This window comes from Drosophila navojoa, chromosome X (genome assembly GCF_054131105.1).
Source record: "Drosophila navojoa isolate 15081-1374.11 chromosome X, UAZ_NAV_1.0, whole genome shotgun sequence".
NCBI lineage: Eukaryota > Metazoa > Arthropoda > Insecta > Diptera > Drosophilidae > Drosophila > Drosophila navojoa.
The window spans coordinates 356,524-835,977 of NC_142895.1; the positions used below are offsets into that span (position 1 = coordinate 356,524).

The window sequence follows — 479,454 nt, forward strand, 5'->3', positions numbered from 1 at the left end:
GCGCGAGCGCGAGCGCGAGAGCTAGCGCGAGCGCTAGCGCGAGCGCGAGCGCGAGCGCGAGCGAGCGCTAGCGCGAGCGCGAGCGCGAGCGCGAGCGCGAGCGCGAGCGCGAGCGCGAGCGCGAGCGCGAGCGCGAGCGCGAGCGCGAGCGCTAGCGCGATCGCTATCGCGATCGCTAGCGCGAGCGCTCTAGCGCTATCTCTAGCGCGAGCGAGAGCGAGCGCTCTAGCGCGAGCGCGAGCGCGAGCGCGAGCTCGAGCGCGAGCGCGAGCGCGAGCGCTAGCGCGAGCGCGAGCGCGAGCGCGAGCGCGAGCGCGAGCGCGAGCGCTAGCGCGAGCGCGAGCTCGATCGCGAGCGCTAGCGCGAGCTCTAGCGCGAGCGCTATCGCGAGCGCGAGCGCGAGCGCGAGCGCGAGCGCGAGCGCGAGCGCGAGCGCGAGCGCGAGCGCGAGCGCGAGCGCGAGCGCGAGAGCGAGAGCGCGAGCGCGAGCGCGAGCGCTAGCGCGAGCGCGAGCGCGAGCGCGAGCGCGAGCTCTAGCGCGCGAGCGCGAGCGCGAGCGCGAGCGCGAGCGCGAGCGCGAGCGCGAGCGCGAGCGCTCTAGCTCTCGCGATCTCTAGCGCGATCTCGAGCGAGCGCGAGCGCGAGCTCTATCGAGCTCTCTATCTCTATCTCTATCTCTATATCTATCTCTATCTCTATCTCTATCTCTATCTCTATCTCTATCTCTATCTCTATCTCTATCTCTATCTCTATCTCTATCTCTATCTCTATCTCTATCTCCATCTTATTGTCGAATTATTGTCCATAGAATTAGAGTAGACTAGACTAGACTAAGTCCTACTTTAGATCCCAGATCCTACACCGTAAAATTTAGACCCCTGGATCCTCATTTGTGTGTACAGCATCTGGTATATAAAGGGAAATTCGGAACTTAAGACCCTGACGATCTATGATGATGTGTGTGAACAGCAAAACAAAATCACAAAAAGTACAGTTGCGCCCAAGCAGTAGCAATGGGCAATAAAGTACAGTTGAGCGGTAAGTACTTGGAGTTAGGAACGGGAGCTGGAATAAGTGTAACTGTAACTGTGGCAGTCATTGAGGCCATCTAACTTCTAAATTGATGGTTTTTTCGCATAGTTGTAAACTGTAAAATGTGAATAATGGCTGGGCTATAACGAGGCGAGGGTTGCTCCATGAATTGCTTTATAGCGTAGCTGGGGTAGCTCGGCAGTGGTCGGGGGATGCTTTGCTGAATGTTGCAGTTTTACTGTCCTCTTGTTGGTGGCGATGCTACAACTGCCGCTGGAGCTGCTGCGCGTGTATTTTGATTTGATTTTTACGCTCCGCCATAAATTGTTTAGATGAGTTTTTTAATCGAAATTGTTCGGAATGACTTAGGTGCGCATAAAATGTCTCTCTCGAGAAAGCGACGCAGACATTTTCAAATACATTTTTTGTTTTATTTCGTTGTTGTTGTTGCCTCTTTTGGTTATGCGATTTACTTACGGGCCAGTTCGGCTCGTCGTGAGCCGCCATCGCCATCGCCGTCTTCGTTTTTCGTTTCGTTTTCTTTTTTATATGGCTTATAAAAAGTATATTTTTAATAGGGCGTAAAAGCACTTGGTAGTTTCGACCACGACCACGTCAAAGGGGCCGCAAAACCCAAAACGCTAAACCCAAAAACCCCAACGCGAAAGCGCATACCCAATGCCCAACGCCCAGAGTCGAATATCGAATGCGATAATTTCACTTTCAAAACGAATCTCGAAGGTCGAGCTCGAATTACGAGTGCTCAGTCCAGAATCGTAGGTAGAGTGGCCACTGATCAATGCCTAATTTCAAATTTCGACTGCCTAGTACCGAATTTCGAGTAGTGTCAAGTTTTTAATATCGAATATGAGACTTGGAATTCGGAATTAGCAGCATAATACAATCGCGAATTTGCAATTGAGGAGAGCCGAATGATCGAATGCCAAGGTGGTAAGAAAGTTATATTCGATTCGAATTCTTAACATTCTTTACGGCGGAGAACGTCAAATATTTTGAATATCGATTATGCAGTTCAGGAATGCCCAATACAGGATAACGGATTTGGAATTCCTTACGTTCGCCGCTCAATGAATAAAACCCAATGCCGAATGGGACTTACTTGATGCCCAATGCCCAACATTAAATGTCGAGTGGTTGAATGTTCGATGTGGGATGCTCGATGGCAGCCTCTAGACCAGGTGAGCACTGTCGTTGGGTAAGGGAAGGTGGAGGGGTTTCTGGCCAGCGCATAGCCGTGTGGAGAAGCGCCGAGCTCGCTGGGCGAACGCTCTTCATTTTTACAGGCGACAGGCAGCACGGCTCATAAACGTTGCCAAACTTTGAACTTGATGGTTTTGCTCGATTCCTTTTACGGCGCTGGCGTGTGCGCCATGTTCTCATGTGGTCGAAATGGAGCAGGAGGAGCTGGAGCACCACCAACTCCACCACCTCCACTACCTCCACCACCACCACCATTGGCAGCCACATAAAAAGATACATTTGCAGCCACCCAAACGACGCATAAAACGCGTTACTTTCATCCATGAGCGACGTTGATGGGCTCATAAATGCCGCGAATGTGCATGAAATGCGTATTTTTCTACTTTTTGATGATTTTGAAATTTTGTATGCGTTGAGTGCCGTTAACTGTATGTATGTGTATGTGTGCGTGTATGTGTGTGAGTGATTGTGCGTGTGTGTGTTTATCTGGGCACCCGTTAACTGTAACCTAACCTCAAACTTGCCTCTGCCTTCTTCTTCTTTGCCTGGTGGCCACCCAGTTGTCCCGAATTGTTTTTAACCCACTGAAGAGAGGCCTCTACCAACAACAGCAGCAGCAGCAGCAGCAGCAGCAGTTGCTGTTGTCATAAAAGTAATATGAAATGTCTCATTTTTAGAGCTTCGAAATAAAAAAGTTATCGACGCATTTCGACAGCCTTAGTTTTGCCTTTCGTCATGCCCACAAAAAAAATTCTCTCTTCGTCCGCAATTTCTTCTTTTCGAGAAATTTTCATAGTCTCAGCAGCCAAGACCTTCGGCTCACTTGGCTTCGAGAGTATCGATAACTTGACAATGCAGCCTAGTACAGCTAGATGGGAGCATGCACATGGAGAAGGTATCGAACCAAAATCTATTGAATCTGAATTGAAAATGGGGTAGAGTCGGTATTTATATTTTGATCCTTAAATATACTATAAAGAGGAACACCATTCCATCGGAATCTGAAGAAAAAATCTTAAAAAAATAAAATAAAAAGCAATTTGTGAAATGTTGAAGTCAAAACAGAACATTTGGATATCGATAAAGTGCCAATGATGCTGATCTAATTACAATTTTATCGGTATCTGAAGTTTTAGCTGAGCTAGGAACAGGAACTTCAACAATTAGGATCTGAATTTAAAGCGATATAAGTGCAATGTTAGTATCGATACTCTTCCATCTGGTTGACTATTTAGCGCTTCTTACTTAGGAATCTCTTCAAGCATAATTACATATAAAGTTCAAAAAGTATCGAAACAAACTTCGTTGAGCCCAAAATTGAGTACATCTAAGTTTTTTAAATTCAAATTTCATAAAGTATCGATATAAAGCCAAAACATCATAGGAACTTAGAACTATTTAATTTGCGTAGGCATATCATTTGAAATAGGAATTTCTCCAGTCCAGGCAGCTAGGCATAAATGATACCAGAAGTATCGATGCTATGATATGCTGAGTCGGGGCGGCTTAAACAGACTTAATTTTGGATTAAATTCGTGTTTGTGTTTTGGCGTATTTGGTTTGGGCTTAATCGAATATTTCTGTTGCCCATAAATGGAAATCACTTTGGGTGCTGGGCGTTGGGAGTTTTCAGCTTCAGCCTCCGACACAAAAATAATGCATTTTAAATTAGTGTATTCACACACGCACACACACCGACACACCCATGCACAGAGGATGTGCGTGCCTTTTTTTAGTTTTATTAGGTTGATTTTTATTTTTTATTCCAATTTGTTTCCTTTTTTTGTTCGGCTCCGCATTTTAGGGCGGAGTTTTTCAATTTTATTTTGCACCATGCGTCCGAACGAGAGCAACTGAAACTCACATTGCGCTGCTCCCTCACACGCACGCACACACACATACAGACACACATGTGCACAACACAATGGCAACAAGAAAAGTAACAAATTTTTTTCTCTTTTTTAGTTTTATTTTTTTTTTTTTTTTTGGCCGCAAAATTGCCAAACTGCAACTCATACGCATATATGTGTGTGTGTGTATGTAAAGTGCAGCTGCAGCAGCAACTGCCGCAACTGCAACTGCAACTGCAACGCTCTTCATTCGAGTCTGCTGCATTTCTCCTCCTTTTTTTCCTTATGCAAAATTAATTTTTTTGCCTCTTTTTTATATTTTTTGCAATTTTTTTTTGTTTTGTTCCCTTTTTTTTTACCGCTCTCAACTTAATTTTATTTATTTATGAACGTTTTTATTTTATTTTTATTTTGGTCTATTTGGCGCACTGCCCCTCTGTGTGTGTGTGTATGTGTGTGTTGGGTGTATGCACTCGCATATGCTCGACTCTGCATGCACATGGATCGCTCGCTGCATTGGCTGTCTCACCCTACGTCGCTGCTGTGTCTCTCTCGCTCACTCTCTGCCTGCCGCTCTCACTCACTCTTATTCGCACGAAGCTGGCTGCCGAAGCGCGAAATGCATCATCGACAAATGCATTGGCCACACGCGGACGAGAGCGCAACGCGGTTCAATTCAGCATTTGGCCACTGTCCACGCCTCAACCACATCGCCGATTGCCTACAGCTGAGCATGTTGCATGTCGTCCATGAGCAATGTAAATCGTCAAATATCGAGAGTGGAAGAAGGAGAACGGAATCTCTGTATCTATAGATAATAGAAGATGGCAGATCAAAGAACAAAGATCTTGAGAAGATCGCTCAACTCTACGTTTCGAATATTAAGAGTTCTGCTGTTTCAACTGTCATCGCACGCTAGTGCATAAAGGGCGCAGCAAACTCTGCTGCTTCATATTGTTGGTTCAATTGATTTTCCGTCATTACTTAAAAGTTTTTAAAAATCCAAATGCAACCAATATTCCATTATTTATTGTCATTCCATAGAATACTTTGACGAGCGCATTAGATTGAGCAGCGCAAAGTTGAGCAGAGCCAAAAATTGTTGCCTACTTTTAAGCGCACGTTCGACTCGCGGCAGGTGAATATTTTCTATTGCCTACTTTTATGGGCAAGCGCTGTCGGCTGGCAAATCTCGTGTAGCTGCTATATGAAATTTTAATATTAGTTTGGCTATGTAAGTTGGGTGTTCGGGAGCTCTGAAAGACTGAAAGGGAATGATCATGTCGTTGCTGGAATTCGATGTTTACACCTTTGCAAAATCAAGCAATGTGAGTGTTGTTTCTTTGCATAAACTGCATTTGCTACTGCATTTGAGTGCTATGAAGGTATTATGTCTTCTAAACATATGAATTCCTTGCGATCCGCTTAAGCATGAGCCTGCATTACGTATACGCTCCGTGTAGCTGGGCCCAATGCGCTGCGCACCTGGTAAATGCATTTGCTGGCAAAACAACTAAAAAACTCAACTGCAACTGCAGCTGCAGCAACAGCGGCAACAACGCCAACAACAACAGCTATTGCTATGTGCACTTTTCGTTCGCTATTGCTGTCTCGCTCTGTTGCAGGCCAACGAATTTAGGAGGCGCCTTTTTATTATATTCAATTTTTTACACTTTTTGCTTTTTTCCTCTTTTTTGGACAATTTTTATATATTTTGTTCTAGGCGGAGTTTTTTTCCAATTTTTTTCGCAGCTTTTTTCTGTTTTTATTCAGGGCCATGTGTAACTGCCCACTGCAATTGCAATTGCTGCTGCTGTCGCTGCTTCTGTTGCTGCCTCTGCCGCTGCCACTGCCGCTGCCACTGCCACTGCCACTGCCGCCACCTCTGCTGCAGCTCGCTGGCAGCGCAGTCGTCGGTAGCAAGTGGACAGCAATCAAGCTCTGCTGTTATTTCACTCGCACCCAGGCCAATGCCACAGCCAGGCCAATATTTTGTTGTTTATTTTTTTGTTTTTAATTTTTTTGCCTCATTTTTTTTGGGCGACTTTTTGTTTGATTTTTTCATTTTTCGGCTCTTTTTTTTTTTTTTTTGCTGAGTTTTGTTTTTATTTTGTTTTGCTTTTCCTGTTGCACGCAATTTTTGCCGCTGCATTTTTATTGGCTACAGTTGCACGTGTGTGTGTGTGTGCGGCGGCTTTGATGCATGTGCAGCACACACACACACACACACACACACACACAGGCAGTGTTGTGCGTATGCTGCTTATATATGTATTTTAGCTATGGAATATTTGCCTTTTTACATTTTTTCTTTCTTTTTTTGGTTGTTTTGGATTTTTTTATTTTTTATTTTATTTTATTTTATTTTATTTTTTTTTTTGTTGCTGCTCTGCCGCTGCGCTTAATGCAAATAAAATGTTTGCGTAGGCTTGTATTATGCTGATGCATCAGCTTGCAGCTAGCGGGCGAGTGAGTGTGTGGCAGGCGGCTGGGTGGGCAGGCGGATGGGTGGGCGTGGGCAGCCTGCATCCTTTGGGCAATACTTTTTGCACGCATGAAAAAAAATTGCACCAAATGTATATATTATACGTATGTATGGGCCCCCTGCCATTGCCACGCCCATCGCTTGCGAGTGTCCTTTTATTGTGTGTGCGAATGTGGGTCGCAGCTGCCTCTGCCACCGGCTTTGCCTCTCTGCCTCTCTACACCCCACCCCCCACACTCCACGCAGACTCTTTTGTTGTCAAGCGCTTGGCATAATCGCCAGCTTCACACGCGGCCAGTCTGTGCTGAGCCCACACCCTACCCCTCCCTCTCGCACAGCCCCTCCCCCACCTCTTCGTTTTTTTCGGGCATATTTTTGCAGTTGCCTATTGATTTGCCTGTCTGTCTGACCCTTTCCAGTCGCTCATATTGTACATGTAGATGTATAGACCACATAAATTGTGCTTTATTACAAAAATTACACACACACGCACGCACGCTCATATACATATCACGGGAGTGTGGGGGCGTGTCGGTCGCTCTTAAGTTTAAGCATTTATCTATCCGCAGCGAGTTTGGGCAAAAGCCTAACTGATTATTTGCTATGCAACGACGAATCAATCGATGTAACCGACGATTCTCCATGGCTCCCCAGCTGAGCGTTGCACCCTCTCCCCCAGCCCCAGCCCCACCCCCCACCCCACACAGTCAATCAATTCAGATAATGTTGGCGTTTCGCTTTACGCTTGATTTTCTACTCGATGTTTGTAGTACTTTCTTTTTTTTTGCGTTTGAAGCACTCGACCAACGCTTTTGTGTGCAAATTATTGCAATGCTTTGACTGCGAAGTGCCACCAGCAGCAACAACAACCAAACAAGCAACCCACAACAACACCAACAACAACCGAACAAACATAAACTGAACTCGCCTTTTCCATTTTCCGTTCTCAAATGCCGCAACTATGCAAAAACCAACAACAACAACAACAACAGCCGCAACAAGAGCAACACAAATGCAATAATAAAGCAAAGAGTCCATAGAAGGCGTTGGGCGTGGGGCTGGGGCTAGAGCTGATGCTGGGGCTGGGACTGGGCCCGTTAGGGTGCCCAGCAATTATGACTTCTAAGCCAAGCCGAAACACCTGAACAGAACTTTTATCGACAATGCAAAAAAAGGAAAAACGAAAAGCTTTTGTTATGCTTGGTCACGTCAGTGAAGCGAGTATATTGGCTTTTATGAATGTGCAATTGTCAGAAGATATGAATCTGAGCCTCAGAGAGTTCTAACGGGTTTACCCATGACACATTTAGTTATATGTGCAGAGGTATATTTTTAAAATTATTATTAAAGTACAATGAGGCTAATCAATCTCAAAGGGATTAAAGTCGCCCTTCTGACCATTGCAATGCATTGGCTGGTCCGATTATCTCTGATTAAGTCTCGACAAAGCCTCAACAATAGTCGATCTACACATTTTCATTAGGCGATCATCGATTGCTTCCTAAAATACATCATTTACTGCAGTTATATGAACATATAGAGCAAGCTGAAGGTATTTTGTAGTTACTAATGTTGTAGGTAAAGGGAATCCTCTGAAAATATTAAAGGGAGAAAAGAACATGACTGCACGGGTATCGGCTAGTTGAGCATACCTGAGCCACGTTGAGCACAAGTATGGCTGGAGAACAAAGGCAATTGTTTTAATCAATAGGAAATGATGGAAGAGATGGAGCACTAGAGGTTTGGCACAACACACACACACACACACAACACATTGCAGTCCATGAGATTTGCTGCGTAGGCGTTGTCCTTGGACAAGGCAAGTGCAAAACGCAATCAGCGGAACGAGCGGAGAACATATATAGTGAATGTATATGTATATGTGTGTGTGTATCAAAACATATATTGCATTAACATTTATGGCGATAAACACGATTCACAATGAGAGGGACAGCAACAGCAACAACAAGAGCAACAACAGCGCTTATATTATAAGATGTATTAAAAATCTCTGCACGCATTTTGAGCGCGCATTAAAATCAAAGTCAAATGACATCAATATAAATACTCGTAAATTTGCAATTTCAAGTCAAAGCCTCTCAGGCTCAGTCTCAAGATCCCGATGAGCAATACTCGACGCTGTCGCGCTGTTGGGGTGCGTATGTGTGTGTCTGTCCCTTTTGTATACCCTACATTATTGAATTATTTGAATTGACTAAGACTAGAGAGCACACTGTCTATATATAGCTGATCAGGCTGATAATCTGGCGATGTGACGATCTGCCCAGCCCGAGACACAGAAGGTTCTTTGTTTCTTCATCCCCTGCAGCTCAGACTCTTCTCATTGTCAAATTAATTCCACATATTGAACCGTTTTGGCAGGGTAACTGCCCGTCGTGCACTGCGTGGACTAGAGCACACTTGTTCTCCGTACGAGGGGGAGGGTGCTGCTGTCATAAAACAAGCAGAAGCCAACCCCCAGCACGCAGCGCAAAAAACCTCGTTGCGCATATGTTTAGAGAAATTAGTTTTTCATAACGCACAAGTTGTTATTGCCATACACCCACGCACACTCACCCACGCATACACGCACACACGCATACACGCACGTTTAGCTTGGAGCTGTGCCTTTTAACGGCATTTTTTATTGCAAATTCTATTCAAATATCCATACATTTTTATGGGCAACAACAAGCGAGGCTCAAGTAGCGACATCTACGACGTTTTAAAGCGCATATGAGCGAAATTCCTTCGCACCCCACCAAGAAACCATCCCCCGCCCACCCCCCTAAGCACCCGAGCCACCCAAGCCAAACCTTATGCGCTCGCTCTTTTCTTCTTCCTCTTCTCTCTTTTTTTTTTTTTTTTTTTTTTTTTTTGAACAAACACAATTTTTAATATTCGTGCAATTTTTATGAGTGTTTAAAGGAATTTTATTGCCAAAGATTTTTGGGCCTGGGCCTAGGCCTCGGCTGCTTCTTCTTATTATTCTTATTCCCGTTAGTTGCCGCATACCCGCTAAGTGGGTAAGTGGCTGGGAGCTGGGCGCTGGTTGGGGTTTAGGACTATGCCTCTTCCCCCACGCGTTCCACTTGGCGTATGCGCGATAAGCGCGTCCCCAAATGTGACCAAAAATTTCCTCTAGTTCATATCAAATAAAAAAAACGAGCATGAATTATATAGCAAATAAGATGATTCTGAGCGGGTGTGCAAGAATACCAGATGCGGTGTTGGTGGAGGAGGAGGAGGAGGAGGAAAAGTTTAAAGGCGGCCTACAGGAATACCTCGGAGGAGGCATACTAGAAAGGCATACTAGAGAGGTATTCTTGAGAGGTATACTATACAAAATGATGCCTGAAAATATAAGATTTTAAATCAAACTTGTGAAATTTCACAAAATAAACTGTTTACAGTTAAGCTATGATCGCTCTGGCTGATTTAGATCTAGAGATCAACGTATTTTTGGAGAGAGGTAAGTGTTCTCAGACATCTGATCAGGCAGGATGTGGCTTTTGGTTTAATGACCTAGTTGCCTGAAACAACATTCTGAGCCAGATATAGCTCAAAATGAACTGTGCCATAGTAATGGAAGAGCGTCAGAGTTGAGTAATAGTTCTCAATGCTGCCTAACGATTTATTGAACTAGTTCATAAAACATAGACAGGAAGCATGTCTTTCAGTTCTGCAAATCAGCTTACTAGTTTTCTTCGATTCACTTCACTTTACCCTTTCCAAGCAGATTGATGAACTACTTTACCAAAATGAACTAGCAATGGTTCAAAGTGCACTAGTTTGAGGCGAATATAAATATATGTACATATGTATGAAGTAATGAACAATGGTTAAGGCTGACGGATTTTATCAGCTGTCTGCGCATTACGACATATGTGATATATATCTATATATATCTATACATGTGTATATAAGAATGGACATTCTGGTTAGTCTAAAGTATGGCTCCCCGTAGGCCGTCTGTGCTAAAGGACTGCCAGCACTGACTTTATCCATTTATGGATAATCGTAAAAGGATGCAGCCAAACAAAAATGGAAGAAATGGGCTGGCTGCTCGCTTTGTGGGTCGCTCGGTCGGTCGGCTGGAGCAATATATTTATTATTATTATTTTCATGCAATTTCATTTGGGGAAGCAGAACAGAAATAATAAAGACCAAAGTCGCTGCTGATGCAATTGGCGATAGAGATAAGGCAAAGGGGTCGGGGTAGGGTAGGTGGGCCAAGCCGGGATGTGGTCGAGTGGCCACAGTGAGCACTGCAAATAAGAGACGTTCTCTATTGTGAGAGCCGTGTGTAATGACTTTTTTATGACCCCATAGGCAAACAAATATTTTATGACATGTTATTAAAATTCAGGTGAATGTGTGTGTGTGTGTGAGTTTATATATGTATCTGTATATCTGTGTGTATGTGTGTGGGCACATCCTTTCTTATTAGAAAGAAATTGATCCATGTGACAGCTGCCTCACAGCGAATGGCGAGCTCATCGATGAATGTGGCTGTTGTTGTTGTTGTTATTGTTGCCGTTGTCTCGTCCATAACGCGTTGCATTTTTATGCTTTTTGCCAAAAATTATGTTCTATAACAATTTTTATTATTATGAATAACGGTTATAAAATGGTCGGGCAAAACAAAAGCCCCGCCCGCCAGCTACTCACATCAGACGGACGACAACAGCAGCAACAGTCGCAAGTAAAATAACCCAGAGAAACTCTCATCCCCCCCCCCCCCCCCCTTCTCTACCTCTCTCGCTCTTTGTCTCGCGCGCGCTCACTTGCTCCATCATTTGCCCTATATGCTTCACAAGAAGTAAAGCCACGTAGGCGTGGCTCTCAAGTATAGGCCACATAAAAAAAATCAACAAATAAGTGACGGTAAGACGGGAGTGCACGACTACCATATACCCAGTGTAGCATATTCTTCTGATTTACTATATATGTCTATATATACATATATATGTGTTATCAGATTATCAGATTTGTAGCTGTATTTGTAGCTTCTTTTTTCAGTCAACTTTAGGGTTATAATCGTCGAGTTCTCGTAATTCGTGCATTCACAGACGCACTGGCATATGGGAATATATTGACGATATCGCAGATCACATATCTATATAGTGAGGCTTCTTCTCACTGTTAGCCAATATGCTCTTTTCGGAAAATTTGCTGGGTATAGAGAAGAAGCGAAACACACGAAATGCAAATTGTAAATTACAAATTTTGCAATAAAAATTTTTAATAGAATGAAACATTTTGCCTTTACGAGTTTTGTTTTTTCGGGGTAAAAATTTATCAGCTTTTATGATAAGGCTGAGTAGGCGGCGACGCGAAGCGAGACAGTGCGAAGGGGGCGGGGACGTGGCATGGCCTACGACTCGTTTGCCATTTTGTATGCCGTCATCATTTTGTCGTATTCGTTCTTGATGTTGTTGTTGTTATTGTTGTTGTTGTCGGTGTTGCTGTTGTTGTTATTCTGGGCTGTTTGCTTTGTCGTAACAGTTTTGCATTTAACATTAACGTAATTCTTTTTTGCATTATCATAAATACATTTTACGCATATTACGAAAACAGAAGCAGCGGATGCCACAGGGAACCTGATTCACAAGCTTTACGACCCATACAACCATGTAACCTCTCTCCTTCCCTCTGGTCTGCGTCTATATGTGTGAGTGTTCGGGCTTGTGTGTGTGTCTGTGCTCCATTCGTTCTAGCACAAGTGCTTCAGGTTTTTAGTACTAATATCACATCCATCATGCATCATGCATCAGCCATCAGCCATCAGCCATCAACCATCAGGCAAAGAGGCCGAGAGTAATCAAACATAAAATACAGAAGGCGACCGTTCCTCTGCCAGTCGGAATAGGACATGCAAGGACGATGTGACCAGTGCTTACCAAGCAAAAAGACCAAACACATGACACAGCGCACATGTGATGCTAGCTTACAGACAGCATCCTTAGTTAACTTAAGGCCATATTTATTGATATCCATATAATACATGCCCTTGCAATGCATTGTTACTAGAGTCTAGCGGTGTGAAGCAGGAGACGTAGAGTACAACATGAACCACAAATATTCTCGATCGGGATGATGACTGCTGACACTTCCATCCTTGGAAGTGCCTCTATTCTTTTGCAGAATTAGAGTCAACAGCAAGTTTTACAGTTTTACAGATGATCTCCTCACCTCCGCAATAAATCCAATATAGGCTAGCTTAAAATTTAAATTAATTCAGTCTGCAAGGTCTTATACCTGGTATCATATCCCAAGTATTATTGAGAGTTTTTAAAGATGTTGCTACAAACTGTGGGTAGCAGCTATAAAGGAGGGGAGCTATAGCTAAGGAATAGTATTTGTAAATATGGGTTTTCTGAATATAAATAACTGTATTACGGACATTATTATATCCAATTAGGTTTCGGTCTTCATGTCTTTTGGCATTGGGCAGGACAACAAACTGCGCCAACTATAGCACCGCCTTATCATTTTATTTTTACCTCAATAGTAGTTCTATAGGCTGAAAGACTTCGAATATCTGCAAATCGAGCACACCCAACTGAATCATGCTAGTCTGTAACTATGAAGCGATAAGTTCTGATCAAACATATATGATCCAGATGTAAATCCATTGCTATATGAGCATATGCACATCAGTTATACAAATTGCATATTACTAGTTATAAATATATAAATACATATAATGACTTCAAGAACTTTGCCAATTATTAGCTAAATATCAGCTATGAATCAGCAATTTGTAGCCAGTCTAATTGGCCAGGCTAGGCTCAACCTGTTGTCTAAGCTGTGCAGCCAAAAACCAATCACATTTATGTCGCTCTCTATTCCTATTCGCTGACAGCATGTGTGTGTGTGTGTGTGTGTGCATACACGCATACGTGAAATGCAAAATTGTCGAACTAGTTTACAGCTGCCCACACGAGAGCTACACAGGCACACACACACACAGAAATATATATATGTATACATTCTGCAGTCTCCTCTCCCTCTCTCTCCCTCGCTCACTCGGCGCTCGTTCACCAATCGGCGTTGCGAATGTGGACTTAGAAGCATTTGTCTGTCTATTCCATTCGCTGACTGCATGTGTGTAACTGTGTGTGTGTGTGTCTCTGTGTGTTTGTGTGTGGTTGAGAAATGCAAGTCTGCCGTCTGTCGAACTAGCTTACAGCTGCCCACGCTATCCCTCTCACCCACTCACTTTTGCGCTCGCTCTGTGTGTGTGTGTGTGTGAGTCTCTGAGTCGGTCGTGCACCAATCGGCACTGGCAATGCGAACTTAGAAAGCCCTACAAATTCGTTGCATTTCAAACACATTTCGTTGGCAGAAACTCGTCAAAGCGCACTCGGCCCACGTCGGCTAAGTTTTGCGGCTCTAATCAGAGCGGGCGGAGCGGAGCGAGGCGGGGCGGTGCGACGAGGGGCGCTTGTGTGAGCGGGCGGTGGTGTGTCCAAAGGTTGAAAGTTTCGTTGAGCTTCGGTTAGCAAATCGTTTATGCCGACTCGCTCGCACTCACTCTCGCATGCGCCTTCATCAATTCTATTCGCTCTATTCACACACGGACACGGACATAGTTGTTGCCTACACATACACACACATATATACATGCGTGTGTGTGTGTGGTCGTATTTTCGGATCGGCACTGGGCTCTTTTCATATATGTCTGTATGTCTGGGTAGGGAGCCAAACAAATCGGCTCGCAGTCGCTTCGGCTGCAGCTGTTCGCGTGCTCGCTCACTCGCCTGCCATTCGCTTCGGCTGTGCTTGTGTGTATGTGCGAGTGCGTGTGCGTGTACGTGTGTGTGTATTTGTGCAGGCATAGGTCCTCCTCTACTTGTAGCTTTGGGTGCGCTACGAGGCGCGGGCGAGTGAGGCAGCCGTTGTCCTAGATTTGTTTAAATTATTTGCGATAGTGTGATTGGCTTCTGGCCAGGCACGATGCGTCCCCCCACCGCCCCACCCCGCCCAGCTCTGCGTGTGTGTGCGCGCGTGTGTATGTGTGCGATTTAGCTTGCTTTGAGCCAACAGCCAATGGGAGCATTGCACATGTTTAGTCGCACTAGAGTTTCTGTTCTGACCTAAATGCGTGTCGTCGGAGTCGTCGGTGCCGAATAGTGCAAAGCCCACGAGTCAACGGGTTTTTCTTCTTATTATATGTGGTTACACATGCGTGTGTGTGTGTGAGTGTGTGCTGGTGTGATTGTCGGTGTGTGTATGTGGGTGTATTTAGTTTTCGTGATAGGCCAACCGTACGAGGGCTGAAAATATTTGCATACGCTCGCTACAAGTGAAAGGGAAGGGCGCTTAGAAATTCTCTCGACTCGCATTGGGCGAGCGAAAAACATGCAAAAGCTAGGTAGACAGACCCGATGCAATACGAAGCATTATCCACTCTAAAAATGAACAAGTTCTTGATCTATGAAAGAAAAACTGCAAATATATTGACATATTCCATATGACATTCGATATTCATTTCAATTTTCTTGTTGAGCTAAAATGCAAATAATCAGAATATTATCTACACATAAACTGTATAGAGTAACGCTCATTGAAGTATGACTTGAATATCAATTTATGTTATATAATATACAATTTATATAGAATACAGATCCAATGAGGCTCGTTTTCAGTTTTAATAAATGGTTCATTAAAAATTCATATCACGCTGCTGAGCTGGTTCAATCGGTTCATAAGCGACTTATTAGTGCATGATCGATTCGTACCAGGTACTAATATGAATATGGTACCACGACTAATATGAAACTGACAATAGAACACTCAACAATGTATAAAGATATTCTCACTGAATTAAAGACCAAAAGATCGATATTATTAATTAATATTCATGAACACTTGCACAGATTCACATTGATTCCAATTGGATTTTGAAACTTTGTAGCCTTCTACGCTATGTATACTCAATGTATTTCAATGCTTTCACTATTAGAAAGTAAATGATGTAAAGCAACTGATCTATTTATTAGTTAAACTAGTTCAGTAACTGCAACAAGTTTATCAAATTAAGTTGGTACATTGAAATGGAATTTGTCAATTTGAAGAACTCTTTATGTTCTAAGAACAAGTCAAAGGCAATCGCATGCATCCTTTATCTGAGGACTATCGATAATTGGAAAAAATATAAAAAATCGATCCATTACCAGGCTTCGCATGATAGAAGTATTTCCGAAACTGCAATTCCACCATGCGATAATTGGATAATGGAGCGTATGCTTAATATCACATTAGTTCATTAATATTTGAATATATAAATCAGAAATACATGTTTCGCATGAGCCAAGGGACTCAAAACTCTCTATTCCAAAAGTTGTCTTCAGCACCGTTAATTACGATGATATCTAATAATATAATGATGATGATGACATGGATAATCAAGATTTAGAGGTAAAGTACGACTGTACCAGCGATGCTTAGTAGATTAGCATTGGGCTAAGCTAAGATTATTTAAAAATATTTATAGCTTGACTCTAATGAACTTTAGACATATTTGCTTGAGAGCAAGAACTACGCCCACACTAACGTTAAGATTTGTACAAAAATATATTCATGGAAACCTCCAGTCGTTGACTGAAGCTGTTTCAGGGGATTTTGCTTAAGGACAAAGGGGCCAAGCGCCAATGTTGGTAAACAGCTTCGTTAGATAAGCTGGAAAAACATTTAAATGCGCGCGTGACATAGTCAAGTAGCTGCCATATTCCATACACACACACACACACAAACACAAACACACTCACACGCACATACGGGCACACTTGAGAAGATGAGTAATGAAGTTTAAGACATTTTTGTGTTTCGAAAAATGCGGCTACCACAGCAAAAGGGCTTTCAAATTAATTTCAAAATAATCATGAGTAAAAAAGCAGCCAAGACACATGGGAAACGGGGTATTTCGCTTAAAATTTTTAGCCTAGGGGACAAAGGGCGAACGGGGGCGTAGAAGCATTTGCGCTTTTAATTTTTCACAAGAAAAAAACACAAAAAAAATAAACTTTTTTTTTTTTCTAGCCAAAAGAAGCAAAATACGACGCGTTCCCAAAGGAACAGCCAAATGAATGTGTGTGTGTGTGTATGAGAGAAAGTATGTATGTGTATGCCTTGAGAAGGTTCAGGGTTAAATTAGCTGGCTGCCAGAGTGGGAGAGTTGGAAATGGCAGCATATTTACGATGCGATTAATGTATCCAAGGAGATTCACTGCTGCGGCTCTGTTTATGCCCTATACACGACGAGAAAGCCAAAAAGGAGTCATGCTAGCTTGCCTACAAGAGTTGATTCGAACTGAAGTCCATCCAACCATTTGTTTGATTGTCTCTCCTCGTCACATATTAGACTCTTAGTCGTGTGTAAGGGTATCTCGCAGTCATGCACTCCCGACTAGGAAATTCTTGCTTACTTTGTATGGAATGCTGGTGGCTGCTGGCTGCGATCTTTCTCGAGATTCGACACTGAAGCCGTCTTCGCTCGTGCTACTCGAATGCCAGCATCATCATGTTGGTCTTCGTCTGCATCTTCATGTTCATCGTCATCTTCGTCATCTTCACCTTCTCCCTCCCCGACGTCTTCGCAACTCGACGAACATGTAATGAAATATGCTTAAGAAGTGCGCCCAGCCGCTGCTTTAACCCATCTTTCCATGACTTCCCCATCTAGCAGCAACGCCTCAAGTTCTTTTCATGCCCTATCTCTATAACTTTTTTGCGTAACCACACTATAGATACCCTACACCCTGCAACGCGACGCTGTGTCCCAGTCTGGTCGGAGTCTCGGTCTGAGTCGGTGTCTGAGAACAGGACTACCGTTCCTTTCGCTAAGGAGTAGAGCAAAACAAGCATGTGAAAAGTTTGTTAAAAATTCTTTTTGTGTGCACGCTTACCCACAGCGCACACACACACTCACACACATACACATGCGTAGGTATTGCTACTAATTTTGCATAATGTGCAGAGCAACATTTGCGGTTTTAATTCTTTGGCGCTGCCCTTGGCCCCAAACTCCGGAACACCCAACCGACCGTAGCCCCTACCCAAACCGCCTCCTCCGTTTTTGTATGTGTGTGTGGTAGGAGTAGGAGTAGAGGTAGAAGGGAGAGGTGTGAGTCGGCTGGCAAGCAAGTTCTGTGTCCTTTGACGGAGGCAGCCAAGCACTTCGAGCAGTTCGAGCAGAAAAAGAATAAGAAAACTTTTGCCAGCCCAACTCTTTGTGAATATATGTATAGCTGTGTGTGTGTGTGTTCATTAAAGTATATGTATACATTTATATATATTTATATACATATGCATAGCCCATCCAAGAAACTGTCAATCGACAAAAGTCAGTCGACTTCGTTTTTGGCAGCTCAACTAACAATTTATTAAGTATACGCAGCGGTGTCCTCCAGCGAGGGAAGACAATAAAAGTAAGTCAATTTAGTGTCATGGTGCACAATCCTAGTTCAATTTGTTGAACTAGTTCCGACTAATGAATAACTTGAACTCGCTTAGTGGCGTGTGGAACTAGCTCAAGTTGAGTGATCTACATCTAACAAATGAACAGGCTGGGTTTTTATGAATTCGATCGTCATCGAATCATGACATAATCGAAAGCTCAGTGATCGACAGCTGAATAGAATTTGTCTATGAAAATCGAATCCGAGTTTTATGTTCATGGGCTTTACTCTGTGCAATCAAATGAGGCGTTCCATTGAACATTGAAACACCAAGGGATTTATATACTCACACACACTCACACACTTGACGACAGAGACAACAATATATAAAATGGAGCTGTGACATTTGAAAAAACAATTTCGCGGGTTTTCCCTCACAATTCGATAGGCTGGGCAGGAGCGCACGAACTGGTTCTTTTCGACTGAGCTGTGGCGGAGCTGGCTGCTTCCTTGTTGTCAAGACAGCTAAGCGTGCGTGCGTGTGCGTGTGTGTGTGTGTGTGTGTATATGTGTTGCCGCGAGGCAAATTAAAAATTTTGTTCCTCGACTTTTCCCAACATATTCTCTCTTTTTGCTTATGTTGGCGCGTTCTTTGCAACTTTTTGCACGCGTTTGTACCAAAACCCCGAAAAAAAAAAAAAAAACAAAACAAAAACGAAAATAAGAATACCCAAAAGCTGCTTCTACCTCTACCCCAGCACTTGCCCACTTGCCCACACACGCACACACACACTCTGCCTGGTTGTGTGCTTCCTGCTTATTATGCCCGTTCATGAGGCGGAAGAGACGAGGGTATTGGCTTTATTATGCATCTTCTTTCGCTTGCGCTTGTGCCAAGTGCATAGAAACTAGAGATATCAAAGGGAGCGAGAGAGAGGGATTACCTCAAGTGATTGTGCAGTTGGGGCTGAGCTCTATAGCTAAAGACCTATTCAATATACATGTATGTATATATATTCCTAGTTATTCATTTACATGCACCTTCACTTTCAGAGCAGAGATTATATTGGGCTCTTTGCAATCGTCCGTCTTGTTCTCTATCTATCCATCCCTACGCCTATCGTTTGTCTGCTGACATTTTAGAGGGCGTGGCCTCGACTGAAAGAGCGAGAGCGAGACTCTGGCCGACGAATTCAGCTCTATGGCTTGATCTTAGAGCCGAAATGGTAGGCGCCGTTGAGCCTCGCATGAGCGAGCATCGGGCAGGCAGATATTAGCGGCTGTAAGGCTTTTGCTTCTTTTTTCTTGGGAGGGGGTAAGGCTTTCGTTGTTGTTGTTGATTTGTTGGTTGGCGCAATGGAAAACTTTCTAATAATGTTGTACACAATTTAAATAGAATTTGCTGTGTTGCCACACCCCTTCCCCGCTGCCCATCACCCATTCGTACGCCAGAGCCTCCACGCACGCACACAGCGATACAACGGCGCCAAATACTTGCGCAAGAGGCACAATCAACTTGCTTCTACTTATGTTGAAGTGAATGTGTGTGTGTGTGTGTGTGTGTATGTGTGAAAGTGTATGAGTGTGAGTGTAGGCGTGTGGATATGAACACGCGGTTTCTCATTATGCTAACGAAGTAAAAACTTTACAAGCACATATGAGTGCAGAAAACCCACGCACACGCATACATACGTACATACGCGCACACACACACTAGCACACTGCCTGAAAGTAAAGAAGAAAGAAAGCTCAACAACTACGCAGCAAATGCGCAAAAGAAAAGGCGGCTAAAGAAAATAAAGAACTGCAAGAGAAAAAAGTGAAATAAAATATGTATAATAATATGCGGAATAAGGCTGCAGCAATTGCCCACACTCACACACACACACACGCAAAGAGAGAGATGGCGGCAGCCACCCGGCCACGCCCCATGACTTGCTGCCCACTTTCTTTCAATTTGGGAAATGCGTGCGGCAGCAGCAGTGAGGCCGCTGCCAACTTGCTAACAAGCTTAGTTCCTCTTGCGCAACATGCTCATTTTTTTCTCATTGCTCTCTCACACACACACACACACATACATATACGTAGAAGTAGGTGCAGACAAATTTTTAATTAATTTAGTTACTCAAAATTCGTTGATAAGAGAGTAAAAGCAAAAAGGTTTATTTCTATGGCGCCATTGGGCAAAGTTCTTATATGTATGTATATACATATAGACATATCTATGTATATCTATATCCGTGTATATGTATGTATGCTATCATTTATGTATGCATATATATGATAGTAAACACATATATACACATAGATATATACGCATAGCCACGCAATCCAATCCATCAATCCCAGTGAAAAATCAGAAGACTCCTTTCCGAATACTTCCCATTACTTTAAGATATCGAAATCCTATAGAACGACTTAACACGCAATTTCTAATTTTTTATATTATAATATAAGTATTCTGCCTCTTTCGTGGAAAATGATTTGTATTGCGAAATTAAGAACTATTTTCATGAAACCAGTTCTATTTTTCGCTCAACTCTTGCAAGATCAACTTTTCCTATATAAATTGATGGATCACTCAAAATTATTGACTGATTGGTTAAAGGTAAATAAAATCTATAGACACATATGGTCATTTGAGTAAATTATATATCAAGCTCAACAAACACTCATTTCATGTGCATACTGTCTGATTGATCCAGATTGACTACATACAAATCACATTGTTTATCCTTAACAACTTATTGATGTGAAACGAATTATGATATATGTATGTACAAACTGGTCTGATTGATTAAGTTGTATAATATAAACTGATTGCTAGCAAGTTTTGATTGATTGATAGCCTAATTGCAAGAATATACTAATCTCGTTAAAGAAGATCTATTTTATAATTTGACTGAGCTACAAAGCCCTTGTGTTGAAAGTAGAGCCACCATTTACGAATGACGCTCTTTTGATTGACATGCAAGGCGGGTGATGGCAACTGCTTAAACAATTATGAAAATTGCACTTGTGGGAAACCTATTCAGGGGAAAAAAGTGTCGAGCACAAAGTATTTCAGGAACAATTACGAGTGAAACAAAGGCAAATTGTCATACAATATCTACATTAAGCGCAAATTGCTCAAAACAAAAGTCAAGACGAAGCCCCCCGGCTTCAGCCACCGTAAATACAGCAGAGCATTGTGTGCAAATAGAATATATCGCGGCAATTTTCAATTTAGTCGCCGTAGACGCACAATTGTTCTATTTGCGAGATCCATTAAGACGGCTGCGTGCATTACGGCCAGCACTGTCCCTCAACAAAGGCATAAACATATTACGTTACGTATACGCATCGTGGCACAAATAAGCTCGCTGAAATCCCGATTCCAAAAGTTCCAGCTTAGCTTGAGGCAATCAACAATATCTCTTTGCTTATCGATTGTCAACGTATCGATGTATCAAATAGCATGTAGCAAGACGGCTTTCGATAACTTTTTAGATTCGGTAATAAGATTTTAGATTTCTTCTCAGCCTAGTCTGGGCATAAAAAGACTCGTGCATAAATTCATCTCTTAATCTTGTGTATTAATTGCTGAGTTTGTAAGATAAGGTAAGGCAAGATATCACTGTGTTTGTGAGACCCAGGCTTTGCCTCTTACATATAGGGTCATAGCTCATCTGCTTATTTATAGAGTTCTCTTTCAATCACAGTACCAGCTAGCCGTTGAGTGCGTAAGATGATGATTCCCGTTGCGAATAGAGGTTGCTGCTGATCATTCACCATTATGAATGATTTTTAGACTAAAAATTTCTTCGAGCAGAACATTCTGGCTATCTGAGTGCTATAAATATACCCGAGTCAACTCACCAGTCGAATTCGATCAATATCTCTTAAAGAGGTTATTCAACTGCAGCAGACAGACAGAGCAGGCAGACAGAACAAATCGCATGTTGGCTTTTGTCAAGATTGTGTCACATGTCACTTGTACTTTAACGAAAGCCAATATGCCCCGCCCACAGCTGTTCGCTGCATACAGGCAGTGAGAGTCCGTAAGAGTGTTTAAGTTTCGGTGCCATCTGCCATGTACTTATTTCTGTTACTTTTTTCTGTGCAACTTTATCGATTCAATGAAATGTGTCACTGCTGTTGGCACTGCCGTTGCTCTGACATTTCTTGGAGGCAAAAGAAAAACAACAGAAACAGAAAGAAAAGCCGAAGCCATGAAGCCACAGATGAACACGCCAACTTTTCTTTAAGTGGCCAAATAAAAGCAGGAACAACGATTTCAGCTGTCCCACAATTCAACGGATGCGAGGTGTGAGTGAGGTGAGGAGAGGTGAGGTGCGTCCCGTGGACTCGATGCCTGTTGCTCGCGGCTCGCGGACTCCAGCTCTGATTCGGACTTTCCATCTTTATCAGTCAGCCAGAAGTGTTTGGGAATCGAATTCAACTTTGCATCGATAATTATGACTTGTTGTCTCACTCTCTCTCTCTCTATATATCTCTTTCCAACACACACACACACTCACATGCGCTCCATTTCTGTTGCTCTTTTCAGTCAAGCTTCAGAATAAGGCAAGCAAGAGTACTTCATATAATTAATCATGTTCAGCAAGTATGAGTAACTCCACACTCTATGCCTAGAGAATCAGAAACATATTAAGTATACGCCCAGTGAGCCACTTTATTTATATGCATTAATTACTGTTTTTAGCAGTGAAGTAGAGTTGTATTTGACAACAATTGCTCAACCAGTGCAAGGGCGGCAATGGTAGAGCCAAAGCACATCGTCTCGGTGATATTTATCTCTTTGCTTTCGTGAGCGACATGCCATTTGGTTGTGGTACATATTTAATCGGAGCGCGACGAATTTCCTACCTAAGCGCTTACACCTAGAGCTTAATTACGATTGATTCTTTATACTCGATTACGGTTGAATTTGAGTTGAAGCATGGTTAAATTTATTTAACTAGATAACTGCTCGAATTTGGTGAAATAGCCGAATCGCTCCATGTGCTAGTTAAATATCGTCAGGTTTAATTTAAGAGACTAGTTCGGCTCAATGAGCTAGTGTGTGAACAACTGCGTATTGAACTACTGCAAGCAGAGAAACTAGTTCTACACTAAGAGCTATTTCAAGTTGATGAAAAGTCAGTAAGTCTAATATTAGTAGTTCAATATTTCATCAAGTCAGGTCAATTAAAGTACCCTGTTAATTGGGCTAGTTCCCAATTATGATTCCAATGTCCTATTCCATTTAACGTACATATTCTGTATGCCAAGCAAAGCATATATGAATACATAATGGAGAATCAAAAACGAATCGAGAATCTATTTGCAAGTGGAATTAGCTACACGAACAATCGAAAGATTGCTTACAAGAATATTTCAAGCTCTCGCTTGATTTTTGCAGAATAGCAAAAGAAGATGAAGAAAATTAACAGATTTATATGTATTGTCCAAATGTTATATATATACATATACTTATTTTTAATATTTGGACTGCAACACTTTTAGAATCAGAAATGACCCCAAAGAGCGGCCAACACTCGAGGGGACATAACGAGCGACTCTGCAGAAGCCGTAGAAACCTGGCAATTAGCATTAACAACGGCAACTTGACTGCAGTTGGTAAACAGAGAACGAGAGGGGCAGCGAGAGAATGAGGTGAGAGATACAGAGAGAGGGTGAGTGAGGGAGAGGAGTTGGGGCGAATGACTTGTATATTGGTGCAGCTGGCATGGTCAGATGAGCCAGCCTAAAGAGCAGACAAATGCGGCGCAATTTGCGGCACTGTGACAACACAACAAGCAAATGCTGCAGCTAGGCTACAGCTCCTGCTCCAGCTCCAGTTGCAGTTCTGGGCGTAAGTCAAACAACGCAATGAAATGAATTATGAAACAAGTAGGTGTGCTCTAGGCGGGGCTGGCTGACTAATAGATACCCAGACTATGTCTCGAAAGTCTGCCCAAGAAATTTATCCTCGTGCGTGAACGGAATTGGTTCAGTGTCTAAAATATGCCTAAGGTCTGGATTCATTTTGAGAAATTGATCACCATCGAGTATTTAAGTTATATTTCGAAATATATTTCGAAAAGTATCCTTCTAAAAGGATATCAGGCAAACGAGTTGCATTGAGTTAGTGGACGTTTCTAGTGTCTTAGATATATAGTTATATATAGTATCTACAGAGAGACAGACATACCGTAGAATGGAGCAGATCGAGGCAGTCCACGTCAGCTATCTTGAATGAATCTTCAAATGTGTTCAACTTTTGACATACAGCTGCGATAAAACCCAATACGCCCAATCTTTTCACTTACCCAGGGTATAATAACATGCCAACAAAAACCAAACAAAACGTCTACGAGGCCAACGGGCAGCTTCACAGCGCCCAGAAAGTGCGGGTGCAGCTGGAAAATAGGCAAAGGGTGAGTGGGCTCTGGCTATGACTACTATATAGATATTTATACACATATATATACGTATATATACATATATATGTATGTCTATATGGCTGACTCTACCTAGCGCCACATGAAATTTTTATTTTATTTAAATGTAATTATCTGCTTGAATACAAAAAAAGAGGAAGAAGAGAGAGATGGGAATGCTCATCATGATGAGACAAGCAGAAAACAAAAAAACATCAAAAATCAACCAAAAAATATATATATATAAAAAAAGAGAATCCATGTGCATAAAGTAAAACCCGACATAAAAACAAAAAAAAATCCATTAAAATTTTGCAGGCAAAAAAACCGAGAAGACTAAAGGAAACAAGTTGCACGTTGCAGTCGGACGTAGCTAACTGCACAATGCATGCTCAAACCGTTCTTTTTGGTAACAGTTGAGCAGATAATATTGCATTTTCCCAGGTTTCCTATGGGTAATACTACGCCATTAGCTTACATATGTATGGCTGTTGAGCCTTCAGCAATGTTTGAAATTCTATTGCCCTTATGACAGTGAAAGCCCTGATCTTACGGCCATTGTATACTTCTCCAAGTTTCGCAGCTCTATAGTTTTAATAGTCGGACGGACAGATGTGCATTACAGCGAAGCCAATATACTCTCCTGAGCACTCATTGAACGGGCACACCAAATAAAGGAGTAACGCTGGCTGACTGGCTAGCTGGCAGGCAGGCAGGCAGGCAGGCAGAAAGGTAACGCAGCAACACGTTCACATACACGGCCTATGCCAGCAATAACAACAAAAATAACAACAACAACAACGTCAACATCAACTGCAGTCGCTGCTGCCAGGACATGGGCCAGCAGAGCCGGGCGTGGCCTTTTTTTGCTCATTTGCAACGCACTTTCGGACACTATTCCAGGCGGCTATAGCTGCGCATTCGCCGTCATCATTCTACGTCTGCTCCCCCTCTTCCTTATCCTACTACTACTCCTACTCCAGCTGTTCCTTCCCCTGCCTCCCCATTCGCCGCTGTCGCTGCCCAGTCTCGTTCTCGTTCGTTCTGGCTGCAGTTTTCGGCTTTCGATTTCGGGCCTATGCCGCCTATCGGCTTGATTATGCACATGCCACCAATGATGTGTATGTGTGTGCGTGTGCGTGTGTGTCGCAAGCACCCAACCACCCACACGCATATGTACGTATATATATACATATAGCACATTTGCCGTATGTACTCGCTGCTGTATATATGTGCCTTCTTCGTCATCTCTTTTTCTTTTTTTCTTTTTTTTTTTGCACTGAACCAACAAAAAGTTGTCAAAATAATATAACGCAGAGCCCGCATTACTCCCAACATTTTCAACCAGCCTTTTCACCCAACCTTTCCATAGGCCTATTAAAAGTATAAGCGCCCTCTGGCGGCATACTCAAGAGAGAGGGAGAGAAAGAGACAACAACAGAAAATGAAACGCTTAAAATTTTTACAGCGTTTTCTCGGCGTTTCCCACTGCCATTGCGCTCCAGTTCTGTGCTAAATTTAATTGTTGCATAATATCCACAAAATCACCTTAGATCTGAATAGCTGGAAGAGACTGTACAGACTGTATATATACATATAGTATGTCTTCATAGTAAAACTGAAAATGATATTGGCTTTGAACTAGTTTAATTAAGCTAATCTGAAGAGCAAATACACCAGTTGAACATTTCTAATTCGTTTGAGTTCACTTAGATTCCAGAACTAGTTACATTTGGTACGCACAATTCCATGAGGTAACCCAATATGAAGAGCTAATAAGAGCTAGTTCCATATGCCAGCGAAACAATATATCACAAGCAAATGAATGTTATAGCTCAATTATTTCATACCATATTAGTTTTAAAGATCTAATTCATTTTAGTTTACTATTTTCATTTTTAACTCATTCAATTCGATGATTCGAAAAACTCGTTCAATCATTGAGAACGAGTGAATTCTATAGTTTACTTTATGCACTAGTTCATTTAGCTCGGTAGCTCATCTGAGACTCTGAAGCATTACCATAACTTTGAAGCCCACCGATTTGCCTACAAAGATGATCTACATAAGTTGATTTTATGAGTTGAGCTATGCGAGCTAAGGCCTATCACCTGTCGGAGACCATATCCCCTAATTGTTGGTTTCGAGAGTCTTTTTGGGTTTGAATATGATATGATATATGATATAAATCTATACTTTGTGGCATTAGCTCTCAAGCATTTTGCCTCCTGAGACTGATATACCACCATGATTATTAGCTCTTCCCTTGCACTAGATATGCATATGATGATTAGATTAAAAGTTGGGCTAGGCTCAAGTCGAAGAGCTGACTCCTGCAAAAGGCCGGCAGACTTTCCACGAGGCAAAGCATGGGGAGTGCACAGAAGAACTTTACTCTGCTCTGTGTGGGGGGGCTGGGCTGGGTACCTTCCAGGGCTGTGTGCCGGTTGCCTTTGCAGTGGACCAACAGAGGAGAGGAGCAGCACCAACAGCAGAAGAAGCAGGAGGAGGAGGGAGAGCAGCACCAACTGCAACTGCCACAAGGCCACAATGAAATGAGGCTGGCGAAAAATAAAAAAAAAATAAAAAGTGCGAAACATTTTGTCAGCTTCAACTCGCTGCGAGCGATTTGAGGACTTCACACGTTTCGCTTTGTTTCTGTTTCCGTTTCAGTTGCTGCTTTTTTCCATGCTGCCGCCCCATGTGCCACAAGCGAGCATATTCGTTTCACACAACGTCTCTGTGTCTTGCCTCGGCACCTCACTCTAATTGCGCTCGACTACGCCTCTTGAGGCGTGGCCCATTTGAGAATTGCATGAGTTCTCTTCCTCCTTTCGGTTTCTGTGCACGTGCATTGGGCAGTCGCGCATGCCCGCTCGGCAAGGCTCCAGCTTGGGCTCGACGCTTTATCTGCCGCACTGGGGGGTGGCCAAAGTTGTTTTGTGTGACACAAGTTTGGGGCTTGTAATTAAAATCATGTTAGAATGCTTTGTGAGCGCCGTTGCAATTGCAATTGCACTTCCGCAAGGCTTTTCGAGTGAGAGCTCTCTGTGTGTATGTGTGTGTGTGTCTATGTGTGTGCGTGTGTGTGTCTGCATTTGCGGTTTGCTTATGTTAACTTTTCTGCCTTTTTCATCTCTTTTTTTCCTGTTGACAGACGACAAGCTCAAAGACAAATGCAGTTGAGTTTCAAATTCGGCTACACACACACACACACACCCATCACACGGACACATACACACACACACACACACAGACCTATCAGCGCCTTTGATTTTTAGTTACTTCTTTTATCTTCATTTTAGCTCTCAGTTATGCTCAAATTGCTTTCATGGCCCCCTTTGGCAAATATAATTAAAAAATCATAATAAATGAAATGCACCAAATTATTAAATTGCATGTTGCTGCACGAACTAGTTCCGGTTCCCTTCAGTAGCCCGACAAATCTAATGGCAACAAAAGAGTTAGCAACACTTCCAATGGAAGGCATTTCACTGCCCAATACTCTCGCAGAACAAATTAACATGACTTGAAAAGGAGAAGGAAAGGAGCATCATAGACAAGGAATAAAGTAAATTCTCATGTGCAACTCAAGATGTGCAACTTCAAGCATGGCCATCGACAAGACGATCGAGTACAAGATCGAGGACATGAGTAAAGCATTTAGAGTCTATACATAGCACATGAACATGAGCTGTTAAAAAAGAGGTCGCATTTCAGAGCGAGGATCAGCTTATGTGATACAGTCAGCTTGTGATACATTCGTCTTATCATTCAATCCAATCCCAATTATCTGATCAGATCTGTTGACTGATCTCTGGCAAAGCAAGAAATGTTCAAGTTAACGAGATGAAGCAACTCGGAAGGATGTATATGTATATATGTATGTGAATGTGTAGGAGTATGTATATGCATACATATTATAAAGGAAAGTGAACTGCCCAAGACGACTTGTGAATGCCATAGACGGAATATATGGGTAGAGGCTGGTCCCACTCTGCTTCACATCTATGTAGGATTATGTCCACATGTACATAAGTATGTATCTTTGTGTACATGTAACACATGCGTGCATTGTACTTGTACATATCTAATACAATATATGTATGTATATACATTTAGCTAATGCTGCGGCAGGTGAGCGGAAGTGGTCACAGTTTCCATTTAGGAATCGTGAAAGCCCGCTGATCCGCGGGCACACGGACACGGTTAAGGACGCGAGCATGTACATGGAAATGGCTGTGGATGTGGCATAAAAACATTTACATTAAAATTCCAAACAATCGCAGTTATTTACCTTATCTAAAACATGCCCGCGCACCGATTGCCTAACGAGAGGGCGGGGCACTGACCACTGCAGTGGCCACTGAGCAGCGGGCAGTGGGCGGCGGGCGGCGGGCAGTGGGTGTTGACGCGGAGGCGGGTTTGCTACACCTTTCGTGGCGATTTAAAAGTCGGCATTACAATGTATGTATAAAAATGCTACCCTAGCTAGGCTTTTGGGGTAGATACCCCTTTTTAAATTGGTTTCAGTTCGCTTTATGTTTGTTGTTTTTTTTTTTGTTGCCATTTTCCATTTTTTACTTTTTCACTTTTTACTCGTTTTTTGGCGTTTTTTATTTAATGCGCGCATTTCACACATTTCACATGTCGAGCGGCTCGACTGGAGGTTTGGTAAAACTTTTTATCGATCGCTGCATAATGTAGAAGCGGAAGAGGAGGACTCGCCAAATATGCCTAGAGCGATGCCCATGTCAATGTGTGTGTGCGTGTGTGTGTATGGTTGGGTGTATGGGTGTGTGGGTGTGTAGGTGTGTGGGTGTTGGCCAGGCTAAAACTGAGTCCAAAAGCAACCGAAAAAAAAGGGAGCAAGGCCCAAAACCCAAGTGATTAATTCAACAAATTCATATGTGCGTGGCGGACGCGAATGCGCCCCAAATGCGAGTCACAGCCACAGCCGCAACGGCAGCCACAGCCGCAGCCAGAGCCCACGCTCCACATAATGAGCAGTCCCCCTTGCTCCTGCCCTACCCCAAAGAGGCAGGAGCAGCGGCGGTTCGAACCCATCAACGCAAACTGAGACAAACTGCGACGCGCAGCTAACCCGAAAATGTTGTCATCTCAGCTGAGGCGGGGGAGGGCATGGGGCGGGCCGCGCAGGAAGGAAGGGCGGGGAGCTACTGGGGTCTCTGCAAGGATCTGCGCTGGCGTCCGCTACATTTAGTGGCTGGCTGTGCGATTGGGTGGTTGGGTGGTTCAGATGTTCAGTTAGGTCTGGCAATAATAGTTCAATTTGCAATTTGAATTAGTTCAATGTGTTAATTAGGAAAGGTTGAAAGTATGAACTAGTTCAAGGAGCTAGCTGCGTAACAGACTATGTTGGACTTTGTGAACTAGCTTAATGAGAACTGTAGGTACAGTTGACGAGCTAGTTCACTATGATCAGGTAGTTCCAACAGTCCACATTATCTTACTGCTTGCACTTGCTCTTAGTGAGCAGCAAATGCAATGAGCTAATCAAATATCAGATTGATCAACTCGTTCAGGCCGTGCAATTAAACAGTTCATTTGAACACTGAGTCGATCACGAATGATCCTATATAGCGCCTTTATTCTGATCAACGCTGAACTAACTCCGGTTCATTTGCTCCATCGTCGGAGGCCGGCAATGAGTCAGCTCTAATGTGTGCTGGTCAGTGAAAAATGAGACGGCGAGTCGCAGTCGCCGCGGCTACTTTCTAATTAAGCATGTTTAGTTAGCGGGGCCGCGGGGTGTGGCGCCAGGCAGGGGCTTGTCAGAAACAGACCCACAGCGATGCTGGATGTGCGCGTGGGTCTCTGTGTATGTGTATATGTGTGTGTGTGGAAACGAGAACGGAAGTGCACACGCATGTCTAAAATATCTAAATCTGCGAGCGTGCTTATCTCTATGTGAGTGTATGCATGTGTGTGTGCGTATCTCTATAAGTGTGTGCTGGTGTGTGTGAACCCTTTTTGTTTTGACATTTTCAGAAAATGATGTTGGCGCAAAAAAAAAAAAAGTTTCTAATGAAAACTCCCAAAAAAAATTAAAATAAAAGACAACAAAACAAAAACGAGAACCCACTAAACAATGAGACCAAAAACAAAAAAGAGGAGTTGAGGTTACTACATATGTGAACATAAATACATATGCACATGTACATGTGTATGTACATTGCAAATGGATCCAAAAAACAGGGTTGACCCCAGCGAGAGATGCCGAATCCTTTACTTGAACTGCTCAAAGCTCATTACGCAGCAAGATTTGGTGTAAACTGTACATAGATACACATACAGACACGCACACACACACACACACATGTTAGTATTTAGATGTGTTGGTGCTTTACAATATGAATATGCAAATAAAACGTTGCATACTTCGAGGCGCAAAAATAACAAAACTCGTGCTCTCCACTTTGCTTTCTCACTGTTTGTTTGCCTAAGCAGCAGGAGTAGGAGAAGGAGCAGAAGCATCTGTACATGGGGAGCACATCATTAGAGGCATCATTTATCCCCCTCTTAACGCCCTCGGCCTACAGCTGCCCACTCCTTGCATCTAAAGTAGAGAAACCCCTAACGACATTGCAATCACTTGCATTTTGCATCCCTTAATAGCGCAGCTGCCCTTGTCAAAGAAATAAGCGCATATATATATATATACGTGTGTGTGTGTGTGTGTGTGTGTGTTTGCAGTGCCAACTTACATGCATGATTCCCGCTCTCTGTCTGTCTTTCTCTCTTCCTATCTTAACCCTTTACTCTAGCTTGCGTACCTTCCCTCTCTCTCACTCCATGCGTCTTCTTTCCTCTTGCCAACTTACGTGCTAACCCCTTGCCTTCCATCTTTCCCACTCTCCACCCCGCACACTCTATGCTCCTCTCTATTTAACGTAGTTCAAGTGCAGCACCGTCTCCTCCCTCAATCTCAGTTTTTCGAAAAAAACGGGAATTTGACACATGCACAAGTACAAAATAAAAAACAAAATGAAAAGGAATCAAAAAAAAAGAAAAACAGGTCAGAACAAAAGCGTCTCTGCAACTTCATCTCCTTGCTCAGCTCTTGCTGCTGCCGTCCCCTGCTCCATCTTCAGTTCGCCTTCATCACTTCATTTCACTTTTACAACATGCACGCACATCCTCGATTCCAGTTTCTTCTTCTACGTTTTTTTTTTTTTTCTATTCAGCAGCCGCCCCATTCTTCGTCTAGCTCCCTCTGGTTGCACGCGCTCCCCCACCTGCTCGGGCTTGTTTGTTGTTTCTGCGTCTCGGCTGCTTATTTCAATAGCCGTGCCACCTCAAACTTTCCATTTCGTTGCATTGACAAATATTTCTTTGTGCGCGCTTCCCCACGTCCCATTTCCCACTTCGCATTTTTCTTTTCCCCATTTCTATTTCGCCGACTCTTATGACTTATGGCTCAGCTTGTCAGCCAGCCGCCTCCTTCACGTGTGTGTGGGCCTTGGCATTCATTAGCCACATCTCCAGCTGTCTCCATGCCCCTCACACAAATTTCCTAAGCTCATGCGCTCCTCTTCCTCTTCATTTCTAATTGATATTTTTAGCTTTTCACTCGCAGATAGAGCTTTACATTCTATTTAGAGAAAGCCCAGGTAATACCCAGAACATTCTTCGTCACTTTCCATTTGAAGATATCATTTACTTAATTTTAAAAAATTAGCTCATGCCTTCCTCTCCTCAATTTGAAGAGCTCGCGGAATTGGCTCATATTTGTAATAGCTTAGATGTCTGAACTAGTTCACTGATGCTTTCTTTTCCTATTTTAAGAGGAGAGGAAAAGAACCAGTTTACTAAACTGTATGTGTTCTTTGTATTCATTTCTCTTGATAAATTTCCTCTTCTTGTTCTATTTGAAGAACCATTTACATTTAATGATTGAAGAACTAGCTCACTGAAATAAATACATGTATATTTACTAAATAATTAAACAAATAGATAAAGAGAGAGAGTTGCAAAGTTGCAATTCGAATGCAGCTAAAGGCCTGGAGTGGACAGAGATATTGAGGAGGTAAGGGAATGAGCGTCTAACAGAGGTACAAGAGAATGGACAGATGGATGGATGGATGAATGGGTGGGTGGGTAGAGTAAGAAGGGCAGCCAGCTTGGTATATATTAGTTATGTGTCTAATCTCGGTGGGGCGACTGCACGGCTGAGCGAGAGTCGAGTCTGGTGTTTAGTTGCATGCCACGTACATACGCACGCGGAAAAATGGGGTTAAATTGCATAGAAATCTCTCTGGCACAAAACGTGGCAAACAGCCCCGAAGGCAGATGGCACAGAGCACAGACCAACACACACCAGCACACCTACACACACACGCACACGAGCACACACACAAAGACAACAGACGCTTTGCTTTGTTTCGACGCACTTAACACGGCGTTGGCGACATGCACTTGAGCTTGCACAAAAGCCCACTCATACACAGAACGAGTTGGGGCATGGGTGTGAGGTGTGGGTAGTGGGGGAATCACAAGTTAGATGCACTAGACAGACACGAGACAAAACGCAGCCAGACGCTTGTCTAGCCCCTCAGCCGAGACGCAACCCCTTTTTTCAAGTCGACCACCCACTGGTGCAGCATGCTTCATGCCACATGCTTCATGCCACATGGCACAGGCCACATGCGCCGCATGCATTAGAATGTCGACGACGACGATGCGGCTGTCGCCTCTTGTCATGTTGACATAGAATCATTGCCGCTTGCCCCCAGATTTAGTTGCAAGCAACCCCCAGCTGGGTGGCAGGTGCAAAAAAGTGACGACGAGAGACTCGCTTGCATATCCCCCACCCCCATTCCCCACTCCCCATCCGTCGCCCCCTTCCCCCATGCATCTCCCCAACTGACTCGCCTGGCCTCGCCAAAATGAAAGTGAAACATGGGGGTGGCTGGCACATGAATCCAAGCAGAGACCCTGCTTGAGTGCACTTTTTCCACTATTCAAAAGTTTAAGTGGTTGGTGGTGCGTCGGTGGTGCAACCGTTGCTCGAGTTGCTTGCATCCGTTTAACAGGGGTTGCAAGTCCCGCTGCAGACAGTGCCAATGCCAATGTCGACTGCAGCGTGGAAGGTGCAAAGATGACTCCAAGCCACGGCGAAGGCTGAAGCTGCATGTGCAGAGGCTGCGGCTGCAGCTCCAGCTGAAGTGGCAGCGCGCTGCTGCTGGGGCAAGCACTTGAGCAATGCCACCCCGAGACGGCTTCTTGGCCGGGCGCGAAAAGTGAAAGCAGCTCCAGAAAAGGGAAATGCGAACGGGAATTGCGGGACGAAGACGGCTCTAGGTTCAACTGCGTCGCTGGCAGATCGGAAAACGCAACCAAACAGCGAAGGGAAAGTTCGGGAACCAGATTAGTGAGTACTGGACCATGAGAAGAAACAGCAGAGGGGCAAGCAAGAAGGTATTTTAAAGGAAGTATACTAAAGCGAGAACTCTTTTAACCTTGATGTGATTTAAAGAAAATTAATGAGAAACCAAGGAATCTCTACGGAAAGATAGAGGATAATGGAGAGCATTTGAATTAAAAGGAATCGAGATTCCAAGCCAAGAACGTATCCCGGTCAATAACTGGTATGAATCTAGGTTCGATGAAAGCCAATGGAGCAAGACAATTTAGCAACTTTACCAAGACACGAAGGGGAACCCTGCCCGTGTTTAGCTATGATGAAGCTACATAACTAGAAACAAGAAATCAGAGTGAAGATCTAGTCTAACCGATTTGACACCTCGAGAAAGAGAAATGCCAGTGCGAGTACAGATTCAAAAAATATACGGAAGGAGTGTTTGTAGATTGAATGGTTAGGCTGGTTTATTTCTTGATTGGGGTTGGGGGCTTAGGCTTGGGGTAGTCAACGCAGCATCGTTACCATAAAAACCAATGAAATTTCGCTTAGGCGCGCTGCGTGCTGCGCTTTACGAGCCGTCCCCCAGGGTCCAGAACAACTCGGCGACTTCGGCATCAGCTTCACCTGAACTGCACAATGAAAGCGAAACGCACTAATGTCCTTAACGGCCAAACGCGAATTGCCGTATGCCGAAGCATCGGACGTCTCTGCAAATAAAAAGGAAGTTACCAATGCCCTAGCTGCACACGGGGCAGACCTTTGGATGCCCTCTGCTCTGCACCGCATTTATGAATGCTCTAATCTAATTATCTAGGTATAGTCTTTGTTATGCTGACTTCTCTCTGTACCAGTTTAAGTTCAACTAAGTACACAATCTAGATCTTGGTTTCAATTTGATATTCGCTATCAAAGCAGTTAAGTTCTCGTTTATTCTATCGCAAGTAAAAATCACCAACATTATCTCCATATTCATCACGGCTTCACCAAATGCCATGAGGTAGGAGAGAGTATAGAAAGCTTAGCAGGTATCGATCAATATGGATTCTTGTGCTATCTGTAGGAATTGGACTTGGAGAGATATACTCGATTAGTATATGGATCATGGGTGCAGATATACATGGAGAGACTACACTTCTGCTGAATTCAATTTTGCCCTAAGCAGCTCAACTTGACTGGACTTGGCTATGTTCTCGTTCCAGTTCCCAGTAGCAGCAGGGTATGTGGAAATATAAAAACTTTGCTGTCGTTTGGCCGCGCGCACACACACACACACACGCACACGTAGAGAAAACAGTTCGCGGGCCTCATGTGCGCGGCGACAGAAGTTTTTATTCCTTTGTTTAGAATAAATATAAATGGGCACGTGTTTTGGGCGATGGCCTCGGCTCGGTCTCTCGGTTTTTAGTGGTTGCGCAGCAGAGCAATTGGGCTGGTGGCATGTGGCCAGTAGCGTGGGGCATGTCGCAAGTAGCATGTAGAATGTAGAATGTAGCATGTAGCATGTAGCATATAGCATGCAGCATGATGCTGGGGTTGTTGGCGCAGTTAAATTTTAATGTGGCCATATCGATATATGCGTGCATGAATTTGCCGCCAGCCAAATATCGCGTATGAAATAACATTTCAAACAGCGTGCTACGTGCTAAACACGTCGCTGCCTCCGCCTCTGCCTCTGCCTCTGCCACTGTCGATGCCTATGTCTATGCCTATGCCTACGCCCCAGCCTCAGTTGACAACGTGGGAGGCGCGCGATAGAGCGTGAGTGAATGCTGAAGAGTTAGAAAGCTAGCTTCGTTCCGAAACAGTTCAATTGAACGAGTCAGTTAGATTAGCAACTGAGCTAGTTCAATGCGATCAACGCACTACTCCGTCTCTCTCTCTCTCTCTCTATCTCTCTATTTAGGGTAATGCAAACTTTATCTCCTTTTCAATTATCAATTTGAGCTTGTTTATAGACTGCATCTAGCTTAGAAATTTGAACTAGCTCAACTAATTGAACTATTAGCGTAGCTGCAAATCTTAAAGTCCGCTCAATTCCATCTGGAGTCACACACGCACACACACACACACACACACGCCGCTACTGTTTGTGCATTTGCCAATGAATATCTTATGAGCTTTGAAGCTCACGCAACTCTGAACATCTCTTTTTACTTTGCATAAGTTTGCCATGGCTCAAATTCTAATCAATATGCCACGCCTACCGCTCCTGTCCTCCCCACACAAGCTCTGCTGCTGGTAAATAAGAAAATACAGAAGGAAATTGAACTTTGGCAGCCTTAACTTAACATTTAATACGATTCTAATGGAATTCGTTAGCTCTCATTGAATTTATTTACGGATATATGTACATGCATACAATGGATTTTTCCCCAAAGATAATGCTATATATTTTTTAGAAGAATTTGTTGTTACTTATTTTGTATTTTGTATTAAGATCGACCCATCTGACCAGCTTGACTAATGATGTACTTTGTAAGTGGATTCAATCTCTCTGGATTAAGCATAAGCATTACTATAATAAAGTATAAATAATAATATAAGCCTGTGAATAGGGCTTTGTTATCGACTCAATACAGCTCAATATACACACACACATCATATTACTATATCAACTTGCATCAGAATTCATGAATCGCTTAAACTTTCAGCGGGCAATTGGATGTATTATTGACTAGAAGCTCTACTGGGTTGAAGCTAGAGAACAAGTTTCGAAAAGCTTAAAGCGCAAAGCTACAGCCTACGCCAAGGTCCCGCCTTAAGCTTTTATTAAGCTTAGCGCAAACTTTAGCAAGGACTAGGCCCTCTGTGATATAACTCGACTAGGATTTACCGCAACTCACAACAAAGTTCTGCTATAAGCTTCAGAGCTGTACGAGTGGCTAAAGGAACTTTAGCTTCAGTTTTTACTCTCAGCGAACCTAAACATACTAAATGTTTTTCTAAATACACTTTTTAGAGTAATACTTAAATGATAAAATGACTTAAAATAGTTAAAAACAAACACAATTTTTTAAGTTTTGTAGAAAAATTTAATTTATTGAAATATTTGTTGTTTCTTTTTTTTTTATTTGCTGCCAATGGCTACATATAGACGTCTCTTGATGATTATATAAGTTGTTATTGTTATAGTTGTTGTTGCAAGTACAGTGAAGCTTGCCAATGCCTGGCCATACACATATATTTACATATGTAAATATGTATGTGCAAGTATATGTGTGTGTGTGTGTCTGAATGAGTAGTCAATCTATGCATATGAAAATGAGAGAACAGTCCAGCATATGCATTTTGTCTGTGTGTGTGTGGGTGTGTGTGTGTGTATGTACGTGTCATCGTGTGTATGTCTGTGTGCTTGTGTAATACATTCATATATAGCTAAGAACATGTCGCTCATATTGCATTGTTTGTTGAATTAACTTCATTTCAAACTCTATATATTTTTGATTTTCCAAACATTTATATATATACATATGCATATACATATGTATATGTGTCACCAAGCTTTTCTCGAGTCCGGTTATAACTATCATATACATATATATTAATAATAATTCAAAATGTTTACAAAAAATTGGATTTTCGACATTTCGAAATTATGTTTTACCCATTTCTTCTTTATTAAAAATTATTAATTATTCAAATATATATACATACATATATATATATATATCATGTTATTATTATTTATTTTAGTTTGTTTTTCATTTGTTTTTTTTTTTTCTTATTTTTTTTTAGTGCAAATTCACATAAATTCAGTCGTGATTAAAATGGTTTTTCCTTTTCCTATTTTTCATGTTTTTTTGCTAGTTAAATAAAGCTCTAGGTTGTTAATGGGGACTGCATTTCGATCTAGCATATATGTATATATATATATGTAAATGCAGCTCGAACTGAGTTTCAAAGAAAGTTAAACATATTGAACGCTTAACTATATATACATACAAATATATATATATATAGTCAAATGTATACTTTGAAAGCAATTTAGAACATTGCAGTCGGGCGTAAACAACTGCTCAATACTCGTTCAAATTACAAAACAAAAAAAATAAAATAAAATAAAAGTATGAACAGAATATCAATTTGCTGTGCCTTCAAGGCATATATACAAATATATATTTATGTATATATCAACTACTTTCTCTATTGAAAACTTGTGCTAAGCTTCTTTAACAAATTCACCCATTTCAGGGGCCTCACAGATTATAGATAAGGTTTACACGAGTACATATATAGATATCAATTTCTAACTCCAATAGATTGTTTATACTGAACAGAATGCGGTGAAATCGAAAAATATCGGACTCGAATTAGAGAATAATTTGGCTGGATGCCCATTGAAATTTCAAAAAGAGAAGAGCTGTGTGAACTAGTATGAACTGGAACTTGTCCCAAGTGTTCAAAAATTGGAAAAAGAATCTGGCTGTTTTGAGGCCTAAGTCTATAATATATATATATAGATATACTCGTTTCCACAGCTTAATGTGTATGATTTGCACGTGACAAGTCAGCGAAAAACCTTTCTATGGAGATCTTTAAGCTTTTCTGTTGCGACTTCTGTTGTGCTTCCACAGATCTAAGGCTGGTGTTACTAGTCCCACAATATATTTCATAGGTCTTCTGTAGCATGAACGGGCGATATGCAGTCGACTGCAATGTTCTTACATAGTTTTGATTGTAAACTAATTTTGAGTTTGAAGATACAAAATTTCCTAATGATGATGATGATGCACTGGTATATATATATACATATATACATACAGGTATATATATACATATATATGGTGTGTATAGTCCTCTATTGCATATATATACATACATAACATTGCATTTTGAGAATTTGGTGTTCATGTTCAAGTGTTTCCATCCATCAGCTGTGTGGCTCACTAGTTTCTAGTTTCTTTGGATCCTGCATCCGATCCACATATATATGTATATATATATATATACATGTATATTATCTAGATATTGTTATTCACTTATGCATTAAATTTAAGCAAATGTTGGCGGTGTTTTTTCTGTTATTTGTGCTTAGCTTCATCAACTTTGTTTTAGTTTTCGATTCCAGGTTTTAAGCGTATTTTAGGCACTCTTCAAATGCGGAAGGCAAAAGGGAAGCCAAAATTAAAGTCATCGATGAGTGTGTTAGTGTCGGTATGTGTTAGTGTGTGAATTTCCATTGCAGAGAGCTTGATGATGTGTGTGCACCAGCTCGAGCTTGAACTGTGACCGGGATGTTCCATCAATTTTCTTCTAAAATTTCTTTCGATTACTTCAGTCACAAAGAAAATTCACAATAAAAAGTTCAATCAGAATTGCGCATAAATGAATTAAATAAATCAATCATTAAAACAAATACAAATTTTGTTGTTTGAAAGAATTTCGTAAAAATGAAAATGACTTACATAAGAGTCAAGTAACGGGTGATTCATGATGTAACGCTGAAGCGGATTTATCTTGACTCTGTCTGTTTATCCAATAGCTCTCAAGGAGAATTTGCATTTGTGTGCGGACAGTTTAATTGATTGATGTGAATGGCTGATTGAAAAACTGAAGGTTTTGTTGAGTAATAATTGAATGATTGTTAGCTTCTTATCTCTGCAATTGATGGCGCCAAAGAGAATTTTCGCTTAGTTTCGGCTGATAAATTAAAAGATTGAGAAGTGATTGAACTGTATTTAGATGTGCATATCCAACTGCTCTCAAATAAGACTTGGAATTGAATGATATATTGTAGTTAATGATCGACTGATTGACTGCATGACTTTGACTTTATTTCTCCCATTGCCGCCAGAAAGGATCTCGCTAAATTATTTTGCTGTAGGCTCTTTCATAAATTGTGTTGCATTTGTTTTATTCGTAGTACATTTTGGTTGTTATTGCTGCTGCTACTGCTGTTATTGTTGTTGCTCATGATGTTTGTGGCTTGTCTTTGTTGTATTAATTAGGCTTGGTGTGTTTGCTGATGGGAGTTACATTTTGTTATATTTTGGATGGTATGCGCACTCTATGCTATGCTCTATAAGCACTTTAAATTCCAAGACTGCAATTAAACAGAGAGAGAAGGCAAACAAAAAGCGTGTGGAAGAAAGAGAGAAAGAGAGAAAAAGAGGTTAACATCAATTATTTGGTGGCCAAACAATAAATTGGATGTAATAAAGAAATCATTTTATAGATATAGTTAAACATGTCACCTAAATATCTATCTATTCTGAATAACCTCTGTGTGTATGTGTGCGTGAATGAGTGTGTGTGTTCTGTTTCTGTGTTGAGTTGCAAGTAAAAGTTATATTTACTGAATGACAAATGTTGGTTCGAATTGATGAATCAGTTCTCTGGAGCTAGTACCACTCGATTAACAACCTACATTTGAGGAACAAATTCTATTCAGTATTCTGAAGTTGTTCAACTGCTCGATACGCTCAACCAGTTTCATGTCGTCAATTCGTAAATTCGCTCATATTTACACTTTTCAACTGTTATACCAGTTCAGTTGTCAGAACTGTCACTGTCTCCCATTTCAATTAAATCGAAATGAAGCATATCAGACAAGCGAATAACAGAGCTTATGTATAGATCATCATCAGTCGTTCATGGACGACTGAGTTTTTGGTTCACAGATTACTGAACAGTGGCTGTTCTTGATTACCCGTTCAATCGAACACATTGTGAATTTGAATACTTCAATATAATGTAATGCATAGACAAGGCAAAGCTGACTCTACTGACATACACATACGTATACACATACACGACACTTACATACATCAACCCAGAGCAAGTAGAGTAAGTTTTTATGTGAGAATTACAACATTACAAGAATCGGTGGGGCTGCTGTTGATGCATACCAATCTAATCACCTAATCAGCTATTTAGCTAATCAGTTGTTCAATTGCTTTTGATTCATATCAAGCTTTTCGCCGTGCAAATATCTACGGGTAATCCCGAATAGATAGTAAGCATTATCAGCTAATCAGCTGGTAAATGGTTAATTAAGCAGTGTCATAGCTAATGGCCTGATTGATCTACTCAGTTATAGCTGTACTCATAAATATGCAACTATAGTTTATCTGCCTATCTCTCGGTTTCTCTCGCTAATTGTTTTGCATTTGCTTACATTCGCGAACCCTTCTGCTGCAGAACCTTGGCGCGATCATTCAGCTCCAATTCCCGTCCTGCTGTCGAGCCGCATTCTTTGGAGACGACGCAAAGGAACTCATTATTTTCGAATGGCCCATAGTTGGAGCATTGTATGCCAACGCTTATCAGCTGCTCAAACCGCCAGCCATCCGAAAGCGTGGAGATCATCTGCAATAACGAAGGAACAGAAAGACTTTATACACCCGTCCAACGGCCGAAAGACAAAGATATTACCTGTGTTAATTCTTGTTCGCGGCATTGCAGCACGCGATAGACGCGCTTCTTATCCGCATGTGGTCGCTGCAATTGAAGCAACGAAAAATTATTAATGCGAATTTGACTTGAAGTGAGAGGAGGATAGACAGACAGGCACTCACCTGATCTCTATGGCTGATGCACTCCTTCAGCAGTGCAATCAGCTGCGTCACGTTGTAGAACTCAGCCTCTTCCAGCACACCCTCCTCCGAGACGCCGTCCAAAACGAGTTTGCCATGGCGTAAATAATTGAGCACAGGCGCAAAATACTTTGGATCTCTGTCTATCAAATATGCGCCGGTTTCATCCTGCAAAGAAAAATTAGAAACCAATCAGTCAAATATCTTCTAAATTTACTTAAACACATATATGTAAAAGCCTATAAAGTGGAAATCCAAATAGCCAATCAGACAGAACCAATGCAGCAGGTGTAACGACCATGTATATCCAGTATGTGCACACATATCAATCTTTAATACTAAAGGGGTATCCGCTAATCAAGCAGACTTTGGCCATAGTATTTGTTTTATAGTTGATCTGCCATGAAATATTCAGACAACTCATATAGCAATACGTTCACATGCAGTAATGGCCTTTCGCTATGCATTGTAGTCATTTATTATGGTAAATGATTTACACAAGAGCTGCCAGACAGACACACAGAGAGACAGACAGACTGACAGACAGACAGACAATGAGACAGTCAGTTGGACTGCCTGTATGCGAGCTATGTGATTTTTGATTTCGTGTACCCATTACATGTGTGTATGCATATGGGGTATATTCTACTCTTACTTATGTATATTCATAAGGATTACATGGGATCGACAGTAAGCAAATACATACATATATGCATACACAAATAGTTAGCGATAAACAATCAAGTTGCTTCCCATTATAGATAAGTATATTTATATTGGCAAGCGTCGAATTTTATTGATTGAGCTCAACATTGAATACAGGGTACCTGCTAGCCGCTCAGCTAGGCATGTTTACCTGTTTCTACATCAATTTAAGCAGCCACAATCAAACGAGTCAGAGAGCCCAAAACACAGTCATCAAACCGTTCATCTAGGTGCCAGCCCGACTGCCCGATTTGTCCGATTCACCCGATATAGACATACATACATATATACGACATATACATCTATATATATTTATGTAAGTCATGTGTATAGATGTGGGTGCCTTAATTGGCGGGCACTGAGCTTCGGGCTGCCTTGGCATGAGCTTTGGGGTGGGGGCGGAAGCGAAGGCGGCGGATGGGGGCAAGAATTTAATCAATAACAAAAGCGAGCGAATAAAAACAATCAAACAAAAATAAACAAACGAGCAAACTTTTTTATTGAAAACTATAAGCAAAAGCAGCGACAGAGACAGAGACTGCGACGTGGGCAGAGGCAGAAGCAGCATCCCAACAAGGATAAAACATAGGCCAACGTTGAGGCTGATTTAGAAGTACAAAGAAAGCCAAAGGCAGAGACAAAAGCAAAGACAAATGCAAAGGCAAACGTAAAAACAGGAGCCGAAGATGACATAAAAATAAATTCAAAGGTAGAGACGGATTTTGAGATTTAAAGAGAGCCATGAGCAGAGGCACGAACAGCACTGTAAGCAGCGACGCCGTCAGCGACGCAAGCAGCGGCAGTGAAAACATTTGGGCATTAATAATAAGTAAACGGTTTGAATCGCTTTTGTTTATAAAATTGGGAAAATCGTAAATATCATTCATGCATACATACATACTATGTTAGAGTTATTTATATACATATGTATGCATATACATTGTACATACATACTATATATGTATATTTATGTTATGTAGCTAAAAACGTGTCTACATACATGTGGGAGATATTTGTAGAGCAAATCGCTAAATACGCACTCGCACGCCCCCTACCAAGCCAAGGACTCGGACAACAACAGCAACAAATAGAAATAAAGCAGAAAGGAAAACAAAAAACTGGTTTCGAATACAACACCAACATGCACACACACACATGCATGCATATGTAGCTAAGGCGTTCGCATGAGTGTTTGTGTGCGTGTGTGTGACAGAAAGCTCAGCCAATGCAAGTGCAGCCTTGTAAAAGACGAATGCAAACACGAATCCGAAATCTAGAACTAGAGATAGCACATCGGCTTCGGGTAGGACATGGTGAGGTAAACAAATTTATCATTTGTTTCGACCGTATAATTACATACATACATACATACATATGTCTACATATCTATTTAAAAACAAGACACGTGCATACTTAAATCAATATGCTTAGGCACAAACGTATATAACAATCATTTTCGTATAATTATTATATTTGCGATTCGAATCGACAAAGAAAATAATAAATTTGGTTTTTGTTTGCGTGGCAAATAGAAAATTCGTATCTTATCTTTACTGATTTAGCACTAATACTCAAATGTAAATTTCTATTTGATTACGCATTTTTGCAACTATTGAACTATTCGTGTCACGACACGATGCCAGCTCAACTGTGCAATCCACTAAAAACGGACGACGACGATTGCGGTTCGGCATGGCCCTGGCTGCTGCTTTAGCTGCCGCCACTGCTGCTGTTGCTATTGTTCTTGTTGTTGTTGTTCTTGTTGGAACTGTAATTGTTTGCAGAATAAACTGCATGTTGAGCCTGCTGTTAGTGTGCGTGGGTGTGTGGTTGACTGTGTGTGCTTGTATATATGTGTGCACATACATATGTGAGTACACATACATACGTGTGTTTGGCTTACAATTTTTGGACAATTATAATATAGCTAGCAGCTATGAGCGCAATGGCCGCTATAAATGCAATTCACACACACACGCATATATCGGTATATGGTTATATGTGTGCGTGTAAATACACCGAAAGTTCGATAACACAGCCTTGACCACTTTCTCAAAATTCTTTGCGAACAAAAATATTATAAAAGTAAATAATAATTAAATGTGACCAACAATAAAATATGAGTTATGATAAATATGCATTTGATACACATATTTTTATATGTATATGAATGTACATACATATACATATGTATGTATGTATTGTCTTATTTTGCCTACCAAAATGTGCATACAGTACACAGCTTGAACTTCATTCATGATTTGCTGTATGCCCGTGTAGTTGTGTGTGTCAGTGTGTGCAACTATGTGTGCGAACTCACCCGATCTGATATTAAATCGCAGTCCTCTTGTATAAGACGCGACAGAAAGGAATTGGGGTCACGGGAGAGCGTTGTTTTGGTGGTTAGAAAATAGGTGCCACCCACATTTAGTTTGACCCATTGGTCTGTGCCTTGTTTCTTTAGCACATTCGGGCTCTTCCGTGAGTTAATAAACACTGTGCTCATGTTGTTGACGTTGTTGTTGGCGTAACTGTTGATGTTGGTGCGTCCGCAGCTGTTTTTGCTGTTGTTGGTATTGCCCTGCTTTAGCGAAGATGAGTATGAAATGCGCTCCCGTTATTTATCGCTGTTATGTTGACTCGGGTGTCACAGTTATTGCTATTGCATTGCAGCCCAGCAATATCCAGTTAGCACACAAACAACAGATACGTACATATGCATCCACACACATACATCTATGCATATATCCACATACACACGTGGTTGCGCTCCTTCCGTTAACCGTCAGTTCAGACCAGAGCAATTATTATTGTCGTTGTCGTCGTCGTCGTCGACGTTGTCGTCGCCGCCTCCGTTGTCCAAATTGTCACCTTATTTGAAGTTTCTGTCTTTCCCCTGCGTTACGCAGCGTTGCCTTGAAATTATCTTTTTGTTTCTCTATCTCTCTCCCTTTTTAGCACAAGCTCTTTCTTACTGTGTGTGCTTGCTTGCTTGCTTGCGCGCGTATGTGTGAGTGTAAATGTGTGTGTGTGGCCTGTCCAGTTTCAACTCATGCTTTTAGCCAGCGTCTTTGTTTGACTGTTGAAATTTATCTCCTTATTTTCGCTACACTATTCTACTGATTTCTTCTACGCGCCGCGTTTTCGTCTATATAGCCACGTTTTAATTTGTGTAACTCATTTATGTCACCGTTCCATTTGCGTTTGATTTGGCAAATTACTTTTCAATGAGCATTAAAAAACAAAACACTGCGAACTACCGATTGATTGTGGTGGCTTTGACGATAACCTATCGATATATACATTTCGTATATACACTGTGCAACTGTGCGATAAGTGTTCAGCAACGCATTTCATGCAGCTCAAATGTGTATCGGAGATTCAAAAGCTGAATGCTGTGAAACTAGTAGGGGAAATAAGTGAGTAGAAATGCACATATTTTCCTATAATAAACAATTATTTCTACAAAAATTAAATAAATTGCTATGTAATAAAAGACATGATAGCATACATATATTTTGAAACTTTTGTTGATTTATTTATATATCGATAACAATACGAACAGCCAGAGTGATAGAAAGCTGTGTGCTACAACACAAACCACTATTTTGAAGGCTTTTTTAAATAAGGCGCCATTTAACCATACAAGTTTACGCTTTTAAAAATATTTCTTAAGAGACTTACGCAGACGCGTTTAGTTTAGCAACAGCTGCTGAGCGCTGCAGACGTGCAAAATGAAAGTGGAACTCGCGGTAATATATATATTTCTATTGGCATTCGCCGTTTCCACGCCCATGCTATACAAACGCAATCCAGATGAGAAATACGAACCGGGTAAAAATGGCTAAAATTATTAAAGAAATTTTAACATACATTTGGTAATTACAACACAGATCTGGTTGCCATTTCCTCAACTGTCATACCGTTGACCGTGCTGGAAGTCAGCTATGGCCTGGGCGGCAAGCCGAGTGACGAATACAAGGCCGCCTACCTACGCAAGCTGCGTAAGCAGGTGCAACAAAAGGCAGCGGCTCAGGCAAGCGGCAATTCGACAGCAGTTCGCGCTCTGGGCGAAGTCTCCGAGCTGCCGCCTGCGCCCAGCGATGCAGATGCTCTGATTACACGTGAGTTGAAGGCAGATTTATTTGAAACAGCCTAAGGCTGCCTCTAAAGCATCCACTGGCTAATCCCAATTCCCACTTGCAGTCAAATCCAAGCAACAGGAGAAGGCCAAAGTCAAGGCTGTCTAGAAAGCAAAGCACATCAGAGTAGCCAGCCAGACAGTCAACCTGCCAGACAGCCAAGCAGCCAGCCAACCAGCCAGCTCGACCAGTCATTGTTTTTGCGTTGGCGTTTGCTATGATATCATTGCCATAGTACATATTTTTCTTTTCATTTTTTTTTTTTACATAGTTAATAAATTTTGCGATTCGAAGTGGCTTTTGCCTAATTTGGACGCGATGATGCCGAACAAAATGTTGTTTACAGTCACCATTGTGGGCATCTCCAACAGCTCCATTCCCCAGTCAGCGCGTTTCAATATCAATAATCTTGCCAAACCGGAAGGAAATCGAAGTGAGCCAAAAAAAATATTATGTAATGTGTAATGCAATTTGAAGAGAGCTTCAAGTCTGCAGCTGAGAGTAGCTGACTACATGATACGCTATAAAAGAGGGAGATACAGATACAGATACCCGATTTCTCCATCCCCCGCAGAGTATGTTGGGCAATAATATTATGAGAGCAGGAACTCGTGTGATTCAATGTTAACTCGTTTTCGAAATTAGATTTCGATTCTGATATCCTGTGCCTTGGCAGACAGATAAGGAAGTGAGGGCTAGGGGTGGCCGGGGAGCTGGGTCACTGACAGAATTATGATTAAATCAGACGAGAAATGACGAGCAGGGATAAAAGGACAATAAACGAACAAGTAAATAACAAGCACAAAGACGAAGCTGAAAAAATATAAATGACAGAGCCAAAGTGAGAAAGATGTTCCGAACAAAAGCGAACAAGCATTTCATATAGTCCCACCCTCTCGCCTTCTCCCACGCTCGGCGCTTCGGACAAATGGCATTTCATAAAAAATGAGGAGCGAAAGGTTTTTCGTTATGGTTAACAGCAAGATAAATTAACAGCTAGTTATCATTAGCACACGCTATTGCCTCCCGCTCCCCCTCTCTGTCGGTCTTGCAATAAGTTTGATAAATTGCACAACTGGGCTGCCCATTGAATCGAATGAACTGAAAAGCTTCCTAAGCTGCTTATTTTAATTGTTGATCTGCTGAAGTGCGGCCAACTTAACAAGTGCCATAAATACCGGGTGTATATGTATGTGTGTTCCAGTTCATTCACGTTGCATTGCCAGCGAATCAAGACAAAATTTATCTGAACTTACGCCCAGCGTTACACAACACTGGCTTGCTATTCCAACTTTCCCGAGTGCAAGCGCAGTCTACTTAAAATAAGTGCAATAGAGTTTCCACTCAAGTGTTGCCAGATGTCAAATTGAACTGCTGCCCTCGAGCATAGCCGACTGTCCAATACTCGCCCATATTCAAGTGCATAGACCATTCGATGGTCTATCTATTGTATATTTTATCTCATATTTGGCATCGTCCATTTTTGATCTTTAAATCATCCATCATCATCCGTCTAGCCCTCCCAGCTTCCATCCTGCATCTTCTGTCGTTCCCTTAATCAACCAATATGCCCCTTTTGCGCTCCATGAACCAGCATGAAAAGTAGATGTAGCTAAATAAACACAAATTCAAATTGCAAATTGAAGATGCAAAGACGAGTAGCTCGACAAATCGAACAGCACAAATTGTGCTATGTATATGTATAAGTGTGTATAGGTGTGTGTGTGTGTGTGTGTTCAGTTTAACTTCGCATCAAGCTAAACACTCAAAGTGAAAGTAGAGGCTGGCGCATATCGGCAAAGCCAAAAAGCCGACAACTGCGTGCTGAGCAAACATTAGTCAAGCAGAAGGACTTCGACATGGACTCGCACAGGGACATTCAAACACACACACACACACGAATACGTAGTACCTGTCTGGTCGACGCTTTTAGCTGTCAGTTTGCCATTTGCCTTGCTGCTTGTTTATTTGCTCGAATACCCTACAACAGGGTACTATTGACTAGTCAGGCACTATGCTGAGATGTTTTCTCTAACTCCCACTTTCCTCTTTCTCGTCCCTCCTCCCTTTCCACTACCTTATGTCAACCCTTTTCTCTCATCTCTTCGCTCTCTTTTCCTTTCTGCCTTTACTTTCTTCCGCTTGACCCTCTTCTCACAGAGCCCTCCTCTCATATCTCTATGCCGTCTTGTTTCTTCTTTCCTCTTGTATCTAATTTCCCGCCTCTTTCTTCTCTCTGCATCTCCCATCCCTTTCTCTGCTCTTCCCCTCCATTCTAGAATCCAGCCCTTCTCCTGCTTTCCATATGAAGGGTATTCGCACGTTCGCATTTTCCGTCCATTTTATATCTCAGTTTTTCATTGTTGTCGTGTGCTGTGTTGTTTGAGTTGTTAGCGAGCTTAGCATTCCACACAACCACATTCTCGCCTTCTCCCCACACACACGCCCATTCTCACTATCTTCCTACTCTTTGTCCATGCCGTTTCTTATTGAAATCGGTGTCCTGTCAATGTAGTTGTCACACGCAAGCTGCTTGCCTGCCTGCCTCCCTGATGCTTTGTTGTCGATTCCCGCAAGTGCCAGCCTGTGAAGTCAAGCAAACTCACGCAAACACGCACACACACACACACAGAGAGAGATGACATATGCTTTGCGCGCCTAAGGGTATGCAGCATTTCATGTTCTGCGGGAAAAGTCGAAACAATTGATGAAAAACTGAAACTAGAACTGCGAAAAGTGTTTGAATTTAATGAACTAGTTCACTAACTCAATTAAGTCAGACACTCTTGAAGCAACAGCTGAATAACTCAGAGACACGCATGCCATGGGAAATCCTAAGTGAACCAAGGAAATCACTGAACTGAACCAGCTCAGCTGTTCGTTTCACTGGCTAGTTCAATTGAATAATCTCTGAACTATGTCGAGTGTGACATGGAACTAGTTCTTTTTCATTGAGCATATACATACATCTAACTGAACTGAACGAAGTTAATGAACCAAATGGTTATAAAGTTCACTCTCGAGTTGGTGAAGATCTAGCTCATTTTTGCATTTCACTGCCTATTTCAATTGAATAAGTCAATAATAAGAATCACTGTGCGAACCGTGATTCAATATATCTGACAACATTCACATCCATCACCTCCTGCCCCTATATCACTTCCATTTCGAATGTGACATGGAACTAGTTCTTTGCGATAGCACATAGCACGATTTGCTAGAGATTGACACGTGTTTAATATACGTGAATACGTGAACTTATCAAAATGAATCTTTCTCCTGCACTTAATTGACTGAGCCAATGCTCAGCGATTTGCTTTTAAGTTTGCTTTTGCCTCTACTTGAGTACATCCATTTATACCCTGCAAAGAGGTCCGTTCCGGGCTGGGGCATATTGGGCGAAACACACTGAGAACTGTGATCTGGCAATACAAGATGTTTTCCACTTTACTAGGGTATGAATTGTTGGTTAATATAACCAGTATATTGCATAGAGCAGTCGTAATGCCTAGAACTATTGTAATTTACATGGGGACTATAAGAGCTTTACACATTCATCAGTAATCAGGATGTAGTCTAAGTAGTACTTACTAAAGCCTAGTCTATTTATACAGGGTATCTCTCTAGCCAGCCGCTGTTTGCTTGTTTACCGCTTTCGCTGTCGACGCCTGCAGCAAGTGAAATGTGTTTGATCTGCGCATTATGCGTTTCCACGCTCAACACTTAACTTGAGCCCATGTCTCTCCCTCTCACACTCCCTCTCTATCTGTGTGTGTGCGTGTGTGTATGTGTGAGTGGGTGTATGACTTGGTATCAGCGCTTCTTCATTTACTTTAGCCGGCGGCATTAAAAGCCAAACGAATTCATGTATTTCTGCCATTCGATTCCGAGCCTTCCTCTGTCTCCCTCTCGCTCGCTCTCTCTGCCACTCCCACACCCCCACACTGCCACGCTTCGACTGCCTATTCTCTGTTATGATTTATGGTAACCCAATCGCATAGCAGCTTTGTTTGGCTTTGTTTTCCATGTGCGAAGGCATTTCCTGCGCCCTTTTCCCATTGTCCTATGGCAGCCGATGCGGCGTATACGTAATGATCCAGCCGGAACGCGCTAGCAGCTGCCGTAGCCGTAATGATGGCTAGTGTAAATCGCGGTTCATTAATTATCAACAATTAAATCATTATCTCATTGGCAGCCGGCGCTTAGCTCGACTCGAGTCCACCGATTCGCACCGGTTGAATAAACGTTATTTAATTGCTTTGCAGTCGACATTTGGCTTTTTGGCCAGGTTAATTATGCAAATTTCATGGCAACGCAAAAAACACTCACAAAATAGAAGACACAGAAGATGACGACGAGGAAACAGAGAACGGGAAGAAGCAAAAAAGAAAACTATGCTCAGATTGCGTATCCTGCGGGCGCTGCCTTATTGACGCACGTCCTGCTCATTGAGCACAATTCGATGATGTGGAAAATTGCTTTAATCGACCACACACACACACACATACATACACATACATACATACATAGATACATATATAGACACTTGGGTATTCCGCCCTGCTCTTGAAATTTGAAATTTATGAAATTTATAACCAACATATATACAAGTATTCTGGCAACGCCCAAGAACAAATTTTGTATTTAATAACTATGATAATAATGTCACTGAGTGATGGCAAATTAAATTGACGACTGACGTGTCGCGACTATATTGTAAATATGCAAGTGAGCTCTAACGAAAGAGATAATTGCTGTTGAGTTGTGATAGCGATGTGATGTCTAATGAAATCGACAGTATTACGTTTAATACAATTAATGCTAATGCTAATAATAATATTGTTGACGATGTCAATACCAATGATAATGTTGGTGCAATCAATAAGGATAATGATAATGAGAATTATTGATAACGATATTGAGGCGACTTTCACTTATTTTTAATGATGATGATAACGATAAGGCCAAACTATGGTGTTACGATATGTAGGTGCGCTTTGAGGAAATGACCACATTTGATTGTCAGCAGCTTGAATGTCCTTTCATTGCCTACCCAAGCAATCAAAGCAAGCACACGCACATAAACGCACACAGACTGCCTAATACATTATTAGATGGCACGAGGGAGCTTTCAATAGTTGAGCCTCGAACCGAAACTAATATTTGGAGAGGAGTAGGCCTAATCTCGCTTAATCTCACTCTCTAGCTGGGGCAAGGAGACAGCATCTATCATGGGCACGTCAACAGTGAGGCCTAATCGCTTGTCCCTGCCGCTGCTCGATCAAATTTCGTGTAAAAGACCCCACTCGGGGGCCACGTTTATACAGGCAATTTATTAATTTACCAACTTGGCTGAGACTGAGCGAAAGCCGCAAAACCGTTTACACGCCGAGAACGCATGGAAACCACCTCACACGCACCCACACACACACAGACAGAGCCACACAGACACACACATGCAGAGAGATATAGAGCCTGGCAACGAATCGACGACAGCGGCTGGAATAGCGACCGAAAAACCGAAGTCAAAGCCAAAAGCCTCAACAACCTCGACAATGACGACGACGTTGCACATGAGCGAAGAAGAAAACAAAGGCAAAGGCAAAGGCAAGGCAAATGCGAAGGAGAAGACGACGGCAGGGCTATGCTAGTGTGCGTGTGCATGGACTCTGTCTCTGCGCGCTGCTTGATTCCGCAAAGGATTCAATTAAAAAAGTTTCAAAGGCAAAATGCGCATAATCAAAACAAATCAACACGTGGTTTTCGCAGCCTTGCCAGCCAGCAAACACGAATTGACGAATCGACGCTAAAACGATGCTGAAGCCGAGTATCAAGCGCCGAAGCCGAAGTTCCAAACAGCCGAGCTCTGACCTCAGCGTATGCCAACGGTTTACGCTGCTGACGCAGTCGTTGTTGTTTATTCAGACTTGCGCAGTTGGCACGTTCTCTTTGGTTCTCTGCCTCTCTCTGTCACTCTTACGCTTGTCAATTGGCAATGGTTAGCCGCAATGGCAGCGTTGCCAGACTACTACCAAACTAAACATACATAACATGTGCAATATTTAGAAATTCCAAGTGTAAACTAGCTGGCAGCGCTTGTAATTTGAGCAGCGCGACGGGTGGGGACCGTAAAAGCCTGTAAAAGAGAGTGAGAGAGAGAGTGAGGGCGAGAGTTAGTAAAATGGGTTTGGCACGTGGAGAGAGACTTCGACACACATATACGCAATATAGAGGGCGTTTTTTTGCTACTTTTTTTTTTGTTGTTTATGGTGCGGCTGTGTAAACGTAAGCCTGCGCGCTCCTTTGACATTGACGAACGAGAGAGTAGGGCAGCCGAGTGTAGGGCATGCGGCAGAGGACTACAGCGAGAGCGTAATAGTGTGTATGTGTGTGTAACGTTTTTGTAAATTTCGTAATCAGCATCCATTTTGCTCAGAGCCTGTCGCTGAGGCTGCGATTGCTGCTGCTGCTGATGCTGATGCTGATGCTGCTGCTGGTAGTTAAGGCTATGCTTGTGTCCCGGGTTGGCAGTGCCACTTCGTTGCTCGTCGCATTCAGTCCGCATTGGCAGCGTCGCATTTCGTCAGCGGTGGGGCTCACAAACGCGCGACGAGGTTAACGACAGCCCAGACATAGACCCAGACCCCAGACCCCATCTCTAAACGAAACCCTAACATTTCAAACCAAACGTTAACTGTTAAACGACTAGGCACGTAGCGTAGCTGGCGGTCGGACTGATCTAACCGAGGAGCAGTCAATAGTAAACACTAACAGTGAATGTAAGCAAACAAGCGAAAAACAAAAAACAAAAAAATAAAACAAAACTAAAATTAAACCTAAAACCAAAAACATATACATACATATGTATATCCATCTCTCGTGCATGGCCCAGCAAACAAATGACAATAAAGAAGTGAGCGAAAACAATGTTAAAAAAAAAGAACAGTTAGCGCAAATCCAGGCCACAAAATTCAGCTCACTAAAATAAATACATATTAAAGTGTATGTGTGTGAGCGTGTGTGTGTGTGAATGTGTTCGTCTATGTATATGGGTGTATGTGTGTGTACGCGCCGCCGTCGGCGTCGACGTTGTGCGTGTCTTTGAATTTTTGGGTGTGGACTTGTTTCTTGTTTCATTTTCTGCTGTCGCTGTCGCTGCTGCTGCCGATGCTGCTACTGCTGCTGCTGCTGCTGCTGCTGTATTTCTCTTTGCTCGCTACCTAACCGACCTCTGCTGTCGCCTGTCCCCCTCTCTCCTTGGATGTGCTTTCGCACACAGCCTAAAACTAATAACGGCAACAACCACAACAACAACAACAACAATAACAGCAATGAGTGCACAGTGATCAAAAGTGCATGACAACTGCAGATGCAGTGCAGAATTGTATCTTTTTTTTCTGTTTTTGTTTCTGTTGAACGAAATGATAACCGTTTAGCTCAGCAGTGAAAGCCCGGAGCCACGCCTCCTTTGCCTTGGCTTTGCCCTTGCTTGACCAAGTGACGCCTGTAAGTAGGCAATCAAATCATCAAAAGTAAATACGAATAATTGAAACAGTGCTAGAAATGTTTTTCTTGATTACTTTTTTTTCAAGTGTAGCTCAAAGTGTGCTTAAAAAGAAAACAAAAATAAATAACGGTAGATCAAAGTTCAATGCTAAGTAGATGCCGAACCGAGGCACGAGCCCCTCTTTTTGAAAGGCAGCCACAGCCACAGCTACAGTCGCAGCAGCAGCAACAGCAACCACGCCTCCATTATTATTACTGCTGACACACACATTCGCACACATACACACACACACACACATTTGCACAGAGCAAATCAAATAGAAAAAAACACAATATTCTGTGTGTGATGGTTTATCAAATAAATTAATTGTGTGTGTGTGTGTGTTTGTGTGTGTGTGTAAAGTGAACAACTACACAGCTGCTCCTTTAGCATTCCATTTACTGTTGTTGTTGTTGCTGGTGCTGCTGCGCATCATCAACGTCAAAAAGATAACACGCCCCAATTTTTCTTGGCTGCCAGAGTTTTTGTTTCTGTTTCTGTTTTTGTTTTTGTTTTCGTTTTGTTTGGCTGCTCTCCATTTTCTTTATTCTTTTTTTTTTTGTGTCTTCCTTTGCGCTGCTGGCTTTTGACACGTCTAGCAGGGCGACGACAACAACAACAACAACAACAGCAGCGGCAGCAGCAGCACAGCGCAAAACAAAAAAGGCAACAAAGAAACTAATAAGCAGTAACAACAAAAACGGAGTAACGGAACACAATAACGGTAACATCAACAATAAGCGAAATATTCGTAACAAGACGCATGTTGACAGCGGTCGACGCACTGTCGATTTACGACTAGCAGAAGAAGGTGAAGGACAGTGTGAGTGGGCGACAGAGAGGGTGAGAGCTCGAGCGAACGAAAGAGTGTGAGTGTGAGTGTGAGTGGGAAGAGCGAGGTAAATTGAAAGCAAAAGTTGGCCCACATCACAAGACCAGCAGAGCGCATGAAATAGGCAAACACATTACAACAACAGCCGCAAGAGCAGCAAACAAAATTGCACCGACCTTTGCCCACTGTCACTGTGGGCAGTGAGGGCAGTGAGGCCAGTGTGGGCGTCTGGGCATGTGGGCGTGGCAGTGTCTGCATCAACTAAATAGAAAACAAGTAAAGGAAAAAAAAATTGGAAAAACTGTCGCGCAGCCAAAAGGCGCGCTGAGTCCTTATGTTTTTTTCCCCATATCACGTGTGTATTGCTGTGTATGTGTGTGTGTTTGTGTGCATTTGTGTGTGTGTTGAATGAGGGTCCATAGTAAAAGTCATAAAACTGCCAACGAAACAGCGCCAAGGGACAGTTGATGATGATAATGCCATTGCAACAGCAACAAATAGATAGATAGACAGACTAGCGGACGAGTATGCTCAACTATGGCAAGACCTCGTTTAGTAACATCAGTCCCATCATGAAGTGGATATTCCAGTACTTTTATAGGAAAACTTTGACCCACTTTTGAATTATGAAAATCTGTAACAATTACTACAGTTACACTGATGCAATGCTAATGACTATGACACGAATAATGATAATGATAATAACGATGGCCATGACTAATGATGACAATAATAATAATGGTGATAATGACTGTTTAAGCCTGATAACGATGACTTATGAAGATGACTGATGATGTTAAATAATGATCATGACTCATAATGACGATAATAATAATAATGACAACGATGAACAATAATGTTTATACAAATAGTGATGATGATGTTGATGATGACAATCGTCTAATGGCAATGATGAGAACGACGATGATGATAATGACTATGATTAATGGTTTTAATAATACTACAAATAACTGTAATGCTAATAATTATACTACGAATATACATGACGATGATCCTGATGCTGCAGCTCTTGACGTCTCTGTGTCACAATTCAAACAGCCCAACAGAGCTGGGGGAGTCTTTACTGTATCTAAATTCATTCCACGTCCGATTGAGCAGGACACTCAAACTATGTGAGGGCAAACGACAAATGGGCGTGAGTTAGGAGGAGCTGGCTGGTAGCGGGCAGGTGCGCCGTACATCTATGTGGCATATAGTTGTATAGCGCTCAACGTTGCGTATGCACAACATGCCACATGCCGCATGCCGCATGCCGCATGCCACATGCCGCTGAAGCAGCCAGTGGAATGCCCAAAGACTGGCAGCCCAGCAGCCCAGCAGCCAATGTCGGCCTTTTTATTTGCCTTTCATAAGACACAATTTATTGCTGCCTTGTTACGAGCGCACACATATAGATGAGTATATCTATATACGGCTCAAGCACACATACATACATAGTGTGTGAGTGTGGGGGCTGAAGCATAGGCTCAGACGCTCCCATAGACATAGACGACGGCAACAAAATAGGATATATTGTAGGAAAAGAAAAGACGACGCATTTTATGGCTAAGTCTATGTGTGTGTGTGTGAGTGTGTGAGAGTGTGTCTATTGGTTAGCTATGACCTTCTATGTCTTTGACTGTAATGCAGCTGTTGTTGCGGCCTAAGCCGAACAACCAAGCAGTCAGTCCGCAAAAGTAATCACTGCTTTGTCCTGTAGCAGCATTGGGTCAACAGCAAAGCGTTCAGATACAGACCCAAACACACACACACACACACACACACACGCACACATACACTCATACACATATGCATAAGTTTGGCTGCTTATTGACAGCGACTAAGTGGGAAAAAACACAGTTTAAGGCAGTGCCAGTCACCCAACATGACGCCCAACAAATTGGTGGAGTGAGTGTGGTGGACCTGGGCTGGGCGCCTGGGGTGCTGGCATGAAAATGGCTCCAGTGTCAGTCGGCCAGCTTCGCAGTTCCAGTGGCAACGCAGCTACGCCCTCAGCTCCAGACTGCAAGCCGAGCAAACACGAGCGCCAGCGAAGGCGGCGCGAGCGAGGCCGACTGAAGTGCTGACGTAGAAAAAACTTTCGTAGAGCAGCCAGGCCCAAGCCCCAGCCCCAGCCCCAGCCCCAGCCCTAGCCCCAGCCTCAGCCAGAGTCCCAGCCCTAACGTTGGCCCAGCCCAACGCAGGCTCCCAAACACAACGCCCAAACTGAAGCAGCAGCGGCGACGCCCAAGCCAAAAGATAAATAACTTTAACTACTTGGCAATATTTCGAGTATCAGCAGAAATTTGGAGAATCATAGGAATAATAATACTGATGTGAGCAATATCAATGATAATAATAATTGTGCGTAATGACAATGACAGTGACAATGACAATGACAATGACGATGATACTGACAAAAAGTATTGATGATGATGATAATGATGATGACTAATGAGATTGAGAATGATCATGATGATGATAACCAATGATTAATGATGACGACTGATGAGAACGCTAATGATGATGACTAATGTACATAAATAATTATAATGAGAGTAATACTGATAATAATACGACGATACAAATAATCAAACACTAATGTTAATGATGATGATAATGACTAGTATATATTAGCTTATCTTGATACTGTCTAATGATAATTCTTAGTGAGAATGACACTCATAATAATAATAATAACAACAATATAAATACAACGATAAGAGTATTAATAACAATAGAATGATGAGCGCCCACAGCGACAATACAAATCGCAGACAAGTTGACAGACAGCAACTGCCACGCCCCTCAGCTAGCATTGTGCTAGGCCATGCTTCAATTTCTTTCCGTTGCTGTTGTTGCTGGCTTCATGGGCAAAGGGACAGTCGGGGCAGAGCAATGAGGTCAGCTGGACTAATGCAAAGTTTTTCAAAGTCAAAGCAACTAATTATAGCAACAATCGCCCTGTGTGTATGTGTGTGTGTGTGTGTCTTTGTGTGTGTATGTGTATGCAATGCTATATATGTATATGCTTGTATTAATACTCAATGTGAGAGAGCTTTAAATTGAATTATACACTGAGCTCATTTTGTCTGAGCTAATCTACCGACAACACCAACAGCAACAACAACAGTAACAACAACAGCAATAGCAACAACGATTGCCACCTGTGCGCCCGTAAATACATACACTGCACATCCTGTGTACAGTGAGGCGGCAGCCATTGCTGCCAGCAACACCAACACCAACACCGACACCGACAGCAACAGCAACAGCAACAGCAACATCAACAGCGGCGGCAGCAACAGCTGCAGCCCTCAATTGTTCATGTTGCTGTTGCCATTCAAACAACAAGCAACAAATTAGGTAACGGAAACGGAAAGCGTCAAGTCGTTACACAGCTGTTGTTGGCGCTGTGGGCGATGCTGTTGCTGCTGTAGCTGTTGTTGTTGCTACTGTTATTGCTGTTGCCCAACAGCAAGTTTATGCAAACATGTATGCGTGTGTATGCATGTGTGTGTGTGTGTGTGTGTGTGTGTATGCGGGTGTTGAGGAAATGACTTTCACTTGCTGCGTGCTTGAAATTAGCAATGCATAATAGAGAACATAATTTAAGCCCAGCTACAACAGCTGCAACAGCAACAATAGCGCGTTTTTCACATAGCTGAAGATGATGTGCAACTGCTTATGAACCCAATCCATCCAACAAGAAATAAACAAAGCTATTTAAATCTATGCCGCGAGCCAGCTGCAGAGCGAGTGTGAGAAAATGAACAGCAACATACAAGCAAATTAAGCAGCAGCAACACGAAAAAAAATACAGTAAGGAAACCCGACAACAGCAACAGCAACAGCAGCAGCAGCAGGAAGAGCCGACGGGACTAATTGAGGCAAGGAAAAACGGGCAATATCAGCGAGCATATTGTGCAGGTAATGGTCGAATTAAGGCAACATGCTGTGCGGCAGCAACACGACAGCAACAGCCACAGCCAGAGCCAGAGCCACAGCAACAGCAACAGCTGCAACAATAATACAAAGCTCAACTGTAGAAACAGGCAGCTGATGCGCGGCAGCAACAGAACAAAAGTTAAGCTGAAATGTAGACCAAGCACAACAGCAACATCAGCAGCAACAGCCACAGTAACAGCGACTGCGACAGAGGTAACAACAGCAACAGCGACATCAGCAACAGCAACAGCACCAGCAACAGAGAGCAAAAAGAGTTTCATTGCAACGGCAGCAACAACAACAACTGCAATTGCTGCCAATGCTCATATCAATGCAGCAATGGATATAACCTACAACAACTGTAACAACAACAACTGCAACACTGCCAACAGGAATAGCAAACACAATAGCAATACTAGTAGCTGCCCAGCAGCAACACGCACCAGCAACACCTGCTGTTGGTCGACAAAGATGTGGCTGGCATTGCCGCTGCTAATGTGCATGCTCTGTGCTTGCCCCCACACCGATGCTCTGCGGCTGACCAACGGCGGCAACAGCCTGAGCAAGGGCGTCGGCGCCAACAAGGAGCAGCTGAACATCGGCCTGATTGCGCCGCACACGAATTTCGGCAAGCGCGAATATTTGCGCAGCATCAACAATGCGGTCACCGGGCTGACGAAGACTCGCGGCGCCAAGCTCACCTTCCTCAAGGACTACTCCTTCGAGCAGAAGAACATACATTTCGACATGATGTCCTTGACGCCAAGCCCAACTGGTAAGTGAGCTGACAACTTATTTTTAGATACACGGAACGGAACTAGTTCCGTGAACTATGACAACTCAAATTCAATTAAAATAATAATACACTTTGCCCGAGAACTAGTTCATTTGTTCCATCCCATCTTATTAGCTCATTTAGTAAACAATGAACTAATTCAGTTGCGAACCAGTTCAATAAACTTTCTAGTTTTAATGAGATTACTGAACTGACTGAACTGAACCAGCTCGATGAACCAGCACTGCCTTTACTGGTCAATGAAGGAAAGTTCAGTTATTCAATCGAACGAAACTCTCTATTGAGTAACTCGATTGTTCCATGAACTATTTGACTGACCATTGAACTCGTCTATAAAGTTTATCTAGATCCACACATCCCATTAAATTTCATATGCTTAGAGAAATCTAAATCTAAATCTAAGTCTGGACGTGGCATATGCATAAAACGCTTTAGTGCTTTGTTGGGGTAAAAAAAAAGAGAAGAAACTAAACTGCGCCTTGAATAAGGGGACAAGGCTTTAGATTTTATAATGCGGCCACACGTCACATTTTTAATTAAGATTCATCTTGAACTACTTGGGCGCTCAGGCGCTCGAGCGCTCTTCTATACCCATTAAAGTTTTGAAAGAGCAGAGGGTATGACCTGGCTAGACTTAAGTCGAGTCGATGATGATGGCTCTTATTTATGTGCCTATGACTGCCTCTTTTTCTTCATACGCCAAAGGAACTAGTTCATTTAATAGACAACTTTTCTGTATACCTAAACGAGGTAACTGCTCGTTGAGCACACTCTCGTCAAAAATGTTGCATTTAGTTGAATAAGGCTACACTTGTACCTGGTCTGCCTTTCTCCATACCCCACCTCAGTCTCTATCTGTCTCGACCCTTCATATTCCCTCTTTCTCTTTCTCGCTAAATAAACATCTAAGAAGTATGAAGCCTGTCCACAGCAAAGCAGAGTAAAGTTATAAAGTGGATGTCATGTCTGTCAGAGAAAACTTTACCAAGACATAGATATAAGACAAGATAGGATACATAGAAATGGCTAGCTATATGCAGGAAGAAGAGGAAGCTCCAATACAAGAACTAAGAATTAATTATAATTAATTATAATTTAACTATGACTCCCATTTCGCTGAGTGTACCAAATGAAAGCGGAGTGTTGATAGCGGGGCTCTGCCTGGTCAGGCCAGGGCAGCAGTCGACGCGACTGGCTGGGGCAATCAGAAAAGGCAGTGCCACGCCCGCGCACTCAAAAATGAAATCAAATTCAATTTCCCATACAAATTATTGCAGCATTTTCTTTTCAAATGGAAATTCGTAGAAAGGAAGAAGCAGCAGGAGAAGCTGTTGGCAACTGAGATTTGATTTGGGTTCAAATTGGGGTTGTGGAGCCAGCAAACAAGATATAAGCAATCAATGCAGAAACGTAAAGTGCCAGCACCTAAACAACAATACGAGGGCTGCGGCTGCGGAAGTGGCTGGAACCGAAACCGAAACTGGAACTGGAATCTGTAAAGTGAAAATTGGAAATTGGAACTAAAATTCAAATCAGGCCGTTTCGCTTCTATGTGCTTCTATTGTTAGAAATGCGTGTGCATGAGGAGGAGGAGGAGGGGGGAGCGAGCCGGGGACTTGTAGAATAGAAAACCATTATAAATTCCCAACTGGCATACGAGCACACAGGGAGGGACAAGGAGAGCCGACAGCGACAGAGTGAGAGACAGAGTGAGAGACAGAGAGAGAGAGAGAGAGACTTGTATTGTCGACATGTTTGGCAATCAGTCGTTCAGTCGACATTTGTTATGTGTTGTAATTTGCGTACCCACATGACAGACCAGAGACCAGAGACCAGAGACTCTGAGCCGCCACAGCCCACAGACGGCAGTCAGCCACCCACTGGGCCACGCCCACGCTGAAGCCTATCAAGCTGGCTGCCAGCCCGCAATAAACATTAAACATGATGTTAAATTTCCTCTTGGTTTCTGTTTGCACTCGCTTGCCGAGTTTTTATTTTATTCGTTATCAATTTATGCAGAGACACAGCTTAGATGGAGAGCAAATATACAGACACGCACATACATATATATGCATATTGAATATATATAGATATATGTATATAGATATATGCATGGCCCGCAGCTGCGGCATAGCCAATCAGTTTTGTCGCTTGTCAAAGGGCCAGAACAAGACTCAATTTTCGAAGCTTCAATGTACAGGGAAATACACACATACAAATGTACATGCCATACACACGCACACACACACACATACACAGTTTCATGCATGCTTAGCCCTTGACCCACTGCAATGAAATCAAAGTAAAAGTTAGCTTGCAAATGTCCAACAGATATAATAAAACCACGAAACTCTTAGTGGAGCGTATTCCAAAGAGAAAAGAAAGAAAGTCAATATATATATATATGTATATAAATGTACAGGCTAAGAGCTGCGGACTACAATGAATAGACAGCTCGTTCATCGAATAAAACAAACTTAATCAAGGGAAACCGCTTCAAGTTAATCAAGTGGAGCTACTTCATTAAAATGAACTAGTTCATCAAAGTGAAGTCGCTCAGGAAATGAAACTAGTTAAACAGTGTCTCGAGTCATCACTGAAGAAGTGAAGTTTATTGGCAAACTTCAGTTTATCGAATTAAATGAGCTTCCGAAATTGAACTAGTTCGTATATATACACATATTCCTATTCACATACGTATATTAAATTTATAGTCTTTTGCTTTTGCACACAGATGTATATACATATGTGTATCACCTATATAGTTTCTATCTCTGCTCATTTGGACTATTAGACTTGGGACTTTTATTAGGCTCCACAAGTGACTTTAACTGCGATTTTCGCACATTCATGCAGTCAAATGCGGGGCAGCAATCGGTTAATGTATACAGTATTCCATATTATATTAGAATATCACACTTGCTAGGCCATTATCTTGGCCATTTATGTTAATTGGCACAGCCAATGAAAGGTCTGTCTCTTACCTCGAAGGCTCGAGACATGGTAATAGCAAAGGACGGTGCGCGACTAGGGGATACCCCTTGGCTAGGTCTCACTCCATTCGCAGGATAATAGCTCGAGATTCCCTCACACAGACAGACGAGCAATAGCGTAAATGGGATAAGTCTGCTCAGCTAATCATTCCAGTCAAAGCCATGAATATATACCCGCTCTCAGCACAGTCATCGATGGCTGTACAGGGTATACAAACCGATTATTGTCTGCTAAGCAAGAAATGGACAATAAGCACAGTCAGTGCCAGGGCCGGGGCCAGGGAAGGGCCAATGGACACGCAGCCTGTGCGCTTCGTTCTTCGTCCTTTTGCTCAGCTGAGCTCAGCTCGGCTCAGACTCTGATTGCCTGATTACCGAGGTAGGTTCATTTGCGGTGAGTGCCAGCAGCTGGGCAGCTGGGCAGCTGGGGAGCTGGGCATCTGGGAGCTGGAGAGTGGGGCAGCTGGGCACAATGCGTTCCATATCATCTTTTGTCGCTCACTTAACGCTCTTCCATTAGCGGTTAAAAATAATTGTTTCCATTGCACAACGGTGCGTATGATTAACTCCAATCGATGCGCAGCCCGAAAAACTCGCCAATCATACGAACGTGACAATTTGCACTCTGTTGCGGTCAAGGCCCTCAAACCCCCAATTACAGGCTCCACTGCATGCCGCACACATAATTTGTGTGCTCGCAGACATGTGTGAGTGTGCGTGTGTGTGTAAGTGTGTGCTGGACTCGCGCATTGTTTGCTGTCATGAAAATGATTGAATGAGTGAGCCGCAGAGTCAGCGAATGGAACTAACTCTGCCTCTGGCCGTACATGGGCTATTACAATTGTTCATATGAATTAGTTGCTTAGCAGTATTGTTCAAATGGAGACAGTTTATCAATTGGAACTAGTTCATCAGGTTCACAATATGAAATATAAATGGCTTACCACCACAATGAATTATTTGATTCACCAAATTGGATTAGTTCGTCAAATTGACTAGTTCATCGAATTGAACTTGTTCATCAAACTGAATAAAGGCTTCAATTCAAATTGAACATCATTGATTGAAAAACAAACAGCTCAACAAACTAAAATTGTTTATCCATTTGAAGGTAGTTCCTCAAATTAAACTAGTTCACCAAATGGAGAACTCACTCATATGGAGTGAGTTGCTTTAGCTTGATTTGTGGACTAAGAACTAGTCGAATTCACAGCTCACAGATCTTTTGTATATAGAAACAATCGTTAGTAATCAAGACTTTCACATAGAAATTGTATTCGATGATACAAGGTCAATAAGTTCACACCTTGCCACATGTATTCTTCTTCTTTTTTTTTCTTCTCCTTCTTCGTCTTATATTCACAGCTTTCATATATCACCGGTTTATTGAGTGAACGCTTCGCTATGCTGGCAGGACATTCGAAAAGTCATTTATCTTGCGGCAAACGAATAACCAAGGCAACTGTTAAATATTTGTAGGCTTTCCGGTTGCTGCTATTCTATATTTAACTAGGCACAGAGAAAGAGGTAGAGAGGGAGGGAGGGCGGTAGAGTTACAGGCAGAGTTACAGGTGGGGGTAGAGGTAGAGGTAAGGCTGTGCATAATTACTCATCAGTTCAGTTATCATTTGCTGTGGTTGACAAGCTGAAAGGGTAAACAGAGCCCAGCCTTCGCTCTGCCTATCTCTGTATTCATCTCCATCTCTAACGACAGACACGTTTGTAAACCTTGTTTACACATTGTCTACACAGGGCATTACAAATACCCCAGTTCCAGTTCCAGTTTCCGCTTCAAGCACCAGCTTCACCTCCAGCTGTCCAGCACTCATTGACCGCATGGTCAGTAGGCGGCAGAGTAAAGGGCGACAGCGGAGCACCGGAGCACCCGAGCAGCAGAGCCAGCCAGGACATCATCAATGTGCACATTAAAATGCTGTTGAAGCATGTTCCTGTCGTTAAGCGGCAAGCGCTTTCAACACCTGTGTAAGTGGCGTTGGCAATGGCGATGCTGATGCTGATGCTTATGGCACTGATGGCATCGGCACAGACACCTTTACCGGCACCGGCATCGATGCTTAGGCCCTTGTCGATATCCACTGATTGGCCAGCCACCTGACGGCGACTCGAACGTGTTTAAAAAGAACGTTAAGTGAGCAATGGGAAAAATAAGAGGCAACTCCATCATGGCCGACATTATGACACCCTATATGTAGCTCTTCAGTGTTTGAGGTGATACCCTATAGGCCCCATGTACTCTTCATTCCCCAGAGACTCTGAATAGTCAGTAGAACTTGTGTAGCCTATATACCCTCTATGTATATTCTAGATACCCGTATACCCTATGTATCCTCTATACCCTACAGACGGACTGAGTGACAGACCGAGCATCCTGATAGAGTCTCAAGTAGCAAAAGCCTCAAGCACTCACAATCGCAGAGAGGCATCACATGGATAAATAGATAAATGGGCGTGTGTGGCTAGCAATACTCAATGAGGGAATTATAACGTATAAATACAATAAGTACACGCAGCTACACATATATATATATATACACATTATGTATCTGACTGTTAGCGAAGAAAGTATATGCCCCTTTCTCATAAATTTTTATGATTCGCAATGCGAGGCCGAGTTCCATTTGCGCGCAACTAGTCGAGAGACTTGTTTATTGAAACTGGCTAACTGTGTGTGGCATCCCAATAGCAAAGTGATTTTCGCACACACACACACATAAGCACACATACACTCGCCTAACTGAGCAGAGCACAGAGAAAGCCACAAAGTATGTGGCCCATATAGCGCGCACACACACACACACACACACACAGAACAGCACAGTACAGCATAGTACAGTCCTTGCCCTTGTTCCCATCCCTCGGAACCATCTGCAGTTGCAGACCGACGACAGACAATGGCATCCATTCAAGTTGTGTGGCATAGCGGGCGGCCTCCATGCCAGCTAAAGTAGCAACAAGGCCGAAACAAATGGCCAGACCAAGGAGCAGCAGGGCGGGCAGGGGCGGGGAGCGTTCGAGAAGGAGCTGGACTCACATTTGAGAATGAAAGAGAAAGAGAGAGAGAGAGAGAGAGAGAGAGTGGGTTGCAAAGACCAAGTGGCAACAGGACTTTAGGGAGGGAGCTTGGGTTGAGCGAGCAAAGACCAAGGGCCAAGCAGACTCCAAGGAGAATCGGGGAGCAAAGAGAGAGGGAAGGGAGCCAGAGTAAGCAGCACAAAGGGAGGGAGAGGGACAGCGCGATAGAGAGAGAAAGAGTGACGCTGTAGAGTAAGCAGCTAGGGCAACAGGACTCTAGGGAACGAAAGCGAGTAGAGAGGGAGTGGGAAGCGGCTAGCGGGAGCCAGAGGCAGTCAAATGAAAAAGCATGGCCCTATCATGGCCTCTGGACCGACTAGAGTCAAACCGAGCAAGTAAACGCATAAAAATTGAGAACAAGAAAACCAGAGAGTGCTCTGGAAAGCGAGAGGGGTAAGGAAGGAGAAGGGGGACAGAAATCAAGATGTAGATAGGAGCAGAGATAAAGTATGTAGGTTCCGTTGGTTCCATTGGTGCATGCCAAGCATAAATACTTGTCGACAGCGGAGCGAAGCTGGCGTTTGCCTTCCAACTAATTGGGCAGCGGTCGGTTCCAGGTCAAGTGGGCCTCGCTCCCTCCCCTTCACTTCCCTACCCTACCCTACCCTACCATATTCTTCGAGGCCCAACCAGGCGTATCTAAGACTTTTGAACTTGGACATAACGCTTTTATTTACACATTATGTTAGAAGAAGAGCGGAGACGACCTCCGTTTCAAGTGCTCGGTTTTATGTTACAGACTATGGACTGGGCTTTTTTTCTGGCTTTGGTTTTGGTTTCGGTTTCGTTTTCGTAATCGGTTTGGGTTTCGGCTTCAGTTTTGGCCTTAGGATGTTGTTGACAATTGAAACTGCCGTTAGCAGCTGGAGCCGTGAATCGGCTGCGAACATTGCATTGTTTTATTAGAGAAGTAGGCCCAGGCCCAGGTCCAAAGTCCTGTTTCACGCCTCTCTCGCTATCACGCCGTTTCCCTCCCACTCGCTTTCACTCTCTTGCCTACGAAGTGCAGCCGCATCCTTGCGGTCAACTGTCCAAACAGGATGTTTTCGCTTAGCCCCGTAAGCCGTGGCAACCGCTGCTAATGGCTGAGGCCCAAGAACCGAGACCAAAGCCGAAACCGAGGCCGAGACCGAGCCCTAGTCGGTTAAAGCCCAGTAAGTAGCTGCGGCTAGCCTGGATCACACGCGATTTACATTATTTCTAAGTGCTTTGACATCAACCATTTGCCATTCTCGCCACAGCTGCACAGCCGTTAAATCATTCTCCAGCTGCTCCAAGAGACTCTGAGGATGAGCGCTATTTACATGCGGCTGTAGGGCGTAATTGAGTGAAGGCGTGTCTATCTGAACCTATTCGCTGGATTGACTAACTCAGTGATTGCTTGATGGAATAATTCTCCATGGGCTGATTACCAGGATGACCGACTCTTGAATTGAGTTGACTCGCAATTCTCGTCATTTGATAAGGATTGATCAATTGACGTATAGGCTAACTAATATCCTTACCGACTGTCCCAGTTATTGACTGATTCCCTATGTAAGTAACTTTTAGAGTGATTGATTGACTTTACACCCAATTCTTTGATTGAATTTAAGATTTATTGATTATCTGAAAGATTGTCTGACTGATTGACTAATTAGCTAGACTGACTAACTGACTTGTTGACACACAGATCTTTGCTGGACTTGGCTGACTGATTGAGTGATTGACTGACTGACTGAGTGGAGAACTTACTCTCGATTCTAGGAATACATTGTGGAGCGAGTAAAGACAGAAGTTTTCAATATCTTCAGCTTGGCCAACTGCATTTTCGCTCTGGCCCAAAGTCGAACAGAACTAAGAAGCAGAAATGAAGGAAAGTCCGAAAATCTTTTTAGAAATTCTTTTCCTTTTTGTCTTGGCTCGAATTTGGAGCAACAAACTCAACTTGCAGCTTAGGTAAACACATTAAAAGTGCATTTGTATAGGTGTCGCTGTGTGTGTGTAATGTATGGGACTTGTATGTCAGCTAAACATTTCTCACGTGTAAAGCTCCTCTGACAACAGCCAAGGCGAAAATCAACAGAAGGCAAAATAAAACGAGCCAAAAATCCCAAAATCAAAATCATCCTAACAACACTTTGATATTCGATAAGATGCTGCCAGCAGACACCCACGAGCAGCAGCAGGGCGTGTGCCAAAGGGTGCCAACAGGGCGGGTGTGTGTGTGTGTGTGTGTGTGTGGGCCACGGAATGGGATATGGCAAAAGTGGGGCGTCGTCAGCAGCATTCGCAGCAAAGCAACATCACGTCAACGTCCTCTCGTGAGCTCGTTGTCATTGTCGTTGCCAGCTCGTGTCTATGTGTATATGTGTGCGTGTGTGTGTGTGTATTACAGCTGACCATGTGACGTCAACAAAACAGCTATAAAATCTATATATGCGCCAAGTTTATACGAACCAAAACCTCAACCATAGTTTGGCTCTAATTTTCCTTCTACATTTTTTTTCGCTCTTCTTTGCATACCACGCCCATGTGTATGCGTGTGCGTGCGTGCTTATGTCTATGTGCGTGTGTGTGTATTTGTTTTACAGCTACGTGTGTGCGCTTAGATTACATTCATGAGCTTGCCAGAAGCCAAAAGCGCGAAAAGTCGTATATGTATGCTTATGCGTGTGTGTGTGTGTGCAATTATGTGTGTGTGTGTGTGTAATGGAGTGGAATTATCATAGTATTGATTAATTGTGCGTGCGTGCATGTGTAAGAACTGCTATGCAAAATCATTGCATTCTTATGATTGTACCCATAGGAAGAGAGCGAGAGAGTGAGACAGTGAGAGAGATAGAGATAGATTTACTGTAGCCGCATGTGAGAGAAGTGCGTGGTATATTCCAATTCCAATTTTTAGCATTTCAAGTGCAATCAGAGACACTCACCCCACACACACACTCACACACACACACACACACACACACACACACTGAACACTCTTCAATCTGCACTCTTCACTCGTGCACACTTGACTAATTGTGTTTCATGGCGCTTGACACTAGCTCGTTCAGTCCGCGTCCTTCGCGCATTGTCCTTCGACATTGTTCACGTTCGCTTAGCATTAATGGGTGTTTAACGAATGGGAGTAGTTGGTAGAGTGGGCTGCGCCCGACTGCGACACACCCTGGCCGAGCCGGCAGCTATGCATATGCCTCGGGGGAAGCTAAAGCATCCGAGGTCGCATATTAATTTCGATTTCATGGAAACGAAGGAGTTAATGCATGCCACAAAGGCACCTGCAAATAGCTGAAAGTTCTAGCTCTCACAGATTCCGAGAACAATCGATTCACGGAAACAGACGGACGGACGGACAAACAGACAGCACGACTATAGCTAAACCGAGAGACAGGACGCTGTTACCCACTACAATAAATACTATATATGTCGCCCTGTAGAGCTCGGCCACACCTACCGCCCGCTGAAGCTTATATACCCGGCCTGTGCCACTTCAGTGGCTACAGGGTATTAAACATTTTATTGTGAACCTTTTTTGATGTCGCTACAGGCTTTTCAAGCATATTTTAACAGCAGCGCTGTGTAAGTGTGTGTGTGTGTGTGTGTGTGTGTGTGTGTGTGTGTGTGTGTGTGTGTGTGTGTGTGTGTGTGTGTGTGTGTGTGTGTGTGTGTGTGTGTGTGTGTGTGTGTGTGTGTGTGTGTGTGTGTGTGTGTGTGTGTGCGCTTGTCTATGAACCAACATGAATACCAAATTGTATTGAGCTAGGTGCCTCTGGCTGTGGCTGTGGCTGTTGCTGTGGCTGTGCTCCTCTCTCTATCCCCGTCCCCTGCCTCTGTTCCTGCCTCTATCGCTGCCTCTGTCTCTGTCTTTGACACTCACTTGGAGCTGCTGTCAGCTCACTGTGTTTCCGTTTCCGCGTCAGCCTGCCAAATATGTTGCTTAATGCAAAAACTTTGCCAAGCACACACACGTGCACACACACACACACACACACACACATGTGTGTATGTGCCCAAACTCTTGATAACTTGCGATAAAAATGAAGGCAATTGAATGATGCTCAAATGAAATTAATGGATGCTGTAATAAGTTGACAGACTTCTCAGCCACACACACCCACACACACGCCCTTACCTCAAGTATGTGTGTGTTATGTATGCTTCAATGGGTTGTCAACGCCTCTACTCAGACTGCGAGCAGGGAAAAAAACCCACATGTAAGCTTAATGGTTTCTGATTTGAGCCGTAATTCAATTTGAAATTTCAAATCTTAAGCTAATTAAAGCACACACCAGTGAGGGCAGACAGGAAATGCCAATGCTCGGTTCTCTGTGTCTCTGTGTGTGGTCCCTCTCTCGGCGCTTCTCACAAAAACTCTGCTCAGCTTAATTATGTCTAATGAAAGCCATAATTCGATTGGAGTTAAAAATTGTAAACTTGATTAACAGGTGAAACAAGATTGTCTCACTTTCGCTCTCTCTCTCTCTCTCTCTCTCTCTCTCTCTCTCTCTCGTTCTCTCCTGTTCCTGTATTACTTCTGTCTATAATTCTAAAAGGCAATATGAGTTGCACTTCATATTGCATCGTCGCTCTCAATCTGTCTTTCTATCTCACTTCTACTGTCTCTCTCTCTCTCACTCTCTCGCCGTGTATTAATAACTTTATTAATGTATCTCTATCCCTTTCTCTGTCTCTCTGTATTTCACTACCTCTTCTTGGTCTGCACTTTATCATTAGCTTGTTGGTCAAGCGTGCTAAAATGCTGATTCGATTTCCGATGAATTGAACACTTGTCTTCCAATTCGTGGAACCATGAAACAGTCAGTCGGGCACATTCCTAAATTTCGGCTGAATTCCTTTATGAAAGGGAAAACCATTGCTCAAATTGCGAACCAATTTAGAAATTGTTTTCAGGTTTAAAATGTAAACCAGAAAAAGTTTTCTTAGCTTTTGCTCTCCGCCGTGTGCCTCGCTGCCTTCGGTGGCTTTCGGTGGCTTTCGGTGGCTGACAAGCGCGAGTAACTGGATGAGTGCCACTGCTTGACGGCAGCACTGGATGCCTGCCAGCTGCTGAGGCCGCGATGGGGCTGGTAGCTGCAGGGGGAGGTGGAGGTGGAGGCGGAGGTGGAAGCGAAGGTGGCGCTTGCCTGGCTGGCTGTTAGCCAAAAATTGTAGCAGCACGGTGTCAAAATTCAATTTACGCATTATTATGCGTACATAAATGAGTCGACACCCTCCCGGCCCGCCCCTCCCTCGCCTTCGGTACTACGCGACTCTACGCCATGCCGTCTTTTGAGTAGAGAAAAGCAGTTCTCGGCTGTTTTGACTACCAGCTCGGCGTGCGTTCTATGCGATTCTCACTACCTACTTATTGTCGCTGTGACAGTTCAAAAAGGGAAACGGGAAACAGGGAACGGGAAACGGGGAACGGCGAACGTGGCAAGCAGCTCGAGTGGCTGCGGCAGCATGTCGCTGATTGTGGCTACAGTGGAACCACTGAATGAATTATTGGCGTTGCCAGCGCTGTCAAAAGGAGACGTTGCGTAAAACCCTCACTTGCTCTAAGTGTGTGTGTATGCGTGTGTGTGTGTGTGCGTGATAAAAGAGGCGAACTTTTGAATTTCAATTTCAGTTTGAAATTCAGTTTCAATTTTAACACTTTTACTTAAAATATGTTCGCGTTTTTACTCTGATAGGCTGATATGCTGCAGCCCCGATTCCTTTCTGGCCGTACCCTCGTTCAATAAATTGTCTACCTAGGCCCATATAGAACCTATATAGAATGTTCAGCTGCACTCGCACCTTCTACGACGCTTCAAAGCAAAACGAATCAATATTTAAAGTCAAGCAACTGCTGAGGTTCATTAGAGATTGAATCCATAGCTGGCCTTCTGTCTCTTTTATGAAACTCAACTATTTTATGGAGCACGAGAAAATACTATGGAATGTTCCGGCGTATTTTAATTAAATCACAGACTGTACTTTGAGCCCTGTTGCCTAACTTTATTCAAATTGACAACAAACAGCAAACATTTGGCTAAGCATAATCGGCCAAGTTGTAGACTTAATTGCTTTGCTGTTTCTCAAAGTTCATTTTTCATGCCATATTATGAAAAAGTTGTAAAAAAAATAAAATATTTTTTTCTGCTGCCTCTATAACTAGGCTATAGTTTTTTTTTTTTTTTTTTACCTCAACAGAAGCATAAAATGGAAACGGAAAACGGGAAATGGGAAACATAAAGCACAAACAGAGCCAGCGATGTGACGCTGCAGAGAGTGGGTGACTAGCAAACACCCTGTACGCGTGTAGGAAAGAGAACGAACTCTGAGATAGGGTATCCCATCAATAGACTTGAATCAAATCACTAACAAAGTTGAGTCGTGCTTGCTCTAAAAAAGTCTGCATTTATAATGAATCAAGACTGTAGCTCTTATAATGCATAGGGAGAGGGACCCAGATAGTGAGATAGAGAAAGGCTGACCCTTGCGGATTCTCAATGGCAGAATGGTTCGCTCCCTACTCCGTATAGATATACATATATATATAAGATATATACCACTCTGTAAACGACTTATGTATATATTAAAAATCACTTTACGCAAGCGAAGATCTTGTACCATAAGCAGAATGCATAAATTATCATTCCTCTATTTCATCACAGCTCTGAGCTCCTACAAGGCCAAATAGACACCCGCGGAGGCATAGGGAAGGAGCTTGAACAAACTTGTTCACAATTTGATTACACCCCTTTGACCCCATTGGCAGGGTATATATATATATGTACATGTATATCTATATGCACATGCACATACATTTACGTATATATAAAGGAAAAGGAAATAGGAAAAAGGAAACCGAGAGACAGGAGCGCCAACAACCATTTCAAAAGCAATTAAAAATGTTTAATACATACAATTAAAGTTTTTAATGGACAGCCAGGCGCGAGTGACTTGTGTGCACGGCAAGAGGCTGGGCGGGTGATGGTGGTGGGGCGTGGGGCGTGGCTAGGCGTGGCGTGGGGTAGAGCTGGGCGTATAATGTAAAAAATCAAACAATTTTTCGACTGCTAATTAAATCAAAATTCATTTAAGGCCAAACTGAATTTCGCCGACTGTAAATTTGATTGACCAGCAAGAGGGGGGCCAGCATGGGCCGGGGGCGTGCCAAGAATTTGACTAGAAATTTAGCGTATCGTGCCCGCCCTAGCCTTAAGCCTTTAAGCCTTTAAGTCCTTGTGGTGGCTGCCAGGCATAATTTTATTAAACGATTTTCTATTGTCGACTTAATCAGTGAGTTGTCCAGCCTCTCTCTCTCTCTCTCTCTCTCTCTTTCTCTCTTTCTGTTGCTCTTTCTCTCTTTCACGCTGTCGCTATCGCTTTCATCCTGGCTTAGGTCCCATTCATCCATCAAACTGAATGGTTCTCTGTGTGCGTGTGTATGTGAGCCTATCTATCTAGCCATCCATACAGCCAGACAGCTAGACATCTATCGATCTATCTGCGGGCTGGTAATTGAATGCATGTGGGGGAAAAACTGTTGATAAAATTAGCAGCACCTCCTTTTCGGCGCTCAAATGCAAATAGCAGAAATAAAGTGATGAAAAAGTTAATTAAACTTTTTGATGAGATTTCCAGATTTTGGCATTGCGAGGTACCTCTCGACCCTGACACACCGATCCCTGCCCACCGCAAACACCTCCGCCTCATCGGACCTCCCTCTGCACCTCCTCCTCCTGCACAGAAATCCCACAAATGTCAGCACTGATCCCATCACACACCTCTCCAGGGTCCCTTCAATAGACCCCTAAACAGACCTAAATAGAATCTAGCATAATGCAGCGCCTGCTCCTCTGCCTGCTCCTCGTGGCATTAAGCAGCGCTTCCCCTCCCATCTCTGGCTGTGCTCCTTCACAGATGCCAGCACAGACCCCTCCAGACTAACCTCTCTCTCCGCCATCTCCCTCTCCCTCTCTCTCTCTCTCTCTCTCTCTCTCTCTCTCACTCTCCCTCGATTCACGCTCAGCAAAACTTTCGACACACACTCATGCTTCTCCCACTCATTCTCCGTCTTACTCTCCCCCTCTTGTGCTGGCTCTGTCATTTTTGGCCAAGTTATGTTTGTTCAAGTGTCGGCTCACTCAACTTTCAAGTTTCAACTTTGACATGTCATTCACATTCGCCTGTCGCCTGTCGCCTGGGGCTTTTTTCGTGTCTTCCATGCGCAAAACTTTCTAAATTATCGCTGGTCATTGTTTTACAAACTAAGCAACGCATCCTGCGAATTCCCTGGCATCCTGCGCCAATGCCCGCCCCTCAACCACTCAGCCCTCGCCCCACAGCCTCTGCTGGCTCGCACCTCCGCCGCTCAATATTGCAAAATGAGCTGCTCGAAGCCTTTCAAATCAATTTCATTGAAGCCGTATCTGTTGCTGTTTACTGTTGCCATTGATGTTGCTGTTGCTGCTGCTGTTGCTGTTGCTGTTGATTGGATAAACATCCCTTTCCCTTGGACGTTGGGGAATAAATATGAATTAATTACAATGGCTCTGCCCTGCATAATGAAAAATATCGCTTCATTCCAACTCATTGGCCAGCTAGCTGTTCGCACCAGAATTGAAAACCAATCCAATCCAGAGCCAATCCCAATTTGATGCCCTCGACCCACTGTTTTTGTATCGAGCTTGAATTAATAATGTTCATCATTTTGAACGCTGCTCCTCTCAGGCGAGAGGCGCTCAGTGGTTAGGCGAGCCACTGGCTTTAGCTTTAATTCGAAGTTTTCATTTGCAGCATCAAAAGTTAACAAACTTTGCGATTGCTAATGAGATAGCTAAAGACCCTTGGATACTTTGCGAAAAGCCCTTAAACAGGGGATATAAGCCGCCTACTCGAGTGTACGAGAGATACAGAATAGTGCCCAGTCGGCTGGCCGGTCGGCCAGAGCCTGCCCAGGTGCATAAGCCCGGGCCATCAATCATCCACTCAATTTGTTGTAGGTGCAAAATGATTTCATTTAAAATCACTTTCCGAATCGTTTGACAGCTCTTCGGCGACGCTTACCTCTAAATGTGTCAATTAGCGCGCTAGGCCGGCCGGCTCTACGGCTGAGGCCGCGGCAAAGGCAGGCGCGACCGGCGCTCACATGTCCCATAATTAGGCCGGATAAAAATGCAAAGAACATCTCTAGCAGGTGCGCATTATGAGCAGCAGCCACCAGACCAGCCCCGCATCGCGTTCGGGGCCGCGGGGCTCACCACCAATTGAGCGACGTTGAACACCTCGGCCGCAGACCGCCACAGCTCCCCACCTCGAGCGACACTTGATAACCTAATAAAGCTAGGCACGTAAGCGGCGCTCAGGCGCTGGATAATCTGTAATTAATTGGCGTACATATCTGCAAACAGGACACGCACAGAATGAGAGCAGTTCGCCCTGCGAGGGCGTTCCACACATTGTCGACGGACACGCAGTCCATGGTATGAGGCTAAATGAGATAGACACCCCCCCCCCCCCCTCTCCCTCTCTTTCTCTCCCTCAACCTGGCTGTCACTCTAATTAACGTATGCTTAAACATGCCAATGTCCCGGCTGTCGATATCATATCCAGGGCTACTGGCGTAGAGTCCTTTGATTATCTTTCGCACGACGCGAATCGAAGGACCACAGCTGAAACTGAGTTACACGGGGCAGATCTCTCAGCTAATGCATTAGGCTAGGTAGGCTGGCTAGTTGTCAGTGGGATTACTAAGGCTCCTCTAACTAGGCCGAGGCTCAACGCTCTGATTACCCTAGACTCATGCTTTGCCTCTTGCTCTTTGCAGCCATTTTGAGCACACTGTGCAAGGAGTTTCTGCGCGTCAATGTCTCGGCCATTCTGTACATGATGAACAACGAGCAGTTCGGCCACAGCACCGCCTCGGCGCAGTATTTTCTGCAGCTGGCCGGCTACCTGGGCATACCCGTGATCTCGTGGAATGCGGACAACTCGGGACTGGAGCGGCGAGCCTCGCAGTCGACGCTGCAGCTGCAGCTGGCGCCGAGCATCGAGCATCAGAGCGCGGCCATGTTGAGCATACTGGAGCGGTACAAGTGGCATCAGTTCTCAGTGGTCACCTCGCAGATCGCCGGCCACGACGACTTTGTGCAGGCGGTGCGCGAGCGCGTGGCCGAGATGCAGGAGCACTTCAAGTTCACGATTCTCAATTCGATTGTGGTGACGCGAACAAGCGATCTAATGGAGCTGGTGAACAGCGAGGCGCGCGTCATGCTGCTCTACGCAACCCAGACGGAGGCAATCACCATACTGCGAGCCGCCGAGGAGATGAAGCTGACCGGCGAGAACTACGTGTGGGTAGTTAGCCAGTCGGTGATTGAGAAGAAGGACGCGCACTCCCAATTTCCCGTCGGCATGCTGGGCGTCCACTTCGACACGAGCAGCGCCGCGCTAATGAACGAGATATCCAATGCCATCAAGATTTATAGCTATGGCGTCGAGGCGTACCTAACAGATCCAGCGAACCGCGACCGCCGCCTGACCACACAGTCGCTCTCCTGCGAGGACGAGGGTCGCGGCCGCTGGGACAACGGCGAAATGTGAGTATCTGTCCCCCAAGCCCCAGCCCTCAGCTAAACCCCCTCGTGCTCAATGTTCTTGCTCAGCTTTTTCAAGTACTTGCGCAACGTGTCCATCGAGGGCGATCTGAACAAGCCAAACATTGAGTTCACTGCCGACGGCGATCTCAAATCTGCCGAGCTCAAGATCATGAACCTGCGGCCCAGCGCCAACAATAAGAATCTCGTCTGGGAGGAGGTAAGTGAGACGCATCCCGCATGAGCCCTCACCTCCAGCTTAGTGAACTTCACACTTGAATGACTTGACTTTCCGAATTGTTTCTCTCTTTCTCTCTAACGCACTCACTGTACAATTCACATCCATCCACAATCCTATTATCCAACTCACTCGGAACGCTTTTTGTGCAATTGCAAATCGATTTCGTTTTGGTTTTTTTTTTTTTTTTTTTGGGTGGGGGCTGGGTGAATGATCCACGCACGCACAGATCGGTGTGTGGAAGTCGTGGGAGACGCAGAAGCTCGATATTCGGGACATCGCTTGGCCAGGTAACTCGCACGCTCCGCCGCAAGGTGTGCCCGAGAAATTCCATTTAAAGATCACATTCCTCGAGGAGGCACCCTATATCAATCTGTCACCCGCCGATCCAGTCAGCGGCAAATGCTTGATGGACCGCGGTGTGCTGTGCCGTGTGGCGGCCGACCATGAAATGGCCGCCGACATCGATGTGGGTCAAGCACACCGCAACGAGTCCTTCTATCAATGCTGCAGCGGCTTTTGCATTGATCTACTCGAAAAGTTTGCCGAAGAATTGGGCTTCACCTACGAGCTGGTACGGGTTGAAGATGGTAAATGGGGTACACTTGAGAATGGTAAATGGAATGGTTTGATTGCCGACTTGGTTAACCGCAAGACGGACATGGTACTCACATCTCTCATGATCAACACCGAGCGCGAAGCAGTTGTCGATTTCAGTGAGCCGTTCATGGAAACTGGCATTGCCATTGTTGTGGCCAAACGAACGGGCATCATATCGCCTACGGCCTTTCTGGAGCCCTTCGACACGGCCTCCTGGATGCTGGTAAGTCTACCAAGAGAACACAGTCTGACTCTATGCTCCGGTAAGTCCTTACTCAAGACTACTTTATGCGCTCTCTTTCTCTCTCGCTGTCGCTATCTCCTGCTACGCCTTGGCTTCGGACGTACCTGCTACCCCCCCATCCCATTCCTCCACTCCTCTACTGAATCCAACAGGTGGGTATCGTCGCCATTCAAGCAGCCACATTTATGATTTTCCTGTTCGAGTGGCTGTCGCCCAGCGGCTACGACATGAAGCTCTACCTACAAAACACGAACGTCACGCCCTATCGGTTCTCGCTGTTCCGCACGTACTGGCTAGTCTGGGCGGTGCTCTTCCAGGCCGCCGTCCACGTGGACTCGCCGCGCGGCTTCACCTCGCGCTTCATGACCAATGTCTGGGCTCTGTTCGCTGTTGTCTTCCTTGCCATCTACACTGCCAACCTGGCGGCCTTCATGATAACCAGGTTGGTTACTCCTCTAGGGTAGCCTGCTCTAGTCCAGCCCGCACTCAATTTGCTTCTCTCGCTTCCGTTTGCAGAGAGGAGTTCCATGAGTTCAGTGGACTCAACGACAGCCGCTTGGTGCATCCGTACTCGCACAAGCCTTCGTTCAAGTTCGGCACCATACCCTACAGCCACACGGACTCTACCATACACAAGTACTTTAAGGACATGCACTACTACATGAAGCAGTGAGTACCGTCTCTTGGGGTTCTTTGATGCACCTTCTCATGATCCCCACTGCGACTCGTTTGACAGGTACAATAAGACGAGTGTGGCCGATGGCGTCGCCGCCGTACTCAATGGCAACCTGGACTCGTTCATCTACGATGGCACCGTGCTGGATTACTTGGTTGCCCAGGATGAGGACTGTCGCCTAATGACTGTGGGTAGCTGGTACGCAATGACAGGTGAGTGTGATTCCCTTTCCCTTTCCCTTTCCCTATCCCTGTCACTTTGTTTGTATTACTGGATTGCTTATTCATCCTTGTTTGTGTTTGATCCTATCCAATATATCTTCTTAATCGCGCTGCCTTCCGTTTATGTTTTCCTTCCATGCCCTATTCGCTCCTTACATTGTCTTGCCTTGCTCACGCTCTCCTTCTCTCTGTTTATCCCTCTGCAGGCTATGGCTTAGCTTTTAGCCGCAATTCCAAGTACGTACAGATGTTCAATAAACGGCTGCTGGAATTCCGGGCCAATGGAGACTTGGAGCGTTTGCGTCGCTACTGGATGACAGGCACCTGTCGGCCGGGCAAGCAGGAGCACAAGTCCTCCGATCCGCTGGCACTCGAGCAGTTCTTGTCCGCCTTCTTGCTGCTAATGGCTGGCATTCTACTGGCCGCGCTGCTGCTGCTGCTCGAGCACGTCTATTTCAAGTACATACGCAAACGTTTGGCCAAAAAGGATGGCGGTCATTGCTGTGCCCTCATCTCGCTATCCATGGGCAAGTCACTCACCTTCCGCGGAGCCGTTTACGAGGCAACAGAGATCCTAAAAAAGCATCGCTGCAACGATCCCATTTGCGACACGCACCTGTGGAAGGTCAAGCACGAGCTGGACATGTCCCGCCTTCGCGTGCGCCAGCTGGAAAAGGTCATGGACAAGCACGGCATCAAAGCGCCGCAGTTAAGGTGAGCCCCAAACCCTCTGGTGAATGCCCTGACCTAGCTGACACTGAAAACCATTTTAGGCTAGCCTCGTCGTCGGATCTGCTCAACCATCACCATCTGAAGGAACGTCCGCCCCTGCTGGGAAACCTCAGCTTGGCTGCCAGCGCACAAGATCTATACAGGTGGTAAGTTTTTTATTACAGTGAAGCTCCCGCATGCTGCTAACCCTGTGTCCCTCAGTGTTGTGTGTATGCTAGCGAGGGAGAGAGAGGAGGCGAGAGAGAGGGGGAGTGCTTAGTCCGTTGAGTCAGCAATTCAATTAAGCAATTGATTAGAATAACAGAGTTCGGTGCTGTTGCTGTTGTCTCCGGCATCTTCCGCTCCCACTTCCAGTAAAAATGTATGGAAATTACTTTATTAAATTAACTTATCTACTGCTTCCGGGGGCAGTCAGACGGTCAGCCAGCCCTGGTCCCAGCTGAAGTAGATCCGGCACACACATTTGCATATCATTTACAGCTCCCTCTACACCACACCCCCACCCCCACCCCCACCCCTTTCGCATGTAGCCAGGTCAGCGACTAAAACCGACGAGATTAGCAAATCAAATCGAAAAAGTTCCTTTTCATGTTGTTGCGAAATCGATGCTGGCTTCGCTCGCTTCCATGGGAAAAGCCACGCTGCCAGCTGTATCAGAGCCACAAAAATTCATCAACCATGCAAATCCGTTTAGTTGCGACAAAAGTTTTATTGTGACGCGGGCATTCGCCAGAAATGTGTAAGCACGGCTTACAGCTGGCTTTAAACAACATTTGGCATGTACTTCGGATTAGCAAATGTTAGAATTGGCCGGCAACAGGAAGTTGCACTTAATCGATGGCAGTCAACTTCAGCCAAATTGGCTAGGAGTCCAGTTGGGGTCATGATAGAGCCATCTGCAGAACATTATTAGCCATCTAACGAAGCCTAGAAGACCTTGGGCAGCTGAGTGAGGGCAATCGGTGTTCCGACCAAAGCGAGCAGCGTAGCTGCTTATAAAGAACTCTGCTAGGTAGATAGATCTCTGATGTTATGCCGGCTAATCGGCCAATTTGTCGAAACTTCCTCCCGCATTAGGGCGAACGCTTTGGGTTTGTTCCTCTGGCTTGTGGCTTAAACAATGAACAGCATTTAGCCAACAAATTGCTGATGCTCTCAACTGGATAAAATCTTGAAATGGAAAGTTGGCCAACTAATTTGCATATGAACATGTGCTTAGATGATCTCCGTGGCCTGCGGAGGAGGTCGGGTCATTTCGCCAAAATATGCTGATGCATAATGTTTACGTTTTCTGCTCACGCATCAGATTAGCCTCGCAGCGCCAAGCCCTTCGCATACCCAGCAAAAGCAAATGCTGCGAGTGTATATTGGCTCTGAGCGAAGCAGGAGGGAATCCTTGAATAAGATAAGAGCCCCCTTAGTTGTATGTCTCTGAGAAGAGCTTTGAATAAATATGTTTGATAGCTCTTGATATTTCCCCAATGCCGATAATTATCGATATATCAAAGAGGCATTTCAAGATAGAAACAAGTGCGTAATACGAATTGCTCTGATAATTGGATACTTCAGCCCCATACAGATGACAATCGCCCTTGCGCTTACATCTATCTCATTTTCAGGTCTTGTAGGTTAGGGTATCTGGCAGTCGGGCAGCTCTTCGAGCTGGCCCGACATGTTTTTTATTTGTTTGATGATGGACGTGGAAGTGGGGCTAAAACTTTTCTGCAAATTGTGCAAATTAAGCGCTTGAATAAAAACCGCCAAAAACTTTGCGGCAAACAACAACAAAACGCAACAAAAAGGGAAATATGAATGCATTTGCATACACGCAAACATACATATGTATGTACAGCATACATTAACATACATGCATATGGATATGAATATGTATTTATTGATATTCATGCCACGTGCTCGAAACTTTTCACAGGCCAAAGGGTCAGGTAAATGCTAAAAATATCTTTTCTTTGCTGCTGCTATTCTGGGCCCGCCCAGAGACCTGTTGTTTCCCAGGGAATTGAATCCGAATACAGTTGCAATCAATAGAAAGTGTTAGCTCCAACTCAGAAATACCCTATCCACTGCCAAGAGAAGTTCAATCATTCAATCAAACCCAGCCACACGCACACATTGAAGTAAATGGAGGACCTGGACATTTGATGAACGCAAGACTTCAACTCGAATCATTGGAAGGTTTCCCGATAGGATATCAGATTCAATCATATCCCATATCTCACTTTTGTCGCATTGACATAAGCCATAGCTATTGTGTTGACATGCTTGCAGGGCATCTGCTAGTCGGTCAAGCCACTCGCTGACCACTTTTTGGCATTAGTTTATTTACTTGCGAGCCCTGTAGGGGCACTGCACACACTCTCATTGCGCTCATTGATTGATGATGTTCAATCGAACTCAAAGCAAGTTCTCTCTCTCTCTCTCGCATTCTCTTCCTCTCTGTGTCTCTCTCTCCTTCTCTCTGTTTCCTTGCAATAGAATAGTTCTCGCATGACCATGGGATGGACCACTGCAGTGACGAATGCTCATCGATTTATGCACTTGTGTGTCCCTAATGAAGCACATTTTCAATTTATTGCACTACACTACTATATATTTATATACTATGTATAGCTGTTGCTATATTTATCCCATATATGTGTTGGTTGTAGCACTCGCATGATTGATATACATATACATATATATGCAAGCATAGCTTCAACTCTATATAATATGCTAACTTTTTGGAGTGTAATTTTCTTGTTTTTTACTGCTGCGGCAACTGCTATCCATCAACATCAATCAATCATCAACACCAAACCGACGTGATTGAAAGGTCTTACAAGACGGAAATCGCTGAAATGGAGACGGTGCTGTGAAGTGTTTACCAGGCATCATTTCCACTGTTTTCTCTAGCCACTTCGATCCAAATACTACAGTAAATAAGTTCAGCGAAACCCACATCCATCCTAGCCTAAACCAAACAGAGCTGCCAACTGATGAAGCACCAGTCATCGTCAAAACCCAAACGAAACTAATTTACATATGATGTAATCAATCCACATCAAGCATAGCCAGAAAAGAGCGGAAGAAACTCAAGCAATAATTTAATTGAATGCCAAATTCTAGGCATTGCCACTAGGACAGTTGGTTCGTCAATCATCGTCAATCACAGTCAAGTAAAACTCTTGTAATTACAACAAAATAAAACATTTTTTTTTATATCTAACTTAAAAACTAAACCAAAGGGCAAACTTATGATATAAGCAGTTCGGATCGACCCGCATCAATCACCATCAATCAAAGCCAAAAATAAGATAAAGAAGAACAAGCAAAAGTGGCAGCGAAACCAAAGTCAAATTTATACAAGAACAACAACTAAAAATTAACAACACTAAAAATTAAAAAAAAAAAAAACATATGCATATATATACATATAAAGTCTCAACAACACCCTTCATATATATATGTATATATATACACCAAAATATATAGATGTATATTTAATCAAAATGTTTCAAATAAATGTAAACTGAAAGCTTTTTAAAAGTTAAAAAAAATAAAAACAAACTTAAAAATAATTAAAGCCCAAAGCGCCTCACACAAACAAAAACGAAAAACTAATAATACAACACAACAGGAACACAAAAAGTTAAAAAGAAGTTGAAAAAAAAAAAATTAAGAAATAAGTTTTAAATGTTAAAAGAATGAAAAAACAAACAAACCAAATGTGTTTTTTTTTTTGCTCGATTGAACTGTGAATGTTAACAACAAATTTTTTTTTTTAAGTATTTATGAAATTATATACGCCAAACTATATAAATATATATGGACAGATATATATATAAAAAGTCGAGCTGCGAAAACTTTCAGTGCCAAATTGAAGTTGTAGCTGAAATTGAGAATGAACTCAAACTTAATTCGAAGCAGAATATTTAAAATGAAAATTCCATTGAAATTGAAGCTGAAACTCAAATTGGATGAAAGTTGAAGCACAGTTGAATTTTAATGAAGGTTGAAAGTGAAGCTGCAATTGAAATTGAATTGAAACAAAAATTGAATTTGAGTTTCAACCTAAGCTTCAAATTGTAATTGAAATTTGAATTTAAAATGAATTGAAATTGAAACGGAATGAATTGAAGACGTACGCATTGCTAAACATATACACTCTAAACTTATTTATATATAAATATATGTATTTACTTAATTATTATGATTACGATATGAATGTTATTGCATATACACGTACATATACATACATTTATTGATATACATGCATACATAAATGTGTATATATGCAAATATATATATACATTTTTCCTTTTTTTTGTGGATAGCAAAACCAGAACTTTAATGGGAATCTTAACTTTAAAGGACATTTCCAAAGAGCTTTTTCTTTAATTTCTTTTTATAGTTTTGATTTTGGGTCCCATTTGCTAATGAATCAACTACTTTAGTAATGCTCTTGGAATAGTGCAGAACTTTTCTCTATGATTTTCTAACCTTTCTCATCTGCCAACACTACTCAACAGTCAACAGTACCATATACTTTGCAACACTGGTCAACACTGCTTGGACTTGCACATGCATTTTTAACACTACTAAGTACTAAATCTTAAGTTAACCGTGCTTATTGACAGACTGCGTATTCGAGGAGCGAGTATATCAAACTTGACTTTGATTTTCATTTCTGCTTGATCTGGATTATCAATATATATACATATGTGTATATCATATAGATATATATATATACATACATATATTTACAAAAAAAAAAAAACAAACAAAACAAAACAAAATAAAATCAAATAAAATAAAATCCATTGTTAAACATTAAATACTTAGAAAACTAAATAAATGAAAACTAAATTTAAATAAATGAAAACAATTTTAAACAAAATCAAAGCAAAAATTAAACAAAACAAAACTAATTACAAAAATAATTCAATGTTTGTGTTGCAAATCGTTTTGATGTCTCTTCTAAATGTTTTTGAAGCTTAAAAAAAAAAATATTAAAAAAAAAAACGCTTAAACTAAATATAATAAAGAAACATAAATTTTAAAAAATAAATGGATGCTTCTTAAAAACGAAAAAAAGAAGCAAAGAAAATGAAGGAATAATTGAGAGAAAATGCAACAATGTTAACAGTAAAAAAAACAACAAATAAAAACAAAAAACATTTTTAGTTTTATTTGCAAAGAGTGATTTTTTGTAGTAAAAATAAAAAATAAAATATTTTATACACAATTAAAATGCAGAGAAAAAAGCTTAAAAAAAAAAACAAAAAGAAAAAAACAAGAAAAAACAACAAACCAAAACAAAATAGTGAAATGTTAATTATTACGTATATATTTTTTAAGACAAATTGTTCACAAAAAAGACAAAAGTAAAAACTAAAAACCCAATTTAGTACTTAAAAAACAAAAACAAAAACTTTACGAACAAATTAAAACAAGTAAAACAAGTTAACATTACATTGTATAAGTAGTTAGTAACTTAACACTAAAGCAGAAAAATAAAAAGAAGAAGAAAACGTAAGATAAGCGAAATGCAAATGTTTTATGTATTATGTATACAAAATGTTGTTTTTTTATCATTATTATTAAATGTTATTCAGTAACGTGAAAGAGGAACCACCCACAAATACACTTGAACACAGTCACTCACAAGCATACACACATATACATATATTCCTTTTAAACTAAACAAAAATAAAAACAAACAAAAAAATGCCATGAAAAAGTAAAAACTCAATAATAAGATTTATAAAAATAATAATGACAAATGAAAGGAAGAATGGATAAAATCTGCAACGAAAATGTATGTTCACAAAAAAAAAAAAAAAAAATGGTTTTTTTCACAAAAATTACACAAAAAAGAAATTGTATTGGCAAAGCAAAACAGAAATGAAAAGAAATCCCATATTATTGAATATGCATTTGATGTGGTAGTCAAAAAAGGCGAAAAACACGTACATTTACGTATATAAAAACAAAAAAAATCTTGCAATAAATGTGTATACAGAAAACCAAATTTTGCTTTTATTTCAATTAAAATAGTGGGAAACTTAACGCGTTTCAGTTATAATGTTCATAGCAAATAGCTTGCTGTCACTCACATTGCTATTAATTCAAGTCATCAGCAGGCCTCAAAAATTATGGAAGTGCCTGACATATTAATATTCTAAACCCATGTCGACCATTAAAGATATTCGGAGGTTAACCAAACTAACATAGTCAGATTATAAATAATTATAAATAATAATGCTATCGATGTTTCTAACTAACCTGCTTTCGATGTTTAAGAAGTACTGTAGCAGCTAGCTTTGTAGCACTCGCTGGCTATCGGCAGCCAATAACCAACACTTATTAAAGTAAGAAAAGATGGAAAGTGTTATCGATGTCTGGCAAAATGCGCTATTCAATATTTTTATCAGTTATCAACACTTATTCAGACCTAGTCGCATTCGCGATGTCCACCACTCGTCCATTTTGTCAACGCTCCCAGCGGCATCCACAACGTGAGTTAAATGGTTTTTACTTTTTAGTTTAAAAAACTCAATTTTCATGCTGAGAAATAATTATAGATAATGCAAACTGGTAACTGTAGAAACTGTACAGTTGAATATCAAATTTATATCTGTTTGATATTGTTTGTATTTGTTTTTGTGTTCTTTTGAATCATGTAGCACGTGTGCATTGTTGAAGTTAGGTTATGTTGCAAAGTGAAGCTAAAATCTGAACTTAATATCAATTGAATTAATTTGTTTTTCTTGTACTACTATTACAGGTTTCGTAACTCTTTCACGTTAAAATGTCGGGAGGCTTAGATATACTGTCCCTCAAAGAGGATGACATTACCAAAATGTTGGTTGCCACTACTCACCTGGGCTCCGAGAACGTCAACTTCCAGATGGAGCAGTACGTTTTCAAGCGTCGTGCTGATGGTGTGAATATCATCAATTTGGGCAAAACCTGGGAGAAACTGGTTTTGGCTGCACGCGCCATTGTTGCCATTGAGAATGCATCCGATGTGAGTAACAAATGAATTATATATATTTGCTTATCGTGAGTACGCTTGTTGCGTTTGGTGCACATGATGAGATTTATCTAATCTTTCGGGTATGAAATTCAATGATTTCAACTTTTCAACTGACACGCCCAAACGCAGCATACACACATTTGGCTGCTCACGCTGTAAATGCCCCGTCCCTGCCATTTGAGTAAGCGCCGTTATAATCTCGCATTTTGATTGCAGGTCTTCGTCATCTCATCGCGTCCCATTGGCCAGCGCGCTGTGCTGAAGTTCGCCAAGTACACGGACACCACGCCCATTGCTGGCCGCTTCACACCCGGTGCCTTCACCAATCAGATCCAGCCCGCTTTCCGCGAGCCACGTCTGTTGGTTGTCACCGATCCCAACACCGATCATCAGCCCATTATGGAGGCGTCGTACGTGAACATTCCCGTTATTGCGTTCACCAATACGGACTCGCCATTGCGCTACATTGATATTGCTATCCCATGCAACAACAAATCGCCCCATTCGATTGGTCTTATGTGGTGGTTGTTGGCGCGTGAGGTGCTCCGTCTGCGCGGTACCATTTCTCGCACCACCGAGTGGCCCGTGGTTGTGGATCTCTTCTTCTATCGCGATCCCGAGGAGGCTGAGAAGGAGGAGGCTGCAGCCGCTAAGGAACTGCTGCCACCACCCAAAATCGAGGAGGCCGTCGATCATCCCGTCGAAGAGACCACCAACTGGGCCGATGAGGTTGCTGCCGAAACTGTCGGCGGAGTCGAGGACTGGAACGAAGATACCGTCAAGACATCCTGGGGCAGCGATGGTCAGTTCTAAAATGTTCATCCGGCCGGAAGCGGCATAAGCGAACTGTCAAGCATAAATAAATGCCAACATTTAAAAAAAAAAAGAAAAAGAGCACATGTGTTTCTATTTACAAACAAAAGATGGCGTCAGTTGGCTGTGAGCGAGATGGTGCGATATTGGCCTAAGGTGGCATGTATTAGAGCAGTGCGGCAACATGCACAAAAACGTTCCAAAACACACGTCGGATACATGTACATTTCCATCAGTCAAGGGTTATATATGTAGTTGAGCTTATACATGCATCATATTTATAGCAATCTAAAAGTAGTTGCTAAATAGGAGTGAGTGGATGCTTTAGAGTTCAGCATATGTGTGGAAGGTATTTATAAAAACGTTCCACGTTTACTATATTCATCCATCATTATAGTGTGTATAACTTGAATCAGCAAGCGCTTGCTTCTGCATTTCATATATCGAAACCTTTAGGGCGTATGCCCAGAGAAATAAGCGAATATTTAAACTCTTAAATATTTTAAATACTCGAGAACAATGTAGATATATGTATTAAAAAAACACGTAGTGTTACAGTATTAATAAATTTATTTTATTTTTTGTTTTGCTTTATACAAATAGAAAACAGTTAATCATTGCTTAGTTATATAGATATACAAGAGCTTTACAATCCAACAGATTGAAACAAAAAAAAAAAGAAAAAGATAAATACACACATATATATATATATATATATTATATATAATTATGTTAACTAGAACTGCGAATACCGTAAACCCAAACTGAATAAATGAATGAATGATCAATAATATATAATATATATATATATATACATATATCTTCCGAGTCTCGCTCGTAATTATATATTAAAAACAATTATAAAAATTTTATGAGATTTGTTCTAGGTTCAAAATCTGTTCTATATATAAGCAATGATTCATTAGAATATCGGAACTCAAGAGAAAGAAAAAAAAAAAAACAAAATATATCATTTAGAAAAAATATATATGTGTGTATGTGTGTGTGAGTGTGTGATTACTATTAATATTATTGTTTTTTTTATATCATTATTATTATTTATTGTAATTTAGTTATTTAAATGGATTTGGACGAGCTTTAAATTCCGTCATTTTGCGCAGTTCCTTAACTTCCTCCATTTCTCTTTGCTTGCGTTGTTCGTCTTGCTTGAAGAATAGAAGAGAGAAATCATAATATTAGAAACTAAAACAAGGATTCAATTGGATTACTTAAATCAGGTTACTTAGGTAGAGATATGTTCTTACTCTATCTCTCTCTCTCTCGCTCTCTGTCTATCATATTATTTTGAATTTAACTGGAGTGTATAAAAGCTCCTTTTATTTCCTTCGCTCCCCAATCACGCTCGCATCTACTCAATATCAGACTCCACCCCGTTCTACATACATATATGTATACATACATACATATGTACATGTTACTCACTTTATGCACTTTGCTCTTTCGCTTTGCTCACTCAATTAAGGCGAATAGTTAGGCGGATCATTCATGTGGTGAATACCTGAAGTGATCCATTGGTAGCAGAAGACAGACAACACAGAAATGAAACGAACCGTACAAAGCACAGTGAAAGCTCTGAGAAGGCAACAGCCAAACGGCAATCTAGTGTAGACGAGTCTTATTAGGTACGCAGATCAATTGATATACAAAAGAATAGGAATTAGTAGTAAAACATATCCAAATATTGCCTTCAGCTGTTTCTGTGTACGCAAAAAAACTTTGAGCTCTAGCTCCAGCTCTGGCGCACTTTGGCATTGCTGGCGCAGCGGACAAAACATGTGATCAGCTGATGCCAAGTCTGGCTAACCCATGGAATATAGTTTTATATATGTATGTATATATTCATTTATGAGTAACAATTATCATTGCATTTGTATTGTGTGTCAATGCAAATAAGTTGAATGAAATACAAAGAAATATCAATGCAAAAGAGTGAGAGAGAAGGAGAGACAGTGGATGTGATGGGCGAGTCGGTGCCCGTGTATGTGTGTGCGTGCAATACAATAATATATACATTGTGTATGAATGAATCTGTAGATTGCCAACAAGTAGACTAAAATGCAATATGCAAAACAAGCTTGGATGGTGACCAATACAGTGCGAGCGAGACAGCGCACGCAACAGGCGAACGAGTGTCTGTGCCTGTGGCCTTGCATGCTCTACGCATGAAGTCCAATCGAAAGGAACAGTTAGTAAGCTGACAAACAGAGAGCGCGCAAGAGAGCATGTGACAACAATTCGTATGTGTGCGTATGCATGTGCGAATTCGCTTCGTACATATACATATGCACATGCATGTAACAGGAAGAAAGCAGCACAGTTTCGCTAGTGCTGTGAGGCGACTTCGATATGGGGGAAGCTTTCGTGGGTGAGTTGTTGTACATATTTTATTAAGCTGTTATATGTGTAGTGTTATATGCGTGTAAACTGTTACGTGAATCATATCTAGATTAAGCTAGATTTAGCTCCTTTGGCAGTTTAAAAATGTTATACCTATGCTTTTAAATGCCCTAAATAAACTGTTTTTGGATGCATCATATACTTATTTAGCCCAATCTCTTGGACAGACACAGGAAACGTATATACTCAATGCTCGTTCATTGAACAGTGTACAGCAATTATCTAGCAGCAGCAACAGCGGCAGCAGCAGCCACTGAAGCTGATAAGATTAGCATAAAACTTGAAATGGAATTCGAGGCAAAGCAAAGCAAGGCAAAGACGTATGCGAATCGGCATATCAAATTTTTTTATACGCAACGGACGTGGACGGAGAGAGCTCTATACGTATGTGTGCATATCCCCCTGTGGATGTATGTATGTATGACTCCCCCTCTATCTATACGCATACATATATACATATATATGATTCTTGAGTAGTACCAGTAATCCAGTTCGCATTCAATTTGCCAGCATCGTATTCTGTTTTGTTTCTCTTCCAAAACTGTTATACACAGCATTTGTGGCTTCAGACTCAGCAATTGACTGAAGCGGGGGCGGCGGCGGCGGCGGAGGGTGTGGCTGTGGCAGGTGTTGCTGTTGTCGTTGCTGCAATCGCTGATGAATTAGCCGTCTGCTCATCCGCCATAGACATGCTGTTGTCGCCATAGAAGCGCGGTTCGTCATGCGCCTCAGTCGAGCCCGGCAGATCCTCGTCGGTATCATCGTCATTCGAACTGTCTGCTGCTCCACTTATGTTCAGCTTCGAGGCCCGCTGCTCCACGGTGCCGTCCGAATCAGGTGCGTGGCGCAAGCGATCGTAGCAAGCATCGCAGACCCTCAGCGCTTTGCCAGTTTGTTGAGGCAAGAGGAACTTCTTGGTGGAGCAAGCGGCGCAAACGACAGCACCGCAGTTTCGGCAATGGTGACGCCGCTGAACAAATGTGAACTGCGTCTTCTTGCAGTGCATGCAAACGCTGGCCTCAGCGTCGGGCACCCAAACGGCAGCGTGGTTTCCCGGCGGTTTCTTGCCGCTCTTGCGCAACAGATCCTCCACACATTTGTTTATATGGGCCATCCACTCCTGCTTCTCTGTGCTGGTGGCGGCATACACGACGAAAGACTTCGTCGTCGTGCGTATATACCAGCCATTGCGGTACTGCTGGTTGTCGGGTATCGAGTCCAGGGAAACTTCCTCGAGCGGCATTATGTGTTGTTTGTTGTACTTTTTCTTTCCAATCACAATGTTGCCATAGACCAGTATGTCGTTGAAGAGAAAGAATTGCCGCGACTTTGGACGTTTGCGACACATTTTGGTCAGAACACCTTCGCCGACTAGAACGCGTCCGGGTATCGCCAGCGGCACTCCGGAGCTGCCAAAGCAGTTCTCGACGGAGGCAATGCGACGGGTGTTCAATTCCGAGTTAACGAGACGATCAACCATTTTGCTTCTATTTTCTCTTCAAATTTTTATCTGCTTGCTGCAGCGAAAGTGGCGCCACCTATCCGTTTGGCCAAAAGCTTTGTTTACAGTTTACAGTTTTTTCCTCTTTTCTCTACAGACTGTTGCTTCACTGGCCGTGGCGTACTTCAACTGTGACGACGACGACGGCGGCGACACTAAGTTGTTTTTGTTGTTGATGTTGCTCCAAGTATGTGTATGTGACGGTGTGCGTGTGTGTGTCAACATATATAGATATATATGTACATATTTATACTTATATATATATATATATATGTGTGTGTGTGTGTGTGTTTATGTGTGTGAATTTGGGCGCAGCAGCTGCTTTGTGTCCTTTTTACAATAATTTCAAGTTTTGTGCTTAGTTTCGTTTCTACCAAAATTTCCTTTTTTTTAGTCACGCGTTGCGCTCTTTATGCAATATATATATATGAATATATATGTGCACAATATAACTGTTTTCTACGCCGTCCGTTTACCGAAACGTCATGACTCACACCACACACAAACAACAAGTATGCATACATACATATGTGCACAACATGCAGCAGTACACGACTATATTAATATATAATTTTTTTTGCTTTTTTGTTTTTGTGTGTTTTTTTTTTCTTTCTGTATGGTTTCACTTAGAGAGTTAACTTTAAACTCATGTAGCGTGTTGACTTTTCTTCTGAATTTTTACTCAACAAACTAGCGATCAAATTAAAACTGAGTTGCTCAAAACTTCAATTTCGCTTCATCTGCTGAATGGCAGCTGGTAACGCAAGAATGAGTCGCTGCATAGCTATGTTAACGCAGTGTAGAGCACTGATGCATAATTATCGCAGTGTGGCATTGACTACAGTGTTGCATTGCAACACTGTGTAGTGACAGTGTGTGACCAGTCTACAATATCATTTAATTTTATACAAAAAGCTCAATATTTACCTGTTTCTTTTTCTCATCCAGATTACACTGGACAACATTATTGTACTCGCGCCGTTCGCGTACGCGCTGATCGGCGCGCAACTGAAATGGCTTCACTTCGGCGAGGCCAGCTCTTCGTAAGTTTCTGGCATTGTCATGTTCCTGTTGCAACAATTTCGAATTCTTGGAGAGAGAATTAAATATATGCTGTATAATAACAATATCAATATATGTGCATTTGACCCTTACCTCTTCCCTGCGTTTCCGCCGCTGCAAATGCTCGTAGGAATGCTTCAATGTTTCTGGCGTCACAGGCACTGTTATCTTATGGGTAACAATTGTGTCCGCCAAGCGTTTGTGCAATGCCTTAAAATTTGGCACCGGTTTGCTGTGAAATTCACGCGCCTTACGCTCCTCTTCCTCTCGCTGGCGCATAATCATCTCCCGCTTCATCTGATAAACATCCTTGCATTCGTAAACCCTGGGCGCCTTTCCGGCAGACACTGGCTCGTTTTGACTTTTCGGCTTGGGTGTCCAGTTGAGTTTCAGCCTGGGCTTCAATCCAAGTATTTCATTCACCTCCATTTCCTGGTCACTTACTGATTCTGCTTGTTTGGGAATCGGCAACGATTCCAGTTCGTCTCTTTCGCCTTGATGGGAATCTGTTGACAAATCCAACTGCAGCTGCAACTGCAGCTCAGATTCAATATGTACGATATAATCTTCATTCAAGTTTTTATAAGATGCGGATTGATCCTCTTTCTCTTCTTGTTCAGCTTTCCCATCATTCGTATTCCCTTCATTCAAATTCTGATAGCAAGCCGATTCATCCTCAGGCCCATCCTCGCCAAGCCCGCCAGTAGTTCTCAGCTTTACTATATCCTCTACATTTAAATTCTGATCACAAACTGATTTATCCTGTAGCGCATCCTCGCGAATCAGTTCAGTAGTTTTTATCTTTCCTATGTCATCTTCATTTAAATTTTGGTCACAAACTGATATATCCCGTTGCTCCCGCGTCATCTTCTCATTGTTACAGTTGAATTGATCGCCCATGTTTTCCTTGTTGGAAGAGGAGGCTGTCACAAAAAACATATATGTCACAACATTCACTGTAATCGACCTTATATCGCCATACCGCACATATCGTTTGAATATTCCATTTTATAGTCGGCCGTCTTGGGTTCATTCCAGTCGATATTCAAATTTCCGCTCTTCGAATTATTATAGTTATCCATAAAATCTATTGAATCACCCAGCGCGTTCGCCCTGTTTGAAGAAGCAGCTGCTAAAATGGCGCATTTTTTGTTGAGTTAACTGTAAATTGTATGTACACTTTATGTACATACCAAAGAAGTTTTGCGAGTGATCTAGATTATAGTCGCCAACGCTTATTTCGTTCCAGTCGAAATCGGTCTTCTTGTATTCGCTATTACTTATATTAGCCATATTACTGGATAAGTATAACGCGTCGCTAAAAATTCAAACAATACGAAAACAAAGACAAGCACACTTTCAATTTATAGAGTTGCTCAATGATTATCGATAGCTTGAGTATGGATTCATCATCGATTAAACGGTTGCATTTCAATTTCAATTGCAACTTGCAAGTGACCACTATGGTTATTGAAGTGAACAAACCAGGCTCAAGATTGTTGAAAATATTTTCCTGTGTAACGAACTACAATGTCGAACGTCTCAAATGATGTTGCTTGAATACCAATTGAAAATTCTGTAATAGCTATTTGCCAGAGATATACAAATATATCAAGCTGTCAATCGCTTGTATATATTTGAAGTTTATTATAACACCTAACAAATTTCAAAATATAATTAATATACATAATAAGTGTATATGTTTGAAGCAACTTAGTACGCTAACAGTCCATCGTACAGAACATCATTTGTTAATATTTGTAAAATCTTTCCGGGTGGACTCAGTCTTCGCAAACAACATCCAACATGGGTGCCACTTGAATTATATAATTACGTTTGGTACATTGCGAGCTAATGCTAATTACGACAAGCTATCGATGAATCCTATGATGGAATACCTCTAAAAGCGCATACCGCCAAGTACATTTAAGCGTTTTGTTTTCCTCGTACTCGAATCGCCCTTGTGTTGGCGCTTGCGCGGCAGAAGAGGTGAATGATCTATGGCCGGCTGCACTGCATCCTCATCGCAGTCATCGCTGGTGTTGCTGAAGAGCGTTCGACGGACACTACGAGGTGCCGGCACCTCGCCCTCGTCGTCGGTTAACACATTTCGTGCCCTTCGCATCCGCGAATGACGTTGAACGACGGGGGTCATCGAGTTCACCTTCTCGTAGACAATCAGACAAATGTCTGTAGAGGTATGATCTTTGTCTACGAGTGTAGTGTCGCGATAGCCTAGCGTTAATGACATCTGACAGTTTTCACTAAGTTCAATGCCACCGTCGCTATGGTCATGCGATGCCTGTAGTGATCCACTGGCTGTGATACAGTGCATCACCTCGATGGTGTCAGCCGACACACAGGAGCGTGGAGGTGTTATCAACTGGTTGGCACAGCTTCCACTTGCAGTCTCCTCCTCTTCCACCTCTTCGTCGCTTTCGGCACGCAAATGCATCGATGTTGGCAGCACTTCTGGGGCTTTAAATCGATCGCGCTGCGATTGAAAGCTACGTCTGAAGCGATCTTTAAGCGCGGATTCCTCTGACTCATTACATTGCCGCGCATTCAAAAACTCTATATGATTATACCGTCCTACGAGTTGTGCGCGCAAATAACTAGACACTGGCCCAGCGCCCTTTAAGCAGCGTCCGGGAAAAGATAAAATACAATCGTCGGACAGCTCCCTGCGTATTTGGCCATCTTCCATGCATTGTAGAAACCGTCGAAACAATTGGCTGGACGCTAAGAATATTTATGTACATATAAAACGAATTGATAAAACCACTTTTCTTATTCACCTGGATGCTCCGCTGTTTCTTCTTCGTGCATTTTGAATGAGTTTCTTTATATAGACAACAATAAGCGGAATAAATGTTTGTTTATGCGCTATAAGTAAACAGCAACGTTGCATATGTACGAATCGCGATCTGTATCGATTAATTACGCGTATCGATATATTAAAAAATATACGTTCATTTATTGAGAATCAAAAGTGAACTGCTATGAATATTTCACAATTACACATTGACTGATCACACCTCTCTATATATATGTATATATAAATATATAAAATAAATATATAAATATGTATTCCATAAAAAATTGTGTTTATAAAAAAATATATGTGTGTAAATTTGCTGTATGCCATTTAAAATTGTACTTTATAATCGTTCGGTTTTTGTACTAGAATTGCGGCGACCAGTCGATATATTTTAGTCATATATTTATATTTCAAAGCAAAAGTATGCCCAGACGCAAAAATAATAAACCTACTGCATGTATTTAAAATTCAATTTGAGTTATCAGACTTATAATATTATATATACAATTTTTATGAAAACTAAAAATTTCTTTACGAATCGCGCACGATATATTTATACCATTTTTTTTTTGTTTGAATAAGTTTCGATATGGGTGCCAACAATAGCAAACCGCAAACTGTTCAAATACCAAATACATCACCATTTCAAATCAGCCGGGAAGTTTTGGAGCGCGTCGAGAAGGCAACCAAAGCGGAAAAGGGACCCGCCCCCGTTACAAATCCAGTTCAAGTACCCGTCGCTTCCACCTGTGAGCACTGTAATCGTAAAGGTGCAGCAGCTGGAGATGCAGCTGGAACGGGCAGCAGCGATGAGATGCAAACTTATCAGCAAAAGCAGATGGAAATCTCTTCATCGTGGGCACGGCGCTCAACAGAAATTGAGGAGGCACAATTTACTAAAACATTAGATCGTGTGCACAATTTGTTCGGACAGCCAATTAAATGGGCCAAGGCCAACGAATGCTCGGCGGATGTCGATAAAATGGAAAAGCAATTGATAAGCTGCTATCGCCAGTACGGCAAGGAGCCGTTGAAGTGCGCTGCCTTGGCTAAAACATATCACACCTTCATCTTCAATAAACAGGTTACCGCTGTTAAGCGCACAGCGCACGATGTGCAGGATGTAAAGGGAGACGATGCTAACTGATGATTGGTTCCTCTTGCTCGATCACCAGTAAAATAAAACGAATGCGTGTTAATGAAATATCTTGGACATTTAAAATATAACGATCACATTTAGTCTACATATCCGATGTACCCAATTCTAGAGTTTTAAAAACGCTCGCAACAATTTAGATCATACATCTCCAACCGTTTAGATCATCAACAATTTTCGCAGCTTTCAACTATCAACCCACTCAATTTAGTACAGCATTAGACACACTCACACTCACACACGCAGACTTCGAGGGCTTCAAAAGCTTTCGCAGCTTTCAGCCGTCAGCACGCGCAGACAGCTGACGCAAATCATTTTTGTTATTTAGTTCATTGCAAAAAGCAGCGCAGCAGCGACGTTCCGGCGTCTCTGGCGTCCTATGCACATAGTACTAAAAACTAGCATAATAATAAGTCTAATTCGTTTATAACTTAAGCAAGACATACATAGGCATACGCATGTGTGTGTGTGCGCTTACATATGTGAGTACGCGATTTACAAGGTGGCAACACGACGGCCAAGGCGTTTCTACAAGATACACACATACACACTTAGAACTTATCTGTAGCTTATCAAGCTTGTAAATGCCGATTCGCATAAATCTGCGGAACAGCATACAATTACATAAATACGCATATGAGCTGTGCGTACGTGTGCATGCGTAACGTTTGTTATGACACAGGCAAAGTGCCGCCCCGTTAGCAAATTTGATATGTAGAAATCGTACATACATACATACATATGTATTTGCATTTCTACTTGTGTAGAACGAGTTTAATAATAATTTATGACAATTTTGTACATTGAATTTCTGTAAGCACACACACATATGCTTATGTGCATATGTATATAAATAGCAACATCCCCATATGAATATATGTACGTACATATGCATGTGTGCTTCGCCAATCTCCTAAAAGACAGCATTAACCAATAAGCAAGCTTCCCGTTAGTAAATTTGCATAAGACGTTGCCTGATATTTGGCCATATTGTATCATTTTATTTTTTGACACAGACGAATTTGTATTAGAGTGTATTCGCACACCCTTGACATCCGCTACGTCCGTCCCCATCTGTCAACTGCCAAAAAAAATTGAGGAAACGGAAAAGCTTTTGCACGATCGTGCAACAAAATGCATTTTCAATGACAATTGTATTATTTAATTTTTTTTTTTTTTTTGGTGGCGAACTATTTGTAGCTTTCAGTATGCGTGCAACCATAGTGACACTTGGTCGCAAATAAATATACATTTGTTAACAAATTTAAGTTCAAATACAGTGAGAAATAGTGCAGCATCAAATTGCGCGCCTGCCTTCACGAAACAGCTGACAGCGCAGCAAAACCAAAAGCAAAGGCAAACACAAAAACAAACAAAAACGCAAGTACAGCTCAATACCGAAGGCTTCGGCACGCGAGGCCCAGGGGTCAATTGCATACACGCATTTCATTATACACATGCACATATACATACATACGTATATGTATGTACATATGTGCATCTGTAATATAAAGGGGTATATTTATATACATACATATATAGTATATATATACATATATATGCATATGTATATAAAATTAAATTATTGACTATTTATGAATACATATACATATACATACATACATACATGATCCATGATTACAAAATTGCAATGAATAGCGAAAGAAAAAAGCACAAGTATAATTCATGAATAAAGCTTCTCCTGCTCCTCTCTGAGCCCTATGTTTTGGCCTTGACACTTGCTAACGAGGGAAGGGTATAATTATGTGCCATATGCTCAATTAGGCATGATATATTGTTTATATTGATGTGTGTATGTGTCTATGTAGTCGCCTTCGACGTCGACCTCGTTGTTGTCTTAGCCTTTGGCTTGCCAACGACTGTCTATTTAACGCTTTTGCTCCTCAGTGCCTGCTCCTTAGTTTAGTTAGTGTTTAGTTAGATTAAATGCCGGCTAAAATGTTGTCCAAAATGCACCCCATGGCCAAGGGCATGATGACCTATGCCCTGCTGTGGCCCACGGGCAGCCTCATCCAGCAAACAATAGAGGGACGCAACTTCAGTAAGTCCACAAGGGATTGCTCTAAGATAAATCCAATGTCCATTATCCATTATTATTGTCCATTATCCAATTCCGATTTCCCTTCCCTTCCCAGAGACATTCGATTGGGCACGTGCACTGCGCTTCAGTCTCTTTGGCAGCCTCTATGTGGCGCCCTGCCTCTATGGCTGGGTGCGTCTCACCAGTGCCATGTGGCCGCAGACGAATCTGCGCATTGGCCTGCTCAAGGTGAGTAAGAGTGCTGCGGGATCGACATGGCGGACAGATTGGCAAACTCCTTAACTGAACATTCCAGGCCGTAACGGAGCAACTGTCCTATGGCCCCTTTGCCTGCGTTAGCTTCTTCATGGGCATGAGCCTGTTGGAGCTGAAGACCTTTGAGCAAGCCGTTGCCGAGACCAAGGAGAAGGCCCTGCCCACATACAAGGTTAGCTGGCTTTGAGGCCGTGGCCGGAGGTAGTCAGTATCTAACTTGGCTTCATCCTTGACAGGTGGGCCTCTGTTGTTGGCCCATTATACAGACCATCAACTTTTCGCTAGTGCCGGAACACAATCGCGTTATCTTCGTCAGCTTTTGCAGCCTCCTTTGGACTATATTCTTGGCATACATGAAAACGCGAACAATGGAGCCGGACCACGAACAGGTACAGGATAGGGAGCAGGAAGAGCATCATCAGCTACCAGAGATCGAGCTGCTTACATAGCTGTTCTATTTTTTGTTCATAGAAGAGAGGAAGCACGCGAAAAAGTTGACCCAGTGCAGCAGCTACAGGGAAGGCAGGAGATGCAGATGAGGCTAGGGAGACAGCAGCAGCAGCTATCAGAGATCAAGCAGGATGCTGTCCTTGTTTTCATTCTTGATATTCTATATAGAAAGACAGGGTAGGAGTAGACCATCTTCCGCTTGGCGCAGAAGACAGCTAGAAGCAGGTGCAGCTGCTGGAGACCAAATATAGACAGCTGCTGCTGTTGCTGTAGACCGATTCAAGACTTTTCTCTTCTATTGTATATAAAAGGGTTTGTATTTAATTTAGAACAAATTGTTGTTTAGGTGAATAAAATGCATTTAAGTACAAACGTGTTAATTGGTGTCGAGTGGAGGTGGCTCGCGTGCCACAATCAGGTTACCGATCCAGAGCCGTGAATGCTGTGGGTCATTCCGACCCACTGTCTGCCGTATCCAATCAACGTAGGCGGAGACTTCGGTGAAGACGCCCGGGTAGGGTGGACGTGTGCAGGGCTTCACACTCCACGAGACGATGCCGATTTGGGTGTCCAAGGAAGGCAACAGCAGTGGGCCACCCGAATCACCACTGCACTGCCCCTTCCAGCCCTCGGGCAGGCCAGCGCAGAGCTGGCTCCGATGCAGCTGCGTCTGATGACGCCGACTGCACTCCTCGTCGCTGAATACGTGCAGCTGCGCCTTCTGCAGCTTCACTTGCAACGCGCCTCCAGTCTGCAAAGTGTAAAGAAGGGATGAATAGTTAGAGAACCAAGTCACTGGTGGTGCTGATTACAAACCGCATTCAAGCCCCAGCCAGCGAGCACGGCGCTGCTATTCTCTTCGATTTGCTGCAGTGGCTCGGGCAGCCGGACAGGCTGCACATTGCGGCTATAGAGGATGGGCACCTGCAGCTGCAGCAGCGCTATGTCATGTATGTACTTGTCCTCCGGCTCGTACCCGGGATGCACGTGTATGGCCGCTATCCAGGCCAGCTGGCTGGCATTGCGGTCGATTTGATTGCTACCATACTGCACATTCAACTGCTCTGGCTTCGAGCCGCGCACACAATGCGCCGCTGTCAGCACCCAGCGCGAGTTCAGCAATGTCGCTCCACAAGAGTGCGCGCCCGTTTTGGCACGGCGCAATGACAACTGAAGAGGAACAGAGTGTGTGAATTGAAGAATTCCTCTGATTATTCTTTGGATTTGCTTACGGCATAGGGAAACTCGCCTTGGGCAGCTAGTGTTCCATTAACTATCTTGCCATCCTGCTGATCTTCTTCCGCTCCTGCTAATGCTTCCTCAACTTTCTTGCCTTCTGCTACTTCTCCATTGGAAACCTTGCCGAAGGCAGTCTGCCGTTCTTCTCCTGCTCCTGCTTCGCCTGCAGTCACTCTGCCGAGCAGCAATCCAATCACAATCAGCAGCAGTGTACACCAAAGGCGTGTCATGTTGTTTGATTAGAGCTAGGCAGGCAGCCATTGCATTTATTTAACCCGTCTCCCAGCGGGGCTTTTACGCTAAACTAGTTAGCCCGCATGCTAGTAGGTCAATTGGCCTTTGGGTTTCTGCAAGCTGAAAGCGTGACTTGATTTACATGCATTTACATTAATTACGCACTCACTCACACACAGGCAGGGAGATGGCTTCCTCAGTGCTGTGGCAACAGCTGAAGAGCTTCATCGTGCGATATCCCATTGCGCGTGGTATGATATCGTATAGCTTGATCTGGCCCACGGGCAGCCTGATACAGCAGACATTTGAGGGCAAGCGCTGGGGTGAGTTTCACACATATACGCCTAATATATAATATATCTTATGTGGATATATTTGCGATGCAGGCAATTACGACTGGTGGCGCGTCTTTCGCTTCAGCATGTACGGTGGATTGTTTGTAGCGCCCACGCTCTATGGCTGGGTGAAGGTAACTCAACAGTTTCATTGCCGACTTCCTTCTACATCTGTTTTCCTCCACAGATCTCCAGTGCTATGTGGCCACACACATCGCTACGCTATGGCGTTATTAAGGCCGCCGTGGAGACCATTTCATATACGCCCGCCGCAATGACCTGTTTCTATTTCATCATGAGCTTGCTGGAGTCAAAGACGGTGCAAGAAGCTGTCGCCGAGGTTGGCAAGAAGTTTCTGCCCACCTATAAGGTATTTAATCCAATATAAATAAACATTTATATAAAATATATATTTATATTTTCATGCCAATCAGGTCGCCTTAGCTGTTTGGCCTTTGGTAGCCACCATCAACTTCTCTTTGATACCTGAGCGGAACCGTGTGCCTTTTATTAGTGTCTGCAGCTTATGCTGGACATGTTTTTTGGCTTATATGAAACACTTGGAGCACCATGAAGTGGATCAAGTTATTTAATTGTGTTTTTTTGTTTGTTATTGTAAATACTAGCTTTAATAAAATAGGGAAGATAAACTACTGGTAAACAAGACTAATGTGTGGCCAGCGGATCTGAAAAAAAAAAAACAAGAAACAAGAAATATACTAAATATCGATAAAACAACAATATCTACAGTGCGATCCGCAGATTAAACATCGTATAAAATATTATTTGAAAATTTACTACCTTACTTCAACACTTCGTGTATGAAATGCATAATTATTTTTATTTTAACAATTTAACAATTTGTAGCTTTTACATAAAAAGTATTGATTCTGCAAAAAACCAGTACGATCTTAAATTTCGATATGACAGCTTTTATCGCTAGTATCGCTATTATCGTAAGCATCGCTTCTACTTTTGTCATCCCTAGCCCCACCTTGCAGTTGGGTGTGTGCAACGAACTAATTTGTTTTTCAGTTGTTTATTGTTTGTAAAGCTAGTTTTTTTTCATATTGTAAGTAAAGTACCTTCGAAATGCGCAATTTGGGCAAACAGCAGTCGCAGGACACCACCGACACAAGCGTGGAGAAGGGCGACTACCCGCGTGCGACAAGTAAGTGACGCAGCCAACGTTTGTTGTTTATAGCTGAACAAATAACTGTATTTGCATGTGTTTGTGTGTGCCTGCAGATGGAGTCGTCTTTGGAGCAATTGTCACGTTTGCCAGCTTCTTTGTATTGATGATGTCCTTCTGCTCACCGTATTGGATCGAATCGTATGAGGAAACACGCAGCAGCTTCAAAAACATGGGCCTCTGGCAATACTGTTTCAAGAACTTTGTCTATCCGAACTACCAATTCCCCAAGCAGTTCACAGGCTGCCATTTGATCTTCTCACATGTAAGTAATTCCACTGTGCTTATATGCGACTCTATTTGTGTAAAATGTACTAAAACATGATATTCGTTATGTTGTTGTCTTTAACTGATCTAAAAAGTGTTCTATTAAGTACTAAATATATCAAGCGTAGCACTTGTTGCACTTGACTGCTATGGTACTATAGATCACATAATACTAAATGTCTTATGTTCATCTAGGAGCTCTGATCTCATAGCTGTAATAATGCACTAATTGCTCTCGATTGTTTTAGGATTATTATGTGATACGTGAATATCTGCTGCCTGGTTGGCTGATGGCCGTACAGGGATTTGTAACAATGTCATTCATCATAGTTTTCACTGTGCTGACACTGCTCTCGCTCACCATTACTAGATTGCCCTTGAAGCCTGTGCTGCAGTACGAATGGCTGCTCATACGCTTGTCCTACATAGGCACAGCCGTGTCCTGTAAGTAGATGGTGTTCCTATATGTATATATAGACTAACTGTTGCGTATTGCAGCGCTGTTCATGTTCTTGGCCGTCTGCATCTTTGGCGGCTGTGCTTATCGACGCGACTGGCTAATGTATCCGAAATTCAATGTGCTTGGCTGGTCGTACGCCCTGGCCGTGGTAACCTTCATGCTATTGGGCCTGGCTGCTCTCATACTGCAGCGCGAAGCCCGCCAGGCCTACGAGGCACGCGGCGAGCAAAAGAATCTGGTGATGCAGATGGAAATGCAGGAGCCTGGCTATCAGCCACCGCGTCATCATCATAGCCAATCGCGCAGCCTGCAGGGCTACATATAGTTATTAACCATATGCAGAAGCTTTGTATTCAACTTAACGCAGCTCGACTTCAATTCCATTTACAAGAAACATTTCGAAACGCCGTCCAAGCAGAACTTTTTCTGCACCCAGAATCTCTTCTATTTTTTTTTTTTCTAATTTAACCTAAGTGCCTTTTGGAAATTGTAGTGCAAATTTGTATACTTAGTTATATCAGTGTAACAACCGTCCATATATAGATCTATATATATAAATATTATATGTACATTGTAAATCTGTCCAATTTGCCTATCAAATCAAATTCGAATTCATACAACTTTTGCATTTATCTCTATTTACATTGACTGTATCTATAGATCTGTGTCTCGATTATATATACATATATTTACTGATTATCTTCAATTTAAACATATCTATTTATACACAAATATTCAAACATTTACTGTAAGTGCAAAAAGTTTTACAAAAGAAATACAATTCACAAAATACGATTGCAGCTTTGATCTATTTGATATTTTGTGTTTAATATATAGTTGGTATAGGTATGTGTCATAAAACCATGCTCTGCCTCTATCTCTCCTCTCTTACTCTAACTCTTTTTCTTATCTGACCTCTGTCGTAATTTTGCTGATAGTAAAATAACAATTGCCAATTGGAGCACAAATCGTTGCCGCTGTCGATTGCCATCGAATATTCAGTTCAAGCTGCGCGTTGACTAAATTCGGTTGTGACACAAACAATAACAAAAGAAAAAAAAAAAAAAAGAGGCGTGAACTCTACTTCTGTTAACTTCTTTTTTCTGTTATTTTTTTTATTTTTATTTTTTTTTTTATTATTGTCCACGTTGGTCTAAACGTTATAATGCGTGGTTTCCTTTATCTCTACTGTTGGCTAGTTATTTCTGGACAAATTTGTAAGCCAAACAATTCTAGGAATCAAGTATACACCCACACATACATATATACCCACCTATAAATATATACATACGTCTATATACATGTACATATATAAAAAATGATCTGTGTCTTGGATATGGGATTCTAATATCTTCGTTTTCATTTGTCAAAAATTGACCATCTCTCTTCTATCTATATATACATATATATATCTCTCTCTCTTTCTGTTTGTCCTCTAACACTTTTCCTTCAGCTAACTCTCCTCGCTCTCCGAGAGAGACAGACAAAGTCTCTCTAGGCTTATTTCTGCCCGCCTCTCTCTCCCTCCCTCTCTTCTGTCTATTTCGACTCGCTCTTATATCATGTTCTATGCCATATCTCCTATTATTTATGTTCTTAATTTAATGTGCTTTTTCAAATATTTTGATGCATTAGTCATATTCTAGGAAAAGCGTAATCTCTAGCTCTCTTTATCGCTTTCTCGTTCTATTCTAATGGATTGGCCATAGACCGGCAAGTGTTGTAAAACTTGCTTCGATTTCCCACTTCACTTGAAATATCTGAATTTTATAATAATTATTTATAAGCCCTGCATATAAAGATAATGTTATCAACGGACGAACTCTTTATTATATATACATACATATGCTATGGGAAATGATCTATTGTTAAATAACGTAATAGAAACATAAATTGAGAGAAAATATACATACATGTAGATATTAATTTAGACATATGTATATACATAAATTGATATAGAGAAAGGAGGGAAACACAATTTGACGGAGGTATATGGCTCTGTTTTAACTTAAACGATGAGATGACACGGAAAATTTTGGTATTATTATATGGTAGAGTGGATAAAGTTTGTAAACCTGACCTATACACTGTGTTATTGTCTCTGCACTTCTCTACTGATAAAGGGACCTCCATCTGGCTGTACAACTTATCCAGGTACCCTTCCGACTTATCCGCTTTATTCACCACTTTATGGGGCAGTACAGAGTTACAATAGATCGATATGTTAGGGCTCATATCTACATATACAGAGTTATCTGCCTGCTCAAGGGTATTCAGACTTCGACGTTCGTAGATAAGTGCATGCCTTGGTTGTTAATCATCGGCTGTGTCGTGTCTTGCCACTGTGACAGAGCGGAAATTGACGTAAAGAAAAAACAAGCGTAATAGATACGGCGGCAAGGCCAAAAGCGTACCCACTTTTCGGGTGGACAGGCGAGAGGGCAGCAAACTTTTTGATTACAAGAGTTGTCAAGTGCGCATTCGAAACTCTCTCCCCTTCACTTTCACTCTCTGCCTTTCTCTCATTTGCAGCTACTAAAGAGTTTCTTTCACAGACGCTCAGGTGCCAGAATCGCGCATTATCAATGGAACTGTGGCCAGCGTAGCAGACACGAAGCATATGGTTTCCATCAGGCTAAAGAAGAACGATCGCAACTTTGGCAGTGGCCACATCTGCGGAGGCTCTTTGATAGGGCCTAACAAGGTCCTAACTGCCGCCCACTGCTTGTTCAAGTGAGTAAAAGTAGGAGCTAGGGGATATGAGCCGAGAAAGCGAGCGAGAGAGAGTCTTCTTTATCCAAATGTCTGCATGCAGAGGGAAGGGAACTAGAGCGCTATGGGAGCTATAGAGATTGAAACAGTATAGTATCTATGGAGGGGGAGATGAAGAGAGCGGGAGTACTTATGATATCGAACTACATGTAGAGTAAAGGCATTTGGGATGTATGGAAAGTCTATGGGAGATAAGAATCGTATTTCCCCTTTTATATCCGTATGAGCAATGGGATAAAAGAGGCATATATGCAGAGCAACTTATGCATATATAGAAAGAAAACTCCCGGGAGCCTGTAGAGTGAGACCTATTGTTGCTAATCAGATCATGGGTTAAATCCTACTTCATCCGCAGCACCTCAAAAAAGCGCTATCGCAAGGCAAAAGAATTCGTAGTAGTGATGGGCACCCTCAACCGCTACGAGCGCAACAATGGAACAATTGTGTCCGACGTCAGCTCCATTGCCTACATGAACACCTTCAGCACGGAGAGCATGCGCGACGATGTGGGCGTCATGTTTCTGCGCACCGGCCTCCCCGTCAATAGCAGCCACCCGACTGTGGCGCCCATTCAACTGGCCACAGAGCCAACTCCTTCTGGAGTCACCTGCCAAGTCTCCGGCTGGGGACGCACCAACCAGGTGAGTGGATTACCTTAACCAGCTATTGAATATTTCAATGCAATTGAATATTGAACTTGAATATTGATTAATGCAATGGATATCCAAGCACTCATCCATCCCTGCAATTTATATACTTTACGGATTTACTCCCGTTGCAGAGCTCGCTCTCGAATGTGCTGCTCACTGCCAATGTGACCACGATTCGTCACAAAACCTGCTCCACTATCTATTCAGGCAGCCTGCTCCCAGGCATGCTCTGCGCTGGGCGGCTAAGAGGTGGGACGGACTCGTGCCAAGGCGACTCCGGCGGACCCCTGGTCTACGATGGCCGAGTGATTGGCGTTGTCTCTTGGGGCTATGGCTGCGCCGAGGCGGGTCTGCCCGGCGTCTATGCGGACGTTCAGTATTACCATCAATGGATCGAAGAGCGCAACGGCAACTCCGCCCTGACAGCTCCAAGCCTGATGCAGTTGCTCGCGCTGTGGTTCGGCTGTGCCTTTTGGTTATGGTTAAGAAGAAAATAAACTATATTCTAGCTGTAATTCAAATAGCTTTAGCTGATTTATGCTTAGTTGGCTGCGGATAAGTACCAGATGATTGCATACTAAATATTCGGATAGAATAGCTGCGGAGAACCGTCCGGATAGCCTAGCCGCTGCAGTAGCTTTCAGATATAATACTGAAAGCAGGGTCCTTTAATCAACAAGCAACATTTATTTACAGTCAACACACATAGATAAACGGATTAACGGAATAAAGTTTCTCATAGTTTGGCCAAAAGTTATCTGAATAGCCAGATGATATATCAAGCAATTGCAGCTTTCTGGATCCGTCGAGCAATTACAAAAAAAAAATTGAACGGATCCAGTTAAAAATTCCAAATTGTTATCTGGCAAACCGGATAAGCTTAGCAATTGCAGTTGCGATTGCGTCGAGGGGGACTGCCATTGGCTTGATGCAGTCTAACTATATCCGGGCCGTAGGCGATGTTGGGCAGTCGACGGGACTGTGCCATTAGCAGGGTGAAGTCACGATTGGAGACAGCATTCTCTATCCGTTCCATGACACGGCCAACGAGCAGCTCAACTGCCTGCTGTATGTTGGCTCCGGTGCAGGCGCTCGTCTCGATGTAGGGCAGACGATATCGTTGAGCGAGAGCGGTGACCTGCTCCCGGCTAACGACGCGCAGCTGCAGTAGATCGCATTTGTTGCCACAGAGCACTACGTCCGGATCTTCTGTGTAGGCGTGCATGCGCAGCTGTTCCAGCCAATTGGTGATCTCCAGAAAGGACTTCTGGCTGGTCAGATCGAAGATGAGCAGAAAGCCCATCGCATCCCGATAGAAGGCCGTCGTCAGCGAGCGGAAGCGCTCCTGTCCGGCCGTATCCCAAATCTGCAAGTGGATGCGATGCCGTCTACCACGTGAGCTGTAGACCTTTGATGGAATAGAATATAAATCAGATTGGGGAGGATGGGAGGAACGCGATAGTTGGATGCTGCCGCTCTCTCACCAGCCGCTTCTCCCGAAAGTCGATGCCAACGGTCGATATGAACTGCGTGTGGAATCTTCCGTCTGTGTATTGATAGAGCAGGCAGGTCTTGCCCACGCCGGAGTCACCGAGCACCAGGAACTTGAGCAAATAGTCGTAGTCAATGTTGGCGGTCGTCATTCTGCCAACATCTATCCTTCACCATCCCAGAAACCCATCACTCATCACCATCCTGTTGATGGTAGCAAATTAGAAGAAAAATGCTGTCACAAGAAAATTTGGAGTTAGAACGAGGGCAAGGGAGGGAAGAGATGGAGAAGTATGTGTATTGATAGAGAACAGATACAGATAGACAGAGGCAAGACGGGGAGGAGAAATAAGGAGAGAGAGATGAATATAGCGAGGGAGGCAGAGAGTGGTGTAGAAATAGTAGAATGGGTGAGTTAGAGCGAATGTTTTATAGATACGGGAACGAGATAGACACCAAGAATTAAGAGAAAAAGGAAAACAATAATTGGAGAAGTAGAGTGAGACAAAGAGAAGATGCTGCTGTCAAAAAGAAAGGAGTAGAGACCACCTGTGCCTTGTCTTTCGGATAAGAGGAGCAAATGGAAACAAAAATTCTCCCAACTACCTATTAGACTTGTGTCCTGTCAATAAAGACACGTACAAAGTGGTTGCTGTCGCAAGATAGGCCTGATTGAAAGCACCAATTAAAGCGAAAGAGAGAGAGAGAGAGAGAGAGAGACCGAGTGAGCAGAGAGAGAGAAAGGGCGAAAGAGCAAGAGAGAAGGGTCAGCAGGAAAGGAGACCGAAAAGTGACACACAGGAAGTTCATGTCAAATATTGCCCAAAGAAAAAGACATAGAGTAACGGGGGTAGAGGGCGGCTGAAGAGACGGAGGTAGACAGTTGGGAAGCTGCTATCAAATATTTGCAAACTCATTAAATCTCGATTTATTGATTTTCTGTCTGTTGCGCCTGAAGCACCGGCTTATGAAGTCTATATTCAAATGTAGATTGAATATGCTTATGGAAATATGTTCTCTATGTGTGCGTCAGAGTGTGTCTGTCTCTGTCTGTGTTGCGGTCTTGTGCCGAAGGTGTTTTGGCAGCTTAGGGTTGGTGGGTGGCTTGAGGTTACGCTTTAGCACGCACACAAGTTCATTCCAAAATATCAAAGCGAAGGTATTTCCAAATATTGGATGCCTTGCCATAATTAGGGCGTACGAATTGAAGGCGTGGCAGAGAACCGCAGATGCAAAGCGGATTATGTTGGATCGCATAATGATTGCCTAGACTTCAGATGGAGTTGCTTTGAAGCTGAGAGCTTAGCGTGGCTCAAAAATAGCACCGCTAGAGAGAGCGAACCACAGAGAGAGTGAGAGAGATAACCAATGTTTTTTTTGGTAAAGGTGGTGGATAAGGGGCGGGATTTTCCCTTTTAGAGCATGTAGAAGCCGAGGTAAAGGGAGAGGAGCCTTCGGCTGATGAGCCCTGTGAGATAGAAATGGGGAGAGGAGAAAGGCGAGACGCAGTGAACGAGTGCGTTAAGGTGTGGTGTTACCTTTTTGGGCAACACCAAACGCCAGACTGAAAAGCAGAGGCAGAGAGAGAGAGAGAAAGATGCTAAGAAAAGTGAGGCAAAGCCTTTCAGAGTTCCTTTCTCAGTAATACAATAAGCAAATGCAGCTTATTGAGTGAAACTAATTAGCAAAGAGCTGTGTGTGATTGCTGCAGCAACAATAGAAATAGAGAGAGTGAGAAGGGGGTAGACGGGAAAAAGAAAATTAAATACATATATGCGTACGCAATTACAGTGAACGCTCTGCTAGAGCAAACGGCTAGAAAAAAGTGAATATATGCATTCACTTCTTTCCAGCTTACTTAACAAAATAATTTAATTATAATTTATATATATATATATATATATATATATATATTTTGTTATATTGCATGAATACAAATAACAAAACCTAATCAAGACTGGTTGAAGGGATCCTTGTATTCGTCACATGATAAATCTTAAATCTTTAAACTTTACATTGTGGCCGGTTTACAAAATACATACATATGTACATATGTATCAGTGCATAGAGGCCGGCGGACGAACTAACAGACGTACAGGACTAAATCAGCTTAGCTTATCGCTATGATCTGGAATAATGATTGATGCATACATTATAATAAAACTGTTATACTCTGAATTCTAATTTTGAGTGAGTACAGGGCTTAAAGGAAAAACATTGATTAAAATAAATATTAACTCAAGCTTAGGTCTGCAAGTCCTTTAAACACCCTAAGTAAACAAAAAATAAATAAAATAATTAAAAGAATGAAAAGAATAAAACGCAATAATGAGATATTTTAAAAATGATTTCGGAAAAATGTAGCACAGTTTTTGGCGCTGCATATTTGCCATTACCGAGAAGGGGCACCCAGTCCTCATTTAATTGTATTGTTGCGCGCAAAATGCCTTTCACTGTAGCACTCACACGCACACACACACACACACACACACACACGTAGATACATATATATGTAGATGGGACATAAGCCAATTGCACGTGTGTGTGCATGCGGATGCTCGCAATTAAATAGCCAGCGCATGTCTGTGCGTGTTAATATATGGTGTTCATATGTATGTGTGAGTGTGATTTGCTGTGTGGCTGGCTACTTGTTGCAATTGTTGTTGGCATTGAATGCGAGGACTCTACACGTGTAACTGTATACGTAGGAGGGTGTAGCTGTGTATCTCTGTACATGTGTGCGCGCGTGCCTGTGTGTGCGTGTGTCCGTTTAAAAATAAGACACAGCTAATTGTGTTATGTTCGTGGAGGAGACTCAAGCAGTAGCACTTACCTGGACCACGCATTGTACATTTGAGACTTGGGCATTTACTTTAAGCTGTGTAAATGCATTTCTGTTATGATATGTTAATTGGCGCGTAAATTTAATAATGGTTTCGTTAATAATCGACAGCAAAATTAAATAGCAGTGCAACTGCTTCAATTGATATGTGAATGAGCTATATTGTACTAACAGTTATTTATAGCACGTGCGCGATTTGTTTACAGTGCTGAGATACAGCATCTACAGCATCACAGACAGGACTAATGGAATGCGGTGCGTAGACAAACGCAAACTGTTAGGACCAAAAAAGCTTCAAAGCTATGCGCGGCAACCAGAGATGTGCGCATGGAAAGCGTTAGATATCGACATTATCGATAGCATTTCGATATTAGAAAGAATGCGAATGCAGCGTCTGAAAATCGCATAAAATTAATCGCGTGCAATGGCGATATTTGGCTAGAATAGCAAATATCGATAAGCCTCGCAAAGGCGCGCATTGTCTTCAGATTTGAATTTTACGAGTATGAGCAACAGCGGCTGCTAATTTATTTCAATTTATTCTTTTTTTAAATGATATTTGATGTTTAATTAACAATGTTTTTTATATTTTTATTTTTCCTTTAAGAAAAAAACACTTCGTTTTTAAGATTCATACTGTAAATATTAAATTTAGTTTTGCTTCTGTTCATTCAATTCGATTTCTATAGCAGTTTTGTTTTTTACTTTTGCGGCTAATTTGGGTTTGTTCTCATTTCATTTTTATTTAGTTTTTGTTTTTGTGAATTTGTTAGTTTCTTCTACAGCTGACGTCAAGTACATTTTGCTTATGATTTGCTTATATGCGTTTATTTTATTTTATTTATCTTTTTTTTTTTTGACTGTATTTCTAGGTTAACCATTTAATACGAAATCATGTCTATGAAAATACAGCATTCATAAGTTTATATGTATATATATACATATATATGCATACATATATAATTTTTTTATATATAAATCTATATACCCTTTTTTAATGCTTTGCAATGTGAAACAGAAAAGTGAAATCGAATTCGAAGCTTTGTTTTTGTTTTTTTTTCTTTTTTATAGTACATGTTTTAGACATTATATATATAGATGTTTTTCATATATATTAAAAAAAAAAAAGTTCTCATTTTGGGATAAACTAAGAGTAATTTACATTTTGAATAGAAATATGCTAAAAACCATAAACTGCATTAACAATGTGTGTATATACGTGTGTTTGTGTGACTATGTGTGGTATTTTTTATTCCTTTTCGTCAATGCTTATACAAACTGATTGGATATTCTTTCCTTTTCCAGCTTACGCACAAGCTCGTAGCCAAGCGCTTGTGCTTGCGTATGCATATATTTATGTGTGTTTGTGTTCGTGTTTATGTAGGCAAACAGAACTTTGATTCTGTTAGTGGCAGAAGAGATATCTGCCTAGTTTTTTCTCTTATAGGAATTTTGCAACAGCACAAATACATTAGCATGTTTTATTACTTAAATCGTTTTTCTTTTATTATGTTTGTTTATAGTTAATGCATGTGTTTAGTTTCTTTTACTTGGCAAATGAACCGTTAGCAACTCCAAAGTGAATTTAAAAGTAAATGCAAGTGCAATTAAGACGATAAAAATAAAACAAAAATTTATAAGAACAAAAGCCTTTTCCTTTTCCTTTCCACAAAAAATCATTTATAAGTAGGCGTGCGTACGTATGTGTGTGTGTGTGTGTGTGTGTGTGTGTGTGCATATAAATATATGGATCATGTGTGTGTGTGAGTGTATATATGCAGAGGCCATGCTATAATTATTGGTGTAAGCAGCAACAACGCACGCGCAACGCCGCAGTCAACAGAACTGAATTACTAGTGTGAGTGTGAATATAACGATAAGAGACTGTTAGAGTAAGAGAGCGAGACGACATGCTGAACACTGCATGCATATGATCGACTTGCTGCTGGCGGTATACCGAGTGAGCGGCAGAGAAAGGTAGAGATAGAGAGACAGGCTTTTGATGAATGAGTTGAACTGTCTCCTTACGGCTTACGACTGAATTTGTTTTTCTTTTTCGTTTTGTTTTGTTGTTACTATTGCTTTTGTTACTTTTGCGATGCAATTTGCATTTGCATATTTGCTTACGGTTATTTTTGTTTTAGATTTTTTGTTTTACTTTAACAATTACGTTATCTAACCATGTGTCCTTAATGTGTATGCGTGTATGTGTGTGTGTGGGTGTATATATGTTTACATAATTTTGGTAGCTTTCAATGGCCGAAACAAATTATAAATTTATATTCTTGCTCATTTGAATTTATATTGTGGGATTTGCAGTTGCTGTTGTTGTTGCTTTTGCAGTCTGTATATAGTATAACAGAAAATTATTTTTAAGTTCAAATGAGCAATTATATGAACCAATTGTTGTTAAGTTTTTAGAGAGTGCCACAAATGTTTGTTTTTGCTTTTGTTTCTGTGTGGCTGCTGCTGCTGTTGTTGTGTTCGTTGTTGTAGTTGTTGCTGTTGTTGTTATGGCATTTAGAGGTAAAACTTGCCCAGCAACAGACCAAAAAAGGCGGCAGCAATTGCAATGGCTATATAAAAGATCGGAATCTGTTTCTCAGCCAGAACCGGAGCATAGGGCTCATTGATCTGCTTGGCGGCCGGAGAGCTACGATAGCGTGTGACTTGATCCTAGAGAAAAGAAAGAGGAAATATCCATTATGTATAGCTGTAAACACTATGATTGTATCAACTTGCCTTCAAATGTAGATTCTCTTTTCGCAGTTCGCCGTTCAGGGCGCGTAGGTCCCTAAGCTCATCCGCCAGGGCTGCGGCATATTCAGCATCGGTCAATTTCTGTGACTAAACAGATATATACATATGTAAATTAGTTCCAAGTCTTTGTCAATATGATGCCACACGCATACCAGTGGAGCAACGGACGCCACAGTTGTATCGCTCTTGACCACCTCCCCAGAGCTGAGAGATGCCGGCGCATTGGTGCCCACGCTGCCGCCGGCACTGGTTGAGCCGGCACCGGTGACGACGACGGCGCCGCTGCCACTATTATTCTCTGCATTGTCGTCGGTAGGCGGCATTTCGAATACGCACCTAAGCTTGGCATCCATAAGCTGTTCAGGTTCCAGTTCCTTCCACTAGAATGGCAAACAAACAATACATGCAGTTAGAGCGAGCGAGGCACAGAGAAGAGAGCGAGAGTCCCCTTCTTTGATGGATAGGAACTACAGCTGCTTACCAACTTGTATAAATCAGTCAAATCGGCATCAGGTGGTGCCAGCACGCTTTGCACCATGAACTTGTGCTTGTTCTTCTCCTGCTGATCATACATAAAAGGCTGCAGGCAAACTATAGAAAACAGAAAAAAACAAGATTATAGAATCAGATTTAGATTATCAGGCGCGTCGCTCTACTCACTTTCCACCTGCGTCGTACGATAAGACGCAATCTTCCCAATATTTGGACGTACACAATAGCGCTTCGGAGCGGTGGTCTTAATTTTGAAGACCAGTGTCCTGACCGTATTGTTTTTCAAGGTCATGATTGTCACCACTGGTCGATTGAAAGGACCTGTAGAATAGAAAGCAAGAAATTATATATTGTGGTATATGTTTATGTAGGTATGTATGTATATATGCAAGTGTTTTATTATCTAACTGAATTGTAAATATGTATGTATAAATAGGAATTTGTCCTCTCAAAATTGTCTTCACTCTGAACCCAGATCCCGCCGTAGCTAGTTGTAGTTTTACTTTCCTTTTACTCGCCCGTTCTCGCTTCCAATAATGTCCCACTCTAACTTGTTTAACTATTAGATAAGATCTCGGGGTGTCATTGCCCTTTCGCGTATCCGCTCTTTGTCTGGCTTAAATATCCTTTTGAGTTTCCCCAGTAACAAGCCCACTCGCATAAATGCTAAAGCTCTGCCCCATTGCGTCATTCTAATTGGGTATATTCGCTGCGCGCAAAGCTGGCTTTGTTTGCATAAAATATTATTCGATTATATTACCAGCTGTTTGGCTCTGGGTTCATTCATGTGAGCTGTGGCCTAGCATTCCTATTCAGCCAATCCGTGTACATAATATATACATACATACATACATAGATATGTAGGTAGAATATAGGCAGAGCTCGATAATCTACCTGTCAATAAGACGATTCGCACCTGACATCATCCGCATATGCATACGCATCTCTTTTTATAGGGTATTCTATGTTCATGCACTTTAGAGCCATCATTTTTGGCTCTTCATGTCAAATTAATTGAATTAAAAGCAAAACACACACAAACATACATATACACACACAAACAAGCGCGCGCATGCAAACACACGCACGTAGCAAAGCACATCAAAACATTCTTTTGGCGATTCAGAATCTGTTCTTTTTTGAAGGAAAATTCATTCAATAGAACTGCCGTACGAATGTTATATAGGCCACGTATGTATGCTTATGCAAGTGTGTGTGTGCGTGTGTGTGTGTGCAGTCGGACGCCGATGATCGTTGGCGGAATAGTTAACGGCAGACGACCATGCCTGTATGCATGTATGTACACACATACATATGTACATATGTTAATATGCACTACCACATACGTAGGCATATGAATGTACAGTGAGCAAAGGCTAACTACGTGGTCAACATGAGAGGCAATTGTTATTTGTGATTAGCTTTTACTGCATTACGGCCCACTGTGCAACACAAATCAAAGCGTGCTGTCATATGCATTGTTGTTGTTACCATTTGGCCAAAATTCAAAAAGTAAAAGAAAAGAACAAAAAAAAAATGGCTCATGAAAGCTGTTGAGTATAAAAATAAAATGTTAGCCAAAAGACAGCGGCAAAGGTTTCAAGGGAGACAGAGAGAGAGAGAGAGAGAGAGCACGCGTGTAAGACGAAGAGAGTGCAAGAGCGAGAGAGGAAGGACGAGTGGCGGCATTTCCAAAACGAAAAAGACGCCACGGCCGCTGCCGCTGCCGCTGCTGGCAGCAACATGCCAAAACAGCCGCACACACGTACCCTCGAAAATACACATGTCAAAAAACAAAAGTGGAATAAGAAAAAAAGGAAAAACTAATAGAACAAAATTATTGATAAGCTGTGTAGAAAAAAAAAAAACGTACAGTGCAAAGTGAATAGAAGAGAGAGAAAAACAGTCGGCAAAGCGGCCCTGCGTAAGTCATGCATTAGTGTGTGTGTGTGTGTGCGCGCGCGTGCTTGTATGCGTGTGAACTTTGCAGTTTGCTCGCCCGACCGCCGCAATTGACCAGCGGCAATATTTACAATACGCATTCAACTGTCCATCGGTGTCTTAACAAATAGTGATCGATATGCCGCCACACACACGATAGTGGCCTTCTCTTTGTCAAGTCCAAAACAAAACAAATGCAAAAGGAAAATCCAAATGCTAATGCATAAATGCAGTTAAACACACGCTCGTACCCATGCATGTACATGTCGCTGCGGCCGTTACCGCTTCTTTTTCTGATGTACAATTCGATTCACAAGAACAGCCATACTCACATTCGTACTCAATATATAATATACATATTATACACTTACCAACAAAACGCAACTCATGCGGTGGCTCAATGGTCAACGGAGCTTCGAATTGTGCCGTTTTATTCATTTTGTGGTTGTGCTGCTGCTTCTGCTGCGGCTGCTACTGCTGATAATAACTTATAGTTGCTACCGATTCCTGTCCGTCCTCGGAATTTCTGCTGCTGCTGTTGCTTCCTGGCGAACAATAATGAAATAAATGCAATTACTTGTGATTACATTTTTGCCCACTTACGTTTTCTATGGGCCTCTCTATGTGTATGTGTCTTATTTGCGCTATACTTTTTCGATTTTTGGAAATACTTTACAAGATTCAAATTCGAATGTTAATTTGTATTCTTATTTTTTTAGCTTAGCACACTTGAAAGAGTTTTGTTTCGACTCGACTCAAATCGACAAATTTTGCTTTCGATTTCGCTTGTTTTTTTTCTTCTTCACTGCGCTTCACGTCGTCGTCGCTCTTCTTGTCTTCGTCGTTGCTTTGGTTGTATTTGTGTATATATATATATATGTTAGTGTGTGACTGCCTGTGCAACCAAAAAATATCGGTAAGTGTATGCGCAAAAAAAATTAAATACACGAGGCTGCTGCGTGCGAAAAAAAAACCGACGATCAACGTGAGTTGTTTGCAATTCGCGCGAGCCGCTAAATGTGTAATATGTGATTAACAAATGTTTGGCTTTCCTCACTGACTACGTTAATTCACGCACTTCTGCTTCCGTACTTTTCAGCAGCAAAATTTTCGTATGCAAAAAAAATTCAGTCACCGCCGTCATACATGTATGCTAGACGCATGCGTCAGCCAAATAGCGTACCAGACCAGCCGGTAATTGGAGTTACCAGATCGATATAAAAACCCGTGTGACGATTCTATCGCATCATTGCAGCCCTTTGTTTCGACATCAGTTGGCAGCCAATGCAATGGTACAAATAATAAAATTTTAAATTAATAATAAAAGGCATTCTGTAAGAAGCAATGCATTTCTATTTTTATTTACATTGTCTTTCATATTTCTTGTTCGTGTTTCGGTATATACGTGATGAATCCCATGTTTCCCTTTTTAAGAAAGGCAGTACGACGGCGAATTCATGGGCGCCACGATTTGAAGACTTAATATAAGAGATCTAACCGGTGGCTCAACTATTTGATTAGCTTTTTCAGCTTCTAATTAAAACTCTGATATTTATTCAAGTGTATTTTATTTATTTGTGTTCACATCGTTTTTTTTTGTTATACATATCAAATTTGTTTCTTTTTTTTGGACTAGCGTACAGCTGCTCCCTTGATTCTTTAGATGACAAAATATTGGCGGCGAATTCATTGGCGCCAATATCGATATTATGATGATAATGTTAATGTGTATACAAATATTTCTGTTTACATATTATGTTTTATGTATGTATATTCCTTTTCTCGTAAATATATATGTGTATATGTTAAGATAACAGCCCTGTTGCTTAGGCGACGAGTTCAATGGCGCCATAATTCTAGTTTAAATTTTTGTTGATACGCAAAATTTTACGTTATACAAAAAATAAGTGTACATTTTTGTAGTTTTTGATGCAGAACTTTCAGTTGCGGTTGGCTGCAGCTAGAGTATCGGCGACATAACGCTGTATGAGTATTCGGTTCCTAAGGCCAGAGGGACGAAGTAGAATTTTCAAATTCGGCATTGCGGCACGCATATTTTCGGGCTTGTCGAGTTTTGGCGCACGCAAAATGTGCTCAATGAGCATCGGATACCTGCTGGGGTTGGCCTTCTGAATCATTTCAGAGCTGATCACTTGCATGTAGCACTTGAATATAAAGTTGTAAGCATATTGGCCCCTGTCTGAGTCCATAGTATCCACCTGATCCGCGAAGCGCTTCAACACAGCCAAGCTGAGACTAAGACGAATCGCGTTGCGCAGCAGCTGCATCGCCTCCACAGTCGATGCCACGCTAATCAGCTGCAGGGACAACAATTTAAATATAATATATAATGTTTGTAGTACTTAGTAATTGCTTTAGCTTACCTTGGTATATCCAGCAATCGAACGCTTCACATCCCTTAGCATGTCCAACTCCTCGTTGTGCCACAAGTGTTTGTGCTCTACCTTCTGATCAATGAGCTGGCGCAAGCGCCCACGCATCTCTGCAGGGCATAAGACATCAATATGAATACAGTCAATAATATAATAATATTATAGATGACAGGGACTCACCTTCGTTGCTCGTTATTAGGCGGCTCGCATATTGTATGTAATACTTTATAGTTTGGTCGAGCGCTGCGATGCGCCTCAGCTGGAAGTTCTCTGGCTTCTCTCTCAGCCGATCCATGGTTAGGACTACCTGGGCGATGATGTCCCAGTTGGTTACTCTATATCTGTGGAATGAGTTGTACTGAATCAAATGGGCCTTGGCCAGCTGCAGCTGATAGCGCGCTCGGCGCACCTCGACTGCGATGATCGATGATGAGTAGCTTTTGGTATTGCAATTTGTCCTTGCCTTGGATTGCAACAATCTATTGAGGTGGGTGTGCTTTGTCCTCACCCTATCCTTGGCGGTCTTCATCAGCTGCCGCTCCACAGAATCCAGCTGGAGCAGCAGTAGCATTGTCTTCTCCACGGCGTTGAAGTTATTGTTCTTTGAGTACTTGGACAAGGCCCCGGCTAGGTCAGCCAAGAAGCGCTCCTGACTGTGCCGGAAGGGCAGCTTATGCTGCTGCAGCATCAGCATTGGCAGAGGCGTGTCAAACTTCTGCAACAGGATGGGCTGCTGATAGAGACACAGCAGCATCTCTGTCGAGGCCAAGGCATACTGAGTGTTGGCGCGTTGGGTGATCAGCTGGGTGTCGTACAGCAGACTCTTGACAGTCGATTCCATTAGGATCAGCGAGTGGGGCAGACAACGCTTGATGACACCCAAGTAGAGCAGACAGAATTTCTTATGCTTCATGCCCAAACGGGCGAAGTCCAGCCAGGACTCTTCGGGCTGCTCGAAGCACAGATTCAGAAATTCATTGATTGGGAAGCGGTCCTTTAAGTAGGTCAGCTGATTGTAGAAGAAGATGCGGCGTGGCACATGATCTGGCTGGTAGAATACGAACTGATCCAGCAGATTCAGCTCCTCGCGCTTATTCAGTATTTCCATCTTCACCTGGATGTCTGTAATGTCCTTGTAAAGGGGTACCACTAGGCTGCTTATAAGCTCGGTATACGGCACATTGACATCCGCTATCTCATTGTCATACTGGTATGAATCATCGTCGTCCTCACTGGACGTGCAGTTATCGTCTGTTTCATCTTCGTTCTCACCCGATAGCAATGGCTCCGTCTCCTCCTCAGTAGCTGCACTGTCTGCAAATGGATGCTGAGTGTCCGTTTTCTGCTGTGCATCTTTATCAGCCTGCCCATTTTCCTGATTGCCAGCAGGAAAGTTGACGTCGATCTCTGCAGCCTCTGCTTTACGCAGCTGCACCACTTGACCCAAGTGTTCAATCATCAGCAAGAGATGCTTAGTACCCATTAGACGCTTGTGCGTAATCATGCTCTGGACACACTCAGCGCTGCCGAACGAAATGGAACGGGACAGCAGCTCATCGAGCGCCTTAGACAGTTCCTCATCAGTCACTTCACCCGAGTCGCCGTCCAGCAAGCTGAGCAGCTCGCCCAGGGTGAGGTCAGACAGACACTGCTCGATGGTCTGGGCGCCACCCACAAAGCTCGAGAGCTGAGAATTGAGCGAATGATTGAAGAGCGACTCGTACTTATTCTGCCCAGAAGCCAGCAGTTGGGTGACCTTCAGGCACCTGTTGCTCACTTGGGCCTGCATGTTGAAGAGAATGTGATCGGACTTCATCTCGTGCCAGGTCATATAGGTGTCCACGCTGATCAACTGCAACAGCAGCTGGACGGAGTCCATTAGTTTGCAGACAAAGATCTCCAGCTGCTGCTGAGCCGAGGGCAGAGGAACATTGTCCGGTTGCACCGGCGACGCGTTCATTGTATATATGGCCGCGTAGTCGGGTGCCTGTGGCGGCTTCTCCAGGCAATTCAAGATCTTGACGATGACATCGAGCAGCATGCAAATCGATTTGCCCAAATAACGGTTACGGCCGCTGCTGGTGGGCAGAGCGCTGCGCAGACGATCTTCGCTAGATAGCAAGTGACGCTGGAGCAGCGCCATCGAGTTATCGATGATCGGCATTGAATATTTATGGCAGATTGCGTTAGTGACGGCGTTCAGGGCGCCGGCAATGTACGAGAGCCTATCCACCGTATTCTCCACAAAGTGGTTCAGGACACCGCTGAGACCATCGAAGTATTGAGATGTGAGCCAGGCGGGCCCATAGGCGAGGAACTCGAAGAGCAACTCGTGGAGGCCGCAGAGCAAAGCGATGCTCACAGTCAAAACCTGCGTCAGCGGCTCCGGCAACTGTTTGAGCAAGTGCACAAACTGCGGGTTCCACTTGGCCAGTTCCAACTCCTTCTCCTGGTTGCCCATGGCGGTGTTCAGTAGCAAATACATTAGTATGCCGCGCAGACGATCCAAGTCACCTGCAGGATTCACTTTGACCTCCAGATGCTCCTCAGCCTTAACTAGGAATATGTTCTCAATAACCAGTTCATGCTCCAGCAGCACATTTAGCACAACTTCTGCTATATCCTTGATTTGTTGATCATTGCCTGGAAGGAAGCGAAGCGGCGGCATTTGAGTTTTTGCACTAATTCATTTCGCAAAAGAGAACTTACCGCTAATATAGTTGAAGCTATTCAACGGCTTCACAAATGTATGATAGTTGGTAAGTCCAGTGCGTAGCTGTTTAAACGGCTCGCAGTTGTTTAAAGCGCGCAAATCTTCCATTTTCAAGCCGTTCTGGAATGCAATCGTCAAAACAATAATAAACACGTGAATTCGCCGCAGGCATACAATTCGAAAGCAAGTCTCACCAGGTGAGCGCACATAAATCAAATGAATAACTATTTTACAAAATCACAACCGCCTACTTGTTTTGACATTTCCCATCAAAGGGTAACTACGTGAATGTTCTCATATATGAACTATCAAAAATATGCATGCACCGTCAACGAGGTTAAACACAGCGATGGCGCTTTAGATTTGGCGTTCATTTAAGTGTTCGCCGCAGGTATGCGAAACAGAAGAGGTTGCACTGAGTGGAGGAACTTGAATTTTTAGCCAATAAGGATTGATTGCTAGCTGAATAAATGGAAATTTTTCTACTATACACGGAAACTAGTATGTTTACATACAATTCATGATAATTTTTATACATAAATTGCTAGCTGCGCAATTCCGTTAACTGCACGATTGTGACGTCGTGCATTTAAGCAGCAAACAGCTGTGCAGTGTCTGGCGGGTGGCGGCAAGCGATTTTTTGCCACAGGAAAACCTATCGGTCAGCTGTAGTTTTGGTCAAAACATATAAACTAAGATGATTTTATTAAGTTTTCTTTAACTTTAGTACAATCAAAGTCTAGTCTGTAATTGCGTTATTTGCACAGCAAGAACGTCAAAGTTTGAGCAATATATTTATATCGATACATATAAACGGCAAACAGCTGAGTTATGGGTGGCGGCAGGCGATTATTGGCAATAAGAAAAGGGCCGTCGCCTATCGGCCGTAACGCAAAGGCAAAAACCGCGATACTGCGCTGTGAAAAGCGTTTGTGCAACGGGTCAGACGATACAAAAAGAGCAAAAATTGGGTCAAACAGAATGCAAATGGACACTAGGTAAAAGCTAAAGCACTGCCAAAGACTGCGAAATTGGACGGCTTGATAGCGCAGTGACTGCACTTGGTTATCATGGAGCTGCGTGAACTGCGCACCGCCGCCGCCGCCGTTAACAGCGGTGAACTGGGCGGCATTTGTATTGGAAGCTCTGCGGAAGGCGGCGTCCAGCGTATGCCAACCAAAGCAGATCTGTTCATGGAACAGCTAAATGCAACAAATGCGAAGAAGGTGGCACTACTACTGGTCCTTGGCTTTGTGCTCTACCATGGCCTGCTCAACTGGAACTATGGTGCGCTATCGATTCGCTTTGGCCTATCGGAATCATTCGAATACAGTTTTATTTCGTATCTTCCAGGCAGCGACTCCTGCCAGTGGCTGTTGTCCAAGGGTCGCTTCAAAGGCGACAACGAATGGCAGCCCTATGGTTGCATGATGCACAAATACACCTACATGTGAGTTCATACCCCTCGATACCCTGTAGCTGTCCTGCTCTCCGTTTATGTTTCCGTTCTCTCAGATTCTCCAATATATTGAGCAAAGCTGTAATATCATATTAAATCAGATCATTGAACTTGGTAAATGTTTGACATCGATAATTATCGATTGGATAAATTTGCCTTATCATAACTGAGCTTAAAAAGGGTATTCAAATATGATTGATGTGCCATGCATACCCGCTTGTAGTTCTTGGTTTCCCCGCCCTAATTTCTGATTCACCAACTGGCTAATTCTTATCGCTCCATATTTAATTATCTCATTTTTTATAGTGACACGCGACGTTGCTTGCGCTATTTCGCGTTTTTCAACTACACGAACAATTTCGTCTTTATTGGAGATCAAAGCGTGCGTCTGCTGTATCAGAGATTTGTGGAGCAGCTGCAGCTGCCACGATCCAATGAATACGACAACAACGGCTCCACCTCCTCCAATGGAATACATTTCGAGGATAAGAAGCTGGGTATGCTGGCGCAATATATACACGCCGAGGAGGTGAGCCCGGCACTGATCGATCGGCTCTATCAGCTGGAAATGGAGAAGAAGCGCTCCTCCGTCTATGTGCTGGGCCTGACCTACAGCCAACTGTTGGCAGGGAACGTCACGGAGGAACTGTTGCATCAGTACAGCGTAAATCTAACGCTGCTCGTAGCACCGATTCACCGTCTGGTGGCGCAAGCGTCGCGTGTGCTGTGGAAGCTAGCGGAGCGCGTGGACGAGGAGAAGCTGCCCGCGTCGTGGAAGCTAGTGCTCAACGAGGACATCGACCGCCTGAACAATGTGGCGCGAAACGTCTTTCGGTATACGGACGCAAGTGTCTGGGAATCGGCGTGGCACATAGCCAACGGCCTACTGGACACTGCCGTCGAGGGACATCGTCTGAGTGCGCACGGCCAACGGCTGGAGGTGCAGCTGCTGTGGAACATGTACTGCAACGACCAGATGAACTACAACGACGGCACCTGCTGCAGCAGCGCCGAGCCACACACGAGCCTGCAGATAGTCGCCTATGCTCTATTTGGCGTATGCATTGTGCTCGTCTGTGGCATGTGCCTGCGCCGCTGGCTGCTGTATCTGCGGGGTAACACGCTCTACGCGCCGCTGCAGCAGCACCACCAGCAGCAGCAACAGCAGCAGCAGGCGGACAGTCACCTGAGGGGTGCTACAAGCCATCACAGAGATCCCTCGCACTGCCTGACAGTGCTCATCAGCGACTACGGCACGCCGCTAGTAGCGCTATCCCTGTTGGGCCTAATACTCGCCTACTTCTATCTATGCGATCGGACGAACTTCTTTATGAAAGAGAACAAATACTACTCGGAATTCAGCTTCTGGATACCCGTGGCCTACGTGTTCGCCTTGGGTCTATTCTTCACCGAGGAGTCGGGCTTCACCAAAGTCCTGAATCGCCATCAGACGGACGAGCTGCGCGGCTGGATATTGCTGGTGGTGCTCATCTATTATATGACTGGGGCCCAACGGGTTCTACCGATTCACATGCACATCAAGCTCCTAATATCTGGCTACTTCTTTCTAACAGGCTATACGCACTTCACGGACATTTGGCAAACGGGCGGCTGCGGCTCGATGTTTGTGCGCTTCTTCCAGGAGATGTTTCGCCTCAATTTCCTCTGCGTTCTGCTCTGCTTCTGCATGAACCGTCCATATCAGTTCTATTATTTCGTGCCTCTGCTTTCCTTCTGGGTTTGCGTCATTTACTTCGTATTATCCCTGCCGCCGCGGATTACGACAGCCTCGGTCGATGCGTATCCCTTGCATTACCTCTACCTGGTATGCAAGTGTATTGGATGCCTGGGCGTTATAACGGTCCTCTTCATGTCTGAAGTTTTCTTCGAGCGGATCTTCGTGACGCGTCCGTGGAAGGCGTTGTTTGTGACTACCGACGATGACATCCATGAGTGGTGGTACCAGTGGAAATTGGATCGTTACACTGTAACCTTCGGCATGATATATGCCGCCTGCTTTCACATCGCCCAGAAATACAGCATCTTCGACGATAATAATCATGGAAACCTGTTTTCCCGGCGGACCTCGATATCGGTGACACTGCTCGCACTTCTGGGCGTCGGCATCTACACGTCCTTCTCGTTTCTGTGCCGCAACGTTCAGAACTGCGAGGAGATACACTCGTACATCCTGTTCATACCAATTATCAGCTATGTTGTGCTACGCAATATCTCGGGCATCCTACGGACACGCTATTCCACATTCTTCGCCTGGTTCGGGCGCATCTCACTCGAGCTGTTCGTGTGCCAATATCACATCTGGCTAGCGGCCGATAGGCATGGCGTCCTGGTGCTACTGCCCGGTTTTCCCACTCTCAACATGATCATCACATCGTTCATATTCGTTTGTGCCTCGCACGAGGTGCATCGCCTCACACAGATCCTGCTGCCATATGCCGTGCCCAACGATTGGCGCTTGGTCATGCGTAATCTGGTCATTTTTCTGATTGTACTTGTTCCGGTCGCCAGATCCGATGGCATGTTCTAAGCTGAGCTCAGCTGCCCGCATACCCCGTTTGCCTATCCGTTGACGCGAAAACTAGCTTTATGTGCACCCCTCACATATATTCCCTTAACATACGTATACCTAATGTAAGGCGTGGTCAGTCGATCCGCTATTAGATGCTAGTGTATAAGCCGTTCTCTGTACATGTACATGCAAATGATTGTAAAGCCAATTGGGCATTTGCTATTATCAGTCATGTATGAATATTATCTGTAAAACAGAATATTTCGCAAGCGGGAGGCAAGCAGGAGGTTTTTCTAAATCTAATTGTTCAAGAGGACCCCTATATGTATGTAATCTGATGAAACCAAAAATTATAAAATTTTGTATTACTTAATTATAAAGCAGAGTAGCTTTCAAAATAAGACGTGAATGTATACTTAATCAAGAATAATTAATATTTGCAATGTCGATAATGTAATTAATGTAAAACTTAACCTCAACTATGTTAAAAAAAAAACAAGCCGAGTATTGTGCAGCCGGCCAAGTGTGATTGTCTCATTTTACGATTAAACGTTCACCCTCTTTTTTTTTTAACTTTCAAATGCCATTTAAGTACACACACACACACAAACATGCACACATATACATATATAATGACTTTGCTTTAGTTTTAAGCGCATGAAAAAACGAAGAAAAGAAAAGAAAAAACATGAAAAACTAGCTTTAGCAACTGCACAAAATATACTTATTGAGAAAATTAAAAAGAAAAGCTAAGCAAAAAGGTCCACTTAAAATTCCGAAGCAAGAAAAAATATGTCTGCCATTGGCAGAAAAAATTTGCACAAATGTCTTGCCGTGGCTTTGACTGGCAAGACTCCTTCGTTGTCTGCGGTGAGCGCAGCGAATTGCGAATAACGAATAATCACTTAAGAAACCAAATTTATAATGTAATACTTACCTATTTATATTATATATTAATACAAATAAAACAATTGTTAAGAAAATTGAAAATAACTTAGACACTGATCTGAACGCTCCGACTTTTCAAGTGGAAAGAACGAAGTCTGGAAAAAGGAACTCGTAGGCTGTCAAAAATGAAATGGGAGAAATGAAACGATAGAAAAAGCATCGAATTCCATTGACAGTAGATTAAGTCATAAATAACAGATAATATGTATGTAGTTAGACATAGCATAACATAGATATATGTACATATATGTATGTATGCAAGTGTAAGTAAGCGAATTCGCCGCACTCAGAAGACCCGCTGAGATAAAAATAAATGAGCGTGCATCGCTTAAGCCATGTTCAATGGAAAACTAAACCAAGCGAATTTCATTGGTAGCTTATGCTAATTTATAAGTACATACATGCATGCACGCATGGTACATACATACATATGTATGTGTCTGAGTGTGCAAACACCAAAGCAGACCCGTGCATGCGAATTCGCCGCATGTTAATTGTCTTTGATCGCTGTGAATGGCAAGCAAAATGGCGACGGCAAAAATCACAACTTCAGCTTGTGTTGAATTAAGCCAAATAATTGACATTTATATGTACTATGTATGTATAATGGGACATGACGTCGATCTACTTATTAGAAACGCTGTCCATGAGGAGGTGGAACCTAATTGAGGCGGCGACTGCGACAATAGGATTCCTTTGGTGCACTGGATATAGCCGCTGGACAGAGTTATATATATATATGTATATGTATATATATATATATATATATATATATATGTATGTACATATGTATGTGCCTGTTACGCTAATAGCACATGTGGAGGGACAAGGAGAGAGCGTGCGTCTGAATTTACATGTATGCATGTTTGTGCCTGGCGATTGCATTAGTGTTGCAGTTTGACTCTCATCTACGCTATCCCACAGAACTACAGGCATACATATGCAAAATGCTATGCAATAGGCACAGTATTGTTGTTGCCATTCCACCTGTTACATGCTCTGCATGTAAATGCAAAGCGAGAGAAGGAGAGGGAACGAGAGACAAGCTGACGCTGCGTAGGCGGCTGTTTAAGTGTGTGTGGGTGTGCCAGGGGTGCATTGTTATTGGCCGCTGTTGCTGCCATTTCACTCCCACCTGCAGCTCAAAGGTAAGAGCGAAAGGCAAGTGTGGGCGATATTAGTCAAATTTTGAATTGTTTTTGAATTCAAATACATTCAAAGCTTCCCAAAGCTCCCGCCCAATGATTATATCCCGTCGCGCCTGCGCCGTCTTTCCTCTCTCGCCTTTTAGCTTTTCGGCCACCACCGTGCAATTCCTGTGAGTGTGAGAGAGCCGGAGAGAGTTTCGGCAGATGCGCTTTCGCTGGCGCAGCGGCAACTGCATTAGCTCTGCCAATGACGCCAATCACTGGCCGAGTGGCGATTTCAAATTAAGTTTCCTCCTCTAGGCGTTCGGTCTCCTGACCGGACGCGTAATTTTTACTTTTGCTGTTTATTTTTGTGCAAACAAGTTACAAGTGCAACACAAGTTTTTTTTTTTTTTTTTTTTTTTTTTTTTTTTAAGTGCAACTCCACCTATTCTTAGGTAAATAAGAAACCGCAAATATTAATACATTTCTTTTAGTGACAAAAAAAAATTGTTTATTCTAAGTCAATAAAAAAAATATAAACATTAATTAAAAAAAATAACAAAAAAAAAAAAACAACAATTGTAAATAAGTAACTATGTGGGTGGATAAAAAAAAGAAAAAAAAAAAAAAAAACAACAATTGTAAATAAGTAACTATGTGGGTGGATAAAAATAGATTTTGTCTCGAAATATCCCCGGCTGCAATTGCGTCGCTGCTGAATTTGTCCTGTTTGTCAGCAATTTGATGATTGTCCGAATAAGAAAATGAAAAAAAAGATATATATATATATTTTAGCGAATCTCGTTCTATTTTTAAACAAAATATATTCATATATGTATTATAATATTCTCAACATTTTAATTTTGGCATAGCTAGAAAAAATGTATATTAGCAAATATTTATAAATATATAAAGTTAAACTTTTTAAATATCGGAAAGTTAATACGAAATGACGTGTTCATCACAAAGTTTGGTTTTTGCAGTTTTTAAAAAGTTTTTCATATATGTATTTTGCATCGAATATGAATTTTTCCTTACCTAAAAAAACAAGTAAGAAGACTCTTGTCGAGACTGCTCGACTAGGAGATACCTTGAACCCTCCATTCTGCACTTTTTTTATGCACACACACATACACATATGTGTATGTATGTATGTATGCTAAGTGCGCAGTTAGCAGCGACTGTGCTTGTATATACACAGTATATACACAGTAAATCTGAAGTCCCCAGGTCTAAAATAACTTGTACTACGTATGGTATACACTAGTATACATACCAAATATCAGCTGTCTAGCTCTTATAACTTCTGAGATTTACGCGTTCATATGGACGGGCGGACGGACAGACGGACAGGGCTATATCGAATCAGCTCGTCGTGCTGATTAAGAACATATATACTTTATGGGTTCTGCCTATTACATACTTTTCACAAAACCATTATACCCTGATTTCCCATTTTCAATGGGTTCAGGGTATAAAAAGTTAAATAAGTTCCGTTCGCTGCACTTGAATTCAGCTATTCAATGGATTTTTTTTTCCTATTTTGTAGCCAAAACTAAAATCATTCGAAGTTTCATATATTTCTAGATATTACTAAGTAAACGAAAATAAGTTGATATTAATTATTTTATGTTTTTTAAATTATCAATAAGTAAATTCACCTGTAATATCTGGCTGGTGGGAGAGAATTCTGTCTTCTTCTATATTTTTAAAATTCCCGTTTAGTGAAAATCAGTTGAAGTTTTTTTTTTTTTTTTTTTTTTTTTTTTTTTTTTTTTTTTTAGCTGAAAAACCAACTTTTCAATATTTTAGTCTCTAATATTTAATGATATTTTGATAGAATTTGATTCGCTGCAGTCAGAAAAATTTATAAGGATTTTTGCAAATGCTTTAACAAATGAATGGTTCAACACTTTGCCAAGTTTACAAATTTTAATAGTATATGTAAAAAACGTGTAAAAGTGTTTCCTATATTTCTAGTTTGACACTCCCTCAAGGAGCATGCCTATTTAAGCTTCTTTTTGAAGCCATTTACTCTAAAGTTCTATAAGTTCAATTAAATTATTCAATACCAAAAAAATATATTTGCTGTCATAATGGCTATTTATTTGTGTATTTGTATATGTGTATATAAATATATTTTTCTCTTTTCGAATATCTTTCAGGTAAGCATCATCCACAATCACGCACACACGCGAATGACATCGAATATGCGTTGGCAGGCGACAGCGGCAGCGACTTCCGAAGTTGCATCGCTGCACTTTTATATTAGCTGCGATCCGTAATGGAAGACACGAAGTCGGCATTCGTCAGCTTCGTGGCCTCCCATTGGTCGGTATATGTCATTCGTAATGCTGCTGCTGCAATAATTTGATCTAACAGAGGCAGCAGCAGCGATAGCAGAGCAGCAGCAGCAGCAGTAGCAGTAGTCGTAGCAGTAGCAGAAGTAGCGTCGTCGGCGTCGGCGTCGTCGGCGTCGTGCGTCGGGCAGAATGCAGTGGCCGAGAGCTTTTTTTGAAGCTCTGCGACTTTGCTAACGACTAGCAGATATACGAAAAGCTTGGAGTCGCCATGTTCGGGTCGCGGTGTTTAAATTGCTGCCGTTCGACGCTCGCTGGCTCAGTTTGCGGCTGAACGTACGCCGAAACAGTTCGTTTGAAAATTGAGGCAGGGCAGCGCAGCGGCAGAGCAGCAGCGGCAGAAGCGGCTTCAGCCACATCAACAGCAACAGGAGGCAAAGCAGCGCAGTTCGGCACTCGGCGTAAAAGCCGAAGCGGCAGCGCACAAGAATGGCACCAAGCTCACAAGCTCACAACTTACAACTCTCCTCTCTCACTCACTCTTACTCTTTCTCTGCCTCTCCCTACCTGTTTGCACCGTCCACCAACCCCTGTCATACTCCCCCGCTCTATCAAATTGCCGCTCTCCCACAGCAGCGCAAAGGCAAATACTGTTGCGATACAACAACGAAAAAACGCGCGCAACTTTCAATATTGCCTACTTTTCGGCTCGTGAGAGCGGCTGCACTTCTATCTGTGTGTGTATGCGTATATGTGTATGTACGTATGCCTTCCTGCTGGCGCTGCCGCTGTTCCCTCTGTTGTTGCTTTTGCTGCTGATTCTGCTGCTGCTGCTGTTATTGTTGTTGTTAACATTTTTTGTTGTTTTTGTTAAGGTGCCGAAACGTGCGGAATGAAAGTTGTGCCATTTTTTACCGTTGCTTGTGCTTAACGCGTTGTTGTTCTAATTGTGTTTGCAGGAGTGTCAAAAACTTTGAAGCATACCGAAACTAAAAGCAACAAAATATAATACGAATTTCGATCAATCAAATCAAATTTTAATGAAATCAAATCAAAGAACATTCAACAGTTTTAGCTAGAGTACTGAACTTTCAATATATTGACTTTTATCTATACACACATATTTATATTAGTGATATCATTCATGATCATCATCGACATAACACTAACCATGTCTATCTGAGCGGCTTCCATTTCGCATTTCCAAGACGTTTAATTCAGGTAGCACTTCTTCAACTTACCTGCGCAGCTAAGCTGAGAACTTAAACAGGTGAGTCCTGCCGTCGCCCACATAATTCTATTATATTCAGTTATTTTGGTTTGTTTGTTGATACTATGTTGTTAAGTTATACCAAGTATACTGTTATACTTCGTGCAGTATCCTATATATGTGTACTGTTATACAGTTATACTTCAATTAAGAACTGTTATTCTGCTGTACTCTCATGCCATCAAGTAATTCTCGATGTATTTGTATACACTCATACAAGTCAGTCAAATCATGCTATTATACTGTCATACTATTAAGTATTTCTTGATGTGTTTATGTACATTTACACAAATCAATCGAATCACACTGTTATACTGTTATACTACTAAGTATAAATTGACATGTTTATGTACATTCATACAAACGAATCGCTGCCATCAAACATTCCCACTGACTGCGTCATACGCTGTTCACAGGGCAAACCAGGTGGGCTTCACTGTAAAGCTGACAATTCGAAACCAATATGCCTCAATTCAGAGCTGGTGCACAGTGTATGGGAGCATACGTGAATCGCACACATTTCATGTCCACTTCACTGCCAAGCCGAGAACATGCTGAGTGTGAACGTTTTTATTTGCGAGCTTCCTCATTCTCATGCCCATTCGCATTATTCTCAAGATCCTAATGCGCATTAGTAATCAAGCCGAAGGACGAACAAAGCAGGACAACAGTAGTTTTATTCAGCCAACCACCCAACCACCCATTAACTCAACCACCTGTTCAGACATCCATCTATGTATGTACACATAGATGTGTGTGTCTCACAGATTACGCTGCTTAAGTACAAATTGTTTTTCGCAAAAGTCTAATTGAATTGTCTTTAAATGCCCGCTACAGGGTATCTTCTCATCGATCCATTATGATTGTAGCTAAATGCGAGCCTAGTCATCAACTGGTTGGGTTGTTTTTCTATAGAGTGGCTTATTTGTTACTAACTATTTATATTCCTCAATCATGCTCTCTCTCTCACTCTATTTCTCTACAAAGAGACAAACATTTTTGTAGCTTATTCTTCATCCTCTCTCTTTCTCTATTTATTCTTTCAATACACTCTCACCTCTTTCTCTAGCCTGACTTTTATTCTGTCTCGATTTCTCAGTTTGTCCCATTTCTGTATTCCTCCATATCTCTATCTACCTTTCACCGGGACCCTTTCTGTGACTCGCCCTGCCTGTCTCCGCCTAGCTTCTTTCCTCGCTCTCCGAACTTTATGGTAATTAAATTCAGCTCACATTTCGTAGACATTTCGAAATTTTTCAATAGACCGTCGATTCAGCTTCGAATTTCCACAATACCCCACTTATCTCCGTCTCTCTCTCTCTATTTTCTACAATACCCTATTTGTCTCCGTCTCTCTTTCTCTACCTCTCTCTCTCGTTTTTCTTTATTTACTTTCTCTATCTTGTTCTTTCCTGTTGTGGTTATGCCAGACAAAAGATTTGTTTGCCTCTCCTTTTGGCATTTAAAGCTGTGAAATCCAAATCCAAAGAGGCAAAGACCAAACACCTGTCAAACACACCTGTCTACACCCATGCGTGTGTATGTACGTGTGCGTGTGTGTGTGTGTGTGTGTGTCATGTGTAGCACAAAATGAATCAATAGCTCGTCGCGTTGTTGCATTGCAACAATTGAGAAAATTCCTCCATGGCAAAATAATTGCTGCATTGCTCAAAATTCTTGTCAAATATGACGAACAATCGAGCTGAACCGTAAAGTGCTTAAATACCCTGGAAAGTGAATGTACGTGCTTGTAGAGTCTTATTGACTGCAAGGCGCCTTTCAGTGTCTCTTTGATAAATGATGGACACTTTGGGTCTCTCGGGCCTCTATGGTTCAAGAGGTATGGCTAAAGGACAGTCAAAAATCGTTCGATTCTAATCGATATTAGACTCAGCAGAAGACTTCTTCCACGACAACTAATCGAATAAGTGTTCAATCTGCTAATACCTGCAAAATAGGCTTGGCTTGCTTCATTTGATCGCAGTGTAAGTCGTGCATAGCCCCCCCTAGTAACTAATGTGTGTAGGGTAGTCGATATCGTTATTCACTTGACTTGGCATGTCCTAATACGCGTACAATCCAAAATAATTGTAAGTGCTTACCATTGTAAACATAGCCCCCAACAACAATGGGCAAGTCGAACAACTGTTTCCGCCTCTAGATAAGAACAATTTTGGACGGCATTAGATAGCAATAGAGATAGATAAATGCGGGCGTGTAGCAGCTGAATTTGAATTTGATTATTATGTGGAGTAGCTAGACTCTGGCTAATCGATGACAAAGGGCTGCGAATTATTTGTATATTAAAGGTAGCTAGGGGCGTGGCGCTGAGCTGGCTGAGCCCAACTTAGCTGCTTGATCTAATCCCATTGCTCTGCTTATGTATAAGACATATATTGTCTCCCTATCAAGAATTATGTATTCTTTCATAATATATGTTTGTACCTCGCGTAATATGTATATCTCCCAGTTCATAAGGTCTCGACAGGATCTGTTGAGGGTATCCACAGGCTGGTTGCGGCGTTGCATAGCAATCTTACTTATTTCCTTCGAGTGCCCAACCTCAAGTGGCAGCCAAGTCCTTGGGGGCTCCTTTGACCTTTGAAGAGGATTCGAGCAGAATAAACAAATAATATTCGTTTTCAACTTCCTAATGAAAATGAAATCCCAAGCTTAGGCAAGTCAGGTCTCTGATTTTCTGCTCGGCTAGTGCATTCAAATGAACTGGTTCAAATTGAACAGGTTCACTAAATGGAACTAGTAGTTGTATCAATCGTAGGGAGCTATCAAATGAATGCGAAATGAATTAGTTTGTCGACCTGAACTAACTCATCGAAGTGAACTAGACTATCAAAATTAGCCTATCGAACTTTCATGGCTTATAAAAGTGAACTAGTTCATTAATATGAACTAGCAGTTCAAATTTCAATCAGACTGAACTAGCTCCATAGATTAGAGCATCATAAATGTGAACCAGTGCTATGATTCAATAAATATGAACTAGCTCATCACATTGAGTTACTTAGCTATACTGAACGCCCCCACACATAAACTCCCTTCAAAAATAACACTCGCTTCAATTTGATTTCGAATATGTTAATCCCCTTCATCAATTCGCAATATGAACTGTAAAACAACCGCACCTGGAGCGGAAATCTGTGGGCAAATGGGATTTGCGGAACGAGCATTTAAAGTTGCCTAATCCCCGAGTAATTGCTGCGGCTGAGTGAAATAAAGCGACAGGGGAAAAAATAGGCTATGAAATGAGCTTTCATGGCTTGTTTTCCCTTTTTGCAAATAACTTATTTTGCTGGTATTTTTTCGGTATTTTTTCGTTGTGTTGTCGCTCAACTATGAAGCGTTTTTTTTATTGGGCCGCAGAGTGCTTTACGTGTGCGAGCCGCTGCATAATGAATGACATTAGACCGAAATCGTTGGCTATCGTGAAAGAGGGAGGGGCGGGGGCCAGATAGGGGCGAGATAGGGCATATATGTATGTATGTAGCTGAAGCTGCAACAAAATGTTGTTTCTCTCGGTTCGTTTGATAGATTCGCAAATGTTTGCGTTCTCAATTTCTCCATTTTGCAATTTTTCAATTATCACTTTCATTATTCATCATCTACGACTACTTCTTCTTCGTGTTCTACGTCGGCTGCTGCTGCTTCTTCTTCTTCTAATTTGACATTTTTGCTGTTGTTGTTTGTTTTGGTTTGTTGATGTGACGATTGTTGATTTTTCATTATTGCAAAGTACTTTAGCATATTATTCTCTCTACGTCTCTCTCTCTCTCTCTCTCTCTCTCTTTCTCTCTCTGTCTCTCGTTATGCTTCTACTTGTTGCTTTCATTGTTGGTTTGTTTGTTTCCCTTGTAGTATTTTTTATAAACAGTTTTTCCTTCGTTTGGCTAAAAAGCATTGAAACTGAAGTTCTTTTTGTTTTATATGCTCGTCCACGGGTGTCCCAATGAAAGTATATTCGTTTTATAGACCACTTTGCCCAGTCGTTTGCCTGCTCATCTTGGGCAGTTATCTAAATGTTTTTCATATGATTTTCAAATATATATTTTGCTTTTAAGATTTGTGAATTGTGATCATATTATAATACATTTATTTATACGTAAGTAAAATATACTTTATTTAAAATTTATTTCAGTACACTCATGTATATCCTTTGTCTCAAAATAAACTCGAATCCCTATAAACAACATTCCAACCCCTATCAAAATGTACAGCATATATAGATTCTATAGCTTGCAAAAACCAGGCCGTGAAATCAAGATCAAGAGTCTGATGATCTCATTAGACGATTAGAGCGAGGCCTAGCTTGATGCCTTCTCAATCCTGATATTCCCAATATCTAATTAGCTCTCTGTCAAAATGCAAACCGAAAAACGCTTCCTCCGATGTTTGATTAGATAACGAATTTGTCGGGGCTAACCTTAATCGAAAGTGGGCGATAATAATGCTGATATGTTATGACTATATATGTATGTGCGTATATGTATATATATAGATAGATATTTATATAACTGTGTATTAATCGATACTAGGCCTAGGGCTAAAATAAGCTAAGCATAAATGCCAGCCGAGTGCAATGTGATTTCATTTCATTTTTTTTTCGTTTTTTTTTCGCCCAGCTCCATTAATCAAGCTTAACAAATCCCACGTGTGTGTGTGTGAGTGTGAGTGTGTGCGTCTCGTCAGCATACGAAATGAGGTTAAGGATGTCGTCACAGCGTGCCGCAATGCCAAACAGCATAGAGGAGGCGTGCCACAAGCTGCATGCAAATCAGCCATGAAAGTCTCGATGCACGTAATCGATAAGCACTTAATATCGAAATCGACATGCGAATCGATATTGATCAAAGTCAAATTAAAAGAGCATGATTCATTGTGTGCTCGCTCATCTTGACTTTTTGCCTAAGGCGTATTGGTTGGCGCTTGTGATCGATAACAGATAACATATATCGACATACCATAGTCGATAGCAATAGGAATGAAGCAAGATTGAACCTTATCCGATTGAGTCAAAGTTTCTTTGTGCATACATGGTTAAACCTCATCGAGTAATCGATAACTATCGATCGATAGGCAAAAGTCTTAGACTCACGGAATTATCTTTCACTTCTAAAAGTTTTGTGCGTATATCTTGCTAACAAGCTTAGGTACTTAGAGCACCCTCAACTCCCATACATTTTGATAGACTTTGATTGACGTAATTTGAATTCTCATCTTTCATTGCGAAAAGTTTTGTTGAAACAGCTTTAAAAACTTTTGATTTCCTTAGCGGTTTGCCAATGCCGAGTGGGGTATGCCCGACGGCCCGATGACTCGATGGCGAGTGAGTGAAGCTGATTGACTTCGATGGAGTTTCATTCATTCCGGGCCCCCAGCGAGCATTTCTAGTCCATAAGCTGATGGCTGATTTATACTCAGCACAGGCTCCCTTTGATTGATGATTGACTTTCAGTTTGATTGACTTCCTAAATACATGTAAAGTTGTGCTTTGCGGCTTTTACCCTGTGCTTACAGGGTATTCCCGCTTTTAGCACTTGGCTCAGCTCTCGATTTCGCCTCTTATTGTTCTGCTTGTGGCCAATTGTAAGAGTGTGTGGCCTGTGCTTGCGTTGTTTGCAAGTGTAATGAAAATAGACATATATACAAACACGCACACACACACACACGCACACAGAGTCATACACGTATTTGATTTGTGCTCTGAGGGCGCGAGCTCATAGCACAGGCAGAGTGTGGGAAATGGACCGAGGAGAGGGTGGGGCGGAGGGCGCATTTGATATGCTAATGCGTTTAAAAATCATTCAAATCGTATGTATATTGTATATGTATATACGCATACACATATTGCGTATATTTCATTCCATCTTTTCAACTGTCAAAAAGAAGCTGAAAACTCTCCAAAAATGTTGTATGTATAAATATTTATGACTGCGACTGTGCGTGAACTTGGTTCAAAGCACAGCAGGAGGCCCAGCCACAGCCACAGCCACGGCCACAGCCACAGACTTGGCAGCAGGAGAAGTAGATGAAAACACATGTATGTGAAAAGCAGAAAAGCAGAGGAAAACAGAAAAATAATACAGAAATCGTTTGCCAAACAAACTCTGCTTCTACTTCGTTTGCTACCTTTAATCGCCTTTGCCTCTGCCTCTGCCTCTACCTTCGCCTTCGTCTTCGTCTTCGTCTTCGTCTTCGTCTTCGCCTTTGTCTTTTGGCATATCGTTTTGAAATGGGTAAAGAAATGTGAAATAAGATAAATGAGCCAATTTGACCTTATATCACACATGTGCATCTACATCTACATGTTCATATGTCGGCTTGCCCAGAAGTATGCTACACTTTTGATGCTCGGCCAGCGAGTGAAGAGAGTATATTCGCTTTGAGCACTGTCGCTCGACTTAAGCCTGCCCGATTGTCTATTCTTCTTCAGTCCTTCAAATGGACAGTCTTCCTTCCAATAGTTTTCAGGAATTTGGTCTATCTCATTGTAGGGGACAGCGATTCTTCGACTGTCGCAGTATATTCATCAAGCTCTGAGCTTTAAGGTAATTTATTTCTATTTGGCATGGGATTAAGGTATCTCCTAGTCGAGCAGCTGCCGTGCTGGGTAATCGTAGGTCTAGTTTTTAGTCTTGTCAGGGCTGTCAACTTCATTTGCTGTGTGTTGTCTAGGGTTGTCATCATCAACTAGGTCCATTTCCGACAACTTAAAGCAAATGTTTGTTGATTTTCTACAACTGTCTGGCAGCTGTTAAGCAGGGCCTCACGCCTCCTGCCTCCCTCTCTTCCCCTCCCATCCACTTGATGTATATATGTGTTGCCTATTGTTTTGCTTGCCTCAGCGGCGCGTTCATGTGTGCCCTAGTGTGAATGCCATTAGATGTGCCACTGGCTATGTTCGTATGTGTGTGTGTGTGTGAGTCTGACTGAGTGTGTGATGAGCACGGCTGCGAGTAGGCGGTTGAATGTGGGTTTGAGTGTGGCTAAGAGTTGCCCGCAAAATAAAAACATAACAAAAAAAAAAAAAACTCGAATGCGAAAAGCCATTAAGGCAAAGTCAACGCACTGCCCTCAACCAGAACCATATCCGTAGTCAGAGTCGTAGCCACAGTGCCAGTCGGGGCTTAGTCGTCGCCGTGGCCAGAGCCGGGCCGTAGTCGCAGCCGTAGTGAATGCCATAGCTCTACAGTCAGATCTACAGTTACAGCTGATGCTGCACTCACACTCGACCGTAGTCAACGTCGCCAAACTCGTAGCCGTAGCAGGATCCGTAGGATCTGTTACCCTGGTTGTAGCCGTAGTCAGTCATATTCTAAGTCGTGATCCGAGTGGGAGCTGTAGTCAGCTGTAGCTCTACATGTAGTCTGGAGCAAAGTAGTGAGCAATAATACTCTATTCCAGCTCCACCTATTTAGCAGGAGTTGAGCTCAAGTCAACAAGTGCGCCAGCCGCAAAGCAAACTCTTGCATTGATTCAATGAATTGAGCTGGAACCGGGCCACGCTTCTATTGAGGCTTGGAATTGTTGGCTAAGAGGATTTACGGTTAGCTCTAACAACTTAAACATAATTGGCTAAGTGGGCAATAAATTGAAATGAAAACGTGACGCACAGCTCAAGCTCGGAATATGCTAACTTGTGAGTCAGTAGCTACGCCATTGTTCATCAAATTTAATTACAGCAATCAAGTTGAGTCAATCAATAGCTGGCAAATATTAGGCCTTATCGCACAATTTATCACATCTATCCGGCCACATTTCCTGCCCCAACTCCAAAAGCGGCTCTCATTATCACTGCTGTCGCTGTTTTACCCTGAACGTCTATTAGAATGGGCCCGATATAGGGTATCCCATCGGCTCTGATCACTTGTGTGCAATAGTCGAAAATTCGCCACTCAGTGAAATCGATAAATACCGAGCATACCTCGAAAATTACAGCATCTATAGTCAACAAACTTATTATCCGAATTCAAGTTTAGATGTAAAAAACGAAAATATAAATCATATTTCGAGTACTATCCGTCGTATTGCTAGTAGAGCTACAGTCTTTCGAGTCTCCTTGCAATGCGAGCTTCATTTTTCACTATCAGGCTCATCTGATATTTCTCGTAGTTAAGTATATTTATATGGCATCTGCTCGTCCATCAACTGAACTCTTACTCTCGCTTTGGAATTAATCAACTGCGTCGCCTCGCAGTCGTAATGAAGCTAATCAGTATTCCTTTCACTCGCCCATGCTTTGCGCTCACCCGTTCGCCGCTTACTTGTTCATCTCTGGTTCGCGCTTGGTTCATTTCTGGTTCACTTTGCATTCGCTAAGCGCTGATGGATAATATTCAACCAGACCTCCACTCCACTATATGGGTTTATTGTCAAAACTAATTACAAAGGCCAGCGTTTGGGGGCGTCTCGCTTAGGAGTGGTGCGTCGCAGAGGGGGCGTCGCAGAGGGGGCGTCCGGCGGGACGCGCCAAACACTCTGCATTGCTGGATATCTTATCAGCAGGCAGCCAGCTGGCTAAGCGAGTCAATGAAAGCCAGAAAAAAAAATAAAATAATAATAAAAGTGAAGGAAAAAAAAAGAGGAAGGCAATCAGGCTTTGTTGTTCTTGTTGTTGCTGTAATTGTTGCTATTGTTTTCTATTGTCGCTGGCGCATTTGTTAAGCAAACATAACGCTCAGCGCGTGGCGCGGTTCAAGGAACAAAAGGCACAGCCAGCAATAGCAGCGTGAAGGCGGGACGAGACGAGACGAGGCGTAGATGAAAGAATTCCCCATATATTGTATGTATATATAAAAGTATTTATAAGCAATCATCTATCAATAGGTAGATACGAGAGGAGGGAAAATATTGCAACTGCCCCCTGCTTTCGCACAGTGATTTATTCTGACATTCTGCCTGCAGGAGAGGTGTAGCGGAAAGTGAACTTTGCGCAGGTGAAAATGATGTTTTAATCCACTCAATATTACAAAGTTTGGTCAACCCACCCAATTCGCTTACTTTCCCAATTAAAACAAAATTGTTTCCACTTCACCCCAGTCTCCTCCCCCAATTAGTGTGGGCAAAAGCCATAAAAAGCACATTATATTGTAAATTCCTGCCTCTACCACAGCAGCTCTGTTTCTCTGTTTCTCTGTTTTTCTCTCTGTTTGGCCTCAAAACTTTGTTCGCATAACTCAGCAAATGCAACCACGAGCTAACTTTCGCACAGTGCAATGCTCTGGATTAGCGTTAATTATCAGATTCCAGGATCTGGTGCACGTTGTGCGAAATGCGGTTGGCATTTGAGAGTTGGGCCACAACTGCCTGTTGCTCTACCGAAGGACATGAAATGCGGATGGACATATCATATTTCAAGCTTGACGTTTGATATCGATAACAACAATTTATTCGATATATTTTAAATATAGATGAAACAAAGCAAGATATCGTTAGTTCTCGATATATACAATATAGTATAGTCTATAGCCAAAATGTAAACTCAAATATTCCAGCTATCGATAGATGTATGAGAACTTTCTGAAACGAGCAAACCCAGTCAACGATAACTTGTGCCTCAAGTCTCCCTATTAAATATAAGAGTTTCATGAAGTCAAATCAAATACTGAATATATGTACATACATATGTGAAGAGGGGATAACATCATATGTAGAAGTTTGTTCTCATGGTATTTAAAGGGTATCAAAAGAGACACGAGAAGACCAGCAGCAAGTGCACCGAGTCCCGAGACCTGGCTTTTGAGTTCTGAGTCCTGAGTCCTGAGCTCGTTAAGCGAATGAGCTAAAGAGCGACCACATTTTGTTGATATGCTTAAATATACATGAGAATTGCTTTATGTGCGTGAGTGGGTGCATGCGTGCGTGAGTGCGTGTGTGTGCGTGTTTGTTTGTTATGTGCATAAATTAGGCACATGTTGCGCGTCGCCTGAAATGGAAAAGTTGTCTTTCAGCTACATTCACTCACAATTTTCGTTGGTTAACACCAACTGCAACACTTATACAGTCTGCGGTAGAGCAGAGACAGAGAGAGAGAGAGAGCGAAACAGACGACAAATATCGATTAAATATACTTAGACGCGTTGTTCCGTAATTAAATGATAAAAATGTCGCACGCACAAAGTGCCAAGCATTTCCTCTGGCTCTTCCTCGCCTCCTACTCCTCACCCTTGCCCCGCGTTTGCCCCTCTTTAGAGTTACCTAAAAATCAATACTAAAAGTTCACTTTTTGTGCGCTCAAAGCTGCTATAAAAATGATGTAGGCGAAACACTTTGATCCGAGCCTTCGACCAAGGCCTGAGCTGAGCCTATTTAGAGTTACGTTCTAGTCCTCCTTAATCGAAACACAAAGACACGATGAAGTCAAGAAGTAGTGAACTAGAAGATACCCCGACCCTGGGCCAAGTTTTAATTTCAAACATTCCCCATTCTCCGCCTAACATGTACATATGACAAGCCGCACAATCCTGCGTAGCTTCATTTTAAGTTAGTTTAAATATAATATCAATTCGCATCAAACATAACATCTCACATCAGCATATGCACACGCCCACTACGCCTTCGGTATGGCAAAGGAGTTGCTGAATAATTCTTTTTTGTCAAAGCACTAATTGGAATAGGATTTGAATTTGTAATTTGGGAGGGCAGGGCGAGGGGGTGCTCGAAAGGCAAAACATTCCATATATGTATGTGTATTCACCATGCAATGTTTACAGTAGATTGGAAATTTCCAGATTTTGCTGTGCTCAAATTGGGCTTAATAAACTAAATGAAATGACCAAACGGACAAACGCACAAGCAGAGATCTAGTCAACCCTTTGTGCTTATCAGGAATGTATACATTGCAGATGATACTACCTCAATGCCAATTCAGTTGGCTTTTTGGCTGACAGCAAACGACAAAAACTGTGTGCGAAATTTAAAATTTAAATTCATTTAGATATTGCGTATTTGTCTCTCTTAATTATTTTTGAATGGCGACTGTGACTCTATTTGCGTGGTCGTTCGCAAGCAGATACTCTTGTTTGCCAACTGAAATTAATTGCTTTACTTTGGCGATGAAGCTGCGCCAGGATAAAGGAAAACCTTTGTCAAACCAAGCAAACACGAATATTTCCATATATGTCAACCAATTTTTGCAATGCCCAATAATGTCGTTAATGAGTAAGCAAATTTACATAAGCTTTTACAGCGGCAATGTGGTATGCGCTTTTCATTACCGCAAATACCCTGTAAACTTTCCAGAGCATGGGGTAGATGTGAGAGCAAAGGGTAGAGGTAGAGGTAGACGTAGAGGTAGAGGTAGAGGTAGAGGTAGAGGTAGAGGTGAAATTTGATTTCCAGAGTATCTGTTAGTCAGCACATTAAGTGCTATTAAAATGCATTTTAAGTATTTATTACAAATGCAGCCTCCGCTCGCCGCTCTAATGAGTGAAAATAATCGCCCAGAGCTACGTATTTTAATATCTGATTTATGGATTTTTATCATGTGTAATGCCAGCGGTTGCGAGCGCAACGAGAGCGGGGCACAGGATGCTGAGTGGGAGGCAAGTGGGCGTGGTGGAATATGCGAGTGACTGTGGATGAGGGAGGAGGGAGGAGGGAGGAGGCAGAGGCCTCCTCTGATATTCGACTCCGCTTCCGGCCGCTGCTTCATAATTTTGAGTCGATGCTGCAAATGATGTCAAAGCGTTTCAATCTGACAGACAGCGCACCCTGTCTGTGCCAGTCAGGGCTTAAATATATGTATATAGCACCGTGGTAGCAGGCTTATAAATATTTTAATAAATTATGTAAGACTTTTGCTGGCGATATTAGCCGAGCGAATCTTTTCGAAAGCCTTGCCAAAGTTCAACAGGGGCGAGATGTTCTTCCCCAGCTCATATCAGCTATTCAATCTATCTGCCGACAAGTTAATCAGGCAGTCAGCATTAAATAATAATTGAAAGCGAAATGGCAGGGTTTGAGCTCTCATCAATCGTCAATCAATCAGTCAATAAACTGCACATGCAGCAGAAATATATGTATGTATTCGTAGCTTTGCCAACATCAATGGGCATTGATCTATACTTATATATGTATATATATATGTAAGTATATTCTCACATTTATATATTGAGCTCCCATCCGCTCCAGTTGATTTCACTCAAGTCACATTTCGCTTCACTGTGTGAGCGCATTCAACATATTTTTTGATGCTGATTGATGATGATTATTTTTCAAACTCAGTTTCGTTGACAACGTCAGCGGCAACAATGACGAGAACATCGAATTCTGTCATAGAAATGTTTAAAAATGAAAAATCGCTTTAAGCATTCCAATATAATATAATAAAGTGTAATATGCTTTGCATTTTATTCGCGTGTGGATGGAATTCGCTCTGCGAGCTCATGCGGCAGTCGGTCAGGTGGCTGGCCCTCTGCCAGCTGTGCGAGTCAGCCAGTTTGACATTTGATTCGACAGTCAATCAGTCAGTTAACCAGCCGTCAGTCAATTACTTACTCAGTCGCGAATTAATCGGCCAAGCAGCGGCATTCATAAGTCACTTAATCAGGCACTCAGTCATCATCAGTTGTTGGTCCGTGCGCACTGCGTAGCTAGTCAATTGACGGATGACAATCGGCCGTCAGTCAAGCAGTCAGTTAAGAGGCGCCAGCAGTCCGTGAGTGAGTATCAATCAGCCGATTGGCCAGTTGCTGATTATCCCTGAATTTAGCCTGTCAACCAGCCAGTCAATCAGTCAGTTGATCGGCTTCAGCATTCTATTAGTGACTCAGGTCCATCAATAAATCAGTCAGTAGCCAGTCTTCAGTCAATCATCAAGTCAATCAGTTAGTCTGTCAATCGCTAGGTCAGTCAGTTGACAGGCTCCAGTATCAATCAATCAGTTAATTGCCAGCTTTCAGTCAATTAATAGTCTATCAGTCAATCAATCTGTCAGTTAATCTGTCAGTCAACCAGTCTCAGGCAATCAATCAGTTGACAGGCCTCAGCCGTTCCTTAGTGGGTATCAATCAATTAAGCAATCAGTAAGTCAGTCAGCGAATTAGTCAGTTATCAATGAGTCAATCAGTCAGTTTGTCATTCACTAATAGCTTAATCAGTCCGCCATACAGTCCGTAGTGAGTCAATTAGTAAGAAAGTTGGCCCATAAAGTATTCAGTAGCTCATCAATCAGTCATCAGTCAGTTGATCAGTCGCCGGTCAGCCTGCAGCTGGTCAAGTAACGTATTCAATCATAATCAACCAATCAATCGTCGTCAACTTGCTATTCAGTCAGTAAGCCAAATATGAATCGCTCCGTCCGTAGAATCGGCATTAAATCTCCTCTTGCTCTGCTGCTCCTCTTCGCCTGCAATAGCCGCATTGCCATGGTCAAAAATTTGGATTTTCGTTTGCAATGGGGAAGTCTTGCTGCGCTCTCATATCACAGCTCAAACTTCGAGCAACATGCAAGGCGAGTTGAGGCAAATAGTTCGAGTGTCGCCCGCTCCCTCGTCTACATAAAATATTTGTGCAATGCAGTGCCGGACAGAGCTCTGGTCTCTGCTTGCCTGCTGTGCAGCTGGCTTTCGCTTGATTTACCTGCTTCACATGTACTCTAAGTGCCTTCTCTCTCTCTATCTCTCTCTCTCTGTGGCCTCTCCCCTGCTGTCTCTCCGTTGGGTTTTAATAAAGCAAATACCTTGCCCCTCCCTGGCAAAAGGACAATTTTCAGCAATAGACAATACAAAAGAGCACAAAATAATAAATATTTAGCCATGTTGCTGGAATTTCTTTCTATTAGCCCCCATTCCTTCCATCTCTTTAGTGCTTTAATCCGTCAGTCCTTCTGTTGGTCAGTTCATCCCTTTAGCCCTGCCTGGACAAGGCTATTTCGAGCATATATGAAACCAAGTATATTCCCTATCAGGACAATGGATTCTAAAGTTATTGGGCTCCTCGCTTAAGCTCTGATACTTTTCAGTTCATGTTTTCCGATTTAAGATTTGCAATTGAATTGAAGGACATTTATTTTGAATCGGATTTTTGTTTTCTGCTTGACCTGATGTTATTTCCAAACACTCGTAATACCTTCAGCGTGCAGTTGTCTTCTTTAAAACTGAAATGGGATTTTTGGCTTAAATCTAATTGAATTAGTTCGATGCATTTAGTTGAACTCGGCAGCTGACCTCGTTTCTGGGAATGGCAGAGGCATTCGATTGAAGTGGCACAGGACTTGTGCCCAACAGGCCTTGCACCTTGCACATTTCCAGCTGCTTGCGGCTTCAAGTTTTGAATATCAGCAGCCCAATTAGGGAATTGGCATCTACTCCACATTTTGTACTACGCGGCATTGCAGTCTGCCTCATTGTAATCGCCGTGGAGAGAAATAAGTTGCGCTCGTCAAGGATGAAGCAATGCCTCTTGACTATTGACTGCGTGAAGGAGCTTTCCAACCGTCGGTTTCTAGCTGGAGCTAATGAGAAACTTCATTTTAGCCATTAGCGATAAACAAAAGTCAATCAAACAAGTTTTTTTTCAACCATAGAGGTTTCTATTATCTGCATTATCGAACAATTTTCTTTAAGCTTTTCAATCACATTTGATTTTCATAAAGCTGTGTAGTTTTCCCAATCAGAAGGAGTCTTTTTGGGTGCCTCAAGGAGTTTCTCTCTTCCAATCAGAAGCGACAGTTAATAAAATGTGCGCCTAGTCCGAAATGTGTGTGAAATATTTATCAATGCATAAATACATAGATGGCATCGACAGTTGCTTACAGTGCACATAATTGATTCACTGCGTGACTTGAGATGGGAGTTGAGAAGACGTTGAAGATGTTATCAAAAATTCATAGCATTCTTTTCGGCGTGCAGAATGAGAGGGGGATAGAGTGGCGGATAGACAACGACTTGAGTGCGAATAACTGATTCATTATTCAGATTGATTGATTGATGGATTGATGGACTTTAACGTGTTTATTACCAGACTATGGAATGCATAAAATTCATAGCATACCTCGCGGCGCAGAGGCGGGGCAATGGCATTAAAGCGCGCTTGCTAGAAACACTTTGCCAAGGGACATGTAGAGGGACAGGAGCAGGAGCAGGAGCAGGGGCAGGGGCAGGGTGGCTGGCTAAATCCTAGTGCCAAGTAAAAAGTCGAAGCCAAAGTGGGGGAAGCAGAACAAGAAACGGTTTAATGACAGTTGCCTGGAGACCTAACTGTTGCTAGACGAAGATAGACAGACTGAGTGACAGAGAGCGAGAGAGAGAGAGAGAGAGAGAGAGAGAGTGAATGGGTAGAGGTTAAGCGAAAGTGTTCAATACTGATTTCCGTTTCCGTTTCCATTCCCATTTCCGTTTCCGCTTGCCCGAGTGCCTAACAAGCGGCGATTGAGCAGCTTGACAAACTTTCAGCCACATTTGCCAACTGCTAAGCCGTCGGACAATTGTCAAGCCAAATGCATAAAGGGAAGCCCTTCAAAGCGCCAAACGCAGCCAGAGCGGTGGGGGCGAAGCCTCCTAGCGACACGCCTCCTGCCACCTCGGCGACTCAGACACGCCCGCCTCAGTGTGTCCCGCTTGCTCCAATTACAAGTTAACCTCGCAACGGGTTGCTTGATTGGTCTCCAGCTGAATATTGTTTGCTCAGGGTGTTGCCATCATTGTTGTTGTTGTTGTTGTTGTTATACATATCAATTAATATCGCTCATGGGCGTTAATTAGCGGCAGCCTAATTGTAACCGAAGCAACACGGGCCCAGCCATCACAGGCGAACAACAGGAGCAGCTCCAACTGAGTCGCCTCAGCGTTCTCATCATCCATTTGGGTTAGCCGCATTCCGCAGTGCTCATTGCATTACTTCGATACATATCAGATTGCCAACGGCTGGCTAGAGCTATTTGGCTGCCCACTTATCAAATAGACTTAGAGAATGAGAGTGGGGAGAGAGAGAGAGAGAGAGAGAGGGGAAGCATTGCAACCACACGTCTTTCCACTTTATTCTGTGAAGATGCATTTTCTAAAGATTTACTTTGCTTTCTTTCCCTAAACTAAGCTTTCAACTGTTTAATAGTTTTCTCGACTCTATCGATTTTTCACAAACTTTCAATCAGTGTGAATTCAGTCGTCGAGTTTTACCAAACCCATTTTGATATGATCTTTAATTGACAAGGAAATTCGAGTTTACCGCGGATTGCATTGTCTGACAATATGTCAATCCATCAATCAGATCTGCTCCTATCTTTTCGTGTTGTCATACCATGGGGCTCCTTCCTGTCACTCACTCATTCATTCACTCATTCACTTCGTTCGGACTTTGTCTGTGGCATTACAACGCCTTAACAACTAAATCTGCATGCCGCAAGTGGCCATTGGGTCTCGGCTCTCGCATTGCTATTGTCAACAGACAATGAGTGCTCCATGGAACAAACAAACAGACAAAAGATTTTCACACAGACAGACAGAGACAGAGAGAGAGAGAGAGCGAGAGAGAGGGTGAGGGAGAGACAGAGACAGAGATATACTTTGCCTAGGCCATGATGAATGCAGAATAACATGGGCGAATTGGAGTTTTGGGCTGAGCAGTTTAAAGAGGGAAAGCACACTCACACACACACACATATACTCTCGCCTGATTGACTGATTGATGAACTGAGTAATATTTCTGTATGGAATCCATGTACCCAAAAATATACATATTTCTATATAGATTTATGCATCCAGTTTTGTACTTGAGTTACATGAGTTAGAATTGATTGACTGACTGAGTGATGTATGGATGTATAATCTATTTGACTGATTGATAGACTGACTGATGGATTTATGTCACTTGCATGTGGAGCCACAAGCTTTACTGATATGGATTGATGATTGATGGAGCAGAGACTGACTGGGACTTGACTGATGCACCTGTTCCCCAGAGCGACCAACTGATTGACCGATTGACTATGCCTGCCACTGCGCCCTTATACTCTTCTCTCGCCTTCAATATTGAGCATATGTTTACAAGTAGTCCATACAAAACGTAAACGCGTGTAAGCTTTTCATCAAACAATATCGCTGTCTCCCTCTCACACACTGTCTGTCTCTCTCTCTCTCTCTCTGTCGTTTCGTGTGTGTTTGTCGAGTGGGCCTGGGGTATACCTCTTGCCGTTCGGCTAGCTGGGACGAGTTTTGCCTTTGGGTTATTGCTTTATTCGCTCGGTCATTTATTCATTCATTTGGCTTGGTCATTCAGTGGTTCAGTTCGCTCTCACTCTCGCCCTCTCTCTCTCGCTCTCTGTCTATGTGTGTTGTGCTTTGTATACAAATCCAATTTCATGTGTCTTTTAGCAGCTCTTTTCATTGCCGTTGCTAGCTGCCTGCTGTTGTCCTGTCCTCCTCTTGTCCTGCCGCCTGCTGTTGCCCATCGCAACCTTCTGGACTCGCAATCAGTTTGATTTTCGGTTTCAGTTCCGTTTTTCGCTTCTTTGGCGTTTCACTGCCCTCCCACTCCCCATCTCATTCGGAGGGGCTGTGCTGCTTGGCCTATGCAAACAATTGGGGCCAAATGATATTTCGCAATGCCAATGCTTCTGGCTAAGCAAACAAAGAGAGAACTACAAAAGTATGCAACTTTTACCTATAGAGCGTATAGAGGTTCTCGATAAATCGAATCATCGCTCAAGCTCATTTCCAGCCACACTTGTGATATCCTCGAAATCGAATGCAAGAGTCAATCGGCTTACAGCCACTGCTCAGTCAATCAATCAGATATAATTGATATGAAAAATGAAGCTGCGTAGCTCATGCCTCCAAGAGATGCCCCACTTAATCAATCAATGTGTATATTCTGTGCTATATTATATGGTATGGGTGGATCCTTAGCCTGCCCTCGCTGGAGACAAACTCTTTGCTTCGCTGTTTGTTTTTGCCCTTCGCTTTTTTCGCTTTGCTCTTTAAATTCGCTTTGGTTTCTTTGCTTGGCTTTATTTGCTTTTCATTTGACTGCATTGGTCGAAAGTTGTGCAAATAAACCAATTTCTGATTTCTCGCCGAGGCATTCGCTCTTCGGCTGAGCTCTCAAGTGCCCATTGACAAAAATTAAAAAGAGAAGCAAAATCCCTTCTCAAGCAGCATTTGGCCTATAGAAAACACAAATACTTGACATCTACTTGGCATTCGCTGCGATAACGGAAAAGTTTTATCCCCATTCATATGCCTGATGCTGGGTGCATATTCGTTCATTATGAATGAACTTGTTGTATAAATGAATCACTCATCTAGCTCCACAGACGGTCTTATAAATTACTTGCTTGTGTTCGGGGAGTGATTCAACAGATTGAGCTATGAAGTGAACCACAGTGAACCGCGAAATGCAACTTATGAAAATGTCATTCAGTAATTCCATATGTGAACTAGTTCACAGTCGCTATCACTGGGCTAGTTCATTCAACTGTGAATGATGCTTTTATTGAGATGCACTACTGAGCTATCTCAGTGATGCCGGACACGAGGTTCATTTGAACGACTGACCTCGCTCAGTGAACTGTGAACAAGAAATCCAATTTGAGTCAGTAATTCCAGATATGAAGTTGTTTATAGCGTACGTTCAATTGAAACGTATCGATGCTGAACTAGCTCAGTGAACTGTGAGCAATATATTCGACTCAAATGGATCTAGATGCGAGCGGAGTTCAGTGAACTGTGAACGATAGTTGTTGGCTCGCTCGTTGCATACATATTGAACTAGTTCGATGAGTTCACAGAGTCTATGGGAATCTGCTCCCGAGTTATACTGATAGCATTGCTTGCTCGACTTTAGCAGGAATTTAAATGGGGATGTTTTTGGTGTTGCCACAAATTGCAGGTGAAGCGAGGCTTGTGCTGTTGTTGTCTACTGTTCATTAGTTTCTTGGTTTTATCACTCATTTGCCCTGCCACATGCCACATGCCCCATGCCATAGGTGCCGCATGACAGCTGCAGAGCACCCTTGACATTAACCTCCGACTGCACTGCCAGCAGCAGCTCGTCTCCTGCGTTGTCTTCCTTGGGTGCATACCCATTACCCATGCCAGCTGCTGCCGTGGGGTATATAGTTGATCCCAAGAAGTGCAGAGGGAGTACGCTCAAAACTTGTACAGGGTATCTATGGGCTAGTCTGGTTGCTTGCTTGAAGTGTTGCATAATTGTTTGGGCAAGGACCGCAGATGGCCATCCGCATAAGCTAGTGTGCTGGTGTGAGTGTGGGCGTGTGTGGGCGTGTCTGTCTAAGCCGCATTGCTGCAAATGAGCTGCTTGTGACAGCCACCAAGCCGAGTCGCCCCTTGCGTCATGCGAGCCTTGGATGTGGCTGGAAGGAATTGCTCCCCCTGCCACGCCCTGTCTGATTCGTGCCACCTGCTGCTGTGACTAATTAAAAATTAGCAATAACTGGCTACAAAATTTCCCGTTATACTTTAAGGCACTTCGCACTGCCTGCCCCCGCCCGACAGTCGCAACGCAATCGAGGCCAATGCTGGCAGGAAGCCGCCCGCGCGGTGGTGCGGTGGCTGGGGTCTTTGTTGGCCCATTCTCGTGGGGTGCTCCCTCCATGGTGGCTGGCTGGCTCCCAGATACTCGTTGTTTGTCGTAATCAGCTGAGTGAGCTGAACGCTTAAAACACTCGGCGAGGCGTTGCCATGCTCCTGGATGCTCCCGGTCTCGAGCCTAGCTGACCCGGCCTTAGCCCAACATTTCCCTCAGTCTCCCGTTCCCCGCCCGGCTGCCTGGATTGCTGTTGCTTTTTTTAATAAGCTCGACGCGAGTCGAGAGCCAGCACCGAAAGCTGAAACGCCCACACTTGACATCGTTTGCCAACTGCCGAGAGCCAGCAAATGTTTCTCTCTATATGCCATGCACACACACATGCACACACACACGCAGAGCAAACTTGCATCGAAACGTTTGTGCCCGACTAGAAGAAACCCTGATAAAAGTCTGGCACGACGCAGACAGAGGAATCCAAGTGAGGGTAGGCCAAAGCGTTGCTGATGTCAAAGATAAAAGTAGATATACATACATACATACATACACATATATGCAAATAGATTGCCCCAATCTAAGGCACGAAACATATGGAGACCTTATCGACGAGAGCAGCTGAGATACCCGTTCGTCAAACTCACTTTTAAGTGGTAGCTAAAACTTCCGGCGATGCCTCTCAAATTGCCGCGCCGCTAACTTGGCAAATTTGCAACACGGCAAAATTAGTTTGCATTAGTTTTTTCACCTTTTGAAAGCAGTGAACCCACTGCAAATGGGCAAATATACGTACGTACGTGTATGTGGGTGAGTGTGGTTACGTATGTGGTCGGCGGGGGGGAGTACGGGAGTTTCTCTTGACATGCATGCACTTATCTCCAGCATCGTCTATCTTAAACGCACAGTGGGTATTGCAAGTAAGTCTACAGCAATAATCATATTGGGGGCAATGCGCAATGGCACAGCACACACAGTCTACAGGGTATCTGCACGCTGAGCAATCGCAGCTAGAGGCACTCCCTCTCTCCCTCTCGCTCTCGCTCTCACATCAGATTGCCGTCTCTTGTCTGTGTCTCGATTGCTGCGACGCTTGACCCCTTGCACAATGCCCCATTCATTAGAGCAATCGCCTCAATTGATGGACTTGACAAACTGACAAAAACACTCTGGCATCAAATACAAGGCCTTAAGCTAGCAGCTCAGTTTGCGGCTGTTGCTTGTTGTCTCTCCCACTCCCCCCTCTATCTCTGGATAGAGCAAAGAGTTGTCAGCCCAAACGGCAAATGGAGCTTCGTTTCTATTAACTGTTGACAGTTGCCTTTTGCTCTTAACTGTATCTGTTTCTTGGCCTCTGGCTAGCAACTAAATTTACAAGTAATTGTGAAAGGCTCCCAGATATTAAATATAGATATAGAGCGAGAACAGGCCTGAAACTGAAGTTGAAGGTCCAAGAAAAGGTCCTCAAAGCTAGTTAAGTGTCTCCCGATCGAGACCTTAATTTACTATTGTCTCCCGCATGTCTAACTGTACTCAAGGCGCTTCTGCGATTGCTGAATAATTGAAATCTCTCTAATTAGCTGCAACTATTTGTTTGGCATGGCTCTTCAACACCTTCATCTGCAATTCAATTAGGTGCCAAAAATGAAATTGGAATTCATTAAGTCTATGCTTGTTTCTCACTCTGCTACCTCTGCCCCTCTCTCTCCCTCTTTCTGTCTCTGTTTCGCTTAAGCGTCGCGGTCTTAAAAGTTGACAGACAGAACGTCTCAGAGCCAAAATATTCCGTGCTCAGTTTCCAGTTCCGTTTACCAAGTGGGAAAACAGATGCGAAAGGCCAAACGAGAGAAGGGAAAACGATGAGAAGGAAATGAGGGAATAGAGACAGAGGCAGAGCAGAGAGGAGACTGGAGGGGGGCTAGAGGTTAGCGCCTAGGGATTGAATGACAGCCAAAACAACCGCAGCCAGTCCTTTTGCAGTGTATAAAAGTTGAATGGGTTCGCGACGTTGTTGTTTCTCTGCTCGCCCATTGAACCAAAGCGAGTATATGCGTTTCAGTAGGCACGATTTTACATCAAGTTAGCTAGATTAAACAGGCCTTGCTGAAACCACAGCTAAACATGGATTGTGTGAGCGGGTATAAGGTAGACGGTCCCGTTAGTAGACCTACCTTAAGCCTAGGGCTGTTCTCAAGGTATGCCGTAGATAGAACTTGTGCAGAAATCGATTTCCGTATCAAATTATCGATTTTCCAGCTTGAGCAAGCTCCTTCAAGTTCAAACTTTGGTCCCAGGAATCTCGGTGTCGACTGTGAGCGAGCATTGCGCAGTCGTTCACGCTAATTTGTGGCATTCTAAGTGGTTCTTGCTCGCCTGACGACCGAAAAAACCGCCATTAAAATAACTTTTCAGCTGCTGAGGACGGCTGGACGAACCCGCTGAGTGGGCGTGGGCGGTAGAGCGGTAGAGCGGCTGGTGGCTGGCGGTTGGCGGTTGGCTTACTGTGCGCGACTGCTCCGGCCTGGCCAAGTGGCAGCCAGCAGTTTTCACAGCAGTCACACAGCCTACGGCGGGGCAACTTTTCAAATTTAGCCGCTTGGAAAAAAGCAGAAGGAAAATCATCAGCACCGTCCTGCCTACGAAACAGAAAATCTTCTCAGTGTCAGCCCCTGCGTATACATAATGTGCTCAGCGTGCCATTGTTTCTGTTGCCGTTGTTGTCATGCCCGGCACTTAGTGTGTGTGTGTGTGTGTGTGTGTGTGCACAATAGATACGTGCATACATTTAGTGTGGATTACAGAATGTGAAGTAAGCTGTAAGCAAAACTTTTAACTTGCTAACGGGAGCTGAGGGGCTTCCTGCTCGAAGACCGTCGCGAATTTCATATGGGATGCGACACAAGTCAAACTAAGCTGCTACAGATGATGGTGGGGCAGGGTAGCTGCCAGCTGGGCATACCCCATTTTTGGTTCAGCTTGGCTTACAGTGTGAATCGCTGCTGTTGAGCTGGCTAAATCCAAGCCACAGATATACATATTTATATAGGGTAGGGTATTCACTAGTCGAGCATGCCTCTGCTTGCAGCGTTTTCCCGCTGCTTTGTTGGCGTGAAATCAAATTTGGCCGTCGCGTTGCTTCGTGGACGAGTCTTAGGGCTCATTGTTCGGCTCATTCAGGCCATTTAACAGTTGAGCTCTAATTGTTAACACACACCCACACACACACACACATACACACACAAACACACACTCGCACACACGTGCCGAGCTCAACTTGCGCTGAAAACTTTAAAGGTTTTCTCCAACAACTTTTCTCTCACAATTTTTGGTTTTGTTTTTGCTTATTGTTTGTGTGTTTCCTTTGTTCTCCTTTGTGTTTCTCATCCGCTGTTGCCTGTTGTTCACTCTAATTACTTGATGTATGTTCTTTATATTGCATGTTGTTAAAATCGTTAGCGAAAAGCGACAAGTGCAAAGGCGAAAAACTATCGAAACAGACTCAAAAGAAACAAGAAAACGCAATTGAAAAATGGACACGAAATTGGCGCAGGGTCAGTTTCCGGCCACGTTTCCGGAGACTTTCAAGAATTTCTTCGAGATGATGAACGAGGACGAGGATCACGTTGAGCTCTTTGCCAACCTGCTGGAGGATAAGGTACAGACGAAAGTCGAAAGGTTCCCAGAAAACTAAGCCCAGTCGCAGCCTCGACAGCATTCCCATTGCATTCCCATCCATCCGAGTGGCGTCTACAGTCGATGACCTCTTTGGACAGCTTCTGACCTAATCTCTATGTTTGCTCTGTTTTTCGTTTCCGGACTAGGTGATACCGCGCCGGAGCCCAATGCATGCCCAGCGGCAGCGTTGCGGCGGAAGCCTGCGCAGCCATCTCAACCGCCGGGCTGGGCATGAGCACATCCAGGCCCAGATCCACGCGCAGAGCCATGGCCGAGCGCAAGTCATACCTCCCACCCAGGATCAGATCCAAGAGCAGATGGCGAACCGCTCTCGCTCCCGTTCCCAGCAGATCCGCTACTCGTGGCAGCAGCCCGTTGCTCCGCAGCATCCCCATCCGCACCCGGTGGGTGCTCCACGGAGCCGCAGTGGCAGCAGCGGCGACATGAGCCGGTCCATGGCCGTGGATCAGGAGCTCGGGGCGAGCTCGGGCTACGCCCTGGGCCCACGAAGCCGCAGCCGGGGAATGCGGCGCCGGAGCGTGTCGGGCGTCGACGATCTGGGCGACTACGGCGGCGTGCTGAGCCACTGCTCCAGCACTGGCAGCAGCGTCGACAGCCTCGTCCACAGCCAGCTGATGACGCGCAGCCCGAAGCACTCGACGTTGAGCAGTCGCGCGCCAAGGCCCAAGTTGCCGGCCGACAGTCAGCAGCTGCCGCCGACCGCTCCTGCTTTCCAGCAGCAGCAACAGCAGCAGCAGCAGCTGGACCAGGATCATCTGCAGCGCCACCAGCAGGCACGCGACCTGCAAATGGAGTTGCACCAGCTGCGACTGGGACCCGACGGCGAGGACAACAGCGCCGGGCGGGCGCCCCAGAACTATGCGATGCCCCGCCTCCTGGCGGACAGCCCGAGGCGGCACTCGGTCATATTGGAGCGATCATACGACTTTGGTAAGCTATTCCTATAGGTATAGATGGTGCGAAAGAATGGTGAGTGTGAGAGAAAGAAGGAGGGAGAGAGAGAGGGGGAGAAAGGGGACTGATGGAGATAAAGATAAATGTGCAAGGACATCAGAGAATCGAATAGAGAATAGAATGGGAATAGAATGTGACTGGAGACATTCAGAGAGAGAGAGAGAGAGAGAGATGAAGAGAACTGCAGAATAAGAAGACAGCAAGAAAATGAGATGGAGATAAACACAGATATGGAGAAGAAGAGCAGAACCTACGCCAGACAGAAGAGAGGAATAGTAGGAAAAGAAAGAGAGAGAGAGAGAGAGAGAGAGAGAAGGAAGTTAGTAAAGAACAGTGTGGCTGGGAGAGTGGTGTAAGAAGGGCAGCATGAGTGATGGAGAGCAGGGAAGATAAGAAGAAGACGGAAAAAAACTTCAAGTAAATGAAGGGGAAAAGAAGAGAGAAGAAGGTGACAGGAGCACAAATAAAGAAGGGTAGATAAGCAAGCTGGAGGGACTCAGCTACAGCTAGCTAGAGAGTTGCGTGTATGTAAAGAGAGAGAGAGAGAGAGAGAGAGAGAGAGAGAGAGAGACAGAGAGACAGACAATGTGAATGCCAACAGGAGCGTATGGAATTCGGCGGCTTAAGGGCAAGCAGGTTAATTAGGAATAGGATGCCTTATTAAGGCAGGTGACAGCTAAAAACTTTCAGTGTGTGTTGTCAGCTCTTCTATGATGTGTGTGCGTGTGTGTGTGTGTGTGTGTCTGTGTGGGTGTGGAGCAACATGTGTACTATGAGAAGGGCGACATGCAGGCACCACATTCTCTATCGCTTGTCTGCGGGAATCCCAGTCAAACAAAGCGCACACACGGCGCTGGCGACAAGCCGCACACACACTCACACTCACATGCACACATACATACAGATGTACACATGTATATGCTTAATTAATGGCTGGCGAAAACAATAAAAATTGTTGAGCTTGAGCCGATTTCTGGCTGCGGCACAGCTGTGCGTCGGGTCTCCAGGTGGATGCCCCATTCATATTTCAATTAAAATTTCCCAATACACCCACACACCCGTCTACTAAGCCCACACGCACATTGATATTGAGAATTGTGTGGCAATTCCCTGGGCTGCCTACTTGGGGGCGCCTGGATGTTGCCCCATCAAAAGGGCATAATGCGTATTAAGTTTTCATATAGAGAGAAGAAACAAGCTGAGAAGGAGAGAGAGGAGGGGGGTGGGATGGAATGTGAGGGGGCGGGGCTGACATCATCTGGCGCCATAAAGCGCAAGTTAGACATCAACTTTAAACAAGTGCCAAATGAACAGTGAACAAAAACAGACAACAAAATGCTGCAAAGCGACAACTGCAACAACAACAACAACAACAACAACAATAATAATAATAACAGCTGACATTTTGCAGGAGAAAGAAAAGGTTACAACAGCTCAGTGAGCTCAGAGCTGAGCCCAAACAGAGCCAAAGCGATTTCCCTTTTTTTTGAGGGTCGGCCTTAAAAGCGGACAACGAAATACTTCCAACAAATAAAAGCAAGGGCAGATAGCGCAAAAATAGCAACAAGCGAAGGGTGTGCTGCCGTAGAGTATACCCTGCAATCGGTACGCAGAGGCAGACGTGAGAGAAAGAGAGACAGAGAGACGTTGAGTAAGAGTGGGTGAGTGGGGGGAGAGACTGATTGGAAAATCCGCAGGACTTTGACGACATATTGATTTACAAGTATATATCGATAGCTATCGATATTTTGCAGCTCAGAGTTTGATAAGTATACTGTATCTAATGCCTTTCACAATTTGATAAGTATTTCGATAATTATCGATTAATGAATACAAATTATTTCAAATTGAAGTATACGCTCTTCACTAAGTTCAGCTTGCAAAACTGCTTGTCAGCCCAATTTGCCGATAGTTATCGATTATGAGGAATTACTACGAGAAAACCTACGATTTTCGATCAAGTCACTTAGTCTGTGATAAATAAGATAAATGAGCAGCTATTGCAATCGAAATTAGATTTCCGATAGTTATCGATTTGATTAGAGCCATGAATTTGGTTTTGATTTTGATGAATTTGGTTTCCTCTCCACTATTGCGAGCTCATGCTCTACTCATGTAGACCCTTAGCATGCGGCAGGGCAAACAGGGTATGCTGGGTACCAGAAGGACCCTTGAAATGTACTTCAGCTACGTGGGCGATACACAGACAGCGTGACAATTTGTGCTCGAATTTGTGCATCGGTTAATCGGATCACAGGGCAGAGCATCGATGCCCATTGGAAAGTGAAGGCTTATGTTGGGCATAAACATATTATTAAATGCAAGTAATACGCTCGATAATCAACGACAAGAGTTCACTTAACAATAGGAGAATGAAACCTAATGACTGTCAAATGCTCTGAGCTATACCTATATAGGTCTGCCATCGGCGACCTTCAATTCCACAATTCCCCTAATCAGGCTCGTCTAAAACACTCTCACTGGGCATTTTACAGGGTATTCGAAAATGCTTAACACAACACTTTTCATTACTATTTAGTCTGGTTGAGTCTTCGAGTGCTTTTCAGCAACTTTTCATTGATTGAATTGATTTGTCGCATTGATTGAATTGGTTGGGGCTACCCAACGTGCGCTTCTCCAACGCTTCTCTAATCCCATTAGGAGCATTTTTAGAATTGATGTCAAAGCTCGGTCATTAAATTAATATGGCTCGTGTCATTCTTAAGCGGCTTTCCGATGGAAACAAATTAATAATTCAAGAAATGAATGTTTGTTTGAGGAAACAAGCGAATAATTGAGTGAACGACCCAATGAATGTGGTGGGTGACTGTGGAGCAATGATTGCTCTTTGAGGGTACAAATGAATAAATGAGTGAGTGAATAGCTAAATCGAGCAATGAATGAATGAGTATATGAAGAAATGAATGAGCGAGCGAATAAATGCTCCTAGCGGGCTCATATGAATAAATAAGTAAGTGAATATGACTATGTGAGGAAATGAATGAGTGAGTAAATGCAATGAATGACTGAATTAGTGAATCAGTTTGTCAATTGCTCAGTCCATCAATGAATCTAGCAGTTAATGCATCCATCTCAATCAATCTCATCATACCCTGTACTCATGATGCATGAAATACCCTCTATTTTCATATCGATTAACTTCAGATTAGCTTTGTAACATTCTTTCTCCGGTTTTATGATAATCGTTATTCGTTTACTTAAAGAGCAAAGCTAATAAAATCGTACTTTTTAATATGCGCATTCTTTAGGCTGAACCCACACAAAGCTTGAAGTTTATTGCGGAACACGACTGATGTATACCCTATACTCTTTTGCCTAAGCCAAAGTATGTACTAGATATGGAATGTGCCCTGGGTAAAGGAAACTCTGTTTCATACAGACTAACTAAGCTATGCAGTAAACAGATGGCCACACCCACACACACCTACACACCCACACACACACACTTGTACACATGTGCAGTGGAGTCTTTGAAATATGTAGGCAGCCAAGTTTTCGGTCTGAAAACATACTCATATTTGACTTTGGCTTGACTTTGACTTCGATTAAGCTAACAAACTGGCTGCGCCCGTGTGTGTTTGGGCGTGTGTGTGTGTGTGTGTTGCCCAGGTGTAGCTCCGACCTGGGTCACAATTCGGCAGATTCCATGGCATGGGAAGGGACCAAGAGTCGGGTCCATAAATGCCACTCTGAGCAGCAGCCAAAGTCAGTTCTGAGCCATGCCTTTTGGCAGTTGGTCAGCATTAATTTATGACCAACTCTGTGTGAGTGTGGGTGTGTGAGCGTGTGTGTGTGTGAGTGGGTGCAACGTCTGCCTGAGTGGGCCTCTGTGCAGCTACGCAATTAGAGCAGAGCCAGAGGCAACTGGGCAGACTTAATCGAGTAATTATTTATGGAATTGTTCAGTGAGCAGCTCCGTTGGGGGAACCAGTCGAAATGAGCTAGTTCGGCGAGCATTTAATGATGCAGCTTATCAGAAATGCGCCTCATCATAGCCTGAGCTAGTTCAGTTCTTATGGCATTCTCGATAGATGGGCGAGTCGACTCGAATTGAATGTGGGCGTTGGTCCCGTTGCCAGGCGAGGCACAAAGGACGAGCCCGCATATTTTTCGTTGCTTCATGGAATTTCCTTTGGCTTTCTGGTTGCAGATGCCAGCTTTGACGGCAGCGATGGCACCGTGCCCTCGCCCGCTCCCCAGCAGCTGGCCTACAATGTGCTGAGGCCGATACTGAAGTCGCAGCAGCACCAGTCGCAGCAGCAACAGCAGCAGATGCAGCAGCAACAGGACCAGCAGAAGCTGCAGCACTTGCAGCAGCTGCAGAGTATGCAGCAAATGCAGCAGCAACAGTTGCAGCTGCAGCAGCAGCAGCAGCATCAGCTGCAGATCCAATTGCAGCAGCAACAACATGAGCTGCAACAGCAAATACAACAGCAGCAGCAACAGCTGCAACAGCAACAGCAGCAACAGCTGCAACAGCAACAGCAGCAACAGCAGCAACAGCAACAGCAGCAACAGCAGCAGCAACAGTTGCCGCCGCTATCCCAGCAGCCGAGCACATCGGCCCAGGCCCATCTGCATCGCATATTGCCGATACCGCCCGTGGCACAGGGTAGCTACCAGCGCATGCAGCACAGCCGCAGCAGCTTGCAGGGCGGAGTGCAGCGCAACACGAGCGCCGGCAGCTCGACGGCTGGCTACGGCTACAACATGCAGAGCCAGCAATCGCAGCAGTATGAGCTGGGCGAGCAGCCGGAGCAGCAGCAGTACTACGCGGGCTACAGCCGGACGTACGGCTCGCAGGGGCTGCACGGCGAGGGCCGTTGGCGCGACGAGGAGCCGACCTCCTCGGCTGCAATGGCAGCGGACCCCATGCACAACAACTACCAGGATTTTCTGCAGGCGGCTCCGGATCCAGGACCCGGAGCGGGGCCGGTATGTATGAAGCCATCAGCCCATCAACACATCTTAAGCTAGATCACCTCTATCGGTCGACTGAACTGAGTTCGTTTGTCTGTTTGCTCTTCATGCTCGCCCTTAGTCCTACTGCTACTCATTCCATCTATGTTCATTCCTCTATCAGGCCCACTGGGCGCAAATAGTTGATCTGTTTATCTACTCAAATATTATACTAAAGCATCTCTCGCTACTTTTTGCCATTGCAGCCCAGTATGAGAATGCAGAGGTCACCAAATATGAATAGACGCAGAAGCTCCTCGATTGCAACTGGCGTGCTGCACGGCGATCATGGCTACGGCTATGCCAACGACAACAAAAGTTACGCTGTCGAGCAACAACAGCAGCAACAGCATCAACAACAACAACAGCAGCAGCAGCAGCCAGAGGAGGAGCACGTGGAGGAGGTGGAGGAGTTGTTTGCGTTCCCGAATAACAGCAACAGGTAGGGGCAGCTAGACACGGATCCTTTTAGCTCGTGATCTGAAGTGACAGCAACAATTGCAGATGCAACTGCAACATCTGCAACTACTGCAGCAACTGCAGCAACTGCCTTGCCTTGCCTTGCCTTGCCCTGTCTTAGCCACGTCTCAAAGCCAACAACTCGTTCACCTTGTGGCCAATGAACTCGGCTCTGATTAGATTCAATTTACTCTCACATTTGCAGTTTATTCGCTTTGCTGTTGCTCAGATTCGACATTCAAATGATAACAACAAGAAATTCCAATTTTCGATTGTGCCAACTTGATATCGATTGGAGCCCTGATTTTACCAATTTCGAAAGACGGTGCTAAAAAGTCGCTCAAGCCCGATTTCTTGCATTACATCACACTTTCAGTTCTTCGATAAATACAAATAGCCTAACTTTTCTACCTTCTTTGATTATCTAATATGAATATTTATCGATTGCCTTTATTTATGTAACTTAAAGATGTTTCAAGTTTCTATAGATTTTTCTGCATGCAAGACTTTAATATATAAAATTCAATTCTTTTGCACGGGCATTATTATGTTCTTAATTGAATTTCTTCTGAAAGCTCTGAAGACATGGCCTTCTGTCCGCTTCTTCCTCCTTGTTCTTGTCCTTGTCCGTTCGCTTCTTCTTTGTCGCTTGAAGGCAACGAGGAGAAAATTGAATGAGCCTTAAGTAGAGCAGGCTCCGCGATTTTTCAGTTAATTCCACGCAATGCGATCGCCACCCTGGGTCAGTTTCGCTGCAATGGGCTGGCAGGCTAATTATCGACTGTCAATGCAATTTATTTAAGGTAGTGGGCCTTGTACTTATGCTTCACACTCTGGTTGCAGGGAGCGGATGACGCTGGCCAAGTCCCCGCTTGGTCGGGCCATCGAGAGCGGCGTGCTGACCTTCCATCAGGCGATGAGCGGTGCGGTGTCGCCGCAGTACGCCGGGGTGGTCACAGGAGTCGGAGCAGGAGCTGGAGTGGGCTCGAGTGCCAGCGAGCTGGACAAGTGCCGCCTCGGCTCCAGCTCAGCCTTGGCGGCTGTGGCCGAGCACACAGCGGAGACAACAGCAGGAGCAGCTGCAACAGCAGCGCCATCTGGCGGCGCAAACGCCACCAGCTCGACCACAGCCGGCTCCAGCGATGAGGTGCACTCGCCCGTCGGCCACAGCAGGGCTCTGCAGCAGCAGTACCACTCGGTCAACAGCAACCAGCAGCGCGAGCGGGGCGTGGGCGAGTCGTCGGCCAGCGTTGGCTATGGTAGCTCAGCCACCATAGCCGTGGCCGTGCACATGTCGGAGCGACAGCGTCTGCGGACGTCCAGCATGCCGGCAGAGAGTCGCAAAGTGAGTATGCTCAGCGGTGTTTGTCCATAAGTCACTAAAGAACTCGATTAGCTAGCTAAGTGTTTTGAAATTACTAAACAATTACCAGACGGTGCTTAATAATTACTTTAATTACACCTAAGTACGGCCTAAATGACTCTCCTAATTACCATCAGCAACTGAGACTAACCCTATGAGTACTATCTGGTAGGTCTATGTCAAGTGATCCCCAAAATAACATTTGATTACTTATCTGAGTAGCTATTAGAAGCTAGATTTTTCAATGGAATGCTTAATACTCGACTCAATTACTTTAATTACTCTGGCAATTACTTAGGTAATTGCCTTCTATTGCAACCGCTTTGGCGTATATCTATGCGCAGGCATTTATCTAAGTCAAATGAATGAGAGACAATTCAGTACCTGGAACCGCCCGACACCTTTTGATCTGTTGCTAATAAGCCAATTCCCTAATTCCCACGACTCGGCTTTGGGCTCATTGAGTTTGTCAGCTGATGACATTGAACGACAGTTGCCAGAGTGGAAATGACTAGAGAAGCCAATTCATTTAGATTAGAGTATACAGACAGAGACAGAGAGAAAGAGAGAGAGAGAGAGTGAGCGAGGTAGATGAATGCTTCAGCTATATCACATCAGCTAGATACGTTCTGCTTCTCTTCTGTATATGTGTGTGAGTGCATAGAGGATTCAGCATGGTATCTGCTAGTCGGGCACTCCCCACTGGAGCACACTACTCCTTTGTTCTTGCTTTTCGGGACATGCACATGGGATAAAGCTTGCCCTAGGGATTCGATGGCAACATACATAAGTACGAACGAACACGCCAGCCTATCTTGTTAATATGAAAGAACACTCATGCACACACACGCACACACGCACACACACACACACACATATAGTAACCCTAGCTCTTCAGCTGAACATATTGCCAAACAAAAATGAGGGAAAAAGCGGGAATTACTTGAAAGCCCAAAGGCTAGCGGATTCAATCCCAGCTGTGGCTCTGCCCGAGCTGCAATTGTGAATTGCTGGAAATGCCCGCTGTGTGCACAAAGACAAACACACAGACAGCCCCCCTGGCGAACCCCGCCGCCTTCCCTCTGGCAGTTCCCCCCCCGGGTTGTCAAGCCCGGATGGAAGTTGCAGTTGCCGCTGGGGTTGGGGTTGAAGCATAGCAGCGCGGCAATAGACAAGCTTTTACCTGTCTATGTGTGTGTGTGTGTGTGTGTGTGTGTGTGTGTGTGGGCGTATAGGCGTGGCCCACACAGAGTCACTCTTGACATTCTTTTGACTGCAGCAAGTGCAGCTTTTATTTTGTTGCCCTGCCTGGCGACGTGCTTTCGCCATTGATTCGATTCCTTTTCTCTTCTATTTGAGCTGTGGCCTGGAGCCGTCAGTCGTCCCCAGGCGGGTGGTGCTGGTGGTGCTGGCGGTGTCGCAGTGCCAGCTGTCGTTAAACATGTTTTGCCATTCGAAGCCACGAAAATTTCATATGCAAACAAGTTTTTCCGACCCGATTGCCCGACAGAAGTCAGCTGGGCATGAGCTGGAGTCTGGCGTGGGGCTGTCCGTTTTTGGGGCACTGCAAGCTAAACGGGCCAACAGGACAATCAACTCACGCCAGCCGCGTGCCACGCCCTTTCGAGCGGCTGCAGCTGAGTTTTGTGCGCGAGTGGGAAAACTAATTACATTAGCGCTGCAGCGACTAGATAAGTGCAAGCCAGATAAATTCCCCAAGCGAGTTCGAGAGCAAGAGTGTGTGTGTGTGTGAGCGAGTGTGTGTGTGAGTGTGTGTGTGTGTGTGTATACACAAAGTATGTGGAGCAACAGGAAGGCAAAGACTGGCACAAGTAGGATGTGAGTTAGTTAGTTGCCATAGTCCTAACCATAAATCCAAGTTAATGACTGGTATACACACACACACACGCACATATATACACACACACACATAGGCATACATTCTCTAAATGCAAGAAGAAAATGAGGAAGAATGAAACGTGAAAACTTTAGTTTCGCCAAGAATACCCACACGAGAGTCGCACACACACACACACACACACACACACACACACGCATGCACGCACACATATTATATATTTATACATGCTTTATGTCTGGCTGAATGCTCTACGCACCGGCCGCACCGTCAGTCCAGCCAGCGAGTCGAGAGGCTCGCGCCTCCCTCCCAATTGACAGTTTGCTTCGTCATGCCCAATGGTTGGCATAGCAGCTGCCCCAAAACAATCAAGGGCATGGCAGCCGGTATACATCGCTGTCAGGTTGTCCAGTTACCCACACCCCCAGCACCCCCCACTCCCTCACCCCCTCACTCTCGCACCGCTTAATACATACACTAAAACACACAAGCGAACTGACAGCAAAGAAAAATACAAATTTGAGTTCTTTATCGCATTTTTCGTTTTCCAATGAAAACGCGCAGCAAGAAGAAGCTGAAGGCGAAGCAGGAGCAGAGGAGTAAGAAAATCTTTGGTATACTTAAATGCTCGTTCACTTGGTGCTAAGCAGAGTCGATGGGCTTTGTGTGCATCGAGCATTCAGAGACTTGATAGACGTATATACATACGCCTCCATCTTGAGGGGGCGTGGCAGACTGTGGACAATTATATATGTATGCAGTCTCAATACCAACTTGAACGGGTGTTAAGCAGTCAGTAGGACTCGACTGCCACGACGCTCATATTTGTTTTGGTTTAGTTTTGACTCGCACATTGTGAGATGTCTAATACGCCTGAGCGAGCTTTTCCATACACCCCATATATGTATGTATTACCATCATGTGAATATGTGAATGTCTTTCCATAATATATAGCTCTATATGAGCCTAGGATATGCCTAAAGTTGTAGAATCCAAACATTCGCAATAGAATAGATATATATTGAATAAATGTATATTTCAGAGACATTTGACCTAAGAGAAACGTTCAAAATAAATGAAATAAAACTCATTAAAGACTTTGCACAGTAATTAACTTAGCCAAGGCAGGAGATGGACGTGAGAGGGAAAGAAATAGAAGAGCGGGAAAGAGAGATTAAAGATGGGAAGAGCTGTAAGCGAGAATTGAAAAGTCTATAAGGGAAGGTTCAGTAAATGGATAGAGATGGGACTTAGCGATAAGTGCATGCTGAGAGAGTCTTTGGGCTTGTATTCAATGTGCACCTGTTGCACACCTGTTGCACCTCTTGCAGCCCCGCCTGGCGGACACGCGTCGCTCGGCGATTCACTGTGGCGCGGATGTCGAAATGGATTATTATCGCTTGCGCAGCTTCAGCATTACATCGCATGGCGTTTGCAATCTGGGCGATTCATTACGGTAAGTGGGTGTGCCATGCACACACACACACACACACACACGCACACACACAAGACAAGCAACTCGCTGTGACATGTGCCTTCTTATTGAATTTAAATTCAAATTGTCTTCAACAGCAGCCGCAGGTCACGTTCTATCAATTCTGTGACATCCAATGGCACCTCGAACAGCGGCAAGGATCGACACAATAGGTGAGTGAGACAAGAGATAGAGAGAGCGAGAGAGAGAGGGGAATAGTAAAAGTGCACGTCTTTCAACGTGTCATGAATTATTCGTTCAATTGAACTTGTGAGTAAAATAAATAAATTATATCAAATAAACTGAATGTCGATATGAACTAGTATTGCTACAATAAGTTGAATTGAACGACTTTACACGAACGAACTACATTGCTGAACCCATTCAGGGTTTCCATATGAGAGCTGATTAGCAATAATAAGCTCCATGAAACGACTCAATAATAATGAATTTCTGAACTAGTTCATTATTAAGTGAGTGATGCTCGCTCCAGTAGCCTTAGTTCTATTGACTTGATGAATACTTTTGTATTAATATATCGTGAGCTGGTTCAACAAAATGAACCAGTTCATTTATGTCATTCCCATCAGCATAAAATTCTGTTGCCTACATTTGAGGGCAGCTCTGAGCTCCACCTAAATTTTGCGTTTGTCGATTTTCGATTGCTGTATTGTGCATGAGCTGAATTGCTCATGAGCTGAACTAGTGTGTGAAATGAACAATTGAATTTGCTCATCAAACGGAACCGGAATGAGCAACTCTTACTGGTTGACTCCAACTGTCAGACGCAACAGACGCAATAAATTGTTCATCAGAATGTTCACAATGAACCATCGACACAATGACAGTGACACACACACACATATACACCCATACACACACACATATACACACACACATACGTACACACCTTTACACCGACCTCTACTAACTTTATATATCCTTTCCCTACACAAGAACATTTTTCGTAAAAATTTTGGTTCTTCTGCCCCTGCGTCTTCCTCTTCTTCGTTTTTATTATGCGCCGCTTCGCTCTTTTATTATTATTATTATTTTTCCCTTCGCATTATTTTTGTTGTTGCGAGCTGTACAAACGCATTGTCAAAGTAAATTCCAGTCTTTATTATTGTTGTTTACTCGGCAACGGCAACGGCGACGGCGACGGCGGCAGCCACGCGCCCCCTGCTTGCCCCCATCCCGCTCCCGACGAGGCTTATTATTGTTATTAGATGAGGCTAGGCCTCTGCTGGCAGTAAAATTATAAAATCGTAAAGTCGTAAAATCTAATTCCCCAGCTGTTTGTGTAAATAGCCGAAATAGCAATAAATACACTCGCTGGGAAAGCCAAGCGCCGTTACCAACAATTATCCGGCTACTCAGTACTCAGGAACGGGCATACGGAGAGCATTACCGAAAGTGTATGCTAATGCTCCCCGATTGAATCGTACATGCTGCTCAACTGGAGGCCACTCTGCACCTCTATAGGCAGCAGAGAACAATCGGGCCACGATTGAACAGGAGATTGTCTGAGGGAATACGTCATCGGTGAAATTTGATTGATTTGATTGATGATGTCACTAAATTGTTTCTCCTCTTGGTCTGCTTTTCATGCTTAGCAATGCGTCGGCCGACATCCCGGAGGCAGAGGCGAGCAACGTCCAGCCGCACTCCCAGCGGGCCAACGGGGAACACATTCCGGCGTACAAAATCGCCATGCTGGGCGGATCCGGAGTGGGCAAGACAACGCTGACATATCAGTTCACCACCTCGGACTACATCTGCGCCTACGACCTGAGCCTGGGTAAGTGCCAAATGGGACACGTGTGCTAAACGACATCGTTTACGCTAATGTGGGAGCTTTTGGCTCTTGGCCCATTCTATAGTGGATTTGGGCGTGGGTTCGAATTCGGGTTCGGGTTCGAGACTGTGGCTTTTAATCAAACGCATTTGCATTTTAATTATGCCACAAACTCATAAAATATGAAAAGCGTCGCTGCTAATTTCATTAACTTTGCCAAGGGGCAGGTGAGACGGTCCTCCTTGAGCTCTACGGGCGCGCTTCTCGCCTGACTTGTGATCCATAATGGATGTTATTAAAAGGATTTTCCATATCTAGCAACGAATGGGCCGACAATGGCGTGCAACACGTGGCCCCTATTAGCTCATGGCTCGGTTCGCGCTGCGCTATTTCGGGTCTGCGCTAATTCGGATTTCGCCTACACTTCCACAGCGCCCGCTCGCATGCTCAAGTCATCTCGGTTCAGCGGGGCATACCAACATGGCTTAGACTAAACGAGCAGCAGCAGCGTCGGGCTCCGACTCTTTAAGTCTTTGAGCTGTGGCAACTGCGAGGCTACTTAACGCATCAGAAGGACACTGCGGGCTTAGCTAGTCAAATCGGAATCGTTTCCATAGAGTGTGTGCAATCGCAATGGGAAATGGCAAATGTCAAATGGGAGTTGGCATAACAAATTAGAGTCTCTGGGCGTAGCAAGGATTCACTTGAAAATGACATTTTAATATCGAGTTTAAACTTTATCTAGAAATGGGGTATACGGGAAGAGCTGCAAGCTATGATATATGATGTTTCACTGCAAAGATAGAACAAGTCAAGGTAGTTTAGTTTAGGCCCCCTCAGTCCCTACTCAGAAAAGAGCATTTACTTTACTCCACATACTACTCTACACACTTCACATGCTAAGTAAAATTGAGTTCGAGCTGCAGGACGTGAGTGCAGTTGGCGTCCCGATTCCGTGGCTTGAAATTGGTTTTCTATTAGTATTGGGATTTGGGGCACTGCGTGTCCAGTTCACGCTCCGCTGAGGATTGAGTGTGGGTGACCTGAGCAAACCCAGGGAAACAGAAGGAGAGAGAGAGGAGCAGGGGATGAGGGCGCAGCCATTAGCTTAATCTTGCTAGCTGCATGATATATGCGACTTGCGTGCGGCAGCAATAGCCGGAGCAGGAGCAGGAGCAGGAGCAGGGATAGACGTGGAGGCTTAGCTAAATGAAAGAGTGAAAAGTGAATGTGAATGTGAAAGCATAAATGCTGAAAGCATGAAAGCACGAGAGCTGCAAATGAAAATGGCGTAGGGTAGTCCTGAGAAGGGGAGCCGGGGGCGGGGGCAATCCGGCTGAGGCACTGGGGCATGCAACATTTCTTTGCACGTTGCAACAGAGCGCGTCGCATCGCAGGAAACAAAATAAAATTCGCCAACTTTTAATTAGCACTTGAGTAAAAGAGCCGGCAAAAACAACTTTATATGTGCCACACGCAACTTTTATTGTCGTACCACCACCCACCCCCCACACCCCCTGGCAGCGCTCAACTAAAGTGGGAGGGGTGGTGCAGAAGGGGGCCACGCCTCGCTAAGCGTGGGCTATTGTTAGCATATGTTAAATGGCACATCAACCTGAGCAACGGTTAAAGCACGAATCTAGCCATGGACTCCGTATACCCTGTTTTCCCTGCATGGCGGGCATACGCAATCCCTTCTCGGTTAATGATGACAGATTTCTTCCGAATAGCCAAAAGAGTTGTATTTACTATACGCATCAAAAGGTTTCTTCAATAGTAGTCGATTATAATCGATAAATATACTTTACCTAGGTCAGTCCCTTCTGTTCTTCTCTGCCTCGTTCCCCTCTCCTCCTCTCTTTCTTGCTGTCTCGCTCGGCTCTCTCTCTCTCTCTCCTCTCTTTATGTCTCTCTCTCTCTTTCGAATGCGACGTCAAAGCAAATCAAAAGTGCAGTAAACGAAATAAATAAGAAACCATTTCCAAGCCATGAGAGGGGGAGGGGGGCGGAGTAGAGAAAGGTAATTTCTCGCTCTTTTTGAAACCTTTTTTATTGCCACCTTTGGCAAACGAAACGAAATCCCACTGACTGCGCTTGTTATGCGGCTGCACGCCCATTCAGCGAAATAGCCAGCAGAAGCTATAAAAAAGTAACACGATCTTCTGAATTGATTGACAGAGAGATACCCTGTAGAGCATACGATCTGGGGAGTATTGAGAATGGAAATCATTTGAGCACTTTTGGGCAGACCATCGAGCAAAACTACTTTACCAGTGTTGCCTAATGCTGTTGAGAAGGGGTTGGTCAACTCTTTCAGATATCAGGATTCACTAATATTATACTGGCTGCGCTCTAAAGTCAAAAAGTACTGCAAAGCAGTTAGGTAAACTATTTTTTGCAGTCCTTGCTCCGCTGCTCTCTTAATAAAAAGTAGTGTTGCTAAACGTTAAGTGGCATTGAAACAAGTTGCCTAAATCTTAGATTTTCCTTATACACTACGGAATGGGAGTAGTGAAAAAGTTTTGTATAATGCGCCAATCAAGGTGTTCCTTAAATAAAGCATTAATATTAATGCAAAGTTTTTAGCTATACCGAGTATGGGAATGGATATCATGTCTCTCTCTCCCACTCTCTCTCTCTTCTCTCTCTCTCTCTCTATCTCTCTCTCCCACTTTCTCTTCCTCGCTGTCCAGCTGTCAGTGTGGGATTAATTAACTTGGATTCAAAACTGCATATGCAGGCAGCTTTATGTCTGGCGGTTGACTTGCAGTTTAGCCCCATTTGTAGCGCTCCTTTCATTAACAGTGTTGCATAACGAGCTAATTGACATGCAACTGCTGCAATTTTAGTCCAGCCAGAGCCAGAGCCAGATCTAGAACCGAAACATGTAGCTGCAGACGCATGCCAATCATGTGCCATTCAAATGGCTGCAGTTAATGCAGTCAATATGCAGAACGAGATGAACGAATGCACACACACACACACACACACGTATATGTATATATAATTGTATATGTATATTATTTGGGTAAATATGTCATTAGAGTAAAGTGAATGAAAGTGTTGACACATTCTTAGCTCAATTTGCTGGCATTGCTAACATTCTCGCTCTCTCTCTCTCTCTCTCTCTCTCTCTCTCTCTCTCTCTGTCTATTCCTCGTCTAGATGATGACTATGGACAGAAAACGGTGTCCGTGCTGGTCGACGACATTGAAACGGACTTGGAAATTATTGATCATCCGGCCTGCGAGATGTCGGTAAGTATCTGCCCAGTTGACTGGGTTACCCACAATGCACACACGCACACACACACACACATCCACTCTCTGGGGCAGCTGCTGCATTTGACACTTATTTTCAAATGTCATTAACACTGTTTTCCTTTATCGGCTGCTGCTTGAGGGGCCAAAGCGCACCCCACATTGAGGCAAACGTCTTCTTACATGGGCAGCCTTGCCAGCCAGTCTGTCTGTGTGTGTGTGTGTGTGTGTGTGTGTGTGTGTGTGTGTGTGTGTGTGTGTGTGTGTGTGTGTGTGTGTGTGTGTGTGTGTGTGTGTGTGTGTGTGTGTGTGTGTGTGTGTGTGTGTGTGTGTGTGTGTGTGTGTGTGTGTAAGCCAAAAAGTCAAGCAAAGCCATTGTGTTACACACATTTACTATTACTTTTGAGCAGTGCTAGATTCTATAAATTGAATATACTCTAATAATAGCTGTGGCTAGCAAAACTGAGTTAGACACATATATCATATCATATCATCTCTATGTAATCAGGAGTACTTTCCTTCCAATTTGTTGCCTACTTTTGTGCGCAAATGAACTGTAATCGGGCACATTGCAGTTGCAGGAAGGAGCAGCCTCCATTTCAGGCGCTTCGCACACAAACACAACTGCCACCTAACGGTAAACATGGAGGTGTGCACACAGCTAACATTGCTAAGGGCTAGATATTTGACAATTCGAGCCAACTCGAGCGCCTCTTCGCAAATACCAAGGGAAACACAGAGAGTATTAGTTAGCCCTGCAGGGAAATTGTCATCAAATAATTTCGATTTCTGATTTCCAATTGAGCAGCCGAGCCGAGAGACCGAGTCTATTATATCGAATTGCGTACATCTCTATGTCTATGCCATTTCAGACCGAGGCGTTCTGTGCCACGTACAACATTGATCTGTTCGTTGTGGTCTACTCCGTGGTGGACCGCGGCACCTTCAAGGCAGCCGAGAAGGTCCTGACCTACCTCAAGGAGAACGACATGCTGCTCACGCGCGGCGCCATACTCGTGGCCAACAAAACGGATCTGGAGCGGCATCGCGAGGTGTCGCGCCAAGGTGAGTCCCGCAGCTGGCGATTCGCCATTCGCTTGCCATTCGCAGTAGCACGGCTCGCTCTTTGCAGTTGGACGCAAGCTGGCCAAGGAGATCGCGTGCAAGTTCATCGAGACGTCGTCGGGCCTCGACCACAACGTGGACGAGCTGCTGGTGGGCATTGTCGCCCAGGTCAAGCTCAATCCGCAGCGCCTCTCGCTGCTGAGCGAGTACGATCTGCAGCGGCTGAACTTGCAGACGACGATACAGAAGCATCGGCGCATGCATCTGCCGGCCAGGCGGATGGTGCGCCAGATGAGCATCTTCAAGATGGAGGACGGCGACGAGAGGGAGGAGGATGACGGTAAAGGCGACGGCGACGGCGACGGCGACAACGACAACAACAAGGAGAACGAGAACGAGGGCCAACACAAGTCCCTGGAGGCAGTGAGGCGTGCCGCCAATCGACGCACCCTCAACCTCGAGTGCATCCTGAAGATGGGCGAGAGCGAGCTGGAGGAGGAGGAGAGCAACAGGCAGATGAGCAAATTCGAGCAGCTGGCCGCCAGCATGCGTCAGCGGCGTGCCCAGGACGAGCAGCAGCTGCAGCTGCAGCAGCAGCAGGCGGCTGACAACAATGACAGCAGGCCCTCGACATCTGCGGCGGCTGCTGCCCGGCGCGAATCGAATGCCAAGGACGAGCTCGAGTCCGCCGCCTGCAACCGGAGAGTCGTGAACAAGCTGACCAAGGTGTTTCTCTCATCGGTGCTGCGCTTCAGGACAAACATGAAGCGACGCAACTCGTCCAGCTGCACCAACTTGTTCGTCATCTAAGCGGGGGCGGGGGCGGGAGCGCTTTGGATGGGCGTGGGTGTGCGTCTGTGGATGGGTGTGTGTGTGTGTGTGTGCGTCTAGCTATATTGTTTATAAGCGAGGCTATAGACTGAGACTGATTGACTGACTTGGAGCGGAGCGCAGCTAACGGGAGGAGCGCTCGGGATAGAAACAACGAAGAGTACAGTCATCAAAAGCAGATATCAAAAGGTTATACACGTTCATATGCGCATGCTGCATGTGAATAATCACTGAAACCAGAAGCATAAGATCAAAAGCAGAACGATTACAGATCGATTGATCGATAACGATGATTCGATTGGAAAAATTTCTGAATTTACGACAATTTGAGACTAGCTGCTGTTGCAACATTTCAACCAAGAATTTCGCATAAAGTGACAATCGATAACAATATCGATAGACTTAGGATCTACTCTCTAGTTCCTAGCCAGCTGTCAGCGACCATGGACAATAATTTATGCATTGAATACAAAGCTCAAAAATATCAATTTTATCGATAAGCAAACATTTCGAAAAGAATGCGAACAAAACAGTTTATTAAACACTAAATTCGAACAGCCTGGGAATGACCTCCAAGCAGCGAAAAATTTATTTACAGGGTATTTGCGGTAATTGGCCCTTACCCCAGATTGATTTGAGTATACGATTCGCTTTTCATTGACTTGACATTAAATTTTCATATTAATATATTCAAAAGACTAAATTGTAAGTGAAATGATCAGGTCTCTCACTTAGAGCGGATGGACAGATTCTTCCCAACTCCATTAAGCTTAAAAGTAGTCCACTTTAAAAGAACTTTCACAATTTTAGACAATTCAATGAAAGGCGAAGAGCAAAGCAAACGAAGCGCTGAGCTGAGCAGCTAGGCTGGCGGGTATGCCGGACTAGCTGCAATACCCTGTACGCTGTTCTGGTAAGGCGTGTCAGGCTGATGGGCTGACAGCTTGCAATGGAGTTGAGAGAAGGGATTAAGTTGATTTCGGTTACATTTTATGATTTTCCAAGACACTCTGGCTGAATGACCCAACCCGAAAATAGTTCAACCAACGAGCATAATTTTCAAAGTAAAGATCATATATTTGTAAGATTACAGGAATCTTCAATTATCTATGTTACAAGTTAAATCATATATGTGTTTTCAATACTTCTCTATGTGTTGTGCTTAGAAAAAAAAAAAAAACTAAACAAAACCAAAATATATAAAAAAGTCCAGCGAATGAACTTAAGACACAAACTACACTAAGAAAGCCACTCTGCACCCCACAAATACACTGAGACTACCGCAAAACGAATAAGAATTCGAAATACATTAGGAGTGGGGGAAGGCATAAGCAGTACCCCAAAATATACAATTAAGCTACCACTAGTACTACCAAGACGGTGAAAAGAAAGGGGAAAAGCGAAAATTACTCTTGAATCAAAACAAATAGATCTATGCATTGAAGCAACCACAGACAACATTCATCAAAGAGAGACGAGCGAGCCTAGGGTAACTCAGGGAGCATTTGAAGAGCAGCGAGGGAGCAAGGCGAGATATTGAGAGCCAGCCAATACATATATCTCTTCTCAATTTAAATTGAGTTTTTGTATACCTTGCTCCACGCGCTGGTTAGCTCTAAATAGTTACCGTCCGAGATGCTAATATACATACATATATGTATATACATATATATATATGATCGACCGACCGATGACCGCTTTAGAAACCGTATAAAGCACGAAATATTAGAAGACAGAGACCTACGAATTGCATACAGACAACCCCAATTCACGCTTCATCAGCTACAGAACGCATGGCGGGACGAGGACGTGGGAGGCAAGTGGGAGAACTGGAGTACTAGATATTCTCGGCTCTATGTAATACCTGGTATTGCTGGGGAAAGCGAGAAGGCGATAACTGTAGACAGTGAATAGATGCGAGTTTCTGAAGTTAATTAGGGATGACAAAGTCATCTCGGGGCATACATCAGAAGCTGGCACCTATTAGGACAAGGAGTGAGTCAACTGAAGAGCGAGGGCGCGCGAGAGTGCGGAAGAGAGCGATGAGAAGGAGATGAGAGAGGCATCAATCATCTAACATTCCATAGTCTGCTCTCAAACATTCACACCGGGTATCAAGAGAGAGGAGAGGAAGAAAGAGAGAGCTGTTCGAGCACACACACAGCCAAGAAGACACACACACGGGGCACACCGAAATCAATGAGAGATGACAGGGAAATGAACTAGTCGAGTGAACTAGTTCAAAAGAAAACTTCAACAAAACAACGAAGCAAGCGAAGCGCTTGAAACAGATCGAGAGAGGAGATAAAGGACTTTTGAGTAGACTAATGCAGTTGCATCACACGGTACACGTACACACACACACATCGACACACCAGAACACACATACACACACACACAGACCACAAATAACATATCTAGTAGCATATCAAGACCCATACACACTTCGCTTTGAACAGGGTATCTACAGAGCATCTGGTGACCATGAGGTCAGCAGGTGTCTAGACTATAGGCAGCTAAACATACCTGTACACACACATCTACATACACTCACCCACACACACACACACAACTACACATATATACATACCTCTGCACAGACCCGCTTAACTACAATTTCTATTATTTTTATACAAAAATTGAAGACAAAACCGAAACAAAAAGAAAGAGACTGATTACAAATATTCCCATTCCAACTATACCTAGAACACCTAGTACTCTGACCAAATTTTCGTTTTATTCATTTTTTTGTGTTTTACATTTTGACTAAGAATTTTCCCACGAATTTCCATATGCAAGAATGTAGCGCATGATAGAAAAAATATATATATTTGTATAAGACGAAGATTGAAATATTTATATGTATATTTGAGCCAAGCGAAAGAGCAGGATCATATATATATATATATGCATACATATATAAAAATTCATTCATAAATAGATATATACGGAATTTATTCGCTTCACATCTACATATATATAGGTAAGACTTAAGATCGAAACTATACATCATTTCTGATTAGTTCTAAGTTGAATTTGGACTAGATTCCTTTTGTTTTGTATGTATATCGATAGTTATTTCCTTTTAAAAAAAACTTGATTTAGGAACTTCAGAAAACTAAAAATAAAATGTTGGATACAGATTTGATTCGATATACGTACCTTTGGATACCAGATTTTGTAAAAATATACAAAAATATTTAGAAAACTTTTTATAGATTCGTAAGACTGTATACAAGTTATATTGCTTGAAGCTGTGCATTGAAAATATCTCCCATCCCAAGTGGAGGCTGCGAGGCCTGTGCAAAGCTTCAAAGTCGACCAGCACCGACTGCTCAATGCTCGTTCAAATTAAAAGTGAACAAGTACAAAATGATTTACAAGCTATATATATCAATATATCAGAGTCAATCCACATGTTCCATCCAAAAGAAGCTTTTGTGTCTCAGCGACAGCCCACTGGGGACGGCTCAACGTTTGGGGATAAGCATTAGCCAAACGACAAACAGACCGTCGTGCGATTCGATATACAGACCGATAAACATATCGATAGATCCATATACATCTAGATTAACAGTTCGGCTGCTGTTTGGATTTGTCGAGAACTCGATTTCTTAGTCTGTATACACTGATTTAAGATGCACCAAAGACCAATATACACTTATATACAAGGACTTACTCCAAAAACTGAGTATTCGATCTCTTTATATAACAATTTATTCGGTCTGAGTATTATCCATTCTATGCCACTATTCAAGAACTATTTACACAGATATATCTGCGTACCACATTATCTCCATATACGATATATATATACATATAGCTACACATAAAATATACATGAACATATACATAAATATATATTCCATATATGTGCACAAAATATGAATAATCAACATATAGAGAGAGTAGAACGATTGCAGATTTTTTTTAAATATTTTTGTATGGCACAAAGATTCCATTCAGAAATAATGCCCGCAAGACCATATGCATACATATGTACATACATCTATACATATGCATATATGTATGTGTGCATTTTGGAGTTAGTGAATTGTATGTTAGGCCATTGCAAAGGGATGCCGCCCCGACTGGGGTACCGGGCCATCCACCCAGCTGGAAGTACCGCTCATTCAATCCAATTGAATGCCAAGTTTGCAATTTTCAACTAAATACAAATTACAAGTATATAATCCATATTTTAATCCGTATTTAATCGTTTTAAAAGTTCTTATTAAATGTTAGCGAAAGCTAAAAAAACGTCATTCCCAATTGGCTTTTTATTTCCGTGGGCGGGTCACCCTAGATCTTCTTTTTTCAGGTGATCCATTTGGAAGTCGACTCGATTGGAAATCGAATTTGAATCGGAGCCCGAGATTGAGGATTCGTATGTCTACTCTGGGCACTTCAAGAATAATAAAAAAAACTTGACTTTTGTTTTGCGAAATATTTATTTTCGTTTTAAATTTAAATAAATTAAGTATAAATATTAATTTAGATGGGTAGATAGAAATGGATCTCTGGGCAGGGAGATTTCGGCTTTCTGATAGATGGATTTCGTTTCTCGATTTGTCAATAAATAGATACATGTTTAAATAAATATATAGGGCAACGGGCAAAGGTATTCAAGAATTCTTCTTCTTCGTTCTTCCACCCCTTTCACTCTATTCGTAAATGAAAATAAAGATGATTAATGAATGGGAGAATTACACTTGGAATTGCTCTTCTCCCGCTTTTCCCCACTCTCCACTCTCCATTCTGCATTGTGCATTCTCCTTTCGTCACTCCATTCGTAAATGCAAATATTCGCGCATGCATAAATAATTAAAGTAAAGCAAAACTACAAACTAACTCCTGATACCAAATCCATCTGCTCCTGTTCACTCTCACTCTTTGCTCAGTCCATTCGTAAACGAATGCACATAGAGCAATCACCCGCTCTTCGGTTCGCTCTCGCCCCTCTCATTCCGCTCTGTTCTCCTTTGTCCCCTCCTCCATCCGTAAACGCAGCTCAACGGTAATACAGGGTATTTACAGTGTTGCCAAGCATGTTGGCGTATTCCCGTTGGCCGCTCAATTGAAAAAATCCAGGATGCCGTTGAGCAGTTCGTAGGCGAAATCGCCTTCTCCGCCTGCCGCGTCGTTGGCTGCCTTCTTCTTCTTCTTGTTCTTTTTCGCCTTCTTCGACTTTTTGTTCTTGTTCGAGGTGGACGTGGACGTGGTCGTAGCCGTGGAGCTGCTGTCCTCGGCAGCCGCAACAGCCGGTGCAGCGGCAGCCTCTACAGCAGCAGCTACAGTCGACGAGGCATCTGGTGCGGCGGATGCTGCTGCGGCGGGTGCTGCTGCTGCTGCTGCTGCTACAACTGTGCCGGCCTCGTCTTTGCTCTGCGCATCCATTTCTACATGCTCGCGTGTCGTCTGATCGGCAAGGGGCGTGGCAGCGGCAGCGGCAGCAACAGCTGGCTTCTTGACCGGCTTCTCGTCCTCATCGTCGTCGAGCTCGTCGAGGAGGCCGCCCAGACTGAAGCCGCCGTAGTCCGCGTCCTCCGGCGCTTCCGTATCATCGTCTTCGGCATAGTCATCGGCATCGTCGTCCTCGGCAGAGGCACCTGCCGTCTCGCCATCGTCGTAGTCATCGTCCTCATCCTCATCCTCATCGTCGCCAGCTGCAAATAGGATCAGAGGGAGAGATTATCGAGCCAGTTCGTATTATTATGAAACAATTTGGGATTCAAATTTGAATGGAAACTAAGTTGAAGTGCGAGTAGCTATCGGTAATCGATTGGAATGATCCTGGAAATCGAAGTTGGAATCACATTCTAGACTGAATTGAATTTAGCTAGACCCCATTCTATCTCTAGTGCATAGCTAGGAGCTAGTTCTAGGGAAAATTGTAGTTCGACTTCGGTAGGCGAGTCGAGAATTAAATGGATTAAAAAATCCTATTCAAATTGAAGTATTGGAGCGTTTCACAGATCTATCTGGTACCCCACTTGAGCTCCTCTTATCTGGCATTCCATGCCGGTATAAAAAAAGCTGCGAGCTATTTTACTCACCGCCAAAGCCAAAGATGTCGTCGTCGTCATCCTCCTCGGGCTTCTTCACCTTTGTGGGCAAAGGCTCAGCCTCGGCGACGCGCAGACCCTCGGAGCCAAACTTGAAGCAGGAGATGGGCAGCTGGGCCTCCAGCTCGTCGTCGGAGCGCAGCTCGAAGGCCAGGCAAGCCTTGAAGTTCTCCTGGGCCCGCGACAGACCGTAGACGCGGCCGCAGAACTTGGAGTAGCCGCCGGGCATGCTCACGCAAATGGGCCTGGCCCGCTTGCTGGAGATGCGGCGGGAGGCCAGCGTGATGTCGCCGAACTTGAGGGAGACGCTCATCTCGTCGTTGCCCAGGTAGGCGATCTTGGCGCAGCCCGGTCCGCTCGGCAGCAGGGGCAGGCCGAACTTGCGGCAGCAATCGCAGTGGGACTCGGTGCACTTGCAGAATCTGCTGATGGGATTATCGTCCTGTTTCGTTGGCTTCGTTGGCTTTGGCTTTGGCTTGGCCACGGCCGCTTCCGTGACTGGTGCTGCAGCAGCAGCATCCGCGCTGGCTATCTCATTGGCGGTCTCGTCCACAGCCTCCACGGCGTCAGCAGCGGCTGTGGCTGCGGCTGCGGCTGGTTCTGCAACTGTCTCGGCAGCGGCCTCGGCAACGGCGGCCTCCGGCTTCTGTGACTCGGGCGGGGCCACATTTGGATCGATCTCCTCTGGTGGCAGGTCGAGTTGCTTAAAGTTCTCGGAGATCTTGTCTGTGCGGCGATTCAGGGTCTTCGACTCCGCGGAGAGCAGCGCAGAGCCAACCAGCAGCATCAGCAGCAGGGGGCGAGCGAGGGCGTGAACCATCTTGAACTGCAATTGGAATGGTGGGAAATTAGTGGAATCTCTCTCTCTCTCTCTCTCTCTCTCTCGAGATGTGAAATAATTCGTATAGCAATATTATATAAAAGCTTTGCACTTTCAATTCTAGATATTTATATTCCACATGATATTGGCAGGAATACGAAGAGAACTTCCTTTGGTAAATAAAAGAAATTAGACTTCGATAAACAGTTGAAACGCCCATCTATGGCTGAAATTCGAGTTCGAATTCGGTGAATCAAACAGCATTAGAAAATACTGTGAAGCGAGATCTCTCTCCAATTGGCGTCGCATTAGACTAAGCTCTGCGAATAAATGTACATAGGCGTATGCGGGTGTTTCCCCCTCTTCATTTCGCACTAAATCCGAATCGAGGTTTCACCCGAAAAGTATTTCAAAGGTAAACAAAGATCTCAGCCAAAAAAAAAATTATGGCTTTCGATTAAATTTCACCGTTTCGACTTATTATTTTTTTTTCCGTCTCTTGCATTTTTTTTGTATGTTTCGCATGAGCTGCCAAAAGAAATGAATTTAAATAAATATTGACATAATTTCTTTAAACTTCCAATGTGCTTCGTGCTCTCTCGCACTCAAAGCCACAATAAGAGCAAGAGGAGGCGGGGAGGAGGGGCAGCGCACGAGTTTCAAAGTAAACAAATTAACAGCGCCATATAGTAGTCAGCAGCAGCAGCAGCAGCATCAATCGAAACTCGTATTCAAACACAAACGTGAAGATACAGCCAACAACAAAGTAGATCCAAAGACAAAAGACAAAAGCGAGAGTGAAATCTTAAAACATCAACAACAACAACAGTAGCAGCAGCAGCAGCAGCAACAACGGCAGCGACGCTGTGGCTCGGCTTACAGTTATTCAATTGACATATTGCTCGTTAGAATGAATCCCACCTCTCCTTCACGTAAGCGGCAACAGCATGCTGGCGCTCTCACTCTCGCATACTCACATGCTCACACGCTGCTCTCTTGTGAAGTCTCTTTGAGCGCCCATTTTGTGCGCTGGCAAAGTGAAATTTTTAGCGATTGACTCATTGGAAGCTACTCGACTTTTTCAAGTGTCCGTCGCGACTCGCGACGCCGGCGCAGAATAACGGCTCAAGCTACAACTTCAAAGCTTGCTGAGAGAGTGTGTAGGTGAGAGGAGGAGAGAGAGCGCAAGCGGAATACACATACTAGCTACTAAGATTCGATCTACATTCATGCATCATTTAGCTATGCAATGCGTGAGAGCGAGCTGAAGATTTGTTACGCTCACACGAGGGACAGCTGAAAAGTTACCGAATCGCAACCAAGAATGATTCGATTTTTATCATGAAATCAATTTATTTTTACAATTTAATTCCAATTAATATTCAGTTGTCTATGCAATGCGTAATAAGGTTAAATTGGGTTTCTACCTTATCAAATTTTTTACCAATGCTGCGAAGTCACACACTTTTTGTACCACCCTCGCAATTATGTTCAGCTGTGGAAGGTCAGAGCAAAGCAACTGGAATTGCAGACAACTGTTGTTTGTAACCCACTTGTTATTGTTGCTGTAAACATATTAGTGGAAAGAAAGTATGTGACCAAATGCGGCAGCAGCAAGTGGCAATAGCAACAGCAACAGCAGCAGCAGCAGCCCGATTGGCCAGCAGCTAGAATAACTGTAAAACTCTAAATGGTCATGGCCAATGGAATTCTAATTTGGGAATGGGGGAATGGGAATTTCGTTGTATTCTAACTGGACTCTTGGCCAAGTGGCCAGCAGCAACAGTTGGCCAAGTTGCATTCGCTGCGTTTTCCAATTGGACACGCTCAACACTAGCATTTCGGACTGCATTGCCATGGGCAGCGTGAGGTGAGGCGAACCACTCTTTTGGATGGTTAGATCCAATTGGAATTGTTGGGTTAGCTCAACACTTGCATTTCGAATTGGAATTATAATTTTGTCACGACTCTTCACTAGCCTTGCGAATTGGAATAAGAATTTTGTAATTCCCATGCGATATGCGATTTTAGTGTGTTCCAATTAGACGTTTGGCTGGCTACGTTATCTACAGTCCTCTATTGCTCGCTCAACATTAGTTGCTGTTGCTGCTGCCTCTTCTTTTTCTACTTCTTCTTCTGCTTCTTCCGCTTCTTCTTGAGTTGTTCACATAATTTCACTGGCATTCCAATACGTAACAGCTGGAAAGGTTTCATATTTATATTCATAAAGACATTCATTTCCATTTCTCTATTCGCCGGTCTGCGTGTGCATGTGTGTGTGTGTGCATGTGTGTGTGTCTCTGTGTATGTATATGTGCCGGGTCACATATTTTCTATTTTTGTCAATAAATTATAACGGTTGTGAAATGTTATTAGCATTAATTAATTATTAAGCTCATAGAAAAATAGAAAGTGACCAACAAAAACATCAACAACAGCAACAACAACCAGAAACAACAACAACAACAACAATCAGAAACAACAACATTCATCTGAATCAAAAATTATCAAAAGGCGCGTCTATGAATCGAATCCGAAAAACTGTTAATTATGCATCAATTGATTCGAGTCAAGCATGAAATTAAGATCGAAATCGAAACCGAAAAATTGTTAATTATGCGCATCTTTGCATTCGAAATCATGCCGGAAATCGAGTTCGAAAATGGTTAATCAGCGATCAAGCGAAAGTGTCGAGGAGACCTGTTGTGTCTCTGTGCCAGCCACACATACATACATATGTATCTACATATGTATCAACTGTTATAAAAACTGTTATACGCCTGTCTTTCTTATCAAACTACGATATAAATATGCACAAGAGTCGCGCTGGTGTACAAACTGTTATAGCCATGCATTGGTTTCATCTGTATTCCATCTCGACACTCCCACTAATTTCTTTTCATTTTCGTTTCTAATCAGATGTCACTTTGATTACGTATCAAGTGCTTCGAGTATGCTAAACAGCTTCACACACACACACACGCACACACGCACACACTTCAACGTCCTGCTGATGTTTATATAACACACAGACATTCGCTTGGCTTTGCCGTTTTGCATAATTGGCAACTCGCTTTCTTCGACTTCGAAAATTGAATGGCAGCGAGTTGCCGTAATATCAGAAATTATTGAGGTAGCAGCTCGAACAGGTCGAATGGATGTGAGCTAGAGATGAGGCGAAAGAAAGAATGGACATAAGCCGAGTCGAGCAGTTGATGGAGGAAGGAAGCGAATCAACAGGCTAGAACGAGGGTCAGAGAGAGATAGAGAGCAAGCGTGAGGGGAAGGTCAGCTGTAGACAAAAGTGGGCAAACAAATTAGAGAAGACGAAGCAGAAGAAGAAGATGTGTGCTGGAAAGTAAACGAATGCCAAATCCGAATTCAAATTTGCTAAGCAATAGCCACAAGAAGAAGAAGAACAGCAACAACAACAACAACAGCAAATACAAATATGCCGTTAAGCAGAACACCCAAACATAAGCGAACGCAGCCGCGACGTCGACTGCGACGGCGACAGCGACCGTGGCGAGAGCAGCAAACTGGCTGACACAATTTCTCGGCGACTTTTTACGTGCATTTGGACACTGAGAGTTTTTTTTTTTTTTGCTTCTTTTGCTTTTGGGTTTCCTGGCCATCATTAGCCGCATTTGGCCAAGCTAAGAGCTCTGCTGGCTGCATTTCGCACCCCATCATCATCATCATCAGCAGCAGCAGCAGCAATCGAACCATTGATTCGAGACTCAAATTCGAATAAAACAGCTGAATATTACAATTACGAATTCGAAAATTCGAATGCCCGAAAAGTCGTTCAATTTATTATTTACCTATTTACACGTGCGTTATCCTGGCTGGCGGCGCGTCTTTCAAGTACTTTATCACTTTTTATGTAACCAAAAAACGTGAAAAAAAAGTGTAATAAAAATATTTCACAGCAATATGTAAAAAGAATTTGAAAAAAAAAAAAATTGTTTGTAATTTAGATCGGCGCGCGCTTGCAAGCTAAGAGGAGGAGCTTCGCCTCGGATGTAAAGTGGACTCAACGTGCGGAGACGCGAAACACAACTGCGCTAAGAAAACGACATCAAGTCGAGTTATTGGCAATTTGAGGCGAGCCGAGCGGGCCAACTGCTGCTCGAGACACGTTCGAAAAGGTCAGCTGAGCGCGGCTTTCTTTTTGCCATCGAACACGTTGCCACGAGCAGGTGCGCGCCCGCTCTTGGGGAGTTGGGATCGAACGGGGAGCCTCTGCTCGAGACAAGTTTGAGAGCGTACGCCCAGTGAGGCTTTCTTTTCATTGTCTTGGCACATGTTTGACTGGAGTGTCCATGTGTGTGCGTGCGTGTGTGTGTGTGGAGAGAACTAGTGCGAACCTCTGCTGCTGCATGCAAGCAAAGTTGATCCAGCGATCAGTCGGATCAGCTGAGTGGAGAGCGGCTTTCTTTTTGCTATCGAACATGCTACAGCTCATGCGTGTGTGTGTGTGTGTGTGTGTGGCTGTGACGGCCTCCAACTAACGGGAGTAGCATTGGCCGTGGAACATGTTCGTTCGCTCGTCCGCCCGCTTTGCATATGTAATTTGCATCGCATCGAACTGACGAAAGGCAGCTGTGATTGGTGCCAGTTGGGCAATTACTCAACTCTCCCCCTCCGACTCATCCCACTGCCTCTGCCGCTGGGCAATGCTAATGAGATGTCATTGGTGTTGCTGTTGGTTTTCCGCTCTGCGATGATTGTCGCCTATGGATGAGGCGCTTCCATTGTTGTCTCCTTGTGTTGAGTGCGTGACTCAAGCGGCCGCTCCCTGGGAACCTTGAGTCCAACTTCTACTTCTAGCAACGCCTGCACAGACAAAGGAGCAGACGTGATCGGACGTGATCCGGCATGATTGAACTGGGAGCCATTGGACCACAGACCTTGAATTCGCCAATGGAGATGCTATCAAGTGAAATTGGTATGCATCTACATACATATGTACATATGAATGTATGTATGTTTGTAGCGAGTTTCCGTTACTTGAGCCTATAAGGGAAGCTTTGGCCAAACCTTGGTTAACTAGGAGATGTAAAGGACACAGGACTACATCTATGTGATAGGACTTGATGTGCAGCTTTTACATACTAAGCTCATATAAACTTCCGTTTCGAGCCGACTAAGAAATACCCTTTGTTATATGTTATAGGAACTGAAATTGAATAATTTGTCAGTTTGTCTGACAGCTGTAAAAGCTTGCTTTTGGTTGTCCGTTGAATACCCCATACTCAGTCGAAAATCCTATGACAGCTAAAACATACATGCATGCATACATATGTATATGTATATGTAGATATATCAAAAGTCAACATTTGAGCTTTGACTATCATCAGTAAATGGAAACGACACTATATATATATACATACACATATGCCTTAGAACCTCTTTGATGATAAATTATATGTATATGGAGTAATTCACGTCGTATCGAAAAAAAAAACTCATTTCGAAATGATGAACAAGATTATCGAATTATTAATAATATATTTTATGAATACTAAAACAGATTTATTTTCACAATATATGATATATATATATATATATATATATATATATGTATTTATGTATGCATGTATATATATATAGTAGATTGGAATGGGAATGGGAATCGGGCCAAGTGAGACTTAAGTGCCGCGGAGTTGCTCAGGAGGACATCATAGTTTCGGCCTGATGGCATAGGTCTAGTGGAATAATACTCGCAAACAAGAATACATATAGACACATATATATTTACATATATACATGTATATATAGTACATGACCATCATATATATATATATATATATATATGTATATAATATGAACATTAACAATTGTGTAGATCGGCCTGATATATAGAACAGATGGTGCTCGATCTTGGAATAATACTCGTAAACAAGAAGATACATATACATATACATATATAATACATATATAGACATTAACAATTGTATAACAGAGAAACACAAAAAAAAAAAAAATAATTGTAGGGCACAAAATATTGCATTAGAAAATTAAAATTTGTTTTTGTTTTTTGTTATTGTTTCAGTTGCTTAGATCGGCTTAGAATATGGGTATATAGTTGTCGATCTTGGCGCGATGCTTCTGGGCAACGCACTCGGCGATCCAGACGATGTTGCGGCACTCCTGCTCCTTGAGCTTCAGATACGCGTAGAAGACACCAAAGTGGAACTGTTGCAAGAATGCGAACACATTCAGCTTGACCTCGTGCTCGAAGAACTTATCCTCGAGCGTCTTGTCTCCGGGATTGTTGCCGGAGCCATCGAATAGAGCAGCATACTCCGCGTAATACTCGGCAACAGTTTTCACCTGCTCATAGTCGTCGGCCCTGGCCAGGGCGGCGAGGCCATCGGGATACATCTTGCCACAGTTCGGGTAGAGTTTGGCCCGATCGTCCTTCGAGAGTTCCGTGCCGAAGGAGTTGATCGTAATGATGATGGCACGACGATCGGCCTCGAACTGAAAGCAACAGACATAGACATAGGTAAAGAGGAAGGTGGAGATGGGTATACAGACTTACCGCTAGGATCTCGCACATGACATCGGCCGTGGAGCCGCCCATGTTCTTGCAGAAGTTGTAGAATGCCTCCAGATATGCCTTGTACAGGGTATTACGAATGATCTCAATGTTCATCTCATCCAGATCCTGTTCCGAAATGCAGTCGACAAAGAACGGGGCCAAAGGCGTGTCCACCAGAACCGCATTGTAGAGCTCGGCGGGTGTTGAGGCCACGTGGATGGCCTCCATCTGCTCGAAGCTGCCCAACGGATGACACTTGGGTATCAGCTCCGAGATGGGGCGCTGATGGAGTGTGCCCGTGATCAACAATATGATGTTGTCAATCATATAGCCATAGGTGATGAAGTCGAGGAAGTTGGACAGCGGCTCCACGGCATGATTGCGCATATGCTGGAACTCAATGACCAGCTTCTCGCGCAGCTTGTCGTCGATTACCGACACCGAAAGCGGCGACGGCTCATTGGCCAAGAAGCTGCCATAGTCCGTGCCCTGCAGATGCAGCTTCAGATCTGTAACAAGGAGAGATATGCAAGAAGTGAGGTTTGCTGTTCGGGCTCAAGTTATCCGGGTGCCTGAACTCTAATTCACATGTGGTAAGCTCTTGCGAATTTCTAGCTATGCTTATTCAACCTGACGCACACTTTCGTAGTCGAAAAATGGAACATTCCGAAACTATATGTTGAGGATGAGTATATTGACACTTATTGGACGATTCTCTCGAGGAGTAGTATTAGGGGAACGGTGAGTAGTGGGAGAGGTAGACAGAGAGAGACTCAATGAGCGACTCATCAACTGTGATAAGAAATCATTTATATATACATCATCTATAGCTGATGTATAAATGATTGACTTCAGTCAGCACAAAACTGTTTTTTCCTCTCGCTCTTTTCTCTCTGCTCAATTAGTCAACAGGTAGCACAAGCGCGTGACTCTCAAACTGTAGGCACAAGCGATTGTGACTGAAAGAATTAATTAATGTATATGATACAAACTGAGCATATCAATCTGATCTATCTATACTCACATTTGTACATTGCACAATTTAGCATATGCTATTTCGCCGAGCTAATATGCTGCTGGCATGGTTAAATTACAGGGTATTATGACAACAAATCACAAGGCAAGCTTATACACAAATTCACACACACGCGTATGCATGTGTGCGTGTGTATGTGTGACTGATAGCCCGTCATGTGACTGGGGCGGGCGTATTGGAAATGGAGGCCATTAAATGGAAGTTATTTCGCTTACCTTCCAGCGTCTCGCATTGGACCAGATTGAGATAGTCGGCCTGCTTGAGTATGCCGCACTTGAAGCCGCGACAGAGGCCCTCCAGGTAGCCATTGTCTACGTTGAACATGAATCCCGAGCTGTCCATAATGCACAAAAAATGGGGATGGAAGAACTAGCGAGAGCGACAGAGACAGAGAAGAGATTGGAAATTCGCTGGAATTCACTTGGTTTGGCTTGGCTGGGTGGATGCACTCCGTTCGGCTGTTTTGGGGCTGGTAAGTGTTTGTTAAAACTGTTGCAAACGCTTTTTTAAACCAACACGTAGCAGCGCACGACGAAAATTCAACCTTTATTTTTCTCTATCGATCGACAAGTCATATGATTGCAGCAGACTGTTCTTCTTCTTGTTCGTATTTTTTTCACCAGACATCGGCAAAAAGCGCTAAAAATGCCATATGTCAAATGACTAGGCGGGGCTGCCAACTTTTTGGTAACGACCATTGGCAACGCCAGCAAATAGTTGTTAGTGCGCATGTTTCTTGACCAGCCCTGGTTACAGCAGAATTTATTAATAACGTAAATTATATTGTTTACATCTTTTTTTTTTTAGACTTTATTATGTTGGCCAATGCGTTGTTTGCCGACTTTTCAAAATTTTGTCCATTGATTTCAGCATTAGCAAGATATGGGCACACTAGGCTGGCGGTAAATTTAAATTTCACAATCATACAAAAGCTAGTTTAATATTCTTTTACATATTATATCAAATATTGTTTATTATTTTTGAGATGCCTTTAATAATTATTATTTTTGTTGTAATTTTTAAATACAGTATTATAATTGCATATGATTATGTTATTTGTAGAATTGGAAGCCTTGGTCACACTGTACCTGATGAGGTCTGATTGGGCGCGCGTGTAAATGCTTTTTCGAATCGCAACATTTATTCCGACAACATTTAGTAATACAATAATTTATATTTGTGCACATTACATTATGTATATATTAAATGTTTTAATGTCTCTTCTTAATCAGTTTCCTCTGGTGCATTGCTGCGACCTCGTCGTAGCTAACGTAGTAAAAGGCGAACCACATGAAAATCAGCATATCGAGAAACATGAGGCCGGCGAAGAGGAAGAACTCGCTGGCCTGCGATTTAAAGAACTTGAGCTCGGCGATGATCACGACGATGACATTGCCAAAGGCCACGGTCAGCAGCCAACAGGCCTGAAGCAAGGACTTGAGACTCGGTGGCGCCTGGGAGTAGGAGAACTCGAGACCTGTCACAGAGAACATGACTTCGCCCAAGCTCATGACCACATACTGCGGTATCAGCCAAAGCATGCTCATGGAATTGGGCTCAGTTAGCTCGAACATGCTCGACGAGTGATTCTCGTTGCTGGCCGGGCCTATGACCAACGCATAGACACCGCCAGGCCGCAGCAGCTGCTGATGGATCAGCTGCTGACCTATGAACACCTGGTACTCGATGGTGTTCAGTTCGTGCAGGTCGTAGTTGCGCGCCTGCAGCTCCAGAGCCGTGTTCCCGCTGCGCACCTCCTGCCAAACGATTCGCTTGCCGGCTGCCATGTTGGCCAAGGTGCGCACTAGAGCTTTCGACTTGTTCGACTTCTGCAGGTCATCCACGTACCATAGCTTCGATACCGCGTGCTCGGAGCGCAGGAATAGAGTATGCGCCGTTGCCTCCATGAGAAGCTGCGTGCCACCCTCCACATCTGGACAGCCTGCAATGCAAGGGGTTACTGCTGCACCGCCCTCTGGGCACTCGCGCCTCCTCCCACTCACCTTTCGTTAGTCGGTCAATGGTGTAGACCAGCGTGAAGCTTCCGTTGCTTGTGGCCAGGCTTCCGCTCGAGTAGAAGTCGATGCCATGCAGCGTGAGAGTGCCCTGTTCATCTGGCAGGTTGCTGCGCACCCTGTAATCGCAGTCGGGTATGCCGCTCAGAATGCGCAGCTGCGTGCTGCCAGCATCCGGTAGAGTCGGATATGTGCGCTGTAAATATCGAGCTGTCTACAGTGTGGGCGACACCAAGACCGCATTTAGGCATTATGAAGTCTCATAGAGCTAGCCTCTATGTATTAAAGGCGCCTCGAGAGCACTTCAAAAATACGTTGACAAGTCTAGTTGCCAGCTTGTTTTGTCGTTTTGAAGATCTAGAGGCTCGAATCTTTTCAAGGCCTCACCTTACCTTAAGTACAAGGAACAAACCTAGACTGTGACTTACTTTGTTTATCGGGCATTTAAGAAACTGCTCCAAGAAGATGCCTTCAAATCACATCGAATTGCTTACGGTGCCAGTGCAGATAGGGAAAGGAAAGAGGTTTAGGAGATAGGAGCTATGGAAGAAGGAAGGGAGAAGAGGCAGAGGTGAAGGCGACGATTAGATAAGAAGCAACACAAATCAAACCTCCCTCTCAAGAGAAAGGGAGATAAAGAGACGAACACACAGGTATGATTATAATTTCGTATTTATTTAATTAGATTAGTTTAATTTAAAACGTACTATGTCTTCTCATATTCAACAAACGCTCGACGACCCCTAAAAGCGTCGAGCTGCACACTTACATTGTAAGGGACACAAATTAGATATATATATAGCTGTATAAACTTATAGGAATTACAATTGGAAGGGAGTAGGGTGGGGTATGGGGGATGGCATTAGTGGTAGAGCTCTATATAATACACAGCAAGGGAAGCGGGGGGCTCTACTCATTAATGCTTTGGGCCTTGTTATCGATGCCCATGTCGAGTGGTGGTATATCGCGACCCTCGCCGTTGGTCAAGGGCTCGACCTCCTCGCTCTTGTTAGGATCATTTGGCTTGTAGTTGTAGGCCATGAACATGAAGAGCAGCATGTCGGCGAACATGAGGCCGGCGAACAGGAAGAACTCGCTGGCCTGCGATTCAAAGAGCGCCGCCTCCGCGATGATCACGACGATCACGTTGCCAAAGGCCACGGTCAGCAGCCAGCAGGCCTGCAGCACAGACTTCATGCTGGGCGGCGCCTGGGCATAGGAGAACTCCAGACCTGTCACCGAGAACATGACCTCGCCCAGGGTCATGACCACGTATTGCGGTATCAGCCAGAGTATGTTCATTGAGTTGGGCTCCGTCACCTCAATCAGCTTGTGGGCGTAGTCGTCATTGACTTCATTGACGAGCAGAGTGTAAACGCCGCCTGTGCGGATGCTGAACTTGCCGACTGGCTTGTCGTCAATGGAGACGGTGTAGTCGCCAGAGGCGACTCGCACCAATTTCGTCTCATTCGCAGTGTACTCGTACTGCTCCTTGTTGCTCTTCCAGACGATGCGCCGTTGCTGTGGCACCTTGGCGAGAGTGCGGACCAGGGGGTAGCTGTCCGAGGGCTTGTTGACGTAATCCTTCAGCCAGAAGGAGTCCGAATCGGGCACCGTCTTATTGAGCGAATTGAGGAACAGCGACCAGGCTGCGTTTTCCGTGAGCACCTGCCTGCCACCCTTGTAATCTGGGCAAGCGGGATCCGTGCTGATGATCTCATAGTTTAGCTCAAATTTGTCTTTCACATAGATGTGCTTCTCCACCTGCATGCTATACGGCTCCAGCTTCAAGGAGTCCAGGGATTCAAGGTTCAAAGGCTTGAATGTGTAAGCGCAGCTCTCTGGATTGAAGATGCGCAGCTGCACATTCTGGCCGTAAGGTAATTGGGGATAGGTTTTCTACGTGGACAAAACAGAACAAAGATAACGGGAGCACAATAGAGACGGACAGAGAGACAGAAGAGAGGGAGAGGGCGAGAGAGAAAGAGATAGAGAGTTGTGAATAGAGTAAGATGGGTGCAACAGCTATCAGTGTGGCAGAGGGAAACTTACCTCCAAATTGAGCTCGACAACGCCAGAAATGATAAAGGCAATGCCAGCCAGAATTCCGCCCATGGTCAGCTTTTGCAGGGGACGACGAATGCCGATAAGACGCAAGGCCGGGTAGAAGGCGACGTCGTATAGGGGAATGAAGACGAGGATGAGCAATGGGTTGAGCACTTGCAGTTGATCCGGCTTGAGATCCCAGGAGCCCATGTCGCCATCCATGCGCGTCGCCTGGAAGGTCCAGCGCGAGCCCTGCTGATCGAACAGTGCCCAGAAGACGGGCAGCGGCAGATAGAGGAAGAGCACACGCATGAGCACCTTGACGTCCTCGATCATTCTGCGATCGTACTTCTTGTCCGCATAATCCAGCCAATGCTCACGCGGGTTCGTCTTCTTCTCCTTGCACTTCGTTGTGATTGCTGTCCAGATCGTGCTGCTCACCAGAACCACCATGTTGCCAGCTGGCGGCTTGATCTTGTAGAGTGGACGGCCGAGCACAAAGATGACCACTGAGACGATCATTAGGACGGCGGGCACTCCGAAGGCCAATGGATAGCAATTGATGTCATCGAAGCAGTGCACATCCTCTCGCAATATGGGCGTGACGGTCGTCGAGATGAGCGAGCCCGCATTGATGGAGAAGTAGAAGAGCGAGAAGAACGAAGTGATTTGCTTCAGTTGCTCCGGCACCTTGAACTGATCACCGCCAAAGGCCGAGACACACGGCTTTATGCCGCCCGAGCCAAGCGCAATCAGGGCTAGGCCCAATATCGTGAACGTTTCCACCGGCAGGCTCAAGGGTCCAATGGCGCCCAGGGTCAACAGCACAGATCCACAAATATAAACCAGCGATAGGTACAAAATTGTCTTGAATTTGCCTAGCCAAGAGTCCGAAATGATGGCGCCGAATATGCACAGGAAGTAGACGAACATTGTGAACACGTGGAACACCACAGTCGCCGTGTCGTCCGAGTAGCCCAGCTGTCTACTCAAGTAGAGGACCAGGACAGCTACGGATGGTGAAATAATAGCAAGGATTAGCGGGATTTATCTTAGGGATAGGGGAAGGGGAAGTTTTCAGCGAGCTGCGTTAGCTACTTACTGCGCATGCCATAATAGTTGAAACGCTCGCAGAACTCGTTGCTGATGATGAAGAATACGGACTTGGGATAGGGCAGTTTCTGTAAAGTGTCAAAAGGATCGGATTAGATCACGAAAGGCTTGCGCTCCTCGCCTGTGCTTACCTTCTGCTGGCCCTCCGCCTCGGCAACATTGTTAAAGTTATTGCTGGGCTCTGGCTCGATGTCCTTCGACTTGCGGTCTACCTCTGCCAGAGACCTGCCATTGCTCGCTGGCTCTACGCTCGACACTGCAGTGGGAGCTGGAGACTCTTCGACTGATTCGGCTTTCGATTCCGCGGTGAATGATGCGTTCTCGCCAACGCCTGCCTCAGCGGGCTTGATATCTGCAAAGGAAGAGGGGGAGAAAGGAAGTCAGCTCAGTCGGACAGTCTATTGAAAAAGACAATGGGATGTCACCAAGAAGCGGGACTATCTCTGGCGGCGATGCCATTGCGACTGGCAGTAGCCGAGCTCCCAAGGCACAGATCAAGCACATTTTATTGGCCCAAAGTCAAATGAAATATGGAATCACACACAGGGCATAAATTTCCAGGCATTAGCCAAACAGAGAGTCATTTATCGCCAAAGGGGAATCCAAATACGTGCTCCAGGCCAGACAGATAATGCGACCGCCAGTCTCAGCTGTCCGCTTGTCAAACATCGTAAATGGATATGCCTATGAATGCGATTACGAAGAGTTGAATGGAACCAAATCATAATGCTAAGATGCATTAGCTGTCAGCTGACAAACTGCTCAGCTCTCATCGGTTAGTCAAGTGAAGCTGGCTAAATGGAGGGGAGCAGAGTCGACGGGGGGAATCGACGAGCTGATTTCCTCTCTGGCAGTAAGTGGGATTCGTAATTAAATGGTTATGCACAGCTGCTAGCTGTGAGTGAAGCTGATGCAGCGTCGATGACGGGGCGACTCAGGGAAGAGCAGTCGAAGAGCGTAATGCTAGAAGCTGTTTTCGCCCTAATACAGTCGGCCGAGTGGGATTGGCAATCAGTTGTGCGCAATGTGAAGCAACAGAGCCAAGAGTCATGAAAGAGAAGTGGAGCAGCTGCAGCCTTATTCAAATGACTCTCAATTAGAGCGGGTGCTTAGCTGTCGGAACAGGAATCGTTAAGAACTAACTCTAAATAAAACATTGTTACAAAGCGTTTATTGCTGAATGAGCTACACACCTGTCAGGTGCACTCAGAGTCGGGGAGGGGCAGTCGAGGCAATAGACTGCCCATTCAAAAAGCAATGCTTGACTTGACATTCGCTATCAGCTGGAAGTCAGGCAGTCGCGGCTCCCATTCAATAAAGCAGAAAGCGTTTAGACGATCATTCGTTAATCGCATGATAAACATTTCGATAAACATTTATGACGGACATTCCGACCGTATAATTCGCACTTGTCGAGGAATTCGCTCATATCAAATACATGAATTGCCTTGTACTCGACGTGGCTTGCTCCTAATTTCTATTTTCGTTGGCGTCCCGCCCACTGTTTTGTCGTCCCTCGTTTCGTATCGCTTATCAAAGTCAGGTATCGCTTGGCGGCGGCTATTTGAAGTTTCGATTTGATTTGATTCGAACCGAGTCGAGGCGATGGGAACTAGCAAAACAAATTTGTGCAAATTGTTCAATGTCGTCTGTCGTTCATTCAATGGTTCAATTATCGATAAATATCGCTTGCCGATAGCTCTGATTGCAGGGCATTTTCATGCTTGACTGACTCATGCATAGAGCCTTGGCCTTTGGTTGTCTATATTTTGATTTTACTTTGTTTATTACGATTTAATAGATTCATCCAGGGCATCTTGAAGTCAATCATTGCCCATGCCAACACCTTATATACACTCAGTTGGCTCTTGAGATCTTTAGAGTTGATTAATAATTTTTGATTAATAGCTTGTGTTTATATATTTATAGCTTCATTTATTCAGTCCATCAGATTTTCTGATTGCTCAATTCGAGAATTTTTACTCGTTACTTGAGAGAATTCTCTCTCTCTCTCTCTCTCTCTCTCTCTCTCTCTCTCTCTCTTTGTTTCTCTGTTTCTGTATTTATTTAACATATATTTTTCGTTATATTGGGTTGTTTTTTCTATGAGTGGCTCGTTCCAATTGAGGTTTACTTTTTAGTAGCTGATTTTTAACCCTAATTTCACTTTCAATTCATGCCAACAAGTTCTTAGCTTGTGTCAAGACTTCATGATTGCTATTTGAAGAAAATCAATAGATAAATATCTATGCCTTCATCTTGTTCATTAGACAAGTGTTCACTGTGCTTATGAGAGCTAAAAAGATATCCGATTTAGGCTGAGTTACATCTTAGGTTAACACATTGAAGCCACAGCTCAATGCATGACAGAAAACTTGACCGAGTCCACTTGTGAGAAGGCTCCCTGTACTTGCTCCTTGACTTTAATTGGAAAATCTATTGAGCTTAGTCATGGGGCATTTCTTGGTAGTGAGATAAGGAGAAATGGGCGAACGTGTACGAGTACCAGGCAATACGATTCGGATGTACATGTGGTACAGGGAATGCTATGTGATTACCACATGATAAAGTCGCGGGCCGCGGGCCGCGGGTCGCGAGTCGTAAATTGTGGGAACAGCTCCATATAGATTCGATCCGGCTTATCATCTTTATAGCTACCTTCGCGCTATCAGCTACGGAATAGCGTTTGTTTTTTGAGCAGCGCCAAACTGATTTACAAGCGATTAAGCCCTTTTCTCATTGATAAGCCTTTGTTCAATATGGCCCACATTTTATGGGCTCTACGATAGCTCTATTGCTAGGCTGCACTATATCTTCGTAGCGGCGCGTATTTTCCCACGAACCCAGCTCACTCCTTGGCCGCGTTTCTCTAGTTTCTTACGTGCCTTGAGTTCGTTGTAAAAAAACAGAAGCAAAGAAGAGTCGCTTCGTTCTTCTTTGATCTCGTTTCTTCCTTTTGGATTCTCTTTTATCTTCTTATCTGTCCATGTCGTCTTGGCTCTTCTGCTCTTTTATATTCTTCTCTCTTTTTGGTCTCTTTCTCATTTGTCATTCTTCCCTTTTTCTTCACCTTTGCTCTTCTGAATCTTTGTTTCTCTGGCCTGTGTTCGTTTCGTGTCATTAATTTTTCTAGGCACTTTATCAATTTTCTTCTCTACTGATTGCTTCAATCTCGTCATCTTCTTGTCCTTTTATCTTTTTATTTGCTTCTACGTTTTCTCTTAAATTCTTCAGCGCCTTCTACTCGTATCCATCTGATTTTAACTCGTTCTCTTATTTCTGTGCCTCCTTCTTCTTATTACTCAAGTCGGTCTTACATTTTCCTTTCTCTTTTTCAATCTAATCTCCTTCTTCTCTTTTGATTGTTGGTGCCAAAATCCGCAATTACCGACCAACAGGTAGTGCGCCACAACAATAGCCCCGACTCGAACAGCATCCAGTGCATAGTCAGTCAGTCAGTCAACTTGGGCTGCTGCCAATTAGTCATGCAACCAATTAAATCTAGTCGCAGTCTATCTGAAGTATACTATATATGAAACGCGCTATATGAACAAGTTTTCCATACGTTACTCATACTAGGAAATGCAAATACGCCGTTGCATTAGCCATACATTGAAGTTGAATGCAGCTTCAAGCATGCTTGAGGCTTGATTGATTGATCGTTTATGGCCATTTCACAAAGCCATTGCGATTTCTTATATACTTATATACTTGAAAATCAGGACATCAATCATGATTGACAGGATTAGCATCAATCAGAATCAATCAGGATTAATTGAGTGTAAATGAATGCTCCTGATTTGCTCATGCAACAAATAGATTCCAATGTCAATCATGATTGATTGATTGATACATATGTATATATACATATATATTTATCGAGATATATACAATCGTACTTGCATTCGCTCAATGAGTACAGTGAAGCCGCGTTGCAGATTGCCGTGACGAACGAACACTCAAGCTTATCGACCCGATAAGATTGGCTCAACTAAGATTTAGTACACGCGCCTCTATCGGGTATTCTTGGAAGAATTGAAGAGGTGAAGAACTAATGCCTAATCGCCAATTATGCGAGATAAGAGCTATCTGGGGACATGTGTAAGGGTTATTTATTGGAGTAATACTCCAAAACTCTTAGTTGACAACAATGCGAATAGAGCCAACGAAGAAGCAAATTGCATTTGATATATCTAGTATGTCTATAAATTTAAAAAAAATCTCAATGTATACACCGATTTCTTCCAGTTCGGTATTGTTTTGCTCCGATAATAGTGAAGAGTTTCTGTTTCTCAAAATGTATAATTCTTGTATTAACTAGTCGGATGGGCCCTAAAGCAATCACAAGTAAAGAGTTTGTTCTCGTTGCTTGGGGGAACCCTTCGATAGAGCCCTTGAGATTGTTTTCTCTGCTTATACGTAATACATGTATATTTTTATGTAGAGTAGAAAAATATAAGTAAAGCATTACCATTTTCATTGTCCGTCATCTCGCTGCTGGGTTGTTATCACTTTATATCCGTTATGCGACACTTGGAATCAAAAAGAGAGAAGAGAAATCAGAAACGATTTCATAAAGTTACAAGAAAAAACACAAAAAAACAAAACAAAACAACACTTAAAAATTTAAATATTTAATCGAAATAAGCTTTCAATATTTTCTGAATTTTATTATTTTTTTTTTAATTCACAAAGTTCAGAAACACAAATAAAAAAACACAGAAAGTGATAAAATACAAGATATAAAAAAAAAAATAAATAAATAAGAAAATAATTATATTGAATTCAAGATGTAAACAAAAGTCAATGAATATATCTGCGCTGCACGATTCGTGATTATGGTCGTAATAGCTAACACTCACGTCATAAACATTTAACAGAGAAACGACAACAGTAAAATTTCAGTTAGACAGTGAGAACGTGGAGTGGAAACAAAAAAACTATGGAAACGCGCTTGCTCGACACGCGTCCAAGTCCGCCAACGGCATTCAACTGACTGACTGAATGATGTCCGAAGCGCGTAAGTCAACTCAAGAATCCATCGGCGTCGCTGCCAGCAGCGGCAGCGGCACCGGCATCAGCGACGTCAAACTAATTCGAATTCGACTCAGACTTGAAGCAGCGACGCGTCAGCGACGACGACGGTGACTGAGACTGCGATCGCGAGCGTGACTGCGACAGCGACTGCGCACGTGCCCTTCGATTTCGTTTTCAACTTCGATGACGAGCGATGACGCTGGCAGCGACTGCATGAAATCCTTGCGTATGCGTCGACTGCAACTGCGCACGATTTCTGAGCTATCAAAGCCGCACGTAATGAATAGCCTCCAATTGGATTTCACTGCAGTTGCGTTCCGCCATTGAGCTTGACGCCGACTGCGATCGTTCGTGTGTCCTGCGTAAGCGAAGCCAAAGTCGAAGTCGAAATCGAAATCGAAGTCGAAGTCAAAGTCGATGTCGAAGTCGAAGTCAAAGGCAAAGTCAAAGTCATTCATCGGCAATCACATAGTTCTCAGTCGCTGGCGCTGTCGCAGTCGCAGTCGCAGTCGCTTTCGCTGTCGGTGTCGCCATCGACGCCGATACAGTAAACCGTTAACTAAGCGCATATCGGCTTATCAGGCTATCAGCTTATCGCCTTATTGGTTTATCGGCTCAGCTGAAGTATTTACGAGCAGAGAACGCGCGCGCGCGTCCTTCGCCCTATTGAGTGACTGATCCGAGCGATCTACATAAAGTATAGCTGTATATGTATATGGACCACATATACAGCTGTAAATGAATACTTCTACAGAGCGAAGCATTCGATATCAGCGCCTTATCTGACAAACATTAATTAAGCGGTTTGCTTTCTTCTGTTTATTTCTGCCAATTCATTTCTTATCTGCACAGCGTCTGGTTAGGTAACGTGTCGAGAGTTTAGGCGTATCTACCAGATACTTTTCAATTACCACCTGGCTGCATACCTCTGCCTAGCTGCATGTCTATATACTAGCATACATATATCTCAGTAGTTAGTGTATATGTACATACATAGTTATCCGCCTAGTCAGCGCTCTGCTATGCAATATTCGTTCACAAAGTGCAATCAGAGTATATGGACTTCTAATCTCCCTCTACTCCTAGAGGTTCTCGGTTTGGGGCTCTAGAAATTCAAAAGAATTGCAGGTGGATTAGCTTGACCTACTGAAATTTCAAGCAGATTGATAATAAATATTAATAATTTCAGTTGTTTTGGCAGTGTGCGCGAGCTGTTGACCTCTATTTAATTGGAATTCACTTAGTTGGCAATTTCGCCTTATCGATTGATACTAAATAACCCTATCAAGCTTGATTCCCCATTTGAATCAAGTGTGAAATATCTTATCACTCCTGATATTACTGGTACTATTCAGCTCAATAAGTATAATTGTTTTTCTATATTCGTAGCTCTAAGATGGGCATCCAAAGTTGTTCCTAAGCAAATAGTCTATTCCAATGCTCTAATCTATGGATAGAGCTGATTTGGCGCAATTCAGAGCGACATTGTTTTATATGCTTAATCGTTCCGCCGATAAGCGGTAAGCGATAAACGATAAGCGATAGATTAGACTTTATAGCTGATGGCTGATGTCTGATAATTGATAAGTGATAAGTGATAAGCGGATAACTGTACCAGGGACATATTTACGATTAACTATACAATACTTCACAGGCACTCTGATCTATACATACATATGTATATCGTAAAATGGCTTTGTATGACTGAATTATGGGTTGTTATTGGTTAGACGATTTATTAACTTCAGGAACGCATATATCTACGTACACATATTAACGTGGTGTTATGAATGGATTGAGTCAGAAGTTTGTATGATGTTATAAGCAAATTTTACAGCCACAAATTCTCGATAATAATGTTTATATATATATATAGAATCGTTATGCAATGTCTTGAGAATTTCAAGTTGGCGATAGAAAATATAAATATATTTCTTTGTTGTGAAACGGAAACAAAGCTAATCTCTGATTAGACCTGTGACTTAAATATACCGACATATACACATACTTGTATGTATGTTTATTCATATGCATATGGGGAGATGATATATTACAAATAATATCTCAAATGTAATTGCTGACTTTATAGATCATGCACTTGAAAGCTGCACACTCCCCTGAGAAGCTAAAAAACTTTGTCATAAACCAACTGTTTTTTTAGATTAGCTGAAAGCTACACAAGTCCAAAACTAATAAATTAACTGTAATGGGAGTTTCCCCCTTTTCGATTACACAGTAAGAGGTTATTATTTTTGGCTCCGCACATGTGCCTACGGCCACGCCTAGCTGCTCAAACGGGAGCCCTTACAAAGGATTTGCGAGAATCAGAAACACATACATATGTAGTCAGGAGTAGGCCACGAGTCGGTTGTCAGGCGTTCCACATACGAATGTGCTCAGTTAGTTGAGAGTAAAACAAAAATGGGAATTTTCTCTAAGTCACCCTCTGACTAGATTGAAGAGGAATCGGCTCTCCAGCCGATCCAACTGCACACATATGTACTATGTGCATGAACGCCGCCCATTCATGTGTCAAGGAAAGCCGCATAACTTCGAGTCTCCTATCAACAATTTCATATATTTGGCGCCCAGGTTTTTAAATGTTTCGGCGGCTTGGTGAGGATCTGAATTTGAATTTGAGCGCACAGACGAGCGACTACGCTGGCGATTGCTCTCACTCGGATAGCGAAGTGGGTATGTGAACATATTTTAATCTCTCAATTAATGTCGCCCATTCCCCTGGCTCATTCCATCGCTCTCCTTCTGTCACTCTGCCTCCCTCTCTCTCTCTCTCTCTCTCTCTCTCTCTCTCTCTCTCTCTCTCTCTCTCTCTCTCTCTCTCTCTCTGTCTTTATCTCTCTGTCGCTCTTTCTTTTTCTCTCTGTCTCTGTCCCTCTCTCTCGCTCCAGTTTCATTACGTTCTATTGCCGGGGATGAGGGCTCCGGCATTAAAGACGCTCGCATCCGCTACTATAATTTGGAATTCGAGGACTATGTGCCGGAAAGTCTCTCAGACACTGACGAGGAGAAACCAGAGCCTGAACCTAATCCGGAGGTAAGAACTAAAGTATATCATAAAGTTTTTGATTATTTACTTCTGTTTGATTACTTATGTATATATCAGTGGTATCTGTACACAAATGATATCTCTCAAAGAGGGTGTTCAAAAGTCGTCATAGCTGAGTTAGCGTTATGTGTTCCTTCGCCTTTCCGCCGTTTGCTGGCTGGGCTTACGCGAAGCACCAAATGCGCTTCGCATGTGCACCAACAATTTGTCGCTCAGCTGAGATTGCTACAGGGGAGAGGCTGAGATAAATACTCATATGCAAAGCAGGGCTGCCAGTTTAGCCTTTTTGTGGCTGATCCCATCTTGCCTATGGCTAGCATATTTTTAAGCTAGTATTTCAAAAAGGTCGGCAAACGAGCTTTAAAAAAAAATCTTCTAAATACATATGTACATATGTACATACATATATTCCCCACTTTTGGTGTATTTTGACACGTTGCCTGCTAATCCAGCATTTTATGGCCTTTTTGCTCATTTTTACCCACAATGCAACGTCTAAAGCAGCTGGCAGCACTGATGCAAACATATGTAAATTCATATTTAACTGTTGTCAGCATTGAACTTGAGAGGAATGAGGTAGACGCCGCCAATGTGCTGACGTTGACGGCGACGACGACGACGACGGCGCTGCGCTGCACTAAGCAGGCAGCTAAACTAACAAAAGAGCGAGAGAGTGAGAGTGAGAGAGCAAGAGCGAGCGTGAGAGCGGAGTGTTAGTTAAATGGCACTGCAACGTACATACACACATGCATACATATACATACATGTGTGTATGTAAGTAGTTCTCGTGCCTATTGCCCCCACCCCCTCAACTAAAGCGTTCTGCTCGCTGTTTATTTTCAATTCTCATTTGACGCTTATTCTATGTAGCTGTTTATTTCATGTTACTTAGCATTTATTTATTTTTATTTTTTTCTTCTTTTGGATTAGGATGTCTGCCGAATTATCGCTTAAAAGCGCAGCTAACACTCGACTTGTGCTTCATTTAAGTATATTCGCCCTCAAAGTGACGTCGCCGTCGCCGTCGCCGCCTGCGTCTGCGTCTGCGTATGCATCTGTTTGTGTTTGTCTCTGCTTCTGCCTCTTCGTTGTTCGTTTTGTGCGCAAACGTGACTGCGCTGCGGCCGCTGGCAGCACCTGCTAAAATATATTGCAAGTTCGCGCGTGCGTTTTTCGGTAGTTGATTAAATTCCAAGCCGTAAATTGAACTTGAGCTGAGCCTTTTGTTCGTTTTATGTGTGCGTCTCTGTGTGTGTGTGTGTGTGGATGTTTTTTTTTTTTTTTTTTGTACGGCTTACTACCGTACCAGCAATAACAACATCAACGAATAATGAAAGCAACAGACGTTGAAGCAGCTGAGGCTGCTGCCAATAGCAAATCAAAGGAGCAGCAAGCGGCAGAGAGAGAGAGCAAGAGGTAAGCCTAATGTACCGTTGCGTTAAACGATTTGCTGGACAATTATGGTGCTCGATTGCACAAATATATGTACATACATACAAACATCTGTGTATGTAAGTAAGTAAAAAAGACTACATGGCTAATTGCCAAACACGCACGCACACACACACACACACACACATGTACAAGTTATGGTCAGCGAGCCCTAAACTTGAAGTGAAAAGAAATCAGTCAAAGAAGTCAGCAAAGACAGCATCAACTGACTGCGTCGACTGCGGCGCCTGCGTCAGTTTGTTGTCACTTTCAGCTGGCTATTGAGAAAGTACATATGTATGTATGTACATATGTACATAAGCACACGCAGGCACGCATGAGTGCAGCATCTCTTAAAGCACACATACGTATGTACATATGTATGTATGTACATATACATTCATACCTACAAATATGTACATTTACAAGTTGGCAAGCTGAAATTGTGCACAACTTTTGGCCATATACACACATGCATACATATGTATGTATGTATTTAAGTAGGAGTTGAGACAAAGCTGTCTTACTGCTACAGTTAGTGCATAATGACACACATAGCCAAAATAAGAACAGTTATCTTTAAGTCTTGTGTGTATGTCTGTTTGTATATATGCGTATGAATATGCAATTTGTTTATGTTTTCTTTCCCTTTTGTTCTTTCTGGAGGTACCTTTCTGATAAGATATCGGTGCCAAACTTGAATATACATATGTATGTGTGTATGTATGTAGTCAAGAAACAGATTTCGAGAAAATAACATGAAATTGTGCGGCTATATAATACTGACAGTACGAACCAGTTAAGAGTTGGACCGAGATGGAGAAAGATCAGAGTAAACTATCATATATCATGTGATAAATATATATTTTATTGTTGATTCCTATATACTCAGGAGTATCTTCAAGGGCACACTCTATATACAGTAGAGATTCACTTAACTTAACCAAATGATCTGGAATTTATATAAATCTCTCTCTTTCTCTCTCACTTTCTTATTGATGGTGGTCAAGAATGGCGCTTATTTAGAGGATCTCCTATAGTGACCCAATTCTCTACTAAAAACAGATGACCTTGGCTGCTCATATACATACATATGTATGTATGTATACACATACATGTATTTAGAGAGTGTGCCAATCATCCTTTTATTGCTCGCAAATTGATTAAATTAATCACGCGAAAGCGAAATCGAAATCGAAATAGAATCAAAACAATATACATACATATGTATGTATATGTGTGCATGTATGTAGATATGAATATGTGGTACACCCGTCTTCCGATGCCGTCGACCTACTTTTTTTGTTCAACAGCTGCCAGCGAACCAGCGAGTTGAACAACCCAGTCAACTCTATAGGTACAGATTTGTATATATGTATATGTATATATATACAAAATATATATATGTATATAAATCTCATTATTGACGTGCCTGGACGGCTCGGCAATTAGTTGCTTTCGATCCCACAATTAAAAGTACAGCTGACATACATACACACATACATAGATATATTATGTATGGTATATTGCATTGCATATTGCCAGGTATAATTACCCCCAAGTCTGAACGAGCGTCGTGAGAATGTGACGTCACGTAATCGAACGTCTCTTACAAAAGCCTGTGAGTGGGAGACCTTCAGGCATCCCCATAGACTGGCCGATGGCAGCGATAAGCCTATATGTACGTAATACTATGTAATATTGCCTATGCACAAGCGATTGTCATTTGATCATCGCCGCCTCGTCTAATTGATTACGCTCGATTGCGGCACCTTACCCTTCTGGCGGCAGAGGAGAGCGAGCGAGACTGAGAGTGAGTGAGAGTGGAGAGCAGCGTTATCTGCGGATCGTCAGCTCGTAATAGAGATGGGAAATGCAGATAAGCTGCTGCAACTCGCCTCGATATCATTCCAATATTGACTCAAACAAATATACAAATATCTAAATATACATACATACATATATGTGTGTATGTATGTATGTATGGATGTGTTCACATCTCTCTACACACACAAATTGCATTATGCCTTTGCCAGTGCCAAACAAGAATAGAATTCTCTATGAGTGCAAAGCACATTACCCTGTAAAAAAGAACACCCTATAGCTCGTATAGGGTATAGGGTAGAGCCTTGTCAAATCAACTTGAATGAGCTTAAGCAATGGTTCTCTGTGCTTGACTTTGGCTTTAACGGGTTTGTGCGTGCTTTTAGCAACTGCAAGTGCAGAATTGAAATTTGATTCACGTCGCGGCCCACTGCTTGGGGCAGGTGGCTCAAACCCGTTTGCCGGCTCACCTTGACTAACAGCAAATGCGGATAGAAACCAAAATAAAATCCGAAACGAATTGAAAGCGAAAACGAAATACACCAAAGTCAGGCAGAGACGGAGAGAGAGAGAGAGCTAGATAGAGAGAGAGACAAAGAGGGAGGGAGATGGATCCACCCAAACAATCGTAACAGCGCAATAGGTCAGTCTTACTATTATGCAAATACATATGTAATTATCATACATCTATATGTATGATATCATATAGTAATCCATTGATCGACTAGGCGACACCCTGTTCAGTTGACTTGACTTTACGAATTCTTATGTCTCACCTACTTATGCTCTTAGCTTCGACTTGACATTGAGTCATTTTCGCTTTAGCTGGATAAGGCGATACTCTGTATTCATGATAATAGGTCTATACTTTGCTTCACAGTTTGAGGTATATGGTCTAGAATCATTGCAGATCGAGACAGTTACTATTTGCCCTTGATCTGAATAAACCTTAGAATACCCTGTATTGAGTTTGATTAATACAAATCGAAATACTCGTGGATCGCATTCAAAGTTTAAGTTTCATTCCAGTGAGCTCGACTAGGGTATACCCTCTACGATTGCGCATGTTATCAAGATTGAGTGAAGAAATTCCAATTGCTATTTATATACCAATAATGTGTATACGCATAGACGTATATGAGCATTATCTTTCGTAGCACTCATAATGAGACGAGATTACGCTTGAATGCCCTTAAACTAACAGACTTGGCAGACATAAACAAGGTCTATCTATCAGCTAGATACCCACACACAGACTATACACATAGATATTTATAGATAGTCAACTGTTTAGTGGGCAATCGCAATTGATGGAAATTTGTCCAGTCAGCGGGCTATGATGCAGCACTTTTCCCCATTTGATTTGCCGAGTGTGGCAGATAATGAGACAGGCGATAATGATGGATCCAATAATTTATTGCACAAATCACTCTCCAAGTCCCTTCACTTGACTTTGTCAGCTAACGACGCATCTGTTCTCTTCTAGCTGGGATACCCAAAATCCGTGGCATTCATCGTTAGCAATGAGTTCTGTGAGCGCTTCAACTATTATGGCATGCGTGGTAAGCGAATGACTCGGAGAATGACTGCGACTATGACTCTATGTGTAGCTCCGCCTCTCCACTCCTCCCCTCTCCGCTCCTAGCCATACTGGTGCTCTATCTCACCCACAAACTGGGCTACAACGAGGAGATGGCCACGGTGCTCTTTCACGTATTCACGATGCTCGTCTACGTGTTCCCCATCGCTGGAGCTCTCATTGCGGACGGCTGGCTGGGCAAGTACAAGACGATATTGTACCTGTCGATCGTATATAGTCTGGGCGCTATGATTGTCGCCATTGGGGCTATACCCTTATCGTGGATGCCAGTCAAGTGAGTACCTACCCAGCTCTATAGCTACTAATCTGAATGGGAATGTGAACGAGGCATGCCCAGTGAATTCTCTCTCCTATGATCCTTAATTCGAATTAGCCTATATTCGGATTGGGGTGCTAAATACATTCGGGAATTACAAAAGAGTTGCAGACGTCCTCTGTGTGGGCTAATGGCTATTATCTTGCTCTTCTAGGATTGTCACCATTGTGGGTCTTGTGATGATTGCTGTGGGCACTGGCGGCATCAAGCCCTGCGTGTCGGCCTTCGGGGGCGACCAGTTCCGCCTGCCAGATCAGGCCGCGGAGCTGGCCAGGTTCTTCTCGCTGTTCTACTTTGCGATCAATGCGGGCTCCATGATCTCCACGGCTGTCACCCCCTTACTGCGCGCAGATGTGGAGTGCTTCGGGGACGAGGACTGCTACTCCCTGGCCTTCGGGGTGCCCGCTGTGCTGATGCTCGTCTCGATGGGGGTCTTTGTGGCCGGCAGGTTGCGCTACAGGGTGCACTCGCCGTCGGGCAACATGATCTTCGGCGTTTCGCACTGCATATCGAACGCGTTCACGGGCTGGCGCCAGAACCGCCACGAAGATCCCCAGCCCCACTTTCTCGACTATGCAGTGCCCCATGTGGGACCCCAGATGGTGCAGGACACAAAGTGCCTGATCAAGGTCCTTCTGCTCTATGTGCCCTTCCCTGCTTTCTGGGCCCTGTCCGACCAGCAGGGCTCGCGCTGGACCTTCCAGGCCACCCACATGGATGGCGACGTGCTCGGCTATCATATCAAGCCGGACCAGATGCAGGTGATCAACCCGCTGCTCATCCTCGCCTTCATTCCGCTGTTCGACTTCGTCGTCTATCCGCTGCTCGCTCGCTTCGGCATCAAGCGCCCGCTGCAGAAGCTCGGCCTTGGCCTGCTGTGCGCCTCCATTGGCTTCTTTTTGTCGGCGACCGTGGAGCTGCATCTCGAGCGGATGGAGCCGAAGGCTGCGCCCAAGTTCCCCGACGTGGTCCACCTACGCCTCTACAATGGGATGCCGTGTAGCTATGATTTCATCAGTGAGCACGAGGCAGTTGCCGACTCCATCGATTCGCTGTCCATGTGGTCCAATCTGGAGCTCCGCGTGCCTCGGGCCCTGGAGGTGGGCTTTAGGGCAAAGTCTTCGAGCAAACGCTGCCCGAATATCGAGGGACGCCTGCACCTTCAGCCAGGCCAATCAGTCAGCTATTTCCTAACCAGGGCCGGTCTTCAGGAATTCTCCGACGGCTTGAGCACTGTGCAGCGCCTCAATCAACCTCTGCTGCTGCGCACTTTGATCAACACGCCCCCGGAAGAGGGTCCCATTCGGCTGAGGGCTCCCGTCTCGAGTCTGGCCGGCGTCCAGCTGGACATCGGCAATCTCTCGGCCCTGCACGAAGTTGCCCTCGGCTATGGCGAGCTCAACATCAACGGCAAACGGGCCGCTAGCTTCGACGCCACGAGGGGAGGACTGTACAGCCTCCTGGTTCAGGGCAACGCACGCGACGGCTATGTAAGTGAACGAGCGTGGAACTAGTTCAGTTGAACAGCTCCATAAGACCAACTGTCTAGCCAAGGCTCCCTTCCTGTCTGTCATCCTTTCCCCTCCCCATTCATTGTGCCTTACCTCCCATCTGCAGGAGTACAACATGCTGCAGGTGGTGCCCCCCACAACGCTATCGGTGCTCTGGCAGCTGCCGCAGATTGTGGTCATGACAGCCGGCGAGATACTGTTCGCCGTGACGGGGCTGGAGTTCTCGTTTACTCAGGCACCGAGCAGCATGAAGTCGGTGCTGCAGGCCTGCTGGCTGCTCTCCGTGGCCATTGGCAATATGATGGTGGTGGGCATAGCGGAGGCGAAGCTCGTGGACACCCAATCGGCAGAGTTTGCGCTCTTCGCCAGCATAATGCTGATCAATCTGATGGTCTTCGTCTTGCTCGCACGCAAATACACATACGCAGAGGAATCGCAGTGCAAACCAAAGCCGGTCGTGATGGCGCCACAGCTGGACATACCACAGGAGCCCGACTTATTACAGGAGCCCGCCGAATCCACCTATGAGCACCAGATCGATGCATCATCGGCGCGATAATGCCTAAGCCATATACTGGGGCATCTGTATGTTTGTGTATCTATATGTATACGTATATCTGTGTCTCTAAACATATCTATGAAGCTACGACGATTGCGTCGTCTGCAGAGCTGTGTGAGTTTAGTCTGTGCACTTTGATATTCGCATAATCCGTATTCTTGTTTAATAATTTTGCTTTCGTTTTAATATATTCCTTTGTAATTGATTGCTTAACAATTGCTTTTGATGCGAATTCTCGTTCGCTGGGTGTAAAGCGAGTCCATTGGTTCCTCATAATATTAGCATATGTATATATCGAGCAGTCAGCTGCTGCTCTCACTTTGTTATTTGCTTGTTTATATATATATATATTATATATTTTACTTTTATCGAAATATTTGTATATTCCCTAAGTACGATTTTATATTATTTCTATTTTATTTCGCTGTTGTTCCTGCTTTATAATTCTTATATAATTCCTTATTTCAGTATTTAAAAAAAATACAAAATATATATGTATGCTATATTTTATTTGTTTATGCTAATAATTTTTTGTTTTGCTTTTAGTTTTATAATTTTTTATTTTTTTTTCACAATTTTAATTTGAATTTAATTTATTTTGAATCTCATCGTCTTTTTGCAGCAGTTAAACCAGGGCTGGGCGCGCCTTGCTTCATGCACGTGGCGCTGCCACCTAGTTGCAATTGGCTGCTGCGCGGGCTGTGTTTAGTGCGCGATGCGCGCGCGATAATTTGCTTGGCGAAATTCAAATATTAAAGCAGAAACTGTGCAATGTGGAATAAAAAATTGAATAATAATGCAATGATGCTTGGGAAAGGCTATTCACAGTCGTCTCCCGAGTGCAGTGGAAGCTCTAGGCGTTGCCCAACATTTCCGGAGCTGTGCTGTGACAAGTGGCAGCTCCATTGTATGACTCGCTTCATTGTATGGGGCAAGCAACGTAACGGAATTTAGTTAAATTTGTAAAGTGAGAATAAAACTTGCACGAGACGAGAGTAGAGAAGTCAAGGACTTTGGCAAAATGTGAATATGGCAAAGGCATTGCCATCGCCAAGGGCAGCGGGGAGGCGTTGCCAGCAGCAAGTCGAAGCCGTTGCAGTGCGACGAGCGAAACGAACGAGACGAACGAGCATTGATTGCAAAGTTGAACAGTTTGTGTCTGTACCTGAGTGGAAAAAGTTGAAAGGAGCTGCAATCGGACCGGACTAGGACTGAAAGTATTCTAAGAAAACTAGTGGGAAAACAGGAAATGCAGCTGCAGCCAAGGACAAATGGAGGGAACAGAAACGAACAAAGGACAACGGACAGACAATCGGGGTGAAGCAAGGCAGCGAGACGATTAGCCAGGCAGACAGCTGTAGTAGAGGCAAGGAAACCCTCATTAGGGCTGGGACCAGCTGAGACCCTGAGCTCGACTACCTGAACCGGACTGCGACTACCTGAACTCATCGACTACCTGGACCACCGCCTAGCGAGTCTGCCTCGTCGCTGGCCGAGCCAGCAGCGGGCACAGTCGAGCGCTAGCTCTGGAGCGAGCGACACGGTCAGGAGAAGTTAGTCCAAGGATTCCTATTTTTTTCCCCCATTTTTTTTGCAAGTGCTAGTTTTTCCGAGTATGAACTGTACCAAGTGCCAAACACAGTATCGATATGTGAAAAGAGCGAAAGAGCCAGCCATCGAACGCCCATAAATCAGACACGAATCGCACATCAACTCGATAAAAGAGCAAAGCAGCTGAGTCGCCCACAAGAGCGAAGGTCACGAGCGACCGGGTGAGTGGGTGCATGGCAATGCAGCTCTGTGGTCCCCGGCGGGCGGCAGCTGCTCCCGGAGGGGAGCGCTGCTCGAGGCCCGGAGGCAGGTGAGGCGCGGTGTGTGGCAATTGCTGTTGCTGCTGCTGCAGAGGCGTGGACGTGGCGGCGGGTTCGCAGCGTAATTCCTACTTAGATCAATCAAGCTGTGCCCTGGGCATGCGGGCGAGCGATGGGCGAAGGAGCAACGAGAGGGGGAGAGAGCGTGAGCTTTGCGGCGCGAGCTGAACATATGGAACAGAGCGAGACAGTGGAACACGAACGGCATCCGTTTGATGCCGCACACACGAGACACGAGACGAAGCGTACCCACATACTTCTATCGCGAGTGTGCGTGGCATCACATGGATGCGAGCGAGACGGCATGTCGTGCGACTAGATAACTGCATGCGAGCGAGCAGCTCGGCAAGGGAGACGCGCTCTCTCTCTCTCTCACACTAAAGCACACACACAGTACACGTATGTTCATCTCGCTCGGCAAATGGTTGACGGCGCCCGCCTCCGCGCCGAGCCGCGCAGCGCCAGGGCAGAGCACAGCGATTCGAGTGCATAAACATCCGGCGACAGAAGCCACATAAACCAAGAGAACTGCATGCGTATAACAGTCGTAACCAGTGGGTCAAGTAGCCCCTGTCCGCCAGCCCACCCCTCGCACACACACACGCGCAGGCGCACACACACCACCGCCGCACCCGCAACAGACTGGATTGGACTGCGCTCGCCGCCTCGAGCTCCGGCCGGTCGCTTGCCTAACCTGGAAGCACTCGAATAAGTGCTATACGCCAATAAAGCAGTTCCACTGCGCAGCCTATCACACCCAGGGCATCCGAATGCCACTAACTGAGCTAGTCGATCACCCCACGAACCACTATAAAACCAGAGAATGTCATCGTATTCGTCCATTCCAATCGTCCATCAAACTCCGCATTCAGTTGGCATACATACATATATATGACAGTATATTGTGTGGCAAGTATATACATACATATATAGTGTAGGGAAAGCTGATTCGTCAAAGTCCGACTGGAACTAGTTCCGGCTCTGTATCACTTTAGCCAAGACCGTGTCGCTGGGCTCGACTGTCACGAGAGACAGAGCAGGGGGAGCTGGAGAGAGACGAATAGGGTAGAGAGGGAGAGAGAGTGCAAGAGGGAAGGGACTTAGGCTGGTCATGCAGTGCAGAAGGAGAGTAAAAGGCAGAGCACAACTCGTGCTAGGACAACAGAAACAAGATTGGGAAAGGTATAAGAAAAGCAAACCTCAACTTCAGTCAGGATGAATAATGAACATAAGGGAAATGGTCCATCAACCAATCAGGTATGGAATTGAAATAAAAATGATGCAAAGCTTACTCAACTGGATGCATATTTCTACAGGCCGTGTCGTTCGGCAGGCAGAGAGCCAAACACCAAAAAGAGATAAGAGTAAGAGAGAAAGCCAATACTTCCTAGACTCCAACGCAGAGCTTCATGTTGTAAATAGAGCCAATAGAGATTCAATCACAGAATTCGATCCCGAGATCAGACCACGACGCATTCACTGGAATGGCTAGAGTCGCAGCATCAATCATGATGTACCACAGCCGCTGGCACCAGGCACAGCCATCAATCAGCAATCGATAGAAAGGAGAACAATTTGAGTTTCCTCCACTTCGCTTTGAGATACGCAACGTTTGTCCTTTTGTTCTCGAACTCCGTTCCGTTCTCCCTCTCCGTTCCCATTGTACATAGATCATCCTCCCTCTGTATATACGAGCCCCGAATAAACTCCACCTCTGGCGCCTCTAACTTGCATATTGCTTACAGCAGTGTCAGTGACTGATCCTGTAGACTACTCTATATATGAGTTATATATAGAGTAGATCTATATATAGAAAATGCCTTTAAAAAACTGCCTCCAGGTGAGTTTCCCACGTCCGTTTGCCAAGCGCTGCGCTGATTTGTTAAGGGATTCGAACCGCTGCCTTTGCGTGGGCCATAAGCAAAAAGAAACCCCATCAAATAATAATATAAATATCCAAATGCGAAACGTTCTACGAGCGATGTGTGCCGCAATTAGTGCAACAGATAGAGAAAGCAAAAAAAAAAAAAAGAATAAAAAAAAAAAAATAAAAATAAATAAAAAATATATAAATATATATATAACAAAAAATTTAAAAAAGTGCAAAGATAATAAAAAAAACACACAAATTTATGCACAAAAAAAAAAAAAAAAGAAAAAGAAAGCCTAGAAAGGTTTTGAAAGTTTACGCAGGTATTTTCGAATGCGGCGCAAACGAAACAGAAATTGAATGAGCCAAAAATAAAGCTGAGTAGGTTGAAGAAAAGACGGCAAGCCAATTGCTCGTGACACGCCTGTCCCGGGCGATTGGTTTGCCCAGCTAAACGATATGAAAAACCACTAAAGCAAAAAACGCCTGATTGTGGCACACATCACACGTGGAGATCAACATCTCAAAGTCCCGAAGGCGGAAAGCGCGTTGAAATCCCTCCGAACAGATCAGCGAAGCGGCTTCAGCAGCCACGAAGTAGACTGCTGAGAGCACTACTAACCTATTTCTATGCCGGTGTTATTTCAGATGAGTCGAAACGAAACTTGGAGCCACAGCTGCGCAGCCAAAGTTTTTGTTTTCTTTAAGTTTGATTCGTTCCCTGACTTCCTATGCTCGACTCCACTGATTCCAGTTGCGATCTCAAAGTATCTTTCCAAATCTCACAGCAGCGTTGTGCCTCAGTGTCGAGTGACCTGTGCTGTGTCTTAAGCTGTTCCTGTGTCTGCGTTTCTGGGCTATCTTTAGAGACTTGATAAACTAAAGATAAAGAAGGCACTAGAGTGTCAACAAAAACGCCAAGAGGCGTTGCAAGATAATCTATAGTCCCTCAACAAAGTATAATTAAAGTGTTCAAGCTGCTCAATGCCAAGAGGCGTTGCCAGCTCAACCAAAGATGCGAAAACAGAAAAGAGCTACAGCAAACCTTATGAGATCTATGAGAATGCCAAGAGGCGACCAAAATACGTTTTGCCTAGAAGCGCTGCCAGATTCAACGGCAATTTGAAAGCCAAGAAGCGTTGCCATATTCAAGTGAAGATTTTCTTTGTTTTAAGAATTATTTCTCATTTTTGATCATGATATTTTCAATGTCGAATTTTAAGTTCCCAGCTCTCTCTGCCTCTCGCACACAACAGTTTTTGTTCTTGTTATCGATATTCATGTACCCACACCATCCCATTCTCCACTCTACTGTGAATACACAAACTTCACCCGCCTCATCTTCCTCTTCTTCCTTTCCACTTCTCGCACTCACAAATCGGTCGGTCGAAAGTAAGAATTTCAAGAAAAAGAGAAAAAAAAAAAGAAAATGAAATAAAGAGCGAACCGTGCCTTAAATATAAAAAGAATATATGAAAAAAAAAATGTAAAAAATATTGAATTGCGTAAAATATTTAAGAGCTGTTTGCCAAGCAAAAAAAAAAAGAAAGAAAAAAAAATATATATATATGTATATAAGCTTGACGCTCAGCTCGAAAAGAAAAAGAAATGAATAAAAAAAAAATGATTCCGGATAAATGTTTTACGCAGTTCGAAAATCGATTATAAAAAAAACAACCCAAATAACAAAATAAAAGAAACCGAAAATTAAAACGACACACAACGATAAAAAAAATTGCATTTTGTATGGAAGCGTTATACGAGCTTCGATCAAGACGCGAAAAAAAAAAATGATTGTGTAACAAGCACTGAACTGTTATACGTCTGAGCCGAATCTCGCGAAAAACTCTGAATTTGTTTCGATTACAATTAGAGGCTCGACTCAGAATACCTAACATGAACTCCCATTTCACCTCAGAAGTCACTCTGTCTTCATTTTAGTTTTCAATTAAATTAAAAATTTTAATTTAAATAAAATCCAACTCTGTTTTATTTGGGGGAATCGGGGGACTACTGTATCAAAGAACTTTCTTTTCAGCTTATCTTAATACAATTAGAACTTAAGCCAGCAAGGAATGCTTTTGTATTGTGATCGTTTCATAGAGGTAAGTTGAGTTCGGGGACTGCATAAGATGGACAGAAGTTTTGGATTCGAAATATTACCTGATACTATTCAGAGAGTAAATACTTCTCTATGACTTCGAAAGGTCTAACTTCTAAGCATTGGATATTCTATGACGCAGTTTCAGACATATATACGTACAGGTAGCTTGAGAAAGTTGAAACTCTCGATCGTTCATCTATTGGCCATGTTATGGATGACACTTTTAAAATTCTCTTCCTTGACTTGATCTGGTTTCCAGCATGTGGATGATTAGCATGGCGTTAGAAATCTTAAGATACTCTCTGATGTCCCTGGCCCTCTGTACCATAGATCACTGCAAGTTTGCCTTAAGATCTTTATTTGTGAAATTTTAACATAATTCATGGGGTTACAGCCATGTCCTAAATATTAGCCAATCTGCAACTGTCGGATATGAATTCGTTTTTGTATCAGCCTAAAGGTATGTGAAGATTTTCAGAGAATGAGGTTTACTATAAAATTGTTGACAATCATATGCGTTTGTATTTTGGGAAATTTGTATTTGACGAAATATTGACTGGTTTAGTTATAGGGTGTAGCTATCAAAGGTTAGCTTTAAGGAAAGCTTTTAGGCTCCGACCCGGTTCAGCATACTTGGCGTTGGCCTGCTCTGAATCTTCTTTTAGTGCGAGCGAGCAGATTTTTTGGCTGCAGTACCTGGACCTCCAGCTTCCTCTCGCGTTACTTTTTCTCTTGTACGACATAGAAGACCCTCGGATAACTTCAGGGTGCAAGCCGAGAAACGATTCGAACTCAAAACTACGTGAGATGTCTGCTGTACAGGATAACGCCGTTTGAATGACGTTTCTGTGCCCAGGCTGAGAACTTGATCTGCTCAGCTATAAAAAGGAGCTATAAAACCTGTTTGTTCCTTTTAATTTCCCAGAATAATAACACAATGATTTATTTTGTATATGATTTTTTATTAAAATAATTTCTCTTTTTTTACCATTTATTTGCTCTTTTTGTTCTTTTCTCGCATCATTTGTGCATTTCTGTGTTTTCTGTAAAGAAAAATCTTAAAAATCGTTATAATAAATGTATAAACACTTTAAGTACTATAAAATACTATTAAATCGTATAAAATGCATTACAAGAAAAAAAAAAAAAAAAGTTTTACATTCTATATGTCGTATGAAAAATAAATGCTTAATATATCAGATAGAAATATTAAAACTCTGCCGAGCAGTCGTTCGACAACTGCGCGGCAATGGAAGCTCAGCGGCTGAGTTTCTCACGAAAAAAAAAAAATTAAGTATTAAAAACTTTTGAAACTTAAACAATTTAATGATGATAAAAAAAATATGCGATTAAAACTAGAAATATGAATTAATTTAAAAAATATTAAGAGATTTGCGGAAGCCAGGCTGGATGGAGTTTGTTAAATGTTGCTGGTGTTGGCGATGTTGCTGATGTCGATGTTCGTTGTGAGCGACGCGTGTTAGATATATGGGCAAGTGGACATATATGTGTGTGTGCTGGGGGAACATGTGCGTGCAGGCGTTTCATGGTAGGCGTGGCTGGCAAACAGTTGCGACATCTTATGCGACGGCATAAAAGCGACTGTTGCTGCTGCTGTTGCTGTTGCCACTGCTCCACGCGGCAGCAAACCCAATCGCATCCCTGACTCTAGATGGCCGCAGTAGCAGCAGCAGCAGCAGCAACAGTTGCATGTTGCAGTTGGGAACTGTTGCTGCTGCTGCCTGCTTCGATCTGCTGTTGCAACTGCTTACGAGCTACGATTGGCTATAAGCTATATATAGATATATGTATATATATGTACGACTCTACGGACTCAAACCTTAACAGTAACAGCCTATTGTGGGCGCTATTTGGAGGGGCGTGGCAGCAATGCTTGAGATTACGTGTTTCCATTAACAGCTACGATTCGACTCGACTCGAACTCAAATCGATTCATTTGATTGCAGTAGCACTGAAGTTCGAGTTCGCGTTCGAGTTCGAGCTCGACTTCGACTTCGAATCGAAATCCGATTCACTCAGACATCATCTGCGCTGGTTGAGCATCTGCAGATAGTACTCGCAGTTGGTGCAGTAGATCGAGGGCGCAATCACGTGGCGCTTGCGGCACAGATTGCACTCGACGGCCTTGGCCGAGGCCTTGACGATGGCATTGTTGTAGACGCGGGTGGGTATGGCCGTGATGCCATTGAGATTCGTGCCATTCGAGAGCGGCTCGGGCAGTCCGTTCTGCAGCGACGTCGCCGTCGACGTCGCCGGCGGCGGTGGGGGCTGCGGCGCACAGGGCAGGCATTCCAATTCACCTTTGGTGCCTGGCTCAAAGCTCACCTTTTTCTTACCATTCAGCAACTGTTGCTGCTGCTGCTGCTGCTGCTGTTGTTGCTGCTGTTGCTGTGCTGCATAGAAGTTGGCCTGCTGATAGGCATGCGGGTGTGGCACGCGCTGGTAGGGCGAGGGCAGCGACTGCTCAGCGGCAACAGTTCCATTGCTGAAGTAGGCAATGCTCAATTGTTGCTGCTGTTGCAGTTGTTGCTGCTGCTGCTGCTGCTGCTGTTGCTGCTGTTGCAATTGTTGCTGCTGCTGTTGTTGCTTCTGCATTTGCATAGAGTAGCTTTGCGCATGCAAAGGTCGCGGCATGCTGCTGTATTGCATGTCCAGCTGCTGCTGTTGTTGTTGTTGTTGTTGCTGATTGGACAAACCGCTCATGCTGGTGCGTGGCAGCAACTGCTGCTGTTGCTGCTGCTGCTGTTGCTGCAGGCGATACAGCTCCTGTTGTTGTTGTTGCTGCTGCTGCAGTAGCTGCTGTTGGCGCTGCACATAGCGCTGCATGTCAGGCCTGCCCAGCATGGGCGATGCCTGCAGCTGTTGCTGCTGCTGCTGCAGTTGCTGTTGCTGCAGTTGTTGCTGTTGCTGCTGTTGTTGCTGCTGCTGCTGTTGCTGCAGGCGTGGCTGCGCCTCTGTTTGCAGACGCAGCATATTCTGCTGCTGCTGCTGAATGAGCTGCGCGCTCACCTTCTCGTTGGGGTGCTGGGCCGTGCGCAGGACTCGCTCCAGAATGGGGTTCGGTATGAAGTCGTCGTCCTCCTCGTTGCCGGCTGTTGCCACGAGTATGACCTGGTCGCAGAACGAGACGCTCTTCTTCTTCACGCGCTTCGGCGCCGCCAGGTTGCTCTGGTTGAGCGTCTGCTGCACCATCGAGTTGAGCAGCTCCACTTCGCGAATCTCCTCGGCGATCTGCGACTGCGACATCTCGTACTTGGGCTTGGCCAGCAGCAACTGTTGCTGCTGCTGCTGCTGTTGTTGTTGGCGTGGCATGGGCGCGCAGTCAACCTCATCTGTCTCCGGCTTGCCATTGGGCAGCCCGTTCATCTGCGTGCGCACTGAGCTGAGCAGCTCCTGGGAGGCGTACGAGCGCATGTTGCTGCTAGCCATTGCTGCTGCTGTCGCTGCTGTTGCTCCCGCTCCTCCAATGCTGGTTTGCTCGAAACGATGCGCCAGATCGCGCACGCTGCTGGGCGAGCCTCCTGCAGCTGCTGCTGCTGCTGTTCCTGCTGATGTTGGCTCTGGCTTTCGGCTCCGCAGGTCGGGCAACGGCGTCGCCTGCTCCTTGCGCAGCTTTAGCAGGTGCTGTCGCTGCTGCAGCTGGGCCAGGATGCTGGTTGTGCCCTCCATGGAGTCGAGCTGCTGTCGCTGCTGCTTGCTGGCCGCCTCCAGGGCGTGCAGGTGATTCAGCTGCTGGTTGAGCGGCTCCAGGTCGATCTCTGGCGGCGGCGGCGGAAAGTCTTCGCTCGCCTGCCTCGAGTGGCAAACGGACTGCGGCGGACTGGGGTACGGCGGCAGCTCCAGCTGCGGCAGGGGCAGGGGCATGGGCAGGGGCAAGGCCATGCCCATGTCTGGGGCGCATGGCAGCTGCAGGTCCTTCAACGGACTCTGCTCGGAGTGCACCTGCGCACAGGTCGTGATGATGGTCTGGCACGAGTCCTCGCTTATCGAGGCATTCGAGCTCATCGCTGAGATGTTCGACAGGTTTGCCTCGTGATGGAAATGTTGCTGCTGCTGCTGCTGTTGCTGCTGTGTTAGTGCCGAGCTGGTGCGCATGGGCGGGGGTGGCGCCACCTTGGGCACCATGGTCAGCTGCCTGCCGCTGCCATGGAAGCTCTTGCGCATCAGCTTGCTGCGCTCCAGGTTGGGATTGGCGCAGCAGCCGGAGGCAGCAGCAGCTGCTGCTGCAGCAGAGGCGGCGCTGCTGCTGTTGCTGCTGCTGGGGTAGTCAAAGTGGCCCTCGGAGATGTAGCCGCTCATGCCCATGTAGGCGTGGCCGTGCAGATGCAGCCCAACGGCGCTGTCGTCCACCGAGCCGAGGGGCGTGGCATGCGCACTGAGCGCGGACGCAGCGGCAGCAGCTGCCGCCGCGGCTGAGGAGCTGGGATCGTCGACAGCCTCGGTCAGGTCGGGCATGGAGCGATTCTTGCGCCGGATGAGTCCGCCCATCAGGAGCTTGCGCCGGATCTTGTGCTGCTTCTTGCCGCTCTTGTCCTTCTCCTTCTTCTCGTCCTTGTCCTCCTTGTGCTTCTTCAGCGTGTCCTTGGCGTTCACCAGCAGCGTCTCGGTCAGCGAGAACTCGCGCGTCAGCTTGTTGCGGTCCTCGCTGCGGCTGCGCTTCTCCTTCTCCCGCTCCTTCTCCTTCTCCTTGTCCTTGTCCTTGTCGCGGCGCCCGAACAGCGAGCGGCTCTCGCGCTCCGGCTTCGCCTGGCTAGCCGGCGGCTCGTACTCGATGGCGTTGTCATCTCCGCCGGCGTTGACCAGCGCCTTGAGCGGACTCTTGCGCTTCGGCAGCGTCGCATAGATCTCGATGCTCTTGGCCGCCGTGCCAGTTGGCGGCAGTTGCTCGAGCTTCTCCAGCTTCTCGAGCTTCTCGAGCGTGCGGTCCTTGCTGTTCTGGCGCATGTGCTTGACGCTGCTGTTGCTGCCCTCGCGCATGTGCTTCAGCTCGGGCATGGCCTCGCTCTCGGCGCCCTTCTCGATGAGGATGCGACGGTGCAGACTCCTGGCGCGCATCACGCAGGTGTTGTGCTTCATCCGGGCGAAGGTCATCGTGTGCGGATTGCTGTACGGCGCATCCATGGCAGCTCTGGCCCGGCCCGCGGCTGCGTTGCAGAGGACCAGCGCCGTTTCCAGGTCGTGCGACTCCTCCACCAGGCGCGACTTCTCCAGCAGCTGGTCCGCCTCGTGGCAGAGCTTCTCGCAGTCGCCCGACAGGGCCAGGCCCGAGCCGTGCGCCGGGCCGTGCGGCACATGGCCGGCCGCGTTCGGTGCGTTCGTCTCCGGGATCTTGGCCAGCTGCGGGTTGAGCACGTGCTTGGGCGGATACGAGTCCGTGGAGCTCAGCGAGAACGAGTCGTAGCCCGCATCGTAGGGCAGCCCATGCACGTGGCCATGCCTCGTCGGGCTCTGGGGCACGGCGGCCACGCCTCGCTTGGCCACCATGTACAGATAGGGATTGTCGAGGGTCGTGGAGCTGGCCGAGCTGGCGCTGTTGCGGTCTCCCGACCAGTTGCCCGAGTCGCGGCGCCTCGGCTGGTTCAGGTGCTCCGGGATGGTCAGGCCGTCGCTGGGCGGAGAGCTGCCGTTGGAGGCGTGGCCGGAGCTGGACTCCGCGCTGTGGCTGCGCTGCAGCTGCAGGTGCTGCCGGCGGGCCAGCTGCGCGCTGAGCATCGCCTCGATGGGCTTGCGGTTGAGGAAGCCGCCCTCCTTATCGGCGGCGATCTTGTCCTGGATGACGCTCAGATTCTGGTACTGGGCGCTCAAAACGTGCTCCACGGTCTTGCGGCTGATGTAGGCGTCCGTCTCGTCGCTGCCCGCTGCCAGAGCTGGGAGAGCAGGAGACGCGGGCAGCGGCGCAGGGAAGATGCTCTTCTGTATGACGCTCAGGTTCTGGTAGTCGTTCAGCGGCGTGGGCGTTATGGCACGCCTGGTGCTGCCCAGGCTGGGCTTCTCCGGGCTGGGCGTGACGGCGCGCCGCTCCATGCCGCAGCCGCCGACGGCTGCCCCGGCAGCGGCGCTGGGCGGCTGCGGCACGGCGTAGAGCAGCAGCAGCGGCTGGTAGCGGCCGCGACTGCACTTGTCCACCACGCCCTCCCAGCTGGGCCCCACCTCCTTGACATTGGCGTCGTCGAAGTACACCCACACCTTGAGCTTCGTGTGGAAGAAGAAGGTGGTGTAGTGCTTGCCGTAGTAGGAGACGATGCCCACCAGCTCGTGCTGCGACTGCTGGGCCCAGCGCTGCTCGCTGACCTGGTGGAAGACGTCGGCCAGGCGCAGGCTGGTGCCCACTGCCTTCAAGACGGCGTGCACCTGATCGGCGGCCGGCCGCTCCGAGTCCCAAACAATGCCGATCGACACCACATCCGGTCGATTGAGCAGGGCACGGCAAATGCCAATCTTGGCACCACACGCGTTCTAAGGGAGACCAAGAGCAGGAGAGGGAGATGAGTCACACATGCTGTGGAAGATTGGTTCATGTACTTACCGGACAGTCGCGTATGTCGCCCATGTTGCCAGCAGCGCGCAGCAGCTGGCCGAAGCTGAGCTGCTGATGGTTCTGCATGGCGAGGCTCTTCTGCGAGGTCAGCGCCGAGGCGGAGACGTAGTGCACCATCTGCAAGAGGGGTAGAAGGGGCAGAAAGTGAGAACAAAGAACAATGCATGGGAGGGAGAGAGAGAGGGGCCAAGACAGTGGTCTAGCTCTAGCAAGGGGGGAGCTAAAGGAAAGTCTTAAGGAAGTCTGCTTAACACTTGCAACGTATTTGATACATGAGCGTGCTAGAAGGGGCAGGAGACCCTGGCTGTCAATGGCAAGCAATGATCTATGAGCCAAAGTGATGGAGCGGGCAAGGGGCAGGGTAGCAGAGCTAACTACATTTGCAATCTGTGATCCGTGTGCGTTGCCTCTCCTAGTGGGTGTTCCGCAAACTGGTCGAGCGAGTGGCTCACGTTCAGGTTCATGTTGTGCCGCATAACCCGTTTGGCCACCTCGCCAGCTAACTGTTTCCCCTAGTCTATTCTGGCGCCCCTCACAGCCTCCGCCCCCCCCTCCCCCCTCCAGCTGCGGCGCCTTGTCACAATTTACATAGCAGCAGTCGCAGGTGTTCCAAAGCCCACGCCACCAGCGTCAAAGAACTTGCATACAATTACGTCAAGTCTCATTGAATGCTCCAAGACTGAGCCGATTCAAGACTGCATACCTTGGCTCAAAATGATCCCTGTGTAACATGTGGAAATTTGTGCCCGAGGAGTTAGCCGCGTATCCCTCGGAAGAGCTACATGTGAGATCTGTGATGTGTTCTTCTAGAACACTTTACTTTGTCGTCTATTGAGCTACTAAGACCTTGCCGTACCCCTTCTAGCTAATCTCCCCCTATTCTCTCAATCGATCAATCAACTTTCCCTGAACTTTGAGTCTATAGAGTCCCTTGAGGAAATCTCGAGCTCGAGTAGTCTCTGAGCTCTTCTCTATGCGATCAAATTGACTCACCTGCGTGAAGGGCAGCTGCTCGGAGTTGGCGCCGCATTTGCAAACGCTCTGCTCGATGACGCGCATGGCGAAGCGCCGATGGGCTATGCAAGCGGCTGACTCGCAGGCGTCGCCGTCGTCGGGCGAGATGTGCGAGTGGACGCGGTGCAGCAGGAGCTCAAAGCACTCGGCAGCATCGCCGAGGCAGCCCAGCGGAAACCGGCGACCGGCCAGCGGGCCGCTGGCCAAGGCGCGACGCAGGGGCTCCGGGCACAGGGCGGGCTCAGAGCTCGTTTGTAGCTGCTGGAACAGTTCCTAGAGAATGGGAGAGAGAGAGGGGGGTTAGATAGTACTCTATGTAGACAGTCTATAGATCTATGGATCTGACTCTGGCTGGGCATTGCAAATGGCTAATTGCTAACGGGTATGCACGACTTACAATGACTGCATTAATGCAGCGATCTCTTTCAATACTGCTGTTGTTGTTGTTGTTGTTGCTGATGTTGTTATTGTTGTTGTTGTAGCCATGAAACGCCAACTCAATGCTGCTGGAGACCTTAGCCAAAGCGCAAAGATTTTGCTGCTGCTGCTGCTGCTGTTGCTGTTGTTGCTGCTGTTGCTGTTGCTTGCTCTGACGCGTCAACGTCGCTGAGCCAGAGTCGAGGAGCAGCTTGCGCGGACTGCTCCTGGGCAAGGTGCCATTGTTGCTAATCAGCTGCAGCTGCGCCACTGCGGGAGCAACTGCTGCTGCTGCTGTTGCTGTTGCTGTTGCTGGAGATGTTGCTGCTGTCGTCGATGTTGCTGCTGATGCTGTCGCAGATGTTGCCGTTGCATTGGCGCTGCAGGCCACCACATTGCTGGGCTCCTTGCGCTTGTACCGGAACTTGATCATGATGCGCTCCGAGCTTAGCAAGTCGATCTGCTTGAAGGAAATCGAGTTGAGCGTTAAGAATTTCGGGTGGGTGTACGAAGTGCTGTCGCTTCACTGTTTGCCAAAAATGCTGGTTTGCACGATAATGATGATGATGATGATGTCAATAGCAATGCGCTGACTGAGCAGAAGGGGCACAGACAGTGGTGGGGTCTGAAGTTGTCGACGTAGTCGAACGGAAGTGCATGTAAATGCGAACGGAAAAAGGGGCAAAAGAACAAGTGCAAAACACAAATGAATCGGAAGAGTGTGACTGCCAGCACGACTGCCAGATACCCTGCTGAAAAAGAGAGCACTCATAACACTCCCCCCCTCAAAGTTGGCAAGCTAAGGGCAAAAAGACTTTTTGCCAATCGATAAGAATCTTCTTTCCTTAAAGAGGCAGATGGACTTGAGGCAAACCTATAGCACATTATACCCGCTTGTTGGCCCTCACTCAAGAACGAGAAGTGAAGCGTCAGCCCACAAAAATGCAAATGAAAAGCGAAAGCCATTTGGCTCGTGAGAGGAAGTTGCGTACGCAGGCGAAGCACGAGGAACCGCAAAAGTCCACTTGAGCTGCCAATTGATACCAATTTGAACTTGGACTTCACTTGGTCACGCAAGCGAATGCGGCAAGGCAAGGCGAGGGCAAAGGGGAGCGAAAGGCAGAGGCACAGGCAAACGAGCCTAGGCAGAGAGCCAAGGGCTGCTCAAAGACAGAGAAGAAGCCAGAGGAAGGATTCTAGGCAGGGCTAAGCAAAGCCAACAAGCGTCAGAGCTGAGTCAAAGTCAGAGACAAGGCAGAGCTAGAGTAGAGTCGAGGCAGAGCCGAGTCAAAGTCAGGCTGACGACGAAGCTGCTGGCGCTGTCTCTCTCGCCCTGGCGATGCTGGCTCAAGGAGCGGCAACAGCTGCACAGGCGGAGCAGCACGCGGCTAGCTATTGGCACGCCCTAAAACGGACAACAGGTGAGCGGAGAGGCTGGAGCAAGGCAGAAGCAGGAGGGCACCAGGAGGAAAGGGGCCGTCGATAAAAACACATACACACACACAGACAAACCAGAACCAACGCGAGTTGAACTTTCGCTTTTGCTTTTGCTTTTGACAACGACCTCATTTTGTTTCTTGCCGAAAGTTTTGCCCCAACTACAACCAGAAATAAACCGGTCCAGTTCAGCCAAATATACGTATGTATGTAGATGTATGTAGATGTACATATGTATGTAGGTATATAGTTACCCAAGTTACCCAAAAGGCAACTAAACTTTTATCTAAAAGTGTCCACAAAGCGTTTAACAGCGAGCGAACGACAACGCGCGCGCGTGTGTGTGTGTGTGTGTTTGTGTGTGTGTGTGTGTGTGTCACAAATCAAATTTCATTTGTTGACAACTGCAAATTGCAAATGAAACAGAAATCAAAACGAGCCTAGCCGACGGCCCAATACTTTGGAAAAGTTACTAAAGGGAGTCTAGGACTTGTCAGTCTGTAGAGCATAACAGAGAGAGAGAGAGAGAGAGAGAGAGAGAGAGAGAGAGAGAGAGAGAGAGAGAGAGAGAGAGAGAGAGAGAGAGAGAGAGAGAGAGAGAGAGAGAGAGAGAGAGAGAGAGAGAGAGAGAGAGAGAGAAATGAGACACTCTATAGACATTATATATATTATATTGCCTCTTTCACCTGATAAGACTTCCCTTTGTCGTGCTCCCTAGCATCTGATAATCGTCAATTGTGGAGCCAGCTCTATTTAAACTGCTGTAAGCTGATATGCTCGCTTCATCTTTGGCCAGTGCACGAGCAAAACTACAAACTCAGCAGACATCAAGCAGCATAAATGTGACATATATATATGATCTATATACTTATATATGTATGTATATGATACACATGAGAGTCGGTTCTAATGTTACAGAAGAGGCCTGGCTCGACATTCGGATCTCACTTTCGGCTGATGGCTCCATGGGCAACTGCCAATTGCTGACAACGCCTCGAAAGTTGAGGCGCACTTCAAAGGGGCTGGGAAGTGCGGGGGGAGGGAGAGAGAGGGCATTTAGGCAGGCAAATGTATGACACATGCGGCATATGGCTTATAAAATTGAAAACGTTTTTTCACTTTTGCTTTTAGCACTGGCAATTACAACAAATGTGCTTTAGCCGTGGCTGTTGTTCTGCTTCTGCCTCTGCCTCTGCCTCTGCTTCTTCTTCTACAATTTAAGCATCATCATTGTATAATTTGCTTTTGTTATTGTACAGGCTGTCAGTCAACACGCAGCCAAAAAATCCAACAAAAGGTATAAAACACAGTCTCTCTCCCCCTCTCTCCCTCTCTCCCCTCTCTCTCTCTCTCTGTCGCTCTCTGGCTGATGACGATAATAATATGGCTTGTCAACTGTCGCCAACTGTATCAACTGGAGTTGACTTGGCGGCGCGGCTGCTGCCCCGCCCAGCCCCGACCTGCAGCTGTGCCCACTCGATTGGCCAGCACTGTAAAGGTAATTTCCCGCATGCAGCTGGCGCGCCAGCTCAATCGACTGTTTAGCATGCATCAATACGATGGGCATATCAGATATATATATAAATATATATATGTATATAAGTATATATATATATATGTACATACGTGTGTGTGTGTTCCCTTCCAGCTAATCGTTAAGCACCTCTGTTTACACTTAGCCAATCCTTGTTAAAAACGTAGGCAGCAAGAGGGTATATTAGCTATAAGGCATAACGGACATGCACACATACATATATGTATGTATGTATATATCATATATTAACATGACACATATATATCATATCATATGTAGACTCGCTTCTGGATCAGTTTAGGGCTGCTGATGAAGCACAATGGGCAACTGCATTTACAGGGTAACTGCTAGTCGCGCACCTGAGCGCACTGCACGTGCGCCAAATTGTTTTTTTTTCTTCTGAAAAACTGTTTAATTGACGGAAAAGCCCTTTGTTGGCCGGAAGTGTGCATTAAAATAAACATTTGTTGTTGTTGTTGTTCTTGTTGTTCTTGCTGTTGTTGTTGTTGTTGTTGTTGCAGTTAATATTTTGGGGAGCCAAACGAGTGTGTGTCGTTGTTCTTTTTCTTCTTCTTCTACTCAACAGTTGTCAACTGTATCAACTTGCCCCCGCTCCCCCCCACTCTGCTCACTTTTCTGGCCAGCACTGTAGAGTTCATTTTGTATGCAGTTGCACAAGAGACGGACTTTACGGCTGCGCCAACAAGTGTTTAGCATACATAAATAAGGGAATAACACATGTCATATATACATACATATATATACTATATATTATAGCTGAAGTTCACACATACATATACATATATATGCATATATGTATCTTCTATATCTTATCTAGATACATTTGACAACTTGGCAAAACTTTTGCATATGAATTAGCTACATACATATATCTGTGCTGATCTGTGCTGATCTCTCTCTCTCTCTCTCTCTCTCTCTCTCTCTCTCTCTCTCTCTCTCTCTCTCTCTCTCTGTCTCTCTCTCTCTCTAACTTTAACATATAGTTTCAGCTGCTGCTGCCACGCCCACTCAACGCCCGCTACAACTTGAGCAACAGCTTCAGAGTGTGCGCAAATCTTTTCAACAGATTTTTTTCTCCATTCGCAATTAGTTTGGGCCAAACTCAGAGTTTTTGCTGGTCATGGCTAAGCGAGCGAATTGTTAGCTGATTGTTGTTATCGTTGCTGTTGTTGTTGTTGTTGTTGTTCGAGGTGTTGTAATTATTGCACCAAACACTTCTGAAACAATTCTGTCAAAATGATCCAAGCTAAAGTTGAGTGTTGAGCAACGGCAACAACAACAACAGCAACAACAACAACAGCAGCAGCAACTGGTAGTCCTTGAATAAGCTAGGTGAAGAGCGAGAGAGAGAGAAAGGTAGACAGAGAGCGAGAGGGAGGTAGGGAGACAGACAACTCACACACAAACACACACACACACACACACACACTCGCTCACAGAGGTATCTGTATAGTAAATCCCATGCATAAACAAGTCTGACTCTTGGACAATTTTGCCATTTATTAATAATATTAATATTTGTTATATTGTTGTTGTTGTTGTTGTTGTTGCTGTTGCCGTTGTTGATTTATGGTGTTTTCGCGTGGGCTTTTGCATGCAGGCATCGCCAGTTGAGCATTTGCTTAAATTGTTTCTAATGCCAGCTGCTGCTGCTGCTGTTGGCTGCTGCTGTTGGCTGATTTGCTTCCGCAACAGCTGCAGTCGGCTTGAACGACTAGCAGACACCCAGTAATTACCCTACACACACACACACACACACACATACTCAGCCATACGCGCCATCTATTGTGCATTTGATGCAACTGCTGCCCCAAGTTCTCACCGCCTTTGGCCAATTAGCTCGGCTATAATTGATCTATCCTGAAGACAAGTGCAGGGCGCAATTAGAGCAATCAAATGAGCATATATTATAATATTATTATTATCATTCTCTCTCTCTCACTCTCTCTCTCTCTCTATTTTTCTGCCAGATTGTAGCCAAGCAGGCGGAGGAATGGCGGGAGCTCTTGCGTTGTTCTTTGTTCATTCACCTGGATCGATTTAGTCAGACTTTCAAGATATTATATATGACTGCCACGCCTTTTACACTGACAGCCTCTATACTTTGGCTACTTCAATTGAGCTTGCAGGATATGTAATTCAATTCTATTGGTATGCTCTCTACAGTTGTAACTTCTTCTGCATCTTCTTCTTCTATATGCACATATATATTTCATTTGCCACTTCTTCTAATTCTTCTATTAGTAGCAGCTGTTGGCAGCGATAGCTCGAGCTTATCAGCAAAGCCCAAAATGCAATTGCAACTTCAGCTGCAGCTGCCGCCCACCTGCCGCCCACCTGCTGCTGGGGGCGCTCGCTCTGTAATCGGTCACGCTGACTTTTTCTATAAACAGCTCAAGCTTAGCTCGCAGCTTGTCAGTGTGAAGCGAAGGAGGCGAAGCAGGCGAAGCAGGCGAAGCAGACAAAAGAAAAGCAAAGCAAATCAAAGCAAAGCAAAGCAAAGAAAAGAACTTGTTGGCGGCACGTGAGGCAAATGCCAAGTGTGCCGGCGGCTGTGGCAAGTGGCTCCAACTGCTGTCGAGCTATAAGCCGCAACAACAACAACAACAACAACGCCAACAACAACAAGTAACAACAACAACATTTACATATGCCAAACATGCGTCAAGAACTTCATTTGAAGCCAAGAAATTGAACATAAATTCTTCAATTTCTTGACATTTGCTGCTTAAGCATGCGTGGGAGGTTGGCGCTGTCGAGGGCATGGGGCGTGGCAGCCATTAATATGCAACTGCAGGCGCTTAACAACAGCAGCAGCAGCTATTCATAATATTAACGCTGGGCAACAGAAGAAACGAAACTTCAACTTCAACTTCAACTGGAACTGGAACTGGAACTATATGAACCTATTTAGTGGTTCATTAGCCCTACGATATGCCCAGGTCCCATGACTCCTGCTGGCCACGCAAATCAAGTTCGCTGCTGCAGTCTTTTGTTATAGCCCCTGCTGCCCCAAGAAGTGGCCAACTGGGCACGCCCACCACGCCTGCCCACGTCGGTGTTGTGTGTGTGTGTGTGTGTGTGTTTCTTTTAGCAATGCAAATTCGCTTTGCGTGCTAACTGCTAACTGCCTGACTGAGTTTTCCCTAGGGAAAGCACCAGAGCCCAGCCATGAGAAGCGCTGAGAAGACTGGTTCAGCAACAGCCAAGAGCAGAAGAAGAAGAAGACGTCGACAACGATAGTCCCAGTCGAAGGCTAGCCACTAAGTAGATATTCATTTACATATCATATCACATGAAAAGGCCAACACAACAAAACATTCAAATCTCGCCTAGCGGATCTTCAAGCCAAACTATTGATTGTATCTGAGAGACAAAAGGCCAAGAAGACACCTATAGCTGCTGCCCCAACCCCAACCCCTGCCCCAGACCCCGAGTGACTATTTGACAAACAGAGAGAGAAAAAAAAAACAGCCAAAACTCAACTGGATTTTCTGGTGAAGAAGCCTCGAGCTGAGCTCTGAGCTCTGATCTCAGCTTCGGTTTTTGGCAAACCTTTTGAAGCGCAGCGCACAACAAAAAAAAAAAAAAAACACAAATCTTAACTTGACTTACGCTGACATTTTCGAACTTCTGCGTATTCCAATATTTTATGTATGCATATACATATATGTAGATATTCCAAGTGCTAACAACTTTTATTATTCTTGTTGTTGTTGTTGCGTATTCAACTTTTTCTTGTTCACTTTAAAAAATACGAAAAAACCAAAGGTAATTTTTGATTTACGCGCGCGCGTTTTATGACTTTTATGTCTGATTAATTTTTGTTCCCAGTTAAATTTCCCGTTTCGATGTGCGATCTACGTTTTTCGAGTTTCGATATGCGCGCTGCGTGCGTCCGCACTCAACAAAAATTGGCCAGCAACTGAAACTCGTTTCGTTTCCAAGCCACTCAAAGCGCGCGCACTCGGCTCGCTACTTCGAAAGAGAGCGAGCGAGAGAGGTAGAGCGCGCGAGAGGTGGAGGGAGGGCAGCGCATTGACTGGAAACCGGTTTATGCGCTGCTGCAGACAAGAACTTCTGTTATATCAACAGGCAACTTCTCCTCTCTCGCTCGAACACGAGAACGCACACGAGCTCGAGTTCGAATTCGAATTCGTTTCGGGGGAGTTTTGCGTGTTGCGTTTGCAGTAGGCCAGGCCAGGCCAGGCAAACAGGCAAGCAGGCGAACAGGCAGACAGGTAAACAGGTAAACGTGCTCGCGCAGGTAAACAAGTTGCGCGAGCGCCCGCTCTCTCTCTTTCTCACTCGCTCTCTCGATCACTTGTTCTCTTCCATTTAACGCGAAACACCCTGTGCATACACAGATTTGCCTTTGACAAATGACAAATGGAAATGGCGCAAAACGTTGCTGCTGCTGCTGCTGCTGCTGCTGCTGCTGCTGCCTCTCTCAAACCACACTCTTAAAAAGGGCCACAACCAGTTTGCCAGTGGGCGTGGCAGTCGCCTTAGCGAAAAAAAGAAATGAAATCAAATAAAATCTCGCCTTAATTGGCATTAGAGCAGCGCTTTCAGCGCGTTCGATCGCAACTCTCTTGGCCATGGCCAAAAGCCAACTGACTCAGACGCGACGCGTTCGAGCATAGAAAACGGAAATGCCGCCAACGTCTTCTGCATGGTACAGTGACACATGTGGCTCAGGGTCCGACTCCTACCTTTAGGCTAAATCGAATCAAGCATTTGATAAACGCCATGCGCAGCCAACTAGCGGCAATAGTCGCCAGGGAAACGCGCACAAAACGCGCGCATTACCTGCGGCTGCTCCATGTGCAGCACGAAGGGCCCCAGCATCCAAATAAAACTCTTGGCGACCCAGAAAATAACAACAGCCAAATGAAAAGATAACTTGACTAAGTTGTTGTTGTTGTCTTTGTTGACTGTTGTTGTTGTTGTTGTAGGTGAAAAGTAAGCCACAGCACGTTCATGTTGCACGTTTTCGGTTGCCCTCTGCCTCGGCCTCTATCTCTGTCTCTGCCTCCCTCTCTCTCTCTCACTCTCTCTCTCTCTCACTCTGCATATTTACATTATTCAAAAAGCATCTTCGTTTTCTACGCTTTTTTGTTGGCGGTTTTTATTTTTGTTTTTATCTTGGCTCGGCTCGACTTGGCCTGGCCCATGACTCAAAGCCCACAGACACAGAAACATAAATCGAATGCATTGTTGTTGTCTGTTAGCTGTTTGTTGTTGGTTGTTGTTGGCTGTTGTTGGTTGCTGCTGCAGCATCATCTCTTGGCACATTTCCCCACTCGCCGTTGCACAGCTGCAGCGGGCGGTGAGTCACAGTTTGGGCCGCGACTTGATTGATTGACCAGAAATTGGACCAAAGACATCGAGGGAGCAGCTGAAGCACGGCCAGCCCTGGGTGGAGCACATTAGGCGGCCAAGCTGTAGTCGCTACTGCGACTAATGAGCGGCCAGAAATCAGCTCTGTGATTGATGAGCTAGTTCGCATCAGGAGCGAGCTGGCTCATCTGAGCATACGAATGGAGCAGATCGCAACGATTGCGTAACAATCGATCAGAGTCACCATGATAATAATGAATGACAATGATTATGATAATGATGACAATGAAGACTGACAATGAACATGGACTACTGAACGATGTAAAATAGATATGACAATGACAAAACCAATGATAATAATAGTGAACGAATCATGACAACTGACAAACGATGAACAATGCAAAGCGAGCAATGACAATGACAATGAAAGCAACTTCAATATTTTGTTGTCATGCTGAAAGTTAAAGACTCTAAAAATAGCAAAAGTGAACAAATTCCCTTTGCTAACAGAGGATGATCATAATTATAATGCTAATGATAATCACGATGACAATAAACAGGCAGACAATGACAATGCTAATTAGCTATCAGCGCAGTTTTGCACAGCAATCCAAACAAAGGCAAAAAGAAACCCAAAAGACACAAAGCTCAGCTCAAGTTCAGATTTCAGCGAACAGCGTGGGTGTATATAAACACACATATATACACATATGTATATATATATATATGTATATATGTATATATGTGCTTGTGCATGATCAATCGGTAGAGCTGCAACATGAAAGAAATGTCAAAAATTTCACGAACAGCGCGCGATAAGCCAAACTCTTAGCCAACTTCGTTGTCAGCGAAAAAACCTTCGCTTAACACGTCGTCAAATTAATTCAGTCAAAAGCGAGCAATATGTGATATGCTACGAAGTAATTATATAAATTATGAACACACATGTGGATAGCAACGAAATGCGGCTGATGTGTGTCCGATAGGCGAGCACATGATTGCCCAAGACTTGGCCAGCCCCATGAATCACGGGTCGAAAGTTGCGCTCCTGCAGTCACTAATGATCATTATGATCATGCTGATCATGCTGATCATACGGGTTCGCCAGCCTAGCTGTCTGTGAATCACAGGATTACAGCAGGATGATCATCATGTTGATCAATGATCATTCGCCAGCGCCAGTTTCACTGTGAATCACGCTTGGAATCCTGTTTTTTACAACGTTTCATGGTGATCATAAATGTCTATGAATCACAGGATGGCGATGATCATAAGGCTCGTTAGTATGGATGTCTGTCTGTCTGTCTCTCTCGTCACGATTGCTGTCTGTCTAGGAATCACAGGCTGCCAAAGGTTAGGAGTTGCTAAGGATCTGCCTAATGATCTATGTGAAATCAATGATCATTAGCAAGATCATTCATCACTATGAAGATGTCTCTTCTCTCTGTCCGTCTGTCAGCCTGTCCGTCTGTCTGTTTGTCTGTCTCGCAAAGCACGAGGCTGCTGCTTAACTAACTTTATGATCATGCTGATCACTTGATAATGATGTCTGTCTATCTGCCTCTCTTTCGCTCCCTCCCTCACCCACCGCCTCTACCTCTCTCGGTCTGCTGATGTTGGCCGCCTCGTGAATTGTTCATGTTAATTTGGGTTTTATGATGCAGCCGAAGGCAAACGCAACGAATCGCAGAGACCCAAATCGCACTCGGAGTCGCTTGATGCCAGAGCGCTGTTTGCACTCGGATTTGATATGCAGTCGAGATTAGATGTTTAACAGGCAAACAGAGCAGCCTTATCAAATGGGCACAGCCGCAGCTTAAGAGTCATTGACTCTATGTCTCTGTGTCCCTGCCTCCCTCTCTCTTTCACTACCTATCCATCTGTCTCACTCACTCATTGTCTTTGCCATCATTTCGTGTCGCGCCTTTGGAATGAGTTTGTCCTTCAACGAGGAGGCGCGACTGTAGCTCGGATTTGTTGTGCGAATTGCGCATTGAAGCGTTGAAAATTTCACTTAAAGACTTGACAAGAACATTTCTCAGCTAGAGAGAGGTGGGGAGAGGTGAGAGGAAGAGTGAGGGAGAGTGTGGAGGAGGTTGAGTGACCAACTGGCCATGAAGCTGAAAAGTGATCGAATAGCCGATGCCCTAGATGAATGAAATGAAGACAGATGGACTCCATGAGCTTCTCTTGTCTCCAGAATGGAGATATTCACTAGGATCATTCCAATATGCTTAAGAAATCAAATCTAGCCATGATTATCTGTCGATTTGTAGTAAATGGTTCGTAAGTCTTTAGCCTTGGTAGTACTCGACTTCAACGAGATCTACATAGATTCTTCTGCCCTTTCGTTATGCTTCCTACTCCCAGCTCTTCACACATGAGACAACAACCCATAGACCTTTTTATATACCCACTTCAGGGGGCAGCAGGCACACATGCTATACAGAGAGCCAAGTATAAACGCCTATATACACATATATAGATCGAGATCTGCAGAGTGAATTGTTTTGGGGTTAGTCGTGGGAGTTTCCCACAGGGTTAACGTCTTCTAGACATTGTCTGAGTCAACTTGTTCATAATTAAAACTGGGAACTGCGAAACTCAGCGTCGAGAACTAGCAAATGGAAATGCAAATGGAAACGGAGGTGGAAATGGAGAGGGAGATGAGAGAGGAGAGGGGAGAGGGAGCGAACAGCGGGCAGCGAGTGGGAGGGTAAATTAATTTAGCTGCGACAAGTGGAAAAGCCAGGAGAACACAGCCGAAACAAAAAACATAATTAATGCAGAAGACGAAGAGGAAGAAGAAGAAGAAGTCACTGTAAAAAGGGGGTTTGTCGTTTGAGAAGCGACGAGGCTCTACGACAACCGGCGAGCGGGCTCAAAATGGTTTCAAAAGGCAGTCAAAACAAACAGCCAAACAAACAGTGTGCGAAGAGAGAGAGGGAGCGAAGGAGGGGGAGACGGGGGCAACACTTTCCACTTCAGTCACAGCAAACACAGCGACGTCATCAACAAAGAGACTGAGAGAGAGAGAGAGAGAGGGAGAGCAAGAACAGGAATTGTTGAACATGAAACACCCTGTGTGGGCACACACACACACACATACACACACAGTAACAAAGACAGTCTAACAAGAGTGAGGTACAGTCGCGACTTAACCAAAAGGCGCCGAGTTTTCCGCAGCGCGCCGAGTCGAGTCGAGTCGAGCGAGCGAGCGAGCGAGCTGCCTGTTGCCCGCTGGCCAAATACGAACAAGTTGAAGAAGAAGAAGAAGCTGAGGCAGCAGCAGCAGCAGATGAGAAGAGCGCAAAGAAGAAGCTGCGACTGCTGGCCGAAACGAAGGCAGGCAGTCGGGCATTCAGGCAGGCCGTCAGGCTGGGGCCATCGTTAGACGCTTTTCCAGACTTTTCTGAAAACCTTCTTTAAATGCGGCGAGTTCTGCTTCTGCCTGTGCTTGTTCTTGTTGTTGCTGTTGTAGGAGCTGGCGCAGGCGAAGGAGCGCACAGTTTATTGACTTCTGCGCTTTGCATGTCGTGCCGCAACGAAAGACTCAAGCAACGAACTCGCCGCGTGGGCGTCAGCATTTGCATAATTGAGTGGGAAACTGAGCAGAGAAAAAGTTCTGCTGCACGCAAGGATAACACACAATGCGAGGGGCGTGGCAGGAGCAGGAGCTGCGCCAGCAGAGGCAGAGAGTGATGGAGGCAGCAGCTGGCAGGTAGGCAGAGGGAAAGACCTATTATTTAGCCAGGCAGATCTTTGATTTGTCACACAACAACGGGAAAAACTCGAAAACTGACAAAAGAAGTAACAGCAGCAGCAGCAGCAGCAGCGGCAGATGCAGCGGGATTCTCCAACAGCTCGCTGGCAATAATTTTGTGGGAATTTGTGTGCAATGAAAATGGGAAATACGCACTTGAAAAAAGATGCTGACAAAGGCTCGCAGTCTGTGTGGGAAAATGATTTGGCAACAGTCAGTCGAGCAATGAGCCATGTGCAGGAAAAACCAGCTGCTAGAAGCAGAGGACTGACCTGCCTGACCCCGGCTGTATCAATTGCTCTATTAACAGATTTCAAGCGTCGCGCGCAAACGCAGGCAAAACAATTCGCAGCAAAGGGAAATTCTGCCAGCAGCTAAAAGTAGGCAACACAATTTAGCAACTTCACGCTGGGGGTCGCTAACACGCTGTAAGGTGTATTTTAAATAGAAAATATGACAAAAATATGTACAACAATAAAATTAACATTGATTAGAAGCTGAAAATAAAATGTTTATTCATGAAATCATACAAAATAACAGAAAACCATTTGCAATGCCAGCGAAATAAATAAAAATGTAGTCTTGGCCGGTTCGTGTCCGGACTAAATGTAATTTCGAAAAATGCCTAGCCGTGACACTTACCTTCAGGGCGCAAAATATGCAATCTTGGCCGCCGCAGACGTGTTGATTGAGACTACGAAAGGAACGTCGAAAGGCATCCAAATGCCACAAGACCTGCAACAAGACAAAGCAAACGAAACATGCATTTTAATAAATATATATATAACAATCAAAATAAATATGCGATGTGTTAGGCCTTTTCGACCTATTCATGGTTGTGTGTCCACACTAAGTTCGAAAAAATACTGAAACGGAGTTGAAGAGGGGCACGAGCAGCGAACAGCGAACAGCGGGGAGCGCAGAGAGAGAAGCAAATCTCTACATGAAAAATCTTTGGAGTGTGTATAACAAGAAGCGATGTCTTATAAACCGGTTACCCCGACGCCATCTTGCCAAATATGCAAGTGTGCGTGCGTGAGTGTGTGTGAGTGTCTGTGTCGGACTCAAGAGAAGCAAAGTGGCCAAGAGCCAAGAGTTTTGTGGCCAAAAGCGCGCAAAACCAGTTCTGTCGCCAGCCACAAAGCCACAAACTTAACGAATTTTGTTGCCGAGCTTTGCCTTGTCCCCAGACATTTCGCTGTAGCTCGCGTGCAGATCAAAAGCGAGGCAGTAAAACGTAAAGCAGCAAACTCGAATGGCGACTCTTGATCTTTTTTAGCCTCTTTCTCGTCTCGTTTCGTTTTGGCTGTTGCTGCCGTTGCTGCCACTGCTGCCGTTGCTTTGGCTGGTTCAGAGTTCAAGCTGACTTCATGACTCACGAGCGGCCAGAAGAAGGAGATCTCCTGCTGATGCTGATGCTGCTGCCGCTGCCAGAAGCAAAGCCGGAGCTCCGAGCTCCCCAATTGCAGTTGGAGTGAAAGCTGTCAGCGCTTCCCTTCACCAGCTACCGGGCAGCCCGCAATGCCACATGACACGCGCCTCTAACGCAGCCTCAGCTTACATCGAATTGGAGCAGTTGTTAGAGATAATCGCACAACCAGTTTAAAAGCAAAACACATAAGGAACAGCAAAGCAAAGGCAGCCAGCCACAAGATCTGTTTTGGGTGCCCAAAAGTGCGGTCTAGCTGCAGCTGCAGCTGCTTTTTCGACTCCTTCGAGCTGAGTCGAAGCAGCGAGCGGCGACTTGGCACGAGCCAGTTCTCAGGTCGGGCTAAAGGAGAGGACGGAAGGCAGAAGCGGGAGAGAAATGGATCCGAGCGGGCAAAATCTAATGTTGACAGAGAAGGGAGTAGAAATGGGAAGCAGAGAAAGAGGAAGAAACATGGAAGGGGGTAGAAATGGGAAGCAGAGAAAGAGGAAGAAACATGGAGTATCATATATCATATACATACTAAATATCTTTCTCCTGCTCTTCGCTCTAAATGAATACACTAATTGCAATTGCAGAAGCATTTAAAGGTAGTAACAAGAAAAATAGTAGTAGCAAGGAAAATAGTAGTAGATGCAAAATGTGTAGCTGTAAAGAGGAACTAAAAGAGCACCAGTAGTATGAAAAGTCTGAGCATTATGTAGTACCAGATTAGTAGAAAGGAAAATAGTAGTAGAAATAAAAGTAGTAGTAGTAAAGAAAATAAATGTACGAAGCGGCAGCAACTAGAGTAGTACTAGCAAAATGAAAGTCCGCATTTGATATAGTACTAGATTAAGAGCTGTGGCAGTAGAAATGGAAATAGTAGTAGATTAGAGTAAGATAACATTAGAAAAGGGCATACTAATAGTAGCAGCAAAATGCAATAGACACTTGGGCAGCAGACAGCTCAGCTTGTATTACAAATTATATACATATATAGTAGTGCGAGAGGCAGCCGTGGGGAAGGAAAGAAGAGGAGTAGATGATTACACTGACCCCACAGTCTCTGCTGCTGCTGCTGTGCAGCTTTCGCTTGTGCTTGAGCTACAATTGCCTAATGCGAGGTTAGTTACGCACTCACAGTTTCCCTTTGTCTCTCTCTCTCTCTCTCTCTCTCTCTCACACTTTTTAGCCTTTCGCTCCCTTTCTATCTCTCTCCCTCTCTCAGTCTCTGTCTCCCACCCACTCAGTTTGCCTTAGCTTTTCTGTATTTCAGCTGAACTCTTTGCAATTGCCGTGGTCATTGTTTTGGCCATCACACACACACACACACACACACCCGCTCGCATTGTGTGGGCATTTGTCATGCTTCGACTTGCACTTCCGTTGGCTTCGACTACGCCTTCGAGTTCCAGTTGACGGAGGGAGGGGGGCGTGTGGGCAGCGAGCGGCCGCCCACGCGTCTCTTGGAGACAATTTTCGGCTCTCGGCTCGGACTCTGGCCGCAGCTGAGCCAAATTAAATGATGCCCATTATCTGGCCCAGCTCATTAATTGCCTCGGTTACAGCGCAGACACTGCGTGGGCGTGGCAAAGAGGCGTGCAGTAGCTTCCCATTTATTTATTTGTGCTTTTGGCTCTTTTGGCTGTTTTAGCACGTGTTAATGAATTCCATTTGTGTGTGGGCTCATTGTGGGCCTACCTCATTTTTGGTCATTGACAGCCTAAACGTTTACGCATTATTTCCTCACACACACACTCTCACACACACACACTCATTCAATTGAGTTAATGACTTCCTTTTGCTGGCTTCGTCGCTTCGTTCGCGCACATGTCAATTTGACATCGATGTGGATTAATTATCTTGTAAATAGCCAAACAGGAAGTTTGCCGCTTCTTCTGCTCGCTCCCTCTTTCTCTCTCTCTCTCTTATACTTTCTGCAGCGAGTTTCCTCTTCATCGAAGCTGTTAATTTAAGGTAGTTAGCGAGTGCCGTCCAACACGCCTACTCTAGTTATATTCTCTTACTCTATCTATCCTTTTCTCACTCTCAGTTAGTCTCTCCCTCTGTCTCTCTTTCTATATCGCAACTATCTCTTCCACTCTCTCTAAGTCTTTCTATTTATCTAGGGCTTTAAATAGGCTTTATCTGCTTTCTCATGCTCTTTTTGAATTAGTTTCATTCATTCTCTCTCTCTCTCTCTCTCTCTCTCTTTATCACTTGTTCTCTATTTACCAGGATTTTTCTCACTGCAGAATCTCTTCTTCCCTTTCTTCCTTGACTTCTTGCTTCTTCACCTGCTTTCTCTCTCTCCTCTCCCTCTCCCCCTCATTCTTTGCCATTGCATAATAATCAGCCACGCGGCTAAAAAACAAATGACTTAGACAGAAAACTTGATTCGAGAACTAGCACACAAATAACCAAAACATTCAAGCAGTAAAAAACTAAAAATTCAATATTCAATCAATCGATTGTTGTTGTTGTTGTTGTTGCTGGAAAGCCAAAATCTGTGTGTGTGTGTGTGAAAGCTGCGCACAACAAAATTTCCCTAACAACAACAACACAACCACAGCCAAGCACTGCCCTCAAAAATGTTGGCCACACCGTGAAGAAGAAGAAGAAGAAGCAGCAGAAGAGGCGCCAGCAGTGAGGAGTGGAGAAAAGAGCACAAGCAATATGAAGAAGAAGAAGAAGAAGCAAAGCCAAGACGCCAGCTACTTTTGGTCATAATTTATGCTCAACCTGTTGCCGCACTTGTTGTTGCTAGTTGTTGTTGTTGTTGTTGTTGTTGTTGTTGTTGCTAGTTGTCGTTGTCACATGTTGTTGTTGCTGTTGCTGTTGCTATTGATAGCTGCTCGTGCATGAATTTGATTGGAATTTGTAAATTTGTAATCGCATCGCAGCTGCGCATATATTTATTTATTTATTGTTGCTATTAGAGACAGAGGCAGGTGAGGCCCAGCCTCACACCATCTGCGCTCGACACTTTGCATCTCATATGCATCACATCTTCCTCTTCCCAAGATTACCCTCACCTCCCCCCCTCCCCATTCAGCCTGTTCGCTTCACTTGGCTTAAAATCGTTTTCAAATCTGATTTAAACTTTTTCACTTTTTCACTTGTTGTTGTTGTTGTTTTACTTTAAATAAATGCAAATGCATTTGGCTTATAATATTTCTCCGCTTCCGTGCATTCAATTGCTGTGCGTGTGTGTGTGTGTGTGTGTGCTGTAATCGTTGACTGCGTTAATGAAGTTAAAAAGCGCAAAGCGCGGAAAATTCAATTAAATGTTAAACGAAGCTCGCGACACAAAGAAATTACCCCAAATTGGCAATAACTGTCAGAGAGAGAGAGAGAGAGAGAGAGAGAGAGAGAGAGAGAGAGAGAAGAGGGGGAATATGCGAGTAAGAGAGAAAGAGAGAGATAGAGCAACGATTGCATAAGCAACCATTGGGCGCATCTTGAGGCCTTTACTCAAGTGCAACTCAAGTGGAATTCAATCTTGCGGGGCAACAGAGGAAAAGACAAGAACAGATAGATGAAACTAGGGCATAGACGACTGCACAGATGCTCTAGCAGGAGAAGGCAGTGCATCTGCTGCTAGGTAGAGTCTGGACAAGGTTAGTTATTAAATTGTGCAACGAGTCGCAAAGGGAGAGGGAGGGAGACGTTGACAAGACTCCAAGGCGAATTGGCAATCTCCAAGAAAGAGAGAGAGAGAGACAGAGAGAGAGAGAGAGAGAAGAGTCATTTGAAGATGTATCTGATGAGAGATTGAAAGCATTAGAAAGCTCAGTTGGGTCTCATATAGCTCCCTTAGGTTTCGAGTTATGTATAGGCATGTAGATCCCAAGCAGATCAACTTAATCTGAATAGCTGATCCCAAGGCCCTATCAAATGTCCCTTCATATCTGAGCTACGATGATTGAGCTTGATCGATCTGTTCAGCTGATCCCAACTCAGATCTCAAATCGGAATTCAGTTTGTCGAGGGATTTATCATTATCCATACCTTCCCTCGCTGGCCTCTACCTGTTGCATGCATTTCCTGCTAATCAATATACCCTTTCCCTCAGCCATTTGTAATTAGTTCTGAGCATTGAATGCAAACAGCTTGAGCCAGCAGCTACCTGCTATTGTTATAGATCTCGCTCTCCTTCTTCCTCTTCTTCTTCTTCTTCTTCTGCATCATCTCTTCACTTCAGTTCTCAGGATTTGTCTGTCTGCAGGCTCAAGGCCCAAGGCCCAAGGCTCAAGGCCCAAGGCTCAAGAGCATCTTTGACAGATTTGGGTTTCAGCTAGTGCCAAGTGCCGCTGCCTGTTGGTTGCGTCGAGTTGCTTGAACAGTTAAGCGACAAAGGCACAGAGACACATATGCATACATGTGTGTGTGTGTGTATGTGTGTGTATTGTGTAGACACAATGGTAACGAGTCGCAGTTATGCATAGTTTAATGGTCGCAAGACACTTGCATTACGTAAGACACCCCACAATCATAATGTGGCCAAAAACCTTTGCAGAGAGGGAGAGGGAGAGGGAGAACGAGAGAGAGAGAGACAGAGAGAGTGAGGGTCAGAGGTGGCAACAGAGCGAGAGCGGGTCAAAGGTGGAGGCTGAGACAATGATTGAGGCAGATTAAGGTGGCAGACATACAGGGAGAGAAATAGAGGCAGAGAGAGAGAGAGAGAGAGAGAGAGAGAGAGAGAGAGAGAGAGAGAGAGAGAGTTAGAGCGAGAGAAATACAGAAAAAGAGACAGAGGCGGGAGTAGGGAAGAGTAAAAGAGAAGCTAGAGCAGAGGTAAAGGATAAAGCAAAAGCTGAGGCAGAGGCTGAAAGTGAAGTAGATGAAGCAGGGGCAGAGTAGAGAGAGAGTAGAGAGAGTGGCTGTAGAAAGAGCTAATGAACAGAGTGGGGGGCAGCAGCAGAGGTAAGGTGGACAAAGCTGAGAGAGAGAGAGGCTCAAGAAGTGGGGGAAAGTAAGACCTAGACTGAGGAAGAGGCAGAGGGGCATGACGGGCTGAAAAGTAAGATAAGGCCAGGAGCCAAGAGAACGCGTTGGGGCAAAGGCAGAAGGAGGAGCTGTGGCATAAAGTGGGCGGCTTAGAGGCAAAGAATCGCAGCAGAAAGCAACAGAGGGGAGCCATAGCAGATTCAGAGAACGCATTCGCCGCAATTTACTGCGAATCAGAGAGAAGCGACCAGCCTATGCTCACGTACTCTGCAGGGTACAACGCGTGACAATTTTGAATGTTTGGCTTGTTTTTGTTTTCGTATGGAATTCACAGTTACATTTCCGGTGCGAAGTGAAGAGGGTGTAAAACAGCAAGAAAACAAAGTCTCAAGTGCTTCAGCAAGGAGAAATGTTTGTTTAACATGGAATACCCTACGTGAGCCCGACAGAGGGTATACACTGCGCAGCTGCACAAGGCACAGAGAAGAGAACTATTGTGAGCGAATTATGTACTAGTTCACTTGGATAGTCAATAGAACGAATCATTTATGCACCATCAAGTCATCCATATATAGGGTATACAATAGTTGCAAATAACATGGTTTGGCTGGTGATACCCTGGAGAGTTCCATTTCACTTCCACTTGATGCTTGGATTCTGAAGCCCATTCATTAATTAGGCTGATTGGGCAAATGTCACACATGCCGGAGCTACACCTGTTCCGCCTAGGGCCTGCCTAATTACCCCACCCCCACCTCATACCCTTCTCCCCCAGGCGTGACACTGCACTTTAGGCTGTCTGGCTAAGCATATCAAAAGAGAATTCCACATTTTTATCTATTTTCTATATTCTATTCTCGTCTATGAATGCTGCAGGGGCGGGTATATGGGTTTTCTGCCAGAGTCTGAGGCCCATTAAATACTATCCCATGGGGAGACTTAGATATCGAGCGAACAGGCATTAGGCAGTCGCGCATGCTCGACTCTCGAATGCTCCTTATTCGGCTGTTTATGTAGAATAATTCGTTTCTGTTGACCTTAACTCGGTTCGTGTTTTTTCTGGTGTTGTCAACTAACATTGGGAGTTTTCTATTTTCATTTTTCATTTTCCACATTTTCTTTCATTCTTGTTGTTGTTGTTGTTGCTAGCCGGGGGGAAAAAGTCGTGAGTAAAGCGCGTAATTGTGACAATTCATTTGTGAAATGCTTTTACGATGCTTGCAACATGACCAAACACATTCAAGGGGAGAACAAGCGAGGCAAAGAGAGCCAGAACACCAGAGAGAGAGAGAGGGAGGAGGGAGAGGGAGAGATGGGAGCAAAGGGAGTACAGTTGAACGCGTAACTAAGCAGTTCGGCAAGCATTAGCTGACTCTGGCTGAGACTTGGAACTAAAAACAATGTCAGAGAACAACAATCGAGCCAGGCACGACTCAAAGATACCCTATCTAGATGCCCTCTCTGGGACTGATAATAATAGCGTGAGTTGAGAGATCGTCTGCCTCGAATAGGTATACCCTGGGTAGAATGTATAACAGTATAACAGTTCTTAGAGTGCGAATCGAAGAGCGTCTCCCCCTAAACTCCCTGATTCTCATAGGCGAAGAGAGCTAGAACAACTCGACTTTTGTATGGAACCAATATACCCCATTTACACACATTCCGCTCAGGCCTAAAGAACTCTGTCTGCTGATTTCGTCTGGGGCGATTTTGCGTACTTTAAAAAGTTGTCAAAGCAAAAGTCGAAATAAAAACGGCTCAAGCTATTTATTTTTTTATGGGTGCTTGAAACCGTTACGAAGTTATATAACTACATCAAACTTTAAAAAAAAATAATAATAATTTAATTTTTGTTGAAGCGAAAAATGCTTTTAAAATGTTTTCTTTCTTTCATATTGTTGTTATATTAGTGAAAGAGTTGCCCAACTATTTTTTTAGTTCGCACTTTTTTTTTAGCAATTTATTTTAATTTATTTTCTATTGAAGCCTAAAAGATTTAAGTCAAATAAAAATATATTAAGGCTAATTTATTTTAGTAAATTTGATAAATAAATAAAAGTAAATTAATATCAATAAATATATAAATCTTTTTTTGTAGAAGAAGTAAAAATATAAAATATAGAAATAAAGAAATCAATAAATTTCTTTATATATCTGAGGCAATATTGAAAATATTTGGGAGCTGGGCTAAATAAATTTTGCTTTTTGATGCATTTAAATCTCGCATGCAGCTTTTGCTGTTAGTCTCTGCAGCTTCTTCTACTTCCTCTTCTTCCTCTTTCGCTTACCTTGCAGGTCTGAAAGAAGGCGCCAATGCTATTGCTGTTGCCATTGCTGTTGTTGTTGTTGTTGTTGTAGACGCTGTCGCCAATTGTAGCGGGCGAGTTCGCTGTTTGCCTGTGCAATTGTTGTTGTTGTTGTTGGGCAGTTGTTGCTGCCAGCGGCGCATGCGGCGGCGCCGTCTTAATGGCCACCGTATCCATTTGTATCGAATGTACTGCAGTTGCTGTTGTTGCTGTATTTGTACAGCTATTACTGTTGTTGCTGCTGCTACTTCTTCAGCTTCAGCGTCTGCCCCTCTTCTTCAGCTTCTTCAAGTTTGTTTTTTTAGCACATGTCGCTTTTTTTTTGTTTTTTTTGTTTTCGGCTACTTCCGCAAGGGAACAACCCTTTTGGCGGCTGCCTCTGCTGCAGCTGCTTCTTCTTCCTTAGCTTTGGCTAAACTGTTCTGCCACTAGCAACTGTTGTTGTTGTGCACACTCTATATATATATTAAATGTTGCACCTGTTTGTCTTTAAAAGTTCCTCTTCTCTTGTTCTGCTTAGTTCGCACTTTTGCTTAGGCACAGACAGAGACACCAACACACACAAACGTACTTCACACACATACACACACACACATACGCTCGCTAGTGAAGAGCGCGCTCAATAGTTTTGGGTTTTCTGATGTTTTCAAATGTTGTGTTTTTATTTCTGTTGTTTTCGTTTGTCATTTGCAGTTACAGCGATTTCATTTCATTTGATTGTCTTCACTTGCACAAATAAACAAAAAGAAGCACAATCGAAAAGAAAAAAAAAAAACAAATAAAGCAAAAAACCAAAACGTTCGGCGTGAGCGACTGTGCGTCCGTTGATCTTGAGAGCGTGCGCAATACTGCGGCTTGAAAATTTCCCGACTTGCGGTGAACAAACAAATTCCCCTGACGAGGGCTTGCCGTGTGTTGCAACAGAATGATAGAGAGAGCGAGAGAGAGAGAGAGTGTGAGCGAAATGTACCAAAGCTGTATACCTGAAGGGGGAAATTCCCATTGTTGGTTGTTGCACAAGCTAACAACTGAAAAAAGGTATTGCCTGCTCCTATGCGCTGGACCTTAACATCATCAATTTCTAAGCACAATTCATTTATAATTTCATCAACAATATATATTTATAATATATTTATAGATTTATACATGCATCATAAAAGATATCAACAGTTCGTTTCGAATGCTTAGCAGCCTTTCAGTGCAGACACAAACCTGTAGCTCTGCCCACAGTGGAGCTCGAAATATCATTCTGTGAAATATACTTCGAATGAGAAAGAGATTTGTTTGTGCGGCCACCAACCTATATGTGCCCACTGATATTATCGAATTGTAAACTCCGAAAGAGTTGGAGCTGCAACGAAGTGCAGACACAAACCAAGGAAATATAACAATTGAAATTTTCGAATAGGGAAATTCGTACATGTGCCTCGAATGAGAGGGCGTCTTTTAAGTGCAGACACAAACCCATTCGATGCCCGAACTCAAGTTTTCGAATGGGCATTTTGAGAGAGCAAGATATACAGAGCTAGGGAAATTAGCTCCTAAGCTCGATTCGAAACGTCTTTTTCCCCACACTGAGCAAATGAACTTTACAGTATAAGGGGGCTAGCTTCGCGTTGCCAACTGGCTTCTTAGTTCGAAAAAACCAGAAATGTCGCAGCAGCGAGCCGCCAGCCGAGTAGCCAAACAAAATGGCGGCCGTTGAGCGCTGCTGTTAAGATCAGAAAGAAATAAGAAGAGAAAAGGTTGAAAACACGTTTACGCTCTTAACGAGTTTTGTTGTTAGCTGTTCGCTGTTAGCCGCTGTTTGTTGTTGTTGTTGTTGTCTTTATAGTTGTCTGGCTTTCAAAATCAACGTGCAACAGCAGCCAAAAATAAGAAACGAAACGAAACAAAATATTGTTATTGAGGTTGCTGCAAGAGGGCAGCTAACAAACAGAGGCAGCAAGAGAGAGAGCAGCGAAAGACTATAGAGAGTGAGAGAGAGAGAGAGAGGTAGCTGTTAAGCTGTTCCTAAGCTTATATTTCATGTCTTTTATCGAAGAAGACGGAATCAAAAGTCTCTTCGGCTACATCGAGTTGGGTTCTTCGATCAGTAGACGATGTTCGACTTACACTGGATGTATGTACATCTAATTCATATAATTTAGATTTTAGATACATAGATGGATTTGCCGCATAATACACTTTCACCTGAGCTTAGTTTATGGGCCCTTACAATGTTTATGGGCCCTTGGGGCTCTAGTTTTGTAAGAGCTGTGTGCATGATTATGGAATGGGAGTTATAGTTGTTTTATAGGCGCACCTCTTTCATGGCGAGCAATTAGAACAGCTCTTAGGGAGCAGCAGACGGGCTTACGGGTTTGACAGTGGGTGAGTCGAGGCTTGAGCCAACAGCTTGATCTGGCCTTAGCGAGGCAGTGGAGCACTCCCACTTTCCCACTCCAACTCTGCCCCTTCTCTCTCTCTCCCTTTCTAGCTCTGCTCAGCGCATCCCTTCTTGAAGTTGGCTTCTTGAGTTCGTTTTGCCAGCCTCTCCTTGGCCGCTTTAATGGCTTTTCCATTGTTCTTCTTCTTCGTTATGCTCATCTTCTTCTGCTTCGTCGTCCTCTTCTGCCTCATGTTAATGTGGCACTTGGGGCAGTCAGGCGCGCTCAGCATCCTCGCCAAAAGTTGCGCGCCAAAAAGGCAAAAGCGAAGCCAAAAGTTGAGCGAGCGCAAAACAAAAGACTCTGGCAACAAACTTGCCACTGTGCCCCCTCCCTACCCCCGCTTCCAATAACTGCCTTCAGGCAGCCACGCACAGCACACACACACAAACACACACACACACACACACACACATAGAGCTAAGCTGTTGGATCTTCACTTGGGCTATGGCTGCCTCAACTGCCAATTTGACCCTGGCATTTGGCATCAGCAGCAGCCGCGCTGCTTGGATCTGTGCAATGGAGAGCTCTAGCATTTTTAATTGATGGCTGTCACACTTACTGCTATTTCACTGTACTGGCTGGGGCAGGGGCAGGGGCAGCAGGGGCAGCTGCCTGGCATTCGCTTTGAGGAAATGGGCGAATTTTTGTTTTGTCTTCCTTCCTGCGCCGCCCACTGGCATATGGAGCTGGCCAACATATACTTAGCCATTGGTATGTGTGTGCCCATGTGTCTGTCTGTGTGTGTGTGTGTGTGTGTGTGTGTGTGTGTGTGTGTGTGTGTGCAGGAATGCTGCAATCTAGCGACTGCCTGTGCGAATTGCTGTCAATTATCATAATTTTGTGCCCGTTTGCCCATTGCCGTTGTCTGTCAGCAATTTGCCTGCATTTGGCATTCTTTTTGGCTGCACACACACACACACACACACACACACACACACACACACACACACACAGAGTGCTTAGCTGATTTAGCTAATTAAATTCAATTTTGTTTCACTTGTTGCCTTTGCCTGGCTGCCTTTCCTTTGCCGCAAGTTTTAGCTTTAGTTTTGGCCATATTTTTAGCTTTGGCCACAGCCACGCCCACCTGCAATCAATTTCCCACTGCAAATTATGCATGCCAAGCCAAGCCAAGAAAAGCACAAAATCACCAAGTCCACTTCAATCAAAATTCGTTGCGGCTGCTGTTTGAAATACGCGCTGACACGCCCCCTTTTACAACATTTTGCTCATAAAGCAATTGAATGGAAAAGCTCTTGCTTAAATCTGAAGCATTTTATATATATCTAATTGAAATAAGCCAAAGCAGCACACGAAATTGCAGCTAAAACAGAATCCAATTCGAATTCCAATTGGAATCTTGGCCAGCAAAGGAAACTTGGAGTAAACTCAACATCTCAAACTTTAAAATCAATTAATGATTAAAGAAATTAATAATTAATGAAGAATTTCAAAATGAATTTTGATAGAAAAGTGAAAAGCTTCTTATTGGAAAATAAAACGTGTTTCCAATTGGCTTAAGGCATAGTTATTAATATATGTTGCTATGCATATATGTATGTATATACAAGTATATGTATGTATGCCTATGTAGCTATGCAAGTCTCTTCTGCATATGCTTTACAGCTCGTTTAGCCCAAGAGCCGAAGAAATGAAGCAAATGAAATTTCCAACTTTGATTTCCTCGCCTCGGCTCGAGCTCTTGAAATATTTTCGATAAACTCTCGCTCATGAATAAATATATTGTTTGCATATATTTAGAATCTTGGCGCTTAAGATACTTTCTTCTTATTCCTATATGTGTGTATGTATATATGTATATATATATATTAAGATTACATCTTCTTTTCCATTGGGGCTTACTCCGGGCGACTCCACTGCGAATCAGCTGCATTCAGTTCGCGTCTTCTTCTTCTTCTCCTTCAAGCAAATGGCGCGCAGTCAACAAACAACAACAACAACAGCAGCAACAAACAAACAAACAAGCAATAACAACTTGCGTCCAAAGTCCACTAGCCACATATGTATATGCCCGTTCATGAAGCGCAATTCAGGCATATTGGTTTCATGGCCAGCTGCTGCCGCCTCACGCCCACTTGACGAAGCTAAAGGCATATGCCCTTGCATATATCAATGGCATTGGAGAGGTAAATGGATTGATGAGCGAGCATTGGGCAGTCGGTGCCAGCTGCGAGCCACGCGCTCGCCACTTGGGCAACAGTTAAAGCCCTTTTTGCAGCTGAGCTGCTGGCTAAATTTAGCCAGGACGCAAGCTCAGGCACGAGACAAGCAGACACAGAGAATGAAAGAGAGAGAGAGAGAGAGAGAGAGAGAGAGAGAGGGAGGGAGACAGAAAGACAGAGAAAGGGCGAAACAAGTTTTGAGCTCCTTTTCCTGGTTTTGCAGCTCCTTGTCACCAATGCTCTGATCCCCCGCTGCCTTCTACCCTTCTCCGTCTCTCTCTCTCTCTCTCCCTCTCATACACAGCTCGCTCTGCTTTGCAGCTGGCCAGCAGCACGCGCCTTTCGGACAGCTTTCAGAGATTTGGCAGCGGCTGCTCATAAATTGATGTGGCAGTCATTTGATTGCCTCTTATGCTGCTTCTTCTGCCCCCTCCGCCTTTCCCTCCACTGCAGCTACAGCTACAGCTGCTGCTGCTGCTTCTTCTTGTTAATTTGTGCACATAAATTTGGCCGTGTGGCAAGTTCTAAGTCATTCGCTACGAGTCAGCTTCGGGTTTTCAGCTGCAGCTTAGCCTGCAAAGGTTTTTTTCTTGCCTTGTCGCAGCTGCAGCTGTTCGCGTCTTTCGCTTGATTTCAGAATTTTAAAATTATTTTAATTGAAATTAATATTTAATCGAGCCTTTAATCGCTTGACATTTCAGCTACGTGCATTTAGCATGAAGGCTGAATCGAAGCTTCAGCTTACGATTCCAACTATATGATCCTAGTTTAAGATCAGCTTGAGATAGAGGAACAATTGGCAATGATATCGATTATCGAAGAAGGATCAATCAACTTATCGCTATTTTCGATATATATCGATGCATACTTGTCCAAATGCACGGAGACGAATAAACAATCGAGAAACATGTACTTGGTTGATATCTCTCTTGCTTGCAATCTCTGACTCTCTCTGTCTCTCTCTCTCTCTCTCTCTCTGTCTGTTTCTCTGTTCAGCATTGCGTAATGTCTGCGACAATTTTCCATTTTCCATTTACGAATTGGCGATTGTTACATTTATGGCACACGCGGCAACGAGGAACGCCTTCTTGCTTTGCTGAATCGAGTTGTTCCTCGAATCGAACTCGATTTTTCCTCGTTGTTTGTTTGCTTGTTTGTTGTTATCTTTGGACTGCTTTGTTTGCTTTGCTTTGCTATGCTTTTTGGCGCGTGTGCAGCAAACTGTACCAAGATCAACAACAGACAGATAAATATCGAAAGAGAGAGAGCGAGAGGGAGAGGGAGAGGGAGACAGAGTGTGCTGTCTCCCAGCTAGCTGGCCAGGCACAGAATAGACGACAACGACGACGACACACGACAACAATTAACAACAGCGACAAGCAAGAACATGACAAGCAGAGTTAATGCGGCCGCACAATACTCGTCTAGCACTCGGCAATCGGCAGCTAATCAAACTCCGCACAGACCTTCAGTTGAGCCTAGACTTGGCTAACATATTATTTAGACTTACTACATGAACTATTCCAAGCACCAGAGTTGTCATCAGTTCTATATCAATGTTATCGAATTTCGTACTTAATCTGAACTCAAGCGATATTTAATCCATATATGTATATTTAAATAATATCACAGATTTATCTTCAGTAAAAATCTAAATCAAAATCCCGATGACATTTCACTAATTGTTTCTAATTTTCTAATTCTAATTTCTAATTTCAGTACTAATATCCAGACACATTTCCCTTAATATTTAACAGCTTTGATTTGCATAATCGATAATAATCGAAGTGCAGCGATAAGCTGGTACAGCGATAAAATGATACTCACTTCACATCTAACAGAACTTTAGGGAAAAATGCTTCAATGTCAGTCAATATTCACATTGAATATAGCCCCTTCTCGCTAGATGAACGCGTATGACAGCAACTAGCGGCAACTGTACACAGCAAGCATTGGAGACACTGGAGGCACTAGTCATCAGGCACCAAGCTCATTGGAACACTTGTCACATCCTGTCCTGTTGGCAGCTGCCTCTTCTACAGCCCTTCTCCGCTTCAGCTCGGCTAGAGTTGCAATTGTCAATAGCGTAGATAGAAATTTATATGTTTGCCTCGTGCCCGAGTCAAATGTGAGAAAGCATAAGCCGAAGAAGCATAAAAACAGCACTCGACTGGACAGACAGACATCAGGCAGACGGACAGAGCCAATTGGCCAGATCAGCCGAGAGGCCAGCCAGTCCACTGGAGAATCAACTTCAGTTTCAGCTTTAATCAGTGAGCAAACAGAGCTGAAGAGGGTTTTAACCAATTTGCGTCCTCTTCAATTGGGCCTTGAAGCTGTTTCAATGCAAGGCTAGGAAAGTTCGAGGATGGATCTAGGGGCCTATGGTAAGGCATTTATGTCTTGCATTAAGGTGTCCTTTAGTGAGCCACACAGAAACCACTAACAAAAATGAAGCCCAATAGATCCTTGAGTATAAACTCTTCCCACAACTTTATTCAATAAAGCCAAAATCAAAACTTCTCCAAGAGTTTTCCACTTTGATTCAATGGCTTTTGAAGGCTTCCCATCTGGCACAAACGAACTCAGCTTGCCAACTAGTTCAAGTGGTCGACTCTGGCCAATGTCCAGCACCGCCTAGGCACAGCTCGTTGGTGATTGGTAAAAGTAGGATATTACTTAATATGACAGGCCCCATGCCCAGCTGAAAAACTGTAATTTCTCTGCGCTGACTCTTAACGATCGTGATGCGACAGTTCGGGCAGATGAGGCTGCATAAATTGAGTGAGTGGCTGGCTCCTTGGCTAATCGCTTCATTAATTAAATCAAAAGAGGGAAAAAACATCAACGACATCAACAACAATCAAACACGGTAATTAAAAGATCTCCTTAACAACGGCGATCGAGTCGCGATCGCGACACGAGTCCCAGTTTGTGTGCAAGCAATGACAATTGCTACTCGAAGGTGTAGAGAGGGGGAGAGAGAGAGGAGGACAGTGGTGCTGGTCAGGCAGGAGCCAGACCGCATTTGGGTGCAGCTGTGCAACCGGTTTGGCGCGTGTCGCAGCTTTACTCGAAGCTTGCTGCCCGATCATCAGCTGCTTCCTCTGCGCCCTCTCTCTCTTCAGCTTTGGTTCTCGAGTGTTGTTGCCCTTCTCCCGATTCAGAGCTTGAACTGCCTGCTTTTCGTCTGTCAGACTCAAGATTTCTCTATATCCTCAACTGCTTCCCTTCTCCGATCCTTCGCCTCTCTGCCTGTCTATCTCTTTCTAACTGCGATCCCCCGTCAACATGTGGATCAGTTCGTAATCTGGGTACGCTATACTTTATTTTATTTTCATTTTCTTAGGCTCACACAAATGAATGAATTAAAATGTCTCAAATGAAAACGACGATGAGGACAGACACCTTTGGACGTGGTAGCAAGCAATGCGTCATTGGCAGTAGCCGGGGAAGGGTAGGGTTAGGTATATGTGGACTGGGCTCTTCAGAAGTATTCTTTCGCAAGGCGACGTCGCTCGTCGGCGTGGCGCGTGGACGAACCACTTGGGTCTGTGCCATCTGCCTCGCCCATCATGTTCTCCAGCATGCGCTCCTGCTGGGCGTTCAGCGAGGCCAAGTGGATGTCACGCGTGGCCCGAAATTTGCCGCAGTTGTACAAGTGCTCGTTCTCCAGCCTGATGTAGTTCCAGATGAATCGACTACTTTGGATGGGGGTAGGGAGGTGAGGGGTAAGAGAAGGGGCGAGGCGAAGCGTTACTGACATTAGCTAAGCATCTCTTGCGCGAGTGGGATGGGGACTCACCGCGTGATCTCGAGTATGCTCGCGCAGGTCTTGATATTGTAGGGAGTGATCAGTTTGTGATAGAGGACAACTAGCTCGACGGCCCAGAAGCAGCGCAGCACTAGATTCTCGACAATCACAAAGTAATAGAACGCCTGCGGATAGACGAGCTTCTCGCGCAGGAACAGGTGCTCGCCGCGCCAGATCTTGAATATGCCAAAGTCCTTGATCACATCCCACGCATAGCAATAGATGGTGGAGATGATGTAGCTCAGGATGAAGAACCAGGTGTATGGGTTGCTAAACGTATTCGCATAGCCATCTGCAAAAGACTGCCGGAGAGTGAGTGTGAGGAGATGGTTGGGGGTTTTGGTTGATGGGATAGGCCATACCATCCGTGCGGCCCCGCATTGTCGAAAAGAAGACCACGAAGAACGTCGTTGAGTATTTGCCCGCGTTCAGCAGATAGCTGGCCGACTTGGAGCCGCTGTCTCGAAACCGGCGCAGGCACTGCGCGAACCGAAACCAGGCGGGCAGGCACCGCGAGATCGGCACAAACATATCCTCCTCGAAGCAGAAGAGGACGCTCGCATAGCGCAGCCAACAGTTCGCATAGAAGCGCACAATGTAGTAGTGATCGGCCATGCAGGTGACCAGCGAGTTCATTTGGTCGCCCATCCAGAAGTCGGCGAACCCCACGTAATGCAACGGCGCCGTCACCACACGGCCCACCAGCCGCATCGTCCACCAGCGCGCGGGCCAGTTCATGATGGGCAGCGGATTGATCAGCAGCGTTATCATGATCAGCGTCAGTGCCAGCGGGAAGACGAACGGGTCCTGCACATTGATCAGATCGTGGAAGAGGAACCCCAATATCGACAGCGTCCACAGCAGGCCAAAGGTGCACGCGATCTCCAGGAATGTCGCCGGCTGCAGATGGCTGCGCGGGTCAATCTCAAAGATCAGCACATGATTGACGCCCGCCCGCTGCCAGCCGGCGACATTGGCGGCCATGAAAAAGTTGAATATCACCCACGTGAAGGGCCCCCGGTAGAGTCGGATGAATGGCTCGATATTCTTCTCCTCCGGCGGCCTACGGATGTCTGAGGCATGTTTTAGTTGGCGCTTAGTGCTGTCATTGGGGATACGATACGTTTGCAAGCGAGAGTATCGATGTGTCGCTGAGCATCGATCAAGGGCCGATAGGTTAAGGTACTCCCTTGAGGAGTGCCGCCTATTTGATAGAATATTGAATAGATATATAGATTCACACAGAATCACAGACAGACATCGATATGATGCCAGATATCTATTCGATATCTCGGCTTTTGTAGGCCAATACACCGATATATCGTATACAATCAACGATATCGATGCTGCACGACACATCGTACTGTTACATCCCTAGCTGGAATGTAAGAAACCAAAGACAGAGAGAGAGCTATTGTGTGAGGGGGAACACTCACAGCTGAAGAGCGTCGTGCAGGCCAGCATGATGAACATGCCCAGTGCGAGTCCCGCCCGGAACACCATTCGCGGCGGCGTCGGCTGTCCCAGGGGCGGCACCCGGAGCTTGGTCATCGCGCGCGACCTGTCGCCCCCCGCCAGATAGTAGGTGTACAGGTCCTCCACGTCGATGATCAGTTTCTCGAGGGGTCGCTGGTCGGTGAAGGCGGCGGGGTTAACGTTTTGCTCCAGCCAGTCGTTGCCGCTGGTCGATCTCAAATACTTGTCGTACTTCTTGCAGATCTTGCGGAAGCCCGTCTCGTTCAGGGACTGAAAGTTCTGGAGCAGCACGAGCGTCAGATAGAACTCGCTATACGCATTCCGCAGCTGCCGCTGCGTCATCAGCTTCCGATTGCTGCCGCTGTTGTTGTCACGCAGGCTGACCATCGAGGGCAGGCGCTGGGAGCTCTGCAGGGAGTACGAGCTGAACGTATGCCCCGGCGCCCGGGCCGTGGCCAGCAGCTGCAGCTTGAGGGTGGCGTGCTTCCGCCGCGCCTCGGCCAGCTTCTCCAGGAAGAAGTTGTTGACGCGCGTCAGCTCGTGCATGCACTCCGTGAAGAACTGCTCCTCGAAGGCGATCTGGTAGGCATTGATTTCCGCATCCGTTGCGCCGCCCTCGGCCGTTGGGGCGCCATCGACGCCGCGCCGTATCATTGTTTTCAGGTCCTTCGGTTTGAAGTTAGTTTAAGTCTCTACAGTGATCTAACGCTCTGTTCGACAACGTGTTTGTTCGTGTCAAATCGTGTCTATTGTGTGCTGTGTGGCTCACCGTGTAACGCATGTACTGCTGCCGCCATTCTATCGTCAGGTGCGTCTCAAAGGTCTTGCCAAATTTCATCGTTCGCCCAGGCCAATCAAGCAGCGCATCCGTCTCGCTGCCTTCTGGCAGAGGCTAGCTGAAATTCTCTCTTCTCGTCAATTTCAACAAATTCTGACATCTTTCTCACATCACAATGCGAGACCCGACAGCCTCCCAACACAAGCAAATGAATACTGCCTGTGGCCTGCCCCCTTGCTGTCGAAATCAAATCGAATTCATAAGGCAAGAGTCACTAGATTGACTCGCACATACACGCCATCTAGTGTGCATTTTAGACAGCTACTCTGCAGTAGTATGAAGCTTGCCTAGCTCCTGATTTACTTCGGAGAGAGAGAGAGAATGAGAGACACAGAGAAAGATATATACACAGGGAGAGTGAGAGATAGACATAGAGCGGTAGCCCGTATTTATATAAGCATCAGTCTAGTTTTTGCAGCTATCCAATAGGTGGCACTGGCTGGGTATTTGCTAGTCAGGCATTCTCAACACTCTTACTGCCTAGTCCAAGCTTCTGTTTGACAACTGTTGAGCTCCCTTGATTCTTTAATTACAGCATATATTCATATATATATACATATGTAAAGGAAACTGAATGTAACGCTTCTTCTTCTTCTCCTCCTCTTTCTTGTTCTTCTGTCACCTGGTTAACTGTTCATGTGATTTAAGCCAAGTGTGCAGCGAGCGTTGCCTGCGATAATTTGGCTCAATCAACGAGCCGCAGCGGCAACAAGAGGAGGAAGAAGAAGAAAACGAAGACGCAACAAACAGTTGAGAGGGGCGAACAGGGAAAGCCCAAAGAGTGAGGGAGAACTGCGCAAATAAGGGAAGTGGATGTTCATTGCTAGTGACTCATTTGCTCAGACAGGAAGTCACTTTACTTGGCCAAAAAAAGAAAACCAACAACAACAACAGCAACAGAGATAAGCGAATCGAAAATTTTGCGCCTGCTTTGCGTTCTGGTTAAATAATTAGCGGGCGTGTGAACCGCAGCCATGGGCGAAGGTCTTCAAAGGGTTCAACGTCGTCGCCATCATCAGCTGCCGAAGAGACCCAGCTCTGAGTCACAAACTCGAGAAGAAGGTCAAGCTGACTAAACGACGTGACCAATGCGAATCTCAAAATCATTAGACGAAAGCAATTGAGGTTTGTATTGGGACTCGCTCTGCGGGAAATGCCAAATGTGGCAGACAGAGAGTGCGCAGATATTAGTTGGGTCTAAGTAGATATGCTATGCTTGTTAAGACTATCTGAGTTAGGTCTTATGACTCCGGATCTATGTGAGCTCTCTGCCTATGGCTTGTAAAATATCTATCAATGCATGCAGGAGTGAAAAGCAATAGAATTTCTCTGAGATACAGATGATCTATTGATTTATACAATAGGTTTATGATGTGATGTGCTTAGGGGAAATTTTCTTAAAAAGCAAAGTGAATAACTCGGGATCTCTCGCATCCGAAGCGAGAATCATTCACCTAGAGCAAAGAAAACTGCAAGGGAACTTGTTGGGGGCGAGATGGAGCAGGGGGATTACAGTTGTGAGTCGGAATTGCAGGCACTGCTGATTCGGCTCACTTTTATGGCTTGCCATGAATCGCTGCTGATCAGCGACGCCTACGACAAAAATTATATACGTATACAGAAAGTGCCGCTATGTTAGAAGAAAACCGCAACAATAACGAAAATGAAACAGTTCTCAAGAATTTCTAGCTGTTGTTGTTGTTTTCACAATTGTTGTTGTTGTAGATGGTGTCATTGGCTTGCGATCACATTACATAACACATGAGCAGCAAATGAGACAGTGAAAGAGAGTGAGACAGACAGATGAAGAAAGAGAGATAAAAGTGTGAAATGGCTAGCAAGTTGTTTTAGCTCAAGTGCAGTTACAGTGAAGCGTGGCAAGTGGCAAATCGTGGGTGGGAGAGAGAAGAGAGAGAGATAGAGAGGGAATGGGAGAGAGAGATGGAGACGGGGAAAGAGAGATAGAGATAGAGATAGAGATAGAGATAGAGATAGAGATAGAGATAGAGATAGAATGAAGAGAGAGAGAGAGAGAGAGAGAGAGAGAGCGACAAAGTGAGATAGAGAGAGAAAGATTTTTAGAGTGAAAGATACAGAGACAGATAGAGATACAGATAGAGGAAAAATGGTAAGAAAGAGACAGACTCAGAGACATAGTAAGATAGAGACTGAGAGAGTGATACGAGGAGATGTGTAGGGAAAGAAAGAATGAGCAAGAGAGTGAGAGAGCAATATAGTCCTATATATATTGTAATAATGAAGCATGCTGGCGTTGCCAGATAGTTTTATATATAAATATGTAACTATATAATTGCAAATGTTTTCGTTTTCGCCAGCGTTGCCAGATCATCTTTATGCGCAGTCAGTCCAATTGGAACTCGTGTAAGTCGCTTGGCGCGTGCCAGTCCCCAAAAAAACGAGAGAAGCAAATAAAAAAAAAACAATAAAAGCATCAAATGACTTTCAATTCCACTCGCAGCACAGACCGTAATAAATAATCGAGCTGCGTCGTTATTTATTGAGTTTCTGATTTATTAACATTTTTTGTGCTCGAGTCACAGGGTATGAAGCGGGTATATGGCCATCTGCGTACACCCTAACAGATCTTTGTCAGAGAGTTGAACTTTTATGTGCCATGGATAATTTTGGCTACAGACGTAATCTTTGGTGCCCGTAAACCTTTTCAGATACCCAAGACAGGAAAGGTTTGGCTGACATTAACGAGCATTGCGCAGTCGATGGGGCTCGAGAGCTACATTCTCACCTGAGTTGATTTGGGCTGTTGGACAGCTTTTGGCAACGGGCCGCAACGATTAATGTTGTGACGGGGCACAGAAAATTAATTAAGAAACGTTTGCATGACCCCCAGCCGCAGGGCAAGAAAGGGAGCAGAGAGTCGACTTTGGAAGGGGCCTATCATGGACAGCTTTTCCGATCTAAAGACAAGGCCCCCAAGGCTGTGGCACTGCCCTTTGATTGTGCTCCGCGAGGCGCGCTTGAAAGAGACCGCCCTGCGAGCTCATTAGCAGAGGCCCACCTAAGCGCAGCCCTAGCTGCCCGCGCTTTGCATCTGGGCACAGGAAACGTTTCCCTTTCACCAGGAAGAGCACGGAACCCGAGCTGGTATCTCTCTTCGCGCTGACCGCAGATCATGTCCAGAAGCGGAAGCGGAGGCTCGCTCTGTCTTTTGGCTAAGCGCAACTTCCGATTCGAGCGCAGCGCACAGTAAACACTGGCTAGCAACAGCTTCCGTCTTGCACTCGCAAATTAGCAGAGAGGGAGAGACAGAGAGAGGGAGAGGCTGCTGGGAGTGGTTAAGGCTAAGGCAGAGATCGAGTCTGCGTTGATATTGATTCTTGACTTCTCGGACAAGTTCTGCATGCGTGTCGCTTGTGCAACTTCCGTGCAACCTGCCCCACTTGGGGGCAACTGCAAATTATGGCATCGTTCTCTAATTACAAATGCTGAGCTCTTAGCCTCTGCCATTGCCTCTGCCTCTGCCTCTGCCTCGAGTGGAGTCTGGCCAATTGGCAATTGGCAATTGGCATGCGTAATTGGCTAATTGAAATGAGCGATTGAGTGATTGGGGACTGAGGATTGCCACATCTGATGCGGACAGCCGGCGAGGAACAGCTGCAAGACAGGTGAGTTGACGTCTGAACGACTACCAGATGCCCGCTCAGCTGAGCCAGTTCAAGTCGTACAAAGTCTATGCCTTGGCAGCAGACTCTGCTAAAAATGAGCCTGTAGTTCAACGAGTTGATCGACTAGCTAGTTACCCTTGCAGCGGGCTTTCAGTTATTATCGATTCTATGTATGCTGCTCCACATGTAGCTTATTGTACTACATTTGATAATACCAGAACATACCCTGTACTACATATCGAATGCACATTCTGTGTAGCTACTTAACAAAACTATTGTCTCTGCCTCTTAAGGTCTTTGAACCAAACCTGGTTACAGCTCAGTTAAAAACTATAAGACGAGTGATCGATCATATGATATGAGGGATGTCATGTGACATAGTAAACATTTCTTCAATCAGATCTCTACACACGATGTCTACCTCTACCTTTTACCCGTTGCTCACCTTACCTTATACCCCACACTCCCGACAGCTCATCTGCCGTCAGTGCGTGTGGCTCATTAATCACTGAATTTTCTATGGATGGTTCTTCAGGCGACCCCAGCCCAAATGCCCCTACGCTACATTGTTGCTGTGCTCATAAGCATCTTAGCGCATCGCCTCAAATGCTGCCAGGGTGGTCGGGCACGCCCCACTTCCCGCAGCCTCCTCCGGCTCCACGTCGTGGGTGGACCACACACACGAAAAGCTTTGGTCAGTGGGCGAAAATTGTAACTAAGTGACAGTAAATGTGAGTGGATCTGATCGAAATACCCTGTATTAAATCTAAAGAAGCCCTGTAACTATAGTGTATTGATTACTAACAATGATTGATATGATCGACAAATGATACCCTAGGTTAGACCTGTTAATAGCCTACTGGCATTACTTACATAGATCTGCCCGACTCAAAGATACCCTGCAAATTTGGTGCTTAGTATTCTTAGTCTGCTTGAGAGCAATTGTTGCTTTGTTCATTATGCTCAACTTTAAGATACCACGTAGTCACAGCTTGCTTGCTCGAGCTAACCTCGCTTAGACTATTTCACAACATAGTTTTCACATTTCTCTGCCTTAGGTAACTAGACTGAGGCTTAACTCAATATATGTATATTTGTATAGCAAATCATATATATATCTACATTTGATGGCATTCGACGCTCATATTGCTCATTTCACAGCTTTTTTTCAACTCTAATCTGTGCAGTTGGCGCAGAACTATTAATAACACTTTTATGACTTGAGGCTATTTGTGGAACTACAAAAGAAATGGGAACGGCTTGCGAAATTGGTTTGGCTGCCGATGAAAGAGCATAGAAATTGGCGATTATATATAGAAATGTACAAATATACCTATCTATATGTAGATGTACATACACACAAACACACATGTGAACTGCCACAATTATCATTATCATTATCGTAGAAATGTTTCAAACTTCAATCACAAATTGTCAGCCATAGAAATTGGTGTAGCAGGAAATGAAAGAATTACACCAAAAAACAAGGCGAGTGAAAGTGTGAATGATCGACGGGTAGATGCCCTGCCAAGGAGTATATTATGCACCCCATCTCTCATTGAAAGCATGAACATGGCAACAAAAACCTCTAAGAAAAACTTCAATTTTCAAGTCCTTCGTACCCCTATAAAAAACTCGACTCGGATCAGTGCTTGCCTTCTGCCCGTTACAAACTGTTGGCAAAAACTTAAATGCCCTCTTCGCACTCTTCCAAAGGCAACTGAAAATTGTTAAGAATGGAAATGAAATGAAAAGAATTTGTAATGCCAGCGCTTTCACCTCTGCTCGAGTTTTCGTTATGCGAGGCGAGTTTTCTTGACCAGGAAATGTAAATGGAAAAGGGAAATGTAAATGGAAATGGAAATGCGAGCTAATTGATAAATGAAACAGCCAAAAACACCGATCGGAAATGCAAGTCAAACATTTGATTTCGTGTTTGTTTCTCTTTCGTTCATTGTAACTCAATTAGTCACAAAGTGGGGCTAAAGTGAGCCATCCAAAGGTGAGACGCACCGGGGAAGAGGCAGAAGCAGCAGAACAACAACAACTGAGGGAAAGTACTTTGAAGTGTCTGTGGAATGTGTGCGTGTGCCTATAGGGCAGTCACTGTGGTAAAGGCCAGAGGCAGAGAGAGGCAGAGCGAGGGAGAAGGAGTGGAACATAATTAGAATAGGACGTGAAACTGTCCATATTAACAGATCCGTTTCGGTATTTGATATATGAGCTAAGTGTATCATAAATGTTGCCAGATATTATATGGATATAGGACGTGCACATGATATCAGAATCGTTGGTTTTAAAGATTTTTTTTTTTTCTTGCAATTTATAATTGAAATACGCTTCATTTAATTTATAGCCAGGAGTACATCTTTCTTTGATGCTCGCTAAGGAAGTCTAACGAATACATTGGCTTCATCTATTGTTCATCAGGCTGCATGTTTTCCTGGACTTCAAAATACTCAGAAGCCCATTTCAACGAGCATTAGGCAATCGGTTAAGCCTCACAGCATGGCGCTGCCATTAGACTATACAAATTTGTTCATGTTTTTATTGGGCGACAAAAGTGTACTCCATTTCGAGTTTCACAGGCGAACGACTAATTAAAACATTCATTGAAAATGCAGCGAACGTTTACCCTAACCCTTACAGTCTACAACAACAGCAATAACAACCAGAGAATTCTCATTCCGCTCCGCTTTCGTTAACAGAGACGCGCATTTTCCTTGCTACTTTGACAAGACAGGCGCACAAACAAAAGACTTAAGACACGAACTTCAGGGCAAGCTCTTGTTAGCAAGAGAAAGAGAGGCCAAAGGAAAGGAACACAAGGGAGAGAGAAGTAGAAAGGGAATGCAACAAAAGGGGGATATACAGAAAGAAGACGAGACTATTGTAAGAAGGGGAAACAGAGAGAGAGAATGGGAGAGAGAGAGAGAGAGAGTACACCCACTTCAAGTAATAGAATCGTTAACCTCTGTATGTCTGCTCAACTGTACGGCTGTCATTCCACAGCGTCGTAGTCCCTATATCGTTTATAAATTACTCTCAATACTCGTAGCACGCATACAGATTTCTATTGTCATATTCCTCTATGCCTTCACACTCCGCTCCATGCACAATGAAGTTCTGAGAAAAGAGCTGCTCCACCCAGCTGCTGCTGGGTATCTTGTGGTCAGGCATACCCAACTGGAGCACTCTTAATTGTTTTCGTTATGAAACGGTAACAGTTATCAAAAGGTTCATTGAACACTGGACATAACTTGTGGACAAACTTTCGAATGGCCAAACATGAATTGCTGTTGATTGTTGCTGTCTGTTGATTGTTGTTGTTGGGTGCTATAATTATAGCAACAACAACAACCTGCAACAACAACAATCAGCAACCGTCAGCCGTCAAGACCTGCTGCCTCTCTCCTTCTCGCTCACAATTTCGGCCATGAAAAAGTAGAGTTAAAAACTAAAGTAAGAAAACATTGCTCGTAATGATGTTTATAATGATCTGCAGCCGCATAATGATCATTAGCATAATGACCATCGTGCCTGTTTCATAAACTTGTTAAACGAAATACGAGGGAGACACACAAAAAAGAATGAAATAAATTTACGGCCAACGTAAGTACAAATGCATAAATTAACATAAATTGTCTGACTGTGTGTGTGTGTGTGTGAGTGTGCTCTGTCTGTGTGTGTGTGTGTGTGTGTGTGTGTGTGTGTGTGTGTGTGCTGATTAAACATGCATTTGTTAAATTAAGCATGGCCAAGACGCGTCTCAAACTGCAAACCCCCTGTTGCACAAATGCACAAAGAGGGAAAAAGAGAGGGAGAGAGAGAGAGAGATAGACAGGAAGAAGACATCGCACAGGAGTCGTCCAAGAATAAGAAGAAGGAGCAGAAAAAGCAGCAGCCAAAGACATGCACGCAGTTCCCAGGCAGCGCCCTCAGCCGTAACCAGCGTAGCAGAGCGCAACTGCTCAATACCCTGTACTAATTGAAGTGTCGTAATATATGAGGGTAGAGGCTTTAGCTCTCCTCATATACCCTGTAAAAATATATGAAGAGATAGCAGTAGCTCTGCATTACGCATATTGAATCTATGCAGATACCCTGTAAAAGCCAACTGCCTGCCTCTCTGGGAGTTAGAGCTGTATACAGGGTATCTTCTTTCGTTTGCCGACTATCTACATTACTAATACAATGAATAAGATTCTCTCTCTATTCTCTCTCTACTTCACAGCTGACTACAGGGTATCTGCGCTTAATTAGGCTCAGTTTTGGCAATTTGGCACCTGCCACCTGCAACAAAAGTGAATACGAATTCGTTGCTGCAGCTGCAGCTGCTCTTTAGCTTTGCATTTGGGGCACGCACAAGTCAGCTGCAATTGGCAATGGTCAATTGGCTATTGGTTATTGGCAACTGGCAATTGGCAGTTGGTTTATCGCAGACGGCGGCAAAAAGTCAATGCAAACACGAAGACAATCAAATTGTGTTTCATAATTGATGCCGTCGACGGGCAGCGAAGCGGAAAGCGAAGCTCTAAACGCTCTGCAAACAAGTGGCCGGCCGGGTGTCCGCGTCTAGCCGTTTGTTTGGCTTATCGTGTGAACTAATCTCAGCCGACTCCCAGACACAGTCAGAGTCAAAGTCGGAGTTGGAGTTGGAGTCGGAGCTAGAGATACAGATATAAAGATATGGAGCTGTGAAATAATGTGTGATGTCTATGAGCATAATATGCCCCACTCATTTTTCATTTCATTCCCATCCTCTCTCTCGCTCGCTCTCGCTCTTGCTCTGCCCAGGGGCATATCATGCAGCGAGCGTCTTGGACTGATTGTTGACCGTCTTCGGTCTGAAATTGAAGCCAAAGAAAATGATGGCTGTTGCTGCTACTTTATTACACCACAAGAAGAAGAAGAGGAAGAAGACGACGACAACAACGAAGACGAGGGCGGAAAAGAAGCAGCAGTTTTTGTCTCTTCTGCCTCTGCTGTGTCGTCAAGGGCTTGGACTGGCGTTGCAGTTGACTGCCTGGCAAAAGAAACACATTAAAAGCATATCAAGTGAAATCATCATCAGACTGTTCTCAGCGCTTACAGCAGTCGCTGCATGCAGCAGTTGCCAGTTGCCACTTGCCACTTGCCAGTTGCAACGGAAGCGCAGCCCCAAAAACTGTTACTAATAGTTCGTCTAACGCTTTTTATGCGCCAAACAACCGACAAACGAGAACAAAGACCATCAAATGCTGCAAATATATAGCTAAAGTCTATGAAGAACGTGCTCACTCTTACAGAGTATTTGTGAGTGAGGCAGGGCTCGATTGAATATTAAGCGAATACACACCAGTTGACTTTTTACAGGGTATTTATGCGCCAGGCTATCTTTAGTCAAGTAGTTAGCTTATAGAATTGTCTTTAAGTCCCAATCATCTAACACATATGCATGTATATGCCCGCATATGATGTTATTACATTACAGGGTATCTCCCAGTTGAGTAAACGTCTGCTAGGCGACTTTTCACTACATGGACTCGTTGCACAGTTAACTTGATTTCAATAACGTAAATCTTCATCAAGCGAGAGTTTGATCGCAACATGTCTCATACAGGGTATCTAACTGTCGTGCTATATAGCACAATTTGCCGGTGACAAATGCCCAGAGCATATTGGACTTAGAGTAACATTTATAAACGAATATGGGCTATATTTAGCTCTGCCGCCTGTCCGCATTGATTGTACAGGGTATACGGCTAGTCGAGCAAGCGAATTGTCACCCTGAGATCTTCAACACTTTTGTTGTCTCTCTTGTCAACAGACACTCAACAGCAGCAACAGCTATTTGTGGGCGTGACTGCTAGTGGGGCAACAGATAGGCGGCCTGGGGAGTCGGCTGGCTCGATGGGGCGCGTGGGCGTGGCAGCTGGTGGTAGCTAGGCTTGACGCACGACGCTTCGACGGCGCGCAAATAAAATCTCTTGGCCACAATTTTGAATAGCATTGTTTGTTTCTTGCTGCTGCCACGCCCCATTTATATACACATATACCGATATACACATACATATGTATATATATCACATACATACGCTCAATTAGTTTGACTGTGCGCTAGGCTTAGGCCGCACCTCGAAAGGCGCCAGAGCCAAGCGAACCCAACCCAAAACCGAGCGCCCCTTAACCCAAATCCACCTCCCACCCGCCGTGCAACCCCTTTTTAAACTGGATCAGCTACTAGGCGTGCGCGACAATTAACTGTTCAAACGTTACGAACTATCTCTCAATTGCTCCCGTCACAAAAAATAAGTAAATACTGATCGAAAAACTAAACAAAGCCAGAACATTACGATCGGGCATATCCGATTGGAAATGCTCGCTCTTACATTTAAGTATTTCCAGTCAGTCGCAGCTGAATAATCTGTGGATGTATCTGTAGAGCAGGGCAATAGGGCAAGCCCTCCAAATATCATATTCAACTTAATATCATTTAAGCCAATAGACTCGCTTTCGACTCTGTGAGCGAGTATGAAAATACGTGATTTAGTCCGACACAATTACTATTGTCCATGCAGACAATGAGTCATGCCAGTGAATAGGGTACGTATTGTATATTGTCAATCGACTAATGTCTATCGAACAGCGAATATAGCATTATTCATATATAGCATTAGATATATCGTGCATCGTATATGGTATTAGGTATATCGTATATAGTATCATATTATATTTTAGATGCCTATCGTTAATTTTATGGTTATCGATAATTCATTCTTCCATTAATCGATAACATACCTGTCAGAGATCTTTTCCATGTATTCAGTGCCTACTCCTTAGCAGTTTCTGTAGCACCTGGGGACTCTACCTCTTCAACATGGCGCCAACTAGACTTACTCCAGATCGTGTCGAGCCGTCCCATTTCTTGTTGCTCTCGGCTAATTGTTGTTGTTAATTGCAACTGCATTTGCATTAGCGCCCGGGTTCTCGGGCCCCCATTCGGAAACAATCGTTAGAATCATAAATATACAAATTTATGCTCACTGCAATGCGAGCGGGGCTCAATTTATGCAACTGGGTGGCACTTTTTCCTAGACAACAGCTGAGAGTTGAGAGCCAGCAGCCTTTCGCTTGATGATGGCCCTCATTTGTAGATGGGATCAGAACATGCAAGCGATATACATACACAGTATATATATATGTGTGTAAATACAATATCTAAGCATATCTATGTAAAGTAATTGGTCAGAGGCTGACGCTGCCTTGGCCTTGCTTCGACTTGCTGCGACTTGCTTTGGCTACCTTTTAAGGTTCGCCCACATCAATTGCTTGACTCACTCTGAAATTGCCCACAAATTGAGCAGCAAATTAACACGATTTCGATTCGAAGGCTGCGAACTACGAGTGAAGACAAAACAAAAGATAAGACAACAGCGTCAATTGGGGCCATCATCGGAATTGGCCGCAAACGAATCACAAATCACAAAGATGCGACATGTGTTGAGAATTCGTAAATGCCCATTGCGAATGGCTAACTAGGGTATAATCAAGCTGTGAAAATAGGCCTGGCCAATAGTTAAGTTGGCCCACAGAAAAAGAGAGACAGAGAGCAAGTTAAACTGTCTCTTGGTTTCGCATAATGGTTATCGATAAATATCGATATCAAACTGTGAATGTATACAAGATAAAGTAGGAAATCCACATGCGGGCATTCTTGAGGAATGCACTTCACATGATCGATAATTTGCGTGAAATCGATAAATCGATAATATATCCCTTAAAGGTAATTGTAAGTTGGCTTAGTCTAGCTGTGAATGTATTCAAGATATTCCTTTTTATACATATGTATATTCCACATGCGGGCATTCTTATGGAATGCACTTCACATGATCGATAATTTGCGATAAATCGATAAGTCGATAATATATTCCTCAATGGTAATTCATAATACAAGTCTATAGAGGAGCTTGGGCATATGAACTCACCTGAACGGCGCAATTGAGGAAGCAATTGTTTTGTCCTGGTCCATTGAGCAGTCCCTTAGACGAGGGCTCCAGTGTGGGCGAGGTGAGATTGTTGGGCGCTCGCAGCAGCTCCAGCAGGCGACTGCGCTCCGCTCCATTTTGAACGGCGCCGGCGGCGAATGCTTTCGGCTGATAATGAACCGCAGCGGCAATGGGCGTGGCACCACTCGCACCGCTCGACGGCCGATAGAGCGAGCTGGCGGTCAGGGGCGTGCCATGGGTGGCCATTGTGCGTGCGGGGCAGCTACCACTGATTGCGACGCCTATGGCTGGCATCCGAAAGGCCCCACGATCTCTCACAATGTCAGGCGCTCAATCTCTGGCGACGCTCGCTGCTGGCATGGCGGCTGCACGCAGAGGCTGGGGGAAGGCAAGAAGAGACAACAATCAGAATATGACAGCTTAATGTGACGACGCCCGCACCTCCGCATCGCTCGAATGCCAAAGAAAACAAGCTAAGTGTGTTGACGGCGCACTCTGGTGGCACGACTAGCAGATACCCAGGCAATTCCGAGCTGGAACTGAAGAGAAGAGCTCATAAAACAGTCCGACAGTCGCGTATACTCCCTGCACACGTTTGCAGCGAACACAGGGTATGCATGTACGAAGAGCCGCCGTCTTCTCAAGTCGTGACGGCTGCCGTGTCGCTGGCAATTAGCCGTCTCTGAGAATTCCCGCAGCACAAACAAAATTATAAACACGGCCAATGTGGTGGCTCGTTCCATCTGGCATCTTCCACTCCAACTGCCACTTCGACATGCGCTTCGCATCTGGCAGACCAAACCGGACCACAGTGAAAGTTCCCGCATATCAGAATGTGAGCAGCTATGTGGGCCAAGCTCGACTTGAGAAGCCGGACGGACGCATTGCCCACTTCTGATTATGCAATTGCCACAATCGAAATGCATTCGCATTCATTCGCAACTCAACTCATTCATGAACGCATCGCAAAACGAAAGACTTGGACAACGAACTTGACTCAAATGGCTTCGACTTGGATACGTTTAATTAGACTGAGTTGCAATGTGAATATATTGTATATACCCTCATATTAATAGCGTATTTATGGTTTTTTTATGTGTCTTCCTTCAATAGAGACTTAGTGTCAATCGAATATCTTTGTGAATAAAAATCTCTTTCAATCGAGTAGCTGTCCTACAATGTCGAGTCATCTTGAACAGAGAATCTATTACAATGGGGAATCTCTGTTTGCCGAGACTTCTTTTCAACAGATAATCTCTTTCAATCGAGTCAAACATATCTTTCAATCGATTATCAATTTCAATTCGGAATTGTTTTCAATCGAACCATTAGCATTATACCATAGATATTGTTGCTTATCTATCTATCTATATCTATACATTATATTGAATATCTGACTAATCTTTCTTAGTTTTTCATTCAAATGAATATTCTTTCTGTCCATTCTATTGCATTATATCACAGATCCCGCATACGCATATACATATTAATATCTCTATGTATATGTAGCTTCTTCACTTCACAGAGTTCAAGTGCTTTAATGCTTATGCTAATTGTTAAATGGCTGCAACGTTGCTAATTGCCACATGCCACATGCTACACTCGCCACAAACGACCACAAGCTTGCAATGAAAAGCAGCCATACTGACTGCCCAATGCTCGTTCACGCTTCAGCAAGAGTTTAACTTATGGGGAATCGAAGCCCCCACACCCCTCTTCCTCTTCCTTAGCGAATCTCTGAAACTGCCTGTTGATGGCCTGAGCCTATATGCCCGCCTTGCACTGGCTGAGCGAGCATAAAGAACGCTAATGCGAATGCACCTGTTGCCCAGGTGAAGAAGCCGCTCGTTTGCATGCTAAGCGAGGCGCTGTGCGCTCAGCGCTTACCAAATGTTATGATGGGGCATGACTGAAGCTTGAACTGACAGTGGGCACAGTCGTTGAGAGGGGGCAGAGAGGGGCTAGCAGTGGGCAGGGGCAACTGTTGACTGGTCAGGCATTTCAATTGCCTCGATTGTTGCGTGCAACTGCAACAATTTGTGGCAAACGCAATTTTCGAGACTGGCAATCAGCATGCACACATGATCTAGCATGCACACATAACTACATATACATACATACAGTTATTTATACACATATCGATTTACAATTTCTTTCGGCTGCCTGATTAAAATTCTTCAGAAATTGCAGCTGACATCGACTCAATATCAACATCAACATCAACATCAAAGACGAAAGAGGCCGAACTGGGCAGGAGTTTGAATAGTGGGCATGGTCCAGCGGGGTTTTGGTCCAGCTTCAAGCACACGCAATACAAATGGCAGCTGTAGCCATTTAGTTGGCTTTAGCCCGCTTTCTTTTTACAACAAAACTCAATTTCAGTTTTGTTTTTTGATAATATTTCAATCATTTTTGTAAACTGTGTCCAGTTGTTGTTGTTGTTGTAACTGGCGTGAGAAAGTCACGCCCCAAAGCAGCACGCCCCTTGCTTCGATAAAGAAAATAGGTGAAATGCAAACAAATATCAATCATTGTCTCATGATATAAGAGAAGTAATCGAATGAGATGGAGGGAGAGAAAGAGAGAGACAGACAGAGAGAGAGAGACAGAGAGAGAGAGAGAAAGAGAGAGAGAGTGAAAGACAGAGAGAGAGAGAGAGATAAATATATATAGTTAATGGTATTTAAAGAGAGACAGAGGGAGAGAAGGATAGGCAGAGAGAAAGAGAGAGAGATAAATAAATATACATTATAGTATTTTATATATTTTATAGGGTATTCAGATAGTTGGGCTAGATCCTTACAGAACCTAATATTGTCACGCTACGCTCGAGAGAAAGAGAGAGAGGGAGCGATAGTTGATGACTCTATGTTAGGTAGAGAGAGGGTAGAGAGAGGGAGGGAGGGAGAGAGGGGTAGCGGTAGTTGATGGCTTTATGAAGGCTATCCATCCAGTTGTGCTCGCCTTGGGTGGCTCTACTAGAGACAAGAGATACATCACACACTTAACAGAGGAACTTTTAAGCAGAAGGTGAAATATTTCCAATCTCCCTTAATTCCATAGGCTGCTTTACACTAAATTTAATATATTTAACTCTTGCTGTCCTCGACGCCATCTGAGATCATTTTAAGTAACCAGAAGAGTGGGAAGGAGAAGAGCAGCTCGAGCTGTAGCTGCTGGCTATGCCACAATCGAGGCCACACAAATGGATGCCTGGGGCTATTGTTGCTGTGGTTGCTGGCTGTTGATTGCGGCTGTTGCTGTTGCTGTTGCTAATGTTGCTCATCAACTGAGCAGAAGTCACGCAACGAATTGGCGACAATTACCTAAGAGGCCAATGAGCATTCCTGCTGCAAGCGAAGTCTGCCACAAGCTCCGCACGAGAATAGTCGACTGGCGGCTGCTCTCTACCCGTAATTGCTTATGAAGCTATAAAAATTCTATGCAAAGGGTATAGAAAACCGACGACAAAGGCAAAGACCCAGCCAGACACAAAGCCCACTGATTGTTAAACAAATTGTTGGGCAGTTATTAAGTTGTTGTTGTTGTTGTTGTGGTCACTTTGCATTGCGATGCTGGCGCCAGCATTTCCATTAGCCCAGGTCTTCTTGTTAAGCGTGCGTGTGTGATTGTGTTTGAGTTCGAGAAACGTGACATAATGCAAAACAAAGGCCAAACTAAACAAAGAGCCAAAAGCTCTCTAGACCCCAACATAGAAGCAGAAGAAGAAGAAGAAGAAGCAGTAGAAGACAACTCTTTATGCTGATAAGCTAGCCGAATACTTTGAGTATAAAAGAACGTTTCAGATGGGCGTGTGAGTGGAGCACAGCACAACAACAGGTGGATCACATGAATATATTACATCAATTACGCAACAAAGCTAAAAATAAAAAAATAAAAACATATATTCTATTATATGGAAAGGCCATCTCTGGCAGGACTCAAACCAGGAACTGTTTGAATACGAGGCGGTTGCCTTATAAATCGGATTACTGAATTAGTGAAAGCGAGATGGAGATAGCGCAAAGGCAATACATGCAATTTTTAAGTTGTTAAAATTATAATTTCGTATGCAAAACTTCCATTTTATAAGTATAGAGTACATGATATAATTAACAAATAACAATGAATTCACATCAGATGACGTTTAATGGGATCAAACTGAATTTAAGCAAGGTAAAACTTGAATGAGAATGAAAAGGACGAGATTCGAAGCGGGGATTGATCTGCCTGGCCAGGCGCAGGGGGACAATAAATAAACAAGCTGAAGCTGTAGACCTGAAGAAGACTCGATAATAACAATAACAATAATTTTAATATGCCAAGTAATTTGTTTGGGATGGGCAACTGAAATAGGCAAGGCAAAGCTGGGTGAGCCCTTTGAGTAGAAGATACAGTCTGCGCCCATGCGATCCTCGATGTTGTCTAGGTTTATGTTAGAGCCGTCGCATCGTTTGATTTATCGCTTGATCTTCGAGCCAAGATCAATTATAATCAATAATTATTAATCTCTTTTGTTGTTGTTGTTGTTGTAGTATGTAGTCTTATTTGCTTTCATGAACATTCCTTTGCCGTGTAGCAAATGGCATGAATGAGATTGCATTTCTTGGCAACTTTCTTACCCCCCGCCCAGGCGCTGACTGCGCAATTACAATAGAGCAATCAAGGCGGGATAGCGAGAGAGAGAGAGAGAGAGAGGTTGCCTCTGCAGCCCCCCCTTGGCACTTGCATTGCTCTCACACAACTATGCCAAGAATGTTGAGCACCTGTTGGCATCATTTCAGCCTTTGCATGAGCAAACGAGTTGCCGACCCTGAAATCAATGCAGTTCTCCATATGCTCCATGCGCCATGCTCGATGCGGTGCAGCTATTTACTTGCTCAACTTTGCAGTGTGTGTGTGTGTGTTGTTTATCGACTGGGTGCATGGAACGTGTAAAGATTGGGCCAACTGCTGCAGTCGGCCAGCTGCTGTTGTACCCTAGAAAATGTAGGCAAAGGGCTATATGCACCTGCCCAAAATTTGATAGGTGAGCTAAGTTTTCTAGGATACGAGATAAGCTGATATAAATTCCACATACCCTACCAAAATACTGCTAGAAGTGCCTTTTCGCTTTTGGGGTTTGTCATCAAATCTCGAGATCTACTGGAGCTAGGAACAGCAATTTCGACTGGAAGCTGCTTGAGACGCATGTCTATACGAAAACCAATTCGTTTTCCTGAGCACAGAACTTTGCCAGCTCGAGTGCTGCCAGAGCCATCACACTGGGACTGCAGCTGCTTGAAATGTTTGTTTTAACTGCTTTTCATTCTACGATCCATGCCGCGCCGCGCACTTGCGCACTCCAATTTGAATGCTCCACTGGGCCCACGTATGCCCACTCTGGGCCTGTAGTCGCTTCCTAATTTGACAATTTAACGGGCCTGCAGCTACAGCTGGGGGCGATGGTTGTCGTTGTTGCTGCTGCCCACGCCACAAGCTTCAGCCGAGCTGCTTTTATGGCGCCCACGCTGCAGCAGTTGGGCTGCCGCTGCTGCTCCGGTCATTGGTGGGCCCCAACTGGCAACTGCTTGGAGTCGCATTCCTTGTGCAGCAGCCATCAATTTGACACTCTGTCGGGCGCATCTAATGCGACAGCCGATCCTCGTGCCCAGCTCGCAGCTCGCAGCTTGCAGCTGGGGGCATGTCTGATTGATTAGACGCGGCGACGATGACAGCAGCTGTGCCGCTTAATTGCACAGCGCAGCATCGCATCAGCCGCAGAGCCAAGCATGCGCCACTTGGCGCACTCCAGCGATACCCTGTAAAGGCCAGCGAGCTGCTCCAGTCCAAGCTGCTGTCAGCAGACTAGTCCAAGTCCAAGTTTAACTTCGCGGCGTTATCTCTGGCTGTATACCCTCTAAATTTAGCCTTGAAGGCGGCCACCAAAGCGACAGTGAAGCAGAATGGGCGTCTTTGTTCAGCGAACATGAAACGCAAATGAGCAAAAGCAAAAGCAACAACAACCTAGCAGTGAAAAGAGAGAGGGCGGGGCTGAAGGGATTGACCGCGAAATCGAGAAGTTGCGGACAATCGAGAATTGTGACTGACAGACAGCTGGACAGCTGGACAGCCAGACAGGCAGCATAATTTATAGCTATGCAATGCGAAAAGCTTCGCAATTATTTGACCAGCTGTAGTACTAAGCACAGATCATTGTCCCAGAGTCGTCAACTGCAGTAATCAATATATATTCCTCAATTGTCGACCTCCGATCTTAGATCTGCAATCTACAGCCTTTATTCTAAGATCATATATATCTTTAACTCTCAATCCATGACTCTCAATCTTTGAACTCCGATCTTCGACCCATGTTCATTGATCCTATCCCTTTCTCTGCTCTCAGTGCCCTATCCGATCTATGCCCTGAGATTTACAATTCTCATTCTAAGATCATATACATATATCTGATATATGCCATCCGTCTCTCTCAATCATTGATCAATCTCTGATCTTCGATTCCTTATCCATCGTCATTAATCCTATCCTAGTTCTCTGGTCTTCGACTTGTCGTTACTCTCGATCAACGATCACCGATCTCCCATAAGCAACTGCTGAACTTTGCTCGCCCATTCCCGATCACTGGACGGCTCTTCCTCGTCATCGGCCCTCGATCTGCGCTCATTGATTCCTGAACTCCGATCCTCCGCAGTCCGTTGACAAGTTTGTCAGGAAAACTCAGCGCTAGTCAAATGGAAAATGCCTTAGCTGCGTGTGTGGCGCGACCGCAGCTGTCAGAATTGCGTGTTTATTCGCTCGCCCTGCGCCCCACCTCTCCCTGCCCAAGAGCCGCCCATTGAGCAGCAGTTGAGGTATGCAAATCGCTGGCACAGCCGCCGCTGTCAGACGTGAGCTTCATTAGACGAGCCTCGACGCTGCGGCCATTAGCAACACCTTAAACCAGATAATTATGGCCAAAACTATAAATCAGCCGGCTATCCAAAAGATACCAACAGATAGTAGTTTAGATGCTTCTCTAGATACTCAGGTGCTTAAAGATCTCGCGTATCGATTTCTCGTGGGCGTTTATGTTAATCGATCGAACGTATATTGTGCTCTGTCTTTGTATACCCCATGGGGGTAGATCATCTCGTAGGAGTGTGACAGCTGCCTTGCAATCGAATAAATAGTGAAGTTAATAAGACGCATGAATGAATGGTCTAATGGGATATGTAGATCAATCAACAAGGAATATCGATAAATATCGATATACTTTATTTAGCTCATGCAATGAGCTAACTATATATTCATTAATCATATTAGAGGGTATTTTTGATAGTCGCTCAACTCAGCCACAGAGCATGTTCATTCAGATTATTTTCTGCTTTATTTTTTGGCTGCAAATCAAAAGCCACAAAACTGAGGCAAAGCGCTGCCTGTGATACATTCCACACACGAAATACGCCAACAACGACAACACACACACACACACACGTATACACTCACACATGTATGTATGCATGTATTATATGCTGAGCTACAAATTCTGGCTTTTGTCTTTTGTTGGCTCGTTTTTGTGGCTTTTAGCCACGTGCTGTATCACTCCAGCGTCTCAAACTCATTTCGTTTTTCTGTTTTTTTATGGAAATTAACATTTTTTAATGGGTTTCTTTCGGTTGTATACCGTGCAGGCGGGGCGAGTGTGTAAACAGGGCATATTAGTTACTAGAGATGTCTACAGCTACATACATATATGTATGTATGTACATATATTCTTGGTCGAGTCGATCGAGCGGCGTCTGCAATTTTAGCAACTCACGCCAAGCACTACAGGGTATCTACTAGTGGAGCTTACGCTTACTTGTTCATTCTTCAAATGTTGTTATTCACGGCATTAATTGCTTTGCTGCATATCTTTATGGAAATACAGCCAGATATCTATTACATATAGTAAACATATGTATAAATGTATGTGTATATATTTATTTATATGCATGTATACCTATGTATATACATACATCCATCTAGAAGTCAACAATTCGTTAATCATTATCGTAATTTGGGGGCCCGAACGGGGTCTCCATCTCAATCTCTCTCGGATCTGTGTTGCGTGGAAAATGCAACAGCGAAACAATGGACAAAACAGATCTGGCAAAAGGCATTTAACGGTTATTATGCGAGCTGCAGGTGCAGCCAGGTAAGCGGGCATGGGGCTGCAGGAAATTAGGCAATGCAGCCAAACAGCATCGGAAATTTGGTGTGTAAACGGAGCCACAGTTGGCCAGTGGCGATGCTGGAGCCATCTAGCGGCGAGTAGCGTTTAGTTGCAGTCTAAAAACTTCATGGCAAATCATTTTAAATGTCTCTAATGAGCAAATGATGCAGACAATTGTGATTTGCAGCAGCTAGCCTCTCTCTCTCTCACTCTCTCTCTCTCTCTCTCTCTCTCTCTCTCTCTCTCCATTTGCCATCGAATTTTATGGTTTTTGAATTCTTCCATGGGTATTATGCAAGCTGCAGGTGCTACTAGTTGGGGAAAGTAGCACTTGCAGCACGAAGCTAAGGAATGTCAGCGACTGGGGCGCCATCTAGCGTCGAGCTAGAGCAAACGTGCCTGAAATGCCGCACTAATGAGCAAATGATGCATGCAATTGAGAATTTTAGTCTTGCTCTGCCTCTCTCTCGCTCTCTCCCTCTTGCTTTCCCTTGCTCTATATATGTAGCCACTTGAACAAATTGTGGGAGTGCAGCTCAAGTGGAGCAAGAGGAGAGCGAGCGCCAGAGAGCGGGAGCCGCTGCAGTCTCAGCTCAGCTCATATCTTAATCAATCAATCTACAATTTAAAATCGATTAACAAACCAAAAACAAAAACAAAAGGCAACTCCAAACTGAGTTGGGAAAATAAAGTTGAATTGCTCCTGCAAGAAGTCCAATCCGCTGGCTTAGTTGAGATGTTGTTGAAATTTGTGCGCCTCGAGTGCTGAACGAAAATGCGAGATGGAGAGAAGCAAAGTAAGAGAACGCAAACAAAGAACGCGAGACAAGAAAACGACACGCAACACAACACAAGAGATCGGCCACAGAAAACATGTAATTACAGCCAGGCCAGCGTGATGAAGATGGTCATCATGATGATCATTATGATGACGATGATGCTGCCGGCTCTGCTGGCTCCTCATCGCAGCAGTTACAGTTCATTCACGCCCCCTCAGTCGATAAGCTCGGCGACGCCCACCACAAAGCGCTGAATGTGGCCAAGTGACAAATGGTTGATATGGAATGCCTCTGCCTCCCCCACTGCCTCCGCCCCAGCCGGCCCCTCTCTCTAATTGTCTAATAGAACTGGGAAGAATAGAACCGACTGATGGAAGATGGAAGATGAATGCTAAACGAGCCGCCGATAGCAATCTCTTTTCTTTTTATAATATTTCAAATAGATATTCAAAAAAAAAAATACAAAGCCTCTCGCGACCTCTCGCTCCCCCCGTCAGCAATCTCTATTATTATAATAATATTTCAAAAAGAAAATGGAAAAGAAAAAGTAACACTAGGGCTCGGCCGGCAGTTGAACCCGCGGCCTCTCGCACCCGCTGCGAGAATCGTACCCCTAGACCAGCGAGACGTGCTAATTTCCAATTGCTATTCTACGTGTGTGTGTGTGTGTGTGTGTGTGTGAGCAAATTTCAATTGCAGCTAGCCGTAAGGAGTGAGGGAGTAGAAGAGAGGGAGAAAGGAAGATGCTGTTGTTGGAGAGGAACGTGTGATTGTGCGAGGGAGAAAGCAATATGCTGCAGTTGCCTTGTTAAGTAAATTTTAGGAGTTGTTGTTGTTGTTGCTGCCGTGAGCAAACTTCAAATTGCAGATGGAGGGGGGGAGGAGAGAGGCAGAGAAATGCCTTCTTATGAAGTTTCTGCGATCAATTTGAACAGTTTCTGTTGCTTATAGCCAGATGCCAGCGAATCAGCATGCACTGCATGCCTGTAGATAAATTATGCATGTGTGTATGTGTGTGTGCGTGCATATATATAGGTGAAGTACAACAGTGCGTGTGTGTGTGTGGGGTGCGCATGCAGCATATTCCAAGATCTGTTTATTGTTTACACTGGACGCTGCGTAACGAGAGATGCCAAAAAAACAGAAGCAAGACGAAGAAGAAGAAGACGAAGGAAGAGGAAAAGCTAGGGAAGGGGTCATGCTATAAAAACTTCAAATGTGTTTGTGGCGGCAAAATGAAGCCCATAAATAAAGCTGACTCCACATACTCTATATAACAAGAAACGAAAATTGGATATTTCGTGAGATAATATTCAATAAGACACTGAAGGTATATCCACACATACATATACAGAAACATGCATACATGCCTACATATTTGATATATATTTTACGATCTCAGTGAAATCCGAGTGCATCAACAGATATAGCGATATGCCCAGCTATGCAGTTAGTTAGGGTATTGGAATTTCTTTGGCCAGGCACGCGTTGCTTGGCCCATCAGTTAGCCTGGCCGTATAATAAAGCACACACATTTGCCTCCAATTGAATTCTGTTACAATTTATATTTGAACATTTCTTGGGAAACAACAGGGGCGAGAGCCAGCTGAGGAGGCGTGCCGCGGGCGCGCGGAACGAGTGCAATGAGATGGGAGCACAAAATTACATTGTTGCTGCCGTTGGAGCTTTAATTGCTGCAGCTATTTATGCACTTGATGCTCCAACTGCCCCCAACTAGATGGCCAGCTAGTCTCATTCCACCCCCACCTCCATCTCTGCTTGCCCTACTCTTTCACAGACCATTTGTAAACGGATTGAAATGGATTTTGAGTTTGAATTGCTTTGGAACTGATTTTCCCGCATGCCGAGCCGTAATCACTTTGCCCATGACTACTCTCCACTACAGTAGTCGCTCGTGGAATGCAACTGTAGCTTGATTAATCTCTTAATCCCTCTATTTACCTACCTCCCTTTACGCCGGTTGCATATAGCTTGCTCTCTTCCTCGTGCCTTCTTTGTCCTGCTCCTCCGTCTCTCTGTGATCTATCTGTCTTTGCTTGTTTTTCCCTCTCATCTCTATCTCGCTCAACGCCTCCCCCAACTCTCCCTCGGTGCCTCTCTACCTTTTATTCTTCTTATATTCTTTTCCCCATATACTCGATTTCCCTTTTTCCAACTTTCAATCCACTTTGCTCTCACCCTCTCTCTATCTCTCTCTCTCTGTGTCTCTCTCCCTATTTAGCATTATGCTCCTCTCTTAATGGGTCAAAGTCTTTTCAGACTTCTCCACACAATTTGCGCTGAACAATTGCTAAATTAACATACTTTGTAATTCCGTAGCCTCGTAGCTTCGCAGCCCCGGAGCTCTTCGCTCGGCTACTCTCCGCCTTAAGTGCTTAAATGGAACGAGAACAGTTAGTTAATAGACTCACAGAGCTAATGCGTAACGACGAATGACTGGTGGCTAATGACAAATGCCTAATGATATAATACGACAACAACAATGACAATTAGCGACAACAATTGAACGCGTCAGCTGAACATCTTCAAGCTGAAGTCACTTACAGGACTTTAATCGGATACGATAATACCACATTAGACTAGCATGAGATAAAGATATATGTGAACCAAATAGTGAGCTTTGCGTATTCTATCAAGAGGTATCGAATACAGACTGCGAATGTAGACAGCAAAGAGCCCTCTGATTACAACGTCAAGCAGCTCTGCCTTAGCCTAGGGAGAGCTGTTCAGGGAGCTCAGTCATTCAGTATATATATCTCGATACAAGCATATACAAAACAAAAAATATATATTTTTATACAGATATATATCTAGGTTTATATTTTGTATTTTAGCACATTCACAAAGATCGAAAGCCATGACGCAATGCACTTTGGATCGACGCATCACCATATTTTCGCCAGCGGGGCGTCTGTACCAGATGGAGTTCGCAGCCAAGGCAGTCAACAGGGATAATCGCACAGTGGTCGCCATAGCGGGCGCCGACAGTGTTGTGATGGTCGTGCAGCGGAAGCCGCTATCAACCTTCGCCGTACCAGAGACTGCAACTCGCATTTTCCGCCTCTCGGATGTATTGGGATGTGCGGTGATCGGACGCCAGGCCGATTGCAAAGCGCAAGTGTACAGGGCCCACCTGGAGGAAAGCGTGTTCCGGAAGAGGTCCGCAATTTCTATGCCCGCCGACGTGATGTGCCAGCGCATGGCGGACATCAGTCAGGTGTACACTCAGAACGTAACCATACGTCCGCTGGCCTGTTCCATGACCCTGATCTCGTGCGACTTGCAGCGCGGTCCACTGATCTATAACACAGATCCCTCGGCCGCTCCCATTGGCTATCACGCCTGCGTCTTCGGCAGCTCAATGCGGCGGGGCAATTACTACGTGGATAGCATGTACGAGTACAATATGAACGAGGTGGAGACAGCCAAGCTGGCCATTAAAACTCTGGCCTTCGCTCTCGACAAGACTCTAGAGTCGAAGGACTTTGAAATGGCAATGGTCACCCAGTCGAATCCCAAATTCCATATCCTGACCGAATCGGAGATCGACACTCAACTCATCCGCATAGCCAGATACCGAAAGCGCAAGAGGTGTTAAGCTGTACCCATTCTAAGGGACTGTTGAGCCAAGGCTCAGATTCAATTATAACGATTATCAGAAAAAGCAAAATATTCTGTTATCTTTGATAGCTGTACCCATACTAAGGGACTGTTGAGCCAAGGCTCGAATTCAATTATAACGATTATCAGAAAAAGCAAAATATTCTGTTTTCTTTGATACTTCAGAGGCGTGCACATCGAACTGAGCACTAGAGATCCGAGCACTCTACTTGAAATATCAAGAGATTCGGGAAGGTTAAAAAGACACCGATTTATATTTCATCCATTTATGTCTCAGAATCTTGTGCATACCAAATTCGATAATGGTAGTTTTTATAATTTTCGAGATATTTGAATTTGAGTAGTTACCCAAGGAGTGAAATAATTGCTCGTTAGCGCAAAAAGTATTCGAGAAACAACGATTACGATGGAGTCTACTACTTTCTAAGGCATATGTTTTCGAGATTCTAAGAACGCAACAGTAAGATAATTCAATTTCAGATTTATATAGCTAAGAATTACACACAGAGAACACTTGATACAGTAGCTCTAATATGTACTTCTGCAGCCATATGAAGAATACAAATGCAGATGTCGACTTTCATTGATGCTACGATATACATATAAGATGTGTCTGTTATATACCTCATTTTCTACGCTCTCTCGATCAGTTCCGATATTTTCAGTACTCTGGATATACTCCATTTGCGTCATATGAGCGAGCAGTAGTTCGATTCGAGCGACGTTTCAGCTTAATTAACAAAAACTTTTGGTGCATACGCATTTAACGGCAGTTTCACAAGCAACAGGTGAAGGGGGCCACGAGGAGGGGCGGGCGGGCAGGTGTGGCTGCTGCAAGGCAGGTGAAAATCGTTGGGGCGACAGCCGCTGCGTAAATTTTACGCAATTGGGGACAACAAATTACACGCACTGCAATTTACTGAAGACTGGAAGCGGAGACTGGAAGTAGAGACTGGACTGGTGGCTAGGCCTGTGTGGGCCTGACGGGCTTGCTGAGTCTGTAGAGTCTGGCGGGCATGGCTGCCTCCCCGATTGAGGTTATGAGACGCTGTCGCTTCTTGTCTCTCTGCCCGGGGCGCGCGGCGATTATGCAAATGCATCGAATTTCGAATTTCACTTGACCGAAAACGCATCTAAGACGCATCGAAACGCCGAAGCCATAAAAATCAAGTCCAGCCAGACAAATTTCATTTCAAATACAGTACCGAGCATGTGCGACTGCCACATACCCTGTAAAGTCATAAATACGCACTTGCAAATTTTATTCACAACAAAGTAGAGACGGTATATCGATATTTATCGATTTTGTAAGAGAACTTCAAAGTAAATCTTCATTCAATGTCTATGTGCTCATGTGAAGCGACATGAATTTGATTATTGTGCGAGCGAATGCACGTACATACGAAATGGTATTAAGACAGATCTGTACGACTTGTGCTTCGGTTTTATCTTTTACGCAATTGGCATATCGTACATGGCTTTGCAACAACAACAACAACAACGTCGAAGAGGGGTTTTTTTTTTTTTGGTAAAAATTGCGAGACATTAAGAGTTGATGACCCCGAAAGCCCAAAGAAGATGTCGAACGAAGCCGAACAACAACAAGAAAATTGACTCGATTACAGAAATGAGAAAAAATCAAACAAAAAGAGAAAAAACAGCAAAGGCCATGAAATCAAAATATCTCATGTTGATTGATGTGTGATCCGAAAATGCACCAAGAACCAAAAATCAATAACTGTAAATGGCTAAAGAGCACAGTTTGCCAAGGTTTCACGGTGCCAAAAACTGAAACCAGCTAACTAACCATGGAAACTTGGCTGTTTACCGAGCGATCTACATGAGGTTGGTGAAGTGCAGCGAGTAAAGCCTTATAAGAGTGCATGTTCTGAAGATCAAGCTGATGTAGCGATTGATGAGTGATATTTGAATCACCTCATAGATCATCTGGCGATAATAATAATGTTTTAACTAACGCGCAAAGCCGGTTAACATTTGTATCTATTGTCATCTCTCAGCTCATAACAATCAACAGATCAAATTCCCTAACTCATTTTCCATAGCAAATCTAATTCAAACGGAAGCAACTCCAATTGGCATTGCATAGGCGCATCTCACTCAATTTACGCTTATCAATAGATTTCTTGTCCATTCCAATTAACGCATATCCAATTGGACTTCACGTAATTCCAATAGCAATCCAATTGCTTACCTCTGTGTATTGTTTGAAACTGTTGATCAACTGTTGCGCGGGCTCAACAGTTGCGGTTGCATAGCGTATGGAAGTTAATAACGGAAGTTTCGGTTGACCGCAGGATACGCCGAAGTGTTTCAAGTGAGAGCGAGACCACAGATATGTAGCCAAGACCTTTGATTTTGATTTTTGTTTTGATGCTAGCTTTGGCTTTGGCCTCGCTGCGTGTCGAACGTTAAGGTGAATATTTTTCACACGCTTTCACTTGCACATCAACCAAAAAAATAAAACAAAACCAACAAACGCACACACGAAAACAGAATTTTGTCGCTTTGCTTTGCTTGGCGTTTTGCAGTTATTTTGTATTTCGCGTAACTGTTTTAGCTGCACTGCAATATTTGCATTTGCAGTAGTTTTTGCTCTTCACTCAGCACAAAGCCAAACATAAAACACAAACACACAAAAAAACAAGAATCGGCGCGAGAATCGTAAAAAACAATGCAAACAAAGTCAAATAAAAACCAAATGCCGGCAGCTGAACGCGCGCAAACTCCTTCCTCTTCGAAAGCGATACAACAACTGTTTTTGTGTTTGCCGCGGCGTAGACAGGTCGAAGCGCAACATGTGTGTGCGATAGATACTGCGCAAGCTGACTATCGATGTATGGCGCCAAAATGAGCAGCATTTGAAAATTATATTATGATGATTTATGTGAATTGAGTGAATAGTTGAATTAACGTACGTATCGAAATAAATTAGTAAATCAAATTTTATTTTAGAGTTCTTCTGCTTGCTCCAACTGCAACAAATATCGGCAAGAAAATATATCATCTATCGTTATGCTCTTAATTGCGCTAGTTGACGACCACATGAGAAAACTTTGCATGAAAACAAAGACTGAACAACACTTGGCTGCAGGACATATTAAAGAGTAGATTTGATCACTTTATTACATTAATTTTATTTAAATTCAGTGTACACTAAATAGGCAAATTTAAATTTATGTGCAAGCGCGCCAATGCCCATCATGCATTCGATGAATGTTTAAGTGCTGCACTGCTTGGCAATTTAAAGTAGCTTTTACCTGACGCTAGAGGGCGTCGCAGTTGTTGTTTTTCTACGCTGCCTGGCCAAATGGCGCTGCTCTTATTGGTAAGACACTCGTAAGAAACTCGAGAAATTCAAAAAGAATTTTTAAAGCAAATAAATAAATTAAGGTTTTGTTCATAAAATTTATCAAGCAGTAGTAGTAGTAGTACAACAGTAATTGCATAACTGTAAAATTTAGCACCTATCGAAAGATGCGATAGTTGAATGTGCGCGCGCGCTCTTAAGCGCTTTCGATAAAAGGCATGTATCGATAAGTGCGTTTACTTTCTCTTTCTTGCGCGAACTTTTGAAAAAGGTTATCAGTCGATGTTTGTATTTTATTGTATTGTTATTGTTTCTTAGTGAATATGATTTGCAATTTCACTGCGGGTAAACCCCACCTTAATGCAAAACAAAATTGTAAAAAGTGCGTGTTTGCTCTCGGTATCTGTCTCGGTCTACATCTCTCTCTCTCTCTCTCTCTCTCTCTCTCTCTCTCTCTCTCTCTCTCTCTCTCTCTCTCTCTCTCTCTCTCACTCTCGCTCTCTCTCCCTATGGATTTGACAGCCAATGGGACCATTCCTGTATTTCATTATAGAGCGTCAGCCCTGGACTCATTGTCCTTATCACCTGGGATGCTCCAATCAATGAGTAATCCTCGCTCAGCTCGCCCAGCGTAACGCCACATTCCAACAACCTGCGACAAGCATCCAACGCAGCTGCCGAGGGCAACTTATCTAGAGGGTGAAGGAAAGGGAGCAATATTAAACAGAACTCGTGGAAGAAGATGAGCGTGCTGGTCGCCTCTACTCACCCAAAAAATTGCCGATGAAGGCAATGCCCGTTCCATTCGCATTGTAGCCGTAGGTGTGGGAGCCTTTCACACCCCAGCCGGTGCCCTCGTAGACTAGCCCATCATTCCCTATAAGAAAGCTAGAGAGTATTGGAACTAGCGTTAATAAGAATTCACTTTGAAAGGAGACTTGTCAGAAATACCCTATAAAGAGTGTATGCTAAAGATATAAATGCCCTGTGAAAATGGTTTTGTAATAGAAATGCCCTATTAAATACCCTGTAAACAGATTTTACTAAAGATTCAAATACTACGCTATGCATAAAAATACCTTGTAAAAAAGCTATTCAACTGAAAATATTCTATGGGGCAACATTTTAAAATCTCAATTGTAATGGAAGCGCAACGCATGCTAATACCCTGTACCATGCTAATACCAAATACCCTGTAAGTATCATATTAAGATAAGAATACCCTGTAACACACGCACTTGTAGCCAATGTCGTTGTAGTCCAGCTCATTCTGATGATACGCTTGCATACCCTGTAATATCTCGGCGCACTCAACGAAGCCGCTGCACTCCGCAGTCACCGTGTGATGGATGACCACGTAGCGTATGGGCCGCAGCTGATAATCGAGGCCGCGCGCCGGCTTGCCGCCCCACTGACGCTTCAGCTTGGTGGGCGGGCAGGTCCCGCCCTTTTTGCGACCCTTGCTGGAGCCGGATCCGGAACCGGAGTCAACAGCAGCCAGTGCCACAAGGCAAACGAAGAGAACCACAAGTGAATGCCTCAAGCTCGACATGTTCTGTTGCCTTCTACCCTCTTCTGCTTCTTCTACTTTACTTTCGTTAGCGGCTTCTTCTTCACTGATTCCAATGATTCCAGTGGTGTCTATTCGTCTCTGACTACGACTGAGAACTGATCGAAGCAGCCGAAGCGCAACGTCTTCTTATCAAGCAAAGCAGCTGAAAGAGGCTGGAGGGCGGTGCGAAGGGGAGCGTATAAATGTGGGGTAGGGGGAAAGGGAGGCAGAGGGAGAAGCGGGTGGCTAAAGAATATGAGCATGAGAACAAGTTCTGTTTCTTAATCTCCATGATGAGTGAAAGGGAAAGGTAGGGTATGCTGATTACGTCAGTCATGATGATCTCTGTATGTATGTATATATGATATATGTATGTGATGTGATATGATTGTAATCCTTATATATGATGTGCATTATTATGCTAACCTGATTTGAATGCGTGATGCCTCTCTCTCACTCTCAATCTCACTCTATCTCTCTCTCTCACTCACTCTCACTCTATCTTTCTCTCTCTCTCTCCCTCTCTCTCTCTCTCTCTCTCTCTCTCTCTCTCTCTCTCTCTCTCTCTCTCTCTCTCTCTCTCTCTCTTATTCCATTTACGATTTACTCTAGACAAGGCATATAATTATATACATAAATGATTATGTAGATAGATCTATAAAAATAATTTCTTGATTTACAATTTTTGTTTACATAGATTTCTATACATCCATCTAAGTATATCACATATTGTTCTCAGGTCAGGGTATACACACTTCGCATCGCATCTTAATAAATCGCGTTTTCTAGTTTTCAATTATCATTTTATTTGGTTGACTTTAGCCGGGAGTCCCAAATGCGTCGTCTTCTAATCCGTTTGTGATGAGTCTTCGTTTTTTCGTTACTCTCCCGCCTCTCTCTCTCTCTCACACACACACACATACAACTCGACATCTCCAATCCGGTACGATCCATTCGCGCCCTGTGAATCATGCTTGGAGCTATATGAACTCATTTCCGATCCAAAAACCAGTCGACAAGTAACTAACTCTATAAATTTGTGGATAATACCTGCCATAAAATGCTTTCGATAGATTGTAATCAATAAAAAGTTTATTAAAGCTGTATTCATGTTCATTACACTGAGAGAAAAGAGTTGCAAAATTATAGTCTATCCATTACAATGCGCTCAAAATGTTTTCAGGTTTTCTAGTCAACCACACTCGGAGAAAATGGGAAAACATCTTGTTCCGCTGACAATTACACTGAGAGAAAATGGGAATAAAATAAGTACTGATAATTGGTCTCCTGAATAAGGCTAAATTCTATCGGATCATTTCTCGCTCAGTAATTAATGAATTAAAGCTGTTTTTTTAAGGCCCTTATATGTGCTTTTCTTAATCTAGTTTTCGTAATACTCTCAACTAATATTGCCTCTAAATATATTTTTATTTTGCTTTGCGACGCAAGATCTCTTGGGCAGCTCTCTCTCTCTTTCTCTTTCTATCGCTCTCTCGAGATAAATTCTATTCCTATCCATATTTCTCTCTCTCTCTCTCTCTCTCTCCCTCTCCCTCCCGCTCTATCGTCAACTGCGCAACACTTGTGCGCGGGGCAGCTCGACAGGCTGTCTGCCACAGGGTGTTCGATTAGGCGCTTCAATGAACGCCCTCAGCCCTGCGCTACGTCGACAAGTCCTCAAAATTGCCTTTGGAGTATACATATACATATACAGTTATGCATATACATATATACATATATACATACATATACACATCTACATAAGCAGAGCTCGGTGGCACATGTTCGATTATGGGCAAAATGCGACCGAGCAGAACCAAAGAGAGGCGAGCACCTTATTTGTGGGGAGTGCGCGACTAGTAAATACCCTGCAATCACAAGCAGCAAAAGCAGTTGAGCAGTTCAACAATCTCTGGACTCCAGCCACGAAAACGACAATCAAGAGATGCAAATCTTGGGCGAATGGGGTATATGCATTCAATAGGTGAACTACTCTGCAAATCATTGTCTAGCCTAGAAGAATACCTATAACAAATAAGGGCTGGGTTAGCTCTCCTGCTACGAATAAGAAATGATCTTTGACTGGCAACTTTGTGAACATCTTCCATATTACAGGGTATACTTGTGATAAACTTTATGTAAACTGAGAGCCGATTGCATAAGCACTTAAGGTCTAAATGAGTACGCTCCAATAGAATATAGATATATCATAAGTAAACAAATCTGTTCTGTCCACAACAGCAACTATACCCCATTGGAGTTTGTAAAGAGAGTAAATATACGCCCGATTATTGATCGAATCAACCCCACTGAGGAAAGGGGAACAGGGTATATACACTTGATGAATATGCCCCATTTGACCCTGTCAAGGGGTATATGGAATTCAACTGTCTTGCTTAAGCAAAAGACCCCATGGGGCACAGCTTACAGGGTATGCGACAGAGCACGCTTTTGAGTGCCGTTAAAAGGTCGTGGGCTCGTGCTTGGGTTCGGGTTAGGGCTAGGGTTTTAGTTGGCTAGGGGGTTCATCGATAGTTGTTGTGCTTGACTGAATGCGCGAGTGTAATGCGAGCGAGAGATAGAGAGATAGATAGATAGAGATAGAGATAGTGACAGCGCTGCCTCAGTCGCTGCCCATCCTGGCAGCGCGCAGCTCCTGGCCAAATGTTGCTTCCGTCAAATCCTTCAGCCGCATTCCGTGGCCAGTCGCAGCGCGAGACGGAAACCAAACGCGCAAAAGTTTCCTTTGGCCTCAACCGAAAAACTCCAAACTCCAAACTCTCTCTCTCTCTCTCTCTCTGTCTCTGTCTCTCTCTCTCCCGCTGTCTGCCTCTCTCGCGCTCTCTCTTTCGTTCTCTCTCGCTGCTGGTGCTTCTTTTTTTTGTGTGCTCTGTGAAAAATTGACGTGCGAATTCGTGTGAAAAGTGAACAAGAAGAAGAAGAAGAAGAGGAAGAAGAAGGCAGCAAACAGAGGAAAAATGATTGTCAATATGCCCGTCAATGGGCCCAACAACAGCTCAGCCGCCCAGCCGCATTCCACTGAGCATTCCAGTCACACTTCCAGCCATCACAACAACAACAACAACAACAACAACAACAATTCGCTGCCCTCGAACTGCGAATTCAACTTCCTCAAGCGCAAATACGAAACCCAACTAGAGGAGCCCTACGAGCAGCTCAACGCGAATCCCTGGAAGAAGCGCCACCTGGACTACGATGTGAACGGAGTCGGCGTCGCTCCTGGAGTGGGAGTCGGTGTGGGCGTGGGTGTGGGGGCAGCCGGCGATCTGTGCTTCCAGCTGCAGCTGGACACGAGCGCCAGCGGCACGGCCAGCGCGGCCTTCATCAACGACTTGTTCGCCTACGACAATCAGCTCCTGGTGCCCGCCGCCTCCTACTGCGCCCCGCCCGCGGCTCCTCTGGAGGCGGACGCCGGGGGCTGGCAGGCGGGCGAGCTGCTCGAGCTGGATCACCGCTACACGACGGGACTGCAAACGGAGATCTCGCAGCTGAACGCGACGCTGCCGCCCATGCAGAATCAGCCGGACAGCCAGCTGGACGGACAGCAGGCGGAGCAGCAGCTCCAGCTGCCGGCCACTGGCAACGGCTTCCTGGTGCCCATCGCACAGAAGCAGCAGCAGCAACAGCAGCAGCCCCAGTCGCAGTCACAGTCACAGTCACAGCCCACAGCACAGTCGCAGTCCCGTTCCTGCCCAGCTCGCTCCTCGCCGGAGCCGGACTTCGAGGACAAGAATCTCTCGTGGCTGCTCAACTTCAAGTTCGACGAGTTTCCGCATCTCTCGCCCGACGTGGGCGGCGGCATGGCGCGGCTGGGCGTGGGCCTGGAGGCCGCCACGCCCACAGCGGCGACAACCGCCCACATGGCCAGCGCATCGCCCTGCAGCTCGGCCTCGCCGGCCTCCGCATCGAACTCCAGTCACAGTCACTCGTCCCAGCTAGAGCCCCGCGGCTCGCCCAAGAGCTGCTCCAACTCCTCCTCCACGGCAGCAGCAGCAGCCACAACGCCAGCAGCAGCTGCAGGAGGAGTCACGGGAGCAGCTGCAGCCACAGCGACGCCAACCAAAACCGGACGCAAGTTCGAGGAGCTGGTCATGGAGGTCACCTCCGAGATGGACGGTAACGATATGATTGTCGCCGAGCACGTTGTGGTCGAGGATACAGCATCCAAAGCGTAAGTAGCGAATGGCCAAGGGAGGGATATAAGAGGGGCAATCCAAAGTGAAGGAGAACAAAGACAAACACAGAACTTGTAAGAGCACAGAGATGGGTCTAGACCAAACCATAGAGAGATCACGATTAGATTAGAGATGAATCTAAGCCAACCTAGTAGATTTTGATATCTGGTCCTTATTAGAAGGGAGATGGAAGGACAAGAGCTGAAGAAGAAAAGTGAAGCTGGTATTGCAAATCTTTAGCTTAAGCTCAGCTGAGTAGGAAGACCTAGGTTAGTCGGAAGAGAGCAGGTCACAGAAGAGGAAAACTTGAGAGGATAGCAAACATAGCTTCTCTATAAGTAGCCTTGCTGAATTGTCTTTACTCTAGAGAACAAATGGAGAATAAGATCAAATCAGATGCGAAAAGCTTGCCTAGGTCAGCTACGCAGACGACACAGCTAACATAGCCAGCTGTCCTCCATGGGGAATCGCAAGAAATCCAGTTCGACAACAAATTTTCCTATCTTTGCTCTAGAGAAAGTGGGAGAAATTGAGCAAGAGCATATTAGGCGAAAGATTCTACTCATACGAGTAGCCAGCGGCCAACTGCTGCTAACGAGGGATCTTATGTAGATGAGACAAAGGGGATAATCTGGAAGCTTCCTCAGAATATTTCTCTAAGACTCCCTCTTTTTTGACATCTATAATCAATGAAAGATACGAAATATTCGGTTCATATATCTGAGTCCATGAAGGCCTAGTGTTAGAGATCAACAAGTTTTTTGACTATTTACTTACGTCTGCTCTGATTCAGAATAATCTATATAGGAATTAATTCGCGTAGCCAATCGACTTAATAAGGCTTTCAGCAATTGTGAAAAATCTGAGAGAGTTTGAAGAAATCCTTTGACTCGCCTGACAAATGTCTTAAACAAAACTCTTTGATCTCCTACACTGCCCATTTAAGCAGTTTCATAAAGACTCTCGTCTTATATACAAATTTCGGGTAGCTCTGATAATCGGCCAACATCTAGTTTTCATGGCAATAACTTTAAACGATGCGATGGATGTCACTTGACTTGACATTCACTTTTGTTTTGACGCAATACGCAATGAAGCATTGATTGCTCTTTAGGTTCTTTGCATTGTCATTGAGAATCGACCCAGTAGGCTTGATAACATTGTCAGTTTTCGGTCATTCTCTCATTATTCGTGCACATTTGATTGATACGTGAACGTGATTAACAAATATACGCGTTTTATTACTAATAATGAGCAATCGAATGCGATATGACGCCACTGTTCATCACCAAACAGTTCCTCCAGTTCCAAGAATGTCACTAATACGCAAGGGGGCTAATTCGAGAGAAGAGCGAAAACAAAGGCGATTAGATCGAAGAGACGCGCGCAGATACCTAAAGGATTGGAACGACAACGACGACACGTAAATCGAGCACTTGCATCACATTCATTTCTTCGCCTAGCATTTCAGAATGAGCCTGAGGTTGAATATTACGTCCATTCCAAAGTGGTCAAGGAATGCCCGCGCTGCCAAGCCCTTGAATTTAAGAATGAGCCAATCGGGATAAAGCTTACTTCGGTTGCTCGACTCTAACTGCATCCCCGCGTACTTAGAGTAAATTAGTTATATTGTATTCCCTAGAACTAATGGATGTGGCAAAGCAACGGTGACCGGTTCAGCTAGTATTTATAGACACATATTTCCTCAGATATATATTTATCCACATTTGCTCTCAGTCTTTCAGCCGAGACTCGAAAATCCTCTTTAACCAAACGCAACTCCATTTTAATAAATATTTATTTGACGTATTTTCTCACTCATTCCACACTCTCTCTCTCCCTTTCTCCATGTCTCTCTCTCATCTTTTCGCTCGCCAATCGATGTGGGCGCCCACCGCACCACCAACCACCGCAAAACAAGCAGGCCGAAGAAACCACCGTTTACATACACGGAACTCATCGAATACGCCCTCGAGGACAAGGGTGAGCTGACGGTGTCTGGCATATACCAATGGATATCGTAAGTACACCCACCACAGCAACCCCCAATGTGCATGGCACACCCCAACCCACCCGATCCATTAACTGTAGAGACCGAGCCCACCCACAATTCGTAGTTTTTCCTACTTTTTTCTATGGCATTTCGTGTGGATGTGCACCTGTGTGTGTGTGCACCTGTGTGTGTAGCTGTGACTATGCCGGATGTAATTAAACAAATCTCAAGCATTTCTTTGCGCATTCTCGCTGTTCACTTTTCCAATTCCAATTCCAGCAAAACCCCCCCATCGACTGCTCTAATTTCATAGGGTATTGAGATATATATAGAGTATATTCAACAGATGTATACATGTATAGTCAACAGCTTAGCTTACATGCATATCTCAGGAAGTTTCATCTATTCGAGAGCTGGACACAAAAATATATTGAATATGTATACATCCAGCTAAGCTCCATACAAGAAATGTGATTGATATACATACATATGTATAGCTCGTTCAGTAAATTCGATCTAGCAATGGGATGTGCTAGGAATGTCCGAGAATCCTTGGATATATATTTATTTATTATACATATCAATATTTTTATCCATCTTATATATACTTTTCATATATGTACCTCCACATTCATATCTATTCAAAATCAGATTATTTCCTGAACAAAATATATCAGGATTTTTAGTTTACAAAATTAACTTTAATAATTTTATACTTTACTGATTGAAATTGATTGAAATCACAATTAATTTTGGATTTTATTCGATAGATGGTTCATATTTACTTCTCGCATAACTTGCTATAGGGTATTCGTAGCACCGCCTGCCTAAACTCTTCTTTACGGGCTTTACACTTGTTTGGCTAACAACCGACAGCAACAGCAACAACAACAACCACACAAACAACAACAACAACAACAACTTTTAAATTAAAAAGTTTCCAGTTCCAATAATTTATTACCTGCTACAAACGTTTGCCATGTTCTTTGTTTTGTTTTTTCATTCTTTGCTTCTGTTTTTGGATTCGTGTACTTTTTTGCCATTTCCTCGATTCGCCTTTTGTTGCTAATCAAAAATGTTTACAGTTGTTGTTCGTGTCGTTCAACAAGTTGTTTCGCACGTCAAGATATAAATATCTAGGGATATCTGCTTTCCCCTCTCTCTCTCTCTCTCTCTCTCTCTCTCTCTCTCTATGCCCTCTTTCTGTCTTTCTCTCTGCGTGAATGTCTCGCTCTCCCTCCATCTCTTTCTTTCTTTCGCCCTTCTTTTCTGATTACCCAATTTCTCTCTCTGTTTCTCTCACTTGCATCCTCTTGTCCCTCTCTCTTTATCTTTTCTTACACTCTCTTTGTCTCTCTATCTTTCTCTCTCATTCTCTCTCTATTTATCTTTTTTCCTTAATCTCTTTATATATTGACTAAATTATTATATATTATTACTACTATATAAGTGAGAGTGGTATTATTATCTATCTATATTTATTTATCAATACTTCTCTAGCTTTGTCTCTCTTTCTTTCACTACCTTTTGAACATTCAATTTCTTATTGCAATTCTTTACTTTTTCCGTTCCTCTGCATTTGACTCCCTCTTCCTCTCTCCCTTTCTTTCTCTCTTCCTCGCTTTCTTTCGCTACCTCTCGAAACAATCTTTTATCTCTGAAATACTTGGGATACCCCCTAGCATTACTCCCTACACGATTTCTCTCTCTCTCGAAGGTCGCTCTGAATGCCAAGTCGAAAATCTAAGATTTTCTTCACTTGCTTGACTCGATACAAATTCCTTTAATCGAAACTCAAATAGAATTTCTTTGTACTTCGAGAACTTTTTAATTGGAAACTTCTACGTTTCTAGGCGTTTCCGAAGTGTGCGGAGCTATTTGCCCTTTAGGTCCGTCCCACTTTCTAGAGAAGTTTACATACATGCACTATATATTGTATATTTGTGGGGTGTACGTATCTGTCTATATGTGAATATGGCAATGCAATGACAATAATAAAAAAGTTTTAACACATTTTTCAAGGTTCATTAATTCGCCGCCCCCTCCCACCCGGCTATCCCCATTAGGGGTTGGGGCTTCCACAAATTATGAAAGTTGTTTCGGCTCTGCTTCCACCGAATCACTGTAAATATTTGGTAAACTCGGCTCAAATGTTGCGTGTAAATATCCTATATATATGTAAATTTATATAGAGAAAAAGCCGCCCCCAAACTAGCGACCCCCAGGCCCTACCGCTAGCCCTAGTCGTAGACTCAACTCGCTAGCAATTTATGACATTTGCCCATCACCTGGCCCCGTGGGCAACCTGTTCATTAAATGTAATGAGCCAGCACGCCGACCAGCTCTGCACCCCAACCCCTAGGACTTCCCCCACTCCTAAACGCCTACCCCTACCCATGCCACTGTCTAACCCCCTGCTCTTAGCTCAGCTGTTGTAGTTGTTTTTTGTTCTTTGGGCAAGTTTTCATTAACCATTCACAAATTTACTTTGCGGCTCTGGCAGAGCAGGTGAGGGGGCGACAGCGGGAGTGGGGCGTGACGAGGGCTGCTCTAAAGGGGGAAGGGCTGGGGATTTTTCTTTAGGATTGTAGGCAGTGCTTTCTACCAGGGCCGCGTCCTCGCCTCGTTCAAGGCAAAAGACGCGCCGGCGCAAAGGCTCGCCCACGCAAGGCTTCCGCTCGCCCTCTGCCGCCTCCGCCTTCTCTCTATCTCTCTCTCTCTCTCTTCCGAACTCCATCTCGCTCTGGCAATTGCCCATGAAATTTATACACACGATAATTATTAATTGCCTGGGCTTGGAAACTTGGAAACGTTTTGTGCATGCGTTAAACGGCGCCGCGCCGCTTCGCTTCGCTTTGCGGCCCTTTCCGTCCTTTGGCCGCTTTCCACACACCTTTGACACGGCTCAATGCATACGGATATCAGGTGTTTGACAAGCGCAACTCGGCGCACAATTGCCAGCAATTACTCGGTCAACCCATTAGCCAACTCCCAGGCGCAGGCAACGCGATCCTGCGTAGGAGTCCAGAGGGTAGGGCGAGGGCGATGGGGTGAGGGGCAACTGTTCTTCCGGTCAATTTGAATTGCATATTGAGTGTTTATTGGATGCGGATCATGGTTCATTGAGCAGGGCCAAGACCGAGTGTCGAAGGCGAAGGATAGAGGGTTGAGAGCAGCAGGACATAGCATGTGCAGGACATGTGCGTGTATCTGTATCTGTATCTGTATCTGTATCTGTATCTGTATCTGTATCTGTATCTGTATCTGTATCTGTATCTGTATCTGTATCTGTATCTGTATCTGTATCTGTATCTGTATCTGTATCTGTATCTGTATCTGTATCTGATCTGTATCTGTATCTGTATCTGTATCTGTATCTGTATCTGTATCTGTATCTGTATCTGTATCTGTATCGTATCTGTATCTGTATCTGTATCTGTATCTGTATCTGTATCTGTATCTGTATCTGTATCTGTATCTGTATCTGTATCTGTATCTGTATCTGTATCTGTATCTGTATATGTATCTGTATCTGTATCTGTATCTGTATCTGTATCTGTATCTGTATCTGTATCTGTATCTGTATCTGTATCTGTATCTGTATCTGTATCTGTATCTGTATCTGTATCTGTATCTGTATCTGTATCTGTATCTGTATCTGTATCTGTATCGTATCTGTATCTGTATCTGTATCTGTATCTGTATCTGTATTCTGTATCTGTATCTGTATCTGTATCTGTATCTGTATCTGTATCTGTATCTGTATCTGTATCTGTTATCTGTATCTGTATCTGTATCTGTATCTGTATCTGTATCTGTATCTGTATCTGTATCTGATTGTATCTGTATCTGTATCTGTATCTGTATCTGTATCTGTATCTGTATCTGTATCTGTATCTGTATCTGTATCTGTATCTGTATCTGTATCTGTATCTGTATCTGTATCTGTATCTGTATCTGTATCTGTATCTGTATCTGTATCTGTATCTGTATCTGTATCTGTATCTGTATCTGTATCTGTATCTGTATCTGTATCTGTATCTGTATCTGTATCTGTATCTGTATCTGTATCTGTATCTGTATCTGTATCTGTATCTGTATCTGTATCTGTATCTGTATCTGTATCTGTATCTGTATCTGTATCTGTATCTGTATCTGTATCTGTATCTGTATCTGTATCTGTATCTGTATCTGTATCTGTATCTGTATCTGTATCTGTATCTGTATCTGTATCTGTATCTGTATCTGTATCTGTATCTGTATCTGTATCTGTATCTGTATCTGTATCTGTATCTGTATCTGTATCTGTATCTGTATCTGTATCTGTATCTGTATCTGTATCTGTATCTGTATCTGTATCTGTATCTGTATCTGTATCTGTATCTGTATCTGTATCTGTATCTGTATCTGTATCTGTATCTTTTTCTATTTATTTCTCTATCTCTGACTGTATCTGTCCGCTGCGCGGTTGGGCGTGGCTAGCTACGCCCCATTATTGTATTTAAAAGTTTCCTTCGTATTTTTCAACCAGAGACCATAGGCGAAGGCAAACTTCCTCAACTGCCATAAATCCATAAATTTGTTCACAATTTATGAACTGAACCGAGTCGTTTTCTTTATATATATATATATATATGTGCACAAATGTATATATAGAGGGTCTATATAAATATATATGAATGCAGAAATCAACTCGAAACAAACCGCCAGAAGTAGTTGCCCAGTCTGAACTGCTGGAGAAGAGCGGAGCAGGGGGGCTGGGCTCCTGGGCGCCATGTCAAAAATGTAGGGCTGTCTCTGTCGCTCCCTCACATTCTCCCTCTCTCTATCTCTGTCTCTGTGTGTACTTGTGTGTGTGTGTGTGTGCTGGCTTGCGTGCCAGGCACGCCTTGACACGGCACGGACAGCCAACCAACCAGCCAGTCAGCCAGTCAGCCATCCATTCAGCCACCAGTCCGAGCGACGAGCGACCAGCTCCCAGCCTATCAGACAGAATGCATTACACGGACGCCGTCCAGGCACCAGGCTCACTCTAGCTTCCACTGCCGCTCACCCGGCCCCCTGCCCGAGGCCCCGCTCTAGGGCAGCTTTCCGGAGCTGCAGTAAACCAATTCGAATTTCAAACTCAATTACAGCACCTGAGGCTTCTTGCCGGACAGCAGGCGGAACCACCCCCAACCACCTAGCCGCCCACCTACAGGCACGCCTCCACCTGTCACTGAAATCCCTCAGCCCTCTCTCCGTCCCCCCTCTCTGTTTAATGGGCATGGCATAGCCGGATGTCGTTCGGCCACTCGCATTATTTTCGATATCGAAAACGAAACTTCCGACAATTCGAGTTGATTTTATAAAAGAAGACCAGGCGTATTAGACACACTAGGAAGGAGGGAGCAGGGGGGCAGGTAGGCCTACCCTCTGCCACCCAGCCATGCCGTGCATTACGACAATTTGAGGCTGAAGGCGAATGTGAATGTGACTGTGACTGTAACTGTGACTGTGACTGCGACTGTGAACGAGGCGCAGTCATTCATTCAATTCATTGACTATGATGAGCACGTTGATAGTGGGTAGTTGGTAGTTGATAGTGGATGAACTCCGTACACCCCCTCTCTTCCATATATGTAGGCGTATGTATATACACCCTCTCAATCAATCGAAAACAACGTTGACAATTCGACAAGTGCGAGATACACACACACAAACACACATACACATGTATGTATGTATGTATGTCTGCCTATCGATTGGCCTGGAGCATGATTAAAGCCTGTCAGACATGCAGCCGAAGCTCGCCCACTCGCCAAGAGCACTTCCCATTTTCTCATTTTCCCACTTCATATATAGTTCGCTTTTCGTATTTCGCATTTATAATTTTACAAGTGCATTTGGGTGTATCATAATACCCACAGCAATAACCTAAGCACACCAAACCAATTTTTACAATAAACTAAAATATTTAATAAGGAAAATCTAGAATAAGGAAATACCCTCTAATGTCAAGGGTTGTCTATGCTGTAGTGTGGTATATCAATATATGGAGAGATAGGCTCTATCGATAGTTAACGGTTTATGTTTGTATTATATGTCAGCGATCCTCTATTAAAACTTGATTGCATCAATCAGCAGCCTTAAGCAAGCAATCAATCAATGAACTCAATAATAGAAGATTCGTCGTCAATGAATCAGTCAACGTCATTCAAATCAATCATAATTAAACTGTTCAGTCTTCATTGCTCGTCTCAGTCAATAATCAATCAGAGAGATCAATCATTCAGATCAATCAACGATCATCATTCGGCACAATCATCTTGCATCAGATCATGGTTCAGCTGAGTCATCTATCCAATCAACTCTCATCAATCGCAACAATCATTTCTAATCTGAGCAATCAACATCAATCGCATCAATCAAACTATCGCAATCAATCAGATGAGGGGCATACAGAGGCACTGTTGCAATGCTAGCCTCTGCCCAATTTAACTACACAATAGGTATCTCGTCTATATGTATATGAGGCACCTTATATTACAAGACTAGAGAGATATACATACATATGTAGGATGTATGCCTCTCCATGCGCATGGAATGTGAAGTGCCATCATCTTGGCTGTTGGCTGTGTGTTTCCGTTGATGCGTCATGACGTCTGCGTGCCCCAAACATAGGCGCCTATATATGCTGCCTGCTGGGGTATGGGGCAGTCCATGACAGTTGGATTCAGATGGGGGTGGACGGTAGACTTTTTTTTTTGTATCATTAAAGAGGCTTTCAGCTGGAGAAACCCGGACGAAGGGGGTTTGCCTTAGATTTATGCACTCCATTTGGAATTGTTCTGTTCCATTTCATTTATGAGTCGACAAAATATAAGCTATAACAGATATAGATATATGTCTGCATATATACGTATGCTAGCTATATAGTTATATAGCCAGTCGAGTCTGAATGCGGGCCTCGCGTGTTGAAATACACAAAAAGAAAGGAAAAATGTTGGATTGCTTTTTAGCTTGAGCAGGTGGAGCTGCAGATGGAAGGGGTTGGGCAGAGCAAGGGCGTGGGCAGGGGCAGGGTCAGGAGGGGGCAGCCGTTGGCCAATGACAGCGCACGCTGATTGCGGGGGTTGTTTTCTGGACTTGGCGCGTGGCGCACACTCTCTGGCCATCTCCCTCTACCCCGTCATATCTCTCTCTCTCACTCGCTCTCTCTCTGTGTGCCGCAATTTGAAATACTTTCCATTTTGTTGCCCAGCTCTAGCCGCCAGTCGCCAGCCACCCGCCTCCTGCCCCCTCCTGCTCGAGTGGGAGGGCGCCGCGGCACGCGATGTCCTTTCCGGTCGACGTAGTTTCCTTTTACATGTGCTCTGTGCGAAGCGCATATCAGGTGGGTGGGGCGGGCTGGGCTTACCGGCCCAACTGCTCGCCATCTACTCCATTTTGTATACCCTGGACAGCTAGATTGAAGGGAATATCGAAAAGAAACTATGAGGGATCAGGGAAGGAAGCTGAAATGAACTAGTCAGTGGCAATTGATATTGAGATAACAATGAACTAGTTACGGAAGTGAACTAGCTCATGAACTATGGCATCTATTGAGGTATTCAGAATGAACTGGCTGCAAAAGTGAACTGAATTGGTACTAATGAATAATGAACTAGTTCTGAAAATGAGCGGAGCTAGCCAAGTGAACAATGAACCACATGATTTCAGTAAATAAGTTTATGAATCTATTAAACTAATTGAACTGAGTATGCCCAAAGTTAACTAATGAACCAGAGTCAGAGTTATTCTAATGAATAATAAACTAGTTCTGAAAACAAGCTGAACTGGCCAAGTGAACAATGAACCACATGATTTCAGTAAATACGTTTATGGATCTATTAAACTGAGTGTGCTCAAAGTTAATTAGTGAACCAGAGTCAGAGCTCAAACTCCCAAGCTCTTAAATATTTGTTACTCACTCTGTGCAGCTTGCATTTGATGGGTATCTGCTAGTCGTTCATTGCCCGCTGTTGCACTGCTGCCTCTCGTTTCTTTTTGTATTTTAGTTTCTGTCCAAATCGTCTGTTCGTGACTGCCTACAAAACGACGCATAATTTGTGCCACTGCCGCTGTCCGGGTCCGTGTCCGTGTCCGTATTCGTATCCGTGTCTCTGTCCACGGTGTCCCCTGCTCGCCCTTTAGGAGCTCTGCCGCAGTGCCGTGCCGTGACGTGTTCGCTGCAAATTGCCTGTTAACTTGGCTTCGCATGTTGCCAACTTTAATTGCGACTGGTCAAAAAGTTCTTCAGCTTCTGAGTGGCTCGACCAGGCCAGAACCAGCCGGGGTAGCACCTCACCTGACCACGCCACTAGCCAATCAGCCGCCGTTGCACTCGCCTAAGCAACCCCCAAGCCCTCTGCGCCTTGACCAATCAGCTACACCTCTCAAGCGAAAGACCTTTCTAATGAATGAAATATAGGTATACAATGTACACGACAATATAAATAGATTATTAGTTCCAGGGTAGCTGCTAGTCGAGCATACCCCACTTACCTCTTACCCTAGTTAAATATAAGTATTTAGCACACACATACCATATCTCACAACTCTCTCTAATAAAGACAATGCTCATCTATATAACATCTCTCTTCTCTCGTTCTCTTTCTCGCTCTCTCTTGACCGCCTGCGTATGCTTGTCTCTTTCTAATTGATGCAGCGATCGCTTTCCGTACTACAAGTCGAACGATGATCGCTGGAAGAACTCGGTGCGGCACAATCTCTCGATCAATCCGCACTTTCGCAAGGGCGTGAAGGCGCCGCAGGGCGCTGGCCATCTGTGGGCCATATCCAGCGGCGACTCGGCGGAGAATGTGTTGGCCTGGGAGCATGTAAGCAACACACACACACACACACACACACACGCACCAGCAGCTTTGCTCACTTTGAATTTGTTTGGATTGCAGAAAAAGCAACGCTTGGATCTGTTCTTCAAGATGGAGTCGATCAATCGCGAGCGCATCCAACAGCATCAGCAGCAGATGCAGCAGCAGCAACAGCAACAGCAGCAGCAACAGCAACAACAGCAACAGCAATTGCAGCAGCAGCAACAGTTGCAGCAACATCATTCGCACTCGCCGCAGCAGCAATCGGCTAATTGCATCTACGATGAGGCAGCTGTTGCTGCCGCTACTCTCACCCACGAAATGCTGCAGCAGACGCAGAGCGAAGCGTCGCCCACATCGCATTCGCACTCGCATTCGCATTCACATTCGCAGCGCCTGTTGCCGTTCAGCGATCTGCTGAGCGACGATGAGCTGCGCAAGACGGCAGGACAGATCCTCAATGGGATCCACCGCGAGGTGGAGGTGCAGTCGGTCAACTCCATCATCAGCACCTACCAGGATGTGCTGCTCGACAATGGTGAGTAGCAGTTGGATTGATTGATTGACTGATGGCGTGACAATGTGACGATGGCTGTATGATTGAGTGGGTGATTGACTCACAGTGATTCGATTATTGAGAAACGGATCCAATCCGTGAGGTATTCATAATGATTGATGGGGTGATTGAGTGGTGATTGATCGATTGATTGATTGATGATTTATTGGGTTGAGTTAGGTTGTTAATTGACTGGGAGGTACTCAAGAAGATCGACGGTGATTGATTGATGGGCAGGTACTGAAGATTGACGGTAATTGATTGATTGTCTGATTGATTGATAGCTTGATAAGGTGGTGGATTAATGGGCAGGTACTAAAGACGGATCGATTATTAATAGGTTAGATTAATAGATATAATTGAATGCGTTGAGCTAGGTTGTTGATTGATGCGCAGTTCAGAAGTATGCGTGATTGACTGACTGATGACATGATTGAATGGGGTGATCGATTATACAATGTGTGAGTGAATATATGATTGATCGATCAAGGCATTGATTGACTCACCGATTAATTACTGAAGTGGTTCATTCAATGAACCATTGAATAAATGATTAGAGGGGTATTAATAGTGCATTTTCTTGATTCAGTTAGTGATTCCTTCACTGATTGACTGCTTGATTGATGGAGTGAGGTGCGGGTATTCTGATTTCGTCTTGACTGACTGATTGACTAATTCGTTGCGTGACTGATTGCTTGATTGATGGCTTTCTTTCTTCCAGAAGACTATCTCAATCCCATACACAAAGACGTCGTCGTCACGGAGAGTGGACTGCGCCAGCATCAGCATCAGCAACATCACCAACAGCAGCAACACCAACAGCATCAACAGCATCAACAGCAGCAGCAGCAGCAACAGCAGAGCGGGAGCAGCAGCAACCTGCTTGCAGGCAGCCTCGCCCAATCGCAGTACTACATCACAGAGATCGATCCCATGGAGCTGGGCATACAGATGTCCCACCAGGTAGAGCCGTCCGAGGAGGAGGTGCTATTCAGCGACGACTTCAATCTCAATTACTTTGGCTACAATCCGGGCAGCGACATCGTCGCTTGACCGCGCAAGCAACAGTTGCTCGCACAGCAGCAGCAGCAGCAGCAGCAGCAATCAGAGCAATCGAAATACTCATAAGCCAATACTCAACCAATACTAGTCACAGCTAACCTAATCCTATCCAAAACTAACCACCTAAGCCAGCAAATACGAAAGATAGTCCCCTCAAGTCCCCACAAGTCTCCATTATCCAAATAAATCCCATGTATAGTTCTAGTCTTCAATTGTACCAATCCAAAAACAAAAACTCAAAAAAGAACATTTTTTTTTTCTTCTAATCTAATTTATAACTAGGTAAGAGTAGCCTCTAAGACAAGGAGATCAATCGAGTCCAAAATTTGAAAGCCCCATAATTAAGAGTTTTTACTAGTAGCTGATATACAACATCTAAATATACAAATATATAAATATTTATAACCACACCTACTTAGATCCTTATGAACTAACCAACTATTTTACATAGAGTCCCGTCTGCTAGGCGTTTAGTCCAAATGCTAATCATAGTTCGTATCGAATATTTTGTTTTAACTAATCCCATGTAGCATAACGGCACTTACTCGTACAACCGGTATACACATCTATGTATATCTATATATAAATAATTTATCAATTATGGCAAATATATATATATACCTAATTTTTTTTTATTTACATTTAAATGACAAAAGTTTTATTTATGAAGTTGGGATGGGGTCTATGAAAAGTTTTTAAATCTGATTGGATTACATCTTTTATATACCACGGGAATATCTTTTATCCAAATACAGCCTCGTCCAGGTTTTCAGATAGCTCAAGAGTCATCCTTGTATAAGGAATATCTTCTAGCGAATATACAAGGAATATCCTTTTCTATATCGATATCAATCCATGCCTATACATGTATCCCTATATCTATATGTGCTATCGTACTCAGCTTATAAAATCTCCATTTCACTGCCCCTTAATATCATCTAATCAGATATGGACTTGATGTATCACATCAAGAGTTAAGGAAATCAACAGCAAATTTTTGGATGTTTTATAAAACTCTTTATTTTCTTTGTATGTATATCAATTAAACTTTTTTGTAGCTTACTTTCGACTTAAACGTTAAATATATTTGTGGATATAAACTGTCTTGCGCAATGTTCGTACGTTCATATGGAACAGAAAAAAAAATATATATATATTAGCTATACATGCATACACATACATATTTATATTCATCTGTGTGTGTCAGCATCGATATAATATAATTATGAAGTCGTTAAATATTGAAATCTATTTATATATATATGCTCGTATCCCTCCATTGTACATAGAGAGTAAATATGTTACCAATCATACATACTTCGATCTATGACAAGCAGAGAGACGTACAACGCTCGTACGGTTTAAAAATATATCTTTTCATATAGACTTCCGGTTGCTTGCCCATTATGTATTGATACATCAGTCGAGTCCGCGATTGGGAAATCGTTGATGTAGATATATATAAATATATATATTGTTAGATACGTTGAATTTACAGTGGTGAGTTCCGATTCACTCTACTTATATTAAGAAATTGTCATCCATGTCAAAGATCGTCGTCCCGCCTCGCCTTCTACCTCTCCCCCACGGATTGAGCATCAGCCAGGGATCGACTCTAATCGTCACTTTCCTCGAATGTGGGACTGCTCGGCGAATACGCCGGACTCGTCGGACTGTAGTGCGAGGGCGCTGTCGGCGAGTACATGGGCGACGTGGGCGAATAGTTTCGCGCCGTCGGCGTGTACGTGGGCGACGTGGGTGAATATTTGGTGCTGCTCGGCGAATAGATGGACATGTTGGGGGAATATCGTGGACTTGTCGCTGAATAGGTCGAGCCAGTCGGACTGTATTGGTTCGACGGCGAGTGCTGCGGCGAACTGGGCGAATACAGCGGCGAAGTGGGTGAATATTTGGGCGAGGCTGGCGAATATTGCGGCGAGCCTGGCGTGTACTGCGGCGAACCTGGCGAGCCGTCGTATGACGGTGAGGGCGGCGAATATGTTGGCGATGTCGGCGAATATTTGACGCCTGTCTGTGAGTACGCCGGCGATGCCGGCGAGTAATGTGGCGACGCCGAGTAGTTGGGTGACGTCGGGGAATACGAGGGCGTGACAGGCGTGTAGTTCGGCGATGTCGGCGAGTACGAAGGCGAAGTCGGCGAGTAACAGGGCGACGTGGGCGAATACGAGGGACTTGACGGCGAATACGACGGCGACATTGGCGAATAAGACGGTGAATTGGGCGAGTAATTTGACGAGCTCGGCGAATACGCATTGCCAGGCGAATACATGTTGCTGCCGCTTCCCGCAAACGACGGACTTGACTGGAAATTCGACGTGGGTGAATACACAGGTGACGTGGGCGAGTAGCCCGACGACGAAGGCGAATATCCTGTCGATTGGGGGTTGAAGTTGGGCGTGGTCGAGGCGTACCGGGGACTTGTCGACGCATAGAGCGGCGATGTGGGCGAATAATTGGGGCTCGACGGTGAATAATTGGGTGAGGCGCCGCCCGGCGACGAAGCCGTATAGTTGGGAGACGTAGGCGAATACGATGGAGAAACGCTGGGCGACGCTGGGAAATAGGGCGACATCGACGGACCCGGCGAGCTGGGCGAAGAGCCCGGATGTGCCGGCGACCAGCTGGGCGACATGCCAGAGGCGTCCGAAGCGGCCGAGGGCGAGAAACTGGGTCCACCCGGCGTCATGCCGCTTACTGCAAAATAGAAAGAGAGAGTAGAATAAGTATATAACATAGAGCGAGAGAGAGAGACACTTACCATGCCCGGATGGCGAAAAGTAACGTGGCGTATGGCAATTCACCCACGGCGTCATTGGCGGCGTCATACTTGGCGTGGAGCCACCGCCCATAAAGATGGCGGCACCGCCCAGCATGCTGCTGCCTAGGGAATTGGGAATCTCAATGCCAAAGCGACACTTCTCCGCGTCCAGCAAGAGGTCAAAGCAACCAGTGCCCATTTTGGGCAATTGGCCCATGATGATGTTCTCGGAGACACCGCGCATAGGATCGGTCTCGGCGTGCGCAGCTGCATCCATCAACACGTCCACAGTCTCCTCGAAGGAGCAACGCATAAGGGCGCCCGTATCCTGCCGATTGATGCCGTGTCTCGTGATGGCCATCAAGTGGCCCTTGGCCGTCATCACATCGCAGAGCAGGGCCAGATGACGATAGTTCACGTAGAGGCCATAAAACTGTAGCACAGCGTTCATCTCCTTCTCCACGGACTTTCGCACGGCTTCAATGCCCAGCACTTGGAAGATCTCGCAAATATCATTGGAGGATGTGCGTATGGGATCGACATCCCGCTCCGACAGCACCTTCATCATGGACGTGCCGTCCGTTTCCAGCAGCCATTCGCCGATGGCCTTGAACTCGCCCGTCTCGGTGATAACGATTCGCTTCTTGCTGTCCGTCTGGGGCAGATGCATGTAGACCTTGCCAATCGCCTCAATGCCCTGCAGTGTCATGTCGGACAGCATGTTCGCCTCGATGCAGCGCAGGAACATGTCGTCCTCCATTTTGTCGACCGCCTCGTCCTCGTCCTGGAACTTGTTCTCCTCGTTGTTCATGATGCGGATGCGCAGCACCAGCTTGTCCGCATTGTCGTCATTGAAGATACAGTTCAGATCCTCGCCGAAGCCCACGTTGATCTTCTCGGCAATCTGTTCCATGGTCAGCTTCTTATCCGTCATGCGCTTGCGGTCGAGCTCGATGCGCAGCAGCCAGGGGGAGATGCGCGTCGGATCAAAGTCGGGCATTTCATAGTAGACATTGACGAACTCCTGATCCTCCGCAATGACCGTCCGCTGCGGGTCCGGATCGTAGTAAATGGCCGTGTTGGCTGTTACCTTGCGCAGCGTCGTATGCTCCAGACGGCACAGCACATTCTTTGCCTTCTCCGCGTCGCGCGCGGCGCCGCCGGTGAGGAAAACTGTGAGAGACGGCGCCTTTGGCTTCTTCGATATGTTGATGATCTCCTTGAGACGCGGTACGCCCAGGGTTACGTTCTTCGAGGACACACCGGCGAAATGGAAAGTGTTCAGTGTCATCTGCGTGGCCGGCTCGCCCAAACTCTGAGCAGCCAAGGCGCCCACCATTTCGCCAGGATTTGCCTGGGCCTGCTGGAAGCGTGTCTCGATCTCACCGATCAGCCACTCGAACGCCTCTGTCGACAGGCGGAACTCCTCGGAGACGTACTTGGTGCACAATGTCGAGCGGATGAGGCACTGGAAGAGCAGCGTGGCATTCTCGTTGGCCTGCTTGGAGATGCGATCGTTGCCCGTCACAATGACACAGCGTTCCAGCAATCCCTTGACGCCTCTGATCACACGCATCGGCGACAGATCCGTGGGCAGGCGCTTGTTGATGTGAAAGATCTTCTGCACATTCCAGATCATGCGCTGCAGGTTGCACGGCAGCACCACCTTTGAGTCGCCATTGGGAAAGATGGTACGCAGATTATCGCGATCGCTGACTAGGCGATCCCATTCGGACTCCAACTCCTGGATGGCATCGCTGCTATCGGTCATCTCCTTGATGACGTCGTCTGTGAACACCTTGCGCATGTACCGCTCATTGGACCAATCGAACTTGAAGCGCTTCTCAAAGACCTTGTTGGAGAGCTTCACTGTGGGCATATTTTGGAACTCGACCAGCTCGCCGCAGAGGCCGTCCTCGCCGTAACGCAACTGAATCAGCTGACCGACCGAGTTACGCACGGTGCCATCGTAGTTGACCATCACCGACTCCATAGCCTTGATGAGACGACGCTGGATGTAGCCAGTTTCAGCTGTCTTCACAGCCGTATCAATCAAACCTTCTCTGCCGCCCATGGCGTGGAAGTAGAACTCGGACGGTGTCAAGCCGGCCAGGTACGAGTTCTCCACAAAGCCCCTGGACTCTGGACCATAATCGTCCTTGATGAAATGCGGCAGAGTGCGCTTGCGGAAGCCATACGGTATGCGCTTGCCCTCCACGTTCTGCTGGCCCACACAAGCAATAACCTAGACGGGGATACACAAGGGGATTAGATTCATGCACAGACTGCAGAGCCTCGCGCCTCCGCGCTTACCTGTGAGATGTTAATGTTGGAGCCCTTCGAGCCGGACACCACCATAGCCTTTAGATTGTTGTATTCCGTGAGGGACTTCTTGGCCGATCCACCAGTCTTGTCACGAGCATCGTTCAATATGCGATTCACTTTGTTCTCGAAGGTCTGTCGCAGCGTGTTGCCGGGCGTGGGCTCCAGCTCCATGTTGTGGGCCTTTTGGATGACGTTGATGACATCGTCCTTGGCCTTCTTGATGGCCATTTGGATTTCGTTGTAGGTCTGCGGATCGGCAATGGTGTCGCCAATGCCAATGCTGTGGCCCTCGAGCAGCAGCCAGTTGTTGATCACCGTTTGGATGTTGCCGTAGAAGCGTCCGGCAATGTCGTGACCCAGTTCAAGGAAACAGATATGCAACAGGGAGCCGGCCGATGTGCCGAGCGTCTTCTTGCAGAGAATGCCCATTATGAGGTCGCCGTGCTCTACCATGACCTTTGTGTCACCGGGCGATATCCACTTGTACGGTCCGTCGTCCTCCTCGTCTGGATGCGTTGAGTGCGTGCGTATCATGTTCACGTTGCCGGGTATGATCAACGAGAAGATCTGCTTGCCTGTCCACAGCGGACGCGGCTTCAATATACACGGCTGCGGCATCTTGCCATCCCACGTGGGCAGGAACATCAGCAGATTCATCACCTGCTCCCGCGTGATGAACACATCTCGTTTCGTCATCTTACGGACGGCGGTCAGTGTATCCTGCACAATGCCCATGACGGGTTTGTTGGCCTGCGGCGTAATAATCTGTCGCGGAGTTATGTGAATATTCTCGACTTCAGCGCGCGTTTCCATGGATTGGGGGACATGAAGATTCATCTCGTCGCCGTCAAAATCGGCATTGTAGGGCGATGTACAGGACAGATTCATGCGAAACGTGGACCAGGGCAGCACCTTCACTCTGTGACCCATCATACTCATCTTGTGCAGCGTCGGCTGACGATTGAAGATGACCAGGTCGTCGTCTCGCAAATGTCGCTCCACCTTGTAGCCGCACTGCAAATGGAGGTCCGAGGACTTTGGGTGGAAACGCAAATCAATACGCTCTCCGTTGTCGCGCACAATGTATTTGGCGCCCGGATATTGGGAATTGCCGCGACGCACTAGCTCCTGCATGCGATCGATGTTGAATGGCGTCACCAGCTCCGGGAAGGTTAGGTTCTGTGCTATCGAACGTGGCACGCCGACCTGGTCGATGCGCAAATTGGGATCGGGCGTGATGACAGTCCGTGCAGAGAAGTCGACACGCTTTCCCATCAAATTACCACGGATACGCCCCTCCTTGCCCTTGAGACGTGCCTTGATCGCTTTCAGCGGCTTGCCCGACTTCTGCATCGCACGCGGCATGCCGGGCATATCGTTGTCAACCAGCGTTGCCACGTGGAACTGCAGCATCTTAATATTCTCCTGTATGACATGAGCCGCAGCGCCGCTTGCCTCGTTCTTGCGCAGCTCATTGTTGGCCTTGATGATGTCCGCCAACTTGTGGGTCAAATCGTCCTGGTTCTTGGCTGCACCGAACATAACAACAGCCGGACGCACGGCTAGAGGAGGCACTGGCAGCACGGTGACAATCATCCAATCGGGTCGAGCATACTTCGGGTCCATGCCCAGAATGAAGCACTCTTCGTCAGTGATATGCTTGAGGATCTCCCAGACACGCTCCGCGGAGACGATGATCTTCTTCTCCTGCGAGTCCTCATTGACGTGTTTCCATTCGGCCGTCAAGTCCAGTCCAGTGCGCCGGATCGATGGCTGATAGTGACCGCAGCCGCCGTGGCCTGGCTTCTTGTTCGGATCCACTTGCTGATTGTCTTTGGTCATGTCCATATCCTCGCCGCCCTCGCAAATCGTTTTGCCTTTGCACAGGTCGTAAACGTAAGCCAAACGTTTCCGTGGCTGACCTTTTGACTTCATGACAATCTCTTTGATCTTGGGATTATGTGGAGAGACTAACATCTTGGAGCAGTAGAAACAAACGCAGCGCAGGATTTTGATGGTCTTCGTTATGAATCCGATGTGAAAGACGGGCTTAGCTAAATCTATGTGCCCAAAATGTCCCGGACACTCGGTCATATTACCCGCGCACGTCTGACAACGTGACGTCCGATCAATTACACCCTGGCGTGGATCCATCAAGCCGCCAAGCTTTGGCCGACCGCCCTCTAGGGTCTCAGCGAACTGAACGCCGCCCTCCGTCACAGACATTCGGCGCTAAAGTTAAGCAAGAATGTAAGCATTAGACTAGATCCCGCCGAGAGAAAGATAAATAGCTAAGAAATGTGATGACCATAGGACAGCATTGGTAATGGTTTCAGTATAGTTCAAAGATAATCCATAGGCGCTAACTGTACTCCTACCCATTGTTGAAATTGATTTTAGTATTTTCTCAATATACTACTATTTGTAGTATTTCCCCCATACAACAGGTAGTTTTAGTACTGGTGATAATAAACAGACGCAGGATATATGGATTAGAACAATATATGTATGGAAAATATATAGGACGGCATTGTTAATGGTTTCAGTATAGTTCAAAGATAATCCAAAGACGCTTACTGTACTCCTACCCATTGTTGAAATTGATTTTAGTATTTAAACAATATACTACTTTTTGTAGTATTTTCCCCATGATTCATACAACAGGTAGTATTAGTACTGGTGATAATGGACAGACGCAGGATATATGGATTCGATCAGAATATATATGAAGCACATTGATTCGGACGGCTGTTAGCCAATGTATTACATATGAATGCATAACCATAGAATTGAAGGGAATGTTTAGGAATTCACATTTGGTTTGAATTTCGGATAAGGATAAGGGATTCAGCTTTGGCGCCTTCATCTCTTGCTGAGTGAATCATTGGCGAACTGTAGCTTGATTATTCGACAGCGACAATTGATTTTCAATATGGCGTCGATTTCACATTTCGCATTCGACCTTTCTTTTAATTTGCGGCTACTTACTATTTCATCAGGTGATAAAATGCCAAACTGTACGCGTTTCACTTGGCGCAAAGGCGCCTTCGAGTCCGTCGTGGTGCTCATATTGCCTTGCTACGGGAAACTCTTTCAAGTGTCGCGATTATCCGCTACTGTGAAAAACTGCTGAAGAACGTTTTGCACGCGTGACAAAGCCAGCGAACGTACAGCGTAAATGGATAGCCACACGCGTCTTGTTTTGGCGGCGATAAATTCAAATTAAGTGTTGGTGGTTGTTTATTGTGTTCAACGCATGTTTTACAATCCTAATATTACAACTGAACGCACGAAATGGAGTTTTGTGCTATATCCGCGGTTTTCCACATGTAGACGCGAGGCAATGCAGTCCGTACAGCGCACTAAAAAAATGATAGTGGGTGTTCATTTCGTTATCAATGCAACTCTGCGTTTTTTCATCTCTTCGTGCGATAGTGGACATCGATGGTAATTTTCGCGGGAAAACAGATAACAGAATGTTGACGTTTCTTATCCTTATCCTTTACTGATATCACAATTTTTTTTTTAATATCGTTTTAGAGGTGCAACTGCAATAAGAGAGACAAAAGAGTAATTAGCAATATTTATTTTGCAAACGATAGTTGGTTGACGATATTTAATATTGGTGTCGTTAATAATTAATTTAATTAATTGAATATAGTAGTACGATTTTAAGTAAATTTTGATTAATTTTATACCAAAAAATAAATAATTTTATAAAAAATAATAATTAAATCTCAATCAGATATATGTATGTAACTATCGCTTACATTCCCAGAATATGCAACGAAACGATAGTTACACGAAACGTACTGATATATCGCTTGTGCCATAACTTTCACAACTTACGGTTACGACAACAATAAAAAATAATAATCAAAATAAGCAAAAGGGTTAAACAATGAGCGAAGCCGGCTCTGCCGTAGATGCAGTCGCTGCGGAAAAGAAGCGCAAGTTTCGCATTCAAGGTAAATTAAGAAACAAACCAATTGAATTGATACTCACTTAACGTTGTTGTTTAGCGGCTGCATTCATGGGCCTCGTCGGCGGAATTTCCGCGTTGTTTGGATTCTCTCGCACGCTGGCCACGGCCAAGAAGTCGGACAGCAAAGTGCTCCAGCAGCAAGCCACCAAACAAGGCATGATTCTCATGGACGAAGGCACAACGCTGGCAATGCGAGCCCTTGGCTGGGGCACGTTGTATGCTGTATTGGGTACTGGAGCATTTTGCTACGGATTTTGGAAGCTGAGTGGTGCCAAGGATGTAACTATTGCACTAGTAATGACACATCGCGATGATTAGCGCTTATAATTGTAATGTCTTGCAGTTTGACGAGTTCCGCTTGAAGATGGGCAACGCTTTGCCGCGAATTAGCAAAGATGAGCCAGCTAACAGTCGCACGGACTTCGAAAGCCTTACCGATCTGATGAAATATCTGGCTGCCTGGAACAAGGAGTAAACCCATACACACACGCAAACACTGTAGAATAAATGCCAATCGTACAACTCATATTAGTTTGAAGTTTATATTCGACTTGCATCTAAAAAGCATATCGTTACAATCATTAGGGACGATGGGATATCGATATACCCGCATACACTAGGAGGATAAACATCGATGATTTTCAGTTATATTACAATTTATTTATGCGTCACACAAAGTATCTCTACATATTGTATTTTCTTATGGATATATCATTAGCCAAGGCTTCTGATATGCAATTCTGTTGTTTTTGTAGTTCATCGAACTGGCAGCAGTTCTTTAAATTCTCCTGCAGGTCCTGCATCATCTCATATTGCCGAATAAACGCGTTGCCATCATCCATGAAGCTACTAAAGCCCCGTATGAAATTCTGCAAACTTGGTCCTTTACTTAGATAGGCTTTCTGCTCTTCGTTCGGCTTGTACTCGGATTCCAGAGCCTTCCCTTCAATTGGTTTTTGCAAGATTTTGGTGGCGAAGGATTCCCACTGCTGCTTCTCCTGCGCAACGCTCGCGACATAAGCATCCACATCTGTGCTGGCGCATTCACAAGTGGATTCAGCTACAAAAGTAAAAACACAGGCTAGAAAATTGAAATCTAAAGCAATTTATTTTGATATACCATCAGCTAGGTCGAGCGTTGTATTGAATATGCTTCTCTTCTCGTCGTAGACCGGTTTCGATGTTATTGTCTTGTGCAGCTTGTCCACAACATCGTCCACATCAATATCCGATATATCATCCACATCACTTAAGTACACAGGAGGTGGATTTTCGCTCTTTTCCTGGACTATTGATATATTTGACTCCGCTTCCATGTTCAAAATAAGACGCCAAGAGCTGCAACAGTGGTAAGGTAACGCTAAGGATTGTCGGTGCGACTATGACGTCACAAAAAGAGAGTTGAGCGTCATGCGTGACACGAGTAGGCACGAAAAAGAAAGGAAAGAAACGATTAAAATTTATGCAATTAGACAAACAAGTTCGGCAAGTCGAAATGAGCACAGACAGAAATTACAAACTTAAAAAACAGCATATTTCGTAACTTTTTGATAAAATATTTATTTCCTTTTTTGCGCCAAATTCGATCAAATCGAATCGCAATTGTCTCTTGAAGAAAGAAAATTAATCGATAGTTATCTATGTTCAACAGTTCACAGCACTGAAACAGAGCGGGCTTTTCGTTTAGCGTTTGAAAAGTGAAATCGGCTGGAGTCAAGTTTACGTTGTTTTAGTTGTATATTTTGTTGTATTCGGAGCAGTTGTGTGGGGCTCACTAGAAACAGTGCTTTCACAAAAACAGAGGCGTGCTCCGAAATTTCGAAATTCTAGAAATAAGAATATATTCTTCACAAATTTCCGTGTAGCCGCGATAAAGTACCTTCAAACCGTGTAAAAAGAAACTAACAAAAACTACCGTAAATATTGCTTTACATTCATATAGGTGTACAAAGAAATTTTGGAAGGATGATCTACGAATTGCTTATAATGACCATTGGCTGGCTCTATCCAGCATTCGCGACATATAATTGTATCAATGGGAATATTCGCTGTCAAATACCGTGGATGAAGTATTGGATCGTGTTTGGCCTATTCAACGCCTTCCACTATTTCACCGCCTGTCTGGAGCCGTGGGTGCCCTTCCTGTGCGGCTTCAAGCTGTTCCTACTCTTCTGGCTGTTGCCCAACATCGGCAGCGGCTGCCAACTGATTTACGACGAGATCGTCGATCCGCTGCTGAAAATCAACAAGGAGGTGATCAACCACGCTGTGGACAGCATCTCCGCCGTGAGCAGCTCAATGATGCGCGAGCTGATCAAGATGGTATACCACCTGATGGTGGACGTGGTCGAGCAGTGCTGGCTAATGACCCGCTATGCGAGCGACACCAATGTGACGCCGCGTCTGCAGACGGCCATCAATGAGGTAATTGGCGAGTTGCGTGCGGCCCGACAGGCCGCCATATTTCTGCCTGATTCGATACTTCAGCTGCCACTGGAGGGGACCCTGTCAATAGCTGGCGCTCCAAGCGCCTTCCGTGCAGCTGCATCTGTCGAGGATTTGCCCAATGATCTGTCCTCGCTGAGCGTCCTGCTGGCCGAGTCTCTCGCAGCAGAGCGCATGCAGCTGCTGCAGTTGGTCGATAGCCAGATGCACCTGGTGTCCAGTAAGTACACCTTTGACAAGCCACAAGCAATCACTATGCCGGAGCGTCCGCCCAAGCCAAAACGTGGTAAGCGCAAGAGCCTGGATGCCGCCGCCGCAGCTCAAAGGGCCCAGCAGTTGGAGCAGGAGCTGGAGGTGGAACGGGCCTATCAGGAATATTGCGCAGCAGCCAAGGAGTGCGACCGTGAGCACGAGCACTAGCAACGCGGAGGCGACAAAGTAGCTGAACAACATCGATAGCCCTTCACATAGTTTTCTGCGTCTTTAACGAGTTTCTTAAGGATTCCAAGAGAAATAGAATAAAATATATTTAAAGAATAACTTAAGCTGTTGAAATGTGCTGGCGGGGATGGGCCTGTAGCCGCCGGCGCAGGCGTGGGTACTGCTAGGCAGCCGACTTTCGCTCCATGTCCCGGTCCCGGTCCTTGATACGTTCCTTCTCTCGCTCTCGCTCCCGCTTTACAGTGGGCAAACGCGTCCAGATGTAGCCGCCCGATCTATGGTAGTCATCGATGTCGGGCAGTGGGAAGGGCGTGGTGCAGTCGTAGTAGTAGTTGCTAGGCGCGTGCATCACGAACTCCAGATAGCAGAGCTTGCGCGACAACTCCTCATCGGGGCCTGGAATCGAGGAGAAAATTTAGTTTGCTTTCACACTGAGATTGGGATTCAGAGATTCGCTCACCTATTAGGTAGGTGGCTGGATCGAAGCCCTCTTGAGGGTCGGGGCTGTCCTGCGTGGGTATTAGCCAGGTGAGAAACGCCGACTTCTCGCAGTAGGCGTCCACGAGCAGTCCTCGGATCTGGGCGTAGTAGACGTTACGTTCGCTATCCACAATGCTCACAATGTCGCCGATCTGCATGTAGCTGCCCTTGTAGAAGACACTCTTGACGTATTGCATCGAGGCTTGGACTCGCGGCGTTTTCTGCGCGGGCCGCTTGAACAGGGAGCGCCGATTCCGTGGTCCGCCTCCACCCGCACCTCCAGCGGAGCTGCCTACAGCGCCGCCCAAGCCCGCCTTGCCGTGCGACTTGCCTGCACCACCTGCATTCGGCGCATAGCCTGAGCCTGCACCAGTCCCAGCTCCACTTCCATTCAGCTGTCCATTGTGGTGGCTGTTGGCGCCCGCTGCACCGCCATTTGGATTGTTGCTGCGCCCTTGGAGCTTCGCTTTAAAACGTGTGCTCCGAGTGCTCTTGCGCAACCTTTTGATTATTGTGGGCGAACGAGCGCCATTTAGGCTGCTCCTGGTGACTTTGGCTGGCCGTGCGGGGGCGTGGCAAGTCGTCGCCATCTTGGACGTACTAAGATTCAAGTCGCCTTCTGCTTCCATCTCAGTAGTCACTGCCGCTGCATCCTCTTCCGCCTGTGTTTTCGCGTTCATTGGCTGCGTCTCGGGCTCCAGGGTGGGCTGCTCCGCCTGGGAACTTTTCTGCTCCCCTTTGCCCGGCTGCTCAGGCTTATTTGGCTGCAGCTGCTGGTCTTTTGGTTTTGCTTTAGACCCTTTGCCATTGCCTGCTTGCTGCTCCAACGCGTCCAGGTCATCAAGTATCTCTGTTGTGGTTAAATCTGCTTCAATTTGCATTTTCACAATTCGATCCGTTGCTTTTCCTGCAATTTCCACGACTGTAAAGTTCTCACTTTGTGACAGTTTAGAGACGGCATCTGTCAGTGCACTCTCCTTGCATTTGTTTATCAGCGTCTCGCAATCAAGTGCTGTTGCCATTGTTTTAACTCAGCAACACATATAAAGACCTCCAGTCTTCAGAAATTATTTGTTTATTTAAAAATTTCAATTCGTTTACTCTTCTGCAAACGCCAATGTTATGCTCAATTGGACTGGTAATGCTCAAATGAGCTGTTAATGCAACTCTGGGCATCAAAGGTGCCATCCTGAGTAATGAATAATTGTAGTTGTTTTATGAATGCATGTTTAAGAATTATAGTTGCATATCAACGTTTTGTTTTTTTGTTGAAATTGTAGTTGCATTAAAAAGACCAGAATATAGTAATGTAATTTATCACCTGTGAGAGGTAACCGCCGCAACAGTGTACGCATTTTTGCGTCATGGTACCGCGTTAATAACAGTGCGCTGTTCCCGCTTAACAGTCGTTTTTTTGCTGAGAATCTGGAACAAATTGGAGTGAATTGAATTAGTCAAAATACAACTTGCATTTATCTACATACTTTGTACTTTTGAAATGCTTCCAATTGTAGACTTTATTAGCGTTGCCGTGCTCGTACAGCGTAAAAGCGACACTGTTAACGCGATTTAGAGACGCGTAGCTGACTGAGTCGATGACAGCGCGCAAGTTGCGCTTATCGCTATCGATCAAGAATCATGAGCAAGTGCGGGCACCACTCCACCTATCATTGTATATTCTGTTTTATAGCTGACAGGTCGTGTGCGCAGAATCCGTCGGTACAATTTGAACTTTTTTTTTTTAGTGCGCGCGTGCCACGATTTACTATTGCACACACACACGCACACACATACATACATACACAGTCACAAAATAAAAACACAAATTTTTGGTTTTTTTTTTGCAAGTGCGCGATTTAATAATTAAATTTTTGATTTCTATACCTAACTGTGAATACACACACACTGACATATAGATATATGCACAGTGAGAGTTTTTTACAACTGCAAAAACATCAACAACAGCAACGAAACGCATGAAATGTAGCAGAATTCTTCTAATGTGTGTGACGAAGTGACGTAGAAAGCAGAGAGAAGAAGCAGACAAAAAAAAAAAAAAGAAAGAAACACAGCTCAACCACGAATACATATACAAACACCGTAACGCATACAAAGAAAGTAATTTAAAATACAAACGTGGACAATAACAGCAACAGCGACAGAGGCAGAGGCAGAGGCAGAGACTGAAGCAGCGGCACTGGCAGAGGGGAGCGCAACAGTTGGCTGGAACAAGGGAGCAGCAAACGGCAACAACAATAACAACAACAGCAAGTGAGTGATACATAAAACTATCGACAACCGATAGCTTGGTTTGCTGCCAAATGTCATTGCCATAAAATAGTAGCCAATCAGAAATTCGCAACGGTAAATTGCATACCATTGGAATGCACTGGAATTCGGGTACATTTGCATTGCCGTTGCCGGCAAAGGGAGTGAGCGAGGGAGAGGTAGAGCGACAGAGAGGGAGAGAGAGCAAACGAAGAGCGATCTGACGGTAGCTTAGGGCGCTGAAAAGAGATGCCACTAGCTGCATTCTCAATAGATTTGATTTGCGCGCTTTGCATTGAATTCTAGTGTCATAAATCCCATTGCAATGAGCTCATCTCTGAGCGAAACAAAAATAGAAATATTTTGGCAATCGATCTGCTTCTAATTATTGTTACAGTAGACACTCGATAGCTGCGATTATACATATACTAAACTACATATATTAAATTGAATTACTAAATTTGTATTAGAAAGAATAAATCATAATGCAATTATTACATCAACTAAGAAATATACAAGATTTCAATTTAGACTCCAGCTGATAATGGTTCCACGATTAAAAAATTCAAGTTTAAAGTTCTGGAACCTGTTCTTACGGTTCTTCTTGTTCTATGGCCAGATTTTATGTTGATTGGTTTATTATTTATTTTGGTTCGATTTCAGATTATTGTCTCTAACGGTGCTTTTTTCTGTTCCCCCCCCAGTTGCATAACCTAACGGTCGCTGCACAGTTGGGAATGGGCGTGTGGGCGTGGCACTAGCTACGACGACTTTGAAAACGCAGCTTGAATTGGCTTTTCTGCAGCAATCCAATGGGAATGGGGTGATCGAGCTGTTCTAGCTGGGGGCGTGGCATTCGCATTTCGTTTTGGCAAATCATGTCCAGAACGCCGCTTGCAACGGTATAAAAGCCAAACAGTTAAGCGTGCAGAAATATTAAAAAGAAGCAAAGCAAAGCAGCAAAAAAGGCTAAAGTAGCTTAAAAAAAGCTGAAAAAAATTGGTAGAAGTAACACAAAAAAAAATAAAGCAACAAAAAACTGGTTCCGGCTGCCAAAGAATTCCGCATTCGAATTGCTTCGACGAACGCGCGTCGCTCGCTCTCTCCTCTCCTACTCTCTCTCTCTCTCTCTCTCTATCCCTCGCTCTTTCTCTGTTTGTGTGTGTGCCACTTCCGTATATAACGTGCATAGCTAAGGCAACAACAACAACAACAACAACAGTATAATAATAATAACAGAAAGAGCAACAGTTGCTGTTGCCTCTCTCAACATTCTTGGTTCACGTTCGTTGCCTAAGTCTTTTGTTTTTCTTTCTTTCACCCCGCTTCATGCCTCTGCGCTCTGAGCAGCCTCTGCAGAGGCGTAGCACAAGTGCATAACAAAGAGAGGCACACAGAGGAGTGCCACACACACACACGAACGCACACACACGTGTACGCACATACACATATATTTATTTGCATATCTATGTGTGTGTATAGAGTAAGAGCTGTTGTGCATGCTAATGTGACAAAGATGTTAATTGGCTTTTACTTTACTCAAACAAAATACTTAGTCACAGTGAAATACAACAACAAAGAGCAACAGCAACAACAACAACAAAGCAATCAAACAACACACAAATCCATCAAAGTGAAATTTAATTTCAGTTGTCGCGCCATTTCATTTGCATAGCTATTTGCTGTCTCTTGTCTGTCTGTCTTCTTCTTCTTCTTTCATGGTCTCTCCATGCTTATCGATAGCTGATCGATAACGTAAACATTCCAATATAGTTATCAATAGTTTAATCGTATTGCTAACCGAAGAACAGATTAATATAGTTTGCTGAGTACATGTGCCTATCGAAACGGTTATCGATTGTCATTCGATAACAAATAGATACATTTATGTATGGGTTTTATTGATAATATATAATATGTCCCTTGCTCATCTAATATAACTGTTCGTTGGTATTTGTCGTTGGAGTTATCGATAACTGGTCGATGACATACATTCACTAAAATGATCGTTACCCATAAGTTACTTGTATTGTTTCCTAACTACTAGACGATTTTGCTGTTGCTGAGTCGTTGTCGCATATAGCTGACAGATTTGTCGATAACCGATATTGCTCTAAACGTTTATCGATAAACAATCGATATTATTGACTACCAAAAGCGCCCACTCATTGCACGTTTTTGTAGTTACGACTAATTTGCATCTCTCGTGATGCCAGTCTATCGATAAATGATCGATATACGTTTTGTGTGTTGCCAATTGCTCATGCGCCAACAATTTGCAGCTGCTTGTGTGTGGGGGCGTACACGCCCCTTTTTCAATGCAATTCAATTGCCACACTGTGGCGGTGGAGTCCGCGTGTCGCGTCAGTTGTGTTGTGGGTGCGCCACAGACAAACAACAACAACAACAACAAACGGAGTTGAACCTCAGCGGCGCACCTCAAAACAACAAAGAGATAACAGCAAATAGCAACACGAATGCATTTTAGAATAATTTCATGACTTTGGCGACAAACAACAACTAGACAACTACAACAACAACAACAAGAAACATCAGCAGCAGCAGCAGCAGCAGAGATCTGCAGTTGTCGTCTCGCACTTTCAATTGTCTTGGAAAAAAGCAAAACAAAAGCAAAACTTCTTTGAAAATTTCCCTTTTTTTTACCTATGGTATGGCCCTGCTGCTGTTGCTGCTGCTGTTGCTGTATGTGTGTGCGCGATCGATGAGCAACAACAGCAACGGCAACAACAACAACATCATTTGTAGCACAAACTTTTGGCGCTGGCTTGCTGCGACGCTGTCTCTGGCAAAAGGTTTATTGGCCTTTTGGCTCACTGCGCTGTCATTATGTGTGTGTGTGTGTGCGTGTGTTTTAGCCAAGCTTGCTGAGTATTTGGCTTGGCCCTTGTGTTAGTGAAATCGACTTCGAGTTTGAGTTCGACTTTGGCTTCGACTTTGGCTTCTTGCTAAAAAGTATTTCTTTCTTTCTACAATGAAATTTTCTATTTGTGCGAGTACAACAAATCGTGAGGTCGCCTAAAAGAGAGAGAGAGGGAGAATGAGAGAGAGAGAGAGAGGGAAATTGAAGGAGACTGGGTGAACATTAAGCGGCTTACTTCGCTAACAAATAATGATAATAATATGTGACTAGGCAGCGAGGCTTACGAGCTGCCCAATAATAATCGAATCGTCTGTGAAGAACAGCAAGAAGAAGATGAGGATGATGAAGACTAATATAAAAGGAGCAGTAAAAGAGGTGATAAATCAAGTTGGCAAAGCTGCTGCAGCAGGGGGGTTGGAGAAAAGGTAGAAACAGAAGAGGAAGAAGCTGGAGGAATGTAAAGTACGAGTGGGAGAAGAAGCATGAGAGAGCGTAATAAAACAGTAGAATCAAGACAAAAAGGGGGGAAGGAGCTAGAATAGCTGAATGCATTACCAAATATTAGAGATAATTTAATATTATGTAAAATACATCTATGATAGTAAAAAAGTTTATTACAATTAAAGAACAATCCTTTAATATACAAAATTGATAAAGACTTAGGCAACGAACTTGGCTAAGAGACTTAGATGGTTAACGTGTTATTTGGGTAATGTGTTATTATAATGTAGAGTTTAATTGATCATGATATATGACTTATATAACAAAAGTAGAGTTTTGGTTGCCTATGATAATTTAAAATGCAAAATATCGAAATCGATTATCGATAAGCTATCTATTGCAGAAAATAGTCGTGAAATAGGCGCTGTTACATGAAGACTTGCAGTATCTACCTATAGTAGAACGCCTAGACATAGAGATAGAGATATACATTTGTCATTTATCGATAACAATAAATTTGATAAGAGAACTATTTGTCACACTATAATACCTGGTACAGGGCAAGCCTTAGACGAGCTCGAGTTGTATGAAATTCAAGGTAAATTCCTCCACAAACGCTTGTAGACGGCTTGGAATGTGTGCTGGGCGGGCTGGGCGTGGCACTTGTGGAGTGCCCAAACAGCTTAATTTGAAAACGAATTGAAAACAAATTGAAGTAAAACGCAAAGCGTTGCGCTTCAGTTACTTCCTCTGCACAAAGAGAAATGCAATGGAGCAGCGTGTTAAATGTTAAACATTAAATGCTAAAGAAAACAAAAAAAAAAAAAAAAAAAATATAGTGAAATAGAAAATACTGTAAAAAAATAAGAAGCAAACAAAAGTTGAAAGTAAAATGAACAATAAATTAAATAAATTGCAGTTCGACAAACTGTTTCAATTAAAGTCGACATCGAAATTGATAGCCAAATCACAAGTGTGCGTGTGTGTGTGTGTGCGTGTGTTTGTTGTGCGTGCCATAAAAATGGAAATGAATTGGCAAAACCGAAATCAGTTTCTGTTCATCTCACGCAGATCTTGTCAAGAGTTTCACTCGTCGTGTTGGCGGCTGCGCCTCGTCGTGCTTGCCGCATGAAGTAAATCCCTCTACACACACACACAACACACACACACATCACACACACATACACGCACACAGACGAGCCATGCTTGGAATCTGGCACTTGGCAGCTGGCTGCGTTTTCAGCTATGCCAAGAATTTATGGCACTAAAATCAATTTAATATTAAAGCTGACAATAAAAAAAAAAAACAAGCCACAGCTCTCTAGGGAATTATGCTCGACTAACAGTTACCTTAAAAGCCCAGTTCGAGTGTTGCGCTTCATTGGAGTCTTTATGAGTCAAAGCAGCTAAGAATCAACTGCAGTATATAATACTACTATATACTGCTACTATACTATATACTACTACTATACTATAGCTACTACTATATACTACTACTATACTATATGCTACTACTATATACTACTACTATACTATATGCTACTACTATATACTACTACTATACTATATGCTACTACTATATACTACTACTATACTATATGCTACTACTATATGCTACTACTACTATATGCTACTACTACTACATGCTACTACTATATGCTACTATACTATATAATACTACCATATGCTACTACTACTATATGCTACTACTACTATATGCTATTACTATATGCTACTATACTATATAATACTACTATATACTACTACTATATACTACTACTATATACTACAACTATGTACTACTATACTATATGCTACTACTATATACTAGTACAATATACTACTACTATACACTACCACTATATACTACTACTATAGGCTACTCCTATATACTACTATACTATATAATACTACTATATATTAGCTATACAGTACTATAGATGTAGCCAAATAGGATATGTGCTATTTTATATTTATAGATATATCTGCTTGGATATATCTGAGCAGATCTTTGATCACAGATCATCAGCTATCATACTAAGGAATATACTCGTGCTTACCATATGATGTATGCCAGCTTTATATGCATAAAGGCTCTAACTATATACCAAGTTTCATCTATATAGTGTTTACATCTACATACCAAACTTACTCTCTCTCTAGTTATTAGAGCTCTCTCTACATACATACATACATACATACATACATACATACATACATACATACAAGAGTTAATTTTCGATGCTCTTCAGGCGTTTTAAGATGCTCCAGAAACTAGAAGAAGCTCTACTTTTATGCTTGAAACTAATATACCTCTTTCTAGAACATCTTTAAGGGGTACAATTAGAAACTGGCTAGCACACACACTCACACAAACACACATATATATATGAAACACACCTGAGAGCTAAACATTTGTGCAGGTGCGGTTCTACCTTTTTGTCTTAAAAATTTATGACACACACACACTCACACACACACAGAGACACTTACACTTAGACACAATACACAGATAGAGATTATATCGCTGTAGCAATCGAAGAGCAACGAAAATGTTTAGTTTTTAGCGCATTTGGTCATGGAAAAAGTGGCTGCTTCAAAATGCATTCCAAATATCTCGACTATAATCAAGTCGAAGCGAAAGACTGAGGCAACGAACTTGACAAAAGACTTGGACAACGAACTAGCGGGCAAGGCAACAACAACAACAACAATAACAATGACAACTCAACCAGCTACACCCAAGCACACACTTTATTAAGTCAACAGCTTGAGAGAGACAGAGAAAGAGATAGAGAGAGCGAGAGGCATTTGTAAGTCGAGTGAGAGTAGAGGAGAGTAGGCTCATCTGATGCCCCACTGAAAACCTTGAACTGGGCAGCAAGTCAAGGGTCAGAGTTGACTTAATCGCAGTTCAACGTGTTCAGCGTGCCCTCTAAATGACTTGGAGCATCAGGTAACACGCCCATTTGCCTGCTGCAGCTGGAACCGGGAGCGGTGAACTGTGAACTGGTGCATTTGATTTGAAAGCAAGAAATTTTAGCAATTCGAGCTTTATTTAAGCAATGGAATATTCTATATATAGATTAGAATATTTGAATCTTTGTTCATTGAACTAGTTCGAAGCGAGTCAGTTCTGTTTTCACTCGTCACATGATGATATTCTGTGTCTGCTGTTTATATTCAATTGTTGTAATATCGGAACCAGTTCATTAAAGTGCAAATGAACTAGCTCAGTAAGGAGCTATCTTATATTTGGGTGTGAACATGTGTGGCATATAAGTATATATGCATTGGGCATAGTTCATAAGTGAACTTGTTCATAATCTAGTTCAAATGAGCTAGTCTTAAGCCCAAGTGCCATAGCATCCGCTTTAATAATGCGATTTTGTTGTATTATTTATCATTTTCTTCAATTTGTGTACAACTTGTGTTTTCATTATTCATTTTTATGAAATATAAAATTGTTGTTTTCATTATTCGTTTCTATTTTTTATTCACACTCAATTGGCAAATGTTGCGCAGCTGCTGCTCATTGATTACACATGAGAACTTACATTAAATGTTTAATTGTTGTTGTTGTTGTAGTAGCTGTTGTTGTTGTTCTTGTTGTTGCCACAGCATAGACAACGACAACGACAACAACAACAACAACAACAACAGCGACAGCGACGTCTTAGCATTGGAATGCGGTCGAACTCGCCTCGGTTGCCAAGCCAACAGCATTTTGTTATTTGCCCAGCCAGACCGAGTGCTAGAGAGAGAGAGAGAGAGTGTGTGTGTGTGTGTGTGTGAGCTAGCTTGAATTGACTCACTGACTGACTGAGTGACGAACTGGTTGAATGAATGCATGAATGAGTGGCAGCTGCGCCAGCGAACAAGAAAACCAAAAAGTACTTGGACTTGCGATGCTTATAAACGAGTCGTCTATACTATCCTCAACCGCTGGCGCTCCCACCCCCCCCCCCCCCCCCCCCCCCCCCCTCCTTCTCCTCGCGCTCCCTTATACATGCGTAAACACTTGTTTAGCCATTTAGCACGAATTGGTTGGCCAAAAGCCGAATGAGAAAAGCCAAAAACCAAATCCCAAAAGCCAAATTCAGTGCGCGCATGCATTACAACAACAACAACAACAACCAGCGACAGCAACAACATTTTATACCATATTTATGCTAAAGCCTTTTGCCACTAAACAGGTGAAAGTTTGCCTCACCAAATGTTAATCGAGCAACGAACTGCTTAAAATTCTTGACCAGCATATTTTTTTTTTTTTTATTTTTTTCTGTTGTATTATTTATGATTTTTTGCTCTAAACCATTTCGAATGCTCGCGCACAAAGTGCAGAAAGAGGGTATATTGGTATATTTCAAATGCATATCTGATGAGCAGAAGCAAATGTCAAGCAACGCCAATTGGGGGCGTGGCGAATGGGAAATACAGTAAATGTAATTCAGAATATTTCATACTTTACAATAGATCTTATATGATATTTCAAGTGCCTCAATTCTGCAATCAAATTGAGCGAGCGGGCATTACGCAGTCGTTGAAGCCCGTCCGCAACGCGCTTCATTTGTTTTATTCAATTTTCATCGCGAAATTCGGGTCAAATTCTAAACGGAAGGTGAAAGCGAATTCTAAAAGTTTACGAATCTGAAATCTCCGTTGAAAGCTAGCTATACAAATGGCCTCAGACAAATGGATATGGATAAAGATTTAGATGTAGATGAATCATAATCTTGGCATGTTGTTCAGAATTACCGCTAGAGTGAAACACATTCCCGATAGTCAGTTGCATAAGCAGAGATCAGGCGAGATTCCAAATATGAGAACCTTGAACTGGCCAAAAGTCAAGGATCAGAGATTACTTTTATGGTCGGAACTGTGAACTGGAACTGTGAACAAATTTGTAGAGCTCTAAATGTTTTCTGAAATTATCTAGCTATTTATATAGCTGTAATATAAAAGGTCTCTCAGATATACCTTTCCCTTCATTTCTGATTCCTAGCATATTTATCTCTATAATTTCTATCATTATTTTATATATGTATATCCCATTCCCATTCGACTAAACTTTTGTTTTGAGCAAATGCCTTTAAAAAATTTATGATTTTCGTCGTTGCATTCGATTGCATTTTAAAGCAAAAACAAAAGAGGGGGGAAAATGGAAATTGAAATGAAAATGAGTATAAGAAAACCCAAAGGCAGAAAGAAAGAAAGAAATCAAAAACTACTTTCATTCAATGGGGCCTTTGGAGCGCAGCCTCAACTCAACTAAACGTTGACAACTTTGTCGCCTGTGCAACAGTGTGTGTGAATAGTATACACACACACACTCGCTCACATCTCTCGAATGACAATGACAAGTGATTGTCGAGGTGGCTGATGGAGATGAGGGAGGAAGGAGGGGAGAGGGGTTACCAGCTCTCTGATAAGGCATTTTAAATAGAGAGGTGAAATAATTACGTGAATTTTTTGTCACTTTTTTTTTCATCTGTTTGCTGTTGCTTGTGGTGTGTGAAATGTTTTTTAATCAAATGTTTTTCTTGTTTTCTACTTTTACAGCAATGCATCAGCCCGCGGCTTGAAGACTTTGCCAGCTCCCGTTTTTCCCTCCCGCAGCAGAGTCGAAGGAGACGAAGCTGAAGCCGAAAAGAGAAGCAAAAACACCTGATATTAATAATTGGCGAGTAATTGGCTTGGAAAAGGCAGCGGCTGCACGATCATCGGCTGATCGCGTGTATATATAGCGAGAGATATATAGCGCTTCGATCCAAAGCTGATTGAGCCATGGACTGGGCCGAGGGGGATCTGGTGTGGTTCGACCCGGGCGTCGGACACCCGATACCGGGCGAGATTCAGGAAGTGCATCGCGCCGCCCAGGTGATCGTCGTTCAGGCCATGATCAAGGGCAAGGTGAGTAGACGTTCGATGCATGTGGAGTGCGCTTGCGAGATGTTAAGCTTGAAGTCTGCAAATAAAATGGAGGCCAAATCGATTAATGCCATAGTATTACTTTGATTTCTCCATTACCTATTTTTGCTCTATCTCTCAGAGAGAGAGAGAAACTCTTTCTCTTAGTAGTAAATATGGATATCGAAGACCTAAGTTCATATGGCTATAATAATCTAGTTATTTCTTTCATTAAGCTGCTGTTCTAGCAGTCGCTGTTGATCGATAGTTATCGATTAATGAAATTTGATGTATAATAGCATCAATATTTCATTGTTTATATTTGATTTGTTTATTGAGAGTATATTAGTCTTTTTCCTTATAGAATTTCCTATCTTAGATCCTATCTTTAGATATCGATCTTTGAAAATAGATTTTTATGTAGATTTAATGCCAATCTTCTCACTTAGCTCGTTTCCTACCTCCGTATCTCATGCTCTCTGCTTCAATATTTACTTCCTTCATAAACGATACTTATCGATAGATTCTATTCATAACATATTTCAGCAGGAAGAAATGTCTCCAATTTCCTGGTTCCTTTGCCCAAAAAGTTGCCTTAATGTAGCGCTCTACAGGGCATCTGCCAGTCGAGCACTCGTCCACTTACTCAAGGGCACTCTACGCCAGTTTTATGACTGCTTTTCTCTATTTTCACCTGTCAGCGCGTTGAAAAATATCACATGAAATTCGCTTGTGGCAGCACGTGGAATTCGTGGCTAGACAAATGCTCTTTTGGCCATTGGGAACTCTGGGGCGCTGGCCAAAGTGCCCAGTTGCCAATTTGTTGGTCGCCAAACGGAAGTGTGTGTATGCGATTCTCAGCTCAACGCTCTGCGTCTTACCAACTCTCTTTGTCTCTCTTACTCTAATTGCTTAGCAGCAACTGACTGCCGGCAGCGACTGCCGGCTTCGTTTCCTTTTTCCTTTGCAATTAGCTCCGACTGTCCGAGCGGAGAGTCGAGCGTCTGTCAGCCGGAGGCTGCAACTGATGCTGGCGCAACTGAGGCTGCGACTGATGCTGCGACTGAGGCTAATAGCTGCAACAGTTACCGATGCCGTTGCAGTCGCTGTCGGAGTTGCAGTTGCTGCTGGCAGCCGAGAGCTCACGACTAAGAACTCGCAATCTAACAGGTCGGGTATACGCATTTGCACAATACTCATTATCTATTAAAGATTCAGTTCAGTAGACTTTGTTCTTCCTTACCTTACCTTCCTAGCTCTACTCTCCATTCTACTCTCGATTTGGTCAGCCCGAAAACCAAAATAGATCGATAAATATCGATTGCTGGCTCATCATGAATTAGTTGGGTCAATATACCGCGTTTCTCTTAAGATAAACGTGCGTGCCCAAACTGGCTCGCATACTTCAGTTTGTCACACACGCACACACACACACACATACACACAGCATTCAGCGTATATCCTGTTCGAAGCCAGACAACAACTTGTTAGGCCCGAAGAAAAAGAAACGACAGAAGCATTTCAGCTAAGATTGCAGCAACAGCAAATTAGCCCCTGCTCGAGCGAGAACTGGCAATTACCTAGCTGAGCTCTGAAAGCGCCTCAAAGCCCAAATAGAGCAATCGAGTGAGCTTAGCTCAGAGGTAAGTCTCGAAATATCTACGAGGAACTGCACGATTGACGAGCTTCAAGTCTGTTGTGGCAAATGATTCTATTTCTAAATGAAAATCGATTATTGCCTGTTAAAATCTTAAGGGAGATCATTCGATATCTATTTAAACATATTGATATATGGCTAAAGTAACGTAGAGTATTTATCTGGCATATTGATGCTCCTTACATAAACAGCCTATAGACAATGGGTATCTATAATCTGATAAGAGATTAGATTTATTAGATCTCATCTAGATGACGAGTTAAGTCATTTGTCATTCTTTGGTTATATGAGGTGTTTCTTCAATAACGTGTTTAATTGGCTAAGCTGCTAGCTTTATCGATAACAATTATCGAAATGCTGCACACGCTGCATGCTGCACGCTGCAGTGCGTGTGTGCGACAAAGAATTAAAGAGTTCAACTGGTTCTGCCTTGGCTCTTGGAGAAAGTGAGAGAAGGAGATGGAAAGAGAGAGAGAGAGGGAGAGAGAGAGAGAGAGGCAGGCTGGAGTGGGGCTTAGGTAGAGAGAGAGTTCTTCTCTTAATGGAATTGAGATCAAAGCTAACGACATGCGACAGGTTTTTCGCCTGTTCCGTTGTTCTCTCTCCAAATGTGGCTGCCAGTTGGTCAGGAGGCGTCGCATCTTTCGAAATAGAAAACACTAAAAAAAAAAGCAAAACTTGTTTCAATTGATTGGCTTTCAGAAAAAGCAAACGAATAAAAACACCGTTTAGGCATGGGCAGCCGGAGCGGAGGCGGGGCGAGGCGCTTTGTTTGGGGGGGAAAAACTGTAGCGAAGTCTCGACGCTTGGCTCTTGATTCCTTTCAGTTGCATTCGAGACGGCGGCCAACGACGTATCTTTTTCCTATTGTTGTTGTTGTTGTTGTTCTCGGTTCTCGGTTCTCGGTTATCAGTTAACAGTTCTAGCTATTCGATAGTCGATAGTCGATATTCGATAGATGCGCATCGTACGCTTCCACCTGGAGCCATGGCAACGCGGCAGCGGCTGCGGCTCCGTGACCCCCAGTCCGGCTCAGTCGCCATCGCTGGCCTTGCTCTCGCCTCACGTGCTGCGACGCCAGCGTCCAGCCAGCCTCGAGGATCTGGATGAGCTGTTCGCCCAGCAATCGCCGCTGCAGCAGCAACAGTTGCTGCTGCGCCGACAGCATCGCCTCAAGTGCCGCTACCCGCAGGTGGTGAAGCGCCTCTCCACACTCTGCAGCGACGTGATGGCCCGCCATGTGAGCGCTCAAGTCCAAACTCTAAAATCCGCATCTAATTCCCCTCCGCCAACCAAAATCCAATTAGGCCCGGCGACTCTTCTGGCTCCCATGCATTTTAGCTAAACTTCTTAGCCTCAACAGCAGCCTGACAAATTCCATTGGCGGCTCTTGCTTCGCCACGCTCATCAGCTTATAAATTAATGCTGCTCCATGCGGCAGACGAGTCATCAATGGGGATTTTCATAATGCACATCAAGAGATATCAAAAGATGTGAAAGAAACTAGAAATGCAATGAAATTCCCATGAAGATAACTTGTCCAACTCTCGAGAGGAGCATCGTAAAGCAAAGGAATCAATCTTCTATCGGAAGTCGCCTACCAAGAGTCCTTCCTCTTCCAATGTCCGCTTCTGAGAGCAAATACCCTAACGATGTCCTGCCCAATCTCAGATCTCTCCCAAGCTCACATAGTCTTAGATCTCTCCAAGACTCTTCTCTCCTCAATATTCTCCGACTTTCGACAGCTTAACATCCTGATAATTCGCATTCCCTAGATATAATTTAAGTGTGGCCTCAACTAATTGAAAATTCCGTTCACGCACAGGCACAAACGTTCGCACTGCAGCCAGGCGAGGGCAGCCTGCGCGCCCGCCAGGACCTGGGCAGCAGCGGCGTGGAGGACATGACGATGCTGGACGACCTGCACGAGGCGTCGCTGCTCTGGAATCTGCGACTGCGCTACGACAAGGGACTGATCTACACGTTCGCCGGCAGCATACTCATTGCGGTCAATCCGTACAAAATGTTCCCCGATGCCTACGGCCTGGAGGTGGCCAAGCAGTACGCCGGACGGCCGCTGGGCGCCCTGCCGCCGCATCTGTTCGCGATCGGCGCCGCAGCGCATGCAGCGCTGCCCTCGCCCCAGGTGGTGGTCATCTCCGGCGAGTCCGGGTCGGGCAAGACGGAGTCCACGAAGCTGGTGATGCAGTACCTGGCCGCCGTGGTGCCCGGCGGAGGCAGCGCCTCGGCTGTCATCACAGAGCAAATCCTGGAGGCCGCGCCCCTGCTGGAGGCCTTCGGCAACGCGCGCACCGCTCGCAACGACAACAGCTCCAGGTTCGGCAAGTACCTCGAGGTGTACTTCAAGAGCGGCGCCATCGTGGGCGCCAAGATAACGCAGTACTTGCTGGAGAAGTCGCGCATCGTGACCCAGGCGCCTGGGGAGCGCAACTACCACGTCTTCTACGAGATGCTGGGCGGGCTGAGCGAGGCGGAGCGCGCCAAGTACGGGCTGCTCGAGGCGGACAAGTACTTCTATCTGAACCAGGGCGCGACGGACTGCGCCAGCGGCCGCGTCGACTGGGCCTCGCTGCTCAGCGCGATGCAGGTGCTCGGCGTCACCGAGGGCGAGCGCGAGAGCATTGTGCGGGTGCTGGCTGCGGTGCTCCACCTGGGCAACGTCTACTTCCACCGCCGGCAGCTGCGGCACGGCCAGGAGGGCGTGGAGATCGGCTCCGACGCCGAGATCAAGTGGGCCGCCCACCTGCTCCACATCAGCGCCGAGGGCATGCACCGTGCGCTGACGAGCCGCACCACCGAGGCGCGGGCCGAGCGTCTGCACACGCCGCTGGGCATCGACCAGGCCCTGGACGCCAGAGACGCGTTCGCCAAGGCCCTCTACGCCGGCCTCTTCAACTGGCTGGTGTCGCGCATCAACTCGATCGTGCAGAAGGGCGGCACCCACGACGCCCACCGCATCAGCATCCTGGACATCTTCGGGTTCGAGGACCTCGCCGAGAACAGCTTCGAGCAGCTGTGCATCAACTACGCCAACGAGAACCTCCAGCTGTACTTCAACAAGCACGTCTTCAAGCTCGAGCAGGCCGAGTACGCCCGGGAGCGCCTGGAGTGGACGCCGCTCGCCTGGGACGACAACCTGCCGGTGATACATCTGCTGGCCAAGAAGCCGGTCGGCATCTGCCACCTGCTCGACGACGAGTCGAATTTTCCGCGTGCCACCGACCTGAGCTTCCTCGAGAAATGCCATTACAACCACGCGCTGAGCGAGCTGTACGCGCGCCCCCGGATCGGCGCCCAGGAGTTCGGCATCACCCACTACGCCGGCCAGGTGTGGTACTGCGTGGACGGATTCCTGGACAAGAACCGCGACGCGCTGCGCAGCGATGTGCTCGAGCTGCTGGCCACCAGCCGGCTGCCCCTGGTCAGCGAGCTGACCAAGCAGCTGCGCGCCCAGCGCGACGCCGGCAAGACCCTGCCCAAGGGCAGCAACGGACGCTTCGTCACCATGAAGCCGCGCACGCCCACTGTGGCCGCCCGGTTCGCAGACTCGCTGCAGCAGCTGCTGCAGTCGATGGGCCGCTGCCATCCCTGGTTCGTGCGCTGCATCAAGCCCAACCAGGAGAAGCAGCCGCTGCGCATGGACATGCCCTGCGTGCTGCAGCAGCTGCGCTACCTCGGCATGCTCGACACCATCCAGATACGGCAGCGCGGCTACCCGGTGCGCCTGCGCTTCCAGCACTTTGTCGAGCGCTACCGGCACCTGCTCGGCACGCCCCTGGCCAGGGGCACGCCCTACCGCGAGCTCTGCCGCATGCTGCTGGAGTCCATGCCGCGCACCGGCGTGGAGGGGCCCGACTACCAGCTCGGCGCCACGCGCGTCTTCCTGCGCGAGGCGCTGCACCGCTCACTGGAGAGCGGCCGCACCGAGCGCCTGCGCCAGGCGGCGGTCCACATCCAGCGGCACGTGCGCGGCATGCTGGTGCGCCGGCAGCTGGCGCGACGCCAGGCGGCTGCCACGCGGCTGCAGGCGCGCTGGCGCGGGCAGCGGCAGCAGCAGCGCTACGAGCGACTGCGTCACGGCGCGCTCACCGCGCAGCGCCTGTGGCGCGGCAAGCAGGCGCGGCGGCGCGTCCAGCAGCTGCGCTCCGACCATCGGCGCCGGCAGGAGGCGCGCGAGGCGGCGCAGCGGGCGCGCGAGGCCCGCGAGGCCAAGCAGGCGAACCTGGAGCGCAGCCAGCTGAGCTACCTGGACATACCCGCCGAGCTGGCCTTCATCTACTCGAAGCTGCAGGGCTGGACGCCGCCGCACAGCGACCGGCACCTGGTCAAGGTGCTGGGCACGGTGCCTGGCCCGCCGCCGGCCAGCGCACAGCTGCCCTCGGACCTGGCCCAGTTCAGCTTTGGCAAGTTCAGCAGCGTCTACTGCAACGGACTGCGGCTGCAGCCGCGCAGGGAGCCCATAACGGCGCCGCTGTTGACGCGCGCCGCATCGCGGGACCAGGACTTCCAGGACGCGCTGGCCGTCTTCAAGCTCATCCTGCGCTGGAGCAGCGACAAGGCGCTGGAGGGCGAGGGCGCCAAGGAGAAGCTGCTCTCGGACTACATCGTCCACAAGGCGCTCAGCTCGCGCGGCCTGCGCGACGAGATCCTCGTCCAGCTCTGCAACCAGCTGCACGGCGCCGAGTCCGCCCAGTCGGCGCGCCTCTGGCAGCTGCTGGGCCAGTGCTTGTGCTGCTTCCAGCCGAGCCCGGCGTTCAGCAAGTACCTGCTCAAGTTCGTCACGGACGAGGCGCCGGCCAGCGACCGCCAGATGCTGCAGCGGCAGCTGCTGCGCCAGCAGAGCAGCCCGTCGGGCGCGGCGGCCTGCCGCAGCTTCGTGCCCGCCTGGCTGGAGTGGCGCGCCCTGTCGCGCGGCTGCGACATGGCGCTGCCCCTGACCCTGCCCGACGAGGCCACCCAGACGGTGGCCGTCGACTCCTGGACCAGCTGCGAGGAGGCCGCCGCCCTGGCTGTGTCCACCCTGGGTGTGGCCAGCCGCGGCTGGACCCTGGTCCTCGACGACGGCCAGCAGCTGACGGACAGCTGCGGCCTGGACTATGTCATGGATCTGATTGCCGAGAAGGAGCTGTGCCCCGCCTTTCCGGCCCCGCGCAGCGACTTGCTGCGCTCCGGCGCAAAGTTCGCGCGCACCTCGCTGCCGGAGGCCGTGAAGCGGCCCGGCGTGCCGCCACCCGCACCACCCACCACGGCGGCCAAGCGGGAGCAGCAGAGGGAGCAGGAGGAGCCCGCCCAGCCGCAGCGGCGCAGCAGCCGGGAGCTGCTCTCGCGCAGCTCGGCCCTGAACGAGCGCTACTTCGAGCGCACTGAGGAGCCCATTACGCCGCATCTGCTGCCGGGCGCCCAGTCCAAGTCGCGCTCCAAGTCCCTGGATGATCTGCTGGCCTCCGACATGGGCAGCCAGCAGCTGCCGCTGCCCGACAGCGACTCGCAGGAGTCGCCACTGCACACCCTGGCGCTGGGCCTCTCCGAGAGCCGCCTCAACGATCGCTACCACTCGGCCGAGCGCCTGGCCCCCATGGGCAAGGAGTCGGCGCCGCGCTATCAGAAGTCCCAGCACGCCGGACGCCGCTCGCACGCCGCCTCCCATGGCTCCGCCCACTCCAGCAAGTACAACATGGACAAGTCGGAGTACGCGACGCGCTCCTCGGCCATGTCGGACACCAGTGAGGCGCCCTCGCTGGCCTCCCACGTGCGGCGCGTGCGCGTGCCCTCGCAGGCCTCCGATGTGGATCAGTTCCTGGACGACCTGTTCAGTCCGGTGCTCGACGGCTCTCTGGACGAGCTGTCCGACGCGCGCTCCCTGGCCGCCAGCATACGTGGCAGTCGCCGTGCTGAGGAGCAGCCGGCGGGCGGTAGGAAGACGGACCAAGAGAGTCAAGCTGATCTGGAGGAGTTCATAGACGAGCTGCTGCTGCTGAATAGCTCGGAGGAGCTGTCGGAAATCAAGCACGATCAGGCAGAACTGGAGGAGTTTATCGATGAGCTGCTGCTCTTGAACAAGTCACAGGATGTGGCGAAGGACAAGGAAGTCGGGCAGCACTCTGCCGATCTGGAAGGCTTTATGGACCTCAGCCTGGACAATGGCTTGGACACACTCGCCTCGCAGCACCAGCTGGTGGCATGCATCAAGGGAGGCGGCAGGCGGCATGAGAATCTATCTGCCGAGCAGGACTCCGCCGATCTGGCGGACTTCCTGGACCTCTCTCTCGATGAGTCCCTGGACGCACTCGCTTCCCGGGCGCAGCTGGTGGCCAGCATCAAGGGCGGCGGCAGCACCGAGCACAGCCAAGCAGGAGCCGCAGATCCACTGATCCACCAGCTGATGCAGCTGCCTGGCGGTGAGCCAGACGCCGTGCCCGCCGCCTCGCTCTACCAGCAGCAGGTGCAGCGCGCCTTCCTCCAGTCCGCCATGGCGCAGAACCTGCAGATACAGCAGCAGCTGCTCGCCCAGAACCAGGCGCTGCAGACGCTGCTCAGCCAGCAGGCGGCGAACGCCACGACCAGCGCGACTGCCAATCCCAATGCGAGCGTCAGCAACGGCACTGGCGGCGGATCGCCGCCCGCAGCGCCCATATCGCCGCCGCCGCCTCTGCGGCTGAAGACAACGACGCTGCTGACGAGCACCAGGTCGAGCAGCCTGGTCATGGAGGCGACGGCTGGCATGCAGCCGCCGGCGCCGCCGCCGCCACCACCGATGCCGCCACCACTGGAGGGCAAGGATCCGTCGGAGACGCGCCACTTCCTGGACCCGTACGGCCGGGCGAAGACTGTGCGCATTGGCAAGTGGCGCTGGCCGCCGCCGCAGGGCGAGCCGCAGTTCCAGACCGAGGAGGACTTTTTCGCCTTCAAGCTGCGCCAGCAGCAGCGCAAGACCACGCCCCAGGCGCAGCAGCACACGGCCATCGAGTGGGAGGAGTTCGAGATCGAGTCTAGCAAGAGCCCAACGCCGCAGCTGATGCGCAGCAGCATTCGACTGGAGAGCAATGGGCGAGATGTCCAGGATGCTGTGCAGCACCAGCACCAGCACCAGCAGCATCAGCAAATGCAAGTGAATCAAACCACAGCGGCTATCACCACCACAACCACGATTACAGCCACGAAGCTGGCGAAGAAGAGCTTTGAGATTGGGGCCGACCGGCCGCCGCCGGGCAGCGTGGGCAAGCTGAAGCTCAGCTCGGAGATGCGCCAGCGCCTGGAGCAGGTGACCGCGGGCCATTCGGTGCGCTCGACCGTCTCGAACAAGTCGGACCAGCGGGCGCCGGCCAAGCTGGAGGACACGCGCAAGCTGATGCTGCAGCAGCAGCTGGGCGGACTCTTCGCTGGCGCCAATGCGAGCTCCAGCTCCAGCGAGGCCCTGCCCACGGTGCGCACCCAAATCGAGCGCATGGAGGGCAAGCTGTCGCCGCCCCCGATGCCCGTGCCAGCGCCGCCCAGTGCCTGGCCGGGCGTGCTGCTGCCGCCGGCACCGAACGTGCCTGCACCACCGCCGCCCATAAGGCCGCCCAGCATGGCGCCGCCGGCGCCGCCGCCAGCGCCGCAGAGTCCGCCCGTGGAGCTGAGCGAGCCCGAGCCCGACTACCGCAAGGAGCACGTGCCGGCATTCATACAGCGGCAGGAGCGCGACACGTTCGGCGCCGTCAGGCAGCCCATGCAGCTGCACCAGCAGCAGCAGCAGATGCAGCAGCAGCAACAGATGCACCAGCAGCAGCACCACCACCAGCAGCAGCAACAGCAGCAGCTGTCGTCGTCGTCGCACGCTGTCTGGGAGCAGGAGCTGCAGAGCGAGCGGGAGCGCTCCCGCAGTCGCAGTCGGTCGAGGGACCGCGAGGACTACTCCGAGTCCGTGTGGGATCGTGCCGAGGTGGAGGGCCCCGCCTCGGGCAGCGGCAGCGAAAAGGAGCGCGAGAAGCGGGACCGGGAGCGCGAACGGCTCTACGAGCTGCGGCAGGTGGAGCGCGAGAAGGAGAGCCACAAGGTCTATCAGCCGGCGCCGCCAAGAGTGATTCAAGCCAGCATGGACAACACGGGCGCCAAGCTCAGAGAGAGGGAGAGGGAGAGAGAGAGGGAGCGAGAGAGAGAGCGCGAGAGGGAGCGAGAGAGGGAGCGCGAGAGAGAGAGGGAGTCGCTTGCCTCAACGCCCGCTACATTCCGGACGCACATGGCCCAGAAATACGAGCACGAGCGCAAGCGCAAGAGCTCCGCCAGCTCGGCGCGCGAAGAGTCCATCGACTCCAGCCTGCCGGCCGTGGTGGTGCCCGCCCCAGTGCCACCGCCGCCAGCCGCCGTGACGCCGGCGGCCAGCCCGTCGAGTAGCACGGTCAGCGCCTGCCTCACCTACAACCGGGTGCCATGGAAGCTGCGCGTGCGCAAGGAGGTCTTCCAGCCGCACGAGCCCATCGGGCCGCCGGTCGCCCTGGACCTGCTGTTCGCTCAGGTGCTGAGCGACGTGTTCGGCGTCACGCCCTGCCTGCGCATCACGCCCCAGGAGAAGAACGCCGCCCTCAATATGCTGCACGGGCACGGCGTGAGCGTGGACACGCTGGCGGCGCGCGGGCAGCAGGTGCGCGCCCTGGTCAAGCGCCATCTCGTGGACATGGCCCGCGACTGGCCCCTCTACTTCGCTAGACTCTTTGCGGTCCAGGGCGCGCCGCTCTACCCGGATGTCTCCATCATGGGCGTCTCGCACAGCGGCCTCTATCTGGCCAGGCGCGACGCCGACTACCTGATTGTCGTCCAGGCTATATCCTTTGCCGAAATACAGAACGCTGTCACCCTGCCACGCCCAGCCGCCCTGCAGCTCAACCTGCGCAACGGCAAGCACCTGGCGCTGCACGCGACTCGGGCTGCGGCCATCCAGACGATGATCACATCCTTTGTGCAGGAGTTCCGAAAGGTGAGTCACAAGTCCGCTTACCTAATGGAGATCTATTGGTATGGGGTATATTGGCTATGTTCCTTTTTGCTGTAACAGCAGAGCAAGATGAGTTCATCTTGAGCTTGAACTGGAGGCTGCTGGAACGAAAGAGTGAACTAGTTCATGGGCTGGGATAGAACAGCATGAATCGCTGCTGAGCTAAAGAAAAAGAACTAGTGAACTAGTGAATCATCTGCTGTGTCTATAGGGTATCTGCTAGTCGTGTGAAGTCAGTTCTGTTATAAGCTCTGCACCGTTAGCTGCCATTGGGGCTGGGCGCAGCTTCAAGCTTTGCTTGAGTTTGAGCGAAAGCGAGCGCAAAAGCTCGAAGCTGTCTGATTGAGAGTTGCCTGGGAAAAGACTTTCTGTAATCGAGATTGTATATTATTGGATGAAGAGAGTTGATCTCTGAGAGAACTTTGGGCCGTCTTAGCATTCCGAAACTTTAGCTTTTTGCCTCAGCTTCTCTTGTCTTGTTCCCAGCTGAGCTTTAATATTGTTGTAAGCTTTAAGATTCTATCTCATCTTTATCTCTTCTGCTCTTCTTTCTTCTTCTTCTTCGCTTATTTTGCTCTAATATAGATTTTACCTATGCCCATTCTTTCTAATCATATCCCATATCTGGTATTGCATACATCTGCTCTATTTATAGAGTATACTTTACATTCATATATACATATAGTAAACCTAGCTATTTTCTCCTCTCATATCGCACCTTTCCAGAGACCTTTTTGGGGCGACCTTCATATTGCTCTATATTCATACATACATATGTATACGCATATTCATATATATATGTACAATATTTGTAATTTCTCTTTACGTCTCTCTGCCACTCCCTCCCGCCCCTCACACTCCTACTTTTTTGTTGCTTCTGCTCTTTCTTCTTCTTCTTCTTCTTCTTCTGCTTTTGGCCTTCTCAACTGTTTGGCTTAGCGCATTTTTACACGCGTGCTTGAAGCTCAGTGGGTCTGCTGCGTCCGACCCTCTGTCCGTCAGGGTGACCATATACGTTGACAGACCGTCTCAATACTCGTTCGCACTCGCATTTCACATTGCAGATTCGCATTCGCATTCGTTTATCAGTAGATCAATCAATCTTAGTCTCTCCCTCTCTCTCTCTCTCTTTCTCTCTGTTTTTCAGTGCCAGTGTGACCGTATATGCGCTATAATCTTTGACTTACTGCCTGATATACTCGTTCACACTTATCACATTCGCAGTCATCAATCACAGTTTGTCAGTCTCTCCCCTCTCTCTCACTCTCGCTCTCTCTCACTCTTTTTAGTGTGACCATATACGCTCTGACTAAGTGCCTCAATGCTCGTTCACATTTCACTCATACGCATTCAATTCGCTTTTTCTGCTTTTCTTTGAATGCAGCTCGCCTTAAGTTATTTTAATTTAATTCAGTTTTATGCGTGAAAACTAGTCGAACGCCAAACTTGGTGCTAGCTCCAAAACCTGCTCAAGACTGTTACTGGCCGAATAAAAAACAGTTAGCCACACACACACACACACACACACACACACACCACGTACACCTTTAGCTGTTGCACTACTCGTTTTGAGCATTTGCTCTCTCTCTCTCTCTCTCTCTCTTTCTCTTTTGGAGTTTTTACGCTCCGCTTGGCCCTGCTGCACTTTTCACTCTCTCTCTCTTGGGTACTCACTCTCCCTCTCTCTCTCTCTCTTTCGCTCTCTTCTTTCTGACTGACTGTATTGGTCAAGTCGGTCTTTTGACCAGTTTCTGCCCAGTTTTCAGTTGCGTTCGTTAACGGCATCACGCGGCGCGCTTCTTGAAGCAAAAAACGAAAGAAAGAAAACAAGAAAAATACGTTCGTCGATATTCGAATTCTTCAGATTCATAAAGATTTATTTGCTGTTATCTTTTTTTTTTTCTGTTGGCCAAGTTTTTGTTTTGAGTGTCTTATATCGTGTCTTAGCCGTTCTGTGCCTGACCCCATAAAGAAAACGGTTCGATGCCTGAGCCTAAAAGATTTGACACCGACACCCGAATGACAATTCAGAGATATATATGCATATACAAGATCTGATATAAATATATAGTGAACTCTTATATATACATATATAGAGCTAAGTTTTGTTGTCAGTGCCTATAAATGGAGTATTATTTATATTCAATGTGAATCTGCCGAGGCGATTGCAATTTTGAATCTATATTTGTATATAAATATGTTTTCATATACTTTTTTTTTTGTTGATAACTATAAACTATGGAGGATCAGCCAGCTGTAGTTGGATCACATCTGACTAAGCTCTTTAGATCGATCTATAGATTATATAATTATATAAAGCAACGATCAACAATGTTTACAAAGCGAATCCTTATTGACCTTTGGCAGGTGTTAGCTCAAAGAAATTCCCTTGTCTGAGAATTACGTCCAACAGGATTCACAAGCGGATCATTCTTAAACTTGTGTGTGAAGCTATATTGAGGGAAATTCATGTAATATTTTAATAGAGTTCAGAGAGAAAAGATGGATTTTCGTTTCTGGAGGCGCAGGATAGATGAAGATCGCTTTGTCAGAGATCAGCTCCCTGTGGGATATTATAAGCATGTGGATATACATATATCCATATACATATATGATATGCATTTATATATAGATAGCTCTATCAATAGTTTTTGTCAATTTTTGCCCCGTGACTCGTTTCGTCCGGTTGCCTTCAAGCAAGTTAGCCCCACTTGGGTCTGTCTCTCCATTGGCCGGCAGAGCTGCAAAATTTGCTGCTCTTTGTCGCAGGGAAGTCTATTGTCCGTCTTATTGTCACGTCTTCCGTATGGGCAGACTACATTTGACTGAGTTTAGCATCTGCACAAAGTCAACAAAATCAACTAAAACTTATCCAATATGCATAATACCCAAGCAAGCAATATGCATATCAATAACTGAACGAAATATCACACTATAAACAAAGTTTGTTTGAATTGCAATTCAAAGGAATTGGCAAACGCTTGAGCATGGCTGAGCATACCAGCCTAAGCATATATGATCAGATGTTATCTAACCTATCAATCTCTATAGATTGTTATATTTTGATTGCGCAGCTGCTTTTGACACAAACTGCGACAGAGCTCAGATTATTATAAATTCTGCATTCGAATCGATAATCGCATTTTCGCATTACCTCATTCGCCTTCAAATATCACTCCGAAGTTATTGAGGAAATTATTAATCAAGGCTGAAATTGAGTTGTCTAGAGAAGGCTGGCTACTTTATATCATTGAAGCTACTGAGAAAAGATGGTGTAAGGCAGTATTAAGGTTTCTCAGTTTGAAATTCACTTGTTATATCAACTTCAACTTGACTAGATACTAGAACTGAATTCCTTTAGTCTTTTAGAACTTAGAAGCTTAGAAAGTGAAAAGGATTAGGTATTTGTTAGTCGAGCATACCCACCTCAAGTATGCATCTTTAGTTACAGTTGGGACTATGCACACTAAAAATCAATTTGAAAATACCTTTCGAGTTTAGTTTCTCATATCTGTGCATCTTTCTCTCTCTCTCTCTCTCTCTTTCTCTGTCTCTCTCCCCTTCAGCAAGGTTCAGGGTATATTCTAGTAATTCTTCAATTTAGTCCTCTCTGAATATGCAAACTACGAATGTATTTGAATTTTATTCCTTTTGCTTGCCTTCTTCCCTTTCTCTCTAATTTTTTCTCCCACCTCAGTGATCTATAACATTCATATAACAGTTAGATAATCTGCATATGCATATATATCTCTTTATGTTCGCATCAGTGCGAACGAACTTGTTTGCCTGCTCAAGTTCAATGAACGGCTTGGAGCATCCTGTTGCGATTGCTGCAAGCGTTTTCGTTGTTGATTTTTCTGCTTTTGTGGCTCGAGCAAATTTTTGATGGCTTCTCGACAGGTGTCAGGTGGCAGCAAAAACGATAGATAGCCTGACAAAAGGCAAATTAAAAATCAAATTAAATTCAGGTCTGGCACGAAAATTGAAAAACTGCAAACAGAAAAAAGTGGCTAAGAAAAAATAGTGGCTAAAAGTGACTAAAAATCACGTATACGCAGCGTATTTACGCGAAAACAACACTGAGTGTTTCTCTCCCTCTCTCGCTCGCTCTCGTTGTGCGTGTGTAAACAATATAGCGAAACATTCATGATGATCGTGCAGTAGTTTGGCCAGTTAGTAGCTGTGCTCTATGGCTTAACAACTTTCACTGGCACGCGCCGCCGCCTCGGAATTTCGGACAAACGTAAAGCCAAACGAAAAGCGACAACAACAACAACAACAACAACAACAGCTCCACATTCATGCAACATGTCGCACAGCGTTCGAAGCAGCAAATCCTGTGATACGAGGACCCACGAATCCATCAGCAGCAGCCGCAACGGCAGCACCCACGGCAGCGGCAGCGGGGGCATTGTGGGCGGCAGTGTGCCGCACAAGTTCAGCAGCATTGTGAACAAAGTGGAGTCGCTGATACACAAAATGCACCACGACAAGGCCAACAATTTCAAGCTGCTGCAACAGCAGCAACAGCAGCAGCAGCAGCAGCAGCAGCAGGAGGTTGTGGTGCAGCAGGAGGTCGGCGAGGCGGAGAAATGCGCTTCACTGGACTCGCTCAACAATCTAACGGATCAGGATAGCTGCGAGGAGGAGCAGCCGGAGCTGCTCTACACGGACTCGGATGATGCCGAAATCGCACACATCACGGGCACCACAGCGGCTCAGGTGCACCACCAGCATCAGCAGCTGCAGCTGCATCGTCGCAGCGATCTCGATCAGCTGACCAACGAGAGCATTCGCGAGCTGAACGAGCAGTGCTGCCTGGAGATGGCCAACTCGAATGCGGCGGCGTTGGCTGCGGGGGGTGGTGTTGGTGGTGCTGCTGCGGGTGGCTTGGACTATGATAATGCGTGGAGCGTTGAGGAGGACATCGTGTACAAGTGCTGCAGTGGGGCAGCCTCATCGATCGACGCCAATGGCAGCTTGTGCGAGGAGTGCTGCTACGAGGAGCAGCTCAACTACAAGCTACGGCTTAACCAAAGAGACAACAATAACAACAACAACAACAATGGAGAGGCAGAGCAGGAGCAGCAGCAGCAGGAGCAGCAGCAGCAGCAGGAGATGGATGAGCAGCAACAGCAGCAGCAGCAGCAGGAGCAGGATCCAAATGATTCCACTGCAACGACATTAGCCAGCGCCATCAGCTTGCCCATTCCCATTCCCATTTCCATGCCCATGGTGGGCAATAAGACGCGACGCGTCAGCAACGCCAGCAGCGGCTCGGTCAGTCGCATGGAGACGATATTGGAGGAGCCAACGGAATCAAAGATATCGGTCAAGGAAATTCTGGCACGCTTCGAGACCATGAACTCCAATGAGGTAGGCAGAGGTCTTCGAACGACAAGGGGGTATGCTCTCTAGAGAGTCCATTGAGACTCGATGTAGCAGAGGCTGAAGATTGGTTCAAACGTAAAAGTCTTATACCATTACGAGCTGTAAGGAATAAGGACCTTAGGGTCTTTGTTGTAGAGGCAGCTGTGCTTCAGAGCCCAAAATATATGAAGGAGATCTTCTAAACTATTATAAATGCTAATATTATGGGATACTACATGATTAAGGCATTGACTAAATGAAGCTCTATATATGCCAGCCATGCCCTACGCCCCATATATATCTTTGTATATTCCGTTAATACTCCAAAAACATTCTCTACTAGTCACTTCTTCATATTGTCTCGAGCCTCAAGTCGCGTCTTAGACAGTTGTTTGGGAGTTGAAAATATTGCTTAAAGTCTCAGCTGATTTCATGAGGTCTAGGAGTTTGATTAAAGTTTCATAAGACTATTTGAAATGACAGCACTTGAGAATGTTAGAGAATTGTATACTCTCGATAGATCTATCGATAAATAGCGAGATGTATAGATAAATTGATAGATTGACAACTTGGTAGCTACGTAATATCACTTTTTACGATGACTGCAATTGCAATGCATAGTAAAGCTAATGTATATCTATTTTGTCCATCATGTGTCTGCCAAAGCTGTGGAACAGTTAAGGCTGATTAATGATCAATTGACAAAATCAAGTCGCATCTGCGATAACAGAAACTCTTCCAAAATTCACAGAGTCGTTTCATAAACGCAAATGAAATTGTGATTGTCGAGGAAAGCTCGAAAAGAAGAGAAATGAGAGCTCTTTACAGTTTACAGTTTGGCGGCGAGTGAGTGTCGGGGCTAACGGTTAAGTTAATCAACGCATAATCGCATTATTAGCAAACAGAGGGCCGGCGACCCAACTGAACCAAATGCTTACATCATCCGGCTCGCTGCAGTTACAGCCACAGCCACAGCCACAGCATCATCGTATTCATCTTCTCTTTTGAGAGCTGCGCGATCAAAGGTGTCGATTATACAACAGACGACTCATTCGGGGCTCACTTGGCATTGGTTCGGCTGATGGTGCTCTCTCTATGCCTGCTATCGATATATGGCTATAGACTTTACTTTCGTATTTGGGTCCAGTTGAACTTTGGGCATGATGGATGATGGCATCGAAAGTGACCTGGCAGGTGGATGAATTTGATTGCTGCTTCTCACATATCGATATATATCGATGCTCCAAGCATTTGTGGCGTCTCATAGCCAGCCACGAGCTACTGTGTTCTGCTTAGCGTCTTGCGGGATCATCTGGCGGCATCTGAAGCGCATCGGATGCTACGCTTCGAATCGAGGGGTTGTTTAAGTGCCGAAAGTAAAATAAAAGCTGAAGCGCGGCAGCTAGAATTTGAGCACTCGTTAAACTACATACGAAGCAGAAGTCGAAATAAACCGTTGACCCACAAAGATGCACAGAGATACAAGAGATACATTTACCAGACGCCAGAGATACTTTTACGTGCCACTCGAAACGTGAACGAGAAGCAGCAGCAGTGGCAGCTGTTGCTGTTGTTGCTTCTGCTTATTATTTAACTGTAATTTGATTTCAATAATTTAATTACATTTCGTGCGTTGTCGTCGTCTCTCTCTCTCTCTCTCTTCTTCTTTCTTTCTCTGATTATTGTCGGCCGGGTCGCGTCGCTTCTTTTGTTCTACGTATGGTAAATGGGGTTTAATTGCATCTTAAAGATACTTTAGCCACGACTCCAGCTGTGCCTCTTCTTCAGTGTGTGCCTCATAGACATCGTCTGCTTCTTCTTCTTCCTCTACTACTTTTGCCGCAGCTGTTGCGCATTAATTTCAAATTGTTTTTTTATTTTTTTAATTAACTCGAGCAAAATACAAATAAAAATTACGTTTGAAACAGTAAATGCCAAAAAGAAAGTTTGCTTAGCCTCGCCTATCTCCTCCTCTCTCCTCCTCTCTCCTCTCTTTGCCTCTCCTCACTCATCTGACACTTTTCGTCTATTGTTTTTTGCTCGTCTCCTCATAACTTCTTCTCGTATGCTCCTTTGCTCTCCTTCTACTCCTTTGCCCTTCTCTTTCTAGTCCTCTTCTTCCATTCTCATTCTCTTCTCCCACTTCTATTGTTTTCTTACTTTTCTCCTGTTCCTTCTGTTCCCCCTCTCTTGTAAATTCATATTTCAACTTAAAGTTTTTAAGCAGTTTTTCCTCATATTGTTCAAGTTTCTCTCTCTCTCTCTCTCTCTCGTTGGCCTTTATGTGTTTTCTCGTACTCGCTTGACTTCTAGTGAATTGAATTCGCATTTGGCAGCAACTGGAGCAGAGCCACGCCCATCCGAGCGACCCCTTCGCAGCGCAATAGTCATATGACCCAATTGCGTGCCCGGTTCTAAATATGGGAGCAGCACGAATATATATATATATATGTATATCTGTGTGTGTATATATGTATATATATATATAATCCATATCCAGCCTACATTTGCTCGTCTTGTCGCGATCTATTTGTTGGTTTTACTGCTTTTGTTGTTGTTCTTCTTCTTCTTCTTCTTCTTATTGACTGCTCTCGTTCGCCAGCTTCTGCTTTAGTATTTGGCACAGCGATAAAAACCCACGGGAAATCGTAAAAAGAATTCGTAGTTGCACTCAATGTCTAACTGTCTGTCTCTGTCTCTGTCTCTGTCTCTCTACCAATGCAGCCTCCAATAACTCGTCTTTTACTACAGTTTCTGTCACCTCATCTATCTAGCTAACTGTCTACATTTGTCTGTGCCATCTTCTTTAAGTTATGTTCTCTACTCTCTGCACTTGCTCACTCTTCCATCTCAACTCGCATTCTTGCACTTCCTCTCCTCTTCCCGATCTACTCTTCTGCTTCTATATTGTCCCACTCTAGTTCCTAGAGACAGCAGCTCCTTGTTGACTTTAGCCCATCTCTTCCTTCTTTCCCTCTTCATCTGCTCTTTGAGCTCATTTTCATATGGATACTTCGAGTGCTGCTGCTGCTGGACGCTTCATGAGCATCATCTAGGCATGCCCTCCTCGGTCCCTTGGCAATCCTGTGCTACTCTTCGGCTGCTCTTTCTGCCTGCTCATTCATGTACTCATGATGCTTGATGCTTGGGCATGAGCTGGGATTAGTTTGCTCTCCTCTGCTGCTGCTCTTCACAGTTGTGTGCATGCACCTGTGCTCCATGGTCACTTGTTGCTTATCAGTGTTGAAAATTCGCAATTGAAATTGAAATTGTATAATTAATTACTGTTTGGCTGAGCCAAACTTCATGATTGATCGGTGAAAGATTTCCGCTTTCATAAACAACAAACAACACACAACAAACAGCAAACAACGAGCAACAACAACAACTTTTACTCACTTCCAATTTGGTTTATTTGTGGTTGTTGTTGTTGTTGTTGCTGTTGCTTATGCGCTTTTGAGCGTGCGCAATGCATTTTCTTTTGCCTCTGGGTGTCTTCAAATGCAACAGTTGGCCCAGACGGGGGCGTGGCAGAGGCGGCTGTGGGGGAATCTTTGGCTATTGAGTGTGTGGGTGTTATGTGGAATGGAAAGGAAAGCAAATGCATTTGGCAATAAAAGTGAAAAAGCGCACTTTCGTTGCCAAAATACAAAACGCAGCTAACTGACTATAACTAGCCGCCTATAAAGTACAGTGAAAGCTCCACTGACGAACAATCTAGCAATGGATATTTGATTGCATATCGAGGATAAGTGAATAAATTCTAAACTTATTTTGATGGTCCATCATCAACGGTTCGTTCTCTATGGCCCTACAGTGAAAACTCTATTGATGCACAGCTGCTACAATATAGAATCAATGCGTCGCAAGTTCTTCGCGCTGTCGTTTTTCTCTTATCCTAGCCCAGTTCACAGCTAATATGCCCCAAACTATTTCGCTCATTTGATTTGTGTGCTCGCTATTACGAGCTTTCACTGTGTACTAACAACTATATGATATTATATATTTTTACTGCATACACATCATTCAAACCGGCTTGGTGATGGCGCTGGCGCTTGGCGCTTGGCGCTTGGCGCTTGGCTGGGCGACCGGTTAGCTGGTCAAGTGTTTTGTTGGCCAAAAAGGCGCCCAGCAACTTTCACAAGCCGTTGACTTGGCTTTAGACAGCGGCGCAGACAATTAACAAATTGCATTCATTGTTGCACTTCTCGTCTTTATCTGTGGTTTGTTCTTCTTCTTCTTCCACAGTCACAATCGAAGGCGTCGACGCTGTCGTCGGGCGCACGCGCCGCTGCGCAAACGCTGAACGTGCCGTTAGAGCGTCTGGAGGCCCGACAGGCTGGCCGCAACGAGCACGCCCACTCCAATGGCCAGGACGAGCAGCAGCAACAGCAGGCGGAGCTGCATCATCATCAGCAGCAGCAACAGCACCAGCAGCAGCAGCAGCTGGACGATGCTGCCGAGGAGCACCAGCAGCAGCAGCAACACCAGCAGCAGCAGCTGGCCGATCAGCAGCGGTTCATGAAGCAGCAAAGCTATCTGCATTCGGCACGCAAGTCGAATGCCGGCCAGCAGCCCAGCTCCCTGACCAATGGCCACCAGCAACAACAACAGCAGCAGCAACACCAGCAACACCAGCAACAACAACAGCAACAGGCATCGCATCATGACTTAGATGGCAACTATATGCTGCAGGAGGAGCTCAATGGCAGCGGCACGCCCCCATCCGTTACCAAGTACTCACTGCTGCAGTTCGCCATGCAGCACTTCCGCAACGAGTAAGAGCAGCCATTTTTGATTATCATATTATTTATCAGTAGCAAAACATGTTTTTTGTTTTTATTTAAAAACAACTCGTATTCGCCATAGAAAGTAATAATAACATAATAACAGAGCGCATAGTTAACGGATTAATTATCGTGCTCTCTTCTGATCCTTATTGAGTCAAGGCAAAGCACATGCACTGTCTCTGTTGTGCGTGCAGCGCTGCGTATTTGGCTATTTCAGCACGCGCTCATTACCGTTACAATACAATCTTCCATGCTTGAAATTGCATTTCAAAGTCAAATTCAAATGCAAAGACGCAAATCCATTTACGATTGAAAACAATAACAACAAAGCAACAAAAAGCAATCGCAAAGCAACAACAACTGCGTGCCTAGATAACGGTGTCGCTTGCGTCCTCTCTTTTGATCCTCTTATTCCGAGGCAAGGCACATAACATGCAAGGAAACGAGACAGATAGTGCAGCTGTGTTATTGCTTGCCAGCAGCTAGAAAAATTGCTTAAGGCATGTCGAAGCACAGATACCCTTTCTGTCGACTGTCGATATGTGTATACATGTATGTAAGGTGTGCCGGAAATTAATTTGAAATTGTAGTAGTGTCATGAGCTGTTGATTCAATGCCTAATTAAGTTTTCTTTACACATGACTTGCATACTATTCAGACAATGTTCTGTTGTAGTCAAATTGACTGGATAAGCTAAAGCTGACTCCGTTTGAGAAAGGGTAGTCTAATGGCTGCTTGTGTATTGAGACTGCAAGCCATAACAGACGCGTAAGGAGTCCCAGCAAATGGCTGTTGCGTCTGCAGAGATGGCAAACATGAAGTAATTGGATTAATGGCAACAACAACTGCCATGAAGAAGACATAGAAGTGCCGTTAGAATAGATTAAGCTGCAGCAGCATAGGCAAATGGCTGCTATGCTTGCCAAGATGGCGGGGCATGAAGTATTTATAGCTTATAGCCGAAACTCCATTTTGAATGATGTCAACCAATTACTTATGTCGCCTGCTCTCTCTTTCTCTCCCCCTCTCTCCACAGTCAATTACGCGATGCCGATCGCCATCATGAACGCCACCAATCGTCGTCGGCTGCGAACCGCTCCTATGCGGAGCTGGTCAAGTGGCAAGGCCACGCCATACGCCTGCCCCTGCTGCGCCTGCCCAACGACCTGGCGCCACTGGCGCTGGAGTGCTTCGACTGCATATTGCGCTACTGCGGCGACATACCGCTCGATCCAGAGCTCACCGAGGTGAAGTGTGTCTACACCGTGCTGATGGTAGGCCAGCTGAGCTGAGACCAAGCGTTGCAGTTTGATTAATCCCCTTCTGCTTTCAGCACTGTCACAAGTACTTGGCGCTGCGGGACGAGGTCTACTGCCAGCTGATGAAGCAGACGACGGCGAATCGCTCGCCCTGCCCGGACAGCTCGCAGCGTGCGTGGCGCCTGCTGAGCATCTTGGCCGCCTACTTTGGCTGCTCGGACGCACTGCGTCCGTACCTGATGGAGCACTTGACATCCGCTGCCTCCGACCGGCGTCGCTCGTGCCATGGCACTGCCGCCGTCTGCCTGACCAATCTGCGCAAAACGGCTCGCTGTGGCGGCCGCAAGAACGTGCCCAGCGTGGAGGAGGTGACAGCCGTCTCGGCCGGCCGCTCGGCGCGCAGACAGATCTACCGCCTGCCCGGAGGCGCCGAGCGTGTGGTGAACACCCGCTGCTCCACTGTGGTGGCCGATGTCATTGCCGAGCTGTGCGCCCTGCTGGGCGTTGAGTCGGAGGCCGAGCAGCAGGAGTTCTCCCTGTACTGCATCGTGCAAGGCGACGCCTTCACCATGCCCCTGGCCGCCGACGAGTACATCTTGGACGTGACCACCGAGCTGCTAAAGTCCGGTCAGCCCTTCTATTTGATATTCTGCCGCAGCGTCTGGCACTTCGCCCTGAAGCGCGAGCCGGCGCCAATGCCGCTCTATGTGGAGGTGCTCTTCAACCAGGTGGCGCCCGACTATCTCGAGGGCCTGCTGCTCGAGCTGCCCGGCAACGGGGTGCCGATGCCGGAGATGGTGCGCGACATGGCGCGCATCGCTGCGCTGCTCCACCGCGCCGCCGACCTGAGCCATGTGCCAGCCATGAAGGAGATCAAGTTTCTGTTGCCCAAGCCAGCGTTGGGCATACGTGAGATTCGTCCGGCCCAGTGGGTCGGACTGGTGCAGTCCGCTTGGCCGCAGGTGGCCAATCTCAGCCCGGGCCAGGTGAAGGCCCAGTTTCTAAACGTGCTCGCCACCTGGCCCCTGTTCGGCAGCAGTTTCTTTGCGGTGAAACGCATCTGGGCCGAGGAGGCGGGCCCCCATGTCGAGGACAATCACAGTCCCATGTGGCGAGATCTGATATTGGCCTTGAATAGACGCGGAGTGCTATTCTTGGATCCAAACACACACGAGACCCTGCAGCACTGGAGCTTCATGGAGGTCATATCGACGCGCAAGGTAAACATATAATGGATTATCTTATGATCATTATCGAAGCTAACTTTTGAGTTGCCTTATCGATATGCTTATCGATCAATGCATCAATAGAACTAGCTATCGATATATTTAGCTGTTTAGTTTTCTCTCTCAATAGATAGATCGATTTACAGATCTATCTGTGCGTCTGTCTTTTGATTGATCTACATATCTCTCCAGCAATATTTCCATCTATCGATGTATTACTCAATCTATCGACCTACCCATATGTCCACATACGTATTTATATGTTACATATATATATCAGAACTGATTCTGTTTATTCAGCGGATGTATTCTCTATCCGTATATCCATGGAACATTCCCTACTTCTATCTATAGATCTATCTATCTTTGCATTTATCTATAAATATCATTCACTCAACTCTCTATCTCTCTCTCTCTCCCTCTCTCCGTCCACTCCAGGTTCGCTCAGAGGATGGCGCCCTCTTTCTGGACATGAAGGTTGGCAATTTGATGCAGCAGCGCGTTATACGAGTGCAAACGGAGCAGGCGCACGAGATCTCTCGGCTGGTGCGTCAGTATATAACCATGGCACAGATCAGTCAGCGCGACAAGCGGGAGCTCAACTAGAACGCAACGAACATTACGAATATACATATGCAGACATACATCAATATATATATCTATATATATCTTGATTATTATTAAAATAAAGTCCACAATTTTTTTTTTTTTAATCATTGTTAAGTATGGCCTACGCCTATACCTATACCCAAATCTTTACCTACCCGTACGTCTATTTCTATGCATATATATATATAATATGTGGGAGCAGGATCTATCCTAGCCATATTCCATTATCCCTTACCCCGCACATCTGAACGATTTGTGTCCTAATCTTAAGCAACAATGTGCAATCGCAATTCAAGTATTTGCCCCCCTTTTCCTGCTGTTTCCCCCCTCTACTTTTCGTATATCCAGCACAATTTTTTCAATTGCTATAATTAAGAATCTAAAATATACATATATAACATTAAATATATATAAATCGATTTTTTTTTTGACAATTTGTTAAGCGAAATTCATTGTTTAGATTAATAAATGAAATTTTATGCAAACCATATATCATATATATCCAAAGATCTTTTCTTTATAACAAATTTACACTGGCGCTATGTATATATATACCCTGCATAAATGGGGTAGAAGGGTATATTGATGATATTGATATAGATATACCCATCTGTCTATATCCATCTGTCCAGGTGACCTATAGTCGAATATATATCATCTATTTGGATCGAGCTAATCGAAGCGTCTGCAGTTTAACTAATTCCTGAAGCTGACTCTGGCATTTAATTGTAAAATAAATAATTTATTAACTAAATACATACAAAATACGTCACATATAGAGATATATATATACGTATATACATATATGACAAAAAAAAAACAATTTTCTCAAATAATATTTGGTATAAGTTGATCGTTGTCATCGTCCTCATCATAGTCGCCATCATCCTCATCCTCGTCCTCATCATCCTCGTCCTCCTCATCATCATCGTCGTCCTCTTCGTCGTCCTCCTGCGCTGCCGCCGCCAGCTGCTGCTGCTTGTGTGCGCTGAACTGTGACCCACTTGTTGCATTGTTGCCAGCTTCCTTTACTGTCATAGTTGCTGTCGTCGTTGTTGTTGCCGTCGCCTCTGTTGCTGCTGCTGCTGCTGCTGGTGGTGCTGTTGGTGCGGGACGCCTCGTTGTTGTCGCCTCATCAGCAGCGGCATGGCCATAGCTTAACGCTTCATTAGACGCATTGTGGTTGGCAACACGTGTGCCCAGCCCCATTGTCGTTGTCGTTGCTCTGGCTGTCGTTGCTGCGGTCTCGTTTAATCCCATGTCCGGCAACATTGTTGTGCTGCTTGTTGTCGTGGGTTTGCCTGCTGTTGTTGCCGTGGGCTGCTCCAGCTTGCTGCCATCATCAGGCGCAGCTGTGGCCAGCTCCAGCTCCACTTCGAGCTCGGTGGACGGCGGCGTAATGCGCGGCGGGGCCACCGAGGTCAACAGGAACTCATCCAATATCTCGCAGTTCTTGCCCAGATAGCCCTGCCGGCACTGGCACCGATAGCTGCCGTCCTCGCGGCTCAGCGATATGCACTTGCCGTCGTTTTCGCAAGTGTTCGGATTATCCAGGCAGTAGGTCAACTCTGCAGCAGAAGAAAGTCTGTTACTAATATGCAGTACTTATGGAATGGTATGAATGGTATTTACTCTCGTCGCAGAGCATGCCGCCCCAGCCGGGACGACAGTTGCATTCCCAGGGTGCATCACAGTCGCCGTTCACGCAGCCAGGATACGGAAAACACTTGTCGCACTGCGCCCCAGTCCAGCCCACCTTGCAGCTGGCACAAAGAAATTGAAGTCACTTTGTTATAGAAATAGCACTAGAAATAAGTATGGCGGCAAAGAGGCCATCTTTGCCAGCGCACTCAACATGCAAATTGCCCCAGCCAATTGCATTGCTCGAACCTCTTCTTCTTTCCGATTGCGGCAGCCATGAGCAAAAATCAGTTGCGCTATCTGTCTCTTTCTTTTGCATGTGCGCTGCCATGGCTCGATGAGGATCAAAAGGGAGAATGAAATCACAGCCGTTATCTGCTCGCCGCCATTCGAAGTTTGTTAAATTGGGAATGGATTCATTTCACTAATGGCGTCGACTGGATAACGGCTCTATTTATGAGCCCCATACTTATCTGAATCTATGCACAATTCACTCCGAATCGATTCCGAATCGAGGTGAATTCAACTTACCGACACTCTCCAGGCTTGCGGCAGTAGCCGTGCTGCTTGTTGCAGTCCGATGCGCACAACGCTGGAGGATGGTAAGAGAGAGAGAGAGAGAGAGACGTTGAGAATCTAGAGAGCAGTCGCTGCGTGTCTCCCGCTCACCTGTCTGGCATAACAGGCCCGTGTAGCCGGGCTCGCAGTTGCACTCGAGCGGCTTGTTGCAGGTGCCGTGCTGGCAGCCGGGCATCGTGGCACACTCGCTGCAGGTGCGGCCCCCCCAGCCGATGCGGCAGCGGCACTCGCCGGGCGCCTCGCAGTAGCCGCGCGTGCTGTGGCAGCCGCTGCGGCAGCTGGCTGCAAGCGAGAGGACGTATTAGAGTAATGGGTCTATCGATCTGGCAGTCGGACTCACGCTCTGTGCAGAAGAGCCCATCCCAGCCGGGCTTGCAGACGCACTCGAAGGGCTTCTTGCAGGTGCCGTGCTGGCAGCCGGGCAGCGGGATGCACTTGTCGCAGTGCTCGCCGGTGTAGCCGATGCGGCAGCGGCACTCGCCCGGTCGCTGGCAGTAGCCTGTGGAGCGAGCAGAAGTTGAGATCGAGTTGACTCCCTCCGGCGGACTCTCACTTACCGTTCATCGGATCGCAGCCGCGGCGACACATCGGCACCTGGCAGAGATCGCCCTGCCAGCCGGGCAGGCACTTGACGTCCCCCTTCTCGTCGCAGCTGTAGTGCGAGTTCATCTGGTACTTGGGCGACTTCTCGCAGGCCTGTGCCAATGGAGCAGCTGCTTTAGCTAACTGACGGACTGGGCGCCTGGGCTCTACTTACGCGTTGCTTCCACAGCGGAATATTCGAGTTGACGCTCGTCTGCCTCGCATCAAAGTTGCGCCTCAGCGCCTCCCCGCCGCCCATGCTGTTCGCCACCAGCAGCAGCAGCAGCGCCAGCGGCGATCCCTCCGACTCGGTCATTTGCGTGTGGCTGTGATCAGTCCTAATCGCGGTCATTCGGAGTAACGTAGCGCTGAACTCTTCTCATATGCGATATTTTCCTTACACCGAATATACGTTGAATCGTTATTCTATTTATTGGAATGGACAGCAATTGAATGAGGTTAAATCTAAGGTGAATTCCCTGCGAAATAGCAAGTTTACTTTGACTCCGAAACTTGACTATATTCCCTCTTAAGCTCGAATTGCTTGTTTCATTGGCATTCACTCAAATCTGAATTTCCCCAACGTTTGAGCTCATTGAATTATTCCCGAAACTTCTTTCCAATTAGCTTGTGCTCATTCCGAAAAATAATAATTCCGAATTCACTTTCAGCTCCTAACTTAAACTTACTTCGCATGAACTTTTCAAATAATTTCCAGTTACTTCTTGATTTGTTGAAGAATATCTATGAATAATATATATAGCTAGACCATATAGCTCCAAGCTACTCTTCGATCTGATTTGAACTCTACCTTTGGTGGCTTTAAGAACAAGCCAAGTTCGTTTCGTTTAGATGAACGAAAAAGAAATCCCGCTCGAGTTGCACAGAGTCAACTGCTATAAACAGTTGCCGCACCAAAGACAATTAACATGTTCCAAAACAACTTTCTTCGTGGCCAACAACCACAGCAACAACAACAACAACAACAATAAGAACAGTTAGGTCTAAAGACAGAGCTAGACAGACAGACAGACTGACAGACTGATGGCTTGACTTGATGAATCATTGCCATACGCACCACACAATATCTATATGTATATGTATTTATTTAGAGCTAACGGTAATGAGCTCCTTAAGCGAATCTTAATCCAAAGTGCCTTCCACGTCCGTCTTGGCTTGCGTCTGCTTAGCTACTAATCAATTTCAGCATTGACTTTGACTAGTCCGAGCTTGAAAGCTTCTCTCTCAATTTCCCTCTCTCTCTCTCTCTCTTCTTTGGGAGAAATTCGAAAAACCGGCAACTGGCAACGGCTCACTCAGCTCTCTGCGCACCTGCGCAATTGGGTCAAACGGTAACGATCCAAAATCAGCTGTGCGCTGCCACGCCCCACGCCAGACGCGCTGTCAGCTAGCCCCTCCGAAACCAGTCAAACAAATTCGTTTGCTCCTCTGTTTCGGCCCCAGTTGCTGATTTCAGTTCTCTTTGTTTTTGTTTTTTAAAATAATTTATTTATTTTTGTTCTTTTTATTGTGAATGCGCAATTTTATCATTATTATTTTCATGTATATATATATACTCATATATATATATAAATATATATATATGTATATATATATATTAGAATATTCAATTTCAAATTTGTATTGATTTCTTGTTGTTTTTCGTATGTGCCTTAATGTTTATTTAATTAATTTGTTTTATAATTATATATATTATTTTTTTCGAATTTCTCTTAATTTTTTATTGGTTTCTGTTCTTTTTGATATATTCTCTCTATGTTTGTTTGTTTGTGTGTGTGTGTGTGTGTGTGTGTTAGTGTGCTTACAGAATATATATTTGAGACCGCTGCAAACACTTGAACTTGGAAAAGTGCTCCAAAGGGAACATCTATTAAGGGATCTTGCGAAATTCTCAGACTAAGTGAAACTGAATTCGATATATGAATCTAAATCTGAGCTTATATAGCAACATATGTTGCTACATCCATTCGAATAAATGTTTGCAGCACTTCAAATTGATATTCTCCGCTTTGTAGGCTAGTGTAAATGTATGTAGGTGTTGTAGGTTAATGGTTAGGCATGATAAACTCGTACATTGATGAGGGCTGAAGTAATATTGTGTAATCCATATAGATCTGATTTTATATATATGTCTAGTCCGACTGGTCACATACACTACATTATTTCGCTTTTATGACTGCATGTAATTCGTATTATTGGAATGTTTTTATAGCGCTTACGTCTAGTCTGGAAGTGGAGTTTGGGGTTTTAGAGAAAACGTTGAGTTCGGACAAGCTCTAATTGCGCTGTCAAGATTCTGTTATTGAATTTTTTTCTCATATTTTATTTAGCATAGCATAGTGGACAGCGGTACTTGAATCCTTGTTGAATTTGTTTTCCTCTTGTGATCAATTCGAAATATTTTTGTAGTATCTTTTCTGATAGTACATAGATACAGCTATATATGTATCGGTAGATCAGGGGACCTGGTTGCTAATATAATTATATTTATTGGTATATATCGTATTATTAGTTAGTTATATCTCTCGTTCTGGGCTAAGACTCATCGATCAGCCGTTATTCATTTGCCGCTGAGCTTTGCCAGACACCAGAGTCTGAGTAAATGATCTATTTACAACTTGGGAGACGGTAGGAACTCGCCGGTTTCATTTACAGCGGGTTTCTACCGTACTCTCACGCTTCATAGCCTTGCAGGCGTTTCCTTTTAAGCAAGGGACATAACGGTGATTCCGATCAGACTCGTTAGAGTAGTTTACTGCAAGGATATTTGAATTCGGCCTGCCGAAAATCTCGTGTTTTTTTTTTCGCTTTCTATATATTATTTTGTTCAGCTATCGATTATGCGTGATCTATTGAAAGAGAGAAAGATATGGGGAGAACGGGGCATGGGTAGACTCAAAAAAATACACATTCACTGTATGTAAATTCTTAATTAACTGTCTTAAAGTTTAAACACTTATATGCGAGTTCTTCTCTCATTGTGTGCGTGTGAGTGAGGGAGGGGTGGGGCGGGGTGCTGGGTGCTGTGGACAGCCGCCGTGCGATATGATGCTTGGATATGATATGAATACAAAGAAACGAGACAAATAGTTTGGTTTTGTTACTCGTTCTCTGTCGTGCGTACAGCCACTGTGAGGAATCGTCCCATTGGGTATGCGGGCAATGCAGCTAAATTCTAAACTGCCGTTACTTAAATTGCCTTTGCAGCCATAGCAAACAAAAGCAACAAATGCGCAGCACTGCGCACAGATAACGGTTCTATTTTCTGACTTTGCTTTGATCGTCGTCGAGTCAATGCAAACAATACTTAAAGAAAAGAGACAGATAGTGCATACAGATATTGTATTGTTGCTTGTTCTTCACTCCAGCGTCAGCAGGTAGATTGCTTGCCGAAGCACAGATACCCTCGTTTTTTTTAGGACTATTGTTTTGCAATAATGCAAGAATTACATATAATAAATCTAAATCTATATGAAATATTGTTGACTTTTATCAAATATGGATATGGACTGACTTCATCAGCAAGTGTGCTGAAGGTGTTATCGGAAAGAAAGAGAGAGCAACAACAAAAACAGAGCATGGAAGAATTATAGCCGTTATAACGTAAGCCGTTAATTATGTATGGCTATTACCCAATGGGAACTGGAGAGATAGGCTTGGGCTCTGGGATGGGCTCTTGGGTTTGATGAACTCGCTACATAGACTACGCGTATACCCTACACATATATATTGACGTCCTCGATCAGATTTAAAAAAAAAAAGTGAATATTTATCCAATTATTGCATTGGATGGCTGCGAATACTGCTCCTGCTGTGGCAGCTGCTTAGACGAATATGAATTGCGCGTGGTTGCATTTCTTGGGTGGGCCGATGGTCAGGCGCAGCCACTTGCCGCGACATGACGGCGCCGGCAACGCGCTCCAGCGCGTCGTGCGACCCGACAGCCCCTCGCCGCGGCAGTGATAGTTGAGCAGCAACTGTTGCTGTTGTGGCTGCAGCGCCGGCGGCAACATGGGCGCCGCAGCACTGGCGCTGCGCTTGGACGTTGCAGCGCGTGGATGATGCGATGATGGCCTCTGGTGCTTGTAGCCATAGCTCTCGCGGCTGGCCGCCTCCGCCTCCGCTTCCGTTTCCGCTTCCGCATCGCCATCCGCCTCGGAGTCGAGCATATTTTGTGCATCATCCTCCTCGGTGTCCTCCTCCTCCTCCTCCTGCTCCTGCTCCTGCTCGTCCTCGTTATCATCGTCATTGTCATTGCTGTTGCTGCTGCTGCTGTTCTCCTCGCCCTCCTCTGTTAGATATGGCTGTGCCATTAGAGTCTTATGCGTTGTAGTTGTTGTTGTTGTTGTTGTTGCTGTTGCGCCTCTGCTGCCCGCCTTCCCCACAGCAGCCTCAGCATCTTTGTCCTGCACCAGCGCCTCGAGGTCACAGCGCACAGTTATGCGATCACCTGCAGCAGCACATTGTCCATGAGGCGTACAAGGGAAATCTAGTGAATCACTTACCCTCCAGCATCAGGTTGTAGGGCGGCAGCTTGTGGCAGGCCTTGGATGCCTTGATGACCTCGAACTCCACGCAGTATCTGCAAGAAGCGAGAGAGATTGATTGACTATAGATATGGATAGAAAGTTTTCTCATTTATGGATACCTTCACAATGTCTATCAAATGCCATTTAATCATATTCGGTTTATGTCTTTGTGCCCCTTAATAGACCAAACCCCGATTACGTTTAATTTAAAACATTTTCCATTTCACGTTTTCAGCGATTGACAGACAGACATTAGCTGTATTTAACATTACAATGAACTTTGACATGGAAATAATCAGCAAAGGCAGCGAGAGAGAGAGGGAGAGAGCGAGAGAGAGAGAGGGGGAGAGGGAGGAAGGCAGGAGCAGACAAAAGCACTTACAGAATAATGATTATTGTGCAGTTGTGCGTGGGCGAAAAAAGTGTAAGAGTGAGAGAGCGATACAGAGAGTGTGTGAGACAGAGAGAGAGAGAGAGATGGGCTATACAGTTCAAAGGCGTCGCTATTCAACCGGAAATTCGAACTGTCTATTAAGCCTAACAATTTCCGTTTCCGTTACGCAAAAAACGCAGCGCCACAAAAACATAGAGACAGAGAGAGAGAGAAAGGGGGGAGAGAGAGATGGCGATAAAGGGAGAACAGAGAAGAGTCAACTGTCAAGTGGCAGTGGGTGTCTGTTTAAATGTGTGTGCGTGTGTGTGCGTGTGTGCGTGTGTGTGTGTGTTTGACAGCTGTCAAGGTGTTGACATCGGAAATTGCGTCGGAAATTCAAATGTGCCCTCAAATGCCGCTGATGCTGCTCCTCTCATGGATTGGGCGGATATTTGCCCACTTAGCCTCGAGAGCTCAATTAGCAAATCGCCAAATTAGCCAGGCAGCCGAATTCACAATTGACGCCACGGAAATCAAAATCGCAAATTTGAAAAAAGGAAAAACGGTAAATGCAATGACGACAGGTGGAACAGGTATGAGGAGTGCTGGCTGATGAAGGGGCTCTGCATGGAGGTCAGGGACATGGAGAGAGAGGGAGAGCCATTTAATGTGTTTTTAGTTGAAGTGCGGCTGCATACCTCACATGATATCTGCAGCCCTTGAGCTATTGGAGTGATGCCTCTCAATGGGCAAGTGCCCTACCACTTGTCCAGGTTGACTCGTGTTGCTCTCATCATACTTGAGCCAGGAATTCGGGCTGCCAGAAAAGGAAATTTTGCTGGCCCTCACTTATATGAACAGCAGCTGCATTCCAACTTTGATAGCCCTACCTCTCCAGGTACTCGAGATATGCCAAAATAGATGAGTGGTCCTAGACTAAGTTACAACCTACGTGATGTATAGGACCTCAAGCTCTTGTGCCGCATAGCCAATCCACCCAATGATCAAATGACTACAGGGTACACAAAACAAACGAAAAGCAATTGAAATCAAACCCAAAGCAAATGCCGCTCTGATAGAAATATAATTCATGCCGACGTCGGCTCTACTGGAGCTGAGCACTTAATTAACTTGGCCCACAGCTAGGCGACGCCATGTCCTGCGCGTCCTCCACGTTCTGTCGCCCGCCCGCCCTCGGTCTCCAGCTAGCTGGCCATAAAGGTAAATTGAAAAAACCAAAAAGAAGAACAAGCAAAAACAACAACCAAAACACGTAAGAAAATGCATGTAAATAAAAACTCCGGCGTAGTCGTCGTCGTCGTCGCCGCACAGAAGCAATAAAAATAAACAAGGCAATGGCACAGGACTCTTCAGCAGCAGAACATAATTAAACTCAAGTGGCAAGGGGCTCACGCTGACAGCGGGCGGGGTGGGCGGAACGCCAGCAACATGGAGTGGTCGAAGCTGAGAATAAGACATAAAAAGAATTTTCCGGACTTGAACTTGATGAATACATTTTTTAGGCAATTTCTTAGGGAAATTAAAAACAAAATAAAATAAATTATGTATATATATTTATGTATATGTGTGTATATGTCATATTCTTAACAGTTGCTATAATTATAATGTGACGAGAGAGCAAGAGAAACAAGAAAGAGAAAGAGAGAGAGAGAAAGAGAATGATTTGCATAGGTCAGAATGAATGGATGGAGCAGGAAAGGGGAAAGAGGGGAAAGAGTTTCTTTCAGGTAAGGTTACTTAGTTCGGGTTTCATTCAAATAAAGATCTCGCACTGTCACTTAATAAAACTTTCATATGGCAACTCTACATACATACATATATGTTCATATTCGTCGAGCCCATCTGGCAACTCTGTATCCTTTGAGCAATAGCCAGACTTGGGTCATGCTTCAAATCAGAGTTATTCAAAGTAAGTCGAGCAACAAGTTGACAGAGCGCCAAATCGAAGGGTGAAGGGGACGACTCGTGTATGTGTGTGCGTGTGTGTGTGTGTGTGCGTGTGCTTAGCCAAGGCAAATGTCGACACTCTGGCAATTGGCTTCGGCTGTGGCTTCAGCTGTGGCTCCGGCGGCGGCTCGAATCGCCTCCGTTGCGCGCCATATGCTGGGGAAAAAGTCATTTTCTTGTCAAATATTTTGCCACTTCAAAGGACTCGGCGACAACTGTCAATGCCAGGCGAGCAGCGACACGACAATGAATGTGGCACAGGCACTTAAAAAAGTATTTGCACTCGTTTATGTGAAAGCCAAGCACAAACAAATAACAAAAAGAGAGAGAGAAAAAAAAAACAATTTCGATTGCGCGGGGCGGCCGTGAACGACTCTCGGAGATCTTAACCTTTGCTCTCCGCTGGCCGCGCCCCTTGCCTTGTTCCGTGCGTCGCTTTGCTACACTGCCAGCTAATATGCCCCATTTCTATCGCTCGCCTGGCTCTACTCCAGCTGCTAAAAATAATTGCTTGACAAAGTTGGCTCACAGCTTGCGGTGTTTCCCCACTTCTGTTGACCTCTTCTCTCCCTCTCTCTCACCCTCTCTCTCTCTCTCTCTCTCTCTCTATCTGCTCTCTTTCCCGCACACAAAAACCGGAAACGTAAAACGACGCGGCGACATCTCAATTTGGATTTTAGTCAATGGCGGCGCAACAGGCAGCAGGCCGCAGGCAGCAGTGCAGCGCAGCCCTGGGATTGAGCTGGACCCTCGAGCCCTGGGCCGGGGACTGGCCGCTGGACTCGTGCCCAGGCAAAGGAAACACTTTGCGGCGCTTGAGTGAGCCGCCTCCATGGCCGCATGCAGATGGAGGCCCAGGCGGAGGTAAAGACTTTGCTGGACTTTGCTTTCGCTTAGCTGCCTTCCTGTGTGTCCTTTGGCTGCTCTTTCTTCTTCTTGTGCTTCATCGTCTGCTTCTTCTTCTGCTTGTGCTTTGTCCTCGCTGCAAAGTTTTTAATGATGATTGAGCAGCGCGCGCAAATCTTGTTGCACACTTTCGAGCGACTGAGCAATGCAAATGCAGCTGCCCTCGGTTGCCATCGTTCTCTTTGCACCCCCCTCCCACCTCCCCTCTCCGCACACTTGCTCTTCATCGCCTCTCCCTGACCAGTCAGTTCAATGTCCTTTCGCTTGGCTTGGCAAATAATATATGCATGCATACAAACATATTTATGTATATATATATGTATGTGTATGTATATATATATATACGATAATTGATATTGACAATGTGTGGGCGAGCTGCTCGGGCTGCCAGCTAAAATTAGAACTGCAAATAGAGCGTGGGCCGGCGCTTCTTTGAATTGCTGCCTATAAAGGATGCGCCATAGCTCAGATATGGTAAAGTGAATGAGAGAAGGAGAGAAAGAGAGAGAGAGAGATATATAGGGAGTAAAATATTATACTTAGGATTAAGACTAGACTCTAGATTTAGACAGAAAGAGAAGCACTAAGACTTGGAGTTATTGGCCCAGACAACACACAGTTTAGCCTAGGCCTAAGCTTCCAACTGAGCCATAGAGCGTGTCTAGAGTATGAAGAGCAACTGCTGAGGACCAGAGACAAGAGACGTCACCAGGACTCTCTGGGTACGTTGAAAGTGCGAGTCTCATGCTTTGCCAACTGAACTTGAATAGAACAGAACTTTGGAAACCCTTTAGGGAATGTGACTAGAGGAGTTCTCTCTGTCTCTCTCTCTCTCTCTCTCTCTCTCTCTCTCTCTCTCTCTCTCTCTCTCTCTCTCTCTCTCTCTCTCTCCCAATCGAATTTGTTTGCTCTGCTTGCAAACACTTTTATTATTTGAAAGCAGTTAAATTTCTTGTTTGCTATCAGCCAGTCACACAGCTCACACACACACACACACACACACACACACATATATATGCTGCATAATACATCATTTATATTCTCATCAAATGAATTTAGTCGACTGCATTAGAAAGTAATTAGAAAGTTGATGCTTATCCATTTCGTGTGGCCTCTAAAACGCATTAAGTTGCGTTTACTCAAACTCTAGCTCAGCGTAAGTATACTCCCTCCCTCTCTCTCACTCTCTCCCCCACTCGCCCTCTTTCTCTCTCTCTCTCTCACTCTCTCACTCACTCCCCCACTCTCCCTCTCTCTCTCTCTCTCACACTCGTTCTATCTCTGTGTGCTGTGCCTTGTCCTTCGCATTAAGTGCATAATTCAATTTGAAAGGCAGACTTTGGAGTGCCCCCTTGAAAAGTATGCAAAAGCACAGGCAAAGCAACCACCCACACACACACACATAAACACACACACACTCACACACACACAGATGAGTTGGGCATAAAACGTGGGCAGCTGCGTTTGTTTAATGAAAATAAAGTAGCAGCTTTTACGCATTTTTATGGCTTTTATTCAACTGTTTGAGCGGGGGGGGGCGGGGGCGGGGGCGTGGACGCACCTGCTATGCAAATTAGCATACACATACATATATATGTATGTATGTATGTGTGTGTGTGTGTGTGTATCATAAAATCTGTCAATTCGCAGCATCATTGTCTTCAATTTTCAGCTGACTTAAAGACTGGCAATCAAATTGTCTACCTCCATTCCCCCATCTCCCCCTCTGCCATAAACTCTCCTATTCTCTCTCTCTCTCGGTCTCTCTCTGTCTCTCTCTCATTCGCTGTGCGCCTGCAAATTTATGCGGTTCAGGCTAATCCTCATGGGGATTTTTCGCTTAAAACGTTTTATTGTTGCCGCACACCCAAAACCAGGTAAAGCTGCAGAGAGTATTTAATGGAGCTGGAACTGGCATGGGAACTGGAACTGCGTGCGAACTAGAACTACAATTGGAACTGGAACGAGAACTAGAGTCGTGAATTACAGCTATGTATGTATGTATATGCAGTTAACATTATAATAACATTATAGGCACATTGAGAGCTGAAAGTGGAACTAGAAATGGAACTGGAAATGGAACTAGAAATAGACTCAGAAATGATACAGTTACAACAAGCTAGAACTAGGATGTCAATTGTAGCTAGAACTGAAACAGAAATTGAGTCAGGAACCAGGAACCTGGAACTGGAACTGGAACTAGCAGCGTGACTTTAACAAGAAGGAGCATGGAACCCTTAGCTTCAGCTGGATCTGGAAACTGCAGACATATTTTATTTACTCTAAAGTAGAGCTGAAGTTGTTGACCCGTAAGTCCTCCCTCCTTCTGGACCTTGGCACTACGGCAGCTCCGACTGCAGCCGTAACGGTAATGCCGGCTGTAATGATAATTGGAACTGGTCTGGAACGGAGAGGGGGACACGGTGCCCGGGCGGACCCTGTCTGTTTCTATTATATATATATTTTAAAAGGCCTGTCGACTGCAGATTTCCCTGATGTCCTGTAAATTTATCACATTACAAAAAAACAAAAAACAGAAAACAAAGTGTGAATTCTTCGCGGGGGTGCTCGCCCCAAGGGTGGGTAGAGAGAGGGAAGGCGTGGCCCCAAAGGTTCATACTGGGTGCGTGTGTATTACCGTTTCGTTCCTTTGTAATTTCTTTTTGCGGCAATCGCTTCGCACTGTCATTATGTAAATGAAATTGTGGCGAATTATTATTTGTATACCCTACGCAGAGCAGCAGAGGGAGAGAGCGGGTCTGCCACATTTGTGAGCGAGTATGTGACACGCTGTGAGAGACTGTCGAAGTTCACTTGCCTCGATTGGAATGCTTGAAACTGAAACGGGAGTATGTTCAATCTACATAGGGTGAGGGTATCCCTATATATATACCACTCTGATTGCACTCCTTTCATTTCTCGTTTATATCAAAAGAGATTTCCCTGCACTTTCCTTTGCAGTTATTGTGAGTGAGTAAAGTCTGAAGCTTCTTTTCTCTTCTCCTGCTCTCTCCTCCCAAGCTGCTTTACTTGGCAGAGCATCTCTCAAAGGGCATTTGCTCTTCGGCTTTTGCTTGCGCCCGAAACTTTCTGCTTGTTATTTTTGGCTGCTGCTCGTTTCTTTTCGCTTCATCTCCTCCTTCTTCTTGGGTTTTTATTTTGTTTTTCTGTTTTGTTATTTGCGTAATTTATTTATTTATTTTCTTTGTCCAAGTTCCATTGCTGTTGCTGTTGTTGCCGCTCAGCATTTGAGCGCATAATTCATAATTTGTGCCGTTCGTCCTTTGTCCTTTGTCCTCGGCCCGTAGTCCTTTAGCGGAGCAACAGCAGCTCCCTCTATCAGCAGCGAGGCAATAAAAGTTTGTCGCTAGTTAACAAATCATTGGACAAGTGAACTGGGCGACTCAACGACAGAGAGCGAGCGAGAGAGGGAGATAGGGAGTGAGAGAGAGAGAGATGTAGCTTTTGATTCAGTTTGAATTGATTTGTGTGTGCGCGCGTGAATGAATACGATTTCGATTTCGATTGCGATTTTTATCGTGGCGTGCAATAAATATTCATGAGCTCCATTCGCTCATTCATCATGCTCATGCGAGCGCTTTCGCCACTCGAGCCACACGAAAGCGAAGCGAATCAATTATCGAACCAAATTGAATCATTTGAGCCGCGGAAATTGATTGATCGAATATGTAATTCAAATTCGAGAGCAACAAAACTTTCGCATGCATGTGGATCCATATGAGAGTCTTATCGATAAAGATATCTATCGATAACGAATAGCCTAGCTATCGATATGTTTTGCCGTACAGTTGGACTGTCCATGAGCACGTTTCATGGGCTTCTCCTCTGCTGCTGCTCTTTGTGGAAATAGATTCGAATTGAAAGCAAATGGAAAAGACATAAAAAATAATAAATTGCGGATTTAATTTAATTTCGCAAACAAAAGTAAAGCGCAGCATAATAAACGGCTTTTGATGAGCAGCGAGAAGCACTCAAACATAAGAGAGACGGACGATAAGAGCGGAGCACAAAATCGCAGACCGCAACAGGCAACAGCAGCAGCAGTCGCGGGAGCAGGAGCAGGAGCAGCAGGAGTAGTACAGCTGAAGGCGCCCATCTGAACATTGAATGGACAACGTGGCGTATGCGGAACGTGATTGATGTCTGTTTGCTTATTTGAAGTGGGCACTGGGCAAGCCACGCCCCTTTGGCCTCATCACATGCAGCAATGAGCAGGAAGCGAGAGTGATAAAGAGAGAGAGTGAGAGTGAGAGAGAGAGGGCAAAGAGATACAGAACCAGAGTTCATAGTGAGACCAACTCATTGACTTGCTTGCTATACCAATGTATAGGGTATCTATGAGCTGTAAATGCTATGAATAGTCTGTAAGTGGAGGATATGCAAGAGAATCTAGATATAGCTTGATATAGAGGGTATCTTTAAGTCGTTAATGCCTTAGTTGAATAGAATGTGTAAGAGAGATGGAGTTTGACTAATAATCGAAAAGTGTCTTGCTTCATTTACAGGGTATCTTTGAGATGTGAATCTTTTTAACTTGAACTTGAACTAAATACTAAACCAAAGAGTAGGATTTAAAAGCGAGGTAAACATGTTAAGTAGTAGCAGTAAATTACAGGGTATCCTTAAGCTGTATATCAGTCCATTGCCAAAGATTGGAACAGAGAGAGCTGCATTGCGCTTTACCCAGTTTAGTTGGTCTACAGCATAGGGTATCTCCGAGTCAGGCTTGCATCTGGGTCTGCAGCTGGTCTAGTGGACAGTTGAAGAAGCCATCAAAGGCAGGGCTAGCGTCAAGGATTGCTGGCCAACCTGTCTGTGTGGCCGAATGGCATGAATCATAAACATTTCCATTTCCAGCTCGAACAAACAAATAGAATGAGAGAGGAAGAGGGGAACGAGGTAGCAGATGGAGAATGAGATGGATGAGAAAGAGCAAGCGGAGGAGGAGGAGGAGGAGGAAAACAAAGCAAGGCAAATGCTCGTGAGGACGAAAATTAACAGCGCGTCAAATCAAGGCGGAGATTTTTATACCGAACAATTTTTATGCGCCTTTTATGATGGATTTTTATTGCAGACGCTTATGCTGATGCGCCCCCTCTCGCTCGCCCGCTCACCCGCCCGCTGTCTCTGTCGCTCGTCCGCAGCTCGCATTACAAGATGAAATTGTTGTTTGCATGCCGCGCGAGTCATAAAAGAGCCGAACAGCTAGCAACAAATTTGGGATTAATACTGAAATTTCTCATTCTTTCCCTGCAGTTGCTCTCCCGTTAACCTAATGCCATAAAAGCGGCTTTGGAAAACGATTCGGCACACACCTTTCGCCTAGAATCGCGATTCCAAATTAAACAAAGTCAAGCGTAAAAGAAGGCTCCAAGTCGCGGAAAATCATTTCACGCTCGATACCTGAATTGAATTTTTAAGGTGCAGCGATTTATCTCCACGGCGACTGCGAAATCTTGAGAGTTATGGCAGAGAAAAGCTAGGCAGGCCACAGTACAGACACCGATGCAGATACGTACACAGATATGCATTCAGTTACCGATAGATATATTGAAAATTAGATGTTTGCATATGAAGATATGGGCTATACCATTTAATTTTCTCTTCTAGTCACTTCTGCCAAAAGTTAGAAATATAAAGAGAGATGTAAGGATGTAATGATATAAAAGATATGAAAGATATGATATGATATGATATGAGAAGGTACCAGGATATGCTGATACTATGATATGTATAGTGGCTTTTAATGCTGTCAAGTTCCTTCTGCCAAAGGTAAAATAGATATAGGGAGATGTAAGGATATGATATGATGTGTGAAGGCACCAAGATATGCTGATACCAAGATAAGAATATCATTGCTCTCTTCTAGCCTCGTCTATAAGGCGAACTTCAATGTGATTCTCGCTGTAACTCTCTTATGAATCAGGATTGATAGCTTCTTTCCATAGATAGTGCCTGCCCATATATAGCTTCTTCCCATAGCTAGTGTCTTTCCATAGACAGTCTCTTCCTGTAGATAGTCTTTTTGCCATAGATAGTTACTCCCCAGAGTTAGTATCTTCCCATAGATAGTCTCATTTCTTTGCGATACTCACTCATGATCCCGATTGTGCTTGTAGGAGTCGCGATAGCGCGAATGCAGATTGTGGCGGCTGTCGCTGCTCTCGTTGGTGCGATGACTGCGCGTGAGTGCGGCGGGCAGGAGAAGAGCCATTTCTGGAAGAGAGAAGAGGAAGATAGTTAGAACAGTCAGTAATATCAAGGCCAAGACTGTTGAGATCTATACTAAAGATTAGAAATAGAATTAGATTGAAGTAAATCATTATATTATGAAGGGCATGTATATAACGTTATATAAGAATCCACTTAGTACAGTAAAGCTTTAGAGGTAAATAGAGTCATAGAAAATAAAGAACATGAAAATATGAAGTGAAGCTCAGGATGTGAAATCAAATTGTAGACGCGAATCGCGCGTTCTGTGTCGCGTGTCACGTGTTGCCCAGACGGGCGAGGCTCGAGGCGTGGCTGCAGCCGGAAGAGCTGGTTGTAACAGCAGCGTGTGTTTGCGTGTGTGTGCGTGTGTGTGTGTGTGTGTGTGCGGAAGTGCGTGCCTGTATGGCTGGCGGCTATGCCACACGAATCGCATTTGCTTTGACTGGCTTCGCATGATGTTTGCATTGCTGAGAGCGAAATCAAAACATGCCATTAGACGAGCAACCGACAAAAAGAAAACAGCAAAGGAAAAAGGAAAAGCCAAAGAGGCAAGGCAACGGGAAAGGAGAGAGGGGAACGCCAAGGAGGTGTGGCAGCCACAGCTGACAAGGACAACAGAAGCGTGCTAGCGATTGCAAACAACAAAACAACTTTTGCCGTTTCCCTTCGCCCTTCGCCCTTCTCCCTTCGCCCCTTTGCCAATTTCCAATGCTCAACGTGGGGCCCCCTATTGCCTGTGCCCCCGCCCCCCATTGCGACTCAATATGCGACGTCCTCTTCCCCAATTCCGACTGTCGCATTGACAGACCGCCACGAGCCACATACTGCTGTCACTGACACCCACCTGGAGCAGGGAGAGGGGCGGGGTCGGAGCAGCGGGAGACATTCACCTGCGGAATGGAGAAATGGAGACGGGGGACATTGCTTTACTTGCAGCACGTGCCACAGCCACGCACAGCCACGTGACTCGTGAAAAGGTGTCTGCCAAAGCAGCAGAGAGTCAGGGGAGGGGAAGCGGGAGGGGGTGGAGGGGAGTTGTAGCAGCATCATCAGCCTTGGCCTGGTCTGCATGCATTGACGACACACTACATCTCGCATGGACAGCCGTGAATTGACAGCCTGGCCAGCCCGGCCGGGCTCTGAGTCAGTTGCAGCCTCGAGCCACGCCCCCTGCTTATGGGCGGACTGGGTGCAAGGCGAGAGATAGAGCTTATTAGCAGCAGCAGGGGAGGGAGCACTCTAGATGAGAACACTCTTTCACTTGGCATCAGGTCTTAGAAATCTCTTTGACAGATCTGATACGCAGTCAAGGCGAGCTACGGGCTCTATACCCTGTAAATATTGCAAATGGGTAGCTTGAATGACGAGTGTGAGAAAGGCAGGAGGCGGGTGGGAGAAAGAGAAGTGGGGTGACGAGGCAGAAGAAACGAGAGGGAGAGTTTTACATTATGGGAAAGATAAAGAGATGAGCAGAAGAGAGATCTAGTTAGACAAGAACAGAGAAGAGAAGAGAGAGAGGAAGAGAGAGAGAGAGAGAGAGAGAGAGAGAGAACGAATGAGTCACAGCTGCAAAGACAGCTAAATATTATGAAAATCAAGGTCATTAACAGACTTTGACCTCTGCGTTGCTGCAGGGCGCGTGCGAAAGAGATGGCGCGAGTCTAGAGTAGAGCTAGACGTAGGCGTATTTAAAGGACTTGCACGTGCCACGGCAAATGGAATGTCAAGTCGACAAACGGATGATGGTCCAAGCTTAAACTGTGCTTTATCAGTTAATGTGAGAGTGTAAAAGAGAAAGAGAGAGAGGGAGGAAGAGAGAGAGAGAGGGGGAGAGCGGCACATATGTATTGCATAATTTTTGGTCGTCAGCAGGAGCACACACAACTTATGCAAATTTAACAAGTCAAGTGCCGCACACATACACACACACATACACCCACCCACACGCACACACACACACACACTCGCACGCATACATTTGCATAATCAAATGGCATATTGTTGTGCCTCGGTTTGGCTGGTTTTCGGCTACGTTTTTCATCTTGGACGATTACCTACTTGGCCAAGCACAACACACACACACACATGCACAAGCACACACACACACACTCACATACTCACACATACATGCAAGTTAATTGGAATTTAGCACATGGCCCGTAATTCACAGCCCTAAGTGAATGAGTGTATAACGTATGTATGTATACATATATGTGCAGGTGAGTGTGTGTGTGAGTGTGTGTGTGTGTGTGTGCATGCGAATGGATGTCTGTAAGTGTACAGCAATTATTTTTATAACGTTAATGAGCACTGCGCATTATTGTGGCCTGCCAATGGCGGCGACAACGAGAAGCCCTGAAGAAGGCCGACGATGGCAGCGACGACAGTCGGCGACAAAAGTGAGCGCACACACATTAGCTGCACTGCGCGCAAATTCGGCCAACGCACTTGAGGCGAAAGTGAAGCTGACTATGAATATGGGAAACTGTTTGCTTGATTGATTGATTGGCTTAATCATATGATTGACTGGGAATCATATATTTCTGGTCATTGACTGATTGATTGAATGACTGACTGACGAGTGACTGATTAATTGGCATAAATGTATCAAATGAGAATGACAGCTTAATAGTTCGGTTATTGATTTAGCGCTGTAGGGACTCCATTTGATTGAAGATTGGTTGATGAACTCCACTGACTGAATGATTGACCGTTATATATGTCTAATAGAATCCATTCCATTGCTGATTGAATGGTTGACTACATACATATGTGTCTGGTTGATTGTTTGTAGGACTCGGAGATTGAAAGTTCATGATTGATTGGAGTATTTGTCTAGTAAGAGAATCTTGTAGTAAAACCTCGTAATACTCACGTAGATCAAGCAAAGATATTGTATATGAATAACTAAAGACTTGCCAAAGATTGTCAAAGTTTGGTTAAAAACGAGATTCACTCGGTGTTTTCGCTCAGTGTAGTTAACTAAATTCACAGCATTTTCCACCTGCAAATGGCGCTGGGCATTGTACAAGGCAGAAGCAGGTGCGAGTGTGTGTGTGGGTGGGCGAAGGGGCGTGTTTGTTTACCTTAATTATTACACACATGCCAAAAAAAGAGTGAGTCAGAGGGAGAGGGAGACTGGAAGAGAGAGAGAGAGAGCGAGAGAGAGAGACACGCCTGGTTGTTAGCAATTAACTTGGCATTACACAAATTTTTAATAGCATACTTAATGACGCGAACGAGCGCGCGCGCACGCCCCTCTCTGCGCTTCTCATGCGGCTGCTTGGCTCGTGTCTTGAGCAAATTTAATTTGCGCCCTACCCAATTATCTAACACAAATTGCACGTATTTAATGCCAGTTGTTTGATGTCGCAGTCGCTGTTGCTCTTTCTACTGCTGCCGTTGCTGCTGCAGTTGTTGCTGTTGCTGTTGCTGTCAGGTGTTGCTGCAACAATACCTGCAACAGTTGAGCGAGGCAAGCGCAAAGCGCTCTGCAGGCAGCTTCTTCTTCCTCCCTTTGCTTTGCTTCAGTTGCTGCGTTGTTCGTCTTACTGTATACCCTGTAATCGATGCAGGGGCTGAGTGTTGATGGGCTAAGGCATAGTTATATATAGCATATCATTATAGGTATCTACACAAGAGTCAAATTAGTCCGTCTACTGTTCTCTCACTCTCTCTCTCTCTCTCTTTCTCTGTCTCTCTCTATCTATCTCTCTCTCTCTCTCTCTCTCTCTCTCTCTCTCTCTCTCTCTCTCTCTCTCTCTCTCTCTCTCTCTCTCTCTCTCTCTCTGGTCAGTAATACTCAGCAGCATTTCCTCACTCTGCCAGCGGCTTTGATTTAGATTTAAGTTGCGCTTTGAAGCGCCCTCTGCCTGTCTCTCTCTCTCTACCCCTCCCCTGCCATGTCCAGCTGTTATCGACATTTTAATGCTCTGTAATTGCCCGACTAAAGCCAAAGCAAAAGCTCCACGTTGTCTGACAGCAATTTGCAAGATAAACAAATCACACACACACACACATTCACACACACGCTCACACACATGCGCACACACGCACACTGCTTAATACTATAAACAGCTTTAAAGCATTTAATTCGCATCTGCTTCTTCTCTCTGTGCGCCTGCAAATGTCAATTAGCTCTTAAATAATTGCCTCAGCTGCTGTCAAAGTGCCAAAAGGGGGAGGAGCGAGAGGGAAGGCGTGTTGCCTTCTTTCCAGCTGAAGGTTCTCAGGGCTATTACAACAGTTGCAGATAGTTCGGTTTGCTGCATTGAGCTGATCTGGAGGGATTCAGCCGAAGCAACTTGTTGATTCGCTCTCTAAAGACGGGGGAATTTCGTTTGCATTTGATCTATATACCAGAATTCGATAGTATTTATAGAGGGAGAGGGAGAGGGAGATGATAAACTCACATTGAAAGTTTCTATAAAAATAATTAATCATTAATCAACTCAAAGCTCTGAGACCAAAGTCCTTCAAGCTTTTAGCTATTTCTTAATTGAATTTGATAGTTTTAATGTGACTTGCTTTATCCAGCACTAAACAGCCGTTAATTACGAATTCCTTACTCTCTCTCTCCCTCCCTCTCTCTCACACTCTCTAGATGGTTGTGACATGTGACGTCTGGTGTGTGTGTGTGTGTGTGTGGATCATTTCTGCATACAGAGCTTAACAATTTTTTCTAATGGCTGCAATCAAAGTTTTAATTAAACGCTTAAAGAGCGAGCGGACGAGCGTCAACAAGAACCGCAAGCACAACTAAGTCCAGAGCCAAACAGCACAAACAGAAGAAGGAGCAGGAGCAGGAGCAGGAGCAGGAGGGGGAGTAGAAAGACTGGGCACGTTCGTGGCTAATGGAGCACAGGCGACCCAAAACATAAACAAAAAACTTCTGCTGCGATTTTTAATAGTTTTTTTTTGGCTATTTTTTTTTATGCTTGCCGCAACTTCTTCTGCTTTGTATTTCTTTTTCGCACTCGTTCACGTAAAGAGCAAAATGGCAAAGTGGGTATATTGGCTTTCTCGCTTGTACAGAAGAGTTCTCCCTCTGTTTTCCCCCCCCTGTCTCTGTGCTGAGCACCGTTCCTCTATCTCCCTAATCTATTCATCTTTATCCGTCTCTATCCGTAGCTATCTTTCTCAATCCATCTTTGTCCGTCTCTTTCTTTATGTGTGCGTCTCTCTCAGTCGACATCTTTCTCCATTCGTCTTCATCTCTCTCTATGTCTCTCAATCCATCTCTATTTGTCTCTATTCGCTTCTATCCATCTCTATCTGCCTTCATTCGTCACTTCGCTTCTCCACCAATTCCTCAAATTACAAATCTACGCCCATTGGGGGCGTGACAGGCTACTCTCCCCCTCTCTACATCAAGGTATACCTATGTAGATCTATCCATTCACTTGCTCTTGCACCTTGGACGAGTATTTTGCAGTCGCTTAGGACCCACTATAGGTCGACTGCTGCTGAATGGGGGCGTGGTCGTGTGTGGGTGTTTGTGTATGTGTGCCGTCGGCGACACTTAGCCAAATATAATATGGCTTTTATGTCAGCCACTTGCACAAAATTGCTTTGCCAGGCCAAAGGGCAGGGACTTGGGTACGAACGGGGCGAGGTAGGGCGACAAGCCAGAGGGGAGAGGAGACAGGCAAGAAGCCGAAGCCAGAGATAGAGAGAGCGAGAGAGATGTATGTTATTTCTCTGGCCAGAGATTGGAGCCCAGAACCTACATCCACATGCGTCTTCTTCTTAGGACACTGCTCGCTTTTTACGTGGCCAACACGAAAAGAAGTCAACGAGTGCCGAGTGCTCGACTACAAAATACCCTTGAAGGCATAAGAGACTCATGTGATTGCCTAGCTTAAGGCAGGCATATTGCAGCAGTGTGAGCAAGTAAAGTCGGCCCAAGTCTAATATACCCTGGCTATAAGTCCATGAGTACAGGGTATTCCAAAGAAAGAGCGAACAAAGTAGAGTGAGAAAAAAAACTTTCAGCTACAAGCGAAAGCTGACAGATGCATCTGCAGCAAAGATGCCCCCACCTCTCTCTCTCTCACTCACTCTCTCTCCCTCTCTCTCTCTTTCTCTGTCACTCTCTCTTCTGGCAGAGTAGAAGTGCATCAGCATCTGTGTGGATTCGTGTAAACCATCCAGCCACCCGTCAAGTGACTTAGTTTGCTTCACATTCTGCTTGGGCGTTTAGATGAAAAAGCTTTTTGCATTGCACAGCTCTGTCAATGCAGCCGTCCAACCATACAAAGGGTTGACTTTGAAATACCCTGTAGATTGCTTGTGAAGAGTAGGCTCAGGTGAGACTAGGATAAGTCTTTCAATTAAAAGCAAAAAGAAAGAGGAAGAAGATAAAGAATACATAAAACAGATATACAATGGATGAAGAAGTAGAGAATGAGTGAGCCAGTTAGAAAGAGAAAGATGCGAATAAGAAGAGAAAGAGATGTAGAGCGAGATTGAAATAGAGAGATAGAAAATAAGATTGCTAGGAGTCAGAGAAGAGGTGGGATATACTTAGCGTTAAACTCATCAAAAGTGTTTCAAACTTCCAGTTGGACTACCCAAACTAAAGCCAAGTACGTGGTATTACAATGGGTGTAAAATATTTACGCTGCATTTTCTGGGGCGCTAACAATACGAGCCAAGTGCTTGCTAAGTGGATCAACATATCAACATTCTTAACAAATATGCAAAATGGAATATGAAATAAGCGAGAGAGAGTGAAAGAGAGAGAGAGGGGGAAAAAAGGAGAGCTGAAATGCTGTTGAATATGAGTGGATTCGTGTAGAAGTGAAAAACTGGAATTAATTAAGCCAAACAATGCCTGAAAAGGCAGCAGAAATGAATTGAAAATTCCCATTTCATTTGCTGCTGCATTCTGGATATCTCAATTTATCAATATCCCTTGCAAATATCAGTTAGATTTTAATTGTAAATTGTATATTGAAAGGGCCTGCGAATCGAGGCTGGCCATCGACTATTTTAATTAACGCGCCACAACACAGATGCAGGCCCGGATCGAGATAAACGGGTAACCCAGTTGCAGTGGCTATTGTTGTAAACGTGAATGGACGACAGCTCACCTGACAGGTGCAAGGGTGCAAACACGATAAAGGAAGCGATGTCAGGCCGGGATATTTTTTATTAAAAATGAATTTCATTAAAATACAGATACAGATACAGATACAGATACAGATACAGATACAGATACAGATACAGATACAGATACAGATACAGATACAGATACAGATACAGATACAGATACAGATACAGATACAGATACAGATACAGATACAGATACAGATACAGATACAGATACAGATACAGATACAGATACAGATACAGATACAGATACAGATACAGATACAGATACAGATACAGATACAGATACAGATACAGATACAGATACAGATACAGATACAGATACAGATACAGATACAGATACAGATACAGATACAGATACAGATACAGATACAGATACAGATACAGATACAGATACAGATACAGATACAGATACAGATACAGATACAGATACAGATACAGATACAGATACAGATACAGATACAGATACAGATACAGATACAGATACAGATACAGATACAGATACAGATACAGATACAGATACAGATACAGATACAGATACACTTGGACTTACCTCGCAGTATCTTCTTATCCCGATGTCCGTGACAGCGATAGCCTTGGCAGGCTCGCTTCTGGAGCAGTGATGGGCAGTGCTTGCCTCCGTTTTGGGCTGCTTGGAGGACTTGGCGGGTGCGCGTCATCATGCCAGCGCCGCAGCTCTTGTCGCACTCGCTCCACGCTCCCCAGTCGCCCACCTGGCAGTCGAGCACTGAAAGTGAAGAGCAGAGTTGAGAATTAAGGCTATGAAGACATTAAGCTCAAAAGCAATGCCAATGCAAGTACAGTGAAGCCTAGCTAAAGCACTTCGCTTATGAGAACAGATTGAAAGCAAGTGAATTAGCTTGCTATTCAGCTGCAGATGCAATCTAGTTTCTCAACGCAGTTTCTGCTAGAGGCAGGCTTCACTGTACCTGCATTAGCTTGTGGCATCTTGTCTTCCATTAAATATTCCTTTATTTATGTTTCCACAGCAATTGCTTTGCGGCAGTCGAATGTTTCATGATTGGAATTTCAGCAGCTTTTACGAATTTCTAATCCCGTGCTTTGTCATTGCCTTTATCGGCTTAGCCAACACTGGACAGTGGACGCAGCGGGGCGTTGCCACCTAGCTGCAAGTGGAATATGTGGAAACAAAGAAAACATTTGTCATGCAGTGCCCACTGCCGAGTGCTATTCACAGCGGACTCACTGAGGAAATGTGGGACAAAGGATTTTTGGATGAAATAGCTCGGAGCGGACTTTTGTTGCAGCTCGAACTGCAGCTGCAGCAGCAGCTGCTGTAGCTAAATACTAAATGCTAAATGCAACGAGTGACGTTTCAAGTTTCTTAATTAAAAATTGTGCAGCTCCGGCAAAATTAATTAAAATCCATTTGCCTTGATTGCGTCGCCTCTAGCTATGGCCGGGCGAGCATTTCCAGTTTGGCCCTTAAAGGGCGCTAATGAAGCCACAAAGCGAGAGAGAGAGAGGGAGAGAGAGAGAGAGGGAGCCAGCTCCAATATGAATTGAAATATGCTACGGCCAGCCATCACGCTCCCGTACTCTGTCCCACTCTCTCCCTCTCTCCCTCTCTCTCTTTGCTTCTCTCTTTCAGGCTGTTGTATTGCATTTGTTCAGTCAGAAATGGCAAAAAACTGTCTTTAAAATCGATTTTAACGGTATTTATCGACGCCATTTCCAAAGTTTTTCTCTGTTTCTGATACCTTGTATATATGGAAATTCGTAAAATTCGGGGCATATTGGTTTGCTACATTGCAGAGACTTAATATTCCCCAAACTCTTTCATTGATACATATATTCTATGATTAATATCGATTAATATCGAAATGTGTTTCACATTACTTCTGCAATTATTTTTCTGTAAAATCCGAGATATTTGTATGCTCTTGGTGCGGGGTATCTGCCCGTCGTGCACACCCCACTGGGTGCAGTTTTGCGTTGCTCTTGGCTCGGTCCGTGTATTAGGTTTAAAGGGCCTTGCCTGTAATTTTGCACACCACACCACAAAAGCCAATTTATATTTTTCATTTTCATTTTCATTTCGCTGGGTTTTTCCAACAAGTTTTTCTCTTTCTCCGCCTTTGCTGAGCATTTTAGCCATTGGCTTGCTCGGCGCTTGGTGTGGCCGCGCCAAATTAGCAAAAACGAGCAAAATGAGGCCAAAACAAAGCGCCGGGATAATAGAACTAAGTGCAAGGAGCTGTCGCAGCAATGGAGGAGGCGGACGAAGCGGAGAAGGAGGCGGGCCGAGAGCGGGCGTAAAACTAAAGTAGTTAAAATTATGATTGCATTGGCTGCCGGCAAAGTGTTTAGCATATTGTGTGCAGCAGCAGCAGCGGCAGCGGCAGTCATGAATGCGAATGAGAAGCGCATAGAGAGGCAGCAGCGAGTGGAGCCAGCAGCACAAAGCAAACTTTTGCCTCTGATCCGGCTTGTTGTGGCAATAAATGGCATAAAATGCTGCTTAGCAATCATGCCACTTGATGGGGGGCGTCCCAGTGTAGAGGGCGTGTCTTATCCTTAATGCCCACGCTTCCTTGAGAGTTGTCAGCCAGTTGGCTAGTCGGCCAGTTGCCCAGTTGGCCTTGTGGCTGCGCTCTTGGCGACAATCAAGTCGCCGTCCGTCCGTCCGCAACTGCTGCAGTTCCAGTTGCAGTCGCAGCAGCTGCTGCTGTTGCTTATGGCAGCTGCTCGCCCGCGCTGTCTGCTGATAACGATGACAATTATAGTAATGATGATGGCCATGATAATGACCATTATTATCATTACGATAATTATGCAGCTGGCTTGGTTTAATCTCCGAGAGTGGAGTCCCCAATTCCTAGCTGCACTTGATAGCAGCTGTGCGCTGTTGCCACACTTCACACTCAACTGCAGCGTTGCCACACTTCATTCGCTTGCTAAGTCAATATTAAGCGAAAGTGCTAGTTGGGGAAATATGTACTTCAAGGGAAGGAACTCCAGTCCAGTCAACTTTCTAACTGTTCTACTTTCCAGTACTCCATTCGATTGGTGCTTACGTTTTCTTTTCCTATGTTTCATTTTCAGCCTTCCTTTGCAACTCTCACTTTTAATTTCAATTTTCGATTCACATTCTCATTTCCATTGCTCGCAAATTCCATTTCCACTTTCCAGTTCCATTGCTCGCAAATTCCATTCCCACTTTTCAGTTCGAGCTCCCATTTGAAATCCCTTTCGTAAGTTCCATTAATAATTATGATACTCTCACTTCCAGCTTCCACTTCTTACCTTGAGTTCCAGCTTTCACTTTCTTTTTACGAGTCTCGTCTCCAGCTTCCTCCTTCCATCTCCATTTCCAGCAGCTACTTCCAATGGCCCCTCTCAATTCCTATTTAAATTGCTCACATTCATCAGCCACTGGCAAATCTGATTTGCTAGTTCCAGCCCGCTCATTCCCCTACCAGGACCGCTGCACTCCGCTTCGTACTCCCATCTGCTCGCTCCACTGCCCATTTCCAAGTGCAACATTCCAGGCGCCAGTTGCACATCCCATTAGACACTTCTTCTGCATGCTGTGTGGGCCTCGCTCAATGCGTCACATGTAAATGTCATTGTCTCTAAGCCTGTAAATTTCGCAGCTATTGCTGGGATCAGAATGCCGCATGCAATTACACAATGGCTCAGCCGACTGCATGGGGGGAGCGAAGGACGTTTCCTTGACTGCTGCTGCTCCTGCTGCTACTGCTGCTGCTGATGTTGTTGGTGCTGAAGTTGCATTTCCTTGGGGCACACACACACGAGTTGCCACAACATAACTCAATGTCCATGGAGAAGGGCAAAGGAGCACGCCAGCAGCAGCAGGAGCAGCAGGAGGAGGGCCAACAGCAGCAGCAGTTGCTGACGCGTTTGCCTCGACACGAGGCTGCGAGAAATAAACACAGCTTGGTTATTTGTGGCCAGCGATGTGAAGCAAATGCCCCTAAAATGTTGCAGCTGTTGTTGTTGTTGCTGATTCCCTTTGCCCCCCCAAAAAAAAAAGAAGGGGGAAAACAAAACAAGCAGAGATCCTTTGCACAATCTAGTTTCCCTGTTGCCCGCTTTGGTCAGTTGCGTTTGACATTCGCCCTTTAAACCGACAAGCTCTCCCTCTCTCTCTCACTCTCTCTCTCTCTCTCTCTCTCTCTCTCTATCGCCGTGTTTGTCTAGCCAAGTCAAACAATTGCTTTTGACAAACTCAAGTGCGGCAGATAAACAGATAAAAAGTCGCATCGCCCTTTTGTTTTCCACTTGGTCAATGCAAAGGAAAAGCCAAAAAAAATCTCGTGAACTGCGGCAACAGCGCGGAGCAACAAGAAACGCGGACTTTTGGCCGTCAAACGCTGCATTGCTGCCACACTTCAGTCAAGTGGTTTTTTGTGCTGCAGCGGAGCCAGCGGACCTCGGCGGACGCTGGAGGTAAGAGCAGAGCAAACTTGCCGCGAAGTGCGGCAACAGCGCCTCTGATTGTGATGAAAATGAATCTGTTGTCAGTCTTTGAGGTATTCAGTTATGATTCGAATCGAAATTTAAGTAAAACATTCCATGAACTACGTTAAAGAGGGAGAGAGATCAGGAGATAGAGGAAGTCACAGGGTGAAAAAGAAAGAGACAGAGTGAGGAAAGGTATAGACAGAGACTGTGAGAGAGAGAGGGGAGAGATTCAAGAAGAGTGAAGCATAAAATAAGCGATATATGAATATAGAGAGAGAAGAGTGAGAGAGAGACAGAGAAAGTGAAAAAAAGGGATAGGTAAAGCAACACAGAGCGAGTGAGAGCATAAAGTAGAAACCGTAAGGAAGTAAAGTAAACCCTCTTTAAAACTGCATTGTTGCCAAACTTCGGTTAGTCTTAAGTGCTTTTAGCTCATCTGAGGCATGGCTAATTCATCGTCTATCGGTTTCAGTTTCTGTTGCTGTTGCTGCTGCTGCTGCTGCTGCTGTTGCAGCCAGGCAGAGCTCTCGCTGCTCACACAAATTGCAGCCAAAGTTTTTGGTCAAAACAAGAGGCTTACCACCGCCCCCGGCCCCACCTGAGCTGCCGTTGTCCGAAAGTTTTTGCAACCGAAGGGCTGTCAACAGCAGCAAGCCGAAGCAGAGACGAAAAAATGTTTTGGGGAAGTAGATGATGCAAACTTTAAATAACTGATATTGTCGCTTTGCAGCGTTTGTCAACACTGTCAACGGCAGCAGGTGCAGAGGAGGCGGCCGAGCAGCTCATAACAATAACTGAAACTTCAGACTTGAATGCTTTAGCTTCTTTGCTCGAGCCAACTTTGGCGAACTTTACGAGTTGAGCTCCTTTGGCGCAGTGTTGCCAGACGGCGCAGTGTTGCCAGACAGTTGCCTTTGGCACTCCGTTCGAAGTTATTTGAAATCAATTTGCGTAGGTCCGAGATGAGACACAAGAAAGGCTTGTTTCTATCAGAGCGTTGCCAGATCAGCGAGATGTTGTTGACCTTGACTTAAATGGATTTACTTAAACAAATTCATTTCGAGAAGAGAATGCAGCAACTGCATGGAACTGTTGTCATTGCCCAATTAATGAACGATTGGGCAATGTGGCCCATGTTGCCAGATGGTTAACAGAATGCGCTTAGTCGCCAATTGGCTTGCTGCTCATTTATTCATACATTTATGCCCGCGTGTATTTGGCTCTCATTTGGAACAGCGTCAACCCTTTGCCACCTGCCTCAATTGCCACTTGCCAACAGTAACAACAGCAATAACAACAGCAACAATAACAACAACAACAACAAGAGCATTTGCATTTGACAGTGCCCAATAGCCACTTAGTGGACCCTCCAAGTGCCACATTACGTTTTATTTGCCTGAAATGGAGAGTTCGCCTCGCCTCTGCCATGTCCCTGCCGCCCCCTGCTGTCCTCTCTATCTGCCTAACGGCACAGCTGGGTACAGTTGGCGAGCGCATGTGAAATGTGGCAACGTTGGGCCATTGTCAACTGTTGCCAGACCGCCATCTGAGTGAAAACAAAACCCTTTTCGAAAGCCAATCAAGCCTTGATCATAAATACTAGCTGATGGCCGACCTGAAAAAGTTCAAGCGAAGGCACGGATTAAAGTAAAGCCTAAGCGAATATTATTCGTGCCGCTTAAAGCTAACTTGACACTCATTTAGAGCTTTAAGGCTCTAGATAATCTCATTGGATTCTTAAAACCTACTTGAGGCTTAGAAGAACTCTACGTAAATCTCACTAAAAACTACTTCAAGCTGCATTTCAGTCACGGCTAGGCTAGGCTCAAACTCTCTTAAGGCTCGCTATCTGCCTTGAGCAACTCTTTCAGCAAATTCTTCGCAAGTCTGTCTTAAATCTCCCAGAAAACTTAAATTGCTCACGTTCTGCTTGCAAAAGCTCACTTAAAGCTCACTTAAAGCTCATCCTCGGAGCTTTACCACCCCCTTGCGCTTTGAATGCGAACTGGATTAAATGCTTTTGTTATATTTTAAACTTATTTGTGATTTACTTTAGCCGCTGTTTAAGTAAGTCAAGTCCATTGGCCAGACATAACCTACAAACTAACTTCGGCTCGCGCACACACAGAGCGAAAAACCAGGCGCATTTATAATTAAATGCATTACAAATACATGCATAGAGAAAAAACTCGTATTTGTGTTTAAAGCAGAAAAAAAAAAAAAAAAAAACAAAACGTGAACGAAAGAAAGAAAGAAAAACTCTTTGGCTCACGGCTAGTAAGCTTTTTATGTTGTTATGGCGCAATCCAGTTCCGCTTCACGGCCCCCGCTCACTTGCCCTTTGACCACGGCACACATCTGGCCCCCCTTCTCCATACTCCCCCTTCTCGCTTCACTCTCCCCCTTTTGTCTGAAGTTAAGGTCCGTGTTTCGCTTTGGCTTTGGCTTTCGCCATGGCACGACAAAGTTATAATAGCCCTTTACGGCCAGGCTGAACAGCACACCCACACACACACACACACACACACATGCGCAGATTCGGCCGTAACGGCAGAACAAATGAAAGCCTGGCTAAAGCCAACGACAATTGCAATGTGTGTAGCTTGCGTATGTCAACGTGTCAACACTTAATGTAAATTACAGTTTGTTAACCACGCACACACACCCACACACACACCCACACACACGCACACGTCTCTTCAACTATTTTCGCTTTTGCCTCTCGCGTTGTTTTTATGCGCTTCATAAGTATTTAATGCGACCTTCTCATATATAACAGCCACGCCCACTTGTCAGCTTGTATAACCTCAACAAGCACGCCCACACTGGCGCCCTCCTCTAACAGCCTAACTGGCATATGTGTATGTACATACACACACACACACATACACACGCACACACACATGCCCAGTGCATGCGAGACGAGCGCATTTTGATATAAATTTCAGCTGTTAGAACTGGATATTGGATATCTTGACTATATGCCTATGGTATATGCATATGCATATGTATATGTGCATTTCCATCTTCTATATGTGGATATATGATCATTGGCTGTGATCAATATAACTCTCTCCCAATATAACTGGGGTCTGTTGACATCGACCTCCCATGGCATGAAGTGGGCGTACTTCAGGAATAGTCGCGAGCTCCATGTGGAACAATTTCCCGAGATACGAACAGCTCATAATCTCTAAAGATTCTCCTTGGCTTCTTCGAGCAGAGTGGAGTTCAGCATGCGCGAAACCAATATACCCTACTTCCGCACATGAATGAGTATTGGCAGTTTGTCTGCTTGCTAAATAGTTTTCACATTCATTTTCCAGTTGCCAGAGACAGAAATAGAGACAGAGGCAGAGGCAGAGGCAACAGGGCCAAAGCTAAAGAACTCAAGCAACTGGCAACAACTTAAGCTACAAGTACACACACACACACACACACCTGCACACACACACGCAGCTCATTGGCAAGTGAAGTGCAATAAATTGTTGAGATTTTACAGTGAATGCTTTTTGCTGGCTTTTTGGTTGACCACAATTAGCTTTTTATTATGTGTGAGTGTGTGTGTGTGTCTCGTGTAGGTGTGTGTGTGGCAGCAGTTGAGGCAGTGAAATGCATACGCATTCACATAGCAAATCGAATCTTTGGCCTCGACCAAAAACCAACAAAAAAAAAGAAAAAGGAAAAGGGAAATCCACAATTTAGTTAGGGTGGACCAAAAAATGGAGCTGCATAATAAACGTATGAGTGCACACGCAGCCTCTGTTTCAGTCTCTGGCTCTGCCTCGACCTGGGCCTCGATTCACATGCGAATGCAGAGCCAACAGCAAACAAGTGCAAAGTTGACTACGATTTTCGACAGTTTTCCCAATTACATTGAACCAGCTCAACTCGACTCGGGGCTCGACTCGCTGCTGGTCAGCGGGCCGCAAAACAAAGCTCAGCTGAAGCATCAACTAGTCAGCGAGCCCAGTTGCCAGCAGCATAACAATAATCCCCAACAAGAGTACTAAAGCAGACTGCGCAGCGGCAAAAAACGAAACGAATGGCTCCACATGGCAGTTAACGACTAGGAAAAGCTCCAAAGTTCCCAAAATGAATAGGGTATATGAGAAAGAGGAAATAATTCGGGTCGAAGTGCAACTGAAGAGCAGTTCAATATCAACTTAGAGATAAGAGGTAAGAGAGAGGTAAGAGGTAAGAGGTAAGAGGTAAGAGGTAAGAGGTAAGAGGTAAGAGGTAAGAGGTAAGAGGTAAGAGGTAAGAGGTAAGAGGTAAGAGGTAAGAGGTAAGAGGTAAGAGGTAAGAGGTAAGAGGTAAGAGGTACGAGGTAAGAGGTAAGAGGTAAGAGGTAAGAGGTAAGAGGTAAGAGGTAAGAGGTAAGAGGTAAGAGGTAAGAGGTAAGAGGTAAGAGTTAAAGGAAATATATCTTATATTCATAAGACTAATACGCAGTTATATACAAAATTTGAGTCAATTGGCTCCAGTAGATCTCGAGTTATAGACAAACATGTATGCGCTCAATTCGGTAAGAGCAGAGCGAGCGAGAGAGAGAGAGAGTTGCTCATGTACTATAATTGAGTCCCATTCAGGCTGATCCAGCTTTGCATCTATATGGCATTCGCAAGTCTTACATATGGTAAAGCAGAATCAATATACCCCGTATGCAGCACTGTCCATTGAGTGCGGGGCAGAAAATATAAAAAATATGAAAAAAGCGAAATACACGAAAAACTGTTAACGAAACGTGGCGAGTGGCGAAAAAGGACATGGCTATCGTCCTGCCCCCGCCGCCCTCCAGGGGCGAGGGTCTGCCAGCGAGCGACCTAATGAATGCAATTTATGCCAACGGTCACACAAACTTCGCACTCTGTCAAATGCGAGGACAGAGAGGGCAGACGGGACAGAGGGGAGCACGGACAGCGGACAGGGGGGACAGAGGCAACAGTGGACAGTGGACGCAGCAGCCAGGTGCCAAGCGCATATCACAATTGCATAACAGCCCCTTCTCGCTCCCTCTCGTTGCCTCTCTTTCTCTCGGTAGTCGTCTCATAACAATATCTTTTTGTTCGCCCACCTTAAAGTGCTGTAAAGGACTTGTGCAAATGCTAGCACAGAGCACAGCCCTAAAGAGGGTGTTCCGGAAATCATTTATAAAAATATGAATATATATATGTGTATCTGATCTTGAGTAAACACGGCGGGTAAAAAAGTTAAAGCTTATTACGGCATTAACAATTTTAATAAAGCGAAAAAACGTTCTTTGAGTAATCCCTTTTATGAAAAGCAATCAGAGAAGCGTTATAATACATCAATATGAAAGCGTAAAGCTGCTTTAAAGCGCACTGAGAGAAAATTGTGCAAGCGATGGAGAAGGAATACAGCATATATCTTGGGATCTCTAGTGCTTGGGGTTTCTAGTGGTATCGCTAATAGCGGCACTCTAGTACAGCCTCTATTCCGAATCGAGAAACCAATGAGATGTGAGAGATATCGAGATGATTCGAGTTTAAGCTGCCCAAGCTACTGGGCTCAGCTTCGTTTGCAAAGAGGGATGGACGTACTAGACTAGCTGCACGAGAGAGCAATTCGTCTGCTCATGCTGGTCAGAAAGATAAATTGTGCTTTATGATTATGGCCATTATATTACGCACTCAGTTTGTAAGTGCGTCTGACTGAGTTCTCCCATGCTCGTGCTCACTCCTGCTCTATGCAGTGCACAGCTCGGATCATAGCTCGAGCTGAGGGAGTTGCTGAGGCGCGACTATGTGGTTGAGTGTTGTCTGAATCCTATACGCATGTCATGCAGAGAGTACTCTGCCAGAGGAACCAATATAGCCCACTCTCACACACTGACAGGGTATACTCGTAGCCGAAGGGGCTGGCACAAATTATTATTGGCCTTATTATGGGCCAACTAGTCGAGCAAGTTGGGTTCATTTCACCGAATGTGGATATGCGTCTAGGCGCTAAATCATTTTGAACAAGATTACACACACACACACACACACACAGACCCCCTTCTTATTGGCATAAATTTGGCCACATTTTGAGGTGTCTGCTCGAGCTGTTAGCTGCAGCCCAGCCTTTGGCTTCGGCCATTAGCTGACCCACAAACAAAAACTGAGTCATAAACATATACTTGATGCGTATACATATATGAATTTCTGTATAAAAGAAAATGGAGGTGGCCCACAAGAGTGGGCGTGGCCAAAGGGGTTAAAGTTGAGTTGCAAAATTTATGATTAATAAAAAAAAATAAGTTTTTTTCTTGGGTGTAGCTGGAGCGAAAGGCAGTCAGAGAGAGAGGGAGTAAGAGGGAGTCAGAGTGGGTGTGCGTGTGAGAGAGGCGTTGCTGCTGGGGGCGTGGCTGTTTGGAGCCAAGCTAAAGAAATCATAATAAATATGTAAAGCAGCCGAAAAGTATGCAAATAAACGCTGTGATTGCCTCGGCCAGTTTTTATGCAGCGGCATGCCCAACATTATAATGCCATTCACACACACACACACACACACACACACACACACACATCTGCTCTCTTGTGAATGCCACATCAAAGCTCAAAACAACGGACAATTTGCCAAGTGGAACGTTTTCTTAGGTCTCTTCCTCACTCACACTCTCTCCCGTCTCTCTCTCTCTCTCTCTCTCGCGTTTCTCCGCCTCCTCCTCCTCCAGCTGCTGTTGTATGTAGGTCCTTTTTGGCCAAGCGTCTGGGCCACTTTATTTGCCTTGTGCGGTTACGCCAAATTGATTTTTATGCGCTCAATTTATGTATTCTGTTCGACATGTACTTGAGATACATGCGACTATGTACATGTATATGCATATGTATATGTGTGTGTGTGTGTGTGTGTGTATATGTGACTATTCTCACTATCAATACACACAATATCCCTATGTATATATTTATATTAAAATAGAGTCGCGCTAGCAAAACAATTCCCAATGCAAAACTGTGACCCTCCACGCACTGCGGCAAGGGCAGCCCCGCCCCCTGCTGGCGAAAGGGATTTCTGCACATTTTGTTAGCACGCAGAAAGAAAGAAGCAGAAATGAGCAGACATTACAAATCAATTGACTGCAAAATGACATCGAATAAAAGCCGAGGCAGAAGAGAAGGCGAGGGTGGGGATGGGATAGAGAAAGAACTAGCACTAGAGAGACAAAGAGAAGCAGAGAGAGAGAGGGATTAAGATTGATACCAAGATTGAGATTCAGAATGAGATTTATATATATTATATATATGCATTTTATAAATAGAGCGACGCCTCTATTTGACAGAGAAAAAGGGATGTGAAAAGCAACTCGCTGAGAGAGAGAGAGAGAGTGGGAGAGTGAGAGAGAGAGAGTCCATGTGGTTCTCCCATAATTTGTTGCTGTCTGTCGTCGTCGTCGTCTCTTGATGCTGTTGTTGTTGTTGCGTCCTGTCCAGCTGCTCCCTCTTTATTTATATATATTTTAAGGGCAACGTCTGGCCATTTATGAAACATTTATGCTGGGCGCTCGGGCAGCCGCACCCACCCCCCGCACCCGGCTTCATTGTCCTAATAAAAAGCACAACAAATTGTCGACAGTTGACAGGATGGGTCGCAGGACATGCTGGACACACAGGATGCCAGGCTGGGAGGGGGGCACAGCTCGCCAAAAAAAAAGAAAATAAAACCTTTTGGCAAAATTTGCCTTTTCTTGCGCGGGTGCGGAGTGCGGGGGCGTGGCCTGGCCAGAGGCGGACGCCAGAGGGCAGCAACTAACAAGCGGCAGTTAGGCTAAACGTCAGCTGTTTCAGTTATAAACATGTAATATTACACACACACACACACACACACATACACATACACTCAAGCATAGGCATTCCGCTGCTAATGAAGCTGGAGCACACACAGAGAGAGAGAGAGAGAGAGAGAGAGAAATGAGCCACTATGTGAGCCACTAAATGAACCAAAAACAACAACTTGACGTTTGCATATATTTAATAAAAAACACAATGAGGGCTGCAGCTGGGAGTGCTCGACGCGCAGATACCCTAGCAGGTGGACTAATGAGGTCACTCACACCTGAGCAGTGGCGCCATCTAGTGTGCCAACTGTGCAACTGTGGCAGCTCAAGGATCTCAATGGAATTTTGAGGAACTGCTTATAAAAGTGAAGGAAGTTTGTGGATCAAAGTTGGAGATTTTTACTATTTTTACTATATGTGATGATGATGATATGCTGAATGGAATCAAATCTCATATATATTCATAGTCTTGTGAATAATTAGAGGAATCTGCAGAGAAACTTTGCTGCACTTTCAGCTTTTGTGCTCTTCGAATTGTGAAAGTAAAGCAAAAATTTCATTATATATCGATATTTATCGATTGTGCTGGGATATCAACAGAACCTCCTTACTCAAATTCTGCTACGTAGTTAAGCAGGACATATTTGAAAGCCAATTTGAAGTCTGGAGTTTTTGTGTAGCTCTTGAGTGTGAAGTGTGGGACAAATGTTTTAGGCTTTTAGGCGCGTGTGGAAGGAATATACATATATGAATATATACGTATATATATATGTATATTTCATATTGTCTACCCTTTCGAGGCAGTTACTATGGCTACAGGGTATCAAGAGTGAATGGCGAATGGCGAATGGAAATGGGAATGACAAAGGCAATTGCAAGTGGAAATGCTAAGCAATTGTCAACTCTTATTAGGCCTATGCATACATACATATTTCTTAGATACATACATACATATGTATGTACTATATAATATAATATATAAGAGGCATACAAGCTCGCCTGGAGCCTGTTTGCTTTGTTGTTTGCGCCTCGACGGATTGTGGACCAAGCCTGAAGCAGCAGCAGAAGTCCATGACCAAACCTAATCAGGGTGACCATGCTTAGCTTAGCTGAACAGGTGAACAGCTCTACCTCTTTTGCTTGCTCTCTCTCTATCTCTCTCTTTCTCTCTCTCTCTCTTGCTCTTGCTGCCTCACTCGCTCATCACTTCTGCTGGCGTTGACTTTATTGATTTTTATGGCTCAATGGCTTAGCTTAACATATCATACGTATCTCACTCCCGACGCCCGCGCGCTGCCCATGCTGTCATTCCCTTCCGGTCAGCCTATGCGACCCGCTGCTCGCCCATCTCCTCTCTCTCTCTCTCTCTCTCTCTTGCTATCTCTTGGGCCAGAGCTCGTCCCCGAGCGAGTTGGATGGGAGCTGAAGCACAATCCTTTGCTAAACATTTTCATTTTATGTTGGCCTTCCTCCTTTCGCATCCCACACGCCCCCTTCCTCCTAGTGCGCTATTCACTGTTATCTGCCGCCATTTTGTTGGCCGCTCTAAAATGTCATGCTATTTCTGACCCAACATGCCACATTTTTTTATTTATGCATGTATCAGTCAGCACACACACACACACACACACACACACACACACACACACACACACACACACACACACACACACACATTCGACTCTTCCTCTTAGCTAGTTTCTGTTTCAATGCTTCGCTTGTTCAATACTCTGTAAATTTCTGAGCTGCAATGCTTGAGGAATGGCTTGCCGACTTACAATTGGTTGATTGCTTGCCTGATTGACTGATTGACATGATTGATGTAGTCAGTGATTGAATGACTACTTCTTGCATTGATTGATCAGTGACTGAGCGATTCAGCGCTTGAAGCCTTGCCTTACTTAAGTCTCTTTCTATGATGTAAGCTCTCGTTCGATTGATACGCTGCTTGATGAACTGATTGATTGATTGATTGATTCAGCTATGTGCTAGCTGTAACTGCTCCCAAATAAATTCGGATGTCTAATGTAAGCGAGTAGAGGGAGGCAATGGAGGGACAGGGCCCACTTGACTTCTGCTTGACAGGGTATTCTATTATGAGTTCAGTTTTTGGCAATTTGCTTTGATTTATTTTTTATTTCTGGCATTTCCCAACACCTTTTCGTCCGCTTGATTGGCATGGGGCAGTGGGCAAAGGCAATGGCATTTACAGCTCACCCTAGAGTGCGCTACACACACACACACACGCACACATACACAGTTACACTTGTGCTCATTCATATTCATATTCATATTCATACAGTTGCGTATTCATTTGCATTGCCAAAAATTGTGATCGACGAATAGACAAAAGCAAGAGAGAGCAAGAGAGAAAGAGAAAGAGAGAGAGCGCATGTGAATGGCTATAAATCTAAAGTGGCTTAATAAGATTCCATTCCCAATGTATGTGTGTGTGTGTGTGTGTGTATTAGCTTTGCTATGCGAGAAATCACAAATTCGCAATCTGCGTAAAGTGAGCTAAAATTGGCAGAGAGTGGGGGAGAGAGAGAGAGGGAGAGGAAGGGAGAGAGAGGGAAACACATTTTTGGCAATTTTGTTTTGTTATTGCTACGCAATCGGCAACGGCTGTTGTCTCTCTCTCTCTCTTTCTCTCTCCCTCTCACTCCCTCTCTCCTTCCCTCTCACTCCCTTTGACTCTGTGCTTGGTGTATTTGTTTGGTCAACGGCTGACCAGCCGCTCGCACTTGCAAATCGTAAATTATTTTATTTGCTGCTAATTGCAGTTCAACCAAATGCCAACTGAGCTCCAGCTGTGCCGTTGCCCAGCCACGCCCCCTTTATTGGCAGCTCATAAAGCAATTAATTGAAAAAGGGCAGCGCAGAGTGGAGCCAACCCCAAAAGCCCCCCAAAGCCGACCCAACGAGCCACCGAGCCACCGACCCACCGAAAAACCGAAAGCCAATGTCCAACTAACCAACTCAACAACGCCAATTGTTGACGGCGGCTATTTTCAAGGGATTAGCGAACAGCAGCTCTTTCCACATATGTATGTGTGTGTGTGTGTGTGTGTGTGTGTTGTAATGTGTATGTAATGTGTGTAGATGGCTGCCTGTTGTGCGGTTGGCTGTGTGCGGCGCTATTGTCAATATTTGCGTTTGCCGAAAATGAACCAATCGAAAACATTAATTGCCAGCTCTTTAGATGCACTGAGAGAAATGCAGCAGGCTGCAGAATACCATTTTATTCTGCTCGATTATCCATCAATCAGTCAGTCAGGCAATCAAATAGCCTGCAGATTCTACTGTTAAGATGACTGAATGAGCTCCTCAATCAATAAGTCAGTCAATCAAGAGGGAGACAGCTCATTCATTTGATCTGATTGCACAAACTTTTTTATTACTTATTATCATTATTCATTATTGCTTACCATCACCATTCTCTTCATTATTATCATAGAGTTGAATCTTCAGACTCTTTAGAATGACTGGATGAGGTTGTCCATCAATCAGTCAGTCAATCACGAGCGAGAGAGCAGACAGACTTCTGTATGTAGAGCTAACTCAGCACATAACCTATATATTAGGTGGCTAAAATTCAATCAAATATAGATTTCATTTGATTCTCTGCTTAATTTGAACTTCCCTTAGATTACAAACTAGCTTAAACCTATTATTAGTTTTAGTCCCTTCAGAGTATGAGAGATCTAAAAGTAATACAAATATAGCTGTGTGTAATTGAAACCCAAATTCTAAAATTCACTTCAGTGTTTATTGAAACGTACACAAATTTCTCTCAGTGCATATTCATACCCTGCATTACACCTCGATTTGAAGGGTTCAAGGCAAAAGTTTTTCCGCTTCGCTGCGATTTGAGCAACTTTTTTGTTTTCGAAAGTCTTCACACACTGGCCACGCCCTCCCATCGGCTGCGCAACGCCCTCGTGCTGCCCCCCATTTGCATTCGTCAAGTCATTTAGTGCAACTAACGCATTTTTAACAAGCCATTGGCACATTTTACACTCTTTTTTTAGTTTTTTTCTTTTTTGTGTTGCCCCAAAAAACATTTCAATTCAAGTTTTTAATTGCTTGTAAAATTGCATTGTTGTTGTTTGTTGTTTTTATTGTTGTGTGTGTGTGGGTGTGTGTATCTGTGTAGCTGCTGTTGCCATTGCCAATCGGTGTCGCACACACACACACACAACACTCGTTTAGCTTGCAGGATACTCTGAATTTTGTATCCAATGTGGCGCCCCATCGAATAGCTCCCTCTCTTATTATCACTCGCATTACTTGTGCATTGTCTTCTTCACTCCTTATCTGTATCATATTTGCCTACTGTTTATCAATCGCCGCTCCTTATCACCATCATTACTTATTATCATCATTCATTATTGCTTACCATCACCATTCATTATCATTATTCATAATCATTCTCATCGTTATTATCATTTACAACCATCACTAGCATTATTCATTCATTCATCATTAGTATTATCATTAGTATTATGCATTGCATTACTCATTATCATTATTGTTTTCATTACCATTATCAGAAATATCACTACCATTAACATCAATCATTCAGTCTCTATCATTCATTATCATTAGCATTATCATCACTCATCATTCTTACCATTTCTCGATCAATTTTATGGCCAAGTCGACTACATTTTGAGCTACATACCGAGTTTCCAGCCAATCCCTTTTGGCCCATTGAGGGGAGCTTTCATTATAGGGTATCGAGGTACTTTGAATACCGTTGGCAAATGGAATTTCTCTTGTTATTTTGTTATTGTTATTATTGTGTTTAGTTGCGATTGTTATTGTTGTTATTCAATGGACGATGCCCACAACACTGTGCGCTTAGTTTTCTGTCCTGCCGAATGAAAGGAAATGCCAATGTGTATGAATTTACGTGTGTGTGTGTGAGAGAGAGTGTGAGGGTGTGTGTGAGAGTATGGGTGACTAGCATTCAAATGTAAGCTCGAATTATCCAAGTAATTTGTTTAAAATTAGTCGGCAATTGCTTTTCAATTAGTTTCTCCACTGGATCCACTGCAGGAGCAATAACGGTATCGATTTACAGTACTTTTACGCTATGATCTATAGACCAGAAATTTCTTGTAAAATGCATTCGACTTCGTCAGAAATATTATGAGATAAAAGTGGCAAGAACTTCTCATTCAGGCAGTCAATCAATTGTTCTATCAATTTAAAGTTGCCTGTAAGCTGACTGTAAACTGACTGTAAACGTTAGTTCTCTCTATTTACATGGATTGAGCTGTGTTTTGGCCATCAGGCATTCAATCATGTAATCAATTAATTCAATGCAATCTTCTTCTTTTTCCATTTCTCACTCTTTCTTATTGTTCTAATGACGTTCTCATACTTTAAGCTTGTCTTCGATCAATCAGTCCATCGTTATTGCAATCATTAGCTCAATTTCCATTTCTACTTCTATACAAAGACTTCCCCAATTAGTTTCAGTTCGCAACTAGAAAGCCAATCAATCAATCATTCAATCAAAAATACATTCCTCTTGATTCTACGTACTTTCCATAGCTTCCATTCGCTCTGGAGTTTATTTCAGTTTACTCTTATGACATGATATCTCGACTATTTGCTTGAGATCTGCTGCCTTTGAGGGGGCGAATGTGTTTACGGCATTTACATTCTGAGCTGTTGTCGGCTCCATTGTGGATGCATGACTTGTGCTGGATGGCGAATCGAACAAGTAAGCAAATATTGATATGTATACATGTACATATATGCATATGTATGTGTACTTATATGGAATGTATAAAGTGAGGCGAGTGCTATTATCGGTCGATTGACAATCGAAACTCTGTTTGCTCCCCCCTGCACTTGTCTGTAGCCTGTTGACACTCCAGCTGGGGAATGCTGATTGCTGTGCTGTCATCTGGGCTTGCACAGGGCATCTGCCAGCCGAGCACACCCGTCCAGTGCAGCGGCACTTACTTGTTATTTATGGCATTTACATTACGAGCATCCATCGAGCAGCTGGCAAGCGGAAATCAGCGCCATGCGTTGACGAGCATGTAATGCACAGGCCACAGGACACAGCACAGATACACTCACTCACACACACACACTCACACACACACACGCTCACACAGAGGACATTCGAAATTGTTTACATTTTCCGTCAGCTCCGACATAAAAAATGTCCCATATGCATGCGAAATAAAAGAAACAAAAGCAGAGCCAAAGCAAAACAGGATTACGAATGGGCGTGGGGTATGCTCGACCTGTGCGCTAATACCCTGTACTATTCATCCACTTACACTCCATACACCAGCAAGGCTAGCCCACATATGTATCTAATACCTTGTATATCGATATATAAATATATTACAATGAAATCTATTTTTATCGACAGTCAATTGACCTACATGTGATTTGATATTGCTACTACTGATATTACTACTATTATTTCTACTACTATTACAAGCACTATTACTACTACTGATTCTACTACTCTAACTACTACCATTTCTATTATTGTTAGTTTTATTATTACTGCTACTACTATTACTACTACTATTTCCAATACTAATGCTACTACTAGTCTCTTTTTTACTACTGTTACTACTACTATATCTACTACTATTACTTCAACTATTACTACTACGGTCACTACCACTATTATTACTACTACTGTCACTACTACTATTTCTACTACTATTTCTACTACTTTTTCTACTACTATATCTACTACTATATCTACTACTATTTCTACTACTATTTCTACTACTATTTCTACTACTATTACTACTACTTTCATGTATTCGATTAAAGCTACTCATAGTAGTTACAGGGTATACGAAAATGTGTCAACAAGCGAATTGGTTCAGTTGTTTTAACTTCCCATTTTTTTTAGCTATCTGGCAAGGCCATGCATTGTACGCATGTATGTATGTATGTATGTACGTGTGATGCTTGTGTTTGTGTTGGACTTTAAACATGCCTCAATAGCTTTTACTATTAAATTTGGACTTTCATGTGTTTATTTGCTTTTGCACGTTTCATTCGCTTCGCTTTGCGCTTTGTCTCCGCATTGTCCACTGTTCATTGTTCCTAACCTTTCGCCTCTGTCTCCCCACTCACTTTCTCTCACTGTCCCTCCCTCGTTCTCTGAAACATCTGCAACGGCCTCAAGGGTTCGCTGTGTGTCTGTCCGTTTGTCCGTCTTTCCATTTGTCCGCTTGTCCGTCTATCCGTCTGCTCGTCTGTCTGTCCGCAACTTTTATTTAATGCGACGAAATGGGCTCTTACTAGGATTTGAATAAAATGTGGCGTTATCCCAAGCGTGCACTTGATTACACAGACACACACACACGCACACATCCTCCCTTTCTGTGTGTGGGTGAACCTTGACCCGGACGGAATCTAAATTGAGTTTTCTTAGGTGACAGCAGCTAAACAAATGGAAATGTGTACTTAATTTGCCTAAAACGGCTTTTATTCAGTGTTGTTAAATGCATTAAAATTCCGTGTCCGTAAGTCTTTGACAGAAGTGTTATACTTATGCAAATCTTTGACAAGTTTCGACAAATTCTATGCTTAACTTGTTCACACTTAGCCGTTATACAGAGGTGTAATATGCATGTCTATAGCCATAGCCATATATTGTATACTTGACATGTTTAATTTGAACTGTTATACACAGTTTATATATAAAATACACTTTATATCTGTTATACATGCGTTTTAACCGCAGGTTTTATGATATACTGCTCGCATGTGCCTCTTGTTCTACTGCTACACATAACTAGTGGTATATAGACCTCTATAAAACTGTTATACCACACTTGTATTCCCAATCGTTATACTCTGCTGTTCTACTCAAGCGTTCAGTGGAGTTACTGTGCACAACTTGCACACATATGTGTTCTACGGAACAGCACTGTTATACTAGGCTGTTATACACAATTATTATAAGCTGTAATTAAAGGGATTCAGTCAAGTATCATTCCCCGCCATGTTCCAGCTAGTCAACCGCAACAGAAATCGTAGCAGCTGTAATGGGGCACACGCAACAGAAGTCGTGCACGTCCCGTTATAACGCTTCTGGCCCCGCCCGCCGCCGCCCCTGGCAGCTGCAGCTGGGGCTTAACAAGGCGCCTTCAAATGCAAATGGCGCAGTTTGCGAGCGTATCTGGAATTCAACTTATGTTTCGGCTTTAATTGCAGATTGAGCTCGCAGCTATGGCGGGGCACGAGGATTAAGGCTTAGACTGCGTTAAGGGAGGGGCCAAGGGGTAACGGTTTCAAGGGGGTGTCGATTTTAGTGGAGTGCTTTGGCGGCTCCATTTAATTCCTGAGCGAAATCGTGGCAAACAAAGCTCGAAGCGTCGCGAACTTTGGCTCGCCTGACGGACGTTGGGTGTGGCTGCTGGGCCAGAGCTGGGCGGGGGGAGGGCCTCTAACAAGAAAACTTTCGCGCGGTTTTTTGGCTGCATTCGTTTTCATTTATTTGGCATTGTTTTGCATTGTAGTGCGGGCCAGTCTCAATGCCAAAAGCTGAACTCTTCACTTTACACTGTCCAACAAAATGCGGCTGCCGCTGCTGCTGCTGCTGCTGCTGCTGCACAGCAAAATGCAATGAATTTTATATTGAAATAGTTTTGCCAAACGAGTTGGCGGCGCAGCAGATTTGCGCCAATCGGAATTCCTTTTGGCAAATTCAAACGCAAATCCAGCCTCAGCCTCCGCCTCCGCCTCCGCCACCTCCTCAGCCGCAGGCCACGCAGGCCGCACTGGCCGAGCTACCCGCTCAGCAGCTCGACCTGCCCGCCGGCTGTTGGGCCAAGTCCATTAACATGCGGTTTTAATTACGTGTTTATTTCGCTGTCAAAGTTCTTTGATTTCCATAAAAAAAAGTGGGTAAAATGCATGCGAACAACTTTTACTTGTTTCCTCTCTCACTCTCTCTAGCTCTCCCTCTCTCTCGCTGATAAAAAGTTTTGACTGCCCGCACGCAGATAGCGCGACCAGCTGCCACGCCCCGCCCGTCGACTCGCTTAGCTCGGCCCGTGCCATCTGCGGCCTTATCTGCGCTGCATTAGAAACAAAGACAAAGTTAAGCCAAAGTTGCGGCTGTTGCTGACGTTTTATCTTCAAGTTCCTTTTTCGATACCCTGTAGCCGGCCAGCATGTGTTTGGCAGGGTATATTGGTTGTCCCACAAACGACAATTCAATAGTCTATGGATCTGTCAGATCTCAGAGTATTCGATATACATATATAGATATGTAGTTGTAGCTCATAATCGATAACGATTAATATCCTCAATGAACTATCGATATACATCACTTATTTCGGCATTTCCAACTCAGCTCCAGCTTGCTTGCCTCCTTGACTCTATTAAGCATGCTTCAATTGAGGTTACTTAAAGTACCTTAGGAGTCTAGGGTATCCTCCAGTCGTCCACAACAAATATACACACTTTTCATTGTCTTTTCTTTTTTTTGATCCAGTTATTGTTCTTGTTTTCGTTGCTTTTCCCCATTTATGCCTTGGCATTTCAGCGTGTCACGATAAGCCGAGAGCAGCGAGCAGAGCGCCACGAGTTCAGCCTGTGCATCAACGCATTGTACTACAAGTGGAGCCAGCGCTGCGGCCACAGCCTCAGCTAGAGCCGGCAGCCAGCAGAGCTCCGTGAGGCAGGGGCCTCATAAAAATTCAATTGAGTGCGAAGGCTGCGCAGTATGCAAATGCCGTCTGCTTAATAAGAAATAAGATGGCTAAGTGAAATCGGCTAACCATCTACCGTCCCTCGCCTCCTCCCTCCAGTCACTCACTCTCTCTCTGTCTCTCTCTCACTCTTGAAATAGCCCTGCTTAATGCCCGCAATATCAAAGCTCAGCTGCAGCTGTAAAAGGTATTAAAGTATCAGATTATGCCAGTATAACAGTGCTGGAATTCAATTCAAGCTGATGCAGATATAACAGTATGCCAGTGTGCCAATATAACAGCTGCCAGTTGCTGGTACGTAAATAGTTTCACAGCTAAACGATTCTATTTTTCCAGTATAACAGTATAACAGCTGTTATACATATATATATATATCTATACAGTATTAGCTATATACACAGAATAAGCTGATATATGCAAGTATGACTGCTTCAGAGTATAACAGTATAACACTTTTGCAGTCAGTACAACAATCAACATGAGAGTAGGCCAGTGTTCAGTATAACAGTGCACTTAAATGTCAGTATAACAATTTCGCATTAAATTCCACTCACAGTGACTGACTCTTAACTAAAATGAATTCAATATAACAGTTTAGTAATTAATTTCGCATTAAATTCGCTTTCAGCGTTTCATGAATCCGCCCACATTTCGTTCCATGTCAAGTTGATTATTAAATTGTGTTTTGTGTTCCTTGGGCGAACGTGTTCCCCCTTGGGCTCTTGCGTGTTAGTCACTTTCTTGACCCACAAAGCACAATACACACACACACACACCCACACACCTACTCACACACACACACACACACACGCACACACTTTCGTTTCAATTGCTTGCGTCGCCTTTTTGGCAGCATTCGCTCATTATTTATTTTGAACCGCTAATTAGGGTTTTTTGTTTGCGTTTTTTGCTGCTGCTGTCGCCGTTGCCAGCATTACTGTCATACATGCCACGCCCACACCCATGCCATCTGTCAGTAGTTGGCCGCGAAACAAAAGCATTTCGTGGCTCTATCAAACAAACCGTGCAGAGCGAGCTACGGCTCCATTTCGCACACCAACTCCCAGCTGAGTCAGGTTTGCTAATTAGTTACGGATATATGCGACAGGGCGCACACACACACACACACAGTCACACACACAGTCAGTCACACATACACATGGACAGGTATTCTCTAACTTTGTGCAAGGCAGAGTAAAGTTTTTAGCGCTATGGGAGCTAAGCACAACTGCCACGCCCCTCTCATCCCACACATACCTCTGTCTGTCTGTGTGTGTGTGTGTGAGAGTGGGTGTATCAAATATCAAATTATATAATATTTGCAACGGCATAAACTATGCGACAAGTTGGATGAAACACCATTGCGCATACGCCCCATTGTCTGCCATGGCAAGCTGCTTGACTGCCTCTCCCTTACCACCTACCCACTCTCCTTCTCTCTCTCTCTCTCTGTCGTTTTCTTTTTATTAAATAACAATCCTTGAATTGCCGCAGATATGCGGAAATCATAATTTTTGCTGTTGCTCTCAGCCCACGGAAACTAATCGAGCTATGCCTAAAGAATTTCTGTAGTTTGCTTTTGCCGGAGAAGAAATGTAAATGAAATAATTGTGGTGTGCATATTTTCATATTGCTTAGGTTTATTCATTTGTGGTGCATAACAGAGCCCTCAAATCAAAGCTGAATACTTTGTGCAGAAGTTCTTAGCTAAGTCTGGAAGGTATATAAAGCCCAAGCATCGAAGCTGCAGTGGAAATTTTCAGCAAAGCTCCTTCTTCATACTGACAAGTTCCTAAAAGCTTTAGCGACACTCAGCTCATCTGATGTCGAAGAAGGAGCTTTCATTTTAATCAGCATAAGTTTTACAATAATGAGATCGACCCTGAAGCTCTTTAATGATTGTTTTTTTTATCGATAATTAAAATATTGTTAATCAAATGCTTTTTCAGTTTCTTGAAAATTTTTTTTTCGAAACCAAAGCTTGAGCAACTCTTTTAAGAGCACTTCAATGTGTAAGAAGAAGAGGCATTTACAGTTTGTATCCATGCAGGTGAGCAGATGAGGAAGCCTTTCAAGCCACAAGAGTCCATTCATTTGTGTAATTCGCTCCACATGAAATCTCGTTAGCTCTGCCTTTGCTCTGGAGCACATCTCAGCTTCTCCAGCGACTCAACAATTGGTTTAGGCTTCCCTCCGATTCTTAAACTTAATTAAAATATGTATATGCTTATGTGTGTGTGTGTGAGTGTGTGCATGCATGTGTGTGTGTGTTGAGTATAATCGAGTCTGTTGTCTGACAATGACTGCACCTGGCTTCTGGTTCGGCTCGACATCTGCAGAGGACAACATCAAACACGTTGTAATTATTTTCAGCAGACGTCGAGGGTAGGCGGCTGTGCTATGGGCGTGGCAATCAAAGTGCCTTCATTCAGTGCACATTTCCGTTTCCGCTTGCCCATTTCTGTTGTGCGAATGGCATTTAAGTTATGACGTGGCAACCGAAAGGAACAGTCGTCGCCATTCAAGGGAGTTGGAGTTGGAGTTGCTGTTGGTGTTGGAATGGGCGTGGGAGTTGGAGTGGGCGTGGAAGTGGAAGTTGGAGTGAGAGTTGGAGTTCCATTTCGTGAGTCGAAATGACGAAATTCAGTGGGGAAATCAAATCAAATCGGTCTCTCTCTCTCTCTCAATCTCTCTCTCTGTCTCTCTTCCACCCACTCATACTCTCTCTCTGCTGCTGCTGTTGCCATTAAAAAATTATTTCACTTTATTTATCTTAATTGAGTTTCACGTCAATTGAGGCCAGCTACACATAGCAAACAAGAGCAGGAACCGCAGGAGCCTCAAGAACAAGAGCAGCAATAAACAACAACAAATGCTCGTAAATTAAATCAATGTTTCACAATCTGATAAAAGCGTCTAAACACAAATGCTAAGCAAATCAGAGGACTCTGAGCGGGGAGTGCTGGACGGGAAGATAGCCGTGCTTTTAAATAGATAGCCAATATGCTCGCTTGAGCTAGTGAATGAGCATATCAACAACAACAACAGCCGCACGCATTGCCTGATCGACAGACAGAGGCTGAGTGCTATGGCACTCCAGTGCGATTGGCCAAATGACACAGCTGAGTGCTATGGCACTCCAGTGCAATGAGGCAAACGAAAGCGAATGGGAGTTTGATTTGAGTCAACTTCAAATGTGATGGCAAAATTCAGCTGAAGCCAAGCAGAAAATAACGCAGATCTCAAGAAACGACTCGGCTTGAACAAGGAATGAAAGAGTCGATTGAAAATCTTTAAGCCAAGGAACCCAAGGAAAGGAACAGCCGCAGTTAATGCTCTATTCTAATTGAAATATGAAGCTCAATTGAGAGAGCGGAGGGGGACAGAGGGCAAGCTGGTCTAATGGTTAAGCTAAGCTGCCTGGTTTAGAGCAAAAAGGTGAAGCTGACCAAAAAGCGTTCGCTATGCTAATGAAGAGAAACGCTCGAGGCAAACAGAGACAGACAGACGAGAGAAAGAGAGACAGAGAGAGGGGGGAGCGAGTGAAAGTGAGACAGGTAGAGTGAGCTGTAATTAATTAAGCGCGCACTTGATTACAATAAAATTGACGCCATTTGCCAGAGACGCAGCACCGCCCCCATTGCCCCGCGCCGACAGGTAGACGCCGAACAAAACTGTAGCATACTTTGTGGCATATTAATGGCTTTCACTTTGGCTTGGCTTTGGCTCTGGCTTTGGATTTGGCTTTGGGCTGGGAGTACTTAGGCGGCCCCATAGTTGGCAGCAGTAGCCAAAAATGTGTGTGTGTGTGTGTGTTTGTTTAGCTGTCTGCCACGCCCCCCTGCACGCGCACGCCCTCACGGCCGTACATCTTTTTCGCTCGGCAAGTGCGCATTTGTCGAGTGCAAATTAAATATGCACAAATGTAGCGAAATGCCATTTGCAGCCACAGCTCGCACAGTGGCGCACACTCGCTGAGAATGCGATGAAAATATGATGAAATTCATTGCTTTTGCTGGCGAAAGTTTCCTCAAGTGGAGCTAAGAAGAAGGCCTCAGATGAGAAAGTTAAGGCAACTTAAGCAAATAAATACCCTGTTCATCAATAGTTAAGGGTATATTGAAAGATAACTACAAAAGAGGCGGAAGACTACATCAACTGCTGAATAGAAAGGGTGGAAGGAGATGGTATAAATGTATGGCAGCCAATAGTCCTTTATCACTGACTAAGCAGGGTATATAAATGAGAGATTTACTTTACCTTCACTAATGTTGAGTTGCAAGAAATGATGCAAAAATGATTAACCTAATATATTTCTAGCTAATACACCCCACATCTTTCTGGATAACAGGGTATATGCATATATTGTGAGTTCATTAAGGGTTTTTTTTTTATATATCGCTACTCCATCGGAGCTCATACGATACACCCCTTTACCTACCCCGTGTAGAATTGTAACTTAAATTTTATTTCACATATTACCGCATTTGCTCCACTGTGCCAAGTTGGCTCAGGCTCCGTGATGTTTGCTGATAATGATCAGAGTTAATGCGCAGCATCCGTTGGGCATTAGCTGCATTACTGAGCGGCGCCCGCTGAGTGCTTCTTATGCAGTTTTTGGGGCCTCCCTAATGCCGGGGTGAGCCGCCGAAAACTTTTCAAACCGAAGTTTAACAACTTTGGCGAGCAGCCATAACGCTTAATTCCTGATTATTATTAAATTAGGTGAGTGTGCCAAAGGGCCAAAGCGCTTGACACTTGCCACTTACCTGAAAAGAGACAGCGCGAGTGCGAGGGAGAGAGAGAGAGAGAGAGAGAGATGGTGAGATTAGTTTTTGTCTTAAGCAGCATTTTGGTAAAAACTTAACAAGTCCTAGCAGTGCCTCGGGCTCATCTAATCAAGCAATCGTGCGCAGCGCTGCTTGCAATTTGCCAAATGAATCGCTGCCACAAGCATCGAGATAAAGCCAGAGAGAGCCAGAGAGAAACAGAGAGAGATAGAGAGAGACAGAGAGAGAGAGAGAGCGTGTGTCTAACACATGTAACAAACACGCCGTGTGCCTCTGCTACCAACACTTCAGTTACCTTCAGCTCCCATATGAGCAGCAAATTTGCCTCGACTTGACTGACTGATGTATGAAATGAAATACCCTGTAAAGATGCAGGGCTGTAAGGTATATACACACATATAAACTAGATGTAACTTCAGCTTGGGGATTACCAAATTAATTCTTACCTTGTGCGAGTCAAAATACAAAATTTCTCATATTTGTTTCCTTTAATTCTCGAGTCATACTGAAGTAACTCAGTCTATGGGTATGATAACTAAACATTAAGATATTCCTAGAGCGCATGTATTTGAGGAGAATCAGCATACTAAATTTGGTATCGATACCTCTTGTAGTTCTCGAGGTAAAGACTAGTATAAATAGAGTTTGAAAATTTAGTTTGATATTAATGTCAAAGCGCTAAGCAGAAAATTATTCCTTGGAGGAAACATATCATTGTAATATGAGTAGCTGAGCATAGATGATAATGTACCCTCACTCAAGCAGGTTTGTTCAATTACAGGGTATATGAAGTGCCGAGGCAGGTAATGCAGCAGCACAGCAACTGTAGCTACAGCATTTCCGACGAATGCCAAGCCAAGCCGCTAGCAGCTGCAAGGGGGGTAGCGGAAGGGGCGTGGCTGAGGTTGCGGTTTACTTGGTTTGATGGGTTTTTGTGGCTTGTTTGTTACTTGGTCGCAACGTCGACGACGACGACGACGACGACCAAGCTCCAAATTCCACGCCAGAGTGCGGCTCCATTTGACAGAAAGGGGCGGTCGACCAGGGGCGAAGGTGCTGCGCCAGGGGTGGTGTGACATGCATGACAAAGGCGAGAGATGTATGCAGAAATCTATAGTAATAAAAATGTCACTATAAATACAAATGCAATTGGCAATGCCAAATCAACTGCCAGTCAAAATGTCAAACGGAAGCGGAAATGCCACCCGACCACAAGATGGGGAAGTGGAGAGAAATGCAGACAGAGACAGAGAAAGAAAACCACTCGAACTTCATATTTTTTACTCAAATTACATTTACTTTCCTTTTGTGTAAGCGGAAATTTTATTAGAAAAATTTGCAGAAACGCAAATTGAGTCAAGTTGAAAACTGTGAATTTGTTGCAACGAAAAGCTCTATCGGAAGTCTTACGCGCTGCTTGGTCGATTGATTTCGCGTTTTCCAATTGGTAAACTTAACTCTAATTGGTAGAGTTATTAGCCTCCAAAGCAGGCATAAATCAATTGATATATCAGCAACTTACATAAGCTGAAGGGTAGAAGTGTTATCGAATGTTATCGATAGCTGAGAAATGGTTACAGGAATCGACATTAGATTTGAGATTACCTTGAGAGAGATAAGTTCTCCGCTTTGATTTCCCTGAATTTTCCACTTGAACAGGTGCATTAATTATAGCTCAATTGACTATTCAATCCGAATTAGCATTTTAATTGGCTCTGTTATGGATCATCTATGAGTCCATGGGCGTCAAGCTGAGATTCAGGCCCCTTCTGGGTAGCTGGCATGCATTATGCCTACACAAACATATCAATATCTTGGCATGCCAGCTATGAACCATGGGGTAGATAAACAAATTGCAGACACTCGAGGAGGCGGGGCCTGGGCCCTAGGCAGGGACGGGACCAGCTCCAAGAGGAAGCGCACAGAAGCAGGCGAGACAGGGTCTGCAGGGCACAGCAGAAGCAGTAGCAGGAGCAGCAGAAGGACAAGGAACAGGGAGAGGCACAAGAAATGCGAGACCCGGAGACGGAGGGGCTGCCAGAAGGTCGCGCCCCCCCGCCGCCGCAGCTTGAAAAACTTATGCTTTCGGCAGTTTATTGTCTTGTTTTGCATTGTTTTGCCACGTTGTTTTGTTTTGCGCCGTTTTGTTATTGGCAAGAGCAACAACAAGCAGCAGCGGCTTGACGCCGGGTCGACGTTCAGATACCCTAACCGAAGCTATGCCCTGCTCTGCTAGGAGGTGCTCCATTGATAGCACAGCCAATATGCCCTGCACTCGCCATAGGGTATATGCAGCATGAGGCTGTGCTTGCGACTGCGACTCAGCGAGTCAGCGAGTGGGTAAGTCTATTCAAAATAGTTTCCAAGTTGGCGCTTGTCTCTTCTTGGTTGGCTTTGCCCATATGCAAGGTATGCCACAGCGCAATACACTGCGAGAAAAGTGCTGGAGATAAGTGAGGAGCTGTCTCAAGAGTCAATGGCAGATATAACCATTTTCCAATTGACTATCCTAAGGATGCGAGCTTCAGTTCCCAGAGTTTCCTAAATGAAATATCAACCCAAGTCCGATTTCACTTCGTTAACTTCAGTCGAGAACTTGGCCATAATCTTGTAGAGCTGGGATGAGAGTGACAAAGCAAAGATTCAGAAATTTAAATGACTTTAACTGGAATTATATCAAGGGAACTTGAATTTGACTTCGCTGAGATTTTCCTTGAAGTGTACAAGACTTTACATAGCTTATGAAGCTTATAGCTACCCACACACTCACACTCACACACACACATACACTCTGACAGTTGTAGCTCGCATAGATAATAAGTTTTCATAAATTGTGAGCAAGTCGAATATGGGAACAGAAAAGTTGAACTAAGCAAGAACAGAATTTGGAACGTTTGGCTTAGCAGAAAGCGGTTCCATCATTAGTCGCCAGCTCCATACACTCTCCCTCTCCTCCCTCTCTCTTTCTCTTTCCTTCCCTTCATAATCGTAATGATATGGTATGTTTACGAGTCTCTGTATGGGCCTGCGAATTGCTTCAGCTATTCGAAATATCAAAGCATTTGCCTAATATTTTACCAGTTGTTATATAATTTATGCCTGGGAGAGCGAGCTGGGGAGTACCCTAAACGGAGGGGATGTGAATTGGCCAAATTATTGCAGAGGGCGTGCCTCAGCCCCCCCTCTTTTCTAGCGAGGCCAGAGGACGCTTTGCGTGTGGAATTTTCATGAAAATTGCCTTTTATTCCACTCTGCCTTCCGCTTCTTTTTTTCCTTCTTACTTTTCCTGTGACGTCAGCAAATGGATTAAGCAAACTTATTTATCGATTTTAAGCACTCGCTCATGAAGTGCAAACGAGTCTACGCGCGGCGTGCCAAGTTCGTTAATCTCTCGGACTCACTGTCTCGCCCTCTCCTGCCTCCTTCTCTCCCCCTTCGAGTATCCATTGATATCTGCAATCAATTGGGCTCTGGGCGAGCATCATGCAGTCGGGCATTGTAATTTATAGGGCGCCCATCTAGACACTCTCGAACAGCATATATCTTCTGTTGGCCAGGCTTTGGAACTCATTATATATTTATTAATTTGATTTGTGCTCGGCTCGTGGCGCACAGCCCCTCTCAGGGCAGCCTCAAGATATTTTCTTTCTGCGGGCATCTATTGGCGTGCGGGCGTCTGCCAGTGTCTGGGGCTGTCTGGGAGGCGTGGCTCGCAGTGTCATTAAAAATCATGAAAATTCAGTGAAGCAGCGCAAATGCGACCGCTGTCCCAAATCATATCAAAAGGTTTCACTCTCGCTCGTCCGTTCGCCCTACCGCCCTCTCGGCCTTCGTATTAGTGCACATATTAAATGTTTTTCATAAAAATTTCAAAATTTCCAAAATTTCATATAAGCGGCACTCGAAGAGCTTTCAACTAATTCGTGCGCAAGCAACCGCGGGCGATACCTCTACACGCACCGGCCCCAGTCTCACGCCAAACACCCCCAACTGCCCTTCCCCCTCCCTTGGGGCATCGCGAATGGCGGCCGACTAGCGCGAGGGACACTGAGAGAGAGCGAGAGAGGGAGCGAGAGAGAGAGAGCTTGGCGGACAATGTGTATAAATATATTATACAGCTTGATAACCCTAGCAGGGAGAAGCGATTCAAATAAAGAAGTCGAACCTACGAAAGGGTATATTGGTTCATTCATATTCATATTCAGTGAGACATGAAGAGTGAAGAGTTGAAGTTACTCTGGTTGAACTTCTTCTCTTATCCAAACTCGAAAACTGTAAGATCATGGCTTTACTTAAGGGTGTATTAGTCCTCTTTGTTAGGTGGGAGCTCTGATTGAAGGAGGAGGAGGTCCATATCGAAAGAGTTGATCTAGTTCCGTTTCTTGTTTTCAATGACTTGCGGAACCCATAGAGATCTATGATGAAGAGAATTGCCCAATTGCTCTAAGAGTTGTTCATTGTCATCTTGGGATCCCGGTTTCATAGAGTTACCTTAAGAATGTCTACACTATGCATTACTTCCTTTCTCTGGCGAACACGTTGCTCGACTTTATCGAGTTTATTTATCTGTCTTATCTTTTTTCTTTCTCTATATTTATTTATAAATATATTTCACAGTTTCTGTTTTAGGTGATAATAATTCAATTTAAAATATTTATTTTCTCATTAATGTATTCCCTTTTCTTGCAGTGCATTTCAAAGTCGCTTCGCCTGTTTGATTTCTTTGCTTGCCTTGTTTTTGTTGTTGTTTATCAGGCAGCACAGCTTTATAAAAAATGTAAAGAAATGTTTTCGTTCTCCTTGTCGTCGTCGTCGTCGTCGTCGTCGTTGTTGTTGTTGCTGTTGTTTTATTGTAACAGTTAGATTTTGATTGGGGCGGCCATTTAAAGGTCCATTTCAGAGTTGCGGCCAACGTTTCGCAGCTCTGCTTCGCTCGTGGAGCCATTGTGTTTGCCACGCGGCCAGCCACAAATTTTATGTTTGCCGCAATTGCGCCTCAGAGATTTGGGGAGCAGCAGTTGAAGCGACGGAGAGAGAGAGAGAGAGAGAGAGAGAGAGAGAGAGAGAGAGGGAGGGAGAGAGAGAGACTTGGGAGCGAACTGCTCTAAAATTTATTTGCGTTATTATTTAGGGTCTGCGTGTAGCATGCGACAGTGGGGCGCAATTTAACAAATTTGCCATAAGCAAGTGAGCGCCATACAAGAGGATAAGCACAACTATGATATATCCTATATGACAAAATAATGTAGCTGTAGATGTACTATAGATGTACTGTAGGTTCAATAGTTCTCGAGATGTGCTAGAGTAAAATTTTGCATTCGTAAAGCCTTTTGAAGCTGTGACAAGCTGACCCACACAGCCAATATACCCTCTCACGCGAATATGCGTAGCATAAGTGGAGACATTTAATGGGGACTTTAGCTAAAATCAATTGAAATTTGGGGCATGTCCAGCACGAAGCTGCGCGAAAAAACGTCTCATGAATGCGTAAAGATCGCGAATGGACGAAGGAGAAGGAGAAGAGGAAGCAGGAGAGAAGCTGAAAGCAGAAGCAGAGACTGGACATATTTAGTTCACTTACAATAATCACACAATTTACACGCGTTTTGCAGCTAGCCGAATGGGATTTCCCATGGAGAAACGGAAGAAGAAGACGAAAGCAAAGCAAAGCTGAGCAAAACGAGAAAAAATTAGACGAGTGGAGGAAGAGGAAATGAAATATCTTTATAAGTAAATGCCACACACACACACACACACACACACACACACACACACAGACAGACCCATATGTAAGTCCCAACACGCACGCAAAACTACAAAGGCAGATAGAGAGAGAGAGAGAGGGAGCAGGAGTAGGGAGTAGGGGGGGAGTGGGAGATACAACTGAGAGTAAATGCGTGCAGTAAATAAACTAATGCGGCTACTTGTTAAGCAAAGTGCCGTCATCTATTAAACAATGTGAACGACGCCCCATCCCCCTAACGAACTGCTGCCTGCTTCCTCTTCCTCTTTCTCCTCCTCTTCTGTTTTTTTTGCCAGTTGCACAGCAACTGAAGCAGCCAAATGAACTGAATGACGAACTCAACTTTGGCCAAAAATGACAATGGAAATGGAGAGTGGAGCTGGAAATGGGCAGGCAAATGGTCCAAGAGGCGGCAGGAAAGGGGATGTTGCTGCAATTGGTTATCTAGGGTATACCCTAGAATAGTTTGACATAACTCGAGTTCAGCTATCATCAGAATGTCAAATATTTCCTACTCCGCTCAGATCTATCTAACAGTATCTGTCTCTGTATAGGGTATCGTCACGTGCAGCATGCCCCATGGGCGCCCACTTGTTTGCGGTTTCGCTAGTTGTAAGCGCCTGTTGACACACAAATTTCGCCATGTTCCCGTCGAGAGCGTCGCATGTGTGACAAATGTCTGGAATTCTACTTTGTCTTCTTCTTCTTCTTTTCCATCTGGTTCCTCCTCCTCTTGTTGCACAGTTGTCTCTGCTGCTGCTGTTGTTGTTGTTGTTGTTGTTGCTGTTGGTCCCTGCCGTCGTGTGACTCATTAGGCGCAGCCCACGCCCTCTGCCATGCCCCCACCGCCCGCCTCCAAATGGCCGCCTCGCCTAAGCCAGCCAGCACATATTTCTTCAAGTCCATTTTCTCAGTTTGTTTTTCCTCTCTGCTCCGTATGTGGTTGAAAGCTGCTTAAACGTGTAATGGCTAGCAAAAATCATGACCAAAATAGAGATGACATGTCTTTAGCTAATGACGAGGGTGAGGGAGAGCTGCGAGAGAGAGAGAGCGGGACAGGTACAGACATGCTGCGCTCCTTGAATTGATGAGCCCCTTCAAAGAGCTGTGCGAGCTGAAGGAAAATTTTAGAAAACTTAAAGCAACACAAAACAGCTGTAAAAGCTTTTTAAAGCTGAAACAATTCTCGAGCACAGAGATGAGGATGAGAGTCAGGCAGAGTCTGGCAGTAGCTATATATACCCTGTAATGCTCAAAGTATTGAATTGCTGAAATAACTGTCTGCAGTCAGAAAGAAAGATATTTAGATAATTAATTTGGCTCTGCGGGCTATCAATTTTATGCAATTTCTCAAGAGAGAGCCAGACCCAGAGAGAGAGAGAGATGGGGTGAGAGAGGGAGAGAGAGAGAGCGAGAGACCTGCCGAGACACACGTAAAAATAAAATAAATAAGTTATAAATGAGGCACCTTAAATGCTTCGCTGCGTCATTCGCAGCGTGCGGTCTGTGGGCTCGGGGCGAGTGGCTAAGCCTACAGCAGAGACCTACCTCTCTCTTTCTATCTCTCTCTCTCTCTGACTTGCTCTCTCTCTCTCTGTCTCCACCTGTTTAGTCGAGCAATAATCCAGAGCTGGGCAGACGCAACGTGCCTCAAATTCATACGAGCTGCTCGGCTCAGCGTTTGCTTAAGCTGCACTGGGCGATTGTCTCGATTTCCCTTAGATACCCTGTAGACATGCCAAGCTCTAGAAAGCATATTCGCATATTTTGCTGAGGGTATGAAAAACTTGAATCAATATATAGACTTTTATAAGAGAACTATAACTAGAATCGAGTTTGATTAGGAGATAGAATAGATAGACGATGGCAAAGAATCTCTCTCACTCTCTCTCTCTCTCTCTCTCTTCGACTCTACAGCTCTCGAAAACTTTATGTGCTAGAGTCCTCAAGTTTGGCCTGTAGCTGCTTGTCTAGTTGATCCAACTCGAGAATATTTTGATTTCCCAATATATGTATACCCTATAGCTGTACTGCCTTTTCTCTATAGCCAATCACCATAACTTCTTTACTCTTGCAGTACCAAAAAGGTTTTCATTCACGAGATGAGTCACGCCAATTCCTATTAGGAGAGGTATCTGCCAGTCGTGCACTTCCTTCGGTTACATGCCGCTGCGTTCTGCTTTGTTGTCTTGTTAGGCCTGGGACAGTCGCCGCTAGGACCAAATCCATGCCTCGCTCTGACCTTTAATCATGGCCAGCAGCAACAATATTTTGCTGACCGGGCCAGTTCAGCTGTTTGGCTTTGACTAATGACTGACTCGCTGTCAGCGTGGGGCGGCTAGGCGGGCGTTACGTGTGGGGCGTGGCACGCACGCTGCTGGGGAATCATTAATAATGCACAGGTAAAGTTAACTAAGTAAAAATCTATAATTAACTATGCCTCGAGATGTCAAAGATTGAGGCTCACTCGGGCTCTCTTTCTCTCACTCTGTCTCTTTCTCTCGCTGTCTCTTGTGACCCTTTAAGCATCTCGCTCTCTCTCGCTCTCGCTCGTTCTGTTGGCACTTAAGTGAATCTATCTATCAATTAACTAATTGCACTTATTCACTCACACCCACATACTCACACATACACACCTTCACGCACACACAGAGAGAGGGAGAGAGAGACAGACAGATAGTCCCTATTTATGCTAATCCTGTGGCCTTACCAAAAAAGCAGCCAAACAGCTCCGCAAAAACCACAAAATTTTCGCTTTCTTATCGAATGCTACGTGAGGGGCGCTTCAAGTGATTGGGGGCGTGGCTGGGCGTAGATCCATGGCAAGATTCACGTGCGTGAAATAAATTTAAAACGCACATCGAATGCTGCATAATCTATGTATATGCCTGTGAGTGTGCGTGTGTGTGTGTGTATGCAAACAGTTACAGTAGCTAAGCACTAAGAAGGAAATGAGAGTTAAGCCAGGAGGTGGGCATAGATAGGACGTGAGGGAGAGAGGGGCAGAGGGAGAGAGACTTCAACTCCATAAGGAGGAGTGCACGCTGTAAACTTTGGAATTCTCTTCTCTTACTCAATTCGCATTGAAAGCAAAAGTTTCACAAGAGATTTTCTTGACAGCTCGAAGGAGCTCGGCTTGATGTGCATCAGGTGGTGTCTTCACTGTAGCTGGCTGCTATTTTTGGCATGTTTTATGGCCGCAACGCGAACTCCAACTCGAAGGCCCAAAAATAGAAAAAGGGCCAAGCGAAAAAGGTTAATAGCAACTTTTTTCCCTCTTTTCTTCAGGTTTTTTTCTTTTTCTGCTGCTGCTGCTGCTGCTGCTGCTTCTTCCTCTGCTTTGGCAAAGCGTTTATCATTTTGAAGGGGCGGACGGAGGGGTGCCGAAGGCGGCCGCCGCATGGGTCTGCTACCTTCTAAATACTCCTAAGCTAAACAACGTGTCGCACAGTTGAGTTGAAAACTTTCGCCCAACTTTCGGCTGTGGCCAATTCCCCGCTGCAAACACAGCCACGCCCACAAGCCGTCGCCGCCCTCGCGCCGCATTGATGTGGCAAAAGTTCGTTAAGTAAGTGAAAGAGCTGTGAATGATTTATTGCATTTTAAAAATGTTAAGTAAGACGAACTTTTCCGCTCAAGGTTCAGGCGGGGGCCAAATACCAAGTGCCTGGCTGCTCGGGCTGGGCGGCCTGGCCGGGGGACGGGGACAGTCTGATTGCAAGCACTTGCTGCTGCCAAGCTGCCAGACAAATTGCCAGTGTTGCACAACTCACAAAACGTCAACTTTTTGAGCGACAGCCCCAGCCAAAGCACAAGGCTGAAGCGAAATCTATAGAGAGGGAGCGACGGAGGGAGCTAGCTACATATATGTGATATATATGTATATACATGTATACATTGCAGGTATGAAGCTGAAGCACCCAGCTTTACTCGGGCTCAAAGCAAGGAACACACACGCCTGCCCTAGGTTAGGGTAGAGCTTGAAGCCAGAACACCAGCAAATATGAATATGAAATCGAAGCCGACGAATGTGACGACGACTCTGTCTCTGTGGCCGATCGGAAGTTGTATTACTCACAATTCGAGATTTGCGTTGCTTCCGGCTAACGCATATTTGATTTATGCAACAACAACAACAACAACAACAACGACGAGTTAGTCTAACCAGCTCAGATAGAGCTAATAGAAAAAGCGGGCGAGGCAGCATAGTCGACGTCGAGGATGCCCCTTGAAAAGCAACTCTAAGGAATGTTAACACTAGAATAGACCAGAGAAGAGTCTCGGGATCTCGAGTTACAGCTGACCTCTTTTATTGATAGCTAGCACATATGTCAGGTGCTATAAGAACTGCTTCCTATATACTCCCTTAAAACTAACTCTAAGGATTGTTAAACCAAGAGAAGCCTCGGGATCTCGAGTTACAGCTGGCTTCTCTTATTATCAATAACACATATGTATGTCAGGTGCTATAAGAACTATTTCATAGAACAAATGTTTTTTCGTAATGCTACGCATACAAGTATTTTCACACCCATTTTCATAGGCCCAGCACACACAGAGCCCGAGTTACTTCGGGTACAACTGGCGCAATGGTCCTTTATTGCCGAGTTTCTGATGCCCAATGTTATAGGGTATGCGTTCGACAATAACAAAATAAGTATATGACACAGGCAGCAGACACACGCAGCCAGCATAGCTGAGGGGAAAGAACATAACTGAGGATACATTGGACTCAAACTCAATTGAAATACAATTGGCTTATAAATGAAAGCCTATTTGAAAAGTGAAGACAGACATGAAGACGCGGAGACAACATGACATAGACGAAGACATGCGGAGGCTAGACTGAGAGCGGACGAGGGAGAGGGGGAATGGAGACTGCGACGCTGACTCAATATGCTATACGATATTGTGTGGGCGTGGCAGATGTGTCTGATGTGTGTGTGCGTGTGTGCGTGTGTGGAGAGGAGGCGGACTTAAATACCAATTGCTTGAATAAAGGATGCCAAAACGATTGCATGGACATAATATCCACAGTGAAGCAGTAGCAAAGAGAGAGGGGGAGAGGGGGAGAGGGAGGGGCAGAGGCAGACATTTTTTTTTTTTGTGCTCGTTCATAAAGTGAAAACGAGAGTATATTGGTTTCTTTGCAATGTCGCCATCTCTCCGCAATGTCGCTATCTGTCTGCCCATTCGTCTCTCTCCCACCTTCTCTTCTCTCTCTCACCCGAGTGGGCCCTCCTCTTCCAGTCAGTCTATTGAATGGTATTTTGTTCAATAGTTGAGCTCGGCTAGTGTTGCATGAATGCGATTATGAATGATGGATACAGCATGCATACACATACTCTCGCTCTCTCTTTCTCTCTCACTCACTCACTATTTGTATGCATATTACATACGAGTATAAGCCAGAGAGAGCATAACAAATGATGAAGCACAAATGAAAACATAATTTTTTTCTGTTTTTCAGAATGAGGATTAAGCCCATTTGCTTAAAAATATAGGAAGCGAGCATAAGCGACTACGGAATACTCGCTCGGAGCAGGAATGTGTATGGTATATACGGTATAAGTACTCTATAGATGTGAATGTCTCCCTCACAGTCCAATGAATGGATATGCGCGTCTCTTTTCCTCTTTCAGCCTCTCTCTATCTCCCTCTGTCTGTGTTTCTCTTTCCCCCATCTCACTCATTAGTTCTGTTTGCTATAGTAATCATGCTCTCTCTGTCTATCTCCCTCGCTCCCTATCTTTCCCTATCTGGCTCTCCCCATCTCTCTCTCTCTCTCTCTCTCTCTCTCTCTCTCTCTCTCTCGCCAAGCATTATTATTATATTTTCCTAGCTAATTAATAAAACTATTTGAATTTCAATGAAAAGCTTTTACATTTCGGCTCAGTGGCAGAGCTAATCAAATGCATTTAAATTAACAGTTCAGTTAAGCCAAATCCAATTTAAACCCAATTTATAGTTTAATAATACAATTTGCCAATTCCAATTGAATAGGAGCTGGACTGCATGGCTGCAGAGAATCCTCCAGATCTGACTGATGTGACGAGTCGCATTAGCCAGGCTCGGCTCTTTGGCCCTAGATGAATCTGCTTAGCTATTCTAACACGCTAAGAGGGGGAGCGAGAGAGAGAGAGAGAGAGAGAGAGAGAGAGAGAGAGAGAGAGAGAGAGAGAGAGAGAGAGAGAGAGAGAGAGTAAGAGATAGAATCCGGATACATCTTCGAAAACTACCGATAAAAATCGAGGTTATTCGAGCACATCTAGCACTATCTCGTGTAGCTTCTTCCCATTCCCCAAATATCCTCTTTGATAAAGTCAATTGGACGGGTATCTGCTAGTCGTGCACTAACTAACGACAACTCTCTTAGCTGCTAAGCAACTTAAAGACATTTGTTCTTTGCTCTTATTGATTAAGCATATATATGTGTATATACATCTATACATATATATGTTTATACATATGTCATTATGTGTGTTGCTAAGCCGTGGCTCTAAGCTCAAGGATTATCTAATTGAATTGCCTGTCGAAATCTTAGAAATTCAATTATAAAATATTTTCGAAATGCGAACCCAAATGCAAATGGCATAAAACTTGCATTAGCCAAAGGAATTTAAGGGCTCAGCATTCTGAGCCCAACTGTTGCGAAGCACTTTATCAGCCAGCTTCAATTAGCGAAAGCCACTGGCAGAGCGGGACAGAAACAGAGAGGGAGAGAGAGAGAGAGAGAGAGCGAGGGAGGGAGGTAGAGAGTGTGAGCAACAGAGGCGAATAAATGTGAGCCGCTCTGTTGCTAGGAGCCAACGAGCTGTGCTGTGCTGCGCTGCGCTGCTGGGAGCGCCGCATGCGAGCCATAATTACAAAAGCGGCAGAGCTGACGACCCAAAAAAAAAAAAAAAAATGAAGAAAACCACAAGAAAGGCAGAGAGAGTGAGCGAGAGAGAGAGAGAGAGAGCAGCTAAAATGTCAGGGGATGAATGCTGTGCGGTTGTGTGTGTGTGTGTGTGTGTCTAGCTCTGGCCATCATGTTGTTGAAGGCGTGCGAAAATTCCAACAGTTTTGCCTATTAGTAATTCATAATCCAAGCAGCACGCGCGCGCTTCCCCTCCCTCTCCCACTCTCCATCTCTCTGTCTGTCTCCCTCTGCTCGGCAGCTGTGACACATATAAACAGCGTCAGTTTGTCGCTCGCTTTATGAAGTGCACAAAGTATAGAGGCTTTTAGGCCGTCTAAGTCTGGCAGTGCTTTCCTCTCTCTCTCACTCTCTCTCTCTCTCGCTCTGTCTCTCTCTGTCTGAATTTTTATATCTTGAACGAGCGTTAAGCAGTCGCTCAAGCTCAACTGCCGGAGCATTGCACTTGGCTTGGAGTCACATTTAATTTATTAAAATCTCACTAAACACATTAGGTTCAAGGACCACTCTAATGGGCGTGGCAGACACCTGTATACAGCTGTGTGTGTGTGTGTGCACATCAATTAAATGTCATAGTCATAAATCAATTAATTTAGCTAAACACAAATTAGCTCGAGTGCGAATGGTGCTGCTGGCTCTGCTGGTTCTCGTGGTGCGGCCACGCTGCGTATGAGTAATCGCCGGGCTTAGCATGCAAACCAATTAACTAGCATTAAGCTAACGAATAAACAGCAGCAGCAGCAACGGCAACGGCAGCAACAGCAGCAACAGCAACAACAATCACATTGCGAGTGGGGCGGCTGGGGCGTATACGTAATATCGTAGATATCTATGCAGATAACGCCAGCTAGGCGTATACGTAATGCCGTAGCTGGAACGTCAACTAAACGACGGCTCAGTGACTCGCCATGGCCAGGCATTATCCAAATGCCTCGCCCACACTCATGTCCATGGCCACGCCCACACGGCCAGCCCCCGCTGTCGTGCATCGTAAGCAAGCGGCAAGCTAACTGAATACAATGCCCTTCGCCTCATCGATGCTGCATGAGCAGCGTTTTGCTGTTTGAAAACCCAATTACACGAATGACACACACAGCAACAGTCACTCTGTCAGTGTGTGTGTGTGTGTGTGTGTGTGTGACTGCTTATAGTAATTACAAATGTCTTTGTCTGTTGATTTGGTTAGCCAAGTCAGTTTATCAGACAAACAACCTCAAGCAGTGCCCAACGAGGAAAAAAAAGAAGTATCCACAGCCATTGCAGTCGAGCATAGCCGACTGTCTAATGCTCGTTCGACTTGATACTGACTCTCTGACTCATAACGAGCTGCACAAAAAAAAAAAAAAAAGGAAAAACTGCAAATTTGCATTTTAATCGAAATTTAAAATGAAAATCGAATTGCTGTGAAATTAAAAGCGAACTAATTAACGCGCTTCACTTCGTTAATGTGAAATATTTTGACAATGAAAATTGCTGCATATAAGGCAAAGCAATGCGCACAGCTGATGCTCTATCGATGACAGTTATCGATAAATTGAAATGGCTTAATATATACATATATCGATAGCTAATATTCCAAAGAGAATAATGACTAATAATTATTTAATCATTCAGTAAATGTCTGTGGGCCTATCGATAACATTTCGATAACATTGACTCTGAAATAAAATTAACGAGATTAAATTAAAGTATCATATATTTATAAAAATGTTTATTTGAGCTAGGTTCCTTCCGGCTACTCATCGATAACTTCCCTTCGAAATTAATCGATTGGCAAACAAGCGAAATAAAATTAAAGTCAAAGTGTGAGAGTTATGCGGCTAACATATTGATAAGGCAGCTAAATGAATGCCGTCCGACTGTTTGCTCAGCTATTTATCAAAAATTTAACACACACACATATAGAAAGAGAGAGGGAGAGAGTGAAACAGAGAGAGATAGGAAGAAGCAACTTTGTGGTTTTTTATATAAAATTGTTCTTTATTTCTGTTTCCTATCTGCTGCGTCTTCTACCCAAAAAACCGCAAAATCCACTCAATAATGCGCCAACGCACATCAGCAAATACGCACACACACACACGCACACACACACACACACACGCACACACACACGCACATTGAAACAAAATGGCAAATAGCTATAGAAAAAGTCGACAAAGCCTGACTGACAAACAGCTGCTTTGTTAAGCGTGTGTTTGTATTTATAGCTGTTGCTATTGTATTGGTATAATAATGCTGTCTAATCGGGCATATTAGCTGTGAGCATCGACACGCGACAGCCAAAGAGCAAAGGGCAGCGGGCGATGGCCTTAGAGGCGGCAACTTGTAGACTTTGTGAATGGGTAAGTTCATATAAATGTGATCGATAAATTATCGTTCAGACAAGAGACTTTGAGAGCTATATAGGTGATTAGAGTGTACTCCTAAGAGAGCCGAGCAGACAGTACAGTAAGGATAGAAGAATAGAGATTTGAATGCCTAGAAGGAAATATCAAACATTATTATTATATTGCATGAGCATCTGCGAGTCGTGTATGCCTCACAGTCCGCGCTCAAAGGCAGGCAATGCTTTTGCAACCGTTGTCGCGCTTGCCAGAGATTATTTATTGAACGATTTGAGTGGTTAAAGGCGCATAAATGAATCCTGAATGTGTACAATGTGTATGTGTGTGTGTGTGTGTGTGTGTGTGTGCGTATGCTGTGTGTGTGTGCACATCTGTGGCTGCTGCACTGCAAATGCACAAAAATATGCACTGTAAATACAAATACATTTAATGCATGAGCCAGACAAGCAGAGAGCGAGAGAGAGAGAGAGACAAACAGAGACAGAGTGAGAGAGATGTGCTGGTATACCCTGTACGAGAGCATTAATTATGGTAAAGCATGCCAAAGCTGAGCCGCATCAACTTAAATAAGGTTCGTCCGCGTGAAAAGCCCAAACAAAATCGAAATGGAAACCGAGAAAAGCGAGAAAAATGCATTCGAATTTTCATGCTGGATAAAGCCTGAGCTCTGAGCTTGAAAGCAATGCCGTCGAGATTGTGCGGCCGGGCAGTCGAAGCACCGCGGGCAGGTGGGCAGCCAGCGTGGGCGTGGCAGTTGGCAACACACGAATATCGCATGCAAATTCGACCGTCCGCACACTTAATATAATTTCACTTAAACTGTTTGAGAGCACCAAGGCGTCTGGGCCAGCTGAGTGTGTGTGAGTGTGTGTGTGTTTATGCTAGTCTGTGTGTGTGTGTATTGGACTCTTTGCCATTTCGTGACTTTGGCGCGTTAACCTCAATTTATCGCTGGCATTGATGTCCTTTTTTTTCGATTACAGCATAAATTGTGGCGCACACACACATACACGAACACACACACACACACACACACATACACACCTGATAAATGGTAAACTGCATGCATTGTGTAATCGATAAAAACACACACACACACACAGACAGAGTGTGAGAGAGGCCCCAGTAGAGGCATAAAACAAGGACTAACAGGAGCAGCTCGACTCCAAGCCAAAAGGACAATTGCCTTAATGCACATTTGTATTCAACTAACACTCTATACACACACACATGTGTGTGTGTGTGTGTGTGTGTGTGTGTGTATTGGCCGTCTTGTGTAACACTTACATGTTGACGCGCAGTAAATTTTAAGCAGCTCACAAATGCGAGGCGAGACAGGAGCTGCCAGGTAATTGCATCAATTTTCCAATAACAAACTGCAATTGATACTCTGTAATTGCTGTGCGAAGCGGGCATGATGCGGGCATTAGACGCCATAAAGCAGAAGGCAGCCATAGGTCGTCTGAATGTCTCGAGCTGAAGCAAAGTAATAAACTGATATGCCCTATCAGCTGCCGATATGCAGGGTATACAAAACAATAAATCCTTCTATTATATTTGATTAATCGTGTATTACATATTGCATGCAGATAGAACTCCATTTCGAATATCGTATATTTATCATCATCAGTTATCATCGTATAACGATATATATATCGCATAGTTTCGAATATCGACCTTCATTATCTTTCATTATCGTAGGACTGAAACCGAGAATCATCATCATATCGTAAATAGCATATACCGCATATCGTATGTCATCTGTATATCGTAAGACAAGTACATATGTTGTATACGGTATTACAATTATATATCGCACACATCGTATAGCTCATGTATTATGTGAATATCGTATGCTGCACATCACTCGCACATAGGGCTTACAAATCCTTCACATATCATCTATGTATATAGGTCGTTCTTCATATAGGGCAGCTCAGATATTCGCATGGTAGTCCTAGGTAGGTTATCCTGATTGAATTCAGCCTCCTTTTGTATTATTTACGCAGAGGGAAAAGTTGATTAAATTAAATGCTCGCCGCATTGTTTGACGAGCTATTATTTTGATGTTTTTTACTCTTGTATTTTACGCTGTTTCCCATTTTGTTTATTAAATTTTCTATCTATATATATTAAATGCATAAAATGTTTTGTTGATCCATTTGGAAGGATTACAATACAATTTTTTGTTTATCCAGCGACTGTTGTTGTTGCTGCTGTTGACCATGTTTCGCATGCATTTTCCTTTCAACATTTTTGTCTGCATTCGCTTTTTGACTAGAGCGGAAATTTAATTCAAACATTTTCAGCATTTTCTATTTGTTTTCTTCTTGCTGTCAGAGCTTCAATGTGTTCATTCACTTTTTCCACACACTGTTGAAGTGTTTTTGCCAGCTTCAATCAAAGCCAAGGACTTACGTTATTGAAGCCCTTTTGAGTACACATACATTGTTTCTATACGCTAAACGGACTTCTCATATATATATATTGGGCTGGCTCCATTAATCATCTGCGAGAGATTCCTCCAATAGCCGTGGATCAAGCAGAAACAGCAGCAGAGATTCTCTCGTCTGGGTAGATCTCCATCTGATGAACTATGGGGACATTCACAGATTTCGAATTCGGCAGTTTTAGTGCGAATGTTTTTGGTATGCCAAACAACTCATTAAAAAATCATGTGAAAGCCAAAGCAGACATGTTTCACATGCAGACCGAGACAAACTAAAGCGAAGGCACTCGACTGAGCAACTGAATGAGACTAGGCGCTGGGGCAGGAGGGGGAGGGGGGGCTGAGTTGTAGCGCAATAATCATAAAGCCAGTGAAAAGCTGCACAATAAAATACTCATACGCCCCGTCCGCACCACCGCCCCCCCCACCCGCCTCGACTTTGCAATGGATTGCAGAACTTTTGAGTCCTCCGACTGCCGGGGGCGATGATTATGACACCCTCAAGCACTACATGGAAGAGTTGCTCGTGCGTGACGCTGAAAGCAGTCGCTGCTGCTGCTGCTGCTGCTGCTGCTGCTGCTGCTGCTGCTGCTGCTGCTGTTTGCCCAAATGAAACACGTTGCCGCAGCTCGAGCGAGAGGGAAGCGGGCAGCGGGCGGAGCGGGGCGGAATTGTTGCGGCTGCTGAGAAAACTCTAAAAGCAAATGAAGGCAAATAAACTACAAAAATAAAACAAGTCAGTTGGCCCTAGGCACAATCACTCGACTGGGAGATACCCTGAAGTGTGTGTACATAAACCGAAGCAGAAGCGCCACCTACTGCTCATTTTGTGCAGCCCGTGCCAGACACCCTCACTTGGACTGCAGCTTTACGATCTGAAATTTCTGGAGCATGAATGGGTATATAATATAGATGGAATTGAGGCAATGAGACTTCGCGCTATTTCAATCTCTCTGTATCCCTTGAGCATAAGTCCAATATACCCTTTACAAGCACTTCGCAGAGGTAACTAACCAGACGCCTCGAGGCGAACTAAATCGGATGGCGATGCGGATATGAGTGCGGAAGTGAAGCAGTCGCAGTCGCAGTCGCAGTCGCAGACGAAGTAGCAGTAGCATTCACAGCTGCAGGAAGTGGAGTCCGAGTACCTGATGCAGCATTTGTCAGTGCTGAAAACTAAAATGCGGCTCAGCAGGTAGCATTTTAATATCCACATGCTAGCCAGCGCAGCAGCTCCGCACCTGCTCGTAGGCTCCTTTGTGCCAAGTGTTGTCAATGCCGTGCGCAAAGAGCTGAGCTTCTCGTTTTTAGGAATTCCATTTTAGGGTATATCACAATAAAATCTATATTGATTTTGGTAAACTCCCGAGGTACAAATCAATTATATCTAATTTCAAGCAAGACTTGAATAGGAAGTTGATAATTGAAAAAATATGTGATATCGATAACATATCGATTAATTTTGCTAAAATCATATAACCTCCGGCAATAGATGAGAAGTTTTTGTATGTTATTAAATAATTTATATTTATCTGAGACTATCAATTCCCTGAATATTGTGTTATCGATAAATTATCGAATTATTGTTGGGCCGACTAAAATTATGAAAGCTGGCTTTGCATTAACCCAATACAAAATAATTAAGTACTACGTTGTAATATCAGTCGTATTGCTTATCGATAATTTATCGACTACATTTTATTTATCTAAGAGCGAAAAAAAAGTTATTTAACCCAACTTATATATTCTTTAATCAACCATTAAATAATACTGATGGTAATTCAAGCATATGTTCGTTCATATTTGCTATCGATAAGGTATCGATTGATTTATGCTTCCCACTATGACTGCGACTATAGCAGGCAAAGCATTGTAGTACGCGTCGCATCCGCATTCGCATCCGCATTCGCATCCGCATTCACATCCGCATCCGCATTCACATCCGCATCCGCATTCACATCCGCATCCGCATTCACATCCGCATCCGCATTGCTTATCGATAATTTATCGACTCCATTTTATTTAGCTAAGAGCTAAAAAAGAGTAATTTAACCCAACTTAGATATTCTTTAATCAACTATTAAATAATACTGATGGTTATTCAAGCATATGTTCGCTCATATTTGCTATCGAAAGGTATCGATTGATTTATTCTTCCCACTATGACTGCGACTATAGCAGTGTGTCTATTGTCAGGCAAAGCATTGTAGTACACGTCGCATCCGCATTCGCATCCGCATTCGCATCCGCGTCCGCATTCGCATCCGCATCCGCATCCGCAGTGGCAATGCCAGCAGAAGAAAATCATAAATAACGCAGCTTCGGAGTCATAAAGGGATATGAGGCAACAAAAGGAGGAGGAGAAAAGCCAAAAAGGAAGAGCGGCAAAAAATATTTGAAAATTATGCAGCGAAAATATGTTAAAGTTGCGAATGGAAATTGAAACGTGGCTAAGCGAAATTTAAAGGCAGGCAAATTCAATCTCGAATCAAGTGCAACAACAAGACGAGAGTCATCTACTTTTCCAACAGTTTTCCGCAGTTTTTCGCGCAGTTCTCGCACAGTTTTCATCTGTGCTCCCAGTGCAACAGCTTTCTATTAAGTTAAGTTTTGTCGACTGTCAATTGAGCAGAAAAAAACTCACCAGACTTTCATTCATTTCAAGTTTTTTCCTTATCTCCCACGCTCTGTCTCACTATCTCTCCACCTCGCCCTCTCCCCCTCCCTCTGTCTGTATCTCTCTTTCTCTCCGCTCACTGTGCATTTGTTTACCTTGCAAGTCAGTCCGCAAGTTAGTAAATTTCATTTCAAGTTTATCCTCTACCGCTTTCATTCCGCACTCTGCCCCTATATCATTTCATACATGATTATGCTTCTCCCCCTCTATCGCCCCCCCCTCCGCTCTCTTTCTCTCTTTGTCTATGTCTCTTTTGCTGTCTGCACCCGCATGTGACATCATAAATTTTGATTAAGCTCTCTGGCCACAGTTTACAGTTTCCATTCGTCCTTCTGCATTCAAGCTCCCGCTCCACTCGGCCTCGCCCCGCCTCTCATCGTCTCCATCATCATTAAGCTGATCATCATTATCTGCCGTTTACTTGCCCTTGCCCCATTCAATTGCAAGTTTTCTTTCGCTGGACTTTAGCTTCTCAATTTTGCTGTCAACTTAGTGCATTTCGCACTGGGCATTGCTCATACGCCGCGTATGCCCCAGCCAAGCTGCACCACTTGCCACCACTGGCACCACTTAGTTGACATTCTGCACTCGTTGGCCTTCAATTTATATATCTGTATGTATAGATATTTATATTTCAACCTCATCATGTCGATCAAATGTCTTAAGGGAACTGAGTAAGTAAGAAATAACTGTAAATGATTGATATTATCAATCTTCTTTAGAAGAACAGGGAGAAGACATGCCGAATTGTAATTAAGCATGTTCTGAACTATACCTATAAGTTCTGAATGACTAAATATCTTACAGTCTATTGGATTTCCACGATTCTCGTATTCCTTAAGTCAATAAGGGTTCCAGAATATCTAATAGTCAGGCACTCTAGATATTCTCTCCCTTCCTTTCCTTTCTCACTCGTTCTCTCTCTCTTTTTCTTATTCTCTCTCCCATTCTGACTCTCTCTCTCTCTCCCTCTCTCTCTCTCTCGCTCTCTCTCTGCATTTTATGGGTCAGAAACTGTTTTAAGCTGCTTACAGAAAAGTTTTACGCAACGAAATCTGCCAACTGATTTGAGCCAACTGGGCAGGCTTTAAGGCTGGCGCTTGGCTTTATCTTGTTGTTTTATGTTTTTTCTTCAGTGTGCAGCTGAAGCGAAAAGAATGTAATATATAAAGCTTCCTAAAAGTTAAAGAAATATGAAATAAATTTTGATAGTTTGTAATTCTTGCAATAAAAAGATGAAAACAAACTGATTAGGAGAAACAGACGAAGGAGGGAAAGAAAACAGAAGGACAGCCAGAGGTGGGCACCCACTAGAAGGAGACTGAGAAGGCAAGGTGGAAAACTCTTGCAAGACAGAGAGAGAGAGAGAGAGAAGGACAGAGAGAGTTCACTTAGTAAGAAATTATATATAGCATTAAGTTCATTCTTCATTTTTGTAACTCCTTTGCGTCCATTACTCGAATAAGGACTGCGTCTATTGTGCTGCTTGCTGCCCCAAGACTTGTCAAGGCCTCGTCTGGCCCTTGGACAGTTCAGCTATCATAATCAACGTCGTCACATCCACTCAGTGTAAGCCTCACTCCTCTCGCCCCTTCGAGTTCAATTCCCATGGATGAAGGAAAAAACTCGCTGAAATGCAATCAAATTGACAAAGTTCAAAGTTGTTTCAATGCTCGTCCAGAATGTGCTGCGGGGGGAGTATATAGGCTTTCCCACCTACTCGCCGTCATCTCTCCTATCACCTCTCTGACTCTCCCCTTAACTGAAATGCCCATACAAAGAGTCCAAGTCTCGCATAGACTCGAGCGGGTGTTCTGCGGTCAGATATGCCCCGGGATGCAAAACTGTCTTGCCTGGCTTCACATTGTCCGCTGCTTGTCGTTCCATTGTCTTCCGTAATACTCATCGGGCGTAAATAGTAAACATATTTTGCCATGTTGCTTTGTCTTTCGTGTCTCTTAACTTTGACTACAACAACAACAACAACAACGACAACTACAATCACTACAACAAGAAGAGCAACATTTTGTCTCCTTTATTTTCACATTTTGCTTTGTTTTCGTTTTCTCTTCTTTTTTCGTTGTTTTTAATTCGTTGCAAAGTTTTCGCGGCAAGAACAAAAAAGTAAAAATAAATGGACAACAGGAAAAAGAAGCGAAACCGAAAGTTGGGCCACATTTTTGCTTGTTATTTTCTGCATGCGCTTTGATTATGTTTATCTTTATATTTATCTCACACTCTTCCTCCCCCCCCTCCTCCGTCCACTCCCACTCTTCACCACCTGCAGTCAGCGAGTTGTACACAGAAATTATGTAAATTTGAATATAATGATAACCGAGAGCCGTAAGCCGTAAGCCGAAAACCGTAAGCCGAGAGGCAGCTGCCACCACGCCGGGAACGTGGCTCAGCTTCAACTTTCGATACCCTGCAGCCCTATGCGAAATGAGCTGATAGAGTTGCATAGATAGCTACATAGATGTCCATGGGACGCTGACGCGTCCCAGCTGAAGTCTGTGGGAGCGAAGCATAGATTGTGTTTGACTAGAGAGCGCACTTAACTTCGTACATATTATCGATAGCTCTATCGATACATCGATAACGAACTTTAGCCGAATCATTCACTTCGGCAGATAGTTCCTAGTCCTAGTCCTCACCTGACTCTGATAAAGAGTGTTGCCTTAGACCTGGCTTACACCCAAGTCTTTCCTAGTTGCCATAGAAGCTCAGTGTATACTATAGGGTATCTGCATGTCGTTCACAATCGCTTTGCTCTACAGTTGTTCCTCCTTGTTTCGGAGTGCAGTGTGATTTATGTACTTTGTTTATAATTAATTTGTTTGCTTCGCGTACTTTTGGTCAACTGCAGTCTGGAGCGAGCGGAGCACCGGCCACAGGTGAGGGGGAAAAGGGGTTTGCCACTTTGTTATTCGACTATTGTTAGCTTATGATTATTATTATGAATGGCCAAAGTTGGAGCAAGCAGATGAATAAAGCTATAAACGTGACACTGTGTCCATAAGAATCTAATTATGAACTCTTCATTTATCTCCAAAACTTTGCTGAAATTGTGGCTTACATATATCTAATATAAATTCTATGTAGACTACCAACTTCTGCTCTAAGCTTGATATATATCGAAGGAAGAGAAAACAGATACTATTTATACTATACTATACCATGGGATATTATACTATACTATACTATATCATACTATACTATACTATAATGTTTATATATTTTAGTATATATATTATTTAATATTGTCTTATTAAAATCGATAAATATCGATATTCAGACTTTATACTTAAAGCACATCTCATACACTTTAACTGTGCAGAGTAAAGTCTGCAAATGGACGCTAATTATGCGCTTGACAGGGTATCTTCCAGCCTGCTACCGCGCGGTCACTGTTTGAGCATGTATCAATTGTGTTGTTCAGCTGGAATTGAGGCTATTGACAACTGTTGCAACTGCTAGGCTCCCATGACCCAGCCTCAGGCCATCACCAAATTCAACACCAAATACATATGCATAGATGAGTGTGCGTGTGTGTGTGTGTGTGTGCTGCTCCATTGAAGCCAACCGCCAAGCATTAATTGCGCACCACAGAAAGCAATCAGAGTGCAATGCGAGAAGCTGCTGCCAGCGATTTTGGCTAGATGCCAGCACCGAGCAAGGGAGGCAATCTGTCGATATTTGTTGGCATTTTTACAATAAAAACAACACACACACAGACAGGCAGGGAGAGAGAGAGGGAGAGAGAGAGAGAGAGACACGCAGACAGTCGGACATTTCATTTTAATCCATTTTATGTGGCTGTTGATTTTGCGATCAAACAGCTTAATCTTTTGACCGCAAATTTATAGCTCACAGAGGAACTCGCAAATAGAGACAGTCAGAGATAGAGAGAGGCTGAGTAAAGGGGGGATAGAGAGAGAGGGAGAGTGGTAGAGGCATTTATTTAACTGTCAAATTTACACATGTTGCAAAAAGACAAAAAAAAGAGCAAAGTTGGAGTTGGAGTTGGCCAACTGAATGAGGAAAAGGCCAAAAGCCGCAAAAGCGAAACCCAAATGAAATCAAATGAGAAGCCAGACTCATAGAGCCAACTAGAATGAGAGAGAGAGAGAGAGAGAGAGAGTGAGTCAGGCTGAAGATATTTGTGCCTACATATATATACATAAGTATATATATAATGCCGTAACTGACAGCAACGAGCAGGAGCAGCAGCAGCATTTGTGGTAATTTCATTTGCAGGCAACTGGGAAAGGAAAGGAAATGCTCCGCACATAGCTGAGCTGTGCTGAGCTCAACAGAACAGCATTAGAGCTAGAGAGTCAGACACGCACACGCACACACGCACACATACGGACGCATTCCGAGCGACAATTAGCCAAACAGAAACCGTAGAGCTAATTGAAATTGAAGACAATTTCCAAAATTTTGCGAGTTTATCCATAAACGGAATTGCAAGCAACAGAGATTATTAAAATAACATACAAAGTGCAGAAATCAAGTTGAACACACGCACACACACACACATATGGACTGGACACATGCATGAATGGGAATATTATGGTGCTTGACTGTGGAATACCCTGACAGCTGACAGGGAATGTGGCTTGGGATATGAAATGGTTAGCTGAATTGATATCAGAGTCAGTTAAAGCCAAATTTCATATTCTCTGCTCTTAAAGATCTCTTGAACTTTGCTCAAGTAACTCAGTCTACGAGCTGTCAATGAAAATACTGAATAGCTCTTAGTCTTTATATGGCTTATGATTGCCTAAATAGCAAATTTTGTATGTCTTCCGCTCAAAGTTCTCGAGCTACGCTCGATAGAGGTGACTAAATAAGACAAAAGTACATATCTTTCTTACCTTCATATTCATTAAAAGTCTAAAGCAAGTCTTGAAGGTAGACATGGTCAAGTATACCCTAGACAAGCTCCCCAACTCAGGGCTCTCGATACACTCGCCTGACTGCACTCGCATAGCCAATGTACCCCATGGATCCGGAGCCGTTACAGGTCAGAACAAAGGCCAGTCGTGTCTGCAGCCAGGAGCTGTTGCTTTAAATTTTAATTACCCATGATTTGATTTCAAATGCAATTTCCATTTTCATTTCCATTGCCATCTCCATTTCCATATCAATTTCAGCATTTTCCATTGAATTTACACCTCGCATTTTCAGTTTCAGTTCATGCTCGACGTTTTTTTCGCTTTGATTTCGTGTTTCGTGTACTTAAATACTCGAGCTAAGAACTTATGCCGAGATTAAAGTGAAAATGTGATGGAATCAAACAAATAAATATTACGTGCCGCGGCGCATGTTAGTGCGCTCAAATGGGCTTAAATATTCCGGGAACACGATTGTGATTTGAACAGCGATATTTTAATTGATTCCACAAAGCAACGGCGAGCGAGGCGCGCAGCTCGACTAGCGAATACCCGGGCAGCAAGAGAGATCTCGATTTGGTCATCTACTAGAAGCGTTGAGTGAGCTTTGAGTAAGGCAAGCATAGACATATGTATGTATAAGAGATCAAGTGAGTCTTGCGATCTCTATAAGCAGCTCGACTAGCGAATACCCGGGCAGCAAGAGATCTCTCGACTATGGTCATTTATCTTTTACTACTACAAGCCTTGAATGAGCTTTGAGTAAGACAAGCATAGACATATGTATAAGAGATCAAGTGAGTCTTGCGATCTCTACAAGCAGTTCAAGACTCACATGTCAGCTATAGGATACGAGGATGTTAACTAATTGAATAGAGTTTTCGACTCATCAACTCAACTGCTCTCCCTCTGGCAACTCATCTGATGAACTCAGCTAGCTCTAAGTCACATAATATGCCTACAAAAGCAGGTTCGTCTATATATACTCATAATACTCTTTGATGAGTCATTCATTCTAAGTAACTGTCATAGTTCATATACCCTGTTCACGCATTCCTCAGCTGCTGCTGGGTGGCACAGGCAGCTCAAATTTGTAGACACATGCGTGTAGCGCGCTTCTATCATTCACCTAGCATATACAGCCACACGTAGAGCATATGTATATAAATGTATATATATATATATTTAGTCAGATTGAGCATAATTCATGTTGCGGCCAGCCTCGCAGCTTTGTTGAGAGTTTTGGCTGGCGTGATTGGGACATGTGAGTGACATGGGTAGACAATTAATTGAAAACAAAATGCGCAGTGTGCGTGTCTCTCTCTCTCTCCCTCTCTCTCTGTGTGTGTGTGTGTATGTGTGTGTGTAAATGGCATTGCGAACGTTTCGCCAACAACAAAATTGACGCTAAAAACTTTTATCATTAGCGCTGCAAATCAGCTTAAAAACTGCGCGCAAGACATTCGCATTCGCGCTCCCATTCGCAGTCGCATTCGCATTCGTGTGGGGCTCGGAAATTGCGGACAAGGCGACGATAAATGTCAAAAGGTGTTTTGTGTTTATTCTTCTTCTTTTTTTTTGTTTTGTTTTGTTTGTCTCGCTGGGCGGGAATGGGGAGCGGGGCAAGCAAGCGTTAAACAAAGCTAAGGAAAAGAGGAAGAATGAAGGCAACAAAAAGTGTAGCATACTTTGCAGGGCAGCTGCAAAATCTTTGCCAAGCAAATTGATTAGAGCACTGCGTGTGTGTGTGTTGGTGTTAGTAAGTGCGCGTGTGTGTGACTTACTTTAATTTCAAGTGCTGGCTTTGAGGCTGGCGCCCGTTTCTATACAGCAGCAAAAAGCGGCTGCACAACGCGGCGTATGAGCATTATTTAAAATTAGCGCAGTGGAAATTTTTACGCGCCAAACTTAATGCCAAGTGTGTGTGTGTGTGTGTGGAGTGAAAGAGGGAGAGAGAGAGATGGAGAGAGAGCGAGAGGGCGAGAGTGTGTGCCACAAAGCTAGCTTTGCTTCGAAATAATTTAATTGTTGGCCTAAGCTCTTTAAAGTATTTTCTTTCATTTTAATGCGCCGTATATGTATATGTGTGTATACATATGTATGTATGTGTGTCTGCTCTTGGCTATAGAAAAGAAATTTGAGCTAATTATGAGCTGCCTTCACATTTGCTGCCAAATTCAGCTAGTGAAACGCGTTTTCCTCTTTAACCTAATGAACTGTGCCTGTATGCGTGTGTGCAAGTGTGTGTGCAAGTGTGTTTGTGTGTGTGTGTTTGATAGCCGAAATGAGCAAATGTAGCTGCTAATTACAATATAAATTCATATGCGCTGTAAAATCGCAATCGAAATCAAATGCAAAGGCAACATTTTGAGCATTAAGAAAGGAGACAACTGAACGACTAGCTAATACCCTAGCGACAAGCCTCGATTGGGGTGAATTGAATTGCAAAAAGCGAGAAAATAACGACACTGAAGTGAAGTCAGCTTCCATTTGGCTACGGATGGGGAAGGGGAAATTCTCAAAGGGCTGGGCAGAGCGTGAAGCGAGTGTCTCAGACTATGAAACGTGGATAACATAAATTTCCTTTCACTTCATGCGTCATGGCAACTCTCGGCAAACTCACTTTGACTTACAGGGTATGCATAATTCATCACTTTAACCTGAAATTGCGAGCATAAAGTGAAGCGAAAGGTGAACTTGTGCATATTGGATACTCATATACCTATCTCTCTCACTCTCCCACTCTCTCTATGCGAGTGTGTTTCTGATTATATTTACATACGAGCACTGTTCACACACACATGCACACACACACACACACAGCTTGCTGCTAGGTGAATTGCGAGAGATAAGCGTGGGCAAACAAATGCATAAACCAAATTAAATTCACAAACTGCGCAAACTGAAATGCAACTGCAGAATTATTTACTAATCACAGTGATTGTGTGTATGTGTGTGTGTGTGTGTGTGTGTATGTGTGTGCTAACTCAATATCAAATGACCAAAAGTACATTTAGATTAGATGAGTTTATGAGCGAGCGATTCACTCACATTCATTTGACTGACTGCACACTACACACACACACACACACACACACACATCGACACATACGCTGCTCATTTCAGAGCAGTTATTCAATTCCATTGACCTCAAAGTCAAACCTTCATTGCATATCGTTTAGCTAGTCATTAAATGAACAAATCATAAACAGGCTGGCACTTGGCCATCGGGTATAAGCGACTGCATGATACCCACTACAATGCAACACTTTTTTTTTAGCCAACTCTACTAGTTTTAGTGTGCCTGGAAACTGATTCGAACTTCAACTGTTGTGTTCCTAGTCAAATGCGTGACAGAAGTCGAACTATCGATAAGGAAAGTCAGTAATAGCATACTTAGGTAGTCTCAAGGTCTCTAGTCGTATGACACTGGTTCTTCTGTCTTTCCCATTGCCATTACTTTGCCCCCTTTGTATCTCTTATTAGCATAAATATTCTTATACTCTACTTATACTTCATTTTCGACTTTCTCTATTCCTTTAATGTTTCCTTATCTTTCCTTATCTGCTTCGCTCCATTAATCTCTTATTGCACTATATCTGCACTTTTCTTCTTCTCTTCTCCAATCTTCAATCCCAGTCTACATTTCTGCTCACCCCACTCGTATTTCATCATCCTCTTATCATCATCTATCCACACTTTGTATTCCCCACTCATCTCTACCAGCATCAACCAATCGCTACTTTGTATTTGCCCCATCTTCTTTGACTCTAATTGCCTTCTTCAGCTGCTTCGCTCCATCATCATCTTCTTCCTCTATCTTGACTCGCTTTCATAGTTGAAACTTAAAACTCCTTCTGATTGCATTTCGAGTCGTAAAAAATAGTTCATCCTGGTGTCTGTAAGTGTTGTGTGGCCTTCGTCTTCCAGTTTCCAGTTTCCGGTTTCCTGTTTTCTATTTTCTTTGATAGCTTTTCTGCCGTCATTTGTCGCAGGTTAACGGCTTGAGCGCTTAACCGCTTAAGCGCTCTGGCGGGTGCACCGCTTAACCGCTGCACTGTTGTGGTCTAGCCGACAAGGTGAAGCACTTGAGACAGTTGCATTTCCATTTCAATCATCTCATTGAGTCATAAACTTGAATCAATTTAAAGCAAAGAGTGACTGAGAGAGAGAGAGAGAGAGAGGGACAGAGAGAGTGGGAGGGCCTCTGGTGTGCTGGTCAATGGGGTGTGTCCATTCAGTGCCATCCAGCGATTGTCCAAGCTGCCATCTCTCGCACTTGCGGGCTTGTTGCCTGCTGTGTTGTTGACAGCAAACAGTTGTTTTGCATAAAAATGCCATTGCAGCTGCAGTCAAGCGACAACAGAGACACACACACTGAGAGAGTGAGAGAGAGAGAGAGAGAGAGAGAAAGCTGTTCTGCAAACACACAATAAATATATGTATGTATGCAATGCACGCATGCATGCAGCTGGGCGTCTGTGTCCAGCCGAAAGCCGAAAGCTTGTAGTTTAACATAAAAGTATTGCACACGCACACACACACACACACACACACACAGAACAGTAGAGACGAGCATGAGCGAGGAGCAGGAGGTGACGAAAAGCCTGCGGTCTGGCCAGCTGCATGCTGGGCTAGTTTAATACGAAAGTTATGTTTTGAAAGTTCTCCTATTAATGCATCGGGCACCGCTTGCAGCCAGTGCAAATTGCTCTTTCAAAAGCCAACGAGTGCGACTCATAAGAAACGAGTCTCCTCATCTCAGTCTGGCAGTAAATAAAAAACAAAAGTTGATAGCTCTCTACTGACAAACTGACAACTGAGATGCAGCAAAGAGTTTATATCGCTAGGAACAGCAAAGAATAACGAGTAACGAGAAACGAGAAATGACCAGCGAGTAACGAGAAACGACCAACGAGAACCGAGTAACGACTAACGAGTAACCAGAAACGAGTGACAAGTAGCGAGTAACAAGAAACGCGTAAGGAGTAACGGGAAGCGAGTAATGAGAAACGAGTAGCGAGTCATGAGTCACGAGTAACGAGAAACGAGTAACACTGTAATAGACTTACTGTAAAGTATTTTAATAAGAATGTGTTATATGATTAGTGAGACGAGTAAGAAAAGCAGCGAGTGCAGATGGACGATTGCAAAGGAGTAAAAGCAACAACTAGCAAAAGGGAACCGAGGGAAATGAAAATGAAAAGAGAACTAAGAGAAGAACAAGCAAACGCATAACGATGTAACGAGTAGCGAGCTGAAGGTAGCGAGTAGGTCAGCTCATCTTTTGAATACGCCAAAGGACTGAGCAAAAACATAATTTAGCAGCAGGCACTGCGAAAAAAAGCAAAAAAGTAGCGAGTAAATTTAGTTTCAGACCAATTGAAAAAGCAAAGGATTTCGCTTCCGCTGTCGAGAGAGAGTGAGAGGGCGAGAGAGAGAGTGAGAGAGTAGCGGGGGGGCATGAGGACGGCTCGCCACAAATGCTGACGCTGCGCTTTACGCGCATTTCGCTTGGCTCATTTTAATATTTGAAGGTAATTATGCAGAGTTTTCAAAATTCAGCCAAGTCATGCGGCTAAGCCATTAAATGAGCATAGAAAAGCCAGATAATGGATGAAGTAAGCGCGCTGCTTCTACGCCAGCTACCGAGATGCGTAAGGGTTACGCGCTGGGTCATTAGAGGCGATGTGCAGCCAGCTGCTTAATTCGCAAGGCGATGCCAAATTTATTGCCTGTCATCTATGACAGACGCACACGCCGAGAGACAGGCGGGGGGGGAGAGGTCACATCTTGTTCCCCTTTCTACAACTCATTGCGGAATTCTCTGTGCTCATCCAGACCAAAAAAAAAAAGAAGAAAAAACAGAAAATCTTGAGATGTTTATCTTTTATCTGTCTTGCGGGGCAATTCCCTGTTTTCTAATGCAAAACTTCTGCGAAGCAACTCAAAGAGCTTTCATCAATCAATTGCTCGCTTTTTGCCAGCTCTTGACTTTACTTGCATCCTCTCTCGCACTCACCCACCCGCTCTCCCCCTCTCTCGCACTCACCCCACACTCTGGCGACAAGTAAAACAAACATAATCTCAGCTTGTTTTCAACGATTTCAATTAATTTAATGCCACATCGCTTTTTGTTTTTGTGTTTCTCTTTTACTTGTTTTATTTTGACAAGCCATGAAAAAAGATGAGCAAGAAATAGCCCACTCAATGGAGAGGTTGGCCGGAAGATACCCTCTAATGGGCTGACGACAGAGATCCAACAGCGTTTCCTAAGAGATTCAGAGCTAAAGCTGGGCATAAACTTGCAGAGAAAGTAAGCGAAATATACTGTACCACATTTGGAGTAGTTTTCTAATTTACAGGGTATCTTGACAGTTTATACTGTATGGGAAATGTACCTTAATTATATAAGCGTATTACAAATAAGTTAAGACTTTCGCAGACTCTCAAGGGGAGAACAAAACCAGTCGAGAATATATGTATATATCTTTTAAGCACGTATTTCATTATAGGGTATTCTGGGATAATAATCTCTACAATTATGTACAATAAGATAGACGACATAATTTGTGATATATTCATATCATTATGGTTGCATCATGGCACACCACACCTATATGCCCTTTCGAAGAGCTGCGCACTTTTTACAGGGTATTCTGAAAAGTCATATATGCGGACAGTTTTGTTCTGGCGTCTCCGCACCACAGCTGCCGGTGCACAACATATGCGAATGATTAATGTGGTTTCTTCTGTGGGTTCTCGGTTTAAGTTTCGACAGATTTCTCATGCCGCACGTTCCACATTTGTGGCCTTGTCTATAGGCACAGGCTCTGCCGCTGCCGCTGCCTCTGCCTCTGCAGAGGAACTGTCTGTCGTTGCGTGTACGTTATTTTTATTGTTTGCTCGCTCGCTCCGAACTGGCAAAAGTTTGAAAGATTCTTATCAATGGCATCGCGCGTGGCTTTATTTATTTTTGGCCAACTCTAGCAGATGTCATCGTGGCCGAGGCTGACGCCGACGCCGACGCCGAGGCCGAAGCGCTGCAGGCTGCAATCAGCGAACTGCCAGGCAGACTCTGGTTAGTTAAATCAGCCGCAACTCCCGATTCACAGCTCTCGACTCTCTCTCTCTCTCTCTCTCTCTCTCTCTCTCTCTCTCTCTCTCTCTCTCTCTCTCTCTCTCTCTCTCTGTCAATGCTCGTTGCTTGTTGCTTGTTGCTCGATGCTCCACTCTCCACTGGCAACTCGGTTGCAGTTCATCAACGCTTGTGGCCAGGCACTTCAGTTACTTTTATCACAGCTGCCACGCATCGTTGGGCTCAAACAAAAGGCAAATGCAAACCGAATGCACTCGTAGCTGTTGCTGCTGCAAATGTTGCTGTGCACTCAAACGTTATCTAGCTACAGTGAAGCCTCTCAAATGGCCAAGTGAGATCCGGAATGAAGACAAATTCAGCATAGCAAGAGTAATGAGAGGTAGTACGAAAAGGATGTGACGGAAAACAGCTAAAGAGCTGCTATCAATAAAGAGAGAGAGAGAGAGAGAGAGAGAGAGCGAGAGGGAGAGCTGCCATTACCAAGTCACTAAAGAGCAATGCAATTGCTTAACGATTCCCATTAGCGGGTGGCGACTGTACTGCGTTTGTGACAAAAGCCAAAGTCCCTTCGACGCCCCGCTGCCCGTGCGCTCGTTCACTGGCTCGCTCGTCCGACTGTTTGTGGTAAGCATTTCAATAATTCACTTGTCTGTCCATTTGCACTGCGACAACAACAACAACAACAACAACAACAGGAGCACATTTGGGTTGTACTTTGGCCATTTTGTTTGCTCAATTGTTCAGCCACTGTAAATAAAACGTAGTACTTCCGTTCGATGCGCCATATTGTTTGGCCCCGATTGCCCCCATTGAGCAATTTCTCGTATGTTTTCAGCTCCTCCTTTTCGCATTCGTCGCACAATTTTTGTCGCATTGCTCATTACGCGCTGCTAATTGTATTCAAATTGGGTTCTCAGGGAGACCAAATCATCCAGGCTTCATTTCATTTCCGACTTATTTCTAAATGACTGAAGCTAGGTGGTTTCGCAAGACCAAATGGGGAAGAAGAAGACTAAGGACTAAGCTTCGCTAAAAATATACTTCAAAAAGGGTTCGATGTGGAGGACAGAGTAACTGAAAGTCTAGCCTAGGCCAGGATATAGCCTGAACCCTGCGCAGAACTGTTCCATCAGTCATTCTACACTCTATTATGTATGTATATGCACACACCCAGGCACACACACACATACAAGCGCACGCTCTGCACTCCGCACATGGACTTTACTCTGGTAAATGAATTAATGAATAACTCTTGTCCCACTGGGACCTTCCTAATCAAATTTTCTGAGCACCAAGAGACAAGCAAACGTGTCTCTTGGCCAAAGCTCTGACCGCGAGGGGGGCAAGATATGCAGAGGAGTATGCTGCTATCAGATGAACTAAAAGAGTATCGATTAATATCGATAATAAGTAAACAATCTCGTCATGAAGAAAATCGAGAGACAACCAAAGGTAGAGTCAGAGATCAGCTCAACTAATGATTCCAATCAAGCATATACATATTGACATGACGAGCTCTACCACAGCCTTAACACAGGGCTTCGTTCGAGTTAATATACCAGGCATTGGCAATGGATTCATCATATTATAATATTTAGATAGTAAAACGCAGAAACGTTTTCCGAGCTGATTTTACACCTTTAAGCTACAAGTTGCAGTGACTCGCTAAGCCAGAGAAAGAGAGAGAGAGGGAGAGTATGTCTGTGTGTGTGGGTGAAATTTGTAAGCGGGGCGTGTGACGGAACGGCTGAAAGGCTCGACGGCAGCAAGTGGGTCAGCTAAGCTGCTCAGCTGCGGTGCTGATGGCGCCGCTTGTTGCCAGCATGTCAAACATGCTAGGTAAACACACACACACACACACACACTCACACACACTTCCACATATGCACACACACATTCACATCAAAGTAATTAATATCCCTTCAAATGTTACATGCACTAATTACAACAACAACTCGAACAACAGCCAAACAAGCAGCCAAGACGAAATTTCGAAAACGAGGCTAACAAAATGCCAGCTAGAAACTTGACAGCCTCGGCCCGGTGGCTTCGGTGGCTGCAGCTTGTCAATAAGCATGCTTGACTTTGGCTGATACCACAGCACGAGACTCCAGCAAAGCCATGCATGACAGATTATAGAGAGAGCTACAGATGTGTAACAGGAGAACGGAACTGCGGCACAAGGAAAAAAGAACTACGGAAAGGAATCTCTGCCCATAGTTTATAATAAAAGGCGGCATACTCAGAAGGCTTACGGCATACGGCAGACGGCAGACGGCAGACGGCAGACGGCAGACGGCAGACGGCAGACGGCATACGGCAGACGGCAGACGGCAGACGGCAGACGGCAGACTTCATACGGCAGACTTCAGACGGCAGACTTCAGACTTCACGGCAGACGGCAGACGGCATACTTCATACGCAGACTTCATACGGCATACTTCATACTTCATACTTCATACTTCATACTTCATACTTCATACTTCATACTTCATACTTCATACTTCATACTTCATACTTCATACTTCATACTTCATACTTCATACTTCATACTTCATACTTCATACTTCATACTTCATACTTCATACTTCATACTTCATACTTCATACTTCATACTTCATACTTCATACTTCATACTTCATACTTCATACTTCATACTTCATACTTCATACTTCATACTTCATACTTCATACTTCACACTTCATACATCATACTTCATACTTCATACTTCATACTTCATACTTCATACTTCCCACTTCATACATCCTTATCAGCTCCTCATCAGCTCAGTTTTCCACTAATTTGCGGCAGTCGCTGCTCTCGCAAATTTCCTACAGGGCAGTGGCTGTAGGGTGTGCATGGGCATGTGCATATGTTTATGAGAACGGGGAGGAATTCTTTTTTGGTCAAGGTCAGTTTGGCCCCAGAACTTTCACTCTGGGTGCTGTGCATTTGCGAGTGAAGACGAGGCGGGTGGAGGAGGGGCTGAGGAAAGGCATGCAGGCAAATGCAACGCTCACTTGACTTAAAAACTCATGTCACTCAAGTTAGGAGGAGAAAAAAAAAACACAACTTTCAATTAGGCGCAACTGAGCAACCGCCGCCGCAGCAGCAGCAGCAGCAGCCAAAAGGAGGAGACGTTGGGTTGGCATAGCCACGCCTTCATTATTAATTGAAGAGTCTCGAATGACACAGTGAGAGCGAGAGAGTGAGAGAGCGAGAGAGTGAGAGGGGCAACAACAACATTTACATTTAATCAGCAATCAGCAGACGACGGCATTGCGAATACGTAACGCAAGGCAACGTAACGTAACGCAGCGCCACGTTCACATTGCGTATACGCGATGATAACAACCGATTGCAGCTCACCGTCAGCGTCGTCAGCGTCGTCGACGTCAAGAAGCTGCAGCGGCATCCTTGTCAATTTAATTAATTTGTCATCATTTATTATGCCGAAATAAAAATGCAAAAGAGGTGGGCGAGTGGCGGAGTGCTTGAGCGTAGGGCTGAGACTGCTGACGTCGTAGGGGAAGTGACAAAGGCAAACTGCGGGCATGAAGAAACACTGACTATGGCAGCGTGACAATGGCATACCCTAGCCTATTACCTCAGCAGTCTCTATGCGAAAATCAAACGAAGACCTGGAGGGCAGTAAGCTCCCATTGTGCCCAAACATAACTGCAATTGCCTAGGGACATGTGAGACAGCTGTGAAGACAGTTGGAAAAGGACTGGCCAAGACAAGTGGAGGCGTGATAGGGCAATATATGGGTCTGCCTAGGTGTATATGCAACGATGAGAGGGGATTCAAGAACGAAAAGTCAGATTGAAGATCTGCAGAAAAGCAGACAAGAGGAGGAGCAAGATATCAAATTCAAGAAGCAACAATAAATAAAAGACAAGCAGATAAGATTTACAGCAATACTGACGAAGCAGAGAGTAGACAAAAGAAGAATCTAGATGTGGGCAGAAAGATGTGGTATCCACTAGCCGGGCACATTATAAAATCTTGATAACAAACGAAGAGAAGAATAAAGGAGACGAGAAAAACCATTTTCATTGTCTTTGGACATGCAAAAGAGCATCAAACGAAGAATCAGAAGAGGCCTGGCAATTAGCCTGTGGGAACTGAGGAAAATATCAAAGAAATACCTGTCCGATAAAGCCATGTGGGCGTCCTCGACATCATGTGGAAAATATTAATGTCTTGGCATACATTTACACACATTTCCAATTGGGTACATGCACTGGTGCAATACGCTCGACGCACAGCCTCACGAACAGGGTATGCACCAAACTGCTGATGGCTGATGGCGGCGCAAATGTCAGCAGTTGTTGCAGTCGACGAGGCAATAATGCGAGTGCAACAGCACCCAGCGAAGAAATTGCTTTTTAACCAACACAAATAGAGCGAGCCATCAAAGGAGAGTCGGGTAGTGGCAGCGGCAGAGGGATGTCAGAGGTAGACTTTAAGTGCAAGATAGGTCAGGTCAGAGTTTTTACCTGCCGCAGCGTCGGCTCTCAAGTGTTGTGTGCAAGCACATGTGGAAGGGAAAGGAATGAAGCCAGACAGAGAGATGGAGAGGCGGGCAGGTGTAGCAAGAGAGGGTCAAAGGGTTACGGGGTGAGGGGCAAGAAGCAAGGACTGAGCCTCGTTGTCTGCTGCCAAACGTTGACTCACGGCTCGCAAGCAGGTTTCAATTTACATTTACGTTGATTTTTTGTTAAATTGAGTTTGACTCTGGCTGTCGTTGCGAAAACAACAACGAGCGGAGACAACAAATATCAACATTGACATGGACACAAATGGGTTATAAGAAGCGCAAAGTGACACGAGCAGCAAGTCGGAGTTGCCAGAGAAGCGCAGGGAGAGGAAGATGGACCAAGATGGAAGAGATCTTGTGGAAGGAGCTCAAAGACAAAGTCTCCATTATTACATCCGCTATAAGAGGTCTCCAGATAGAGGCAAATATCGATCAGAAGAGGTCCATCCTATGTAGTTTATCTACAGGCAAAGGCTTCCCAGCTCTGTGTGAAAGAGTAAGGTCGAATCATCCAAAGGAAGAAAGAGAAAGAAATTGGAATTTAACTAGATCTTTATTGACAAGGAATTCTATAAACGAAAGGAATTAATGAGGTCAACAGGAGACCTATCGGTAACTAGCCTTCACGGCTACAAAACAACAACGGTTCGAACATAATAAAATGCAACTAACTAAATTTGGAAACAATGATCAAAATATCGAAAATCGAACAATGGAACAATGGGAAGGAGAGATCGTGGTATATATATCCAAGGTAACTCCACATCTAATATTGGTTGATTTAGTCAAGCCGGGAGTGCTCCTGTCAGCAGTTGAAAATTGAGCTGAAGATTCTTGAATCAGACTTTGGAAATTCCAGGATTTAGTGATCGGGTCTCTTGTCAGGAGTCGAGTCCTTGGCCGCACAGGCCATTGACATCTTCTCGGCGATGTGCTCGAAGTAGAGCGTCTCGATGGTCTGCAGAGCGCCCAGCCAGATGGCGCGCGACTTGCTGCAGTGCTCGTCGAAGAGCTGACGCAGCAGCTGGAAGCTGTGAGTGGCCAGCACCTTGCGCTGCGCGAGGTCGTGCTCCAGATGAGACTTCCAGGCGGACTGCAGGCGCTGCTGGCAGCAGCAGGTGTGGCACTTGTCAAACGCCCGGTTCAGCCGGCTGGCCAGCTGCTTTTCCAGCTGCTCATCCAGAATGCCGATTTGGCGGCGCAGCTCCTGCTGATCCTCGCCCTCGTGCAGCAGCGGCTCGAAGAGCATCCCAAAGATGCGGCAGGGCACCTTCGACAGTGGCTGGACGGACAACTGGAGCTCGTGTCGCCAGCGAATGCAGGTGTGATTGCATACGGTCTCTGTTTCGGGCCTGGAGACCTCCTTCGCCTCGTCCAGCAGCTGCAGCGCCTCGACGGAGGCCTTCAGCATTCGGAGCTGCAGCTGCTTCAGCTGCTGCTGCCGCTGCTTGGCCACGCGCAGCTTGCGCTGCATCAGCGCATTCTCCACCAGCAGATGGGACCGCTCGCTCCCACCCGACTCGCTGTCCTGCAGCAGCCGCTGGAGAATTCTCCGCTCCTGCTCCACCTCCTGGTCGGACAGCTGAAATCGCTCGCTCGACAGCAATTGGTCGTCATGACGCCTGCGATTCCGCATAGCCTGCATGCGCATGCGGTTCTGCATCCGCCGTCTGCTGCGAATCATCAGCGAGTTGCGCGTGGAGCTCGTGGGCAGTGAGTGGCTCGGGGTCTCTGTCTGCGTGGACTGTGAGCAGCTTATTGCAACGCCCTTGCCCCTCCTTCCCCTCTGCCTTTGCTCCTGGCACGCTCGGTGCGGGCAATGATGGCGCTGGGCTCTATCCCTGGGCCTCGTCGACTCATTCAGCTCGTGGGCGGTGTCGCCGCCGCCATAGACCGCGCGACAGCTGACGTTGCTGCTGCTGCTGTTGTGGCCGGGCTTCGCCGTGGTGCCTCTCTTTGCTCCCTGCGTCCTCCTTCGCTCGGACCGCGGCCGCGACTTGCTCATCTCCAGGAGGCGCCGGTAGCGCTGCGACAGCGATGGCTGTGTTGTGAAGTACTCCCCGCTGGAGGGCTCTTGCTGCGGCGGATTGTCACGCAGCCACTTTTGCAGATAAGTCTTCATCTCCTTCCTCAGCTCCGCGTCGGACGGCAGCGGGGTCTCGCTCGAGCTAGACTTGCGGCGCTCATCGAACTGCACGTAGCGTTTTATCAGTGGCGACCACATGCGCTTGCACTCGTTGACGCTCGTTGACTGGGCTCGACGCCCTGCCGCCTCCATCCGCTTGGCAATGGACTTGAACTTGGAGTCGCTGTTCAAGCGCTGGATGCGCCAGGCGAGCTTGACGAGCTCCGGCACCAGGTCCGACATTGTCTTGCACAGCTTGCCAGTGTCGCCGCTGTTGAGGTTCAGCTGGTTGAGCACACTCACGTCGCGGCGGCTCTGCGCTTGGGTCAGCCACTGCAGCACGTCACAGCGCTCCTTGATCTCCTTCTCCAGCTGCTGCTTCTCCATCTCGATGGTCTGGACCTTCTGTTCGGCCAACTGCAGGCGCTGCCGCTGCTCATCGATGTGCTGCAGGAAGCACTGCCTGGTGTATTCCTGCAGCTCCGCGCGCTCGGCGCTGTCCAGCTGCTCGTCGGACTGAACGGGCGTTGAGGAGACGGACGACGATGCTGTTGGGGCCGCAAGAGGCGTGAGCATGTGTGGAGGCTTGCTATCGCTGTTCAGCTGCTCGTTGGACTGAACGGGCGTTGGGGAGGCGGACGGCAATGGTGTTGGGGCCGGATGAGGCGTGTGGATGTGTTGTGGAGGCTTGCTATCGCCAGCTCGAGTCCTGTCACTATGACTATGTCTCGATCTAGGGGGGTTCGAGTTCGGGTTGGAGTTCAAGTTCGAGTTGCTGTTGCGATTCTGCTCCACTGGCTCTGGCGCATGTTGGCTGGGAGCTGGCGTCGGGCTGCTATCCTTGTCAGAGCGTGGCGTCGGTTCACGGCTAGATAGAGGTTCTCCCTCCAGCAGCTTCTGCTGCATCCTCAGGATCTGGGCGACATGTCCGTCCTGCTGCTGACTCACTATGTAGCGCAGCTTGTCCGCCAGCTGCTTGTCGCGTACAGCGCTTATCTTGCGCTCCAGCTCCTCGGTGCGCCGTATTATTTGCTCCTCCTCCAGGCGTATTCTCTCCAGCTCGTGCCACTTTTTGAGCTCCTCTACGAGCACCGGTTCATGTTTCAGCTTATCGCCGATCGCCGGGTCGATGCTTACATCCAAGGGCTGGAGGCCCTCCTCCTTGAGCGCCTGCTCGGTTCGCAGCTGAGATTGTTTCAACTCGAGCTGCTCCCAGCGCTCAAGTCGGAGCTCCTCCGCCCTGGGTTTCTGGCACGTCGACTGCTGTTTGTTCAGCTTAGCTTCAATCTCTTTCGTCTCCCGCAGCACCTTTGCGCGTGACTCCACCTTCGAATTCGGCTGTGCGGGCTGCTTGCCGCGCTTCTTCAGCGTGAACACACCCATCTCCTTCGCCCTCTGCCTGCGCAAGTTGCGCTCGTGCTCGCGCTGCTGGTGCACACGCAGCATCTGGTTCTCGTGCTCCTTCAGGTTATGCAGCCGCTCCTTTTCCAGGAACTGCTCCTCACGCTTCTTCGCTTCCGCTTCTCGCGCCTTTTGGCGCTCACGCTCGCGTTCGCGCTGCTTCCGTTCGATCGCCTGCTGCTTCTTGCGTCTCTCGATATCCATCATTTTGCGCATAAGCTCTGGCGTCTTCTCTGGATGCAAGGGTCGCATGGGACGCATGGGTCGCTCGGGTCGCACGGGTCGCACGGGCTGTGCAGGTCTCTTGGGCTGTTCGAGTTTAACGGGCCTCCCAAGTCGCTCGAGTTTAACAGGTTTCTCGAGTCGCTCAGGTCGTTCGGATCGCTCAGGCTGTTCGAGTCGCTCGGATCGCTCAGGACGTTCAAATCGCACAGATCGCTCCGGACGTTCGGATCGCTCAGGCCGTTCAGATCGCTCAGGTCGTTTGAGTCGTTCGGATCGCTCAGACCTCTCGAGTCGCTCAGGTCGCGGGGCCAAAGTCAGGAGGTTCTTCGACTGAATTTGAGACACTTCCTGATCGGTGTCGCTCTCATGCTCCCTGAAGTTCTTCTTCCTGTACAGCTCAATCAAGGGCTTCATTCGGCGATTAGGCACAGGCAAGTCCCTTGGGTGCGGGGCCACTGGCAGGTCGTTGAGCGGGGCGGTAGTTGATTTGGTGGGCCTGGGTGGGCTCTTGGCGATAGGCGGCCGAGGTGGAGCTACCGAAGACTTGGACGTAGTCAGCATTTTACCGCCGGGCCTGGTATTAGCGATGAGCTCATCGTGCCAGTTCCAGCGCTCGCCTTTGTCCAATTGGCCTGTCTGCCTCTCGGCACTTCCTACTGCCCTTGGCTTGTCGTCATTTAGCCCGTTCTGCGGAGTCGACTCGTGTCCTTCGTTGGGAAAATTTACACGCGACGGCTGCGGCACACGCAAGTTCGCGACACTGCTGCTTTTTATAGACTTGAGGCGAGAGTCTGGCTTGCGCAGCAGCGTCTTTGCTGGCTGCTTAACAATTTTGGTCACAATCTTTCCGTCGGTCCTCTTCTGCCTCGTCGGCTTGCCCTTAGCATCGTAGTAGCTGAGCACCATGCGCAAGTCTCGATTGCAGTTGTGCACATCCGTAAAGGGGTAGCTCAGCCTTCTGTCCTGCTTCAGCTGGCAGTGCATCAGGGCGATCAGGCAGTTCCTAGCCGACCGCTCCTCCTTGGTCGTGCGCGAGAAGATGCCCAGCCACTTGGGGCAGAGCTCGCGCACAGCTGCGCGCGGATGTGCCTTGCTCATATCCCTGATCAGCTCCATTTGCTGCACGAAGTGCTGCTCCATCTTCTCGTCCGACGCGCTGCGCGTAGCGGTCAGCTGCGCTGGGCGCGGAGCCTGCGTGGGACCTCGGCTTTTCTGAAATGGCTTTCTTAACATTTTCTCTCCTTTCACAATCGCTTCCACTTATTTATATATTTTTAGGAATTTTTTTTTTTTTTTCCTATTCTCAGTTCGATGCCTGATCACAAACTGAATAAATTTGTATGCCGTTGCTGGCATATCGGCTTTAGAATTTCTCATGGCCTGTTTTATATATATTTGGCTAGGCTAAACCGAGCTTCACTAGGGGTGTTCCTTTGAGAAATCAGTTGGCGACCCTTAAATTGTCATTTGGATATCTACAAATATGAAGATTCTCGGACGTACTCAGCCCGAAGAGGATGTGAATTGGAGGCACAGATGGGGTGTATTACTTGCAGTACCTTTAAGTACTGCCCCAACTCGGCAACAGGAAAATCATACAAGCTAACCTCTGCCTCTCTCCTGAGAGCAAGGACTTCCCAGCAGAGCTCAGTTACCCCCACACATTTGGCCACACATAATTACTCTTCATGTCAGTGAGTCTCAAATATGACCCAACGCCAGCTTCCACATAATGGGCATAATTCCAGTTTCAGTATCAGTTTCAGAACGCACAAAACTCTGGGCTGTTGCAGGATTACCCTAACTCTCATTGCCTGGCAAATTCCATCGGAATTTCGTTGGTCTTAGTCTAATGACTTAACATATTAAAGAAGTTTCAGTCTGCGCCTTACCAATTACTTTGGCTTAATAGAAACTTGATTTGACAAATGCCCAGCACAGAGTGAGAGAGTGAGAGAGTGAGAGAGTGCGAGAGTGAGAGAGCAAGAGAGGGAGAGTGTGTGTGTATGCTACAAATTGATGGCCATAGGATTAACAAAATGCTTTTAATGTGCTAAATGAAATTAATAAAGTGCTAAAAGTTTTTGAGCCGCAAAAGTCTTGGCCCCAAGCATTAGTGAATAGCTATACAAATACACCCACACACACACACACACACACACACACACACACACACACACTCAGTATGAGGTCGCTGTGGGCGTGGCATGTGAAGCATTAACAAACGTTTTCATAATAATTACTCTATTATTATCTTTATTGAACGCAAACAGCACACACACACACACACACACACACACACACACACACACACACACACACACACAGCTAAAATCCGCTGGGGTGACTTTCTAATTGAGTGTTTAGCACAATTTTGATAATAATTAATATTTATGCCTTTTTCGTTTCGGGCCATTTTGATGGACTTCAAGGGCTAAGTCGACTTCTGAACTCCCTTTAAGCTGTAGCGTAGACGGCCTCAGATTGTTAGGGAAACATTCAATGGGGCATTAAGACCAAGGCGCATTCCATGCCCGCCATTTGGCTGTCCCTCTCAACCTAGGGCAAATGGAGCGTACGAGCTGCAGGCTCAGCGCTCATTAGTCGCTGCAAAAGCAAAAGCAGAGGCCAAGAATTGCCTGCAAATCCGTTCAGAATAAAGACCCAAGTCAAATGCGATGGACTGAGCCCTTATTATTCATACCCTATAAGAACAACATGACTAGCATGTGGGTATATCTGCTGTGTGTAGACTACATATACATGCATACACAATCATACTCTCTTTTCAATTCATGGCTGTAAAATGAATAAAGTGGACTTAACCCTGATGGGCTGGAAGTGCCCAGTATCCAGAAGCTTTACTTATTATTCACACAGTTAATCATTTCACATTGTGCTCTGCAGGGTATTGCATCGTCGATCTCTTGCACTGGCCGCTCATCAAGTTGTTTTCCTTTCACTTTGCAACTGATTTATTTGATTTGATAGGTCTTGACGCAAATGTGTTTCATTTACCTACTCACAAAACGCTTTCGGGGGAGGGCGTGACAAGGGGCTGGGCCGGGGCTGGCCTGGCCTGTGGGGGTGGCTAGGTCAGTCTAGGAGCAAGTCCGTCTGTCTCTCTGTTTGTCTATCTGTCTGGCCGTGCCTTTAAGTTGTTTGCCAACAATTTGAGACCAACGTTCGAGGCTGAAAGGGTCAGAAGGGGTTTTTTCGGTCACTCGATATGGCGCTCATTAAATTTCTTGTTTTTTCTGCTTCTTCTTCTCTAATGTATACCCTTTATATTGATTAAAGTGATTCGAAGGGTGTGCACAAAGTATCGAATACAGTATCATTTATCTGTCCCCCACTTGCTATTCGAACCAAGATCTAAGGCTAAGACTTGCGGTAAGCCACACTCGAACCGCGAAGTGAATTATCCAAGTTGGGTCATTTGGCTCTCAGCTTCGTAAACACGCCTAATGACGTTTGGGCCACAAATGATTGGTTCAATCTATTAACACAAAGGCAAAGTTTCCTCAAGTTACTATGCGAACTAGGAGCGTAGTTTGAGGCAGTTTATAAACAAGGTCCCCTGCGCACATATCACACTAGAGCATACCCCATCCGAAGCTGCTATTAATTGTCGACATATTCAACCGATTATCATTAATTCGGCGTCAACTGAAAGGCTTTCAAATGCTGAACATTCCATGCCCTATTAAGGCGACATTAATAAGGCATCCCCATCCGCTGCCTTCAAATATTTCGCCGAACTAATTAGCGTTGATTATGATAGTTTAATTGGCGAATTAATTGGGAAGACTTGGCTTAAAGAGTTTTTTCAACGAGGGAGAGAAGGAGATGTATAGAGAGTGGGCGAGGGAGAAATTCAGATAGATAGAGAAACTTATAGAGATATGTTAGGGATATTAAGTGACTCTTGGGGAAAGAGAGTGCGGAATAAACAATCGTTATCGCTATTGCTATCGATATATCAACACTTTTATCTGCTTCAGCTTAGAGTTGAATCCTTTCCATATCACAGAAGGCAGTTGTTGCTTTGATTCGTTTATCGCTATCGTTATCGATATATATTGAGATGACTTTGATTGATTGTTACCAACAGCTGCACATGCTAAGCCAGCTGAATAGCCCATTCCAGCAGTGCGATCTCTACAACCTTACGAGTTGTTGCTGCTTAGGTTTTCCTGTTTTCCCCTTCCCCTTGCCCAGTGTCCGTTCCCCCTCTGGCTTTTAGCTTTCGTGCTTTCTGTTTTGTGTTTTCTGTTTTCTCTTTCTGTTGCTTAACTTGACATTTATCGCTTTATACGCATTTCCTTTTGCCTGCCTGTCTGACTGCCTGTCACTCGGCTTGTCCGCTCACATCTCTCGCCCCGGCCCCGCCCCGCCCCGCCCCGCCGCCATTTCGCCTGCCTGTTAGTTTGACATGTTTGTTATGTTTATAGCACGATATATTTACCAAACTTAATTGGTAGTTATAGACGTTCTGTATAAAATGCCAAGAAAATAAAATACGAGAGTTCGGGATGGTCCAGCAACAAAAGCGACAGACGCAAAGGGCAGGGCAGGGCGTAAGCTGACTTAAAGGCTGGACCTTTAAAGCAATTATCTGTAGCACGAAAATGCAATAAGAACTAAAAAATGCTATATCGATCCTTCGATATATCAATTGAAGTGCATTTAAATCTGTGCTGGAAACTCAAGATAAAGTTCATAAGTAATTTGCAAACATATATGAATTTGCATGAGCAAAACACATATTTATCGATACATATCGATAGCTGATTTAAGTTCATACCAAGGCCAATTCAATGCACACATTTTCAAGCAGTTCACATTCAGGACATTCAGTTATTGGTAATAACCAAATTCAATTGCACTCAGCTGTATAGCCACGCCCACTCTATTAACGCCCACTGCAACAGGCTCCCTCCCTCTGATAATATCTGGCCAAAACTCTCCCTCTTTCGCCCCTAGATACCTTGTCTACGAAGAGACTCCAGAGGCTGGCAAATTATTGTCATTGTCCGTTTTATGTTTCATTGTAATGCCTGCGGCTGGAGCAGGAGCTTGTGTGTGTGTGTGTGTGTGTGTGTGTGTCTTGTGAGCTGTTGTTATTTGTATTCGTATTAGTTTTTGTGTTTATGGGTTTTCTTTTGCAGCGGCGCTTTAATTGATGCGCCTCCTTCATGTAATCATAAATCTCTACTCGCTCTGCCCCATCTCTGTCTCTGTCTCTGTCTCTTTCTCTCTCTCTATCTCTCTCTCTCTCTCTCCATCTCACTAACAACAATAAAAATCAAATCAAATTTAATACGAAATTAAATAAATTGTGTGTTGCCAGCGACGGGCCTTAACTGCTGTTGTGCCCGCTGCGCCGCCATTTGTTTTGTAGTTTTTTATCTGATACCCTGTAAATTTGGCAAGCATAAAGGCAAGCTGTATGCACATACACATATATAAAGCTGTAGCAGACGCAGCGAAATAGTGAAATGGAAGGGGAGAGCACGTGCTGAGAATTACAGGGTATACAGGCAGCCCCCACTCCCCTATGTGCATCACTCAACCTGCAGTCCTTAATGTCGAGCTCATTCCAATGCGAAAATCAATTCACATTTCTGCTGGTTTTCTGCTCAGCCTTTGCAGGGTATCTGCCTAGTCTGTCATTGCTGTCTTTTGTTATATATTGTTGTGGCAAGTTGTGTAGCCGCAGCTGGCACGCAAAAATTTCAACTTTTGGCCAAGTCTTCGCCAGTGTCTTCCACTCTCTGCCTTCCCTCGGCCCCTCCCGCCCATTCCATCGCCATCTGTATCTTATTTAATTTGGCTGTCTGAGAAGCGCGTAGAGAGGCGAGAGATGCCGCCGCCGCATGTTCGTTGACTTTATTTGCTGTGTGTAATAAAATTAAAGCCCTTTAGCTATTGTACTTTCACAAAACCCAAAAAAAAAAGAAAAAGAAAAGAAGAAAAATGCAAAGGAACAAATTGTAAGACGCGACTGGCAGGAGGGCAGGGGGCGTGGCATTGCGTCGACAGGCAGCAGTCAGCAGTGAGCAGTCGGCTGCCGGCAGTCGTCAGGCAGTGCGAGCCAACGAGCCATGAATGTTGCTCTTAGTTTTGTGGATGTGGCCATTAAGTTGGCCTTTTTATAGTCCTAGTTACATGCCTGCCAGGCAGACACGCAGCAACGCAGCCACGCGAAGGATGCAAGCACCAAGGAGGACGAGGAGGAGGAGGAGGAGGGGGAGGACTTTAGTCTGCAGCATATTGAGAATATTCGCGCTGTTGTTTAGCTAGTTTATATCGCATTAGATCTGCGACGCTTGCTAATGAACTTCGGCTCAGCTCCGGAAACTTTTGCTCTTCATGTCGCCCTCAAAATATGGAGTCCCTCATCAAAAAGTCCATTTACCGATTGGATATTTCATAAAAATGCAAATAATTAGTATAGTTGAGGCAACAGCCTACTCAGCTGCAAGCCTACTTTTATCGATACTTATCGATCTCGATACTATTGTACTTATATGCCTTCCGGCATGGGTTTAAAAAGCCAAGTTTAACTTACGCTAAGCAAAACATGAGTTAAACTTATCGATAATTATCGATAACAATATCAAGTTGCAGCTACTCACCTCCACAATGATCCTTGAAGTCGTCACAGCAATCGCCCAGCTTGAGACAGGCGTGATCGCAATAGCACGGCTTATCGCTCAGATCCTCGATAATCGCATTCACCGGCGCCTTCTGAACCACGCACGACGAGTCGCGTCCGTTGCAACAGAGCTGAGCCTCGCGGCACGAACCGCCGGCGGCCAGAGGCAACAGCAGCGACAGCCAAACAACTCCGCCCAGCAGCCCCCATTTCGGTTGGGGGGCGTGGCACATGGCGATAAACGCATTCGGTGACATTTTCAGCTTAAATATGTTGCAATCAAAACAGTTTCGATAACCGATAACAATAGAGCCCTATAGAAATGTGAGCAGATTTCATCAATACCTCATGCACGACTGCCTGTGTGTGTGTGTGTGTAAGGACAATATGAATAGAAGTGTGGGTGTGTTGGTGTGGTGTGTGCAAATGCAATTTACGCCCAAGAGCGGAAATTAAAACTAAAATTGAATTATGACAATTGTATACCACCATAGCATCCAAGAGAGAGAGCGAGAGAGGCGAGAAGAAGAGAGCGAAGAGTGTAACTACCAATAAATCGCAGAAGGGAAATGGGAATTTGGGAGCTGATTCTATCCGTAGCAAAGGGGTGCGATGAGGACCTGACGGCTTACCGAAACAATGCTATGTAAGGCTTTAAGTCTATTGAATATTGCAATGCGATATATATCGATAGAACAAAAGTCAGAGACTTTAAACGATAGGCTGACTAATCTATGTAGCACTTCAATATTGATCAACTCTTGCCTAGCAATTTGTGCCAATTGAAATGCCAAGAAATTCCCAAATGGGCAACCAAGAACTAGAACTATTTTGCATAAAGTATTGAAGCAGATGGCAGCAAAGGAGTCAACGGAGATGAAGGAAGTGTAGCCAAAGGCGAATCGATGGCGTGACAGGTGTGAGGCAGCGGGCAAGGCATAATAAAAGGACAAAAAAAACAATTTCAATTTTCATAAATCGTTGCCGAAATCGTGAAGATATTATGATAATATATGAGCTGCCGTGACAAGCTGACGAAATCAATGGACCGAAAGAAGGCAACTGATTGCCATCAAGAGAGTCTCACAACTGATGGAAGTATCTCTAACACATTAGCCCAAAAGGCAAAAACTTGACGATATTAATCTTATCTATCTATATCCTATTATACAGGCAGTGGCAGCCATCCATCTATAATATCAGTCATCCAATCATATGGATACTATAAGTTGAGTTCGTATTTCTATACTCTCATTGCAGACGAACTTTGATCCAGTCAGCCTCTTATCTTATCCCCTCTTAACTCATATCTTTGTGGAGGCACATTATGTTCATCCAGCTACACCAAATTCGGCTTATGGGACGAGCCTAAGGGCAAAGCGATTGAACACTCAAGTCTGAATATGGCAAGAGAGAGACACACACACACATAAACTTATACATATATAAATGTTCGCATAAATGCGAATCAATTTGCATTAGAAAGCGATCTCTCATTTCAATTTTACAATAAAAACGGAAAAAATTGCATTCGATTAAAAACTAATTTTCGATTTGTATGCGACAGGTGAAGCGAACCAGGAGCTGCGGCCAAAAAACTCAAGTATATATCTGTTAACAGTGATGAAAAGGCCCAATTTAGTATGATTACAAATTGCATAAAGAAACGTAAACGATAATCCATTACCACAACAACTCAGCCAATCAGAGCATTATTGTATATCACTCACATTATTATGATAGTACACGCAATTTATGCAATTGCGACTCACTCATAAATCGTACATCATAAACCACTCAACAAATGAGATCACCGAGTCAAAAGGAACTGCTCTAGCACTCCCACGAATTACTCAATTCAATGCACTCGCACGCAGTCCACGCAGACAGAGACGCTCAAAGCAAACAAAAGGAACGAAGAAATCACTCAGCTCTGACTGAGCGAAATTAATTTTCGACAATGCTTCGATCACACACAGACAATTGGGTGGGCAACAAAAAATGCACTCAAAACGGTTGGCGAAACACGCGCAGCATTTGGCAGGTGCCGTTATTAAATTTACCACAAAATGCCTAAAAATAGGCAGCAAGGAAATAAACAGAATTTAAAGCGGCCATCGAAAAGGGGAAAACGAGACAGCAATAACAACACCAATGACGACGGCACGCACGCAGACAAAGCAAACTAAATTTCCGCAATTTTTTTTGAAGTGTGTGACTGTGTGGTATTTGTAAGTCTGTGTGTGTGTGTGTGTGTGTTAGCCAGGCGACATAAATGTGCTTAAATGATTAATAACTTTTGTCACTCCTTTCTCACACACGCGAATATCGCTCGCTGCGGCGCGGTTTCAGTTTCACTTATAAAAAAAAAAAAAAAAAAAAAAAAAAAAAAAAAAATCAACAACAACAATGAAGAGCAGCTGGCGTAAAAGTCCAGTGAGCGCCTTTTCTTGTTGGCTCCACACGTGTGTTTCGCTTACGTTATTTACGCTATTTTCGAGAGCTAACTGTTAACTGTAACGTTGCGGAAAGCGCACGACAAGTGCGAACACTGCGAAAGCCGGTCGACGACTGTGCCAGTTGCTCTGCTGCGTGGTGAGTTATAAAGCAACACAAAACAGTGTCGCCTGTCGCCTGTCGGCACTCGGCAGTCGCTCGTGCTTGGCCACTCAAGCGCTCGGCTCGGCTGGCTCGAATCGTTGCACCGCGCCTCGGCCCGTCTTGCTTCCACTCGCCATGTCTCGCTTCGCTTCGCCTCGCCGCGTCTTCCGCATCGTCTCGCCCACTCTTTCATGGCGTCCCGTTTGAGTCGCTGTGTGGCTGAGCCGCTGCTTGACACGTGCAAAGCGCTTTGATTTGTTTGTTTTGAGTGGGCTTTGCTCGCTGCACGGCAATGAGAGGAGAGAGGACGGTACGCAAAGGCGCAGGCAAAAAAGCCGGCATAACGTCGTTACACTTGCATTTCCCCCCAAAAACACAACACACACATACTCTCACACACACACACTAAACAAACAAAAGACAGAAGGAAAAAAAAATTGAAATGAAATAAAAGAAAACAATATAAAAAGAATTACGCTCTGTGGTGAGTTTTTAAATACGCCGCAGGCCAACAGACAATAGCAATATTTACTCTAAAAGCCATTCAAAGCGGAGTGTTTAAATCAATGTTATCGCAATCACACACATACACGTGCATAGATGCACATACACACGCACACCCTCACGTATTTGCTTTAAATTATATTAAAAAGCGAGAAAGCAATCACTTTAACAACTCTTCTATTGCCTCGCGCGCTCAGTCAGCTTGCTTTTGTATGCATCTTGTGATCGTTGTTGTTGTCTCTGTCTTTCTCTTTTAGTCTGTCGGCGCGTTTGGCTTAACGACAGCCAATACGATTGCCAGCTAACGGTACCTGTAGCCCATTGTCTTGCAATACAATGATTGGCTCTTTGTTTCTCTCCTTCTCCTTAAATTACACAGATTATTTATCACTATGACTGTCTCTTTTCTACACGTTGTGTTGCAGTAAAGCAACGTATGATCGGCCATAGCGAAACACCTTAAAAGGCAACATATATTTTTTTCAAATCTAGTTAGCTTTTGGGTGAGCCCAGGCTGATACCCCAAGCCCTGTTTCATATTATATTCATTCTGTATTTGGCTTTCGAACGAACAACAACCAAAATTCAAAAGTAAAAAATTCAGAAAAACAAAAATAATAAAATGCTCTGAAAAAGCATTATTTCGGAAAAAGACAAAATTGTAATCACGTGCCGCTTATCGAAGTAGGCGTATTTTTAGGTAAAATTTTTTTGCATCTAGTTAACTTTTGGGGCGAGCCCAGGCTGATACCCCAAGCCCTGTTTCATATTATATTCATTCTGTATTTGGCTTTCGAACGAACAACAACCAAAATTCAAAAGTGAAAAATTTCAAAAAACAAAAATAATAAAATGCTCTGAGAAAGCATTATTTCGGAAAAAAAAAATTGAAATCACGTGTCGCTTAACAGATATATCAAAGTAGGCGTATTTTTAGGTAAAATTTTGTTTGCAAATTTTTTTTTGAATCTAGTTGGCTTTTGGGGCGACCCTAAGCGATACCCCAAGCCCCGTTTCATATTATATTCATTCTGTATTTGGCTTTCGAACGAACAACAATCAAAATTCAAAAGTGAAAAATTCCAAAAAACAAAAATAATAAAAATGCTCTAAAAAAGCATTATTTCGGAAAAAAATTGAAATCACGTGTCGCTTAACAGATATATCGAAGTAGGCGTATTTTTAGGTAAAATTTTGTTTGAAAAATTTTTTTTAATCTAGTTGGCTTTTGGGGCGAGCCCAAGCGATACCCCAAGCCCCGTTTCATATTATATTCATTCTGTATTTGGCTTTCGAACGAACAACAACCAAAATTAAAAAATAAAAATTCAAAAAAACCAAAATAAATAAAATGCTCTGAAAAGGCATTATTTCGGAAAAAAAAAAACAAAATTTTACTCACGTGTCGCTTTAACGATATATCGAAGTAGGCGTATTGTTAAATGAAATTTTTTTTAAATCTAGTTATCTTTTAGGACGAGCCCAGGCTGACATCTCAAGCCCCGTTTCGTTTATATGCATTCGGTATTTGGCTCTCGAACAAACAACAAAAATTCAAAAGTGAAAAATTCAAAAATAAATCAAAAATAGTAATGCTCTGAGAAAGCATTATTTCAGAAAAAAAAAAAAAACAAAATTGTATCGGCACGTGAAAAAAAAAACCATTTCATATTCATTCTGAATTTGGCTCTCGAACAAACCAAAATTAAAATGTGAACAACTAAAAAAAAAAAAAATGATAAAAATGCTTCGAGAAAGCATCATTTGGGGATATAAAACGAAATTGTATAGTCGCGTGAAAAAAAAAGAAAAATTTCACAAAAATGTGAAAAAAAAATTGGTTTGGTTTTCTTTTTAATAATATATATAAACGGAATAAACATCTCTAGAAATATGCAAACATGAAACACAAAAAATTCAAATACGGGAAAGCAAAATAAACCAAGGTAAGGCCTGGTACCCTCGATGCGTGATAGACAAGCTGGACTAACGTAAGACTTTGCCATTGCAGAATAATTCTCAATATCTATATAGCAAAACTGTTGAAAATAGCGGAATCGCATCTCTTTATACATAATACTTGAATCATATAACATCGTTTATTCATCTGATTGAAATTAACACGCATCAGTTGCGCAGCTACAGTCCGAATTTTGTTTTGAACACCTGTTCCACACGACTTTCATTCATGTTGAAAAAGCAACGAAATATTGGAAGCAATGAAACTCGGATCAAACATAAATATACGCATCTTTTCAATCACCCTCTACCAGTAATGACCTCCAATGACGTACAATTACCAGCAATTACCTACCTACCTATGACCGACAATTGCCCAGACTTACCAATAATCTAGAATCACGAATCATCGTAAAAGCCGCACATGATGCCCACCGGTAATTCGCCTGACACGTGACCGCGCATGGGTACGCACGCGCGATTCACTCGAGCTATGCGAATTCGCCATGATCATTTGTAAAAAAAAAAAAAAAAAAATTGAAAAAATTTATATGGTAAGTTTACGGCTCTTAATTCTACTCTGCATTCTCAATTGAATTCTCTGCATTCCCATTACAGTTACTTGGCCAATGCGATTTCAAGCTTACGGTACCGCGACGACACCACTCGAAGCAGACATAGCCCGTCCACTCATCTCACCTCATCCTACGTATGCGTCACATCACCATCACTCGAAACGTCTTAGTTGGGAGTACGTCAATATTTTGGAACCGTTAATGTCGCTTAAAGCGCATTATAGGGATCGTTCTACTAACCGCACAAAATACACCCCGCCACTCCACGTCACACCATTCCACACCATTCCACACCGTACCACATCGTACCACCACACACAGTCGTCGCGAAGGATAGCGTTCTTGAAAGCGAGGTTGGTCTATCCGGTTTGCTGCACTAGTCAATCGTACGGATTATACATATGCTTAACTTTCAAATATATATATCCTTACACAGTGAATGCATTCCAAAAACGAAAGATGTAGTTTTTTTCATTTCCACAGCATGCAAGTGGGCGGGAGAGGCGGTAGAGGCGGTAGGGGAGGTAGAGGCGAGAGCGCCAGAGGTTGGGCAAGTGCCTAGTGTAATAATTAGTGCAGCTTCAGGCTCTGTCAATGTCTAAAAGGACTCTCACATGCATGGTGTCCGGAGGGCCAAGGAGCGTGGGTCGCTAGAGAAGTTGTGAGGGAGTCTGAGGGAAGATGATGGATGAAGACTACGGATTAGAGAGAGGACTCCACAGAGTCGGAGAATTGAATTGAGAGAGGAATGTGAATTAAATTTGTGGGAAATATACGAGATGAACTGACGTACTGCTCTCAGCTATGCTGATGGGGCGGCCCTCGCTAGAGACTTACCCACTTGCACTTGGCATCAGCTCTATTCGGGCATCGGACGTGGGCGTGGCATATGGCGACAAGCCTGGCAATGGGCAGACAATGGGTTAAGTTGACACAGTTGCATAGCCAGCGAGACGGACAGTTGACTAATGGAGGATGAGGGGAGAGAGGGAAGTGAGGGGGAGAGGGGAGTGAGGAGTGGATAAAGGAAGCGAGTGACATTTATGCTGACACCAAAAATCATCATCATCAGCAACAACAACAACAACAACAACAGCAGCAGCAGCTACAAAAGAGGCGTGCCACGCCCCCACTCACGCAAACGCCCAACTAACTGCTGGTGGTGATGCTTGGCAACTTGACTCGCAAATATTTGCCAGCTAGGCAAACTTGTGGCTCCCAGCTCAGCTCTCGGCAGGGGGGCTGTGGAGGCAGGGGGCGTGGCGGCAGAGAGGTGTCGCCTGCGTTGTGTTTCCGCTCCAGATCATAAACAAAGCGAAAGCGAGTGCCAATACGAGTTATGCACATTTCATGTTTCATGTTCCTAGTGCCATGTTCCATGTTCCATTCCCGCCCGTTCCGTTCCGCCCGCGACACCTGACTAAAAGCGTCGCAGCGCCCGCTGGCAGTTGCCGTCACATACTTTTGGGGCTGTCAAGCTGTTGTTGTTGTTGTTGTTGTTGTTGTTGCCGTCCCCAATGGCAGCAACAATTAAACGCAACTGCAGCAAGTTTCGACTGCCAGGCAGGGTGTATACGACTAGCAGATACCCTCTAAGCTGAAATGGGTGGTAAAAGGCGAATGGGAAAGGAAAATGCATGATTTCGTACGAAGAATATAAATGCCCTGGAGCGGTAGCAGAGTATACTCAACTGGGAAATACCCTGTAAGTCAAGACACAAGTTCAATTCAGACTAAGAGGCCATCTCACATGGCATTGATCTATTTCAATATACGGTATACCCAACTTTAAATACCCTGTAAGCAGCAACAGTGTATCTCTTCATTCGGCAAGCCCAACGTAAACAGGGCATACCCGATACGAATATACCCTGTGAGCCAAATGCTTGATTACTATTCCTAATTGCACTGCGAATACGCCTTATTTCCTTGTGCTTACAGGGTATTTAGCAACTGGCCAGCGGCTACATTTTGGCAACTAATTGAAATGCCCTCGTTTTGCACACAAAAAAACAACAGACTTGAAATGCAGACAAAGCGAGCGTGTGAAGAGGAGAGGGGAATGAAACGGAGTGGAGAGGAGAGCGAGTGAGAGAGAGAGAGAGAGAGACAGCGAGATGATGCATTAAATATATGTGACCTGCAACATTTTTTGCGACACCATTTTCATCATTTTCACCTTAGTTTTCACGTGCTGAAAAAGTCTGCTGGAAAAGCAATTTGTTTTAGTTGTCCACAAATTGGTTTTTCATATTTTTCTTAGAGTTTCAAGCGAAACGGGCTTCATTTTATTTGATAATGGAATTTAAATCAAGCCCAAATGCCCCACTACAGACGTAAAGAAAACAACTGTAAATTCATGGAAGCCAAATGCAATTTCACAAAATTTTGTTTACTTTAACAAACAAACAGATATGAGTTGATGATGGATTGATGGACGCATGATAGATTTCGATTTCGGATTCATGGACTTCGTACAGGGTATTCTAGATTGTGCGCCCTCTTACCTTCATGCGTATCTGGAAGCCTGAGACTGAGCAAATGCTGAGCTGAAACATAAATGAAATTCATATATAGAGAGCTTAATAGGGTATACCTATATCCACTAAGCTCAATCAACATTCACATACAATTTGCAGGGTATATCAAATCAATCGTATTTGGTTCTATTCGTTGGTTCATATGAATTTCTCAGAATTTACAGGGTATATGCCCATGCATATATGTACATTAGTTACATCAATGATTGATTGACTTTGTCGAACAACTTTTTACAGGGTATTTGCAAGTCGGTCATGCTTCATGCACGCTACTTGAGTGCATTAATGAGCGTGCCAGGCCACAGTTCAGCCAAATGGGGGCGGCAAATAGCTTTCGAGGGGGGCGTGACAGCTAAAGATATTCCAAATTTCAGGAAACGAAAAAAATTGAGAGAAAGAAAAAAAAAACAAATTTTATTTCACTAAATTGAAAAATGTATAAATATAACAACAAATTTCAGATGAGAGATGAGTGTGTGACTGATGCGTGTGTGTGTGTGTGTGTGTGTGTATAGGCCAACTGTTGAATCTGAGCCAAATGCCGTTGCCGTTGACGACAAATTCGACAGTTGCAATTCGTGTGCCGCGGCTCGAACAACGCGAAACCAAAACCAAAATAAATTTATAATTCCATTGCTGTTGTTGTTGTTGTCGTTGTCGCTGTCGCTGTCGCTGTTTGTTGCCTTTATCATGCGTGCCCATTTAAATGGCTGTAATCAAATGACAACTTGTTAAACACATCGATTAAAAGACAACCCCAAAAATCTTTCGCGAAATCACCAAACAAAATAATTTATCAATTAAAAGCAATTTCAACGTTAATCACTGCAGGCCGCCGAGAGAAAGCGGCGAAAATAGCCATTAAAAAATAAATAAAAATAAAAATAAATAAAAAAAAAAACAAACAATCGAGATGCCAGCAAGAAAAAAAGTAAACATAATTGCCAGAGTATTACAGGGTATACGCAATGGGGCTGTGGAATGACTTTTGGTGGGCGTGTGGGACGGTGGGGGCGGGGGTGGGAGGCTATGAACTTCGACGGGCTGCATAATTAAAAATTAATTTAATACAGAATAAATATGTGCACATGACATGTGAGCTACTGTGTGTGTGTGTGTGTGTGTGAGAGTGAGAGAGAGAGAGAGAGAAATGGCTGTACCCGAATGAAAAGAAAAATACCAAATGTAAAATTTGTGTTTCATTTTTTGTTTCATTTATTTTTTCTGTAATTAAAATTTGTATATAAACTTTCTATTTATTTATTTTTATTGTTGATTCTATTTCTACAAATTGAAATATATATTTATGCATATATTAAAGGGGAACACTTTTGTGGAATGCCCCCGATTCGCAGCGGGGCGTGCCGCGGCGGGGTGGCACTGGGGCGCGTTCTCTAGCCATCTATCTTTAGAGCGCGCAGCGTCTCAGCCGACGCGACCTATAAATAAACGCCGTATCCACACAAAATATGCGTCGCTCGATCGCCTCTAGTTGCTCCAATAAAATTGAAATGATTCCGTGTTGCTTCACTCTGCTTCTTTCCGCCTGTTTACAGTTACATCAGAATTGTTTTCGAAATCAAAGTCAATTTCAATGAGATGTGCATAGCTGGAGTGCAAATTGAACGAAATCGTGGAACGGAGGAGCAGAAAAACAAAGAAATCGCAATCAGAAATGGGCGAAACATTACCAATGAGTGATGATAATGAATGATGAAAGATATATAGTGAATGATGGTATCGGATAATGAATTGATAATAGTGAATAATGAATGGTGGAAATTGAATGAAAGTCATGATAATGAGTGAAGGATGATTGAGGACTGATGATATTGAGAGATGGATGACTGAAGAGTAATGATAGTGACTGATGATAATAATGAATGATGTCAATACCGATAATAATGCATGAGGACAATGATAATAGATGATGCCAATGAGCAATGATAATGAATGATGGTGAAAATTAAAAATGATTATGAGCAATGATAATGAATGATGATGCTAATAAATCAATGAAAGTCATGATAATGATAATGAGTGATGGATGACTAAGGGCTGATGATACAGATACAGAGTAACGACTGATACTAATTATTGATGAATAATGAATTATGTAAATACCGATAATAATACATAATGACAATGATAATAGATAATGCCAATGAGCAATGATAATGTATGATGGCTTATGATTGATGGCTTTGACAATAAAAGCTAACGAGTAATGATAATAAATGATGATGGTAGGAAATCAATGCAAGTCATGATAATGATAATGATAATGAGTGATGGATGACTGAGGACTGATGAAAGTGATGAATCAATACCTGTAATATGTAAGGACAACAGTAATAAATGATGCTAATGAGAATAAACAATATCATATTATTATAATGCATAAAAATAATAATATATAATGATTGATGATAGTAATTATGAGTGATTATATTATAATTATATGCCAAAGTGATAAACATAATGATTATGCATGATGAGTCATGATATTTGTCATTATTATCGCAGGTGATAATCACACTGACAACAATAATGAAAAGGAACTATAATGATAACCATACGAATAAGACAAGTGCAGACAGAGACAGACAGATACAGATACATATACAGATAAAGTCAATGATAAGCACATCAAGTTGAGTTCAGTGGGAGGACATCATTCAGACATACATACATACATAGTCAGAGAAAGTAACATGCCGAAGCGTGCATTGCTCCAGAGACAGACTTGTCACTCGCAGAGCCTGCAACTGATGGCCTGTGCAGCAGCCGAGAGCAGCTGGCTGAGAGGAGCTCGTAACGTTGATGTGCACCTGTTGAGGTGCGCGCGCTCTCATCGTTTGAGGCATTTAACGTTGAGTGTCTTTTAATTGCCAGCTGTTGACAGGCAGAAGCAGAGTCAGGGCAGAGTCAGGGCAGACGCAGAGGCAGAGCTACACTCCACACTCCCTTGGCACGCCTCCGCTGGCACCCTTTCCCTGTCGAGATTCAAGCATCGGGCCATGTGATTAATGAGCCATGGACTCGGAATATACCAGAGCAATTAGAATACAATTAGCAGCGCCACTAATGAGCAGCCACTGCCCCTCCTCTTCTCTCTTTTGCGCAGACGAGGCGCCAGCAGCAGCAGCAGCAGCAGCAGAGCAGGAGCCGGCAGAGGGACACACAGCAGCAGCCGAAGGAGCAGCAGGAGGAGCCGCTGCCAGCCTACCGAGTGGAGCACTCGGAGCTCTACGGACGCTACTTGGTGGCCAACCGCGCGCTGGCCGCCGGCGAGCAGCTCATCAGAGAGCAGCCCCTGGCAATCGGACCCTGCGTCAGCTGCGAGCCCGTCTGCCTGGGCTGCTACCAGCCAGTCCGGCTGGGGCCGGCGCAATGCCGCTGCGAGGGCTGCGGCTGGCCGCTGTGCGCCGCCGACTGCCGCGGACTGCGGCAGAGCAGCGGGCACAGCCGCGAGGAGTGCGAGCTGTACGGCCGGCGACGCGCGCAGGCGGCTGAGCTGCTCAACGAGAGCGCCTCGCCCGACGCGGTGCGGGACCTGTACGAGCTGGTGCTGATTGTGCGCATCTTGCTGATGCGGCAGCACCGGCCGGAGGAGTACGCCAGGATACGGCTGATGGAGTCGCACACGGAGCAGCGGCGCGAGAACCTCACGCTCTGGCAGCACTATGAGAAGAAAGTCGTGCAGCGACTGCTCCACGATTGGCAGCTGGCCCAGGAGCTGGGCGGGCTGGAGCCGGCGGAGGTGCACGAGATCTGTGGCATTCTGGATGTGAACTGCTTTGAGATTGGGCAGCGAGGGGGCAAGGCGCGTACGCTATATCCGAGCGCCTTTCTGCTCGCGCACGACTGCCGACCAAACACATCGCACACGGACGATCCACTGGACTACTCGATCATCCTGCGGACGTCCCGTTCGGTGCGCGAGCAGGAGACACTGACGCTCAGCTATGCGTATACGCTGCAGGGCACCTTGAAGCGTCGCACCTTCATCCAGGGCGGCAAGCTGTTCTGGTGCCAGTGCCAGCGCTGCGCCGATCCCCGTGAGCTGGGCAGCGACTGCAGCGACCTCGTCTGCAAAATCTGTCGAACAGGCAGCATTCGCGCCACAGAGCCGCTCAACCAGGAGGCCGACTGGGCGTGAGTAAACCTCAACATTGCTTCAATCCCGCTCTCACTAAGACTCTCCCTCTCTCTTTATCTCTTTCTCCCTCTACTGTTCAGCTGCGATCGCTGTGCTCATCGCATCGAGTCGGCGCAAGTGGAGCGCCTCTTGGATCACATCAACGACGATCTCGAGTCCATCGATGTCCACGACATTCCCGCCTTGGAAAACTTTCTAATACGGTACGTCCATCGCTGCCTGCCATCTGGCGGAGCTCATCCAATACTACTCACCTCAATAACTTATTTACTTGCTAGATCTTAACTTTAACAGTAATTTCAGCCACTCCGTTAACTTTGCTAAAAACCAATGACAACTCACACTCAGCAGACATTTGCCGGCGGCTTCTTCCATCAAATCGCATCAGTCTAATACAACTTCTAATGCCTTACAGACTCTTTCCCTGAGAGACTCTTAGCTTTGATTGCCATATCTATCTAGTCCATGATTGACAGTCAGCTTGCGCATCAGTGAGGATAGCAATGGGCCAGTGATTGCGAATCCGTGAATCAATCAAAAAATCTAAGAATGACTGGAAAAAAACAGATCACTCAGTTTTATTTATTGTTTTGATCAATCTGTCAACCATTCACAGCGTCAATCAGTATGTCCATCATCCATCAACAGTCCAAGACAGTCTGATTGATCATAAATCAAATACCGTTAATCGATGAGTCAGAACTCAATCAATCACTGACCAATCACCGAGTTGGTGAATCAGTCAATCATTGGGTCGATCATCAAGCTAATTAGTTTAGCATATCAATCAGTCATCAATAACAGTGAATTGTTTCCTATGTAAATCAGAAAACTTCTTTTTCTGTCTATTCCAATTCTGACTGATAATGCTTGATCATAGAGTCCACAAGCAGTGGAGCCAAGCAAGAGTTTAATATTAACATTACGATTATACGGAAGTCTCTCTCTCTCTCTCTCGCTCTCTCTTCGTTCCGCCCATGGAGCGTTTAATACAGCTTCTCACTAACTAAGTACTTATACCCATGGTTTGTATCAGCAGCATTTGGTTCAGGGGTCAAGGGTCAAGGGTGACTCTGAGTTTGATAAATTGATTGAAGTCCTTCGATTGCCCTATTTGTAGATATCGCGAGGTGCTGCGACCCAATCACTATCTCCTGCTGTCCGCCAAGTACTCGCTATGCCAGATTTATGGCCGCGTCGAGGGATATTTGCTGCCGCAGCTCTCCCCACGGGATATTGAGCGCAAGGAGCGCTACTGTCGCGAGTTTCTGGCTGTCATTGATATACTCGAGCCGGGTCTAACCCGACTGCGTGGTAAGTTAGAGACTCTAGAAATAAGTATCATTGGAAATATCCAGAAATTGTATCATTATATATAGAGAGTTTTAAATGGAGCATATATAGTTTGCCTCCAGAGTCTAAAGTGTATAGAAAAGAATTTAAAATTCGACTTCAGTATGTAGATCTCGACTTTGATGTTTCTAATACTTTGCATCTATTAGTCTATCAAATTAAAATATCGAGAGTATACAGAATACAAATTCGGATATTCTTTAAACTCCCTCTTCATGTACCAAGCACTCACCCGAGTTATCTCTATCTCTTGCAGGTCTCATCATGTACGAGCTGCATGCGCCGATCATGGTGCTCGCCCAGCTGGGCATGCAGAGCGGTCGCATGTCGCGCCAGGAGTTCCAGAGGCGCATCAAGGAGGTCGTGCGACTGCTCAAGGAGAGCGCACACATACTGCAGCTGGAGCCGCCCGGTTCTAGCGAGCACGAGATGGGCCTAGCCGCAGCTGATGCGCTGGCCAAGATAAATGCACAGCTCTAGACCAGAGAACCTCTACGAGCTGGACGACGTGCCGAATGGATGATAGATATATGATGCATGCTATTGATGGACTTGTAGAGTGTTTTGAAAAGACTTGACCAATAATAGAAGACTTTGTTCTATTTCAATTCGAGGTGGGAATGGAATGTGAATCAAGCTATGTAAACTCCCTGTTAACCTGCACCAGTTAAGGCCACGTTGCCCTCCTGCCCATGCTGTATTGCTCGAACTGTAATGCTCGTCTATCTCCATAATAATCTCCGAGAAAAAACTTCGGTGGCGGGTAACAATTTTTAATTAGCCAACATTTTGCTTGGCGAGACTCGTTCCATTATCTCCATCAAATCGAAATGGCGAAACTGTAATCTCGTCTGTCGTCTTTTGTTTCTCTTTTTTTTTCCTTTCTCCTTTGTGCTCGCTCCGCAGTGGCGAGCTCTGAGCATGCCCGACTAGATTGTACCTTGGACAACAAGCTGCGGCAAGTGGAAAGCCACACATGAGGCATACGACCTGAGCCTTCACTACATCAGTCAGACTCAGTGGAACTTAAGCCAACAGCTCTTCTGCCTACTCTGTAGTAGGCAAGGATTAAGATGTTGGCTATAATGTCAAGTTTTCATATATGTATACTAAATCGATACCAATTGAATTGCCGGTGCCAATATACCCGCTTGGTGCAGCTCTGCTGGGTGCGCCGCAAAAGTTTGAGTTCAACTCGGTTCAATTCAGGGTTCAGCTGTGCGAATCTTTCGGAGTTAAACTAATTGCGGAAACTCTGAGCGACAACAGCGCAGCGGAAGTGGACGCAGCTGCCACGCCCACCAACGCCATTCCATACCATTCCACTGCCGGCAACCTCCCTCCACTCGCATTGTGCTTCGCCCCTTTGCATTGATAGTTGACAGCGAGCTGAATGCTTATCGCAGTGTTAATTAATGCTCAGTTCATTCTCGGCGTTGATATGGCAACGCCGAGCGCTGCCCAGCTCCGGCAACTCTGCGTGCATTAGTTGACTGAGTGATTGTCCCTCATTACACTTTCACAAGTTCCATGAATCGTGAGTTTTGAATAGCCTTTACCTTAACTCTGAGACTCTGTGAGTAAATTCCAATTGGAACCGCCTAGCATACGGCAAGCCAATTGCTGTACATATCAATTCCAATTGGATGAGGTATACGCGTGTATATATATATACGAGTTAGATAACTTTAATGCAAGGCTTACGGCATTTGTCTGCTCCTTTTGCCTGTCCATTTATCTGTCGGCATTGCTGTCTTACAGCTGGTCCTCCCATTGGACTTGCTCCAATTAGACTGCATTAAGCTGTCGGCAACAGGTGGATAACGGTTTAAATGCAGTGTCTATGCAGTTGCTGAGCAAGCGAAACGGCAGCTTAGACAGTTAGATACGTATACAGACAGAGATATATAGAATAGAGAAGAAGAAAGAAGACGATGAAGAAAGAAATGTAGCAGAAAGGAGAAGGAGAAAAAGACGGAAAATATGAGAAGAAAAAGAAGTGGGAAGAGGGAGAAGAAGAAGATGCATATGAAGAAAATGGCGAAGATGAAGAAGATAGAGAAGAAGAAGAGAGATAGATAAAAAGAGAAGGCTGCCAGCTCAGCTCCATTGGAGCACATGCTCTTCTCTTACATACAAGCATATGTGTATGTGAGTCTCTCTCTATGCATGCATGCGTGCATGTGTGTGTTTGTGTTTCTTACAAAGGCATAAATGAAAGAAAAACAAGAAACGGCAACAACTAAAAGCGTACGATAAATATAAATTGCATTGTGCAATAATCTTCAAAGTGCAACAAAGTAAAACCAACAACAGCAACAACAACAACAGCAACAACAATGCCATGAAGCAGAAGCTGAAGCAACACAAAACACAATGAGTATCTGAGCAGGAAAGAGTAAGAGAGAGAGAGAGAGAGAGAGAGAGAGATGACGAGGGTCAGGGGGAGGGTTAGAGATTGAAGCAGCTGAAAGCTGGTATCCAGTGGGTGCCAAGCATAAAGCCACATAAAAAGCAAGTCGAGGCAGCCAGGCAAGCAGAAGGAAATGCGCCAACAACAATAGGAAGACCAAGAAGGAGCAGAAGAAGAAGGCGAAGAATTCTGCTTGGGCAGGATATAAGCGCACACACACACACACACACACGCATACACACAGCGAGAGAGACAAAGTAAACAAGGCAGACAGGTTGCCTAACCAGCCAGGCTAAGGCGGCACGGCTGGCACGCCCCCAGCCTTTTGCCAGAGCATCCAGCTGCTGCTGTTAACTGGGCCCACAGCCGAAGCCATTGGCGTCGCACAAATGGGGCGTCAGTTGGCCAAAGGGTTCATAGGACGGAAGAGTTGATTCCATATAAATATAGCCTAATATCTAAGACTCTATGTATCTCTATAGCTAATACTCTATATACTCTATCTCTCTCTCTCTCTCTCTCTCTCTCTCTCTCTCTCTCTCTTTCTCTGTACGCTGTAATTGAACCCCGCTAGGTGGCGCCACTGCCTGCGGTGGCAAGCGTTATGACAGCGAACAGTTATGGCTAGCTGTATCTTTTGTATTTACTTGTGCGCCACATGCAACATGCAACAGCGACAGCGACAGCGAGACGACTAGGCAAAGGCACAGGCACAGGCACAGCCAGAGGCAGAGGCACAGGCAGTGGCAGAGGCACGGCGACTGCAATGATAATGCGCCGAGGCGAAGGTCCCCATGGCAAGGAGCTCAGCCTCGACGCTGGGCTATCAAAATTGTTGCTTATTAAAATAAAATTTATTGCTTGTTTGCTGATAAAAATGAGGAAGATGAAGAAGCAGAAGAAGATGAGTAGAAGTGGCTGAGAGAGCAGCAGCAGAATGAAGAAGAAGAAGAAGAAGAAGAAGGCAAAACTTGGTTAGCCTCGTGTGGCACGTAAAAGTGTTAAAATGATAAGCAGCAGCGCGCGATAGCGCAGCAAACATCAGGAATATTGCTGCAGCAGGAAATGCAGCAGCATAAAGCCATAAAGCCAAGCGGAGCACAAAGCGAACAGCAGGAGCCGGAGAAGGAGAAGGAGAAGGAGCAGCGGCAGGAGCGAGTCTCGAATGAGAGCGAACTGCTTAAGACAGTCCCAGACAAAGGCCGAAATGCAATTAAAGCTGCAAAGGTGCAAAAGCAATGCAAATTCTCAATGAGCTTCTGTCCCACACCGACTGCTCAATGCTCGCTCAAGACTGACCGATAAATCCAGTACTCTAAATGGGAAGCAATTGAGAGGAAGATCAGCTTTAATCATTTTCAAGGCCGTTCAGTCATGTGGAGTGCATGCCATATGAAGTACAAGAGGAAAACTCCCTAGAAAACCTCTCTAAAAGAACCACCAAACAGAATGAGATAGAGATATATCGATATATATCGATATGAATTCATAGTAGTCAGTAGTTAACCCAAGCCAGAACCTATATACCCACTTTTGAGTTGCCTGGGCGAGCATCATTGCCGACCCGCTTAATGAGCAACTCGCTCAAGAGTCCGCAGATTCCGTTTGCCTCACGACCGCAACTTCTTCAGCTTCAGCTTCTGCTTCCTCTTCCACTGCTCCTTCAGCTGCTTCACTCCATTGGAGTCGAGCTGTCTCTACTTGGACATGCCCGTTCGGGTCCTTGACAATGCCAGCCAGTCACAAGAGCAGCCGCCAACTGTCGCCAAGTATTTCGAGTGGCTCAAGTTATTTTGGCTCACCCTAATTTGTACATACCCCTCAAATGAAAGGCGTGTGTGGGGCGTATTAGCATCGAGCTGATAAATCAATCTGATTGGCCTTTGTCCACTCTAATCTGCAGAGTCAGAGTGATTGATTCAGGACCAGGGAGATCTTTAACATCAACTCCATGCCTGAGTAAGAGCTCTTTCGAAGTCAACTCATTGAACTCTGATTGATCACTAAACTGATTGAAAGATCAGGATTGATTGAGTTGCTTTACCAACAAGGAGCTATTTCTTATAGCAAGCCTTGGACCATGGACTAGTCTCCACATAGGCTTTCTCTACAGACTTAGCCAGAAGGACACTTACTCTTATGTGGAGTACAGCTAATGCAATGATTGACTCTGATTGACTTGAATTTATGACGAGATACAGTACTTGATAAAGTTTATTTACATCAATCATCAGCTACGCATCAACTGTGCGATTAATCGATAGCTTGATTGAAGACTTGCTTGTAGGGTATACGATAGTTAGGGTATTCTAGTATTCGGTAGAGTAAAGTAAACGTATGTGCTCCGGGCCAGACCTCAAGTGCTGCGTCTAGACGGGCGAGCCGTCAGCCGAATTCCAATCAGAATGGAGAACTGCAACACAATTGGCAATCAGCTGGTGCGCCTAGCCACAGAGTTGACAAAGTGGAGGAGCAGTGGCCAGCATCAGTAGTTGTTGTAGCCCATCTCGCTGAGCAGGGTGTTGCCGTCGGCGCTGGAGGAGGACGAGGACGAGGCGGCGTCCTGCATGTTGCGCAATATGCGATGCCGGAAGTGCATTGTCCGCAAGCGCTGCATGCGACGCTTCAGATTGCAGTAGACGGGGCAGCAGTCGGGGAAGGGCTTGTACATGAGGTCCTCCTCGTCGCCCTGCTCGCACTGCTCCGGCAGTATGTCCAGGCAGCTGGGGGAAGAAGCAGAGAAATCGAAAAGGTTCGCATTAGCCAGAGTCGAAGTCGAAGCCATGAGTCATGCACCCATGCACCCATGCAGTCATGCAATCATTCAGTCATGCAGTCTTGTTGTTGAATAATTAAGCTTCACTACTCGTTCGGTCTAGACATTTTTTCCACTACGAAAATAGACCTGGAGCGCGGCATGATCTGATTGTTCTCGCAGAACAGGTTCGAGCAGAGGCTGAGCAGGACGAGCCGGCGCGGCAGGAACTTTGACTGCTCCCACATGCAGCGGCGATAGGAGCCTGCGAAGCGACAGAGACAGATTACAGATTACACTGGTATTCAGATATTCATATGGAGAGCAGATCTCTTACGTAACACGCTGTTATCATTCTCGCTGGAGTCATCTGGATTGTAGCCGCGCTGCAGCTGGTAGCGCTTCATGTGGAACTGGCCAAAGCCTTGGCAGCTGCTTAGCCAGGCGAGGCTAAGCCAGGCAGCAGCTAGCAATTGCAATGGATACATACTGTCTCTCTCTCGCTCTCACTCACTCTCTCTCTTTCTCTCTCTCTCACTCTCACTCTGTTTGTCTGTTTGATGCACGCTCTCTCGCTCTCTCTGTGTGTGTATCTAACTGTTCAGCCTGGCTGTTCTTTGGCTACTAAGCACTGAGCGTCTGCTGCGCGACATTACGTATACGCAATGTTCTATCACCTCACATGTATATATATGTGTGTGTATGTGTGTGTGTGTGTGTGTGTGTGCTTCTATCTAACTGCACAGCCTTTGGCTTTGCTTGGGCTATTCACAATATTACGTATACGTAATGTTATATCAACTCAGCTACATGCACACATATATCACTGTATGAGTATGTGTGTGTGTGTGTTTGTAACAGTTAAATTGGCCGCGACACTTGATTAAATCAACAAACAAACAAAACGAAAAACAACTTAACAAATGCAAATTTTTCGTTGATACGAAAATCGAGGGCTGCTGCGGCGAGCGACGCTGCCGCAAATGAATATGAATATGAATACTAGTTGTGAGTACATTCACTCGGTGCCCAAACAAAACGGCCATCCGCCCAAATTATGCGAAATTGTCGCCCAGTTAAAGCGCTGCCAGCAAATCAAAATAAAAATCACATTTCAAATGAGAAGAACAACAAATCAAATGTCAAGTGCAGCCCCAGACGGCATGAGATAGCGGGAGGGAGATAGCCAGAGTGATAAAGAGGAAGAGCTATAGCTAGATAGTTACTAAATTCTGTATTTACAGTTGTCAAACTCTTGGCTACAAATCGACTCTAAGCCAGCGGAGCAACGACTCAAAACTTTCTCGAGCCATTAAAAGAAATGCGAAAGGCTCGAGCAGCAGGGCATGCCCGACTGCAGCAATGCTCGCTCAGTGCAGAGTGACTCTACGATATATATGTGAAGAGCTTACCATGCGACGTTAGCCAACACTGATTACACAGCTGCCGAATAGTCTAGCATCTCCACAGCTGAAACTTCCGAGCAGAAGCCAAGCAAAAGTTGCGCCTGCTCTTCGAGTGGGCAACTGGCGATGCAAAAGTAAAAGTTTCGCAAAAAACTCTAAAATTCATAAATATATACAAACACATATACACTCTCATAAAAATATAAGCACACATACATATATTTGTATGTGTATAGATGGCTTCATATATGAAGCGACGACTGCGAAAATCGTGTAACGAAATTTCGTTTGAGTTTCTTTTCGCTCTGCTGCCACGCCCACTCGATGACAAAACTTTTTTCGCTCAATAACAACGCAAATAAGTTAAATAACTTTTCGCAGCAACAACTCGCAGCGCAGCGATAAGCAAATCGTATGCATAATTGCAGTCGCAATATTTATGCGAGGCAAAGCCCTCCGCTCTAGGCAAATGCCAAGCCATAAGTTGCGCATACGCCCCGTGGCATATCACTAGGCAAACGTAAAATCTATATACATATGTATGTGTATGTCTTATGCACTCATTGTAACAAATTTCAAGTCTGATTAGCTATACAAGAGTGAATGAACTCTGCTTAAAGAGGAGTGGATATATGTGAGCAATACGTATACGCAGCGGTGCACATGAAAATGCATTTGGTGCAATGCCAGTCATATATTACGAGCATTACTATGTGAAAACATTTCATCTGACATTTATAAGAATTTCATCTAAGACTATGCTGCCTGTTGCTCCTTTAGGTCTCTTCCAATCGCTCTCTCTCTCAATCTCTCACTATCTTTTTCAATCTCTCTCTCCATCTCTCTCAATCTCTCTCTCTATCTCTCTCTATCCCTTTCTCTCTATACCTCTCTCTTGCTCTCTCCCGCTCTCTCTCTCTTTCTCTCTCTCTCATTCTGTTTCTGTATATTATCCCTCTCATTGTGTCTCTCTTCCCTATTTCTCTCTCTCTCATTCTTTCTCCTTTTCTCCTTCATTATTTCTCTCTATTTCCCTAACTCTATCTCTTCTTCTTTCCCTCTACTAATCCCTCCTATCCTTCTCTATTTCACTCTTTCCCTTTCTCTACTTTGCTATCTCTCTGCTTCTTGATTTCTCTCTCTCTCTCTCTTTCTTTCTGTCTTTCCCTCACTCTTTCTTACTTAATCTCTCCCACTCCCCCTCCTTCCTTATCCTTATCTCTCTCTCGCACTCTTTTTCTTTCTCTCTCTACTTATCCATCTCTCTCCATCTCTACCTTTCCCTAGTTCTCTTTCATTCTCTCTCTCTCTCTCTCTTTAATTTTTCTATTTCCTCTATATTCATGAACATCTCTATCTCTCTTCATCTTCGTCTCTTTACCAATTTCCTTCTCACTCTGTTTTGATAACCTTCTGTATCCTTCTATCACCTATATACTATATATATACCATACATACATATAAAGACATATATTTATGTATATATGTTTTTTCTTTGCCCTTCAGTTGATATATTCCTTTCAAGTTCCCCCCACTTAGTGGAGCAATTGCGATTGTTTGCGGTTTCAATCAGCTGTGGCTGTGTTTTCAAGTATTTTTTAAAGTAATTTAATTATATTGAAATTTATTATGAAAACTCTAGCAGAGGGAACAAAGCGAACACTTTAACCAGTGCCTGCCACCCACCCACCCTCCTGCCCGGCTTCCTTTCCCCAGCTCTTTTCCTTTATTGGTCAGCAGAGCAGACGCCAGATCCTTGTGCTCGCATCCTGAAGGGGGCAAAGGCGGAGGCGGAGGCGGAGGCGAAGCTCTTATATTTGAAGCACGTTGCGCCCCAACGAGCAGTCAGCAATTAAGTTTGAGCAAGTTAAAAGTTTCTGCCAGCGACAAACGTTGTCTGATGCGACCCTTTTGTGTGTGCACGTGGCCCAATACGTAGCCATTGTTAGGATACCCCGTAACGGCAAGGGCGGCTCCAATGGGGTCATATAGGCGATGAGAGTAAGGGAGAGATATCAAGATACCTATGAAAGAGAGACAGAGAGGCAAAGAGGCAGACGCATCGAACCCATTCGCTGCAACAAATACCATCCAGCAATCCATATACCCACTCAGGCATTCACTTTTCACAAGGGGTATACAAAATACATAAAATAACTTTGGCATATTTTCTACCTGTTTGCTCAACTTTTTACATACATCAATTTAGGCATTTATCAACTCAGGTTTCATACATGCTCTACAGGGTATCTGCCAATCGAGCCGTGAGCGTGCGGCCGAGCTACACGCATCTGTAATTGTGGCCGCGTCTGCACGTGTTGTTGCGAAAGGCGTAAACTGTATTTTCATGACACTAAACAAACAATTAACTCCACACCAAAGCCAAGACAAAGGCGCTGGCAGAAAGTGGGAGAGAGGAAGGGGAGAGGGGGGGGAGTATAGGGGTGTTAGCATGGACGTGGGGTAGCGAGAGCTTAACTGGTCTCTGCGCCTGGTTACTTCATTTCGTCGGGCCTCATGTCAATTAGAATGCTAATTTTTATGCAAATTTTTGCGGATAGAATTTCCGAGTTTGTTGTTCCGTCCTTCGGCTGTTCGGATTGCTGTACGTCCGTCCCACTGTCTGTGAATCTGTCTGACTGGCTGGCTGTCTGGCTGGCTGGCTTGTTTTGTTTGTCTGCGCGTCGGCTTTGTCTGGCACTTTTGTTTATACGGCGCCAGCTTGTTCTTTATTATGGACAAGCAAACAGTTTTTGGCGGAAATAAACCAACTAAAATGCGCTGCCAGAGGAAATTGCCAGCAGGTCGTCGCAAATTAATGGACATTCCTGGCCATGCCAGCTCCAGCTGGCAATAGGCTTCACTGCGCACTGCCAGTCCTCGTGGGTACAGCGGGTGGCAGAGGGTGGATGCTTGCCTGTACTTACTGTAAACAATCTAAACAGCAGGTAACGAAAGCAACTCCTCTGTCTACTCCACTCCTGCCTCGACTGCGACTGCCTCGGCCTCATCAAAAGTATTTCCATAAATTCTTGCATCATGCTCTTTATTCATCAAAAGCTGTCTTAGTTATGCAAGGGTTCATGAGAGTTGGAGAGACGCGCGCAAGAACTATCGATTGCTTTTGATATTCTAATTTCACGTTCAAGTCTCTCATTTACTCAATGTTTGACACATTATTCTAAGCAAAGAGCTCAAAACTTGTCGATACTTATCGATAAATTAATCGACTTATTTCTTATAAATGGGTTTTATCAGAATATCACCTTCGCCTTTTACTTCAAGGTAGACAAAGGCAAAGTTTTCATTTCTTCAGCGCAGATTAGCCTTGTGATAAAGTAGTTGAACATGGTAAGACATCGATAAATTGTTTGCTAAAGTAAAAATCGTTTGCATTTTCAGTAAATATTTATTAATGCATAGAAATTAAAGTTAGGAAAAAAAAATAACATTTTATATTAGATATAATATTACTGCAGAATTATCCATAACACAATTCCAGGGGATTTTTAATCATATCATAGCTGGAGCACCTGTTTATAGCCATATCCTCGCTTAGGCATATGCAATACACTTGTGTTATCGATAGTTGCGCAACAACAGGAACCAGGCTGACGATCAGTAGTTGGGCTCGCTCCCAAAGAACGTGAACGTCTCATTACAGCGTATCTCATAGCAGTCCGGAAAGGATGTGAAGTGCCGCGACAAGCGCAAATCGAAGATGAATTCGCAATACGGATAGCTGTCAACATATGTAATATTCAGTTAAGATTAGAGATCAATCAATATATGTGTGATGTATGCATTTCACTATATAAAAGGTTTGACTTGATTGACGCACTGTCTAGCTGACTCACTGAAGTTGACTGTATTGCAATTGATTGATTGACTGCTTGATAAACTTATTGACCTACTTTACGTACTAATCATACAAAACTGCTTGACTGATTGATAAGCAGATTGAATGAGAGATGATTCAGTGTCTGAAAGAAAGCGAGGGCTGACTCTAATAAAGCTAAGGTCTATATATTTGATTGATTGTCTGAATGATTGATATAGATGACTAATGATTGTTGATATCCTGCACTAAGTCTGAGCTAATAATAATAATAAGTTATGGAATGATTCATTCATTGATTGACTGACTGAAAGAATGACAGATTGATGCTTGAGAGACTAATTTACTGAACTACTGCAAGCCTCAATCTACCTCTCATGACTCTTACGATTCACTTACTGCATGATTGAATGACTGACTGATTGATGCTCAGCAGTCAGCTTTAGCTTTATCAGATATATTGATTGACTGCACTGATTGAACAGCAAATGCAATAAAGAACTGCGCTATAGCCTGCCTGGAGTAAAAGTAGGCTAATCAGCTTGGAAAAGCCATGAACTGTGAGCCATGAGCTGAGAGCTTAGTCCACGCAAACATTTCTCTGGCTCAGTAGCATAAATAGTGTTTGTATAATGCAGCTTGGCTTAAACTGAGCATAACTTTTGGTATAGTTGAGAATAGTTGGCTGTAAATACTCGACACGTGCACTCGCTTTATTATTTGCAACGCTGAAATATTTATACCGACGCTGCCAGCTATTTTAATTGTTATGCTAAAGCAAACCTGTCCGCCCGCCAGCCCCACCGAGGGTGGCCGCTTGGCAAGTTTTGTTTTAAAATGCAATACACACAAGTTGAAAATAACATAAATTGTAAATTGTATGGCATATGGGGTGCAGGGTGCAGGGAACAGGGTACAGGTTCATGGGGTTGCGGTTAGGGTTGGGGCTGGGGTTGGGGTTGGGCTTGATAGGTGTGGGGCGATGTGCGGTTATGTGATTGAACTTACATTGGCGGAAACCAGAGGAAGCAGCGATATGTGCAGAGTATGCCAAACGGGCGCTTGAATTCACCATCCGGCGTTTGTATCGAGCCCGAGTTGTGCTTCTTCCAGCACTGCGAGGCCCAGCCTGTAACCCCAACCATCAACGTATATCAGTATATCAGCGGGCCAATTGTTTACAGCACACGAATTCCACCTCATAATTGAGTGGTCTACAATAAAAGCTTAAAGCTAGCGCGCTCTAGTCGACTGCGGCCGACCAACAAACTAGCAGACTTCTGTATGTGCGTAGTGTGGGGCGTAATGGGGGTGGACATCCAGAAAAAGAAGGCTTTCAGACAAGAGTCTAAGAAGAAACTGATAGCTATGCTCTCTTGGGCAAGTCTCAAGGAAAGGCGAATGGTTCCCAGTTGTATATTTTTATTGAGAGCTCTTATACCTCATTTAACATCTCTAGCCCTCAATAGTCTAGGAAAGCAGAGACAGTTACTCAACTTCTATTGAGAGTTTGCACAGAGAACGATAATCAGACAAAGAAATATTTGTGATCTATATAGCTCTACTTTGAGTCTGCATACCAACTAAGGCATCTATAGCTATTAATGTCCTCGAACAAAGACTCTCCAGTGAGTGAAAGAGAGAGAGAGGGGAACGAGAGATTAAAACTATTCACTCCCACAGCTTTTATCCTTGCTGTCGTCGATTTTCACGCACATTTCCATTAAACAATTTTCAACCACTTTAAATTCAAATTGAATTTAGTTTTAGGCCAAAAACGTGTGTGTGTGTGTGTGTGTGTGGGTGAGTTCTTTTTGCTCGCCATAATAAACAATTTATGCGGAGGCTGGCATGGCGTATGCGTAATATGCGCCATATACATCAAATTACATTTTGGACGCTCATTAACACACACACACACACACACACACACACATACGCACATACGCGAAGGCAGGCATTATATATGCCAAATTGGGTTTGCCACACACACACTCAACACACACATGCACACACTTGCATTACGCATACGCAATGTGCGCCGCAAAATAATTGATGAAATTTTCAATCGGCCTTAAATTAGCGCCGCACAAGAAAAAAAATTGAACAAAAATTTGCACACAATTGATAAACAATATGCGATAGACGATAGACGATAGATGATAGGCGTTTCGATATACGTACTGCCATAATTGTAATCACATAGACAGCACAAAATTAAGAGCAACACAAATGTGAGTGTCGTTGTGCCTTTGCGTGTGTGTATCGCAGTAATTGTTGCTGTTGTTGCCGTTGTTGTTGTTGTTATCGATTTGGCCATTGCATAACAATCATTGATAGTACCGTCCCCGTCGAACATGCTCCAGTTATTGTCGGTGTCTGCTCTCAGCGCCTGTGCCCGGGCAACAGCGCATCGATGTTCAACGCGTTTTTAACTGTCATCCGCTTTATGCGCGCCACGTCTAACGAAACCTATAACAACACAGCCACACACACACACGGACATGCACACACACACATACACAGAGACAAAAGCCAAGACAGCAAAGAAATGCCACAAGTTTGTGTTTTGTTGCCGTTGCTGTTACCCCTAAATTGATGACAATTGATAAATTATAGCACTCGCCGAGGCGAGAGCCGAGTGTGTCAGAGTATGTGTAAGTATGAATAACTGTGAATGAGTGTGAGTATCTATGACTAACTGCGATGCCCAGTGTATCTGTATCTGTATCTGTATCTGTATCTGTATCTGTATCTGTATCTGTATCTGTATCTGTATCTGTATCTGTATCTGTATCTGTATCTGTATCTGTATCTGTATCTGTATCTGTATCTGTATCTGTATCTGTATCTGTATCTGTATCTGTATCTGTATCTGTATCTGTATCTGTATCTGTATCTGTATCTGTATCTGTATCTGTATCTGTATCTGTATCTGTATCTGTATCTGTATCTGTATCTGTATCTGTATCTGTATCTGTATCTGTATCTGTATCTGTATCTGTATCTGTATCTGTATCTGTATCTGTATCTGTATCTGTATCTGTATCTGTATCTGTATCTGTATCTGTATCTGTATCTGTATCTGTATCTGTATCTGTATCTGTATCTGTATCTGTATCTGTATCTGTATCTGTATCTGTATCTGTATCTGTATCTGTATCTGTATCTGTATCTGTATCTGTATCTGTATCTGTATCTGTATCTGTATCTGTATCTGTATCTGTATCTGTATCTGTATCTGTATCTGTATCTGTATCTGTATCTGTATCTGTATCTGTATCTGTATCTGTATCTGTATCTGTATCTGTATCTGTATCTGTATCTGTATCTGTATCTGTATCTGTATCTGTATCTGTATCTGTATCTGTATCTGTATCTGTATCTGTATCTGTATCTGTATCTGTATCTGTATCTGTATCTGTATCTGTATCTGTATCTGTATCTGTATCTGTATCTGTATCTGTATCTGTATCTGTATCTGTATCTGTATCTGTATCTGTATCTGTATCTGTATCTGTATCTGTATCTGTATCTGTATCTGTATCTGTATCTGTATCTGTATCTGTATCTGTATCTGTATCTGTATCTGTATCTGTATCTGTATCTGTATCTGTATCTGTATCTGTATCTGTATCTGTATCTGTATCTGTATCTTAGCTGTATCTGTATCGGTATCTGTATCTGTATCTGTATCTGTATCTGTATCTGTATCTGTATCTGTATCTGTATCTGTATCTGTATCTGTATCTGTATCTGTATCTGGTATCTGTATCTGTATCTGTATCTGTATCTGTATCGTATCTGGATCTGTATCTGTATCTGTATCTGTATCTGTATCTGTATCTGTATCTGTATCTGTATCTGTATCTGTATCTGTACTGTATCTGTATCTGTATCTGTATCTGTATCTTGTATCTGTATCTGTATCGGTATCGTATCTGTATCTGTATCTGTATCTGTATCTGTATCTGTATCTGTATCTGTATCTGTATCTGTATCTGTATCTGTACTGTATCTGTATCTGTATCTGTATCTGTATCGTATCTGTATCTGTATCCTGTATCTGTATCTGTATCTGTATCTGTATCTGTATCTGTTATCTGTATCTTGTATCTGTATCTGTATCTGTATCTGTATCTGTATCTGTATCTGTATCTGTATCTGTATCTGTATCTGTATCTGTATCTGTATCTGTATCTGTATCTGTATCTGTATCTGTATCTGTATCTGTATCTGTATCTGTATCTGTATCTGTATCTGTATCTGTATCTGTATCTGTATCTGTATCTGTATCTGTATCTGTATCTGTATCTGTATCTGTATCTGTATCTGTATCTGTATCTGTATCTGTATCTGTATCTGTATCTGTATCTGTATCTGTATCTGTATCTGTATCTGTATCTGTATCTGTATCTGTATCTGTATCTGTATCTGTATCTGTATCTGTATCTGTATCTGTATCTGTATCTGTATCTGTATCTGTATCTGTATCTGTATCTGTATCTGTATCTGTATCTGTATCTGTATCTGTATCTGTATCTGTATCTGTATCTGTATCTGTATCTGTATCTGTATCTGTATCTGTATCTGTATCTGTATCTGTATCTGTATCTGTATCTGTATCTGTATCTGTATCTGTATCTGTATCTGTATCTGTATCTGTATCTGTATCTGTATCTGTATCTGTATCTGTATCTGTATCTGTATCTGTATCTGTATCTGTATCTGTATCTGTATCTGTATCTGTATCTGTATCTGTATCTGTATCTGTATCTGTATCTGTATCTGTATCTGTATCTGTATCTGTATCTGTATCTGTATCTGTATCTGTATCTGTATCTGTATCTGTATCTGTATCTGTATCTGTATCTGTATCTGTATCTGTATCTGTATCTGTATCTGTATCTGTATCTGTATCTGTATCTGTATCTGTATCTGTATCTGTATCTGTATCTGTATCTCTGTATCTGTATCTCTGTATCTGTATCTGTATCTGTAGCTGCGTCAATCAGTCAGGCATCCAGCTGTCCGACTATCTCGCTTTCTGTCGGGTTGGCTGTCAACTTAAGCGGCGAATTGCTGCCTGAGCTGTTTCTCATAATTTGTGGATACTTTTATTGTGCTATTTATAAAAAGCATTTTGCGCTTTGTCAATCACAATGTGAATTTCACTTCAAATTCCCAACACACTCGCACCGCTCCCTCGCACCGGCACCAGACTCAGCTAGACTTGAGGCATTTGCAAGTCTCTCGATTAGAATTTGACTTATTCTGCTGCCCTTGTGGAATTCATCGAATGGAGCTACAAAGTGAATGCTCATTTTGGAATTTATTTACTGCAAAGTTCTTTCGCCTGAGCCGAAAAACAAAGAGCAAATCACTGGGGCCCATGCATCGCTCACATACTTTGCACGCACTTTTGCTGCACATTTTGCAGTTGGGGGGACGACAGTCGATGCGTGCTGCTCCGCGATGCGTAATGCGCAATTAATTTGTTTATAACTATTTCGAAATAATCTAATTTCATTCAAAAATTGCTGTAATTTGCCAATCAGCATTGAAAGTGAAGTCCGGCAATGCGAACGCGCGCGCCCGCCCAACAATAAACGCATCCATCTAAACAATCTAACGAGCCCAATCAACGCACAACGACCACGACCCAAATCCCAGATACAGATACGGCTACAGCATAGATAGATGCAGATACAACAAGTAAGAGTGCGAGGCCTGACTTCAGATACCCTCTAGACTATGGCTTTCTTTACTATATATGTTGATGCTTATTGATCAGCAGGACGAGAGTGGATTGCTTAAAGTCGAAAGATAGATACACAAATAGGGATATTATTGTCATAGAACCCACACACAGGGCTGGGCTGCCCAATATGGACAGCCCATATATGCCTAGAAATCGCTGTCATCTGCTTCTCACACATTCCATAACCCCCAGTCTTGTATACCCCGTTGACACACTTATAATGCGTCTAGGGTGTCGAATTGGGGTATATGGAAACAAATACATTTGGAAGTGCGTTCGCATTGCTGTTGATCTTCGCTTGAAGCACGCTGCAGAGTGTACATATGTGTGTGTGTGTGTGTGTGTGTGCGGTTGGATGGCCTTCAGCGATCAATGTCATTTCGTTTGATTCCATTAAAGTGCGACCCCAAAAACAAAGCAAAACAAAATAAAACAAAATGAAAACTGCGAACTACGCAATGCGAAACAACAAAGCGAAAGTGGAAATGGAAACTGTTTACAGGGCAATGTGGATGCCCAGCAGCTGAGCGGGTGGCAGAGCGTCTCTTTTTTTGACTGTGCGAATCAATCGCAACCCTTGCACTTCCCAGTCCACCTTCACATCCGTATCCTCGTCCACTTCCACTTCCACTTTGAGCCAGCTCTATGGGAGTCGCAGGTGCGTAAGTTAACAGCTCCATTGACTACAGCCACACAATTTATCTTATTTTTAGCCTGACTTTGAGGACGGCGTCAAAGGCACGCACACACACACACACAGAGAGAGCACCTGTCCAGCCCCTCCCACGCGTCCAACTACTGTCACTCAGCCCAGCCCTTTGCCACGTAATACACAAATTTCAGCATAACTTTGACTGGCTTATAAATGTCGAACGATTTATTTGCGGCTGTTTGCACAGGTAAGCGGCAGAGCTGGACGAACGGGGAAGGAACGGGGAAGGAACGGGGGACGCCCTAACCACCTGCCTCTAAATATATATATATATAAATATATATATATATATATATATATATATATATATATAGGTATGGCTGCTATAGCTGACGCGTCTAACAAAGTGTTTCAAATTTGTTTACTGCTCAGAAAAAAAGCTCAAAAAACGCTGAAGCTGAGCCGGTGCCAAGAATGTGACTGGCTGATACTCTAATGCAATGGAAGAGGTATTCAAGGAAAGGAAATACTTCTAGTCTTCATTGGGCATTGCATGTGTTGTAGGCCAAGTGGGAAGTTGCAAGCTCTTAAAGTTTTCGAGTTATTTCCAGAAAGCCCAATCGATATTTATCGAACTTGAGTCAATTTCTCAGCTAGATCTATTTCTATGTGATATATGCCCAACCCCGATGCTAGCTCTTAAAGTTTTCAACTTTTGATGACAGAACCCAATCGATATTTATCGATTTCGATCGACCTTGAATCAAATCCCAATCGAGATATATTGTTATATGCCATATGCCTTAGACCCAACTTTAGTGCACACTTTTCGTGGCGCAAAAAATTGCGAATGCTTTTTCGGCCAGCCTTGACTCGCTCGGCAAATGGGGCGTGGCACTTGTGTAGCAGCATTGATAGCTGCCATGGCCTTTTGGCCACGTCTTTTGCCAACAGATGAAGTGCAAAATCGACTTGAGAGCTAACAAGAAATGGAAGAAAAACTAGAAAAGAGCTCAGAGTGCAACTTTAATGGGCCACTCAGCTGCGAAGTGAATGTGTGTGTGCTGTGCGTGCCTCTGCGTGTGTGTGTGTGTGTGTTGGAGTGAATGAGTGCACGCAGCACACGTGGCGTATACGCAATCCGCTAGCTATATTGCGATGCTAGACACGTCGCTGTAGTTATCAAGGATTGTTCTTGTTCTCGTTGTTGTTCCTGTTGGCTGTTGCTGCCACCATTCAGGCTGCATTCGCAGTATTCACAGGTCCCGAACTGAATCAACAATCGAATCGCTCCGAATCAATTCACACACTCAAACATCGGCTTTAACCGAGACACGCTGTAAACGTGCAACACACTCACACTCTATTCGAAAATTGAATAGATGCAATGCCCCTGCTGATGGCGCGCTGGGACATGGATGGATTCTCACAAATCTATTAAGGAGATCTAATATAATTATAGCTGTCATTTATGATTGACGTACATATATATATTTGTATTCCAAAACATATTCTTTTGATGCATATATTGTTACACTGTGATGAGTATATAGTGTATACAGACTCAGATGCTGAGGATGTTTATGGATACCCCATTTCATCTTCCAACTACTGAAACTACTCTGCGTTATCTAGATGTCGAGAAATCTCTAGAAAACTGAGATATCTAGCATATCAGCACTCAGAAACCGAGCTAATCCATCTGGACTTCGTTACATTCTCCCTCGAACTGTCAAATATATATCTACAATAAAATATACCCAACTTGTGGGATAGCACTACACTCTATTCCTGTAGATTTTTCCAAACTTCACACCTTGGATTAAAAATAAAACACGAATAGCAAGTTTTTTAAATATGAACGTATTTTTTTCCACTCTGTACGTAATTCATATAAAATTAACTAAAATTTATTTTAAGCATAGACATTAACTTAAAAAAAAAAAAAGAAAAAAAAAGTTAAGATTAAGGAGCACTTTGAACTAGAAATACAATAATTAGCTATATATATAGAGAGAGAGAGCTGCCTGTGAGTGCGCATACACCCGGTCGGCACACGGTATTCGCCTTTTGTCTAGCTGAAATAGTTTAAGAGCGTGCACTTGACGTTCGTGCAGTCGGGCAGTGAAGTGAACAAAACGCAGGATAACTTGTAGTCGTAGATGAATTCGCAAGTGGGATAACTGCAACGAGAGCGAGAAAGAGGCAGAGGCAGAGAGAGAGAGAGAGAAAGAGAGAGAGAAAAGGAAGAGAGAGTGAGTAAAAGGGGTATCAAGCAATATTATAAAATAGAAATTGAATTTCGCTTTGCAAAGCAAAAAAGTAGCAATTGTATAGGAGCTAAGCTAGTTATGGCACTCGAGCGAGGACAGCAGGTCGTGACACGCGTGAGCTACTTAAAATGCTGGAAATGACATTGAAATATCATTTAAATTGGACTAGTCTCGAGTGGCCTTCGAATGAGTATCGAATGAGTATACGCCTCTAAATATATATCCAAATTACAAATGGGACTCATCTTGAATTTTGGACGGACTTTTACAGAAAAATCGATCAATATTTGTATCGATTGTATAGAAAGTGTTAAGGCCTTAGCATAGAAAGAATGATATGTATATAGCAATGTGTATCAAATGTAAATGTCCATCGATAACAATCGATAAGCCTCTTGTTGGCTGTAAGTGAAAAGTCCTTTGAGCATAAGCTAAGAATAATTCTTCACAAAAAAAAATATATACCGATCGCTATCGATACTTGTTGTATAATCGATATGCCGATATCGATAACCATCGTATATAACACTGCTTCCATATAAAGCGTTTCACTTGTCACGTTTTCATCTCAAATATTTAGCGGCATGGGGAATGGAGAGGGGATTAGGTGGTCAATGACGGACAATGGTGCTGGGGGAGATGGTCAGAGTATCGATTGCTTACCTGATTGTAAAGAACCAGGTGCACTTGAAGTTGCACAGAATGCCATATGGTTTCTTCAGCTGCTCCTTCTTGTTCACAATGGTGTTCTGTAGGTTGTAGCCATCGTAGCGGCGCCAGCAGTGATTGATGTTGCCTGCATAGGAGTAGAGTGGAGTACAGTGGAGTGGAGTGGAGTGGAGTCAAGTAGTGCAGGTGCGCTGCCAGCTGGCTGGGACTTACGTCTTATGTGATGGCTGCCGCCATGGTGATGAAAGTCGCGTCCCTCCAGCTGCATTCCGTGGCCGTTGGTGGCCTCGACGCCCGCGCTCGAGCTGCCAAAGAGCAGCAGGTACCACAATATCAGCGAGCTGACTATGAAGACGTAGCTCAGCACTCTGCCCATATTTCCCTTTCGATTGGGGGCGTGCCGCGCGGCTCGATTCGATGCGATGCGATTTGATTTGCTCTGGGCGGAGCCGTTGACGTTTCTCGCTTCTCGCTTCTCGTTTCTCGTTTCTTGCTCGAAGCCGATGACAAAGCCTTGCTGCACTTTCTTCAGGTGGCGCTTTGTCTATGTCTGTGTGCGTGTGTGTGTGTGTGTGTGCAGGTATGCGTGTGTGCGACTATATATATATATATATATGTGTGTATATATGTGTGTGTGTGTGTGCTATGGCTGTCGCTTTCGTTGCTGCTGCGAATGTCGCCCCTGCACTGAATACATTGTCTGAAAAAGTGAATTTGTTTTGGCTCCCCAACTGCTGAGCTGCTCCACGGTTGTGCGGCTTTGCCCGTCTCTATTTTCATTTGATTCTTTTCCATGTGTTTCTCTTTTTTTTACCTCTCTATATACTCTGTTTTTGTGTGAGCATTATAAATACCCCGCAAACCTGTGGCCCGCACATGGGGTAGATTGATTTCGATTTCCATTTCAGTCAGAGTCAGATGAGGGTATAGCGAAGCTCGCCAAAGACTTGGTACAATCCCAACTGGAGTACAGCTTCCGCTCATTATATCTATATACGTACTCTACCATTTGCACCCTCCTGCTCGACAGGTAGTGTCATGCATACCCGACTCTCGAGCTGTTGCTATACAATATGCATATATATTTTGTTTTCGGTCCTCATTCATCAACCTATTCAATTTGAGTGAGCGAGTGTATTTTCGTCTTTCGGCTGCGCGCTTTGCGTTTCTCGTTTGCCTGTCACTCATTTTGCTAATTTAGATAATCAACTGTGAATTAGCTTAGCATCGTCGCTCTCCCACACTATCTCGCTCCCTCTCTCTCTCTCTCTCTCTTCCTCTTTTTGCTCTCTGGCTGAGCCAAGCGGCTACGAACTGAGGCTCGCAGTCAACGCACTCGGGAATCTGTGTTTCTTAATTTAGATCTCACTAAATTGAGGCTTGGTCGTATATCGATAAGTTAAATTGATATCAATAGTAAGTTTTAATGCTTTGTTTATCGTTTACCTTAATGGATATTATGATAACCACTTATTTCGGAACAATATCACAGGAAATCATTCGATATACCATACTATTTCGATACATTTAGCAGACCTATATTTATCGATAAAAGTTTATCACCGGCATTCCATGCTTGATGGTAGTTTATTGATGGCAAAGGGTATCAATGAGTGTATAACATAACGTTTAATCGATATCACATATTATCGATAACAAATATCAATAAGGCGTAGCTCTATATAGTGCATATCTAATTGATAACAATTAATCGATATGCACACAAAGAGTTCTATATGCATAGCAGCTATAGAAACTTATCGATAGCATATGTTATCGCTCAACTAAGCAACTGCTACTCAACGTCAAGCTGCATTCAGCATCAACATCCCGACTTTATGAGCGAATAACGGTCCATCTGCCGCATGTGCAGTTACACCTCAAGGCGAGCCCATCAAAACTTTGGCGCACAGTCATAGTCACAGTCGCAGTCACTGGGAGAGTCACAATGACAGTCACAGCCAGAGACACTGGCATCCACTGTGTAATAAATTAAAAATTTATTTAACTGCAGTTGACAATTTATTTGCATTTAATTTACCACAATTGTGGAAGCAGAAGCCAGAGCCAGAGCCAGAGCTAGAGCCAAAGCCAGAGCAGGAGCCGGAGTGAACAAGTGAATTCATGAAGTCGTAAAAAGATGTGGCAAAGGCAGTGGCAGAAGGGGCGAAGTACAACATAGGGGGGCGTGGCATATGCAACGGCCAAGTTGCAAGAAAACGCAATGAAACGAAATGAAGGTCGCTGAATGAGTGTCTAACTGTATGAATGAATGAATGAATGAATGAATGCATAACTAACACGCAGCCCAAACACAGGCGATGCATGTCTTACACACACGCACACACACCCACAGGAGCACCCCTGTGTGTGCGTGTGTGTGTGTGTGTCTGACGGGCTGAATGAAGTGTTTGGCAACACTTTAACTTGATTAAAAATTTAATAGCCAGCAGGATAAACATTTGCTTCAATTTTCTTCGCAGCTCAACTTTCTACACACCCACACTCCCTCTCTCTCTCTCTGCCTCCTTGACATGTCTATTCAATTGCACAACTTGCCGCAGCACTTGTCCGTGCGTGTGTCGGATGTGCGGGTCTGCCTGGCAGTTGGCTTAACCCGAGCGAATGCATTTCATTAATTTACAATAGGAAAAACTTGAGCAACTTTAGAGCAGCGACGAGTGTGCGTATGAGAGAGCCATGCAGTAGCCAAATATATCGATAAGTGTTATCGATAGCTGATTTATGCATATCAATATAGGTATAATATTATTTATTAGCTAAGATTCAAAGCCTTTTAAGTGTCAGCAGCACTCAGCGTAGGTGGTATCGATATTTATCGATAGAACATAGATTTCATATATTACGTTCCTTATATTTTTGAAGTCTGCCTGTATTTGACAGTCAACCAGCAATAGATATAGATATCTTGGTAAGTCATTGATTAAGTTCTGTATAAATATCGATACACTTATCGTTAGACTACTAAGACTTCCATGTACTTCTACTTTGAGTAATGTCTTCCATCATTTCACCTTGATTGTGTGCTGATGTTGTTAATGTTGAGCTAAAGCACTTGGAATCGATAAGAACTGAATCGTATATACCTTTCCCATTCCACCCAAACTCTGGGACCTTGGTCCATTTTCATATCGCTCCAAATGCATTTTGCAATCGCCGGCTCAGCGGCATCGTTTAGTCGAGCAGACCCGTCGAGAGCTTTCAAAAGCTGCTCTGCTCAAGCTCCATTAAATGTGCCCAACTTTAAGCTCAGCTAAGTACTTAACTTATACACTTATATATATATAGTTAAAGACCCGATGC

General features: G+C 44.6%; 40 protein-coding genes and 3 long non-coding RNA genes across 83 annotated transcripts; 19 read left to right on the forward strand and 24 right to left on the reverse strand.

Annotated features, from left to right (window-relative positions):
- Window positions 1–37,500: 37,500 nt before the first annotated feature.
- On the reverse strand, window positions 37,501–45,337 carry inc (BTB/POZ domain-containing protein inc). The gene is made up of 6 exons (XM_018110062.3): window positions 44,364–45,337; window positions 41,321–41,506; window positions 41,178–41,243; window positions 40,921–41,111; window positions 39,209–39,846; window positions 37,501–39,075 (listed from the first exon to the last, which is right to left on the reverse strand). Exons 1-5 carry the CDS (start codon window positions 44,547–44,549, stop codon window positions 39,834–39,836), a joined length of 642 nt encoding a protein of 213 aa, XP_017965551.1. The 5' UTR covers window positions 44,550–45,337; the 3' UTR covers window positions 37,501–39,075; window positions 39,209–39,833.
- A 374-nt stretch (window positions 45,338–45,711) lies between these two features.
- On the forward strand, window positions 45,712–46,478 carry LOC108657454 (uncharacterized). The gene is made up of 3 exons (XM_089264794.1): window positions 45,712–45,877; window positions 45,937–46,167; window positions 46,250–46,478. Exons 1-3 carry the CDS (start codon window positions 45,778–45,780, stop codon window positions 46,291–46,293), a joined length of 375 nt encoding a protein of 124 aa, XP_089120920.1. The 5' UTR covers window positions 45,712–45,777; the 3' UTR covers window positions 46,294–46,478.
- Window positions 46,479–52,682: 6,204 nt separating this feature from the next.
- On the forward strand, window positions 52,683–84,106 carry Nmdar2 (glutamate ionotropic receptor NMDA type subunit 2). 10 transcript variants are annotated; one of them, XM_089264780.1, is made up of 11 exons: window positions 52,683–52,964; window positions 58,152–59,286; window positions 75,199–75,970; window positions 76,037–76,187; window positions 76,435–77,028; window positions 77,202–77,491; window positions 77,566–77,718; window positions 77,786–77,937; window positions 78,153–78,660; window positions 78,720–78,824; window positions 81,509–84,106. In XM_089264780.1, the coding sequence occupies exons 2-11, from the start codon at window positions 58,497–58,499 to the stop codon at window positions 81,549–81,551; spliced, it is 3,558 nt and encodes a 1,185-aa protein (XP_089120906.1). In that variant the 5' UTR covers window positions 52,683–52,964; window positions 58,152–58,496; the 3' UTR covers window positions 81,552–84,106. The 10 variants fall into 10 exon arrangements, with proteins under 10 accessions (XP_089120906.1, XP_017962886.2, XP_030242929.1 ...); XM_018107397.3 differs by having other exon boundaries at window positions 58,180–59,286; XM_030387069.2 differs by having other exon boundaries at window positions 58,180–59,286; window positions 78,720–78,821.
- Window positions 84,107–85,081: 975 nt separating this feature from the next.
- sta (stubarista 40S ribosomal protein SA) lies at window positions 85,082–86,606 on the forward strand. Its single transcript, XM_018110170.3, has 3 exons — window positions 85,082–85,193; window positions 85,463–85,705; window positions 85,931–86,606. The coding sequence occupies exons 2-3, from the start codon at window positions 85,487–85,489 to the stop codon at window positions 86,525–86,527; spliced, it is 816 nt and encodes a 271-aa protein (XP_017965659.1). The 5' UTR covers window positions 85,082–85,193; window positions 85,463–85,486; the 3' UTR covers window positions 86,528–86,606.
- Window positions 85,463–85,958, reverse strand: LOC149090495 (uncharacterized). Its single transcript, XR_016197509.1, has 2 exons — window positions 85,853–85,958; window positions 85,463–85,782 (listed from the first exon to the last, which is right to left on the reverse strand). It is a non-coding gene; the product is annotated as an uncharacterized LOC149090495 (long non-coding RNA).
- Window positions 86,607–87,079: 473 nt separating the features above from the next.
- mei-38 (meiotic 38) lies at window positions 87,080–92,909 on the reverse strand. 3 transcript variants are annotated; one of them, XM_089264790.1, is made up of 5 exons: window positions 92,702–92,909; window positions 92,491–92,637; window positions 91,602–92,431; window positions 91,374–91,535; window positions 87,080–87,693 (listed from the first exon to the last, which is right to left on the reverse strand). In XM_089264790.1, the coding sequence occupies exons 1-5, from the start codon at window positions 92,799–92,801 to the stop codon at window positions 87,601–87,603; spliced, it is 1,332 nt and encodes a 443-aa protein (XP_089120916.1). In that variant the 5' UTR covers window positions 92,802–92,909; the 3' UTR covers window positions 87,080–87,600. The 3 variants fall into 3 exon arrangements, 2 of the variants coding, with proteins under 2 accessions (XP_089120916.1, XP_089120915.1); XM_089264789.1 differs by having other exon boundaries at window positions 92,491–92,640; XR_016197505.1 differs by lacking the exons at window positions 91,374–91,535; window positions 91,602–92,431; window positions 92,491–92,637; window positions 92,702–92,909 and adding an exon at window positions 89,426–91,204.
- Window positions 92,910–93,135: 226 nt separating this feature from the next.
- On the reverse strand, window positions 93,136–94,462 carry rux (roughex). The gene is made up of 2 exons (XM_018109712.3): window positions 94,307–94,462; window positions 93,136–94,250 (listed from the first exon to the last, which is right to left on the reverse strand). The coding sequence occupies exons 1-2, from the start codon at window positions 94,335–94,337 to the stop codon at window positions 93,409–93,411; spliced, it is 873 nt and encodes a 290-aa protein (XP_017965201.1). The 5' UTR covers window positions 94,338–94,462; the 3' UTR covers window positions 93,136–93,408.
- Window positions 94,463–94,749: 287 nt separating this feature from the next.
- Window positions 94,750–95,577, forward strand: LOC108657198 (uncharacterized). Its single transcript, XM_018109723.3, has one exon. It carries the CDS (start codon window positions 94,919–94,921, stop codon window positions 95,474–95,476), a length of 558 nt encoding a protein of 185 aa, XP_017965212.1. The 5' UTR covers window positions 94,750–94,918; the 3' UTR covers window positions 95,477–95,577.
- A 249-nt stretch (window positions 95,578–95,826) lies between these two features.
- On the forward strand, window positions 95,827–100,068 carry LOC108657195 (mpv17-like protein). 3 transcript variants are annotated; one of them, XM_018109717.3, is made up of 6 exons: window positions 95,827–95,967; window positions 97,394–97,547; window positions 97,642–97,775; window positions 97,843–97,974; window positions 98,039–98,191; window positions 99,905–100,068. In XM_018109717.3, exons 2-6 carry the CDS (start codon window positions 97,433–97,435, stop codon window positions 99,941–99,943), a joined length of 573 nt encoding a protein of 190 aa, XP_017965206.1. In that variant the 5' UTR covers window positions 95,827–95,967; window positions 97,394–97,432; the 3' UTR covers window positions 99,944–100,068. The 3 variants fall into 3 exon arrangements, with proteins under 3 accessions (XP_017965206.1, XP_089120919.1, XP_017965204.1); XM_089264793.1 differs by lacking the exon at window positions 99,905–100,068 and adding an exon at window positions 98,274–98,624; XM_018109715.3 differs by lacking the exon at window positions 99,905–100,068 and having other exon boundaries at window positions 98,039–98,624.
- On the reverse strand, window positions 98,539–100,043 carry LOC108657189 (trypsin-1). Of its 2 annotated transcripts, none has more exons than XM_018109707.3 (4): window positions 99,903–100,043; window positions 99,485–99,845; window positions 99,069–99,422; window positions 98,539–99,003 (listed from the first exon to the last, which is right to left on the reverse strand). In XM_018109707.3, the coding sequence occupies exons 2-4, from the start codon at window positions 99,719–99,721 to the stop codon at window positions 98,629–98,631; spliced, it is 966 nt and encodes a 321-aa protein (XP_017965196.1). In that variant the 5' UTR covers window positions 99,722–99,845; window positions 99,903–100,043; the 3' UTR covers window positions 98,539–98,628. The 2 variants fall into 2 exon arrangements, with proteins under 2 accessions (XP_017965196.1, XP_017965195.1); XM_018109706.3 differs by having other exon boundaries at window positions 99,899–100,043.
- Window positions 99,913–100,724, forward strand: LOC108657197 (uncharacterized). The gene is made up of 4 exons (XM_018109719.3): window positions 99,913–100,048; window positions 100,112–100,194; window positions 100,248–100,430; window positions 100,495–100,724. Exons 1-4 carry the CDS (start codon window positions 99,913–99,915, stop codon window positions 100,651–100,653), a joined length of 561 nt encoding a protein of 186 aa, XP_017965208.1. The 3' UTR covers window positions 100,654–100,724.
- Window positions 100,725–101,017: 293 nt separating this feature from the next.
- pck (Claudin superfamily protein pickel) lies at window positions 101,018–102,774 on the forward strand. Its single transcript, XM_018109713.3, has 4 exons — window positions 101,018–101,231; window positions 101,309–101,517; window positions 101,768–101,963; window positions 102,018–102,774. The coding sequence occupies exons 1-4, from the start codon at window positions 101,153–101,155 to the stop codon at window positions 102,302–102,304; spliced, it is 771 nt and encodes a 256-aa protein (XP_017965202.1). The 5' UTR covers window positions 101,018–101,152; the 3' UTR covers window positions 102,305–102,774.
- Window positions 102,775–103,047: 273 nt separating this feature from the next.
- LOC108657191 (trypsin eta) lies at window positions 103,048–105,922 on the forward strand. Its single transcript, XM_018109710.3, has 4 exons — window positions 103,048–103,196; window positions 104,535–104,712; window positions 105,107–105,392; window positions 105,533–105,922. Exons 1-4 carry the CDS (start codon window positions 103,145–103,147, stop codon window positions 105,896–105,898), a joined length of 882 nt encoding a protein of 293 aa, XP_017965199.1. The 5' UTR covers window positions 103,048–103,144; the 3' UTR covers window positions 105,899–105,922.
- A 146-nt stretch (window positions 105,923–106,068) lies between these two features.
- On the reverse strand, window positions 106,069–109,913 carry Rab27 (RAS oncogene family member Rab27). The gene is made up of 3 exons (XM_018109714.3): window positions 109,726–109,913; window positions 106,886–107,096; window positions 106,069–106,809 (listed from the first exon to the last, which is right to left on the reverse strand). The coding sequence occupies exons 2-3, from the start codon at window positions 107,042–107,044 to the stop codon at window positions 106,282–106,284; spliced, it is 687 nt and encodes a 228-aa protein (XP_017965203.1). The 5' UTR covers window positions 107,045–107,096; window positions 109,726–109,913; the 3' UTR covers window positions 106,069–106,281.
- Window positions 109,914–111,780: 1,867 nt separating this feature from the next.
- On the reverse strand, window positions 111,781–115,820 carry Vap33 (VAMP-associated protein 33kDa). The gene is made up of 7 exons (XM_089264791.1): window positions 115,527–115,820; window positions 115,299–115,468; window positions 113,155–113,307; window positions 112,976–113,085; window positions 112,647–112,874; window positions 112,477–112,581; window positions 111,781–112,410 (listed from the first exon to the last, which is right to left on the reverse strand). Exons 2-7 carry the CDS (start codon window positions 115,363–115,365, stop codon window positions 112,255–112,257), a joined length of 819 nt encoding a protein of 272 aa, XP_089120917.1. The 5' UTR covers window positions 115,366–115,468; window positions 115,527–115,820; the 3' UTR covers window positions 111,781–112,254.
- Window positions 115,821–116,549: 729 nt separating this feature from the next.
- On the reverse strand, window positions 116,550–120,618 carry Glos (Gaulos). 5 transcript variants are annotated; one of them, XM_089263271.1, is made up of 5 exons: window positions 120,549–120,618; window positions 120,030–120,153; window positions 117,501–119,963; window positions 117,312–117,430; window positions 116,550–117,245 (listed from the first exon to the last, which is right to left on the reverse strand). In XM_089263271.1, the coding sequence occupies exons 2-5, from the start codon at window positions 120,139–120,141 to the stop codon at window positions 116,868–116,870; spliced, it is 3,072 nt and encodes a 1,023-aa protein (XP_089119397.1). In that variant the 5' UTR covers window positions 120,142–120,153; window positions 120,549–120,618; the 3' UTR covers window positions 116,550–116,867. The 5 variants fall into 5 exon arrangements, with proteins under 5 accessions (XP_089119397.1, XP_089119399.1, XP_089119398.1 ...); XM_089263273.1 differs by lacking the exon at window positions 120,549–120,618 and adding an exon at window positions 120,525–120,547; XM_089263272.1 differs by lacking the exon at window positions 120,549–120,618 and adding an exon at window positions 120,463–120,485.
- A 258-nt stretch (window positions 120,619–120,876) lies between these two features.
- LOC108657187 (N-acetylneuraminate (7)9-O-acetyltransferase) lies at window positions 120,877–124,967 on the forward strand. The gene is made up of 3 exons (XM_018109701.3): window positions 120,877–121,320; window positions 121,387–121,483; window positions 121,799–124,967. The coding sequence occupies exons 1-3, from the start codon at window positions 121,104–121,106 to the stop codon at window positions 124,038–124,040; spliced, it is 2,556 nt and encodes an 851-aa protein (XP_017965190.1). The 5' UTR covers window positions 120,877–121,103; the 3' UTR covers window positions 124,041–124,967.
- A 3,743-nt stretch (window positions 124,968–128,710) lies between these two features.
- On the forward strand, window positions 128,711–173,569 carry LOC108655625 (uncharacterized). 4 transcript variants are annotated; one of them, XM_089263671.1, is made up of 13 exons: window positions 128,715–128,847; window positions 129,360–129,670; window positions 152,621–152,819; window positions 152,986–153,790; window positions 157,986–158,770; window positions 159,001–159,236; window positions 160,097–160,598; window positions 163,806–163,930; window positions 164,047–164,121; window positions 165,565–165,749; window positions 168,912–169,003; window positions 169,879–170,071; window positions 170,139–173,569. In XM_089263671.1, exons 3-13 carry the CDS (start codon window positions 152,694–152,696, stop codon window positions 170,879–170,881), a joined length of 3,867 nt encoding a protein of 1,288 aa, XP_089119797.1. In that variant the 5' UTR covers window positions 128,715–128,847; window positions 129,360–129,670; window positions 152,621–152,693; the 3' UTR covers window positions 170,882–173,569. The 4 variants fall into 4 exon arrangements, with proteins under 4 accessions (XP_089119798.1, XP_089119799.1, XP_089119797.1 ...); XM_089263670.1 differs by having other exon boundaries at window positions 128,731–128,749; window positions 129,276–129,670; XM_089263672.1 differs by having other exon boundaries at window positions 128,711–129,670; window positions 164,050–164,121.
- A 1,765-nt stretch (window positions 173,570–175,334) lies between these two features.
- Window positions 175,335–181,911, reverse strand: LOC115564807 (uncharacterized). Its single transcript, XM_030389515.2, has 3 exons — window positions 181,612–181,911; window positions 176,959–177,793; window positions 175,335–176,568 (listed from the first exon to the last, which is right to left on the reverse strand). The coding sequence occupies exons 2-3, from the start codon at window positions 177,785–177,787 to the stop codon at window positions 175,976–175,978; spliced, it is 1,422 nt and encodes a 473-aa protein (XP_030245375.1). The 5' UTR covers window positions 177,788–177,793; window positions 181,612–181,911; the 3' UTR covers window positions 175,335–175,975.
- A 1,905-nt stretch (window positions 181,912–183,816) lies between these two features.
- Window positions 183,817–186,000, reverse strand: VhaAC39-1 (V-type proton ATPase subunit VhaAC39-1). The gene is made up of 3 exons (XM_030389516.2): window positions 185,589–186,000; window positions 184,338–184,846; window positions 183,817–184,276 (listed from the first exon to the last, which is right to left on the reverse strand). The coding sequence occupies exons 1-3, from the start codon at window positions 185,713–185,715 to the stop codon at window positions 183,860–183,862; spliced, it is 1,053 nt and encodes a 350-aa protein (XP_030245376.1). The 5' UTR covers window positions 185,716–186,000; the 3' UTR covers window positions 183,817–183,859.
- Window positions 186,001–186,492: 492 nt separating this feature from the next.
- On the reverse strand, window positions 186,493–187,939 carry LOC149090496 (peptide transporter family 1-like). Its single transcript, XM_089263573.1, has 3 exons — window positions 187,817–187,939; window positions 187,377–187,584; window positions 186,493–187,315 (listed from the first exon to the last, which is right to left on the reverse strand). The coding sequence occupies exon 3, from the start codon at window positions 187,278–187,280 to the stop codon at window positions 186,585–186,587; it is 696 nt and encodes a 231-aa protein (XP_089119699.1). The 5' UTR covers window positions 187,281–187,315; window positions 187,377–187,584; window positions 187,817–187,939; the 3' UTR covers window positions 186,493–186,584.
- Window positions 187,940–188,042: 103 nt separating this feature from the next.
- Window positions 188,043–195,563, reverse strand: LOC115564806 (peptide transporter family 1). 2 transcript variants are annotated; one of them, XM_030389514.2, is made up of 6 exons: window positions 195,410–195,563; window positions 195,019–195,079; window positions 190,679–190,899; window positions 190,537–190,615; window positions 189,441–190,444; window positions 188,043–189,287 (listed from the first exon to the last, which is right to left on the reverse strand). In XM_030389514.2, exons 2-6 carry the CDS (start codon window positions 195,035–195,037, stop codon window positions 188,298–188,300), a joined length of 2,313 nt encoding a protein of 770 aa, XP_030245374.1. In that variant the 5' UTR covers window positions 195,038–195,079; window positions 195,410–195,563; the 3' UTR covers window positions 188,043–188,297. The 2 variants fall into 2 exon arrangements, with proteins under 2 accessions (XP_030245374.1, XP_089119698.1); XM_089263572.1 differs by lacking the exons at window positions 195,019–195,079; window positions 195,410–195,563 and adding an exon at window positions 190,973–191,085.
- A 4,483-nt stretch (window positions 195,564–200,046) lies between these two features.
- On the forward strand, window positions 200,047–206,313 carry yin (solute carrier family 15 member yin). The gene is made up of 5 exons (XM_018107392.3): window positions 200,047–200,067; window positions 203,393–203,468; window positions 203,552–203,780; window positions 203,977–205,312; window positions 205,440–206,313. The coding sequence occupies exons 2-5, from the start codon at window positions 203,462–203,464 to the stop codon at window positions 205,890–205,892; spliced, it is 2,025 nt and encodes a 674-aa protein (XP_017962881.2). The 5' UTR covers window positions 200,047–200,067; window positions 203,393–203,461; the 3' UTR covers window positions 205,893–206,313.
- A 181-nt stretch (window positions 206,314–206,494) lies between these two features.
- LOC149090497 (uncharacterized) lies at window positions 206,495–211,032 on the forward strand. Its single transcript, XR_016197506.1, has 2 exons — window positions 206,495–209,020; window positions 209,080–211,032. It is a non-coding gene; the product is annotated as an uncharacterized LOC149090497 (long non-coding RNA).
- Window positions 211,033–212,678: 1,646 nt separating this feature from the next.
- Window positions 212,679–278,265, reverse strand: ec (ubiquitin specific peptidase echinus). 3 transcript variants are annotated; one of them, XM_089264778.1, is made up of 6 exons: window positions 277,695–278,265; window positions 262,847–263,245; window positions 232,468–232,560; window positions 219,290–219,583; window positions 218,285–218,413; window positions 212,679–218,214 (listed from the first exon to the last, which is right to left on the reverse strand). In XM_089264778.1, the coding sequence occupies exons 2-6, from the start codon at window positions 263,159–263,161 to the stop codon at window positions 213,781–213,783; spliced, it is 5,265 nt and encodes a 1,754-aa protein (XP_089120904.1). In that variant the 5' UTR covers window positions 263,162–263,245; window positions 277,695–278,265; the 3' UTR covers window positions 212,679–213,780. The 3 variants fall into 3 exon arrangements, with proteins under 3 accessions (XP_089120904.1, XP_089120905.1, XP_089120903.1); XM_089264779.1 differs by lacking the exons at window positions 262,847–263,245; window positions 277,695–278,265 and adding an exon at window positions 240,475–241,375; XM_089264777.1 differs by lacking the exons at window positions 232,468–232,560; window positions 262,847–263,245; window positions 277,695–278,265 and adding exons at window positions 219,708–220,187; window positions 226,335–226,694.
- On the reverse strand, window positions 248,414–251,388 carry LOC108657319 (solute carrier family 53 member 1). 3 transcript variants are annotated; one of them, XM_018109889.3, is made up of 5 exons: window positions 251,167–251,388; window positions 250,358–251,063; window positions 249,284–249,994; window positions 248,913–249,213; window positions 248,414–248,808 (listed from the first exon to the last, which is right to left on the reverse strand). In XM_018109889.3, exons 1-5 carry the CDS (start codon window positions 251,233–251,235, stop codon window positions 248,595–248,597), a joined length of 2,001 nt encoding a protein of 666 aa, XP_017965378.1. In that variant the 5' UTR covers window positions 251,236–251,388; the 3' UTR covers window positions 248,414–248,594. The 3 variants fall into 3 exon arrangements, with proteins under 3 accessions (XP_017965378.1, XP_017965377.1, XP_089120487.1); XM_018109888.3 differs by having other exon boundaries at window positions 248,414–248,811; XM_089264361.1 differs by having other exon boundaries at window positions 248,414–248,811; window positions 250,358–251,107.
- LOC108657320 (proteasome subunit alpha type-6) lies at window positions 274,593–275,622 on the forward strand. The gene has a single exon (XM_018109892.3). The coding sequence runs from the start codon at window positions 274,719–274,721 to the stop codon at window positions 275,457–275,459; it is 741 nt and encodes a 246-aa protein (XP_017965381.1). The 5' UTR covers window positions 274,593–274,718; the 3' UTR covers window positions 275,460–275,622.
- Window positions 278,266–279,031: 766 nt separating the features above from the next.
- Window positions 279,032–280,466, reverse strand: PGRP-SA (Peptidoglycan recognition protein SA). Its single transcript, XM_089264751.1, has 4 exons — window positions 280,049–280,466; window positions 279,580–279,698; window positions 279,303–279,502; window positions 279,032–279,261 (listed from the first exon to the last, which is right to left on the reverse strand). Exons 1-3 carry the CDS (start codon window positions 280,360–280,362, stop codon window positions 279,318–279,320), a joined length of 618 nt encoding a protein of 205 aa, XP_089120877.1. The 5' UTR covers window positions 280,363–280,466; the 3' UTR covers window positions 279,032–279,261; window positions 279,303–279,317.
- A 2,604-nt stretch (window positions 280,467–283,070) lies between these two features.
- fd3F (forkhead domain 3F) lies at window positions 283,071–297,665 on the forward strand. 2 transcript variants are annotated; one of them, XM_089264566.1, is made up of 5 exons: window positions 283,071–284,554; window positions 286,483–286,578; window positions 295,241–295,412; window positions 295,488–295,944; window positions 296,684–297,665. In XM_089264566.1, the coding sequence occupies exons 1-5, from the start codon at window positions 283,341–283,343 to the stop codon at window positions 297,013–297,015; spliced, it is 2,271 nt and encodes a 756-aa protein (XP_089120692.1). In that variant the 5' UTR covers window positions 283,071–283,340; the 3' UTR covers window positions 297,016–297,665. The 2 variants fall into 2 exon arrangements, with proteins under 2 accessions (XP_089120692.1, XP_089120693.1); XM_089264567.1 differs by having other exon boundaries at window positions 296,687–297,665.
- Window positions 297,666–298,018: 353 nt separating this feature from the next.
- Window positions 298,019–305,512, reverse strand: Polr2A (RNA polymerase II subunit RpII215). The gene is made up of 4 exons (XM_018109946.3): window positions 305,117–305,512; window positions 302,117–304,360; window positions 299,804–302,048; window positions 298,019–299,739 (listed from the first exon to the last, which is right to left on the reverse strand). Exons 1-4 carry the CDS (start codon window positions 305,195–305,197, stop codon window positions 298,640–298,642), a joined length of 5,670 nt encoding a protein of 1,889 aa, XP_017965435.1. The 5' UTR covers window positions 305,198–305,512; the 3' UTR covers window positions 298,019–298,639.
- Window positions 305,513–305,917: 405 nt separating this feature from the next.
- On the forward strand, window positions 305,918–306,639 carry LOC108657366 (transmembrane protein 242). Its single transcript, XM_018109947.3, has 3 exons — window positions 305,918–306,096; window positions 306,151–306,392; window positions 306,457–306,639. The coding sequence occupies exons 1-3, from the start codon at window positions 306,030–306,032 to the stop codon at window positions 306,586–306,588; spliced, it is 441 nt and encodes a 146-aa protein (XP_017965436.1). The 5' UTR covers window positions 305,918–306,029; the 3' UTR covers window positions 306,589–306,639.
- A 118-nt stretch (window positions 306,640–306,757) lies between these two features.
- On the reverse strand, window positions 306,758–307,481 carry Kmn1 (kinetochore Mis12-Ndc80 network component 1). Its single transcript, XM_018107850.3, has 2 exons — window positions 307,234–307,481; window positions 306,758–307,173 (listed from the first exon to the last, which is right to left on the reverse strand). The coding sequence occupies exons 1-2, from the start codon at window positions 307,427–307,429 to the stop codon at window positions 306,797–306,799; spliced, it is 573 nt and encodes a 190-aa protein (XP_017963339.1). The 5' UTR covers window positions 307,430–307,481; the 3' UTR covers window positions 306,758–306,796.
- A 227-nt stretch (window positions 307,482–307,708) lies between these two features.
- Window positions 307,709–309,066, forward strand: Reepl1 (Receptor accessory protein like 1). Its single transcript, XM_089263702.1, has one exon. The coding sequence runs from the start codon at window positions 308,079–308,081 to the stop codon at window positions 308,976–308,978; it is 900 nt and encodes a 299-aa protein (XP_089119828.1). The 5' UTR covers window positions 307,709–308,078; the 3' UTR covers window positions 308,979–309,066.
- LOC108657383 (uncharacterized) lies at window positions 309,027–310,637 on the reverse strand. The gene is made up of 2 exons (XM_018109965.3): window positions 309,460–310,637; window positions 309,027–309,395 (listed from the first exon to the last, which is right to left on the reverse strand). Exons 1-2 carry the CDS (start codon window positions 310,499–310,501, stop codon window positions 309,163–309,165), a joined length of 1,275 nt encoding a protein of 424 aa, XP_017965454.3. The 5' UTR covers window positions 310,502–310,637; the 3' UTR covers window positions 309,027–309,162.
- Window positions 310,638–311,109: 472 nt separating this feature from the next.
- Window positions 311,110–345,379, forward strand: Myo10A (unconventional myosin 10A). 3 transcript variants are annotated; one of them, XM_089265186.1, is made up of 8 exons: window positions 311,110–311,750; window positions 320,632–320,982; window positions 323,595–323,876; window positions 324,462–331,610; window positions 341,247–341,776; window positions 342,825–343,062; window positions 343,122–344,267; window positions 344,712–345,379. In XM_089265186.1, the coding sequence occupies exons 2-8, from the start codon at window positions 320,857–320,859 to the stop codon at window positions 344,877–344,879; spliced, it is 9,639 nt and encodes a 3,212-aa protein (XP_089121312.1). In that variant the 5' UTR covers window positions 311,110–311,750; window positions 320,632–320,856; the 3' UTR covers window positions 344,880–345,379. The 3 variants fall into 3 exon arrangements, with proteins under 3 accessions (XP_089121312.1, XP_030244126.1, XP_017965448.1); XM_030388266.2 differs by lacking the exon at window positions 323,595–323,876 and having other exon boundaries at window positions 311,112–311,750; XM_018109959.3 differs by lacking the exons at window positions 311,110–311,750; window positions 320,632–320,982; window positions 323,595–323,876; window positions 324,462–331,610 and adding an exon at window positions 335,708–337,004.
- Window positions 345,380–345,674: 295 nt separating this feature from the next.
- C901 (notch receptor 4 protein C901) lies at window positions 345,675–348,915 on the reverse strand. Its single transcript, XM_030388267.2, has 8 exons — window positions 348,763–348,915; window positions 347,860–348,110; window positions 347,660–347,798; window positions 347,443–347,601; window positions 347,193–347,384; window positions 347,055–347,115; window positions 346,515–346,645; window positions 345,675–346,450 (listed from the first exon to the last, which is right to left on the reverse strand). Exons 2-8 carry the CDS (start codon window positions 348,034–348,036, stop codon window positions 345,711–345,713), a joined length of 1,599 nt encoding a protein of 532 aa, XP_030244127.1. The 5' UTR covers window positions 348,037–348,110; window positions 348,763–348,915; the 3' UTR covers window positions 345,675–345,710.
- An 89-nt stretch (window positions 348,916–349,004) lies between these two features.
- On the reverse strand, window positions 349,005–445,270 carry vex (somatomedin B and thrombospondin type 1 domain containing protein vexed). 3 transcript variants are annotated; one of them, XM_089263374.1, is made up of 6 exons: window positions 445,150–445,270; window positions 442,650–442,983; window positions 369,382–369,576; window positions 361,598–361,718; window positions 352,211–352,287; window positions 349,005–352,155 (listed from the first exon to the last, which is right to left on the reverse strand). In XM_089263374.1, exons 2-6 carry the CDS (start codon window positions 442,924–442,926, stop codon window positions 351,530–351,532), a joined length of 1,296 nt encoding a protein of 431 aa, XP_089119500.1. In that variant the 5' UTR covers window positions 442,927–442,983; window positions 445,150–445,270; the 3' UTR covers window positions 349,005–351,529. The 3 variants fall into 3 exon arrangements, with proteins under 3 accessions (XP_089119500.1, XP_089119502.1, XP_089119501.1); XM_089263376.1 differs by having other exon boundaries at window positions 445,159–445,239; XM_089263375.1 differs by lacking the exon at window positions 445,150–445,270 and adding an exon at window positions 444,967–445,032.
- LOC149090499 (uncharacterized) lies at window positions 432,917–437,374 on the reverse strand. The gene has a single exon (XM_089264220.1). It carries the CDS (start codon window positions 437,239–437,241, stop codon window positions 433,120–433,122), a length of 4,122 nt encoding a protein of 1,373 aa, XP_089120346.1. The 5' UTR covers window positions 437,242–437,374; the 3' UTR covers window positions 432,917–433,119.
- A 986-nt stretch (window positions 445,271–446,256) lies between the features above and the next one.
- Window positions 446,257–448,766, forward strand: LOC149090500 (uncharacterized). Of its 8 annotated transcripts, none has more exons than XR_016197299.1 (4): window positions 446,257–446,711; window positions 447,239–447,720; window positions 447,786–448,287; window positions 448,352–448,766. It is a non-coding gene; the product is annotated as an uncharacterized LOC149090500 (long non-coding RNA). The 8 variants fall into 8 exon arrangements; XR_016197298.1 differs by having other exon boundaries at window positions 447,250–447,720; XR_016197303.1 differs by having other exon boundaries at window positions 446,257–446,474.
- Window positions 448,767–451,405: 2,639 nt separating this feature from the next.
- On the forward strand, window positions 451,406–456,988 carry SmydA-4 (SET and MYND domain containing, arthropod-specific, member 4). Of its 2 annotated transcripts, none has more exons than XM_089264180.1 (5): window positions 451,406–451,779; window positions 453,976–455,006; window positions 455,091–455,213; window positions 456,131–456,324; window positions 456,620–456,988. In XM_089264180.1, the coding sequence occupies exons 1-5, from the start codon at window positions 451,762–451,764 to the stop codon at window positions 456,841–456,843; spliced, it is 1,590 nt and encodes a 529-aa protein (XP_089120306.1). In that variant the 5' UTR covers window positions 451,406–451,761; the 3' UTR covers window positions 456,844–456,988. The 2 variants fall into 2 exon arrangements, with proteins under 2 accessions (XP_089120306.1, XP_089120307.1); XM_089264181.1 differs by having other exon boundaries at window positions 453,988–455,006; window positions 456,620–456,987.
- A 3,984-nt stretch (window positions 456,989–460,972) lies between these two features.
- On the reverse strand, window positions 460,973–462,164 carry LOC108657360 (uncharacterized protein CG1552). 2 transcript variants are annotated; one of them, XM_018109941.2, is made up of 3 exons: window positions 461,869–462,164; window positions 461,682–461,796; window positions 460,973–461,499 (listed from the first exon to the last, which is right to left on the reverse strand). In XM_018109941.2, exons 1-3 carry the CDS (start codon window positions 462,017–462,019, stop codon window positions 461,262–461,264), a joined length of 504 nt encoding a protein of 167 aa, XP_017965430.1. In that variant the 5' UTR covers window positions 462,020–462,164; the 3' UTR covers window positions 460,973–461,261. The 2 variants fall into 2 exon arrangements, with proteins under 2 accessions (XP_017965430.1, XP_017965428.1); XM_018109939.2 differs by having other exon boundaries at window positions 461,643–461,796.
- Window positions 462,165–466,326: 4,162 nt separating this feature from the next.
- LOC108657363 (uncharacterized) lies at window positions 466,327–469,291 on the reverse strand. Its single transcript, XM_018109944.3, has 3 exons — window positions 468,960–469,291; window positions 467,784–467,904; window positions 466,327–466,679 (listed from the first exon to the last, which is right to left on the reverse strand). The coding sequence occupies exons 1-3, from the start codon at window positions 469,132–469,134 to the stop codon at window positions 466,556–466,558; spliced, it is 420 nt and encodes a 139-aa protein (XP_017965433.1). The 5' UTR covers window positions 469,135–469,291; the 3' UTR covers window positions 466,327–466,555.
- Window positions 469,292–475,032: 5,741 nt separating this feature from the next.
- On the reverse strand, window positions 475,033–476,716 carry LOC108657364 (uncharacterized). The gene is made up of 3 exons (XM_018109945.3): window positions 476,344–476,716; window positions 476,125–476,257; window positions 475,033–475,371 (listed from the first exon to the last, which is right to left on the reverse strand). The coding sequence occupies exons 1-3, from the start codon at window positions 476,504–476,506 to the stop codon at window positions 475,263–475,265; spliced, it is 405 nt and encodes a 134-aa protein (XP_017965434.1). The 5' UTR covers window positions 476,507–476,716; the 3' UTR covers window positions 475,033–475,262.
- Between the last annotated feature and the right edge of the window lie 2,738 nt (window positions 476,717–479,454).

Coding starts and splice junctions, on each gene's coding strand:
- inc (XM_018110062.3), bottom strand. CDS start 44,549: ATGAGCACAGTGTTTATTAACTCACGGAAGAGCCCGAATGTGCTAAAG. Junction 41,507..44,363: donor GCGATTTAATATCAGATCGG/GTGAGTTCGCAC, acceptor TTTTCTTTGCAG/GATGAAACCGGCGCATATTT. Junction 41,244..41,320: donor GCATCAGCCATAGAGATCAG/GTGAGTGCCTGT, acceptor CTTCAATTGCAG/CGACCACATGCGGATAAGAA.
- LOC108657454 (XM_089264794.1), top strand. CDS start 45,778: ATGAAAGTGGAACTCGCGGTAATATATATATTTCTATTGGCATTCGCC. Junction 45,878..45,936: donor AGATGAGAAATACGAACCGG/GTAAAAATGGCT, acceptor ATTACAACACAG/ATCTGGTTGCCATTTCCTCA. Junction 46,168..46,249: donor TGCAGATGCTCTGATTACAC/GTGAGTTGAAGG, acceptor TCCCACTTGCAG/TCAAATCCAAGCAACAGGAG.
- Nmdar2 (XM_089264780.1), top strand. CDS start 58,497: ATGGTCGAATTAAGGCAACATGCTGTGCGGCAGCAACACGACAGCAAC. Junction 75,971..76,036: donor CGCTGGGACAACGGCGAAAT/GTGAGTATCTGT, acceptor GTTCTTGCTCAG/CTTTTTCAAGTACTTGCGCA. Junction 77,719..77,785: donor ATGCACTACTACATGAAGCA/GTGAGTACCGTC, acceptor CTCGTTTGACAG/GTACAATAAGACGAGTGTGG.
- sta (XM_018110170.3), top strand. CDS start 85,487: ATGTCGGGAGGCTTAGATATACTGTCCCTCAAAGAGGATGACATTACC. Junction 85,706..85,930: donor CCATTGAGAATGCATCCGAT/GTGAGTAACAAA, acceptor TTTTGATTGCAG/GTCTTCGTCATCTCATCGCG.
- mei-38 (XM_089264789.1), bottom strand. CDS start 92,801: ATGGCTAATATAAGTAATAGCGAATACAAGAAGACCGATTTCGACTGG. Junction 92,641..92,701: donor TCACTCGCAAAACTTCTTTG/GTATGTACATAA, acceptor GCGCCATTTTAG/CAGCTGCTTCTTCAAACAGG. Junction 92,432..92,490: donor ATATTCAAACGATATGTGCG/GTATGGCGATAT, acceptor TTTTTGTGACAG/CCTCCTCTTCCAACAAGGAA.
- rux (XM_018109712.3), bottom strand. CDS start 94,337: ATGCACGAAGAAGAAACAGCGGAGCATCCAG. Junction 94,251..94,306: donor AGAAACAGCGGAGCATCCAG/GTGAATAAGAAA, acceptor AAATATTCTTAG/CGTCCAGCCAATTGTTTCGA.
- LOC108657198 (XM_018109723.3), top strand. CDS start 94,919: ATGGGTGCCAACAATAGCAAACCGCAAACTGTTCAAATACCAAATACA.
- LOC108657195 (XM_018109715.3), top strand. CDS start 97,433: ATGCCGGCTAAAATGTTGTCCAAAATGCACCCCATGGCCAAGGGCATG. Junction 97,776..97,842: donor TGCGCATTGGCCTGCTCAAG/GTGAGTAAGAGT, acceptor TGAACATTCCAG/GCCGTAACGGAGCAACTGTC. Junction 97,975..98,038: donor AGGCCCTGCCCACATACAAG/GTTAGCTGGCTT, acceptor CATCCTTGACAG/GTGGGCCTCTGTTGTTGGCC.
- LOC108657189 (XM_018109707.3), bottom strand. CDS start 99,721: ATGACACGCCTTTGGTGTACACTGCTGCTGATTGTGATTGGATTGCTG. Junction 99,423..99,484: donor AAGGCGAGTTTCCCTATGCC/GTAAGCAAATCC, acceptor GTTCCTCTTCAG/TTGTCATTGCGCCGTGCCAA. Junction 99,004..99,068: donor CTGGCTGGGGCTTGAATGCG/GTTTGTAATCAG, acceptor TACACTTTGCAG/ACTGGAGGCGCGTTGCAAGT.
- LOC108657197 (XM_018109719.3), top strand. CDS start 99,913: ATGGCTTCCTCAGTGCTGTGGCAACAGCTGAAGAGCTTCATCGTGCGA. Junction 100,195..100,247: donor CGCTCTATGGCTGGGTGAAG/GTAACTCAACAG, acceptor TTTCCTCCACAG/ATCTCCAGTGCTATGTGGCC. Junction 100,431..100,494: donor AGTTTCTGCCCACCTATAAG/GTATTTAATCCA, acceptor CATGCCAATCAG/GTCGCCTTAGCTGTTTGGCC.
- pck (XM_018109713.3), top strand. CDS start 101,153: ATGCGCAATTTGGGCAAACAGCAGTCGCAGGACACCACCGACACAAGC. Junction 101,518..101,767: donor GCCATTTGATCTTCTCACAT/GTAAGTAATTCC, acceptor CGATTGTTTTAG/GATTATTATGTGATACGTGA. Junction 101,964..102,017: donor CATAGGCACAGCCGTGTCCT/GTAAGTAGATGG, acceptor TGCGTATTGCAG/CGCTGTTCATGTTCTTGGCC.
- LOC108657191 (XM_018109710.3), top strand. CDS start 103,145: ATGCGTGGTTTCCTTTATCTCTACTGTTGGCTAGTTATTTCTGGACAA. Junction 103,197..104,534: donor AGTTATTTCTGGACAAATTT/GTAAGCCAAACA, acceptor TTTCTTTCACAG/ACGCTCAGGTGCCAGAATCG. Junction 104,713..105,106: donor GCCGCCCACTGCTTGTTCAA/GTGAGTAAAAGT, acceptor CTTCATCCGCAG/CACCTCAAAAAAGCGCTATC.
- Rab27 (XM_018109714.3), bottom strand. CDS start 107,044: ATGACGACCGCCAACATTGACTACGACTATTTGCTCAAGTTCCTGGTG. Junction 106,810..106,885: donor ACTTTCGGGAGAAGCGGCTG/GTGAGAGAGCGG, acceptor ATTCCATCAAAG/GTCTACAGCTCACGTGGTAG.
- Vap33 (XM_089264791.1), bottom strand. CDS start 115,365: ATGAATAAAACGGCACAATTCGAAGCTCCGTTGACCATTGAGCCACCG. Junction 112,582..112,646: donor TGGCGTCCGTTGCTCCACTG/GTATGCGTGTGG, acceptor ATATCTGTTTAG/TCACAGAAATTGACCGATGC. Junction 112,411..112,476: donor AAGAGAATCTACATTTGAAG/GCAAGTTGATAC, acceptor TCTTTTCTCTAG/GATCAAGTCACACGCTATCG.
- Glos (XM_018107396.2), bottom strand. Junction 117,431..117,500: donor CCTAATAACGAGCAACGAAG/GTGAGTCCCTGT, acceptor TATGCCCTGCAG/AGATGCGTGGGCGCTTGCGC. Junction 117,246..117,311: donor CGATTGCTGGATATACCAAG/GTAAGCTAAAGC, acceptor TTGTCCCTGCAG/CTGATTAGCGTGGCATCGAC.
- LOC108657187 (XM_018109701.3), top strand. CDS start 121,104: ATGGAGCTGCGTGAACTGCGCACCGCCGCCGCCGCCGTTAACAGCGGT. Junction 121,321..121,386: donor CCTGCTCAACTGGAACTATG/GTGCGCTATCGA, acceptor CGTATCTTCCAG/GCAGCGACTCCTGCCAGTGG. Junction 121,484..121,798: donor ATGCACAAATACACCTACAT/GTGAGTTCATAC, acceptor CATTTTTTATAG/TGACACGCGACGTTGCTTGC.
- LOC108655625 (XM_089263671.1), top strand. CDS start 152,694: ATGGACACGAAATTGGCGCAGGGTCAGTTTCCGGCCACGTTTCCGGAG. Junction 163,931..164,046: donor AATCTGGGCGATTCATTACG/GTAAGTGGGTGT, acceptor TGTCTTCAACAG/CAGCCGCAGGTCACGTTCTA. Junction 164,122..165,564: donor GGCAAGGATCGACACAATAG/GTGAGTGAGACA, acceptor TTTCATGCTTAG/CAATGCGTCGGCCGACATCC.
- LOC115564807 (XM_030389515.2), bottom strand. CDS start 177,787: ATGGTTCACGCCCTCGCTCGCCCCCTGCTGCTGATGCTGCTGGTTGGC. Junction 176,569..176,958: donor CGACATCTTTGGCTTTGGCG/GTGAGTAAAATA, acceptor TCCTATTTGCAG/CTGGCGACGATGAGGATGAG.
- VhaAC39-1 (XM_030389516.2), bottom strand. CDS start 185,715: ATGGACAGCTCGGGATTCATGTTCAACGTAGACAATGGCTACCTGGAG. Junction 184,847..185,588: donor CCAATGCGAGACGCTGGAAG/GTAAGCGAAATA, acceptor TCCTTGTTACAG/ATCTGAAGCTGCATCTGCAG. Junction 184,277..184,337: donor TCATGTGCGAGATCCTAGCG/GTAAGTCTGTAT, acceptor TGTTGCTTTCAG/TTCGAGGCCGATCGTCGTGC.
- LOC149090496 (XM_089263573.1), bottom strand. CDS start 187,280: ATGGAGGCAACGGCGCATACTCTATTCCTGCGCTCCGAGCACGCGGTA.
- LOC115564806 (XM_089263572.1), bottom strand. CDS start 191,051: ATGTGCTTGATCTGTGCCTTGGGAGCTCGGCTACTGCCAGTCGCAATG. Junction 190,900..190,972: donor AGAGATAGTCCCGCTTCTTG/GTGACATCCCAT, acceptor CTTCCTTTGCAG/ATATCAAGCCCGCTGAGGCA. Junction 190,445..190,536: donor CAACTATTATGGCATGCGCA/GTAAGTAGCTAA, acceptor CACCATCCGTAG/CTGTCCTGGTCCTCTACTTG.
- yin (XM_018107392.3), top strand. Junction 203,781..203,976: donor TTATCGTGGATGCCAGTCAA/GTGAGTACCTAC, acceptor TTGCTCTTCTAG/GATTGTCACCATTGTGGGTC. Junction 205,313..205,439: donor GCAACGCACGCGACGGCTAT/GTAAGTGAACGA, acceptor TCCCATCTGCAG/GAGTACAACATGCTGCAGGT.
- ec (XM_089264777.1), bottom strand. CDS start 220,160: ATGATCAAGTTCCGGTACAAGCGCAAGGAGCCCAGCAATGTGGTGGCC. Junction 219,584..219,707: donor GCTGCATTAATGCAGTCATT/GTAAGTCGTGCA, acceptor CCCATTCTCTAG/GAACTGTTCCAGCAGCTACA. Junction 218,215..218,284: donor GCGACATACGCGACTGTCCG/GTAAGTACATGA, acceptor GGTCTCCCTTAG/AACGCGTGTGGTGCCAAGAT.
- LOC108657319 (XM_018109888.3), bottom strand. CDS start 251,235: ATGAAATTTGGCAAGACCTTTGAGACGCACCTGACGATAGAATGGCGG. Junction 249,995..250,357: donor CTGCACGACGCTCTTCAGCT/GTGAGTGTTCCC, acceptor AACATGCCTCAG/ACATCCGTAGGCCGCCGGAG. Junction 248,812..248,912: donor AGCATACTCGAGATCACGCG/GTGAGTCCCCAT, acceptor CCCCATCCAAAG/TAGTCGATTCATCTGGAACT.
- LOC108657320 (XM_018109892.3), top strand. CDS start 274,719: ATGACGCAATGCACTTTGGATCGACGCATCACCATATTTTCGCCAGCG.
- PGRP-SA (XM_089264751.1), bottom strand. CDS start 280,362: ATGTCGAGCTTGAGGCATTCACTTGTGGTTCTCTTCGTTTGCCTTGTG. Junction 279,699..280,048: donor TACAACGACATTGGCTACAA/GTGCGTGTGTTA, acceptor AATACTCTCTAG/CTTTCTTATAGGGAATGATG. Junction 279,503..279,579: donor CTTCATCGGCAATTTTTTGG/GTGAGTAGAGGC, acceptor TTCACCCTCTAG/ATAAGTTGCCCTCGGCAGCT.
- fd3F (XM_089264566.1), top strand. CDS start 283,341: ATGATTGTCAATATGCCCGTCAATGGGCCCAACAACAGCTCAGCCGCC. Junction 295,413..295,487: donor ATGTGTTGGCCTGGGAGCAT/GTAAGCAACACA, acceptor TTTGGATTGCAG/AAAAAGCAACGCTTGGATCT. Junction 295,945..296,683: donor GGATGTGCTGCTCGACAATG/GTGAGTAGCAGT, acceptor TCTTTCTTCCAG/AAGACTATCTCAATCCCATA.
- Polr2A (XM_018109946.3), bottom strand. CDS start 305,197: ATGAGCACCACGACGGACTCGAAGGCGCCTTTGCGCCAAGTGAAACGC. Junction 302,049..302,116: donor CCAACATTAACATCTCACAG/GTAAGCGCGGAG, acceptor ATCCCCGTCTAG/GTTATTGCTTGTGTGGGCCA. Junction 299,740..299,803: donor CTTTTCGCCATCCGGGCATG/GTAAGTGTCTCT, acceptor TCTATTTTGCAG/TAAGCGGCATGACGCCGGGT.
- LOC108657366 (XM_018109947.3), top strand. CDS start 306,030: ATGAGCGAAGCCGGCTCTGCCGTAGATGCAGTCGCTGCGGAAAAGAAG. Junction 306,097..306,150: donor GCGCAAGTTTCGCATTCAAG/GTAAATTAAGAA, acceptor GTTGTTGTTTAG/CGGCTGCATTCATGGGCCTC. Junction 306,393..306,456: donor AGCTGAGTGGTGCCAAGGAT/GTAACTATTGCA, acceptor AATGTCTTGCAG/TTTGACGAGTTCCGCTTGAA.
- Kmn1 (XM_018107850.3), bottom strand. CDS start 307,429: ATGGAAGCGGAGTCAAATATATCAATAGTCCAGGAAAAGAGCGAAAAT. Junction 307,174..307,233: donor AACGCTCGACCTAGCTGATG/GTATATCAAAAT, acceptor TTACTTTTGTAG/CTGAATCCACTTGTGAATGC.
- Reepl1 (XM_089263702.1), top strand. CDS start 308,079: ATGATCTACGAATTGCTTATAATGACCATTGGCTGGCTCTATCCAGCA.
- LOC108657383 (XM_018109965.3), bottom strand. CDS start 310,501: ATGGCAACAGCACTTGATTGCGAGACGCTGATAAACAAATGCAAGGAG. Junction 309,396..309,459: donor TCCAGCCACCTACCTAATAG/GTGAGCGAATCT, acceptor CCTCGATTCCAG/GCCCCGATGAGGAGTTGTCG.
- Myo10A (XM_089265186.1), top strand. CDS start 320,857: ATGGACTGGGCCGAGGGGGATCTGGTGTGGTTCGACCCGGGCGTCGGA. Junction 331,611..341,246: donor TTGTGCAGGAGTTCCGAAAG/GTGAGTCACAAG, acceptor CTTCTTCCACAG/TCACAATCGAAGGCGTCGAC. Junction 341,777..342,824: donor ATGCAGCACTTCCGCAACGA/GTAAGAGCAGCC, acceptor CTCTCTCCACAG/TCAATTACGCGATGCCGATC.
- C901 (XM_030388267.2), bottom strand. CDS start 348,036: ATGACCGCGATTAGGACTGATCACAGCCACACGCAAATGACCGAGTCG. Junction 347,385..347,442: donor TGGGCTCTTCTGCACAGAGC/GTGAGTCCGACT, acceptor TCTCGCTTGCAG/CCAGCTGCCGCAGCGGCTGC. Junction 346,451..346,514: donor CGGCATGCTCTGCGACGAGA/GTAAATACCATT, acceptor CTTCTGCTGCAG/AGTTGACCTACTGCCTGGAT.
- LOC149090499 (XM_089264220.1), bottom strand. CDS start 437,241: ATGTTAAGAAAGCCATTTCAGAAAAGCCGAGGTCCCACGCAGGCTCCG.
- vex (XM_089263374.1), bottom strand. CDS start 442,926: ATGTCACCGAATGCGTTTATCGCCATGTGCCACGCCCCCCAACCGAAA. Junction 361,719..369,381: donor GGATAAGAAGATACTGCGAG/GTAAGTCCAAGT, acceptor TCTCTCTTCCAG/AAATGGCTCTTCTCCTGCCC. Junction 352,156..352,210: donor CTACAACCTGATGCTGGAGG/GTAAGTGATTCA, acceptor GTGCTGCTGCAG/GTGATCGCATAACTGTGCGC.
- SmydA-4 (XM_089264180.1), top strand. Junction 455,007..455,090: donor AACCAGGAGGCCGACTGGGC/GTGAGTAAACCT, acceptor TCTACTGTTCAG/CTGCGATCGCTGTGCTCATC. Junction 455,214..456,130: donor TTGGAAAACTTTCTAATACG/GTACGTCCATCG, acceptor CCCTATTTGTAG/ATATCGCGAGGTGCTGCGAC.
- LOC108657360 (XM_018109939.2), bottom strand. CDS start 462,019: ATGTATCCATTGCAATTGCTAGCTGCTGCCTGGCTTAGCCTCGCCTGG. Junction 461,797..461,868: donor GAATGATAACAGCGTGTTAC/GTAAGAGATCTG, acceptor GTCGCTTCGCAG/GCTCCTATCGCCGCTGCATG. Junction 461,500..461,642: donor AAAATGTCTAGACCGAACGA/GTAGTGAAGCTT, acceptor TTCTTCCCCCAG/CTGCCTGGACATACTGCCGG.
- LOC108657363 (XM_018109944.3), bottom strand. CDS start 469,134: ATGTTCGACGGGGACGGTACTATCAATGATTGTTATGCAATGGCCAAA. Junction 467,905..468,959: donor ATGTGATTACAATTATGGCA/GTACGTATATCG, acceptor TTGGGGTTACAG/GCTGGGCCTCGCAGTGCTGG. Junction 466,680..467,783: donor TTCCTCTGGTTTCCGCCAAT/GTAAGTTCAATC, acceptor ATATGTTGACAG/CTATCCGTATTGCGAATTCA.
- LOC108657364 (XM_018109945.3), bottom strand. CDS start 476,506: ATGGGCAGAGTGCTGAGCTACGTCTTCATAGTCAGCTCGCTGATATTG. Junction 476,258..476,343: donor CGGCAGCCATCACATAAGAC/GTAAGTCCCAGC, acceptor ACTCCTATGCAG/GCAACATCAATCACTGCTGG. Junction 475,372..476,124: donor ACCTGGTTCTTTACAATCAG/GTAAGCAATCGA, acceptor CTCTCGTTGCAG/TTATCCCACTTGCGAATTCA.